Source organism: Balaenoptera acutorostrata, chromosome 14, assembly GCF_949987535.1.
Source record: "Balaenoptera acutorostrata chromosome 14, mBalAcu1.1, whole genome shotgun sequence".
NCBI lineage: Eukaryota > Metazoa > Chordata > Mammalia > Artiodactyla > Balaenopteridae > Balaenoptera > Balaenoptera acutorostrata.
In genome coordinates, this window is record NC_080077.1 from 81,334,554 (window position 1) to 81,815,829 (window position 481,276).

The 481,276-nt window shown below is 38.6% G+C and overlaps 4 protein-coding genes, 1 non-coding gene and 2 pseudogenes across 17 annotated transcripts; 4 read left to right on the forward strand and 3 right to left on the reverse strand.

The window, feature by feature from the left end:
- Positions 1–393: 393 nt before the first annotated feature.
- Positions 394–107,073, reverse strand: SENP6 (SUMO specific peptidase 6). 11 transcript variants are annotated; one of them, XM_057527556.1, is made up of 24 exons: positions 106,924–107,073; positions 83,614–83,707; positions 81,616–81,676; positions 70,850–70,992; positions 69,751–69,846; positions 65,054–65,074; positions 55,168–55,238; positions 41,993–42,141; positions 37,553–37,937; positions 32,225–32,460; positions 28,684–28,854; positions 27,680–27,713; positions 27,074–27,268; positions 25,861–26,087; positions 24,386–24,495; positions 24,152–24,268; positions 18,422–18,544; positions 17,333–17,425; positions 13,596–14,026; positions 8,209–8,312; positions 6,515–6,603; positions 4,395–4,463; positions 4,142–4,292; positions 394–1,043 (listed from the first exon to the last, which is right to left on the reverse strand). In XM_057527556.1, exons 1-24 carry the CDS (start codon positions 106,937–106,939, stop codon positions 846–848), a joined length of 3,384 nt encoding a protein of 1,127 aa, XP_057383539.1. In that variant the 5' UTR covers positions 106,940–107,073; the 3' UTR covers positions 394–845. The 11 variants fall into 11 exon arrangements, with proteins under 11 accessions (XP_057383539.1, XP_057383536.1, XP_057383535.1 ...); XM_057527553.1 differs by lacking the exon at positions 106,924–107,073 and adding an exon at positions 106,326–106,897 and having other exon boundaries at positions 65,054–65,071; XM_057527552.1 differs by lacking the exon at positions 106,924–107,073 and adding an exon at positions 106,326–106,897.
- On the reverse strand, positions 58,987–59,090 carry LOC114236097 (U6 spliceosomal RNA). The gene has a single exon (XR_003622125.1). It is a non-coding gene; the product is annotated as a U6 spliceosomal RNA (small nuclear RNA).
- On the forward strand, positions 99,158–100,206 carry LOC130704777 (protein LSM14 homolog A-like; annotated as a pseudogene).
- A 73,045-nt stretch (positions 107,074–180,118) lies between the features above and the next one.
- FILIP1 (filamin A interacting protein 1) lies at positions 180,119–380,743 on the forward strand. Of its 3 annotated transcripts, XM_057527704.1 has the most exons (8): positions 180,119–180,534; positions 266,687–266,736; positions 272,397–272,675; positions 314,325–314,498; positions 322,671–322,849; positions 358,488–361,293; positions 364,629–364,686; positions 376,935–380,743. In XM_057527704.1, the coding sequence occupies exons 2-8, from the start codon at positions 266,725–266,727 to the stop codon at positions 376,973–376,975; spliced, it is 3,549 nt and encodes a 1,182-aa protein (XP_057383687.1). In that variant the 5' UTR covers positions 180,119–180,534; positions 266,687–266,724; the 3' UTR covers positions 376,976–380,743. The 3 variants fall into 3 exon arrangements, with proteins under 3 accessions (XP_057383687.1, XP_007168057.2, XP_057383685.1); XM_007167995.2 differs by lacking the exon at positions 266,687–266,736 and having other exon boundaries at positions 364,629–364,852; XM_057527702.1 differs by lacking the exons at positions 180,119–180,534; positions 266,687–266,736 and adding an exon at positions 185,556–185,741 and having other exon boundaries at positions 364,629–364,852.
- Positions 213,553–214,306, reverse strand: LOC103018435 (signal peptidase complex subunit 1-like; annotated as a pseudogene).
- An 11,028-nt stretch (positions 380,744–391,771) lies between the features above and the next one.
- Positions 391,772–435,746, forward strand: TMEM30A (transmembrane protein 30A). Its single transcript, XM_007167996.2, has 7 exons — positions 391,772–392,153; positions 416,204–416,311; positions 418,689–418,796; positions 423,516–423,603; positions 424,659–424,805; positions 425,474–425,680; positions 433,061–435,746. Exons 1-7 carry the CDS (start codon positions 391,917–391,919, stop codon positions 433,252–433,254), a joined length of 1,089 nt encoding a protein of 362 aa, XP_007168058.2. The 5' UTR covers positions 391,772–391,916; the 3' UTR covers positions 433,255–435,746.
- An 8,552-nt stretch (positions 435,747–444,298) lies between these two features.
- LOC103019426 (cytochrome c oxidase subunit 7A2, mitochondrial) lies at positions 444,299–449,784 on the forward strand. Its single transcript, XM_007167997.3, has 4 exons — positions 444,299–444,438; positions 445,634–445,723; positions 448,080–448,164; positions 449,582–449,784. Exons 1-4 carry the CDS (start codon positions 444,421–444,423, stop codon positions 449,638–449,640), a joined length of 252 nt encoding a protein of 83 aa, XP_007168059.1. The 5' UTR covers positions 444,299–444,420; the 3' UTR covers positions 449,641–449,784.
- Positions 449,785–481,276: the final 31,492 nt, after the last annotated feature.

Genomic DNA, 481,276 nt, shown 5'->3' on the forward strand with positions numbered 1-481,276 from the left:
AATTCCTATTTAAACTCCTGTGTTCACAGGTTAAAAATGTTTATCAATTAACTATATCACAGATCGTAGATACTTTAAGCTATAATATAGAAAGGTAACATGGGATATTTGAAATTCAAGTTGTACTTACCAAAATAGTTTTAACCTGAGTCTTTGACATCTTCAGAAATGTACTTGACAATAATGTATGATAAAGTATAGTTATTATTTAGTAGTATAATTCAAAGTTATTTTTCTTTGACTTGCTCTAAATAACTGCTTCTTCTTAAATGTTTGAGTAAAATTATAAATATTTATTACACTTTTGGGGCCAAGTTCTCTAAACACAAGGGAGTGTCTGAATTAAAAGCTGTTACTTCTTCCTGCTATACAAACATATGAGGATGTCTTTCATGTTCAAAATGGCTTTGATTTAATCTTATTTTCACATTTCAAGTTATTTTAAAACAAATGCAAAGGTCAAAAGATTATCATAGATACACACCCACTGAAGAATTTAATACAATCTTACTAAAGAATATCAACTTAATCATCTCCTCCTATAAATATTTTTTTATTTATTTTATTTTTAGAAGTTACAGTTTAAAGTACTATTAACAGAAAATACCTAACAAAAGATTCCTAACAAGTGAAAAAAATAATTATAAATGCTGGAAAAATTGGCCTCATTACATATTTACAGACTTTTACTTAATATATCCTCAGGTGGAAATTAATTATATGACATTTATACAAGCATTAACATTTCCAAATAACTCTGTGTAATGAGCACTTCAGTTCTTTACTGTTTATATCCTTGAAAGTCACTCAGTTTTGAAGGCAATACTGCCAAGCATGAAAAATGGTCAATCTGAGATGTTACTGACATATTGTTCGGCTCCTTCACCTACGGATGTTGTGTCCTTACGCCTCTTTTTTTCCTTGCTCTGGTCCTCCCGCAACTTCAGAATTACGTTTCGAATTTCCTCTCTTTTTCTTTTCATTCTTAGGGGAGGGAACCAGTTTTCCAAATTCATGGGTAATTCAAAATTCACAATTGGATTCTGAAAATAAAAACATTAAATACACCTTAGAAAACTATACTAAAAATTATCTTGGTTTCAATCACAAAAGCATTCCACAGAAGAAATGAAAAGAATCAGTGACATGTCATCAGTACTTACTCATCATCTATTCTATGCAGGCACCGTGCGGGGCACTGGAGATGTAAGACACACAGTTTCTGCCTACAGATCTTAGAGTCTAGATCAGGGGTCAGCAAATTACAGCTAGTGGGCCACATTCTGCCTATTGCCTGTTTTTGTAAATAAAGCCTTATTGGAACACACCCACAGTAGCTCACCTACATGCTGCCTGTGGATGCTTTCTTTCATGCCACAATAGCAGAACCGAGTGTAGGGACCATACGGCCACAGAGCCTAAAGTATGTACTACCTGACTGCCTGGTGCCTTAGGAGAGAGACCGCTAACCCCAGTCGAGACACACGGGTAACTCAACAATGAAAACAATGACTATGACAAGTATTAAGGCAGGAGAAACAGAGAGTCCTATGGGAATACATACCTAAGGGCTTGGCACAATTTCAAGAAGTGATGTTTACGCTAAGACCTGAAGAATGAGTAGGAGTCAGCCACATAAGGAATGATGGAAGCAACAGGGAAGAGTATTCCAGGTAAGGAAATATGTACCAACGCCTGGAGGCAATAGACAATGTGACGCAACACGAGAGGCTGAATGACATCCAGGGGGCTGGTGTGTAGAATGCTGGAGTGAGAAGGGTAGAAATGAGGCTAGAAGCTTGGACAGGAGTTGGATGATGCAGGCCACGTGAAGGATTCTGGTCTTTGACTCAAGAGCAACAGGAAGCCATTATAAGATTTAAAGCAGAACAGCAACACAATTAGATTTGGGTTTTGGGAAAAATACAAGGCAAGAGGCCAGGTCAGAGGTTGGTGCAGCAGTTTGGAATAGTGATGTTAATGAAGTGGACTTAGAAAGTGGTAGCAGGGGCAAATAGCTGAACAGAAGTGACACTAAGTGACAGAATTCACAGGGCTAATGGCACCGTGGGTGGTGGATGAAGAAGAGGAAGAGGTCAAGATAACTGTAGAGAATATCCAAGAGAGCCCACAGATAAACCCACGCACATACGGTCACCTTATCTTTGATAAAGGAGGCAAAAATACACCATGGAGAAAAGACAGCCTCTTCAGTAAGTGGTGCTGGGAAAACTGGACAGCTACATGGAAAAGAATGAAATTAGAACACTCCCTAACACCATACACAAAAATAAACTCAAAATGGATTAGAGACCTAAATGTAATAAGGCCAGGCACTATAAAACTCTTAGAGGAAAACATAGGCAGAACACTCTATGACATAAATCACAGCAAGATCCTTTTTGACCCACCTCCTAGAGAAATGGAAATAAAAACAAAAATAAACAAATGGGCTTAAAAGCTTTTGCACAGCAAAGGAAACCATAAACAAGACGAAAAGACAACCCTCAGAAGGGGAGAAAATATTTGCAAATGAAGCAACTGACAAAGGATTAATCTCCAAAATTTACAAGCAGCTCATGCAGCTCAATATCAAAAAAACAAACCCAATCCAAAAATGGGCAGAAGACCTAAATAGACATTTCTCCAAAGAAGATACACAGATTGCCAACAAACACATGAAAGGACATGCTCAACATCACTAATCATTAGAGAAATGCAAATCAAAACCACAATGAGGTATCACCTCACACCGGTCAGAATGGCCATCATCAAAAAATCTACAAACAATAAATGCTGGAGAGGATGTGGAGAAAAGGGAACCCTCTGGCACTGTTGGTGGGAATGTAAATTGATACAGCCACTATGGAGAACAGCACGGAAGTTCCTTAAAAAACTAAAAATAGAACTACCATACGACCCAGCAATCCCATTGCTGGGCATATACCCTGAGAAAACCATAATTCAAAAAGAGTCATGTACCACAATGTTCACTGCAGCTCTATTTACAATAGCCAGGACATGGAAGCAATCTAAGTGTCCATCGACAGATGAATGGATAAAGAAGATGTGGCACACATATACAACGCAATATTACTCAGCCATAAAAAGAAATGAAATTTAGTTATTTGTAGTGAGGTGGATGGACCTAGCGTCTGTCATACAGAGTGAAGTAAGTCAGAAAGAGAAAAACAAATACCGCATGATAACACATGTATACGGAATCTAAAAAAAAAAAAAAAAGGTTCTGAAGAACCTAGGGGCAGAACAGGAAGAAAGACACAGATGCAGAGAGTGGACTTGAGGACACGGGGAGGGGGAAGGGTAAGCTGGGACGAAGTGAGAGAGTGGCACGGACATATATACACTACCAAATGTAAAACAGATAGCTGGTGGGAAGCCGCCGCATAGCACAGGGAGAGAAGCTCGGTGCTTTGTGACCACCTAGAGGGGTGGGATAGGGAGGGTGGGAGGGAAATGCAAGAGGGAGGAGATATGGGGATATATATATATATATGTATAGCTGATTCACCTTGTTATAAAGCAGCAACTAACACACCATTGTAAAGCAATTATACTCCAATAAAGATGTTTAAAAAAAAAAAAGAATATCCAAGAGAGGTGTGCATGGTATTGTACCTCTGAAGTCAAAGGAAGAGCGTGCTATGTGGAAGGAATAAAAACAGTGTCCAATGGTGCTGTGAGGTCAGGAACAATTTCAATGTAAGGGTGAGGGTCAAGCCGGATTATAGAGCTTTGAGAAGCAAATAGGATTCGTGGAAATGAAGGCAATGAATATAAACACTTGTCCAGAAATACATCTGTGAAGGGGAGAAAAGAAGGTAAAAGATATAGCCCAAATCATGGGAGAGGTTTCTTAAGGCAGAAAGAGCCGGTGGAGAGGAACTGACGAGTGATGAGTGATGAGGCCAACAAGCCTTGGATTTGACGGAGTATGGTCTTCTTTATTTTATGCCTTAAAAATTCTCCAATTTAAGAGTTTTTGCTCCTTGGAATAATTTCTGAAACAACAGTTTTCAATCTCTTCAAAGTATTTGCTTATTGTGTTTTTTACACTAACATGAGATCAAACACACCATTTTATTATTTATTAAATCAGATCCAACAAACTGAAACCCACCTCAAAAAAGCTCTCTACATACTGCAATATGTATACACCACAATCACTGAAGTTGTTTTGCTGGGGTACTTTTGGATTAGAGCCTTTCATAACATCTTTGGAAAAACTTCGTTTGCTTCCTTTTCTTACTTCCCATTCCACCTCTAAATACCTGCAATGATGTGTATATAGTAAGAATATATACATACATATAAATATACATAGTTCCTCATTCCCACCAGAATACAAAATACAGGTAGAGTTTTGAACTTACTCTCTTAGAATTTTTACAACATTGGACCGAGAAGGGCCTCTGAGTGAGTCCATCAGTAGGATACAAGGTCTGTAGGGTAGAAATGACCAAATATTAATACTTTGTAATATTTAAAAGGCATAAAAAGATGTAGTTAACAATAAAATTTCAAACCTTAAAAATTCGCTTTGTATGACTCAGTAAAACTTGCTGGGGGGTGGATAACACCCTAATAATACTTAACTATCCATGGTTATATTAAATACTGAATTATAGAGTAATAATTTAAACATATCTAAATTATGAATATAGTTCACCAAAGTTCCTAAAAATACTTCAAAATTTAGCAGAAAGTCAAAACAATTCTGAAAATTTGAACATCTCCATATTCCAAATTACCATAAGTGAGACCATGCAAAAGTAGAAGAAAAATGATCCCATTTTTAACTAAAATCTATTTTAGATTAAAAAATCAGGTAATCTTCACATAAAAGAATTAGTTTAGAATCCAGTGTTTTGGGCGAGGTTCCACTTCAGAACACTCAGTATTAATAATACTCAACTTTTAAAATTTTGTTGTTAAACCCAAGTAAGTGAGGAAGTCTAATGTAGTGCAAAAAGTCCTGAAATGATTAAAGACCTAGGTTCTTCCTGGCTAACATTTTATGGGATTTGGAAAAAATCTTTCAACTGCTCTAGGTCTCTATGTTTTCCTTTATAAATGAAGTTTGCTTTTCAAACGCTATTAATGGAGTTTCAGACAAGATTTCCTACAAAAAGTCAGAAGAGATGAAGTCTAGAAATAGGTACTATTTCATCACCTAAGAAGTCTGCAGACCCTGGCAAGATCTCAGAACATGTACTTCTGAGAACCAAAATAGACTCTCAATTTGGGGTTCCCATTTGTTTTTTTGGTTTTTTTTTTTTTTTTTTTGCTGCACCACAGCTTGTGGGATCTTAGTTCCCCAACCAGGGATTGAACCCACGCCCTCAGCAGTGAGAGCGTAGAATCCTAACCACTGGACTGCCAAGGAATTCCCTGGGTTTCCCACCTGGAACATGTCCCTTAGGACTGCCTTAAGTCACTCCACAGCCTTCACACAGTAGCTACGGAACCAGTGTAAACTCCAATTCCCATGTTACTGATGTGAATTTGAATGACATTCTTTGTCCTTTCCCGCTCCAAATCACTATATATCCAAAAGGCATAGCGGTTTTCTATGCACACGCACAGACATGGAAAATGGGCAAATGGAGAACTGAAATGATTTCCATTCTCCCCAACTCAATCCCTGGACATTGGGCAGGACCTAATTTTCCTCACTGACTCTGAAAGCTTCTGTGATTTTTGCTTAAATACCTGCTTTAATTAAAACAGTATGGTTAATGTTTTATTCTAAGAGGGTACGTGAATAAAAATTATCACGTAGGGTCTTCCCTGGTGGTGCGGTGGTTTAAGAATCTGCCTGCCAATGCAGGGGACATGGGTTCAAGCCCTGGTCTGGGAAGATCCCACATGCCACGGAGCAACTAAGCCCGTGCGCCACAACTACTGAGCCCACACGTCTAGAGCCCATGCTCCGCAACAAGAGAAGCCACTGCAAGGAGAAGCCTGTGAACCGCAACGAAACGTAGCCCCCACTCGCCGCAACTAAAGAAAGTACGCACACAGCAACGAAGACCCAATGCAGCCAAAAATAAGTAAATAAAATAAATTAAAAAAAAAAAAAGAGGGCTTCCCTGGTGGCGCAGTGGTTGAGAATCTGCCTGCCAATGCAGGGGACACGGGTTCGAGCCCTGGTCTGGGAAGATCCCACATGCCGCGGAGCAACTACGCCCGTGAGCCACAATTACTGAGCCTGCGCGTCTGGAGCCTGTGCTCCACAACAGGAGAGGCCACGATAATGAGAGGCCCGCGCACCGCGATGAAGAGTGGTCCCCACTTGCCACAACTAGAGAAAGCCCTCGCACAGTAACGAAGACCCAACACAGCCATAAATAATAAAATAAATAAATAAATAAATATTGAAAAAAAAAAAAACCAAATGAGTCATATAAAAAAAAATATTAAAAAAAAAAAAAGAGTAACAGTTAAAAAAAAAACTATCATGTAGTTTGCAAAATGTATGGTTAATGCTTACTGTTTACAGACAGTAGGCTTTAAATGCCACTGTCCTATTTCAGAATTGCACTTGTCATCGGCAAGGAATCCATCATCACTGCTGTCACCCTATAAAAGAGAGCCTACTGTTAGTATTGAAAATATACAATCTTAAATGACTAATAACGTAACAAAATAGCACTACTGAGGATAAAAATCCTTGTAGCAAATATGTAAAAAATATTTCTTCTATTTAGATGATCAGACATTAGAAAATGTGGTATGTCACTCCATTCTAATGATGTAACACTACAACATAGGCATCTTAATGAAAGAAACCATCAATCAGAGGTCTAAGAAAACTTGTTACATCTATTTACTCAATCTAAATTTTTAAAGACTAAGTATATCATGACTGATTCTTCTCTAGTCAAACATTATGGCTCTGATTTTAGGTATTTTTACAAAAATTTAATTTGTTGGCTAAAACAACTGTTTTCACAATAGGACATGAATGACTTATATTTATCATCCTTTCACACAAAAACTTTTTTCATATCAGAAACATTTAAAGGGTTTTTGGAAACACTGTTTTACTTGACAAAACCCTTTACCCACTTCACTTGAGAGAAGACAGCTTTATGATAGTGTGTCTTATTCTACCGATTATCTTGAATGTAAAACAAACAAAGCTTTTTTTGTCCTGTGGGAAAGCTTCTGGCAACCTTTTGAATGAAACAGTCAACAGTAGGAATAATATTAGTAGTAATACACGGTTAGATTAACTAGTTCACGTAACTGCTATGACCAAAAAGGAGCATACGAAGTGCGCATTATAAACCTTGAATGTAATCCAGATATGTGTCTGTATATATTAGAAAGAAAAACTGTATTTCACAGCCACACACTGTAGACCAAGGGACATCACAAAAATGTTTTTTGTTCACAAGAGGATTGAGCAAAAGGGAAAAATGGTGCAGTACAAAGTTATCTTTACTACTAGATAAACTCAAAGTTTGTCTTAACAACTAAGGAAGAGTCAGAGTTAAGGAAATGGAATAAGCTTTTCTCTCAGTAGAAAATGCCTGTTTAACTGAAGTTATAAAATATTTTCAAAAATATACTTTATTCTTGGTGTTAATAAAGCTTACTAGGGCAAACGAGACTCTAAGGAAATATGAGAATCGACCTATGTTAATTTTAACTAAATATGATCTGCTCCTGCCATGATGCATATACAGCAGATTAGATGAAAGAAAAAATCATTAGACAGGTGGCAAAAATAGTGTAATTCTGCTGCGTTCGTGCACCACATACCACATAATCGAAAATGTGAACACTTGCCTCCTGAGTGTTAAGTAAGACCGAAGGTTAAGCACGGCGCACAAACGCTTTAAAAGAGCAACAGAAAGGGGTGCGGTAGGGGTGGTGGGCGGTCACTGGGTCACGGCGGGAGGATCCATTTTACATGGAAACTTTCCACGGTGGGTGATATTAGTTTAGTCCTCAATGGCAAACTAAACAAACAAACAAAAACCCCAAAACAAAAAATGAAACAACGTTCATACAACTATCCCGGCAACTTCTGAACTGAAAACCAAAGCTGTGCTGTGAGATGAGATCCAAATCCAGAAGGCACGAGTTAACCGTTTGAAGGAATCGCCTATAAAAATCTAAAGAAAAACTTTTAATTATATAAAATACTAGAACTTTTTGCCAAGCGTTAAGTTTCACCTGGTTATCCTGATCTTCTGAGAAGTCGATGAGTTCATCTTCAAGCATTTTACTACCTTCAGCTGATTCATCACTGTAGTTTAGTCTGATTTTGCTTAAGCCATCTGTATCAATAAGAAACATTACATAATTTTTAAAAAAACACGCACATAACTTATAGTACATGGTGTTAAAATTAATGCTAGTAATTAATTACAAAGTAATTACGAATACAAAATCTGTCTTGGCATGTAAATATCACAAGTATAAAATAAGTTACTTTTAAATAAAAAACTTGGATTATGTCATCTACAGAATTGTTTCTACTACTCAGACCCTAAAATTTATTCAACTTTAAACACTAGGTATCAATTATATTATTAAATATTTATGTGTATTTAAATACATGTGTGTGTATATATATATATATATATATATATATATATAAAGATTCTGTGCTAGGTATGCTAGGTATCTTTAATAATAGAAGCTACCACAGTTTGAAAACAACTCAATTGTTCAATAACAGGAATGGTTAGCAAATGTAGAACATAAAATGAAATACTGTGTACACCAGAGAAATTAAAATTGTGAAAATATGGAAAATTATACAAGTTAAAAAAACATGATTAAAACAAAGTAAAACAGGCTTGCTTTTGCACAAATAATTTTAAAAAACACAAAAATGGAAACAATCATGCTAGGATAGTAGTTATGGATGAGTTCCTCAACTCTGTATATTTTTCCTTCATGTTTGGTTATATTCATAGACTTTTCAACAAAATAAAATGACACAAGCCAACGTAGGTGCTGGTAGTATGAAAATAAATGACTCGTAGAAATATCTGAAATGAATTCTTTTAAAGGTCTGTTTCAAGAACCTAAATCCTTAAAAATCAATGATTTCCTTAAAGAAACAGAAGATTTACCAGAAAATAACGAAAACTGAGCAGGAACTCTGATGCCAAATATACAAATATTGTTTATTATAGAGCATACCATTTCCAAGTTTTTAAAAGCATGACTTCAAGGTATTTTAAACAGGATTTAACTTATTTTGGTACAAGTTATTAAAAGGGCAAAAGAATACTAATATAAGCAAGATAGGATGGGAAAACAGCAAGATAAAAGTGCTCCTGAAAAAATACATTTAACATATATAAAAGTCTAAATGTTGTGATTGAAAACATACTACTTGAAATAATAAAGCACGCAAAGAATAACCTTTTCAATTTATCTCTTTCAAAAATCTGTATTTTTATGCTCTCTTGAAGCAAAAACACCTATATTTAAATAAAATTTGTCCAAATCCTCAGGCAATTAAGAGCTAGTCACTACAATCAAGTTATTTTTGCAGCGAAGTATTCCTGTCTATACCTATCTATTACACAGAAATTGTGTCATATAAACATGAACCTTATACAAATGAAATATGTGTGCACTGCAAAAAAGGAGAAAAGTAATTTAAATAGTGTAGTTAATTTCTTCCACTCTTTCATTCAGTAAACAAATGCCCTCCTATAAATTGAGAGGCAATAACTCAATCAGCTGTTCCCCCAATCAGTCCCAGTTCCTGAGCTTTTCTCACATAGTGAGATCACCTCTTGAAGATGCCAAACCACGCGTGATTCTAGAGTTTAAAAATACACATTTTTCATGTACCATACAGAGCAAGACAACTATTTCAAATGGTGCCCAACTGAAAAAACACCAAATCAAAGTAGTGATAACAGACATTATTCTCCTACAGTTGACCTTAAAAACCTAATCCCCGTGGCAAGATACAACTCCACTTATTTACTGCAGCATGTCAACCGACATCAGTCAACACTTGTAACTGTACGTGTCCAACGGTTAAAATTATGTTAAATGATTTATTTAAGTCCTGTCAACGATACTCCCAGACCAAATAGAAATAGATCACTAAGATATTAATCATAATCACAAAAATTTTTACAAGCTCTCCTTATCCTCATTTCTGATACGTCATCATTTTATCTAGGATAGACGGCTTAGCCATCCTCTCCAAGGCAGTGAAGGCTCCTCTGGAGAGCACTCTCATTCAATGTACTTTTGGGTGAGTGATGCCTTGGGAATATCTGATGAAAGATATGAGAGCTCGTTCCTGAAAAATACAGACCCATTCTAGAGAACCATTTTTCAAACTGTGGGACACTATGGTCATTGGACTAAGATAAGCATTAAAAATGAATAGAAAAATACCAGTGTATCACACACAATAAAGGTAAATTAATTTCCTTTAAGGAAGATACAGTCGATACAGTTACACACATACGAAAAACAAAACAAAACAAATGCACAAATTATAATTTTTAAAAGAAGAATAAACATATTGTAAAAGGGCAAACTACATAAAACAGATATTCTTTACTTTGGTCTCCGTTAGGATTTATGGGTATATTTACTCAAATTTAACTGGTTACTTCTCAACTAGAACATTAACTTGTAGAGAGAGCCACCAGGAATTTCTGGGGTTTGTGGATATGAAGGAAGTCCTAAGGCTTTGTCCCATTGCTCTAAGACATGCACTTTAATTTGTTTTTTTAACTTGAATTCACATTAAACTGCATGAAATTATTGATCAAAAAGGAACTTAAAAAATGTTCTGTGGAGATATAATTCACATACCATACAATTCACCCATTTAAAGTGTACATGTAAGTGGTTTTTGGTATATTTACAAATACTATGTGCAACCATCCCTGGAGTCAACTTTAAAACATTTTCAAAATGTTTTAAATCTCAAAAAAACCCACAAAAAACAAACAAACAAAAAACCTCTGTACACTTCAGCTATCACTCCCTTCTCCCCATATTCCTGTCCCATACCCCCAACCAGCCCTAAGCAGCCATTAACCCACTCTACAGATTTTCCTGGGATATTTCATACAAATGGAATCACATAATATGAGGTCTTCTATGACTACTTTAACTTAGCATGCTTTCAAGTTTCATCCATGTTGCAGCATGTATCACTCCTTCATTTCTTTTTATGGCCTAATAATATTCCATTGAATGGATGTATCATGTTTTGATTATCCATTTGTCAGCTGATGAACATCTGGATTGTGGCTACCATTTGGCTATTATGAATAATGCTGCTATAAATGTTCATGCCCAAGTTTTTGTGCGGACATATGTATTTATTTCTCTTGGGTAATTATCTAGGTGTGGAACTGCTGGATCACATGATAACTCTATGTTTAATGTTTTGAGGAACTGTCAAACTGTCTCCCAAAGCAAGCTGTACCATTTTACATTCCCACTAACGATATATGAAGGTCTCAGTTTCTGCACATCCTCACCAACACCCGTTAGTATCTGACTTTCTGATTCTAGCCATGCTGTCGCGGCTATGAAAAGGCATCTCTATGTGGTTTTGACTTACGTTTCCTTCTTGACTAATGATGTCCAGCATCTTCTCGTGTACTAATTGGCAGGACTTTGTTGTTTTCTTATTTTATTTTTATTTTTAATGGGGTATAATTGATTTATAATGTTGTGTTAGTTTCAGGTTTACAGCAAAGTGAATCTGTTATATAAATACATATATCCACTCTTTATTAGATTCTTTTCCCATATAGGCCATCACAGAGTATTGTGTAGAGTTCCCTGTGCTGTACAGTAGGTCCTTATTAGTTATCTGTTTTATACATAGTAGTGTGTATGTGTCAATCCCAATTTATCCCACCTCCAGGACTTTGTTTTAAAGGCAATGAGAAACAGTGCACACTGCCTTGAAGGCTTAATCTTCAGAGTGCCCATCTACACAATGCTTTCTGTTTAGCAAAATGGTAATTAATCTCTAACATGGCTATTCACTGCCTCTTTTTTTTTTTTCTATTCAAGTATTAAAATACTAAAAGTGAAAACAATTACAGTCAGAACTTGGTGATTACCTACTTCGCCTCATCTTCATTCCATTTCCTGCCTGCTGAAACAGACTGGAAAGTCAGCTAGAAAAGGAAGCACAGTTGACCCTTGAACAACACAGGTTTGAACTGCACTGGCCCACCCACACATGGATTTTTTTTCAATAAATACGTAGTACAGTACTACACAATCTGAGGTTGGTTGAATCCAGGGATGCGAAATCTGTGGATGTGAAACTGTGGTATGACACGAATGGCTGACTATAAAGATAGAGGTGGATTTTTGATTGTCAGAGGGTCAGCAACCCTAAACCCCATGTTGTTCAAGGGTCAACTGTATTTATCTGCTTGGCTTTTGATATACTCTCTTGCTTTATCTGCTAAATTTCCCCCTTCTGCCTCTTATCTTATACCCCCCTAAAGGGCACAAAGACCAACATTCATATGGCTAATGTCAGCTTTATGCAGCTGAGTATGTCAAACAAAAAATATTTTTGTAAGAGCGCAGCAACACCTTTCTGACTTCCTAAAATAATACAGGCTGGTAGAAGTACAGAGTATGCTGAGCATTCACAACTTTTGACAGAGTATGTTGAGCATTCACAACTTTTTCTTGAACTTTTGAGTTCAACTTTTGAAAGCTGAACTCAACTTTCTTACTGAGTTCACATAATTTCTTCTGTGCCTTATACTGAGTTTTTTCCTCCCAAGAAAATGTATTAGATCCACTCATAGTTTAGTAAGTTTGCTATCCTATATACATAGCATATTATGGGTTTATGAAGTAGACTTTGGGGTTGAAGTGGAAATTATGCAGTTGACTTGATATATAATTTAAGTATTTGAAGAGAAACCTTAGATTTCTATAACAAGTGCTAGAAATACGGACCTGATTCAAGGAATAAAACAATTTATTAGAAGTGAAGGGAAATAAAAAAGCAGAGGTTGGACCAGTGCCCTTTCTCCCACTGAAAATCATGAAGGAGCGTGAGGAACAGAAACTAACCTTTAATTTGAATGTCAACAACTATTTGGAGGAGAAAGCTTTAATTTCTGCCTCTTGCCCCTTGATCTCAATTGCCCATCTGTAAATTGAGAAGATCGAACTAATCTGCCTTACAGATCTAAAACTGTGCAACTACTGTTTATGCTGAATGATTTCCTACTAAATAAAAATAAGTCCAAGTTCCTATAAACGGAAAATGTAGACCTTGTACTATAATTTTAAAACTTCATTCTCTGTAAGGGTGAGGGGAGGAGACTCACTATAAAGGGGGCAGAAGGGAATTTTTTTGAGTAATGGAAAGGTTCTAAATCTTGATTGTTGTAGTGACTACATGACTATACATTTATCAAAGCTCACTGAGCTATACTTATGAGTGAACATTACTGTAAGTAAATTATACCTCAATAAACCTGACTTAAAAAAAAAGTGTGCCCTGAAATCTTAATCCTATTTCTAAAAATTCCAACTTATTCTAATTCTTTGATTTTTTAAAACATTTAGAAACATACCTGTATGGTGCATAGAACTTAAATATTCATTCTGTAGGCCATTCTCACTTTTAGTCCTATCAACAACTTTCTGGCATGCAGATTCTCCTTTATTCGATTCTTCATTTTCACTTGCAGTATGATTTATTTTTTTCAGACTACATTTCACACTGCTAATGTTTCTCCGATAACGAGGGTCACTTGCTTCCTGTTCATTATTTGAATCAATTACAGCTACACAATGCTTTCTGTTTAGCATCTTCTTAATTACGGGCTTGGCAGCAGAGTTTTGTGAACAACTGTCCATTTCACTGGCTGAAGGAGAAGAAATACAACTGTCCTCTACAGTTGAACATTTTTGCGTGACTGTATTTTCATGGTAATGAGGATTAGGTTCATACTTTGGTTTTTCCAAACCAGGGAAACAAACAACAGCCAAAAACCAGTGTGCACTGTAAAAAACAAATGAAACTACTGAATATATTATTAGAAAAATTTATTATATTTGGCAATAAATATTAAAATCTTTTTTCTAAAGGTTTTATAAACAAATTTATTAAGAATGCCCAATTTTTTCAATTCTTAAATTAATCCACTTGTTTATAGGATCATTGATTCATTAACAGAATACAATGTCTATTCAAAAATCACATAATTTTTGTCAGAATTACATAGCCTGCATTCACTTTTGCAAACAATACTTTGAACATTTTCTTGCTTTTGGAATGAAAAATTCATTGTTTTCCAGGCAATTTAACAAAATGTAAATTACATCACTGCAATTCATCATTCCCATTTACCTTTCCTTTGCCCTATTTATGCCAAGGAAAAAATACTATCTAGCCTCAAGATTAAAATGTCTTCAGAAGTCTAATTAGACTTTACAATTTTGAACATTTTCTAAATATTGCAAGTAATAGCTTTTAAAAAATTTTATGTCTGTGTTTTTCTTATTAATGAGGTAGGAACTTCTTAATATTGAAAACATTAAATAATTCTTGTCTCATGCTATACTAAAATAAAATACACTAAATTGAAATAATACATCTAATCTAATCATCATCACAGAATTCCAAGTATTAGTAGAATTCCAGCTATCAAGTGGGTACTCATGATAGAGCTGAATTCAGGTAACACAGTTCCTAGTAGTAGGATATAAGCCATGAGTAAGATGCTGTACAGCTAAAAGTGGTTAATGTTCATTAATCTAATTAATTTTATTATGGGTTTGCAGTTTGCTAGGCACAGTGTTATGTGCTGAGATACAATGAACAGGCTATAGATGTCAGATAATTTATTAGCTGAGCTCAATATACGTCATAGAGTAGGGTGTTCAGTAGATATTTGCTGAATGAAAAATGAATGTTGACATAGATAAAAGTTATTCCATATTCTGTTTCTGAAAAATATTAAATTCCTCCAAGGTACTACTAAGAAACAGCACTGTCTGTCTCTTCATCAGACAGTATGAGTAGAAAAGGTCACAGATGCTGGATTCATTCTCAGCACTGAAAAGGCCAGATGGAGGAATGCCTCTCTCCTCTTCTTAATTATTAACCTTCAGGATCCCAAGGACTTAGGTCAGGCGAGGCTAGGAGAAGAACACCACACCATCTTCCTCACTTCATCAATTCTAAGACACAGTTGATTGTAAGTCACATCTCAACTTCATAAAGGTTATAATGTGAAAATATGTGTTTTGAAAATTGATTAAATATGGTATAATACAGTGACTCTCAACCTATAGCTGAAACCTACATCTATCACAGTTTTAAACATTTTTCAGCTATGACAATATGGATAAGCCATAGTTTTTCTGTTGCCTCACCTAAAAACTTGGAAAAAAATCTGCCTTCACCTAGCTGAAAAGAGAAAGCTGAATCAGATACATCTGAGGTCACTTTCAACCTCTAAGAGCCAGGGTTTTGCTTTTATGATCCCTTTTAAGATCAGCTACCTTGACCTTAAGCCATCAGTGGGAGAAGAGGCTAAAACAGGCAATTTCGCTTATCTTAAGATGAATTAGATCCAAACATCTAATTTCTACTCCTTGTCAATTACTACAATTTTTAACAAATAGCTTATAAACTTTTAGCTTAAAGAAATTACCGTCACAAATAAAATTAAAAATAAAATAGATGACAAATACATAACAGCCTAACTAATCTAATTAGCTTTATCTCTTAAAAAAAACCCCTCATGATCTGGAAGCTATTCTTTCACCTACAAACAGCACAGTTCTCTTGGTGAACACTTTACTAATTCTGTACCTTTGTTCATCCTCTACCTTTCACCAAGACGACTTAAAGCACTGAACGTAGCTTCCATCCAACATCAGATGCTGTGACTAAGAGGGATATGCCTCTATTGCTAAATTGTGTGTACCTACAATTATACTTTTATTTTAAATTTTTAAAATTAATTTCTGACAAATGGCTTCCTATGTATATCCTCCCTTTGGCCTAGTGGGAAGCTCACTTGCTACTTTATATGACAAATTAATGTCAAGAAACTTTACTTTGAGGAAAATGAAGAAATTAAAGATTAGTTTTAAACTTAGCTTTAAATTTTTTTATGATACTATGTTTGACTCCAATATATATCGTTGAAGAAGGTGGGCTTTATAGCTATAACCAATGTTTTAACCTAGCCTACCCATCTTTGACCGGGCTAATTAGAGAGCACAGGTTTTATGATTAAAGCATGATTATAAATAAATAGGATTTGATTATACTATAGAGTGAATTTGTTTTTTATAGTGGGGAAAAAAGAGCACATTCAGAAGATAGCTTGGCACAAACAGGCTTATTAGAAATAAACGATCTTACAGAATACCAACCTCAGATAAGGTTACTCTGCAACCATGATAAAATGAGACAAAGTAAGGCCATTTCATAATTTGTCTCAGCAGAGACAAATATAAGATCACAATGCAACCCCTCAAAATACCAAATATTCTTTTTTTGCTAAATGAGCGAATGCAACTTCTTTATCCAAACAAACCACTGCTTCCTTAGACCTTCCACCAAACCAAAGCCCAAATTGTTTTACTGCCTCTTTCAAACACACTTTTACTGAGAGGATCCACAGTCGCCCATGTTGTGTGTTCTCCCTTGAGGCAAATACTAAACCCAAGTGGCCCAGTTACAGGGGTATTCCTGCAGGTCTTTGGCTGGAGGACACAGGAAAATTAAAAAATGAAATACAAAAACCCTCAAGTTGAAATTGTATAATAAGACTATCCTATACATCTAGGCCTCTCTAGTCACTGGGGGAGAAAAATACAAAACGTTTACCACCCCCATTTACTTAGAAAATAGCTTTAAGTAGTGAACATGGTTTTCAGTGAGCAAATGACATACATCCAGCCACCTTTTCTTCTTTTTGATTAAAAGCCAAAGTGTATCTTAAACTAAAGATTCAAATTCTTCTATGTGACCTAATCACCGTTCTGTACAAAGCAGTCTTTTCTATATAGGATGTTTGCTAGACCACAAGCACCATTTTTAAAAGAGGACATTATTCTACATGGATGAATAAAAATGAAATTAGAAAGATCTCTTATCTAGTGTCTGTAAAATTCAGTATCTTACATGATTCACTGGAAAAGTATATTAATTTCCATAAAATAAAGAATATAAGTGTCAATATATACAACAAATTTCAGAAAGAAGTTAAAAAATGGATGAATTATTCACCTCAAAAACACATCTGCTAAAAACCGCCATTACATTAACATAAAGGAAATTCTTACTCACGCTTCATTAAGCGGTACAAAAATAAAATCCTTTTCAAAAATATCTACATGCCGGGTCCATGTTTTCACTCTTCCATGTCGCTTCTGCTGTATTCTGTAAGACAAGAGAGAAACTATCAAGCTTTTGAAGTGTTTCTAATGTTTCCGCCTCTATGCAGCAATTTATACATTACAAAGATTGAGATGTTAATAGATCAGTTGTATGATTTAACAAGTTGTGAGAAGAAAGCAGAACATCTGAGATGGAGCTGGGAAGATGGGAAACTGCCCGTCCCTGAATCTGGAAGAAAGAGATTATTTAATTCCTACTACTACTTACTAGGGTGGATCAGAGCTACTATTTTTATTGTTGCAGAACTGGTTTTAGCAACAATATCGAGAAGCATATCAGACCATGACCTGTAAGAACTGAGGAGAAGAGAGCAGGAAAAGTGAGCACTATGTCACAGTTGGTGAACAGGACAGACTACCAGCACGGGTCAAAACCAACCACTGCCATCAACTCTAAGATGCAAAGTGAGGGATCACTGAAATAGTAGAAAATATTATTAATATTATGCACAGCAGCCATCAATTCAAGACATTTAACAGCACTTATGACAAAAAATGTACGAACTCTTTGTATCTTGCGACCAATTGCCAGCAAGTATTAGAGCTGGATGCAATCACTATATGGAGAGACATTATAAATAACTCAGGCCTCCTATGTAGAATGTTGTTTCCTTAACTTGTCTGAGAAGAATTAGCCAAAGAACTTATTAAAATTACAGATTCACAGGTTCCTCTGTTAGATATTATGGATGGAACATCTAGGGTAAAACAGAGCCATCGGTATTTAATAAGTATTCAAGTAATTGTTCTTTTTTAAACTATCAGATATATTTGGGAAATATTGATCTAGATATTAGACCTAAAAACTTTATGAGTTCCAGGTATTCTTGGAGTTTTAGAATATTATAAATTATATTAATTTTGCTAATTGAGAATGGAAGTAAAAAATGTTGCTTTAATACAAATAAGCGATATTTTTCTAAGTTAAACTTAAGTGACTTACTACATCTGTTAAATATTTTCAAAAAGCTTGACTTACGATAGATTAGTTGTTTCAGGAAGATTTCTCCTCTCTCTCTGATTAAGGCGTTTGTAGAAGAAAGAACTGAATACATGAATTCGGTCAGCTTCTTCTTTCTTCAGTTTTTCAAGCACCAAATATCTATTTTATAAAAAGTAATTCCAAGTAGAATTAATTTAACAGTTTATACTAAAAACAGTCACAGAGTGATCAAATATCTATTTAGCCACCATCAATCTCTACTCCTTTAAACTGAAAGAAGTCATAAACAAAATTTATTTCATATTCTAGACAATGATTACTCTCAGATTATTTGTAGGTAATAAAAAGTGGTGTTTGAGAGTAAAACCAGGATTTGAAAGATCTAATCTTCTAAAACAAGGGCACATTTATGAACATTCATAGAAACATTATTTATCATACCCAAAAACCCATGATTTATCATACCCAGAAATGACAGAAATGCTCATCAACCGATGAATGCAAAATGTGATATATCCATACAATGGAATATTATTTGGCAATAAAAAGAAATGAAGGACTTCCCTGGTGGCGCAGTGGTTAAGAATCTGCCTGCCAATGCAGGGGACACGGGTTCGAGCCCTGGTCCGGGAAGATCCCACATGCTGCGGAGCAACTAAGCCCATGCGCCACAACTACTGAGCCTTTGCTCTAGAGCCCGCGAGCTACAACTACTGAGCCCACATGCCGCAACTACTGAAGCCCGTGCACCTAGAGCTCGTGCTCCGCAACAAGAGAAGCCACTGCAACGAGAAGCCCGTGCACCGCAACGAGGAGTAGCCCCCGCTCGCCACAACTAGAGAAAGCCCACGTGCAGCAACGAAGACCCAATGCAGCAAAAAATATAAAAATAAATAAATATTTTTAAAAATGGAGTTCTGATACATGCTGTAACATAGAAGAATCGTTGAAACGTTACGCTAAGTGAAAGAAGCTAGTCACGGAAGTCCACATATTGTATGATTCCATGTATAGGAAATGTTCAGAATCTGCAAATCCAGATAGCAAGGAGACTGGTGGTTGCTTAGAGCTGGGGAGGGGTGGGGAGATGGGGAGCCGCTCCTAATGGGTATTGAGGTTCTGTGGGGGGATGAAAATGTTCTAATATCGATTATGGTGATGGTTGCACAACTGTCTGAACACACTAAAAACCACTGAATATACACTTTAAATGCGTGAATTGTATGGTATGTGCTCTGTATGTCATTGAAGCTGCTATTTTTATGTTTTATTTTGTTTTAAACAGTTAATAAACCATGATGACTAGCCATAAACTGCTTTTATCTATAAAAACAGAAAAGAAACAGAAAGAATCTGTACAGTGGTGAGGTTGTAACAATGGCTCTTTAAAGTGATCTTACATCAGTTCTAATGTTTCCTTGCCTTAGTTGTTTTCTTCTATAGGTATATATCAAGACAAATAGAAATGGTTCTTTGTATTACAAAGAGAAATTATGATATATTAAATTTAATTATTTGTGCTCCACACTCCCTCAAAGGAACTATGCAGATTCAGGCTTACGGCCATACCCAGCTTATTAAAATGAGGGCAGTGTGAAAGGCGTGTGAAACCTTACACAGAAACAGCAAGTACCCAGAAGGCACATCTTTGAGACCTGTCACTTCTGTCATAATGCGTGATAATTCTAAAGCTCAAGTTCTGATGAAAAGGACATAACTTACAGATTGCTTGCTTTAGGGCAACTCAGTGTGCCCCGACAAAAGATGTAAGACAGTGAATCACCTCATGACACAGTTTAAATCAATCGCTGAATTCTACATCTATATTCGAAACAGAGCATGTAGTGAACTGGACTTGAATTTAGGGACTACATCATAATGAGTGAACCATGCTGCTTTCACCATTACAAACTGCAATGGCTACTTCGTAAACCGAATTGCATAAAAAAAGGGATAGTTCAACTTAAAAAAGAAAGTTATTGGTGATTGAAGAAAATGGACTCTACTTCATATATAAACAAATCCATGCTTGATTTTTGTAAATGGAAGAAAGAAATTTATTTGCAGATGAAAAAAGAAAGTTGTTGGTGATTTAAGAAAATGGACTCTACTTCATATATAAACAAATCCATGCTTTATTTTTGTAAATGGAAGAAAGAAATTTATTTGCAGATGAAAGGATTTTCATACAGAACACTTAAAAAGATCTACAGACATACTAGAAATAAAAGAGTTTTAGCAAGATGTCTGGCTATACGGGCAAAATATATTTCTTGTTGAAATACTCAAAAATGTTAAGTATCAGTTGTCTCCAAATTGCATAAATTTCGCGGAGGGTTCCTCAAGCTGGCGCCGCTGACATTTTAAGCCAGATAATGCTCTGCTGTGGGGAGTGTCCTGTGCAGCGTAGGGTGCTCGGCGTTACCTCTGGCCTCTACCCACAGGCGCTATCAGCACGCATGCCTCCCTTTTGTGAGGACCAAAATGCCCGAAGTGCCCCCAGTTCAGAATCACCGATTCAGTGCAATTACAATCAAAATCTCAAAAGGACTTTAAAAATGGAATCTGATGGGCTGATTCCAAAGTTTATCTGAAAGAATCAAAAGGTCAAGCATATCCAAAACATTTGTGAAGAAGAATATGGTGGAGGGCTTGCCTTTCTATTACAGATAACAAGAATAAAGTAACACTAGATCATGGCAGTGTGGTACTGATGCAGGGATAGGTGCACGGCCAACGGAACAAACTATAGAGCCCCCAAAACAGACCTGTGCAACTATGTTATCTTAGTGTAACAAATCCTAGAGGAATTAAGGACTTAAAAGTGAAAAAACAAAACTTCAAAAAGCCTTTTAATTTAAAATAACTAGTTTTGTCTTTCTCCATAAGCATTTCTGTGACTATATGTAGTTCTGGGTTTTTTTATGTACATGTATTAGAATTATTAATTTTAATTAGAACAACTAAGTCTCTTATTTTAGAATTAAAGGGAAAGTCCAAGTTTATTACAAAAAACCTTTTGGGAATTTCTTTCATTTTGGTATTTCTTTCCATTTCTTTCATTTGTTTTTTTCTTTCAGTGTATAAATCATTTAAATATTGAATGTCATGGTGAAGCTGTCCACCTGCTATTTTATAAAGCAGACAATCTAACAATTCAATCATGACGTTTAATTACAGGATGAAGTTAAAAGATGATTTTAAGGTTTTGAAAATAATTTTTATTAAAATTATTCTTTTCCCCTGCATTTTATTAACATTCTCTAGATGCAATGCCCTTCTACGTCTTATAATTCTGGCAAATTGTTTAAAGGATTGTTTCTAACTTGTAGAGTTAGAAATGGAAAAGAATGAGCAGCTGTGGTAGCAACTGAATTACTTATTTTTAATAGTGAAGTTTTAAAAAGTTTCCTCTTTTCGGGACTTCCCTGGTGGTCCAGTGGTAAAGAATCTGCCTTACAATGCAGGGGACACGGGTTCGATCCCCGGTCAGGGAACTAAGATCTCACATGCTGCAGGGCAACTAAGCCTGTGCGCCACAACTACTGAGCTTGTGCACCTCAACTAGAGAGCCTGTGTGCCGCAAACTACAGAGCCCACGTGCTCTGGAGCCTGCACGTCACAACTAGAGAGAGAAAACCCACACGCCACAACTAGAGAGAAACCCGTGAGCCGCAACGAAAAGCCTCCATGCTGCAACAAAAGATCCTGCATGCCTCAACTAAGACCCGACGCAACCAAAAATAAATAAAATAAATAAATAATAAATAAATCTTTAAAAAGAAGTTTCCTCTTTCTAATTCACTTCTAAGAATGTCATGAGATGAATATAAACAAAGATTTTTTAAAAATCATGGGTTTTGTTAGATTCTTTATCTTATTTGGAACAGTGATTTGCATCAGAAAGGCAGAACTTGTAGATAATGTAAGTTTACTGTATAAAATTTGCTCTAAAGTTTAACTATATGATGTCAAGGGGCCTCCTGAAAATATATAAAGAATTTCAAAAGAATAAAAAAAGACTATAAAATCTCTATTGTAATGTAAAAAATATAGATTTAAGTATGAAATAGAATAAACTAAAATGTAAACAAAATATAGGAGTTCAATTTATTTTTTAGATCCAACTATGTGCTTTCAAAAACAAAAAAACATTTTAAACATAAAGACTTAAACAGGTTAAAAGGGTGAAGAAACATACATCATGCAAACACAAACCAAAAGAAAGGTGGAGTAGCTATATTAATTTTGAACAAAGTAGGATTAAAAACAAGGAGATTATCAAGAATAAACAGGAACATTATGTAATGATAAAGGGGTTGATTCTCCAAGAAGACATAAACATGTATGTACCTAACAACAGAGCTTCAAAATACATAAGGAGAAATAGACAAATCAATAACTGTAGTTGGAGATCAATGACTTTCTCAATAATTACAGAACAAGTAGGTAGAACATCAGTAAGGACAAAGACCATTTGAATAGCACTAGCACAACGTGACCTAGCTGACATTCACAGAACAACACTTTATCCAATAACAGCAGCACTGTTCTACACAATCACTTAAGATTTTTCAGTAGCTTGGTTTGTTAAGGTAGTATACATTAGGATTAAGAGAACACATCTTTTTTTTTTTTAATTAATTAATTTTTTGCTGCATTGGGTCTTCGTTGCTGCACACGGGCTTTCTCTAGTTACGGTGCGAGGGCTTCTCGTTGTGGTGGCTTCTCTTGTTGTGGAGCACAGGCTCTAGGCACATGGGCTTCAGTAGTTGTGGCACACAGGCTCAGTAGCTGTGGTTCGTGGGCTCTAGACCGCAGGCTCAGTAGTTGTGGCGCATGCGCTTAGTTGCTCCATGCCATGTGGGATCTTCCCGGACCAGGGCTTGAACCCGTGTCCCCTGAATTGGCAGGCGGATTCTTAACCATTGCGCCACCAGGGGAGTCCCTCCAGCAGCTTTTAACAACCAGTTTTTTAAAAAAAATATTGTCTTCTGATATACATTTGAATAAACTAGAAAATACTGGAGAGCACTAAACACACTGATAGTTAAGCTCTGTTTTGTTTCATACCCACATCCATTTTATATCACAAAGCAGTAAACACATACAAATTCATACATGTATGAACACATGACACATACATGTATTCATGTATATGTGTATGTTATGTGTATTCTGGGTCATGACATAAGCCCTTCTAGGAAAGTTTCTTAATTCCTCATATTTCCCAACCCCCAGAGAGAATGAAGCTTTCTTTTTCTGCTATGTTTGTACCATGTTAATGCTTCTGCCAATACTTTAATCCCACATTTGTGTTCCCTATAAAATCACAAACTTTTAACACAGTACCTGCCACAAAGTTGGCACTTGAACATTTATTGAAGGAAACGAGTGAAATCATACTTTTGTCCTTGCTCAACAAATTACTACCTAACCTAGGGTAGTAACAATTTTAGATGCTTTAAACACTACAACACTGATAATATAATAAGCTATCATTTATGATCACTTTGCATGTGCCAGGTATTTTTCCTAGCACTTGAAATGTGTATCTTATTTAATTCTCATGATCGTTTTAGGTATTATTATTCCCATTTTTAAAATGAAGAAACATTCACAGAGACATTAAATAACTTTCCAGATGTCATACAATAAGTGGCAGTGATGGAATTCAAAATCCAAACAATTTTGACTCTAGAAAATACATGTATACATTATAAAGTGTTAAAAATTTGCTAAAAGGCTAGGAGAAAATTAACTTACTTCAAATAAAAGTCTATAATAACATCATTTAAAAATTCTCCTTCACTTAGACAATGCAGGTCCTCATTAGTAACGGAGATGCCTCCCTTAGCTGGAGGTGGTGGATATACCATCAATCTGTAACAAAATTTTAAAAAATAAGCAAACAAACAAAAATAGGCATGCATATAACCGAAATGCAATAAAACAGAGAAGAAACTTAAGAGTGTTGCAAATGTAAAGGAATTCTCTCACTTTTCTATAGGGCCCATGAAGATGGTGTGGCTCTCTCCAGTTGCCTCCTCGTCATCAAAAAACTGGAATTCTTGTTTGTTTTTAAGTTGTAGTTTAGATTCAAGGGACACCTGGTAAAGAAAATTAAATGATAAATTCGAAAAATTTTCAATAAAAAAAGTACAAGGCAAGAATGCTTTTCAATTTAAAAAGATTAAAAATAAGAAACAGGCAAAACTAGGGTCAACTTTCTTTTTATCGGTAGCTTCCAGAACAGTGATACTCTTCCAATTTTTGTTAACTGGTTTTCCAGTATCCTGTCTAAGATCTCAACCATCCATATTAAATTAGATTATGTTAGTCAAATCCAAAGAACAGGTAGTGGTTTTTTCTTCTAGGAGTGTAGGACTACCTAAGCTCAGTGCCTAGGCAATCCATGGCATATGGGAGCAGAGGCTCACGGAACACAGGCCACTGAGTTTCCGTCCTCCAGAATCAAGGAGTCCTTAAAGGAAGAGCCTTCCACTGAAATCTGAGCCCATCACAGCTGCCTTACGGCTCCAGCTGCTCTTTTCTTCCTCTGGCATTATCTCCTGTAGCCAATTCTGCAAAAGAAGGGGAATGGTTCCCCTTCCTCCTTCTGTTCTTTTCTTCAACCCACTAACTGTGTGAATAGCTCTTTTCTGGTGAAGCCTTGCTCAACTTCACCAATATTATGCCTTGGATAGACAGCCCTATTTCCAAATTTGTAGGCAGATGAAAGATTTAATATTTCTAATAACTTGTCAGCAAACTTCAGTTGCTGTGGCAGGAGACAAATTTAGAGTAGTTTAAGTCATATTGATTAACATTATATTATGTGTTACAAGTAGTACTTCAGCCTTCGATTCAGGTGGCTTCAGAGTTACCTACTACATAATCAGTTATTCTAGACTTTGTTATTCTAGAATTGTCGAGAGTCAGAATCAAACGGTATACATTCTTCCTTTCCAAGTTTTCAACCATGTAGGCACATGTTACACATAAATGGACAATACATCAGGGACCAAAATTCCTTTATTTGTACTGAAGCCAATGTCACCACTGGGAACCATTAGCAAATTTAAGAAACAGAGTAACAATCAATTTGAATGTAGCACTGTACGTATATGTATGTTGAGAGTGAGGGAAAAAGAAAACAGGATGAGAGAAAAAGAAAAGGAGACAAAAAGTAAAGACAAGAACAGACTGCGAAAAGGAACTAAAATAAAAATGCTTCTGAGACTTGTACCGATAAAATGCTTCTGAGACTTGTACCAATTACAATTTGTGTCACAAGTAACCCACCACCATTAATATTTCGACACAAGGTAGTTTACAAACCACATATAAAAGCAAATAATTCTGGAATGGAATTAAAAGGATCTAACTCCAAATGAGCAATATGATAATGAACCACATTTCCCTTTAAAGGTACCATTTAAAATTACATTAAAAACATTAAAAAATATAATTACATTTTTAATTTTGTTTTCTTTCTGCACACAACTTCCTTTGCTGCTCTCTTCACAGGTTCTTGTACAGGCAACAAGTCTGCTATTGGCTTCATCAAAGGGAATTTTCGCAAAAAAATCTGACACATTATTCTTTATACCAATGTCAATAATGATATTTTCAAATACCATATTTGCCTGAGGATCAAGGCCATGTTGAAAAATTAGAATTATGTATTGTTCTTCCAAATCTGAAAAGAAATCAGTATAACTGTAAGTCTAAAGGAAAAAAAATACATAAACAGATAATAGAAAAAGAGTAACAACTAGTTATTTCCAAGAGTATCACCAGAAATCCTGGTATAAATGTTCAAAACAGTGTTCGGCATACAGTGGATATACAATACTAGAATAAAGACCAATGACAGTGTCACCTAACAATGTCACCTAAGTTATTAAAAGAAAGGAACCAGAACACATTACTCTAGCAGCAGCTCAAGAACAAATCTATCCACAGATGTAACTAATTTATTTCATCTAATAGAATCCAAATATATTAGTTTTAAATATACAATCAGTTAACATTTTTGTCAAACACAAATAAGAAATTGCCAAGTGAATTGGTACCTCTAGATTTAACTGTAAAAACTGCTATTCACTAATGTGCCAACTCTTGTAACTTTAATAGTAGCTATCATTTACTCGTCATTAAGCTGAAGCAGCAATTACTGAGGAAAAATATTTTACAACTAGTCATGCTATGCCACAAACGTTACAGGGGAAGGGAAACAAAATGGAGAACCACACTGATTTATTGCAGAGGATGAAGACCTGTTCGATGAACTTTCAAACTTCCTATTCAGGCTAAGTTTCAAGGTTTCCAGATTGACTGCTGATTTACAGTCAGAACTCCTATCAGTACATTTAAACAAAACAAAACGAACAAATAAAAAACTCATTTTACTCATATCATACGGTGTTAAAATAAAGAGTATCTATCTTTTGAGTTTTAACTCATTTTGAAAACTTTCTAAATGGGTAAACCCGGGTTTTATCTTCAGAACTTCCACTTTCTGTGGACTTCTCCTCATCTGTTACATGAGAGAAGTAATATCTATCTCACAAGGTCACTGTAAGGCCTGTAGTTAAGATACATCTAAGGTGTCTACCAAAGGCGACTCACGTCCTGCCGAACAATGTACTGTGTGTGTTACTACATTTGCTCCACACAACTTACTTGTTAACTTATTCATCCCTTTACAGTCCTTCCGAACTTCATCCTCCGTGTTCATCTGCAGTTGCACGCTCAGCTTCTGATAAACTGCTGCTGTCGTCTGAAGAAACAGTACTGGTAATTTTCGGACACTACACCACTCACATTTTGTTAGATCAGAGGTATTTAAAGTAATCCCTACAGGTTCCTTTTCTGGTTCTGGAGAAAAACAAATGGAAATGGAAAAGAAATCAGTTCTTAAGAGGGCAAAATCATGAATGGAGGAAACTGTAAGGAAGTACAGTTTTAAAGTTAAGTACATATTTATTATACTCTGTAAACACTAACTCTAGTGGGAAATGAAGGAAAATCTTTGATCTTAAAGAAGTATCTACATTTTTTTCCCAGATGGAAAGAGGATTCTAATGAAGCATACTTAAAAAATTAAACATAGCTTTTGTGATGTTATAGTATGAAATCACACTATTACGGTATAATGCCTTTTGTTAAGATGTATGTAATAACGAACCATCTTAATGAATTCTAAGAATATCGTTTAATTTTTTATTCCAGTAAAGTGTTTTAGTGTAAACAAAGCTTTAGTGAGCAGTAGGATATAAAATAGCTTACCTTCTAGCTGTATCTTGATAAAATCTAAAGAAAACTAAAAAATAAGATACGTATCGTTAGTAACAATCATAGATTTTTGAAGATTTTGCTACAAACACCCTAAATGACATGTGATTTGGGACTCAGGCCACATAAGGCAGAAAAACTGATCCATGTACTGCATTCCTCCATCTGGCCTTTACAATACTGAGAATGAAGCCAGCCTTTGTTGAAAAAATAGTTGGAAGCAGATAGTTAGGGACACCAAGTTAAGACATTTAAAATAAAGGTTTTTACAAAATAAGTACAGTGCTATAGGAAGGTTAACCTACCAACAATGTATAGGATACATCAGAAAGAAGAAAAATTATGACTTAGAAGGCAGGTTAAGGAGATTATGTTAAAAGTTTAATAGAAAATATACATTTGAATTGGATTGGTGGTAGTAGAGTAATAAGGAGACAGGTATGACAGGTAAGATAAAGGGACTATAGAAAGTCCTTTGGGCTTTATGGACACTGAACTAGTTCAAAACCACAATGCCTCTTGGGTGGCCACTGTAGCCCACTAATCTATTTCTAGGAGTTGCTGTGTTACAAGACATTTTTCTGCAGACCACAAAGCTTCTGGATTCTTCTTTCTCTCACACAGTTCTTTAAAAGTACTCTTTTCATGCATCGAGCTAGCATGGGAATAAAACGGTAACACATTGGAGGGTAATTCTAACTCAGTGAGAACAAGCATCTTCCTATGATGAATACGTACTACCTTGAATATTACATCATGATAAATTAAAAAAAAATTTTTTATTGGAGTATATATGATAAATTTTTTACCCAGTAATTTTTATGGTGAGTAGCAATTTACAATTGTTTACATATTCCTAAGCAATCTGAAATCTTGAAATAATTTTAATGTTCTATTAAATATTTTAACTTATAAATTTTAAAATATTACATATTAGCCTTAGCCATGAAATTTTGAATCTTATAATTGGTACAGTAAAGAGCTTAGAAGGTACTTACAATTACAGGCTCTATTAATAGTCGGCAGAGTGTTCCTACTCGTATACTTCGACAGTTTAAAATTACGCTACCAAAGGAACTTTGGTAGCTTAAAGATACAGGATCAACTAAAGTTTCTTGAGAAATCATTTTGCGACGTTTTAGAGGTACGTTGATAATAGAATTACCAAACTGAAAAAGGAAAAAAAAATTTCACTTAATAAGTTACTAAAACAAGGCTGCAAACTAAGTAGACATATTCAAAGAAGACCCAACATAAGAAATATAATTATTGGGACTTCCCTGGTGGCAAAGTGGTTAAGAATCCTCCTGCCAACGCAGGGGACATGGGTTCAAACCCTGGTCCGGGAATATCCCACATGCCGCAGAGCAACTAAGCCCATGCGTCACAACTACTGAGCCTGCGCTTTTGAGCCCACGAGGCGCAACTACTGAGCCCGTGTGCTGCAACTACTGAAGCCCGTGCGCCTAGAGCCCGTGCTCCACAACAAGAGAAGCCACCGCAATGAGATGCCCACACACTGTTAACGAAGGGTAGCCCCTGCTCGCCACAACTAGAGAAAGCCCACGCACAGCAACAAAGACCCAACACAGCCAAAAATAAATAAATATTTTTTAAAAAAGAAATATAATTATCAAGACATAAGATTGATTTTATTTCAACAGTGTTAGATGAAGTAAATATTTATTGATTTTACAACAATAACAGTAAACCCTTCCTATTTTATCTTGCTATACTTTATCTGGCTATTAATTGAAACGCCAGTAACAGCACAGCAGTGAGAAATGGTACTCTGGGAATCAGACAGCCTGGGTTCAAAGCACAGCTATACTACCTTTTAATGATCTGGTCTTGTAAAACTTAATAACTCCTACTAAAGTTTTGGTTTCCTAAGCTAAAATGTAAGAGTATTTACTCAAATGAACTAATGCATATAAGCAGCTTAGCACTGTGCTTCATGCACAGTAAAATGCTGGATAAAAGTTAGCTAGTAATAGTGGTAGTGGTTGTAGTATTTGGATTAAATTAGCAGCTCTTTAGAAAACATATAATTTAGGAAAATGGTTATTTACATTATAAAATGATGCTTCTTTATATACTAAAAAGTGTTAAATGACTTGATCTGTTAAATTAAGATTTCACAGTCACTCTCAAATGCAAATTAATCATAATATAAAAATGTATTTTATATAAGTATACTTTAAATTAAATGTAATTAAAAGTAAAGTTATTATGTTAAAAACCTTATTATCATCACAAGAATAAAACATGATCTTGATTAAAAAGCAAAAGGAAAAAAAAATGTCCACTGCACAGAAGCAGTCACTATTCCCATTATCCCTCTAGAGATATTTCTGTGATCTATGTCACAGGAAAAAATATGTATTAAAACAAAATGTGATACACACACACATATTTATTTCTGTAAATTGCTTTTTCAGGCTTATTAACAGATTTATCATGAATATTTTCCCAGGTTATTAACAGAAACCTATTAGAGTGGTTTAAAAACTTTTTTTAGCTTTAGAATTATTTCTTCAAATGAGACGTTATTTAGCTCAATAATAAGTTAGATAATTTAAGAGCTGCTCCAGCTGAATCCATGGTGGAGAGACTGAGTCTAGAACTTGGGTGGTCCACATCCTCCCAAGGGGCCTGTAAACTGGCACAGAGGAACCTGTACTATTCAGTGTGTCAGTGTAAAAACTGTTCACAAATTCATGGAAATCCACGTTTATTTAACTGAGCCCTCCTATGCTGGACATCTGAGTTCTTTCCGACCTTTCCCCATGACACAATATTTTCTGGCAAGCAGTTTTGCAGCTAAATCCTGGAATATACGATTATCACCAAATTGCCCGCCAGCATAGTTATACCAATTTACACAGCCAATATTCCATTCCTCCAAACACTAGCCAAGAAGAAATACTACTATAGTTTAAAATTTTCAGCCATCTAACACTTAAAATATATTTTACTTTAATTTCTTTTTTAGTACTTTGCTTAAAAAAACAAAAAACTCTATTCATACCCTTTACTCATTTTTCTATGGTTTGCTTCTATTTCTTGATTTTTAAGAAATTAAAAATATATAAAGGACCAACTCATACTTTGTCACATACTTCACTATTTTTTCCCATTTGCATTACCTATCAAATTCTGTGGATGGTGTTTTGGTTCACTGTTCTGTACTTTCCATTTAATCAAATATATTCATCTCTTCATTTATTATTTTTGCTTGTACTGAAATGTTTGGAAAGGCATTCCCCAAGATTATATTAAAACTATCAATCTATATTTTTTCTATAATTTTTCTATAATTTTAACTGTATTTTATTATAGTTAACTTTTTGTTTTTCATTTCTTACAGTTCCCATCTTCATCAAATATGTACGGTTCCATATTTTTATCTGTAACTTCTAGAATTCCTGACATAGGCGCATACACATATAATTTTTTAACATACAAGTTTTTTAAAGTTCTTTTTACAAGAATAAGAAAACATGCACATATTTCTGCATCTTGGTATCCTCACTAAGCAGGGCCATGTAGAAACCCTAGAAGTCATTGATACAGCTCTGATTTTTGTTGTCAGTGGCTGCATAACTATCCATGGTATAGATACACCATAGTTTCTTCAGCTTTTTCTATATTAATGGGCAATGATTATGTTTGCTAATAATCATACTTATACATACAGTCTAAGCACCGGAGGTAGAGGATTTCTTTGAGATTGAGTCTAGGGAATGAATTACTTGGTCATTCAGTATACCTTTTAAATATTTTAGTAGATGTTTTACACTGCTTTCCCAAAAGGCCATAACAACTTACTTTTTTTTCATCAGCATATAAGGAAAGCACCCTTTGCCTTGGATTCTTGCCAGTAGTACATAGTAATCGATTTTGCATTAATTCTGAAAGTCTGTTAAGTACATGGTTATATTTCATTTTCTTTAATATGTACTTTCTCTATAAAAGTTTATTACCTGAATTTTCTCTTCTTATTTATTCCTATCTTCTTTTATTTTCTTTTTTCCTCTAATTTTTAAAAGAGGACTAAATTCTGTCCCTTCGTCTATTATAGATACTAGTGTATGTTACCTGCATTATTACAAATATCCCTTTCTAGATCTACTGTCTATTGACATAATTTCTGTTATCCTTTGCCATCTGAATATCTAAAAAATTTTATACAGTAAAATATAAAATAAAATATAGTAAAACCACAATGTTACGGTAAAATACACCCAAGTTAAAATGACCTTTTCCTGCCCACTGGATTATACAAGTATACTATAGGTATACTATAAGGTTGATGTTGTTTCTTGTTGAACTTTTTACACTTTAAGCCTTTAATTGAAATTTATTTTTGTATATGTTTTAATGTTCTTTCAAATAATCTTCCAAGTGTTATTTTAAGTCCTACTTCATGACTAATTCATTCTTCTCCCAAGATACTGCCAAATTGTCCTCCCCCCCGAATATTTACATACCAAAGAAGACTTAATCTGAATAAATGTCAATAAATGTGAAAAGTACCTGGTCTCTCATTCTTGCTTTTCTTGGCAAGGTAACTGTATTTAATTCTGAACGTGCTGGAATGCGTCTTAGTTCATGCTCTACTCTACAGGTGTTTTCATTTAGTGCTGCTTCTACTTTTCCAGTGGATGGTGCTGGGGACGAACATGCTGAATCAGCAGGTTGAGGAGAGATGCTTTCTCTTCTGTTAGTCCTCTCACCGTCATCATCGTCATCATCATCACTGGACAAAATGACTACAAAGAAAATGTTAAATACTTCAGCTATTTCACTCCTGTCAGTTAAAAATGTAAATACATGAACAAAGTGGGAAATATACCAAATTTGCTTTCGATCTCCTCCAGATCTGAGATTAATAAAAATGAAGATATAATTCATTCTATCTGATGAAAAGTTAAATTTGGAGAACAATTAGAACTGACTGACATTTTTTTAAACAACATACAAATGTAAAATTGATTCTATAGTCCATCACAATCACCCACACAGAAACATACACAAGTTACAACAAAAATTAAATGTTTATCAGTAGGTTTATTTCAGAGTTCCAGAAAGTCTTAGGTATGAAGATAATCTGCATATCAATTTTTCATAAAATAGCACGCATTTTAAATGTGTGTAAAATTGCACGTGACCAAATAATTTTATCTCACACAAGGAATCACTAACATCACAACTGGTCTTTGGGAGAACTTGGACCAGTGCCTAATGCTCAATAAATCTTGTTTAGTAAATGAACGTGGGCAAGACATTATATTAAGGTAATTTGCTCTTCTACCATGTACTCATTATTGAATCTTATCAAACTCATCTCTATATCGTAATTGCACAGAGCCAGCATGCTGCACTTGAGTCAAATCCTAACTCCTTACCCTGGTTCATAAATTTACGTAATCTGGCCCTACCCTACTTTCTCATATTACTCCATTTTTCCCTCTTTATGTTCCAGGTATACTGGCATTTTTTCTGTTCCTCAAACACCACCACCAGCTTGTTCCTGTCTGACTGTAATTCCCCTAACACTTTTTTGCATTTTGGTCATCAAATATTAGCTTAAATATCACTTTTTCATCGACCACCCAATCTAAAGTAGCACACAGGTACTTATTCACATCAACTAATTTAAATTTCTGTTGTCTTTTGTTGTGGATGTTTACTTGCTCATTTGCCTCTCCCCACTAATATAAACTGTAAAAGAGCAAAAATATTGCCTTGCTTACTGCTACATTCCCAGCATCTAAAACTGCTTGGCAAAGAAAGTCATGTATTGAACAGTGTATAAACTTGTACGAGCAATTTTCTTTTTCCCTATCATACACATAAATGCTTAGTTAATATTTTTTGAGTCACATACAAGTCCCAGAGAGGCATCACCCCTAGCATCACACCATTCATCTTTTTTATTTTGCTATCCAGTCTCAGGAGCAAATGCTAAAGTTGATCTTTTTCAGAACTGGTATTTTATTAACGCAAACTCTAACAGGCCAGATTAGAAGGTCCAAGCCGATTTACACACACTTGAAAATTAGGGTCTTGCCACTTACTAGCTATTTGCCTCAGTTCTCCTCTGTGATACTGGGGACAATAAAGTCCTATTTCAAAGGGCTGTCTTAAGAACAAATGATTTAATATGTAAAAGGTTTATAGCATAGCGCCTGTCATATGTAAGCTTTAAAAAAGTCCATGAACTGCTAATGTTGTTTATGGAAAGCTAAGCAGAAATACATATTAAACGGTAAGCCTAGTGTTCAACCTACAGTAACTTTTATTGTGCTTCAGGAACATTAAAACTTCTATAGCTACTCTATCAAAAACTTATTTTAAAGCCCCAATACTGCAACAGATAGAACTGTACTACATAGCTCTTGTTTTATTAACTTAAAATAGAGGGTTGTGTTCAATGTCACCATAACTGTAAAGTAAATGGGGAGAGAGTATGCCAAGATGACAACAGTTAAAGAGCTGTTTTCATAGCTGCTTTGATCCTATATAAAACATGGAATATATTCTATATGAATATATGTAAGATTCTGTATCAGGGTCTGCTACGGACTAAATTCTGTCCCTTCAAAATTCGTATGTTGAAGCCCCAATCCCCAAGGCGACTATATTTGGAGATAGGGCCTATAAAGAGGTAATAAAGGTTAAATGAGGTCATAAAGGTGAGGCCTTAATTTGAAAGGACTGGTGAAATAGGAAAAAGAGATGACAGAAATCTCACTCTCCCTCTCTGCGCAAGCACAAAAGAAAGGCCATGTAATACACAGCAAGAAGGTGGCAATCTGCAAGCCTGGAAGAGAGGCCTCACCTGATAGCACCTTAATCTTGGAGTTGCAGCATCCAGAACTGTGAGACAATAAATCTCTGTTTTTTAAGCCCGCTCAGTCTATAGTATTCTGTTATGGCAACCCAAGCTGACTAATAATAAGGTCTTTGCATTTACATTACAAACTTGTTCCACAGAAATCAGCCTATCTTCCTCCTCACTTCATTCTAGGCAATGTTGAAAAGTTACTTCACCAGGTAACTTTTTCACCTACCTATCTAAAATTCCACCACCTATCTAAAATTGCAAGCTTCTTCATTGTGACACTTGTTACTCTCTATTTCCTGGAACTGCTTCACTTTTCCACATAGAGTTTATCACTACTTGAGACATTGTACATTTTATTTATTATTTGACCACCAAAGACAGAATAAAAGCTTCATAATAATAAGCTATTTTAATAGGAATACAAATTTAAGAATGATAAAGTACATAAAGAGACTTTGCAACCAGAAAAATCTGTTTTTTAAAATCTACACTCCAACAGCCCGTATGTATATAATATTGAGAAGCCTTCAGACTAGGCTTAAGCCTAGGTTGCCTCATTTATAAAAAAATAGGGTTACATTAGTAACTACTTCACAGGATTGTAAAAACCAAATTAAATTGGTTGGTATGTAAGCTTTTATCACAACGTAGGGCCAATAAGCATGTAATAAATATCTTAAAACAGAAGATATTTTTTCATATACTTTAATGAGAAATACAGTTTTTATTTTTTTGAGCAGGGGAGGGAAGCAAATTTAAGCTTTATGGTTTTAATTCACAGTTGATATGGTTCTAGATTAAGCTCTAAATAGTAAACCGTTTAAGGCACCTAAGAACCACATGGATTTATTTTGTTTTTTTACTTATCAACTTAGCCTTACTAACTTCAGTTCCCCTCATCCTGGAAATCTCCTCAGGACATTGAGTTTCCAGTATAAGGTTTGGCTCAGAATAATACCCAGGAACTGCCTAATAAGTTAAGAGTTTTATTTATACCTTACATTAAAATGTAAAAATCTCACCATTAGTAAAGATTCAAATGATATTAACATTTAATATTGCATTGGTATAGCACTAAAATGTATCATAAAATATTAAAATATCAGCATCCTCATAACATCATAACAGAGTACTGGCTGGACAGCTGTCATACAGTAATTCCTTTTCAAACAAAGCTCTTTTGGAAAATAAGCTAATGCACTGGTATGGGTTAAGGTTTTTACACTGAATTGAATTAAGATAGAATTTGACATGTTTCTGAGGTTGAAAAAATTCTTGATTGTATCCCTTTTATAAGGTAACCAAATGGGGAGCTTTTTTCTTTGTGAGGGAGTAGGGGGATATCATTATGAACTAATTTTGATAAATTCGACATATTTCAATACATAGTAGTTATGATTTCTTTTGTGATCCAAGCAGTCTCATTCTTGGTCAGTGGGAGCCCTTTCATTTTGGCTCCTGTGTGCTTTTGACATGACCACAGTTGACTGTGATTGTTTCTATGCTTTCTGATATGACTCGATGATTGAGATTTATCTCATACACCTGTGCTCCACACTTGGCGTCAGCCATTTCTCTGAGAAGCTCTGATTATTTTTAGTGGAAAATGGTATTCAAAAACACAAATATGGGAACTAGGGTTGCTTGTTTCTATACAAGGGTCGCTTACTGTTTCTAGGCATTTTTTACGGGTAAAACTAAAAAATATTTTCTATTTAATAGAAAATATATAATAAGTTCCAGTATTATCTCCAATTCAAATTTAAAGTTACAGTTATTTTTACTTCTTTGATTTTGCTTTTGTATCCCTTTTCTGTAACACTGAAAATCTTGGTTTCTGGAGACAATGACATAGTTGCTTGTTTGTTTTATCAGTATGTGTTTAAAAATAGCAAAAGTAATATTATTAATAATAATGTTACTGAATACAGTCAGGATTTCTTTGGAGTTCTGTTTGAACATTAGGGATGTATAGCCACAATATTAATTTAATGTAAATTAACTTGAAATAATTCTGTGTGTTCAAGCCACCAACTAGATACATAATTAAGTTCATTTGTTTCATTTTGTTTTTGATTTTATTGTTTTAAATCTCCGACTTAATTTTCTTTTATAATCATGTAAAACATTTACATGGTTCCAAAGTCAAATCTATAAAACAAGGTATATTTGGAGAAATCTAGCATCTATCCCTAACTCCTACACTGTTTCCTACCCTTCCGACTAACTTCTTTTTAAAATTAGCTTTTGATATATCTTTTCATTAAAAAAAAAAAACAAAACCTATATTCTCCCACCCTTCATAAATAAAGAGTAGCATACTATAAGCTCTGATCTGCACCTTGCTTTATTCACTTGATTACAGATCTTGGAAATCGCTCTACACAATATTAAATGAGATCTTTCTTTCCCCTTGTACAGCTATGTACACTATAGTTGATTCAACCAGTTCATGATTGTTTCCAATCTTGTGCCATTTGTTACAAAAAGGACTGCATTTCATATACATACGCGTATGTACACGTGACTAAAGATAGGAAAAAAAGATTTAGGAGACGAACAAAAATAGTACAGGAACGAATTTTCAGAGTCCTTTCTTTTGTCAAAGGCTCTACTGAGCTATGCTAGGCACTTCATGTTATTTTTAAATTTACTCCCTCAAGAACCCTATCAGGCAGGAAATATATCCACTTACAGATCAGAGAGATTAAATTAACCAGGTCAAACTTACAAAATGGGGCATAACTGGCACTTGACCTAAGACTAGGGCCAAGGTCTGTGCCTTGTTTTTTTTTTTTAAACTATTTAAGATGGATGGGATAAGAACAAAGTCAGTTATATTTTCCAACTCCGTGGACAGTTTTAGTAATCTACCCAAAAACCATGTCACATAACTGACACAAGAAGATACCTTTTAAAACTACACTTCTGAAATATGCTCATGCTCACATTAAAAATATATGTGAAAAATAACGGACTGATAACAGCAATACTAAAGGGAGTCAAATACTTACTTGGATCATTTAGGTCTGACAGGCTTGTTTTCCTTTCTTTCGGGTTTGTGATTTTGGCTACTTCTGTCTTAGGTAAAATGACTTTCCCATTAGTCTGTAAATAATTCTGTCCACTATCATCACAATTCACAATAATATCAACTGGAACCTTCCCCACACTGTTGCCATAAAACTTCTTGGCTGGTAATGCTGTGTTTTGTGACTTCCGTCTTCCAGAATTCTGATGAATTGATGTTCTTAATAATCCAGTAGGTTCATTCAAAGTTACAGCTTGTCTGCTATTTCTTTGCAAATCCTTAGGAAAAGGAATACCACAACTTTGGCATTTGGTCTGATTTTCTTTTTCTTTTCCACATTTTGGACAATATCCAAACTGTTTAGAAACCTTAAATTCCAAAAAATAAAAAATAAGGAAAGAAATGAAAGACTTTGGCATTTTATTTCAACATCATGGAACAACAACAGCAGTAATCTCAAAATTAAATCTCCCACTTGCCATCATCCTCACTATGGCCACCACAAAACCCTGAATGCTGCCTGAGATTTAGCATCAGAATATGCTGGAAGGAATTTTCAAACCTTCTAGTCCAGCAGTCTTCAAACTGGACTATGTATATTCCTCAAGGGTTACATAAAGATTTTCTAAGGCATACAGGACATATATAATCTCAAAGGAATCAGCATCTAGATCCTCAATTCACACATGTAACCTTCCCAAAAAGTGATTTGATTATGCTTCTCATGTCAAAGCATCACCTGCCACAATTGTTCTTCTCATACTTCAAAGCAAAAAAAAAAAAAAGAACACTAAACCTATCTTCCATTTGAAATATTACAAGGGTGCACTGCCTTGGGGTATAAAAATCACCGAACCAAGCAGAAGGATAATTTTAAATGTTGGAAAAATGAATCAATTCTAAGTTCTGATTAACAAAAACTTTTACAAGATAATTTACTTCTAAGATAGTACTTCAAAAATATTTTAAGGAAGGCCTAATCTAGGCCTCTTACAATTGTGATGTCATTAAAAAATGTTTTTTGACAGTAGAGTGTCATGTAATTTTGAAGCATATAACGTAGAAGGAGTTCAAGGTATTTGGTGATATTACTGTAAAAAACTCTTTCCATACTCATGTACCTATTTATGTGAACAAGGTTCTATAGCACTTATGTCTATAAGAAGGAAAATAAATATACAAATAATGCAAATGGCTGACCACGTCCTACTGTACCAGAAAGGGAAACCCATAAACAATAGAGCAGTCCCTATCTAAATACTACCCTCTAATCCTCTAAAAAAATATCTAAACCCCATTATTTTTATGATGAGCATAGACATATTTCCACCTCTAGCTAGGTTTAAAAAATATCATGGTACAGTTTAAAAGTTTAAATATGTTCATCTATGTGGGAGCTAGACCCCCATTTGCCACAGTGGGAATCAGCTATATATGAGCTAACTCTGCCTTTTAAGAATCGAGGATATGATCAAGCTGGGTTCCGACTGTCTCCAATACTTTACTGTCTATAATAAAGGACATTTTTCAGTAAAAAGAACCCCATGGAAAAGCAATACTTTCACATATTTTCTTTTATAAAATTGATAGATTTTATATCAATTATAAAATTGATACAGAAACAGAAAAAGCACTTCTCTGCTATTAAAATGTTTAATATTAAAATATAGAAGGAAATATATCATGAGCTATTATCATATGCCTTCCATCAGCTAAGAAACACATATCTTAGAACCGTTTGCAACAATTAGGAATAAAATGCAGATCAGCTGAACCAAACATGATATTAAATTTTTCATGATAAAAACTAGAGATTAAGAATTTTATCAACCTAGTGACCTAAAAACTAGAATCTCAACAATGCTCAATTACTTTTAGTAAAGTAGTAAATTTTCCTAACAATTGTATGTTAAGTATAATTTCTTTTGGGAAACAAAGATTAATTAAAGTGTCATTTCCCCCCTTTTGGTCAGTGGAAGACTTACAAAATAAAATAAATCCAAATTACATATCACATAGTATCTGCCAGTCTCTACACATTAATACCAACCAACTATACTTAATAAGAAAGAGCCTGCCTTTGATGAGACACCACTGAGGTAATGTCACACTGTGTAAATAGTCTGAACTTCTTATAATCTCATTAAATACCAAAGGCCTTGTTTTCTTACAAGCAGTACATAGTGTGAAATTTCACAGACTACACATGGAAAGAAAAACCACTAATCTTATTCAAGAATTTAAAGTTACATAGAGGATGGCTACAATCTATTCTTTACCTCCACTAAGAAAAGAATAAGTGGCATGGGAGTAAAGATAAAAAGAAAGAAAATACATATTAGACGTTAAAGAATAATTCTGAGGTTTCCAGCTTGCTCGCCTAACGGAGGGAGGATGACGTGTCTGGGAAGCGGCTTTCTGCCTCTGTCCTCCTTTCCCTGGGTCAAGCGGCGGGCCGAGCACTGCGGGGGAGGCCAGTATGTCCCCAGCCGACCTTAGGCTGGCATGCCAGAGGACTGGGCACGTAAAAGGCAATGGAGCAAATAAGTAAATACACTGGAGATGATGGGAGACAGGTTTCTCACTGTCAGAGAAGGGAGTTACAAACATGCAACATACAAGAAGGCTAAAGTAAACACTGTGGTGTTGGACTAGAAATGGAATTGTCAATGTAAACTCACAGATTTTAATAAGTACTGAATATTAACACAAACGCACACAAAATATTTCCTAGTTCAGTCACTGAGAGGGCCTATAAATGTGACACCTAGTAGCAACGAGCACAACTACTGCCCAAATACCTTCCCTCCACTTATAGAAACAATGGCTCCTTGGGAGAAATGCATGACTCTAGAGCTGATGCAGAGAAAATACAAAGAAGTCTAGACCATCTGGTTATACCATAAAGTAAGTACTCAAATAATGATGGGAATATGTCAAAAAGAAACAGTAGGCAGCTTGAAGAAGTTTCCATGGCCAAGTCTGGGACAATTTGAGCATCAAAATGAAAAATGATAGTTATGGAGTATAACCGTTTTGAGTAAAATAAGAATCTATGTGTCTATGCTGATAAAAATAGAAAAATATATAAGTAAACGTGGGATAAGAAAAAACTCTTATTAATAAATGAGTATAGGGACTTCCCCGGTGGCGCAGTGGTTAAGAATCCGCCTGCAGTGCAGGGGACCCAGGTTCAAGCTCTGGTCTGAGAAGATTCCACATGCCGCGGAGCAACTAAGCCCGTGCGCCACAACTACTGAGCCCATGATCTAGAGCTGGCGAGCCACAACTACTGAAGCCCACGTGCTGCAACTACTGAAGCCCACGTGCTGCAACTACTGAAGCTCGCGTGCCTAGAGCCCGTGCTCCGCAACACGAGAAGCCACGGCAATGAGAAGCCCACTTGCCACAACTAGAGAAAGCCCACACACGGCAACAAAGTCCCAATGCAGCCAAAAATAAATAAGTAAAATAAATAAATGAGTATAGAAATATCTATTAAAAATACCTACTAAAATACCTGGAAAAATCTAGAAGAGTACATCTTAAGATAAAAGTGAGTAATGTGAAAATCAACATTCTTTACTTCCTGATATGATGCAATAAGATTCATAGCATCACTTCTGAGGATTCTTAAAAAATGTATAAATTATGATGAACCATTAGACAAACCCAACTTGAGGTACAAAGTAAGAGGCCTATATTCCTTACAAATATCAAGGTTATTAATGAGAAGGGAATATCAAGGAATGATTCCAGATTAAAGAAGACTGAAGATCATGACAACTAAATGCACATGATCCTGAACTGGATCCTGTTCCCGTAAAGGACACTGGTTAGGGAAAATCTGAATGAAGTTTGTGGATTAGATGATAATTTTGGATCCATGTTAATTAAAAATCTTTGACAGTTGTACTCTGGTTATATAGGAGAATTTTTTTTTTTTTTTTTAAGGAAACACACACTAAAGTATTATGTAGTAAATGGGCATTCTGCCTTACTTATACCCAAATGGTACAGAAAAATACACACACACACACACACACACACACACACACAGGAAAGGCAGAGTGAGGGAGAACAATAAAGCAAATGTGGAAAACTGGGGAATTAAATGGAAGAATATGTGGATACTTATCATTTTTTCTATAAATTTAAACTTATTTCTAAAAACTTCTGATTGAGAGCAATCATTTGAAGTATGCTGCAGGGAGGTACTCACAAATTCTTTTCAGAAAGATATATATTCTGGATTTTTGATAATTGAAAAATGATCTAATGAAGGCAGAAAAGTTTGCCTAAATAACTTTTCTAGTTCTCTTCCAGTCCTATTCGAAAGTTCACCTAGAATTTAATAAATACTAAAAAAAATATTAATAAAAATACCAATTGATTAGCAACAAAGAATAATTTCTCTACCCACCTCTAAATCAGTTAAACATTTTTTGGTAGCAGAAGACAGAGAATATGGGGTAGACTGATCTGTACTACTGTGACGTTTCTGTGCAACTTTCCTTTTAATTTCAGATTCCGGGTGTGATTCAGACTCTTCTGTTTTTTTCATTATACGATCTAAAGGAAGGGGAAAAAAAAGTACTGAAATTAAACTTTATAAATTCCTCATGATCTTTTGCTATGAAAAAATATTAACTTATATTATCAAATTATGTTTTAGTTAAAATAAACTAATGTTTCAATATGTACAATAAAGAAAAACAGAACTTTAGGTCAGAGCCAGTGGCCATCTCCTGGTTGCTCTTGTCTATTCTTTACCAGGATCTCTCTCCCACCTCCTAAACTGTGGACCATTTTCATCAAGTGTACCAATATTCTCTTCAGCTTATTCTGTGCAACTAAGGCAGAAGAGCACTTCCTACACTGAATCTCTCTCTCTCTCTCTCTCTCTCTCACACACACACACACACACACACACACACATTTTTTTTTCCCCCTAAGTTGGTTACTCTTCTTAGATTGGTAATGAGAAAAATTTGAATTCAAACATTGGGTACAACTGCTTAGATAAAGGAAACTAAACTAATTCTCAATTTAATGGTTTTTTAAATTCAAGACACACAAAAGAGAATTTTCTTCATTATTTTTCAATGTAAATTCAATCATTTTCATTTCTAATTAATTCATAATTCGAATTTTTAAATGATTTAACGAACTCCAAACAGAACAATTTAAAATTTATTACAATCTGACTTCTTCAGCAAAGAAAACTGAACACATGCTTCTAAAACAAAAGTTAATGAATCTACAAACTAAAATGCTGTACCTGCATAATTCCAAGTTTGTTAAATACTTCCGTTTTCCTATCTTTTACATCCTCTTAGCTTTTGATTTTTTTTAAAATAAGGAGATTATCTACACATAAAAATTAGCATTATCTCTCTGAGCTTGGTATACAATACTGTCTTAAGAAACCCATGCAATTATTCTGGTTTAGTGCAGTCACAGAGTCCCACTAAGTGACTCCACCTTCTCATCCATTGTCCAGTCTGAACACCTTTATTTTCCTGGACACCAAAGCTAGAAATCTGAGTAAGCGTTGACTTGTCCTTGTGTCTCCTTTCTCACAGTCAAGTGAATTCTACTAATAGCTCTTGAACTCATTCCTTCCTCTCCAACTCCACTGCCACTGTATTTCAGATGCTTAACTCCTACCTAAATTGATCTCCCTCACTCCAATTTTGTTTGCTTCAAATCCTTCTCCCCTACTGCCAAGGTCATCTTTCAAATATGATTCTACCATTCTAATGCTTAAAATCTTTCAATGATTCCATTGGCTAAGGAAAAAAGTCTAAACCCCGTATCTTGCCAAGCAGAAGGCTGTACTGATGTTCCAGTCTTAATTCCAAAAAAACTATACCTCAGATAAGTGCATTTCTCCAGCATGTTTTCTCTTTCACCCTCTTATATATATGCTGTTCTCTTCACAAGCAAAGCCCTCCCTATTTATCTAGTAAATTCAAACTATTCTTTGTTAAGAAGCTACCTCTATCCCACACTAAGCATGATGAAGCAAATACTCAGAGCTTCCACAGCACTTTATCCATACTTCTATTTCCATACTTCTACTAGTACTCATTTTATTTTAAGCTACTTATTTGCACTGATCTGTTTCCTCCCATTATACTGTCAGCTCTGGAAAAGCAGAAATCATGTTTTAGTCACCTGTTTTCTCAGAGTTTAGAAACTGCACAAGGCAGGGGCTCAAAAAATGTTTACTGGATTAATGAATATAAACAACGTTTTTCTCTATTATCAATAAACATTTTCAGTTTCTCTCAAGGCTTGGACCCCTTGTTTCTCCCCTTGTTAATTGTGTTCAGAGGTAGAGAAAATGTGACATAGACATGATGAGATAGCTGCAGTGGAGAGAAGAGTGTGAGTGTATGATCAGGACTGAAATGATAAGAGTTTTTAAAGTGTCAGTCTCTGAGTAGGGTCTGGCAGGAAAGCGATATAGAGACATATCGTTGTTTATATGTACCACATCTTCTTTATCTAGTCCTCTCTCAATGGACATTTAGGTTGCTTCCCTGTCCTGGCTATTGTAAATACCATGTTCCAAGAACATGGTATATCTTTCCATCTGTTTGTGTCATCTTCGATTTCTTTCATCAGCGTCTTATAGTTTTTGGAGTACAGGCCTTTTGTCTCCTTAGGTAGGTTTATTCCTAGGTATTTTATTCTTTTTGATGCAATGGTAAATGAGATTGTTTCTTTACTTTCTCTTTCTGTTCTTTCATTGTTAGTGTATAGAAATGCAACAGACTTCTGTGTATTAATTTTGTATCCTGCAACTTAACCAAATTCATTAATGAGCTCTAGTAGTTTTTTGTAGCATCTTCAGGATTTTCTATGTATAGAGACAGGCACTCCAATGTTGACAGCAGCACTATTTACAACAGCCAAGACATGGAAGCAACCTAAGTGTCTATCAACAGATGAACGGATAAAGGAGATGTGGTACATATATACAATGGAATATTACTCAGCCATAAAAAAGAATGAAATAATGTTATTTGCAGCAACATGGATGGACCTAGAGATTGTCATATTGAGTGAAGTAAGTCAGACATAGAAAGACAAATATCATATGATAACGCTTGTATGTGGAATCTAAAAAGATGATACAGATGAACTTATTTACAAAACAGAAATAGAGTCACAGATATAGAAAACAATCTTATGGTTACTAGGGGGGCAGGGGGAAGGTTAAATTGGGAGACTGAGACTGATAAGTATACCCTACTATACACAAAATAGATAACAAAAAACAAACAAACAAAAGACCAAAAAAACCACAGAACCAATATACAAAGCACCCAAAGAGCTAATGTTAAATAAGCTAATACTATGAATTGGCTCACTAATTACTTTGAGAAAATTAATTTTGGAGAAATTAATTTTGAGAAATCAGGTAAAAAGGAAATTGCTTTCCCAACTTAAAGGTTTATACCCCCTAAGATGGCATTTTAAATACTGCCTTCAACGTTGTACTTAATCCTCATTTATGGCCTAAAAATCCCAACCCTGTAATCATTTCGTGGGCTCAATTAAATAACGTTCTAGCAATCAGTAATCTCAGATTTCTGCACCTGCACCTCACCTGAAAATATAAAATGTTCACACTGAACACCTAATGTTCATATGTTCCCCCAAAGCATATTTTACAACAGTTTATATATACTAGTATACCCTTCTTCATTGAATTTACATCTGTAATATGGAAACTCTTCTGTATCACTGTGTTATTACAAAATGATTTTAAGAGGTTTTTAGATTTTTAAGAAAATAAATTTTGGCACCAAAAAAGGAAAAAAAAAAAAAAGATAATAGAGAAAAACGATTTTAAAATCTTGACCCCCTAAATCAAGATTATCTATAAGGAACTAAAGGAAAGAGACAGAAAATGCAAAGAATATTATAAGCATGCACAGAGTGAGTAAACAGGAGGTCAATCTGTAGAGAGGAGAGGATAACCAAAGAGAAACAAAAGATTTTTCTCCTGTATGGACTCTCTGATGAATGAGAAGATGGGAACGCTGACTGAAGCCCTTCCCACACTGTTCACATTTATAGGGTTTCTCTGTAGTATGTACTCTTCGGTGAGTGTGAAGTTTGGAACTCTTGCTGAAGCCCTTCCCACATTCATGACAAGTATAGGGCTTCTCCCCCGTATGGACCCTCTGACGAATGTGAAGATCTGAGCTGTGACTAAAGTCCTTCCCACAGTCGTAACATTTGTTAAGGCTTCTCTCCTGTATGCACCCTCTAATGGATTTGAAGATTTGAGTGCTGGGTAAAGCCCTTACCACAGTCATCACATTTATAGGACTTTTCTCCCACGTGGACTAACTGATGAATTCGAAGATTTGAACTCTGACTGAAGCCCTTACCACACTCATCACACTTATATGGTTTTTCTCCTGTGTGGACTCTCTGATGAACATAAGTACTGAACTCCGACTAAAACTCTTACCACACTGATCACACTTAAAAGGCCTCTCTCCTATGTGAAGTCTCTGGTGAATGTGAAGTAATGAATTTCTACTGAGGTCCTTACCCAAAAAAAAAAAAAAAGAAAATGCAAAGAATGACATTAATTAGACGTTTTAAGATGAAACTTCTGAAACCAACATGATGTGGAAGTATGGCAAATGACTGACAGTGTATGGGAAACTAGAGTAGATCTACAAAGAGACAATAAGCATAAATAAGTTAATGCCAATGTCAGGATTAAGAAATTCCTTTGGGATTCTATCTTCCATGGAAAGAGAAAAACATTTGAGAAGATTATGACAATTCATGTGAAAATTAACTAGCTTCAAATTATAGCCAGAAACATAATATGGCAAAAGATTTAAAACTTGACTGGTCCAGGAATGGCAAATGCCTAACAAGAGGCTCATGGAAGTTTCAGCAGCTAACTGATCATGGAAGTCATTTTTGCTAAACTGTGCCAAACCCTCAGCAAAGTACTCCAGGGAGGTACTTGAGATGAAACCTATGTGACACTCTTGCTTTCACTGAATGCCCCCTTCTGGGGATGAGAAGGTGAATACTGAGTGTTTACCCAAGACCACACAAAACAAACACCAAGATTAACACGGGACACCATGAAGCTCCTGGCAGAGAACACAGGCAAAGCATTCTCTGACATAAATAGTACCAATGTTTTCTTAGGTCAGTCTCCCAAGGCAATAGAAGTAAAAGCAAAAAGAAACAAATGGGACCTAATCAAACTTATAAGCTTTTGCACAGCAAAGGAAACCATCAACAAAACAAAAAGACAACCTATGGACTGGGAGAAAATATTTTCAAATGACGCGACTGACAAGGGCTTAATTTCCAAAATATACAAACAGCGCATATGACTCAATAACGAAAAAAACCAAACAATCCAATCAAAAAACAGGCAGAAGACATAGACATTTCTCCAAAGAAGATATACAGATGGCCAATAGGCACATGAAAAGATGCTCAACATCATGAATTATCAGAGAAATGCAAATCAAAACTACAATGAGGAATCACTGTGCACCAGTCAGAATGGCCATCATTAAAAAGTCCGCAAACAATAAATGCTGGAGAGGGTGTGGAGAAAAGGGAACCCTCCTTCACTGTTGGTGGGAATATAAATTGGTGCAGCCACTATGGAGAACAGTATGGAGGTTCCTTAAAAAACTAAAAATAGAATTACCATATGACCCAGCAATCCCATTCCTGGGCATATATCCAGAGGAAACTCTCATTCAAAAAGATACATGCACCCCAATGTTCACAGCACCACTATTTACAATAGCCAAGACATGGAAGCAACCTAAATGTCCATCAACAGATGAATGTATAAAGAAGATTGATATGTGTGTATACACACACACACACACACACACACACAATGGAATACTACTTCCCCATAAAAAAGAATGAAATAACCCCATTTGCAGTAACATGGATGGACCTAGAGATTATCATACTAAGTAAGACAAAGAAAAGACAAATATCATATGATATCACTTATATATGTGGAATCTAAAATATGATACAAATGCACTTATTAAAAAAACAAAACAAAAAACAGAAACAGACTCACAGACATAGAAAATAAACTTATGGTTACCAAAGAGGAAAGTGGGGAAGGGATAAATTAGGAGTTTGGGATTAGCAGATACAAACTACTATATATAAAATAGATAAACAACAAGACAAGGCCCTACTGCAGGGCACAGAGAACTATATTCAGTATCTTATAATAACCTATAATGGAAAAAGATATGAAAAAGAATATATATTTATAACTGAATCACTTTGCTGTATACCAGACACTAACACAACAGTTGTAAATCAACTATATACTTCAATGAAAAAAAAAAGAGGTTGGGATATTTCCTGCTGGATTTTCTAGCTCAATGTCTTTTTAATATATCATACTATTTCCAGATACGCAGAAAAGGTAAGAATATGGAAGATACTATGAGACAAGTAAAAATGATTAATAGGTTGGATCTTTAGAATAAATTTTAAAACCTAAACTTAAAAAAAAATGTCCTCCATAAAAAGAACATTTATAGTAGCTTTACTTATAATCTTAAAACAAACAAACAAACAAAAAAAACCCTGGAAACAACTCAGGTGTCCATCATCAGGAGAATGATAAACAAACTGGTACAGCCATACAATGGAACACTAAAGTAACAAATTACTAATGCATGCAACAACATGGGTGAATCTCAAAAAAACTGTCCAGAGTGAAAAGAAGACTTACAACAAAGAGTACACATTGTATTATTCCACTTATATGAAAATAGTTACCTTTGAGGGGGCAGGGATGAGGAGTACCCTGAAAGGAACATGAGGGAACTTTCTGCGGTGATGATATCATTTGTACTATGTCTTCCCAGGGCTTTGGGTTAGTAAGGTATGTGTACTTGTCAAAATGTATTTTACTGTACACTTATGACTTGTGCATTTCATTGTATGTAAATTTTATTTCAAAAGAGAAAAAGAAAACTAAAACAAATATTGAACTCTAGATAATGATATGCCTGCTGAAGTGTTTAGGAGTAAACTGTACTGGTGTCTGTAACTTACTCGAAAATGCATTGGAAAAAAAGTAAGATGAGTTTATACATAAATGGATGATTAGATACACGGATATGTGATAAAGTTAAGTATAGAAAAGTGTTAACTGTAGAATCTATGTAGTAGATATATGTGTATTCACTGTGAAAGTCTTTCAACTTTTTGGTATCTTTGAAAATTTTCATACTAGAAGTCGGAGGTGGGGTGGGGCAAGGACAGCCCTTAACTTTTTTGTTTGAAAATTTAGTTGTGATATTACTAATCTGCTGGAAACTATATACCTCAAGCATAGTTAGAACACAAACAACTATCTTTATTATGGTTATTTATTTGCTTTTAAGTTATTTTTATCGTCTGTCAAAAGAGAAAGACTAATTAGAAAAACAGCTGGTTTTCTCCATCATGTAGCTGTTACTATGACTGGTTTTCAGTATACAATAAAATGGCAGTCATATATCACATTCTCATTACAACCTCCTTAAAAATCACTTTTGTCTATGCTAAATGTGATAAACAGGCAAAGGAGACAACAGGCAGACATGAATAAAAGAAGAAATCCAAATGGCCACTGAACACATAAAATGCTTCATCAGTCAGTAATGAGGAAATTAAAAAAAAAAAAACCAAATACTACTTCCCTATCAGCCTGGCAAAGCCTGAAGGATGGTTATATCTAATGTTGCTGAGGAGCATACGAGAAAACAGGCACACTCAGATCCTGCTTGCTGGGAGCTGACACCCTTTACAGAAAGCATTTTGGCAGTAATATAGCAAAAGTCTTTAAAATGTGCATAAACTTCGTCCTTATAATTTTATTTCTAGGGATTTGATCTAATGAAATAACAGATAAAACATAATATAAGCTAAATTATTAATAATATATATAATATCAAAACATTAAGAACCTAAATTATGCTACAGAAATATAGTGGGTCACTATGCATTCACGAAAAAAATGACCACAGAGACTTGGCTATATTAACTTGTAAAGTCCACTATATATAAATTCATCTATTTGATTCTTAAACTTCCTTTAATTGTGTTTTTCATTCTGGTTTTCCTCTGACATTCCAATGTCTTTTAATGAGAGTATAGAAACTGGATAATAACATAACAAAGTCAAGAAGCAAGTTACAGAACAGTAAACATAGTATAAACGCATTAAAAAAAAAAAAGGGTATATATGCATAGAAGTCTAGCAAGTTATATGTTAAGGTACCAGAAGAAGATACCCTGACTGGTTAAGAGTGAGGGGATATTTTTCTTCTGCACATGAGTTAAATAGTGCTAAGTCAGGTGATTTAGGTTGAAATCATAATGTAATTACATTAAGAATACAATTAAATGTTCACTCAGAGACAGTATATAACGTCTATTAATTCTCTGACAAGAATACAAAGAACAAAAAAAAAAAAAAAGAATACAAAGAACAGACTGGAAAACAAAAAGGAAGTTTAAGAAACAAAAGAAAGAATAGAGAAAAAAATAAGAGATCTTAATTTATAGTTATATGTTGTTATTTTACATGCTTAGAAAAAATATAAAAAGAACACCAAACAAAAAAGCAATAGGATATCTGATCTGTCCAAAAATTATACTTAATAGTTTACAAGCTTTAATTTAATCCTAGAGAACTGCTTATCAATGCTTGTTAGCTTAGTGCTAATAAATGGCTATAATTCATATTAAGTGCCTCTTAAATGCAAAATAAAGGAGAAAAACAATAATAAAGGAAGTTAATTTAAGTGTTAAGAACTATAAAAAGACAGTGATTTCTTTTTAGGAGAAAATTATTCCAGGTGATACGCCAGTAACTACTGATCCTGGGGTTTGAAATCTCACCATTTAAAAAACTATCTCCAAAGGAAATCCTAAAATAAAATGCAATCTTTGTGCAACAATATATGTAATACTGTTACAGCACTGTCATTCATACTATACCCAAGTATACGTGTACCTACCTAACACAAAAGCAGCTATAGTTTACAAGTTAAGTATACCAATATCCCTTTCCCAAAGTTTACAAATATTACCTGCCCACATGATATGTGTGTGTATATATATATTTTGGGTTGGCCAAAAAGTTCGTTCGTTTTTTCCATACGCTTCCTCTAGTAGCGCTTAGTTGTCTTTAAATTCATTTGAAACAATTTCGTTAGATTCTGTTGTGACAGTTGTTATATCAGTGTGCATTTAAAAAAAAACTTATCAAAATTGGTGAATTTTTGTGTAGCCATTTTAATATTGAAGATGGAAGAAAAAAGCAACATTTTTGGCATATTATGCTTTATTATTTCAAGAAAGGTTAAAAACGCAAATGAAACGCAAAAAAAAAGATTTGTGCAATGTATGGAGAAGGTGCTGCGATTGACTGAATGTGTCAAAAGTGGTTTGTGAAGTTTCGTGCTGGAGATTTCTTGCTGGACGACGCTCCATGGTCGGGCAGACCAGTTGAAGTTGACAGCGATCAAATCGAGACATTAATTGAGAACAATCAACATTATACCAAGCGGGAGACAGCCGACGTACTCAAAGTATCCAAATCAAGAGTGGAAAATCACCGGCACCAGCTTGGTTATGTTAATTGCTTTGATGTTTGGGATCCACAGAAGTTAAACGGAAGAAACCTTGAGCATATTTCTGCATATGACTCTCTTCTGAAATGTAACGAAAATGTTCCATTTTTAAAACAAATTGTGACGGGCTATGAAAAGTGGATACTGTACACCAATGTGGAACGGAAGAGATCGTGGGGCAAGCAAAATGAACCACCACCAACCACACCAAAGGCAGGTCTTCGTCCAAAGAAGGTGATGTTGTGTATATGGCGGGATTGGAAGGGAGTCCTCTATTATGGGCTCCTTCCAGAAAACCAAACGATTAATTCTAACAAGTACTGCTCCCAGTTAGACCAACTGAAAGCAGCACTCGACGACAAGCATCCGGAATTACTCAACAGAAAACGCATGATCTTCCATCAGGATAACGCAAGATCGCATGTTCCTCTGATGACCAGGCAAAAGCTGTTACAGTTTGGCTGGGAAGTTCTGATTCATCCGCCGTATTCACCAGACATTGCACCTTTGTATTTACATTTATTTCGGCCCTTACAAAATTCTCTTTTTTTTTTTTTTAATTTACTTACTTATTTATGGCTGTGTTGGGTCTTCGTTTCTGTGCGAGGGCCTTCTCTAGTTGCGGCAAGTGGGGGCCACTCTTCATCGCGGTGCGCGGGCCTCTCATTATCGCGGCCTCTCTTGTTGCGGAGCACAGGCTCCAGACGCGCAGGCTCAGTAATTGTGGCTCACGGGCCCAGCTGCTCCGCGGCATGTGGGATCTTCCCAGACCAGGGCTCGAACCCGTGTCCCCTGCACTGGCAGGCAGACTCTCAACCACTGCGCCACCAGGGAAGCCCTACAAGATTCTCTTAATGGAAAATAATTTCCAATCTCTGGAAGAATGTAAAAGGCAACTGGTACAGTTCTTTGTTCGAAAAGATAAAAAGTTTTGGGAACGTGGAATTATGAAGTTGCCTGAAAAATGGCAGAAGGTAGTGGAACAAAAGGGTGAATAAATTGTTCAATAAAGTTCTTGGTGAAAATGAAAAATGTGTCTTTTATTTTTGCTTAAAAACCAAAGAAACTTTTTGGCCAACCCTATATATATATATATATATACACACACACACACACACACACACACACACACACATAGATATATACACATATATATACACACATATATATAACGTATATATGTTATATATATGTATATGTGTGTATATCTATGTGTGTGTGTGTATATATATATACATATGTAAGTATGTATTTACACACACACTTTATTATGAGTCCACAGGCATAAACTGAATAAGTAAATAAAGGAGACGGTACAGCTCTTTCCTACAAAAGAATTTCAATTAATAAATGTAAAAGAAATGAAGAAAACAGAAAATTACCATTAGATAAACACCAAGTAATAACTGTTGCCAGCAAGATCCACCAAGAGATGCAAAATCAGTGGGTGCAATTTTGAGGAAAAAGAGGGTATCTGCATAGTGTTAGAGTATCTCTCCCAAGATCTTTATTAAGTACAAAGGGAAAAAAAATAATTTTACAGTGGAGAAACCCAGCAGAAACCACCTAACCAAGATATCACGTTTAACATCACCAGCAGTAAGACAAATCAACATCATACAACCCCTGATATAATGTGTAGAAAAAGACACAACATCACTTTCATGAAAGTCTTGCCAAAAATGCATAGCCTCAATCTAATCATAAGATAACATCATACAAACTTCCAAACAGAAAGGTATTCTATGAAGTAACTGTCCATTACTCTTCAAAATTGTCAAGGAAACTTAGGAGATGTGACAAACAAATGCAATGTAAGATCCCAAACTAGATCTTAGAACAGAAAAAAGTTACCAGTGAAAAACTGGTGAAATGAGAGCAATGTCTGTTGCTTAGTTAAGAATGTTATACCGATGCCAGTTTCTTAGTTTTGTAAATGTACCGTGATTGTAACATGTTAACATTAGGAGCAGCTACGGGTAAAGGGTAAATGAGTCCTATTTTAGTAACTTTTCAGTAGTCTAAAATGATTTCAAAATAAAAAGTTTTTCTTAAAAAAAGGTTACTCTTATCTACTTAATGAATGTTATTGAATAAACAAAAAATTTTTCAAAAAAGTCTGGGGCCGATTGGTATCTAAAACCATATAATGGGCCAAATCACTTAACTTCCTGAAATGCATCTGTGTAAGGGGAATGATAATAGTACCTATTGTGCAGTTCTTCCCTGAGGATTAGGAGTAAGTTTCTTTCTGATCTAAGGAGAAAATAGTAAAGCACAGTGGTTAAGAGAATGCATGGCCTTTAGCATTAAATAGACCCGGATTCCAATACTAGTCTGTGTCCTTGAGCAAGTTGTGTAATCCCTCCGAGCCTCAATTTCCTCCTCTGTACAAAATGTAGGTAAAGTTGAATTTAGCTTATTGAGATCTTGGGTAGGGAGCCACGATAAAAACAAATAATGAATGTAAAGCATCTGACTCAGCATCTAGGGCAGATTAAGAATTCAATAAAAGTTTAAGGTATGAATGTTAAAGAGGCTAGTCATTATTGCTACACCTAATAAACTCAGTGAACAGAACTATGCATTGCGAAGTATAATAATTCACATTCATAACTGCAAAGTTGTTAAGAAAGGATGAAGCTAAGTTTAGAATATTCTCTTTATAAAATAGGATATGTTCAATATATGCATAAAAGATTTTCACCCAAACTAGAAGAAGAATATAGGTGCTTCAAAAAAAGAAAAAAAAAAAAAACTGTTGGCAGTCAGGAAAACCTAGCTGCTATCTATCTATCTATCTATCTATCTATCTATCTATCTATCTATTTATGCAGCGCCGGGTCTTAGTTGCAGCATGCAGGATCTTTAGTTGTGGTATGCGGACTTCTTAGTTGCGGCACGTGGACTCTTAGTTGTGGCACGTAAACTCTTTAGTCGTGGCATGCATGTGGGATCTAGTTCCGTGACCAGGGATCGAACCCGGGCCCCTGCACTGGGAGCGCGGAGTCTTACCCACTGGAGCTGCTTAAAATCATTAGATTTTGGATAATAAGAGTCCCTAGTGCTATTTAAATAAGCAAAGGCCTATGGGATTAAGAGATACAAACTACTATTCATAAAATATACAAGCAACAAGGATATATTCCATAGCACAGGGAATTACAGCCATTATCTTGTAATAACTTAATAAAGAATAACCTGTACAAATACTGAATCACAATGCTGTACATCTGAAACTAATATAATATTGTAAATCAACTATAATTTTTTTAAAAAGTCAAAAAATGAATAAATAAACAAGCAAAGGCCTGGGACAAACAAGATGGACACACAGATTAAGAATCTGTATTCTAGATAATGAACATCAATTTGATGGTGAAACATTTTTCATAAATGCTATCTGCTCTTATTTTATTTTTGCTTAATATATCACTGTATTAAAAAGTATTTCAATGCAAATATAAACTTCTACTTACAATAATTTTCCAACATCTACTATTAGCACAGTTTTACCAGGTATGGACTCTTTTTAATTCAGTGCCTAATGTATTCTAAATTTTAGGATCAAAACCATTTTAATCAAGAAAATCACATAATGGAAGATTATAACAAAGTGCAACAAAACACAATTTTGAAGCTATAACCCATCTAGAGTTAATATTTGGATCCTGAGTTTAACAACAATGCTAATATAATCAAAAAGATTTCCAACTATAATCACCTGAATGTGCACTCCTTGAATCATTCCCCAATGATTTCAGGTCACAATTATAACAAATTCTCAAATCAGTTATAAAAAAATGGGTCTATATATTTCTATTATACCTGGGACTATTCTAAAACTGGTACCATACTCCTATTCTACCTTTCTTACAACTACTCAAAACCCTTCACGGGTGTAACAAAAAAACTGCACACTTACCACCACCTTGGGGCCGACTTAACCTTACAGGATTACTTTCAAATTTTTGGACATGAGGTGGGTATTCTTTCCTAGAAAAGGAAATTTATATAGTTTCAGTCTAAGAGAAAAAAATATTTTTAAAATGAAAAAGTAGAGGGAATACTTAAAATATGTTTATCAAAAGCAAATCATAGCTTGTTTGTCATATAAAAAGTGGTACTATAAAATAGTAACACTATATTACCCAAATATAGTAAACCTTAATGCACTATAAGATCCCTAAGGGCAGTGACTATATTTTATTTAAACTGTCAATCTATGAAAGCTGACAGCAGGCAGTCTTTCAAACAAATATTTAATAAATAAATACAAGTATTTGTCCTTTCAAAGTAGTCACTTTGGAAAGTTATATATTTATTCCCCCAATACACAAAACTTTAGACTTTTTCTTTTGGAACTGCCTTCATAATCTGTTAAAAAAAACTTTTAAAAAACTCCTAATATTTCATTGTCACATGCATTTTTGGAATAAAAAAAGTTAGTCAGCTTATAATAAATACTCAACTTGCCCAATTTTGCTGTACATGTTTCTAGTTGTTTAAAGATCAATGAATAAAGAGTGAGTAAGATCTTGTCCTTGAGGATAATTCCAAAAGCAGTACAAAAAATGTTATGTACAAAACTAGAAATCATGAAATAAGTATTTTAGTCTTATAATATGACTACATTATGGGGGTATAATTATACTTTAAAAAATATATTACATTGTCAGACTTCACACCTAACCAATTTTCAGAATTCTGAACAGGAATCCTTAGTAAATAAGGATCCTAAAACACTACAGAAGTCCAAATATACACTAGTTTGGGAGAAAAGCAAAAAACCTATAGCTAATTGTGGGATAAAAGCATTAAAGAAGGAGGTTTGCAAAAAAACGCAATAAACCAGGGAGCTACAATAGCTACCTTCCCATCCTAAACAAAAGCTTCTAAAAATATTTCCATTTTATTTAACAGGGGAATTAAAGGAGGTTATTCTGTTATATGTAAACGCATTCACCCGAATGATCAATACTTATCACAGGGCAATATAATTAATTAAATTAATTAATTAAACAAAAATCCTAAAGGAATTTTCCTGTAAGGATTTCATATTCTTACACTGTAAAAGTCAGAGCACCTAAATTGAAAACAAAACATGAAAATGACACAAGAAGAAACTAATAAGAGTAGTGACAGGAGTGTATCTGTGACAGCGGTTAGCAAATAGTGAGCATCATGTGCCAGGTACTGTTCTAAGTGCTTTGTATCTATTAATTACTTTAATCGTCACAATAACCTTACAAAGTATATACTATTGTTAGCACTTTACAGATGAGGAAACTGAGGCACAATGAGGTTAATTAACTTGCCCATGGTCACACAACTATTAAATACCAACACCAGAATCTGAATCTTGGCAACCTGCATCAATATTGATGAGTAACGGTGTTTTCACCATTTCAATTATTATTACTGAGCAGCATTTGGTACAACTGGGTAATTCCCATACTGTCAAAATTTTAAGATTCGTGAGGATATGAGTTGTGAAGATGAGAATTTGCCTTAGAGATAGTGGTACTAGTGTTATTAAAAATAAGGTAGGTTTTCGGCTCCTAACTACATTAAGCTTTAAATAAAATGCATGTTTTTATGTATCACACATGCTCCCACTAAAAACGATATAACATAGTCTTATCTTTAAAACAAACAATTTTTTAATCTCTAATTTTTATAACTCTACACTGGAAAAGTAAAGATACCAACTATAAAATGCAACCGAGTCAATAAATCTGAAGCAAAATATGATGATGCAATTATATTAGACTACAAAACCTCTATGCATTATATATTTTTAAAATAGTGGACAACAGAAACAGTAGGTATTCTTAAATACTAAGGATTATCCACAAGCAAAACAATTTGACAGAGTGGCCACAAAATCTGAAATACATATTTTGGATTTTTGTCTGCTTAATTACTTACTCTGGGGTATGCTATAAACACAGGTTTATTCAGTAATAACTGGCATAAATCATTGGAGACAACATATCATAGATGTGCAGGGATTTCTGAAAATGCTGCAGTAATTCACGCTGCTCTTTGCTGTTTGACACAGTGCACTGAACCATGCACTGCTGATGAGGAACAAACAATGCACTGAATATATCATGTAACATCCATGGCCTATCATGTATTGTAATGTAACGTTAAAAATTATGTATATTTGCCAACATTTCCAAACCTTATGGCCATTCTGTACCCAGTATTTACTACATCTTTCCCTATACAGAGCAGATTGTTTTAAAAAATGTATTATAATGAGTAAATTACAGAAATAAAAGCATACCTTAAGTTTAATACAAGAATACAAGAATTTCAGAATAAAAGTAGTATTTGTTTAATAAGAGAATTAAAAGAACTTTCTAGCTATAATCTTGTGTTCTTTAAAACTTAGTTTTTAAAAGAAACTTCGTTCGGTGATCAAAAATGAAATTTCATGTTAATTTCTTAATTTGAGAGAACCATCACTCTACAGACACTAAAATCTCAAACTCCAAACTAGTATGATGCTTAAGGCTAGAATTTAATATCCCGGTGGATTTTCTTTCCTACCTCAAACCAAGCAGAAACAGAGAAGTGTCCCTATCTTCTGTCTTCTACCAAGCGGGAGCATTTTTTTTTTTTTGCTTCTGAGGGTTTGTGTTCTGTATAGAAGTTTTAGAGAAAACCTCACTTCATGGACCCAACGTTTTTACAAGCAGCATAAAATGAACTGGAGAGCTTTTTTTTCCTTCTGTGCAGACCTCTTTAAATAACATCAGAATCCTTATTAAAGGTTAGACAGGCTTCAGACCTGTAAGCCTTTTTTTTTTTTTTAATAAATTTTATTTTAGAATAATTTTAGATTTGCTGAAGACTTGAAAAGACAATTCAGAATCCTCTTATATCTCTTACCCAGTTTTTCTTAACGTTAACACCTTCATTACCCTCATACATATGTCAAAAAAAGAAATCAACATTTGTACACTGCTATTAACTACATGCCAGGCTTTATTTGAACTTCACCAGCTATTCCACTAATATCCTGTTTGTTCCAGAATCCAATCTAGGATCCACCGCATTTAGTCATCATGTCTCCTTAGTCTCTTTTTTGTTTCCCAGACTGTTTTGTTTCCCACTGTTTTTCATGACCTTGACACTTTGGAAGAGACTGGTTAGTTATTTTGTAGAATGCCCCACAATGTGGGTTTGTCTGATGTTTTTCTCATGATTAGACTGAGGTTGTAGGTTTGGTGGACAGTGCCCATCTCATCCCATCATATCAGGGGTTACATGGTATCAATGATTTACATCACTAGTGAGGTTACCTTGATCATCTGGCTAAAGTAGTGTTTGCCAGGTTTCTCCACTCCAAAGTTATTTTCCCTTTCGACATTCTATTTGGAAGCAAGTCCAATCAGCCCAGCCCACAAGAGGGGCAGGGGTAGTTAAACTCTACTTCCTGAAGAGGGAACTACCTACACATATTATTTGGAATCCTTCTGTATAAACACTTGTCAATTTCCCCCAATTCATTTTATGCAGCTTATAAAAACCCTAGGATAGTTCAATAAATAAATCACTTATTCAATCATTTATACCAGTATGACTCATGGATATTTATTTTATACATTAGGTTATAATCCAATTGTTTCAGTTTTGGCCCTTGGGAGCTCTTTCAGTTGGTTCCTGTGTTCCTTTCATGTGAACTCATTCTTTTTTTAAAAAATTCTGATAAAACATACATAAAATTTACAGAAATATGGAATGCTTTGCCAATCTGCATGTCGTCCTTATACAAGGGCCGTGAAAATCTCTGTATTGTTCCAATTTTAGTATATGTGCTGCTGAAGCAAGTACCCCTTTGTTTTTTGAATACCTGTTTGGATTCTGATACTACAAGATACTCTAGGGTCATTTTGTGTTTTCCCTAACCCATCCCTAGAATCAGCCGTTTCTCCATGTTTCTTTTATTAGAGTGGTATTAGAAACCAGGATCTGAGTGCTGTTTTTTTTTTTTTTTTAAGTTGGTTTTGAAACTCATTTTATAAATCATTCCATTGCTCTAACTGATCTCAAAAGATGTAAATTCCTATAAAATAAATTAAATGTGTTCATTTTTCATGAAAATGCATTATTCCAAATTCATGTTTAAACTGTAATCTAATTTTTGAAGAGATGTATTAAAATCTCCCGAAGTTGTACTCTAACCAAGAACTTCTTGCATTTTAGATATTTTAGGGGAGCTTTATACAGTTCGTTGTTATACTCTCACAGAGTGTCTCCATTATAAAATGTGCTCCGTTATACTATTTAGTGCTTCTAATCCTTAATTCTATCTCATTTGTTGCTAAAATTCTACTCATGCTTTCCTTTTGTTTGCATTTCTTTTGACTCTAAAAGTCAAGAGACCCCTTTACTTACAAATTGTTATTTTATAAATATCTGATTCTGGTAAACAACATGATATAGCTGGGTTTAATTCAACCAGTTTGTCTCTTATTAAATATATTCGACCTGATCACAATCATTATTGCAGCTGATAAACTCCATGCGTTCCTTTCATCTTACTGTATTAGTTGTTTTCTATATTTCTATTTGTTTATTTTCACTCTTTTCCCCTATTTTTACTGATTTGCACAATTACCTTTCATTTGTTTTTCCTCCCCTGGTTAATTTAACAAATAGTTACCTTCCTTCTCTCAACCCTTATTCCAATTGCATATTTTGTTCATTAACATGTTCTCAAGATTCCAACTATTTCCTCAAACAAGATATTCTCCTGCATCATCCCTAAGGGGATAAGATCTTTAAAATCCTTTTACTTACCCATCCTACCCCATTCAGTCCCGCTTCCAAAAAAAAAGGCCTTAAGATACCTTTTACTTCTGCCTTTCTACCTCTCCAATTCCTAGATTTTGCTGAGATAGTTTTGAATAGTCACAGATTATTACTGATTTTCTTTTGTAGCATATCTCTATTTGGTAAGTAAAACACGCTTAGCCTTAATTGAATGCCACTGACTTAAGTTTTTAATTGTGCCAAATTATAAATCATATACAAAAGATTTTTTTTTTTTAATCTCAAAGATTTATCAGGTAATAACACTTCGCTACCTAAAATGCCCTGAAAGCTTCCAGTGAGTGCACCACATAAAACCCAAACTCTTCAGATCATCTTACAGAAAGCCTTTTATGATCTGGGGGCCCTAGCTGACCTTAACCAAACCCACCCCGCAGTCCTCCTTTCTGTTCTTTGAACATGCCAAACTCACTCCAGCATTAATATCTCAGCACCACCTCCTCCCTATGAGGAAAAGCCATCTCTATGATCACTGTAGGGCTGACTCTGCATTCAGTCCTTGCTTAAACGTCAGCTTCATAGTTGAGTGCCTCTCTGAACATCTAAAGAAACCATACTGTCACTCTATACCACATCATCCAATTATACTTTTTTACATAGAACTTATTTTTGGGTGTTTTACTTGTTCATTATCAATTATTGCCCATCAAAATGTAAACTACAGGAGAGCAGAAATCTTGTTTGTTTTGTTCGTCACTGTATCCTTACACCTAGAACAGAGCAGGCACTTGATAAATATTTGGCAGTAATAAATGTGTATAACTAAGAGGCAGTACGTAATTAGAAGTGTATTTATCAGGTCAAATAATTGTACAATCATGCTGAACAAGGGTGGTAATGTCAAAACGGAACCATTGGCCACCATGCAGAGCCACCAAAAAGTAATTTAAAATATTAGTCTATGTGCAAATACCATAATTCAGGCACTGTAAACTATACATTTATTGATTAGACAGGTTAGCTGGAAACTGAATATACTTGGATTCTCTAGTCTGTTTACCGTTCTACTTTCTAGGCTTTTTTCCAATGTTTCCATATCCAATCACTGTTTTTCTTCACAGTATGCTTTATTATGTGGCAAGACATGTCATTCTTCTCTTCCCCCACTCATTTCTTCTTTTTATAAAGTAAGTCTCTTACTCTTCTCAAATATTTACTCTCCTAAATAAACTTTAGAATCAATTGGTCAAATTTCCTAAAATAACAAAGTCACCAAGATTTCTGACTAAAACTGCATTAAGTTTAGTTTAAGGAGCACTGATATCAAATAACCAAACAGGAACCTAATATATGCCTCAGATCAGGTTCCTTAGATATATTTATAAAGGATCTACACATCATTAATTTTATTACTGAGTATTTAATTTTAGTTGCTACTGTGAATGAAATTTTGGTCTTTCCAATATATACTGCAATTGATCAGAGTGAATAAAAAATTATTAATATTATTAGTCTTGTAGTCTATCATCTTGCTATACTCTTATTATATCTAAGGTTTCAGATGACTCTCATAATTCTAAGGAAGGCAGTACCATCTGAATATAATTTTATTTTCAGATACCTTGAGACACCAATTTATAATTCTAATATAAATTGGTACCACCTGTCTGCAAAACAATTTCGCAATACCTATCAAGAGCATTAAGAACATCTGTAACCTAGCCCCCCAAAGAATCCTTTCCCAGAGATTTATCTTAAGAGATGCACTTAGAGATTTACATACAAAGTTGTTCATCAATGTGTCATATACCAGGGGTCCCCAATCCCTGGGCTGTGGACCCCTACCGGTCCGCGGCCTGTTGGGAACTGGGCCGCACAGCAGGAGGTGACGGCAGGTGAGCGAGCGAAGCTTCATGTGCCGCTCCCCATCGCTCCCCATCGCTCGCATTACCGCCTGAACTATCCCCTGCCACCACTTCCATGGAAAGATTGTCTTCCATGAAACCGGTCCCTGGTACCAAAAAGGTTGGGGACCGCTGTCATATACAACGGTGAAAGACAACAAGAAATAGACTAATGGGTAAATAAATTATGTATATCTGCAGGACAAGCTATTATGTAATCATTACAAATTATTCTTAGAAGCCAACTTAACAGGGAAAAAGGCTAGGACATACTGTTAGGTGAAAACTCAGAATATGCAGCTGTACTTTTATTATGACTGCATGTATTAGGTATGTTTAAAAGTACACAGGAAAAAGAATATTGGAAAGAAACGCAGAAAGATCCTAATGATGTAATTTTCGATTATAAGAGCTTTTTAAAGATTATAAAATCTTTCATTGTAATACTTGTCTTTTCAAACACCCCCTTTAAGTAAACATTTCTAGTATTTCATATATGTCTTTTATTGTATTCTTTTCACCTTTGTATCTTTTTGTTGTTTCAAAATTCTCTACGATATGCACACACTATTTATAATAAAAATATTTTTAAAAATTTTAAATTTGAAAATTACTATGTGCTTCAGTTTCATAACAGGTCAACTTTTATCCTCTTTATCTAAGGAGAAAAAAAAAAGCTCTAATACCAGATTAAACATTCTAGGTTGCTGGTGCTACCACATACACTATATTCACAACCCAACTGTCCAAGAGTCAGAAAAGAATTCAAGTCATTCAAGTTGTCAAAGTCACCCACAACAAAGAAAAATGGCAGCAAATTTTTTAAGTTTGCAAGCTCTGGACCTTAATATCGTTGTTTGATTTTTATTCCAGCTTGGTTTTAAACCTAAAATATACCTCATTGTGCCCAGTATACAGTACAAAGGGAAAAAACCTGGAAAAGATTAACCGTCCACAACTACCTAACTTTTGTTTATTAGATAAACCATCCTCTTTTAAAGAAATCATTTAGTTCAGAGATTTACAGTCCTTCATGTGTTAAGGGATAAAGATAAAAGATTTTCTATTACTTCTCAAAGGTCAGAAAAAAAGATGTGGCTTTGTTCATAAGGGAGGAAAAATGGCTTACGTAAAAAAAATTTACAAAGTAAAATCTACTGACACAAAAGTTCTTCTCAGTTTATCTCTGACAAAGATAAAATAATTTTAGGTAAGATTCCAAAGGATTAATGGGCTAAATTGAACCTAACAGTAACTAAGCTGCTGAATAAAGCACTCCAGTGTATTCATCATAACATATTTTATAAGTAGCTGCTGCTTCACGCCTACCCCTGGCGGTAACGTTGGTACAAAAAGACAAAGAATTTCAGCACCTATTATTACAGAAATTTCAAACTTTACAGTGTATATGTCAGTTTCAAATAATTATCTCACAACAGAACAAATCTCTGTTCTTCACAAGTCTCCTTTAAAATTGGACAAATATCATTATCCCCATTTTAGAGTAAGTTATGTGCCTACTGGTAATGCTGGTTACTTAATTCTACATCTCTGACTTCTATTCCAGTATTATTCCAACAGGAATATAAGCTCCAAGAGAGTAGGGATTTTTGTCTGCTCCTAGAAGAGTGCCTGGCACATAGAGTCATTGAAATATTTGCTGAATGGATCAATGAATAAATTTCCACAACAGAAATATGCATAAGAAGCCAAAACAGTAGAAAAAAATCAGTATAAACCCACCAAGGCTATTATGAGAAAGAGAATAATCTAAGACCTTTATACTATTCTGATAATATAACAGTGCCTATATTTTATCTACTAACACATAAAGGAAAGAATCTGTTTATTTCTATAAAACAACAGTCTGGTTCACGTGTGACTGTACAGTTATTTAATGTATATTCTTTAGCAATTTTATTAAAAACATCTTATTAATGATCTTCTCCCCAAAATATAGTCACTTATGAATTAAAAATTCAAAAGATATAATAAAATGACTCATCTATGTCTGATAAGAAATAGTAATTTACTCAAAGAGACACAATAGAAAAATAATTTTTCTTTCCCAGGAGGAAGGTAGTAAAATATCTGCACAACCCATTCATTTAAACCATGTAAGAAGTGTGAAGTATTTCAGAATTATAAAATATGCCTAAATCTTTTGCTGACAGGATCATCTTTAGTTCAGAAACGTGGTGTTCATGAAGTAAGATGGAATATATAGCATTCTATAAAATACTGCAAGTTGTCCTCTTTGCCTCCTCTATACCTTTAAACAAAATTATAGAGTCAAAGTTACATAATTAAATAAAATTATAGAATGTCCCTTCTTTTGACCATCACCAATGATATGAAAGTACTGGTTTAAAACAAGGGCTGTTTACCTGTTTTGGGAGGGGAGAATTCATAAAAGGTTCCTGAGACTCATGGAAGCAAGAAAAAAAGATATGCACATGCAAAAAAATTTCCACATACATAACATTGAGGAGAGGAGCTATTCTTATGGGCATCTGATTTAGAACAACTACAATCATTTCACTATTCTAAGAAATATGTGTTCTTAAAAACTTGTTTCCATGTTATTTACATTATTCAACAATTCTGCTAAAGGATGATGTGTTTGCCAGTGTTATTACAAAGGGAACAAAGAGTGATCATAAAATTCTGTCACAAATTTTTGATGTTTAGAGTTTTAACTCCAAGCTTAAGGTATTCTACTTCTATTTTTCCCCTCACTCTACTAAAGTATAAAACAAAAATATTACCACTAAAATACAAGAAATACTTAAATTAAGTAACTGAAAACAATTTTACTACTAAGATCCTGAAATATTCTATTTTTAAAATGAAAGTAGTTACAGATCAGTATAAATATATAATAATCATTCATGGAAAATATATATATAGAGAGAGAGAGAGAGAGAGAGAATTGTGGTGAAATATTACCCACATAAGTCAAGTATCATGTTGTGCTCTTAATGTTTCCTTTTTATTAAAATAATTAATAAACTTAACGATGAACTCTTAATTCAATGGACATTTTTTCAAGGCATATAAATAATCTGGTATTTTACTGCTGTATCCATGCTCTAATTTCATCAATATTGAGCTTACCTTTCCTTTTGGTCCAGACTGCTTAAAACATGAAAAAGAAAAAAAATGTAAGAGGCAAGACCTCATTTTTGATATATCATTGTAGTTTTAGTAACTGCAGTCAATAAGGCAAAACTCTGTGATTAATTTGTTTTTAAACACATTATATATATGTTATAAACTAGTGTTTTGAATCTTGTCAGATATGTAAATTGGCTTTCAATTTTTTGTCAGTACAGAAAATAATTTATATCTAAACATATTTAAAGAATAAAAATGTACAAAGATTGAAAAATTCTTGAAAGAGCTTTATTTAACCATCCAACATTTGAGGATATATGCTATTTTAGAGTGGTTAAAGAAATTGTCTTCAAGGAACAATACAATTTCCTAAAAGTTATAAAATTTTTAGAGGTCCCAATCCCATTATCAGGCGTGATTAAAGTCATCCCTCGGTTATCTGCACAGGATTGGTTCTAGGACCCAAGGCAGATACCAAAATAGTGGGTGCTCAAGTCCCTTATATAAAAGGGTATAGTATTTGTATATAACCTAAGCACATCCTCCCATATACTGCAAATCATCTCTAGATTACTTATAATACCTAATACAATGTAAATGCTATGTAAACACTTGCGAGTACCAGCAAATTCAAGTTTTGCTTTTTGGAACTTTCTGGAATTTTTTCCTTGGATTTTTTTTTTTTTTTAATCTGTGCTTGGTTGAATCCACAGATGTGGAACCCCCAAATACAGAAGTCCGACCGTATTTGCTTCTGAGTAAGAAAAAAAATTTTTTTAAGGCTGAAACTTTTGCACAAAAGCCTTAGATTAAATACAAATACAGTACACGGTTTGGGACACAAGAAAAGTCCTGGGACTTAAAATCATGGCCTCTAACCAAAAGTCCAATGTATAAAAGGTCCACCCTTCTCCGCAATTCATAGAAAATCTAAAAAGCTATCAATATCAAGTACTCAAGGGCAAAATTATAAAACCCTCAATTTAGAATAAGATTCACATCCTAGAATTATTCCTATTACAAAAGAAACTAAATATTCAGAACTGTAAGCAAAACATAGTTCACAAAAATCCCTGAGTCTCCAAATTAACTCTTATATTCCTATCATGTGAAGCACACAATAAAATATCAATTTAATCCTAGCAAATTAAGAAAAAATAATATGGTAAGTTGGTTTTAGATACACAACATTGAAAAGAAACACATTTAAAAAAAATTTTAATAGTAAGGAAAAGAATTATTATAAACTTACACAGATACCACATTTGAAATTTTACTTCTGCTATTTAAAAAATGGGATAATCTGTATAAAATAAATTTATGTTGGACAAATGAACATAAAATTAAAGTGAAACAAAATACAAACATAAAAGTTTAAATATAGTCTGTCTATTCTTATATACTTATTTCTTACGGTATAATATTTCCAGGAAAAGTAAAATAAAAACCAAAAGTTAGACGTTAATACCTAATCTAGCCATTTCCAACCCTACACACTGTTGTGCTCAAGAAGTGAGAAGAGTTTACAACTCTCTTGTTTTTATTCTTTAAACTCACCTGTTGAGAATAAAAGAGGTAGAAGACAGAGTAGAAGTAGAAGAAACAGGTTTGGTTCTTTCCAATAAACCAAGGGAGTCAGGAAGAAAACAAAAGCAAAAAATATATACACCATCCTCATTTCTCTTATCCTTGAGAAAAATGTACTTACTGTATCTAATTTATACATTATGGTAATTCTCCAATACTCCTCAGTATGTGTTTATTACCAAAGCCCTGCCCTAGAAGAGTTTATATATTAAAAAAAAAAAAGAAGAAGAAGAAAGAAAAAAGCTTTTAAAAAATGAGATGGGAAGCCATTATCAGTAATGTAGGACTTTGTAAAAATGTCGACTTCCATTCTTTTTGGACTATTTCTGCTCTTAAAATTTAAAAAAAGGAAAGAAAAAAGATAGACTGATGGATTCTGGTATCCATGACCTGATTTTGGACTTCAAAAATTCTTTCAAAGTGGTGCTTTTCATTAATAATTAAATCTTGCTTATTCCAGGAGCCCATTTTCCCACTTTTGGATTATATATGCTTTTGTAGACATTCATTTCCCCCTATGGTCCTTTTAAGTCTTTCTACCTATCCTTAATAAAAAACAAAACAAAACAAAAAGTGAAAATGTAAATAAAACATAACCCAGTAAATGTGCTGTTTTTCCAAGTGCGGTTAAAGTTAGGAGTGGAGATGGTATAGTGATAACAATTTTTAACTTTCTGCATTTCATTTCTTCCATACTAATACTATCCTCCTCCATCACTGCTAGTATATAAACAATCTATCTTTTAAATATGAATTAAATTAACATTTGGAATAGCAGTAAGAAAACTGATTGCAATCATAATATTCTCCAAATAGCAGCTAATCTGATCTGATACTTTAACAATCTTCATTCATTTCTTTTAGATTAAAAACGTGTGATATACTTGTTCCCACATCTTACAAATTATTCCAAATGCAGGTCTGATTTACTTAAAAGACAAGTTATACCACTCACCCCAGGAGTAATGGATTACGTGTGTGGATTACCAACTGGCGGCATTTTCTTTAATAATTTCAAATTAAGAGTTGAGAAAATAAGAAAAATTAGGAGAAACTAAAAGCCAGTGTGCTCATCCTCATCTGAGGCCTGACAATTGTGCCAACACTACACTAATTAAAACCAAAAGTTCGGTAGCAATCATCTCAGGTGAAGGCTTTTTTCATGCCTTTGAAGACGTGGTTCCTAATGCATGGAGTGTTCTCTTTTAGCTAAAACACTCAAAAGCTTCTTTAATACTTCCTTTGTGAATTCCTCACTGCTCCCTTCTCTGTAAACAGTACTACACATACTTTGCATATCTCTACACTGCACTCAGCAGGTAATCATGTGTTTACTTGTCTTTCTGTCCTTTACCCTAACCACACTTGAGCTTCAAGGCAAATCCTGTCATATTCATCTTTGACTACTTTGTACCTATGCCTGGTATGTAGCATAAAATCAATCAATATTTTTGAAGGAAGAAAACTGGAAAAACTCTCAGTGACTGGTATTTGAACTTCAAAATCTTTTTAACGACAGTCACACTGCAGTAGGACCAAGAAATGTTTATTTTATAAGAGACAAACGTAAGTAGACTCTGTTTTCCTTAATGGACTGTTTCTTTAAATACACATTAAGTCAGGGGTGTGTGTGTGCGTAAGAAGCAGTATTTTACTAGTAAATACCACTTCCTACTGACAGAAGCTAACCCTTTATACAGATGAGTAATGACACACGTGGCAAGGTGTAAGACGTGCCAGGACCTAGAATGAAACAAAACACAAACCACTTCCCAAACTGGAATCAGTTTTTCAGCATTACCAGTGAAGAAAGGAGGGATGGGGAGAACAAGGCATAGTGTAAATAATTCTCAACTGGTACATAACTTCTAAACCAATAATAATTTTGGTTGTAGAACATATCACTTGATTATAAATCAGTACTTCAACTTAGACCACATTTTCAGAATAGCAAGTAGACAGATCTTTCTTAGCGATGAATTCTATCAATGTGATCAGCGTGTGAGAAACAGTGTGTCTATCCTTCTTCCCTCCCGCTAATTACTCTCCTTTTATTGTTTGTTCTCATGTTTGTGCCACATGTAGGCCAGAAAGCTTGATTTGTAAGGCAAGCCGATTTTGTGGTATGTACAGTAATTTCTCCATCTTTTCAGTTGATTTTCTGAAATATGTCAAAACTATGAAAAATAATATATTTAAGCAAAGGAAAGGTTTTCTTATTGTCCTAAAGTATGAGAATGATTTAAGGTACTTAAGTTGAAAATCTCTGTTACAGCAAATCTACATAAATAGAAAATACAGCAAGGGTAAGAGTCAGGACACATTTTCTGAATGAGTAACAGTCTAGATCAACATTTTAAAAAATGAAGAACAACATCTAGCATATATTAAAAAAAAAATCTTTAAATTTTGCTAGTTATAAAAATTCTATGCAACTATTCAAACTGCAAGAAATAAAGAGATAAATTATTTTTCTAATTGTTGGAGCCTAAGAATTTCTTGGTCAACTGAAACTGACCAATAACTGAAATTCAACTGAAATTTCATAACCATCCAAAAATGGTTATGGAAAACCTCAAAAGCATTTAAAAACACCAAGCATTACACTGTTACGTTCATTATTTCAAGATTCAAGTAGTGCTTTCATGATCAATGAGAACATTCAAATTTATAAAAACACAAAAATTTCTCAAACATTTAAAACTAATAATGTGATTTACTTTGATGCTATGAAATCTTATAAACCTTACAAAGAAAGGTAATAACTGTAGTTTTACTCATCAGAACTAAACTACCAGCTGAAGATTTCTCTGTCAAATGTTGTAAAAATCTGTATAATTTAACAGAAACATAATGCAATAGAATAGCTTTTACTTAAGGTGTCTCTATTTACAGAATGTGATTTACTCAAAAGCAGATATAAAATAAAAAAATTCTAGGACATGAATTATTTCAGAAACATGAATATCTCTTCAGAGACAATGGAAACACAGTAAAGTTCCACAAAGTAAGGGAAAAAAAGGTTTTAAAAAAAAAAAAAAAGGCAGTGAAAAACTCCTATTAAAGAGGATGGTGTATATATACTAAACAAAGGCAATCAGAATCCTTACCTTTGGGCTGCTGTTTTTACCATTGCTATCTGTGCATTAGCCTGAGGAAAACGTCTTACAGTTCCAGAACATAATGATGCATTTTGTGTATTTTCACTGTGGAGTCAAGAAACAAAGAATAATTTAAACAGGGAAAGATTACATGCATTTATGCAAAATAAACCCTTTAAAATCTAAGCATACACACACAAAAACCTGTAACACTTAAAGAAAATTTTTTATACATAAACCCTTTGACCATGTTAAATTGTCCATTAGTTTTCCACTTTCTGAATTTGTCTCTGAAATGTTTCCAATCCAGTTCATGAGAGAAGATAAAGAGTAGAACACTAGAACAGAAATCAGGAATCCTAAATGAATGTTTCATAATGTAAGAATTCCTGTAAATTAATCCCAATATATTTCCTCTTCTTATTCTCTATTTAAGACTATCTATGTACTATGAGTATACAAACTATGTACTATGAGTATACAAAGTTTTCTTATATGCCAAAATAATACTAAATGTTAATTATAAAAAAAAAATCAAAAGCGCTAAATTCTACTTTGGATTCTACCACTGACTTGAAAATTATTTAGCCTTTATGTACCTCACTTGTCTATAAATTGACAAGGTAGAAATAAAATAGTGACTTCAACCCTATTTCTGGGATATGTAACAGTCCAACTGTATCACTAATAGTGGTTCACTATGACAACCACTAGGAAAGATGAGTTATATCTAGAAGAGAAGGGGAATTAAGAAATCTTAAAAAAAAAAAAAAAAAAGAGTCCCTCATTGAGATAATCCTGGTAAGTGTTCCCTAAAGGAGATGTGACCTACTTCTAATATTACAACCAAGATTTTGCTAACTTCATGAAAGCAAGTTCGTCTTATGAAATCTCAGTCTACTGAAATTTTTCTTTGAATATTTTTATTCCAAACCAAGAAATTACTGCAATCAATCCTGTTCCCAAGATTCAAAGCAAAGATTCCCAGTGTGTAGGATCAGCTCTACTGACAAAGTGAAAAGAAAAGGTGTAAGTTGGAGTGGCCAATTAGTTTTTGGTGTCAAACTCTTTATCTTTTCTGTAGGAATGTGTGGTGAAGTGCCTATACCTCGATTTCTTATTGTTGTTCAACATGTGAAGTCCAATTGGGTTGCCTTTCAAAGGTTTTAAGCTTTCACTCCTGCTTCGTTTTGTACATGTCCTCCAGGGAGCAGCAGGACTAGTAGCAACAATTTCAGATGGACGATTCAACTGTAAAGACCATAAATGTTCAAGTCAGTAAACAACATCATAAGGTAGTTTATCAACAATTATTTGAAAACCCATTTACTAAAAAAGCAATAAAAATGTACCACATATTGAGGATGGGGGAGAAGGATGGCAGCGGCACAAATCGAAGAGTAATTCAATTGTAATACTTTTTTTTTTCCCTTAAGGACAACATAAATATGTAGGAACATGGGTGTTTACCATATTATTTCCTTTTCATTTCAATATCACCCAAGATATTTGAGAAAATTAAAAGAGAAAAAACAGAAGGGATAAGGTAGAGGATCTTAAAATAGCTCTTTCCTGAAAGCAAAAAATAAACATTTCCCCTGCTTAACAGGCCTTGATGCTACCTGTAGGACAGTACAGCCAAATATGACAGTAAATTGTCATTGTACGAGGACTTGGGCTTTAGCATCAAAGTTTCTATATAAACACAGAAACCGAGATAATGTCTTCACATTTTCATACTTGAAAATAATAATACAAACATATCAATAACAATCACTTTGCGGAGATTACAGTATGACAACAGGATGGCTCATTCCTTGGGAAGTTCTTCTCAACAAAGAAACCTAGTTTTATTACATTCTTTGCACAAGACATTTAAAAGCTGTTTTCAGACTCGTTAAGACAAAAGTCCTCAGTTCTTAGTGATAATTTACCCAAAACAACATTTTAAAAATCATTCTTACCTACCTTTAGTTTTGAAACAGCAGTCTAATATTTTATTTTTTACTCTTTTACAAGAAAATATAGTCATAAGAAGATAATAACTTGGCTTTTAGCCCCACCAATTATCTCCACAGAAACGTAACAGTTCCCTAAAAAAAAAAAATCTCCCACAAAAAACAGTCTTCCGGAGAAGAGCTCACTGTGCCATCACCACTCTCGTTTTTAGGCATGTCTGTGTCACAAAACTCCAAAAAGCTCCATTCTGAAAACACTGCTTATCACCTTGAGACACTTTTTTACTTCTAAATCTTTTACAGCCATGTACTTCGGACTCCTTCATTTATGGTGATGGCAGATTAGGTAATGCAGCTCAATCTTCCCTCTACTCTCTGAAAACCAGAAAAGTCGGACAAAATAGAAATTTTCTTAAAAAAAGAAAATATGTTTGAAGCACCTGAGGGCTACCAAGGCAGTGAAGAATTAAGATCAGGGACAAGAAACTCAGAGATCTGAGCCCAGATTCATATTTTTCTCTGAGACACCTGTTGTCTCCAGAAGATGCAACTTCTGGAGTTGCAGAAGATGAGAGGCTGAGAAGCTAAGCTGAACTCCCAGAAGACTCAGAGAACTGGGGAGACAAAAGCAGAGTTCAACATCCACCAAGTATGGACTGCCTCATAAACACCTCAAAATCTGAATGAGGATATAGCCTATGAATAAGGGTGAATTACAACTATAAATCCAGCTTCCATTCATCTCAACCTCCAACTCAAGTAAGGTCTCCAATTTTAGAGTAAATCCAGAATTACCTGGATGGTTTGTTAAAACAAATTGCTGTGTCCAACCCTTACAGTTTACTCTGATTGAGTAGGTTTGGGATGAGCCTGAGAATATGCATTTCTAACAAGTCCCCGGGTGATGTAGATACTGCTAAAAAGGGAATGACATTTGGAGAACCACTGGATCAAGGTGATCTAAGATTGCTAATGCTCCTCCTGGTCACTAGCCAAAAGTAAACGTATATCCCTCTACAGGAAGAAAATATCATCCTAGGCCTCAAATTATCTCTGTGATTTTTCATATGCCATATCTACCAATCATAAGCAAGCTCATAAAGAAGACAATGTGATCAAAACCAAGAGAAACAACTGGTAACAGGAACAGACTATAGGGGATAAAGATAAGAGGGGTTATCACACTATTTCATTTCCATTAGAAAGAGAATACAATCACTTCTGCATTTGGTGACCCTTTTTCACAGAAACATAGTGTTATTGTAGAAAGATAACTCAGGAATCAAATAGAATTGTCTCTTAGCCAGGTAACTTTCCTTATAATCATGGGGTTATTTTATGCATCAACAAAGCTGTATACAAACTGCCTAGCTCTGGAACAAATAGGTAGGAATTCAGTAATTATTAATTCCCACTCAAGTAGAAACACAGATACCTTCGATTAGAAAGTCCATAAATTATTTTATCGTAAACAATTGGTCATTAAACTACTTTCATCTGAAATTTTAGGACATCCAGTCACTGTGACTTTGGCTTATTCCTTTGTTATTTTGCAAAAATGCCCTAAGTCAATGGTTCTCAGTGTGGTTCCCTAAACGAGCAGGATCAGCACCACCTAGAACACTTTAAAATGCAAATTATCAGGCCCCACTCCAGAATTCCTAAATCAGAAACTGTGGGAGTAAGGTCCAGCAATCTTTTTTATCAAACCTTCCAGGTGATTCTGATGTACACTAACACTGGAGAGCCAGTGCTGCAGGTGATTTTGATACATGTCCTGTTAAGAATCTGGGAAGCGGGACGTCCATAGTGGCGCAGTGGTTTAGAATCCATCTGCCAATGCAGGGGACACAGGGTTCGAGCCCTGGTCCGGGAAGATCCCACATGCCACGGAGCAACTAAGCCCGTGCGCCACAGCTACTGAGCCTGAGCTCTAGAGCCTGCGAGCCACAACTACTGAAGCCCCTGTGCCTAGAGCCGGTGCTCCGCAACAAGAGGAGCCACCGCAATGAGAAGCCCGCGCACCGCAACAAAGACCCAACGCAGCCAAAAATAAATAAATTAATTAAAAAAAAAAAGAATCTGGGAAGCAAAAGTTTCCATTAAAGACTAACCATATAATTTCATTCCTCCGTACATAGATAATTACAACTAGTATTTGAGTGCTTACTATGGATAGGCATTATGCTAATTACTTTATATTCAATATCTCATTTAATCTCCATATTTTAAGCATTTCAGTAGTTCTTCAGATTGGGATTCAGAAACTGCACCTAAAATATCAGGTCAATTACTTGATGCTACTGAGTGACAGGATTAACATGCTCAAATTTCCCACTTTAAGTCTCTTTCTCCAACAAAATCTCTCCACCATATACCACCTTAAACTTTACTCTACCCCTATGCTATTAAAGATTGTTGAGCTTAAAAAGCAAAGTAACTTGTCCAAACTAGTTAAAAGGATTTGAACAAAGTACTGACCTGACTCCAAAGCCTATGCTTTCCCATACTACACTGTATAAGGAATTTTTATAGTATTATTTGTAGACATATAAATTCTTAACAAGAGGCAAAACCAAACTATGTTATTCCAGATAACACTCAAAATCAGTAGGATACAGAAAATCTCAAAATCAAAGGAACTGCACTAAAAATTCCTTTATATAAATGTAGAAAGCTAATCCTTGCTCTTAAGAACTGGTTAAGCCAAAATTATCTCACCCAATATACAGGCATATAATTCAGCTAATTCAACATATTTCTGATCAAGTGCTTAAACATTTCCAAATTTTCTTTTTAAGAAAGCATTTAGGCATGGCAATAGACAACCCAAAGTCCATCGTTAGAGCAAGATTTGCATAAGAATTTGCATAAGGCAAGCTCTTAAATTCCCCAATTCTGCTGCCCTAGGGTACTATCAAAAGCTATACGCACTTCAGTCAGCAATAAGACAACCAGTACTCCTGGTTTTGCAGATATCTCATGAAAAACTTTTACTGTATTGTCAAATTCCCTTAGGAAAGGTTCCTTACTATTTGTTATACTTAGAAAGTAGCTGGGGTGGTGGGGGAGGATATCACTCCACAGGAGAATCACAGGATGTACATTTGTAAAAGATTCTCCTCTCACACAGTCATAAACCTATAGGACACAATTCCAGGTGCAAGAAAATTTAGAGACACCTGTCGAATTAAAATACAACATATAAACTATTTTAGATGCGTGGCACGTCTACGTCTCTTTACGTAATTAATAATTTTTACTTTCTCTCATTTTATTTGTGCTCTTAGTAATCTACATCAAATTATTGGGAGAAATAAGGTGTAAACAAGTAAAAATTGAACCCTTTATGGCTATCTCACAGATTAGAGCACTACTACTACTAAAGAGAAGATGATATATTCAGTCTAAAGGCCGCCGAAAAACTTTAATTTTCCTTCTCCTCCAACCCCTTCTTTAGCAGCCTAACAGAGTTTTCTAGCTAATGCAAGCACAGCATCAGGAGAACTCCTGTGGACAGATGGATTAGCACAAAACAATCACATGATTATAAAACTATAAACATGGGCCTTAACTGATGTCAGAAAAGCAACTATAAACACATCATTATCTGAAAAGGAAAACCAGCTTACAAAGGTTCAATAACTCTGCTATTTATGGAAGATTTGCTAGTGCCAAGTACTAGGTGGATTACATGTTCTCATAATTCTCACAACCATCCTATAGAGTAGATAGTTGCAAGCAGACCTAAAATCTGATATTCTGCCTAACTACTCTAATATACCAGCCATCCAAAAAAGCTATGTTGCCCTCAACTGGATATCAATCTGTACAGTAAACATTTACACACTATAAACAATGATACAGGGGTCAGCAAACTTTCTCTGTAAAGGGCCAGACAGCAGATATTTTAGTCTTTGTGGGTCACACAGTCTCTGCTGAAACAAATCTGTTCTTATAGTACAGAAGCAGTCATAGACAATACATGAACAAATAAGCACAGTTGTTTTCCAATAAATATTTATGGGTACAGATTTGAACTTCATATAATCTTCACATGTCACAAAACAGTATTCTTTTGATTTTTTTCAACCATTTAAAAAATGTAAAAACTATTCTAGTTCATAGACCATAGGTTGTGGGCCAGATTTGGCCTGTAAGCGTTGGTTTGCCAACCCTTATGTTTTAATATTAATCATTAATAACTAATAAACAACTAATAAAGAGCCAGTTACCAGAATATAAGCTCCACAGGAATAAGAATCTTGTCTGTTTTGCTCTCTATCTTCTAGAACACTGTGCTCAATACATATTTGCTGTATGAATGTGTATCTCATTGGGACTGCTAAATGTGCAAAAGTTATCAACATGTGGTACCTTCCATCCAAACTTACCACACATCACAAAGCCAATTTAATTTAAAAAAAAAAAGTATTCAGGAAATTTAGCACCTAAAATAAGAAAATAAGATAACCTAAAAGAATCTATTAAATGATTAGAGACATTAAAAACATATATTAAAGGCACTGAAATGCTTAAAAACAAAATGGAAACTGAAACAGTACAGAAAGAACTAGACACTATGAAAAACACAAAATTTTGAAAGAGAACCAACAGAAGTTCTACAAATGATGTCACTGAAATTTAAAAAAAAAAAGAATGGATAGATTAAATTGCATATTAGATATAGCTGAAGATAAGTTAGTGAACTGGAAGACAGAGCTGAGGAAACCATGAAGGATATGGTACAGGGATGATTTCTTTCTTTGCCCTTTATCCTTTCTTTTTTTCTTTTTCATATAAAATATATGTAGGACATGGAAAAAAATGATGGTCTTATTATATCTAATGAAAGTTAGTTCCAGAAAAAATGAGGAAAGGCAATATTCACAGAGATAATAACTAAAATTTCTTCAGAATTAATAAAAGATATGCATCCTTTATATAAAGAGGCATAATGAAACTGCAGAAATCCAAAGGCAAAGAGATTATTCTGTGGAAGAGAAAGGGAACACTAAGACACTCTGAACCAAAATAAAGGCTTTCTCCTAATTCCATGCTCATTTTTGAATGCAAAAAAGGGGCTATATTAGTTTAAACCAATGTTCCATATGGACCTATATATTACCCACAAGCCATTAAAAATCCAGGGATATTTAAAACCCTGGGATACACAAAGACTTTCTAAGGGACAAATGGGCATGGATAATTTTAAGAAAATCAACTCCTAAATCCTCAATCTCCACTTTAACAGTTTCTTAAATTGATATACTTTAAAACCCATCTGTAGAAAAGGTACATATAATATCTCCTTTCCTATCTCCACTTTCACACTAAATCTTTTTCCACTTTACAAAAGATATAATTCTCATTTATTGTATTACAGTCTAAAATACTCCTGACAGGAACAATTTGACATAATAGTATCTGGAATCTCTTTTGGCACATGAAATAGTACTAGGGCTTTGTATCTTTCCCTGCTTTATACATATTTCTGTTAAAAGTGAACCACAGGTTAGAAACTGGGTGTTCTGGACCAAATTAAGATTTTCTTAATACAACAATAATGCAAAATGGAAAAGCAAAAGTAATGAAAATTTGCATTCAATGACTTTGTATCTTCTACTCCAGTTATTATCAAGAAAAGCACTGCCCCAAGGAACAAATCATGTGAAAACAACTCAAAGAAAGCATTAAAAAAACAAAAACAAAAACAAAAAAACCCTTAAATTTGCATGCCTTTATTACAACCAGGTAAAAAAACTTAGGTCAAAACCAAGGCTGCATTTTTCTGCCTAGAATTCTAAAGTGAAATGTCATCATGAAGATGCAGATTAACATGTATATTTGAAATGAAAACAGAAAAAAACCACTATTTATTATAGATAAATAATACATTTGATTTAATTGACTGGCTGTACTATGGATTGGCCTTGTCAAGTAAGTTATATGTAGACATTTTCCATAGATCAAATGAGTTAAATATGCAGTTCTTTTAAAGAAAATATACAAAAAAAACAAAATATTTTTACCAAAAAAATCGGCAAAAGCCAATTAAAAGTTAACAAGATTTCAATTTTTCCAATTATTTCTGAGATTATCCGGTTAAAAAATAGGAATCTAAAAGGAATTTAAAAGTAACAAGTATAACTACTAGCCAATCGTTAGTCTTGATAAAGCCTTTTTAGTATATTTCCCCCAAATTCAGAAAGACAATAAATCTAAAGGCTGGATTACAAATTATTTTTAACTTTTAAACTTTTATTACATTGCTAGGTGATTTTCCTGCCATTTAATTCAAAAGGAAAGAACTGAATGACAATGCTACAGCAAAACTCTTCCTATATCCATCTATTTATTATATGACCAAGATTTCTCAGCACTTATATCTAAAAAAAGTTTAAAAAGAAAATCACTGTTGAAAGTTTTATTAGACCAATAAATAACATATATTTATGGATACATGAACTAAATGAATAAGGAAGGAAAACATCAATACCATCACTTTAAGAAATACATTTCCAATATAATTCTATACAATACGTTTAATAATTATAAATTACATGTTTATTAGTAATTACAAAGATAACTCAATCCAGCAAAAAAATTAATACTTAGAACTTTTAGTGACAAGATCATTTAATATTAAATTTCAGTGAAAGTGCATTTTTATTCAGTGAATATATATCGATACAGCATGATAGAGTAATTAAAAGATTTTCAAATGCATAAAAATACATCATGTGAAGTTAAAATACACATATAATGTTAAAATTTTGTGGGAAAACTGAACAGAAATATGAATTTAAGGAGAAAAAGGAACAATATAAATTTCCAACTGTTAAAGAGGAAATGGTACATGTATTTCTTTAAGTTTTTTTAATGGAAATATAGTTGATTTACAATGTTGCTGTACATGTACTGTTAAAATAGATGATGCTGAGTATCAATTCTGAATTATCTTTAGAGATCACAGGACACATAAGTGTCATGTAAGTTTTATTTTACTTTAAAGTATCAACATTAAAAAAAAAAGGGGGCATCTGCAAGCAACCCTCCCACCCCAAGTTAAAGACCAATGTCACATAAGATCATGATGAAAAACACCTGTTACTTTTACCTACAAAGCTCACTATATTTGTGTCCACCTGAAGAACACCTAAATAGCCCCACTCTAAGGAATCAAAATGTTAAAATAAAAGCTAGAGAAAACTGCAATATAAAAAACCTTATAGTTTTTCAGTGTAACGTTATAGAGAAAAACTTTGTAGTACTAAGAGAAAAACTTTAAATTCTATAAACTCCCAAAATTATGTCAAAATAGAGATGTTGTGGGGAAAAAAAAACCCCACAAAGACAGGGAGGAAAAAAGTAACTTTAAAAGTCTCTAAAATACTATTGAACTGTAAGTGCAGGAAATACGTGAAGAGGGTACTATGTCAGATTGGCAAAAATTCAAGTTTGACCACATACTCCCCAAGGTTAGAAGAGAAACTCTCATACATTGCTAGCAGTTATGGCTAATGCTAATTCCTATGAATGAGGCATTTGGCAATATTTAGCAAAATCACATGTAAATCTACCTCCTGAAATAGCAAGTGCAATTTTAGAAGTCTATCCCACAAATACACTGTAAAGATGTGAAAAGGTATAAGCACAAGGCTTTATTAAAGCACTACTTATTTATAACAGCGAAAGACTGAGAAGAACCTCTGCTCATCAGCTGAGTATCTATATATCTATAGCACATCCATTCACTGGAGTACGATGTAGCAATGAAACAGACGCTAAAGATCTCGAAACACCTCGTTGTGGAGCCATCTTACAGACTATATTACCAAGTAAAAAAAAAACCAAGGTGCCAAACAGTGTGGTGAGTTTCTCCAAGAAGGGGGGTATATTCTAATATTTAAAAAACAAACAAACAAACAAACAAAAACAATGGAAGGCTAAGCCATATAATTTTTGAAACAAGTTGCCCGCAGGTTAAAGAGAAAGGGAGAGAGGGAATCAGGACAAAAGCTAGACTTCTCTGAATAAAATTTCTTTTGTAGATTTCACTTTGGAACCATGAAAACATCTTTCGCCTAATTATAAAACAAATTAAGTCCAAAACATTTGTTAAAAAGCAATTCCTCAAAATAAAAAACAGACTTTAAATAAATAAATAAATAAATAAATAAACCTAACTGTCACCCAGCTGGTGGAATTACAAACCAGGAAAAACTAATATCAAGTGACTTTAAAACACAGTAATTTAAATATACATTTCTAGTGGGATATACCTACTGAGATATGCCACCAACACCAACAAGGAAATAAAATGAAAAAAATTTTAAATCATTTTATTAGTAATTATATTTGTATTGGTATTGTGAAAATATTTAATTTGTCTAATAGGACAAAGCAAGTGAGTAAGTTAACATCATTAGGAACCAAGACACTAAACCCAAAAGCTATGAAGAAATAAAGTGTTATATTTGACAACATGAAATATCTTTTCTCCAAGGCAATAACCACCAAAAGTGAAGACAAAAGACTAGTGAAAGAAACTAGTTTAAAATATTAGTAGGGGACTTCCTGGGTGGTCCAGTGGTTAAGAATCTGCCTTCCAATGCAGGGGACACAGGTTCAATCCCTGGTCAGGGAACTAAGATCCCACATGCCACGGGGCAACTAAGCCCGAGTGCTGCAACTACGGGGTCCAGGCGCTCTGGAGCCCACGTGCCACAACTACTGAGCCCATGAGCCACAACCACTGAGCCCACATGCTCTGGAGCCTATGTGCCACAACTAGAGAGAAGCCCTCGTGCTGCAACGAAAGACCTCGCGTGCCACAACTAAGAACAGACACAGCCAAAAATAAATAAATAAATATTTAAAAAATTAAATTAAATTAAAAATTAGTAACTAGTATCACAGCAGTGGGCCAGTTTCTCCAAAATACCATATTTTGTCAAATCTAAGAAACCATTATAAGATGCATTATTGTATGTACTAATGTGCAAAAAAAAAATTTTAACTAAACTATGTCATGCCATCATTGTAAGTTACATCTAGTTAGATTTCAGAGATGTCAAAAATGTGGGAAATGTGTGTCTCAGACTCAATATAAAAAGAATTCCTATCAATCAATAATATTCTAAAGACCAAATAGAAAAATGGGCAAAGGATATTAAGTAACAATTATCAAAAGGGAAATAAATGGACTACACATATTATGAGTGAGGTGTTCAACCTCACTCATAATAAAAGAAATGCAAATTAAGACCACAGTGACATACTATGTTTCATTGCAAATACCAAAAGGATGATAACACTGTTAGAAAAGTGAGGGGAAACAGGCATGCTCAGACATTGCTGGTAAAAGTGCAAATCAGGTATAACGAAATTAGAAATCTGTCCTGACACAGCAGCTCTACTTCTAGAAATTCATTCTGCAGACATGCTTGTACGTGCGCAAAATAACCCATATAGAGGCTAATTTACTCAACATTATTTTAGGTGGGGAAAAAAAGTTGCTAATAAACACCATAAAGATCCTTCTACATGGTGGTGTTGGACCATAACAGTACATCATACAATGGAACACTATGCACCTACTGAAAAGAATGAGGGTGATTTTAATGAACTATTATGGTTGGTCTCTGAAATATATTAATTTTACAAAGTAAGATTACGAAAAGTGTGTACAATATAATACCAACAGTGAAAGAGTAAGAAGGTGGGGCGAGAATATATATTTTCTTTGTGATAAATAAAATACTTCTGATGGGGTAAACAAGAAACTGGGAATACCATTTGCCTTTGGGGTAGGAAAGTGGGTGGTTGGGACTTACAATCAAAAATACAAATCTTCTTTTGAAGCATTAGTTTTTAGTATATAACCTAAAAAAAAAAAAAAAGTAACACTTGCCTTTTTTCCTTTTGAGGTTTCAGAATCCTCATCTTCATCTACACTGAGTAGATTTGCCTCACTACATAGAAAATAAAGGGGAAAAAACCTTAAGTGACAATTACAACCCCTACATTAAATTCAGAAGTTTTAGCCTCTGTGCTCACCTAATACACAGATCAGCAAACTTTTTCTGTAAAGGGCCAGAGAGTACATATTTTAGACTCTGCAGGCCATACAGTCTTAGTAGCAACTACTCCGCTCTGCTCTGCCACTGTAGGATGAGAGCAGCCACGGACTATCTGTGTGGCCGTGTTCCAACAAAACTGTAACAAAATCCAGGGGTGGCCCAGCCTGGGCCCATGCGCCATTGTTTCCTGACCTCTGCCATTAATGAACACATAATTTTGCTTTTCTTAACTACGGATTTCATAAATAGTCACTCATTTTTCCTTTCTGTTTTGGATTTTAAATTAGGGGAAAGGGGCTGAAAAACAAAGTAGAGGGAAAGAAACATACTGGTAAGAAAACTTTAGTTAATGAAAAGAAAGTAACTGCAATGGTATTAACCCAATAAAATAGTTATACCTCTACCATTGTGGGAAATATCAACCCTTTACTGAGAATCACTGGCCTGATTCTAAAAAACCGATATATCTATTAACAGTTCATGTTAATCTGAACATAGTGATAAATCAAAGAGTACAATTCATAAGTGAAAAATACAGGACAGGTAGCACCTTAAAAGACACATTTTTTTACATAATCATGACTAATCTTCTAACAAAGAAAGTTAAAATACACCCGTCTGAAGACAATTCTGCTAAGCTATTTTTAGTAAAATCTTAGCTATTTATAATAAAAATGTAAAATGTTTGTTTCATTATTGTTTGTATACATCCCAACTTTTTTAACGCTAAAAATTCTCTCCTGCAAACATTTTACAAAAATGCTTAAAAGATGGGATACTTTTTAACGTTTAAAAGTGGTCTACTCAATTTCAGATTTAATTCCAATTTTTCAAAACTACATAAATAACAAATGTCTGTTATAAAATATGATCAGAAATAAAAAGAAATGAAAGAAAGAAAACCATAAAATACCAATTCTGAGTGAGAAACTTACCAGTTCAAAGCTCTCCTTCAAATAAAACTTCACTTCAGTTCAACATCTCATAGGTGAAGGCACATAAAGTGGTAATGATGAACGGAGCTGTTGCCCAGACAAAAGTGAAGCATCTACAATATTTACCCAATATACTCTGAATGACTTCTTGTGTAAAATTTCTAAAAAATATTTGCAGTTTTGGTAGAACTTAGTGTATATATTTGTGTGTCTCTTAATTTGCTGTTTGTTCTGGCCAGTGGAAAACCAGATCAGTAAACTAAGAAACTAATAGCCATGCTAAATTTGTAATACAAATCTCATGACATGCAAAAGGCTCTATTAAAACTATTTAAAAATTTACAGCAGTCATTCCAAGTACATTAACAAAATGTAATGAACGCTTTGCTTAACGTCTGTCTGGGTCAACACCTGTGTTTATCATTTATAGGGTTTCTGCTTTCTCTGGTAGCAATCTAAGATGAATGTGGTGGGGGGCAGGGTGAGTCACAACTGGAAAGAAAGACACTAAACTTTCTTACAATCATAACCTGGGTTCATTTACTCCTGATAAACGGTGGCTTCTCAAATCACTACGTGAACAGAATGCCGTATTTTTTTTTTTTTAAAGAACAATTTATTTAATAGGAAACCTGTAGTATGGTCAACTTTTAATTATAAGATGACATGTACTATATGCACATATTTATACATTTCAAAAGATAAAGAAATATAACCACGAAATGATATACCAATAAAAGAATTGTTTTTTCTTTCCTTAATGCTACTGTAAAAGAGTTCAATGTTTTCTTAAGAATACCATACTCTTAAAAATATTTCCATGGAATAAAATTGTTTTTCTAATGATAAGTTTCATTCTTATAAAACATCTGAGGGGGAAAAAAACATTCTTACTCTTTATCTGTATCTCCTTCACTTTCTTCTCCATGATCAAAGCTCCAATTCCTTTTAAAACCTCCATCTCTTTTAGATTCTGATCTAGCCAACGCTGAAATAAAAACAAACTCAGATAAGTATTCATTAATAGAGCCATTCAATACAAAATAAAATTGAGCATTTCCCAAACTCTTTGCTTAGTCAGGATTTTCTTTTAATTTGCTTGCCTTTTGACTATTTCTCTAAAGAGAAAAAGAACACATTAAAATCTGTTTTTGCTAATTTACACTCATCTGTATGTGTGAGTTTGCTACAGAAAAAAAGCTCAAATCAGTAAAATATAATAAAAATGTGGATGGGGATACATGAATATGTATGAAATACATAAAAATCAACCCTGCGTCTCCACCATGTTTGATCACTGGTTCTAGAAACTGTTAATTTGCTTGCCTTATTTATGAGAACTAAATCCAGACCACCAGCCTTTTCTTTACCTCAGCCAATCATCTCTGCCTTTTAGCAGAAAAGAGACAAACCAAGGTTTTCTGTGTTAGCATCAGGGTGAACTCAATATTCGAAATAACTCTCCAGATCAGGACGCCAAACACGCTCACTATGAGTTTAAGAAAAATTTTAAGTGCGTGCCTGAAATACCCCAAAGCCATAAACAGCTAGAAAGTGGGAACCTGAGAAATAAATGAAGTTCTGAAGCTGGCATTTGTTTTTGAGCCATATAACAAAAACCTGAGGCCTAGAGGCTGGGAAGATCAGGTTTGGGGCCTCAGTAAAATGAAAGGTCAGATCGTAGACCAGAAGACCTGAAGGGTGACAATCCAATTGGATGAATGAACTGGTGGGGAGGGGGGCGGGGAGAAAAAAGAATCTCACTGAAGAAAGAGACAGTAGGGATAATTATGACATCTTGCCGTTGGCTCTGGGTTTGGGGGTGAACTAATGACAAATAAAGTGTATCTCTCCACCCCATGTTTAGGGAATTCCTAAATATCAGCTCACAGTTACTCAGGTTTGGTGCCAGAATTTTCATAACCTACATGGCCCAGAAAAGCCCATAATTAAAACAGTTTCACGGAAAAGATGCCCAATATCACCAGATGTTAAGGAAATGCAAAGCAAAACTATAATGAGATACTATTTCACACCCGTTAGGATGGCTGTTTTTTTTTAATGGAAAATAATAAGTGCTTGTGAGGATGAGGAGAAATTGGAACTCTTACGCATTGCCTGTGGGAATATAAAATGGTGCAGCCACTATGGAAAATGTTTGGCAGTTCCTCAAAAAGTTAAACACAGAATTACCCTATGACCCAGTGATCCTAGTTCTAGATATATACCCCAAAATAACTGAGAGCATGGACTCTGACACTTGTACACCAATGTTCACAGCAGCATTATTCACAAGAGCCAGAAGGTGAAACAACCCAAATATCCATCAACAGATGAATGGATAAACAAAATGTGCTGTGTTCACACACACATACAGAGGAATGTTATTTAGCCATAAAGAAATGAAACTCTGACACATGCTACAATATGGATGAACTCTGAAAACATTACAATGAGTGAAATAGCGGCACAGAAGGACAAATACTGTATGATTCCACTTATATGAGGTATCTAGAATAGGCAAATGCAGAGAGCAAGTAGAACAGAGGTTACCAGGGACTGGAGGGAGAGGAGAATGTAGAGTTATTTTTTAATGGGTACAGAGCTTTTGTCTGGGATGATGAAAAAGTTCTGGAAATGGATAGTGGTGATGGCTGCACAACATTATGGATGTACTTAATGCCAATCTACACTTGTACATTTATAAACAGTTAAAACAATAAATTTTATGTTACATATATTTTTCCACAGTAAAAAACTGTTTTTAAAGGCAAAAAAAAAAATCACCAAAACCTCTAAATGACTAGCAGAATCAAATATAAGTCTTCTCTAAAAAAATAAAATTTCAATGCCTCAAAAAAAGTTTCCAAAAAAAAATGAGTTCACAACCCAAAATATCATGAAACAGGAGGAAACAAGTCATCATGAGTAAATCTGAAACTTCTTTACATGTATAATGTAAATATAAGTAAATAAATAGTAGATAATAGGAGCAAGGCGTCTCCCTTTCAGAAAAAGAAGTTATAAAAAAAACAAGAGAGGAAAGCTAGAATGAACTGTTCGTTCTAGTGGTGCTAAATTAGAGGAAGAGATATCAGTACCAACTTATATTTATTTGATACACATACAGATTAATAGATACAGAAATGAATATAGATATGCTGTTCCATGGGTTAGTATACAGACCTAAGGGTCTGTCCTCAGAGAAGGTGTAGAAGCAGTGATACCCCAGTAGCAACAAGTACACCTACAACCAGATCATATTTTCTAAATACCATTCTCCAATACAAGGAGCCCGAGCTCCCAGGAAAAATGACTGATTCTAGAGATGAGGCAGGAAAAATACAAGATAAGCCTGGAATATTACGTAGGGCCAGAAAGGAAGAAGGCGAGTTTTTAAAAAAATGATGGTATGAACTATAATTCTCCTTAATAAAATAAATATTCATGAATCCACATGGATATAAATAATTAAATAAATAAATAAATGGGGAGAAGGGACACATCTTCCTTACAGAATTCCAAATGATACATGTACAAACTCTCTCCTCTAAGAGATGGAACTTCATTCCCTTTCCCTTCAGTATATGCTGAACTTTGTAACTCACTTCCAAAGAGTCAACTATAGAAAAAAGAAAAAAGTAAACTGACAGTGAGAAACCTACCAATCACTATCTCAGCTAAGTGATCATCAAAGTTAACATCAAAAGTGATGTCTTATTCATAGCATACTTAACATGATGTGATGAAAATGCGACTTCAGCTCTGTGGCTTCTTCCCAAAAGCCCACAATGCCAGTTTAGCCACAAGAACACATCAGATAAACCCAAATTGAGGAACATTTTACAAAATTCCTGACCAGAACACTTTAAAACTGTCAAGGTTATGAAAAACAAGGGAAGATAAAGAAACTGTCATGATCAGAGGGGACTAAGGAGACATGACAACCAAATGCAATGTGGTGTCCTGGACTGGACTGTGCAAAAGAAAAAGGACATTAATGAAATAACTAGTGAAATCCAAGTCAAGTCTGTAGTTTAGGCTATAGTGTTATGCCCACGTTAATTTCCTAGTTTTTGACAAACATGCTACGATTATCTAAGTTGGGAACATGAGGGGAAGATGGGTAAATGGTATACAGAAACTCTAACATCTTTGAAACTTCTCTATAAATCTAAAATTATCCCCCACCCCTATTTTCAAAAATCAAATGTAAAATGAACCTGTGTTTTAAAAAAGGACAGGGTTAAGTTTAAGTTATGCTACCAACCCAGAAAAGGTAATAAACTATGATGATTACTAGTCTATAAAGACTCTATCCATCACTGAGAGTCAGGCAAGTTAACCAAAAAGGTCACTAGGCAGTGAAAAGTCAAGAGATTTTATATTGTGTACACTCTAAAGAAGCAGGGTTCTGTACACACAGTTCTAACAAGTGTAATCACAGGATTTCCTAATTGACAGATTAGAAGCTATAAATTAATAGGTGAAAGAAAAATAACCTCATGAAAGTGATAACTGCCAAAGAGAAAAAATAAATTACAAAAAGCAAGCAAATTCTAAAAACATAAATTTTAGGGTAACTTGCACTAAGGACAAAAACTTTGAACCCTCAAAAGTCCTTGAGAGTATCAACACACTTCAATATCCTGTTATGGTTGACACTTGTAATAATCAGAATGGAAAATTATGTCCACTATACTGTACTTACAAAATTGAAAGGAAATGCAAAGGTTAAAGAGAGATCCCAGTTAAGCATCGTAAATTAAATATATGCATTATTCTCCATACCCCTCCAGTAAAATGACAGTAATGGAAGGAGGGGGAAAAAGTAGAAACCCATAAGAACAAAAAGAACCCAGAAAGAAGATAATAGCAGATGAGAGATGTAACTAAACTGATGAAAGGTGAAAATTTGACGGATGGGTAGGAACTGACTTAGTTGACTGGAGAAAGCAAACTTAAACACCTATGAGGGCACAAATATTACCAAACTGACACAAGAAAAAAAATTTTTGAACACTGCTGTCAATAAAAGAAACTGAATTATTATAAATCTTTCTGTAAAGAGAAACTCAGACCCAGAAGGCTTCTCCCATAATTTCTTTCAAACCTGTAAAACACAGCAACAAATTTACCTAAACTTTCCCAGAAAATAAAAAAAAAGGAACACTTTGCAGCTCACTTTATGAAGTCAGAATACCTGATCCTAAACCTGATAATGACATTTAAGGAAGGAAATTACCAAGCACTCTCTCATGAAGATAGATATAAAACCCTAAATAAGATATTAGTAAATCAAATCCAGTGATAGATAAAGAATAATATATTACATTCAAGTAGGGTTTATTCTAAAAGCAAGAGTTAACATTTGAAAATTATGAATGTAATTCACAAAACAAAACCATTATAATAAAAAATGATTCAGGGATGCATCATCAAGGAATGCTGAAACTAATAAATAAATAGAAAGAAGCTAAAACTAATGGATGAAATCTGAAGAGAAATATGTCATTTATATTGCTTCAAAGTAGTTCCCCACAAAATATTTATTAATTACAAAGGGGAAAATAGTACCTTTCTGTGGAGAAATCTGGCAAACACTAAATGATCAAAGTTAATTTCACCAGTAATAGGACAAAGGATCACTACCAAGGCATTCCTTATAAAAACTCATAACCTAAATCTAATCATGAGGAAACATCAGACAAACCCAAACTACAAAATAACTGTCCAGTATACTTTAAACATGTCAAGGTAAAGAAAGACAAAGAAAGACTGGAATACTATTCCAGATTAAAGAGACAAAAGAGACACAACTAATAAATGCAATAAGTGATCCTAAATTGGACCCAGAATTTTTTTTCCTTTTGCTATAAAGAACATTTTAGGTCAACTAGTAAAAACTGAAATAAAGTCTGTAGATAATAGCATTATATCAATGTTAATTTTCTGATTTTGATAACTGCACTGTAGTAATTTCAGAGAATGCATAGTTCCAAAAAAAAGGCATAGGATAATGAAGTATTTGGGGTAAGTGAGCAGTATGCCTAAAATTTACTTTCAAACAGTTCAGGAAAAAAAAAAAAGTATGTGTATATAAACATATACAGTTAGAGGGAGAATATGATAAAGCAATTGTGGTAAATGTCAATATTTGGGGAAATAAGTGAAGGGCATATGAAAATTCTCTGCACTAGTCTTACAACTACCACAAGATCCAGTACCAGGGTAGGAAAACCTAAACTGTGAATTGACAAACTGCTGGAGGTTCAGTGCTTACAAGTCTGAGGGTTAAAAACTCCAGGGGGACCCAGTCATAAGAGGTGGCCCACTCTTGCGAGTTTTACCTCCAGGAGCTTGACCAGGTTCTCACAGAAAATTGGAGAAAAATCCCACCCCCCTCCGCTTCCATGAGGGAGAGGGAAAAAGGAACCACTGTGAAACACAACAGAGCACTGTGTTCTTAACAAGGCCCACCCTCAGGGGTAAGCAGTTACCCAGAGCCTAACTAAGGAAGTTTTACCAGACCCTAACTGACCCAGCTCCAGCTGGGAAAAGGGAAATACCTAACACCAACCCGTTCTAGCCAACCTGTCCCACCTAAGAGGAGAGAAAAACACTGAGAAACACTTGTAAAATTCACAGTTCAGAGGTCTAGGCTCACTGAATTTAAGACCGAGACCTAATCCCAGGACTATAGTCCTAATCCCAGGACTACAGAATGCTTCCCTCACAGCCTATTCACTGCAGTTCCTTTCACCCAGTATATAATATCCAGCTATCAAGAAAAAAAATTACAAGACATATGAAAAGGCAAAAAACACAATTCGATGAGACAAAACAAGCATCAAAACCAGACATGGCATGGATGTTGGAATTATCAGGCTGTGAATTTGAACTATGCAAGAACAGATATGCAACATAAGCAGAAAGATGGAAATCCTAAGAACCAAAAATAAGTGCTAGAAATAAAAAACATTAAACAGAAATGAAAAATGCCTCCGATGAGCTTATTAGTAGACTGGACACAGCTGAGAAAAGAATCTCTGAACTTGAATATATATCAGTAGAAACCTCCGAAACTAAACAGCAAAGAGAACAAAGACTGAAAGAAAAAACAAAGAACAAAAGAACACCCAAGGATCATGGGACAACCACAAAAGGTGTAACATACATTTAATAGAAATACCAGAAGGAGAATAAAGAAAGGAACAGAAGAAATATTTGAAACCATAATGACTGAGAATTTCCCCAAATCAACATCAGACACCAAACCACAGATCCAGGAAGCTCAGAGACAGAAATCTAAAAAACTACACCTGAGCATATCATTTTCAAACCACAGTTTGGGTCGGGGGGTGGGGTGGGGGGGTGGGGTGGGGGTGTGTGGAGAAAAAAACATTACCTACAGAGGAACAAAGGTAAGAATTTTAACTGGCTTCTCAGAAATCATGCAAACAAGAGAGTGGGGAGAAATAATACAAAGTGTTGAGAAAAGAAAAAAAAGAAAAACTCTCTGGAATTCTGTACCCTGTGAAATTATCTTCCAAAAGTGAAGTACAAATAAGACTTTCTTAGACAAATATTGAGAGAACTTGTTGCCATTTTGCAAGACCTGTTTTGCAAATGTTTAAAGACAAAAAAAAGTTCTTTAGAGGGAAGAAAAATGATGTAGGTCAGAAACTTGAATGTACATAAAGAAAGAAGAGTATCAGAGAAGGAATAAGTGAAGATAAAATTAAAACTTTTATTTTTCTTATTCCTAATAACAAGTAACATTTTGTTCAAAATAACAGCAACATGTTATTCGATCATGTATGTTTATGTATATATCTTATGTGTGTGTGTATATACATATGCTTAGCTTAACTAAAAGGGAAACGAATAACAGCAAAGATACAAGGGACAGGAGAGAGGAATTAAGATTGTTTTGTTATTGTCTGTGAAGTGGTATAATGTTATTTGAAAGTGAACTTGAATTAGTTGCAAACATGTATTGCAAACGTTAAAGGAACCACTAAAAATTTTAATTAAGTATAATTGAAATGCAAAGAAAGGAGAGAAAATGGAATCATATAAAATGCTCAATTAAAAACACAAAAGGCAGAAAAAGAGTAGCAGACAAAAAAAGGAACAAAGGCAACAAATAGAAAATAGTAATAAAAAATACGGTAGACATTAACCCAACTATATCAATAGTCACAATCAAAAACAATGGGCAGGGGCTTCCCTGGTGGCGCGGTGGTTGGGAATCTGCCTGCCAATGCAGAGAACGCGGGTTCGAGCCCTGGTCTGGGAGGATCCCACATGCCGCGGAGCAACTCGGCCCGTGAGCCACGATTGCTGAGCCTGCGCGTCTGGAGCCTGTGCGCGGCAACGAGAGGCCGCGATAGTGAGAGGCCCACGCACCGCGATGAAGAGTGGCCCCCGCTTGCCACAACTAGAGAAAGCCCTCGCACAGAAACGAGGACCCAACACAGCCATACATACATACATACATACATACATACATAAAAAGAATGTAAGCAGACAAGAATATCATTAAAAAAAAAAAAAAAAAATTAAAAAAAAAAAAAAGCAATGGGCAGGATGGACCCTTGCTGGGTACGGAGAGCACTGGCAATGTTAGGACTGGAGTACGGAAACACAAAACTACTGTGTAGCGTTGGTGGGCTTCCTAGGCAGAAGTCCATATAAACTGTGATAGTCACATTCCTTTAAGCTACGAACATGTAAAAACAAACTGTTTACAGCCATCTTAGGGATTCAAAAAGAATTTCATAAACTTCTAAGTTCTGGATTTAAAATAAACAAAAAAAATTGAACGTCAATGTTCTAAATGCACCAAATAAAACGTAAAAATTCTCAGAATGGATCAAACAACGAAACCCAACTACATACCCTCTACAAGAAACCCATAAATAAAAACACGTATAGATTAAAAGGACGGAGAAAGACCACGCTAATAGCAATCAAAAGAAAGCTGGAGTAGCTACATTAATTTTAGACAAAGCAGATGTCAAAGCAAGGAAAGTTATTAGGGATAAAGAAGGGCATTTACATAATGTTAAAAGGGTCAATTCTTCAAGAAGATATAACAGTCCTTAACAGCAGTGTCAAATTATGTGAGACAAAAACTACTAGAAATGCAAGGAAAAATAAACGAATTCACTATCATAGTTGGAGACTGTAAACTCCTATATCAGAAATGGACTGATTCAGAAGGCAGAAAATCCGTAAGGACATAGTTAAACTTAATAATACTGTCAGTCAACTGGAGATAATTGACATCTATAGACTACTTCATCCAACAACAGAAGAATACATATTTTTCTCAAGCTCACATGAAACATTCACAAGGACCACATTCTGGGCCATAAAACACATTTTAGCAAATTTATATGACAGAAATCACACAGTGTCTATTCTGAGACCACAACAGAATTAAACTAGAAGTCAAAACCAGAAAAATTAACTGGAAAAATCCCAAAATACATAGAGATTAAACAACACACTTCAAAACAACAAACAGGTCAATGAAGAAATCTCAAGATAAACTTAAAAACATTTTGGACTAAATGAAAATGAAAACACAATTTACCAAATTTGTCGGATGTAGTGAAAGCAGTGCTGAGAGAAAATTTATAGCATTTAATGCATATATTAGAAAAGAAAGACCAAGAATAAATCATCTAAGCATCTTTCTTAGGAAACTAGAAAAAGAGCAATTTAAATCCAGAGTAAGCAGAAGAAAAGAAATAATAAAAATTAGAGCAGAAATCAATGAAATTAAATAGGAAATCAATAGAAAAATCAAATAAACCAAAAGCTGATTCTTTGGTAAGACTGATAAAACCAATAAGCCTCTAGCCAGGCTAAGAAAAAAAGAAGGCGAACACAAATTACTACCATCAGAAATGAAAGAGACAGACAAATATCTCATGATATCGCTTATATATAGAATCTAAAAAAATGAGTCACAGATGTAGAAAACAAACTTATGGTCACCAGGGGGCAAACAGTAGGCGGAGGGATAAATTGGGAGACTGGGATTGACGTATACACACTACTATATATAAAACAGAGAACTAATAAGGACCTACTATATAGCACAGGGAACTCTACTCAAAACTCTGTACCAGCCTATATGGGAAAAGAATCTAAAAAAGAGTGGATATAGGTATATGCATTAACTGATTCACTTTGCTGTACACCTGAAACTAACACAACATTGTAAGTCAACTACACCCCCAAAAAATTATTTAAAAAAAAAGAAAGAAATGAAAGAGAGGACATCACTACAGATCCCATGGGCATTAAAGGGATAATAAAGAAATACTACCAGCAGCTCTATGCCCAAATCTGATAACCCAGATGAAATGGACCAATTCTTTGAAAGATACAAGTTGCCAAAAAAAAAAACCTCAAGAAGAAAAACAAAAAAGAAGAAACAGACAATCTAAATAGGCCTGCATCTAGTAAAGAAATTGAATCAATAACTAATCATAATTTTCCAAAACAGAAACCACCAGGCCCAGATGGATTCACTGGTGAAGTCTACCAAACATTTAAGGAAATTGTATCAATTCTCTACAATCTCTTTCAGAAGACTGAAGCAAAGGGAATACTTCCTAACTCATTCTACAAGGCCAACATTACCGTAATATCAAAACCAGACAAAGACATAATAAGAAAACTACAGGCCAATATCTCTCATGAACATAGATGCAAAAATATTAGCAAATTGAATCCAACAATGTACAAGAAGAATTATACACCATAACTGAGTGGAATGTGTCCCAGCGATGCCAAGGCTGGGTCAACATTCAAAAATCAGTTAATGTAATCCATTACATCAATAAGCTAAAAAAAGGAAAATCACAGATCACATCAATAGAAAAAGCATTTGATAAAATCCAATTCCCATTCATGATAAAAACACTCAGCAAAGTAAGAAAACATGGCAACTTCCTTAACTTCATAAAGAATACCTACAAAAACCTATAGCTAACATCATATATGATGATGAGAAATGGAAGCTTTCCAAGTAAGATCAGGTACAAGGCAAAAATGACTCCTCTCATCACTCCTTTTTGTTCCATCTAATTCAATACATAAGAAAATGAAACAAGAGATACAGATTGGGAAGAAAGAAATAAAACTGTCTTTGCAGATGATATGATCGTCTAGGTAGAAAATCCGAAAGAATCACTCAAAGAAACCCTCCTGGAACTAGTAAGCAATTATAGTAAGGCTGCAGGATACAAGGTTAATACAAAACAATTAAATGCTTTCCTATATACCAATAATGAGCAAGGTAAATGTGAAATTAAAAGCACAATAACACATTAGCACCCCCAAAAATGAAATACTTAGCTATAAAGCTAACAGAATATGTACAAAATCTTTATGATGGAAACTACAAAACTGATGAATGAAATGAAAGAAAAACTAAAAAAATGGAGAGATATTTCATGTTCATGAATGGGAAGACTCAATACTGTCCAGATGTCAGTTCTTTCCAACTTTATCAATAAATTCAATGCAATCGCAATCAGTCTTAGCAAGTTATTTAATTCAAAATGGATCACAGACCTAAATGTAAAATACGAAACTATAAAACTCCTAGAAGATAACATAGGAGAAAAACCTAGATGACTCTTAGGTATGGTGATGACTCTTTAGATGAAACACCAAAGGTATAATCCATGAAAGAAAGAATTGATAAACTGGACTTCATTAAAATTAAAACCTTTTGCTCTGCCAAGAAAATTAGAAAACAAGCCAAAGATTGGGAGAAAATATTTGCAAAAAAACCACATCTGATAAAGGACTTTATCCAAAATATACCAAGAACTCACTTAGTAATAGCCATGAAGAGACACGGAGGAACCTTAAATGCCTATTACTAAGTGAAAGAAACCAACCTGAAAAGGCAATCTACTGTATGATTTCAACTAGATGACATTCTGGACAAGGCAAAACTATGGAGACCATAAAAAGATCAGTAGTTGCCAAGGTGAGGTGAGGGTGGAGGGGCTGAGGGATGAATAGGTGGAACAATGAAGATATTTATGGCAATGAAAATACTCTGTATGACATGATAATGATGGATACATGTCATGACACACTTATTCAAACCCACAGACTATACCACACGATGATTGAGCCATAACGTAAACTCTGGATTATGATTTGTTGGTGGAGGGTTATCAATTGTACCACCCTGGTGGGAGATGTTGACACTGGCGAAGGCTATGCAGATGTGGGGGTGGGAGGTATATGGCAAATCTCTGTACCTTCCTCTTTGCTGTGAACCTAAAACTGCTCTTAAAAAAAAAAAAGGAAACCTTTTGCACGGTTAGAAAAAAGAAAAACAAAAACAAGTCTTCCCTGCCCAGTTTTACTGATATATAACTGAACAGCACTGTAAAAGTTCAAGGTATACAACATAATGACTTCACTTACATATATTGTAAAATGATTACCATAATATGTTCAGTTATCATCTGTCATCTCATATAGATGAAAGAACGAAAGAAAGAAAGAAAAAGAAAGAAAAGAAGGAAGGAGAAAGAGAAAGAGACAAAGAGAGAAAAGAAAGCAAGCTAGGGAAAGAAAGAAAGAAAAGGGAAGAGAGGGAAGGGAAGGAAGGAAGAAAGTTTTTTTCCTTGTGATGAGAACTCTTAGGATTTACTCTAACAACTTCCAAATAAGCCCTATAGGAGTATTAACTATAGCCACCCATCATTTTATACATTACAACCCCAGTACTTATTTATCCTATAACTAACTGGAAGTTTGTACCTTTTGACCACTTTCATCCAAGTCCGCTACCTCCCGTGCCTTGCCTCTGGTAACCACAAATCTGATCTCTTTTTCTATGAGTTTGGGATTTTTTTTTTTTTTTTGGTTTCGTTTTTAGCCTTGATTTTTTTTTTTTAAGATTCCACACATAAGTGGGATCACACAGCATTCTTACTTCACTTAGCATAATGCTCTCAGGGTCCACCCATGTTCTCACAAATGGCAGGATTTCTCTCCCTTTTATGTATGAATAATAGTCCATTGTATATATATACAACATCTTTATCAGTTCTTCCATTCATGGACACTTAGACTGTATCCATGCCTTGGCTATTGAACAAGGGAGCACAGATATCTCTTCAACATAGTGTTTTTGTTTCCTTCAGATATATTCACATAAGTAGAATTGCTGGGTCATACAGTAGTTCTACTTTTAATCTCCTGAGGAAACTCCATACTGTTTTCCATAGTGGCTGCACCAGTTTACAATCCCATCAACAGCGCATGGTTACCATGGTTTCATAATAACCATTCTGACAGGCGTGAGGTGATGATATCTCATGGTGGCTTTGATTTGCATTTTCCTAATAATTAGTGATGTTGAGCACCTTTTCAGGTATCTGTTGGCCATCTGTAGGTCTTCTTTGGAAAAAATGTCTATTCAAGTCCTTTGCCTATTTTTAATTGGATTATTTGGGTTTTTTGCTATTGGATTATATGAGTTCTTTATCTATTTTGGATATTAACCCCTTATCAGACATATGGCTTGCAAGTATTTAATAAAGTCTTTTTTTTTCCTTGGCCATGCCGTGCAGCATGCAGAATCTTAAGTTCCCTGACCAGGGACTGAACCCGTGCCCCCTGCAGTGGAAGAGCGGAGTCTTAACCACTGGACCGCCAAGAAAGTCCCATTAATAGTCTTTTTTTAAAACTTTTTTAAATATAAAGAAAACATAAGAAATAGATACACTACAAATAGATTTTCAAATTCTGTTACCCCAACCTGTACAGCTGACTGGCACTCTCCTGCTATCGTAAAAACTAAAGAAATGAACAGTGATTAGTAAAACCAAAAAAAGTAAAGTTATAATACAAGGGACCTATAAGACCAAAGAATTTCTTCTATCACAAAAAGCACAAGACATTAAGAAAAAAACAATAAATGACTACATTTTAAAAATTTGCTCATAAAATTATTCCATGAATTTAAAAATAAGACAAGCAATAATTCTGTAAGATGTATGTTCAATACACATAATTCAACCAAGGTTTCCTATCCAGACTATATAAAGAACCCCAACATTCCAACAGAACAAAATGTGCAGAAAATATGAGCAATTAAGAACTGAGGGGCTTCCCTGGTGGCGCAGTGGTTGAGAATCTGCCTGCCAATGCAGGGGACACGGGTTCGTGCCCTGGTCTGGGAAGATCCCACATGCCGTGGAGCAGCTAGGCCCGTGGGCCACAACTGCTGAGCCTGCGCGTCTGGAGCCTGTGCTCTGCAACAAGAGAGGCCGCAATAGTGAGAGGCCCGCGCACCGCGATGAAGAGTGGCCCCCACTTGCCACAACTAGAGAAAGCCCTCACACAGAAACGAAGACCCAACACGGCCATAAATAAATAAATAAATAAATAAATAAATTAAAAAAAAAAAAAAGGGAATCTAGTAGATTGTATATGATTAAAATCAGTATTTAAAAAAAAAAAAAAAAAAAGAACTGAGGAAACACACAAAATAACCCAAAAAACAAAAAGAAACTCATAGAGTATTTTGTTTAGTTTACTCACGCACCACAAGCACATAGAATAGGGATTAACTCTAGGTTGGCACTCAATATTTTTTGAATATTGAATGAACAATGAACAATTTTTTAAAATACAGTAATAAAGATACTCAACCTCACTATAAACCAGAGTATTACAAATTCAAACCACCATCTGATAACCACATCAGACTGGCAAAAACTAAAACATCAGACATTATTAAGTGGGTAATGATGGGTATAAACAGGAAAACTTAAAAAGTGCTAGTGAAAGCACTTTGGAGATCAATTTGGCAATACTTAGGAGAAGCTGAAATTGCACATGACCCGATAATTCCATTGCTAAGAAATACCCTAGATCAGATGTTTGCAAAGTATGGCCCAGCCAAATCTGGCCTGCTGCTTGTTTTTATAAGGCCCACAAGCTAAGAATATGGCTTTTACATTTTTAAATGGCTAGAGGGGGGAAAAGAAAAATCAAACAAGACTAATGTTTCATGTTACAAGAAAATTACATAAAATTCAAATTTCAGTGTCCAGAAAGTTCTACTGGCACACAGCCACACTCATTTGCTTGTGTATTATCTAACTGCCTTTTTGCTAAACTGGCAGCACTGAGTAATTGTGACAGACTGTTTGGAATGTAAAGGGTAAGATATTCACTATCTAGCTCTTTACAGAAAAAGTTTGCTGACCCCTGCTCTAGAGAAACACACATGTGCACAAGGAAATGTACTTTAAAAAAAAGTTCATAGTAGCAATATGAGACATACTAAAATATCCATAGTAACAATGTATGTAATAGTAAAAAATTAGATACAACCTAATTCCCACAAAAAAGGAAATGCATAAATAAAAGGTAGTATATTCATACTATGACAAAGCACTAGACCTATTCTTATCAACATAATTTAATTTCTCCAACAATGCTGTAAGAATGAAAAGCAAGTTACAGAAGAATACAGTATGACATGATTTATAAAATATTCTAAACATTCAAAACAATTTGTACACATACACAGGTTCAGAGATAAGAACATGAAGTACAAAGAAATGTATGGGAATGATAACTACCAAATTAAGGATGGTGGTTATCCCTGGAAAGGAGGCAGGAAGATGCAAAAAAGAAAGGGTTCGGGACTTCCCTGGTGGCGCAGTGGTTAAGAATCTGCCTGCCAATGCAGGGGACACGGGTTCGAGCCCTGGTCTGGGAAGATTCACACGCTGTGGAGCAACTAAGCCCGTGCGCCACAACTACTGAGCCTGCGCTCTAGAGCCCCCGGGAGCCACAACTACTGAGCCCGCACGCCTAGAGCCCGTGCTCCGCAACAAGGGAAGCCACCGCAATGAGAAACCCGCACACCGTAACAAAGAGCAGCCCCCACTCGCTGCAACTAGAGAAAGTCCGCGCGCAGCAACGAAGACCCAATGCAGCCAAAAATAAATAAAGTTTTTTAAAAATTTTTTAAAAATTAGAAAAAAAAAAAGAAAGGGTTCAGCCCAGCTTCAACTGTATTAGTCATGTTTTCTTTAGGCTAGGAAATAGAACATGAGTTTTTGCTATATTATTGTTTATATTCCACACAGATATGAAATATTTCCTAATAATTTTTTCAACTGTCATTGATAAGGTTTTACAATAATAAAAAATAGAATTTTTTAAAAAGGGTCACTGAGACAGAAGTTAACTTCTGCAACTTAGAAATATAAAAGCAGTAAAAGAAAACGTAAAGAGCGAATTAAATGCAAACGTCAGGAAATCTCAGTAAAGCAATTTTAGGTGGCTCTGTAGTGCTTTAGCCCCAGTCTTTCTCCAGAACCTGTCAAGGCTCTCCAAAGGCAGTCTCGTGGAGCCCTAAGCCACCATGTTACAAGTACGGGTATCCCGCCGCAGAGACCGCATGAAGAGGCCTTTGGACTACATGGAGAAGGAAGGGCCCAACTTTCCATACCGGCCAGAGTCAGACATTTGAATAAAGCTGTCTTCGAGCCCCCAGGCCTGCCAAGCTACCACTGAATAACCCCCACAGGCGCTACATGAAGCAGAAAAATCACCCAGCTGAGGTGAGTTTTCTCAAATTCCTAATCTATACAACCTTTATTTTTTGATACAGGAGACAGACCAATAGACTGTCCAATACTATCTGAAGATGAAGTCTGAATATATTATATCCTTGGGAATAATATTAAATTAGACTTCTCTGTGAACCACCAAGAGCACAATATTCTTTGCCTCAGGATCCAGCTATTGTTCAGTGTTCCCTCAGTTTATCTACCTCCTCATTCCATTTAAGTGGGTTTCTATGGATCTTTTGGCAGGATGCCGGCATCCAGTTAGTTCTGTCCAAGGCCAACATCAGGCAGCAGTTTGATGCTGTTGGTGTTGCTGGAAGCATCTTGATCTTCTATGGAATGTAAATACCAAGCAGTGGGTACCTTACCCCAAAGTAATGCAGTTGGTTCTATCTTCACACAGAGTACACAATCTCTAAAATACAGTTACCACAAGCACACAAAGTTCCAAAGAGAGAACACAAATAACCTAAGAAATGATCACGAGAGACAACTGGCTCCACGTGTTCCCTCTGCTCCCAGGAAAGGGGAGAACACCATCAAGACGGCAGGGGAGCAATAGTCAATGAGACGGACCAATGAAACACTTCAATGCCGAAAGTGCAAAGGCATCATTCAAAAAGGAGAAAACTGACAGTGTCATAATAAACTTAAATTAAAAGAAGATAAACTTGAAAAACAGGTAAAGCCTATAAATGGTAAAGACAAGGAGACTCAGGAGTTGGTACTCAAACTTGTGACGGAAACACTGACGAAGATTTGCAGACTTAATTGCTATACTGACAAAATTAAATCAGTGTTTTTTATTTCCTGTGATAATAGAGAATGGAGACAAACCTGAACTGAAGAAAGAAGTTTAAATGCCAAAATATGGAATCCCTCCTCATCCAAACAGTGGCATAGGAATTTCAGAGGCAGAGAAGATATTGGTTTCCATGAAGACAGAGTCACCAGAGGTCATGGTGGTAAAAGGCAGTATTTTCACCATGTCTCCAAGATTTAGTGGCAGATTCATACACAGGAGGTTGTGGAGGCAGAAAGTTTGCAGATTTTTTTTTTTTTTTAATATAGGAAAGACAACAAGGTTATTACATAGTATACAAACAAGTCTTGGGAAATTTCTAGCTCTTCATGTCCTTAAAAATGGCTTCAGTCTTTGCAAAAAAGAAAAAAGTACATTTGTTATACACTGTACACCAGCACTGTTTGGTTTTTTCTCCCTGCTATATTTCAAAGATTGTAACACAGTTAATGTGGGAGGAAAAAAACCCTCATATTCAAAACCAAGCATGAAATGTATTTGAAATAACAAAAAAAACCTCTCCCAAAACAAGGTCAGAATACGGCTTGCTGTCTTACTTTTCAAGCCTATAGTTTCAGACGGCCTCAAAGTAGTTGCTGTTAACTTGGGACAAGGCAGTGTCCACATGTCCCAATTTGCCTAGGACTGTTCCAATTTTAGTACTGGAAGTCTGTATCCTCAGGAGACAAGAGGTCCTAATTGCTGGTGATGGATGCAGAAGGCTCTGAGAAGTACAAAACCCTAAGGTAGCCCAAAAAACGGGCTAAAAGTAACACTGTTTTCAGTGTCAAATGGATACTGCATATCTACTTTCTGTGTTTTAGGTGATGTAGCCAACCATAATTTGCAGCTCACAATAATGGATCATCCATTGTTGCATCACTCCAAGTAATGTGACCTAAGTGTACAAGTGAAGTGGGTTGTAATTGTGATCAGCAGTCTGCCTCTGACTTTATGGATTAACTGCTGTGTTTTGTATCAAGATAACGTTTAATTTTTAATACTGTAAATAGTGGCGACCATGTTTTCTAAGAGTTTAGGTAATGAAAATGAGAAAGATAACAGTAACAACTCCACCATGACCCAGACATCACTGAATGAAAGAAAAAAAGGAAGGAAAAGTTCCTAACATTCTTCCTCTTTTCTTCTTACTTATGCTTGCTTGGTTTCAGAAATTCTTCAATCAGTCCCTAATCAAAGGAAAGTTAACCAATGACTGTTTATGTTGCTATTTATACCTTTGAAACAAATTACAAATGTGTGGTCTACTTTGTTCTGTCTTCCTTTAGCTTCCTAAACTGTCCAGAAATTAGAAATTTTTGGATCTCAAAAGAACTGTCATTTTCAAGTTTAAGAAATACTATGACTTTGTTGAAAGTATTAAAAAAAACAAAAACAAAACCCAAAAAACAGGGAGGTATGGGAGAGGAAAGATGGCTGCATGGATTAAAAATCGCTGCAAATTCTTTCCCACTGTTCCTGTTGAGTGATGGTTCTACTTCCCCTCCTCTTGAATCTGGGCTGGCTCTGTGGCCTTCTGGCCATTCGAATGTGACACAAGTGACACAGTATAATCTCTGAAGTTGGGCCTTAAGAGACCTGTGGCTTCAGCTTTTGCCCTCTTAGAGCACTGCTTCATCAGTAAATGGTAACTCCCCATAACGCCCTATTATTTTCCCGTCTATTGTCCACCCCCACCCCCAAGGTTAAATAGGTAAGAAGAATGGGAAAGCAAAGGGATGAAGAAGGGAAGGAGGGAGGAAAGGAAGGAAGGCAATGCTGAAGGAGGTTAAGGCTATAGGACAGGTCCCAAGCTCCAGTTCTGATTGCCCCACTTACTTGCTCTAAGTCATATAACTCGTCTACACCTCTTGATCTCAGTCAACATACTTTTGTAATGGCAACAGGAACAATTAACTTACAGAAGTCTAGACATATGGAATACATAACTTCATTCTCTGTTACCTCTCTCACTACACTAGTCAATCCAGAATATCAAGAACAATCAGCTAATACCTAGAAAAAGAAAGGTAGTAAGTGAAAGAAAACAATAAAAACTAGAATTCAAATAAGAGAGACGGCAAGCATTAAGAGAAGAATGAAAACAAAGTAGGAAATACACACACCCACACATACATACATATGAAAGGGAAAGCAGAAAAAATGGGAGAAAATATTGGTGAGTCAATTAGTTGGCAGAAGAAAAAAGGTAAAGGGAAAGAAAGCTAGAATGAACAAGAACAGTATACAAAAGAAAAACAAATGAGAGAGGAGGCAGACTTGCCAGAGGAGAACAGAAGGGGCAGAATATCAAAAGAAAGGTTACAAGAAGGAGCTAACTACCATCACCTTTGCCCTATACTACAAGTCTCCTAACTGATCTCGACAACAATCTTCTGCCCCTCTCTAGAGGTATTTCCGTGTGGCAGCCAATGACCTTTTCTGAAACAAACCTGATGATGTTAACCTCCAGTCTTATCTTGTACCACTCTCCTTACTAGCACCACACTGTCCTTTCAGTTCCCTAAACGTGCCGTGCTTCCTCTACTGTATTCCCCCTTGGCTGGAAAGCTCTGTCTCTCCACCTTTCCCTCTCCTATTCACTCTTCAAACTGCCCTGATTAGATCAAATTCTCATGATTACAAATAATCCCCTTTGGCTGCACTTGACAGTTGAAATTTTACACTTACAAGTGCGCTTCTTTGATTACTGACTCTCCTCACTGGACTGGAAACTCCACGGGGGAACCGCCTTCCCTCCCCCACCGTGCCTCTCAGCACAGTACCTACAAGTTACAGTGGCTCAATAAATGTCCGTTGAATGAATAAACGAAAGAGAAATCTAAATCTGCCAAACTAGCTATCACAAGTGGAAAAGGGGCAGAAGACAACCTTAAGCGTACAGAAGAGAAAGAAACAAATCAAAGAGGGAAAAGAAAAAATTCAATACAAGCTGTGGCCTAATTAAATTCACACAATTTCAGTGTGATACTATACCAACAAAATAATGCACAATAGTAACCAATAGGTCTCTTTTTCCCTAAAGAAGCCAGAAAAGGAAATGGAATTAGTTTTTTACTTAATAGTTCATAAGAAGGTAAAACATAATTTAGAAAATGGACAACAAACAAGCACCTCAAACTTAAGATGACCAAAGCAGAGCTATTAACTTACTTCTCATTCCTCTGCCAGTCTACTCCATCTCAGTGAATGGAATCCCGCGCCCCCCTGCAACGCCTCAAACCAAAACCCTAGGAGTCATCTTTGATTCCTCCCTTACTCTGATCCTCAATATGCAACGCATCCAGAAGTCCTGTACGCTCTACATCCAAACGGATCTTCCATCTATCCACTCCTCTTCCCCAATTGCCACTGCTACCATCCTAATCCAAGCCCGTCTATTTTTCAGACTGCTACAATATTCTCCTAACTAATACCCCTGCTTTTACTCTTGCTCTCCTCTAATTCACTCCAGGAGCAAAGTGTTTTTTTTTTTTTTTTTTAAAAGATAAATTGTATCATTACACTCCTTTGTCCCAAACTCTTCAATGACTTCCTACTTCTCAGAATCAAATAAAAATTCATGAACTTGCATGATCTGCTACCTCTCTTTCATATCACTCTCTTCTTTGCTTGCTACATTTCAGCCATAATGACCTCCTTTTTTTAAACAAATGGAATCCTTTATCATCTTGGAACCTTTAGAGACATCATGCCCTCTGCCATACTCTAGTCCCACAGTTAAGGTATTACCTTAACACACGTGTGACCTCCTCAGTAAGGCCTTTCTTGACTTTAACACTATGTAAAATGGCTTTCTCATTCGTCCACTGCTCTGTATTTTTCTTCCCTAGCCTTTATCACACTATTATCATCCTGTTTATTTCACTAACAACAAATAAATATGCTCCACGTGCAAGAAATATGATGGTGAAAAGAGAAAGCCATTGCTTTCACGGAACTTATATTTTAATAGGACTAAAAAACATGAAGACATAAATTTATCATGTGAAAAGTGCTACCATGAAAAATAGAACAGTTAAAGGGAATACCATGTGTTTGCACACGTGTGGCAGCATGACATTGTAAGTAGGTTGTCAGGTCTGAGCAGATCTAAATAAAGTGAAGAAGGAAACTATGTGAAAAAAATGGGGTAAGACTGTTTTAAATGGATTAACTTTTACTTATTTATAAAGAGTCCCTCCCACTAAAATATAAGTCCCATAAAGGCAAGGACCCTATCTTACGCACTGCTGTATTCACCTTGGTATAAGTGCCTAGTACAGAGCAGACCACTATAAATATTTGATGAATGAATATCTGGCAAGCTATATTGGAGTATTTTATCATTAAAAGTGTAAAGAACCAAAAGAATTAAGTACAAAATATTAAACACCAAAAATATAAGTAGTACTAAATATCATTCCATTTATTTCAGAAGATTCAGTACAGTATATGAAAAACTGAAATGCCTGCTCTCCCTTATGCTTATATTCTAAACAAGGTACCATTCACTTGCTTTCTGAGAATGCTGAAGGTGACGTGGTGAAACTCAAGTTTACCCCCTAGAGCAACTCACAGACCCTTAGGTTAGAATAAACTAAAAGCAACAGTTTTAAATTTCACATTGGCCCTGTATCTGTTGGCCTTATTTATGCTCTTTCTATCCTCCCTATGTTCATCACATAGCACCACCTGTAACACAAGCTGCACCACTCTCAGCCCCTGACAGGTAACCATTCTGCCCAAACGAGAATGGAGACAGAATAAAAGAAATATGAAATGAACCCAGAAAAACTTGCAAGCTTTCCACCTTTTCTTACCCCAAATCTCATATAAAACTCGCATCACTTTTAAATAAAGGCTGGTTTGTACCACAAGGTAAATATTTTTTTGGCTCTGCTACACTCCAAGGAAGAAGAATTAAGAAAATTAAGGTTTCTTTTCCCACTCAGCTCCATTAGTACCCATTTGTTCATTAGACTAACACTTAGTACCTACTGTGTTCCAGGCCCTGTTCTAGGTACAGTTAACAAAACTGTAAACTCGGCATACCCATCCTTCCACACCCTCTTAGAGGACCTTGTACCACAGTGAAGTTGTACTTTCTTAATTCAGAAATGTTTCCAACTAGTTATCTTTAAAGTACTCCTTTTACCCGATATGAAATTCATCTCTGCAAAATCATCCTAAGAGGAGTTAAATCTTTTAACAGTCACTGCACAGCAGATAGACCCACTCATAAAGCCGCTCTCCCAAACATATTTATAAACCTAACTACCAGCACAAACGGTGAACCCACAGTCGAATGACGCAATAAACGTTTAGAGTTCCTGGTCCATAACGACAACGAATTTAGCCGTATGTCAGGGATCCTTATATGTGGGCCAAGAGCCAATATTGTTACCCATTATCCCCAACAATAATAGACAGCTTTTCTTACTTACGACTGGCTTAGTCCGCCTGCAGCAAATGTGTAACTTTTCCTCACAAGTGAATTAAAATGTAACCACTCAAACTTCGTCTATTAGCTTGGGTGACGGTCCCAAAATTGACACTGTGAATCTCGTTCCTTTTCCGATACATTATATTCTAAAACATCGTTAGCAAAACACATTTCGTAAGATTATCTGACAGAGCGGGGCCTCATCTGAATGCTGGCTGCAAGAGGAAGCCTGAAGCTCCGCGAAAAAAGAAAGACGGGGACGGGGAGGGACGGGCGTATAACACAAGCTCAGGAAACCACCTCTCCCCCTCCCTACGCGGACTGGCCCCCGATTTCACCCAACCTTAGCGATTTGAAAGTTTCCATGAACACCAAACGAGACCCGAGCGCGATTTGCTCTCATCCTTAGGCCACCACGGAGAAACCACAAAAAAACAAAACATGTCAAAGACACGCGTACACTCTCAAAGGACACGCACCAACTCCGGCTCCCGGCCGGTCCACCGACGCCCCCTCGGCCTCCCGGCTCCCGGCCGAGCCCCTAACCCGCACGGACTCGGACCCAGCGCGCCCGCAGCACCTTCTCTCCCCGCCAGCGCCCCGGAGCCCCCGAGACCCACCCGGCGCCCACACCTGAATAGCCGGGAATCAGGGGCCCACGTTTTCCTGTAGTTCCCCACCCCCACCCCCTCGAGGGTAGAAACTGATGTACCTTCTAGAAAAGTAATCTCCCCGGCGGTGCCGTCGCTATTGCTAGCCGCCATCTTCCTCCTCCCACGCCGCCGCCTCCTTAATCCATAGCCCACACCGCCGCCGCGTTCGCCGGGATGAGGGGCCGCGCCGCAGGAAGGTAGCCGCCGCAGGGTTGCGGGCCTAGGACTCGGCCGTCAGGCGGGCGGCGCTCCCCCGTCCGGACGGGCCTACACAAAAGCAGGCCGGCTCCCGGGCCTATCCGCGGGCGGGCGGCGAGATCCGCGGCCTGGGCTGCTCAGGCTCCGCCGGGAGAACGCGAGCGGCGGCGGCGGCGCTTCCCGGGCCCGGTGCCTCTCGGCCCGCGGCTCCCCATCCACCGCCCGCCCAGGCCGCCCGAGAAGCCTCCCCTAGCGGCGGGCCCGCAGGAAGAGAGGCTGAGAGTGAGCACACAAACACGCCTCCCTCAGTCCCGGGCCGTAAAATGGCCGCCCCCGCCGCCCCCCGGGTCGGTGAGGTCTCCGCGACCGTCAGGCACCCCCGGGCCCTCCGCTCCTTTCAGCAGCCGCCGCTACGGCCGTCCGCCCACCCCGCCCAGGCGCGAATGTATCAGCGGAGACCTCTGCGACTGTCCATGCGGACAGGGGTGGGTCTCCTCCGCCACCGCCTCGCCTCGCCTCCGTCGCCACAGCAGCGCCAGCCGCCGCTCCTCCTCCACTGTTGTCGCTGCCGTCGCTAGGCGCCCGCCCTCAGCGCGTCTGCCCCTCAGAATTCCGAACTCGCTCGCTCGCGCGCGGAGCGGGTTGCGGCGCCGCACCGGGCCCCGCCGCGTGGCGCCCGCCGCCCGGTCCTCTGCAGCACCGGCCCAGCACGGTGCCGGCTCGGCCCGCACACGTTTGGTCCGACGTCGGGAGCGCCCGCCGAGGCCCCCCATGGCAGACCTGGGCTTCCAGGCCGGGCCGGCGATGCATTCGTCTCCGGTGTCACCACGAAGGCCTGAGAAATGTTCCGAGTTCATATTCCTCTGAGGAGGCCTTCGGTTTAAACCGTAGCCAACTGAAGAGAAAAGGTAGAGTGAGGTAGCGCGATCACATGTGTGGAGAATGATTTGTGGTCTTCATTCATTTTTAAAGAAGTTTGCAAAATAATTCAGGGAGGATTCTACAGTACCCTTTGGATGACAGTGTAAAAAAACAAAAAAAAAAAGAAAAAAAAAATCCTGTCCTTTAACGTGCCTGAGACTTCAAAGCCCGTCCCCTGTCTTACAAGTCAGGCCTTGTCATTGCAGGTGGCTATGTCATGTCCGTTTTTCTTTTCCTTCTTTGCCTTCCTTTTTACTTTCTTTTTTCTCTTTAATTACAAAGATGACACGTTCATTAATGAAAATTTGGAAAATACAGAAGAGGAAGGAAGTCTTGCTGAGTCCCAACCACGAAACTCAACTCCTTCCTCTGTGTAGTCCTCTAATCAAATACTTTTCTTAAATCCCTCACTATCCCTCCTTAAAAAAACGAAAATTTATGCTCCATACCCTTGAAAATTCAACAGCAATTAAAATGATACAAAATAACTATGATTTAGTGCCATCTTTGAGGAATGAACTAACTAGTTTAATTGTCCTGTTAACCAAGGCGTAAGTTGAAAACCTTTTTGTTTAAAACTTCTTTTAACATCTTTTCCTAAAACGAACTAGTAACCTTTACTGATTTAGTAAGAGCAATATAATGAATATAATTTATCATTTGCTATTTTTGTTGCTTGAGGATATTGAGTGATACAGTTTCACTTTTAAGTGAAAAACAAACTAATATTTTTTTAAATTATAAATTAATATACCCTCAAAATAACACATTTCTTATAATAGTCAATTTCTACCAGGCACCTTCAGTGTCAACATTTATAAATGAACAGTCAAGTTTTCAGGTGACCAGGGTTGGATTTTTACGTTCCTGGGTCTTAGGCGCTTTTGTCTTCATAGGCCCTTCCTCCATAAGAAATATATTAAACAATTTTTTTTCACAACCATCAATATTTATTTTTTTTATAAGTTCACATTCATAACCATTTTTCCCACTATGAAATTAACAAAACAAAGTTAAAGATAATATTTAAAGTTGGTGAGCATACTGTGAGATGAACTCATTCACTGATGCTGTTAATTTAAAGGAGAACCAACTACCTGGAAAGCAATTTGGCAAAAATGTATCAAGGGTTTAAAAGTCCTATTCCGTTGGTCTCTATTATACATGCATTTATAAGCAGAGCAAAAAAAGTCTCCCAGCCCCACCTCACCCCCAAAAAGCCAAAGTGTTAACGGTGGTTATATCTTGGGGATAATAGGTAGTTTTAAATTTGGAATTATGTATATTTTTTATTTAATTTTTTAAATTGAGGTGTAGTTGATTTATAATATTAGCTCACAACACAGTGATGCAAAATTTTTGTCGATTATACTGTTTAAAGTTATTATAAAATATTGGCTATATTCCCTGTGCTGTACAATATATCCTTGTAGCTTATTTATTTTATACATAGAAGTTTTTACCTCTTGATTCCCAACCCTTATCTTGCCCCTCCTCCTTCCCTCTCCCTACTGGTAAACATTAGTTTGTTCTCTATATCAGGGGTCCCCAACCCCCCGGCCGTGGACCAGTACTGGTCCGCGGCCTGTTAGCAACTGGGCCGCACAGCAGGAGGTGAGCGGCGGGTGAGCGAGGGAAGCTTCATCTGCTGCTCCCCATCACTCCCCATCGCTTGGATTACCACCTGAACCTTGCCCCCCACCTCCCCGTCCATGGAAATATTGTCTTCCACGAAACAGGTCCCTAGTGCCCAAAAGGTTGGGGACCACTGCTCTGTATCTGTGCATCTGTTTCTATTTTGTAATATTCATTCATTTGTTTCATTTTTTAGATTCTACATATAAGTGATACAATATTGCTCTTTCATTGTCTGACTTATTTCACTAAGCATAATGCCCTCCAAGTCCATCTGTGTTGTTGCAAATGGCAAAATTTCATTCTTTTTTATGGCTGAGTAGTGTTCCATTGTGTGTATGTGTGTACATATATATATACACACACACAATGAAACACTATATATATGATATATATGATATATATGTAGTATATGTATAGATGTCCATATCCATTCATCTTCTTTATCCATTCATCTGTTGAATCTGTTGATGGACACTTTGGTTGCTTCCATGCTGTGGCTATTGTAGATAATGGTGCTATGAACATTGTGGTGCATGTATCTTTTTGAGTTAGTGTTTTTATTTTCTTCAGATGTGCACCCAGGAGTGGAATTGCTGGATCATGTGGTAGTTTTATTTTTAGTTTCTTTGAGAAACCTCCATACTGTTTTCCATAGCAACTGCACCAATTTACACTCTCACCAATAATGTACAAAGATCACCTTTTCTCAGCATCCTTGCCAACATTTATTTGTGATCTTTTTGATGATAGCCATTCTGACAGGTATGAGGTGATATTGTGGTTTTGATTTGCATTTCTATAAAATAGCGATGTTGAGCTTGCTTTCATGTGCTTATTAGCCAACTGTATGTCATCTTTGGAAAAATGTCTATTCAGGTCTTCTGCCCATTTTTTGACTGGATTGTTTGTTTTTTTGATATTGAGTTGTATGAGCTGTTTATATATTTTGGATATTAACCCCTTATCGGTCATATCATTTGCATATATGTTCACCCATTCAATAGGCTGTCTTTTCATTTTATTGATGGTTTCCTTTGCTGTGCAAAAGCTTTTAAGTTTAATTAGGTCCATTTGTTTATTTTTGCTTTGGGTTCCTTTGCCTTAGCAGACAGATCCAAAAAAATATTGCTACAATTTATATCAAAGAGTATTCTGCCTGTGTTTTCTTCCAGGTGTTTTATGGTTTCCAGTCTTACATTTCAGTCTTTAATCCATTTTGAGTTTTTTTTTTTTTATATAGTGTGGATAATGTTCTAATTTCATTCTTTTACATTTAGCTGTTCAGTTTTCCCAGCACCACTTATTGAAGAGACTGTCTTTTCCCCATTGAATATTCTTGCATCCTTCATTGTACATTAATTGACCATAAGTGCATGGGTTTATTTCTGGATTCTAGCCTGTTCCGTTGATCTATGTGTCTGTTTTTGTGTCAGTACATACTGTTTTTGATTACTATAGCTTTGTAGTATAGTCTGAAGACAGGGGAGCATGATACCTCCAGCTTTGTTCTTCTTTCTCAAGATTGCTTTGGCTCAAGTTAATTAATTTTAAAACTGCTTTGGTATAAAGATACAATCCAGGCTGGATTCACTATTATATATTTATTATTATCATTATGTTCATGTTTTTCTGACTTTAGGAGAAATAATATTAAAACATTTTTCATAAGTCTATATTTTTTCCTTATTTTGAGGAATTAGGATTTACTCTCTTAACTTTCATATATAACATACAGCAGTGTTAACTATATTTATCATGTTGTACATCCCTAATACTTATTTATCTTATAACTGGAATTTTCATAAGCCTTTAAAAGTATCACAGGCTTAAGACACTGTTCCTCCTGTGCCTGATGAATAACAGCCCTGTAGGTGATTGCTGGATCCCTTAATGTTCATTAATGGAAATGATCACATAAAAATCATGTCTAGCTTAACTCTAAGGCAAGTGCATAAGAATCATCTGGAGAGCTCATAAAAAAGTTTACTGGGCCCCATCTCAGGCCATCTAATTCAGTAGGTTTAGGTAGGGCCCATGAATTTGCATTTCTAATAAGCTCAAAGGTGATGCCGCTGCTGCTGATTTGAGAACCATTGCTTGGAGTAATTAAGTGTTTCATTCCTGCCAAGGCATTGCTCCCAGTATGATTTTCTAGGTATATTATCGAGATCTCGTAACCAACATTTACTGAACATCTACTGTTATTTTTATTTGATAAGTAGAATCTGAGACCCAATAGACTAAATAACTTTTTGAGGTGACTCAGCTAGAAAAGTTTAGAGCTGAGATTTGAGCCCAGGTCCATCTAGACTCCAGAGTTCATACTCTCTTATCATTATCCTGTGATAATGATCCCAGAGGTAGAAGATAATCAGTGGTCTTAGAAGCAAACTTTGAAACATGAAATAATGCATAAAAATGGTAAAGAAATGTATTTCCTAGATCATCACTGTTGTATTTCCCCTGTTTATTGGAGTTTGCTGATGGCTTGCTTCTTTCTGGCTCTTTATGCCTCAGTTCTTACTTCCAGTTAATAACAGCAAAACACTGTAGTAATGGCTTTCAACATAATTTCCTGAGAGTGCTGTTCTGTAATGCTGACTCCCAACTAAAGCTGATTAGGGTTTTGCATTTTTCATTAACTTCACTTTGCAATTTGAACTACTTCATCTCTTCTGCAGGCCAACAAATTTAATCTTTACAGCACAAAACAAGTATGGGTTAACTTGCGCTCAGAGTTTCGGACTTTAAACATCTTCACCTTTTGAGGTTAAAAGTCTCATTTTATAACTAGCTTTCTCATCCATTTTTCTTAATATTGTCTCCTTATAAATATAAACACACAAGATAGTTACTTTCTCCTTCTCCATCCCTGTGTGTGTATATATATGTATGTGTGTTTCTTATTCCTTTTCTTTCTCTGATTCTTTTTTTCCTCAAGAACATAGTCTAATACAAGTGTAGGCTATTTTCTAAAGTTGTGTTTTTCAAGAAGATGCTTTGGTGACCTCAAAGTTTACCAAACCTTTTCCCCCACCCCAGTGTAAAGGGACCACAGTGTTTTCACCAATCACACAGACATAATAAAATATGCACCAAAAGGTATATTACAAGGATAGAGAAATGATCAAAAACATGAAGCATCCATGTAATGAAATGCTTTGCAACTATTTAAACCAGTGAAGTAGATCTATTTGTCCTGATCAGGAAAGTATCCATGATTAATTGAAAAGAAAAAGCAAATTCCAGGCCAGTTTGATTTCATTTTTAAAAAATAAATTTGTAAAAGTCTGTATAGCTCATCTGTGTAGCATAGGCTATTCTGCAGGAAAGAGATTAGAGGGTTGATGTGAGGACTTTGTCTTCTTTTTTATGGAATTTTAAATAGTTTTTGGATTGTAGGTAACTTGCTCTCTTCCTAGTGTTTTTCAGTATTTTCAAATAATTTTAAGCTAACAAATAAAGCTATATTTTTAAGGCATTCCCCTCAAAACTCAAAAGTTTAACAGTATTATCTTACCGTTTTCATAAAAATACATGTTTTCTTGAAATAAAAATATGGTCATTGTGGACTTGCCCAGTTTGTATATTTTTCTTCATCTGTCAGGGCTTGCCCATCCTTGAAGTTTTAAAATTTTAGGTGTGAAAACAAAAGAGTTCTATAATCTTGGAAATGGGAAAACTATTTTATATATCAGTCAGAATTGAATTCTGGACAACTGCAGTTGATTCCTCTATTTTCTATTTCTTTATTATTATGAACATGAAAAAACGATTTATTAAAGGTGTAGAACTTATATGGTGACTATTAAGCCTATAATACAGGCATGTACTACAACCTTGCTTTTGATTATTAGAAAAAAAAAAAGGACTTCCCTGGTGGTGCAGTGGTTAAGAATCTAACAGCCAATGCAGGGGACATGGGTTCGATCCCTGGTCCAGGAAGATCCCACATGCCACAGAGCAACTAAGCCCATGCGCCACAACTACTGAGCCCACGTGCCACAAGTACTGAAGCCCACATGCTCTAGGGCCCATGTGCCGCAACTACTGAGCCTGCGTGCTGCAACTACTGAAACCCGTGTACCTAGAGCCTGTGCTCTGCAACAAGAGAAGCCACCGCAATGAGAAGCCCGCACACCACAACGAAGAGTAGCCCCCGCTCGCCACAACTAGAGAAAGCCCGCGTGCAGCAACAAAGACCCAATGCAGCCAAAAAAAAAAAAAGCAAATAGTATAATATTATTAAGGATACCAGCCATTAGCCATAATGTGACAAATTGGAGATTACATTCTTATGAAATCATTTCATTTGGTTAGGAGGTTATGTCAGGCCTTTAATGAGGAATTACTTAAAGAATGTTTATGATTATCTCCTCTTGGGAAAAAGTCATAATTTAGTTTGGAATGGAATGCATTATATAGTAAATTAGAGAATATTTTATACCAGTCAGCACCTCATGTCCATGAAAGTATTTTATTTTCTACATATTACTGAACTTTGTAATCCTAAGCAAGATAGTTAGGTTTGGTTCTGTGAATGGGTCTTCACTATGCAAAGGCCCTTGCCTCTTATGTAACAAAGATGGCAGAGTAGGACAAGTTCCTGCTTCTGATAGACAGGAACAGGCTAGGGTGCATTATGTAAACTCTGGACTATAGCTATAAACACCATTGCTGAGACCCTACCTTGCCTCTCTAGCCTCTTTCCCCAGAGGGGGCTTTGTGGATGACTTATGGACAAGGCATGGTCCTGAAGGAGCCATTAACACCATGGAAGTAGCCATTTCTGTCTACCCTGGGGTGACTGTGTGGACCGGGAAAGCTGTCTACCCTGAGGCCGGGCATGAAGGAACAGCGGAACAGGAAGCTGGTGCTGCTTCCTTCATACCTGCTGTTGTCACTACATCAGCTTACCTGAGAAAAATATAAGTCCCTGATCTATTTCTTTTAAGTCATGTGGATAGGATAGTCTGCCTTTGGTGTCTTTAATAGATCTAGAATCTGTCTGGAATATGTGGGTTTTAGAAATGAACTAGAAATATGTGGGCTCATGTCCCTAAGAAATTTTTTAAATTGCTATAATTACGTAAAATCTTCTGCAGTAATACCATAATGAGAGAAAAAGAATACTGGCCCACAGTTCAACCTGCTGCTTGATAAAACAGTTACTCTAGTATTATTGAGATAGTTGACCCATTTATATAAAACATCATAGGAATCTCTACCGTCCCTCAAAATGGCAGAAATATTGAATCTAATGTAAAACTAGATATAACATTTGATAGGTATTCAATAAATATTTGCTGAATTATCTTATAATTTGTCTTTTCATGTTTTGGAGACTGGACCTATGATAGGTTTGGTAGGTTGTAGCCAAGCTTACTGGAATGGAATTCCAGTAGGCTTAGTGGTGCACTATGAGGTGAACGTTTTTTCTCATACAGTAATAGGATCAGTCCTTGAGCACCGACTTGGCCTCTCCTTTGTGGCAGAACTTAGGACGTACCTCTGTGAGGAAAAAGAGAAGGATCAGGGAACCCCCTCCACTCACTTGTACCATTATATCTTGTTTAACCTTTGCATTTCTTTTTACTCTTTTAATAATAAAATAAAGTGAAATCAAACTTAGTGAAGTCTAGGTCATCAGTCTCAGCAGTCTTCCAACCTAAGTGGCTTTGTGGGCATACACAAAACCTAGTATTCTTCTGAATACCTGCTATAATCATCAGGAGATTTCTCTAACCCAATAATAGATTTAAAACACTAGATTATAGGGAGTTCCCTGGCAGTCCAGTGGTTAAGACTATGCGCTTCCACTGCAGGGGGCATGGGTTCGATCCTTGGTCTGGGAAATAAGATCCCGCATGCCACACGAGGTGGCCAAACATTAAAAAAAAAAAAACCCACTAGAGTGTAATATGAAATAATTTTATCTATTAAATAATTTTCTATTAAGTTTATAGACGAACTTTTCCTAATCCTGTATAGCTAAATATACTCACTTTATCCTCACAATTCCAGGCAAGTCATGTATTTTGTTTTGTTTTTCTAAATTAAAAATCAGATAAGTTGTGTCTTCTTCAAATTTGTGTCAATGTCACAAATAGATTTTAGGGTCCTAGACCCTGAGGGTGCCTCAACAAGGTCCATTTCCACATTGTCTCAATGGTTTTGGGGATGACCCCAGCTCCAAGGTGTGCTTGATATGTGTAATTCAGGCTAATTCCACTCACCCTGGCATAGCGATTGCTTCAGATAAACCTATCTAGTTCTGAAAATACACGTTGATAAAGGTGAGAAGTTCTCTTTCATAATTAAGAAAAGGATCCAAAGACCATTAACATAATCTTGACAAGTTGGCTAACTTTAGCAGTTCATATTTATTATATTAGCCTGTTTCAGAGTGTGAACTTCGTAATATAGTCCTCTTTAAACACCATGTAGAATAAGTGTATGGATTAAGGTTGGAGACAACAAAGTAGAAGTACAGAAAGAGTGAAAAGTTTTGGAGAAGAAAGATCATATAAATGATTGTTTTAGCTGCAAGCAACTGGTAGCAGTCCTTTTCTTCCGAGAAGAGTACTAAGGTGGAAGGGAGATTTACCTTTTACCATATATCCTTTTCTACTTTTTGATTTTGTATCAAGAATTTTGTATCAAGATACATTTGTATCAAATGTATCTTGTGTATACATTATCTAATAAAAAGGAACTTTGAATTGATGGTGTTACGGTCATCTGAAAAGTTCTCTGGACACTTTTATAGTTCTCAACCTCCTAAATTGCTGCATTGCGCACATGACAATAATGTTACCGAGCCAATGCCCCTGGGTGTTTGTTTATTTCAGTTGTCAGTCTGTAGTAGCAGGTTTGTAATGATTCATGCACATTGCCTTTCCTTCTTTAACAAGTACAACCATCATCAATTCTCACATTCAAAATTATACTCTTGCCTCTATTTTTTAAAGAAAACCTCATCTCAATCTGACCATATTTAAACTCTCCAAGAATGCTTATGTTTAACGTTTTTTGAATGCCACCATCTCAGATATTGACAAAAGCACGGCTGGTGCTAAAACGATGACATTATATTTTATTTAAAACTTCAGCTTTAAAAAAAAAAAAATTTCAGCTTTTATTCTGAAAGTATAATAAATACAAAGGAGCTATGATCAACTAACATCAAATAGCTACAGTTTGGAAGCAACTAAATTGTAAGTTAGTTAAGAACAGGAAATATTTTTAAAGATTTCTTTATGCCTCCTACAGTATAGTATCTTGAACACAGAAGGTACTTAATTAATAGTTGTTCATCCGACTTGATGAACCAAAGATTCTAACATCAAAACACCAGAGGATTCTGAATACACACTTATTTTAGGTAATCGTGCTGTTAATGGAGGTGAGGTGGTAACATTTAATGTGCAGCTGCTGAGATCGAGTTTCCTCTGCTACTCAACGTGTGCAAAACAACTCAACAAATGTTCTGTATTTTTCAGATATTTCTAACACTTTTTGTTATGTTATTTTAACTTTTAGTCACCAAAATTAAACTCCTAGCCACAAAATTATTTTAAATATGTAGTGTGTCTATGAAACAAACTCAGAAGAATCCTAAATCATGATGTAATACTATACTGATTTCAAGTACTAACCACCCTGCCTGCTTGCCTTCTTGTGTATGGTTTTATTTACATATTCTTATTGTATTTATTATAATTTAATCTTTGTTTTAAAAAAATTCAGCCATACTTCTTACTTAATGTGTTACCCATGAGCTTTAAATACACAAAGATGCTGGAATCCCTTATGAACTTCCCTATATCCATGCCAAATTATAAGAGATGACATAGTAGTATAGTAGGGTCTTTTGGTATTTTGAAAAACACACCCATTTAAATGGCTTGAAGTGAGAGCCTTTATGTGATTCAGTCCATGCTGTAATGTGTCCTGTTATAGGATGATTCGGAATACACATAGATATGTATAAACCAACACCAAATATCTTTCAGACTCAAGGCTGTTGGGGTTATTATTATTGGTACTGATGTGGTTTTTATTACTAATGTGATCATTCTCTCAAATATTCATGGCTAAGTAGAACAATAGATGATCAGCTTTCAGCGCATGAAGAATGCGCTTTGGTTGGCAGACACCAGCATTACCTCACCCAACATACGAAATTTCTTCGAAGAAATGATCTTACTATTTGCTAACAAGTTAATGGGACTTGTTGTTATTATTATTGACTGGTATTCTACAGTACTTCTATGAATTTTAAATCAATACTCTATTAATAGTTTCTTAATGATCATAAATGCATCAGAGGTTTTTTTCCTTTGTTACACTTTGTTTTAATACCTGTGGTGATGTTTGGCCCACACTGACCAGCACTAAATTCTGGTAAATTACCACTGGCCGGGATGTGATCTCTATTCTTTAGAGTTCTGGAACTTTAATAATCACAGCTTTCAAATAACTGGTTTACTCTAGCCAAGCACTTAGTAGGTCAGTGTGTGTGTGTGTGTGTGTGTGTGTCTGTGTGTGCTAGAAGATCACTTTATTAATTTTTAAAATATCAATGTTTCCATCGGCTGGATTACTTGTATCTGTTATCTGCCACCCATTCGCTGGTACCAAAGTAACCAAGAAACCATATAATGTTGTTTGGTAAATATGAAGCAAAGTTAGGGGAGTTTGGTACTTAAGAGAGATTTTCCCTTCCAGCTGTGGTAGGTCCAGATAAATGAGCCCTCCTTCACTATCAAACACACCTTTCCAGCCCCTGTCCTCTTATCTACCATATGCAGAATTTCTCTTTTCTTTGTATAAATTCTAGATGAAAATCCAGTTTTGCTTTTCAATTCTGTTTTCTATTTTCAATATGCATACTTAAAAAAAATCAATGACACTCCTTTACTAATTCGGAGTTTAACATAAGAGTAATGAAGCAAAAGGAGGCTCTCGTGGTTCAGCGTGGGAGTGGTGTTACATTTCAAGTGCAGCTCCAAAAGAAATTCCAATCTTTTATTTTATTTTTTTAAGATTTAATTTTTTATTTATTTTTGGCTGCTTTGGGTCTTTGTTGCTGCGCGTGGGCTTTCTCTAGTTGTGGCGAGCGGGGGCTACCCTTCATTTCAGTGCCTGGACTTCTCCTTGCGGTGGCTTCTCTTGCTGCAGAGCATGGGCTTTCGGCGTGCTGGCTCCAGTAGTTGTGGCACGTGGGCTCAGTAGTTGCGGCGCGCAGGCTTAGTTGCTCCGCAGCATGTGGGATCTTCCCGGACCAGGGCTCAAACCCGTGTCCTCTGCATTGGCAGGCAGATTCTCAACCACTGCGCCACCAGGGAAGTCCCCCTAAAAGTCTCTTGATTGCCACTTTCCTCCTAGCTTCAGGAGCACAGCCACGTGCTCCCAGAAGCATGCAGTCCCCTGAGAACTGTAGTTCTTTCTAGGCCTTTCTTTTCCACTCCTAAGGGAAGAAGGAAGAAGCTTAATTAGGCAGTCCCTGAAAATTTTGTGGAAGCAGTTTGGGGGGAAAGGAAAGAAAGAAGCTGTGCATACCCTATGTTAATAATTTTAATCTTGTCACATATACAAGACAATAAGAGAGCCCCATTATTTGTGGGGATTATGGAAACCACCTTGATTTTAGAAAATGTAATGCAGTGATTATTTACACTCAAAGAACTATACCTACCTGACCTAAATAGTCTGTCTTTTTCCTCACATACCAGTTAGGGTCTCTCTTCACCAGCAGCCCTCTGACTAGTAACTTTTTAAAATTTTTATGGTTGAGGGTGCTTCAATAGCTGAAGAGGGAGCATTGCATGAATTATGTCCCTCTCACTCACGTACCTTCATAGCCTTTGTACCCTGCACACAAATCTGGGAAAGAGCATTTTGTCCTATTTATTTTTAGCTAATATTGTTTAAAAATTATTTCCTAATCATTTTTTCAAAATACTTTTATTATTAAATTGTTTTCATTAATGAAAATTTGAAAATAAAAAAAGCAGAAAAAACCCATTTATATTTCAACACTCAAAGGCAAGCAGGAGCTGTTCTCAGGCTCTCTTGTTCTCTCTCTCCTCTCCTTTTCTTCCTCTCTTTGTCTCACCCTCCTTTCCTTTCTCTCTTAACATGCTTTTATGAACCCATAGATGGAACCATATTATAAATACAGTTTTGTTATATTTAACTTAATTTATTAATATAACCTAACCTTAATGTAACCTAAGCATTTCCCACTTATTCCACATTTGTCTATTTCTTTGAAATAATATACTACATTTTAGTAACGTTCCTTTAATTAGGCATTTAGAATGAATGTTTCCAGTCTTCTGCTCTCATACTGTGGGCACCGGCTCCCCTGGAACACCACCAACATAACCTGGTCATAAGGCAAAGCTGAATGTATTGCTTCCCTCTGTAAAGGAGACCATTCATTACCTTGACAGAATCTTAGGAGGATCTCAGAAGGATGAGGGCAAAGGTGGGATATTTATTAGGCTTTCTTGGGGATCTGATGTAAAGTGGGTCTTTGAATAAGAGAGCTTGACTAAGACAGGGTAAGCATCATATAATAGTTAAGGATTGATTGGAGGACAGGCCAGGCAAAGGCTTTGAGGCTAGGGTTTTGGAGACTGAAAGAGAAAACCAAGGTAAGAGTCTACCACAAATATTATCTTGGTTTTTGATGTAGAAGTGTTGCTTTCTAAATTACTGCATTTCTTTGACTAGTTGTAAGGACATTTTTGTAACTTATTTTTGGGTAATTTTATTTTTTCATTTGAGAATTACTGGCTGATATCATTTGCAATTTTCTTACTGATTTGTATGAACTTTTTGTAAAGTTAATGAAATAGCCCCTTTCTTGTCATTTTTGCTGTTAAAATACTTTTTCCAGTCTGCTCCTTTCTTTTATATCTCAGTTAATTTATCTAGGTGCATATGTATAATATTTTTATATTTTCAATATTATGTTCCTTCTGTATTTAATAAGCTTCATCAGATGTTTGACAAATCTTTACCTTTATTATCTGAGTTTTTTTCTCCTTTGGTTTTGATTTCTTAAGCTTTTATTTATTTATTTATTTTTTATTCAATGAGCAAGTAGAAGGGATTCTTAAATTTATTTATTTTTATTTATTTATGGCTGTGTTGGGTCTTCGTTTCTGTGCGAGGGCTTTCTCTAGTTGCGGCAAGCGGGGGCCACTCTTCATCGCGGTGCGCGGGCCTCTCACTGTCGCGGCCTCTCTTGTTGCGGAGCACAGGCTCCAGACGCGCAGGCTCAGCAGTTGTGGCTCACGGGCCCAGTTGCTCCGCAGCATGTGGGATCCTCCCAGACCAGGGCTCAAACCTGTGTCCCCTGCAATGGCAGGCAGATTCTCAACCACTGCGCCACCAGGGAAGCCCTTAAGCTTTTAATATTTAATCTATTTTAATTTTATTTGCAAATAGAGGATGAGGTGAACACTTAAATTGGCTTTTTAAAAAAATTCACAAATTGCCATTATTTCTTTAATATTCTTCTCCTTTCTCATTGATTTGTAATTCCTCCTTTATCTTATATTAAATCCAATAACAAGGTCTGTTTCTGTACTCTCCATTTTCTTCCATCTATGGTCTTTTATTCCAATATTACCACTATACCATTAAGATTATTGTTATTCTATTATGTAAGATATTTGAATTATTGGTAACACTATTTTTCCCCATCATTGCTTTCTATTCTCACCTAATCATAACATATGATTTTCAATATCATATTTTTTTAAGTTCTGATATAAATATCCCATGAGAACGTTGACTGGAATTATTAAATCTATGGGGAAAACGGAAAACATGAAGTTTCAAGTTAACAAAAAATGTTTTTAAGAAAATGGCGTTTTTTTTGAGAACCTTCTGAAAAAACCGCTAGGCTTTTAAAATGTGTTTCCTTTTTATTCCCCAAACGGCACCTGCTGTGCAATTTCACTGCCAGCTAGAATGTTGTTTTCAACTTCCACTGGAGGTTTTTTCTTTCTCTCAATCTGCAGGCTCTTTTTTCTATTGTATTTGCCAGCATGACATGTACGGTGAAGTATATTTTATCACATATTGCGTATATACAGAATTATTGCATGTGTATTACATATACACTGAAGTAAACGGTATTTGCATTGATTTTTATATTCTCTGGACAGTTTTACTGTAAATAAATACAACACTTTATCACTTTGTTTACTTTTTCCTTTTTAAAAATTTTACTTATGGTATTCTTTTGGCCTTTGATTTTGGTCAGTGACCTTTAAGAAAAAACAAGAAGAAAAATACATTTTACCCCTTTTCTACTATAACTAAGATCTCCACAGGCACTATCATAAGTGTGAACTGGGTCATTGCTCGCTGAGGAAGGAATAGTCTGAATATAGCTCCATCGAAGGAAATTTTAAAACGTGCCTTTATACTGATACTTACAATTCTAATTCAGCACATCAAGGCTATTTCTGATCTTCTCCCTTTCCATGTATGTAAGTACCTTCTCCAACAGTGAGAAATCTGGCTCTCATTATTTTCAAACCTAACTGCTGATTGTTGCAATCAGTTTATTTTCTCATTGTATCACTCTCCCAATCTCACTGTCTCCTTCACCTACCGTGTCCACACAACCACCCCCCATCCCAGTACTGCATGTTTCGGTGCTGGTGTGCACACCGCGCACCGCTGAGAGCCTCCTCGTGGCTTCCCCCTCCCTGCTTTACACTCCGTCTCCTTGGGCGCTGGCAGCTGATGTACCCCTGCACATCTCCTTCACCTTCTCATCACCCTGAATGAAGAAGGGAAGGGGAAAACAGGGAAGGATTAGGAAGAGAAAGGAACAGGAAAGGAAGTGAGCAGGAAGGGAAAGGAGGGAAGAGAAAGGAGTCTAAGGTTTTCATTTGATTTTTTTAAAATTAATTAATTAATTTATTTTTGGCTGTGTTGGGTCTTCGTTTCTGTGCGAGGGCTTTCTCTAGTTGCGGCGAGCGGGGGCCACTCTTCATCGCGGTGCGCGGGCCTCTCACCATCGCGGCCTCTCTTGTTGCGGAGCACAGGCTCCAGACGCGCAGGCTCAGTAGTTGTGGCTCACGGGCCCAGTTGCTCCGCGGCGTGTGGGATCTTCCCAGACCAGGGCTCGAACCTGCGTCCCCTGCATTAGCAGGCAGATTCTCAACCACTGCGCCACCAGGGAAGCCCTGCATTTGATTTTTAAGAGAAAGAGTGAGTAATTAGATCTTTAAATAAACAGGACTCCTGATGACTCCAAAGGTTCTGGCAATAAATGAAACTCCAGTACTTGCAGCTTACCCTGTGTAAAATTTTCTGTCTTACAACTTTATTATGTTGTTTGAGTGCAGCATTTGGGCAAGGAGCACACTTTCGGTTCTTCTTGGCTAGTGTTTCACCTTGAGCTCTCATTTACTGAGACTTGATTGTTAGGTGGACAAGGGAACAACAGCTGGACTGCCCTAGTACAGAGGCTTTCTTCTCTAATCTGCTCTGGAATGAACTGACCTACACTCAAGAATTTGTGCTCCCTGAAACATTTTCCCTTCTTCCCTCCCTCCCTCCCATCCTTTCTTCCTTTGTGTTTTAGGCAGAAAGACATTCATTACTTGACACAAACTATTTTTTTAATACATCAGAATAAATCAAAGATTCTGTTATATCCAGTATGATGAGCAAAAAGTGTGACTATTCCTAAATATTAGAATCTATATAATTTGACCTAGTATAAAAGCAATTTTTAAAAGGCAATAAATATCTGAGGTTTTTTTTAGTGAATTGTCATTTGAGAAGGAGTTTTTAGAAAAGCTTGAGGGGGACTTCGCTGGTGGAGCCGTGGTTAAGAATCCGCCTGCCCAGAAATAGAGACACAGATGCAGAGAACAAACATATGGACACCAAGGTGGGGGGTGGGGGGAAGCAGCGGGGCGGGGGGTGGGTGGTGGTGGTGGGATGAATTGGGAGATTGGGATTGACATGTATACACTAATATGTATAAAATCGATAATTAATAAGAACCTGCTGTATAAGAATTAAATTAAATAAAATTCAAAAAAGAAAAAAAATCCGCCTGCCAATGCAGGGGACATGGGTTCAAGCCCTGGTCTGGGAAGATCCCACATGCCACGGAGCAACTAAGCCTGTGCGCCTACAACTACTGAGCCTGTGCTCTAGAGCCCGCGAGCCACAACTACTGAAGCCCGCGCACCTAGAGCACGTGCTCCGCAGCAAGAGAAGCCACCGCAATGAGAAGCCCACGCGCTGCAGTGAAGAGCAGCCCCCACTCGCCGCAACTAGAGAAAGCCCGTGTGCAGCAGCAATGAAGACCCAATGCAGCCAAAAATAAATAAATAAAATATAAATAAATGTATTAAAAAAAAAAAAAAGCTTGAGGGACTTCCCTGGTGGTCCAGTGGTTAAGAACCCACCTTCCAATGTCGGGTACATGGGTTCGATCCCTGGTCGGGGAACTAAGATCCCACATGCTTCAGGGCAACTAAGCCCGTGTGCCAAACTACAGAGCCCGAGCCCACTCACTCTGGAGCCCGCATGCCACAACTAGAGAGAAGCCCGCATGCTGCAACAAAGAGCCTGCGTGCCGCAATGAAAGATCCTGCATGCCACATCTAAAACCCGATGCCACCAAAAATAAAAATAAATGTTTAAAAAAAAACATTAAAAATATTAAGAAGCTTGAATTGCACTTTAATAATATAATGAATAATTTAGTTGACCTCTTTGGGGTCAACTGAATTCATGTTGCCTAAATATCTATGTGAAAAACTATGATAACATCCATTTTTGCTTGTTTTGTAATAGCGTTTTGAGGAATTGTCAGTTTTAAAGATAGTATCAATATATGCTATATAGTAAAATTACATTTTAGACATTGCCATAAACAGTATAGTTCAGTTTCTAAAGATAATTTCCCATTTGTTACCATATTCTACAAGGTGTATAATTTTATCTTCAGAATATGTATGTATATAGTCTAATAAACTTATTTTACTGTGGGTGAACAGAAAAAAGATCAATGTCTCTCTAACTTAGTGCTAAATTTAAAGTCGAATTGAACTTAAAATTAGGTTCAGTAAAAATAATGTTATTTTTAAAAGTCTAAGTTATAGATATACACGGTAGTTTTTAAAAAATAAATAAATAAATTTATTTATTTATCTTTGGCTGCATTGGGTCCTTGTTGCTGCACACGGGCTTTCTCTAGTTGCGGCGAGCGGGGGCTACTCTTTGTTGCAGTGCGTGGGCTTCTCATTGCGGTGGCTTCTCTTGTTGCGGAGCACGGGCTCTAGGCACATGGGCTTCAGTCGTTGTGGCACGTGGTCTCGGTAGTTGTGGCTCACAGGCTCTAGAGTGCAGGCTCAGTAGTTGTGGCGCACGGGCTTAGTTGCTCTGCGGCATGTGGGATCTTCCTGGACCAGGGCTTGAACCCATGTCCCCTGCATTGGCAGGAGGATTCTTAACCACTGCACCACCAGGGAAGTCCTACATGGTAGTTTTAAAGTATCAGATGGTTCTAGAAGGTGAAAGAAAAGTAGTTATCTGCTGTTCCACCGGTTCCACTCAGAATTTCCTTCCCCAAAGGCAAGTGGTTTCAAATCTTCTAGCTGTTTTTTTCTGATATTTGCCTCCATATATCTAAGAAACATACCTAAGTTTTTTATTAATATTTAAGTTTATAGTTTCTATTGACTTGCAACTGTAAAAGATGACGATTAGCTCCTTTTTCCAAATACACCCTCACACAGACAGATAATTCCTGTCTTTTTATCCTCCTGCCATTTTTGGTTATATAATATTATTTGTTAACTCAATTTCTAGTGTTTAAATTACTATAACTTTATTCATATGGTATACCAGGATTATACTTCTTTTCTTTTATAATTTATGTATTTAACTTAGAGTTTAAAATGGTTTTGGTTGCTTAGTTTTCAATATATTTTTCCCAAAGTTACCCCCAAATTTTGCTAGAAATAGAATTCTTAGCACAATATGTTCAGATTCCACCCCCACCCTCTGCCCCCATTTATTAGTTCTTGTTCTTCTTAGTGATAGACTTCCTGGAGACCTGTATCTTCCTGTTCTCATCTCCACTGGTTGTTTGTGGTCTTGGACTCAACTGTCAACCTGGGTTTTTTACTTCACTGCTTTCTTAGGGATTCACTTTCTCTTTCCCTTTTTTTTCTGGATGCCACTCTTTCTCATTCTTGATTTACTTCCTTGTTTGGTGGAATACATCCCTCAGTAGCTTCTAGGGAAGGGTGTAGTAGCCAGCCTCCAAAATGGCCCTCAATGATCCCCACTTCCTGGTATTCACAACCGTGTGCAGTCCTCTCCCAACAGTGTATGAGAGAAGTGATGTTATCTCACTTCTGAGATTAGGTTATAAAAGATTATAGCTACTGTCTTGGGAAACTGGCCTCTGTGTCTCAGATTATTTGCTTTGTGGGAAGTAAACTACCTTGTTTTGAGCAGCTGTATGGAGAAGCCCATGTACTGAGGAACTGAGTTCTCCTACCAACAGCCAGAGAGGAACTGAAACCTGCCAACAAGCACATGAATAACCGTGGAAGTACGTTCTTCAGCCCAAGTGCCACCTTCACATAACTGCACCCCTGGCTAACAGCTTGACCTGCAATCACACGAGAGACCCTTAGCTAGAAGCCCCAGCTAAGCCACCCCTGGATTGCTGGCCTACAGAAATTGGGAGAAAGTAAATGTTTGTTGCCTTAAACTGTGAAATTTTAGGGGAATTTATTATGTAGCAGTAGATAACTAATACAAAGAGTGAATAGGAGATAAGATTTTTGCGATATTAAAGTCTAAAAATGTATTTGTTCTATCCTTGTACTTGCTTGGAAGTTTGGCTGTGTATGTAATTCTAGGGTAGAAATGAATTTTCCTTAGAATTTTGAAAGCTTTGCAGTTGCAGTTGAACAGTTCTCAGACATCTTGACTCCTGATTCTTTTCATATGTCCTTCTTTCCCACCCCAGAATCTCTGTTCTGAAATTTTATATCTTGGAATGGATCCATTTTTATTTATTATACTGGGGGATGTATTAGTCTGTTTCAATTTAGAAAGTTGTGAGTTTTCTTCAGTTATTTCTTTGAAAATTTTCTCTTTTTCTCTGTTCTTTCTCTCTGGAACTCTTATTTGTAGGCTGTTGAATCTTCTACACTGATCCTCTAATTTTCTTAATATTTTCTCTTCTACTTTTCATCTTTTTTGTTTTTTCTTCTATGCTCTGGATGATTTCCTCAACTTTCTATTGCAACTCTTTTACTGAATTTTAAAATTCTGCTGTCTTTTCCCTCCTCCTGATCTTTCAGATAATAAGAACTTTATTAGGTAGATCAGAATAGAATAAACTTCCAGGGGAAATATTATTCATTGGTTGCAGGCAAGATGTTACAGCTACTCAGTTCATCTATTCTATGAACATTGTTCAAATTTGGAAATGCCCACTTCCTGGGATAGCACCAAAGATCAAACTTCTGCTGTTGAAGGATGTATATAAACTCTAATGCTCTAATTAGATAATTGATTTAGATTCTTTTTTTTTTAAACAAGTCTAATTGTATATTGTTGAACAAAAGACTACCGTCGTATGTGGGTTGATGAATTCAGTTAAGTCCTATAGGATTTTAGGCAGCTGGGAAAGTATCAGTTACTGTTCTACAGCACATTTACTATTTTTCGTGCTTTTTATTTCTTCACGTAGATCTGAGGTTCCATTTGGTATCATTTTCCTTCAGCCTGAAAAATTTCCTCTAACGTTTCATGCTGACAAATTCTGTTGAGTTTTGTTTTATCTGAAAATATCTTTATTCCACCATCATTTCTGAAGGATATTTTCACTGGACATAGAAGTCTAGTTTTTTTCCTTTAGCAATTAAATGATGTCATTTTATTCTCTTCTTGCTTGCATTGTCTTTTATGAGAAGTCAGTGATAATTATTATTTTCCCCTTGTATATAATGTATTTTTTTCTTCTGGCAGCTTGTAAAATTGTTTTTTGTCTTGAGTTTCCAACAATTTGACTATGCTTTGCTGTGGTTCTCTTTTTTTTCTTATTATTGAGATTTTTTCCCCAGTTTTATTGAGGTGTAATTGACTTACAACATTGAGTAAGTTTAAGGTGTACAATATAATGGTTTGATACATGTATATAATGCAAAATGATTACCACAATAAGGTTAGTTAACACTTCCATCACCTCACATAGTTATCTTTTTTCCCTTTTCTTTCTTTCTTTCTTTTTGTTTTTCCAGTGGTGAGAACATTTAAGATCTACTTTCTTAGAAACTTTCAAGTTTGTAATACAGGATTGTTACCTGTAGTTAACATGCTGTATATTAGATCCCCAGAACTTATGCATCTTATAACTGAAGTTTGTACCCTTTGATCAACACCTCCCCATTTCCCCCACCCCTCAGCCCCTGGCAACCACCATTCTACTCTTTTGTTTCTATGAGTTTGGCTTTTTTTTTTTTTGGCAAGTAGACTTCTTCTTTTTTTATAATTGAAATATAGTTGCTGCACAATATTATGTAAGTTACAGGTGTACAATATAGTGATTCACAATTTTTAAAGGTTATACTCCATTTATAGTTATAAAATATTGGCCATATTCTCTGTGGTGTACAATATATCCTTATAGCTTATTTTGTACCTAATAGTTTGTACCTCTTACTCCCCTACCCTTATCTTGTGCCTCCCCCCTTCCCTCTCCCCACTGGCCACCACTAGTTTTTTCTCTATATCTTTTTTGTTATATTCACTAGTCTGTTGTATTTTTTACATTCAACATATAGGTGATATCATACAGTATTTGTCTTTCTCTGTCTGACTTATTTCACTTAGCATAATACCCTCCAAGTCCATATATGTTGCTGTAAATGGCAAAATTTTGTTCTTTTCTATGGCTGAGTAGTATTCCATTGTATATATGTACCACATCTTCTTTATCCATTCATCTGTTGATGGACACTTAGGTTGCTTCCATTTCTTAACAATTGTAAATAACGAGTTTGGCTTTTTTAGATTCCACATATAAGTGAGATGGTACAGTATTTTTCTTTCCCTGTCTGACTTATCTCGCTTAGCAGAATGCCCTCTAGGTCCATCCATGCTGTTGCAAATGGCAGGATTTTCTTCTTTTTAATGGGGGAATAATATATATATGTATATATAAATATTAGTGAATGTAAATATATGAAAAATATATATATGTCACATTTTCTTTATTCCTCTGTCAATGGGCACTTAGATTCTTTCCATGTCCAGGCTATTATGAATAATGCCGCAATGAACATGAAGGGTAGATATCTCTTTGAGACAGTGATTTCACTTCCTTTGCATGCATAGCTGTTGTTCTCTTTATGCTTCTACTGCTCAGAGTGTATTGAGCTTCTAGGATTTGTGAGTTGATAGTTTTCATCAAATTTGGAAAAATTTTGGCCCTTATTTTTTCAAATATTTTTTTCTGCTTCAATCTCTCTTTTCTTTCTCTTCTTCTGGGATTTCAGTTACATTTTAGACCATTTAATTTTGTCCTACAAGTCACAGAGGAACTCATAATTTTATGCAACATTTTTTCTTTCTGTGCTTCAGTGTGGCTATTCGTACTACCCCCTCCCCTGTTTTTAAGTTCACTGATTTTTTTTTCTTCTGCAGTGTGTGATCTGCCATTAAACCTATGCAATGAAATTTTCTTTTCAGATATTGTATTCTTCAATTCTAGAATTGTTTCTATTGTAAAGTTTCAATTTCTCTACTGAGATTTCCCCCATCTTTATACTCATAGCTTATGTTTTCTTTACATCTATTAGTATATTTATGAAACCTGCTTTAAAATCCTTGTCTGCTAATTCCCCGATTTTGCCATTTGTGAGTCTATTTTTAGTCTCTGTTTTTTTCCTGCTTATGGGTAATATTTTCATGCTTCTGTGTACATCTAGGAATTTTTAATTTAATACTGGACATTGTGGCTGGTATATCATTTTGAGTCCAGATTTTATTTTCTTCCTTTTAAGAGAATTGCATTTTTAAATTCAATTTACTTGCAAAATTAACTTGATATTTTTGAGGCTTTTTGAAAACGTGGTTAGGGCAGGTACAGAGTAGCCCTTCCTTTACAGCTTAAGCAACCCTACTTCTAAGGTGTGGACTTTCTGTGATCTCAGTCGAATGTCTGGTTTGTTCAGTGATGTTTCTCCCATCTGGCTGTTGGGACTCTATCTCTTGGACTATGCAACCTCCATTCAGCTCACAGGTCTCCAGTAGCTGGTCTCTGCCAGGCCTTGTATCGTCTCATCTTTAGTATTTACCCCAAATCTTAAGGAGTCTTTGACGCAGATTTCTGGAGCTCATTCTCTATATAACTCCTTCTTCTCCAGCGCCCTACCCCACAAATTCCAGCCTCAGCAGACCTGAGCTCTGATCATTGCTTCCTCACAAGCAGTGAGACCTGTGTGTTTGACTTGGCCTCCACCTCTCTGTGCCACAGTCTAGGATGTGCTCCCAAGGGAAAGTTCAGTCAAATGTGTGTGGTGCACTCACCTATGTGTTTCCCGTTACTTAGGGGTCACTGTCCTGTGCTCTAATTGTCTAATATCTGATTTATATCAACAATGAATTCATAGAGTTTGTCTAGTTGTATAGTTTTTTGTTTGTTTATTTTTAATTTTCTGAGGCCTGGTCTGGAAGCAGTTACACTGTTGTGAATAGAAGAGGATGTTGCTTTTACATTTTTAACGTCCAAGGGTAAAAATAAACTCTACAACGTTTTGTTCTTCTTTCTATACATTTTGTTACCTCAAGTTCTTTTTATTTCTTTTTTTCGTTACTGTCTTCATGTTAGAAAAGTTTCCTGAAATATCTGGTGACCCTTGGTCATCTGCTCATATTAAATGGTAAGGCAGTGCAAGACTATTTGAAGTTGTAGGTGTTTCTAGAGAACTAGTCAAACGTAAACTTTATTGTAGGATCATTTGGCAGGGCCTGTTATCAGGACCTTTAAGTAATTTCTCTTGGGCTAGGGGAAATCCTCCTCCTCCTAGGAACAGGGGTCAGAGATCTCATTATTCAGCAAGTTGACTTTCACTTGCTCATCTTGTTTCAGTATTTGTCCCTGAGTTCAAAGTCTTTATGGTTCAATTTCCAGAGAGCAAAGCTTTAGCTGTCTTCCAGGCTTGGGAGGGGCTAGTAGCCTGGGTGTTGGGAGAGGTATTGGGGATGGAGGTTTAACTACACAGTGTTTCAATCAATCTTTTATTTTAAGATTCATCTGTGGATCTTATTTTAAAAAGTCACTAACTTGGGCTTTTAAAGGTAGTTGGTGCCTCAATTTTCTGAGCATTGCTGGGATCCTGCGGTCTGTTTCTGTATTTCCCTTATGCTGGCTTACGTTTTCATATTCTCTCGTTTGTTACGTCAGTTACCACTCATCCATCTGCTTTCCAGCCTCTAAAACATTGTTGCTGTGATCTTTTTATCCTCTTTCTATTTGTGGTTTAAAAAATCTGCCTACCATCATTTTAATGGGGTTTCAGGGGGGAGAGACACTAACTTCTATATTTTCAATCTGCTGTGTTTAAATGGATGCCTGTGTTCAAGATTTTAAGTCTACAAACGTCACATGATTAGGACTAAATGTTGCTGTGGCAGCTACAACTCAGTCCTTACTTTATCTGCGTGATAGCAGGGTCTTCTTTTTTTTTTTTTAACCTTAACTACAGCAATAATTTTTGAGTTTTCATCAAGTATGATATTGATTTCTTAAATCTGAGTTGATATTTTAAAAATAAGGAAAATGTTCTTGATACTAAAAAAGACCAAGAGGGCTTATGAATCCCCTTGAAGTCTGTCCAGAGAACCCCAGGTGCTAAGCATCAAGTATTTTGTATACACAGACATAATCTTTGGTGTCACAGAGCAATCACTTCAAGATATGGAACATGTTAACGGAGGAAATACGTGTTTCTGAATTCCTTGCTTTATCTGCTGTTAAATCTAATACTTCTTTTACATAGAGTAGGTCACTAGGAAGGTCAATTTTGATAATGATAAATGATAATTATTATGATAGAATTAATACCTTACATATATTTCTTTTGAACAATAAAAAATACTTTTATGCAAATAATTTCATTGGTAGGTAAACATAGACTTATGTTCAGTGTCTTTAAAAATGTTACTAATTTCTATTCCTGGTTTAAATTACCTTCGGACATATGAAAACTGGATAAATAAGAATGCATAAAATAATCAGGATTATTAGCAAATTGTAAGCAAAATGTCAAGATCACACTTATTTTTCAAGTCAATAAAATTCTCCTTCTTTCCTCCCCCCACTCACCTTACTTCCTGCCACAGCTATTTACTAGTACACAAGTATTTTCTTTAGGATTGGAGTAGGCATGGTAGGAGATTAAAAGCAAGAAGTTGAAAATATAGTCCAGTACTGATACAAGATTGATAAAGTGTATTTTTGGGTATAGTATTTGTACATATGGTTTGTCTTTATTTAATTTATGCTGATGTCTCAAGTTAGATGAATTCTTTTAAAAGGATAGGTTGGCTTGCCATGCTTGGCCATTAACACAGAGATAGTCTGGGAAAACTATATCAGAAGAAAGTGGGTTTGAGAATGAGTACAGGGGTCAATATGATCAACATGTGGTTTAGAGTTTGTGATTTTAACTAAGGTTATGAACCCTTAACTACCAGACTGTCCACTGTCCTGGAATCCCAGGAAAACGTACTTAATTTTAACATCTGCTGGTAGTTTTTCATTTCCATGTTTACTTATCCTTTGGATAAATAACCAAACTAATTTCTTTGAATCAAAAGACCAGCATTGAAACGTAGAATATTAATGGCATAGAAATCACAAAGGATTTCCTGACACATACTTGGGGAGAACAAGCCGTGTGTCACTCCTGCTCAGTAGCCCAGAGATCCAGAAATGAAATACTACCGCACTCACCCAGGTCAGCAAACACAAATGTGTTCTGGGGCTACTCAAATAAAATATATTCATCAAAGTACACATCTCGTCATTAATGGGTACAGCTGGAAAAGGTGGGGGAGGGCACTGGTGTTAACTTTGCTGAGGTTTTGTCAGAGGACAATAAACAACTGGTGATTCAGGAATACATGAGGTTGCACAAGGAAGCAAGTAAAGACCAGATTCTTGTAGTCCTAAAAATTAACGAACATGTTACATTTTTGTAGTGTATTGTGATAGATCCCACATTTTCCCAGCTGCCTGGCCTTACATTATATGATGCACCATCATCTATTACTTAGGCCCTATTGGTGGGCATCTAAGTTATTTTTAAACTTTTAATAGTATTAACAATACTGCTGTGATTAATCTTGGACAGTCATCATTTTGCTAATCAATGAATATGCCTGCAGGATAAATTCCAACAGTGCAATTGCTGGGTCAGAGGTTAGTTACAATTAGAACTGTGATAGATACTAAGCTGCCTTCCATACAGGGTGTGGCAATCTACCTTCTAGCAGTAGTGTGACAAGCAAAGTGTATCAGTGATTTTCTCTTTGCCATTTTGATAGGTGAAAATTTAACTCAGAGTCATTTTTTGATTATCATGAGAGGGGTAGTCCACTTTTTCAGTAGAAAAGGAGCCATTTGTATTTACATTTTAGTGAACTGTCTCCTCATACAATTTGCCTGTTTTGCTATAGGGCTGTTGGGCTTCTTATTGATTTATAAAACATAGATATAAATACAGATATATTAGTCATTTTTTAGTAATATGAATTATAAACATTTTTCTGCAATGTATTTTTGTTTATGGTGGCTTTAATTTGCAATATTTTAGATATTTAAAAGGTGGTTGAATTTATAAAACTTTTATTTTCTGGTTTCTGGGTTTGCATCATATTTAGAAAGACTTTCTGAAATATTGTTTCATCTTTGCATTCCTAGAGTAAACCCCAATTGATCACGGTGTATTCTTCCTTTAATGTGCTGATGGATTCTCTTTGCTAATAGTATGCTTAGGATTTTTTAATTAATATTTATAAATAATAGTGGCCTATAGTTTTCTTTTTTGTGCAATCTCTGTTAAGTTTTCGTATCAGTGTCCCGTTCAGTTCATAAAAAATGATGTTAAACTTTCCTTCTTTATGATCTGGAACAATTTAATGGTATTGTAGTAATCTATTCTTTAAAGATGTGGTAACATTTCCTTGTGAATTCATCAGGGCTTGTTTTTTTTGTTTTTGTTTTGTTTTTTTGAGTGTTCTCTTTAACAGTTTTCTTTTTTTCTTTTTTTTCTATGATCCTTGGTTTATCTAGATTTTCTCTTTTTCTGGAGTCTATTTTGGTAAATTTTACTGTCATAGAAAATTATCCATTTTATTCAATTTTTAAAATGTATTTGACATGGACAAATTAGTCTCAAGATTATTTCAATTTCTTTTTTTTTAACCTATGATTATTTTCCACTTATTATATTTTCTATGTTTATGCTTTCTTCCAGCTTCTTTTTTTCTCTTAGTTAAGTTGGCTAATGGTTTATTAGTTAATGGTTTATGGTTTGTGACTGTCTCATCTCTTTCTTATCATTGTTTTGTATTCTTGCTTAATACAAGCATTATTTCATTATGTTTTAAAACTTGTGGCAAAATGTTTTATTGTAATTTTCATATGCCCCCATGGCAATATTTTTTGGTGAATGCTCCTCATCTCCCCTATTTTTGCTGTTCATTTCCTCACCCCCTTCCTGATATAATATCATGTGAATGAATTCTCTTCTGGTTCATTTTTGACTTTCCATCTGTGAAACAAGTGAATTTTTCTAGGTCCAGATTTTGCTGGAGGCCTATGTGGGAAAGGCATCAGGGCCTATTCCAGGTTTGAAAATTTTTCCTTAGAAGCCTAGTCTCTCTTCCCCTCCTTTATCCTCTCATTTCCTCTCTGTTTCCCTCCCCCGCTTTTTTCCTACCTTCCTGCTTCCCTCCCTTTCTGTCCCACTGCCACAGGGACAGACTCTTTCCTACAAATTTGGTTTGTCTGTTTTATTTGTCATTTAGCTCTTCCTTTTCTGCTTTTTGGAGCAAAAGGAGTGATCTTGTTATAGTCTGTGTTTGCTGTGTCTCCTGTTTTTGACAAATGATCTCAGTTTTATACCTCAATGTGTGTCTGTCAATTTTATGTGTCAACTTGACTGGGCCATGAGGTGCCCAGGTATTTGGTCAAACATTATTTGGGGTGTTTCTGTGGATGTTCGTGGATGAGATTAACTTTTAAATCAGTAGACTGATTAAAATAGTTTGCCCTCCTAATGTGGATGGGCCTCTTTCCATCAGTGGGAGGCCTGACCAGAACAAAAAGGCTGACCCCACCCCATGTAAGAATTCTTGCCTGACTGTCTTTGGACACATACAGAAACGTCTTTTTGGGTCTGGAGCCTGCTGGCCTTTGGAAGGGAGCTACACCATCACCTCTCCTGGTTCTCAGGTCTTTAGACTCAGAGTGAAACTAAGCCAGTGGCTCTCTGGTCTCCAGCTTGCTGACCGACCCAGCACATCTTAAGACTTGTCTGCCTCCATAAATGCATGAGCCAATTCCCTGCAATACAACTCTTTATACATATATAAGCATAATAATAGTAATATGTTTATATATGTTATATTTATATACTTTTATATATATATAAAATATCCTACTGGTTCTGTTTCTCTGGAGAATTCTGACTAATAAATATGGTGCCGTCTACCTGTGAGTAAACATTGCTGGTTATTTCTGAGCTTTTCAGCAACAGACGTCCTCTCTTTCCTTCTGACTTTATTTTATCTTCTCTGGTTCCTCTCCTGCAACTATATTGAGGTTTAAATATCAGCTGTCTTGATTCTCCTCAAAGATGAATTATACATTTTTTTTTCTTGTTATCTTAACGGTTTTTAAATGATTTCTGGGAGGAGAAGAGGGAGTTACCTACTTTATTCTTTGTTTAAAAACCAGACGTTTAGATCCTGTTAAACTAGAGGTGTTATTATTCTGCTTAGGTTTGTTGACTAGTGCTCCATAATAGAGGACGAAAAATTTGGAGCTCTTGGGGCAATTTGGAAAGAAAGAAATGAGAAATAGGATGGAGATGAAAGGGAGTGGCTTGAGACTGGACCTAAGAAGAACAAAACAACTGGTGAACAATTACCGGTATAATCTTAAACGGACTTTTCAGGACAGTAATGTCCACTAGGCCATTTGAATTTGTGTTTATACTATGAAAATCCTTCCTGAGACACATCTCCTCTCTCAATCCTCAGTAAATTCTACTGGAATCATAAGAAATTTGATAAGCAAGTTTTCCCTCTCTTTCTCTTCTCTTTGGGGGAATGTGGTATGGTGTGTGTGTTTTGAATTGAGTAAAAGGCTGAGTTTCATGCCTGAGTCTTCTTGGTGCAAAACAGAAATAGATTGTGCAGAAACAAACATCAAAGCAGAGGTGACAATGAACTAAACTCCACCTAGTAGATATGTAGAAGAATTGAGGAACGTTAGGAACTTACAAAAAATGTGGAATAGCAGTTCTAGCTGATTACATCTAGATGTGAAAGGTTGGACGGAACTGAGTGGATATCTGAAAGAGACCTTTTATCCTAAATTGAGATTACGCATTTTTCTTTTGCCATTCATGTGTACTTTAGGATAAATGCTTTTGAGGGGAAACACACATAAATAAAACGTGGCCCTATATTCAAGGAACTCAGAGAAGTCAACCAAGCTTAGAATAGAACAATGGTTTGATATGTTCACTTCCTTTCTACTCCTGTTTAGCCAGCAAACTACTCACAGAAATGTGACCCTGCCTGTTGTCCCTATTTATGCATGACACAGGGGAATGTGTGTGGATGTGTGTCTGTAGAGGTACCATATAAAAATAGGATACTTGGGGTACCCAAAGAAGGCTCAGATTATACGGTCAAGCTCTCTATTTTTCCTACCACTACCCCCATCTTTCAATCACCAAAAATGATATTTTTGGAGATCGCTTGATTATAAGGAAAATATTCACAAATTATTAGGGGAAAAAAGCCAGGTAAAAATTTGTGCATTTATTATGATCTGTGTAAAAATTATGTTTGAGCCAAAAAAAAAAGGAGACAAAGGAAATGTCTTTTGGAGATGGTGCTTTAGATCAGGAGTCCCCAGCCCCCGGGGGCCACAGACTGCTCAGGAACTGGGACGCACAGCAGGAGGTGAGCAGCAGACTACCGAGTGAAGCTTCACCTGCTTCTCCCCATCCACGAAAACGGTCCCTGGCGCCAAAAAGGTTGGGGACCACTGCTTTAGATGATTTCTTTCTTAAAACTTTCTGTGGGGCTTCCCTGGTGGTGCAGTGGTTGAGAGTCTGCGGGCCGGTGCGGGGGACACGGGTTCAAGCCCTGGTCTGGGAGGATCCCACATGCCGCAGAGCAGCTAGGCCCGTGAGCCACAACTACTGAGCCTGTGCTCCGCAACAAGAGAGGCCGCAATAGTGAGAGGCCCGCGCACTGCGATGAAGAGTGGCCCCCGCTTGCCACAACTAGAGAAAGCCCTTGCACAGAAATGAAGACCCAACACAGCCAAAAATAAATAAATTAAAAAAAAAAAAGTTACTTTAAAAAAAAAAACTTTCTTGTAGTCTAGATTTAAAGACTACTTACGAAATTTGATTTATTTTTTTTCTTAAATAGAATGACTATGGTGGCATGCATAAGCTGTGGAGGCCTGGTTGCCAGGAATTTAACACGCTTCCTTCCTTGATATCTACACCAGATGATTTTTTTTCTGTCAATTTCATCTTAATATTTTACGCTTGTGAGGCATAAACTTGCATGTTTTGCCTATATGTTAATTTACCTAGGAACAATGTTCCAAGTTAAATATTTGTAAAATTTTATTTATTTATTTTTAAAGCTTTTTTGTATCATGAAGTTTTTTTTTACAGCTTTATTAAGATAAAATTGACATATAACACTGTGTACATTTAAGATGTACAGTATGATAATTTGATACAAATATATATTGCGAAATGATTACATTTGTAAAATTTTAAGTTCAAATGATCTTTTTTTCTCTGTTAAGTTTTCATAAATATTTTTCCCTCAATCAAAGAATCAAGACTGATAGCATTTTACATCCTATAAAAATACAGTCACTCCACTGGTGAAAAATTAGTATAAAATTACATTATGTAAAAGTGGTACCCAAATATTTAAAAGAATAAAATTAGAATTATTGAGGAACATTTTGGATGGGAAGTTAATGTTTGAGCTTATCCAGTGTCTATGCTAAGATTATTTTAGTGGAAAATAACAAACTCACTAAGGCAAGATTTAGCAAGGAAGGCAAATTTATTATAAGGATACAGGGGTGTCTCGCAAAACTCAAGGGCAGGGTGCAGTTCAGGCTATTTTCGGATCTTGAACCAAGTCTTGGAAAACCATTAGGGCACCTAACAGCTTGTTCCTCAAAAGAAGATCCTCTGTTTCTCTGGAGACACATGAACTCTCTCTCATCTCTGCCTCTCTCTGTACTTCTGTTTTGTTTTTTTCCACAGGCAGGCTTTTCCTATTTCTCTGTACACATGACCACCTTACCAGAGAACCGTTTACATCCTTGCTCAAGTGGACATCTCAGACTAATGAAAGTATCAAAATTTCAAATCCAAATTCCTAGAAGAACATATTAGATGGGCCCAGCCTGAGACAAGTGTACAACTCTGGGTCAATGATGCATGGCCAAAAAGCAGGGTCACAGATTACTAGTATAGTAGCCAAAGGTCTGTATCTGAGGAAGGAGCAATTCTTAGAGAAAACGCTCAGATGGAATTGATTTCTCCCTTTTGTGTGCCTTCCCAGAATCTACTTAACAAGTCTATTATTGCACCTGTTAACACTGTTTCATTTGGTTTTTCCTTCTTTCTCTTCCTCACTCCTGCACCTTGAGGACAAGGACAGCTTGCTTATGTCCCTATCACCTAGCAGACATGAAATTAGGGACTAACAAGAGTTAATATTTATTTAGCACTTATTGTAGGCTAGGCATTAAAAAAAAATTTTTTTTTTAATTAACTTAACTCTTATAGCAGCCCTATGTAGATAGAAATTCTAATGTTATTTAAAAAAATGATTAGACGGATGATGGCATTGACAGTGAGTCTTAGACAGGAACATAACACTGACTGTATAAATTTTTTGCTCTACCAAATACCCCATAACAATACCAGCTATAATATTTTTTAGTCAAAGTGCTTATACCTTTTTTTACCACTTGGTGTCAGAGTTGTACTATTTGAATATATTAGTGCATTTAGGAAAGCTTTGAGGTTTGTTTGTGTGTTTTGTTTTTTGCGCTCTGTTTTAAGACTTTCTTAGAACGTAACTGTGTTCTTTGCAGAGTCACTGAGGAGAGGAAACATTGCTTTGTCTTCCTCTGATATTTTTAGATTAAGTTGAATTTGCTGCCAGATTGGAAGGGAAGGTTATTACCATAAGAAGTGCACACAGAATTTAAGAGAGAATTCCTGGAGGCTCAAACAACTTTTTCTAACCTTTGTAGGACGTGGGAGTCAGTCTCGCAGATTAACCCTCCACACAGAAACTAGTTGAATACCTCTTTCCCCTCCAAATGGAATCCAAGAGGACTTACCTCTCAAGGCTTATGACAAATTGCTCTCTGACTGGTGGATCAGAGAAGCAGGATAAATAATGGATGAAAGGATCCAGAATTTCAAGTATGAAAACAGTGGTAAATGATGATTAGAAGTAATTCATTAATTCATTCAACAAAGATGTATTGATCTGATGTAATGTGCTAGGCCCTGCTTTGGGGAGATTTTCCTGATGTCAGCTTACTATTCTTCTCAGCCCCCTCTGAGCTTTTATCTATGCCAGCATTCCTCACACATCCTGCGTTTGACAAACACAGGGAGAAAATTACCTGTTATGGAGAGACTCAGTCCAGACATATTGCAGGGTAAAGAATCATCTTGGTACCTGAAAAACACAAAGTATTCTTTTTTTCTAAATTCCGGTAAAACATACATAACATAAAATTTACTCAATTTTAACCATCAAGGTATTCTTAAGTATTTGCCTATAAGGATCAAAGTTTTTTGCTGTGAAATTTTAATGAAAGTGGCGTTCTAAAAATATGATTATTCAGTCATATTATGTCTTGTTTATATAAAAACGAATATGAAGAATTAGGAAGAAAGTAAGGAAAAGAGAAAGAAAAAGGTGATTTCTATGATTACTTGAAAAGTGGAAATATGTACGTTTTATGTTTTTTTTAAAAATATTACTTTATTGATAAGAAATATAATCTCAAGTTTCAAAATTCAAAAACATAGAAGGATGTATATATATAGATATATATAAAAAACATAGAAGGAGATATATATAAAACATAGAAGGATATATATTCATATATATATAACACAGAAGGATATATATATAAAACATAGAAGGATATATATACATATTTATATATATTTAGCATAGAAGGATATATATATAAAACATAGAAGGATATATATATACATATTTATATATATTTAGCATAGAAGGATATATATATGCTTGTTCTCATCAGTGATCCCTAGCCACCCTCTTTCCCTTGCCAGAAACAACAGATTGTGTTAGTGCTTAAAAAATCTTTCCAGAGATATCTTACTCATATATATACCAAAATGTATATATTCTCTATTCCCACATCCTTTTTACATTTATGGGACCACCTCTGCTCCTTACTTTTTTATAACTTAATAACAGTCTAGAATTCTCCACATCCTTACATAAAAAATTTTTCTTATTCTTTCTTATGTCTTAATAGCATTTCATGGCTTGTCAGGCAAAATTATGAAAGACTTTGAAATGGGAAAAAAAAGAAAGAAAGAAAAAAGATTACTGGCTGTCTTTTCAATGGAATACTAAGCATCCTTCAGTGAACCCTTCTATACTGGCTGATTCAGTAAGGGTCTGTGTCTTTCATTGTCTGTAACAGAGCTACTTTAAACACTGTAAGATGGAGAAGACAAAGTAATGAACATGAATTTTGTCTGGTGGAAAAGCAACTGATTTCTTTCCCCATGCCCCACTCCTGGGCCCTTTCTTTATATCTATTAACAAATTTATTTTAGTAGTTTTGATGATATATCTCTATCTCTATCATCTCTATCTGTTCTTTAGATTCTTCTTGGAACCATTTGTAAGATCTTACTGGTTCCTTCATCAATCAATGAGTTAAATCTTTGATATGTGTTAATTTTATATTTGTATGATAGTCATAATTTTACCTTTACAAAAATAATTCTTAACAGTTTTGGTGGTCATCCACTGAACCACCCAATGACAAAGCAAGGTCAACTGCATTGCTAGAAATGTGCATTTCATGGTTTTGTTTTGGTAGGTCCTTTTCTTCTCTGTGTTTCCCACTTAGAGAAGTTCCTTTAGCATTTGTTGTAGAGCTGGTTTGGTGGTGCTGAATTCTCTTAGCTTTTGCTTGTCTGTAAAGCTTTTGATTTCTCCATCAAATCTGAATGAGATCCTTGCCGGGTAGAGTAATCTTGGTTGTAGGTTCTTCCCTTTCATCGCTTTAAATATATCATGCCACTCCCTTCTGGCTTGTAGAGTTTCCACTGAGAAATCAACTGTTAACCTTATGGGAGTTCCCTTGTATGTTATTTGTTGTTTTTCCCTTGTTGCTTTCAATAATTTTTCTTTATCTTTAATTTTTGTCAGTTTGATTACTATGTGTCTCAGCATGTTTCTCCTTGGGTTTATCCTGCCTGGGACTCTCTGTGCTTCCTGGACTTGGGTGGCTATTTCCTTTCCCATGTTGGGGAAGTTTTCAACTATAATCTCTTCAAATATTTTTTCAGGTCCTTTCTCTCTCTTTTCTCCTTCTGGGACCCCTATAATAAGAATGTTGTTGCATTTAATGTTGTCCCAGAGGTCTCTTAGGCTGTCTTCATTTCTTTTCGTTCTTTTTTCTTTATTCTGTTCTACAGCAGTGAATTCCACCATTCTGTCTTCCAGGTCACTTATCCGTTCTTCTGCCTCAGTTATTCTGCTATTGATTCCTTCTAGTGTAGTTTTCATTTCAGTTATTGTATTGGTCATCTCTGTTTGTTTGTTCTTTAATTCTTCTAGGTCTTTGTTAAACATTTCTTGCATCTTCTCAATCTTTGCCTCCATTCTTTTTCCGAGGTCCTGGATCATCTTCACTATCATTTTCTGAAATCTTTTTCTGGAAGGTTGCCTATCTCCACTTCATTTAGTTGTTTTTCTGGGGTTTTATCCTGTTCCTTCATCTGGTACATAGCCCTCTGCCTTTTCATTTTGTCTATCTTTCTGTGAATGTGGTTTTCCTTCCGCAGGCTGCAGGATTGTAGTTCTTCTTGCTTCTGCTGTCTGCCCTCTGGTGGATGAGGCTATCTAAGAGGCTTGTGTAAGTTTCTTGATGGGAGGGACTGGTGGTGGGTAGAGCTGGGTGTTGCTCTGGTTGGCAGAGCTCAGTAAAACTTTAATCAGCCTGTCTGCTGATGGGTCGGGCTGGGTTCTCTCCCTGCTGGTTGTTTGGCCTGAGGCGACCCAACACTGGAGCCTACCTAGGCTCTTTGGTGGGGCTAATGGCAGATTCTGGGAGGGCTCACGGCGAGGAGTACTTCCCAGAACTTCTGCTGCCAGTGTCCTTGTCCCCATGGTGAGCCACAGCCACCCCTGCCTCCGCAGGAGACCCTCCAACACTAGCAGATAGGTCTGGTTCAGTCTCCTATGGGGTCACTGCTCCTTCCCCTGGGTCCCGATGCGCACACTACTTTGTGTGTGCCCTCCAGGTGTGGAGTCTCTGTTTCCCCCAGTCCTGTCAAAGTCCTGCAGTCAAATCCTGCTAGCCTTCAAAGTCTGATTCTCTAGGATTTCCTCCTCCCATTGCCGAACCCCCAGGTTGGGAAGCCTGATGTGGGGCTCAGACCCTTCACTCCAGTGGGTGGACTTCTGTGGTATAAGTGTTCTCCAGTCTGTGAGTCACCCACCCAGCAGTTATGGATTTGATTTTATTGTGATTGTACCCCTCCTACCATCTCATTGTGACTTCTCCTTTGTCTTTGGATGTGGGGTATCTTTTTTGGTGAGTTCCAGTATCTTCCTGTCGATGATTGTTCAGCAGTTAGTTGTGATTCTGGTGCTCTCGCAAGAGGGAGTGAGCACACGTCCTTCTATTCCACCATCTTGAACCAATCTCCCATTTTATTATTTATTTTCTGTTTGTGTCCTCTATTATTCCTCTTTTCTTCTTGTCTGCCTTCTTTTTGATATTTGAATATTTAAAAATTTTTATTTTATTTATCTATAGACTTTTTAGCTAGACCTCTTTGCATAAAAATTTTTTTGGTGACTGCTTGACATAAAAATGTAGAAACCATGAAACTTTTTTATAAATCAATTAACTATCCCCTCTACCATTCTTTATGCTGTAAATGTCATATGTATTACATCTATGTGTATTTTAAACCCCAGAAGACAATATTTAATATTTGCTTTAAATAGTCATGTAGTTTTTAAGAGAGGAAAAAAATTGTCTTTTATATTTACCCATAGTAACAATTTCTAAAGCTCTTTATTTCTTCTTGAAGATTTGAGTTTCCATTTCATTTCACTATTCTTTCAGCCTACAGAAGTTTTTTTTTTTTTTTAAGCATTTCTTATAGTGAATTTCTTTTACTTTTCTATTGCATGAAAATGTCTTTATTTTGCCTTTATAGGTGAAAGACATTTTCACTGGATATAGAATTCTAAATTGACAGCTTAATTTTTCTTTCAGCACTTTAAAGATATTGTTTCACTGTCTTCTGATCAGTATAGTTTCTGGTGAGAATTCAGTGTATAGTCAAATGGTTGTCCCCCTATGGGCAATGTATCATTTTTCTCTGGCTGCTTTCAAGATGTTCTCTTTAATGTTGCTTTCTAGCAGTTTGACTATGATGTGTACAGGTGTGGTTTTCTTTCTTTCTTTTTTTTTTTGGCTGCACAGCTTACAGGATCTTAGTTCCCCGACCCCCTATTGAACCCAGGCTCCCCGCAGTGGAAGCATGGAGTCCTAACCACTGGACCGCCAGGGAATTCCCAGGTGTGGTTTTCTTTGTATTTTTCCTTCTGAGCATCTTGAATCTTACGTTTTTGTCTTTCACCAAATTTAGATGTTTTGGGCCATTATATTTCAAATAATTTTTTCTTCCTCTTTCCTTTTGGGACTCTGATACATGTATGTTAGACTTCTATTATTGTCCCACAGGTTTCCAAGACTCTGATAATCTAAAAAAAGCATTTTTTTTTTTTTTTGGCTGCACCATGTGGCTTTTGGGATCTTAGTTCCCTGACCAGGGATTGAACCCGGGCCCTTGGCAGTGAAAGTGTGGAGTCCTAACCACTGGACTGCCAGGGAATTCCCTCAAAAATATCTTTAAAAATATTTTTGTCTCTTAGATTGGATACTTTCTATTGATCTATTTTCAAGTTCACTGGTTCTTCTGTCATATCCAATACGCTGTTGTCTGTTCAGTGAGGTTTTATTTTCAAAATTGCATTTTTTTTTAAGCTCAGGAATTTCCTTTTGGTTCTTTTTTATAGTTTCTATATTTTTTCTGCTGAGATTCTTTATGTTTTCATTAATACAAGCATATTTTCTCTTATTTCAATGAGCAGAGTTATAAAGTCTGCTCTAAAATCCATGTCTGCTAATTTCAACATCTAGATCATTTTGGGTTTGGTCTTGGTTCATGGTCTTGTCTCTCAAAAATGGGTCACATTTCCCTGGTTCTTCATAAGTTGAGCATTTTGGATTGTATGTTGGACATTGTGGGTTGTTGCGTAGTGAAGGCTCTATATTATATTTCTCCAAAGAGTGGTGTTTTGTTTTTTTTTTAAGTGAGAAGTTAACTTGGCTAATCTCAAACTGTAAAGACATTTTCTCGGGCAGCAGCTCAACCCTCTATTTTACCTTTAGCTGAGGTATTGGAGTCTGCTCCATTCGTATATGCCCACGTTCAGAGACTTGCGCAAAGTTTATAAGCAGAATTCAGGGCTCTCCCTTTCTGGATCACATCTTTCTCCCCACCCTCTCAGCTTTTCAGGATCTGTGGTTGCTCTAAATTCCATCCTCTGATTCTTTAGGCCAGAAAGACTGTTTTCTATTAGAGTATTAGGCATGCTCTTCAGTGCTAACTTCAGCCTGCCCTCACGGCAAAATTTGTAATAATGGAAAACTCAAACTCTTCTGATCCTTCTCCCAAGTTTTGATTCTTCCAGAATCTGCTTGCTTACTTTCCAGTGACTTCACTTTCCAGGTTTTCTTGTTTGCTCTTTTTGTACAGAGTTTTTAGTTGTTATTTGTGAAAGATCCTGATAGGATCTTACTTGGCCATCTGAGTCATATTCCACATGGTATCTTAGTGTGATTGAGTCTGTTTCCCCAAATTGTAACCTGATAATTTTATTGACTTTTCTCATTCTTTATCTCACTTTTCCCACTTCCTCACACATTCTTCCTAAATTACCCACATCAAGTGTTTATCTCAGGGTCTAATTTAGGGGTGACACAAATTAAGACCCACTCACTCATTAAATCATTTGGTCATTCACACACTATTTAATTTAATCCCTCCAGCAGCCCTTAGAAGTACACTGTGAGAAGAGCTGAACTGTTATCTCTGTTTTACATGTGACTGATTTTTAGTGAGATTGTATTATGCCTTTGATACTATATTCAATAAGTGGTAGAATATAACTTCAAAGCTAGAAGTGTCTGATTCTAAAATCTTACAGCACTGTGTGTTTTGGATAAGTTACTTTACCTCATCCTTGTTTTCTCATATGTAAAAAGGGGATAATAAAGTATGTAACACACAGGATTATTGTGTTAGTTAAATGAGATATTGTGGATACAGGACATAGTGCTTACAAAATATTAGATATTATATCAGTCAGCTTTCACTATACGGCAAGCAATCTCAAATTTTCAGTGGTTTACAATAACAAATATTTGTTTCTTTTCAGGTTCATATTGTCAGCTACTGATCGGATGTTGTGATTTTACTCCAGACTACAAGCTGATTGTCCTTTACCTATATCCTTATTTTGAGACCTAAACTAAAGGAAAGCCTTATGCTTTTCTTACGGCAGAGGGCACAGGAGCTAGGAGAGTTTTAGAATCTTTCAATTCCTCAAAAACTTCTGTTTGGAAGTGATACATAGCAAACATTCCATTGGCCAAAGCAAGTCAGATGTCTGAGCCGAAAGTAAAAGGGACTGGGGAAACATATTTTATTCACGAAGAAGGAGGGAGTGAATAATTACAAACAATAATACCATCTACCACAGATATAACAGTCATTTTTGCTCCCATGGCATACAGTTTCTATTTTCCAACAACTGGGGTAGAAGGTTAATCGTAAAAACGGCAAGGGTACAAGGGAGTATTTTATTAAATGCCAAAAGAAAAAGAAGTTCAGGCAAGAGATGCTATGGGCATTCAGAGAGAGTTAATGTGTGAACCACAAGGATTGGGAAAGGTCTCATGAATGAGAGAGGCCTTTAGCTGGGTCTTGAGAGATGTTTAGGATTTGGGTAAAAGTCATTCTAAGCAGTTGTAGCAGGATGAGCAAAGGGACAGAGGTAGACTCTTTGGTCCTGTTATTGGGGTGTTTTTGGTGGAAGCAGGTTGGAGAGCCTGGATTTCAGGCAGGAGACAAAAGGGAGACCTTAGGAAATTGTGGGCAGGATTCAGAATTGGAAAGTTATTTTAGAAAGATTGGCTTGGCTGTCCTACAGAAGGGCAGATGGGTGGCAACGAGTATTTCTCCAGCGTGATACACAGCAGCCATTCTTCTCTCTTCAAAGTTGAACACTGGCTCTGTGAAACAAATATATGACAAAAATGTGGTGAGCATGACAAATATTTCCTCAATGCAGACTTGACTCCCATTAGTAAGAAAACGAAAATTGTCTTACTTGTTTTTCTCTGAATCTTCTGTCTGACCAAATAAAGAGCATGCTTTGGTAGGAGACAATAATTCCCACACAAAAACATAATTCAAGTAATGTATTAGATAGGCTGGATGTACAATGAAGCATTGCAAACTGGATGAAAATATTTGTGCACTGTCATTTTATTTTGCTTTTGAACTAACCAAGGGAAGACAATTTGAACACAGTTTTCTGTTGTGCACTTCAAAATAGAAAAACGATTTCTAAAATTTTCCATCTTTGAATTCCTTAGCAAAATACAATGCCCAGAAGCTTTTGGAAAGCAGTGACAGGGGCTGTGGTAAGAGTTTCCACCTATTCTTTTATTCAATTATTTTTCTATGTGCTGTTGTCTGGGTTCATGAATGACTTCTGGTATTTGTTGATGTTGCTCTATTTTAGATTTGAAAATCAGTAACAGAGGTTTGAGTGAGATTATTTGATTTTCAAAATTAGATTTATGACTTCGCTAAGTGAAAAAAGAAAAAGTGATGTATGTATTATTTATCAACCCTTAAACCAATCACTTAAAGATTAAGATTTCTTTTCAGATCTATTGGACCATCCTTATTCCTGCCATGAAACTACATTACTTCATAGCATGCTGCTGATTTTTATATGGTTTTAGAATTAAAAGGCAAAACTGGCTAGCAAAAACAGACCAAATGGCTTTCATTAACTTTGAAAATACTTGTTTTCCAGACAGGAGCTGACGATGCCAATCTATAGCCACTATCTAACAGAGGTCATATGCCCAACTGCATACACATCTTAGGAAAAGAAGGATCAAAAAAACTTGAAATAACCTTAAAATTCTCCAGAGTGATGTAGATATTATACATGAGAAACAAAAACTTAAATTTTACAAATAGTTTTTTTCTATCAATTATGCAATTTAGCAAAGACTTGTAGGTCAACTAAACTTAATGTGAAAAAAAGACAACTCACTTTTTTGAAAGTACAATGAATGCTTTTAAAAACTTGAGATGCTTTGTTTTTATTTGGGATGTTTGTGCAAAAACTTAATACCCATGAGATTGTCGTTGGTCTTTTAACGCTTCCTGTCTTGTACTATACTTGTGTGTTCCTGTTTTTGCCCTATCAACTTCTTTTTTTTTTTTTTAATGCTATTCTTGTCTGCTTACATTCTTTTTATGTATGTATGTATGTATGTATGTATGGCTGTGTTGGGTCTTTGTTTCTGTGCGAGGGCTTTCTCTAGTTGCGGCGAGTGGGGGCCACTCTTCATCGCGGCGCGTGGGCCTCTCACTGTCGTGGCCTCTCTTGTTGCGGAGCACAGGCTCCAGACGAGCAGGCTCAGTAGTTGTGGCTCACGGGCCTAGTTGCTCCGCGGCATGTGGGATCCTCCCAGACCAGGGCTCGAACCCGCGTCCCCTGCATTGGCAGGCAGATTCTCAACCACTGCGCCACCAGGGAAGCCCTCAACTTCTTTTTTTAAACAACACAAATTTATTTATTTATTCATTCATTCATTCATTCATTTATTTATTTTTACATCTTTATTGGAGTATAATTGCATTACAATGTTGTGTTAGTTTCTGCTGTACATCAAAGTGACTCAGGTATATGTATACATATATCCCCATATCCCCTCCCTCTTGAGCCTCCCTCCCGCCCTCCCTATCCCACCCCTCTAGGTGGTCACAAAGCACCGAGCTGACCTCCCTGTGCTATGCAGCAGCTTCCCACTAGCTATTTTACATTTGTTAGTGTATATATGTCAATGCTATTTTGTCGCCTCGTCCCAGCCTCCCCTTCCCCTCCTGTGTCCTCAAGTCCGCTCTCTACGTCTGCATCTCTATTCCTGCCCTGCCACTAGGTTCATCAGTACCATTTTTCTAGATTCTGTATATAGGCATAAACAACACAAATCTATTATCTTGCAGTTCTGCAGGTCGCAGGTCGAATATGGGTCTCACTGGGGTGACACCAAAGTGTCAACAGGGCTTCACTCCTTTCTAGCCGCTCTAGGGGAGAACACTTCTCCTTGCTTATTTAGATTGTTGGCAGAATTCAGCTTCTAGCAGTCGTGGACTGAAGCCATCTCCATGTCCTAGCTGGTTGTCAGCTGAGAGCGTTCCCAGCTTCTAGAGGCTGCCCACGCACCCCTTCCATTTTCAAAGCCAGCAATTGTTCTGCCATTTAAATTTTATTTTGAAATTGTAATGATTAAGTTCTATGTACTTTTCCTTATTTAGTGTGTCCTTCTTGGCCCATCTGAGATGGGAAGTAGGACGGGATTTGATCAATAAATGGATTCATGGAAAACCACCATGGATTCTGTGCTTCAGATTTCACAGCTTTGCGCTAAACATTTGTTGAATTTGGGTGAGCTGCTAAGCCTCTCAGTTTTCTCATCTTCAGAAGGAGGGAATGGAATTAGATGATTTATAAGGTCCTTCCTAACTCAAGACCCTTATATTTAGAAATGCAGTTCCTTCCACAAAGTCTCTCCCGATCTCCAATGATGCCTCCAGCTTTCAAAACTCATGGTATTTGTGGGCTTTTCTTTTTTGCCTCACATAATCTTTCAGTTTTATAACAGTCATAGCACATAACATAGTGCTTTTGTCCTCCAGCTTTTTATTTAAAAAATTTTTAAACTGGCAGGAATTTGGAATTTGAAAGACAAGTACAGTGAACACCCATCTATCTCTAAACTGTATATGTAACATATGAAAATAAGTTGAAGGCATCATGATACTCAGCATTTCCTAAGAATAAGGACATTCTCCTACCATTATCACATCTAAGAAAACAATGCTTTAATAATATCATCTAACTTATATAGCTCATATTAGAATTTCCCCAACTGTACAGAACATAACTTTTACAGCTGTTTTCATTTTTCGATTCAGGATATGATCAAGGATCATACATTATGTTTTCTTGCTATGAGGTTTAATCTAGGACATTACCTTGTTTGGTTTTTTTTTATGACATTGCTATTTTTGAAGAATACGGACTATGTAGCTGTCTTTTGGAATGTCTTGCATTCTGAGTTTGTCTTGTGATGTTCTTTGATTAGATTTAGATTAAACATTTCTGGCAAGGCGGAATCACAGTTGATGTGCACTGACTGCATCACACAGGAGGCTCAGCGAGTCCCTTTGTCTTACTATCATGGTGCAAAGTATGATCACTTAGCTAAGGCAGATTGCCAGATGGCTCCATTTTGAAGGTGTGTTTTCCTCTTTGACGTTGGTACTTACAGGCCATGTGAATATACTGTTCCCCATCAACCTTTAAGCTATATTTTTATCATCCATTAATGATTTTTGCCTAAATTAGTTATTCCATTGGGGAAGGCAAAATGGTTTGTTTTAAAAAATTCTTTCATTCCTTTGTAACTATGAGCTGTCATTCCTCTATCAGGAGAGTTTTTCCTCTCCCACTTCTTTTTTTTCCCCTTCTCACTCTACTTCTTTTGAGAACCACCAAGGACTCCATTTTTTATTCAACATGTTTTAATCCTTTACTGTTTTCAGTTTTTTTGGTGCTCGGATTATCCCAGATTGAGCCAGTGAAAGCCTCTTCAAATCAGGACACAACTTCACTAGTCTTTGAGTACCTCCTTGCCTTGTGGTGTAAGACGTTTCAGACTCACCTTATATTTTTCTCTGCCCTAGGCCTGGAACCAGCCACTTCTCCAAAAGAGTCTTGGTTTCTTTCAGCATGAAATGGGATTTCAATTAACACAGTCTATGCTCTAGGACTGCTCATTGCCAGTGGGATAATCATTGTTTCTAGGCCTTTCCAGTGCAGAGAGCCAGGGATTTCTTTTTAAGAGGAATTATATAATGAGTTATAATAATATATCCAATTCAAGTTTAGGATTACACGGTTTTTACTAACTGCTTCTGTCTTACATTTTTATTTCTTTTCTTCCATGCCAAGAATCCTGGTTCTCAGTGACACTAGGAATGAAAGGATTAGCATATCACATAATTACTCATTTGCTTTATCATGTATTACATGCATCATAATCTCAGAATAACACTGTTGTCTACAATATGATTACTGAAAGTAGTTACAAATTTTTTTGTGTAGTTATTTGCATCCTTAGGGTATATCTCTCTTGAGGTGTACAATCACAATTTATATTTAAAGTCACTTGGATGTTACTCAGCCAAAAAAGAATGAAATCTTGCCCTTTGCGACAACATAGATGGACCTACAGGGTATTGTGCTAAGTGAGATATGTCAGACAGAGAAAGACAAATATTATATGATTTCATTTATATGTGGAATCTAAAAAACAAAACAAATGAACAAACAGAACAGAACAGAAGCAAATTCATAGATACAGACAACAAATAGGTGGCTGCCAGAGGGGAGGGGGTTATAAGGATGAGTGAAGTAGATGAGGGAGATTAAGAGGTACAAACTTCCAGTTATAAAATAAATAAATCACATGAATGTAACGTACAGCATAGGGAACACAGTTAATAATAGTTTAATAACTGTATGCTGACAGATGGTAACTAAACTTATTGTGTGATCATTTTGTAATGAATAGAAGTATTGAATCACTGCATTGTGAATCACTGTTGTAGGTCAATTATGCTTCCAAAACCAACCAACCAACCAAAAAAACTAATAGAAAAAGAGATAAGATTTGTGGTTACCAGAGGCGAGGGATGGCGGCAGGGGAAATTGGATGAATGCAGTCAAAAGGTACAAACTTCCAGTTATAAGATAAATAAGTACTAAGATATAATGTACAGTATGATAAATATAATCAACACTGCTATATGTTATGTATGAAAGTTGTTAAGAGTGTAAATCCTGAGTCCTCATCATAAGGAAAACAAATTTTTTTTCTTTTCTTCTATTTTTTATCTTATATGAGATGTAAGATGACTTACATGATGTATGTAAGTCAAATCATTATGCTGTACACCTTAAACTTTTACAGTGCTGTATGTCAATTATACCTCAATAAAACTGGAAGAAAAAGTCACTTGGAAAAGTTATTTTCTGTGTGGATGTAGCACCAATTGGATATAATTTTAATTTCATGTGTTAGAGATTGTTCTCATTTAATTTAAAAATGAATACAATTCAAAATGAACATTTCAGTGTTTATTCTTGCTTTTGTTTAATATATATGCTTATTTTATATATATATGTAATTTTTTATGGGGAATATCTTGGTTCATAGTAACAATAATATGTTAACTTATTTACAGTGTCCTAAAACGCATATAAAATAGTTTCAGAGTTTCAATACAATATCACTACTAACAATGCAATACCAATTAAAGTTAAAAAAGTATATTTTTGTCCTTAGAATATATCCCATTAAGGATGTACAGTAATGGCTTCAAACGTTACTTGAATTAATTCTTTTTTCTGTTTGATTTTTATAACTTGATACATTTAGGTTCATCTGTTTGTATTTGTGTTCAGCTTAATGTTTTTTTTTTACAGCCATTTCATTTAATTTTTGATTATGTAAAAACATTTATATGGTTCAATGGTTGAAACTCTATAAGATGGTATGTTCACTAAAGCGTCACTCCTTCCTTAGTTCTTCTGTTCCTCCCCCAACCCATCCTCTATAGGGAAACATTTTCTTTTTTTTGGCTTACACTTCTTTTCCTCATTTCGCGAAAACAAACATATATTTCCCTTTCTTAATCAACGGGTAGTATATAATAGACTTTTAAAACTTTGTTGTGTTTACTTAACAATACATCCTGAAAATGACCCCATATTGATTCATAGAGATCTCTCTTCTTTTCTTTTTTATGTTTACACGGTATTCCATACTATAATCTATTCAAGCAGTCTCCTATAAATAAGCATTGCCTTGTTTCCAATATTTGCCTGTTATAAATAATCTTGTAATTCATGACTTTATGCATATGTTGTTTTATATATATATATGGATATGCCACAATTTAGTTCTTTATTTAAAAAATATCTATATGCTAATTATTTTATTGAGTTGCATCGAACTGAGTAGAAAAGGAGCTGTTTGTGCCCCTAGTTAGTCTTTTGGGGAATGGGGCAATGGCATACTCTTAGCAGAGCCTGTGAATCTATTTATAAGATGCTGCAGTTGGACCAGTTCTTGGCTTATTTTATGACAAACATTTAGATACTGGAGTTGCTTCATCTTTGCCACATATATTGAGCTCTCAGTATGTCTAACACAATGTGCTTCCTCAGAGATGAAGACAAAGTCCTTACCTTTCAGGAATTGACAGTCTATCCCAAAGTTTGTAACCTGGCTCAAATTAGAATCACCTGGAGAGCTTTTAAAATGTACTGATCCATGTTGCCCTTCTAGACCTATTAAATCAGATTCTCTGTGTTTAGGCCCCCATCATTTTTTTCTTTTTTTTGACTATCAGTGTGATTCTAGTTGCAGTCAAGGTTGAGGACCACTGATCTGTAGGTAGATGTGACCATACACGGTAGGTGTCACAAAGTGTGAAGGGTGTGAAGGAGATGGAAAGAGTCTCTTGGGCTGGGAATATTTGGACTCATGGAACATACAGGATTTGAAATAGTAAAATAAGAGGATGAATGTGACTTTGAGAGGAGGAAGGCATAGAAGTTGGCAAGAGCAACCGAGTTGTGACTAATGCATGGGAAGGAGTATGTGGTGAAAATGAAGATAGTAGGAACTTTGCGGCCTACTGTGGTGTAGTTAGAATAATAGAAAATTCAGGTCAGATGATGGGTTAGGGAAGGAAGAGGGCAGCAGAAAACGTGTTTGGAGTTTCAGAAATAGAAATCAATGATCTGACAAGATGATGTGTCCCAATCTCCCTACTAAATTTTTTGATCTACAAATGAGAAAGAAGACTAATATTCCATAGAAGACATTCTGCAAACCACACGGTTTCGAGCACCAGCGGTGCCACCCGCCTCTGATCCAGACTTTCCTCCTCCCCATGTGGTCTCCTGGGCACGAGCCAGGCTTCTCCAGACCCCCTCATCCCCAGGCTCTTGCCCACCTCCCTTAGGGTCCTTGGTGACCTCACACTCCCTCTCCTGGGCAGAGTGAGGAGTTGGTTCTACTGTTTTCCCAACGGACCCATATGGTGTAAACTTTATGGCTGCTCCCCTGACGACCCATTTTGTAAGGTATTAAACAAACCAAACTGCACTGAATATTGACTTTTTTCTTTTTTGCTTTCTTAACTTTCTTAATGACATGGGAGTGGGGAGACAAGAAATTATGGAGAAGAAGAAGTGAATATTTCAAAATTATCTTTTTCTAATCAAAACAAGGATAATTTTCTTCACTTGCTCAAAGGTCACACTAAACATGTGATACCTATTTTTCTGATTCCAAATCTCCTAATCCCTTGGTGACTCAGGTGAGTAAATTAAGATATTAAAACATGATAGATTATTAAAAAATAGCAAATAACTACTAATTTTTTTGCCTTTCAATTTTTGTATTAGAGCGTATTTGACCATAATAGAACAGAGCCGTTTATATATTTCAAAATATAGATATTACCGTGTTACGAGGTTCGGGAGTCTACTTTTGGGTCGAATGATCTATCTGTCTGGCAAAGAATGTGTTATTTTAATTTGGCATTTGGAGTGTCAGGCTGGTGTCAGGGTTGCCTCATGCCAGAGGGTCAGGGGAAATCACGCTGTAAGTGGGAGGGCGGCCCCCAGGTGGCAGTCAAGCACTACCCATCAGCGTCTGAGTTCGGGTTAGTGTGTGTGATGGCGAGACAACTAACTTTGTTGAAAAACAAACGTGTTTAATTTTAAGAGCTTTCTCTCTCATATGCAGATAAAGTCTAATATGGACCACAGACCCCATTATTAAAATCCATCTAAACTAAGATAAAGTTTTATTACTTATCTGCCATAAATATAGTTTCATTTCTCTTGCATACTGCAAAACAAAAAGGGATATGATTGAGTACTTGTTACATATTATTGACCATATACTTGAAAATATACGTCAATAAATAGTGCCTAACAGTCTTCTGTCAGAAAAATGTCCAGAACTTCTGTGCAAAAGGGAACTGCAGTAGGGTTACTGAGCTGTCACGATGTACCTCTACCTGACATTTCTCTGGAGAGGTCTCTTCACCTCAGAGGGTGTCCAACTTTGCATGCTCCCTCCAAAAGTATGGAAAATAATAACATGAGACTGGTTTACTTTTATAAAAAGATCATATTATTATTCCCAAAGTTAACTTTTTGTAAATACTTTAACATAAAGTATTTATTTATAAAGCATTTGAACATTTTGGAGTTTCTATATGTAATTATAACCTTTTAGACCTATGCTAAATTAATACGATCACAGAAAAAAGCATAAAATTAAAATTATATTATCCTTATTGGCATAAATTAGCGTATCTCATTGTTACTTTTCCTTTCTCTTTTAAATAGAGACCGCATGATTTGTACTCAATAATATCTTTTTGTTTTATATTTTTACTATGGAAATTTAAAAAAATATACAAAAGAAGAGAGACTAATATAATGAGCCCATTTATATTCATCTTCCAACTTCAATAGTTACTAACATTCTGCATTATTGTTTCATCTATACCCTCCGACCTTTATCTTTCCAAGTATCTGAAGCATTTTAAAGCAAACCCAAGAGATCATATCATTTCTCCTGTGAACACTTGTTTGTATCACCAATAAGTGAAAACTTAAAAGAAAAACACCAGCCACATAACCACAATACTGCTGTCCCATTACTGGAGCTCTTGATATGTAGCTTTGTTTTAAAGCTCGGTCAGGCCGTACAACATCCTCAATGAAATAATATTTAAGTCTTGAGGGCTTAAAATGAGGGTATGCTGTAGGATGTTGAATAAACATTAATTTTTAAAAATAGGCAGAAAAAAATAGGCAGAACTATTTTTAAGATGAAATACATTTAATATACATATATTTATAGAGAGTATATTTTATTATTTGGTTAAACTATAAAATCTCATATGTGAGTCATTGGACAAAGGGAAAGCATGTACATATCTGGAGACAGGCAAAGTTTTTTTATTTACATGCGTATATAAAATTTTGTACACTTTTACAAGTTAGATAAGTGTGTTCCAATGTGCATAGTTATGTTTTATTTACCACAGTCTGGATAAAAGTTATACGAGTAAGACTACATTGGCTAAACTGTGTCTGCCGTGAGGCTTGAGACTTTCTGATGCACAGCTCTTTTTATTCTGGCTTCCATTCTTTCTCAGACTTCATGTGATGTAATGTTCCCTATAAAAATCTGACATCAATAAGGGTAGGAATGGACTCGTTACATTTTCTGAAGATAATCAGTGTGTTTAGGTTTTAGGATTCTCCTCCATGCCTGGCCATATTGACATTAGCTTCAGCTGAAGCAGGCGTGACCACAGGGTTCGTTTACCTCAAATAACTAAAGCTTAAGAATATGCCGCAGAGTTCAGCTAAGACCAGGAGAGGCATGCAATTGCATAGATGAATGTAAGTGATATTGCATATCTTTTTAGGAATGCAATGTTTAGATTATATCTAGTGGCGGTTAAGAGTAAACAGACAGCTTTTTTTTTCTCTAAGATCTTGTACTGATAATACTTCCACTCTATTTACAATATTATATTAACCCGGTATATTGCCTGTGTGTGACAATTTTGCAGGGTTTTTCCTAGCACACTGTTAACTTAAAATCTAAAAGAATGCACAGATTAAATTGCAAATACAAGTATAAAGTAACTGTTATTTCCTCAGATTTTGTTTTTTCAGTTGCTATTTGCTTTTTTTTTTGAAGTTTTGAATTTTATTTTATTTATTTTTTTATACAGCAGGTTCTTATTAGCTATCCATTTTATACATATTAGTGTATATATGTCAATCCCAATCTCCCAATTCATCCCACCACCACCACCCACCCCGCCACTTTCCCCCTTGGTGTCCGTATGTTTGTTCTACATCTGTGTCTCTATTTCTGCCCTGCAAAGTGGTTTATCTGTAACATTTTTCTAGGTTCCACATATATGCGTTAATATACGATATTTGTTTTTCTCTTTCTGACTTACTTCACTCTGTATGACACTCTGTAGATCCATCCACGGCTCTACAAGTGACCCAATTTCGTTCCTTTTTATGGCTGAGAAGTATTCCATTGTATGTATGTACCACATCTTCTTTATCCATTTGTCTGTTGATGGGCATTTAGGTTGGTTCCATGTCCTGGCTATTGTAAATAGTGCTGCAATAAACATTGGGGTGCATGTGTCTTTCTGAATTATGGTTTTCTCTGGGTATATGACCAGTAGTGAGATTGCTGGGTCATATGGTAATTCTATTTTTAGTTTTTTAAGGAACCTCCATACTGTTCTCCATAGTGGCTGTATCAATGTACATTCCAACCAACAGTGCAAGAGGGTTCCCTTTTGTCCACACCCTCTCCAGCATTTGTTGTTTGTAGATTTTCTGATGATGCCCATTCTAACTGGTGTGAGGTGATACCTCATTGTAGTTTGGATTTACATTTCTCTAATTATTAGTGATATTGAACAGCTTTTCATGTGCTTCTTGGCCATCTGTATGTCTTCTTTGGAGAAATGTGTATTTAGGTCTTCTGCCCATTTTTGGATTGGGTTGTTTGTTTTTTAATATTGAGCTGCATGAACTGTTTATATATTTTGGAGATTAATCCTTTGTCCGTTGATTTGTTTGCAAATATTTTCTCCCATTCTGAGGGTTGTCTTTTCATCTTGTTTGTAGTTTCCTTTGCTGTGCAAAAGCTTTGAAGTTTCATTAGGTCTCATTTGTTTATTTTTGTTTTTATTTCCATTACTCTAGGAGGTGGGTCAAAAAAGATCTTGCTGTTATTTATGTCAAAGAGTGTTCTTCCTATGTTTTCTGCTAAGAGTTTTATAGCGTCTGGTCTTACATTTAGGTCTTTAATCCATTTTGAGTTTATTTTTGTGTATGGTGTTAGGGAGTGTTCTAATTTCATTCTATTACATGTAGCTGTCCAGTTTTCCCAGCACCACTTATTGAAGAGACTGTCTTTTCTCCATTGTATATTCTTGCCTCTTTTGTCATAGATTAGTTGACCATAGGTGTGTGGGTTTATCTCTGGGCTTTCTATCCTGTTCCACTGATCTATATTTCTGTTTTTGTGCCAGTACCATATTGTCTTGATTACAGTAGCTTTGTAGTATAGTCTGAAGTCAGGGAGTCTGATTCCTCCAGTTCCGTTTTTTTCCCTCAAGACCGCTTTGGCTATTCGGGGTCTTTTGTGTCTCCATACAAATTTTAAGATTTTTTTGTTCTAGTTCCATAAAAAATGTCATTGGTAATTTGATAGGGATTGAGTTGAATCTGTAGATTTCTTTGGGTAGTATAGTCATTTTCACAGTATTGATTCTTCCAATCCAAGAACATGGTATATCTCTCCATCTGTTGGTATCATCTTTAATTTCTTTCATCAGTGTCTTATACTTTTCTGCATACAGGTCTTTTGTCTCCTTAGGTAGGTTTATTCCTAGGTATTTTATTCTTTTTGTTGCAGTGGTAAATGGGAGTGTTTCCTTAATTTCTCTTTCAGACTTTTCATCATTAGTGTATAGGAATGCAAGAGATTTCTGTGCATTAATTTTGTATCCTGCTACTTTACCAAATTCATTGATTAGCTCTAGTAGTTTTCTGGTGGCATCTTTAGGATTTTCTATGTATAGTATCATGTCATCTGCAAAGAGTGACAGTTTTACTTCTTCTTTTCCAATTAGTATTCCTTTTATTTCTTTTTCTTCTCTGATTGCCGTGGCTAGAACTTCCAAAACTGTGTTGAATAATAGTGATGAGAGTGGACATCCTTGTCTTGTTCCTAATCTTAGAGGAAATGCTTTCAGTTTTTCACCATTGAGAATGATGTTTGCTGTGGGTTTGTCGTATATGGCCTTTATTATGTTGAGGTAGGTTCCCTCTGTGCCCACTTTTTGGAGAGTTTTTATCATAAATGGGTGTTGAATTTTGTCAAAATCTTTTTCTGCATCTATTGAGATGATCATATGGTTTTTCTTCTTCAGTTTGTTAATATGGTGTACCACACTGATTGACTTGCGTATATTAAAGAATACTTGCATCCCTGGGATAAATCCCACTTGATCATGGTGTATGATCCTTTTAATGTGTTGTTGGATTCTGTTTGCTAGTATTTTGTTGAGAATCTTTGCATCTATATTCATCAGTGATATTGGTCTGTAATTTTCTTTTTTTGTAGTATCTTTGTCTGGTTTTGGCATCAGGGTGCTGATGACCTCATAGAATGAGTTTGGGAGTGTTGCTTCCTCTGCAATTTTTTGGAAGAGTTTGAGAAGGATGGGTGTTAGCTCTTCTCTAAATGTTTGCTAGAATTCACCTGTGAAGCCATCTGGTCCTGGACTTTTGTTTGTTGGAAGATTTTTCATCACAGTTTCAATTTCATTACTTGTGATTGGTCTGTTCATATATTCTATTTCTTCCTGGTTCAGTTTTGGAAGGTTATACCTTTCTAAGAATTTGTCCATTTCTTCCAGGTTGTCCATTTTATTGGCATAGAGTTGCTTGTAGTAGTTTCTTAGGATGCTTTTTTTTTTTTTTTTTAAACATCTTTATTGAAGTATAATTGCCTTACAATAGTGTGTTAGCTTCTGCTTTTTAACAAAGTGAATCAGTTATACATATATAATATGTTCCCATTTCTCTTCCCTCTTGCATCTCCCTCCCTCCCACCCTCCCCATCCCACCCCTCTGGGTGGTCACAAAGCACCGAGTTGATCTCCCTGTGCTATGCGGCTGCTTCCCACTAGCTATCTATTTTACATTTGGTAGTGTATATATGTCCATGACACTCTCTTACCCTGTCACATCTCACCCCACCCCCTCCCCATATCCTCAAGTCCATTCTCTAGTAGGTCTGTGTCTTTCTTCCCGTCTTGCCACTAGGTTCTTCATGGCCTTTTTTTTTTTTTTCCCCTTAGATTCCGTATATATGTGTTAGCATACTGTATTTGTTTTTCTCTTTCTGACTTACTTCACTCTGTATGACAGACTCTAACTCCATCCACCTCATTACAAATACCTCCATTTCATTTCTTTTTATGGCTGAGTAATATTCCATTGTATATATGTGCCACATCTTCTTTATCCATTCATCTGTCGATGGACATTTAGGTTGCTTCCATGTCCTGGCTATTGTAAATAGAGCTGCAATGAACATTTTGGTACATGACTCTTTTTGACCTATGGTTTTCTCAGGGTATATGCCCAGTAGTGGGATTGCTGGGTCGTATGGTAGTTCTATTTGTAGTTTTTTAAGGAACCTCCATACTGTTCTCCATAGTGGCTGTATCAATTTACATTCCCACCAGCAGTGCAAGAGTGTTCCCTTTCCTCCACACCCTCTCCTGCATTTATTGTTTCTAGATTTTTTGATGATGGCCATTCTGACCGGTGTGAGATGATATCTCATTGTAGTTTTGATTTGCATTTCTCTAATGATTAATGATGTTGAGCATTCTTTCATGTGTCTGTAGGCCATCTGTATATCTCCTTTGGAGAAATGTCTATTTAGATCTTCTGCCCATTTTTGGATTGGGTTGTTCGTTTTTTTGTTATTGAGCTGCGTGAGCTGCTTGTAAATCTTGGAGATTAATCCTTTGTCAGTTGCTTCATTTGCAAATATTTTCTCCCATTCTGAGGGTTGTCTTTTGGTCTTGTTTATGGTTTCCTTTGCTGTGCAAAAGCTTTTCAGTTTCATTAGGTCCCATTTGTTTATTTGTGTTCTTATTTCCATTTCTCTGGGAGCTGGGTCAAAAAGAATCTTGCTGTGATGTATGTCATAGAGTGTTCTGCCTATGTTTTCCTCTAAGAGTTTGATAGTGTCTGGCCTTACACTTAGGTCTTTAATCCATTTGAGTTTATTTTTGTGCATGGTGTCAGGGAGTGTTCTAATTTCATACTTTTACATGTTCCTGTCCAATTTTCCCAGCACCACTTATTTCTTAGGATGCTTTGTATTTCTGTGGTGTCTGTTGTAACTTCTCCTTTTTCATGTCTAATTTTATTGATTTGAGTCTTCTCCCTTTTTTTTTGATGAGTCTGGCTAACGGTTTATCAATTTTGTTTATCTTCCCAAAGAACCAGCTTTTACTTTTATTGATCTTTGCTATTGTTTTCTTTGTTTCTATTTCATTTATTTCTTCTCTGATCTTTATGATTTCTTTCCTTCTACTAACTTTGGGTTTTGTTTGTTCTTCTTTCTCTAGTTCCTTTAGGTGTAACGTTAGATTGTTCATTTGAGATTTTTCTTGTTTCTTGAGGTAGGATTGTATTGCTATAAACTTCCCTCTTACAACTGCTTTTGTTGCATCCCATAGGTTTTGGATCATCTTGTGTTCATTGTCATTTGTCTCTAGGTATTTTTTGATTTCCTCTTTGATTTCTTCAGTGATCTCTTGGTTATCTAGTAACGTATTGTTTAGCCTCCATGTGTATGTGTTTTTTATGTTTTTTTCCCTGTAATTGATTTCTCATCTCATAGTGTTGTGGTCAGAAAAGATCCTTGATATGATTTCAATTTTCTTAAATTTACTGAGGCTTGATTTGTGACCCAAGATGTGATCTTTCCTGGAGAGTGTTCCATGTGCACTTGAGAAAAGAGTGTAATCTGCTGGTTTTGGATGGAATATCCTATAAATATCAATTAAATCTATCTGGCGTATTGTGTCATTTAAAGCTTGTGTTTCCTTATTAATTTTCTGTCTGGATGATCTGTCCATTAGTGTAAGTGAGGTGTTAAAGTCCCCCACTATTACTGTGTTACTGTCGATTTCCTCTTTTAGAGCTGTCAGCAGTTGCCTTATGTATTGAGGTGCTCCTATGTTGGGTTCATGTATATTTACAATTGTTATATCTTCTTCTTGGATTGATCCCTTGATCATTATGTACTGTCCTTCCTTGTCTCTTGTAACATTCTTTATTTTAAAGTCTATTTTATCTAATGTGAGTATTGTTACTCCAGCTTTCTTTTGATTTCCATGTGCATGGAATATCTTTTCCCATCCCCTCACCAGAGCTTACTGAAATTTCCTCAGGAATGTGGGGTGAGCACTAATATGGCATCTACACTAGTACAGTGTTTTCCCAGGCTTCAATAAAAGATAGGTATGAAAATAAAAAATTAAATGGACCTCTTACTAGTAGATATTGTTATTGACTACTATACCCTTCCCTTTATAGCATGCTCTCTCTTCTGAATTAGTCAGCTTAAGGCTAAGCTGCTGTACAAAAAAGAAAAATCCCAAACACAGTGGTTTGAAGAATGGAGATGTTTCCTTCTTATGTATTAGTCCAGGGTTCTGTGGGACAGATTCGCGGGCCTCCCATTCAGGGAAGCACGTTCCTTTTATCTTGCTGCTCCACAGTAGGAGCTGGAGGAGACATGAGGGTAATGTCTTTGTTTACATGGTCAAAGCAGAAAGTGCCATTTCTAGCTTCCAGCCAGTGGGAAGGGGAAAAGAGAGGGGAGGAGCGTTTGCCCATTGTCTTAGGCCCAGCCAGACCCAGAAGTAGCATCAACACTCCTGCTCTCGTGGAGAGGACTTGGTCACGAGGCCGTACCTAACAGCAGGGGAGCCTGGGAACGCCGGCCAGCTGGGTGATCAGTATCCAGCTCCAGGTCGGTTACCATGGGAAAAGGGAGAAGGGGTTTCTGTGCACAAGCAACACTCTCTGCCACCTCTTAGTAGTATAGCATCTATTTTAGGCTTGATTAAGCTTCTTGTAAATCTCAATAGCCACAGAAAGAGCACAGGATATGAGCCTATCAACCGATCTGGTGGTGTCTTTCACTGAAACTGAGTCACAGAGCTATTTACATACTAATGACGGGCTTGGACTTCACCGCATCTTTTCTTTTCACCCAACCATACACTTACCTAGAACTTTTCCTGCTCTCACTCATAATTTTGCACATTTGCATATTTCCAGTGTCCTGATTTGAATCGAGGCTTACCTAATTGACCTGAGCGGAGGGCTGTGCAATCAGCACGATGGACATCCCAGCATCAGTTCTGAATAAGTTCCTAGAGCAGGGGTGGGGGAAACCATCTTTCACCATCCAGTCACCATGCAGCTCTCTGGCGTGCCTGTGACCTGTGGCGAAGTTCTTCATCTACTGCTTGCCTGGCGCTCCACTGGAGATGGAGAGAGGAGGAACATGGAGCATGGGGGCGGGAGGGGAGGTTGCATTAGGGGCACCGTGGAAAAAGCAGGTTCTTGACCCTTGGCCTCTGGGTGGGACTGTTGGGAGGTCAAAGGGGTGGGGTCTTAGCTTGCTGGAGAGGACTTCTGTGACTCTTTATCTGGCACGAGATGTGGAGAGGGACAGCTGGAGGGGGCTTCTTAAGTTATAGGTCAGTCCCCACAAACATGGGCCAGTGAGAGAAACCCCCACCTCCTTGCTGTTCTTACTGTTACCAGGCTCTTTCCCCCCCAGCAATATCTTGCACAAAGTACCACCTTGTGACTGTGGAGTGATTTTTAGTCAAGTGACTGATGAAACTCTGATTTAGGCCCTGTAGTTTAGGGGAATTGATGCATGATGTAAGAAAGTGTGAGATTTTTGAAATTTGACTGTATAGAACTTGAGGATCTCATAGATATATTTCAATCACCTGCATAATTTCTGTCCTTATAATCATGAATATTTGAGAATTGGCTAATCTTTATGTTATGTATGCAGTGTACTCTTTGTCTAATGATTATCTATCTGCATCTCTGATTAACCAGACCCTTTCAAAAAGAGTTTCTCTTCCTCACACGCTCGCATTAAAGAGGCATGTTTATGATTCTTTGACCTAATTCTGTGTTGTGTTGATTTAATTACAATTGTGTGCATTCTAGCTATGCTATCTATCACATCAGCTAGATGAAATATCTTGAAGGGAGGGACAAACTTAAGACTTTCTGTTCCTAAGAACAAGTCCTTTTTTTTAATAACATCTTTATTGGAGTATAATTGCTTTACAGTGTTGTGTTAGTTTCTGCTGTATAACAAAGTGAATCAGCTATATGTATGCATATATCCCCATATCCCCTCCCTCTTGCCTCTCCCTCCCACCTTCCCTTGTCACACCCCTCTAGGTGGTCACAAAGCACCGAGCTGATCTCCCTGTGCTATGCAGCTGCTTCCAACTAGCTATCTATTTTACATTTAGTAGTGTATATATGTCAATGCTACTCTCTCACTTCATCCCAGCTTACACTTCCCCCTCCCCGTGTCCTCAAGTCCATTCTCTACGTCTGCATCTTTATTCCTGTCCTGCCCCTAGGTTCATCAGAACCTTTTTTTTTTTTTTCAGGTTCCATATATATGTGTTAGCATACGGTATTTGTTTTTCTCTTTCTGACTTATTTCACTCTGTATGACAGACTCTAGGTCCATCCACCTCACTACAAATAACTCAATTTCGTTTCCTTTTATGGCTGAGTAATATCCCATTGTATATATGTACCACACCTTCTTTATCCATTCATCTGTTGATGGACACTTAGGTTGCCTCCATGTCCTGGCTATTGTAAATACTACTGCAGTGACTACTGGGGTGCATGTATATTTTTGAATTATGGTTTTCTCAGGGTATATGCCCAGTAGTGGGATTGCTGGGTCATATGGTAGTTCTATTTTTAGTTTTTTAAGGAACCTCCATACTGTTCTCCATAGTGGCTGTATCAATGTACATTCCCACCAACACTGCAAGAGGGTTCCCTTTTCTCCACACCCTCTCCAGCATTTATTGTTTCTAGATTTTTTGATGATGGCCATTCTGACTGGTGTGAGGTGATACCTCATTGTAGTTTTGATTTTCATTTCTCTAATGATTAGTGATGTTGAACATCTTTCATGTGTTTATTGGCCATCTGTATATCTTCTTTGGAGAAATGTCTGTTTAGATCTTCTGCCCATTTTTGGATTGGGTTGTTTTTTTTTTTTTTGATATTGAGCTGCATGAGCTGCTTGTATATTTTGGAGATTAATCCTTTGTCAGTTGCTGCGTTTGCCCTAGGAACAAGTCTTGCTCCTTGTTGATACTCAATGAGTGCGTGTTGTTAATGTTATTATAGTTTATAAAGCTCTATGCCTTCTCCTTTACTCCATTTCTTAAGCCCTTTTTCATACATACGAGGCGTCTAAAGATATTTCACAGAGCTATCCAGGCTTCCATGCACTTTCCTTTTGTTAAGTCCCATCTGATCCGGATATGCAACATGGAACCGCATTTCTGGGAATATTCAGCGTGCAACACAAAGTCCTAGGAAGTTCCTTTGGAAATCCAGGGATTTAGGGTTTGGAGGGAATAGTCTGAGTTGATGAATTAATAGAAACTCTTCTAAATTTGTCCAACTCAACCCTCTACTCCTTTCTAAATAATTTATTGAGGGTATAGGATTCCTCCCACCCCTCCCCCCACCCCAATGAGATACGGCCTCACATACTTTGCTACTCTTTGAAGCCCAGTTGTTCTCCAATAGTTCATTCTTAACATTTCAAAGAAGTTTCAGATGTTTTCCTTAGGTTTATTAATCATAGAGGCATTCTAAAACCTTTCCAGACAAACTCCGCCTGGCCTCTTCTTATTTGGGCCTTCCGTAACTCTGATTACTCAGCATTTGTGTACTTTTCTGGTTATGTTTGGAAACTTGCACATTGGTAGAGAGAACTTTTTTTAGTTAGGGTTATGCTAACTCAGCTAGAGTAACAATATACGTGAGATGCAATTGCTGCCACTGCCTGGCACTAAATAGAATACACAGAAAATTGAATCCATTAAAATGTGAAACATCACAAGCTTTGGGGACCTTTCAATAAAACCTGCTCAATTTTGGAAAACCATTTAATGCCACTCCAAAACATTAAAACTTGTAATTTAGGTTTGAGATACTTAAATGAGTAAGCGAAGCCCTAAGTGGAAACCTGATATAAAATAGTTTTTGTTGTTTATCCATTCTAAATGTAATAGTTTGCATCTACCAACCCCAAACTTCCAGTTCGTCCCTCTCCCTCACCTGCTGCCCCTTGGCAACCATAAATCTGTTCTCTATGACTGTGAGTCTGTGTAGCACAGGGAACTGTATCCAATCTCCTGGGATAAACCATACTGGAAAAGAATATAAAAAAAGAATGTGTATATGTGTATAACTGAGTCACTTTGCTGTACGGCAGAAATTAGCACAACATTGTAAATCAACTATACTTCAATTAAAAAAAAAAAGAAAGGGACTCTCCTGGTGGCACAGTGGTTAAGAATCCGCCTGCCAATGCAGGGGACACAGGTTCAAGCCCTGGTCAGGGAAGATCCCACATGCCGCAACTAAGCCCGTGCACCACAACTACTGAGTCTGTGCTCTAGAGCCCTCGAGCCACAACTACTGAGCCCGCGTGCCACAACTACTGAAGCCCACGTGCCTAGAGCCCGTGCTCTGCAGCAAGAGAAGACACTGCAATGAGAAACCCGCGCACCTAAACGAAAAGTAGCCCCCTCTCGCCGCAACTAGAGAAAGCCTGCGTGCAGCAACAAAGACCCAAGGCAGCCAAAAATAAGTAAAATAAAAAACAAATTTATAAAAGAAAAAAAAGAAAAAAATGTTTTTTGGCTCATCAAAGATAAAATCACAGAACCATAGATATTTAGAATAGGATTTAGTTCTAAAATCAGCTGAAACTTGACCTCTGAAGATCTAATGGTTCTGACAGGGTATCTGACAAAGGCATATGTTTATTCGGCTTATTAAGTCTATGTAAAGCATCTTAATTTTGAACGACATTATGTACTTCTCGCACTATGGGCAGAACATGGCTGAGAATGGATACCTTCTGCGTGTTAGTTATTTTATCTTGCAAGTATTAAACCAATACATTTTATTTCCACCTCTTCCCTGAAATTATTTTTCATTCACAGTCTTCTATTTCTAAAGCTGAGTCTTGAGGCTTATGAGAGGCTGGCACTGGACTTCTTTAGTAAGACAACAGGGTTGAGAGCAAGGCTTTTTGGAGTTGAGAGTTTTTCCCAAGTCTCCTTTAGCTTTGAGTTAACTTACCAAAGGGGAAGTCTGGAAAACTTGGGTCACAGAGTTTTCCCATAGTGAAGAGGAGGTAACTCTCCCCTGTGGCATCTGAGCCATGTCCCTCCCTGAGCTTTCCTGGAAGAGAAGGAGCTGTGTTAAATAGATGTGTGGGAGGCTATTTCCATTTATCATCTGAAAGAGATTGCATTTTGGGCTAACATGGGACTCAACCCCAGCAGACTGAACTTGGCTGTGCAATGTGGCTAGCGGAACACTCAGAGCTTAGCTTTTCCAAAGACCCCTCCCCCATCCCATGTTGTATAAATAAGTCTAAGGAGTTCTTGGAACTCTGGAAGGGGAATCTGCAAATGAGCTAAGTTGGGAACCGGTGAGCCTGCCCTATGTCCCAGTTTGAGACTGTCTTAGTTTACCCCGGTTGTTCCCGTGTAATCATAATCAACCTTCCTTTCACTCTCATGAGTGTCTCAATTTGGTTGATCAATTTTATTGTCAGCCCAGCCATGGAGCCTGCTGAGATGCGAGCGGCTCTGAAGCAGAGGCAGGAGGAGGACTATTGGGCCAGATGTAGGAAATGTCATAGACGTGGGGAGCTCTACAGCACTGCTGAGAGCTGAGCTGGAGGTCCATCAGCCAGGGAGCGCTACCAAGTCAGCTAAGAGACCAGATCAGGGTGATTCCAGCAAGGGAGTTGAGTCATGAATGCCAGCAAGGCAAGCAGAAACCAGGTGGACCTGGACATCAGGGGTAAGATTGGAGAACTTGAATGGTTGTCTGTCCACACATAAACCATAGCTCTCCCCCATACACCCCAACACACCTTGTAGAGCCGAGGTGTGTGTGTGTACGTGCATGTGCACTGGTACACATGGATGGGGCGGAAGGCTAAAAGTCTGCCCTTCTCTCCTAGATAGGTCAGAACATTTCCTAAAGGGACTGTTTCAATTAGTGAATGGAGGTAAGTTTTAAATAGTCTTGAGGAAAGTTTAATTCCTTACCCTCTAACCAGCTGATAGAGGCTTGTGAGGAAGCTCAGAACAGTATCAGTCAAATTAAAGGCATTACATTTCCTTTGCATATCTTGAGTTGCAGTATGCCAGTAAATTTGTGACCCCACTAAATGTATATAAGTGCAGTCTAACTACTGATTAAACTGATGACCAATGGAGTTGGTCTGTTTGGGTCCAAATCCCAGTTCTGCCAATTACAAGCTTTATGATCTTATTCGAGTCACTTAATTTCACTACGTTTTTATTTTTCCAAGTGTAAAATAGAGATAATAATAGTGCCTAACTCTCGGTGGTTTTCTGAGAACTACGTGAGATGTATGTACTGGGTACATAATACATCCTCAGTGAATGTCAGCTATTGTTATTAGTATTCTGGTCGTCACAGTGATCTATTTCATAAGTTGTATAACTTCCAAGTGCCTACGTTTGCATCAATCCTACCTCTACCAATAAGATTCGAACTCCTTAAGGCCTTCGAGTTTCTTTCATCTGTACCCCTTCCAGCATGTGTTCAGCGCTCCACGTACCAAGAGTTATCAACGGATGTCCCTTCAGCTGTTGACCATAGAAGGCTCAGGTGTTCATAACACAGGACAAGTCATTTTTGATTCTCTCTCTCACATTCGATATCTAATCTTTCAGTAAATACTACACTTTCTGCTTCCAAAACACCCTTTAATCCATTTACTTCTCTTCATTTCCATCGCAACCTCTCTCTTTCAAGACACCGTGATCTTTCACCCAGACTCCTGAAATAGTCTTCTCATTTGTATCCTCTTTTCCATTTTCAGTTCTCTCAATCTATTTTTTTTCTTTTCTTTTTTTTTTTTTTTTTACAGTGAATACAGTATATGTAAGACAGATCACACCATTCCCTTGCTTAAAATACTTTAAGGCAGAGGTCTCCAACCCCCGGGCCACGGACTGGTAGCAGTCGGCATCCTGTTAAGAACCGGGCCTCACAGCAGGAGGTGAGCGGCGGGCAAGCGAGAGAAGCTTCATCTGCAGCTCCCATCGCTCCCCATCGCTCCCATTACCGCCTGAACCAACCCCAAGCCCCGTGGAAAACCTGTCTTCCGTGAAACCGGTCTCTGGTGCCGAAAAGGTGGTTGGGGACCTCTGCTTTAAGGGCTATCCTTGTCTTAGGATACAATCCAACGTTTCTTTTTTTTTACCATAACCTATAAAGCCCTAAATTAGGAGCTATAATTTCAAACTCCCATGGAGGCCAAATCAGCAACATAAATGAATGAAAAAGGCTGGCTTGGGACAATGGTGAACTTGAGACCACAGGCCTTGTCTCAAGGGGTGCATCTAGCTGATGGTTGCCATGTAAGAATACAGGCCCACTGCTGACAAATCCTTTGAATTTTCTTGAAAATTCAGAAATTATTGTGTGATATCTCCTTATTTTCAACTTCTGGCAACTAATTTAAAAACACACACATGCAGGAATCTAAAAAAGCCAAACTCATAAAACAGAGATCAGATCTGTGGTTGCCAGAGGTAGGGGGTGGGGGAATTTGGTGAATGGGGTCAAAAGGTACAAACTTCCAGTTATAAGATAAATAATTCCTGGGGATCTAATGTACAACATGGTGGTTATAGTTAATAATACTGTACTGTATATTTGAAAGTTGCTGAGAGAGTAGACCTTAAAAGTTCTCATCACAAGGAAAAAAGTTTGTAACTATGTGAGGTGATAGGTGTTAACTAGACTTAATGTGGTGATCGTTTCACAATATACACAAATATCCAATCACTATGTCATACACCTTAAACTTGTACAATGTTGTATGTCAATTATATCCCAATAAAACTGGAAAACACACACACACACACACACACACACACACACACACACAGAGCTGTGAACAAGATCCAGGCCCAAGACCTCTGTTCTACATGACTGGACTCAGCGTAGCTTTCCAAACTTCCCTCTCTTATGCTCTGCCATTGCCTCCTTTATGTTTCCTGAAGGTTCTGTGCTCTGTTCCACATCAGAGCCTTTGGACAGGGATTACTCCTCTTCTCTACAGTTTGCATAGCCTTCTTGCCCTTCAGGTCTCAGGTTAAAACGGCAGCACCTCAAATAGGCCTTCTCTTACAAGAGTCCCTAATTTAGCTCAGGTTACCTAGAAGGCAGGACCTGAGACAAGGATTATGTACTAAGCTTTACTTGCTAGGTATCATCCCAAGGCAGTGAGACTAACGGAAGAGAGGACAGAGGAAGGACGGGAGGCAGTGCAAGGTGGAGCGCCACAGAGCTGGTCACGGCTCCCTGATGAGCCACGTGGAGATGTGGCTGGTCCCAGGGGTGGCCTGTATGGATGGACATTTGCTTTTGTTAGATAGTCTGTGGGATTGCCAGTCTGGGGCTTCTTATACTGAAATCTTGGATTGGGGATTCTCAGACAATGTGAGTGGTGTACATTTGCTCATCAGACCTACTGAAACCTGGTATATGGTAATGAATTCTCAGCATAGGCTATTTTTTCTTTTTTCCTCATCCAGCCCAGGCCAAGATGATTAAGCTACCTTCTTATTTTCCTATGCCTGCGTTTTTTTTTAAGTTCAAGTGTCCTAGTTTTATTCAGGGATCTCACTTCCAGATCCTAATCTCTGGGATCTGAGGCTTCATATCCTATTTCGGTCAAAAAGATCTATTGGTTTTTGAGACTAATACCCACCCCCCCCCAAGCCCCAAGGATCTCATTGTCAGTTTATGTTCCCTGCTCTTGTTTTCATTTCCCTCTTTGTTTTGGGCCCTTAATGGTTTCCTACAGTTTCTTTCAGGTTCAGCTGGTTTTCAAAAAGAATGTTAGTGATATTTTAGCTCGCATTTCTAGGTGTTTTGTGGGAGGAAATTTTCAGGAGTTTTGGACGATAGTCTGATATTTTTAAAAACAGAATTCACACACTTGAAATCACGCATTTGTTGATTTGATTTTTGTCTCTCTCCCCCAAGAGACAGTGTGTGCTTCAAGGGCAGGAACCTTGCCTAAGTTCTGTGCCACACATAGTGTTTGGTACATAATTGGCATGCATGATATATTTGGAGAAATGAATCTTGATAATGTTAATGTGGAATTGGGGATGTAACTGCTCTCTGAGCTCCAGAGGATGGTGACTCTGTTTTACTCCACTTTGTCTTTCCAGGGAATTTAATACAGTTTCAGGAATAGGGAGGATGTTTGCTATAAGTATTTGGTGGTTAACTTATGATTATTTATAGAAAAATGAATTGTAAAAATAAGTAACTTCTTTATGTTTGGTTATTATACGAATGTTAAGATGGATATTTATAGTTTTATTTTTCAGAGTTTCCCCTGACCTCTGAAGCTATAAGTAATTTTTCCTCCATGTATTTCTTATAGCCCTTCTTGCTTTGCCCATCTTGTTGTGTATCTGCCTCATCTTCATTACCACACTCTAAGCTCTTGAGGGCAGTTACTTCTGTATTCCTGTCTTTAATCCTCTAGCGCTTGCTGGGTTTTTCAACCTTGGCGCTGTTGACACTCTGACTGGATAATTCTTTGTTTTGGACAGCTGTCCTGTGCATTGTAGGATATTTCGCAGCATCCCTGGCTTCTACCCACTGGATGCCAGTAGCATTCTTCCGTCGGGACAACCAAAAATGTCTCCAGGTGCTGCCAAACGTCCCTGGGGCACAGAAATGCTCACAGTTGAGACCCATCACTTTAGAGCCCCACACGGAGAAAATGCTCCCCATTTGTTTATTACATAAACTTCTACAGCAAATTCTGATTGAATTCCACAAGGCAAATGTAGAATTCACGTTTCCTTGAGGAAACTGGTCTAGTGTTGGGCCACCCTTCTTGTCTGCAGGTCTGGACGGGCACTGAAATGAGCTGCGCTCTTGTCACCACTCACTGTCAGCTCCCTCCTCAAAGCCTAGCCTCTCATTCCGTCTACTTGTTTATAATCTGAAAACATCTGGAGGTGCAGAGTTTGGGTGTGTGGCTTAAGTCCACAGCTTCCATAACGCGTGTATTCATTTTCTGACAAATGCTGCCAGTCAAATTTACATTTGAAGGCACCTGCTTTACAGATGACAGGATTTCTAAGCAAATGCAGACAGGGGATTAGAATACTATTTGTTGGCATAAATGTGCAAAATTTGGCCTCAGAACTGTAACATTTTTTTTTTTTCCTTTAGCAAAGCTACAACTAATTTAATCAGCAGTTTTTGAAAAGAAACATTCCTGCTTTCTTACTTTTACTTATTTTACACTGTTTTCAACAGTTTAGAAATATATAAAAAACTTAAGCAGTAAATTATGTTTTGTTAAAAAAGCTGTTTATATTAGAAACAAAGCTTATAACAAGTAACACATTTTAGTTAACAAAATTAATTTTAGGCAATGAAAATGATTTTAGGTAGTGAAAGTGGACGATGAGACCCTGTTCCCTCTCACGCTCCGTGCCCACTCTTAGGGCACTGGCTCACCGTTAACTTATGTAACGTGACTGACACAGTGGTGGAGGGTACAGAGTGATGGTGGGATGTGTGGATTAAATTCCATTACCTCCACTTGTCAATGGAGGAAATAGGCTCAGAGGGATTAAACCATTTAAAAAAATTGTTCACTAGTTGAGGTCAGAGCAAATTCTCCTTTTTCCCAGGGCTCTTTCTACCATGAGACATATTCAGATAGTGATGTCATATTCCGGATATTGCTGGGGAAGTGCAAAAAGTGTTTCTCTGTCCCTAGTCACTAACAGTCCACAGCAGCACAATGGCTGGAAGCTTTCCTCAGGTAAGCCATAAAGGTGAAAATATTTCCTCCTGGTACCATGCAGAATTTCCAGGCAGAGCCCAAACACAATCTATGCCTCAGAGGGAAAATGTCATGGGAGGAAGTTACAGAAACAAATGCAATGTTGTAATGGTATGAAGAATTAAGACATTTGTGAGGATAATAGAGTAGAAAAGGCATGGAAAGCAAAGCAACTGTAGTTCATTTTGAAGAATCATGAAAAGATGACCTTTTTGTTTTCCTCTGAGCAAATATTAAGAGGAATTCAAATAATGAATTCCAGACCCACACCAGACAAAATTCAGCTGTTTTAGTTTGTTTAATTATTACATTATCATAAGGCAAGTTCATTGAAATCCTGAATAGTAACCAGAAAGGCAAGTCATACCAAGCACAGGTCTTCAAGTCTCCACCTCAGCAAAATATTGGAAAACCACCAACGAAAAATGATTTTTTAAAAAAAGTTTTATGGAGTATAGTTGATTTACAATGTTGTGTTAGTTTCAGGTGTACAGCAAAGTCAATCAGTTATACATATACGTATATCCACTCTTTTTTTTTTAGATTCTTTTCCCATGTAGGCCATTACTGAGTACTGAGTAGAGTTCCCTGTGCTGTACAGTAGGTTCTTATTAGCTATCTGTTTTATATATAGTAGTGTATGTCAACCCCAATCTCCCAATTTATCCCTCTCCCCCCAAAAAATGATTTTCAGTAATCTAATTTTCCTACTATGAAAACAAAACATCAATTAAAAATTTAGAAAACGTAGGAAAAGATAACCATTGTAATTGTTGTCATTTATGTAGTTCAGATATAAATATACATACACATATATAAATATATATGTATGTATTTCTGTAGAAATACATATGCATGGTGTGGGATGAAATATTTATATCTATATCATATTTTCTATATATCTATCACCATGTGGTAATACAATAATTCACTAATGCTATTTTATTACCTGCTGTTTTCACTTAACATTCAGGGAACTTCTTTCTGATTCATTAAATAATTAAACATTCTTCTGCAATGTTACTTTTATGGCTAAAGAGTCAACAGGGAACTTATAATTAAGGTGTGGAAGTCAGTTTGCTTTAAAAAACTACTGCTTTGTGATTTTCATTTACTTTTTTATTGTCTCACTCTACCTAATGATTCTGATTTCTACATTCTGTAGATTCAGATTTTTATATTATATTTACTTAACACTAGCCTTTTTAAGAACTTTCTTCATCATTTCATCATATGGTTGATTTCCTCACAGTCCTCAAGGTAGGGACTAAAAGGAAAGCTTTGAGGTACAACATTTTTAGATATTTCATCATTTCAAAACACTTTCTTGTCCCTGATTATTTGTTCCACCTCTCCCAGGTGAATTATTACCACATTTCCAGATGAAAGGGGTAAAGAAATGCAAATATTAAGCATATGAAGGCCTGCTCAGCTGTAAGATGGATTATCAAATTCAAGTATTTCTGAGCATTGCTCACCCTGAATTTTTCACCGAGTCTTTCACCCTTGTAACAACATTTCCTGTTAGTAACCACCTCTGTTGGCCTACAGCTTTTAATGCCTAGACATCTTACTTTCTTGACAGTTTTCCTTTTCATTATCAGATAGGCAGAGCAATATGTTGATGAGTTTTGTTGATGAAAGCAAGAATTGAGCCTGTTTCCCCTGTGGTTTAAGGACTAATTTGCCTAAGGTGGGCCTTTTTAGTTTCCTTACTTTTTTTTCTCTTTAAACTTTTGATCTCAGTTGTTAATAGTGTGTTATTAATATTAATCCAGTTGTCTTCTTCTTCTTTTTTTTTTTTTAATCCAGTTGTCTTCTTAATTAGCGCATGACATCAGGGGAATTCCATGTGTCTTCCACGTAAAGACTCAGTTAGATCCGAAGAGTTCAGTTCATACAGATATTTTAAGATGACTGTCATATTAGTAATGAAGATAATATTAATAATGAAGATAATAACTAATATTTATTGAGTATCTACTTATGTGTCCAATAGTAAGCACTGTTTTGAAGATATTTTGTTATAGAAGACTTAAAACCTGCTTGAAAGTAGGGAGAGCACTGTAATGATTACCCGTTACCCAGCTTCAGTAACTGTCAACTTCTGGCCAATCTTGTTTCATTGCCCTCTTGCCCACTTCTCTTCCTCCCTCACACCACAGTGTTTTGCAGTAAATTCCAGATATCATTTTATTTTATCTGTATATATTTCAGAAGATAAGAACTCTCAGGGAGTATATACTCAAATTTATTTTTAATTTTTAAACTTTCTGTTAAATTATAACATACAGACAGAAAAATACATAAATCGTACGTGCGCAACTTGGTTAGTTCTTGCAGACTGAACCCATTGATATACCTAGAACATCGCCAGTGCCACAGAAGCCCCCGTTGTTCTCATTTCCAGTCGCGTCCCCACATCCCAAGGGTAACTTCCGGCACCCTAGATTAGTTTTGCCTGTTTTTGAACTCGGTATGCATGGAATCATACAGTGTACTGTTTTGGGTCTGGCTTCTTTCATTTAACATTTTGTCCGAGAGATTTATCTGCATTTTTGCACGTCTGTCCTCATTGCTGTATAGCACACCATTGTCTGACTGTACCACAGTGTAGCCACTCAATTGCAGAAAGCATTTAGAGCGGGGGTCCCCAGCCCCCAGGCCACGGACAGCTACCGGACAAATGAGCGAAGCTTCACCTGCCGCTCCCCATCACTCGCTCCCCATCGCTCGCGTTACCACCTGAACCAGCCCCCCACACCCCGTCCGTGGAAAAATTGTCTTCCGCGAAACTGGTCCCTCGTGCCAAAAAAGGTTGGGGTCCTCTGATTTAGAGAGTTTCTAGTGTTTGGCTATTATGAATAGTCTTAACTTCCTTTATTAATCGTATAGAAGAGGTAAAGGCGGGTTGGGTGAAATAAAGTAATTTGCTAAGTTCACACGGGTAATAAGTAATGGAGTCTGAATTCAAACTAGCTTTGCCTGACTTCCGACTCAGAGGTCTTAACCACTGTGCTTTAAAGGCAGCCCTTTTCAGAATTAACTATAATTATCTGCATAGTGTGTATATACAAACCCATACATTTGTGGGGAAAAGTACATTATTCTGCACGGCTCTGTGCCCAATCACTGGTTTTCCGATTCTGTGTCTATTTCTTGGAGAGTAAATGTCTCACTCCATTAAAAAAAATTGTTAAAAGTCATCCATTACCATTAAGATTTAGAGTATTGAGCAAGAGTGAGAGATGACTTTAGAATAGGAAAGGAAGAAGGAAATACACTCAGGCACATGTCATCTGACCCTTTCAAAAAATAAGATGCTTGTGAACTGTAAATGTATGCAGAATATGGTCTTATATAATAACTACCGGGGTTAAATTCTATTAACCTACTTTCAAGCACATAAACAGGGAAGTGGGGTTTTTAATAATAGTAAGTTATTATTATCTTATAACTTTTAAACCTAGTCTTGCCTCTCCTTTTTCTGAAACTGTTGGGAAAATAAATAATTTAGTTAAATATTTTATGAATAAATGTAGGTGTGACACCATTTTATTTGTCAATAGGACAAAGTAGTTATTCTATTATGAATATTTGTAGATATTACAAAATACGTATTAGTACTACTTCTTTTAAAGTTTTGTAAAATCTAAATAGAAGTATAGCTAGATTAATAGAAAGTGTAAGTATTTGCAAATTGTAAAACCTGACTATAGCAAATATATCAAACTATCATTTTGATACCAAAGAACTAGCTAATGTATATCAACCCTTCCATCCCCATTGTTTTTTGTTTTTTCTTGCTGTTGATTATGTCTTTGAGAAGTTTTGGTTGTGAATGCATAGTTCATAAACATTTTTGAATTGCTTATCAAATCATAGACCAAAATTATATTTTTAGAATATAATTTTAGAATTTTGCTAAGCAGTGAACTCATTCATCATGCATTGTTTGTTTTAGAGAGAATACTGAACAGCTCATATCCTTTGCTTAAAAATAGATTTTTTTTTTTCTCAAAGCAATTATCTTCTTTTCAGTCCAATTTTCTCTTTTCTGGTATTCAACAAGACTTCATTTCCAATAAGCTTTTATTTTACTATGCTGATCATGAAATTATGCCACTTTTTTTTCTATCTGCCTCAAAGCTGTGGAGTTTTAAGTGTATGTTTTTGCTCAGAGCATATATCTTCAGGTATAAAAAAGTCTATACATTTTGACTCTCAGTGACTGTGAAGAATAGGTTACTGTGACTAACATATGTAAGAGACAGTTATGTGGTTAAGAACACAAATTTTTGGAACCAGACTCCCTAGTTCAAATTCTGGCTCTGTCACTTACTAACATGTGACCTTGGTCAAGTTACTTAATATCTCTATGCTTCAGTTTTCTTGCCTGTAAAATGAGGGACAACAATAACACCGACCTCACTGGGTTATTGTTAGAATTAAGTGGGTTAGTACATGTCCAGCCCTTAGAACTCTGCCTAGCGTATAATATGTTACACAGGTATCTTTATTATTATCCAGAAATCTATTACTTTCCTTTGAAATTTAAAAATTTCAAAATAATTAACTTACAATCTAAGAATTTCTTTCTACAACTTTGAATATGCAGCTAATAATGACTGTCCAGAGAGCCTAGATTCATTTTCCATAAGTTTACGGATAATATGCTCTAAAGTTTTCTTCATCTTTTCTTTCATCTTTTACATGTTCATTTGCTCATTCAATCATTCCTGTTTATTGAACACTTACTATGGTGCTTGAGTATTTAGTAAGGAACAAACAGGAAACATTCTGTGCTACCTGGGAGCTTACATTCCAGTCTTAAAGCCAGCCAATGTGCGGAACAGGGCAGGTCTGGAAACTCCCCTTGGACCTGGGCCTCCACCCCCTGCTGCCCTGAGCATCGCTTTGAAGTCAATGTCTATTTTTCTCTTCCCTGTATATATGAAATAACATAAACTTTTAACTTAAAAATCACTATGCCTCTTTAAGTGAACAATGTGGTAAATTTTGGTCTTATAAACAGATACAGACATAGTGTGCCACCTCCCTTACAATTCATCTGCTTTTTTCTCACTGATAACGTTGATCTATCTTCTTATTAAAAAGTTTCATCGTGATTCATTCTTGAAGTTGGGAAATTCAGCTTTAGTTGTAAGTTTATCGGAGGCTCTCAGAATAATGCTCACACTTAAGGCGGGGAAAAGGATGCCGCTGAATGGTAATATATTAACAACATGTGTTGAAAAATTGGTTCCTTGTTGACTGTATACAAAACACAAATTTCTAATAGTTCTTAATGCACTACTTCCTCTGTGGATTATGTAGGAAATGCTTTTGTCTGAATAATCATTCCCAGCGGCTGGGGGAAGCCTTCAAAATAAATTCACTTTATAGAGAGAGATGGAGAGAGAGAGTGTGTGTGTGTGTGAGAGAGAGAGAGCATGAGAGAATGAGAGAGACTGATGACTGTGGAGTACTGAGTCAGACCAGCACATATGCCTAGCCTGATTAAAGAACATAATTCGAAGGTAGCAATAGTATCTAATTATATGAAATACTTTGTACGCTGTTGCTTGTTACCACATTTTAGAAATAAACTAACAACAATAATGAACAGCTAGTCCAAAGGTTAAAGAAAACAACGGTGGGGGACTAGGTTTTCATTAAAGAAGAAAAAAAAAAAACCCCACTAAAACCTCTAATTGTCTGGATAGTTAGGGAAGAAATAAATAACTATCACCCTCTCAATGGAATTACCTAATTGTCTGGATAGTTAGGGAAGAAATAAATAACTATCACCCTCTCAATGGAATTACCTAGGCCCATAAAGGCAAAGTGGGTTATTTCCCCTCAGTCTTCTTTTTTTTTTTTTTTTTTATACCTGGCTTCAGGACTTAATGAAGCTCAGGTTTTTTTTTTTAGAAGTAATGGATTTACTTTGTTTTATTTTTTTAACATCTTTATTGGCGTATAATTGCTTTACAATGGTGTGTTAGTTTCTGCTGTATAACGAAGTAAATCAGCTATACGAAGACATATATCCCCATTTCTTCTCCCTCTTCTGTCTCCCTCCCTCCCACCCTATCCCCCACCTCCAGGTGGTCACAAAGCACCGACCTGATCAGAAGCTCAGGTTCTTGACGTCCCATCGCAGAAAGAATTCAGTGAGAGACAAAGTGATGGGTAAGAAGTGGATTTATTTGGAGAGATACACACTCCACAGACAGAGTGTGGGCCATCTCAGAAGGTGAGAAAGGCCCTCAGTCTTCTTGACTTCGGCTAACATACTTCTCTGCTTCCTTTTGGACTGGAGACATCTATAAAATGAACTCTTAGGAGGGATGAAATGATACATTCCCCAAGTCCTCTTTAGGGAAGGGGGCACTATTGCATGGGGGGTATGAGTGGGGTGTGGGCATTTTTCAAACAATTATCTCCCCACCCCACCCCCTTTGTAATTAAAAAAAAAATTCTCCTAGTCACTCTGAACCATCTCACAGCCCCGTCACACGCTTCCACTGCCTATCAGAACCCACTTTTTAGGGACTGTGGATAGATGGTCTCTAAAAGATCCAGTAGCGTTCTAGAAGAGTCAGTTTCTTATAAGAATGCTTTCATCTTTGTTTTCTTTTTTTGGAGTATAGTTGATAAGAATGCTTTCATCTTAATAGAAATCTTTTTTAAAAAATCAGCGTTGGCCCAGACCCAGAAGGGCTAAGAAGAATCTGAACAAATGCAATTTTATATGTCAACAGTAGTAAAGAAATTAGAGGGAGAGGATGAATGCTGTTAGTGAAGTGGGTGGGTTGAGGGGAGCTGAGATGTTTTCTCATAGGTTGAGGTGTGGGATCAACTAACCTTGGAGGTAAGTGTCATTTCTTTAAAAAGAAAGACACACACACCCCTTGTGAAAAGTGGCAGCCTTTCCCAGACAGACATCAGGGTTCTCTAGCATATTAAGCCTCTTTTCGCAAGTATGCAACACTTAAAATATGCAATCTATGCCTTTACATGTCTCCTTGGTCCAACTTCAGTTTGCATGTCAAAAAAAGGGTATCATTAAAAACAGTATCTTTAAACTGACAAATTGATCTCAGGAAAGGGGTCAACATTTTTAGTGGTATTGGCAGGATTTTTGTCAGGGCAATATTCTAGTGTGTTAGCCAGTAATGGTGTGTGTTTTTGTGTGTGTGAGCACGTGTGTGCATGTGTGTCTCCCTTCCTACTTTGTGGCTAAAAGACACTCTCTCAGGTCCTCTTACTGTTAATTTCACATATGTAATTCGTAATGGAGTCCTAAGAATAGTTTTAAGCACACTTTTTTTCATGATTCTTAATCTTGGAAGATTCATACTATTTTCTGACATAGAATAAAGCAAATAAAAATATCTTGAGACATTCTTTATGTTGGAGTTCAGGGTAGAAGTGATCGCTCTCTGGTTTTGGAGATTGGAGGGTTAATGATGAGACAAAGCTGTCGACAACCAGAGGTGTCTGAAGTCCTGGTTTTCCTGGAGTGTTCTCCGTTTCTTGCTTTGAATGAATGACCTGAGTGAGAACGCTAAGATTTTCCTTTCAAAAACATAATGTTATAGACATTCCTTTATGATAAACTTAACTTTAATAACAGTCAGGTATATAAGCTGGTTAAGTCTGATATGCCAGGTATGAATGTAATCTAGCTACGAATGCAACACATCAATGTAAAAAGCTGCCTGGGAATGATCTCTTACTGTGAATTTTCCCAAGAGTTGTCATACAGTTTGAAAAGCCTTTTCTATTTAAGACCGTTTATCTGAGAAAGCCTAATTGAGAAGAGTATTGCATTGATAAATTGCTCTGCTCAAGGCAACTGCTGCTGTTTCTTTTCAGATTTTAAAACCTAGGTTCCAAATCACAATCTGCATTTAAGGGCTTCCAACAATAATTACCTCTGTGTAATGAGCAGCAGTCCTTAAAAGGGTCTGCCGTTTCCCCGCAATCTTTTACAGGGTGAGCAGAGCTGTATCCACTGATAACCCAGCTGCCGAGGAACTGAGCAGAGCCGGCTCCAAACTTCTCAGCTGTTGACAGGCTTGACTTGCTGAGAACACTGGTTAAATATAGCACACACGAGCTCAGCTTCTCGACAAAGTCACTGCTCTGACAATGCTGTGAAGGGAGCAGAAGAGGAGAAACCTAATATCAGAACCCAACACCTAGCAACAGTTGAAAAAACTTTTAAACAAAAGTCTGGGTGGGAGATATACAACAGCCTCCAATTTCTGCTGATCGGGATTTCAGGGAGAAGAAGCTGCTTTCCCCTTCTCTCTACCCAGTTTCCTGCATGACTTCAGCTATTGGCTAGTCCTAGGAAAGAAAGTGGGAAAAGCTTTCTCCTCTGTATTCTTTTGGGCTGGATAGTTTTCCAGAACTCCAGTCTCTCTTGGGCTGTGGGGCAAGCCACTGGGTTCTTCCAAGGATAAGCTACCTCCATAAAGGACGTACCTTTGGTTAGACGAGCTGCCAGTCAGGTAAGACCAAAATACACAGCTACTTACTCTCTTAAGAAATGTCTGTTTCCACAAGAAGAGAGCTCTCTCCGATTCTGTGTTCTCTGTTTCCTTTGATTCTCACTGTTCCACTATGTGATAACACATTTAGGAATTATGACGATCACTGGGAATTCTTTTTAAGGAATCAGAAAGGCATCTCTTTCTCAGAATTATCCGATTGTTTTCTAAACACAAAGGTTGTAACGATGCTTTAATAGTGATCAAAATATTTCTGCCAAGTTATCATTTTCTGGCAGGTAACAGAAATACGACAAAGGACAACTTCACAGTCCTTTCACAATGAGGATGGCTAACCAATGGAAGGGATATTTTGCCTAGAAGCAAAATAACTTTCATATAATGAAACTAGCTGAGCAGCTTGTGTGGTAAATGAGAGGCAAGTCCTGCGTGGTGTTTGTGTTGCTGTGCTTTTGACTGGCTGGCTTCTCCTTTGCCGGATTCTCTGATTACACTGGTATACCTTGTGCTGGTTCTGACCTCGTTACATTACAGTCACCCCGGGTGCTTCTCACTAGGCACAAGATATGCCTGGTTTCAGATCACTGCTTTTGCAGTTGTTGAATAGTATTCAGGAGAATACTATTTTGTGTGTGTTTTTTTAAAAAGACATTGAGTAATTGCTTGTATATAGATGAGACAGATTCTGATTTTTAAAACTCAAATTGAATGTATTAGAAAAAATTCTTTCTTAAGTTGCACATATGTGTGTATGAATGTGTTCACCATAGTGTGAAGGAAATCCTCCTTTTGTCTGTTGTATTGTCTCCCCTTCCGTGAGTTTCCATGCTGTTTTATCAGAATTGCTTAGCGTGATCAATATCACACTGAATCTGACAAAACTTATGGCTGCACATTGGTGATGTGGTTAGTATTGGTAACTCGTGTCTGTAGTTGGGTTGGATTTGTGTAAGAAGTTTGTTCCTCTAAGTGGACATGATAATTTGAAAAAATATTCTAAACTAAGGATAATTTCAAAGAAGATACAAATGCACATTTTAAAAGAAATTATTTGAGTCTATTTTGTCAACTTAGAGAAGTAACTTACCCCAAACCAGTTTTGAACAAATTGTTGACAAGAATGTATCAACTCTTTCAGTAAATGTTCCTATTTTAAGAAAAACTAATTAAAGCTTATATATCATATGCTCAGAAAAATGAAATAGTACATACATTTCAGTACATATTATATTTCATGATTCTGATTGCATGATTAGTTTACAAAGTAAATGCAGCTAATCATGTATAATGAATGTAACAGTGCAAAATGCACTCTGGTAAACTGGGTATCAGAGAATGAAACTTCTGGTGCTTTAGTGGAGATGAAGTATCTTTGTCTTTAAAGAGTTTCAAAAAGTCTGAACTAAATGCTTTACATTTTTCTTGTTTTTATCTTAGGAAGGGTCACATTGTTGGCTTACGAATGTCTGTGTAAAGCCAAAATCTGCCATTCGTAGATTTCGGAGGCATGTAATTTCTTTTGGAGTTAGTGGAACAGTGTGAGGATAGCTGAGTACAGCATTTGGCCCTGGGTGAAACCATGTTTCCTGATGGATTGATTTTTGAGTATCATTGTCTTCATGACTGTAAGTTTACCCTTGAGAATCAAAAATAGCTCAGGTTAGAGCACGTGCTTTCCTCCAGTTTATGAACAATCAACTGTGCAGGTTGTGTTCTCTCATTCACTCAGGCTCACGTCTGTGTTATTTTGACCCTTGACCATAAGAGAGCCCATTGCCGTTTCTCCCACCACCCTAAGGTCTGTCCCCTTCATCCTTGGTCTGGATTATAATAGGGCTGCTCCCCTTCCACCCTTCATTGCCATCCAGACCACCTTGCCCATGACCATGGGGTTAATTTTCTTATGCTTGTCTCTCCTACTCCTCACTTATCTTTTGCAACTAGTCGCTGCCAAACAAACACCTAGGCTGGGTATTTTGAGAACCTTCCATCATCTGGCATGTACTTAACTTTTCCAGTCTCAGCTCCCACTACTCAACAACAAGTGTGTCCCTCTGCTTCAGATGGTTCAGATTTTGGGCCCTTCTCCAAACACCTCCATGCTGCATATTTCAATGCTCCACCTCTGCCCCTTTCATTCCCTCCTGCCTGGAACACTTTTCCTCCTCTCTCCTGTAGAGACTTTGTCCACTGTTTAAAACCCAGATCAGTGGCTCCCACTTTCACAATGATTTCCCAGACCATACCATTTAGAAGTGATTCCTTCTTAGTTTGGGCTGTTGGGTGCTCTGTTAGAATTAGGGTCCTTTGGAGCAGGGTTTACTTCTTTAAATTCAGAACAATTTTATGAAGGTGACCAGGTACAAAGCATTGTCCTAAGCATCCCTTGGCCCTGGAGCGGTTCGGCCCCATGTACCTTGTGGATGTTCTATGAACATTTTTGGCTCTGGATTTCTAATGATGAGCATGTGAGAAAGTATAGGTAAGGATAAAATCAAGACAAGCAACTATAAGTGTGGTTAATAGCTTTTTATCTCAAAACTTTCTCAAGGAAGGTCTTCATAGTTTTACCGAGTACAGAAAAATTACAAGTAATTGTGACTACGCTTGTGTACTTGATTGTGGAGACGATGTACCTCTTGGGAATGAAATAGGAAGGTTGATATATAAAGACTATATATATATATATATATATATATGTATATATATATATATAAAGACTATATATATATATATTTATATTTATATTTATTTATATATGCATCTCCTGTGTATACACCTACAGCTCTAAATACTATAAGTCGTATACTTTTATCATCTTCTGGTACCAGATTCTATTTATAGTTACCTTTGGTACTATACATTTAAATCATGGTTCTTTCCATTTGTGGGTCATCATGGATTAAAATCTGGCCTTGAACATTAAAATATTGAAATATCATGCTTACCCCTTTTTATTTTTCCCTAAATATTATAAAAAGAGACATTTCTCAGTTTTATTTTAAATCACTCCTGAAACCTGTAGCCTTACTGTGTGAGAGAAAGCATGAATCATGATTTTGAACTAATTTTTTTCTGTGTTCACCAAAAGAAAAGGATTCTCTTTACATTTTAAGATGGCCAAGGAGGTTAAAATTACTCTTTTAAATGGGTGTTCACCAAGAATCACTATGGAATTTTCCCAAATAAATTTATGAAATATTTAATATATCCATTTAGCAATGATTTCCCAGTGGTTATAATTTTTACTTATTCTTTAGAAGTGACACTTTGTGGTAAAATACACATTCTCAACTAATACTAATTGTCTGTTTTGGAAGATGAGCATTTCTTCACAAAACAGTTGCCCTAAGAAACAAGATTTTACAGAGCTTGTTTAATTGACATCTTCACTAATTTGTCCCCTCTCTAACATGTGGGTTTTAAAACAGCAGCACCATGGGAAGTGAAGGGATGAGCTTAGGCTGAGATCTATTTCAGCAGACAGGTTTAAGAGAAAAAAAGGCTGGTAACAGCTTATTAGAAAAATAATATCTAAAAGCCCGCAACATACATTTGTTTATACGTTAATTATTTTAAAGATATGTAGCAGTAGAATGAAAGATAAGCTAATAAAATGCGTTTTGCTTCCTTATATCTGAGCTGGATGTGTTGTTCAGATGGAGGAGGCAGGAAAGGCTAATTGCATAGGCAAGTCAGACGGCCTGAATTCAGGTTTCAGCTCACTACGACCCCGGGCAAAGTACCCTCTGTACCTCAGCTTCATCATCTCTAAAATGACGGGAATAATACTAGCTTCCTCATAGAGTTGTTTTGAGGATTAAACGAGTTGATAAAACTTACAGTTGCCCAATAGACTTTTCAATAATTTTATGCTATTCTTGCTTTCTTAGTACACCTTAAATATAGTTACCTGTTTAGTTTAATCTTTGTTGCACACAAAAATCTTTGATACAGACGGTTTGTAAAATCAGGTTCATAGATCATAGGAAAGGCAGAAGAATGTATTGTTTAAATGTGGAATCCTGTCAGGGACATACTTTGCTGCTGTGTACTCCAAGCAGACACAGTTTGAGCTCCAGCCAATAATTTAGTATGGAATTTATGTTTCAATCCCTCCGTTATCACTCAGCAGTGTGCTGTCTTATAGAATTATTACTAAAAAGGCCAAGAAATCACCCACAGCATAGACCGTTCCATGGTTTCTATATTTGCACTTGGAGATAAAGTGTGTTTATACGTAGTGCTTGGGTATCTCTTTTATAGCCGACTACGCTGGGAGACTTCCTCTTCCAAGGAGGGATATATTATTAAATTTATCATTCTTTATTTCTTCCCTTAGATGTTTTGTTTTGTTTTACTAACCTAGTAACAGATAAAAATGAAAAGACCAAAAAAGGTCGTCTCACACTAGCTTCAACCTCACCGAATACAAGTGAATTCTTGCTACTCATTGCCCTTAATCCTAATCATTCCTCTTAAAAATGGCAAGAAAGTATATTCCAAGGCAAAAAAAAAGAGGGTTACCTCATAAAGATGTATGAGTATATTATGGGGTGCTCACTATTCTGTATATTTAACTTAACGAAAATATATGAAGCACTCAAAAGTGGAGAAGTTTCTTAGTAACTTCTACTAGCTTATGCAGGGTACTCACAGTTTAGACCTGTCCATTTTGCTTTATTTTTCACAATTGAAAGGATGAGTTTCTAAAAGATAAGGCAAACTGAATTTCAGAATGATCATTCTCTAATGAAGACCTTGTTTTAGAAAGAAGAAAGGAAGGAAAGAAAAGAAAGAAAAGAAGAAAAGAATTTTCCTGGCTTTATAGAATACATTATAAAGGTTCTAGGGCAAAAATATGGGAACCTCAGGAAAATATTTTGGATTATGTTCTTCTTTTTTCCTTAAATGGTCAGTCCTACTCTTTAGCTAATCAGAGAAGAGAAAAGGCTGCAGGCAGAATACAACTTTCCCCATGGCAGTAGCTGAGGCAGTGTAATTTCAAAGGCTAGGCAGCGAGTTGTGTAAGAACTTAGCATAAGGAAAGTCCAACATGAATTGGGCAGCTCCAGTTGGCTGTTGACCAGCTGATTGCAGAACTTGAGAAACTCCCAGCAAAGAGATGAAGAAATACGATATTAACCAGCATTCCAGTCCCTGAGAGCTTTGTTTAAGCCACAGCAGCACTGAAAAGTCAAAAGAAGGTTGGTGTTGCGTTTCCTTTTTGGGAAGTGGTGTCAATGTGCATAATATTGTGTGATTTATGTGTTTCTGAGGTCTGTGAAAGACAGACTTTAAAAAGAATTTTTAAAGCTAATGCAGAATTTATCTCAAGTGGTCTGACTTTCATTGAACCCTTAAGGTTCAGGGATTTTTCTGTTTTTGCTTTTTTGCTTAAATGCTGTCACCTACCTCCTTCACCAAAACATAGATGAAAACAATTGTTGCTTCACTGGCCAAGGACTTTATATGTCTACACTTGAAAACAGTCTCCTTTTTTTTTGCTTTTTCAATAATTGTAATTGCAATCTTTGAATCTTTCCAAGTTACTCTGAAGAAGTGAATTATCTGCTGCTTATCTTTGTAAGGAAAAGGTGAAAGAAAGCCATGAAATGGACATATCAGAGTTGGCAAAATGCATTCTTTAAAAAATGATTTGCTACAGATTTAAAGCCAAAAGGCAATTTGATTGAAAACAGTAGACTGCTGACATCACCAAGACAATCAAATTACTGCCAACTTGCCTTGTTTATATAAAAGATCTTTGCAAAAATAAGGTCCCCCCCCCGACACACACATGAGTCATAGGCGATACAGTAATAGGGATAAATGGACTTTATTTCTCTTTATATGTCTTTAATATACTTATGTCTTAAGTAACTCCTTTTAGGGCCTGCTTCTTTGACTGAGGTACAACAGGAAAGGAAGAGGCATTGCTGAGTTCATAATGCTATTTCAGTGTGGCAGCCTAAGTACATGAGGAAATGACACCCTGGGCCTGTATTTGGGGCCTTGCAGTTACTGTGACGACAGCACACACTAATGGAAAACAAAGATGCTCTGCTTGCCAGCACAAGCCAGGAAGAGTTTTGCCAGCTCAGATTTTTCCTAATTATTCTATAAGTCTTGAAATGTGACACTTGAGATATTCAAGGCTCTTTGTGTTTCACGAACTGTTTAGTGAGTGACGCATGCTTCACGGGCAGCCTGGAATTTGGACGAGGGAGGGGCCTTTACATATAAGCTTAACTTTCACATGCTGTCTTGATAGATCTCATCCTCTGGTTTGGACACCGCCAGACCAACTGCTTTGGTCACAGCCTGTTGTTTGGTCCTTAAGGAAGGCAGCTGCTTTGGTAGAATTCACTCCTCGGGGACCCCTCAACTTTGGTGACAAATCCCCACCTTCCATATTCTGTTCATTCCATAGATCGTTGCCCAGCATGCCAGGTGTTCCTACTAGTGACTGGGAAATCTGAATCCCAATTCTTATATAGTGATATAATAGATAATATAATGATAATAACAGCTACATATAATATAGATTATCTACTTAATGTATGTATTATAGAGCTATGCATAATTATTTAGTATATATACGTGATGCCAATAATAGCATATACTGGAGATTTTTCTGTGCCAGGCACTTTGAATGATTTTATTTACTTCTCGTAACAACCCGACGAGGCACTATTTTTTTTAATCTCTTGCTTTATGGATTAGAAAAATGAGGTTTATAGATGATAAGTAACTTGCTCAGTGGTAGATTTGAGATTCTAACCCAGGCAATTTGATCTTATTTAGCCCATATTTTCACCACTTTCTTGTAATGCAGGCAGTTGTTCAAGGAGGACCTCTACCTAGGTGACTGTGAGACGTTTTGGTGAAAGGTGTCGAATGTGACCCTGCAGTCTGAAAAGATACACTAAGAGCAAAGAACAAAGAGATCTGGGGTCAAAAGGCCAGTGGGGCTCTTCTCCAGGGTCCTGAAGTGGAGCCAGGAGCTGCAATGGCCTGCGGAGCTGGGCGACCCAGGAAGAGCTAGGCCTGGGGCCCTGGGACACGGAAGCTCTTCTTCCACAGTGGTGGGTGGCACAACGTGGTTCTCGGCTTCTACACTGCCGAGACGATTCTCTGGAGAAGGAAGACTTGGAGCCTTTGAATTTATGATCTATTATGGGTGCTATCGTAGCCAGATCCTTTGATGCCATTGGGGGTTTTGGTCTGTTGTTTCTCCTGTTGACAGGTTAGAACTCCCCCTTCTATTGTAATGAAATGCTCTGCAGATCTCTGCCTTGGTCATGAGCATTCCGTTTGTTAAGTGGTTCAAGAGAGAGTCCTGCAACATACTTATTCCAGCTGTTGGTAGCAATAATTCTGGAAGAAGCCTTTGGTGGTGTGTGTAAGTTTGTTGGGGGAGGTACTGAGGAAAGGGACAGAAAGTCTCATTCTGTATAAGAGCCCTTATTGACTCCCAATGACTTTGTTTAGGGAGTGAGTTGTCAACCTAACAGCATGTTGTTCCTTCTGAAAAACAGAGCTGGCTGTAGTTTAAGGAAAATTACCTGATATTGTTCAGCCAGTGGTTTGCTACAGTGGAGCAATGGCATGAGATATTTTATTATTCTATTTAATTCTTTTCTCTTTATTAAAACCCGAGTCATCTCCAATGATGCCAAAAATCTGACTATCTGGATATAATTGGAATTTTTTGAGTTTCTATTTACTTGTATGACACTTACTTTTGTACTACCTGAAGTAAAAGGAGAGCAGTTCTAATACAATTTTGATGGAGCAGATAATGCTTTGCTTTTTCTTACGCCAGTGGCCATAAATACTCTACTTTTCCTGTGTATCAAATATCCCAGGTGGTAGGATTTAATATCCCAGGAAGGTGAATGTTTCACCTGAAATAAACACATAGCAGAATGAATCTCTACCTTCTGAGAAATTCTATTCTATGAATTACAAACAGCATCTTGTCACAACTGTGTAGCACACCCCAGCCCCGCTCCTACATGCTCACTACTGGTCAGCGCACAGGACTTGTAGGCTACTTACCTGACAGGCTAAACACCTTCCTGAAGCAAATACACTCTTTGCTCTGTGGCATAGACCTATTTAATCCAAAATAAAGGTCGTGATGTATTATATTTCATTAAGGCACTCTTTTTCATTCACATGATCTCTCCTGACTTCCTTACAACAAACAAACTAAGAATTTCCCTTTTGTCCTCCCGGTCTTTATGTAAAAAGGTGTAACAGTGTCAAAGGAGGGAAAGAATTAGTGTTATATCCTTTGGAGACAAAGGGCTTCACTGGTTGGCTTCTGGAAGTATTCTTTTTATCATTCAATTATTCTAAATTCCTCTTGGCACCCAAACCGCATGATAATTCAGACATTCGGTGAGACCTCCTAGTTCTCTTGGCATTGCCACAGCTGGTCTGACTTCCAGCAGGAATGGGGGCGCTGAGTCTCACACTGTCGATGATCATACAGTTTTGGTCCTGGAGCCACCCGTACCAAAGAGGGTGGAAACCTCTAGACTTCGAGCTCACGCGGGACCATCAGGTCATCTAGTCTGTGGTTCTCAACACTCCCTGTGTGTCAGAGTCACCTGGGATGCTTTGAAAATGCAGATGTCCAGGCAATGCCCCAGAGGTTCTGATTCATGCTGGCCTGAGTGCGTGCCCAAGTGTTGATCTATTTTGGAAGCTTTTATGTGATTTTAATGTGTATCCAGGGTTGAGAACCAGTTATCTAATACAATCTCTTCATTTTAAAGAAGAAGGTACTAGGATGAAGGAAGAGAGGTCACTTGATACAAGTTACAGTGTCTTCTGAGGCTGAGTCTATTACCTTTTCTATCACATGATCATAATAAACAACAAAGTAGCCAATATTTAATCACTGCTTTCTATGTGTTAGGCACTAACAAGGCAGAAGTGAGGCAGTTACTCGGGCACTCTACATTTACAGAGAAGGAGGCTGAGGGAGCTGCCCAAGGCCCTCCGACAAGCAGGTGGCAGATCTGCGATTTGAATCCAGGCAACTGGACTCCTCAGCTTGTGCTCTTAATCTCTTAATCGCTTTGCTGTTCTGGAGCCAACTCTGAGAATGTAAGGTGCTGAGTGGCAGCTGCTTCCCTATTTCAGCATCAGGGGTCTTGTGGCAGCTGGCCTTGGTGCTCTGAGATCCCACTAACTGGTTTGCTGCTTGACTGGAGATTGGGTCCTTGCATTCTCTTATTTTCCCAATAAGTGTGCCAACTGGAGACAACCCATTCTCTTAGAGACTGTTCCAAAGGTTCAATTTTCCCCAGTGACTTTGTCTCTTTTATCTTGTCTTTCTTTTGTGGACCGTTATAATATTTTCTGTCTTACTTTTGGACACATATCTTTTTACCTTTATGTGGAAATTCTAACCACAAACTCTACTCTCTCGTTCAGACCTTGACTTTTCCCCTAACCCTGTGAGTTTGGCTGTGTTCACCATTTTCCCTGGGATTACCCCATCTCTGGACTTTCTTACCACCCCCTAACTTCTCATGACCTCAGCAACAACAGGAAGGGATTAATCACTTCGCTTCTTCTATAGCAGCAGGTGTGTTAGAAACAAGCTGGTCTGTCCCATGGAAGTGACTGGCTGGCGGGTCAATGTACTCCAAAGGTCTCTTAAAGTATATACTTTTAGGTTGCATTATGGAATTAATTTTCTGATTGATTCTGTAAGTTTAAATTTCTATAGAGAAGGCTTTTTTACACCTTGGGAAAAATCTATATACATTGTCTGGTTAAATGAACTTTATCAAGATGAAAATCACTAATGGCAAATACTATAGCACAGATTTCTGTAAGCAATAGCAACTCAACAAAAAGTGAAAGATTATAATAAATATTCTATGATAAATATTTACATGTAAATTTAAAAAATTAACGTGATATATAGATTCAGGTATGACTTGGGACTTTTTTAGAGCCATGTTTCATAAAACAAGTGCTCAATAAGTTGAATCTGTTAAATGTCATGGAATTGAGGAAGTAAACATTACTGAACAGTTTTGATCAGTAATTGGACTGAACATAATTTTTTTTATATAAACATGGGTATAACAATCAGTGACCATGGGTGATTATTTCTCTGCTTCTCAGTATTCTCTAAACCTTTAATGACCACGTATTGTTTTTATTACAAGTTAAAAATCAACAGACATCTTAAATGTTCATTAGAGCATCAGAGAGTAATGAATGCTTAACTGAGTGGAAGCTAGACTCTGTAGCTGCGATTAGCATGATGTATGTATATTTCCAACAACAGACTAGAACTCTTACTTTAAATGCATAACTATTGACACAAGTCTAATTGCTCCTCATCTCTTCACTCATGTGCTGCAAAATTCATAAAAAAAAAAAAAAACACACACAAAACACAACACAACCAGGCTCTTATTTGGTTTACTAGCTGGAAATGTTCTTATCCTTGGAAATCTATTTTGGAGTTAGCTGCTCTCCTCCCCTACAAGTGGTAAAGCAACAGCTGCCATTTAATTAATGTTCTGCTGACAGCTCCAGCTGATGAATACCCTTGAAGTTCCCTATCAGCATCAATACTACCCACATTACCCCAAGAGGAAATATTGATTATAGTTGCTTGATTTTGCCTTATTTCACCATAGCTTTCTTTCCTGCACTACTTCCTTCAAATTCCGATGAGGCTGTTATTTACATCACCATTCACATCTTCCAGGGAATAAGGTCCCGGTGGAACACATGTGTTCCTGGTGATGTATTGCAATGGAACGTCACCAAAATGAACACGTGAAACACTAAGCTCAAATAGAGGAGAGCACTGGGGGAAAACCAGATGAAAGTGACTTGTGGTTTCTCAGAAAGTAAAGAATTTTGTCCTTTTGAGAGAGAGATTAGAGAGAAAAAAAAAAAAGAGCTCTTGTTTTTCCACGTAGCATGAATGTATGGTTAAAATCCTGCCATTTGATTTATGTCTGGATTATTATTTCAATTTCTGTTCCCAGAACTTTCATAGGAGTTGAACTTCAACAGTACTATCATTACTATTGTGTGACAATGAAAAGGATTTGAGCTGTGTGAAAACAACCGTTTCCAGAGTGAGATCCATTCAAGCCGCTCATCCTGAAGAACGTATCTTAGGCTCCGTCAGGCAAGGCCCATGCACGTAGCTAACTGGCAACAGGTAGAACACAGGATCCAAATGGCGTGGCATTAGATGACAAAGAGTGGTTCACGCTGGTATCTGGCCTCTGAGGATCTAAAACATGAGGTTATGGGGTGTCCTGGCAGGCAGCTGGGGCAGGGCTGTGTTCTGACCCAGGCAGGGTGTCAGCGTTTGGGCAAGCCTGTCAGCAGGACCAGGGAGGAGAGCCGGGAGGTGGGATTCAGGGACAAAATAGTTCTGGAGGAGGAGCAGTCCTAGAGACTCTGTAATGCAATGTCAAAACAACTAAGATGATATTAAATCCCAGAGTCCTGGGCTAGAGCTCTTTGTGTCCCTCCTGCTTCCCATTCAGTTAGTAGTGTTCACCCACTCGCTAAATATTTATTGAGATTCATCTGTGTCAGGCACTGAGCTAGGGATTGGGTACAATCGTGAATATCATATTATCTATACTCTAAGTGGGTTACAGGTAGAAACAATGGCAATTTCAGTGCCATGTGACTAGTGAGTGAATGGGATTGTGGGAGCACTCACCTGGTTTTGGGTGGTGAGGGGCTGATTCAGAAGATCAGAGGTGGGGCGATAAAGCAACTCTTGCTGTGGGGAAAGGGGACCCTAGAGGCTGAAAACGAGATAGGGCCTGACAAACAAGGTCTAAGGGAAGGCAGAGGAAATTAACGTGACTGAAAGGCTCAATGACTGATTTGTTGTAACAAGTCCACATAGCTTTAGGAATGGTGGGGAGCTCGTAAGTTGCATTCTTTTCACTTATATGATAATTTTAATGTTTTTAAGAATAATGTGATGAAGGGGACGCACTGTATACACACATTTTCATCACACTTAAATCTGTCTTGGCCATAATGAGCCAACCGAATATGCATCTTGTGGGCTGGAAAATTCCTGACCCTCACCACCACCCACACTCTGAGCATTCTTTTATAGCAGTGACCAGTCCTAATAGGAATTCCGTGGTGGTCCAGTGGTTAGGACTCTGCTCTCACTGCTGAGGGCGTGGGTTCAATTCCTGGTTGGAGAACTAAGATCCCGCAAGCTGCGTGGCCAAAAAAAAAAAAAAAAAACAGCAGTGATCAGTCTTTTGGATATATTTCTAAAAGGGAGTGATGGATATTTCCTATAAAATTCTTTGCTTTAAGACTTTTACAAGTTTGTGCGCTTTGAAAAATACTTACATATATTCAACACTTCACTTCAAGTGACTAAGTGCTTCTGGAGCAAGAAACTTATGTGAATAGCCAGGAAATTTTTGAAGTACCAGTTGGGAACATTGCCTTACCACATAATAAAATGAATTTTGAAACCACACTCATTAAAAACACTTTGATAGTGGTGTCAGAATCAGTTCACATCAGATGAGGAGATCAAAGGAAAATAGTCAGAACTCCAGAAACCTACATATGAGAGTTTCATGTTAGAAAGGAGAGATACTTCAAATCAGAAAAGAAAATATGGAGTTTTCAGTCAATGGGGTTGAAAAAACTGGGAAAAAATGAAATGAAATCTCTACGTCACCATTTATACCAATACATACTAGATGCATCAAAAATTTAAGTGTAAAAATTGAAAGTGAAATGCTAGAAAAATATATACATATTAGTGGAGTGGGAAAGACCTTCCTATGCAAGGGAAAAAAGCAGTAAAACAAAAGACTAAAATATTTGACTCCATAAAAACAGAATGAAAACTTTTATACAGGAAAAAAAAAAACACCTCATGAACAAAGTTAAAATGCAAACAGCAATCTGGGCAAAAATATTTGTGACAAAATAAATTAAGAACAAATATCCTTAACACAAAGAGCTCTTTTAAATGAATAAAGCAAAAGAGACGCGACAATAGAAAAATGGACAAATGGCATAAATAAACAATTTGTAGTAAATGTGTGAAAAACTATTTAGCCTCACTGATAATTAAAAGTTCAAATATAAAGAAGATAGTAGGGGCTTCCCTGGTGGCACAGTGGTTAAGAATCCACCTGTCAATGCAGGGGACACGGGTTCGAGCCCTGGTCCAAGAAGATCCCACATGCCGCAGAGCAACTAAGCCCGTGAGCCACAACTACTGAGCCTGCATGCCACAACTGCTGAAGCCCGCGCGCCTAGAGCCTGTGCTCCACAACAAGAGAAGCTACTGCAATGAGAAGCCCGCACACCGCAACAAAAAGTAGCCCCCGCTCTCAGCAACTAGAGAAAATCCGTGTGCAGCAGCAAAGACCCAATGCAGCCAAAAATTAAATAAATTAATAAATAAATAAATTTTAAAAAATAAATAAATAAAAAAGAAGATAGTACTATTTCAACCAACGCATTGACAAAGACGCAACAGAATCCAATACCTGTATGGTGAGGGTGTGAGGAAGTGGTTGCTATGGAATGCTGGTGGGAAAATCAGCTAGAATGAGCTTCCTGAAAGGCAGTTTGACAATATGCGGTAGAAATCTTAATAATCAGAAGAAAATCAGGCCACTTCCATTTTGAAAAAAGCATTGTTTTCCTTTCCTCCTATTGTTCTCAAATATTGCCTGTTGACTTCTAACGTTTGGCACACCTAGAGGCTCTTATTAAAAAGAAAAGTCCACATACTTCTTCCTCAGTAGCTTGATAGGATTTCCTAGGAGGGACCTTGCTCGATTAGAATTGTGGACACAAGGCTGCATAGTCCGTTCTGCCTAATCACTGAAGTGCCAAGAACATCTTGATGGCCGTGTATTTCCTGAGTAATGTGATTATCAGGACAGAAATTGATATCCACAATGGACACATGTATGACTGGATCACGAGGGTAGGGGGGCAAGGGGCAGGTGGGTAAAACGGGGCACTGGAGTCAGGAATCCTTGCCTCTGATCACTACTTCATAAAAGTGCTCAGGCTCATTAGGGTTATAGGGCTAAACTGATCCAGGAAAACGGTGCCAAGGCTCAAATTTTGGTCAATCTGCTCAGTTCATGAATTGCTCTGAAAAAATTGTTTTACCGTAATATTTTCAGATACTGATAGATGCTAAGAGATGATTGACTTCAACCACTTTTTAGGAGGGATGAGGAAGCTGAGACCCAGAAAGTTTGTCTTTCTCGAAGTCGTACAGCTTATGAATTCAAATATGTGAATTCATAGACAAGCCACAGCATCGTGCTGCATATCTTCCTGGAATCCAGGACATTATCTGTCTCGGGTTATTTCCCAAGATACTTGTTGTTTAAAAGCTCGTGGTTTCTCTGTCTCCTCCTGCCTATGGCACTCCAGATGTTGGGCTTTTCGGGACACCAGCACCTCTCTCCTCATCAGTTCTGTCTGTTATTCCGGGGGATGGAGGGAGGCTAGTTGGAGAGTGGTGTGTGGTGTGCATGCGTCCTGCAAGGGGTCTTGTGAGGGTGGGGCCTGGTGCCTGTGAGGCTCAGCTGCTTCTCACTGGTCTGAGAGCAGGAACCTTTTGTGAACGGGTAGGGAGCAGTGATGTGAGTAAAACCTCACCCAGACCTTGTGCGCTAACATTCTTGTGCTTTGTTCTGGACAAGGCCTTTCTTGGAAGAAGCCACTCCTGAAAGATTACCCAGAGTGAAGGTAGGCAGTAAGCATTTCAGACCATCTTTTGTTGTTGGGTCCTGCAGGGAATGTGCTGAGATGAGAGTGGTGCTTTGTCACTTTGGTGGTCCTTCCAAGTGTTCTTTTTCATACACGGGGCACAAGTGAATGAGTTCCCTTTACTTCTCTCAAACCCACAGATAAAGTGAGCCTATGCGTTGTATGTAATTCTGTTAATTAGAATGTAAGTGTGAATAATAGCACAACTATGCTTAACTTCCAACTTCTACTTGGTGATTTGACTAACAATGCATTATTCAGCGAGTTCATCACCTTCTCCTTCTGTAGCCCTCCTTTCTTTAAACAGCCAAAATGAGTACATTCTCATGTCTCTGCTTCTTTATCATCCATTGTACCCTCCCTTCCATACTCACACTGTGATGGTGGGAATTATGTTTCCCCTTTTCCCCTCCCTATCTGAGTTCAGGCCCTGATATGTGTGAGTTTTGCACCCTCCCTCACAGGAGGACCTTCTCTGTCAGGCTTCCTGACATCAACTTTCCATGTTTTCCTGGGCTTATTCCTCATTCTCTCCTCTTTCCCTTCTTTTCAGAACCCTCTTTCTGTTATTTCTCCTGCTTCAGCCAGTCTTTGAACATCTTTCAACATTAATATACATGAAAGGTACATAAATCAAGACACTTTTATTAATGTTATGGAGAAAGTTGTTATTCATAAAGGATAATTTGCTGTCAGTAATTAACTTTCAACCTCAAGATTTATTTTCAATTTCCAGTCATTCTCTGAGAAATACCCATCTTGGAGGAGGGAACTGCCATTTCTCCTAGATTGCTATAAAACAGGGCAGAGATTGAAGCATAAATTACCCCTCTACATGGAAGGTCAGCCTAGATGCTTGGGAACAAGGAGATGGTCTGACTTAACTCTCTTCTCAGTTTTTAATATTTGTTTTTCTATTCTGGAGTTTGGTGATTTAAGTGGGAATAGTGTCTACTTCATTAAGAGATTGGAAGAACATTGTGTAAGTACAATGATTGTAAAGGGTGTTTAATATACCAGGAAAAGGTCAGAATTTGGTTATATAAAATCCTCAGCTAAATTCCAGAAATTTTTCATGAGTGCTTTATTTAAAAGGAGAGCTATAAAATGTGGATTTAAAATATGTATGTGGAATGGATTGGATACCATTTTCTCAAATATTCTTGGAAAGGTTCTATATAATGATGGTGTGTAATTAATTTCTTTTACCCAACTTAGGTTCCTCACTAATAGTGGTTGATTTATTTGTTTAATTTGGTTCATATCAAACTGAAGGTTACAAATAACCTCCTTTGCTGTGTATGGTCTGGACCCAGCTATAGAAGCAATAGTCTATGTAATTTTCTACTTACAGCCCAATTAAACTGAAAGACAAATTAAGAATGATGACATCAGTAAGACCTGATAGATAAACTGTCATGTGAATATGACAATCATTAATGCATTAATGTTAATTTTAATATAACTATTATAACTATTGGCTATAGGAAGAAAATAAATGACAGAATAATAATAAAGTTGTTTTTACTGAGTGCTCCCAACATACCAGAATCTATGCTACATGCTTAATGTGCATGGTATAAAAATAACTATTATTTATTTTTTTAAAGAGTTCTGTTTTTTGTTTTTTTGTTTTTTTTAATAAATTTATTTATTTATTTATATTTATTTTTGGCTGTGTTGGGTCTTCGTTTCTGTGCGAGGGCTTTCTCTAGTTGCGGCAAGCGGGGGCTGCTCTTCATGGCGGTGCGCGGGCCTCTCACCATCGCGGCCTCTCTTGTTGCGGAGCACAGGCTCCAGACGCGCAGGCTCAGTAGTTGTGGCTCACGGGCCTAGTCGGTCCGCGGCATGTGGGATCTTCCCAGACCAGGGCTCGAACCCGTGTCCCCTGCATTGGCAGGCAGATTCCTAACCACTGCACCACCAGGGAAGCCCAAAAAATAACTATTATTATTCCTGTTTTATAGATATGCTATTTTTAAAATTCTTGCTTAAGACATGGTCTGACTTTTTGTCATCTAAAATTTGGGCTTATCTGAAACTCACGTTTTAGGAAACAGGGTGCAAGCTCATGAAATACTTTTTCCCTCATGGATTTCCTAATATTTGGTAGTGTTGATTTGTATACAGAATTCACTATGAAATAAAAAAAATTTACCCGTAAAAATATTATCAGAGTCAAAAAAGTAAGCAATATTCAAAGCCATTTTAACTTGTTAAACCTCAGAAAAGATTTTTTATTATTTTAATACTATATTAATATATTAATTTAATAGTTAGTTTTAATACATTATTAACATATTTTGTGTGATATAATAATAAAATACTATATTATATTATTAACGTGTGCAGGGTAATCCTATGTAGGGAATGGTGGCGTGGTGGACAAGTCCCAGCCACCATAAATACAACAAGGACTGTAAGGTGATTTCAGGAGAGGAATTGAGTTAACCCTGACCACGCATTGTTTTATGTCAGATTCTCCTCGTTATTAGTTCAGGTTATAAAATAAAATTTTTTTTAAAATTTAATTTTATTTATTTTTTTATGCAGCAGGTTCTTAATAGTTATCCATTTTATCCATATTAGTGTATACATGTCAATCCCAATCTCTCAATTCATCCCACCACCACCACCCACCCCCCACCCCCTGGCCACTTTCCCGCCTTGGTGTCCATACATTTGTTCTCTACCTCTGTGTCTCTAATTCGGCCCTGCAAACCGGTTCATCTGTACCATTTTTCTAGGTTCTACATGTATGCGTTAATATACGATATTTGTTTTTCTCTTTCTGACTTACTTCGCTCTGTATGACAGTCTCTAGATCCATCCACGTCTCCACAAATGACCCAATTTCGTTCCTTTTTATGGCTCAGTAATATTCCATTGTACATATGTACCACATCTTCTTTATCCATTCATCTGTCGATGGGCATTTAGGTTGCTTCCATGACCTGGCCATTGTAAATAGTGCTGCAATGAACATTGGGGTGCATGTGTCTTTTTGAATTATGGTTTTCTCTGGGTATATGCCCAGTAGTGGGATTGCTGGGTCATATGGTAATTCTATTTTTAGTTTTTTAAGGAACCTCCATACTGTTCTCCATAGTGGCTGTATCAATGTACATTCCCACCAACAGTGCAAGTGCAAGAGGGTTCCCTTTGGTCCACACCCTCTCCAGCATTTGTTGTTTGTAGATTTTCTGATGATGCCCATTCTAACTGGTTTGAGGTGATACCTCATTGTAGTTTTGATTTGCATATCTCTAAAAATTAGTGATGTTGAGCAGCTTTTCATGTGTTTCTTGGCCATCTGTATGTCTTCTTTGGAGAAATGTGTATTTAGGTCTTCTACCCATTTTTGGATTGGGTTGTTTGTTTTTTTAATATTGAGCTGCATGAGCTGTTTATATATTTTGGAGATTAATCCTTTGCCTGTTGATTTGTTTGCAAATATTTTCTCCCATTCTGAGGGTTGTCTTTTCATATTGTTTGTAGTTTCCTTTGCTTTGCAAAAGTTTTAAAGTTTCATTAGGTCCCATTTCTTTATTTTTGTTTTTATTTCCATTACTGTAGGAGGTGGATCAAAAAAGATCTTGCTGCGATTTATGTCAAAGAGTGTTCTTCGTATGTTTTCCTCTAAGAGTTTTATAGTGTCCAGTCTTCCATTTAGGTCTCTAATCCATTTTGAGTTTATTTTTGTGTATGGTGTTAGGGAGTGTTCTAATTTCATTCTTTTACATGTAGCTGTGCAGTTTTCCCAGCACCACTTATTGAAGAGACTGTCTTTTCTCCATTGTACATCCTTGCCTCCCTTGTCATAGGTTAGTTGACTATAGATGCGTGGGTTTATCTCTTGGCTTTCTATCCGGTTCCACTGATCTATATTTCTGTTTTTGTGCCAGTGCCATAGTGTCTTGATTACTGTAGCTTTGTAGCATAGTCTGAAGTCAGGGAGCCTGATTCCTCCAGCTCCATTTTTTTCCCTCAAGACTACTTTGGCTAACCGGGGTCTTTTGTGTCTCCATGCAAATTTTAAGATTTTTTTTCTAGTTCTGTAAAAAGTGCCATTGGTAATTTGATAGGGATTGCATTGAATCTGTAGACTGCTTTGGGTAGTATAGTCATGTTCACAAGATTGATTCTTCCAATCCAAAAACATGGTATATCTCTCCATCTGTTTGTATCAATTTTAATTTCTTTCATTAGTGTCATAGTTTTCTGCATACAGGTCTTTTGTCTCCCTAGGTAGGTTTATTCTTAGGTATTTTAATCTTTTTGTTGCAATGGTAAATGGGAGTGTTTCTTAATTTCTCTTTCAGATTTTTCATCATTAGTGTATAGGAATGCAAGAGATTTCTGTGCATTAATTTTTTATCCTGTGACTTTACCAAATTCATTGATTAGCTCTAGTAGTTTTCTGGTGGCATCTTAAGGATTCTCTATGTATAGTGTCATGTCATCTGCAAAGAGTGACAGTTTTACTTCTTCTTTTCCAATTAGTATTCCTTTTATTTCTTTTTCTTCTCTGACTGCCATGGCTAGGACTTCCAAAACTGCATTGAATAATAGTGGCGACAGTGGACATCCTTGTCTTGTTCCTGATCTTAGTGGAAATGCTTTCAGTTTTTCACCATTGAGAATGATGTTTGCTGTGGGTTTGTCGTATATAGCCTTTATTATGTTGAGGTAGGTTCCCTCTATGCCCACTTTCTGGAGAGTTTTTATCATAAATGGGTGTTGAATTTTGCATCTGTTGCATCTATTGCATCAATAGATGCATGAATTCTGCATCTATTGAGATGATCATATGGTTTTTCAGTTTGTTAATGTGGTGTATCACATTGATTGATTTGCGTATATTGAAGAATCCTTGCATCCCTGGGATAAATCCCACTTGATCATGGTGTATGATCCTTTTAATGTGTTGTTGAATTCTGTTTGTAGTATTTTGTTGAGAATTTTTGCATCTATATTCATCAGTGATATTGGTCTGTAATTTTCTTTTTTTGTAGTATCTTTGTCTGGTTTTGGTATAAGGGTGATGGTGGCCTCATAGAATGAGTTTGGGAGTGTTCCTTCCTCTGCAGTTTTTGGGAAGAGTTTGAGAAGGATGGGTGTTAGCTCTTCTCTAAACGTTTGACAGAATTCACCTGTGAAGCCATCTGGTCCTGGACTTTTGTTTGTTGGAAGATTTTCCATCAGAGTTTCAATTTCATTACTTGTGATTGGTCTGTTCATATTTTCTATTTCTTCCTGGTTCAGTCTTGGAAGGTTATACCTTTCTAAGAATTTGTCCATTTCTTCCAGGTTGTCCATTTTATTGGCATAGAGTTGCTTGTAGTAGTCTCTTAGGATGCTTCATATTTCTGAAATGTCCATTGTAACTTCTCCTTTTTCATTTCTAATTTTATTGATTTGAGTCCTCTCCCTCTTTTTCTTGATGAGTCTGTCTAATGTTTTATCAATTTTGTTTATCTTCTCAAAGAACCAGCTTTTACTTCTATTGATCTTTGCTATTGTTTTCTTTGTTTCTATTTCATTTACTTCTTCTCTGGTCTTTATGATTTCTTTCCTTCTACTAACGTTGGGTTATGTTTGTTCTTCTTTCTCTAGTTCCTTTAGGTGTAAGGTTAGATTGTTTATTTGAGATTTTTCTTGTTTCTTGAGGTAGGCTTGTATTGCTATAAACTTCCCTGTTAGAACTGCTTTTACTGCATCCCATAGGTTTTGGATTGTCGTGTTTTCATTGTCATTTGTCTCTAGGTATTTTTTGATTTCCTCTTTGATTTCTTCAGTGATCTCTTGGTTGTAGAGTAACGTATTGTTTAGCCTCCATGTGTATGTGTTTTTTATGTTTTTTTCCCCTGTAATTGATTTCTCATCTCATAGTGTTGTGGTCAGAAAAGATTCTTGATATGATTTCAATTTTCTTAAATTTACTGAGGCTTGATTTGTGACCCAAGATGTGATCTATCCTGGATAATGTTCCGTGTGCCCTTGAGAAGAAAGTGTAATCTGCTGTTTTTGGGTGGAATGTCATATAAATGTCAATTAAATCTATCCGGTGTATTGTGTCATTCAAAGCTTGTGTTTCCTTATTAATTTTCTGTTTGAATGGTCTGTCCATTGGTGTAAGTGAGGTGTTAAAGTCCCCCACTATTATTGTGTTACTGTCGATTTCCTCTTTTATAGCTGTTAGCATTTGCCTTATGTATTGAGGTGCTCCTATGTTGGGTGCATATATATTTATAATTGTTATATCTTCTTCTTGGATTGATCCCTTGATCATTATGTAGTGTCCTTCCTTGTCTCTTATAATATTCTTTATTTTAAAGTCTACTTTATCTGATATGAGTATTTCTACTCCAGCTTTCTTTTGATTTCCATTTGCATGGGATATCTTTTTCCATTCCTTCACTTTCAATCTGTATGTGTGTCCCTAGGTCTGAAGTGGGTCTCTTGTAGAGAGCATATATATGGGTCTTGTTTTTGTATCCATTCAGCAAGCCTGTGTCTTTTAGTTGGAGCATTTAATCCATTCACGTTGAAGGTAATTATCGGTATGTATGTTCCTATGACCATTTTCTTAATTGTTCTGGGTTTGTTTTTGTAGGTCCTTTTCTTCTCTTGTGTTTCCCACTTAGAGAAGTTCCTTTAGCATTTGTTGTAGAGCTGTTTGGTGCTGCTGAATTCTCTTAGCTTTTGCTAGTCTGTAAAGCTTTTGATTTCTTCGTCAAATCTGAATGAGATCCTTGCTAGGTAGAGTAATCTTGGTTGTAGTTTCTTCCCTTTCATCACTTTAAATATATCATGCCACTGCCTTCTGGCTTGTAGAGTTTCTGCTGAGAAATCAGCTGTTAACCTTATGGGAGTTCCCTTGTATGTTATTTGTCATTTTTCCCTTGTTGCTTTCAATAATTTTTCTTCGTCTTTAATTTTTACCAGTTTGATTACTATGTGTCTTGGCACGTTTCTCCTTGGGTTTATCCTGCCTGGGACTCTGTGTGCTTCTTGAACTTGGGTGGCTAGTTCCTTTCCCATGTTAGGGAAGTTTTTGAGTATAATCCTTCACATATTTTCTCGGGTCCTTTTTCTCTCTCTTCTCCTTCTGGGACCCCTATAATGCTAATGTTGTTGTGTTTAATGTTGTCCCAGAGGTCTCTTAGGCTATCTTCATTTCTTTTCATTCTTTTTTCTTTATTCTGTTCCACAGCAGTGAATTCCACCATTCTGTCTTCCAGGTCACTTATCCGTTCTTCTGCCTCAGTTATTCTGCTATTGATTCCTTCTAGTTTATTTTTCATTTTAGTTATTGTATTGTTCATCTCTGTTTGTTTGTTCTTTAATTCTTCTAAGTGTTTGTTCTTTAATTCTTCTAGGTCTTTGTTAAACATTTCTTGCATCTTCTCGGTCTTTGCCTCCATTATTTTTCCGAGGTCTTGGATCATCTTCACTATCATTATTCTGAATTCTTTTTTTGGAAGGTTGCCTATCTCTACTTCATTTAGTTGTTTTTCTGGGGTTTTATCTTGTTCCTTCATCTGGTACATAGCCCTCTGCCTTTTCATCTTGCCTGTCTTTCTGTGAATGTGGTTTTCCTTCCGCAGGCTTCAGGATTGTAGTTCTTCTTGCTTCTGCTATCTGCCCTCTGGTGGGTGAGGCTGTCTAAGAGGCTTGTGCAAGTTTCCTGATGGGAGGGACTGGTAAAATAAAATTTTCTTGGCAGAAAGCTAACCACCCTTAGTGTTATCAGATCTTTACTTGCTTCTCTAACGACTTACACTGACCAGCCCAGACTGTGTGTGATTTACAGTTCAAATAACGTTGATTTATATTCGTGATACATTTGAATGGAAACTTTTAATTATACGCACTTTAAAATGGAGACCAATTAAACTTTTGTCTGATGTTATCTTCTTAAAATAGCTAATGAGTATAATAGTCTCATGGAAGCTCTGTGCCTCCTCTGGGGAACCAAATGGACAGCTCCTCCACTGCCTCTATGGCAACTGCAGACCTCCTGAGGAGACACTGCCTGGAAGGAAGACAGAACTAGCATCTCAGTTGGACCAAGTTACAGTGGAGGGATCCTCCTTACTTTTCCTTGGTTTTCACGCATGGACTGTGCTTGAAGGCGAAGACTGTTGGGTCTGACATATGGGTAGTTACCATATGATAACCACTTGGGGAAGTGGGAGGTGGCTTTAAATACAGCATGAGTGTATAACTGCAGACATTTAGTGAATCACAGCTCTATGAGTGCAGCTTTTTTGTTGTAGTGAAAACTTGGAGGCAATATATATTACTAATCAGGGAAAGGAGGAATTTGAGTTGCTCTGACATCAAATTTGAAAAAGTAAATGACTATTTAATAAAACAATATATTAAATAAAAATAAATATATTACAAAAGTATCTACTTTGAGATTCTATTGGAAACATTAGAAGACTGTATTACAAGAGTTAACAATGGTCATCTGTGTTTGGATGAGTGTGACTTAAAATTTCTACAGTAAGTATGCATCATATTTAATAAGAAAAAAAGTTGAAGTTATTTAAAAATGTCTTGATGGATTAGTTCACATGACCAAATAGATAAGGAATATTCCATTTAGACCCAAAATTTAATAAGATATTCTCTGAAGATCATAATGCCAACATTGTGCTTGTGTATTTATAGCCTATGTTTGCTATAAAAGATTTAAAAGATTATCATATAGATTTGGTAGGAATTGTTTTACATTGTCCCAAATAAAACTATAATGTCTCTGTATTTTTAAACAAAACATTTCTTGGCTAGCATATGCATAGACATTTTGCTTTTCCAAAAATTCATTTGTTTTGTTTATTTTTTAAAAAATTTAAACAATCATGAACTTACAGAAAAGTGGAAAGTACAGTACAAAGACTGTCTTCCCCTGGAACCATTGGAGAGTGAGTTTCAAACCTGATTCCCATCATCCTTAATTCTTTAGTGTGAATTACCTACAAATAAAGATATTCTCCTATGTAACTGTGATACAAGCATCAAGATTAGAAAATTAACACTGATACATTACTACCATCGAATTCCCAGAACCCATTCAAGTTTCCCAGTTTTCCCAGCAGTGTCTTTTATAGCAAAAGGATTTGTTTCAAAATCACAATTGCTTTTAGTTATATCTATCTCTTTCATTTATTTCAGTCTGGAACATTTCCCCAGTCCTTCCTTGACACTTTTGAAGATTACAGGTCATTTATTTTGTGGAATGTCCCTCATTTTGGGTCTGTCTGATGTTTCCTCATGATTAGATCCAGGTTATGCACCTTTGGCAAAGCATTTTTTGTTTGTTTGTTTTTATGCTTGAGTTATATATGTATGTATATGTATATATGTAGATACATATATATGTATGTAAAATATGAACTTTAGTATGTCCTCCTTTTCATTCCTAATATTATTTTTAATTGAACTATATTTGACATATAATATTTTAATTTCATGAGTACAATATAATGATTCAACATTTGTATACATTGCAAAATAAGTCTAGTTACCATCTGTCACCATACAAAGCTAATACAATATTATTGACTGTATTCCTTATGCTGTACATTATATCCTCATGACTTATTTATTTTATAACTGGAAGTTTGTACCTCTTGATTCACTTCCCCCATTTCACGGCCTTTCAACCTCTCTCTGTCAACCACCACTCTATTTGCTGTATTTGTTAATCTGGGTTTTTGTTTGTTTGTTGGTATGTTTTGATTTTTAGATTCCACATATAAGTGAAATCATACGATATTTGTCTTTCTCTGTCTGACTTATTTCACTTAGCATAATACCCTCAAGGTCCATCCAGGTTGTGGCAAATGGCAAGATTTTCTTTTTTAAGGCTGAGTAGTATTCCATTTTAGGTGTGTACCACATCTTCTTTATCCATTCATCTACCAGTGGATACTTAAGTTGTTGCCATATCTTGGTTATTGTAAATAATACTTCAATGAACATAGGGGTGCATATGTCTTTCAAGTTAGTGTTTTTATTTTCTTTGGGTAAGTACCTAGAAGTGGAATTGCTGGATCATATGGTAGTTCTATTTTTAGTTTTTTAATGAACCTCCATACTATTCTCCATAGTGGCTGCACCAATTTACATCCCCAGCAACAGTACACAAGGGTTCCCTTTTCTCCACATTCTCACTAACACTTGTTATTTGTTGTTGTTGTTGTTGTTTTCCACAGGAGAAGGAAGGATTTATTTTGCTTGCAGCAAGTAAGGAGAACACTGGGGATATTTCCCAAAGCAGTGTCTTTTGTCGTTTTTTTGATAATAGCCATTCTGACCATTGTAAAATGATATCTCATTGTGGTTTTTATTTGCATTCCCCTGATGATTAGTGATTTTGAGCATCTTTTCATGTGCCTGTTGGCCATGGGTATGTCTTCTTTGGAAAAACGCCTTTTCAGATCCTCTGCCTATTTTATATTTGGATTTTTTTTGTTGTTATTGAGTTGTATGAGCTCTTTATCTATTTTGTATGTTAAACTTTTATTGGACGTATGATTTGCAAATATCTTCTCCTACTCAGTAGGTTGCCTTTTCGTTTTGTTGATGGTTTCCTATGCTGTGTAGGAGCTTTTTAATTTGATGTAGTCCATTTGCTTATTTTTGTTTTTGCTGCCCTTGCCTTTGGAGTCAGATTCAAGAAAGTATCTTTGAGACCAATATCAAGGAGCTTACTGCCTCTGTCTTCTTCTAGAAGTTTTATGGTTTCAGGTCTTACATTAAGTCTTTAATCCATTTTCAGTTAATTTTTGGGTATGGTGTAAGATAGTGGTCCAGTTTCATTCTTTTGCATATGGCTGTCCAGTTTTCCAAACACTGTTTATTGAAGAGACTGTCTTTCCCCCACTATATAGTCTTTCTTCACTAAATATTTGTTTTTAATGACCTCCAAAATCTTCTTTGATACCAGAATTGTAACTTTAGGGACACAAGAAGACTGTAACCTAAGCTTGGATTTCCATATTACTCCATCATTCGTAACTGTAACATCATTTTTTACCTTCATCCAGCCTATTTTGCTGCATGAATTGGTTAGGACATCTCACCATCAATTGCCCTTGTGGTCTGTCTCAGGGCTTCTCAACTTCAAAGCAATTGACATTTTGTGCTGGATAATTCTTTGTTGTGGAGGCTTGTCCTGTGTGTTGTAGGATGTTTATGCTTATGTATCCTTGGCTTCTACCCACAAGATACCAGTAGCACCTCCTACTCCAAGCTGTGACAACCAAAAATGTCTTTAGACATTGAAAAAATATCCCTTGAGGGATGAAATTGCCTCTGGTTGAGAACTCATGGTGTAGCTTGTTTCTTTAGCTGATCTGAACTCAATTGGTGTCCAAATCTTCTTGAAACAGAAATAGAATAGTTTAGGCAATTTCTTTTCTTCCAGTTGAGTTCCATTGTCTTTTAAATATAACCAGAACATTCTATCATATTCTAGCAATGACATTTTTCTAAATACTAAATATGACTAGTTCTAACTTAGTTTCCAGTGGGACCTTGGCAGGACAAGAGACTTGCTTGACATAAGTTGCCATTTTACTAGCAAGCACCAGCCTTGGTGAGCCCCTTACTTAAAAAATTCTTTGGTGTTTGTATCTCTTTAAATGTTGTTCATCTTTCAAAGTCTATTAAAAAAACAAAAACTGATACCTCACACTTTCCTTTGTAATAAATGGGACTTTATGATTCCTTCTCTTTGTTCCTTAAGGGCACTTACTGTTTGGTCTATACATTTTGGCAAGTAATTACTTTCCATTTCACACTTGATTTTATACCTTCTTGTTTGTTTGCTCATTTTCACCTTGTCGTTTTATATTCCTGTCTAATTGGAAACTCTTGAAGGCAGAGATATACCTCCTTTGTTTACCCTACAACCTTGACATATGGCTAGTCTATGTGGAGTGGATACTCAATAAATATGGGATTCAATTCAACTGGTTATGCTGGAAGTGGTTAAAAACTGAGTATTTTAGAATATGATGGATTCCCAGCAAGCTTACCCCTAGAAAATACAGAAAAGAAATTCACTAAAATATGTCAACTTTTCTAGTGTTTTATATCTGTTAGTCATTTGCCTTAGTATTCCCATGAAGCAAATGAAGGTATACCCATCTGCAATGAAAAGTGGGCTTACTGCATGTGAACTGTGTCATATGGCTACGGCTCTCACTCGAACTGTCCTACCTTGAGGAGTTCTTTCTTCCTTCACAGTTTTTTCATTTTGTGAACAAAAATGTGGCTAAGTGTCTCTCAACGATTTCAGAATGATGGGCTCTGGATATATGTCAACACTTGAAAGTTAACATAGCAATCAGCTGAATTTTTCTCTTAGTTGGTAAGTTTGGTTAGTTATAAGTAACATATTATGGGTTTCTTTTCAAAAGCAGTTTTTACCTTTCACCAAGTCCAGGATATTTATGTTTCATTTTTTGTTGACTATAGAAATGATAAAACATTTCTACACATTTTGACAAATATAGAGATCATGTAAAATTAAGTTGTTATCATGGCCAAATACTCAGAGGAACACAAAATATATTTTGCCAAAAAAAATTTATCTTGGGCTTAGTGAGAAAAAGGCATTTTACTAAAGTTAACTACAAACCAAGCACTTTAAAAAGATTGGAATAACTCTTAGTATTTTAATGAATTTAGAAGAAAGAACAGATATATTCTCCAAGATGGTATTTTTTGTTTAACTTGTCATGTGGCATTATGCAATCTTAAATGCAAACCAGTACTGTTATAAATATAGTAACTGCAGAAATATATTAGGCTTCCCTGGTGGCGCAGTGATTGAGAATCTGCCTGCCAGTGCAGGGGACACGGGTTCGATCCCTGGTTGGGGAAGATCCCACATGCAGCGGAGCAAATAAGCCCATGCACCACAACTACTGAGCCTATGCTCTAGAGCCTGTGAGCCACAACTACTGAGCCCGCGTGCTGAAACTACTGAAGCCCACGTGCCTAGAGCCTGTGCTCCGCAACAAGAGAAGCCACCACAATGAGAAGCCCACGCACCACAACGATAGAGCAGACCCCGCTCGCCGCAACTAGAGAAAGCCAGTGAGCAGCAGTGAGGACCCAACACAGCCAAAAATAAATACATAAAGTAAATAAATTTATAAAAAAAAAAAAAAGAAATACATCTCAGGCAGGCTTGGGCTTGGGCCTGTTGACCAGTGCTACACATGGAAAACTGACCTTCCACTCACCTCATCTTACAGTAAACTCAGAGAAACATGCCTGTCATCAATTATACCTGTACAGAGGTAGGTACTAATCTAAGTCTCCAAAACATACAGATTGGAAGAAACAGCACATTGCCAAGTTCAGTCTTTAGGCGATATTTTTACTTTTCTTTTCTCTACAATTATTCCAATATTTTCCTACCTTTCTATTTAAAGTTTATACCCTCAGGGAAGGGAGTGAAGGCAAGAGGTCATAAAACACCTTTAGAAATAGCAAATGGAAGCATCTTAAATGACCTCAGTAGAGCTGGGTACCTTTGTAGGTGCTGAAGACCAGGAAGGTTGGTGCTGTCACAGGGAGAGCTCTGGATGCCCTGCTCTGCACCATAGTCTTCAAGCTCCTCAATTCTTGTATTTTAACTTACATAAAGGAAGTTAAAGGGCCATAAATCCTTTGCTTGTCCTTGTTGAGATCTTTTTGAATAAATCATCTTCACATTTGGAGGCTGTTGTGGTGATTAAAATTTCTCGGAGAAACTGCTGTATTAAGACAGGGAAAATTCCTAAGATTCAGTTTCTACCTAAATCATATTTGGCTTTTATTTATTATAAATGGAAATGGCTTTGAAGAGAGGCTCCATTATTTTCCTTTAAATGTAATATAATAAACTCAGTGCTTCCATTTTAATTTTAAAAATTAACTTTCTACTTATTAGTTTTCTATTACTGTAAAGAAGTTTCTTTTTCTTAAAATTCTATTGAACATTTAGTCATTTTCATTTGAATTTTGCTTTCATTATTCATTTACTTGACACATGTTTTTAAGGACCTACAATGTTATATCATCAATAGGCACTTTGGCAAAGCAAATTCAGATATAGTCCTTCCTCAGGGATCTTCTATAAAGTTAAAAACAACAACAGCACATAATCTTCTCAAGTTTAGTCAGTTTGAAAGTAGGCAGACCTGATTTCAAATCCAGATTCTACCGACTGAAAAGGCCCTAAGCTCTAGTGTGCCCACAGTCTTCCCTGTATAGACCTTAATTAGAAAGGTAGGAAAATATTAAAACAGGTGATGAGAAAAGAAAGGTAAAAATTTGGCTAAGAGACTTTGAGATTTGGAAATGTGCCGTTTCTTTCAACCTCTATGGGGCTTGAGATTGGGTTTTTGGAAGAAGTAAGATTTATGATGCATTTTATATTTTGTCTCTCTGACCAATATATGTGTCGTGCAGATAATTTGATGCTTTCAGTTCTTTAAATATTTCTTCTTAAATAAATCCATTCAGTCCATTAACCATAGTTAATGTTTTCCCACTGGTTTTCATGTCAGAGCTAAAGCCCAATGTAGGCTAATGGGGAAGGAGAAAGAAAAATTAGTACATTCATGAATTATTCCTTGTTCTCACTTTAGACAAGTTAATTTTCCTTAAATTATCAGGTTCTGTCTTAATCATAGGCCACTTGTGGTTATCAAGAAATAAATGTTTGTATGTTTGGCCTTCATGGTTTTACATTTCATACTAAAAGCCAAATTCAACCCGTCCTTTAACACCCTATCACAAAACAGTCCATGTGGGAGCCAAAATTCTAAGAAAATGAATAATTCTTAAATTATAAAAATCTTCTCCCAATGGTTATTAAACTAAGACTTGAGAGGGACTATTTTGTTAAATTAACATTCACATGTTATAATTGCCTTAAGAAGATGACTCTTGTTTCCAGAGTAATCACATTACAAATGAAAGAGCACTTACATCACAGCATCCTGGGTGGGTAATTTAAACCTCATCCAAAAAACAGCCACAAAAAATAAAGCCCCACCCAAGATCACCTTTCTTTTTTTTTTTAAGACCAGAGGGTAAAGGGTATGGTGTGATGCAGTTTCTTTGGATTCTCTGGTACTGTGAATGAAAGGAAGAAATAACTTAAAGAAAGAAAGAAATAGCCTAGATTTTAATGAGTGTTGTTTTGTTCATTTCATCAGTTTAAAGCAACTTTGTTTACAGTTTATGATAATTTCATCACTTGTCTTCCAAATTTGTGACATATATTAAAAAGTTTATATGTTAAAAAATCATTTAAAATTTCCTTAGCAGTAGATTCCCCTTATTAAGAAATTAGAACTTAATAGATCAAACTGGAGTACCCCTTGATTATTCCCCTCTCCAATGCCTCTATCTTAGTCCTCTCTCTAGAAATAGTCACTATTAACAATGTAATGTATATGCTTCCAGACTTTTCTCCATGGCGTTGCCCATAGAAAAGATATCTATGTGTGTATGTATTTTAACATAAATGATGTATCCATTATTTCACTTAACAATATGGCTTAGACAATTTTTCATGTCAGTATTTACAGGTCCACCTCATTTTATCAATAGAAACTTGCAGCATGATCTTCCACAGAAAGGGTGCACAATTATTTATTTAGCCATTCCTGTTGTTACGAATACTTAGGTTGTTTTTGAACTTTTCACTGTTACAAACAACATTCCAGGGAAGATCCTTGTACTTGCTTCCTTGGGCAGGTGGCTCTCTGGGGGAGATATTAACAGTAGAATTTCGGAATGATGGGTTATGCAAAATCACCTCTTAATGGTTATCCTTGTACTTATATTCCCTCCAGCTAGGTAAGAGTTACTCATTGAATTTTAATTTCCTCTGTTAAAGTAAGACTGAGCAACAGTTTATATAAAGCTAGATACTTTTTTTTTTTTCCCCCCCTGGGGGACAGAGGACCCCAGGCCCTGAATTTTTTAAAAAAAATTAATTAATTAATTAATTTTTTTTGGCTGTGTTGGGTCCTCGTTGCTGTGCGAGGGCTTTCTCTAGTTGTGGCAAGCGGGGGCCACTCTTCATCGCGGTGCGCGGGCCTCTCACTATCGCGACCTCTCTTGTTGCAGAGCACAGGCTCCAGACGCGCAGGCTCAGTAGTTGTGGCTCACGGGCCCAGTTGCTCCACGGCATGTGGGATCTTCCCACACCAGGGCTCGAACCCGTGTCCCCTGCATTGGCAGGCAGATTCTCAACCACTGCGACACCAGGGAAGCCCAAAGCTAGATCATTTTTATTATTTCTTCTGTGAATTACCAATTTATATCCTTGGCCCATTTTTCAATTAGTTTGGGTTTTTTCTTTCTTTAAATGATTTATTAATTCTAACCCTTTTTTGTTCTTTATGTTGCTTGTCTTCTACCTTTTAAAGTGCTTTGGTCATTAAGGTGTTTTAAATTTTGATGTAGTCAAATTTATTATATTTTCTTTTACAACTTTTCCTTTTTTGCATATTATTTCAGATGGTTTCCTGACTCCAAGGTTGTACATATTTGCCTATATTTACTTCTAATAGTTTCATATATATATATATATATATATATATATATATATATATATATGGCTGAGTAATGTTTGTGTATATGTATATCTCCCACATCTTCTTAAGCCAATTATCTGTTGATGGACACTTAGGTTTCCTCCATGTCTTGGCTATTGGAAATAGTGTTGCTATGAATATTGGGGTGCATGTATCTTTTTTTTTCATCTTTTCTGAATATATGCCCAGGAGTGGGATTGCTGGATCATGAGGTAGCTCTATTTTTAGTTTTTTAAGGAACCTCCATACTGTTCTCCATAGTGGCTGCATCAATTTACATTCCCACCAACAGTGTACGAGGTTTCCCTTTTCTCCACATCCTCTCCAGCATTGTTTGTGGACTTTTTAATGATGGCCATTCTGATCGGTGTGAAGTGATACCTCATTGTAGTTTTGATTTGCATATCTCTAATAATTAGTGATGTTGAGCATCATTTCATGTGCCTGTTGGCCATCTGTATGTCTTCTTTGTAGAAATGCTTATTTAGATCTTTTGCCCATTTTTTGATTGGGTTATTTGTTTTTTCGATATTGTATGTGCTGTTTGTATATTTTGGATATTAATCCCTTGTCAGTTGCATCATTTGCAAATATTTTCTCCCATTAAATAGGTTGTTTGTCATTTTGCTGATGGTTTCCTTTGCTGTGCAAAAGCTTAACGTTTAATTAGGCCCCATTTGTTTATTTTTGCTTTTATTTCTTTTGCCTTGAGAGACTGAACTAAAAAATTTTGCTATGATTTATGTCTGAGAATGCTTTGCCTATATTATCTTCTAGGAGTTTTTTGGTGTCATGTCTTATATTTAGGTCTTGAAACCATTTTGAGTTTATTTTTGTATATGTGAGGGTGTGTTCTAATTTCATTCATTTACATGTTGCTGTCCAGCTTTCCCACCACCATTTGTTGAAGAGACTGTCTTTTCTTCACTATATATTCTTTCCTCCTTTGTCATAGATTAATTGAGCGTAGGTGTGTGCATTTATTTCTGGGATCTCTATTCTGTTCCATTGATTTACATGTCTGTTTTTGTGCCAATATAGGGTCTTTGTTCTTAATGAGTACACACGATAATAAATTCCTATTTGTACGTGGGTCTGTTTCTGAACTCTCTTCTGCTTATATTAAACAATAATACCTCATAGTTCTAATTACTATAGATTTCTAATATGCTTGACATCTATTAGACAGGTTGCTTTTCTTTGTATTTCTTTTTTAAAAAAAGGACTTTAGTTACTACTGTTCATCCAATCTTTTGTATAAATTTTAGAATTTCATAAAAATTATGGTTGTATTTTGAATAGGATTATGTTGAAATTATATATTTATTTGAAATAGAATTTACATTTTAAAAATATTGAGGTTTTCATCTATGAATGTGGTATATTTCTTCCCTTATTCAGGCTACTTTTTGGTTTTTTTAATTAAGTTTTGTAATTTTTTTCCATAGAGGCTTTAGTTATTTCTATTAAGTTTATTCTCAAGGACTTTATAATTTAATTTCTGTTGCTATTGGGAATGTGATTTTCCCCCCAATTACATTTTAAAAAGCATTGATGCCAGTAGTATAGAAACGTTGTTGATTTTTTTTTTTTTTGCACTGTGAGTTTTATTTGAAAACATTAAAACAGCCTGACGACTCATAATGAATTATAAAACTTTGATAGTTAAATTGTATTATCATTTATGAGGCTTTTATTCTTCATTATTTTGTAGACCTGAAAGAAACTTTGCATACTTGTGTTTTCTGTTCTCCATTTCAGAGGAAGATTGTGAAGAGAAGGTCTAAAATATTTATAAATCAAAACCCCACAGAGAAGTGAAATATAGAGAGAACAAAATCTGTACACAGCTGAGCATAGGTGTTTTTAGCTCATGTTTTGGATATGAAAACAATTTAACTCATGTCACATGAAACAAAAGCAGGTGCAGTAGTAAAGCTCAATCATGAAAACCCCAATCAATTATTTTTAGCATGCCTCTTAATTTTTCTTTCCCCTGGTTTCTTGTCTTCTGTGCCTGAGTCTTGAACAGGTAATCACTTGAGGGGGTACCGGCGATAAATGGGCCACGGAGGAAGTGTCAGCAAACACGAAAAAGCAAATCCCGCCATAACTATAAAGACAGTCCACCCGAACTGTTCAGCCACGTACCCGTAGACAAATCCAACTATTGCAGAAAAAAGAATAATTCCCTGAAACATCTGTTCAGCTAGCTTCTGGCCCTTGTAATCCATTTGTGTGGACAGGGAGCTCAGATGCTCCAACATGACTGGCTCAGGAGGGGGGCGGCGGAGCGAAGGCAGCCGGGACTCAGGGACAGTAGGGGCCGGGGTCAGCTCCTGCATACAGCTCTGTTGTTGATTTTTTTAACGCTGATTTTGCATCTTGCCATCTATATAATTGAACTTCCTTCTTAGTTATAGTAGTCTTTTATTTAAATACCTTTAATTTTCTAGGTAGATTGTCACGTCCTTTGTAATTAATGGTAGTTTGTCTCTTACTTTCCAATATTTATACCACCTATTATGGTTTTACTTATTTGATTCCATTGACTAGGATGTCCAGTTTGATACTGAACAGTAGTAGTAGTATTCGTGTTTTGTTACTGAGCTTAAAGGCAATATTTCCAGTAAGTCTCATGTTTGCTGTATTTTGCAGGTTCAGTAGATACCTTTGATCAAATTAAAGAAGCTTTGTTTTGTTCTTGGTTTTCATACACACACACATGCACACACACACACACACACACAATGTGCACGTGCAGACACACACACGACCATATATATAGCTCCACAGTTGAGTCTTTGGAGCATCACTGAAATTATTTTTCTCCTAAATCATGTGACTAAGTTAGTGAATTACATTGGTTGTTCATTATTAGAAAAATCTATCTTTGCATTCCTGGAATAAAACTTGCCTGATAATAATGCATTATTCTTTTGATGGATTGCTGAATTTACATTTCTAATATTTTATTTACCATTTTTGCATCCATGTTTGTGATATTGGTTTATACTTTTCTTTCGTTATGCAGTCTTATTTTGAATTTTTGGAAAGCTTATGACCCATACTTAAATAGGTTGGTAGCTTCTCATATTTTTCCATTCTTGTTTGTTTAAAATATGAATTTCTATTTTTTAAAGGGCTGGTAATAGTTGCCTACAAAATTTTGTGGGCTGGTAAATTTGGGTTGTATATTTGAATACTGTTTCTAGTTTTTTCTGCCTTTGTTGGATTGATTCAATTTTCTTCTACTTTTTTTCCTGATGGTGTAAAAATTATAAATTGTTTTTGTTTTTCTAGTAATTGCTATTGCTATTCAATTTTTAACACATGCAACTAAATATATTTTCTATTAATATTCAGAGTTTATCAGTGTCTCTCTACATTCATTGAACAAAATGAAATCTCTGTACACTTCAGTTTTACTCGAAGCATTTCCTTTCATTACCATTTCCCCCATGTTGGGATTATTTGGACTTTTGGTTCTACATTGTTATTTTAAAAATTATCATTGTTGTTTTAAAAAATCAACACAATTAGGATTAATAATGTAATTTAATGGATTTCTTTGTTCACCATTGCTTCCTTATTACTATATTTATTTTTATTTTAAATGGGATAATTATTTCAAAGAGTTATTATAAATGGTAAACTTACTGATTCCTTCATGTTTCATCTTCATACCTGAATGGTAGTTTAGTTAGGTATAAAATTATAGGTTTAACTTTTTTTTTTTCCTTGCTCCTTTTTTTTCATCATTAAGGAGATTCTCCGTAGACCATTTTTTTCTTTCCTAAAGATTTTAGGATTTGTTTCCATTATTCCTGGTTTTCTGAAATGTTAATATAATGCCTAGGTGTGAGTTTTAAAAATTTATCTTACTCAGCACTTGGTTAGTCCTTAAATTGTGACTAATGTATATATTACCTTCCTTCATTACTTCTAATATTTCTTTTAGTAACTCCATTAGATGGGTGATTGAATGTTTGGGTCTATTTTACATGATTTCTAACTTTCATTTTATACTTTATGTCCCTTCATCACTTTTTCTTGCATATTGGAAGAACTTCTTAGCTTAATATTCTGGTTAAGAAAGTTGTTCTTTGACCCTGTCCATTCTTTCACCCACTTATTGAGTACTCTATTTCAATGACCAAAATTTTAATAGTTGTTTATTTCTAAAAGATCATTTTCTATGGATTTAATATCTTCACAAATATCCCTATGGATATGAATTATACTTATTCTAAAGTCTTATTATAACTTCTTTATTAATTTTGATTCCTTGATGTAAGTTCTTCACTTTTTTAAAACAAAGAACTCTTATTTCTAATGCTTAATGATTCCTGAATGTTTGTTCCTGAAGCTGAGACTCATTGTTAGGCTGTCCATTCTATGTGTTCCTGCAGTTGCTTAGACACAGGGGCAGGATTTGCTGCTGGAAATCTGTATTTCAGTCTGTTTTCAAGAGCATGTAGGAGGGATAGGGCTGCCACTGGGCGGAGTGCCTCAGAGGCTAGCTTCTGGTAGGTGAGGGGATGTCTCCATCCTCTTGGGTAGCTGCAGCCACCCAGGGCATCTGGGATGCTGTTTTGCTTCTTTGACCCAAGTTCCCATACCCATTGCTTTCAGCTGAAGCAACAACTCTTGTTTCTGCTCTTTGACTCGACAAGTGGCCTGCATTGGTAGAGGGGGTGTGCACAGTTCAACCTTCTTGACTGCTTGTGCTGCTGTTCTCTAACAGTCACAGTCTGTTGTCCCAAACTCGCCACCCCCCTTGTCCTTGGTATTCATTCCTAACATTTTTGGCAACATTCTCCTATTCTTGTTGTAAGCTGCGGTTTTAAATCTTCATTCTAATCCCATCTGCTTTCTGTCTTCCAGTGTTTTCTCAAAGTTTATGGTCCTCCAAAGGTTGATACTGTTTTCCAGTTACATGGATTAAAAAAATCCTTTCTAAAACCTTAAGGGTTTGCAGTGAGAAGAGGAAGCTATAATCTATTCCCATTCTGCCACCTTGAAATGGAAACCAGAGTACTTTTTAAAACCTTAGGAGGATGTTTTAAAAATAAGTTTAACAGACCAGTTTTCAGGACTGCCATTTATGGTCTTGTGTGCTATTCACTGTATGAAGGCTCTGGCTGAGGAGGTAGATGAGAGCTGTCACTGAGCTCACTTCTTTTCACTGTACTGTGTTTACTTTCAGAGAAAAGGGGCCCTTTCCCCCAATGTACACAATGATGCCCTAATGGTCAGCAGTGGTGTGGCCATTGAGCTTTAAAATACATTATGTATGGTGATAGTTCCACGGGTATATACTTATGTCAAAACTCATCAAATTATTCACTTGAAATATGCACGGTTATTGTACAACAATTACAATACCTCAGTAAAGTTGTAAAATACAGTTAGAAAAGTAAATTATGTTATGCAAGTAGTGAAGTAGGTAGAATGTGCTATTGGATTTAGAGGATAAATTCTGAAGGTTTCATATTTTATAAATTGGTTAATATAATATCAAAGCTTTACGTTAGTTGACAAAGTACCAATAATTGTGAAAGAAGAGACATTCATGACACAGAAATGATAGTTAGCAAGCAATGCTAATTAATCGTTAGTCATCTTTTATGAGGGAAGAAAACAGTAGAGTTAACGACCTGCCTTGGGTATCTTAGGGAGACTCCTAGGTGGAGGCAGAAGGATGAACTAGGGCTGTGCTGTCCACCATAGGACCCACTAGCCACATGTGACTATTTAAATTTAAATTTATTAACATAAAATAAAATAAAAATTCAGTTCTTCAATTATTCTAGTTTCATTTCAAGTGCTCAAGTCCTTGTGACTAGTGGCTACTGTAACAGACAACACAGATAGAGACCATTTCTGTCATTGCAGAAAGCTCCATTGGACAGTACTGAGCTAGATAACCTCTTAATTTAGGTTCTTTCCATTCCAATAGTTTTATCTCTGTAGATTAGTATATTAGTATATCTATCTCTGTAGATTAGTATATTAGTATATTTATCTCTGTAGATTAGTCAGATTGTCTAAGGGGGAAATGGAGTATGGATACACACTGAGCGTAGAATAGGTACTGGGTGATTGATGACATTGTTGGTGGATGTATGTATGAATGAATACATGTATGAAGAGTAACAGTGAATTCCCACTATTTGATAAAGCATTGCATTCATTCATCCACTCATGAATTCAACAAATATTTATCAAATGTTTGCCATGTACTAGGTACTGCTTCAGCTTCTTGGGATATATGAGTAAACTAAATAGACAAAGATCACTTTCCTTGTGGAGTTTACATGCCAGGGTGGGGATGTATTACAAATAATAAGCATAATATGTAAGTAAATCATATCACAAGTTTTAAGGTGATAAATGTTATGAAAAATAAAATGTAAATAAAACATAAAACAGAGTAAGAGGAATCAGGAGTGCTGGGTGAGGATAGAGAAATAAGGATTATAATTTTAAGTAGGGTCATCAGGTTATGCCTCACTGAGCAGGTGACATTTGAATAAAGACTTGAAAGAAGTGGGGAGTAAGCCATGTGAATATCTGGGCAAAGAGCATTCTAGGCAGAGAGAACAGCAGGGCACAGACCTATGTTGGGGGCATGAGCGTCATGTTCAAGAAATAGCAAGATGAGTGGCTGGAGCAGAGTGAACAGGAGGGTAGCTGGAGAAGAGGTCTGAGAGGTAACATATGGACAGATCAATAGGGTCTTGTAGGCCATTGTAAGAGCTTTGATTATGACTCCAAGAGGGTTTGGAGCGGAGAAGGGACATGATCTGACTGAAGTTTTAAAAGGTTCAGTGTAGCTTCTGTGTCAAGAAGACACTGCAGTGGTACAAGGACAGAAGCAGGAAGACCAGTTGGAAGCTGTCGCAATATCCAGGGCAGAAACTGATGGCAGCTGGCTCTAGGGTGGTAGTGGTGAGAAGTGGTCAGACCCTGATGTATTGTTTAAGTACAATGATAAATATCTGGATGAATTAGAAGTGGATGTTAGAGAAAGGGAGTGGCAGTTAGGATACCAGAGTTTTCACCTGAGCCACTAGAATGATGGAGCTGCCATTCACAGAGCTAGGGAAGGCTGAGGAGGAGCAGCTTAAGGGAAAGATTAGGAATTGAGCTTTAGACATCCTGGATTTAGGATGTCTGCTAAAGCAGCTGAATAGGCTGCTGGATAAGCAGGTCCAGATTTGGGCGAACAATCAGGGAGGGACATAGTGTTATTGATAAGTAAGGAAATATATTCTCTGTTAATGAACTAACGCAAATTTTTGTACGTCAGAAGGTGAGAGTTGGCTGGCTGTGAGGTGGGACAAAAATGTCATCATTTTGTTCTTAGCAAGAGCTAGGAGAAGACCTGTCCATAAATTTTGCTTTGCAAATATTCACAAAATATCCAGGCATTAATTTTGGCTTTAAAAAAGGGAGTGTTTCCGTGCAGGCAGGGATGTACCCTCTCGGGCACAGGGGTTTTCTGTGATTTTTGCAGAAAGCACTTCAGCGTTTTTTGTTAATATTGATGCCATGTTAGGACATATGCTGGTATTTTTTTCCTCCCGGCCCCATAATATTTTTAGCTGTTAAACCCAAATTACTGTACTTTAAATATATTTTATTTATCACTGCAGCATAAATAATTTCTTTTTAAGTAATAGGGAAGAAAGCCTTGCTATTAATTTAAAAGAATGAACTAACTAAATGTAAGTATTTGAGCATCAGGCCTGAGTCCTATAAAAACAAGTTAATCAAAATCGTGGAGCTTTATAATCTTCAAAGGATGACATCAAGGGTCTGATGTCTTGGATTCTTAAGGGCAGACATGGAACAGTCCAACATCTATGCCAGAATGACCTCTATGAAGCATAATATTTCCTTTTAAATATTTAGACATCAAGATAGTTTTCTGTGGTTTTAATTGATAAAACATGGATTAGGGAAAAAAACCCACAGAAGTACAGCAATTTTTTCAGCTGTCCTCCTCTTTCTCTACCTTGCTTTTATCTCCTGTTAAATAAAGGCTCACCAGTCCTAATGTGAACAACTCAGTTAACACCTTCTTTCAGAAATGTGACCATTTATAGACATCTCTGGATAAGGAAATAAAGTGATAAGGAAAAGTTCATCAACTCTGAGCTAGAGTCATGAAATCTAAAGGAATTAATATGAATAAACTAAGATAAGAAACATTAGATAGTTTATTCTGGGTTTAGCTATGTTGCTTCCATAATGCTTTTCCTAATATTTCTATTTGGTTAAGACTCGTATTTTTGGCTGTTTTCTAGATCAAATATATCATAGTGGCCCATGTTATGCACAAGGATTCTTGTTTTATGATACCCAGAAAACTGTTTAAGTTTTGGTAGTTTCAGAAGAATCATGAGTTAACATAGAGAACTCTCATTCAGATAGTTTATTTTCAGCTGATTTGCTTTCTTAATTGCATAATCCCAAACTAGATATTTATGTGAAAAAAATATATATATATATATTTACTAAGTTTATCCTCGAGCATAATTAGCTAGTTCTTTTTCTTTCTCTTTAGCCTCACCCTAACCCCACTCCCAATACCCACACACCCTGTAACCAGTTAGGTTATAAGAGAACACAATAAGTCAATGATTAGTTGCTTATTCTGCATACTGGATGCTAAGAGCCAGGAAGTGTTTATGTGGAATAAATGAAATTCCTCCTTTCCGTGAGATCGCATCTTAGGGGAAGGACGTATGGTGCATGTAGGGGGCACAACAGTGCGCTTGAGCTGTGTGCTGAAGGCAGCAGTTCTAAGACATGCACATGCCCCTGGACAGGTGCTTAATGCAGACACTCAGCCTTAAGGCCCTTTGCTCATAGGTATGTCCGCATCTCATCAATCTCACTTGTTTACTCCCTACCATGAATTAAATATTTCGACTGGACAATTCTCACATATAATGTGCTCTTTTTTTTGTTTTTTGGCCACGCCACGGGACATGTGGGATCTTAGTTCCCCGACCAGGGATCGAACCCGCATCCCCAGCAGTGGAGGCATGGAGTCTTACCCACTGGACCACCACGGAAGTCCCACAATGTGCTCATTTTTTATTCTGTTGCCACTGTGAAGCTCTTACGTACATAGGAGGTCATATGACAATGGAAAATAACCAAATATCTGAGGAGCCACCGTCTTTAACCCTCCCCCACCCTGTAACCCCCTCTCCTGAAGCCTCCTACCTCCACCTAGATGGCTCTTGGGCCACTGTGGTCCTGATGGAGGTGGTGGCAAAGAGGAGATGCTACAGAGATGCCTAGAAAGGAAGAACGAGTAAAGGGGTGGTGGTTACTTGCATGGAAGTCCCACCTCTGCACCCCAGACAGCTGTGGGATGACAGGAGAGTGAAAAGAGAGCCTGGGTAGTAAGCTTGGCTTGCGTTTGAAAGAGAATTTTCTAGAGTTTAGAGTGAGTGCAGAAGGGGATTGTTTTAAGCAGTTGCTGTGCATAGCTATATATGTCCATGGCTATTGATATGTGTATGGACATATACACATGTGTACATGTGTTTGTACATATATGATTTAATTGATAAAGATTTTATCTTATTTTCAATTATTTTTGTTATTGGCAGAATTTATGCTAAGTCGGTACACGCCAGGATGGGCAAACTGATTGTTTATAGCTGCTGTCTGTTCTAACTGAGTCAGTGTGCTCCCGTTTGGCTGGTGACCCTGCCTTTGCCGCTGTGCGGCCCCTCCACTGAGATCCTCTGGGCCTCCCTACAATCCAGAAACTAAAGCATTCAAACTTACGCCGCAGGCGGCCTCAAAACCTCACTTCAGCATGGCAGCTGGCATCATTCTGATTGGTTGTTAAATATTTCAAACATCACTTCTGATTGTAATGTATCTGGAGCTGGACCCTAAAGAAATGAGATATTCAGACAGAGCAGGTCCCTGTGGGCTTCACCTTGGCAGGGGGAGAAAGAGAAGTGATGGGAAGGATTGTACCAAATACGGGGTGTGAACAAGGAAACTGAGGATGTAGGCAGAGAGGTAAAGATGCACTGCTGGGAAAGGACACTGCCAACAACTCACTCATGTCCTGGTTGCCTCTGGAGCTGCCACACCTTTGCACAAGCCACTGTCCCCTACCCCCCACCCCCACCCCACACCCGGAAAGTTCTTGCCTTCTGTCATCCCACCTGATCCCTCACATCCTGTCCTCTCTTCCACTGAGCATGTGTGTCACACGCACACGCTTCACACTTGCTAACGTGGTGCTCGGTACGAATTCTGGAGTGTTTGTTTTCCAGTGTGTATGTCCAGGCACCTTAGTGCATAGAATCTGGAGATTACCTCATTTCACGCCCTTACTTTGAAAATCAGAGAATAAAAGTGGTCCAGAGAAATTAAATAATTGCCCATGTCCCTTGGATCTGGGATCAAAGTCTAGTCCAGACATGACCCCCTTACTATACCATGTGTCTCAAGTTGCAAGTTTCCTGAGGGAAATGATATCCCAATCAGGACAAATTTCTCAGTTGGTTCTGTGCTTTAAGAACAATTGACGTAGCTTTTCTCTTCACCCTATGAACGCTTGGAAAAATAGTCATAACATTGTGTTGAGTAAAAAACCCCATATGATTCCTTTAAAATATGTATGTAAACAATTTTAAGCAAAGGAGAAATTCTAGGTCCAAGTCAATAAATATTCTTCTATGATGTCAGGTAAGGCAGTAAAAGAATGGACTCTGGAACCCAGCTGCAATATTACACAAAGTATTTAACTTCTCTGTGTCTCAGCTTCCTCACCTGTGTAATCGGAATGATAATGGTACCACTTCATAAGGTAGTTCTGATGATCATGCAAGATGATTTAGCTTAGAGCAATGCCTAGCACATAGTAGGGCTGTATGTGTTAACTATTGTTATTATTATAATTTTTGGTGGGTTGAAGTTCTCTACAAACCAGATTCAAAGAGTAGGAGAGACTTGATTTATTGGAATTAGATTTGTTGAGATGACTGTAACAAAGTGAAAGGTCAGATAGAAAGGAAGGTCTGTGGCGGGGTGGCAGGGGGGTGTTTACAGTAAACACTGCATGAGTTATATACCCAACATCTTGGCCGCAGAAAAACTTGAACGTACTAAATATTTCTTCATAAATCAGCTTGTTTGGACCAGTTCTATTTTTATCAACATGTCTTATCTCTCTTACAAAAAAATCATGTCCACCAAAGCTGGAAAATTAAAAAGCTAACAAGTATTCTAATTCAACAGATTTTTTTTTTAAACATGCCGAAAAGCTCGGTCTTTTATACTGACTTTTGGCCATATTGCTTTCGTTATCTTCTGAGATGAGGTGTATAGAAACATAGTTATTTTCTGGGGCTCACAATGGAATCTCAGAAATAGGGGATGAATTCTCAATTCTAAAAGAACTTTTCACCTGGGTATTAAGTCAAGCCTTACTGGAAAATGAAAATCATTATCAATAATTCTGATAATTATTTCCCTCTAAGATAACTGAAATTCTAAGGTATTTGCTTTGTAAAATAATTTATTGACACTAAATTCGCAACTATAGAAATGATTTAATATCTAACATTACTCCTAGACAAAATTCAGCTGTTTGCTTAGGACATGATAGATTTTCCTCAAAGTAACATTGTTTCTTTTTTAAAATATATAAATGTACATAAAATGATCTTAAGTCATTCAAAAAGGTGTTTAGGAGCTGAGTGCCTTTAGAATGACAGAAAGGTGACTTTCTCCAAAAGGTATTAAATTCTGGGGAAAGTGTCTCCATCTCTTTAAAATCTTCATATATTTGCTGAGACAGCAAAGAGGTATTGATGGGTCTAGATGGCTTATATTCCTTGAGGAAGGTTATAGTTGTGGAGATTGCAACAAACCCTTGTGGTTCTTAGCAAAGAATCCTTAGACATGCTCTAATCTATGGGGCTGTGGAGATTTTCTACTGTCTTTTAGGTCCAGAGCCACTGGCAGAAGCAATTCTGGGGACTCCTAGTCATAGGACCACTGCCATCTCTACTGGCTGTGTTGGGGCCCAAGTGTCCCAAATAAGATGAAAATTAGAGCCAGGAGTCAGTAGCATTTCCTTCCTCAAAATAACATTTGATTGGAGTTACTTATAATCAACTTACTTGAAGTGATTAATGTAAAACTTTAGGAAAGTTGGCTTCCAGAAAACGCATAAGTGTCTGAGGATTCTGACAATTATCTTCTAATTCTCTCGGGAATGCAAAGTGTGTGGGTAACCTAAATATTAGGAGACAGGAACCCTCTGACAATTGGAAGGCTGCAGTTAAAATGCATCCCTGTTAAAATCAGTGGGTCAAAAAAGCAACTGGAAATTATGTGTCCATAAGGGAATGTGGACGTTAGTATAAATAACAATGGCAGAGTGGGTGTTCCAAGAGGATTTTAAAAAGCAGTCGGTTCAGAAGTTAGTTGTACCAGGCCTGGAAAGGACAACAATAATGGCAAAGTTTTAAAACTTCCTTTTGAAAGTTTGACAGTGAGCTGAGGGGATGGGAAGGAAGTGAGAAACTCTTTCCCCAAATCTCCAATAGGATATGCCCTTCCTAAATTCATTTTTATGTTTCAGGTAAAAATTCTTTTAGTAAGATGAGTATTTCTTTAGTTAGATGATGTGGTTAAAGCAATTATTCCTCTTCAGACCTGCCAAAAATTCATACTAATAGTTAATAACATGCTGAATGAATATTTTAAAAACTGCATTTGAGAAAACTCAACTCATAACTTAAGAAAAATTTTCAGTAAGCAGTGGCAGGGAATCATCACAGACACTCACAGAAGAGAAGCAATAAAAATTGGTCTGTCACCTAGAGGGGTGGGATAGGGAGGGTGGGAGGGAGACGCAAGAGGGAGGAGATATGGGGATACATGTATATGTATAGCTGATTCACTTTGTTATAAAGCAGAAACTAACACACCATTGTAAAGCAATTATACTCCAATAAAGATGTTAAAAAAAAAAATTGGTCTGTTAAAATAAAACCAAGCAGGATCAGAGACAGTGTATAGTGTCATTAGATTCTTAGCTCATTAGATTATCTTGGCTAGCTCTATACTTAGATGAGCCATGCTGCTTTGCTTTGGGGCCTCCAGGCAAACCTTATGTGGTAAGAGTTGAGGTCTGAATACATTTTCAGTACACCGCTTCGTGTAATTTCTTTTGACATTTGGCCATCCCCCAAATAATCTCTAGTACGTTTCATCAATGCCTTCATTTTCCTTTTGTAATACTTAATAACTTCTTTGGGTTGCTTTCTATTTAAGCAACTTCCCCACATCCAAGAGCAGGGAAATCCTTGAAAAAGGAAAGTTTAGCTCTCTTAAAGACTCAGACAATGTATCTTTGTAGGTCAAAGAAAATGTGAGGGGGGGTGGGGTAGACATCATCGTAACTCATTCCAAGCCAGCGTTTTCACTCATCTTTTCCTTTCCTATAAATAAAATTAAGTTTGGGGGAAAAGATTTAGAAAAATATTTGAACAAAAATTTTGTCCCAAGCCCTATACCTCCTCTTCCTCCCAGCCAGAGGCCACCCAGGGACTTGATTGATGTTCTCTATTGGAGAAGTCTGAAGGAATACACTTGGATAGCTTAAGTGTATCTGCTTTAGTAGGTAACATTTCTGGGCCACACAGAAATGCAACTAGTTTTCTGGGTGTGCCTCCAAGTTGACCAACTTGGAAAGTAATTAGCGGTGAGGCTTAGAGAATGCTACTTTGACTCCTCTGGGTCTTCTGTTCCTCTCTAACTAAAATAAGAGGGCAGATTAGATGTTCTCAAAGGTGATTCTAAATGAGGATCTTTCAAGTTTGACACTGCTGCCGTTTCGGACTGGATGATTGTTTGTTGCGGTGGGCTGTGCTATGCACTGTAGGATGTTTAGCAGCAACCCTGGCCTTTACCCATGCCAGTAACATCTTCCCTAGTCTTAACACCCAAAATTGTCTCCAGACTTTGCCAAATGTCCCCTCTGGATAGATTGTCAGATAAAAATACAGGATGCTAGTTAAATTTGAATATCAGATAAAGAATGAATAATTTTAAAATATGTTTGGGGTTTCCCTGGTGGCGCAGTGGTTGAGAATCTGCCTGCCAATGCAGGGGACACGGGTTCGAGCCCTGGTCCGGGAAGATCCCACACGCCGTGGAGCAACTAAGCCCGTGCGCCACAACTACTGAGCCTGCGTGTCACAACTACTGAAGCCCGCGTGCCTAGAGCCCGTGCTCCGCAACAAGGGAAGCCACCACAGTGAGAAATCCACGCACCACAAGGAAGTGTAGCCCCTGCTCGCCGCAACTACAGAAAGCCCGCATGCAGCAACGAAGACCCAACGCAAAGATAAAATAAATAAGTAAATAAATTTAAAAACAAAAAAGGAAAAGACATGAGAGCATGCATTTAAAAAAATATATGTTTGTCTGAAATGTTGAATGGGACATATTTATATTAAAAACTTATTTTGATCATGTTGAAGAATATGTTCTGACCTGGTAAATACCAGAATGTTCAAGCCATTGGTCCCTGGAATCAGATCTGGATTCAAACCCATCTCTTCTCAGCTTTGTGTCTAGGGCAATCTGTTTAAATTCTCTAAGCCCCAGTTCATACCTACCTTTTAAAGTTGTTGTGGGGATTAAATAAATTATTTTTCATGAAGCGCTTATTTGAAAAAACCTTTTTTTTGTTCTTTATCTAAAATTCAAATTTAACTAAGCATTCAGTATTTTCATTTGCTGAGTCTGACAACTGTATCCGGGGAGCAAAATCACTTCCCCCCTCCTCTCATTGAAAATCTCTGTTCTAGTAAAAAACTTAATGAAGATGTGGTTCTATTCTCCCTGAAGTTTTCTGGATTAATTATAGGGATAGGCCAGACATCTGTTAGATTAGATTTTTGGAAGTGTCCCTATTTAGTTAATCTTGCGTTCATAGAAATATCTTTTCTAAAAAAGAATATTTTTCAACATTGTTAAGATAGGGATGTCAGACAGTGACCATTCCTTTTGATCCCTGTTGATTTTCCTCTGGGAAGACTAACTGTATGCCAAGGGCATTGTCAAAATGGGGGTGGGGGGAGAGAGAGAGAGAGAGGGAGAGAGAGAGAGGGAGGGAGGGGAGAGAAGGAGGGAAGGAGGAGAGAATATGAATATGAGAGAGAGAGAGAAAGATTTTGTCTGAATTAGATATTTTTTAAAAGTACCAGTGTAGAAGTAGACGCCATGTGAGAAGTTATAACTTTGTTAAACTTATTTTGAATTCCATACGGGAGTAAGGTGAAGGATAATCTTGTCAGTGCTGAGGGCATGTGGAGTTTTTAACCCTCTTCTGCTTTGGGGACATTTCCCCCTACATCAGCCATAACCGGAAGTGGAGGCATTGCCCCCAGAACCTGACTCCTTCTCTTTTCTACTCCAAGCTCTTGAGGAGTTGTATGGAGAGAGCAGGGTACTGTAATGAAGTGTGCTTGTGGGGAAAGAGATGATCAAATGAAACAGAGGTTTAAGTACATGTCTTTGTATTGTGCCAAACTTGAGACACTGCTTTTTCAACTTGAGCCCAACTCATTTCACCAATTTAGGATTCTGGCAATTTTTTTCATCGGGATTTCCCATCTTCATGAAAGCAGGGGGAGTTGCAGATGCAGCATAAAAATGAGGGAAGTTGGAACTGGTGAGCCATGGCAGTGATAACTGTAAGCCCGAGTGCTTGTTGGTACTGAAGAGTAAAGTGTATTTTGTCACTGTTATCGATAGAGATTTTTTTTCAGTGCGTACAATAGGCATGGGATCAAACATGGAAGGACATGCTGAACAGCATAAAATTGCTCCTCTCTTTTACAGACTTCCAAGTCATTTAGGAAAAGAACACATGCAGACAGAGAAAAGGTAGAAAAAGAAAACAAAATATATGCTAAATGCCAAAAGATTGTTCATACGTTTGGTGTTGTACGAGTTGAGAAGCGGAGATTCCACTTTATTCTCGTACACCCTCAGCAGTACTGACATTTTGGGCTGTAGAAGTCTTTGTCTTGGGGGCTGACCAAAGCATTATAGGATGTTTAACAGCATCCCTGGCCCTTACTCATAGAAGCCCATTGTGATCATCAAAAATGTCCCCAGGCATTGCCAAATGTCCCCTGGGGAGGAAAAATTGCCCTGGCTGGGAACCACTGGTCTAGTAGCGTGTGGGAAAGCTTCCTAAAAGAGAGAGCGTTTGAGCTGGGCTGGGAGGATGGGTAAGGTTTTGAAAGAAAAAGGTAGTGACGGAGGAGAGCATTTCAGGTGAGGGAGATGGCGTGAATAAAGATGCCAAGGTGGAAAATCAAGAGTCAGTTTGGAGTATAGTAGGCAGATGAGTTTAATTAGAGTACTTGTCCCTGTGGGAAATAGAACATATTTTTTTTTATTTTAATGCTTAATTTATAGCTCTGGTTCCCTTTTTTGTTATCTGTTTTGTTTTTTGTTTTTTTAAATTTTATTTATTTTTGGCTGTGTTGGGTCTTCGTTGCTGTGCAAGGGCTTTCTCTAGTTGCGGCAAGCGGGGGCCACTCTCCATCACGGTGCGTGGGCCTCTCACTATCGCGGCCTCTCTTGTTGAGGAGCACAGGCTCCAGACGCGCAGGCTCAGTAGTTGTGGCTCACGGGCCTAGTTGCTCCGCAGCACGTGGGATCTTCCCAGACCAGGACTCGAACCTGTGTCCCCTGAATTAGCAGGCAGATTCTCAACCACTGCGCCACCAGGGAAGCCCTAGAACATATTTTAAGAACAAAACATATTTAGTGATTCTGCCTATGCCCACTGCACCTGAAACTGTCTTGACCTTAGTAGCTGTTCAGTAATTAATTGGTGATTTGATGTGAGAAGTAATCTGTATCAAGATAAAAAAAGTCTTGAGTGAAAGTCTAAAAGATTTAAACTTTTTTTTTTTTTTCTGGTGGGCAATGGACAGCCCTTGAATGTTCTTTGAGCAGGAATGACATAATCTTGAGAAAGTCAAGCTGTTCTGGAGTCAGTTTTCTCATTGGCGAGATAAAGGAGTTGGAATTGAGTGTAGTAATAGCAACCAGCTTTACAAAAACCTTTCTGCTTCAAATTGATGAAACACCTTTGCCTACATTTTCTAATTTGGTTGCCTCCCCAAATCCAATATTAACTACAGAAAATTTTTCTTCTCTAGTTATTTTTCTTCCCAACTAACACTGGTGCTCAGACATGGCAGTGGAAATGGGCTTTGAGTACATTTCATGCTAAGAAAAAAACTCCCACAGTTTTATTTTCTTCACCCCTCAAGATGTGATGTCATTAGCGGGCCCGGGCGGCTGGTTCACCTCATAGGCAAGATTAAGTTGAGCAGCGCTCTGTCCTTGGCAGGGAGGAGCATGAACCTGGGCTCCTTTCTGCGTCTGGGATCAGGGTTGAAGGCATTTCCTTGTGCCCCCTCAGATGAATAAGTGGCACTGTAGAAGCCTTAAAAGAGCTGTCTGTCATATGAATTTGGCATTTACCCTCCACAATCTCTTGAAAGTCTGTTTGTGGTGCCACAGGATGAGTCGTTGACCACTCGGTTCTTTCCATTCCCAAAGAGGCCAGACAGTTTTCTCTCTAATGTTCCCACACCCCAGGTGCTCTTTTTATTTACCGCAGGATCTGATCTTGTCCTGTGGAGAAACTGCATCATTTACTGTTATGAGGTAATACACAGCTCAGCTTTCTCTGTCCCCAACCCCCCCAAACAAACTTCTCTTGTTCCTTGGGTTTCTCAACGTCTGACTGATGTTAGGACAAAGATGAGAATAAATTAGTTGAACCAACAAAAATGGGATTTGGGTAATTAGGAGAAAACACAGCTATGGCTAAAAATGGTTTCTATTAATTCCAAACATTGACAAGCAAAAGAGTATCAATGTGTTCTAGATCTGGTCATCAGGAAATCAGGCTTATGGTAGAAGTGTTTCTCATGAGAAGAAAAAACATTAGGCTTCATGGAATTCAATTAAATTTCTTGAGTTGAGTCCGTCATTTCAGTCGGGAGCCTTCCACACAGTTGTTCGTTGCTATTACTATTTGTGGTAGGCAGAACGGCCCTCCCAGAGATGTCTACACCTTAAGCCCTGGCTCCAGTGAATGTGTTATGTTATAAGGCAAAAGAGACTTTGCAGATGTAGTTAAGGTTATGGGCCTTAAGTTGGGGAGATTATCTTGGATCATTCAGGTGAACATAACCTAATCCCATGCATCTTTAAAAGCAGAGAATTTTTTTTCCAACTGGAGGCAAGAGATGCAGCAAAAGAAGTCAGAGAAGGTCCAAGTGTGAGAAAGATTCAATGCACTGCTACTGGTACTGAGATGTAGGGAGCCATGTGCAAGAATCAAAGAGGGGCCTCTACGTGGTAAGGCCTCCCAGTGGACACCCAGCAAAGAAACAGGGACCCCAGTCCTACCACTTCAAGAAACTGGATTCTGCCAACCACCTGAATACGTTTGGAAGTGGATCCTTTCCCGGAACTTCCAGTAAGGAGTACAGCCATGCCGAAACCTCGATTTTATTCTTGCGAGACTCTAAACAGAAGACCCATCTGAACTACACTGTACCCAGATTTCGGACCCAAAAGCTGTGAGCTAATAAATGAATGTAGTTTTGAGCCATGAAATTGTATGTTCAGTCTGTCATGGCAGCAATAGAAAGTGAATACATTTTTCTTGGTCGTTGTTTCTGTCTTCGTGACTTCATTATGTCGCCACAGTTTACTACGGATTTGCCTCCCGTATGACGTGGCACCAAGTATCAGGCTCCAACACTAGATGGTAAGCTTTTTTTTTTTTTTTTTTTTTTTTACAAGAGATAAATAGACTGACACCAAGCATTGTACATGGATGACCACAACAAAAGCAACAATGATTGCAATTACCAAACATGAAACACACTTATACTATGTCATAATATTGACATTCAGTCCAGTAATCCTCCACTGTAACAGCTCCTTTACTTTGCAGTGAAAATTGATTTGTATATTCTTTTCCTCTGAGTCCTTGTGGGATTTTTTTTTTTTAATTCAGACAGAAAGTCACAAAAATTATACTCATCCTCATCAGTTCACTCAGTCCCATGTAATTAATTTCTTTTTTTCATCTTGATCTTTTGTTAGCACTTTTATGAGTTCATCAGTTTTTCATTAGAGTTCTGAAAATGCTTATTCATTCAGTTCAGCAGTACAGTCAGTTACCAGAAACCTGTACTTGTCAGAGTCTTTTCCATGAATTTCTTGAAGATGAAACCCTTTTATAGGAACATATTTGCAAAATCATCAGAGTACACCCAGAACTGTCTGTAAATGACAAAAGACTTAAAAATGACCATGGTTAAAGATTTGATGAAAGTTCATAATAACGCAGTTGACAAGAAAATTAGTTATTTCTGAGATATACATTTTAAAGTAATAACTAGGATTATTACTTATAACATTATACCAGAACATATAAGATTTTTAGACGTTTCCTGTAATGTCTGAAACATTTATATTAACATATTTCCATACATATTTCCATACAAATACAAATATAAGATTTTTAGAAATTTCATGTAATGTCTGAAACATTTATATTAACATATTTCCATACATATTTCCATACAAATACAAATATAAGATTTTTAGAAATTTCATGTAATGTCTGAAACATTTATATTAACATATTTCCATACATATTTCCATACAACTACAAATATAAGATTTTTAGAAATTTCATGTAATGTCTGAAACATTTATATTAACATATTTCCATACATATTTCCATACAAATACAAATATAAGATTTTTAGAAATTTCATGTAATGTCTGAAACATTTATATTAACATATTTCCATACAAATACAAATATAAGATTTTTAGAAATTTCATGTAATGTCTGAAACATTTATATTAACATATTTCCATACATATTTCCATACACATATAAGATTTTTAGAAATTTCATGTAATGTCTGAAACATTTATATTAACATATTTCCATAAAAATAACCCAATGAAAGTTTAGTATTAGTTGTTTTGTTTGTTTTTTTATACTGCAGGTTCTTATTAGGCATCAGTTTTATACACATCAGTGTATACATGTCAATCCCAATCGCCCAAATCAGCACACCACCATCCCCACCTCATCGCAGTTTTCCCCCCTTGGTGTCCATATGTCCATTCTCTACATCTGTGTCTCAACTTCTGCCCTGCAAACTGGCTCATCTGTACCATTTTTCTAGGTTCCACATACATGCATTAATATACGATATTTGTTTTTCTCTTTCTGACTTACTTCACTCTGTATGACAGTCTCTAGATCCATCCACTTCTCAACAAATGACTCAATTTCGTTCCTTTTTATGGCTGAGTAATATTCCATTGTATATATGTACCACAACTTCTTTATCCATTCGTCTGTTGATGGGCATTTAGGTTGCTTCCATGACCTGGCTATTGTAAATAGTGCTGCAATGAACATTCGGGTGCACGTGTCTTTTTGAATTACGGTTTTCTCTGGGTATATGCCCAGTAGTGGGATTGCTGGGTCATATGGTAATTCTATTTTTAGTTTTTTAAGGAACCTCCATATTGTTCTCCATAGTGGCTGTATCAATTTACATTCCCACCAACAGTGCAAGAGGGTTCCCTTTTCTCCACACCCTCTCCAGCATTTGTTGTTTGTAGATTTTCTGATGATGCCCATTCTAACAGGAGTGAGGTGATACCTCATTGTAGTTTTGATTTGCATTTCTCTAATAATTAGTGATGTTGAGCATCTTTTCATGTGCTTCGTGGCTGTCTGTATGTCTTCTTTGGAGAAATGTCTATTTAGGTCTTCTGCCCATTTTTGGATTGGGGTGTTTGTTTCTTTGATATTGAGCTGAATGAGCTGTTTATATATTTTGGAGATTAATCCTTTGTCCGTTGATTCATTTGCAAATATTTTCTCCCATTCTGAGGGTTGTCTTTTCGTCTTGTTTATGGTTTCCTTTGCTGTGCAAAAGCTTTGAAGTTTCATTAGGTCCCACTTGTTTATTTTTGTTTTTATTTCCATTACTCTAGGAGGTGGATCGAAAAAGATCTTGCTGTGATTTATGTCAAAGAGTGTTCTTCCTATGTTTTCCTCTAAGAGTTTTATAGTGGCCAGTCTTATATTTAGGTCTCTAATCCATTTTGAGTTTATTTTTGTGTATGGTGTTAGGGAGTATTCTAATTTCATTCTTTTACATGTGGCTGTCCAGTTTTCCCAGCACCACTTATTGAAGAGACTGTCTTTTCTCCATTGTATATCTTTGCCTCCTTTGTCATAGATTAGTTGACCATAGGTGCGTGGGTTAATCTCTGGGCTTTCTATCTTGTTCCATTGATCTATGTTTCTGTTTTTGTGCCAGTACCATATTGTCTTGATTACTGTAGCTTTGTAGTATAGTCTGAAGTCAGGGAGTCTGATTCCTCCAGCTCCATTTTTTTGCCTCAAGACTGCTTTGGCTATTCGGGGTCTTTTGTGTCTCCATACAAATTTTAAGATGATTTGTTCTAGCTCCGTAAAAAATGCCATTGGTAATTTGATAGGGATTGCATTGAATCTGTAGATTGCTTTGGGTAGTATACTCATTTTCACAATGTTGATTCTTCCAATCCAAGAACATGGTATATCTCTCCATCTGTTGGTATCATCTTTAATTTCTTTCATCAGTGTCTTATAGTTTTCTGCATACAGGTCTTTTGTCTCCCTAGGTAGGTTTATTCCTAGGTATTTTATTCTTTTTGTTGCAATGGTAAATGGGAGTGTTTCCATAATTTCTCTTTCAGATTTTTCATCATTAGTGTATAGGAATGCAAGAGATTTCTGTGCATTAATTTTGTAACCTGCAACTTTACCATATTCATTAATCAGCTCTAGCAGTTTTCTGGTGGCAGTTTTAGGATTCTCTATGTATAGTATCATGTCATCCGCAAACAGTGACAGTTTTACTTCTTCTTTTCCAATTTGTATTCCTTTTATTTCTTTTTCTTCTCTGATTGCCGTGGCTAGGACTTCCAGAACTATGTTGAATAATAGTGGTGAGAGTGGACATCCTTGTCTCGTTCCTGATCTTAGAGGAAATGCTTTCAGTTTTTCACCATTGAGAATGATGTTTGCTGTGGGTTTGTCATATATGGCCTTTATTATGTTGAGGTAGGTTCCCTCTATGCCCACTTTCTGGAGAGTTTTTATCAGAAATGGGTGTTGAATTTTGTCAAAAGCTTTTTCTGCATCTATTGAGATGATCATATGGTTTTTCTTCTTCAATTTGTTAATATGGTGTATCACATTGATTGATTTGCGTATATTGAAGAATCCTTGCATCCCTGGGATAAATCCCACTTGATCGTGGTGTATGATCCTTTTAATGTGTTGTTGGATTCTGTTTGCTAGTATTTTGTTGAGGATTTTTGCATCTATATTCATCAGTGATATTGGTCTGTAATTTTCTTTTTTTGTAGTGTCTTTGTCTGGTTTTGGTATCAGGGTGATGGTGGCCTCATAGAATGAGTTTGGGAGAGTTCCTTCCTCTGCAATTTTTTGGAAGAGTTTGAGAAGGATGGGTGTTAGCTCTTCTCTAAATGTTTGATAGAATTCACCTGTGAAGCCATCTGGTCCTGGACTTTTGTTTGTTGGAAGATTTTTAATCACAGTTTCAATTTCATTACTTGTGATTGGTCTGTTGATATTTTCTGTTTCTTCCTGATTCAGTCTTGGAAGGTTATACCTTTCTAAGAATTTGTCCATTTCTTCCAGGTTGTCCAATTTATTGGCATAAAGTTGCTTGTAGTAGTCTCTTAGGATGTTTTGTATTTCTGCGGTGTCTGTTGTAACTTCTCCTTTTTCATTTCTGATTTTATTGATTTGAGTCCTCTCCCTCTTTTTCTTGATGAGTCTGGCTAATGGCTTATCAATTTTGTTTATCTTCTCAAAGAACCAACTTTTAGTTTTATTGATCTTTGCTATTGTTTTCTTTGTTTCTATTTCATTTATTTCTGCTCTGATCTTTATGATTTCTTTCCTTCTGCTAACTTTGGATTTTGTTTGTTCTTCTTTCTCTAGTTTCTTTAGGTGTAATGTTAGATTGTTTACTTGAGATTTTTCTTGTTTCTTTAGGTAGGCTTGTATAGCTATAAACTTCCCTCTTAGAACCGCTTTTGCTGCATCCCATAGGTTTTGGGTCGTCGTGTTTTCATTGTCATTTGTCTCTAGGTATTTTTTGATTTCCTCTCTGATTTCTTCAGTGATCTCTTGGTTATTTAATAACGTATTGTTTAGCCTCCATGTGTTTGTCTTTTTTACGTTTTTTTCCCTGTAATTCATTTCTAATCTCATAGCGTTGTGGTCAGAAAAGATGCTTGATATGATTTCAATTTTCTTAAATTTACTGAGGCTTGATTTGTGACCCAAGATGTGATCTATCCTGGAGAATGTTCCGTGCGCACTTGAGAAGAACGTGTAATCTGCCGTTTTTGGATGGAATGTCCTATATATATCAATTAAATCTATCTGGTCTATTGTGTCATTTAAAGCTTCTGTTTCCTTATTTATTTTCATTTTGGATGATCTGTCCATTGGTGTAAGTGAGGTGTTAAAGTCCCCCACTATTATTGTGTTACTGTCGATTTCCTCTTTTATAGCTGTTAGCAGTTGCCCTATGTATTGAGGTGCTCCTATGTTGGGTGCATATATATTTATAATTGTTATATCTTCTTCTTGGATTGATCCCTGGATCATTATGTAGTGTCCTTCCTTGTCTCTTGTAACATTCTTTATTTTAAAGTCTATTTTATCTGATATGAGTATAGCTACTCCAGCTTTCTTTTGATTTCCATTTGCATGGAGTATCTTTTTCCATCCCCTCACTTTCAGTCTGTATGTGTCCCTAGGTCTGAAGTGGGTCTCTTGTAGACAGCATATATATGGGTCTTGTTTTTGTATCCATTCAGCCAGTCTATGTCTTTTGGTTGGGGCATTTAATCCATTCACGTTTAAGGTAATTATCGATATGTATGTTCCTATGACCATTTTCTTAATTGTCTTGGGTTTGTTTTTGTAGGTCCTTTTCTTCTCTTGTGTTTCCCACTTAGAGAAGTTCCTTTAGCATTTGTTGTAGAGCTGGTTTGGTGGTGCTGAATTCTCTTAGCTTTTGCTTGTCTGTAAAGCTTTTGATTTCTCCATCAAATCTAAATGAGATCCTTGCTGGGTAGAGTAATCTTGGTTGTAGGTTCTTCCCTTTCATCACTTTAAGTATTTCATGCCACTCCCTTCTGGCTTGCAGAGTTTCTGCTGAGAAATCAGCTGTTAACCTTATGGGAGTTCCCTTGTATGTTATTTGTCGTTTTTCCCTTGCTGCTTTCAGTAATTTTTCTTTGTCTTTAATTTTTGCCACTTTGATTACTATGTGTCTTGGCGTGTTTCTCCTTGGGTTTATTCTGTATGGGACTCTCTGCGCTTCCTGGACTTGGGTGGCTATTTCCTTTCCCATGTTAGGGAAGTTTTCGACTATAATCTCTTCAAATATTTTCTCTGGTCCTTTCTCTCTCTCTTCTCCTTCTGGGACCCCTATAATGCGAATGTTGTTGCATTTAATGTTGTCCCAGAGGTCTCTTATGCTGTCTTCATTTCTTTTCATTCTTTTTTCTTTAGTCTGTTCTGCAGCAGTGAATTCCACCATTCTGTCTTCCAGGTCACTTATCCGTTCTTCTGCCTCAGTTATTCTGCTATTGATTCCTTCTAGTGTAGTTTTCATTTCAGTTATTGTATTGGTCATCTCTGTTTGTTTGTTCTTTAATTCTTCTAGGTCTTTGTTAATCATTTCTTGCATCTTCTCAATCTTTGCCTCCATTCTTATTCCAAGGTCCTGGATCATCTTCACTATCATTATTCTGAATTCTTTTTCTGGAAGGTTGCCTATCTCCACTTCATTTAGTTGTTTTTCTGGGGTTTTTTCTTGTTCCTTCATCTGGTACATAGCCCTCTGCCTTTTCATCTTCTCTTTCTTTCTGTAACTGTGGTTTTTGGTCCACAGGGTGCAGGATTGTAGTTTTTCTTGCTTCTGTTGTCTGCCCTCTGGTGGTTGAGGCTATCTAAGAGGCTTGATGGGAGGCTTTGGTGGTGGGTAGAGCTGACTGTTGCTGTGGCGGTCAGAGCTCAGTAAAACCTTAATCCACTTGACTGTTGATGGGTGGGGCTGGGTTCCCTCCCTGTTGCTGTGGCGATCAGAGCTCAGTAAAACCTTAATCCACTTGACTGTTGATGGGTGGGGCTGGGTTCCCTCCCTGTTGGTTGTTTTGCCTGAGGCAACCCAACACTGGAGCCTACCGGTGCTCTTTGGTGGGGTTAATGGCAGACTCTGGGAGGGCTCACGCCAAGGAGAACTTCCCAGGACCTCTGCTGCCAGTGTCCTTATCCCCACGGTGAAACAGAGCCACCACTCGCCTCTGCAGGAGACCCCCCAACACCAGCAAGTACGTCTGGTTCAGTCTCCCCCAGGGTCACTGCTCCTTCCCCTGGGTCCCGATGCACACATTACTTTGTGTGTGCCCTCCAAGAGTGGGGTCTCTGTTTCCCCCAGTCCTGTCACAGTCCTGCAATCAATTCCCACTAGACTTCAAAGTCTGATTCTCTAGGAATTCCTCCTCCCTTTGCCAGACCCCCAGGTTGGGAAGCCTGACGTGGGGCTCAGAAACTTCACTCCAGTGGGTGGACTTCTGTGGTATAAGTGTTCGCCAGTCTGTGAGTCACCCACCCAGCAGTTATGGGATTTGATTTTACTCTGATTGCGCCCCTCCTACCGTCTCACTGTGGCTTCTCCTCTGTCCTTGGACGTGGGGTATCCTCCTTGGTGAAGTCCAGGGTCTTCCTGTCAATGATTGTCCAGCAGCCAGTTGTGATTCTGGTGCTCTCGCAAGAGGGAGTGAGAGCACGTCCTTCTACTCCGCCATCTTGGTTAATCTCCGATGGTAAGCTTTTGACGGCACGGATTTTTTTCTCTCTTTTTAAAATTCCACCTGTCTGTCCCTAGCACCTCAAACAGTGTCTAGTACACATGCTATGTGCTCAAGAGCTATTTCTTGAATGACTGAATAGGGCAACAAAAGAATTTTCAATATTATCCCTTCCCTGGTGGAGTTTAAAAATCCAGTTAAGGCATCAAAATCTCAAAGTGAAAAAAGAACCCCAAAAAGAGGACAATAAAATTTAAGTACAAAATGAGAGATATAGACAATATATACTCTAGACTTCTAGTGGAATAGACGTTGCAGTGCCTTGAGGTGGAGAAGGATTTCATGGAGGATTTAGGCCTTCAAGTAAGAAGAGAACTTCAGGAAGCAAAGCAGAAGGAGAAGGGCAGGAGAAAAAGAGACAGCCCCCAAACTCTACACAGAGTAATTCCAGGTGACCAGGTGGTGTGTGAGCTAGTCTTGGTCTAAGCATGGTGGGAAGACATGCTGCACGTGCCTTGCTGGAAATTACTGTGCATGTTTTATAGTACACTACACCTACCATTCAGGACCGGAATTTCAGTCATCGACATTCTTTGTCAGTCCTTTCATTCTTCTATTGGTGCCTTTCTCTCATAATATGACATTTTCATATTGAATGGTGTCATCTTACTTTTAAAAAATAAATTTTAATGCAAAAGTAATATATGTTCAGTCTAGACTTCTTGGGAAAAAATAAGCCTAAAGAAAAAAATCATATACATTTTCACCACTGATAAACAACTGCTGAACAGTTTGATGTATTTTATAAATTCTGTCCTTTTGAATAATTTACCTACTATATTCACAAAATTAGCATTATACTGAAGATATGGTTTAGAGCTAATTCTTGTTTTATGAATTAATAAATAAACCATATCTTATCAATAAACCAGTCATAATCTATTTAATAATTTCCACACTATTGGTCATCTAAATTGTCTCTAATGTTTTGGGATTTGGAATCTAATACTATTATTAAAACATTGACAAAAATCCTTGTCAATCAATTTCTGGTTGCATCTCTAATTATATCTTAAGGATAACATCCCAGAAGTTGGAATTATTGGATCCCAATGAATGACTATTTTGAAGGCTCTTTATACAATTTGTCAAATTACTTTGCAGAAAGAAAAGGAGTTTGTTGTATGTACTGCCTCATATCAATTTACATTTTCATGAGTTATGTGTAAGAGTGCTCATCTCACCATATCCTCGCCAACATTTAGTTTCCTAACTCTATCTCTGTTAATGGCATTTCCTTGTTTTTCTGTTGTAAATTTCACTAGTTTTCTAAATGTACTTTTGTATATGTATGAAGTTAAATATATTTTCCTGTTAGAGGAGAAGTTCATTTATCCTCTTTGTGAATCACCTATTGATGCCTTTGCCTACATTTAAAAAAAATTAATTAATTAATTTATATTTGGCTACATTGGGTCTTTTTTGCTGCATGCGGGCTTTCTCTAGTTGCAGCGAGAGGGGGCTACTCTTCATTGGGGCGTGCGGGCTTCTCATTGCGGTGGCTTCTCTTGTTGCAGAGCATGGGCTCTAGGCAAGTGAGTTTCAGTAGTTGTGGAATGCGGGCTCAGTAGTTGTGGCTCACAAGCTCTAGAGCACAGGCTCAGTAGTTGTGGCACACTGGCTTAGTTGCTCCACGGCATGTGAGATCTTCCCGGACCAAGGCTCAAACCCGTGTCCCCTGCATTGGCAGGCGGATTCTTTTTTTTTTTTTTTTAAAACATCTTTATTGGAGTATAATTGCTTTACAATGGTGTGTTAGTTTCTGCTTTATAACAAAGTGAATCAGTTATACATATACATATGTCCCCATATCTCTTCCCTCTTGTGTCTCCCTCCCTCCCACCCTCCCTATCCCACCCCTCTAGGTGGTCACAAAGCCCTGAGCTGATCTCCCTGTGCTATGTGGCTGCTTCCCATTAGCTATCTATTTTACATTTGGTAGTGTATATATGTCCATGCCGCTCTCTCACTTTGTCCCAGCTTACCCTTCCCCCTCCCCATATCCTCAAGTCCATTCTGTGGTAGGTCTGTGTCTTTATTCCCGTCTTGTCCCTAGGTTCTTCATGACCACTTTTTTTTTTTTTTTTTTTTAGATTCCACATATATGTGTTAGCATACGGTATTTGTTTTTCTCTTTCTGACTTACTTCACTCTGTGTGATCGACTCTAGGTCCATCCACCTCACTACAAATAACTCAATTTCGTTTCTTTTTATGGCTGAGTAATATTCCATTGTATATATGTGCCACATCTTCTTTATCCATTCATCTGTCGATGGACCCTTTGGTTGCTTCCATGTCCTGGCTATTGTAAATAGAGCTGCGATGAACATTTTGGTACATGACTCTTTTTTTTTTTTTTTAACATCTTTATTGGAGTATAATTGCTTTACAATGGTGTGTTAGTTTCTGCTTTATAACAAAGTGTTTCAGTTATACATATACATATGTTCCCATATCTCTTCCCTCTTGCATCTCCCTCCCTCCCACCCTCCCCATCCCACCCCTCTAGGTGGTCACAAAGCACAGAGCTGATCTCCCTGTGCTATGCGGCTGCTTCCCACTAGCTATCTATTTTACGTTTGGTAGTGTATATATGTCCATGCCACTCTCTCTCTTTGTCACATCTTACCCTTCCCCCTCCCCATATCCTCAAGTCCATTCTCTAGTAGGTCTGTGTCTTTATTCCCGTCTTGCCACTAGGTTCTTCATGACCTTTTTTTTTCCCCCTTAGATTCCATATATATGTGTTAGCATACTGTATTTGTTTTTCTCTTTCTGACTTACTTCACTCTGTATGACAGACTCTAACTCCATCCACCTCACTACAAATAACTCAATTTTGTTTCTTTTTATGGCTGAGTAATATTCCACTGTATATATGTGCCACATCTTCTTTATCCATTCATCCGATGATGGACCCTTAGGTTGCTTTCATGTCCTGGCTATTATAAATAGAGCTGCAGTGAACATTGTGGTACATGACTCTTTTTGAATTATGGTTTTCTCAGGGTATATGCCCAGTAGTGGGATTGCTGGGTTGTATGGTAGTTCTATTTTTAGTTTTTTAAGGAACCTCCATACTATCCTCCATAGTGGCTGTATCAGTTTACATTCCCACCAACAGTGCAAGAGGGTTCCCTTTTCTCCACACCCTCTCCAGCATTTATTGTTTGTAGATTTTTTTATGATGGCCATTCTGACTGGTGTGAGATGATATTGCATTGTAGTTTTGATTTGCATTTCTCTAATGATTAATGATGTTGAGCATTCTTTCAGGTGTTTGTTGGCAATCTGTATATCTTCTTTGGAGAAATGTCTATTTAGGTCTTCTGCCCATTTTGGGGTTGGTTTGTTTGTTTTTTTGATATTGAGCTGCATGAGCTGCTTGTAAATTTTGGAGATTAATCCTTTGTCAGTTGCTTCATTTGCAAATATTTTCTCCCATACTGAAAGTTGTCTTTTTGTCTTGTTTAAGGTTTCCTTTGCTGTGCAAAAGCTTTTAAGTTTCATTAGGTCTCATTTGTTTATTTTTGTTTTTATTTCCATTACTCTAGGAGGTGGGTCAAAAAGGATCTTGCTGTGATTTATGTCATAGAGTGTTCTGCCTATGTTTTCCTCTAAGAGTTTGATAGTGTCTGGCCTTACATTTAGGCCTTTAATCCATTTTGAGTTTATTTTTCTGTATGGTGTTAGGGAGTGTTCTAATTTCATTCTTTTACATGTAGCTGTCCAGTTTTCCCAGCACCACTTATTGAAGAGGCTGTCTTTTCTCCACTGTATATTCCTGCCTCCTTTATCAAAGATAAGGTGACCATATGTGCGTGGGTTTATCTCTGGGCTTTCTATCCTGTTTCATTGATCTATATTTCTGTTTTTGTGCCAGTACCATACTGTCTTGATTACTATAGCTTTGTAGTATAGTATGAAGTCAGCCTGATTCCTCCAGCTCCGTTTTTCTTTCTCAAGATTGCTTTGGCTATTCGGGGCCTTTGGGTCCATACAAATTGTGAAATTTTTTGTTCTAGTTCTGTTAAAAGTGCCAGTGGTAGTTTGATAGGGATTGCATTGAATCTGTAGATTGCTTTGGGTAGTAGAGTCATTTTCACAAAGTTGATTCTTCCAATCCAAGAACATGGTATATCTCTCCATCTATTTGTATCATCTTTAATTTCTTTCATCAGTGTCTTATAATTTTTTGCATACAGGTCTCTTGTCTCCTTAGGTAGGTTTATTCCTAGATATTTTATTCTTTTTGTTGCAATGGTAAATGGGAGTGTTTTCTTAATTTCACTTTCAGATTTTTCATCATTAATGTATAGGTATGCAAGAGATTTCTGTGCATTAATTTTGTATCCTGCTACTTTACCAAATTCATTGATTAGCTCTAGTAGTTTTCTGGTAGCATCTTTAGGATTCTCTATGTATAGTATCATGTTGTCTGCAAACAGTGACAGCTTTACTTCTTCTTTTCCGATTTGGATTCCTTTTATTTCTTTTTCTTCTCTGATTGCTGTGGCTAAAACTTCCAAAACTATGTTGAATAATAGTGGTGAGAGTGGGCAACCTTGTCTTGTTCCTGATCTTAGTGGAAATGTTTTCAATTTTTCACCATTGAGGACGATGTTTGCTGTGGGTTTGTCATATATGGCCTTTATTATGTTGAGGAAAGTCCCCTCTATGCCTACTTTCTGGAGGGTTTTTATCATAAATGGGTGTTGAATTTTGTCGAAAACTTTCTCTGCATCTATTGAGATGATCATGTGGTTTTTCTCCTTCAATTTGTTAATACTGTGTATCACATTGATTGATTTGTGTATATTGAAGAATCCTTGCATTCCTGAGATAAACCCCACTTGATCATGGTGTATGATCCTTTTAATGTGCTGTTGGATTCTGTTTGCTAGTATTTTGTTGAGGATTTTTGCATCTATGTTCATCAGTGATATTGGCCTGTAGTTTTCTTTCTTTGTGACATCTTTGTCTGGTTTTGGTATCAGGGTGATGGTGGCCTCGTAGAATGAGTTTGGGAGTGTTCCTCCCTCTGCTATATTTGAAGAGTTTTAGAAGGATAAGTGTTAGCTCTTCTCTAAATGTTTGATAGAATTCGCCTGTGAAGCCATCTGGTCCTGGGCTTTTGTTTGTTGGAAGTTTTTTACTCACAGTTTCAATTTCAGTGCTTGTGATTGGTCTGTTCATATTTTCTATTTCTTCCTGGCTCAGTCTCAGAAGGTTGTACATTTCTAAGAATCTGTCCATTTCTTCCAGGTTGTCCATTTTATTGGTATATAGTTGCTTGTAGTAATCTCTCATGATCCTTTGTATTTCAGCAGGCAGATTCGTAACCACTGCATCACGAGGGAAGTCCCTGCATCCTTTTTTATATACTAGTGTTTTTGATTTATAAGAGCTCTTTATATATTATCATTAATTATTGATATTGTGATTGTCATACTAATAATTAATCAGTATGTTAATGGCATATATTTATACATAGTACTTGCAAATAATGTTCCCACTTTATAGTTTGCTTTTGAATTTTGTTTATGTTTGTGCAGCATCAAGATTTCAAAGTAATACCCCAATGTAAACAAGGCAAGTCAATGGCTTTAAAAAGAAATTGTCCTCAAACATGTTTTCCTCTGTCCCTGCCATCCAACTCTATCCCTGCTGCCCCAACATGGAACAGAAAGTCTACTAACGTTGGGACTTATATTACTTCCAATGTGGTGTAAATTGATTACATTACTTATATCAACTAATTCTTGAATTCAAGAGGTGTTCTATAAATGCTTTATGATTGTTTAATAATCCCACCAATGAATTCTCTTTTAGGATAATTAGATATAACAACTTAGCACTCAGAATTATGTGCATTTTTACCTGGAGTAATAGGTCTTAACTGGTTATCATATTGCTCTGAGTGAAATCGCACACTCCACTGATTATTTTGAATGAGTCGTAAACGCTCATAACCTGAGTGTTTGAGTTAGATATAAGGCAGGAGTTGATATAGCCACTCACTCTAAGGAGTGGCTTTGGGACTGTCTTGGAATTTTTGCCACAGCAGTCAAATAAGCATTATTATTTCTTACACTGTTGTATTCTTGGTGAGCTTTGATCAGCCTTGTCTTTAGCCAGGCTACTTAGGCATCATTTTTAAAAGGACTCATTTGCTATCTAATTCATTCAAAGAATGAATCATGTTTCACTTTAAAAGAATTGAGAGCAGAAATGACAAACCCATATTCTGTGACCAGGAACTCTGATCTATTAGTAGAGGTGGTTCGGGTGAAGTGTTGAGAATTCTAGGAATGTATTCAGGCTCAACAGCCAAAAAATGCCACAACCAATTAATGATCTGGGAGGAAAGTGTGATAAAACTCATGCTGTGTATTTACCAGCCCAGGTTAAAGGAAATGTAATTACTAATTTGAAAGTTGAAATACAAACTGATTTTCTCATTTATTTAGTTGCTGGCATGCTGTCTTTGAAATAAAATTCCAAAGACATTTTTTCCTCATTTGTTTTAGAAGGTGTTACTCTATTTGTAGAGAACAGCTCTCTGTGGAAAGAGTTTGATATTACAACTATTTTAATTTTTTTCTATTTGAAAAGTGTTGAAGAATCCTGAGGAAATCCCCTTTCTTCCATATTGACACCTGGTTTGATTTCCTCAAGAGCTCAGTCTTCAAAGAATTGGAAAAGAGGCCTGATTTGCATCTGTGACAATATCTGGGTCTGTGTAGGTTTTAAAATTCAGTTTTTTTTCAAGATGAAGATTTAGTCCATGTAACCTCACCTGGATGTTTAGCTGAGGGCACACCCAAAAGATCCTGAGTCGTAATTGTAAAATAAAGATCTTTTCAGAGCTTCCTTGATCAAAGCCCCCATATACCTGTAAAGCAGAAATAACTCCAGCTCTTTTTAGGCCTCATCATTAGCTTTCAAAATTTACTATTCTCTATTCCCTAGACAACTAGCCTTCATCTTTTATTCTGTCCTATGAATATTTAAAATAACGTCAGCTTGATAAAGCAAATCTCAAGTCTACAAACCCAGTGGTGGAAAGCACTGCCCTTCCTCTTCACATGGTGGGTGGAACCCCAGGCCTGCCCTCCACCCTGCCCCACTAGTTTCCCTCAATTGACAGTGACCTTATCCAAAGTTCTTAGATTTGAAAAACCAGTTCTTAGCTCTAGCTAACAGTTCTAGCTCTAGTTTTCATTGAAAATGCTTCCTGCCAATTAAACACAAAGGAAGAAGATAATTGCAAATGATTTTCAGGGAATTAAGTTTAAGTTTTATTAAGTGTTTCTTGCCAAAAAAAGACAATTCTTTAAAGAAATCTAAAAATCTGTTTTCATATGCGTATAGCCATTTTCTCTCTTATTTCCCTAACTACATTGAAACTGATTTTAGCTAAAACTACCTATAGGTTCTTAATGAACACTACACACATTTATAGACTAGCTGTGTTCACACCAGCTTTGTGCCCCAGTCATTCGTTTTCAGTTCTGACTAAACATCTCCTCAGAATAATATGCTACTCTTTTGGAGGCAAGTTGTCTCCTCCCTGAGGTTTGGTGACTTCATTTGACATGACACCAATGTTAACCAAGGAAATGAACATTGAACAGTAAAAAAACCAAAAGGGAAGGTGTGTTAAATCATTGGGCAGACACTTGGCACCAGTAGAAGCAACTGGCTCCATTAGCTGGTCCAGGAAATGTGCCACATTATGTGTAGAGAGTCCAACTCCCCAAATTACAGAACTGGTAGAACGTTGTACACCGGGTTTACTTTGCTGGGTAACGTCATCCTTGGCTCAGATGCAATGAAAGATTCATCATCTTCCCAGGTGACGCTGGGGCAAAGCAAGGTTTAGTCTCCTTTTATTGCCAGGGAGAGATTGATGGTTGTGGGTAGAAAACTATGCAAAAGTTGGCAGTTCGAGCTGGCTGGAGCTTTCAGGTTTGTCCAAGAGAAAGTCAAGGGTGTGAACCCAGGAAAACTAAATGTTTACAGCTATAGAAGCCACCGTGGATTTGAAACCACTGAGGTGCATGGTCCCATTCATAGACAGCATGCCATTCTCTACAGCCACAGTTTTCTCCGTGAATGACTATGAAACGTAGGTTAGCTCATTTAAGTTTGGGGCTAAACATGCAAGAGGGCGATCTCACCAAGATAGGTAGTGGTTACATCCACAGCATTTAATTAATAAGAAACAAAGTTATGTCACTGTAAAGAATTCAGGCTTTGGCTTGTTAAGTCTAAGAGTTTGTTATATTTTATAATGATTGCAGCTGCAAACAGCGGTTAGAAGAGTGCATGCCTTTAGCTGTGAAAGGCAAGATTTAAATGGTGAATGGAACAAGGTAGGGACTTATTCTCATAAAAATTCAGCTATATCAATAGCTTCGGAAAATGAAAATTGTGTGAGTTTTTAGAACTGGGTGATTATAAGTAAAAATCTCTCAATTTTTTATCTTTGTCCTCTAACCACCCTGATTATTTATTTTAAAATTAATTCTCAAAGTACTCTGTGGCATAAATCATTCTCTAAATTTCACAACAAATATACTATGGATACTTAGAAATTTTCATATTTGTAAGATTCAGCAAAATAATGATCTTACTAAATTGATGGGATCACACACTTTGTTGTTGTTAATAGGTATTAAGCACAAACAGATGAACTGTCCCAAAGGAATAAATGAAGAAAGTAAAATGTATTTGAAAAGAAAGATGTGCAGAAATATACCCTTAAGTATTTATAGTGATAATAAGAACAGTCATGACTTTGCAGAATGGAATCTGCAAATGTATAGGCCATGGGAACAAAGCAGTTTCATTTATTCACTATTTAGCAAATATCCTGTTGCCTACAATATGCAGACACTCTATTAGGTGCTAGGAGTAAAAATATTTAAAAACTTGGTTTCTGCTTTCAGGAAGTTCACACATAGGCAAATAAACATGGTAGTTGCCATAGTTATATGTGAACAACATTCATGGAGAGTAAAGAAAGAAGCAGCTACATTTTCCTAAGGGACCCAAGGAAGAGAAAGTAATGCTTGAGTTGACACTTGAAGGAAGAGTGGGACTAATGGTGGGGAGGAGAAGAGCAGTCCAGAGGCCTGGAGAAAGGGTGGTGTGTTCAGGAACAGAGTTGGACTTGGTTCTTTGAGGGCAAGGGCAGGAAGAGAATGCAGAGAGCTTGACAGGGTCTAGGTCATGTAGGATTTACTTCTGGGTAACAGCAAATTACTTAAGACTCTTGAGCAGAGGAGTGACACAAAGACACTTCTGTGTTAAATCTCTTTTTCTGAGAGCTCTGCAGAGTATGAGTCGGAGAGACTGACACTTGGGGGCGGGCTTGCGGAGCTGGGGGGAGAAAGGATCCAGGTAGGGGATGGAAGTCAGACCACATTGGCTACGGGCTCCCCTCTGACAGCCCCATTCCCATGCGTCTCAGCTCAGCCTTCTGCTGGGCTGAAAGTCAGTGGAATGCCATAAGCTCTGAGATCATATAAATAACACTTGCACAATTATGGGTAAAAATCCCAATAAAAAAAAACTCTGGAGGGGAGGTGTACAAATTATCTTATTTTTCTTATATTTTGTTACCTAAAGTATTGTCGGATAGAACTTACGAAATTGTTTTCTCCACAAATGTACGCATACAGTAATGGTATGTGTAAGTCGAAATTCATTTAAACATGGGTCTTTTAAAGTACGGGCAAATCTGTGGCAGTCACACACTGGAACAGGCCCATTTAAGCTCTGTGATTAATAAGCCAGTCTGATAGATAAAGTGTGTGACTGAGGAAATGAGCTAGTGAGTGACAGGGTGACATCACTGTGTATGAGTGACTACAGAGTGACTTGAAGGGGCGGGGACACTATGACAAAAACTCCCGTGGGAGTTCACTCTCTATGGGCTCATTTGCAGCTCCTGTATAAATGTCTCTGTTCAATTTGTTATTTGCATTTAACAATAATAAACAATGGTACACTGTGTACCTCGCAAGTGCAGTAAGTAGGATCAAAGCTTACAGTGAATCAAATGTTGACAGCTGGTTCAACCAGAAAAGGGGAATATGAGAACTAGAGACCCTCCCTCAAAGAACACTGTTTTCTTTAAATTTCTTCATCTCATTTGGGAATCTCTACCTGTTTATTATTCACTGAACAAAGTGTATCTGAAAATTAGAGGCAAATAGTTGGTTTTTGATGGGGTCAGTGGTGCATTTGGAAGAGAAGAAGCAGTAAACCAATTTTAATTTAGATTGGATCGACTATCAGAGAATTGTATTTGAGTCATTATGTTCACCATTATTTGCATTGTTACCTCTACTGTTTATTGAGCACTTTCTACTTGCACGGCACTCTACAAAGCAGTCACCACTCACGATTTCATTTTGTCTCTCCAAAGCTCAAGGGGTAGTCAGAGTTTATTATTATCCCCATATCGCAGTAAAGCTGAGGCTTGGAGAGGTTGAACGGACTTTTTTCTCTATGGCTCACCTTAAATGTGAGAATGTTAGAGCAGAAAGAAACTTGAGGTCATCTATTTCATCAGAAGCTTAGATGCTACGCAGTCAGGCAGATAAGGTAACACCGAGACTCCATGCCTTATCCAACGAGGACAGCTGCTATTCAGTAGCAGCCTTGGTTGCCACATGGGAATGTAGGCTTATTGTTGCCGACCTTATAATTTTTAAAGAGAATTCAGGAATTTGGATTTGAATGCGTAATTTCCCAATTTTTAAAGCATGCTGGGCAAACAAGGTACGTCCAATGGCTATATCTGGGCAGAGGGCCACTAGTCAGCAACTTCTAATTAAGTACAATCCCATTATTTTACAAATGAGATACAGAGAGGTGAAGAGAGCTGCCCAATGTCACACAACAAGTCAGTGGTATAGCTGGGAATCAATGTGCGATACACATTTCTTCCATTTTTTCCCCCTGAAATCATGTTAGATTACAAGTTACCAAAACATTTCTTTACATTTTTCAGAAAAATTTGAAGTGTGTAGCTGGAGAAATGAGCTAGTGAGTGACAGGGAATAGACTGACTACAGATTTTTAAAAAGTATTTAAAAATTGTTTACTTCCTCGATATATTCTATTAAAAATTGACACATAATGATAATGCTTTTGACATAAATATTTATAAATATTTGCTTTCCCTTCTGCTGATTGCTTTGCTTAATGACTTTATAAAGAGTTTTAAACAGTGTAATTTGGAGAAGAGGACTTCTAAGAAAAACATGAGTTGATTTTTAATTTTTGTTTAATGGATGTTTCAGGAGCATAATGACTTCTAACTATAAATTTTCTAATAGTCTTCAATTTTCATTTAATCCAAAAACTGGAGAAATGAGTTAGGGAATCATTTTCCCAAATAATAAAGAAACTTTCCACTTTTATTTCAAGAGTTTGCATTGTGGACCACAACAATGATAGTGTCATTTTATAGCTTAACTGTTAACATTTTCTCCCTTCCTTGTTTCTCTAGTAGTAAAAAGATGGCTCTTACAGGAACTCCTTGTTCCTCCATTCATCAGCTGGGTCGTCAAGGAATCCAGGAGGGGCTACTCCACTGATAGCGCCAGCTAAAGATCCTGCATATGTGCAGATATGGATGTATGTGGATGAGGGTTTTGAATATAAGAATATAAGAGAAATGAAGTTGGAGAAGGGAGAAGGTTTCACTCTTCTATCACACCCATTTCTTTTTTTTAATTGAAGTATAGTTGATTTACAATGTGTTAATTTCTGCTATACAGCAAAGTGATTCAGTTATACATATATATACATTTTTTAATACTATTTTCTATTATGGTTTATGATGGAATATTGAATATAGTTCTCTGTTCTGTACAGTAGAAACTTGTTGTTTATCCATTCTAAATATAAAAGTTTACATCTGCTCACGCCAGCCTCCCACTCCAATCCTTACCCCCACCTCCTTGGCAACTACCAGTCTGTTCTCTATGTCCGTAATCCTGTTTCTATTTAATAGATAGGTTCATTTGTGTCATATTTTAGATTCCACATATAAGTGATATCATATGATATTTGTCTTTCTCTTTCTGACTTACTTCACTTAGTATGATAATCTCTAGGTCCATCCATGTTGCTGAAAATGACATTATTTCATTCTTTTTTATGGCTGAGTAGTATTCCAATGTATATATGTACCACATCTTCTTTACCCATTCATCTGTCGATGGACGTTTAGGTTGTTTCCATGTCTTGGCTATTGTGAATAGTGCAGCTGTGAACATAGGAGTGCATGTATCTTTTTGAATTATAGGTTTGTCTGGATATATGCTCAGGAGTGGGATTGCTGGGTCATATGGTAATTCTATTTTTAGTTTTTTTAAGGAGCCTCCATATTGTTCTCCATAGTGGCTGTATCAATTTACATTCCCACCAACAGTGTGGGAGGGTTCCCTTTTCTCCACACCCTCTCCAGCATTTGTTATTTGTAGACTTTTTAATGATGGCCATTCTGACCCATATCACACCTATTTCTTAAAAGAAGTCAGGGGAGTTAAGAGTGACAAATTGGTGGGGTTGGAGGGGTTCTCAGTGGGCCCTCAACCACGTGGCCTCATGGAGACAGGAGATTCTTCATCGCAAGAAGCCAATCCTGCCTGCCATTATACTTTGTAGATGGGTCTCAGCATTTCCCTGTTGCTGACTGTGTGGTTCTTAATAGTACGTGTGTTAAATATCTCCAGTAAGCTCAACCACAGTGAGGCCTCTCTTCCTCTGCAACTTCCCCTTTACTTCCTGCACTATCAGGGGCCTGGCAGTAAACAGGCTGACTTGCCCTGAAGGTTGGGAAAGGCATATGGAATCCTGAATTTCCAGGTTCTTAGGATTTTACTGACTTGGAATTAAGCATTTTAGAAGTTCAGCTCATATCTCATTTTCACATTTGTCCGCAATGTATTTTTTTTTAACTTTTATTTTGAAATAACTTTAGATTTACACAGAAGTTGCCAAAAGAGCCCACAGTATATTTTCAAAATAAATTCTGTTTAAAAAAAACACTAGAAATTATTTCCCTATCTTATTTATATCATTTACTCGATGCAATTGTTATATATATGTTTTACCTTTGACAGGAAAAGTAAACCATCTAACATATGGTCATGGTCATGCAAATTCATGTATTTTTTAACTGACTCAGGTGAGGGGGGATATCCATAGCACTCTGCATTCAGTAGGTTTTCAAGAAATATTTGTTGACTGATGTATAGAAAAGGGAGGGTTTGATGACACATCTTCCCTCTTTAATTGAGAATTACTTAGCAATGGCCTAGTTTGTATTTCAGTGTTAGGAAGGACTTAACTGTGCACTAGTTCAGATATGTGGTCCCTCTAACCCGGAGCTTTATTTTGCACAGGGGCCCCCTGTCTTAGTATAACACAGTCTGGGTGGCTTACAAACAACAAGAATTTATTTCTCACAGTTCTGGAGGCTGGAAGACCGGCTGACAGCAGGGTCGTTTTCTGGTGAGGGCTCTCTTCCGGGTTGCAGACGGCTGACTTCTCGCTGCTGACTTCTCTCCATGGTGGGAGAGGCTAAGGGGCTCTGTGGGGTCTCTTGTAAGAGCACTTATCCCATTCAGGAGGGCTCCATCTTCATGACCTATGCACCTCCCAAAGACCCCACCTTCTAACACTGTCACATTAGCATTAAGATCTCAACATGAGTTTGGGGGGAACACAAACATTCAAACCATGGCAGGTCCCCAGTGACGTTTCAGGAAGAGTATGGCAGTTGCTCTCTAGGACATTATACTCAAAGGCTAGTGGTGTGTATAAGTATTTCCTAACTTCTTTTTAGCATCCTATTTTCCACTGATCATTTATTTATCTAAATCTTTTTCAAATCTGAGATGCTTGATTAATCCCAAGGGGTGAATATATCCCACTTGTTCTACAGTGTTAAGAATAGCTTACTTTTCATTGTCCCTATGTCTGCCCTCCTGCATACTTTAAGGAGTTCTACTATGTTTGCACATGCAGCTATTGTTCTGTATTTTAAGACACAGAGAACAACAGGTTTGCACACCCCAGTCATGACTATATTAGCTTACTATTCCTTTAACCTTTTCCCAAGAGCTTTTAGTTGTCCTTCTCTCAACAAGCTGGGGAATTGCTGTGATATAGGACCTCTGGGTTAACATTCTGAGGGTGAGAATTCAGAGATCTGGAGAATTTCATTAGAGGCTATTTGGGGAGAATGTAATATTAGCCTATCAAGTTGATCAACAGCCTGTTTGTATCCCTCATCTCCGGCAGAGCTTTCCTATTGGGGAGTCATTCAAAATTCATCTAGTTTCTGAACCTTTCAGTCACTTTTTGGCTTTCCTGTTTTCTCTGTAATATTTGGGAAATCCTGCAACTTCTTCACCTTCTGAATGAAGAACCCATGAGTAGAAGCATCTTTCTAGAGGGTCCTTATGATTTCTGAGGACTTTTTGAGAGATCAGTCTACATTTTTTGCTTCCTTCAATTTATTTCAGCCAGAATGGGGCCACCTTTTCCAGGAGACCAAGTAGAATATGCTGGTGTCCATTGCACTTTCTCATACCCTGCCTTTTTCCCCCTTAGCTTAATTCAATTACATAAAGATGTATTGCTCATAAATTCTGTGTAAGCCCTGTGCTAATTGCTTCAGGGGTTACATAAGTGAATTAGACAGCTTTTGCCCTCAAGCAGGTTATGATCTTGTGGGGTCATAAGAAAATGTTAAGTAGACCAAAGCTGTAATATACAGACAAAAATAAGTATAATTTTTGTTTCTATTTTTATTTATTTCCGTTTCTGTTTTTATTGCTTACTTGGGTTAAATTTATCTAAAGCTTTCTAGTCAAAGCCCTGTGGAATAAAGGAGAGGAGGAAGAGAAAAGAAAAGTTCTTGAGCTGAATATATTCATCATGTGCTGTGAATAGTGTTGCTCCAAAGTGTGAAGTCCAGACGTTGGGTTTATCTCATAGCTCAGTGAATGAAAAAAAGTCCTAAGACTATATCTTCTGTAGCTTTAAAAAAAAAAAAAATTAATTAATTAATTAATTTTTGGCTGTGTTGGGTCTTTGTTTCTGTGGGAGGGCTTTCTCTAGTTGCGGCAAGTGGAGGCCACTCTTCATCGCGGTGCGCGGGCCTCTCACTATCGCGGCCTCTCTTGTTGCGGAGCACAGGCTCCAGACGCGCAGGCTCAGTAGTTGTGGTTCACAGGCCCAGTTGCTCCGTGGCATGTGGGATCTTCCCAGACCAGGGCTCGAACCCGCGTCCCCTGCATTGGCAGGCAGATTCTCAACCACTGCACCACCAGGGAAGCCCTGTAGCTTTACTATCTACAAATAACCTATGATGAAGCATTAACCCTCTTTGATTAATATTTTCAACCCCAAATGATCTACTGGCAGGCATACAACTTAGCACAGCTGGAAGAAGCATATTCTTGAGTTCATGACAGTAAAACTGGTTGTCTTTGGACTGTCACTGTGCCACAGTCATAGAACGTAATGGAGATAATGCAGGAATTGTTCCAATGCAACTTGGCTAAGACAGCCATCATACATAGGGCCTCATTTCTAAAATCTCTCCTTTCAATAAATTAATTCATGAAACCTCATAGCTTACCCCTATGAAAAGGATAACAGTTTGTGATCTCCTGCCTTAGATGGAAAAACTGAGGCACAAAGCAAGCAGTCAATTTCTCTGAAATATCCTGTGAGCAGTTAATTTCTTTGGAATGTCCAGCTAGCCTCTTAACCAACATTGCTGGTGACTAATTCTTGGTTCTTGACCACAGCTCTTCCCCGGCTCAAATATATTCTCAGCAAATCATGACGCTCATGACCAATGAGCACGGCTCTGCTTGGTCCACCACATGCAGTAGAAGCCTTCGAGGTCACTGCCTGTTTGTACATATCTTTGACATCATCTTTTGGACTGTGCTTGAGGCAGTGTTACCTCATGGTGAGTATCTCCGTAGAGATCCCTCACTGTGTCAACACATCAGGAACTGTTACCGAAACATTACAGACCCAGGCTCTCCCATGAGGCATCTCTGGCCAAGAGGATTACTGAAACGAGGAGTGCAAGGAAGATGAGAAAGCCAGTATCCTTGTGAACTAAGCTGTATTCCCAATAACAGAAAACAAGAACAAAACATTGACTTCCGTTCAAAACCCAGCCTGTTTTCTTTACAAAGGCCGTTTGTTTTAAGTTTGTCCATACAAACTCACATGTTTTCTCCCTGGCTTATTGTCACATACTTTAAGAAGACAGATTCTTCGTCTGACTTTTCCCTCCTTCTACCCACTTCTCGGTCTGCTTTGCAACACTGCTGCCCTTGGACTGAGGCTTGGCTTGTCAGAATGTGTTTATCCTTGTCAGGCAGACAGAGGGTCCAGTGAAGGCAGTAGCAAGTGATGCTAGGTTTGTCTGATAACCGGCTGTCTTCTTACTCACTTCTTACTTCTGCCTTTGTAATATCTTGCTTAGGAATGCGGGGAAGTTTCTCCAATCTGATTCTGTCTTCATGGGAAAGCGAGAGCCGGGGAGTGAGGCTGTGGCCGTCACTTGGCCCTTCCTCGGTCCTGTGCTGGTGCCAAGTGGCACTGGCCGTGTTCAGTGACATCATGCTGGTGATCATCATGAACTTGGCCACGATGGGGGAATTTACACCACAGAAATCTGCACATGCTACCTACTAATCAAGGATTTTTTTTTCTTTCTCTAAAGAGCTGGCTTACCAGCACATCACTGCCCTCTGTCCTTAACCTAGCTATACCTGAAGGATTTCTGCCAGAGTCCAGGAAAACTTCACCAAACCTCCGACATACTGTGGACACAAGATGGCAATTCAAAAGGAGTTAGGAAGAGATGATTTCTCCACCTGTGCCATCATCAAAAGATAATTTGGGGACAGGGCTTTATCTGACCTGTAACCTCCATGGGCAACCCTTTAAAGCGCCACCAAATAAGTATCGATATTGTAAGCCACAAAAGTGTGCTTTCTAAGCAAATGCTGCTTTAAGATAACCTATAATCCCTTGTTCCCGCTTCCAACCAGGTTTCTCTCACTAGGTCTCCTGTCCCCTCTGGAGTCACCCTTGCTCCCAACTTTGGTGCATCCACAGTTACAGTTGGAGGCCTTTTGTGCAGTGACTTCTGTGACTCTGGGGGCTTCAGTGACCATAAGGACTTCGAGACCATCAGGGATTCTGGCCCCACCAATGCCTTCAGTGTGTGGGAAGTTTGGTTGCTATCTGAGCACTGGGGTCCAATCCTGGAGACTTCCCCTCTTCCTGCAATCTCTTCTGTGTTGCCCTTGATAACTGCAGAGCAGCTTCAGTGATGACAGCAGAGGCTGCTGGCAGCAAGAGCAAGAGAGAAGGAAGTGTCAGAAGGTCTCCTGGTAGCCGTCAGGACAGCGCTGACGAGCTCTGTTCCTTACCCCCTCCGCTTGGAGACTTCTAGAAATAGCTGAGTGAGGGTCTTTGAGGAGAGTCTGGACGTCCCCAGTCATGCATGGGAGCAGAGTTTGAGAGGCCATAGTTTTACCTCCAGGTTACTGTATTCCACGGGACCTGATTTCAAGTTCTCAGTTTGTGAAATGGCAGCAGCTCAGAAAGGTGGAATCTGAATTCAGTGAGACATGATTTAACTATCGGTTAAGCCCCTAACAGTCACCTATCCACTCATTCATAGTCCAAGATGAAAAAAGCAAAGAAATCTCCAATAAACCAATATTCTCCTCTGAAGAAAAGCGAACAAAGAAAGTTACCAGGGCCTCTAAATTGCCAGTGCACCTATGATATAATTTTGTGCTTTGAAAAAAATCAGCTGCTAGAATACAAAGTACCTTTTTCATTTTTTAAAAGATCACATTAAAGATCCCTCTCTTTGAGCCACTGTGGATGAAACCAGTATGCCTTGCATAGGGAAGGTGCTCAGGAACGTTTCTGTGGAATTGGCTTTGAGATAGAAACGTTGACTCATTCTTATCATAATAAATGTTAAAAAACTGACCTGGAAATAACTGATTCAGCCCATCAGCGAGCATAGGCAAAAGGTCTTCCTAGTTTCTCCGGCTCTCTCTGTGACTTACCTAGTCAACTGGAACAACTTTACTAGACTGTGAGGTCCCTGATGGCACAGACCCCCCCACAGTTCTTTTCTTCACCGAGGACTGACACCATGCAATCACGTTATGAGTAGGTATTGAATGAAAATAAGAAAGTGGATCCTGAAAATAATTTCGCTGATGACGGTAACATGAATCCTATCTTTAAATACAGTTTTGAGTGATACATTTTAAAGTAACAAAGAAAGGTTAATTCTAAAATTTCCTTTTCAGTGATGCATTCATATGCAGGGTGTGGCATATTCATAAATACACAAGTGACAAAACTATTTCATGAAAACGGTGGGACTGTTTTGGTAAAATCTAAACGGCCTGCCCAATATAGGTTATGATTGGTTTATAATCTAAATGAAATCTATACAGAAATAGAAAACCTCTAAGTCTGTGTTCTTGGTGAGCACTCTGGTTTAAGCAAAATCCAGCTATGTGTAATCCTTAGGAAACTATTTTCACACAATTCACCTATGTCACTCTCTTTGGCATAAAGTATTGTGAGAGTTTTTTAAGAGGTATTTTTCTTATGTTCTGAGGTTTTGACTTTTTTTTCTGTTTTGTATTTCTTTTGCTGCTCCTGCTATTTGCCCTTGGGCACATTTCCTTCAAGCAGGGGTGTGGGGAGGACAAAGTAACATTCAGGTCCACTCAGTTGGCCCCGGAGTGCAGTCATGTAGGCTTTTCTCTGCCGGGGACAGCTGGCTGGGCCTGTGCGGGGGGGAAAACCCTTGGTTCACAAGCTACGTCACCTCCCCACTCTGGTTTGTCAGCTGCCTGGCAAATCTTTGTCCTTGGCCACAAGTGTCATTAGATGAGAGAATATGGGTGACTGCGAGTAAACACATCACCACTCCTAGACAAGCAATTATCAATCTGTTCTGTGGACGGTGAGTCATGCTAGTGTACAAAGAACAGAGGAGAACAGAAAACAAGGGGGAGGAGGAGGAGGGTACAGGACCCCCTTCACCCTCCCTGGTTACAAATTTGGAAAATACTCACTTTGGGCATTTTTGTTGGCTTGAATGACAGCTGATGAAAATGAAACGTCAACAAAATAAGAAGGTTGTATTGAATTACTGGGAAAGTATTTTTTCTCATGGCTGCTTGAGAAACAGACATTACTATTTATGTACATCTTAATTTTCAGACATTAAAATTATAGGAACAGAGCCAAAATTAAAAATAACCTGTGTTTTGTACTTTCTTGATAGAACATTCCTTGACCTTCCTCTGCCCTCGCTCCCACTATTTAGTTACCATGGTGACCACCAAGGTTCACTTTTTTTTTTTTCTGATGGGAAAAAATAACAGTGCCCTATGAGGGACAAACTGAAGGCTGAACATGCCAACACAGACTGTAGTCTCATTATCAGATGCAACTTGCCTGAGTTAATCCATTATGTTTTGTTGCACACATAATTAGCATTTTGCTGCATTTGTTCTCCATTTTGAAGTTCTCCTAAGTCCACGTCAGGCCACTGAACAGCTATGTACTTTTGTTTATACTCTTTCCTCTCCCTGGAAAGAGTTTACTCATTCCCTGGGCCCAGCTGAAGTACCACAATCTGAGAAATGGTTGGTCCTCGGAGCTTTTCCCTCTGTCCTAATCTACAGCCATTTGTCTTTGCATGTTTCCAATTCCTTTAAGAACTCAGAAGTTATTCAGGATCAGGTCCAGTTAATCCTCAGATCCAAGACTGCTATTAAAGCATTTCCCAAACTTCCTTTTATTTTTTAAATCTGTTTAAATGTCTGTTTTGTACAGAAATTATCACAGGAGAAGTCATTGGGGTATGAGCTTCCTATATGTATTGATAATGTTTGTTATTATTTATTTAGTTAGTTTTTTTCTATTTGGGGTTATAATTTATAATAAGCCTAATACATTAGGAGATTATAATTTATAGGTAAATATACAAATGTTGGGATAAGCGATTACATTTTTAAATAATGGATTGAACTGTTAAAAAAACTTATAGACCACTATCTTGGACTATGACATTCTTGAGGGAAGGAATATGTTTGTGTGTGTGTGTGTGTGTGTGTGTATCCTGGCACCCAACATGGTTCTTGTGTGCTTGTTATTTTGTATAGTGGTGCACAAAAAACTCTGTGGGATGAGCTATAACCCAGAGTTCTGAAGCTGAGAAAGCCAGGGAGTTAATAGTACGAGATCAGCATGGTTTTTCCTTGTCTTAGGTTCTACCTAAACAATTGCAGAACGTCCTCTTCACTCAGGTTAATTTAAGAGGTGGTCCCCAGGGGCGGTCCGTCAGGCCCTCCACTGTCCTGTGCCTGAGCTGGCTTGACGATCTATTGATGACTCTGCCACCTCTGCCGGTCCCAACAGTGACCCTGCAGAAGTTCCCCAGATCCTCCCCTGCCTTCTGCATGGCCAGTTCTCCAAGCAAGTCCCCAGCTCCTTACAGAGCCTCTCCTAGTGCACATCTCTGTTTCCGTGTGTGCCCTTATCGCAGCTCCCATCAGCCTCGGCTTTGGCCGTGTGTCTGTGGAGGCATCATGGGAGCGTATTCCCGCCGCGCACAACATTCTCTCTCCCTTGGCAAAGTGACGCTGTCCTCGGTCAAGCTTGTGACAGACTGCGGCTTCTTCCTTTTGGACAATTCCTTTCCAGATGGTTTCTTTGACCACCCTGCCCAGCAGTCTGCTTCTTGCCTCTAGTTCCTCCCCGCGCATTTCTGCCTGCCATCCAGGCTTGTCCAGACTGGACCCAAACGCAAATGGATTCAGAAGACAGGTGGCTGGAAACAGATGAAGCTGACAGAGTAATTGCATATAAACCCACAGGAGTAGTCATTACTAGATATTTTTTTTTCTTGAAACCTGAAACTTTCTGGATGTAGCTTTTGCTTTTCTCAGGTAAAGAGAAGACTTTCTCTACTAGAAGAAAGACAGAGTACAGATAAATATATGGCAACTGACTTTTGAGTCTCAGTGTTCAAGCGGTAATGGAGAGTAGTAAGGACAGGTGTGAACTAGTGAGCAAATTCTCCATCTAAGTGGGTCGGCCACCACTCAACCCCAGCTAAACGTAGCTATGTGGGAAGATGGGCCCTGTAGTGCCAGACCTTCTGAGTTTTTTTAATAAAATCTGAAAATCTAGATTATTTGTGAGTCTTCTGATAAAAACTGTCTTGTTAAACACACACACCCATATCTGCAAAGAGGTTTTGGCCTCTTTGTAGCCTACAAGTTTAAACACTCAAACAGGACCTCTGCTGGAGGATGAATGATAATCAGGCATGTAATCAGTCATGTAAATAGTTACAATTAACATTTTTTCCGGCCAAGTCAAACATTTCTAGTTTAGTTATGGGAAAAGCAGAGAGTTTCTAGCTGAAAGAGATAGATATCCTGAGGCCTCCTTGCAACTGTCCGGACCTATCTCAACCCTAGAGCGTTGGTTCTCCGTGTGTGGTCCTGGGACCACCAGCAGTAGCGTCACCTGGGAACTTGTTAGAAATGCAAACTCTCAGGCCCCATCCTAGACCCACAGAATTAGAAACCCTGGACGTGGGGACCAGCAATCTGCGTGTTAACCTACTCTCCAGGTGATTCTGAAGGGTGAGATCCACTGCCCTAGGCTTGCAGAGGGAACTGCTCTGCCTGCAGTGTGTTCCCGGAGCCCTGGCCGTTGGTGTAACCCTGGGCTTCCTGATCCCTCACCCTCAGCACCAGGTTTTAGGAGCCAAGACCTGTCTGCTGTGTGAACTCTGGGTCCAGCTTGGCTCTCCAAAGAAGGTATGTGACACCAGAGAGGACGCTGGCACTTGGTAGTAGAGAAAAGGGGATCTGGGAATTGCATGTGTCGAGAGAGAAGAGAAGAAAAAATTATGTTCCTGGAGTGCTTCTTACCCTCCCCCTGCCATGACTTCTTTTACACAGGAGAATCGCCCAGTGGTATGATTTAAAGAAAAACTGTCCTCACCCTACCTTCAATCGAGCCTCTTTAAAATGACTACTTCCCTTTTCATCTCAATTAAAGGTTCGCTGGGGTTAAGACTGAGGAATACAGAGTAAGGGTAGTGATGCTATGATGTGACTTAAATCTAGCCAGGTGATTTCTTAACCCCATCCTTAGAACCCAGAAGACTTAGAGTTTAGTAGATGGGTCAGATTCCGGTTTGGGGAACACCTCATGCAAGTCTGGGCTGGGAAGGCCCACTGTGGAGCAGAATGAGATCACCGTGATCTCATTTTTATAATTTCAATGAAACGCATAGTGAGGAACCCAGATGGAAAACAAGAGAGGTGCCTAGAGAGGGAGGTGAGGGGAGGGCAGAGAAAGTCCACCCAGTGGTGGCCTCGGGGCAGAGCTCCCTGTGTCACCCCCTCTCTGCATCAGCCTCTTCTCCCAGGTGCCGTGCAGTCACTTCACTGTTGGAAGGCCCCCAGCTCTGGCTTCCTCTGGCCCCGTGTGTGAGTCTCATTCCTTGCTTTTCTTTTTCAAAGCCAGGGAGAGAGCAATAGCGATGTGATTTAAAGGAAAACTCCTTTACATATATTACCTGAAAGTCCTGTAGTACTTTAAGGTTTACAAAGCTGTAACCAGTGTTATATTTCACAGTTAAGACGCCCCATAAAACTCAAGGATGTAATTCTAATACTTTCTTTATGACTGAACTCAGCTTTCGTTACTCTTTGGTTACCTCTCCCATTCTCCGTGCCTCCAATCCCCACCTGAAGCAGAGACCTTAACCTGGCTATTTCCTGGTAAATTCAATTTTATCTGGTGGGTTTTTTTTTTTTTTTTTTTTGGTTAAATTCAATATGCATAGTTCAATCCTAGAACAAATCAGAATTCCATTTTGGTCTTTCCTTTCCCTCCTGCTGAGCTCTCCTCCCCTGTATTTGGTACCACGCAGACACTGTGCTTCCTCTGGGGGGTTGTGAGGGCGTGGTGTAGTCTGCTAGCATCCGCACCTGGTTCAGAGGGAGTGCCCTGAGGCTGTCGGGACTGGCCACATAATTCAGGGGCCCAGTGCATAATGGGAACTTGGGGGACTCTAGTTTAAAAAAATTAAGAATTTTAAGACAGCAATAGCAGAACATTAAGCTGAGTGCAGGTCTGGTGCAACTGCACAGGTCACACTCCTACGAAGCGGGTTACCTGTATTCTCCCAGCCTGGCTCCTGGTGAAAGTAGTGGCTGAGGCTGTTTCTGGGCTGTTCAGTGTCTCTTCACGACTCTCAGATGCTGCAGATTCCCTGAGAGTAGCTGCGCCTTCCGTCTCATCCCGTTTGGGTGGTCTGCTGTGAAGCCCCCTGCCCTGTGACTCTGCCATGAGCACGCCGACCGTCCTTCTCGGCTCCCTTCCACCCTTGCCTGGCCCGTGGCCACTTCTCTACCTCCTCCACATACTGAGTGGGCGTGTCTCCATCACCCGCGTTGTACAGACACGTGCTGCTAAGTCTCTACTGTCTGTCTGCATATCCCGGGCATGACTAGTGCCAGGGGTTATCTTACTCGCAAATTTTAGCCTGTCAAGCGCTTGCACTTTAGATCCCTCAGACTTTGTGAGGGAAAGGAAAGAGCCAGGTAAAGCTGTCCTTCCTCAACTTACCTGCAAGAGAAGAAGAGGAGGGGTAGGCAGATGGCACAGTTACCGCATTATTTTTTTCCCTAATTTTTTTCTTCTCTCTTATTTTCAGGCATTTTCCTGATTACTGTACACTGGGGGAGGGGGTGGGGAGTGGCAGAAACCAGTTCCCTTTCTCCCAGTTTAAATGCATCCATCAATCATATTTGTCACGCAGTCTAATTCAGGGCTGGCAAACTAAGGACTAGGGGCCAAATCTGGCCACACCCACCCATTTATGAATTGTCTGTGCCTGCTTTCATGCTGCAATAGCAGAGTTGAGTAAATGGAACAGAGACCACACGGCCCGCAAAGCCCAAAATATTTAATATTTACCCCTTTACAGAAGAAGTTTGCTAACCTCTGTGCTAGATGATCACAGCTGAAAGTAAAGTGTCTTTGTCACTGGTGGTATCTACGTGGAGGTGCTGAGAGATGTTTGATGACCCTGGCGGTTAATCTGCCGCAGATTAATGCTTCCTGCCTTACCACTGCTAGTAGATACTTTCACACACATACAGGGAGTAGAACAGGCGTTATGATTTCACATACACATGGTGGGTGGAACAGACATTATTATCCTCAGTTTAAAGATGAAAAAAGTACAGGTTGGAGAGATTCAGGAACTTGTCCAGGATTACAGAATAAGTAACTGTGGGGTTAACGGTGGGGATGTGGATCTCTTGATTCCTTGGGGTTAATGGCAAACATCTCCAGGAGGATTCAGCATGTTAGAAAAACAAATGCTGAGGATGTTGCTACATGAGGTCTTGGGACACCTTTAGGTCCACCGTGGAGTTGGGTGGTACGCTGAGGTAGGGTGGCTGGAGGGTGGAGAAGAGAGGGGGTTAGGGGTCATTATGTGTTTGAAAACATTATTCCAAAAGGTGGTGACTCATTTTCTTACATACTTCCTTTCCACAAAATGAGCCTGAAACTTCTGCACTGGGATAGCATGGCATTTTAGATAGAGTCAATTCCTAATGCACCTTAATTAGCTAATCACAAAATTCTCCTCTTGACTGTTCTTTCCAGCCTTTGCATTCAAATAGCAACTAGGTTTATGAAGTTTGGCTAATGGCCATAGAATTCACAGCCTTTTCACACAGCATCAAAGTGAAGAGAGTCTTTAAACATCAAACACCTTTGACAACCATATGGCTTCAGTAGCATTCATAGAATGTGTTTCAATAGGAATAATTTTTACTTTTCTCCTGGCTTGGTTTATAAAGTAACTGTGTTTGTTTTCAGTTTAAGCTCCCTATACTCTGATCTTTCCCAAGACAAGGGATGCTCAGAAAAGACCAAAGTCAGGAGGAGTTCAAAACAGACACAACCCATGACTTCCTACATTACAACTGATTTTAGGTTGCTGTTCATTGCAGCACTATTTACAATAGCCAGACCATGGAAGCAACCTAAGTGTCCATCGACAGATGAATGGATAAAGAAGATGTGGCACATATATACAGTGGAATATTACTCAGCCATAAAAAGAAACAAAATTGAACTATTTGTAGTGAGGTGGATGGACCTAGAGTCTGTCATGCAGAGTGAAGTAAGTCAGAAAGAGAAAAATAAATACCGTATGCTAACACATATATATGGAATCTAAAAAAAAAAAAAAAAAAAAAGGTTCTGATGAACCTAGGGGCAGGACAGGAATAAAGACGCAGACATAGAGAATGGACTTGAGGACACAGGGAGGGGGAAGGGTAAGCTGGGACGAAGTGTGAGAGTAGCATGGACATATATACACTACCAAAAATAAAATAGGTAGCTAGTGGGAAGCAGCTGCATAGCACAGGGAGATCAGCTCGGTGCTTTGTGACCACCTAGAGGGGTGAGATAGGGAGGGTGGGAGGGAGATGCAAGAGGGAGGGGATATGGGGATGTATGTATACCTATAGCTGATTCATTGTGTTATACAGCAGAAACTAACACAACATTATAAAGCAATTATACTCCAATAAAGATGTTAAAAAAAAAGAAGTGGTTGAGAAATTTAAAATAAAAGGCATTCAAAGGACACCTGAATACAGTTGACATAAGTGTAGGCAATTAGAACTCATGAAGTCATCGTCAGCACACGGATGGGGTGATCTGTGCAGTATTCCATCTTCTCCCTTGTCAGCATGAAGCTGTGATATCACCCAAACCACTGCATGTCTTTCTCCGCAGGGAGGCTGACCCATCTTGTTAACATCCAGCCGTTGTGATTTGCCTCGCATTTCTTGAAAAATGCAATTATTTGAGAATATTTTCTGCAGAAAGACAAACATTTTTTTCTAACAGGAAATTTTGCACAGTTGGCTTACTAGAATAATCAGCTACTGTGCAAAGCTTTTGACCTGATATTATTTCTTAATTTGCCTAATTAAAAGAATCAGTTCATCCATATCCAGTCGTATAGCAATTATTGTATTTCTTGAGTCTTAGTGACTTTTCTAATTCAATGCCTCAGAAGTCGAAACACCGCAAGGGCAAAGTTACTCTTCAGCTCCTTTGAGAACCTCAAGCACTGAGAAGTAAAAAGACAGTGTCAGGGGAGCAGGGGAAGAGAAGGTGGTCTTAGAAGAACAAGGTATTACACAAGTAGAAATTAGAGAAAAAAAATCTGCTGCAATAGTGGGATTCTACGTTAACTCTTGTTGCTTGAGACTATTTACTGAATGCCATACCCTGTGAGTAAACTTATTTCAGCCCCAGGAGAGGATGGCTGCGAGTTCATTTGTGTTGCTGTGGTCCTGATATAGAGGTAAAAACTGCCATTCAGCTTCCTCCTTGCACCTGGAGAATCCAAACAAGCCTGTGTTCTGGTTCAGCCTTTCCCAGGTACTGGCCGTGCTCTTTTGGCCAAATGTCTAAATCTCTCTAAGCCTCACTTTCCTTATCTTTTTAAAAGAAGTAATTATAACACCTGCTTTCTTCATTGTTATCAGGATTTCATGAGATGATACTATCTATGTCAGATACTTAACCCAATGCTCAGAGCATAAGCTCCTCGGTAAATGTCAGCTACTATTATTGTGAATAGAAGTATAATAATATTTAAGAATAATTCATCACATATAGACTGCTGAGAGAAAGCCTAAGATATTTTTCTCTGTAGCTATAGATAAGGCTCTTTTGTGAGTGAAAGGAAACGACTGATTCTTGTCAATTGTGGGGCTGGGCCTTTTCAGAAGTGATGAAATACAGGAAGGAATTCTAGTTCTGGCTAACCAGGAGTCTGGTAATTTTCCAGAGATGTTTTCTTTGTCAGATAAAACAAAAAGAGAGGCCACCCTATTTTATATTCAAAGTTTTAAAACCCTCCAATTGTACATTCGTTCAGACTCAATATACAATTAAAAATTTTTTTCTTATGTCATGGCAGTTCCCTGATCTATTCTCTTGTTATTTTTTGTTTTTGTATTTTTTTCTGGAAACCTTTTCCAGGTCTGCTGTTATCTTCCTTGAAAAATATTAAGCAGAACTTCGTAAAATATTTCACCATGGTTTTAGGCTAGAGTAGAATAATATTTTTCTATTTTGCCACAGTTATAATATTTTCCTTAAACTTTTGGTTACAACATCACTGCAGTGACTCCAGGAGAATCCCCTTTCTTGAATTCTAACATTTTGTGAAATCATTTAGAAGAATTTTCAGTTGGTCTGGATAGATTTGCCCTAGTAGAATGAAAAGGTTTCACATAAACAAAAACCTTAGTTATTTTGAGGATTTTATGAGTGTAGATAATGAGAAGTGAAAAGTCATTTAACATGGCTTGCTGCATAAATAGGATTACGAAAATGAAAGAAAATTGTAAAGAAAATTTAATGGCAAACCTAGGAACATTTATTAACAGTATATGCTGTTAGAATGAATGATAATCTCCTGAGAAACGTTTGAACATTTCATGAGTTGGGATATTTATAACTAGACTTAACCAAGTAAATAAGATAAGCAGAGGGAATAATCTGGCACTGATAGGAAATATACTAGTTGATTTGATGGGTCTTTTGCATCTTAAAATTCACATAACGCTAGAACAGATGTTTTCTTTTGCCTCTAGTTTTGGGTGCTGTGGGTATTGTCATTTATGTATAAAAGAAAGAATCAGGACAGTTCCATGCTCATGTTCTGGAAGCCCCACTTGCAGCAGGCTTTTTGCCAGGCCACACTGGAAAAAGTAGGCGTTCTGTAATTTTGTGCTCTCCTTTTTGCTATGCAATATAGTTATAATTCTATAAAGTAATTAAAAAATGGAAATTATATAAGTAAAATTATTGTGGTATCTCAACCTGTGCATTGGGTAGGTTCTTGAAAAAGAATATAAATAAAATAAAACCAGAAACAAACAGGAGGTGGATGGATACTTGAGAAGCATAGGAAAGATGCCAAAACCTAATTTATGCAGAAAAGAAGTTTTTGTTGGTGGTAGGGATGCAGAGTATTGTGACCAACATTGAATCATAACATGGAAAGACAAATCTGAAAGGAGGCGAGAGCAAGGGTGAGACTGCTAGGGAAAATTCAAGGTCAAGATTTGCAGGAGCTAATCTTGCAGGATCTTGCAGGATGGAAGCTGGAATGGGTGTTTAATTGCTGAGGACTTTTTTCTTTGTCCTTTTTGCTTGTTCTAAGGCTCTAGAAATACTTGTTAGTACAGTATAAATTACTCAAAATTGTTATAAATATTTTCTGATTCCTAGGGTATTGTTCATCTGACAGTACACTGTTTATTGCCCAATATATGGGGAGGAAAAGGAAGAAGAGAGATGACCATAGACCTAAAAGAGGGAGGTTTGGAATAAAATTTGGTCTTTCTTTTCTTCACACCACAGTCAGAAAATTCCATGCAAAGTGTTGCTGACTAATTACTATGCAAGGAAAGGTAAGTGTATTTCATGAACTATGTTAGGATGATTTACTTATTAAATAGAAGAATCTGTGCCCCAAATAACATTGATTCAAAAAAAAAAAAAAACAGTCCTAAATCTATTGTGAATCTTCAATTTATTTACACCATTTTCTTGAGGAGCACTTTCTTCAAAGGGTATGCATTGGGACGAAGCAAAGGCATTCTTGGCTTCGTTCAGAAAGTTTGTTATTTACATGTCCCAACCTTCTTTGGCCGGTTTAATAATGAAATTGATATAAGACAGATTAATAGGAGAAAAACAAATTTAATTTTATACATACAGGAGTCCTATGAAAATCTGAGACCTGAATGGCAGCCAGGTAATTGAAGCTTATATAAAGCTTGAGCTAAGGAAAGGGGTATGGGTCTGGGGATACAAGGGGGAGGAAGGCCATTCACAGGAAGGCAGAGGAAATGTTTGAAAAACAAATGTTGCCCTATTACAGATTACGTTTCTTAGGTAAAACATTATCTCTCTTCCTGGTATAGGCCCTCTTTCCAATGTAAATTTAGGCAGTTGATGGGGAGGAAAAGAGCTTTACCTGAGTCTGCTGGGTTTTGATTGCCTTTAGCTCAAAACAATCCACATGCCAAAGTGGCATATTTGGGGTCATGTATTCTGCCCCAACCCCCAACTAACTATTAAGAAGCCTACAGAGTGCCAGATGCCTTTCTGTTATCTGCCTGCTACTCCTGTGAGCACAATGGACAGAATTTGGCCAGCTCTGACTAAATGTTTATTTACTATTGTTCAACTCTGGGACTTTTAACACATTAAGTCTGTAATGGTCCCTGTTCAGACTACATCCTGTTTTCATAACCTGTATCCTTAATAATTAGCCCTGTTGCTTCTCAGAAAGATTTTTAAACGAGTCATCATTTTACAAGGTCTGCAGCAGGTTAATTATTTTGGGAAGAGTATTTTTGCTTAGCAACCTAATTTCAGTTGCTGTGTGAGTTTTGCAAGAGTGCCTATGGAAGAAGACAGATGAATGAATTTCTCCAACTCTGTAGTATGAAGTGAAAAAACATGAATTTAGAAAACATTTGTAAAACTTTCTGGGTCATCTGCTTTCCAGGGTGGCCCCTTCCCTTCCAATTTGCATGTGTTTAAGAACTTAGAAAAAAGCCATATAGAGAGTAAGTATTTAGGGTCTTACCTGGGTTCAAATCCTAGCTCTTCTATTCCCTAGGAGTAGCTGTGTGATCCAGAAAAAGATATTTAATCTCTTTGAACCTCAGTGGCCTCATCTGTAAAACTGAGAATAATAGCACCCACTAGGGTTGATGTGAAAATTAATTTAATTGAGATGTTGTATGTAAAATGCTTAGCACATTGTGTAGCACTTAAGAAACAGCGAGAGCTATTAGAATACGGAAGAGTATGAATGTCACTAAATGTGATACATGAAAGTCTGTTCTTGTCTGGACTCTATCTCCTACTAAGTAGAATAAAGTGGTTTAAAGTGGATATTATTGAGGGCAGGCTTGGTTATACTATTGAGAAATTATGTTTTTCTCCTTCTTACATGTTGTCCAATTCCTTTCTGAAACATTTCTTGACTAGTTTGCTATCTCTGAGTACTTTTGCAATCCTGAGATAGAAGAGGTGCTGACGGCTGACTTTGTTGTGGAGGTAAAGATAGAAGACCCTATTTGGATCACTAGGAAAGGACTAAAATTTTTGTGCATGTGTCAAAGCAAAAGCAATTAATGTGAAATTTCAGAGTCACAGAGAAGAAATACTTGCTAAGACAGAATTAACATCACAGGTCCAGCACATGAGATTTTCCATCAGCTAAAGTGAATTCATGTGGAAGAGAATAGGAAACTCAAGCTTTTGACCTGATTGGTGATACAAAACAATTAGATAATTCTAAAGTATGTGTTTTTTCTGTAAAAGTAATTAATCCTGCCAGTAATTAATTAAATCTATAATTAATCTTCATTAATTAATATAATTCTGTGAAAGTTAGTAATACTACAAAAATTTTATTTAAAAATATTAATATCATTACTGAACTGAACTTGAGTCCACTCGCCTGTGGCACAGCAAAGCCAATCTACTGACACTGGGTTGTGATGAAGGAAAGTGCAGCGTTTATTGCAGGGCTCAACTAGGAGAATGGGTGGCTTATGCTCAAAGGACCCAAACTCCCTGTGGCTTTCAAGGAAGGTTTTCTTAAGGCAACATTTGGGGTGAGGATTGTAGGGTGCATGACTTTCCTCCAGTTGGTTGGTGGTGAGGTAATGGGATGATGTTTCAGGAATCTTCAACATCAACCTTCTAGTTCCAACCAGTCTGGGATTTACCTGTTTGTGGTCAGCATGTAGTCACCATCCTCCACCTGTGGGTGGGGGGGGTGGGTCTTTGTTTCTGCAGAGCAACTCAAAGATATGTTATGTATATCCCTTGAGGAGGAACTGAGACTCTGCTTTATTGCTGAACTATTGTTTAAGCTATTATTACTTTTCTTGCTTGACTGCTTTTCCTTTGCTTCTTCAATCCCTCACTTTCCTAACTGGTAACTGCTTGAGTCTGCTTTTTGTAACTCAGGGAAGGCCTAGGAGACTAACACCTTTTTCTACAAACAAGAAATGGGGAACATGGATGGACTTTTGCACCTGGGAGGGCCCTACAGGATTTGCTTCGTTTCAATATTAGACTGAAATTTTTAGAAACAACTAAATATAGAATTGGTACTAAGTAAATGTCACTTTCTGTGTGTTTGCAAATATAATTAAGTGCATGTAATATATAGATAGATATGCATTTGTCCTATTTTACAAATATCTTAATGCTGTAGATCCTATAAAAGATACAGGAAATCCAGGGAAGAGAGACACAAGCACATGCTAGAGTCAAATACAAATGTTGCGTATGATTAACTTTAAAACATTACCATCTTACTTCCTGTGCCTTGGGAAATATTGCCTGGAACTTCCATTAACGCATGATCTAAATTGAAGTTGTTAAATCAATATTTGATGTACCATCCCAAAGAGCCTTAAGATCTAAGCGAGAAAATTATTTCAGATCAAAGAAATTCACATGTGGCATGGAATCATAGGGAGTCACAATTCAATTTGGGAAGCCCATGTGTCTTAGTTATGATGTGTAACAGGTCAAGAGTTAAATTTGAAACTGTGGGGGGAGGAAAAATAATTTTCCCTTTACCCTTCTAAGGTTCTTGGCGGATATAGCCCTGTCATAAAAGTACAGATTAGTAGGAGAAAACAAACAGAAGTTTATTAACATGTATACCTCCGGTATACATGGGAGAGACCCAGGAAAACCACGTAACTATCTGAAATGGCCCAAGCCATCACCTTAAATACCAGCTTCAGCTAAAGACAAAAGAAAGATGTCGGGAGTCGGGGAGCCACTTATGAGAGGTTATGAGGAAACCACAGTAAACAAGGAAAGTGTAGTAAATGCAGATTTAAGTCATTGCCTTCTGCATTGATAAGAGTTTCTAGAGATTTTAGAGTCATCCTTCTCTTCCTGGTACAGAGAGGGAGACACCCTTACAGAGATTTCCCTTATAAATGTAAATATGTCTTAAAAAAGGGTAATTTCTACCCAGGTTTCAGAGCTTCACATGTGTCTGCTGTTTCTTAAAAATAATGAGCTTAAAGTAATCAATATGCCAAAGAGGCCTATCCGGGGTGGTGTGTTGTGCTGACATTCAAAACCTTCTATTCGTCTTGTCTTTTTTTTTTTGGCTTGGGATTTAAGTCAGCCCACTCTGCCACAAACAAGCTGTGAGAAAATACAGTAGGTCTGCTCTAAAGTGCTCTGGCTTCCATTACAAAGAAACAGTTATTCTTTGTTCACCAGCAAAGCACAAAAATGCTCTAAAATTTCAGGAACTAATCACTGAGTCAACCAGAAAACACGGCGCTAGTATTAAGGACCACGTTTTCAGTTTATAGTGTTCAAAATTAGGATGCTATAGAAAGTTCACACGCACACAAAAGGGTCCATCTGGTTGTAAGAGTTCAGTTCAAAAAAGGAGCATGAATGTAGATTTCAAGATTTGTTAGAAGAATTGAATGTTCACTATCTAAAAGGAAACATCACACTGTATTTATTTTTCTATTATAAACCTAGTGTTTTGAAAAGCTTTCCTTTTTTTTTTTGGTTTCTTAACTATGGTTGGGTTCATAAAGGAAATATACTTTCAGAAAACAAGTCTCTGTATTTTCTCTGGAATGAGTAACGAAAATCTTGCTGCTTAGCTGTTCAAGGGAAGGACTATTTATACTGTGAGTTTTAAATAAGCCCATGCACTAAGCTACTCTATTTAAGGGTTTAGGCAAATTTTGTGGTACCGCCCCCAGGATATTAGAGCTATCTTCCCTGAACTTGGAGGCTTAGCCTTTGAGCTCAGTGTGTTTGTATCATACCTGTTAGTCAAGTTCTTTTGCTCAGAGATTGACACAGACTCTGCAAAGCGTTCAAAATGGAATGACTCAAATGTGCTCCCCATGGGACAGATTAACCACTGTTTTGTCTTTTTTCTTTACCTCAAAATATTTTTTAAAATTTTGATTTTGAAATTGATATGTTTTCTCCCAATTCTTTGTACTCTTGTTCTTATTACTGTAAATGACTGACATTAAAAAAAAAAAATCTGCTTTTGAAAAAGAGGTTATGGAAAAATAGAATTCCATATCACTAAAAACTACCCCCCCTTCCCTTGACTTTTCTCTTTTTCTCTCTCCACTTCAAGCCCCGCCAACCCTCACTCTATGTGGATTTTTCTGCACATTGTGACTTCCAACTTGTTCCTGGCAGGAGTTGAGGTTTGCATTTTCTGATAGACAATTTAGAATCATTTTTTAAAAAGTAACCTTTTTATTTTACAAAAGCTTTAGATTCACAGAATTATTGCAAAGATAATACTGGGGGTTCCCATACACCCCACCCCCAGTTTCCTCTATAATTAACACCTTATGTTAGTATCATACATTTGTTATAATTAATAAACCAATATTGACACATTATTATTGACTAAAGTCCATGTTTTATTCATAGTTCCTCAATTTTTCCCTAATGTCTTTTTTCTGTTTCAGGATCCCATCCAGGATGCCACATTATGTTTAGTTTTCATGTGTTCTTAGCCTTCTCTTGGCTGTGACAGTTATTCAAATTTTCCTTGTTTCTGATGACCTTGATAGTTTTAAAAATTACTGGTCAGGCATTCTGTAGAGTGTCTCTCAGTTGGGATCAGCTTGATGCTTTTCTCATTATTAGACTTGGGTCATGTTTTAGAGAAGGAAGATCACAAAGGTAAAGCGCCATTCTTATCACATTCTATCAAAGATACTTGATAGAATCAGCAGTGCTATCAATGTGACTTAGCCTTGCTGATGTTGACCTTGATTACTTGGCTTGAGATGTTTGTGAGGTTAGAATCACATTTTCATTTTTTCCTGAAGATGGTCAAAGTATTTTCCTGAAGTTTTTAACGGCACGTTCATTAAAGCTATAAGGAAACTAACTTGGGACTGATCTTTTGGTTTTTCTTTCTTGGTGATGTTGTAAAGCTGCTATTAGTTTCTAAGTAGTTAGACAAAAATAATTTCAGTGGTGGTAAAAACATCTTATCTTTTTTCATGTGTTGTAGGTGGGAATGAGATCCCGAAACCAGGGTGGTGAAAGTTCATCCAACGGGCATGTCTCCTGCCCCAAGTCCTCCATCATCAGCAATGCTGATGATAAACGTCTCTCGGAAGATACAAAAAAGAACAAATCAAATAGAAAGGAGGAAGATGTCATGGCCTCAGGAACTGTCAAACGACACCTAAAACCATCTGGAGAAAGTGAACGAAAGAATAAGAAATCCCTGGAGTTATCCAAAGAAGACCTCATCCAGCTGCTGAGTATAATGGAAGGGGAGCTGCAGGTAGAGTCCATTTTTTTCAATTATTGTGTCTCTAGTCTGAAGGTATAAAATAAGAGATTATGAACCTGTCTACCTCACTGGATTGTGAACTTCATGGCGAAAAGGACTATTTTCCTTATTCATTCCTGCATCCCTAGTGCCTGGCACAAGTTTGCACTGAATACGTTTTTGTTGAATGAACAAATAAATGAATAGATGCTGATTCTAACATCGAGCTTTTCTAGGAGCAGAAAATTTCTTCATGACATAATTTTGATAATAATTTAACACTTAGTAGTAGGTAATCAATGAGAATATCTAATTTAGCCCTTGACTGTGGTTGCAAACTGTGAAAAAGTCATGATTATTAGAAGGCAGAGTTAAGATCAATTGCTACTTTTGCTTTTTTCCAGAAGGTAGAGTAAAAGGGAGATAAAGAGGTAGAGGGAAAGACAGAGAGACAGAGAGAAAGAGAAGGAAACTTCGTTTAAACCAGTCTTACTCTTTCCTCTCTTCTTTGTGACTTTCAGCTTTAATTTTCTACAATGTCATAGGAGTTGAGATGCACTCAAATCAGCAGAGCATTGTATTGTGAAAACTTGTTACTTTCACAAAGCATTTTCAAGTCTATTATCTCATTCGATCTCAATAATAATGTGGGTATCATTATCTATAATTTATAATGAGGAGACAGGCCCAGAAGGGTTAATGGGTTGTCCAGATCTCGTCTTAGGCCTCCTGATTCTTGGTCCAGGGCACTTTCCACTGTCCATCCTCACCAACCTTCTGTGGCTGCCAGGTCCCCCACTAAGAGAATGTGTTTAAGGATCCAAGAGGGAGCTGGGATTCTTCTGAGTTTCTGAGCCTTGGACAACTATATTTCTCCAAGTGGGGAAACAATAACTTTTTTTTTTTTTTTGAGGAGAGGATGATTTAAGAGTGAGGTTGCTGTTTTCCTTTTTGCTTTTGTGAGGTTCTTAACTTGCATAAGCCTCTAGGGGAATACTAAAAATTGAATGAGATGAAGCCTTTGTTTGGTGCTGTTAGCATCAGACATATTACTTGCAACCTACCCTAAACTAGGGTGATCTGATCTGTTCCTGTTCTGATCTGTGAGTGCCTACAGATAAGGAAACCCCTGGGGTAAAGAGAAATAGAGAACATGCAAAACTCAAATTAAAAACAAACAAGTGCGATTGAGCTTACCATTTATGGGCTGAGAAAAATCACCTTTGCATTTCACAGCAAAAGATGAAAATTTCCAGAGCACCACCATTACTAAAAATAGCTTCACCACTGCCAGAAATGTGGTTATTGTTCCATTAACATTTATTGTTTAAGGAGGCAGAGTATATTAGTCCAATTTTTTAAGCTGCTCCCAGCCTACAGCTATTGACCTGAGTGGAAGGTACAACAGTGACCTAAGAAATCTTCACAAAGCAGTGTCATCAGCTTATTTCCTCCAGGCATCGTGGCTTGTGTGAAGCCTGTGGCTCTTCTAGACTCTAATTTCTGTAGAAGGATGTTATGTCATGGTAGATTGCGGACCGTATTTAAGATTCACATGGCTTTTATGTTCATGGTGTTTCCAGATATGGTTCCAGAGCCTAGGCATGCAAAATACAAGCCCATACACCTGGGACATTAAAGAAATTAAGTAGAAGGCGCCAAAGAAATGCATTTTGCTCTCCCTTAATCTTTGTGAATACAGGATACCTTACCGTCCAAAATAGATGTATTCCTGAGCAGCAATACATAAGGAAAGAGTGTAAGATATTTGTGGGGGAGGCAGTGGAGAAATGGAAGACCTGATACTGTAAGGAATTTCATGGTGAATTCATTTGCAAAGCAAATAATCCATCCCCCCATATATTTATATGCACACACATACATATGTAAGTATCTGTACTTGTAAATGCAGATTTTGCAATACTAGATTTGTTAAAAACGAAAGTGTTCCTATATTTAGAGGAATATTTATATTTCCCATATTTACATTTCATCGTCACAGGAGTGGGGGTGTGTGTTGAAGCTAAGAGTGGGAGGAAGTCGGCATTAGCAAATGTGAGTGGGCTGGTGAAAATGTGACAGCTATGGGCCAGGTTTGCCACAATAGAGACAAGAAAAAAAAAGTCTTTTTAAAGATCTGGCACTGAGAAGAGAGACAGAGGGTTTAGGGACCCTCGGCTCAGGCCTATATGCTCTTCAGCTTGACATTTATGAGCATTTAGTGAGTTGTCTCCCAGACCTCAAAGGCCACCTATCACCCTCCCTTTATGGAGCAGCTGTGTTATGACTCAAATACCCTTCCTCTGCATGTGCTGTTCTGAGGTTCTATAAAGCATCAGGGCTGACAAGCAGCTTTGAGGTGTCTATCCACCTCCTTTATATTTCAAGTGTGAAACTGACACTCAGACAAGTTATGTGACTTGCCCAAGGTCACACGGCAATTTAGTTAACGTTTGCTCCACATCCAGATTCTCTGTCTCTCAGTTCAGTGTCCCTTCCTTTATAACATTTCCACTCGGGGGATGTGCAGGGGTGGGCTCTAGGACCTTTATATTTATTCTTCGTCTTCAGGATTTCTTTGAAGTAGACTCACTCTGTGAACTCCAGGGCCAAAGCCATTTTGTGAAATGATGAGAATTTTTTAGGTAAGAGAAAGTGAGGAAGGTTTCTTTCACATCAAGGAAGTGGACCATGACTGGGCCTTGCATTTTGGTGTGATCTGGATCTTGAGAAAACTGGGGTGGCGGGGAGGAGTGTCACTTGGCCTCGGGCTGGGCACCACGCAACCCTGGGGCTTCGTATTCACTGATCTGTGAGGGCCAGCCTTGGGGGGGGCTGGAACCACTGGTCAAAATCAGGAGGGTGACACACAGAGAAAAAGGCTTATAATATTGGGGAGATGAGACCGAGATCTAGTCTGCCTGTAGGAGATGTACCCTGGAAGTGACTTGGGGGGAAACTAGGAGATGGAGTTTCACTCAGGCCCTTCATGCCAGTTTTCTTTTTCTTAGGCTCCTTTTTGATCTCACTCATTCTCTTCATCTCCATAGCCAGGGTTTTGGACATTATAGACAATTCTCTGTGTTTTCTGGTACCAGTACTCTGCCGTCTTTGGAATCTGTTGTGTGATCTATGGGAATCTGTTGAACCAACATTGTAGACAGAATGACCTTTGACCTTTATTGTTAGCATTGGCTTTTTGCAAAATTTGCAAATTTGCTGGTTTTTTGTTTGTTTTGTTTTGTTTTGTTTTGTTTTTGCCAGTGAGGTGTCCAGTGAACTCTTGAAGTTCACCTTCAAGACATGCATTAGAAATGGAGTTGCTCCTCCCAGGGATTTTTGCATTTTAAGGAGTCTTGTCTGGAACTGGTCATGTCATGCCCTTGGTCTTGGAGAGGGACATCTTCCAGACTTTTCAAGCCACACCTTAGCAGATGCAAGCTCGTCATTTCAGCACAATTACTGGCCGGCATTGCCTGCATAGAAGCAGCTGGGATGGTTTCCATGATTACACTTCTGCCCTTGACTGCTTCCAGTAACAAGTACTTTCTAATAAATTGGAACATTTTTACTCTCTGGGTGAAAAACTGCTTACATATGTCTTAGACTAAACTGAAAATAATGAAATAGTACACCCAGACCATCACTTGGGCATCATGATTAATTTCCCCTTGTATTTGTCCAAAAATAGTGCTTTCAAGAAGCCAGTCAATTTGGCTGAACTAAAAACGACAAAAGTTCAAAGGAAATGGTACTTACATCAAAAAGCCATAATACAGAATACTTGGCAGAAGGATATTCTTGTAGAATAATTCAAAAACAGGATACTAATTGATTCTTTTTCTTGATGAAAAGAATATCTAGCTCTTTTAAATAGTAAATTCCCTTTATATAACCACTCAAATACATATTAGAAAAACCGACCTCAAATTGACTTTCATCATTTTTTCCTTTGTCCTTATAGTTAGTTCTCTTCTACCTGTGCGTAAGGAGGCTCCGAGAAAACGAGATAATGTAACTATACGATGCGCTACCATTCCGCTGGGCTTTGGTGTTCACCAGGCTGACTCAGAGGCAGAGTCACTACACAGTGAAACATCTTCCTTCATCTGGGTGACTGGCAGAAGGAGTTGTTGTATTTCAAAGATAATTTACGAAACAGATAATATTGTTACTGAAAGCTCAGCTTCTCTGTACACCAGTGCCGAATCGAATCTCGGAGACAGAGTTCTGGGTGATGTAGAAAAGGATAGTTTTATTACTTTGCCAGGCAAAGGGGGAACACAGCAGTCTCCTTTCTCCAAAACCCATGAGGGGTTGTGTCCCAACCCAAGAGGATTTGATAAGGAGTTTTACAACAGTACTTTCCAAGGATGGAGTTGCTGGCAAGATTAGGGTGTGTGCAGGGTCTCAGGTGGTTGGCCTCCTAATCTTTTATTTATTTATTTATGGCTGCCTTGGGTCTTGCTGCATGCTGGCTTTCTTTAGTTGCAGCGAGCAGGGCCTACTCTTCGTTGCAGTGCACGGGCTTCTCACTGCGGTGGCTTCTCTTGTTGCGGAGCACGGGCTCTAGGTGCGCGGGCTTCAGTAGTTGTGGTGCTCGGGCTCAGTAGTTGTGGCTCACGGGCTCTAGAGTGCAGGCTCAGTAGTTGTGGTGCACGGGCTTAGTTGCTCCGCAGCATGTGGGATCTTCCCGGACCAGAGCTCGAACCCATGTCCCCGGCATTGGTAGGCGGATTCTTAACCACTGCACCACCAGGGAAGCCCCCCGGTCTCCTAATCTTGATGAGCTTCTCTGGTCCCTTTAGTCTTGCCTCGGGAGGTTTCTTGGCTGCTCCTCCCTTGATAAGCAACTGCTTGAATCTGCCCTTTGGAGCTCAGGGAAGGTCATGGAGGGTGGAGTCTTGCCTACAAGAAATGGGGAACAAAAAAGGCCTCCATGCCTAGGAGCCCCACAAGGCTCTGCTCGGTTTCAATATGCCTGTGGATTGTTAGAAGTTTCCTCTATTCTCTCCTTTTGGGGCTCCTAGCCATTTTCTTTAGTATTGTTCACTAGTTTGTTCTTTTTTTCTTTTTTAACCTCACTACTACCTACTATAGGTGAGTCCTCTGTCCACTCTTTTTTCTCACCAAGAGAGTCTATTCCTTCTTAAGGCACTAATTAATTAATTAATTCAAAATTGATTGATTTTACGATATTTAAGAAACTGGAGGTCTGAAAAATGCAAACGTGAGTAATAATAATACTCATAGCTAAAATCTGATGAGCTCCAACTATGTGTCAAGCGTGGTTTTCGGCACCAGCTATTACAGCAGTCATGAAGAAAGAGCTCCCAACCTGTAGGACAGATGAGAATGTACAGGAATGAATATTTTGTAGGGTAACTGCAATGCAAACTATGGGAGTACAAAGGTGGGAAAGATTGTGAAAATCTCAGGCGATGAGTGGAGGAACGTTTCACTGAAGAATTGGACCTTGAAGGATTGGTAGGTCTTGGACAGGCAGAGAGGAGCGTAGGGACCCCCCTGAGCAGAATCAAACACTGAGTGGGTGGAAAAGTGTGGGTCGTGTTCATCAGTGAATAGTCTGCCTTCTGTGGAGAAGTATTTGGTGGAGGGAAAACTGCACCTCCATTTGGAGACCACAAATAAGACATCCGAAAAACAACCGTCAGCAGGTGTGAAGAGGTGGAGGACGCAGAAGCCAAGGGAGTCAAGACTGTCAAGAAGGACAGAGAGGTTGCTTCAGTCCAAGCAGCAGAGAGTTTCAGTTGGATATGACTGAAGAGTGTTTGTTGGGTTTGTGGGTCTGGAGGTCATTGGGAACATTTGCCAGGGCAGTTTCAGTGAGTGTAAGCCTACTGTCAGTGGGTGGAGAAGTGAAGGGAAGTTAAAGAACTAGAGTAACATGTTCTAGTGAAAATCCAGGAATTTAGAAAATATTTTTTTGTCTGGAAGAGTTAATCAGATTTTTTTTTTTTTTTTTTGGACACAGCCGAAGAAGCTAAATTCCCCTTTTGCTTAGCATAGCAGTAAATCATTTGTCTGGCACAGAGTATGCCCTTAGTACATTTGATGACTTCCTGCTTTGAAATCACCATGCTGCTTTTCTCTATTTTGGGGCTTTAAGTGAAACATGGGAGTATTAAAAAGTAAAAGGCTAAAACAGCATAACTTGAATGCCAGGTCCTGCAGGGAAGTGTTGTAGAACCCAGATGGTTTGGTAGTTGACCTTATTAGTGTTGACTCGGAGCCTTCGTTTACTCCCTGTCTGTGTATTTTCTGCTTTCTGGGGCTGTTGTGATTACTACACTCAGCCGATGTAGATGTTATTTGGAAAACTTTAGATAATGAAGGAGGAGAAAAATAGGATGGTAGCTAGAAGGCAACTCAGGTGAAGGGAGTGTTTTTAATGATGAAAGAGACTTTACGTGTTTTTGTGTTAAAGGGTTATAGAACCAAAAATGAGCGGGGTCAAAGATATGGGAAAGAGCAAGGATTTTTGATGAAGCAATGTCTTGAAGGAGGCAGGGGGAGGGAATCAAAGGTATGGTTTTGTTGCAGGAAGGGGGACCCCTTCCAGAACCCAAGCGTGGGCTCTCATCTAACACCCAGAAATGAATTGTCCGAGGAGACACATGTGCTGACAAAGCAAGAGACTTTATTGGAAAGGGGAGCCTGAGCAGAGAGCAGCAGGGTAAGGGAACCCAGAAGAACTGCTCTGCCATGTGGCTCGCAGTCTCGGGTTTTATGGTAATTGGGTTAGTTTCTGGGTTTTCTGTGGCCAATCATCCTGACTCAGGGTCCTTCCTGGTGGCGCACACATCACTCAGCCAAGATGGATTCCAGCGAGGATTCTGGAAGGTTGGTAGGACATGTGGACTGGTGTCTCCTCTCTCCTTTTGACCTTTCCCTAATTCTTCCAGTTGGTGGTAGCTTGTTAGTTCCGCGTTCCTTTCCAGGACCTCCTGTTGTAAGAGAACTGATGCAAGTGGCTCCTATCTTGCCTGACCAGGGCGGGCGGTTTCGTTCAGTGGTTCCCCTCACAGTCTGGGGGCTGACCTTGGTCTTGTCCTTGAGAAGGAGGGAGAGCCTTCATCTTCTGTGACAGAGAGAAGGAGAAAGAATGGGTGGGGATAAATATACCATTTGTAGAGGAAGGTGGGCAATTGAGAGAGATCTCCCCAGAGCCTCGGCTTTCTCAGCAAGGAAAAGACAAAGTGATATTCTGCTGAAAATAAGGAGATGGGACCAAGCAGTAGTCTTAAGGATAAAGATGTACATGCCATATCGCTACCGAGGGGAATGTCAGAGGAAGGAGACTGTGGACAAATAGGAACATTAATGAGTAGAGTTGAGGACTCAGCCAGGAGAGAGACCATGTGTGTGCAGTGGCAGCAGTCTGTCTAGAAGCCTGAGTGTACAGGGGAGATATATTTTATAGCTCTGTATCTGGGGTTGAAGTTGTCCCAGTGGGTGCAGTGAAAGGACAGAAATGAAAGAAAGTAGAGTGTGTTGGTGAGACAGCGCCCAGCAAGGAAGCGACATCCATGGGAGCGTGGGCCGGAGAGGGCTGCAGAGACCTGAAGCTGGGCTTTTTGCACTTAGGTTTTCTGCGTGGTGTGGTTTTAACTAATGCGCAGTCTCGGGTGCGGTCCTGGGAGTGGAAGTGAAGGCAATTAGAATTAATGAGGTCAAGGAATGGTAAAGTGAAGATATTGGCTAAAGTCGTGAATGTTGACACCTCCTAGGATGATGGTAGGATTTGGAGCGGAGAGCAAGTCTGTATCATTTAGTAAGTATGAGGGCTGGGGAGCAGAAGCTCAGTAGATAATTGCTACCAGACTATTTGTTCTAAAATGCTTCTCTGATCATGTCATGCTGGTGCTTAGGAATTTACAAGAGGTCTCGAGACCCTGTCAGATTGAAATCTAAATTGATCAGACTGGTGCGTAAAAACTATTTATTAACAGGCTTCCCCCCCACCCCCCACCTCACCCCAACGCCCCCACCCCACCCCACCCCCGTAGTCATTAAATCTCTTTTTTTGTTTTCCTTAACTTGACCCTGCCTATCCAATCAGGCAGTCTCAAATTCTTTCCCAGCCCTGACCTAGACACTCACACGTACAATCTCAAATACTATCACCATCCCAGTGTTTTTTCCCTTAAGCTTCTTTATATGTTTCTTCCACCTTAAGACTACTTACAGGACAGAAACTGGGGATCTTTAGGAAAATTCAGGGCATGTATTTGTCCTTATTCTATCCTATAGTCCCTTCACGTACTAGTCAACATTTCTTTTTTTCCTTTTTTATTAAAGGCTATTGTTTATAGCAGTTTTGGGATCACAGTAAAACTGAGCGGAAGGTACAGTGATTTTCCCCTATGCCCTCTGACCACATGCATGGTCTCCTGTTATTATCACTGTCCCCCACCAGAGTGGGACATTTGTTACAACTGATGCACCTACATGGACACATCATAATCACCCAAGGCCTGTAGTTTACCTTGGGGTTCATTTTCGGTGTTGTATACTCTGTGGGTTTGGAAAATGTATTATGACATGTATATACCATTATTAGCATCTTAACAGAGTATTTTCACTGCTCTCAAAATCCTCTGTGCTCCGCCTATTCACCCCTCTCCCAACCTCTCACAAATTTCTTTTAGGGACCACCAAAGGCTTACCTCCTCTGTGAAGTATCTTCTAATTAATTACTTGCTCCCTGACACTTGTCTTTCTCCTGTCCTGAAATCCTACATTATTTTGGTATAAATATAAACCATAGTTCCCATACATACACATTCCCCAAGTGTTTTATGTACTTACTTATATTTGCTGCCTGAAACAACTTGAGAGAAGGGGTTGTGTCTTCTGCTTCTTTCGTGTGCCTCATTGTACCTAGAAAAGGGCTGGACACATCATTGTTTGTCTACGGGTAACTGATGATTAATCTCAGAAGGTCCTAATATTTGTACACCCTATGAGACAGTCATAAAATCCATTTTTTAATGTCTGCAAAAGACTTTGAACTATATAGAGAAAGTGTAAGTTCATAGTATACACAATGTTATTGATTTAACAGTAATGGCCCCAAATGTTTACGGTGATGTTCCTACTACCACACTAAGATTTTACTTTTCTGTCATCTTTAACGAGAGATGTCATAACTCCACTGGGAATGGTAATAATCTGTTCAGATGGAATTACCTAGAGCAACCAAGCACGATAGGTTTATCCTACAGGAGTTCCATTTATCACTCTTTTCCTTAGGGATGGGTTTTCTTTTCCTTAGTGAGTTCCATTTGTCACACGGTAAGGCCTCCCACGGAATCTCTGTGCTTCTGAAGAATGAGGCTTTTAGTTACTCTGCATGACTTTTTAAATTGATGACTCACCTGCACTTAATATGCTCCATCTTTAGAATCTTGGGCTGAGGTCACTCTGAGCGAGGCTGCCCAGTGAAACCTCATACCACCAAAATGCTCAGCGTGCTGAGAATGGTAGGTCTTTGCTAAGTTTAGGAAGCAGCAAAGAGACAGGTTACTTTCTGATTAAAATCAAGACCAGATCTGATTCTTTGTTGAATATGATGCCTCAGAATCTCATGTATCCAGGAGGATTGTCAGTATTTTGGCAAAGAGTTTTGGTGTCTGATTTTCATTGTTAGGCAGAATATTTTTAGTGCTCCTAATAGAATCAGAAAATTGGCTTCTCTGCAGTGAGAATAAGGTACTCATTGGCACTGTAGGGGAGAAGCTTGATTTTATTGAGAGATATAAAAAAATTAATAGGGAAAATGTCCCACAAAATAAATCTTTTTATTATTTTATGAAACTTTGGACATGGGGAAATACTATACAGGGGTAGTATGTGAAAGATGCAGAGTTCTTCCATAAATGACTATAGCCTGTATTTTTTTCAGTGAAAATGGTCTCGTTTACTTTTAGTAAAACAAACCACATCTAAATATCCAACTTATCTATGTAAATATTTCTCAATTATTTGGGCATGTTCGCTTATTACATGGAGCTGTTTTTAAATGAAATTAGAGTTTGTACAGATAACTGTTATGAGAAATGTGTGTTAAATGGAGTAGGATTGGGGGCATAATAGATTTGTGATTCCGGGAGAGATGTCAGTTAGAATACTGACAGGTCAGACGCTCAAGGGAGAGGTAAGATCCAGACCTGTGGTGTCCAAAAGAACTTTCTATGAAGAAGAAAATGTTTTATATCTGTGCTGTCCTATATGGCAGCCACTAGCCACATGTGGCTTGTGAGCATTTAAAATATGGCTACTATGGCTGAGGAACTGAATTTTAAACTTTATTTAATAATAATTAATTAAAATAGCCACATGTGGCTAGTGGCTACAACAAAGATATAGAGAAACAAACAGGACACTCATCTGAAGAGACAGTAGTTGAAGCCAAGGGATAGAGAATAAAAGGAAAAAGTCAAGTCCAAAAACAGACCCTTAGAGAACAACTATGGTTCAGAGGAGGAGAGAGAAAAGAACTGGTCAAAAAGGAAGAGAGGACATGATTAAAGAGAAAGGAAGACAGACCAGAACCACGATGTGTCGTGGGTTCCAGGGAGGAGAGACTTTCAGGAAGAAGACATTTAGAGTTCTCAGTGCTGCTGCAAAGTCAGACATGGAAACCGAGGAACAGCCATTTATTGAGTTAGCATTTGAAAGGTGCAGTTTCAAAGGAATGGTGAGTGTTGGTATCAGATTGCTGGTGCCCAGAAGTGCTCGGGCCAGCTTTCCTCTTGTTTGTGGATAGAGAGAATTGCCAGGGCTGGATATGAGGGAATAGTAGGGGTGGGGGAAGGCTTTTTATTTGTTTTTGACGTCTTTTGGAAGGGAACACCTGAACAGGTCTTTAGGTGTTAGATACAGACGTCTTCCCGAAAAACTCCCTCCCCTCCCCTTGTTCCCTTTATCCGTCACAGATACTTTGATCTCTCTTACTTAGGCGATTGAGGTCTTCCCAACTTCTCTCCATCCCCCGAATCTCCATTCTTTGCCTCCCCTTTCTCCCCTTCCCCTTCACTCAGAGAGAAGTTTCCCTTTTTATCAAGGTTATTTCTGTTGACTTGATCGTACCTTCTTCCCAGACTAATTCACACACCTCTTTACCCTCCCCCCTCCCATCCCAAATCTCCCTCTCTCCTCTCCCCTGTCTTTATCCCCAGCTTGTTGTGGGCATGGAAACTTTCCACATAAGGGGAGATAGATTGATGATCAAAGCTCCTGGGGTTCTTTAGACATGGAATTATGGTCTGTCAGCAAGGTCTTCATCCCCCAGGGGGTCTGGACACGGAATATTTAGATCACTTATTTTCTAATCTTCTCCTGACTATATGCCTACTCCCCTTCTCTCCTTCCACCCTACTTCCACCCTAGGTAAATTCATCTCCATCATTTTCTATATTGTTTGACAATTTTTAACAAAACTTCTACTCGTCCATGTTTTTCTTTTTAAGAACAATTTTAAATTACAGATTCCTAGAGGACAGACTCTGTGAAGCACTTGATAAATGCTTTTGGAAAATTACTTTGTAGTTCCAATTGGTAAATATAAAGGCTTTTTTTTTTTTTAACAAAAAGTGGATTACCATTTTAATTTTTTTCTAAAGTAATGCATGTTAAATCCAGAGACTGGCTTTGGCAGAACCTTCAGCATAGTGACCAAGAGTGAGTCTGTGCCAAGGAGACATCAGGTGACGGTGAACATTCTGGTTTCTACCTTTCATGGTATGGGGTGGGCCAAAAAGTTTGTTCGGGTTTTTCATCAGCTCCTATGGCAAAACCCGAACGAACTTTTTGGCCACCCCTATACCTTACCCCTGCATCACTTCATGCATTTTCTCGTTGGATATGTTAGGCCAATATTAGTTGCAGAACCATCTGTCACCCAGGGACCAGATGGTAACCTGCCCTGAAAACACTGTCATCATAAGCTCCTTCTTGCTGGGTGAAAGGAAGTCTGGAATTTTCTTTAACATGCTCCAGCCTTTCCTCCCCCAAAAAAGTGTATGAAGTGGTGAAGAGTGCTTCATTATACTAGTTTGTTCACTTTGGTGTATGTTTAAAACTTTTCCATAATACGAAGTTAGAAAAACAAATAAATGACAATGAAACGGCAGAAGATAATAATGTCTATATCGCCCATTCGTCTTTCCTGTGCTACCTACTATATGCCAGGAACTTCACATTTGATTTAATAATCACACTAGCCCTAAAAAGTTAGATGAGGAATAAACAGAGGCTTAGATGGGTTAAGTAAACTCACCCAAGGATGACCTAGTAAGGTGTACCATGCCTTTCTGACCTTAAAGCCAGTGCCTGTCGTATGCCAGAAAAATAATATGCCACTGCTGTTTCTGTAGTCCAAGCGGAAGAACAAACTCACTGGAAAAGAGAACTCTTCCACAGATAAGGGTCAGAGCATTTATTATTTGCCAACAGAACTTTTTCCGTACAAAACAACAAATTTTAAAATTTACAACTTGGAATAATTTTTTGGGTCTCTAAATCACAATTTGAATGAATGTTTAGGCTCCTTTCAGTGAAACCGCACTGCTTCTTGGGTGGGATTAAACCCAGCCAAAACTCAGATTGGGACTTGAACCCACGATCCCTGACTTAGGAAGGGACTCAAACCCACTGTCTTTTAATTGAAACCGCTCACCTGGTGTCAGGACTTACTTAAGCTCAGGTTCTATTGTCACAGAAAGAATTCAAGGTGAGGCAAAGTGACAGGCAAAGAGTGAGTTTATTAGCAATGGACGCTGTGAGAGGTATAAGCAGGCTGGCAAGGGAGCACAGCCCCAAGAACAAAGGGCTACGTTTTTATAATCCAAGGAAAAGTAGGGGAGATGTGAAGGCTTACATCATTAGTTCCTCCTTTGACCCTATATTGTCTAACCAGGACTGTCATGGTGCTAGTTAGATCATATGTAAATTAGCAAAAGGGTGATGACATATACTAAAATGTGGTAATTCATCTCAGGTTTCGGTGTAATGTCCCCTTTCCCTTTTCACCTATATTCCTGTCTTGGCTACATGCAGAGATGCTACTCTTCAAGGACCATTAACTCCCTGATTCATGCAACAAGATTCAGACCCCATATCTATTGTCTTGTGTTTTAACTATCAGGGTTTGTGGCTTGAGTGTGTCAGGAGCTTGAATGCACCTGGTCTTCCTTCAAGGTAGTGTAGATTGTTGCTAGGTTACTGGATTCTTTTCTTGAGTGGTCATTAGCCTACAACAGTTTCCCACACTCTCTTAAAATTCCCTTTCTGTCTTTAATCCCCTAGTGGGATGTCTAAACTAACTAATAACCCTACTCTATCCCTATCATCAGGAGGCTGCTTTATCTCCTCCCCTGCATCTTGCTCTTTTTTTCATGCTTCTCCGTAGAATTATAACATACTGAAAAGTAGAAATCACTTCTAATGAATCCACTCGTGACTGATGCCAATGCCACTGTCAAATTGGTGACTGGAAACATTTTTCATGAAAAGTAAAGTCAAATCTTCACTTTAGGTGCATTTTTCTAGTTTATTAATTCATTTAACACATTTTTATAGTTATTAAATGTTTTTAAGAGTAAAATGTAGAACTGCATACCTAGACCGTGGTGAGTTTAAGTTGATGGTGTCTACATTAGTGAGACGCCACTGCAGCGGCACTGCTTAGAACTGCTAGCAGCTTGACATTGTTCACAAATTCCCTGGCCAGCTTTTAGCGTTACTCTTTCTTATTCCCTCCTCTCTTCTGAGCTGTTCTGGTGATATCTGGAAACTCACTGGGCGAAGACTTAGTAGATAAAGAACAGCGTTTTTTTAAGGCACTTTCTTCCTCATCGTCTTCCCTTGTTTCAGCCCTGGTGATCCTCGGGGACCTTTCCTGGTGCAGTGGTGATGGTGCAGGGGGTTTGTTCCGAACCTTGAGTGATCTGTGGCATCCTAGGGTTTGCCAGATGGAGTTCCAAATGCAGACAATGTGTGGAGTATTTCTGCTGGCAAAGCTAACTGGCCCAGGTGGGATTTGAAATCTGACTTCATAAGCATCACATCAACCAGTCATCGACCGGCCTCAAAATACATGAAGGGCTCAAAGAAACTCAGGTCACACGGCTGTCAACAGAGAATTATTTTTATCCAAACCATCTGTATTTAAAAGAGAAAGCAGGGCACTGATGAGAATTGTCGAAATCATTTCACAGTGATATTAGTGCATGATCAAAAGAAAGAATATGGACTGATTCAAGAAAAGTGTTATCACCTGGGTCTTTTCAGCTCACATGTAATCCTGTCTGTGGACACAGTTTTGTGCTTTGATGATATGTATTTTTTTTATTGGCAGGAAAGAGCTTCTACCACCTTTCCAAACAGCAGGCCCTAATCCCTGGCAGTGCTTACTCCCATGTTAAACATTTCCTGATCAAGGGCCTGAAAGGAAACAAGAAACAATGTGCACAAATTTTAGTAGACTCTGCTCTCCCCCTGCCTTTTAAAAATAGTAATAATGAAAGCACATTTGCAAGTCCAAGGCTCCGTGAGGGATAGCTAATTTATGAGGAAAATCAGTGATAAACCAAACATCTGTATGTCCCTAAGCAGATGTAGGAAACGGTTTAATGGGCTCAAAACCATGCCTGGGACCAATGAAACTGAGTGTCCCTTGAATAGCGGTGCTACTCTTTTTGAGCCTTAAATGGGTCAGTCCATTTAAGGCATATTATAACCCCTGCCACCTTGGAATAGTGAAAAAAATTTAATATGTGATATATATATATATATATATATATATATATATATATGATATAAATTATATACATGTAATTTTTGAAAATTACCAAACATTTTTTTTTAATTTTTATTTATTTATTTATTTATTTATTTTTGGCTGTGTTGGGTCTTCGTTTCTGTGCAAGGGCTTTCTCTAGTTGTGGCGAGCGGGGGCCACTCTTCATCGCAGTGCACGGACCTCTCACTGTCGCGGCCTCTCTTGTTGCGGAGCACAGGCTCCAGACGCGCAGGCTCAGTAATTGTGGCTCACGGGCCCAGTTGCTCGGCGGCATGTGGGATCTTCCCAGACCAGGGCTCGAACCCGTGTCCCCTGCATTGGCAGGCAGATTCTCAACCACTGCGCCACCAGGGAAGCCCACCAAACATTTTTTTAAACCTGAAAGCAAGCAATGTGTAAGATGAACTGTGTTCTGAAACAATCAAAATGTGCACGCCTTTTTTAGAAAAATGGAATGTAAATTCTTGGCTTTGAGTTTCCAAGGGACAATCATTTGAGTGCAGATAAGATTACCGTTGCATGCAGAGTGTGAGCCCAGAGTATTTATCTTTGCAATATCTGACATGACTTTACAGGTGGCTGTGGTCTAACATGTCAGCCTGAAGTGCCAGGTATGCTGGCTGCAAAAGACCTGGGCAAAGACGTCTCCTGAAAAGAAATTTACACATCCTGACTGAGAGGCATTTCTGGGTCACTGAAGAGTGGAACGCAGGAAGCTGCAAACATTGCCCTTCCTCTCCCCCTCTCCAGAGCTCTAATTGCTTAAGCGGGGAGGGATATAGGGCCCCTTCTTCATCTGTGCGATAAGATGTAGTGGTTGTAAGATTCCGTCTCCCCCTGAGTCTCACTGCCTTGTGCCATGATCTTCATAGTTTCACACCATTGTCCATTACAGCAGAGAGTGGATCAACAACTTGGTCCTGGGGACTTCCCTGGTGGCGCAGTGCTTAAGAATCCGCCTGCCAATGCAGGGGACACGGGTTCTATCCCTGGTCCGGGAAAATCCCACATGCTGCGGAGCAACTAAGCCCGTGCACCACAACTACTGAGCCCGCGTGCCACAACTACTGAGCCCGCGTGCCACAGCTACTGAGCCCGCACACCTAGAGCCTGTGCTCCACAACAAGAGAAGCCACCGCAATGAGAAGCCCGTGCACTGCAACGAAGAGTAGCCCCCGCTCGCCGCAACTAGAGAAAAGCCCACGCACAGCGACGAAGACCCAACGCAGCCAAAAATAAATAAATAAAAAATTAAAAACAAAAAACAACTTGGTCCTTCCTATGGACTATCTACTGCCATATGACAGTTGATTCAACTGACCAGGGAATAATTGACAGGCAATCGTGGAATACCGGCTAGGTAGTAGGGAGAATGCGAGGGGGAGGAATAAGCCATAGGGTCCCTGACCTCAACTAACTGCAGAGACATGATCTCCACCATCAGTGCCTCACTTCGGTGTCCTTCCCGCTGTTTTCATGGTTTACTGCAACAATCTAACTGGTACTACTTCCTGCGGTGTCGTCATCCACAGTTCTCCATATCACAGCAAGTGTTAGCTTTTCAAAATCCACATTGATCAACTCTTTCCCCTGCTGAAAATTCAGATACTCCCTGTTGCGCTAAGAGGATTTCATGCACAGGCATCTGCTCACCTCTTGAGGTTCATCTTTCACTGCGTCCCCCCGTCTGTGGTCCTGTCACACTGACTTGTCTGCAGTCCCCTGAACGTTTCCTGTCCTCAGGATTGTTGAGAGCCCCTTCTTATTGAGGACTATTCTCTTTCATTATGTATTATGCAAATGATTGGAAAGGCACTAATATTCCACATGTTTCAGGTTGGCTGATGGGGCCACTGCATTTGTTCTATTCATTGATTCTGTCCTACTTTATTTTTAATGTCTTTCCACATCCAGTGAAGGTCCTTAGGCAGGGGAAGCAATTCTCCAGACAAACACCTACTGTTTGTCTGTGCTTAAAAGCTTATTCCATGACTTGCTAAAACTTGATCACATTTCCTCAAAGACTTCCTGGGACAGAACTTCTGTTCTGTCCAGGAGTTCAGAGGTTTTTATATTTTGATAGAGTGTCATTCCTGTATCTCTTCAAAGGTGGAGTTTTATTGTAGTTACATCGTCAGGAATCACCTTGTAATTATAAAACAAGTGTATGGATAGAGCCATGCCCTGATTCAGTAGTAAACCTGAGCCGCCAAATCAGACCAAATACGAAAATACAATTCTAGGGTAAAGTGTTTATAGTTTTAAAATTTTATGTTAAAAATATTTTTTGTGTGATTTAAAACAATTTTATTATCTTTCTTTTTTGTTGTTATTGAGGTAAATTGACATAAAACATGATATTAGTTTCAGGTGTACGATGTAGTGATTTGATATTTGTGTCTATTGCAAAATGATCACCACAGTAAATCTAGGTAACTTAAAAATAATTTAAAAGTTGGAATGGTTAATTCACACATATGGTTTGAAAAGCTAGAAAAAGGTATAATGTATGCAAGTATGTATATATTCTTTTTGTTTTTTACACAAATGGTGCATATTATATATACCATTCTGCAATTGGCCTTTTTCAGATGTCAAATATGCCTTGAAAATCTTTCCCTATTAGAACATACAGAGATTTTACATTCTGTTTAAAGGCTGCAGAGTGTCTGACAGTTGGGTGTACCTTACTGCAGCCCCCTGTTGATGGACATTTAAGGGGTACCCAGTCTTTTGCTATCACAATCGATGCTGCTTGAATACATTATACATACATATTATCACACAGGTAAGAATTTTTCTTGGTCGTATTGCCAACATGGGAAATTGTTGAGTCAAAGGATATATAAATTTGTGGTAGATTTTGCTAAGTTGCCCTTTATAGATCTGCTTTCCCACACTCTTGACAACACACTTTATTATCAGTTGTTTTGCCAATCTGATGTTTTTAATTCCTTTGCCAATCTGATAGGTGAAATGGATATGTCCTTGTAGTTTAAATTTACATGTCTCTTATGAGTGAGGTTGAACATCTTTTCCAATGTTTTTAGAAGTATTTGTATTTTCTGTGACTGGTCTGTTTCTATTCTTTGCCTGTTTTTCTAGTGAATTTTTTGGCTTTTATTGATTAATAAGAGCTCTTTATATAGTAAAGAAATTAGTTCTTTACCTGTGATATAAGTAAATAGAATATTTTCCTATCTCATCATTTTGACTTTGCTTTTGGCATTTCTTGCCATGCAGAATTTATTGTTACTATTATTAGTCAAACATCAATCTTTTCTTTTATGACTTCTGATTTCGATCAAACTTAGAAAGGCTGTCTCACTCTTAGATTATGAAAGATTTCTTTCAAATTTTCTTCTAGTACTCTCCCCCACCCAGTTTTCCCATTTAAATATTTTATCCATCTGGAATTCATCTTTGTTTAAGGTGAGACACTTCACTTTTTTGTAGATGACTACTGTCAGGAAGACAGAAACCACTCTAGGTATTTCAACAGGAAGGAGTTAATAAAAAGATTTGGTAACACAGACATCGGAAGCTGAAAGGTAAAAAGAGAATGCTGAGGTAACCAGAGATAATAACTTCAGGAAGCAGTTACCACCTCAAGAGCTGGGGAAAGAAAGGGAAGAGGTAGACTTAGTACAACACAGGAGCTCAGAGGAGGGACCTTTCTGAGGAGGGCTCACTGCCCAGCTTCTGTGGGTTCCTCTGAGGGAGGCTGGGTCTGGAAGGTCTGAAGAAGCTGGAGCTGGAGCTAATGCTGCTGCTGGAGCAGTGCTGTGAAAACAAAGCAGAAAGGAGCTCCCCTCTCTCTGCTTCCCACCTTCTAATCCCACTAATGATCCCATGGCAGAACCCAACAGGAAGCAGCAAGCACAGGAGTCAGGAAATGCAATTGACAGTGTTCCAGACTCAGTGGCACAGAGTAGAATAAAGACAAATGAGAGACAATAAGTAAATACCCGTTAACTGAGCAATGAATTTTCCCCTATGATTTGAAATGTCACTTTTATCCTGTAATATAATATTTAAATCTATTTCCAAGTTATAGTTTAGTCCATAGATTTCTCTATTTCATGCTCTAGTACCACACTGTTTTAATTACTGTAGGACTATGTTTTCATATGTGAAAAGGTCAGTCCTTTCTCATTACACTTTTTCTAAATTTTCCTAGCTCTTCTTATTTACTTTTAAAAGAGGTGACTTTATACTCAAAAGATCTTTAAAGGAATTTAAAAATCAGAACACTTTTTATTTAAAAAGTCATTTATTTTCTTTTGGATAGGTTTCATTGTTCATGGTAATCAGAACCTCTAAATGGAAATAAGAACACAAATAAACAAATGGGACCTAATGAAACTTAAAAGCTTTTGCACAGCAAAGGAAACCATAAACAAGACCAAAAGACAACCCTCAGAATGGGAGAAAATATTTGCAAATGAAGCAACTGACAAAGGATTAATCTCCAAGATTTACAAGCAGCTCATACAGCTCAATAACAAAAAAACGAACAACCCAATCCAAAAATGGGCAGAAGATCTAAATAGACATTTCTCCAAAGAAGATATACAGATGGCCTACAGACACATGAAAGAATGCTCAACATCATTAATCATTAGAGAAATGCAAATCAAAACTACAATGAGATATCATGTCACACCAGTCAGAATGGCCATCATCAAAAAATCTAGAAACAATAAATGCTGGAGAGGGTGTGGAGGAAAGGGAACACTCTTGCACTGTTGGTGGGAATGTAAATTGATACAGCCACTATGGAGAACAGTATGGAGGTTCCTTAAAAAACTACAAATAGAACTACCATATGACCCAGCAATCCCACTACTGGGCATATACCCTGAGCAAACCATAGGTCAAAAAGAGTCATGTACCAAAATGTTCATTGCAGCTCTATTTACAATAGCCAGGACATGGAAGCAACCTAAATGTCCATCGACAGACGAATGGATAAAGAAGATGTGGCACATATATACAATAGAATATTACTCAGCCATAAAAAGAAATGAAATGGAGGTATTTGTAATGAGGTGGATGGAGTTAGAGTCTGTCATACAGAGTGAAGTAAGTCAGAAAGAGAAAAACAAATACAGTATGCTAACACATATATACGGAATCTAAGGCAAAAAAAAAAAAGGCCATGAAGAACCTAGTGGCAAGACGGGAATAAAGACACAGACCTACTAGAGAATGGACTTGAGGATATGGGGAGGGGGTGGGGTGAGATGTGACAGGGTAAGAGAGTGTCATGGACATATATACACTACCAAATGTAAAATAGATAACTAGTGGGAAGCAGCCGCATAGCACAGGAAGATCAGCTCGGTGCTTTGTGACCACCTAGAGGGGTGGGATGGGGAGGGTGGGAGGGAGGGAGATGCAAAAGGGAAGAGAAATGGGAACATATTGTATATGTATAACTGATTCACTTTGTTATAAAGCAGAAGCTAACACACCATTGTAAGGCAATTATACTTCAATAAAGATGTTTAAAAAAAAAAACCTCTCTATATGAGGTACTTAACAAATACTTGCAGAATAACTAGCTGAAAATTTAAAATGTCATTGTGTCTTTTTTTTATTCCATTCCTGTGAACTCCAAACCAATTCTAGTTTTATTGTATTGGCAGTGGTTGAGCATATGGAGAAAATGCAGAGATCTTTGCCTTTGTCAGCAGTTCTTTATCTATTGAGTTGGCCAAAAAGCTCGTTCAAGTTTTTCCAGAACATCTTACAGCTGTTTGTGTAATCCAGACAAGAGCTGATGGTGGCTTGGACCAGGGTGGTATCAGTGGTGGTGACAAGTGCTCCAGTTCTGCACAAATTTTGTAGGAGAGCTGATAGTATTAGACGGCAGGTTGAATATGGAATATGTGAGAAAACGATTAGTTAAGGCTGTCTGCAAGGTTGTTGGATCCAGAAAATGGAAAAGAGGGGTTGCCGTTTACTGAGTAGGGAAGCACAGTAGACAAGTGGAGACCAGAAATGTAGTTTTGCATTATGCATGAGATGCGGTTAGACATTCAACTACAGAGAGATAGCCAGTAGGCATCTGGATAAGAGTCTAGAGTTCAGGGGAGATGTCTGGACTGGAGTTATCAATTTGGAAGTCACCAGTATGTAGACGGTAGTTAATGCCATGAAACTGGGTGAAAATCATGAAGAAAGTAAATTTAGATAAAAGAGGTAAGAGGTCCAAGGACTGAGCCCTGGGGAATTCTAGCACCGAGAGGTTGGGAAGATGAGGAGGAGGAATCAGCAAAGGAGAATGAGAATGAGCACCTAGAGAGGTGGGAGGGAAATTAGCAAAATAGAGTGTTCTGGAGTCAAAGTGAGGAATTTTTCAAGGTGGAGAGAAAGATCAAAAGTGTCAGATGCTGCCAACGGATCAAGGAAAATGAGGAATGAGAGTTGACCATTGCTTTCAGCAACAGGGAAGTCATGGTATGTCTCGATAAGAGACGTTTCAGTGCAGTGATAGGGGCAGAAGCCTGATTGGAGTGGGCTCACGTGAGTGAGCTACTGCTCGTTTGGTAGGAGAGAATATTGGAGTGAGGAAGTATGGGCAACTCTTTCAATGAGTTTCGTTGTAGAGAGAAGGAGAAAAATGAAGTGGGACTTGTAGGAGTCAAGAGAGGGTTTTATTATGACGGTAGAAATAACAGTATGTTTGCACGCTTATGAGAACAGCTAGTACGGAGGGCAACATTGATGGTGGGCAAAGGCTGGATCGTGTCCTAGGTCATAATGAGAGGATGGGAGCTAATGGATAAGTCAAGAAGTTGGTGTTAACTAGAAGCACCAACTGTTCACGTCTAGTAACAGAAGAGAAGATTACGTACATATGGACAAAGATGCTGTAGGTGTACAGAGATGGTGGGAGATTGTGGTAGTTCTTCTATAATTGTTTCAATTTTCTTGGTGGGCTGGGTAGCAAGAGGAAAGGTGTGTGAAAGATTTGATAGGAGAGAAGCTATAAAATTGTAGTGAATGGAAGTGAACTAGAGGAATATAGTGTGATTTCTTGGTAGCATTAACAGCCTAGGTAAAATTAGTGATGATGAATTTAAAGTGAGATCACTTGGCATGATGTGTTTTTTCTGCCTGTGGGTACAAGCATTAGAGATGGGACTTGACCAAGAGTTAGAGTTGATTTGGCTGTGATTTGACCAAGAGGGTATAATCAAGTGAGAGAAGGGGTATGAAATTGAGGATGTGTACAATGGAAATTGAAGCTGGAAGAGAAGAAAAATGAGCACATGTGGGGAGGGAGGGTGAAGGGCAGTGAAATACGATAAAATCAATGGATATAGTTGGTTGCAATTCTTGGTAATAATGACAAGGACTAGAGTATGACCACAGAAGTGAGGGGCTGAAGTAGTGTGAAGGACAGAATTATTAGAAGAGAGACGTTCAGGGAATTGGGAGGTCAGGGTACCAGAATAACCATCTAAGGGAATATTGAAATCACCAAGAAACTTGACAGAAGTAGTGTTGGAGGGCATAACAGCAATCCAGGAGCTCGTATCTTCAAGGAAGGAAGGGGAGTGAATGCCCTGGGGGTGTGAATAGAACATGACTACAGACAGAAAGGATACAAACTGATATTGTAATGAGATTCAAAGCCAGGGAAGAGGGAGAGAGAATGATCTGGAAGAATGATCTGAATAATGTGGAGCAAGAAGAAATCTAAGGAGAGTGGGAGAGAAACTATCCACTTCTGAGGGCTCTTGGGGAAGTGGTGTCCTCAGGAAAGAGCCAGGGTTCTCTTAGGGAAGTGATTCTCGAACTTGGCTGCAAATGCTCAGGCCACACCCAGACCAATTAAATAACAACCGCTGGAAGTGAGAGGCAGGAATCAGTAAATTTTAAAAGCTTCACAGGATTCCAGGTTGCTGTCAAATTTGAGAATCGCTGCTTTTAGAGCAAGGAGGTGATGGGAACATTTTCAGAAGCTTTTGTGAACTTAGAAGTGGCTTGTGGTTGAATGTGTGTTTCAAAGAGCATAGTGAAAGAGTTTCAGGAGATGGGGATCAGGTGAGATACAGCATTATAAAAGATGCCAAACGCAGACTTGAGTCTGAGAGGTGAGGGGGATGAGTTTTCTCTGGGTTTTACTTGTGGTACCTAAAGTACAAAGTGTCTCCATTTTAGCAGCTGCAATATCAGAAGGACACAATTGTTTTCTTTATTTACGGCTTTGGTGAGTCCTTAGGAGCTGCGCCAGATATGTCAGGAGGAGATGCTTCAAATAGTTTTGCTCTGGTTAAGTCATCTTGGGATGGAAGCCTTTCAACTGATCCCCATGAAAATGACACCATCTGTGAGATGGCTACTAGCACTTCAGCTGGAAAGAGTGAGGCCATATTGCTGCAGCTCCGTGGTGTCTGGCTAAATTAGTTCTTGGGATTAAGCATGTGTGAAGAGTGGCTGCAGAAAGAGGCCATTCAGACTTCATGCTTGTTGGCCTTGAAGGTCATGGGGAAATTGGAAGGAAATTTTGGGATATTCCCATCATATTATTTAAGACTAATCACTGTTGAACATGACATGATGAGTTCAGCATTGAGCAATCTGGCAACACTGGTTGTCTGATCTCATCCACCTGCCTCTTCTATTTAGTCATCTTCACCACACTTTCATCCGACCACTGGCTTTTGGATGATGAAGCAAGATAATGACAGCTCAGATAAGATTCCTAACCATGAAAACTCAGTAGAGGTCAATGCATATCAATCGTCTGAAACAACAATGTTTGGCAACTTGGTAACTACAAATAAGCAGCAGGAGTTTGAAGTAGACTAGGGGACCATGAGCCATTTTATCCACTCTATCATAATCAAAGTTTTTTCCCTGAAACTTCCCAGCAATTAATATGAATCTTAGCCAGTTGTTCTTGGTCATTTATTGTGAAAAAGCTGATACACCGGGAACATTATACAAGCTAGTAAGGCAGAGATTTTTAAACATCAGAATCAAACTCATGCTGTCAGATAAAGCTCAGGCTTAGGCTATCATGAAAAAAAAAATCCTAAGGGGCTGCAAGTAATGAAAACATGATATATAACATGCTTAACCAGAGTGCTCCCCACTTTGAATGATGATTGGTTATTGGCAGTAGTTGCTGACAAACATAACAAAATCAAGTTTTTCCAACATCTTCTCTCAAGAGGACTATAAAAAATTCGGTTGATGTAGGAATTGCACATGGGAAGACACATGCTATAAATAATACTTTATGTATGTACTCACTGATCTGAAAATTAAGGTAAAAATGTTGAATCCAATATTTTTGAGCTCAGCATCAATATTCCTGTTGCTAATGGACAAATGATGTGTTTGAATATACAATCAAATTTCAGAGAAATATCAACTACTTTTTTAGGGCATTGATTTTATAGCATGCCAAGATTCATTCAAGTGTGCCCAATAGAATTCAAATGTTTATTTTAAAAATTGATCTGGCCAAAAAATTGCTCAGTTCACATTTTAAAAACTAATTAATTAGCATATGGATTAATTCCTACTTGAGATTGTTGCCATGTATTCACTAGTGATTTAGTAAAGTGGAGAGCTCTCTGGTCTGAGAATCAAGAGACCTGGGTACTAATATATAATCAACAACCAATCCGTTGTTTCTCTTGGGCAAATCATTGGCTTCCCTGAACCTGTTTCCTTAGTTGTAAATCAAAGGGTTCCAGGTCTTTCCTACTCTAAATTCCTACAATTCTATGAATCAACTGTTCTGCTAAAACTTGGAGCCATTTAAGTTAGTCAAAAAACTGAAATTAAAGTTAATCCTTTCTCATGGCTTCCCTATGCTATCCCATGCTCTAGAACTTTCCTCCCATCTTTCCTTTCAAAAGGTGGCTTGATGAATAATTAGCTATAGGAGTTACCTTCCCAAATTTCATTCCTAGTGGATTATAAAGTCATGCAAGAATGGGATTATGTCCTGCTCATGTGGGATTCATCGTAACAACTAGCAAAATAACTTTGCACGGAGCTGCTAAGTTAATAAATGAGTAAATAGAAAGAAAGAAGAAAGGAAAGAGGGAAGGAAGAAGGAAGGAGTTAATTAACTGCTCCATCTATGGTGTGTGCTGATGTTAGTGGAAACAGAAGCAGTAGCCAGGTCCTGCAGCTTTCATCCAGAGAAGGTAACGGGACAAATCAAAGAGATGTTTGGTAAAGATTTTATTTAATCACTACAGGCATAATCACAGTAGAGATCTTTATTTCAAACAAATTCAACACAGTGGAATTCTAGTCCAACACAATTATCTGGTCTTTCCCTTGGATTTTTGGGGGTGGGGGGTGGGTATTAGTGTTTGATCTAAACTTTGGGTTACAGATTCAGACAAAAAGAATTAAGAAAACTGGAAAAGACTCAGTTGACAGCTGGACATGTATAAATAAAGAAGACAATCAAGTTATTGAAAAACAAATAAGCAAGACATGACTGTTAGTTCTGGTGAAATGAGAATTAGCATCAATAGAATTTCATTCTTCTTGAGCTTTCCATTCTATTAGAGTAAAAAAAATAAAGTGGTACATATTTGAGAGACTCTATATTGTTAGGTACGTAGGGGGAATTCATAAAGTGTAATATTAAGATTGCCAGCTCTGGAGTTAGGCTGCCTAGATTTGCATCTTGACACCACACAGGTTGGGCAAATTACAGGACTTCTTTGTACCAATTCAGATCCCTCGTCCACAAAATGGTGATAATAATAGTACCTATTTGTTAAGGTTATTGTGAAGTTTAAACAAGATAATGTTTGCAAAGCACTCTACACATTTTCTGGCATATAGTAAGTGCTCAATAATATTAGGGAGAGAGCAATAGAAAGAGAGACAGAGACAGAGAAAGTGTGTTTGTGCTGACATCTGCATTTATGTATCTATAGAGAAAAACAATGCTGAAAAGATCGACTTCAAATTATGAATAGAATCAGCCCTGGGGAGTGGAATTTGGGAGAAAGTGGCATACACCTTCACTTTTTCTTCACTGTTGATTCTGTAATGTTGATCTTTAAAAAATAATCAACATTTATTACATTATAAGTTTAAATCTTTAAAAATTTTGACAGTAGATCTAAAGAGATAATTTACTAAATTAAATTAATCCAGAGAGGACACAATTTAAACTAGTTTACACAGAATCAAGGCAGCAAAAGAGGCCGTAAGTAACAATTCCTTTTGGGGGGAGGCCATAATTATATACACATTCAAATCTGCGATCTTAGATAATTCTTTGAGCTAGATAAGATACTGCTCTTTCTACCCGAGTTGAGAAAGTTGAGAGATTTCCTGCATTTTATGTTATCACTCAGCCAGTGAAGAGCGGGGCCAGAACTCAGGGCCTTGATTCTTTCAGACCCCTCCACCACGTTATGACACGCGCTGTGTTGATCATTCCTCACAGAGCCCCAGGTTGAAAGAGACAAGTAATAGCTCATTTACATAATCTCGTAAACCCAGCAGAATGGATGGCGACATTTTCTGATGAACTGGCTAATTTGCCTTAGATCTATATAAAGACACAGGTGAAAACTCAAAATATGTGAGTCATTCTGGTAACTTCTTATATCTTGTAAAGTTTAAATACAGTGATGTTTTAGGCTTTTGTGGCTGGTAAATAAACTGAAGCTTTTCACCTTGTGGGTAATTTAACATGGTTAGCTTTGGTTGAGATCTCATTTTTCTGGCTGCAGATTCACAGGATCCCCCAGTCTATTCAGTAATTGTGATGCAGTCCTGTAGCATTTAAGACTAAGCCCTAAAAGCTTTGCTTTGTATACTTGATCTGTAGCGACCTTTTGAGTTTGCTGCCTATTGAACCGGAGGTCTTCCTTGTGAAATCATAGAATACTGCCCCAGTTCACTTTCTGTTACTTGATATCACTGAACAAAAATACCATTATCAGGGTCTGAGAAAAAAAAGATAGGGTACCCTGTCTCTTTAAAAGTTTAAGAATAGCAAGCACAGTAGAGTTAATTCTTTGGGGGCTGTGCCTTGAGAATTTTCTGGCTTAGAGTCAAGCTACAGATAATTAATTATGTCAGTGAAAAGCTCTGATGGCCTGTTCTTTTCAGAGAAAAGTGACATCATCCATAGAATTCTCTGGCAATAAAGAAGAACAAAGCTGTGAGTGCAGGAAATAACAGACAGATGTCCATGAGTGCATATTTTATCTACTTCAAAGTACATTGCAAGAAGTCATACTCTAGGGCCGTCTCCCAGCAGCAGTGGAGGGGTCTTGGAGAGTCAGAGAAGGAAGTTTGCAGGATCGGGTTCACCGACCTCACATGCCCTGGCCTGAAGAGAGAAATGTGACATTTTTAGGGAAGTTACTAAAAAGATGACAGTGCTCAAAAAATGTTGGCAAGATCATGGCAAGCCAGTCAAGTTACATCGTGTGGGGAAACTGAACCAGATGGTGGTGGTACCATTTGTGGATGAATGTTACTATGGGAAATATTACCCAGTGAGTTTCATTCCAGGGCCTTCTCTTGCTTTGTGTTTATATCATATTCTCACAGAAAACTGTTACTGACCCCCAGAGCAACTTGTAATGGAAAGAATAAATATTTTGAAATCAGATAACTCTGTTTCTTACAAATCATGTAACCTTGGGCAAGCTATTTAATTTCTTTGAGCCTTATTTTCTTCATCTGTAGAATGGAGTTAAGAGAAATAAGTAATACCCATGAAAATAATTTTGTTCACACCAGGGCGCAATTAAAATATTGGTTGTTATTAAATTCAACTCTATCCTTCCCTGAAAAATGTTAGTTTCATATTACACATATAGAGCCAGACATATTAGTTGGAATACATGTTTACTTACATAAGCAATTTTAGACATGATAAAAAGATAACTGTTTCAAAATTTCAGGTACCAGAGTAGGAGAAATTCTACTATTAGAGACTTATTCCTCTGAGTTGACACTACCCATTCTGGAACTTTCTTTTAAAAAACATTTTATCTGATTATCAAAGTAAAAGTAGTTCAATGTAGATCATTTAGAATATGTATTCTCAATGAGAGTTTCCCAACAGGGTAAAATTAGTTCTTAGAGAGGGGTAAAGAAATTTTAAATGTCATAATGGTTTGTGCACCTCAAAAAGATCACGGTACATTAACAGATGTACATTAAAGTTTCATAAGGGGGAGATTAGGAAAAAAAATATCTAAAAAGTCTCCTTAGAAGGACAAAACTGAAAAAAGTTTGAGAAACACTGATTTAGAAATATTTAAGTTACAAAGAAAAACATTAATCACCCATAATTCTAACATCCTGAAAGAACAATTGTGAATATATGTGTATTTTTCTTCACATATATTTTTTTTACATAATTGCAAGCACGGTGTACACACAAATTTGAATAATGTTATAAGCATTTCCCACATCATTCAACATCCCTTGAAATACATTATTTGAAGTCTGTAAAATATTTTATCCTATGGAAGTATTATATTTGACTCAAATATTTCCTTATCATTGAATATTTACATTGATTCCAATCTTTTCACTGTTATAAATAGCGTCATAATGAACATACTCATGCACAAATCTCTGTCCTTCTTGTTAAACTCCTTAATGAAAAGGTCTCTTGTATACATCTATTACCAAATTGTTTTCCAGAACCTTCCCAACAAAATTATGAAAATGCTCATTAATCAAATTCTCACTACAATGACTATTATAATTCTAAAATGTGTTCTGATTTAAGGCTGAGCAATGGTATCTCACCATTGCTTTAATTTACATTTATTTAGTTGTTAGTTAAGTTGAACTATTTCCTAATGAACATTTTATACATAAGTAAATTGTATATTTATGCCTTTCTATTGAGTCTTAGGGGTTCTTTTCACTGATATATGTGAACTCTTTATAATTGAGGATAGTTACCTTATGTCTGTCATAGTTGTTACAAATATGTTTTTTGGCCATTTAATCGGCTACGATTTTTTTTCACATGTAGAATCTCTAATCTTTTTCTTTGTTATTTCAGAGAAAATGTTTTCCCCCTTCAAAGTCAGATAACTACTCATGTATATTCATTCATCATTCACTTATTCATTCATTCATTCATTCACTCATCTGTCTTTAAACAAAGAAACACATAAAACAAGGTTATATACTGATGGCTGATGAAAATATTGTGATGAGAGACTTGTGGGAACCTAACTGCATTTCCCCCAGGGCAACGATTCCGTTTTCTCTAACTCATTGTCTGTGGTAACTTTACAGAAAACAACTATTGCAGGTAATGAGAATCAACTGTAATTCATTTCTATTTGTTCCTTGAATCATGGAGAGATTTGACAGGAACTTCATGAACATAAAAGGAAGTAATAAGCCAGTATCTTTTGGGGTCTAAGCTTTGTGTAGTGAAAGGTAAAAGGTAGATTTTTAAGAAGCTGTTCTGTCCTCAAAAGAGAAAGTAGACATGCTTAGAAAAGGGGAAACACAGGACACTGCTGTTGGATAAGGAGAATACACGTACACAACACACACACACACACACACACACTTTACTCATACATGTAACGAAAGTTTATTGAGCTGGTCCCTGTGCTAGGGGCCAGGGACACAAGAGAACAAGAGGCTGTGGCCTCCCTGGACTGCCAGTCTTGCGGGAAGGGAGAAAACGAGCAATAGTGGTTACAAAGTGACGAGTACAGTGATCAGGGAAGTATCCGGTGACAGAAAGGGCAGGTCTACACATTTTACATCTATTCTCAAATCACAGCGCATCGCATGGTTCCTAAACACTGACACTTAGGTAACAGCACACATAAGGTTTTCTTGATAAAAAATTTTTGAATGTGGTCCAATAGAGTAAAAAAAACATGGTAATTGTATAAGCAGATGTAATCAACTACATTTTCTCTTTAAAAGGGTAGATTTAGCATTTCAATCTGGGATTTGGCACCAGAATGCCAAATATTGTCCATAAAAGCAGTTAGCCGGGGCTTCCCTGGTGGTGCAGTGGTTAAGAATCAGCCTGCCAATGCAGGGGACACGGGTTTGAGCCCTGGTCCGGGAAGATCCCACATGCCGCGGAGCAACTAAGCCCGTGCACCACAACTACTGAGCCTGCGCTCTAGAACCCACAAGCCACGACTACTGAAGCCTGCGCACCTAGAGCCAGTGCTCCGCAACAAGAGAAGCCACTGCAATGAGAAGCCCACGCACTGCAATGAAGAATAGCCCCCACTCGCCGCAACTAGAGAAAGCCTGCGCACAGCAACAAAGACCCAACGCAGTCAAAAATAATAAATAAATAAATAATAAATAAATTTATGTAAAAAAAAAAAAAGCAGTTAGCCGATCACAAACAGTACAGAAATCTTGTGCCTTTTTCAGGAGTCTCCTTTCTTTAAAAAAGGGCATTCCAACTAGGAACTCATAAGAATTTTATTAAACATCAAAGATGCAATTTTTAAAAAATTAACATTTCTATTTTTTTTTTAATTAATTAATTTTATTTTATTTAGTTTTGGCTGCGTTGGGTCTTCGTTGCTGCGCGCAGGCTTTCTCTAGTTGCAGCAAGCGGGGGCTACTCTTCGTTGCGGTGCGCGGGCTTCTCATTGCGGTGGCTTCTCTTGTTGTGGAGCACAGGCTCTAGGCATGCAGGCTTCAGTAGTTGTGACGCACGGGCTTAGTTGCTCCGCGGCATGTGGGATCTTCCCAGACCAGGGCTCAAACCCATGTCCCCTGCATTGGCAGGTGGATTCTTAACCACTGCGCCACCAGGGAAGCTCAACATTTGTATTTTTGTACTTATTTTTATTTTCTTTTCCTAAATCAGAAGGCTTGGCTTTGGTTGCACCTTCATTTAGAGGCAATACTTCCAGCCTCAGTGCTAGCACAAGATGTGCTGTTTGACATTGTTTCTTACTGATGCCAGGTTTTAAATAGAATACTCAGAAAAGTTTAGGAAAAATTGTTAAGTCATTCCTGCTGCAATATAAACTTTTGGCTGAAGCCAGGGGCTTCCCTGGTGGCACAGTGGTTGAGAATCTGCCTGCCAGTGCAGGGGACACGGGTTTGAGCCCTGGTCTGGGAAGATCCCACATGCCACAGAGCAACTAGGCCTGTGAGCCACATCTACTGAACCTGCGCATCTGGAGCTTGTGCTCTGCAATAAGAGAGGCCGCGACAGTGAGAGACCCGCGCACCGTGATGAAGAGTGGCCCCTGCTCGCTGCAACTGGAGAAAGCCCTCGCACAGAAACGAAGACCCAACACAGCCAAAATAAATAAATAAATAAATAGCGTTCCCTTTAAAAAAAAAAAAAAAAAACTAGCTCTAAGTTTCCATCAGCAACTTGTTTAAACAGAAAGACAGGGACTTCCCTGGCGGTCCAGCGGTTAAGAATCCACCTACCAATGCAGGGGACGTGGGTTAAATCCCTGGTTGGGGAACTAAGATCCCACACACATGCTGCAGGGCAACTAAGCCTGCATGCCACAACTACAGAGCCTGCGTGCCTCAACTAGAGAGAGCCTGAGTGCCACAACGAAGAGGCCGCGTGCTGCAACTAAGACCCGATGCAGCCAAAAATAAAAATAATAAAAAAATAAAGAGAAAGACAAAAAGCAAGTGGGTTAAGGAAGCACATTACAATAAACATCTTCAGTACACCAGAACAGCTGATACTTAGAATGATGACCCCGAGTTCTCAGAAAGACATTAACTTACGTATATTATATTCTTTTTTTAAAAGGAAAGGGACTTCATAATTCATTTGAATTCTAAATGAATTCAGTTTGGGAATTCATCCTATTCCCAAACCCCTACAGTTAAACAACTCTGTTGTTTAAAGTAAATATTTTTCAATTACTTATAAAAGTAAATATTCAGTGTGACATGCCCTGTAGGTTCATAGTGGCTGAGATTTTCTTGTATTTTTGTTCAAAAAATTAAACTCTACTTGTTCTAAGTTGGTCAAAGGTATGCTACAAATATACAAATCACTTAGGTCGGAGGCTGAAATGAATACATCAAAAAACACAACAAATCCAAAGGAATTTAATGTTATGTGATTCAAATAAACCTTACATATAAATTTTTTCTAGACAATGTAGTCTTGTTTGATTGAAATAGCTTCTCTTTGGAAAGAGTATTACTTATATTTCCCAGCCCTCACCAGTCAGAGGATGAAAATAAGATCAGAGAAACTACCTTTTCCCTCTCGTTCCCTGTGCCCTCACCTGCTCTGTGGGATGCCAGGCCCCTTATGAGCAGGGAGTCCCCAGAGGATGACCCACACGTGTTGCACGCCCTGCTCCGGGCTACCATTTGGCATTTGCCATTTGGCCCTTTTCCCCCCTCCAGCCCACAGCCAGCTCTGCTGTGTGAGACCCAGGGCTTTCTCCTCCGTGTACGTCAGTTGGTGTCTACTTGGAGGTGGCTCAGACTGATGTGTACACTGAGAGAAGGGTGCCAGATAGAGGGAGGGCTGCCCCTTTCCGCCTTCCCTGCGTCCTGCTGAATTCTAATTTACCAGTTCTTCTAGTTCTTATTGGGCTCTCCTATGGCAGTCCCTCACCCTGGGACTCAGGCGGGGGTCGAGGCGGCTGGGCTGGAAGGGCGTCGGAGTGACAGACGCTGTGCTGCACTCAGACTCACCCTTCCCCTCTGACCCTGCCCCATTGTCCTTCAACCAAAATGATGCCCTTCCTCCCCTGGGATGAGCTCTTTCCCAGGAAGAGCCTGGGTTCCTCATGCAAATAGCCCTGTGTCAGGGCCACCCTGCCAGTCAATCCTCCAGACAAGATTACGTGGAAGGATTTCACTCAAGCTTGAAAAATACTTCTAGAGACCATATGGGAAGGAGACAATCACAGGATAAAGTAAGGAGGTGAAGAAAATTTACATAAATAAGCAGAATTGTACCAGAGGTGTCTATATAGAGGTATCTATGCAAAGTCTGGTACAGACGCTGTATCTGTCTTGGGTCTCCTCTAGCTGGTTTATGTTGACGGGGTTAAATTCACACAGCTGGATAAACAACTACAGTGAGAAAACAGTCATAGAGTTGTGCCTCAGCAATGACTTGTCCCATGTTTTACAGAATTCAGCTTCTCAACCAGCTCACAGAAAGCTGGACTCTGTCTGTTGGACCTGATTACATGTAGGGGTAGGCAGTTTAAGGGCTCTGCCTAAGGTCTTCATTAGCACAGAACCAAAAGCCTGTAGTCTTTTGGAATTTAAGAAACTATACACTGCAGAACCACAGCACTGAAGGGGGGAACCTGTGGCCTTATCTAATTTCTAATCCGGGACATGGCAGTTGTCTTGCTATTAATATCCCAATGTGGGTAAAAAAGAAAAAAGAAGAAAACCACATAAGTAAAGAAAATGTGTTTAAATCCATGGGTGCCTGTAATGTTCAGATAACTAATCACAAGAAAACATGACTGCACTTTTATAATTTTCTACATGGAATTTTACCTTTTTAAAAAAGTGGTATTCTCTAGATAAAGGATTGGGGATGGTTTGTATTTTCTTTTCTTATTTGAATTTTTGGGGGGTGAACAAGGTGGTACTTTTTTTTTTAATTGTGGCAAAATATACATAACATAACATTTACCATTTTAACCATTTTTAAGTGTACAATCCATTGGCATTAAATGCATTCACCTTGCTGTGCACTATCGCCACCATGCACCCATCTCTAGAGTGTTTTTCATCTTCCAAACCTGGAACTCTGCACACATTAAACAATAGCTCTCCATCCTCCTTTCCCTCCTGTCCCTGCCAACCACCACTCTACCTTCTGTCTGTATAAATTTGACTTTTCTAAGTACCTCATATAAATGGAATAGTATTTGTCCTTTTGTGACTGGCTTAATTTCACTTGGCTAAGTGTCTTCAAGGTTCATCCAGGCTGTAGCATCTGTCAGAATTTCCTTTTTCTCAAAAGGCTTAGCAATATTGGAGGGTATGTATATACTACATTTGTTTATGCATTGATCTGTCAGTGGGTACAGATGTTGTATTCCACCTTTTGGCTATTGCTAATAGTATGCTGCTATAAACCTAAGTGTTCCTGCTTTCAATTACTGGATCCTATGGTAATTTATTTGTAATAGAATTACTGGATCATATGGTCATTTGTTTGTAATTTTTTGAAAAACCACCATACTGTTTTCCATAGTGCCTAAACCATTTTACAGTGTACAAGGATTCCAGTTTCTCTACATCCTTGCCAATACTTATTTCCTGTTTTTTTGTTTGTTTGTTTGTTTGTTTGTTTTGCTGATAGCCATCCTAATGTGTGTGAAGTGGTATCTCACTGTGGTTTTGATGTGCATTTCCCTAATGGTTAGCAGTACTGAGTGTCTTTTCATGTGCTTGTTGGCCACTTGTATATTTTTAGAGAAATGTCTATTTAGGTATGTATCTGAAAAAACCAAAAACACAAATTCAAAAAGGTACATGCACCCCAATGTTCATAGCAGCATTATTTATAACTGCCAAGATATGGAAGCAACCTAACAAGATATGGAAGCAACAGATGAATGGATAAAGAAGGTGTGTATATGTGTGTGTGTGTGTATATGTATATATATATATATATATATATATATATACACACGCACATAAATACATACATACAATGGAATAGTACTCAGCCATAAAAAAGAACAAAATTTTGCCATTTGTAACACCATGGATGGACTTGAAGGACATTAAGCTAAGTGAAATAAGTCAGGCAGAGAAAGACAAATACTGTATGATATCACTTATATGTGGAATCTAAAAAATACAACAAACTAGTGAATATAACAAAAAAGAAGCAGACTCACAGATATACAGAACAAACTAGTGGTTACCAGTGGGGAGAGGGAAGGGGGAAGGGGGGAAGGGCAATACAGGAGTAGGGGATTAAGAGGTACAAACTGTTAGGTATAAAGTAAGCCACAAGGATATATTGTACCACATGGGGAATATAGTCAATATTTTATAATAACTATAAATGGAGTATAACCTTTAAAAATTGTGAATCACTATATTTTACACCTGTAACTTATATAATATTGTATATCAACTATACTTCTATAAAGTTTAAAAAAGAAAGATCTATTTAAGTCTTTTGCCCATTTTAAAATCAGGGTTTTTGTTGTTGTTGTTCAGTTATAGGAGTTCTTTGTATATTCTGGGTATTAATCCCTTATCAGATATATGATTTGCAAATATTTTCTCCCATTCTGTGGGTTGCTTTTCACTCTGTTGATTGTGTTCTTTGATACACAGAAGTTTTAAATTTAGATGTAGTTCAACTTATCTATTTTTTATTTTATTGCTTGTTTTTTTGGTGTCATATCCAAGAAATCATTGCCAAATCCAATATTTTGAAGTTTTCCCCCTATGTTTTCTTCTAAGAGTTTTAGCTCTCCATTCAGGTCTTTGATTCGTTTTGAGTTAATTTTTTTTTTTTTTTTTTTTTTTGCAACGGCCAGCCCACAGCTGTGGCCACTGCCTTATTGTCTAACTTTTTTATTTTATTTTATTTATTTATTTATTTATTTATTTATTTATTTATGGCTGTGTTGGGTCTTCATTTCTGTGTGAGGGCTTTCTCTAGTTGCGGCAAGTGGGGGCCACTCTTCATCACGGCGCGCGGGCCTCTCACTATCGCGGCCTCTCTTGTTGCGGAGCACAGGCTCCAGATGCGCAGGCTCAGCAATTGTGGCTCACGGGCCCAGTTGCTCTGCGGTATGTGGGATCTTCCCAGACCAGGGCTCGAACCCGTGTCCCCTGCATTGGCAGGCAGATTCTCAACCACTGCGCCACCAGGGAAGCCCTTGAGTTAATTTTTGTATGTGGTGTAAGGTAAGGGTCCATCTTGATTCTTTGTGGATATCCAGTTTTCCCAACATCATTTGTTGAAAAGACTATCCTTTTCCATTGAATGGTCTTGGCATTCTGATTGAAAATCATTTGACCATATATGTGAGGTTTTATTTCTGGGATCTCTATTCTATTCTACTAGTCTAAATGTCTGTATTTATGCCAGTATCACACTGTTTTGATTGCTGTAACTTTGTTGTAAGCTTTGAAATCAGGAAGTGTGAGACCTCCAGCTTTACTTTTAAAAATTCAAGCTATCATGGTATTAATAAAAGCAAGTTTTAATATGAAAAACAGCATCTGCTTGTGATATTTTAATAAAAGATTTATTTTGGATAATATTTTGTCCGAAGTGCTAGAAAGGAGTAATCTTTAATGAACAAGCAGTATAGAGACTTTTAGGCTATTATTAACCATATAGTTGTGGAGAGAAATTTCTCCAGAAAAACCTAAAGACATACTTTTAGCCCCAATGGCCCTCTAAACTAACCATATCTGAATCTTCTCCTTGTATGTTGTTGTGTCACTAATTATGTTAACTTTGCTTTCTAACACTGAGGAGGAAAAAAATGGGTTTAATTTCTATAGTAATAGCTAATGCCATCATAAATTACATAGCTTTTTTTCTTCCAATATGTTTATAATATTCCATTTTACCTAACTAGGGTAATTGGTATAATTCAATTTGTATGAGGTTTAAAGGTTGTTTCCTGTTGTAACATTCTAGTGGAATGTACTGTTTTTCCTTATTCAGTTTACATATTTTCTTTTTGGAATAAACTTAAGAAGAACAAAGTGACTCCTAAATTGTAGACAAGAACGTCAGATGAAAGAGCAGAAGTTGAAAAATGTAATTGTTTAACTCTTTTAAACAAGGCTAAATAGTTAAGGTTGTTCTGAGATTTGCAGCGCCAGTTTATGCCTCTCTGACTTCACATCACTTAATTTTATGTTTATTTCCACAAATATTTACTGAGTGCCTATCATGTGGGCAGGCACCCTTTAGTAGACACTGCAGACACAGCCCCTGTCCTCAAAGCAGCTCACAGCCTAAGAAAGAAATAGGCAAGTAAACTAATAAATTACCTTATTTAAACAGATACGGAACATTGAGTTGAGTTCCCAGAATGGGAAAGCATTTACAGAATGGGCATATGTTGGTATTCCAGGACCATCTTTTCCAGGGCTCCTTAGCTCAGTGCAGCAACAGACCATATTTATGTGGTTAACTGAATAATTCGAAGAAGTGATGGTGTTTAGAAACTGTGACATTCTGATTCTTCCATAGCATAGAAATAAATTTATTCTTTCCTCAAAATGCATCCTCCAGGGACTTCCCTGGTGTCCAGTGGTTAAGACTCCGTGCTTCCACTGCAGGGGTCGCGGGTTTGATCCCTGGTTGGGGAACTAAGATCCCACTTGCCGCTTGGTGTGCCCAATGCATCCTTCATTTGAGGTCAACAGCTCTTGGCAGGGAACATCTTGTTTGAGGTGTGCAATGTCAATAGTTAGGGGCAGGCTTCTCAAACTTCCCATCTGGCTGTGTTCCCTCTCAACCTAAGTGAGCGGACTGCCAGGCGGGGGATCATGGTGGCATCATCTAAGAAGCTGTCCCAAGCTGTCCACCTCAAGCAAATGTTTTTTAAGTCTTGTGTTTTGTCCTAAACATTCAAGTAAATATCAATATTGTATTAATCTTCTGAAAGAGTTTTAAACTACTTACCACCTACCCCTAGTCCTTAAGTAATCCGAGTGCTTCAAGAGGATGCACCATGTTTAATTTGAAGCTCCACAACTCATTCTGATTCCTCTGTCCTCCCAAAGTTAGACACGTACCCATTTTAGGAGTGTGGAACAGCTATGTCACATGGGCATAAGAACTAAGCATTCTTTCCTACTCATTATGGGTTTTTCCCAAAGATTCAAAAACCCCACAAGTTTAAAAAATAGTTAAAATTGTCACTAGGCATAATCGTCAATGATGGAGTTTTGCCTGTAAAGAAAGCTAAGTTTTGGAAACACTGTCAGTGAAATTCAGTTTCTGAGTACAGTAAGTCCACCATGGCTGCCCTGCCAAATGCAGGGACATTTTGGAATATCCAGTCTCCTGACCACTCCGTGTTTGCCCTAGGATAATCAACTCGTCCCAACTTGCCTGGGACTGTCCTGATTTGCAGAAGTCCAGCTTTGTGGGATTCCGTTCTTCTTGGTCCCAGGCAAACCAGGACAGTTGGTCACCCTCATTTGCACAGAGGTAGCAAATACTTTCACCAGTTTCTGGGGACCCTCCTAGTTTATGCTGCTGGTCTGAAGTGACCATGATTCCTTGGTGAAGAAGAATCAGTGGAATTGATAACACAGTGAGAACAGGAGAAACCTCTGGGGCAAGCAAGTCCCCGGGAATCAGGTGAGCCTGCTGGGAACCTTGAACAGAGCAGACATTTTCAGTGCTTTTGGTGCTGAATTGGCCTAAAGTAGTGGTTTCTAAGTGCAGCTATGCTTCCTAATCACCTGCAGAGATATTTTAAATCACAATTCCTGGGTTACACCATCAGATCTGCTGATTCAGAATTTGTGTTTAACACAGCAGATGGAATGATCTTTCCACCATCTGACCACGTCACAATCCCGATGCTTAAAAATTCCAAGGCTTCTTGCTGTTCTGTGATAAAATGCAAACTCACTGCTTGGTTTACAGGCTTTTCATGAGTTGCCCATTGTTTAATCACTTCGGCCTCCTGTGGCCCCAGCCCATGCATCTAAATCTATTCGGTTTGGCCTTTGCCTACAGGTTTCCCTTGGCCAAGAACACTCTTAGCCTAGCTCCACCCCTCTTTCTCTGGCTCAAGTACTTACTGTGAGATTTCGGGTCACTTTCTCCAGGAAGCCTCCTCCGTCAGCTCAGATTCAAGTCAAGTGTTCTTCTGGACCAAGTTCTTAGCCCCCTGTATCTCCTCCATCCTAAGGCTTCTCATGTTATAATGGAAATGACTTTCAACTGGTTGTCTATTTCCCCTTAGACTTCAATGCCTCAGGATGCAATTATATCTCCAGTACTGAATGTGCACAAATATTTATTGAATGGATGATTGGATTCACTGCTCTTTTGAACTATATCACCTGTGTGGGCTCCACCTGTCCTGTGTCTGTCGCCCCATCCCTACTTTCACAGCAAAGACCAGATACCCACCCTTGACTTTGTGAGACGGATCACACACTTACCTGTCGGCCCCAGGCTTTGCACAGCGGCCCTCTGCTGCCCCCCCGTGTTTGGAATCAGCTCCTTATGCAGCCAATTGAGACAACCCCTTGCTCCATGGGGTGCAGTTTCAATTCTGCAGGGACATCTTTGTTGTTGGCCTCCGTATGTCTCCCTTGGCACAAAGGGGAACCAGGTAGGATGGAAGAGAAGCCTGTGACCCCTCTGTGTCTGTTTCTATACCCTAATCTCCTATTTATTCTCCTCCATCACCAAGACTAAGTCAGTTGAACATTTTCATTGTCTCTTCTTCCTCTGACCTCCTCTTCTCCCCTTCCTAGAGCCCTCTTCAAAGTATTCCTCCCTCTGGGTCCTTTTACATCTACGTAAATACAGTGGTCTATTTAGCAGCTCCCCAGCAACCTAAGACTTTAACTACTTGCTTGTGATAAAACTTCCGAGTGAAAATAGTAATGTTCAAGGATAGGAACTTTCTTACATTTTGAACTTCAGTCTTTTCTACAAAAATTAACAAGACTCTCAAAACAGAGGCGTAAAGTGGTTTTCTCCCCAAAACGTAGCATTTTAATTACATAAATTGAATCACATGTTTAAAGTAATGAAAAAAATTTATTGTGATCACATCTTTATTATTCCATCGATTAAACAGATATCACAATATGAATATTTGATTTACTATAGTAAACTATTCTAAATAGCAGTGATTTATGGGCAACATTCGTATTCCTTCTATGATCATTATTACAGCAATTAAAAAGCTTTTAGTTAGTTCCTGAAGAGTAATGTGGCTCTAAATACATAATGCACAGTATTAATAACCATAGCCTCTTTTTCTTTGGTAATTGGTGTCTAGGGTAATTGAGCTCAGAAGGAAATGTCTGGTATATGCAGCATAACGCAGTCAATACAGTTCAAGCATAAGCACATTTTTTAGGGAGAGAAGAAATAGGTGTTTCACGTCAGTTGTTTTCTTCTAAGAGAACTAGAAAGATTTGGTTAAAAAGAAAGATACCAATAATATTTACATATTTTTAAACTGGATAGCTTAAACTTTTAAACTAAAATAGCTACCTATTTACAGTTGCAAAGCTCTTTGTTTACATCGTCTGCCTGAAGACTGAGAACAATGGACATACCTTGGACTGCTTCAGTACAGGGTTACCATACATAGATGTGGAGTTGTGCCTTGCACAGGGGTGCCTGGCAGAGGGACTGCATAGGGGTGAACTACAGCCCACTCTTTGCTCGTTAGGCAGGCTGCACTCTGACTCAGGGTTGTGTCTCCTGGAAGAAGCGGGCACCTCTTTCTAATTTGCACAAAGACACTGTACAGCTAGCCTGACTCTGTGTCTGCGCTTTGTCCTTTCGCCCTGCATGGAAACACATTGCCTTTCCATTCAACTATTTTCTGACTTTAACTTTCTCGCTAATTCCAAACCACTGGTTTCTTCAAAATTAATATTTTCCATTTTTGTCTTGAAAGGAGCACATGTATATGTGGCAGAGACAACATAGGGAAAATTTGCAAATTCCAGTCCAGTGACGTTTCTGTAATAAATTCGCCTTTAGCCGTTTGGAATTAGATGAATTTGGAGACTACGTACGAAAAAGCAATAAAAGTGAGAAATCTCAAGAAAGACAAACTTTATAATGGTCCTGTCTCAGGGCTAACTAGTTAGCTCCCTTGTTTAGAATACCATGATAATGAGCCAGGTTTATGATTTAAAACCCCCAGTTAGCATAACACAGGGGAAAACTCTATTCCATTGTCACAGACTGAAATTCTATTGCCACCAGTGTGTTCTTTGGTACAAGTTGGGATGAAGTCAGGGTACTTCATACCCATCACCATTACTGGAAAAACAAGTATACAACCAGATGGGAGTACGTTTGGTCAAAGTCAGTTCCGTGATAACTACGAAGTTCATCATTCCTCATCAGTAGAAAATACATCCAGATGTATTTGCATCATGTGATGGGAGCCACAGTCAATATGATTGAAAGCCTATAATCATGTGGTTTTCTCAAGAGCTTCAACAGGACACTAAAGTTTTGCTAAGAAACCGAAAGAACAACTCTGACCCCACCAACCTGACTCTGATTGGCAGTCTGGATACTACAGGAGTTAAGTTTCACCTTCAGCAGGAATACATTAGATTGAGAAGCCCAGCCCAGCACCATGAGAGCTCCCAACCATGTGTTTCTGTGCAAAATGAATCACTTGATGGGAAACAGGAAATCACTAATAAAGGCTGTTTTTGTTAATCATACACGGAGTTAGAACCGGAATAGGGGAGAGCAGGGTTTTATTTTAAGCCAGGTTTGAATACTATATATTGAGGGCATAAACAGAAAACTAGAAAACTTTAAATTGTCATTGACCTCATGTGCACTGAAAAGGGCTAAGTGTCCCCAGGAGCAGTCCTCCCCCTTCTCAGAATCACTGCTACTTGGATCGAGCACTTTTTATGTAGTTAATATTAGCACAAACCCTTTTTCTGCTTGCCGGCTTCCTAGCAACCTGAAGCAGAGTATCTGCTTGCCAATCTGCTTTTGGTAAAAAAAAAAAAAAAAAAAAGAGGAAAAAACACCCAGTAAATTTGCCCATAGCCCTGACGAGACAGGGATATATTCAATAAACTCCGTGTTGATTTTGTGAGCCCGGCATAGGATTTATGTTGTCAACCGTCTGACCTTGCTGCACTTTCCACCACAGGCCAGGGAAGATGTGATCCACATGCTGAAGACGGAGAAAACCAAGCCTGAGGTTCTGGAGGCTCATTACGGGTCTGCGGAGCCGGAGAAAGTGCTACGGGTCCTGCACCGAGACGCCATCCTGGCCCAGGAGAAGTCCATTGGAGAAGATGTGTATGAGAAACCCATCTCAGAGGTAAAAACATACCCCGACAAGTCCCTGAGAAGGAAGCCTCAGAGGGATGTCTCCACATCCTTCCATTTTACACACCTTAACATTTTCTTTCAAAGGCAAGCATTTTATGATGCCCTAGTATAGAATTAAAGTATAATTAAATAATTCAGAATTACTGTGGATACATTTCATTGATAAGAATTGTAGAAGTATTTCCTTAAATATACTTAAAGCCCAAAATATGTTTCTCATGTGATTATGATAGCTACCTGCTCTTCAGTCTGTTATTCTTTTATTTCTCTAAGAGGGGATATGTGTAAAAATTTGAGGTGCTTATGGGTTTTAGCATTGAATTTTCAGATTATTATCAAATTGGTAGCCTAAAATTAAACTGATTTTTATTATTGATATTTATGGTTATAAAGCCACTCAGTTTTTTTTTTTTTTTTTAAGGATTTTCTTTTTAATTAATTAATTTATTTATTTTTGTCTGTATTGGGTCTTCGGTTCGTGCGAGGGCTTTCTCCAGTTGCGGCAAGCGGGGGCCACTCTTCATCGCGGTGCGGGGACCGCTCTTCATCGCGGTGCGCGGGCCTTTCTCCATCGCGGCCCCTCCCGTTGCGGGGCACAGGCTCCAGACGCGCAGGCTCAGCAATTGTGGCTCACGGGCCCAGCTGCTCCGTGGCATGTGGGATCCTCCCAGACCAGGGCTCGAACCCGTGTCCCCTGCATTAGCAGGCAGACTCTCAACCACTGCGCCACCAGGGAAGCCTGCCACTCAGTTTTGATATCTTATAGACCATTAAAATGGTCTCATGTGAATGGCTAAAACATAAAAGTTGAAGCAAAATCCCAATGGAAGGCTTAGGGCAGTTCTTTTAAGATGAAAGGGAATCTAATAGGACAATATTGAATCATTTTTATACAAGACTGTATTAGGAACTATCAACTATTGTTGTTAATTACCCATGATATTACATTTTAAAAATACTCTCATATCATAGTAGAAGTTCAATGAAGAATCAGGGAACCAGTTGATGGATTTAGCCATACTGACTCTTTGGAATTCATGTTAAAAAAAAATCATAGATGTGAAATTAGTATCATAAATGAATAAAGAACACAGAAATGAAAAGTGCGAAGCAATTTATCGTAATTTAGCTTGAGACAAGCCTTTGCAGCAACTCAGCTTGACAGATCTCAGAAAGATCTGCTTTAGAAGGTATTCACGACAGATCGACAGACTCATAATTTTCTCATTTCTGCAACCAGGATGAACTGGAGCTGTTCTCATCTTTTCTTTAAGCATTAAGAGATAATTATCAATATATGATAGAATAGAGTCAACTGGCTGAATCCACTTTGATGTTTGAGATAACCCACAGTTATTAGCTGCCTGTAGCTTTGGGCAGGTCACTTCAGCCCTTTAAGGCTAAAGTGTTCTTCTCTGTCAGGTGCACATCTCATAGAGTTGTGAGCATTAAATGAAGCAATGCCTGTAACACTTTTAACATAGTGTCTGGAACATACTAGCTACTCAACAAATATCAGCCATTAGTATTTGCTGGGAGCTGAGGGTGATAATTGCTCACACTCTTATTTAGTTCCAAACCTGGAGGGACTTGAGCAGTAAAAGACGCAGAGAGGTCAAAATATCAGTTTTATATTATTATTATAATCACCTGGATTGAAGAACTTGGCTTGGGTAAATAGTATCATTTGGGCTTCTTAGTTCTTTTCTCCCAAGTTAGAGCTTGGAATGACCCCTCAAGAGAGAGGTAGGTCTGCAGAGCTCACACATCCAGAATCACTGCCTCTGACCCACTGAGTTCTACGGACAGTACATAAAGGAAGGCGTTTCCAACTTACCTTCAGAAAGTAGGCCTAACCCAAGTGGACAGAGGAGCAGAGCAGAAAACACTCACCTTTCTTTTGGGTTGTCCTGTTGGAGTTCGCTTAAGCTGGGCATGCTTCTTGGTTCCTTTCTCCCCTCAACTCAACAATCTGAACAGCTGTTCCTCCCTTGGGGAGGAATGAATAAGGAGGTAGAGGGAAGGACAGAAGCTACTTTTCCCAGCACTGGCAAAATGGTGAAGTCCTGCTTTGTGAGAGAAACAGAATGCTGAAAGGAGAAAAGATTTCTTCCACCATTTACAGATTTTTGGTTTCTTAACCCTTTGGGCTTAATAATCAAGTTCCTGTTGCTCAGGAGCAAGAGAGTTGCTTCCAAGTTCATGAGGTAATGTTCCTAGAAGCCATGCTGTACCTCAAGCCAAAAATCACTGCTTATTCCAATTTTCATCCCACATTAGGCCCAGCTAGGTCATCCAACAGAACTCACCAAAGGTTAAGCAGTGAACCCAATATGGTGGACCCCCCTCTCTTGCCAGGTATCTGGGGAGAAATTAAGCAGCAAATATTAAATCCCCCTGAACTTCCTTGTAAACTAAAGTCTGAGATATCAAAGTTCATCATTCTTAAGCAAAATTTCAAAGAAATTAAGGGTTCAGTTTCTTTCCTTCCCAAATTCTTATTCTGCTTAGCCTTAGCCAGAAGGATCTTAATTTTAGGCATTTTCAAAGTTGAATTAATACATCCTGAAGTCCTTTATTCTACGTTTACTCAAAGAGTCCAAAGATTATTAGGACACGTGCAGTTATCACAGTACCAACCTCACATTCATAAATTGTTAAAAATACAAGAAAAGCCGCAGCTCCAAGGTCAGTTTGTCTCAAGTGTAATGATATTCCTTGACCTCAGGACTCAGCACAAAGCAGGCTCATGTCACCAAGATCAAGGCAGAGACTTAGAGGATGTCTGAGGGAAGGAGGGTGGATAGAGAAAATCTTCAGGTACAACAGGATGCCAGTCAGTGTGGGGGAACTTGTCCCCATCAGCCAGAGCCTGCCGCCACCAAGAGGCTAATAATTATGGGAAGTGGCGAATCCTGGGTGGGGTGGAGGCATCTGTTTCATGTATTATTCTTGCCCTCAGTGAGTGGCATTTGAAACCTATCTATCTTTTTGTGAAGTTTAGGCATTCGCAGTGGTGACATCCTCCATGCCTAGGTCTTATTTTAGGTGCTCTACTTTTCCACCTGCATATTTTTATTTATTTATTTATTTTTGGCTGCGTTGGGTCTTTGTTGCGGTGTGTGGGCTTCTCATTGCGGTGGCTCCTCTTGTTGCGGAGCACGGGCTCTAGGCACGCGGGCTTCAGTAGTTGTGGCACGTGGGCTCAGTAGTTGTGGCTCGCGGGCTCTAGAGCACAGGCTCAGTAGTTATGGCGCACGGGCTTAGTTGCTCCGCGGCACGTGGGATCTTCCCGGACCAGGGCTCGAACCCGTGTCCCCTGCATTGGCAGGCGGATTCTTAACCAGTGCGTCGCCAGGGAAGCCCCCACCTGCACATGTGAAATCTCTTTAATCTTTTTCTTTTTTCAGCCACGATGTCCAGGTCTAGGAAACCCATCTCGTACCGGTGGTTTTCCTTACTGCCCCCTTGTTTCGGGGTGGTATTACCCCTTCCCGCAGGTGACCTTCGGAAGCCTGTCTGCCTTGGGGCCTAGTGGGGACCTAACCTTACACAGGTGACTGTTCCTCAGAGCTTTGCCTTCCCTCGTGTTTGAACTCTCTAATTCTTGGGTAACTTGTCCTACTCAAGGCAACAAAAATGTTTTCTTTTGTCACAACCTTTCCTCCAGTAGGAAGGCTCAGCTGAGTTTTATTGTTATTGATGTTTTTGACCAGTTTTTCAAATGGCCCCTTCTTTCTCTATCACTATTTTAGGGATCGTAGAGTTTTTGTTTGTTTGCCTCTAACTTCCCCTATGCTTTCAGACCCAGACATTTGTTTTCTGAATATTACCTTCCGTATTGTGTAGTGTGTGGTCACGCTCAGTGAGAGAAGCAAAACCAAGGAGTTATGAGTCTGCCAAAAGGATCCTTTGTTCAACACAAATCTTATCTACTTTTATGTTCTTGAGTTGGATGACCCCTCCTAAGGAGTCTTTTCCCATCACAGCACACCGGTGTTTGGACCGAATCTGCTGCTGTCCTGTCTGAATCCCCTTTCATTTGTCTCATCTTTCCTTCGAAATCTACATCTCCAAGTTTCTTGAGCATGTTCGCTCAGGGCCCATCTACCATGCTGACACCATGAAACTCACCCCAAATTGCTTTACATGTCCTACCCTGATCTCAGACTTTAATTCTTCAGCATGTCTATATTTTATGTAACCACTTTGAACAGCTGTTGCAGTCTTCAAGAGAAAGGGCCCCAACTGATCTCATGAAGAACCATCTGCAGTTTTACAGCATGCTCCTCAAACGTTTCCTTGATCCTGACACCCTCTTCGTGGGGCAGTCACGCTCCTCTGCTCTCTGGGCTCTCCTGTCTCTACCTCCTCTGTCACCCATTCTGATTCAACAAAGACTAAAATCTCTCTCTTTTTTTTTTATAGCCCTATCTTTAAGGGCACTTAGATCCATTTCCCTTTTGGTCTTTCCAGTTTGGTCCTTAAGGCCTCATGTTTCCTCTTAAGTAGATTTCTCTCTTCTTAAATTCCTTAATATTTTCCCCATTAGCTCTCTGTTGATAACAGAGCTAAAATCATTTCCTAAACCATGGTCCTTTTGTCTGAAACGTACTGAAATTTCTCCCCATCTCAAGTCCCTGAACTTCTTCTCCACCAACTTGATTCAGGTACACTCTTTCCTTAGTGAATTTTGAACTTTGTTGCTATGATGATCTCATTCAATTTTCCTTCCACCTCCGTCCAAGTGGGAGCTACATTTCCAAAGTAATAGGTGCCCATTTCGCTTTCACTATTCAGTAATAAGAACTACCTTTCCTCTGTGGTTGAGCCACAGTTTGGAGCCTGAAAACCAAAAGCCATGGGACACAGTATACATGATTAATGAATCCACTGGGAGGTGGTCTTCAGAGTCTCTGGACAAGCCACACAGGTCCAAGAGGTCAGCGCACCTCAGGTCTCTCCTAGGAGCTCAGTGCAGTTCCAAACAAAATAACGAGAAACAGGGTCTGGCACAGCTGATCTGTTGCTACCTATGTTAGTTCTTACATCCAGAATTTAAAACTGAAAGCTAGATCCTCATACACTAATGCTTTATTGCTAAAGAGGAATTTACTACCTTTGCAGTTTAAATTCTGGTCTGCAGGGCTTCCCTGCTGGCACAGTGGTTAAGAATCCTCCTGCCAATGCAGGGGACATGGGTTCGAGCCCTGGTCTGGGAAGATCCCACATGCTGCAGAGCAACTCAGCCCGTGCGCCACGACTACTGAGCCTGCGCTCTGGAGCCCGCGAGCCACAACTACTGAACCCATGTGCCACAACTACTGAAGCCCACGCTCCTAGAGCCCGTGCTGTGCAACAAGAGAAGCCACTGCAATGAGAAGCCCGCGCACTACAACGAAGAGTAGCCCCTGCTCGCCGCAACTAGAGAAAGCCCGCATGCAGCAACGAAGACCCAACGCAGCCAAAAAAAAAAAAAAAGAAAGTCTGGTCTGCAGTTCTGGGTGAAAAACGCAGCTCACACACCAATGTCTCAGTATCCTTCTGGATGCATTAAAGGACAAAAAGACTGTCTTCCTGATTACGCAACCAGTACTGAGGTCAAGCTGTACTGGGGTAGGTGAGGTGAACACAGCCCACAGAGACCACAGCAGCTACTCCAGGGGCCTAGTCCCAGCACGGTAGCTGCTGAGAACAGCCAATCTCAAAGGCCCACATGGACAGAACATACTAAAGCTAAGGCCTAGCAGTCCTATCTAGGCTGCCCTGGAACAACTGATACCAACATATGCTGTTTTTCCTCCAGATGCCCCTACAGTGTTTCTCTCTCTGGGTATCTCAGTCAACCATCCAATTAATAACACCCCCATCTTTGCCTCCCGAGTTCCTTGAACGGATTGAGGGATAACTGCAGGAGTCTGACAGATGACTTGAAGCATTAACTTTATTATTGGCATAAATAGGTAGATGACCACCACCAGGTTCCTATTACTTTCTCTCCTAGACTCTGGAGAGAGCACCTGAGGGAGAGTACAATGTACCATCTTATGGCAGACAGAGTAAAATATAAGAAATGAAAAAGCTGGGGCTGTTCATGCCCAGCTCCCTGTCCCAAATACAACCTTTAAATACCATTCCTTCCTCAGGGAGGAGTGGGTCAGGGTATCAGGAAACAGGCAGAAGCTGCTCTTCCAAGTACTCTCAAAAGGAGACAAGGCCTTACTTTACTTTATGACAAAAGTTAAGAAGGATCAAAAAGGGGAAAGAGCTGCTCCTTCCACATTTCTGATGATGTTCCAGCAATGCTTGACAAATTCTATGACATATGGTGAAAATCACACTTGTGGAAAAATGGAGAGTTCTTGGGGAGAATATTTTGTAACAGGGAGTTATTCCAGTGAAAAAACCTCTTGTATAGACTCCCATTAAGACTGCAGTCATTTATCAGAACACATAAAAGTACGATTTGCCTCCCCAATGATCTCTGGTATGGCTGGTCAACCTGGGCTTCACCAGTCTGACTGGTCACTTGTTCTTAGGCAAAGGGGTGGAGGTCTAATCAGAAGGCACTGAGGATTATGGGGGCAATATCTCTTTTATTTTGGGCCCCATAAATGATTCATTCACAATGGAAATATTATAAAATTGTACAGGGAACCTCAGATCCACCTTATGACTGAAGGGCAAACGTGGAACATCAGGGGAATAGCTCTGAAGCTGATACCCATGGAGCTACTCCACTGAGTCTTACAGAGTTGGCTGTGGGATTAAGAATGGATTCTAGGGACTTTCCTGGTGGCGCAGTGGTTAAGAATCCGCCTGCCAATGCAGGGGACACCGGTTGGAGCCCTGCTCTGGGAAGATCCCACATGCCGAGGAGCAACTAAGCCCATGCGCCACAACTACTGAGCCTGCGCTCTAGAGCCCGCGAGCCACAACTACTGAGCCTGCGTGCCACAACTACTGAAGCCCACGTGCCTAAAACCCGTGCTCTGCAACAAGAGAAGCCACCACAATGAGAAGCCCGGGCGCAGCAACGAAGAGTAGCCCCCGCTCCCCGCAACTAGAGAAAGCCCGCGCACAGCAACGAAGACCCAACAGATCCAAAATTAAATTAAAAAAATAAAATTTAAAAAATTGTTTAAAAAAAAAAAAAGAATGGATTCTAAATATGTCTCATTCACCTAGAGCAGCGGTTCTCAACAGGGAGGGGGGCATGGGGACTTTTCCTTCCAGGAGACATTTGACAGCGTCTGGGGATAGTTTTGTCACAGCTGGAGGTGGTAGTACCGGCATCTAGTGGGCAGATGAGCATCCTCTAGTGCACAGGACAGCCCCTCAAATAAGAATTACTTGGCCAAAAAGGTCAGTAGTGCTGAGGGTGAGAACTCCTGCACTAGGGTTTGAAGAGGAGAGTAGGATAGGGAACTATCGATATTGTAAGATTGGGTCCAATTTAACAAACATGTACTGAACACCTACTTTCTTCCAGGTGCTGTGCTAGGGACCAGGGACTAAAAAGATGATCAAGGCATATGGTCCCTTAAAGATCTTATAGCCTGGCCGGAGAAACAGACACAAAAAGCCCTGTAATGATATTTGATAAGATCTCTTTTCGTTTGAGATATGTGCGCTCTGCAAGTTCTGAGATTCTCCCTATATTTAGTACCTCTTGAAAGAAGAGGATTGTGGGTCCTTCATATGCTTTTCCTAGAAATGCACTTAACTGCAAGCCTTAAAAAAAAAAAAAAAAGGTGGCAATGAGGATAATTTCCTCCTCCCAGGGGAGGAGTTTGGTACACGTGCCTGCTGAGCTCTTTATTTTTCTGAGATTAGGCCAGATGCTATTCTCTCTCTTTCTGAGTATAGGGCTTCGCTGTCTCATTGAAACAGTGAGTTTGCTCTCCTGAAAGTTTAGGAACCACGCATATGTTCACAGAGAAAAAGGCCAGAGGCCAGACATTACTGCAGCCCTATTGTGGCTAGTTCATAAATCCAACAGGCCTAGAGAAAATGATGGAATGGGGAAAATGGCAGAGAATAGCGGACTCGAGGTCCTCCCCTACGGGTAATAAATCACTAGACCAACGCAAACAAATTATTTAGAGCCCTACGTAAATGAAATAAAATATTAAGCTCTTTCCCATGTTTGCTTCCTCAGCTGGACAGACTTGAGGAAAAACAGAAGGAAACCTACCGGCGCATGCTAGAGCAGCTGCTGCTGGCCGAGAAGTGTCACCGGCGCACGGTGTACGAGCTGGAGAACGAGAAGCACAAGCACACAGACTACATGAACAAGAGCGACGACTTCACCAACCTGCTGGAGCAGGAGCGGGAGAGGTAACTGCGCTCGCGCGTCCCGGAGGGCGGCGCTCTCGTCCTGCCCCTCCCGTCCTGGATCAGATTTCCACCCGTGACTCCGCGGACACGTGCCCGGGGTCCAATGCCTAATTTCCCAACGGTTTGCAGACAGTGAGACAGACTTTGCTTGGAACCATTAACGTGAGCATGTTGGGGGTTCGTATAAATACGGCAACAACATTCCCACTAGGATGTGAAAAGCCAGAAAAGCCACAAACTAAGGGAGCTTCTGTTTTAACGTGATCAACGAAGCACCTAGGTTTGAAAAGCCTCTCTACGAACTGCCTTCTATTAGAAATAATATACTTTTTCTCTTTGGGATTAAAATCCACTTATTCAGTGAGACAAATGATCACCATTTTAAATGAATCCTATTCATTCTTAAAACTGGTATAGAAAATCTTACTACTTGGTTGTGTATGAATTACTTAATGACTAGAATTACCTGCTTAACTTTTTCAGGGTTGCATAACTCTTAAAACTCAGTGTAAAACAAAACAAAACGAAACAAAAATTCAGCCTTGAGCCTTGAACACTGTAGGTAGTTTTCTCAGACCAGGGATTAGCACATTTGAAGCAGAGACTTCAAATTGAAACGCTTTGTGATGAACTCTTTGATACTCTCCAGTTTTTCAGCATCTTTTTTTTAGCTTATTCTCTCCTTTTCCTCCCCTCAGCTGAATGGTTACATCTGTGAATTCCACAGTCTTTGAAACCAATGGCATTGAATCCCGACGCTTTGAGTTACCAAGCGTGTCTGCGTCTGTGTTTAGGACTTGCAAATTAAGAGCCATTGGGAAAGAGCTTCACCAGTCCCAGCTTTGCTATATCTAGTTACAAAAAGGAGATCTGGTTTTCCCAGATTAGTTTATTTGCCAGAAAAAGTTACCTCAATAGGAAAGTAAATAAAAGCATGAAACAACAGGTTTGTGTTAAATTTTTAAGTTATTGGTAATGTTTACTTATTATTGGACTTGGTACATCTCTTGAGGAAGGAGAAATGGAAAAGGGAGCAATGGCTGGAGTGTTATGTACAATACCCTCCACTTGTGGTTTCTTTAAGTCTGTCTTCTGCTGCTGGAAGCTCAAGTTTATCAGCTTCTTGTTTGGACAAATAGATGGTCCAATTTGATATTTTGGGGCAACCAAACAGTGAGAATAAACTCTACCTCCTCAACCTCCATGAACTTTCCAACCTCAAGCATAGGTATTGCAAACAAGGTTTTAATGATGGTGTAAATTACATATATCTAGGTGTCCTGTGTTGGAATGTGGTCAGGTGAGAGTAGCAACTTGTTTGATATGTCTTTAAAAGATCTGAAATCAAATAATTTTAAAGAACCAGCTGTGTGAATTAATATTTTCTGATCACTTTGTAAATCATTTGGTCTAGAACCAGATATGTCTGCCTTTTCTACAATTTCCCACCTAAGCTAAATGACTGAGGTGAATTCACCTACAGAGTGGTAGGTTTAAATGAAGTATGTGGATGGAGAGACCGTACTTACCCAGCTGTTTCTTTTTCTTTCTTTTTTGTTTTCCTAGTATTTGTGTACTGTGAGAATAATTGAAATAATAACACTTGATGGAGAGCTCTATAGTTCACAAAGTACTTTTATATTCATTATACAATGAACCTGTCCCAAGTGTATTTATTTACTAACTTCATGTTGACCAGTTCAAGACTAACAATTCCAATCCCCTGCCCCTCCTTTGGGGTTGTTTAATTTTACTAGAGCAATAACACAACGATTTCTCCTGAGCAAAGCGCTATGTAGGAGGTTTTAAAAATCAAAGCAGAATTTAAAAATTATATATATCATGATGCTTTTCATACTTTGATCAGCACCGCTGAGATATGTCACCAGTTGTACATGTTTTAGATTAGAATCTTTGACTCACTAAATATCCAACCACTTTAAGATTCTGAAACAGTAGTTTTGACTCAACAGGTTATACTTTAGTGCTTTATATATTTTCCTGTCAATGTTTTTGCCCAGGCCACCCCCCGACTGACCACCAGTGCACGTGCTCTGGGCACATGCTGACCGACACTCGTTATGCTAAATTAAACACCCTCACTAGGACCCTGATAACTGAAGTTGGCATCGCTGAATTTCTCTGAGGCGTCCACGGTGACTGGCTTTGCTGAGTTCCCTGGGCAGTGAAGCCTTTAGGATTTTCTCAAAGGTCAGGCCTGGGACTCCTGCTGCCCTTTGGAAGAGGCCCTGCTAAATCTGCTTTGGGTTAAATCCTCTTTTTGAAGTAAGCGGTCATAATTAGATGTACTTATGGGGGCTGGCAGTTTGCTGACCCTGGGGCTTTCTTTCCCGTGGGCAATGTCACCGGGGGCTGGTCCCCACCAGGACCTGGGCCGTGGCTCAGCCAGGCCCCAGCGCCCCACTCGGCCGCAGCCCCTGCAGGGGAAGCTGGGCTATTGCTGATAGAGAGCTGGTTTTTCCGAGCCCGAGTGGGAATTCTGGCATAGACTATTCCAAGTCCTTTGTTTGCCTCTTTGTTTTGCACTCCCTTCCCTCTTTCTCCGGAAAAGTCCCTTTTGTGAAAAAAAAAAAGAGAGAGAGAGAGAGAGAGAGCCAAGAACTTTCCTTCAGAAACATTTCCCTTTATTTCTCCTGTGAGCGTGAGTCAAGGAAGGAAAAAAGTGAGACGAGATAAGCCCAAGTTGTTTGTTCCCTGTAATCACCCAGTTTCTACTGGGGGTGTGACTCTGCAAGCTGCCTCTACCGAGACAGCTTTCTGATTTGGTGGCCATGGGTGGACGGGGGTGCAGACCCAGGGGGCCCTCCACACATGCAGAACATCTAGGCTCCGTTCTCTGTACTTGTCCTGCTCTGTAAGGGTTTCTCATGTCCTCTGGAAAATGGTTAAAGGTAATAGAAAGGCACCCAGGCAGACAGGATCAGTAGCTATCCAGATTCAGATATTTGATGAAACCAGAAATCCTTGGTTTTCAAAAAAAAAAGCCTTGGTTTGACTAGTACTGCAAAAGACTTCTGAGTTAAGCCCTTTCAAGTCCCTCATCCTACAGGTTGGGTAACTGAGGCCCAGAAAAATTATGTAGCTCAACTAAGACGACAGTGCAGGCCACTGGTCCAGCACTGTTGTACGAATGAGTCCCTTGGGCAGAATGTCTTGTTTTATGTTTTCTTCGTGTGTGTGTGTGTGTGTGTGTGTGTGTGGGTTCCCAACCTCCAAGCTCTTATGTCCAAACTATGACACAGAATGTTAAAAGGCAGAATGATGGTTGTCGGGAGGATATAAACAGATCTATTTGGACCACTGGTGTCTTTCAATTGTCAGGACTGGAGAAGCTTTGGAACAGCATCTGTTGGAAGCAGCAGCCTGGGGACTTGTTTTGGAGCGGAGTTTGAATAGCACACACAGTGTTCTACTTCTGTTGCATTCTGATGGGGGGCTGATGCTGGTTATGGGGGAGCTAAATAAAGCACCCCTCCAAGCTACCTCCTTGTTATGGCCACTGACCTAGACCCTGAAAGTGTAAAAACTAAGCAGAAGTTATTTTTCACTTTTCAGGAGTTGTTAAATTCATCCTATATAAAAATTCCACAAATTAAGTGCCTAAAATGGACAATATATTGTTCTGGGCTTCCTTTATTCTAAACCAAAAGACTGATCATAATCTGTTACCGTCATTTACTGCTATTTATTTTTACAAAGAGTCATATTCCCAAATTAAAAAGTGGAAATAGCATGAAAAAACGCATTGGCTTCACTAGCATTGTTTGAAATATAGGTGAAAATATCCTTCATTGCAGTAATTAAGATTAGATAAAGAAAGCTCCCTTTCTAACTGCTATATTCTGTTTGGTCCATATTTTGAGTCAACTTGACCTTAAAAGGCATAATTCTGAGCACATGAGATCACCTTCAGAGTTTATGCTTTATTCTCCGTATGAACTGCAAGACTTGTAATTTTAATCTTACACTTTCTCTAGGGCTGCTTCAAGAATATCAGGATAGAGAGAATACAGTTACATCAAAAAGTGCTTTGGAACGTAAAGAAATATTTGAGGGGGATGTGTGTATGTGTGTGTGTGTGTGTGTGTGTGTGTAAATGATGTGGGGAGGGCTGTCTAAGTCTATAACTGTAGATATAGATTTGAAAGCTTTTGGATTCTATAGGCTCAGCTGGGACTACATAAATAATTACATCATCATATAATATTGCAGCAAGCCTTCCAAGTATAGGGTCATTTTTAAAAAAAACTACAAACCAGCATCTCGAGAGAAATCTCTTAACTTGTGAAGCAAAGAATGCAGGAACAGGGGCTTGATGGAGGGGAAACTTTCAAGCCCCACTGGTATTGTTCCTTTAGGCCTGGTGGCCTGTGGGACGAGCTGCCCCACCGCACTTGCCTGCGGCGGGGATGACCGGTCAGAGCAAGTTTGTGAAAAGTGGCTCTAGCGGCCGGGGATCCTGGGAGATATTCTTGGCACACTTTATAGAAAAAGATGCACAATCTGGTTCCCTGGCATATTTTCCCTAAGTTTCTCAGATTTAGATGCCTTATCTCTAAACTATCGCAATAAAATGGACTTTTCTCATTGGTAGCGTGGAGAAGCACAATAAAGCACTTTGTAGAAAAGGATTGCTGCTGATGTGTAAATGATCAAGTCTGATCATGCGGAAAGTAATCAATAGGTGGAACATATCAGCAGGAAACAACGGAGCCCTCTTGTCTCTGCTTAGCCCTCAGCTACACGCTGCTCACTAGCTGGGCTGGATTTCATTGACCCCCCCCCCCCAATACGCTGGACTCATACACATCTGGTTTAATCCTTACAAAACTGCATGAAGTATAGTTACTATCCCTATTTAGAAGATGGGAAAGCAGGTTAAATTCCTTCCACCAAGGTCACTTGCCAACAGTTAATTGGAAGAATCAGTGTTTGAACTGAGTTTCCTACAGTAAAAACAAACAAACAGACAAGCAAACAAACAACCAAAAAAACCTTTTCCACTTCCAAGTTCTTACCTTCTGATTGAAATGAACACTTCATTTCTCCAGCGTTTGGAGGAAGAAAAGATGAGTTGAAATGTTGGCTCTGTGGATGGTACATCCATTCTGTTTGCAGGTTCAGGATTCGAATTCACAGACCTTTACCTGTCATTGAGATATGCCACCTGCTATCAATATCCTGACCAAGAAAACTGCTGACCAAGAAAATTGCTGGGAACAGACAGCTTCTAAGAAAGAAGAGGAATTAGAATTCAGAGACTCAATCACAGAAAGAATATGTTTTACGGTTGATTTTCTGAAAGAACGCCAGGATCAAACTCCACCTTCCAATGGCTCTCACCCTTGCAACTTGCAAATCCCACTTCCTACTGGAAAATGTGATTGAAATGAAGGAGCCTGAGGTGATTTTGATTTTGCATAGCTAGGGTGTTTGTGTTGGGGGATGGGGTAGGTGGGGACAGTGTAAAGGAAGTGATGTTATATCTTACCTAACGGACCAGGCAATCAGTGACTCAAAAAGATAGCTTCCCAAAGTTGGAAGATGGGAGTTGGAAGAGGGTTGGTCCTCTTAAAAGACCCAGGATATTAACATATCTACTATCAGCACTGTAGAACTAGGAGCTTGCTACTCATTCTTAACTAGACACCCCCTGGATGAAATATGAACGAGCCCATTAAAAATGCCCTTGAAGTGCATTTCACCAGATCCCATCTGTACAAAAATGCTGAGTCTTGCGTGGGTATGATCTTTTCCCCAAGCTTTATAGTGTTCTCATTCTCAAGGTCATTGAGTTAGCAACCTCTGATCTAAGATTCTTCAGAGTTTTAGTAATATAACTTTTAACAGATATGCCAGGGAAGATAGGTTATCTGATCAACATGATTTTCTAACTAATCAAAGGTTATGATATGAATTAATTTACTTTTACTGTTATAGAAGATATTTCTCAAATACATTTTACTTTTTTAAGAAAAATTTTAATATACCACAAAATCCAGTTAAGTCATATTTGAAGATTTCAGGATCTTGTAGTGCTGCTATCTGGGTGACTCTGTATGTTACAACCTCAGGGCCTATTAGATTATATTCAAATCTAAATGTCAATTATGGTTGTATTTTATTGTTGAGAGAATGGTGAAGATGTTTTCCGGATCTTAGGGCTTAACCCGGCTAACTGAGAATTTTAGTTAATTAGATTCAACATATTTGGACTTTTACAACAACAGCAACAGAACTTGAACCAGGAAAGACTCTGATATTATTCAAAGGGGTGGGATAATAATCAAAGTACATTGACCATAAGAAAGGAATAGCATTGAAAGGGAGGTCTTGAGAGACAATGGGCAAGAAACATATTTCACTGCTTAAGATTTTAGCATGTAAGAATGCCTCAGTCCTGGTATTTGATACCCCTTATTCTAGAAAAGTCCTAGGAGAGGTGAGACTAGAGGGCGGTATTTGGAATTTGAATGTGAGAGTTAAAGAGTGAGAGCCCACTAGTGGGAGGAGGTCAGCTTGTCAGAGTCTCTCTAGTTCTGAACCAATCTGTCTGAGGGGTGCCAAGCACTGGGTCACAAGCATGTGCTCTAGGGTTACTAAGGCTGCAGGTGCATGCTCCACAGTGATGCACAATTTTCCACTTCTCCCTGGACCTGATTCCCTCTGGGGTATTCTTTCTCAGAACTCCCTGGGTGACTCTGTCCCTTACCACCTAAAGACTGTCATTCAAGTATAATATTGTTACAGCTTTGACATTTTCATTTGCAGATGCTGTTATAGAAATTTACTACAGTATGATAATACTTGGGTTTTTTAACCTAATCTTTTCTCTTACCCTGTGACCTGGTCCTCATTAGAGCAGCCAGCCAAGAGCAATCACAGCTTCAAGGGAAACTTGCCATAGCTGAAGGAGAGAAGTGAATAGCTTCTCTTCTGGATTCCAGAAGCAAAGATCTCAGTGTAGCTTGAGAAAGAATATATAATCAAGTTGATTCAATTTTATCACCCCTCCTTTCCTGTTTAGATAAATGCTTCTTTTAAGAGAGAAGCAAGACAGCAAGAGAGGTCTATGTCATGGGAGTAGCCAGTGCAAAAGAAGAGGTTCTGTTCTGAGCTTATTTGGGGTGTGGGGGTGGGGAAGGAAAAGTGGAGAGTAATATAAACCCCAGATATATGGGTGTGAAGAATTTGAGAATGGAGCTATTACTAGGTAGAGTCCAAGGGTGTCTCAGTCTGCTTTGGCTGTCATAACAAAATAGACTGGGTGGCTTAAACAACAGAAGTTTATCTTCTCCCAGTCCTGTATGCTGGAAGTTCAAGATCAGGGTTGCCAGAATGGTCAGCTTCTGGTGAGGCCTCTCTTCCTGACTTGAAGACGTCCACCTTCTTGCTGTGTCCTCACATGGCCTTTCCTCTGTGCATGTACGTGAAGAGAGATCTTCTTATTAGGCCTCCAATTCTATTAGATGAGGACCCTACCCTTATGACTTCACCTAACCTTTTTACCTCCTAAAAGCTGTATCTCCAAGCATAATCACGATGGGGGTTAGGCCTTCAATATATGAATTTGAGGGGGCAAATAGCAAAGGGCATGGCAAAACTTGTGGTTCTCCTTCCAATAACTCAAGAGAAAGAGAGTAAAACTTGGTGTCTGACGTGTCCAGTTGGAGAGAGCTTGATATGGCTTCAGTATCCTGCAACCCTAAAGGAATATCTAGATTTTGCCTGTGTTTCTGAAGGGCCACGGGAATAGCTGATTCAGGGCTGGAATGAGAACAGAACTGTGACCCATCTGGATCAGCAATCTGAGCAGGAATGCAACTGAGGCCAGAGACCACAATGTGCATCTCAGAGAATGCCAGCGTGGAAGGACGATGCCTACATGACCTCCCCCCACCCCTGATGGCCCCAGAACTCAGCCCCAACTCCAGACATGGGGTCCTGAAGCCCTAGAGTTAACTCAGGAGACCCCGACTTGACTGAGGAGTCTTTAAATTTACAAAGGAAAACCTTACTTGACTGGGTTTACCCAGAATTAACTGAAATAAAATAGAATGAGGCAGAGGTGGCGGCCGTGGTGGTGACCGCTAGCCAGTGTAAGAGGACAGTGGCGCTGATGGTGGCAGCAGGTGAGGTGGCTGGGCCTGGCCTGGTCCGAGCTGCCACTGCCGAAAGGATGACCCAAGCCAGGAAGCGGGCTGCTGAGCCTCGATGGCCCGCGTGCTTGTAACTGCCCCAGCCAGACACGCTCCTACCCTGGACGTACCCATCCTTCAGTGAATCTGCAGATGCATTTTCTCAGGAGCTCAGCCTGACCCTACCTCGGTGATACAGGAGGAAAGACCTGCTGTTGTATTAAATAAATAAATTAATTAATTAAATAAAATGGAATGGGAGCCCATAAAAGAAACCTAGAGATATAGAAATATGAAGATAATTGTATTTCTTGCACGCATGAGTTTGAGGCCTGCAGTTAGTACCCCCTTCGTTAGTAAAATCATCCGGGTGTGTGCTAAAGAGAAATAATGTAGTGTTGTGTCTGGTTCCAGAGTACTGAAGGTGTGCTTACTAATGTTTTGTGAAATTTAGAGGATCATCTGATCTAAGTCTAACCTTTCCAGCCAGTTAACTCTTTCCCTGGGTTACTCTAGCTACATGGTACCAGACCCCCTCAAAATCTGTAATCTAGAGTCAGTTGTTTTCTCAGTCTCCTGCATTTCACTGGGAGCCAGAGAGCCTTGAATTCAAATGTTGATTCTGCCACTTACTAGACCAGTTAGATAACTCTTGGACAGGTTATCTAACCTCTCTGATTCTTGGTTTCTTTATCTATAGAATGGGGATAACCTATCTCATAGAGTTGTTTATGTTCATGAGATAATGAATATAAAGCCCCTTCTACAAAGTATAGCGTTTACTGCCTAATAGTGATCATTTCTTCTGCTCACCTCTGTATCAAACACTAAGAGGAAAACTATGACGGTTTCACTAAATCACAGTTTACATTTTCTCAGACTAAGATGTTCTGAGAACAATGCAAAGTATTGGAAAAGTAAACTATACTGTTGTCCCGGGGTAGTTGTTTTGTATTTAGATTGTAGGTAGACTCAGGAAAACTGAAAACCTACTACAAACAGAGAATTCAATAAAGTGAGGTGGCAGGGTACAAAACTACATAGAATCAATATTCAACAATCAATAGTTTTCATATTTCCAAAAGACAAAATAATATAAACTATATTAAATATTAACTATCTAGGAATAAACTTAAGAATGTGAAAGATCTACGTAAAGAAAGATTTTTAATGCTACCTAGAGATATGAAAAAGATTGAGACCAATGGAAAGGCTTACCATTCTAGGACTGGAGAACTCAACGTTGTAAAGATGTCATCTCCATATATTAATCCACAAACTTAATGTGGTCCTAATAAAAACACCATCAGGTTTTTTTTAAGCATCAGAACTAAATGAAGTTATTCTGAAGTTCATATAAAAAATACACAAACAAGAATAGTCAAATATTGAAAACGAAAAGTAGTAGAGAAGAAAAGTTTCCTATCAGGAAAACTAACAAACAAACAAACAAAAAACAACTCATTTTAAAGCCACAGTAAGTAAAACAGTGTGGCACTGGTACATGAATGGACAGATCAATGGAGCTGATATATTTCTAGAAATAGATTATGGTAGATATAGAAGTTTAATATATGTTAAAGATGGCATTCTAAATCAGTTGGAAAAAGCTGAGTCTCTTAGGAATGGCTATTATTATAGTCATTTTTATGTATAGGATAGGTAATTTATTTGTAGACATGGGGACAGTTGCCCATATTATAGCCAAGGCTATTTTTTTCTGTCCTGACCTATGTCAAGGGAAGATTTAGCATTTACTTTTTAAGTTTCCAACGGATAGATAAATCCCCTGTAATAAAAAATTATATTTGAGAAATAAAATATATAGCAAGAAAATGATGACTTACTTTCTCCAAAAAAAAAAGGAGTATTATGATTTTTAGCCACATAAAATTTTATGAGAAGTAAAATATGTGGTAACTATTGGCATCCTTTGGAAGAAAAACTGCTATAGTAACTTTGCTGAGGTCATAAATTTACAGCCATTTTTCTATAACTTTGTATATTTAAAAAATTAATACGTTAAAAAGAAGTGACAACACATTTTATATAGTGAAAAGAATGAAAGCTTAAGCCCAACTTGGACTGATTTACTAGAATAACCTGGGGAATAATTATTTTCTTTCCCCAACAGCTGCATAAAACAATGAGAAAAAAAAACTAAAGATTTGTACCTAGTAGTGTATAAAATTGAGTGATTTAAATGCATGTATTTTTCAGAGAAGTTATTATGGGTTATTAAATGGAGTCCAGATACAAATTCATTTATTTAGAAAGTCTAATGCAGATTGGCTTATAATTTTTGGATTAAAAAGTTGATTGTAAGTGGTACAGTATATGTATGAAAATAAAATTCATGCCTATCTTCACAGTTAATCAGAGAGCTCTCAGGAACTAGAGCAGATGGTAAGTTTTAAGAAACACACAATGAAAATCATTAGGAAATAACAATCAGCCCAGCTAGAATGGAAGTTTAATTGACAAATTTTCAATCAGTAACTATAGCCTTGGACTTCCCTGGTGGCACAGTGGTTAAGAATCCGCCTGCCAATGCAGAGGACACGGGTTCGAGCCCAGGTCCGGGAAGATCCCACATACCGTGGAACAGCTGAGCCCGTGCGCCACAACTACTGAAGCCCGCGCTCCTAGAGCCCGTGCTCTGTAACAAGAGAAACCACTGCAATGAGAAGCCCGCGCACCGCAACCAAGAGTAGCCCCCGCTTGCTGCAACTAGAGAAAGCCCGCCCGCGTGCAGCAACAAAGACCCAACGCAGCCAAATAAATAAACAAATAAATAAATAAATAAAAATTTAAAAAGAAAATAACTACAGCCTCAGAGTCTACCCAAGTGACAAAAATACAGTGAATTTCCTAATGTAGTGACAGATTTTTAAAAATGATTTCTGATCTATCAATACACTGATACTATCAATTGTAATCCGGGTGGTTGTAATGCCAGGCAATTGATGAATTCTGACAGGCATTCTGTATGTTAGAAAATACAAAACCAAAATCTCCTATAGATTTTTTTTTAGTTAATTGAAGCATTAGTGAAATATGTAAGTTCCAAAGAAAACACCTGAATCCAGGTTGCAAAAGCAGCTGGGTTAAAAGTGAACATTTCTAACAACTGATTGGCTGTTTTTGGTCCCCAAATTTCAAACTAGTTGGATTGAGTTTTTAATTGAGCTGATAGTTTATTTCAGCATCATGGACAAAATAAGGTATTGAAAAGTAATAAGTAAGATTATTCTGGAATGAAAAGCCTTGGGAATGCTGCCTTAAATTGGCAGCCATAATAAATATCAGGCAAAAGGTTTTTTTTGCACAAATTCATACACCAAGAAAGAGTTAAGAAAAGAAAGTGCTGGAAAAATGTGTTGTTTCTTAGCACCTACAATGAATAATTTTTACTTTTTTTCCGGGATGGAGGAAGGTACTCAGATTAGCATTACAAATCCTGGATTTCAGAGAGGGAGTTGGAACTTGGGAAGGTGTGTTTTCAGTGGTTGGAGGTTGTTCCTTTCTGGCTTCTTGACCAAGTGTACCCTCTTTTTCCAAGAATGCTTGTGTTTGGAAAGTACTTCATGGTGGTGAAAAGTTTAAACAGAAAAGATTAATCAAAGGTTGGGTCTTTCATGCTCGATCATGACATATTCAGCTCTTGGATGAGAACTCTTAGCTAAGAAACTATTCAAGTAATATTCAGGGGCTGAATGTGAGCTTCAACTGCAAACTACAGGTCAACTTTACTTAATCTTAACTCATTCCTCTTAAGTTCAGAAATGCTGTACCTTAAGGATTTGCTTTATATTTTCCGTATAGTTTTCAATATCCTGTAGGAGTTCACTGAGAGTTCAAATAAATAAGCATTTATTTTATTCTGAAATGCTTACGGAAGCACTTGTGTCTGACCTGAAATGTGAAGGAAACTGGAAGTGGTGAGCTCTGACTGTTCCGCACCCAGTGTGCTTTAGAAAGGGGCAATGAGGAGCTTCCCTGGTGGCGCAGTGGTTAAGAATCCGCCTGCCAATGCAGGGCACACGGGTTCGAGCCCTGGTCCGGGAAGATCCCACATACCGCGGAGTAACTAAGCCCGTGCACCACAACTACTGAGCCTGCACTCTAGAGCCCACGAGTCACTACTGAAGCCCGTGCGCCTAGAGCCCATGCTCCACAAGAGAAGCCACTGCAATGAGAAGCCCGCGCACCGCAAGGAAGAGTAGCCCCCACTCGCCTCAACTAGAGAAAGCCCGCACGCAGCAACGGAGACCCAAAGCAGCCCCCCAAAAAAGAATAAATAAAATAAATTAATTAAAAAAAAAAAAGAAAGGGACACTGATCTGGTCTACCTAGTCTTTGTCATTCGTCACAATGTCACCAAATCCTGCAGTATTCTAATGACGCAAGTGTTCTTACTTTACCCACTTATATATACCTGCCATCCTTCCCTCCAGTACTTTCTGATTTGCTCAGCTTTCCAATGCTCACAGATTTGTCTGACTTCTGCAATCTGTCATATTTGAGAAGCTTTGGATTATATTTCTCCCAAAGAAGAAGATAAATGTGTGTAGAGCTACTGCCCAGACCTAATACACCATGACCAAACCTCCAGAGAGAGATCTTGGAAGAAAGTTCTCCTGCCCCAACTAAGGAATGCAAGTGCAATGCTTCTAGAACATCCTATGACTTTCTTCTCCCAGCCTGTCACTCCAGCCCCCCAGTGCATCCACTTCTCAAAGTTCTGGAACACAACCTTCTCTGCTGCAAAACCTGTCTCTTGAGATAAAAGCACACTGAACTGGCAATCCCAGTGATCGCCCACACACTGAGAAACGTCCCGCTTGCCATATGCTAAACTAGATCTTTCTCAGAAATGTTCAGGAAACATGTCCTCTTTATCTCCTGTTCACTTGTGTTTCTGACCAAGAGGCTATAGATTGGAGGTTCCAATGACCTTCTCCTTGGGTTCCATTAATTTGCACAGAACTTAGAGAAACATTTTACTTTCTAAATCTCTGGTTTATTATAAAAGAATACAACTCAGGAACAGCCAGATGGAAGAGATGCATGGGGTGAAATATGGGGGGTGGGTGCAGATTTTCTGTGCCCCTCTCCAGGCGCGCCGCTCTCTCCAAATTACCATGTGTTCACCAACACAGAAGCTTCATTCTTTTGGGTTTTTATGATGGCTCCATTACATAGGCATGGTTGACTAAATCATTGACTATTGGTGATTGAACTCAATCTTCAGTCTCTTTCCCCTCCCTGAAGGTCCAAGGGGTGGAACTGAAAATTCTAACCCTCCAATCCTTAGGTTACCTAGGAGCTTTCCAAAAGTCACCTCATTAACATAACAAGACACCTTTATTACCATCATCCTTTAGGAAATTCTAAGGGTTTTAGGAGCTCTGTGCCAGAATCAGGATGAAGACCAAATATATATTTCTTATTACAAATCACAATATTACAGGAACAATTGTAAGCAACTGGTTTTGAGAGCCAACTTGTTCAGGTCATGATGCTCAGTGACCATCTTGATGTTTAAAGGAAAGTGGGAGGGACTTCCCTGGTGGTCCAGTGGTTAAGACTTCACCTTCCAATGCAGCGGGTATGGGTGCAATCCCTGGTTGGGGAGCTAAAATCCCACATGCCTCGTGGTCAAAAAACCAAAATATAAAACAGAAGCAATATTGTAACAAATTCAGTAAAAGACTTTAAAAAAATGGTCGACATAAAAAAAAAAAATCTTAAAAAAATAAATAAATAAATAAAAGAAGGTGGGAGCCTAGATACTCTGTTTCCAGGATCCAGTGCTCTAATAAGTTATGATTGTCTTAGAAGATCCCCACCCACAGTACATTTAAAACTTGACTTGAGGGACTTCTCTGGTGGCGCAGTGGTTGGGAGTCCGCCTGCCAATGCAGGGGACACGGGTTCGAGCCCTGGTCTGGGAAGATCCCACATGCTGTGGAGTGACTGGGCCCATGCGCCACAACTGCTGAGCCTGTGCTCTAGAGCCCGTGAGCCGCAACTACTGAGCCTGCGCACCTAGAGCCCGTGCTCCACGGTGTGAGAGGCTGCCGTGGTGAGAAGCCCGTGCACCACAACGAAGAGTAGCCCCCGCTCGCCACAACTGAAGGAGGCCCACGTGCAGCAATGGGGACCCAATGCAGCCAAAAATAAATAAAATTAAAAAAAAAAAACTTGACGTGGGGACTCATCATCACAATAATACTTTCCATGTGCATTAGATTACATTTGAGTACACATTTCAGTTAATACATGCTAAAAAGTTTGAGACAGGGGGACCCTCCATTTGGTTGTATATCATTCATAGAAAAGAAAATGACAAATCTTCTTTAAACAAAAATGTTTATCTAATTCACTGAGTAAATTATAATTGAGTGAATGTTCATACTTGACCAGTTCATTTGGATGTTTAATAGGTTTCTCCAACTTAAAGTGTCCAAAATGGAACTCTTGGTTTCTTCCTGCAAATCTCTTCCTCCTGGTTGTGACCATCTCAGTCAACGGGTACTGCAATCTAATTACTCGAACTAAAATGCTAGCAATTATCCTTAATGCTTGTTTTTCTCAGCCTTCGATATATAAACACCCGTAGGTTGTATTGATTCTGCTTTCAAATTCTATCTGGAATTTGTCCATTTTTTCCCAGAACCATGGCCACTGCCCTAGTCCAAGATAAAGCTTTATCCAAGCCACCATCGCATTGCTTGTCTGGGCTGCTGTAATAGCTTCCTTCAGACATCTTGTTCCCACTCTTGTCCTCCCAACCCCCAAGTACAGTCTCTATATATTAGTCATGTAAATCAGATCCTTCAGAATAAAACCCAACTCCTTACCATGGTGTGGCAAATTGGGCCAAGGGAACTTGCTTTTTTCCAATCGTCAAATCTTATTAGAAGATTTTGGTAGCTCATGACACATGGTATGTCACGATGAAAGCAGTTCTCTAACTGAATTTTGCTACAGATATAGTTATTAGGAAGCAGTGCTTTTCAGCTTGGTGAAGCTTCAGTCCCCATCCTGCAGACATACCAACAAGTTCCCCACCTGAAAGGTTTAATCAGGCAGAGGCAGCAATATTCTAGCTACAGGATCAGCTAATTTTTTAGTTAAATTAGGTGATGGAATCCTAGGCTAAGCCTGGGGGACAAAGGACCAGATGGAGGCCTGAGTCTAGAGCCACACTCCAAGGACATAATTCTGCTGGGCTCACCAGGTTCTCATGTCTCATTTCTACAAGGATGAAAGTGCCGCACATTTTGAATCACTCATTTCACTGATGAAAAAAATGATTTCTAACCTTCTTCATGCTAATTAGAAAACCTTCTAGTGCACGTTGAAGCACTTATATCTTATCAGAGCTGCCTCTGGAGGACATACTCCTGATAAGGAGACTTCAAATGTTAACTCCCTCTACCGGTCACTTGAGTGGACCTGGTTCCTCTCTTCCTCCACTCTTCATGCTCTGGTGACGCTGGCCTTTTTCTGTGCCTGGAACCTCCCACACTCCTTCCCACTTCAGGGCCTTTGCACCTAGAACCCCTGCCTCTGCTTTTTTGCATGGCCGGTTTTTTTGATCCTTTAGCCTCCAGAGTCACTGCCTTAGCGCCTGCCCTCTGTCACCTTCTTTGAAAACACCCCACTCCCTTTCCTCAGGGCATTTATCACTGTAGCTTGAGCTCCACCAGGATGGGGACCTTGTCTGTCCTGTTCACACCCCATCCCTTGTGCCTAACACAATGCCTGGTCCTTGGTGGGCAGCCAATTCAGGATGAGTGAATGAAATAATCATTGGCGAAACCCAGATCAAAAGCACAATGCAATATCACCTCATACCTATTAGATTTGCTATAATCAAAAAGACAAGAGATAATAATTGTTGGCAGGGATATGGGAAAAAGGAATCCCTGTTGGTGGGAATGTACATTGGTTTAACCTCTATGGAAAATAGTAGGAAGTTCCCTCAAAAAATTTAAAAATAGAACTACCATATGACTCAGCCATCCCATTTCTGGGATCCAAAGGAAACGAAGACAGGATATCAAAGAGATATCTGCACTCCCATGTTCATTGCAGCCTTATTCACAACAGCCAAGACACAGAAACAACCTAAGTGGCCATCAAAGGATGAATGGATAAAGAAGATGTGATGTATATATGTTTATAACAAAATATTATTCAGCCGTGAGAAAAAAGGAAACTGTGTCATTTTTGACAACATGGATGGACCTTGAGAGAATTATGCTAAGTGAAATAAGCCAGACAAAGATAAATACTGCATGATAATATCTTATTCGTGGAATCTAAAAAAAAAAAGTCAACTCACAGAAACAGAAAGTAGAAAAGTGGCTGCCAGGGGTTGAGCAGGTGGGGGAAATAAGGAGAGGTTAGTAAAAGGGTACAAACTTTCACCTATAAGTTGAATAATGTCTGAGGATATAATGTAAGACCTGGTGACTTGACAACACTGTATTGTATAATTGAAATTTGCTAAGAAAGTAAAACTTAAATGTTTTCACCAAAAAAAGAGAGATAACAATTGATAGATGTGTTAATGAACCAGATGGGGGGAATCTTTTCACAATGTATATGTATATCAAATCACCATGATGTACACTTTAAATATCTTACACTTTTATTTGTCAATTATACCTAAATAAAGCTCAAAAAAAAAAAAAAGGTGTGGCCCTTGCCCTTCAGGATCTAATACTGGGACGTTTCTAGCTACCGTGACTCTAAAGAGGGTTCTATTGCCCATTTAAACATTTCCTCTCAGTTCCAAGAGACAGGTGATGGCCACAGTTTCTTCTTTCCTTCTTGAATTTCAGTTTTTCCCATCTATATTAAAACAGTTGGGAAAAACCCTCCAAAAAATTAAAAAAACAAAAAACCATAAACAACAACTAATTGGTTCAATATCTGTAATTTTACCTTAACCATGAATGTTGCTTTATGTAACTTTTACCAAAATAACTCGATAATCAAAACACATTTATTCAGAACTGCGACCCTGCAACATGCACTAATCATTATACTTAGTTCATGCTATTAAGAAGATAGACATGTTCTTAAAGCAAAAGGCATGACTGAACATTAGGGAGGTAAGAAAGCAATTATCTTTAACTTATTTTTCTTTCATATTTTTCTATGCCATAACATAATAGCTTAAATATAATATAAAAGTTATCTGAGGACTTAAAAATGCTCTGCAGGGACTTCCCTGGTGGCACAGTGGTTAAGAATCTGCCTGCCAATGCAGGGGACACGGGTTCGAGCCCTGGTCCGGGAAGATCCCACATGCCGCGGAGCAACTGAGCCCATGCGCCACAACTACTGAGCCTGCGCTCTAGAGCCCGCGAGCCACAACTGCTGAGACCGTGTGCCACAACTACTGAAGCCCGCGTGCCTAGAGCCCGTGCTCCGCAACAAGAGAAGCCACCGCAATGAGAAGCCTGCGCACAGCAACAAGAGTAGCCCCCGCTCGCCACAACTAGAGAAAGCCCGCATGCAGCAACGAAGACCCAACACAGCCAAAAATAAATAAAATTCTTTTTTAAAAAAATGCTCTGCAAACATTTCATTCTGTTAACTTCAAAGTTAATTTGACTAATTTATCTGGTAATATGCTTTTATTCTATAATTAAAACAGAATTTAACACAGATGATATACATATTCTATACATATGGGTTAGAAAAACTTATACTGGAACTTTTAAGTTACCTAATGGTTTTTTGGCTGAATTATCACTCACTCACAGACTCAGGAAAGAAAAGAAAGGAAACAAGGAAAAAAGAAAGAAAGAAAGAAAGAAGAGAGAATAAAAGAAGGAGAAGAGAGAAAAACTAGTCTGAAGGTGTTAGAAGATTTTGAGACCATTTGCATGAATGATGTTACAGATACTCCTTGAAATCTGGCTGAATGTACTCAGCTTTGTTTGCGTGGATAGCCATAGTTTTTTGCCATTTCAAAACACTTTTAGGAAAGAAACAAATTCAGGTAAAAAACTTTTTTTTTTAAGACACAATGATCCTTAAACTAATGGGTACCTGGCATTCTTTGGCCCACGCTGTAGTGTTTTCATTTAGATAACATGTAAATTAACTGGCACTTTGCTTGAAACGTGAATCTCCTCCCGTTGGCTGAATCGTAGATAAGGCTCTAGTGGGATCCCTATTTAGTTAAATTCCAGCACGTGTTGAATAGAGCTGTATGGAGTTTAAGTAGTTTGAAAAATCAGGAGTGAGGCCCATTTGACATTTTATGCATATCTTTTCTTTAACTTTTTCCTCCTCCCCAACTTCAACCCCCTCCCCAAACGCATTTTCCTCAGTGTAGGGCGTAATTCCCATTCACTGGCTTCGCTTCTTAAGAGCTGCCTTCCCTGCCCGTCCTGGGCGGCTCCACCCCTTTTCACGGACCAAAGTAAATCTGCACAATAATGAACCGTGGAAGGGAGGCATGACATCACCAGTTAGTGGTCCCGAGCTGTTTTGCACAACATTCACCTTTCATTGTTCTGATGACAGGGCTGGAATGTGACGGTTAAATCCCTGTGGAGTAGGGAGCTGAGCAGGGCCTGCTGCTGTTGAACAAACTTCAGTACCCCCTTATAAAAAACAAAAACAAAAACAAAAGCTACCATGCTTCCTAGTATTAAGGTAAGGAAGTCAAGATCTGTTTTGATTTAAGCAAAGCTAGTTGCTTTGGTCCATGCGCACTTCATTTGGTCATAGGCTTACTTGGCAGTAAACTCATTTCTCTGTGTGGTTGCGAAGAGCATCTTGGAAGCTGAGTTTGGACATTTGTAGAGACTTGACTAATCTGACCAGGGCTGTAAGAACTCGACAACCTTTCAACTTTCGGCTACAGGTTTTACTGAGTGTGGACGGTGACAGCCCTTGAAAATGATCAGCGTACTGTGACTTTCCTTAATACCTCAGACTCCTTGATTGGAACTGGCCAACATGCGACTTGCGGTATGAAGCGTGCTCCTGTTTTTCTATGGAGGGGAACAGTAATCTCATCCTACAGAAACTTGGGGAGTTTGTATAAGAACGGAAAAATCTCTTATCTTGCTGCCATCAGTCCTACTAATGTGTTCTGAAGGCTTTTAACAACCTTTCCATGTGCTGTAAATGTCTCTTCTAACTTATGATTTCTTGGTGAGCAAAAAAGTAATTTGAGGTGAAAATACTATTTTCGAAGTTTTTGTTATTGTTATGTGGATTTTCTGCAGATCTCTCTTTGCATATGCAGAGAAGGCTTGTAAAAGTTGGCAATGAATTAGATTGTACAGTGATCTAAAGAGAGCCGTTTTTGTTCTGAAACAGTCAGTGTGGCAGTGATAACAAGAATAACAAAGCGGACAGGAGGTTTTATTTTAAAGTGTAAATGGCATTAAAATTTGGACTGTGTTAAACAATTGTGTAAAAAGTTCAACTTTAGTAGTTTTTCAAACTGCCAAAATCATTGTCTGAATTTAGCAGAGTATATAAAATAAATAACTTGTATTTAGCACTCAGTAGGGCTGGAGGGTAGTGTAAGTCTTTCACAAAAGAACTTCACTTGGCCAAAATCTAATTTTTATAGCGTGATTTCAGATTCATACGACCTGTTGTACAGAAATTTGAACATAAGGGCAGATGGTATGGTTTTCATTTGTGTAGATTTAATTTTGTGTAACATTGATTGTAAATATTTTGTCTCTGTGTTTAAAGTGACAAAAATCTTGAGTTCAACTGTGATGAAAATCTTGGGTTCACTGCATCGATCTGCCTGTATTCTTAATTCCATGTGACTGGATGAACTTCTGTTTGCTTCTAAAACCAAATATCCTTTCCACAACAGAAGGGCGCGTGCACATTTCTTTTTTCTCTTGGTCAACAATAGTCAGGATCAATACAAAATTAAGTCTGGGGTTTTGGAGTTTTACTTATTGTTTTGACTTTTTATTTTTAAAATTAGCTTTAAAGTTATTTAAAAACTGGATAAAGTAATTATTAGATACACGTCAACATAATTTTTAAAGTATTTAGTGAAATTTCACATATGCTTATATTTAAAAGCTTTTAAAAAAAACCTTTAGATACAATGGCAATAAATTCTACTGCCATTTTAAAAAGGGAGAGTGTTGTTTTTCTGAGTAAATAAATGCATGCGAATGCGCTGCTATCAGTGATTTATGTACTTAAATTAATTCACTACTTATTTCACGTCTGTATTATTTTAAACAAATCTTATTTATGAAAATAGATGTGCCCAAGAGACAGATTAATAGTATCTTAATAAAAGGCTTTACAGCAGGATATGTTTTTATATACGATGAGTTCCCATAATTTCTAAGCTTAGAATGTGACTTTTGCCCAGCACTCTATAAATACATGTACAGAGTAAAATGGGGTATATTTGTACCTTTATGGATTGTCTTCAGCTTGTTTGAATAGTCTCAGGAAATCTGATTCATGCTCCCATTCCTCCTTCCTGTGTTCTGAGTGAACACAGGAGAGGCCTGTGGGAGGACCCGTCACACTGTGGTTGCAGGGACCCTCAAAACCCACCTGCTTCTGCAGACCCACCCTACTCTCTGGCTTCCCTGGGAAACCACTTCGTTTAGCTTATTGCCTGAGGGCGAGCCTTTCCTGTGATAAGGCACAGTGTCACCTAGATGGAACATCCCATCATTAGGTGTGATACAGCTTGGTGACACCTTCTTTGGGGATGGGAGAGGTCTTTGGGATTGAGTGAGGGAAGGTGAGGGGGGGCCAGCTGGAAGAAAGAGCCCAAGGCCACACAGTTAGGTGACAAACTTCTCTGCTTCGTGGCTTTTTCTGTTCCTCCTGAAAATCATTCAGTAAATTTATGCACCTGGCTGATTCTTTGTAAACAACATCAAAGGGAAAGAATGATATCTTCTTTCTACTGTTTTACAAATATTCATCTGATCAATCTGAGGGTGTTTGAATAGTATTTTGAACAACTCAGGAAATATGAAAACACAATAAACGGTATGTTATTGTGGGTAGAAACTACTCATCCATGCCTGCAAACAACAACAGTTTCAGGTTTCAAGAATGAAGTGATCTTTCCCACTGCACCAGTAGATGCACCAGCAACTTCCCCCCCGCCACTGTGTTTGAAGAATCCCTTCCGTTGGAGGGGAAAGATACAGATTGGCAGTAAATTTCAATTTAGCGTTCTTGCTAATAGTATCTAACATTTATTGAGCACTTATCCTTTTACATATAATAATTCTGTGATTCTGACAATAACCCTGTGCACAGATACTATTATCCCACTTTGATAGAGAAGGAAACTGAGGAAGAAATATAAATTAAGAAACTTACTCAAGTTAGGACGGGGCAGAACTAGACTCAAACCAGATATTCTGGCTCTAGAGCACGTTCTCAGAACTACTACACTGAACAGAGGGTTAGCTTTGAAATGACAAGTGCCCCCCCAGAATACATTTATTTTCTGTCAATGAAAATTATTGGCATGGTTGGGTTACACAGAGTTACATAGAGTTACATTGATTACATATACAAATTACTACCTATGATTTCATATTTGGTCCTCTATCAGGAGTTATCCTTTTTTATTTTCCTGAATGTTCCCATTCAGTTTTCAGTATCTGTGGTCTTTCTCCTTTATCAAGCAGAAATTTTCCAGCTCTAAAGAATCTGCAGTGCAAAATGTAAAGGGTAAAGAGCTAGGCTTCAAGATTGTTGCGCTGGGATCCAAGGCAAGGCCCTTCCCTGCTGCCCAGCCTTAGGGCAGGAACAGATGAGACCCCTTGGGGTCTGGTCTGTATCCGGTCCCAGGGAGGAGGAGTACCACCCTCCCTCCCGCTTCTTGCTTCAGCTTCCTTTTCATTCTTGTTCCTGTTCTCCATCCTTAGCAATGTGTACACGTGCTATCACTGGTCATTCTTCTTTTTCCTCAACTCTTCATTGACCCACCCTTGACCACTGCTCTCTGTGACTCCTCTCTTCTTGGATTTGTCCTATTTACTTTGTATTTTTGTATTTTAAAATTTTTATTGGAGTGAAGTTGATTTACAGTGTTGTGTTAGTTTCAGGTGTACAGCAAAGTGAATCGGTTATACATAAATATATATTCACTCACTCTTTGTTTTTGAAAATTCTTTCCCCATATAGGCCATTACAGAGTATTGAGTAGAGTTCCCTGTGCTATACAGCAGGTTATTATTAGTTATCTATTTTATATATAGTAGTGTGTATATGTCAGTCCCAATGTCCCAATTGATCCTCCCCCCCCTTATCCCCTGGTAACCATAAGATTGTTTTCTACATCCGTGACTCCACTCCTGTTTTGTAAATAAGTTCATCTGTACCCCCTTTTTTTTAGATTCCACATATAAGCGATATATTTGTCTTTCACTCAGTATGAAAATGTCTAGGTCCATCCATGTTGCTGAGGATTTGTCCTATTATCCCAAGTTCTAAGTCTGTCTTGGGAGAAATCATGACTCATAAAGTTTTGCGTTGGGTGTAGAGAAGGGAAGTGACACCTAGCCCTGCAATTTACATATTGTAAGATCTGGTCAAGATACAGTATATCATTCAAGGTCACAGGAAAAAAACAAAACAAAACCCAGAGGGTTCAAACAGGGTAATTTGATAGCTTTATAAATGTGCAGGTAGAGTAGAGAGAAGCTAATAAGGGACCCTGCAGTGAGGCGGGTTGGAATGTGAGAGTGTGTACCTCTTACTACCCATTAACTTGGACGGAGGGAGTAGTTACCAGAACCCTCAGGCATAACTGTATCTATAGGAGAGGGCCTCGAACAGGGACTGTGGCCCTTAGTAGAAGAATGAAGCCAACTATCCAAGTCTCAAGAGGGAATTAATACCACATTCTCCGATCTCCTGTCAGTGCCTCCTATTGACTAAAGCAAACCTGAGGCTAGAAGGAGTTTGTTAATACAATGCCTAGTACAAAGGATAATAATGAGAAGTACAGAATTTTATGTTATTAAGTAATACAATATACACATTAATGGCTTGGTAATTTAGTAACTCCAATAACAATTTTTTTTTTCTACAGCTGTATATAACATTGATCTCATAGAGTGAATCAAGGTCCCTATTCAAAAACACTCTCTAACCAAGAGGTTTTGAGCCCTAATTTGCATCCCTCACAAGTTTATAAGAGAAGACTATATATAATTTTTCAAAGCTGAAGAAAAGTGAGATCTAAAAGAGAACACTTCAAAAAGTCATAAAAAACTCATCTTGCCCATGCTGATTCAGTTGAGTTTTTCAAAAATATAGTTTTGCCCTCAGCTCGAGTCAGTAGAGCCTTGAGAAAAAACAGGGCAATGGGTCCATCATAACATACTAAGATTCCCCGTGGTACCAGTTAGATCAGCTGGCTAGACTGTGGTGCTACTGAAGCCAGTGTGGTCAAGGAGAGATTATCATTCACACACTCACCCATATCAAAATGCAGGAATAATCCCATCTAATTCTTTCTACCTTAACCTTCGCCCAAACCAGACAATTCTACACCCTAACTATTCCTATGATCTCCTTTTCTCATGTTGCAATGTGATCTTAGTTTTGTCTTTTTTTATTTTTGGCTTGGGAAATGTCAACACTTACATAACCGGTCTCCCTGCCTCCAGTCTCCCCTTTCTGTAGTCCATATACCATGTTGTCATCAGACTGTCCTAATATTGAAATTGTATATTATCGCCATTCTTAAAGTCCTTCCAGAACTCGGTATAATCCTCAGGAGGTGCCTGACTCCTTGGGATGACATCCAAACTGCTTGACGATCTGACCTCCACCTTCCACTGGAGCCTTACCTCTTGGCATTGTCCCACCTCGTACCGTGTGCCCTGAGGTTGACTGCTGCTCTGAGTGACGTCCTGTGTTCTTGCATCTGCACACCCTTTTCCCTTTACGTGGCAACGCATTTTCCCCATTCTTCATCTGGATAACTTTGCTTATTCACTCATCGAACAAATACTGATTGAGCACCTACTGTGTGTTAGGCACTGTGCTAGGGGGGCTGGTGTTCAGGGCTGGACTCTGCTCTTATGGCGCTTTTCTTCTGTGCAGAGATGGAAAGACAGACAATACCTAAGTACACAAATGAATGAACCAGATCATTTCAGACAGTGAAAGTGCAGTAAAAGAAATAAATATGGTACCACGATGGCGTGTGGCTGGGGAAGCTGTTTTCAATAGGCTAATCAGAGAATGCCTCTCTGGGGAGGAGACATATGAACTGAAACCCAAAGGATGAGAAAAAAGAGCCCCTGGGACCATGGGGTGTGGTTGTGCAGGTAGTGGCCCCTGACCAGGAAAGACTGGGGCTGAAATCCAGTCTTCCTTCAGCGTATCAAGCCAGGCACCCCAGCATGGGCCTCATTCCCTAAGGAGGAGGGCAGCCCTTATCTAGGTCTCCCAGAGGGGCCATATGAGCTACCCCCTGACAGCGGGGGAACACTATTGGGAAAAACAGTTACAAAAGCTTTGAGCAATTACTTCCTCCAATCACATCCCCACCCTTGGATGGAGTAGCCTATATTTAAAGCATAAGTGGCACTTTTTACATAGGATTGCAATTTTTTAAAAAAATTCCAAGCACCTGATACATTATTTGACAATGGTAGAGTATTCAACCCATCTTTGTTGAATTAGTGAGTGAATTAATGAATCATGGCTATATTCTGTATGAGTCGGGAAGCTTCATACTAGATTGTTTGATTAGAGAGCTTGTTCTCAAATAGTGATTCTCGGATATGGGTCTCCTGTTGGGCAGCAAACTATCAGGGAAAAAATAGTTGTTTCAATGGTCTTAGGCAAAAAACAAACAATTCCCTAGACTTTAATTTCTCCAATGACTGAGAGCAACTTACTAGTAGTAAGTGATTTATTTCTGAATTTAGCATTTGTAAATTTAAATTAGCATGTTACTAGATTTTCATGAAGACTAAATTTGTATTTTACCGTGGAGTCTGGTTGCTACCAAATGATGGCAAGCACTGAGCGTGTGCTCACCTGGTAGTAGGAAATCTCACAATCTCCAAGAATAATTTGTTATCAGCCACGAGATTTTCATGGCTTTCAGTTGCTGCCAGCTGTGTCGTTTAAAGATAGATTACTATCAGTTAAATTTCATAATCAGTTTAGTTTATTGTCTGTTGTTGGGCTAACCCAGAGAGGAGCCATAATGCATACCCTTGTTTTATAATTTTTCACAACTAGACCTCAAGGTACCTATTCTACAGCAGAATTATACATAATCCCCTCAAAATCTGGAGAGGGAACCTTCATTTGTAATAATCTGCTTGAGGGTATGTGTGAATGCTATTTGAATTACTTGGATTATATTCTTGAATTGAACGTAGTGAGATTACTGGATTATTTATAAATTTATAGGATATAGTTTTATAACATGAAATCATGTGTATAAATTCAGGGTCTTCTCTTGCGACATAAAAGCAGTTCATAAAAGGCGCTAGCAAAAAGTTTACTTCTTTTCTTTTCTTTTAATTTTTATCACCAAGTTCTTTTTCATGAGAATAGGTGAGCTAGGCCCCATCCCACCACAGTGGGATAGTGATAAAAGTTTGACATCAGATAGGTACCCTACAATACTGCTGGCCTTCACAATAGAAGAAAAGAAAAAAGTGCACAAGGGCTTTGTAAACTCATCCCCACTACTAAGAAACACAAAACAGAAACAAAGCTCAAAAAAGTCTGTGCCCTATGATAAAGGACCCACCATTTCTGTATATGTAAAAAATGATTATCTAGCACTCAGCGCCCAGGGCTGGGACTAGGGTGAGGCAAATGAGACTCTCACTTTTGGGCGCAAAATTTAAGGGGATGCCAAAAAAACTCAAGTAATCAAGATACGTAATATTTTAATGCACTATTTTTAAAAATTAAAATCAATGCAAAAAAATCCATGATGAACAAAAATATCAAAATTTCAAATGAGGACAGGACCTGACTCTGCAGCTGCACAACCCAGTCTCCTCCACTTCACCCTAATCCCCACCCTGCACAGTATATTGGGGACATTAGATTAATTCTGCATAATTATTATAATAGTCACCATCTTGAGGAACTGAGGTGATTTATGAAAGAGTAACACTTCTTCCTGGGTCATCTGGTTAAACCATGTCCTATCATGTTACCAAGCTGCTTAGTTCTGTACTATATGCTCTAGTTGGGAAAAAATGCACTGTGAGTCAAGCTTTCAAACTGCAGGAAAGCTTAACTCTTTTGAGGTTCATTCATCTCTAATCACTATCATGCCCTTGCTAGTTTTAACCTGCCTTTTCTCTTGACAGAGAGGCATACACACAGGGAGAGTTGGAGAAGAACAAAAACAGTGGAGGGGAAGGAAACAGTGAGAAGGGAAATTAGCGTGATCTGGCTGAGAAAAAAACCTAGGATGACATCAGGGTTTCAAATCGGGTCTGATGGATTAAAATGGTGACAAGTGACAAAGGAAGCAAAGAGAGAATTGCTGCTCTGGGGCTAATGCTGAGAAATTTGGAGAAATGGTTCAAGGAAGAAAAGTGAGAATGAATATAGTCCAGTGAGGCCCTGAGTCTTCAGGAGCACGGATTGACCACTGTTCCAGGGAAGGTGTTTATCTCAAAGACGGATATCCAGAAGAGGGTTTTTAAAAAAATCTTTCACTTCCCCTTTCCCCTCCAAAACAATTTATCTTTAGACTCTAAAAGGAAAGCTAAATTAACAAATATCCGTGGAACAGATAAGAATGAGCTGCTTTTTCTAGCATAAGTTTGAGTAAGCATAAACAGATCACAGTGAGGAAGAAAAAGTAGAAGTCTCTAACAAGCTTAATTATAAACATGGAAAGGAATGAAAGAATCACCCACAATCATAGAAATATGAAAGTCACATCATAGAGTAAGGAAGATGAAAATATGACCAGACTCCAAACTAGCTGAGACTTAGGTGGAGAAAAGCTAAACATTACAAAAGAGGGTTAAATCTTATTATGGAAAATTTCAAACATCTACAAAAATAAAAAGAATAGTGTAATGATCTTCCATGTACCCAGCACTTAACTTCAACAATTAATCAACTCATGACCAATCTGGTTTCATCTATCCTAACTCCCCTGGATTACTGTAATGTAAATTCCAGACATATCATTTCATTCATAAATATTTCAATATGTATTTCTAAAATGTAAGGATTCTTTTAAAAATATTGTCAAAATCCTTTATCACACCTAAAATTTAATAATAATTCCTTAATGTATTTTTTCCAATTGTCTTAGTTTTAATAATTTGAATGAGACTCCAAACAGATTAAAATTGGTTGGTATGTCTTCTAAATTTCTTTTAATCTATAGTTTCCCCTCCCCCATTCTTTTTTCTTAGAATTTATTTATTGAAGAAACTAGGTTTTTTAACCTGTATAGTACCCTACATTTTGGACTTTTCTGATTGCATCATCACAGTGTCATTTAGTATGTTTCTTGCCCCTGTCTTTTCTGTAAACTAATGGTTATAGAAGCTCGATCTGATTCAGGTTCAATTTTTTTGGTAAGAAGATTTCTTGGGTGGAGGTCTATATATATGTATACAGTATCTGGCTGTCTCTCTTTTGGGAGACATTAATGAGCATTGCCCACACCCATTATTTTATTGGGGATTGCAAAATGGCAGTATTGTATAATTACTTCTTTATTTATTATTCTATCATCATTTATTAACTGGACTATTTCTATAAAGAAAAACAAAGAGCTTTAAAGTTAAGTGGGAACATGCTAGTATCTCTCATATACATATGAGGTTAAAAATGTTGACCCTGCCCTACCTGTGTCCTGTGTCCACATCCCTGTTTCTCCTTCCTTTCACAATCAAGATCTCAAATAATTAGTCTCAGGTACTTGTCTCTATTTTTTTTTTTTTTTTCGCTTTGGTTTTTCTTCAGCTAAGCTTTATTTTGTATTTTGTTCCCTAACCCCACTAAAACTGCTCGAGTGAAGTACTGTCGATATCCATGTTGACGTATCCAATGGAAGAAGTTTTCTTTAAATCTGAATTTAAATGAAAACAAGGAACATTTTCCTGTCTCTCACTTGGTCCCTCCAGAGTATTGCAGTATGGACATGCCCCAATCCTGCCCTCCTGGCGGCTGCAAATCCACTATTGCCTGGATTCCCTCCTGACTCTCTGGCTCTCATTAAGTTCCTTGATGTTTCCTCATCTCAGTGTCTTTTTTCTGTCCTTGCTCCTCTTTCTCTCTGATGTCTCACACATCTAACTCATCTCATCCTCTCTCATGGCTTTAGATTGCACCTGTCGCTGGACACTCCCAGCCTATAACTTTGGCCCAGATTCAGCTCCTGATCTCCAGGGTACTAATAAGCATTTCACTTGTACGTTTCAACAACCTCAATGTCAATGTGCCTTTTTAAAATTTTATTTTAGTTTTGACTGCATTGGGTCTTCGTTGCTGCGCTAGGGCTTTCTCTAGTTGCGGCGAGCGGGGGCTACTCTTCCCTGCGGTGCGCGGGCTTCTCATTGCGGTGGCTTCTCTTGTTGCGGAGCACGGGCTCTAGGCACGCAGGCTCAGTAGTTGTGGCACGCGGGCTCTAGAGCGCAGGCGCAGTAGTTGCGGCGCACGGGCACAGTTGCTCCGCGGCATGTGGGATCTTCCTGGACCAGGGCTTGAACCCGTGTCCCCTGCATTGGCAGGCGGATTCTTAACAGTTGGCACCAGCAGGGAAGCCCCAATGTGCCTTTTTTGGAGCATGATGATCATCCCCTCCAAGGCTGTTTCTCTTCTATTAGCCTATATGTGATAAGCACTGACAGCAAACAAATAACACTGTCCAGAAGCAGCAGAGTCTGTCCAAATTTCTCCCTCTCCATCCTCACTCAGTCTGTTACCAAACCCTATGACTTCTGTCTCCTGAAAATCACCACGTGAGCCCCCTTCTCTTTTTATTCAATGACATGACCTTAGTTCAGACTCCGTTTCTCAGCTCCTGCTTTCTCAGGAGCTCCTAACTGATCTCCAGCTTCTCCACACCTGTCGAACTTCCTCATATTCTGAATTCCAAGTTCAGAGTCATCCTCTTAGCCCGCTGGGGGCTTTGTTTGCTTGGCCTTCCTTTCCAACCTCATTTCCTTCCACTGTTCCCACAGGTACCCTTCATTTTAGTTGAGTTACCTGTGGGGTCTATTTCCCAATTCTGTGCTTTTACGTGCTGTTTCCACTAGACTCCTATTTCAGGCTTTGCAGGCCACCTACAGTGTCTGCCTCTTCTTCTTCGTTATGTCTTATAAGCCTTTAAAAATGTAAGAACAATTTTTAGCTCCAGGACTGTCCAGATACTGGCCTTGATCTAGATTTGGCCCACAGACAATACTGCTAACCCCTGGTCTGGAGGGCCCTTTCCATGCCTTCTCTACTTACTTAGCTCCTACTTAGCTTTTAAGACTCAGGCTAAGAGTCACCTCCTCCTAGAAGCCTCCCTGACTCCACTCCCCTGATATGACTTAGCTGCCCCTCCTCTGGTTTCCCACAGAGGTAGATGCTTCCTCTGCATGTCTTTGTCGCTGTATTGGTTTAATTGTTCTCGTCTCTAGAGAGTAAATGCCTTAGGGGCAAGAACTGTGTCTTTTTTTTACTTTATATGCCTAGCAGAGTGCCCGGCACAAAGTAAATGTTCAGTAAATGATTGTCAAATGAGTAAACAAGAAGAGGTGTGACCAATAGCACTGGCTGATGGCATTTACTGAGAACATTCTGTGGGCTGGCCACTGTCTAAGCAGTTTACAGAGGCCGTTTCCTTTAGTCTTCACAACAGAGGCACAAAGAAGTTAAGGATTTGGAGGAGCACATTTGAATTTCAGCAAGACTTTTGAGAAGGCCTTTTGCGATCATCTTCAACAAACGTGTGAAGAGCTCACCATCGGCCACATTCTAGGTGCTGGGGCTGCAGCAGTGAATAAAATACACAAAAACCCTCCTTTCAAGGTGTTTACAGTTTAGAGAAGAGCGACAGTCACTTAAAAAAAATGAATAAGTAAAATGTATAGTGTATTAGATGGTAATAAGTGCTCTGGAGAAAAAGAAAGCAGAAAAAGAAAATAGGAAGTTCTACCATGAAATGCACAAGACAAATAAGGTTGGCAAAGCAGGCCTCCCTGAGAGGGGATAATTGTACAAAGACTTGAAGGAAATGAAGGAGTGATCTATTAGAATATCTCAAGGATAAAAGAAAGAGTTTTGAGAGATGAAGTTACGGAAGTAGGAGGAAAAGCGTGATGACGTGGGGCCGTTTAGGCCATTGTGATGATTTGGGCTTGGAGCTGAGGAGCGACAGGATCTGATTTACCCTTTGTAAATCACGCTGGCTCCTGGGCAGAGAACAGATGAGGGTGAGCCAGAGTGGAAGTTGAGAGTCAGGTTAGGTTGCTATTGCAATAATACAGATAAGGGATGAAGGTGGCGTGGGCCAGGGTAAGAGCAATAGTGGGATGAGAAGTGATTGTATTTGAGATGTATTTTGAAGGTAGAGTTGACAAGATTTATTGAAGAACTGAATGTGGGCTTTCGAAAGAAGGACAGAACTCAAGGATGACTCTAGATTTGGGGCCCAAGCATCTGGAAGAATTTGGTTGTAGTTGACTGACGTGAGGAAGCTCTGGTTGGAACAGGTGCAAGGGAGGGCTGGGAGCTCAGAGAGATCATGACTAACAGCCCCGCGGGCTCATGGGTGACTGATGAACAATGTCCCTGCTGCTGAATGGGTTGAAGTCAGCAGCAGGGAGAGCTTGACTGTGTCTGAAGGGCTCTGTGCATTGACCTGTCTTTCTATTAATCACTGGGGTTGTGTTGCCATTGACACAATGCTAGATGTAAACTGATATATTGGGTGACAAAACAGTCCAAGGAGGATCTTGACAATTCCAGAAGGATAGGTGAATCAAGTAAGATGAAGTTAACCTAAACAAACACAAAGTCTTGCGAATTTCAGCTGTTCAAGCAATACCTGTTTGAGGAATAGCATTGTTAAAAGCACACTGTGGTAAAACAGATCTGGTCTAAAATCCCAACCTGCCCCTTCTTAGTCCTGTTCCCATGATTAAGTCAAACGACTTCCCTATTTATAAAGTGGCAGAGTAATGCCTTGCTCAAAGTGTTGTTATGAAAATGAAATGAAATAATAAAACACTTAACACACAGCCTAGGTTGTAACAGATAGTTGGTAAATAAAATGTTTTATTATCAAAAGACCTTTCTTCCTATTCTTTATTTTTTTAAAAATTAACTATTAGTAAATATTTGAGTTTGGAGTGGGCTTTTACGAGCCTCTTGAAATAATATTAGGACTCAAGGTTTTCTCATACCTGGAACATTATTTTCCTGGAACAAGTTTTCTTGTCAGCCGGAATTCCACCTGAAAATGTTAGCTGTCTTCTCTTTATTTTTACAACTTCTGCTTTCACCTCTTTCTGCCTTAAGATTAATAACCTATTTTATGCTTTCAATCATATTTTAAGTCACTCTTTTATATTTCTTTACAACTTTTCTCCCTTTATCTGACATCTTAGAACACTTTGCAGGGCTTTTAATATTATTTTTCTTAATATATTTTAAAATTGAGATATAATTTACATATTACAAAATTCACCAATTTTAATTATACATTTTGATGAGTTTTAATAAATGTGTACACCATAACAGTCAGAACACCGAAATCCTCTTATTTTGCTCCTTCAATAGCATAATTACATGGAAATGTCCCATAATGTACAGCAAATTAAGTGTTTAAAGCACAAAGTGAAATTGTAACTATTAGAAAATTGTGCAATAGTCATTATGCTTTGTGAATAGTTGCACAATGATGTGATAATGCTTCTGAATGCTTGTTTAATGTAAAAAAAGAGGATTTCTAGATATGGGGGAAGAAGAAAAAAAACACCTGAAAGTGGAATGCCAAATTGACTGGAAAGGTAGATAAAAAGAGACAAGCAGCCTCTTTCTTTGGCACTCCTGTGTTTTTCCATGGGTCTCTCCTTGTACCTCTCTCTCTCTCTCTCTCTCTCTCTCCCAACAGGTGTTCCATAGCTCCTCCTCATTCTTTTCACCCCTTCTTTCTGAGCATTTCCCAAACTTTTTTCTCTATCCTTTCCTTTTTCTCTCTCTGCATATTTCTCCTTTGGAGATCACATTTATTTCCATGTCTAAGGGACTATCACCTCCCTTATTGAAATAAAAACCCAAGAATTACCAAGCTTTTAGCACTGTAAGTTTCTATGTAGGGAGGGATGTCTGACAAAAGAGTCCCAAGATCTCCTATGATTTCCTTCCTCCTGGACTTCTCTTACTTTATTACCACTGTTCCTCCCACTAGATCCGAGATGTGTGCTGCTCCAACATTAGACTTCTGGTCCAACTGTGGATAAAATCATTTCTCTTTTTTCTCTCTAATAGAGGTTAGAACTTAAAAAAAACACTAAAACAAACAAGCAAACCAACAAAAAGAACACTAAGACCTGTGGGAGAGACACAAAAAGCCTTAATTTAGTTTAGCCTGGTCTACTAAACATCATTTAGGGTTCTAATATTCCCATAAGCATGTTATAGGTTATCTGAAGGTTGTTCATCCACCAGGACTAAGGATAGACAGACCATTAGGGCTATCTTTCCAGTCCACACAGAGAAGGTTCCCTCTCTCATGTGAGGTTTCCCACTTAAGAGAAACTCCTCTTCTCCCAGAGCTGATGACTAGAATGACCATATTCTTTAAGAGAAGCCATTGCTAATGAGATCAGAGACGTTCATTGTCTAATAGCCACTAGTAATATCCAATTACTGGCCTAGTAACAACCATAACATACATTCGACAAAAATTTGTACTCAGCTCAGCATAGTAAGGACTTTAGTTCACACAGCCCTATGTAGGTGGCTTGAGCTTTATTTCTAGCTCAAGCTTATTTATTTGTTCTTTCTTCCATTTATCCATTCAGTCAATATTTCTTGAGCACCTCCTATGTGTCAGGCATTGTGCTAGGGGGTGAACGAGGACCTGGCACCCACTCTCACAGAACGTTCATGAACAGAGGTAGGCAGACATTAAAAATTATAAGTTGATAAGTGTTATAAAAGAAGACTGCAGGGTATTATGAGAGTTTCTAAGAGGATCTGACTTAGTTTGGTCAGGGAAGGCTTCCTGAAGGGAGTGACATTTGAGTGAGACTCAAAGAACAAAAAGTCAACCAGATATGTTCATGTGTGTGTGTGTATGTGTCAGGGAGAAAGGAAGAGCGGGGAGGTACTTCTAAGCAGAGGGTCCAGCGTATTTGAGGAATGTTAGGAGCTTAGATAACAGGTGAGAGATCAGCTTGAGATCAACCTGCCCAGGTGGTCAGGAATCACATCAGTCTAGGCCTTGTTATGGATTTCATGCCTCTATTCTTAAAGCAATAGGAAGCCATGGGAGTGTGGACTTAAAAAAATGCACAACGTGAGAGTTGCAAGTTAAGCTTTACTGGGGGCAAAATGAGGACTACAGCCCCGAGACAGCGTTTCAGATAACTGAGAAACTGCTCCAAGGAGGTGAGGGGAGGAGCCAGGATATACAGGAGTTCTGCAACAAAAGGGCAGGTAGTCGGAACGTCAAAAGATTATTGTTAATTAAAGAAAACCAGGTATCTCAAGTTAAGGAATTTAGCGCTTTTCTGTGTATGGGAATATGCAAGAGTCTGGGCTCACTGAAATCATTCCTTTGATATGCACCTCAGCTACCTGGGGCCAGTATCCTGTATTTTCACATCCTGAGTTTCCTCAGGGCTCACTGCAGGGAGTGGCTGCAGTTTCAGCCCTGGGTTTCCTCAGGGCTCACTGGCTCACGTTGGAGGGTTGCAGTTGTTGATGACTGTGACACCCTTTGTTTATGGACGTGGCAGGAAATATGCCATTTATAAATATTCCATTTACCAGGAGTGACATGATTATATTAGAATTTGGGTGAGAGTAAGTAGTAACCATAATAATGATAACATAAACATAATTATAATAATATAATTATAAATTTATAATATAAAGTGTCGTTTTAGCTACACTTACTATGGGCCAGGCACTGTTATATGTGCTTTCCATATATTAACTGATATGCACCTCAGACAAACCTTATGAATTAGCTACTATTTTTTTTTAAGTTTTTTTGTTTTGTTTTGTTTTAATTAATTAATTAATTTATTTATTTATTTTGGCTGTGTTGGGTCTTCGTTTCTGTGCGAGGGCTTTCTCCAGTTGCGGCGAGCGGGGGCCACTCTTCATCGCGGTGCGCGGGCCTCTCACTATCGCGGCCTCTCTTGTTGCGGAGCACAGGCTCCAGACGCGCAGGCTCAGTAGTTGTGGTTCACAGGCCCAGTTGCTCCGTGGCATGTGGGATCTTCCCAGACCAGGGCTCGAACCCGCGTCCCCTGCATTGGCAGGCAGATTCTCAACCACTGCACCACCAGGGAAGCCCTTAGCTACTATTTTGCTGCTCAGTTTATAAGTGAGAAAAGTGAGATACACGGAGGTTATATAACCTGTCCAAGATCATACAGCTAGGACGTGGCACAGCTGAGGTGGTGAGGGGACCCGTTTGGAGGCTGTTGCAGAATTATCAGCAGATGCTCGGGACTTGGACGGGAGTAGAGACAGTGGGGGGGCATTAGGGCTATGGGTTAAGGTGTATATGAGCTGTAAAATTTATAGGACTTATTTTCAAAGCACTACATTTCTAATTGTTGGCATGTTTATTTATTTGTTTGTTTCAATCATGGTAAGAACACTTAACATGAGATCTACCCTCTTTAAAACATTTTAAGTATATAATACAGTATTGTTAACTATTGTCTGGTATACTTTTCAACTTGCTGTTGCTTCAGTTCTCAGTTTCTGCCCATACCCTTTCTCACCTGTTTTTGATATTTCTGTTAAAAGTATTATTGTTTGCAATTATTCAGACCCAAAGCACTGAAGTAATTTTTTTTTTCTCTCTCTCTCCCTTCCTACCAGTTAATAAGCAGTCACAAAGTCCATGTTATCTTTTGCAAAGTTGTCACAATTCATCCTATTCTTCCCATCACTAACGCCCTGCGCGCACAAATTATGAAACAGAAACTAGTACCTGAAAAGCCCTCCTCATGCTCCCTTCTAGTCGTTACCCTTCAGTACCGGTAACCAGCATCCTGACTTCTGATTAGCTTCCTTAATGGCTATTCGTTAAACCTTCATACTGCAGTAATTGATAAGGGATTTATTGTAACAGCATTTTATTTTATTTTTTTTTAATATCTAAGAGAAACCTCTTTGCAGACTAATCTTTTAATATGTATATGAAATATTTATGTATGATATAATATACAAAGTTTAATGTAATAAAACAGAATATTTTAATATATTTTGTTTTCTAGGTTGAAAAAACTCCTTGAACAAGAAAAGGCTTACCAAGCCCGCAAAGAAAAGGAAAATGCTAAGCGGCTCAACAAACTGAGAGATGAGCTTGTGAAACTCAAGTCCTTCGCACTCATGCTGGTGGATGAAAGGCAGATGCATATCGAGCAACTTGGCCTGCAGAGCCAGAAAGTACAGGACCTGACTCAGAAACTGAGGGAAGAGGAAGAAAAGCTCAAAGCCATCACTTCTAAATCCAAAGAAGACAGGCAGAAATTGCTCAAGTTGGAAGTGGATTTTGAACACAAGGCTTCGAGGTTTTCCCAGGAGCATGAAGAGATGAACGCTAAGTTGGCCAATCAAGAGTCTCACAACAGGCAGCTCAGACTCAAGCTGGTTGGCTTGACTCAAAGAATTGAGGAGCTGGAAGAGACCAACAAAAATCTTCAAAAGGCAGAAGTAGAACTTCAGGAACTAAGAGATAAAATTGCCAAAGGGGAATGTGGCAACTCCAGCCTCATGGCAGAAGTGGAAAAGCTTCGGAAGCGCGTACTTGAGATGGAGGGTAAAGATGAGGAGATTACGAAAACCGAATCCCAGTGCAGGGAACTGAGGAAGAAGCTGCAGGAGGAAGAACACCATAGCCGGGAGCTCAAACTTGAAGTTGAGAAGTTACAGATGAGAATGTCTGAACTGGAGAAATTGGAGGAAGCATTTAGCAAGAGTAAGTCGGAGTGCACCCAGCTGCATTTCAATCTGGAGAAAGAAAAGAACTTAACCAAGGACCTGCTCAATGAATTGGAGGTAGTCAAGAGTCGGGTTAAAGAACTGGAATGTTCTGAAAGTCGATTGGAAAAGGCTGAATTAAGCCTAAAAGACGATCTCACAAAGTTGAAGTCCTTTACCGTGATGCTGGTTGATGAAAGGAAAAATATGATGGAAAAAATAAAGCAAGAAGAGAGAAAAGTGGATGGACTCAATAAAAATTTTAAGGTGGAACAAGGCAAGGTTATGGATGTAACGGAAAAACTCATCGAAGAAAGTAAGAAGCTTTTAAAACTGAAATCTGAAATGGAGGAAAAGGTATACAGTTTGACCAAAGAGAGAGATGAGTTAATAGGCAAACTGAAAAGTGAAGAAGAAAAATCCTCTGAATTAAGCTGCAGTGTTGACTTACTAAAGAAGAGACTTGATGGGATAGAGGAAGTGGAGCGAGAAATAACAAGAGGAAGGTGTCGAAAAGGACCTGAGCTCACCTGCCCAGAAGATAACAAAATTAAGGAGCTAACACTTGAAATTGAGAGACTGAAGAAACGTCTCCAACAACTGGAGGTGGTGGAAGGGGATTTGATGAAGACGGAAGATGAGTACGACCAGCTAGAGCAGAAATTTAGAAGCGAGCAGGATAAGGCCAACTTCCTCTCTCAACAACTGGAGGAGATAAAACACCAAATCGCCAAGAATAAAGCAATAGAGAAAGGTGAGGCGGTGAGCCAGGAAGCCGAGCTGAGACACAGATTTCGGTTGGAAGAAGCTAAAAGTCGAGACTTAAAAGCAGAAGTCCAAGCCCTGAAAGAGAAGATTCATGAACTGATGAACAAAGAAGATCAGCTTTCTCAGCTCCAAGTGGATTATTCTGTCCTTCAACAAAGATTTATGGAAGAAGAAAATAAGAACAAGAACATGGGGCAGGAGGTCCTCCATCTGACCAAAGAGTTGGAGCTGTCCAAGCGGTACAGTCGCGCTCTCCGGCCCAGCGTGAACGGCAGGAGGATGGTGGACGTCCCCGTGACGTCCACTGGCGTCCAGACGGATGCTTTCGGCAGCGAGGCGGCGGAGGAGGACACGCCAGCGGTGTTTATACGCAAATCCTTTCAAGAAGAAAACCATATCATGAGTAACCTTCGACAGGTGGGACTGAAGAAACCTATGGAACGTTCCTCTGTCCTAGACAGGTATCCGCCCGCGGCCAACGAGCTCACCATGAGGAAGTCTTGGATTCCATGGATGAGGAAAAGGGAGAATGGGCCCCCGGTGACTCACGAGAAGGGGCCTCGAGCCGGTTCCGGCCCGGGGCACCCAGGAGAGCTGGTTCTTTCGCCCAAGCAGGGCCAGCCGCTGCACATTCGAGTGACGCCCGACCACGAGAACAGCACTGCCACGTTGGAGATTACGAGCCCCACGGCGGAAGAATTTTTTTCCAGTACCACCGTCATTCCCACCCTAGGGAATCAGAAACCGAGGATAACCATTATCCCATCACCAAACGTCATGTCTCAGAAACAGAAAAGCGGAGACGCTGCTCTCAGCGCGGAGCGAGCCATGTCCCCGGTCACAATTACTACCTTCTCCAGGGAGAAGACGCCAGAAAGCGGAAGAGGGCCGTTTGCGGACAGGCCCACGTCTCCCATTCAGATCATGACCGTGTCCACATCGGCGGCCCCGGCGGACATCGCTGTCCCTCCCGAATCCCAGGAAATGCCCGTGGGAAGGACTGTCCTCAAGGTCACGCCAGAGAAGCAGACTGTGCCAGCCCCGGTCCGGAAGTACAACTCCAATGCCAACATCATAACCACGGAAGACAATAAAATTCACATTCACTTAGGTTCGCAGTTTAAGCGAGCCCCTGGGACTTCAGCTGAAGGAGCAAGCCCGGTGATTACTGTCCGACCCGTCAGCGTGACCGCGGAGAAGGAGGTGTCCACCGGCACAGTCCTTCGCTCGCCCAGGAACCACCTCTCGTCTCGCCCTGGCGCGAGCAAGGTGACCAGCACCATCACCATTACGCCGGTCACGACCTCATCGGCCAGAGGCACCCAGTCAGTGGTGAGTAGAGGGGGCTCCAAAGTCCACGCCAAGGCGGGGGACGCGGGGCAGGGGGTGGTGGTGAGAATAACGCAGTGCCCAGAATACAGCAAAAGCACGTGCCCCTCCTCCACCCGAACCCACTACCAGGTGTCTCCTAGGGGACTATCTACATCAAGAAACAGGAGTAAAAAGTGGCCTAATACTTTATGAATTTGAGCTAATTATGAGGGATAATTTTTTTTTTCATATCAGTTATGGAGACTCCAAAAATCCTTGCAAAGATGGCCTCTTGCAGTGTCAGCATATGGGAATAATAAGGTTTAAAATTTGATTTTTATGTTTAAAGTATTTTGGAAAATGGAGACTGGGGAGAAACGGTCAATATGCAGAAAATTATTAAAACTGTTCCTGGGTTGGGCTTCCCTGGTGGCACAGTGGTTAAGAATCCGCCTGCCAATGCAGGGGACACGGGTTCGAGCCCTGGTCCGGGAAGATCCCACACGCCACGGAGCAACTAAGCCCGTGAGCCACAACTACTGAGCCCGAGCGCTACAACTACTGAAGCCCGTGCGCCTAGAGCCCGTGCTCTGCAACAAGAGAAGCCACCACAATGAGAAGCCCTCGCACTGCAAGGAAGAGTAGCCCCCACTCCCTGCAACTAGAGAAAGCCCGCCTGCAGCAACTAAGACCCAATGCAGCCAAAAAATAAAAATAAAAATAAATAAATAAATGAACTATTCCTGGGTTATAGTTCTAGAACCTAAAATATTTAAAATACATTTACGTATGGTCGTAGTCATACTTTATTCGAAAAGTAAGATTAAAAGATTATTATATCCAAAACTTTTTTTAAAGTAAAAAAGAAGTGAGTTTATATGTCTAAACACTATATTTTATTAATAGTATCGTGCAGAGAGCAGGTGCTCGATAAATATTTAGGTAATACCAGCTGGGAGGCTAAATGAAGGATTATTAAAAAAGCATGTCCAAAGTATAAAAGCCAGAACTTAAAAATGAATTCTATTTTTCAAAATACCTCCAGTGATTTTCATTTATTGAGGACAATTTGTAGATGAAATTATAGAAGAGCATGCACTACTTAGATGTTATTTTAAACTAATAGACTAGAAATTATGATTCCTAATCTCTGAATAAATTCTGCAGCATATATTAGAAACTCTTAAGAAGGAGAGGAAGCTTATTATTTAAGTATAGAAACTGTGGCTCATTTTCCCATATCTTCACTATAATTTACTTTAATTCTCTGTGCAGGAGCATAGACCCAAGACAGGCTTCAAAGTGTGAATTACTTACTAAGTGCTTTGCCAGTAAAGCTTTTTGTTATTGGCTCGATGGGAGCTGAATAGCATTCAGAACTGCTCACCCTTCTCAAATGGTTCAGTGCTGCTTTAATTTAAGCAACACAGCGTAGCTTGGATTTTTATAAAAGCTAGTGGAGGTGTAATTGTTGTAATTTAGAGCAGATTTTCTGCTGGAACATCTTATTCCCATTTTAAGGGTCAGGTCAAGATAGGCTTCCCTTCTGTAGCAACATTTTGGATTACTGACTAAAGCCCATACACAAATAGGATTTCAAAACAACTGTCTAAGATTTCTAAGGCCTAAATGATGATTCACATACTTCAGGTATATCAGATCCCATAAGATCAAGGGCAACAGAAAGTTTGGGAATACCCCTCTCAGAAATCGAATAGTGTGGCTAGTTCATTTGTGCATTTAGTCAACATTTATTGACCATTAGCAACACTTTAGGCATGGGATTAGATGCTGACTGTAAATAGGACCTGTCGAAGTTCTTGGCTTAGTGGGAGAGGCAGGATTGAAACCTCCTTAGTGGTTCTATGAGAGGGGTATGTACAAAGGAACAAGCAGAGAAGGCTTCACCAGGGGAAGAGGTCTTCACAGATGCAGAGAGAGGGCAGCGTGTGCACAGGCGCAGCGATGGAAATGTGAGGAACTGGCTTGTTGGGAATGGTGAGCAGTCCCTTTGCGCTGCAGCAGCTGGGGCTGGAGACAAAACGCAGGAGCAGAAAAGGAGAGGCTCACTGGGGTCAGATACTGAAGATGCATGGGTCTTTTTATGAAATTGACATTTAATCTCAGAGAGTAGACAAAGGGACCCAGAAACAGGGTCATGATTTTTAAAACTACATTCTTTATGTTTTAGGTATGTCTGTAAAACAATTGAAAGGATAAATTGGAGGAAATAGAGGCCGAGGTCAGGGATACTGTTGCAGTTCTGTAGGCTGGAGATGGTGTAGGCTTGAACTGCGGTAGCAAAAATGAGGACAGAAATAGATTGAAGACGGAATTGAAGATTTCATGACAAACTGAGTACAGAGGGCAGCTCTGAGGTTTCTGGCTTGGCTGTAGAGGTGGATAAAACGAGAAACCCAGGGGGGACTACTGTTTGGGGGAGAAGTTAAGTAATGTTTGGGGCCTGTTATAATTGAGATGCCTGAGGGACACTGAAAATGTCTAGCGCGTGGTTGGAAATCTGGATCTGCATTTAAGGAGAGCACGGAAGGCTCGAGGTCCTGAGACTCAGCAACATGTAGGTGACAACTGAGGCGATTCTCAGGGTGAATGTGAAAAATGAAAAGAGGGCCGAGGATGGAGCATGGTGACACCCACATTTAGAAGGCAGGCAAGCTGGAACCAGGAGCCAGCGCCAGAGTGAAAAGGAGTTGTCAGAGACAGGAGGGGGATGGGTGAGACCCAAGTAAGGAATCACAGCAGGAGAGTTTCAGGAGCACTTCAAGAAGGGGGGGTGTGGGGGACTTCGCTGGCAGTCCAGTGGTTAGGACTCCGAGCTCTCACTGCAGGGGGCACGGGTTCATCCCTGGCCGAGGAACTAAGATCCTGCATGCCATGCGGCATGGCAAAAAAGAAAGAGGGTGTGGTCAGCAGTGACAATACAAAAAAGAAAAGATCTGGCCTCCTTAGGAGGGGAAAGGAGAGCTGCTTCATGTAAAGAAAGTGAGGTGATTTGGGGGACAGTAGGAGTAAAGATGCCTGAGTATACGCAGGGTGTCCTGCAGCTTCTCTGTGAAGTAGGAGTGAAGGTCGTCTTCAGTCAGGGTAGAGGAGGTAGGTGAGGGGCTTGAGAAGAGAAGGAAGAGTGGCACAGATGTTCCGGGAGACGGGAAGGGGTGGGGGGCGACTGGAATGGACTCGACACCGACTCCAACTTGCGGACGATAATCTGACCTGGAGAGGGGTCGTCTGTGGGTAGCTCTGTGGCAAGAGCCCTGCGTATGCTCAGACTGACGGCACTTCCGGGGGAAACTCACCAACATCGCCCGTGCGTTTCTGTGTTTTCTCTCTTACAGTCGGGACAAGACGGGTCATCCCAGCGGCCTACACCCACCCGCATTCCTATGTCAAAAGGTATGAAAGCAGGAAAGCCAGTAGTGGCAGCCCCAGGAGCAGGAAATCTGACCAAATTCGAGCCTCGAGCTGAGACTCAGTCTATGAAAATAGAGCTGAAGAAATCTGCAGCCGGCAGCGCTACCTCTCCTGGAGGGGGGAAGGGCTGAGGGCAGTGGCGGAGGGGGTATGTCGTGCAGATGCTACTGCTGCCGTCTGTTCGTGCCAACTCTCTACATGTACTAATTTAAGTTTTCGATATCCTGTTCATAAAATAATCAACTAATAGCCATGTGTCTTTCCTATTTTGTGGATTTGTTTTGATCCTGGGGAACAGAACTAACTAGCAAAACTACCGTGTGCTGTGTGCTTTGCGGAGGATGCTGGGCCCGAGGCAGGGCCTGACTTCTAGACCCAGTTTTGCTTCTAGAAAGTGGACCCATTAGTTAAATCAGTAAGATATGGGGGCTGGATCACAGCATCTCCAAAGCCGGCTCCTAATTGTTAATCAAGTATAATAGGCTTTGTTCCACCATCATTGATCTTTCAAAAACTCTTTTATGAAATAGGAAATAGGTTAACAATGGTCATTGGCCTCTATCAGATTCCAAATTTGCTTCATGTGCTGGAAACAAACAAACAAACAAAACCCCCAAAACAAAACCCATCTCCTAGTTATCACAGGGCCTGGACCTCTAAGGTTTTGCAAAAACAAAAGCCTCTGAGACGATTTCAGGAAACAATTTGAATGTGAAATAAAATGGAAACGAAATATGGAATACTAAAAACAGAGTTTTACTTATTTGTGTGAGTGTGTATTGTAAAGATTTTGGAATTTTAGAACCGTTAATGTCAGACTCATGCTCTATTCAAGTGTGCAACGGATTTAAATTGTGGAGCAGTTTGAATAGAGCTGCCAAATGGCCCTTTATAGCTCAAGAGAGGTTGTAATGGATAGAAAATAGCGGACAGTAAATTTTGATACATTGTTGCCAAGAAATAAAATGACATCATGCATAGCTTAATTGAATTGAAACATTTTCACAGTCAAGTGTGGACTTTACTTTGCAAGTATAGAACCAGTTCATGATTGTGTGTGTGTGTGTGTGTGTGTGTGTGTGTGTGTGTGTGGTGTGGTGAAGTGTATTATTATTACCTGTGTTTGTATCATTGTTAATTTTAAGCATGTTTTCATAAGCATGAAGAGTGTGTGAATGCAAAATGCCAGTGTCCGTGAGAAGATTAAACGTGTTGACGTGGACATGGTGCTTGGTAGTCAAATAACCACAAATGAGCTCAAGGCTGATAACCCCCAGCTTAGCATCTGAGGTCTCAGGTAGGCAGCACCTTTGTCGAAATCTTTGAGGCAAGTGGGTAAACTTTACAAATAACACAGTGAGTATTAAGTTACAGGTTGCTATTTTCTACTTCTAAATTGTGAGGGTTCCAGAATCATTTGAATAGTCCCTGCTCCTGATATTTGGTAAAAGGTAGATTTTTTTTTTTTTTAAAGATATATGATTGCTTTTTGGCCCAGGAGTCATCGTGCTTCATGGTATAGAGACTGTCCTCTGTGTTCTTTCCACACTGTTCTTCCGGCCCCTTGTAGAACTGGGGCTCAAATCGTGGATGAAGGAGATAGACCCCTCACAATATTCACATTTACTTAATCAGATCACTGTTGCCTACAGCTCAGTTCTCAGCAAATGTATTTTAAAATATTGAGCAACTATGGGAGACATGCCCTAATAATGGAATTTCAAGGCAGAAGGAGAGGGAGACTGAGAAAAAAAGACTTTATGAAATACGATTTTGAACACGTTTAAACAAGAGATCTTGCCATTTCGAATACTGACTCGTGTTTTTTTGAAAGGGAATTTCCCCCCTTTTGTAAAGTGGACATGATCCCTTTCAGAAACAAGGACGCTCCACTGTTTTTCAAATGCCTCCCTGGCACTTAGGCTATTTAGTGTTACTGTACATGCTGTATTTGAGCAAACGGAGGTGTCAGGAGAACGAAACACTGTATTCTATTTTATACTACCTGCCATTCTTCAGTGACCCTTATCCCAATCAAGTGTCACTGCTACTGTTTTGCTTTTTTACCTGCTCACACCATGCTTGTGTCGGTTCTGCCTGGAAGCTCATTCCATCTGCAGGGAGAGGCTGTAAGGGCTTAACCGTGAGCGGACAGGATGTTTATACATAATCTGGATCTTGGAATACAGCCACCTGCAAAGGACAACCGCTAAGAAAACTTGGCGGCACGACACATATTCGCTTTTCAGAAATGATAGAGCGCAACTGCCGTGGCAGTTTTCCTTTGTAATTTTAGAACCAACTCCACATTTATTGGCTAGCTTTGTTTTCAGCTGCATATTAGAAATGAAATCCACCGGGGATTGGAGGTGCAGGATTCCATGCACTCCGTCTCCGGCTTCTATGTGTGAGTATAATGCTTCTAGGATGCAGTTTCATGTGCTTTTGTAAGAGTGAATGGGATGAAAAAGTTAGAGTCTTTTCCCTGTCCTGAAACATAGTACTGTGTAGTGAAATAGCAGGGGTGTCACTAGGGCAGCTAGGAACAGCTGCTGTCAGGTCCCGTCCTGGGGAGGGAGGGGTGCCGTTTCCACAGATTTCAGCGTGACGGCTGCCTCTGGGGACATGCAGGGCCCCATCCACACAGCTACAGACGCAGCCCTGGTTTTACCCTCCTGAGAATAATTTTTGTGGGTTGGCTGTTTCCACATACTACGATGGTGGCCATATTCCATGCACAGTACCAGAAACATTCCAAGATGGGACACGGCCCAAAAGGTATTTATCATTTCTTGAAAATGACTATCCTGTCTAGGTCACCTGCTTAAACAGAGTCATTCAGTTTCTACTGGCATCTTTATTATATTTTCCTTGAGGACAGGTGAACGGGGAGCATTTGGGCTGTCTGGAGATTTTAGGGTATTCGTTAAGGGTAGGGTGTTACCAGATCTCTTAGTTGAATGTCTTTAAGAAAGAAGTGAAGACATAGCTTTGATGTGCAGTGTGGGAAGAGTATAATTTCAGGGAAACAAAAACCTGTCCAAGAATGTGAGATGCACAAAGATTTGAATTTCTCATTCCTTTCATAGATTTGGAATACTGGGGAGAGAGCAAGACTTTCCTGGTTGGGAAAACCCCAGGGATATTAGATGAGAAGGGCACGTTTATGTGGGCGGCAGGAGGGCAGAGAGAGAGAGAGAGCAAGAGGTAACAGGATGAGCACGGAGGGGGCTTCCCAGTCAACAGGAATGCATTATTCCCAAACCTCCCCAACCCAGCCGATGGTCAGTGCTTCCCCCCTACTTCCTCCTCCAGTCTCATCCTTGGTTATCTCCTCACCCTCTGCTCTTTCAACTTTCTCCTTTTCACCTGTTACCTCCACATAGGATGTAAATATGCTCTGGCCTCTTCCGTTTCAGCACAGTTTTTCCTTCAGCCATGCAGTCCTCTATAGCTACTGCCCTGACCCCCTTCCCTGCCTGCCCGGTGGAGCAACTGACACAACGCTCGGCCTTTTCTGCCTCCACTTCCACTGTTCCCGTTGATTCTTTAATTATTCTTTACTTTTGTGAAAGTAACTCATACACAGTTAAAATACAAGCCAGTGCTAAAAGACAATGAAAACAGCTGTTCCTCACCTCACCCCCCCCTTTCCAAACTCAGCTCTACTCCCTAGAGAAAATTATTTCTCACTCTAAATTGATAAATTTTGGATGTTTTTTTCTTCCCATTATTGTTTTGATGTTTGAGAATTTAGTCCTCTTACATGTCTCTTCCTTTCCCTTTTCCCCATCCTCACAATATGATTGCATCACACATTTTTTGATACATCAGCAGCCAGCAGCCAGCATGTTTCATGTTCATATGTTTACAATGTAAGTTTAAATATTGTTCCCTGCTGAGCCAAGTAGTCTACTATGATTATGTTTCCTTCCTCTTACCGTGTTACCCCTTCAAAAGAATAATTGCTTTAATTTTTCATCTGCTTGCTTTTCTATGTATCTATCTGTATTTTTTCCAAATGCTCCAATAGATCTACCAAACACATATGAGTAATTTTTCCAAACACTTAAGCACATCAGTTTCATACTTTTCCCTGGAAGCCTTACTAGTTCAACCCTCTGCTTCCCTACTTAGTCTGGAATGGTGGTCCTTTACACCTGCTGTTCAGCTGTTGTCCTATTGCCTACATTGAATCCTCTGTTTCCTGGAGTTCTTATCTTCTACTTCTTTTGCTTACCTGTTTGTCTGTCTGCCTATCTATCTATCTACCTATCTATCTATCTATCACCTATCTATCTATCTATCTATCGAAGCTCATCTTCCAGTAGTTTCTACGGAGAAAAATCCTCCAGTAACCTTCCTGAGGCAGGCTACCTGCATTCTGGGAACAGATCAGGGAGATGAAGTGGAGAATCTCACAGTTTAGGCACTCCCTTGCATTCAGCCCATTTTGTACGTAGGTCCAGAACTTGTTAGGTCAGTGTTTTCAGGGAATAAACCCCGGATCTCTGTAAGGGTGAAAGTAGGGTGAGGCTATGCTCCTCTCCCTCTGTGCCTGAGACATCTAATCTCCTTCTGATTCCTTGAACTTCTCTGACTGCCCTGCCTCAGTCTCCCTTGCTGGCTCCTTATTGTATGCATGCATTTTTTTTAAATTGAAGTATAGTTGATTTACAATGTTGTGTTCATTACTGCTGTACAGCAAAGTGATTCAGTTACACATATATATACATTCTTTTTTTAATATTCTTTTCCATTATGGTTTATCACAGCATATTGAATATAGTTCCCTGCGCTCTACAGTAGGACCTTGTTGTTTATCCATTCTATATATAAAAGTTTACATCTGCTAATCCCAGCCTCCCACTCCATCCCTCCCCCAACCCCCTCCCCCTTGGCAACCACCAGTCTGTTCTCTATGTCCCTGATTCTGTTTCTGTTTCATAGGTAGGTTCATTTGTGTCATATTTTAGATTCCACGTATAAGTGATATCATATGGTGTTTGTCTTTCTCTGTCTGACTTACTTCACTTAGTATGAGCATCTCTAGGTCCATCCATGCTGCTTGTGCATGCATCTTAAGGGTTGGTTTTCTCCTCATCTTTTCAAAAGCCATTTGCCTGCACTACATGCTCATTCTGGTTACTTTATTCACTCCCATGGCTTCAGTTATCTCCCTTATGCTGATGACGACCAAACCTCTATCTCCAACCACGCACTCAACGTGGCACTGTACATCTCCAACTCAGTTCGTCTCAAAGCCATTCTCAACAACCCCTCCATCCCTCTTCCAAGTTTTTTCCTTCTCCTATAATTCTCCACCTCAGCAGGAATGTCCTGAGCTACCCAGTCATTCAAGAAAGCCAGAAGCCACTTCAGGCCCCTCCTTCCCCCTCGCCCACCAGGAGACTCATTCAGCAAGTCTCTCATACCCCTGTCAAACCCCTGACACCTGAGGCAGCTGCACCCACATCTCCATTTTCCCCGTCACTGCCTGAGTGGAGGTTCTAACTACTTCTCATCTGGATGACTCTAATACTCTCCCAACCGATCCCATAATCTCCAGCCTCAACATTTCCTGATTCATTTTTCATTTTGTTTTCCAAAGTGCAAGTTGATCATCTCACTCCTCTATGTGAAGCCCTCCCAAGCTTCCTTGTTATCCACAGCATGCAAGGCCAGCTCCCTGGTGTGGCACTCAAGGCTCTGTGATCTGGCGCCCTACCTCCCCACCCTCCCTTTCCCTCGCCTGGACCCCCACCCCCAGGCCCACAGAACGCCTTGCACAGTGGCCAGATCACCTTCCCTTGACTTGCTCAACTTGTTTCTCCTCCCTTCCTCCGACATTTCCTTCTGGTGGTTCTGTCCTCTGTTCAAAATCTCTTTTAAAAACTTTGCCTCCATGAACAAGACAAGCCATTATTTCAGAATCTAAGCCGGGGTTTAAAGCCTGTCATTTTTAACATTTTTACAGCAAATGCTGTAAAAAAAAGTTGGTACTTACTGTAGAGAAAGAAAACCAACAGTCAAAGGATGGCTGGGAGTTGGAGAAGAAAGAGGTGTTCTTGCTTCCTCCTTAGTCCGCAATAGAAACCTGCGAGAATGATATGGAGGGCGCTGACACATCATGCGTGAGAACACAGAGGGAGAGAGGGAGCAGAATTAGGGGAAATCCGGGTGCTGCCGTTCTGGACGGTGTAAGTCACTGCTGTTTCCCTCCAAAGGCACCGTGGCAGGTGATGGATGCAAAACGGCCAGCAGTCCTGGACTGAGGAGTTCTCGCCTCTGACGCTATCACACGTGTGGCGAGCTAAGGGGGCCTGGGGGCTTCCTGTGAAGCACAAACATACTTGAGTTATTTACGAATGGCTCATCCTCTCTTACTCCCCCCAGAGGAGCATGAAAGCACTTCAGGAAAGAACAAGTTCCAGGTGATCTGTCATGCTCTTCAGTTTCACGAAGGACCCTCTGAAAGAGATCAGAGAGGCTTCTGTTTTAAGGGATCAAACACCACCACCCATAAGCAGGATTTAGATTGAGGATAGATATTAAGGCGAACATGGAGAGAAGGTGGATTGCTGAACAACGGACTAGATTCCTGACATAGGACTGACCAGGAGATCAGAGGAAGGCTCTGTAACCTTTGACAAACCACCTTACCTTGGCTCATGGCTTAGCATTCAGCTATGATCTTTTATGATTCTGGCATTCCTCCTTAGAGGGATAATATGAGACGCTTCACTCTTGTTCAGTGAGCCACTTAAAAGAGTCTGCCATAATGCTTTTCCTAAGAACCAATAATTAATTGCTTATCTGGTAAAAGTAGTTTTGGCCTCTCTACTTGTGCTAATATTATGTATGTGTGATGGACAGAATTGCAAAGCCAAGGGCTGTTTGGAAATGAACTAGACTTTAGAGGCCAAGAAGATAATTATCCCTATTATTAAGGATGAAAACAAAAAACAAAACAAGAAAACCCCCAACGCTTAGAGTGTCTCATTATCTTATTAATGATGAAGCCAGGACTTCAGTTTCTCCCAGTACCTTATTCAGGATTTCATACGAGTAAACTACTTCAAGTGAGCAAAGTGTATATTCATACATAGACTAAAAATACCCGCTCAATGGGCCAAAATAATATTGCCAAAGGATTTGAGATATTGAGCTATCTACATAGAAACCCTGTGTGTCAAAGTTCTCATAACAGCAATTTGATGAACATTATCCTTATCTAAAAAACACAATGCCCTTCTCAAGTTTCACACATAATGTTATATTCCATGCTATCTTGTGACCAACCGTAGACTTAGATCAACCTTAGCTGATCTCAGCATCTAGCATCTAACACCTGTGTCTAAAAAGTAGAACCTGAGCATGCTTGGCTCAGGTACTTAGCTATTTTTCCACCATTTAGTTTTTATTTATAATTAATGTTATCTATGGGATAACTAGTTCCAATTTGCTTGTATCTGGGGAACAGTAATCTGTGTGAGAGGTAACAATTAGCTTGCCTGAAAAAAAAGCTACCAGTCATAACTGCGATGATTGGTAACTCCTGCAACCTGGGGGGCGGGCGAGGGGAAGATTTGGCCTGATGATGGAGTGGAAAATGTTTTGTAAGGAAGCAAATAAACTCTTAGGTGGTTGAGAAACCTCAAGAGAGTTTGTATCATCCGATTCCAAAGTTTCCTGAAGCAAATGACACAACTGATTAGCGGAAGTATTTTTAATTAGCCGAGCTGAATCCAAAAGAAGAATACAAGTCCAAATCAACAGAGGAAGTTTATTGGATTTCCTATTTAAAACAGATGTTTTATCAGAACTCTGAATAACGTCTGAATTCACGTGATAGTAACAGGACTGAATACTGAAGCATTTTCTTAAAATGAACCTTAAAAGTAAACAACATCTAGGCACTCCTACTTCTAAAAGGTGTAGAGAATGCGGATATTTTTGCAGGAGGATAAATGCCCCTGCACGCAGCAAGGTCAAAGCCGGGGTTTGGTAGCTGGTGGAGAAGAAAGGCATAGCTCTAAGCCAGTGCCTTGCTCTCCAGGCAGAGCTCCTGGGAGCAGGAGCCATGAAACAGGAGAACAGGCCATATGCCAGCCAAATTGATGCAGAATCCAACAGGAAATGTTTTCTGTAACATTGGTGTGCAGTTTCCTGTGAATAAAGCAGCCCTCCTTTGCTGATGCAAAGTCCTGCTATAAATTGAACTTTCGCTCTGCTTTGTCTTTGGTATATGAATTTGGAGGCTATCAAAGTGATGTGATCTCATTTACTAGAGTTGATTTTTAAAATTCAGAGCTCAAGAGTCCCCTTGAGGCTTGGCAGGGCATAAACATAGGCACTGCTCGGGAGGAAGGCACTGACTTTGCAGGGAATACATCTTTCTTACTCCACAGCCAAGGGGTTCTCCTGGGAGGAATCAGAATTCCAGTTTGTTACCAGGTTGCCCCACTGTAGCACTCAAGAGACATTCTCTCCAAGATTTCTCCCCAAATCCTGTCTTATGTATACAACTTTCGATCTCAAGTCATCTGGCTGGCCAGTAGTTTTGGGGATACCACCCAAGTAGGATAAATGAGTCATCTTTGTAAGGTCAGAAATCAAGTGTAATTAGGAATTGATAATACGTTAAACTTCCTTTCCAGGGAAGTTATCTAATAGCTAGTGTAATAAAAGAATGAATTCATTTCACAATAATATTATGAAAACAATGTATTTAATGTGTTACCTGAAGCTTCTCAAGAAAAAAAACTTCAAGATAACACTTGAGAGAAACATATAGAGGAAAAAGTGCTTTGGTCAACTGTTAATATAAAAATATATGTAAAAATCCAGTGTCCCATGTACATATGCTGATTAAGATTTAGAGGGTTTTTTTCTTCTTACAGTTAGAAAAATGGAAATTGTTATTAAACATCTACACAACAGAGGGCCCCAAATTTAAATGCTTCGCTATTTTGAGTTTGCTGATAGAGGTGGTAATTAACTGTGGCTTTGGTCTCAATCTTCCTCATATATTCTACAGATTACTAATGTCAGAAAAGTGGTATCTGTAAAAAGAGTAAAATTTAGATTACAGAATTACATCTGATTGTACTTAGGTCACCTTAGAGGTCCCAAATGACTTATTTGGGTCTTATTCTGAGATGAAATGAAGACAGAGTAGTAGATGGAAAAAGATTTGCTCACTGACTTTGTAACTTCAATAAAATCCATAACATTATTTTATTGTACTAAATCATAAAAAAAAAGGAAGAGACTTGGGAATTCAGTCTTTAAAAAAAAAAGCGCACAAATAATGGCATTAATCCCCGAAGTATTTTTATTTTATTATTATTTTTGCTGGCAACCATGAACTCCCTATGCATCAGATAGTTTTGCTGTGTAATAAGTCACCTCAAAATTTAATACCTTAAAACAACCTTTTTTATTTCTCATAAGTTTGTGTATTGGCTGGGTAATTCTTATCTGAGTCAGTTTACAGATTAGGGGAAAACATAGATAATAAGCAAACATAGATTTAACAAATATGCTTAGTAAGTTTCAAATGATAGAGCCACTATCATATAGATCTTATCTCACTGTCTTTAGAAACAAGATGAAATATGTCTCTATGTTATAAAATAAAATAACTTGGGCTTGTTTTACTTAAAGTAAATTTTATGTACATAAATATTAAACCCCATCTTTTATTATTGAAGTTGAATAAAATAAAATAAACTCTCTTATTTGGCATTGTCAAGTATTTTTGAGATAGTCTTTTTAGTAACATAATCTGATTAATAGCATTAATATATATATCATGCATGGATTACCAGTTTGCTACCTTAAAAATAATAATAAATGTAATGGTCCAACCAAGACATTGTTTCTATGTATGTACTCTTGCCATATATATTTTCACCAAATACTAATTCTGAAAAGCTATTATTATTATTTTTCTAAATTGGAGTATAGTTGACTTACAATGTTGTGTTACTTTCTACTGTACAGCAAAGAGAATCAGTTATACATATATGTATATCCACTCTTTTTTATATTCTTTTCCCATATAGGTCATTACAGAGTACTGAGTAGAGTTCCCTGTGCTATACAGTAGGTTCTTATTAGTTATCTATTTTATATATAGTTGTGTGTATATGTCAATCCCAATCTCCCAGTTTATCCCTCCCTCCCCCCTTCACCCCTGGTAACCATAAAATTGTTTTCTACATCTGTGACTCTATTTCTGTTTCGTAAATAAATTTGTTTGTACCAGTTTTTTAGATTCCACATATGAGTGATATCATAGGATATTTGTCTTTCTCTGTCTGACTTACTTCACCCAGTATGACAGTCTCTAGGTCCATCCATGTTGCTGTGTATGACACAACTTCGTTTTCCTTTTTATGGCTGAGTAATATTCCATTGTATATACGTACCACATCTTCTTTATCCATTCGTCTGTCAATGGACACTTAGGTTGCTTCCACGTCCTGGCTATTGTAAATAGTGCTGCAATGAACATTGGGGTGCATGTATCTTGAAAAGCCATTATTATTACGGAGACTATAAAATGCTAGGATTAGGAGAAGGCAACTCTAGGAATTTAGAGGTTTGCACACTCAAGGGGAGAGAAGAAGGTACTGTAGTAAAAAAATATCAGCCCTGCCAGGGATTTGAGAGATGATTTCTGATACCCTCATTTTGTAATGAGGAAACAAAGGCACACGCATTCTGAATTACATCTACAATAAGAACAGTTCTAGATTTCTCTCTTTTAAATGTATGTTTCCTATGATCTCTTAAGGGAGGAAAATGGGGAAGATAATTCTATTAAGGAGGTTTGAGACCTACGTCTTTTCCCTCTTTGAAACCTACTATAGAAATTTTTAAGAAGAAAAAGTGTTGAGTGGGAAATAACATTTTAATGTGAGACCCTGATTTTTACCTGCATAATATTTTATTTAGTGTTTTTAGTTTTTACCTGAAAGTTTTGATACAGTTTAGGCCCTGAAAATATTTGAGGCTAGAACAATTTTCCAAAGATAAAACGAGATAATGATTTTTATGGGTTTCTGGTACAGTAAAAAAAATCATACCTATGTCTTAAAAGCTTTTCAAAACCTTCATAGCTAGTTATTATTAAGTATATAAAACATTTATGTATTTACTATCTGTTTTATCCCAAATTCAATTCGGAAAGGTCAAGGGAAGGAATGGAAATATCTCCACCTAGTGGTCAGTGTGAAGTAAACCTCTAGGTCTATGACATAATGAGCTTTAATTAATGTTTGCTTAGATATTAATTATCCTTGTTAAAAAACGTAAATAGTAAGAATTTGAGACTAACATGAAAATAATAGGTGGAAATTTCCTCACGCTATTCATAAACCTTGACATTAGTTGACCGGGAGGTAATACATTTTTCAGACAGAGAAACCATTTGAGGCTTAGATATTTCTTTCCTCTGCTCTTTATCTCAGCAAAGGCAGGGCCCTGCTTCATTTTGCTCACCAATGTAGTTCCATGCCCAGCACAGTGATGGGCATGTAGTAGGGCCTCAATGACATAATGAAAAAAAAGATGATAAATGTTCACAAAGCCATAAAGGTTAAAAGTGAAATCAATCAAATAAATATAAATATTACTCATTGTGGCTGGTACTGTTCTAATTGCTATTTCTGAATCTATTTTTATTTACTTTTATAAAAAGGAATTCAGATTTAAGAGCATATGCAGAATTATGCAAAAAGCAGCAGTCAGAGACAAAAATGAGTCATCTGTATTTAGTGACTTCTTGGGAATAATGAATATTTCCTTATTAAAACTCAAATCTACACCCATAAACAAATAAAAGTATGTGACTATCGTTCAGCACAGAAATTCTAGGCAATAGTCTGGTTTCCACTATGGGGCTTGTATATAGTAAAGACTGTCTTTGTGTTCAGTGCTTATCTTGGGGAAAATCAATCGAATATGGTTAGAATATTAGACATGGTTTCTAAAAAGCTTCAAGAATTTAGGGGTAAAGCTCCTATGTCAATATAAAGAACTTACCCAAGAATAGGAAAGGTTTGCGGGAGAAGCTATTGGGCTCATGCACCTATTTTTGTTTGTTTTCTTGTTTAACACCTATGGTCTTTTAGTGAAATGATATGGTATTGACCCTCACATAAACTACTGATTTGAGTCTCAGTTTAACTGAAAATGCCGTATCTTTCTTCTCTTTGTAGAAAGCATCATCATACACCAGTTACGTATGAACTCCAGATGAAATGGTAAACCGAGCACACACTGGGTGTGTGTACGTCTTCTGAATCCCTGTTGAATGGATAGTATTTCTCCAGCTCTCCACCATCACTAAGGTCCTCTATGCTACTGATCATGACTGGAAATAATTTTCTACTTCCAGTGAATTTTTTTGAGGATACAAATGTAAAAACTGAACATGGTGTTGCTGACAAAATAAAAATACGTAGCATGAGAGCAATTCAATCTTTATGTCAAAATAAATTTCTCTTCCTTTGGCAAAGCTTTCAGGTCCATGGGCACATGCTGTGTAATTTATTTTTATAATACACTTTGTAATGTGATTTTTTACTAAAGTGTTTCCTTTTTCATAGTCCATGGCACATGTATCTGTAGAATACACTGTCAGTTCTTCAAAGCATTGGTATTGGTGCATTCAAAATGGTAACCTATACTTATTTTCTTTCATCAATTTGTTATTTCTGAAAAAAAAAAAAGAAAGTACAACACTCTACATATTTCCTGGGGTAAATTCAAGAGGCAAATGCAAAGCAGGAGATTCTGGAAGAGGTGTTATTATTGTTTGTACAATGCTGTGGTTCTGATCATGGTTCAACACTAACAAATAACACTGACTTAAGAGCTTAATTTTAAATACTTAAGCCAGTTTTTAAAGTTGCTCTTTCTAGTGTTCTGTGCCCAAAACCCTGGATGAATTGGTTTTCATACGGAACAAATTAATAGAAGGAGCTGTATGAGTTTAACCAGTAAGACTTACAGGAACACCTGCTACTGACAGTTCAATTATATTTCTGTTTGCATTGTTTACTTATATGTACAGGACTTATAATAAGGACTGTGATATCAGGATATTTCTCACAATCTACCCAAATGAAAGCCTGAAAATAAAAACTGACCTAGATGCTATCAGCATCTTTTTAAAATATGGTAGGAGAAATCCCAAGATAGATAACTTTTTTTTTCTTGATAGGTAGGATTTGGACAGGTTTTCATAACCACATATAGGTTAGAGAATATATTCTTTAAAGATTCAAAGCAAACATACATTACTCAAATCTCAGTGTCAGACCTGCTGTTGAATTTAGGTTTATGTGAAAATATGCATCAGAAATCTACTTGAAACCCTAATGGTATAGGTTTTTAAAAAAAAAGACTTTGTTAATATGGACATGTTTTCAATAAGGTCTTTAAAAAGATAACTGAAAGATAACTGAAGAGTTGACACATTTTCTAGGTGCAGAAATCATGTCTCATGTCACTTTACTGAGATTAAAGAAAGAATGCTTCTGAGTGTCACAAGGATAACTAGAAAGCACACAAGTAATACTATTGGCCCATTTCTCCAGTCCACGGCTTTATCCAGGCTCCTAAGGCCACAGAGGGAAATCCACACTGAATCTCTGGAACAGAAATATTAGGTTTTAAGGTATACCTTGTGGAATTAGCAAATCATATTCAGTAGCTATTATAAATTAAATAACTATATTTTATGTAAAATTAGTTTTGATTTTTGTAAGTAAAAGAAATGCTACAGTAGGTTTGTCCTAGCATGAATGATTGTGAATGCATCACAGACCTGCAAGGCTTTCATTACTGATTAAGAAAACTAGAGTGTGTATGTGTGAAGATTTTAAAAATTGTTATGGCTTTTGATTTCTGAAAATGTTTCTGAATTGTAAAGACAATTTCAATGAGAAAAGGGTTTTATTTAGTATTGTTGTATTTTTTGATTCACAGTTAAGTTCCCTATTTGCCAATGCTTATACTTCTTATGGCAAAAATATTCTGATCTATCACAAACTAGCGTCTGAAGCAAATAACTGTCTGAACATGTGGGAATTTTATTACACTAAGAGTGAACAGGCTAGAGGATAAAGCTTTAAATACTTCTTGACTTTAATTTAAAATATTACAAAAAATTTATATATATTTGGACCGAAAGTTTTTATTCCTCCTGCATTTATAATGAAATTTGGTACTTGCAAAGCAGAGTGAGGGTGATGGTGTGATCCAAGTCATTCAGATGGATACAGAGCTCTTTTCTGCCTCTGCTATGGTTAAATCCTTTCTTTAAACTCTAATGGAATCTGAGTGACAGATGAGTAAAATTAACCTAAATTAATAAAAAAAAAGTCTTGAAATAAAATAATAGAATATTAAAAATTAACAGAAAATAGAAAACACCAAATAGTCATATCCTTATCTAATGAATAAACAAACAAGATCATAAATAGTCATATTCCAATATCAACATCCAATTGAAAAAATTGCCCCCCATGTGCAATCCTGGCATCATCCCAGACTCACATAATTTCTATATTTTTTATCATAAGCAAATCTCCAATCATCAGTATGAATGAGAATCAGTTTTGAATGGAATAATTAGGTTTTCTGAAATATAGTCATAATCAGTGTTCCCAGGTTAAGGCATATAATTGAACTAATCCATTATGTTGCCCTTTTCTTCTTGATAGGAGAATGTTTTTTGAGGGTATCTTCTACAAAGATTTTTTTTCAAGTATGTCATAAAATATTAGGGTTTGATGAAGTTAGTGGTAGAGGAAATATTCCAGATATTAGATGCCTGGAATGGTCACAAAACGTGCAGAATGAACTGCATCTTAGGACCACCATTTGAAAAAAAATCATGGTGTGGAATATCTAGCTTAAACATTAACAGAGACACCAACACTATTGAAATAATTCACAGCTTCTAAAAACCAGTGCGAGGACTAAATGGTGTATCAGACAATGCATTTAATGTGTCTGTGCCTTTTCTATTTATACTGTGGTTGAATTTTCCTGGAAATAAATAAAAAACATAGCAAAAGTAGGGTGTGTTCATGAATTTGATGAGCAACAATTCTAAAAACAACAAAAATGCAAGATGAAAGTTTAAAAAAAACCATATCTGGCATCTGAGGCCTATACGCCCCTCCAGACTCCAGTGTTTACGCCTCTGCTAAAAATACTAATTAGAAGGCAAAAAGGAAAAATGACAAAAATTGTTGTAACAAATTCATAAAAATTGGGAGAGTTTCATGGAATTAATTTTGCTTAGTGACCACTAAAATTTTATTTTCTTAAATTTTCAGCATTTACTCCATAACTAAATGATGAAAACTCTGTTTGTTACTTAGGGAAAATGCCGTAGATTCATAAATTTACACAGAAATGTTTATAGGTGCCATGACTTGATTCATTTATTTTCTGGTGTTGTTTTCTTTTTGTTTGTTTATGTTATTTGGGTAATTTTACCTCACCATTCACAGATTTTGTTATTTTAACAATTCAGATCTGTATTTATTTAGATTTTGCTTTAAAAATATCAGATGTTAGCTCTTCCAGTATAAGAGACTTACAATGTGATCAGGTATTCTTAGAAGTCTTGCAAGGTTTAATGGATTTTCAAAAGCAAAAGATTGCATTGAAAAATTTTGGAGCTACATTCTATTTTCACAGCATTCTCAATTTTGTTTCCTTTAAGTTTTATTAAATCCATGAGAAGTTTATTATTTTTCACTACAGCCGAGTGAATTTATGGATATGTACTTGTTTTTTCTATGAATGTAATATCCTACTTTCAGTTCTTCACAGGCTATTGAAATTATATAACCAATTAAGACATCCTCTGTGTTATTTCCAAAGCCAACTATGTTTATCAAAATCTCACCAGAGTGAGAAAAATAACAATTGTGATATGAAAGCATTGTGCAATATTCTTTTTTGAGTTGGAACATAATATTCATCAAATTAAAATCATTTAAAATGAGTATTCAACCTTCTTTTTCACTTAAAATTGTTTGCTTTAAAATAGTTTTCCCTTCTGCATTTTGTATTTTCTTTAAAATATGGTGTTTATCACTGTGAATATGCAGAAGCGGTACAGCAGATCTGCCAAAATGAGAGACGCTTTTCCTTGGAGTTACATCATAGTTTGATGCCTTAGTGAGATGAAAACTGTAAGACACCAAGAGACGCAGCTGGTTGCAGGGTTTCTCTCGCCCCTTTAGCCTCCCCAAATGCTTTGTCCATCAACATTCAGATATTTCCCACTGCGTTCCGCTGCCAATCTAAAGGGAGATTACTCAGTAGAGTGAACGCTCCTGAGGTTTTCCAGCAGTCCTCAGCCAGCCTCTACATGGGCAGTTGGGTAATGGTTTCAGTAGAGTGTGCTGGGGGTGACTGTGGGGTTGTGCTCTTATCTCTCTTATTTGTCAGCCTTGTGCCGGAAATGGTGGTCCATTGCCATAGCCAATCCGAATGTATCTTTGCCTTACTGGGGACAAAGGAATGGGTTTCTCCTGTTATTTAAAGATACACATATCCAAAAAGCAGGCAAGGCTGATGTCTACCCAAAGATGCCTTCCACAGGAAAGCTGCAGATGTTAGGGGTCTTGCCCATAATTGCAGCTCTTTGGCTTCTCTTCTTGGAGGAGTGGAGCCCTTTGGGGCACATGGTTTAAGAGCCCTGGCCAAAAGACTTCCTGGGAGAAGGGGTCTCAGGCTTTCCATCATATATGCTCAAATGGATTTGAGTCTAGCCTTTGAGTCCTGGGCTAGAGTCACTTTTAATGAGGACAGGCTTTTCCCCCAGGTAGAGAAACCGGAGCAACTTCTCTGGGCCCCATGTTTGTTGGCAATAGGGCACACTGCACCAAACGCTTTTCTTTTTCTTTTTCTGAATGTCATTAAAGTCTGCTTTTGTAATTTGTATTCAGTGAATCCCAAGGAACGTAGAACAATGTCAAACACTGAGGTCTGTCTTCAGCTGGGGCAACACTAGTGACTGCGTCGTTCCAGGCACAGCAACCTGGTCCACAGATGATGGCAGGAACCCAGTTCCCTGCAGTTCCCAGATCATTTTTTTTTAAAGATAATCAGTCCTCCTTTAGTTTTCCCTGGCATTATTTCCAGCATCTCTTTCAGAGATAAGTATCTCTAAGGATAAGATAATTTTCTTCTTTCTCTTCAGGAGTCCATTTGTCCCATTCTGCCTTATATTGACCAGCACTGGTGTAAAACGCTGCCTCCCTAGTTTGACTGTAAGCTTCTCAGAGGCAGGACTTGCATATTCCTCACAGTGAATAGAATATACTGGATAAATGTTTGCAAAAGGCAATATAATTCATTCTTCCAACTGCTCTGTCTCCTAATCTTCACAGAAGTTTTCCATGACCATAAACACATACTCAGTTTTGGTCTTTCTGACTCTTACTCCCATTTCTTTCTCCTCCTTGAGAACAAGGTATATGCATAGTCAAAATGGCAGGGTGTTTTATAGGCACTTAATTATTGACTCCTAATCCCAAAGGGTTGCTCCTTCAGCAGGGTGTTCTGTGCCAGATCTTCCTCACCAAATTGCCCTGCCTGGTGATTCTACCCTTGCAGAAGCCTCTGTACCCATTGAAGGTTTCAGATGCAGAGTATCTGGATTTAACAAGAGAAAACTCTCAATAATCACTGATTCTAAGGGAAGATATGCTCTCTGCAAGGACAAAGGGCCCTTATCTTATCAGATCACCAGATGGTCTGTGCTATCCTAACAAGAGAGTTGTGGTCAGTCATTTTTGATTCACAAAGAGGCTAAGCACCGGTTCCCACATAGAGCACTGGTGCAAGTAGGCAGTGGGACAAATGGAATACATAAGCTAACAAACTGAGCATCTCCCCGAAGTGGAAGGAACCGGAGATCTCTGTTTCTAGGGCAATGGCAATCTGCTAAGATCTTGCTTGAGAAAAAGGACATGATCAGCCAGGGTATACGGTTTTGCAAATTATTAATAATCAGTGAAGTATAAGGTTCAACTTTCTCTACGTCCCTTTATTTTTGAATCTCTTCTGTCCTGGGTGGAGAACCACAATATCACTTAGACCTGAGGACCAATTTCCTCACAATTTAGTTTTTGACATCATAAAGAGGATAAGGTGTGGTACCTCCCCAGACCCTCGATAAGTCCCTGTGCACACATTTTATATGGCACTGACCTCATTATATTTCAATTGTTTGTTGGCAAGTTGTCTTTCTCATGGAGTAAGGAAAGTCTCTTTCCTCCATGGCCCCTCCCCTTTTAAAAATAATTTCACTGTTACACATGTGTCGGTTGGCTGTCAAACAAGAAATTGCAACATCGTATTTGAAAGGAAGACCTTATCTATAATTGATGGCACCTGTAATAGATAAATGATGGAAAACTATATGCCATGGTATGTAATTGACTGAGGTTCTTCTATACAGTGGAAGTTATGAAGTCTGAGGTCTCATTGGAGTTATGTTCTTTCATTTAAAGAAAGTGTGGAATTATGAGAAATGAAACCTTATTTCCTTCCCAAAACAAAGTTCTTAGACTGTCTACTAAGGAATTTTGGTGTCATTGTCTTTCCTCTAATGAGATTAACCATTAAAATATCTTGCTTGACTTGTATTTCTGATTACTGACTGTGGTTATTTGTGAACTTGCAAAATCTTCATCACAACACCAATGACCTCAGGCTAATCAGACAGTCTCTCAGTGTGAGAACAAAAGGATTTTCTTAAATGCCTAACTGAAAAAGTTTAATAAATACACTGCATAAAAATCAGGAAAATCAATTTGGATCAACCTCTGATGCAATAAATACAAGAAATCAAATTTATTATACAGTAGATGAAAAATTAATCAATAGTCAATCTAAGAAAAAAATGGTAAATTTTATTTGAGCCAATCTGAGGAGTATAACCCGGGAGACAATCTTTTAGAAAACTCTGAGGACTGTTCCATCTGTTAGAGGTCAAAGTACAGTCACATAAGTTTTTTTAAAATTTTTATTTATTTATTTATTTACTTATTTACTTATTTTATTTTTGGCTGTGTTGGGTCTTCGTTTCTGTGTGAGGGCTTTCTCTAGTTGCGGCAAGCAGGGGCCACTCTTCTTCATTGCGGTGCACGGGCCTCTCACTATCGTGGCCTCTCTTGTTGTGGAGCACAGGCTCCAGACGCGCAGGCTCAGTAGTTGTTGCTCACGGGCCTAGTTGCTCCGCAGCATGTGGGATCTTCCCAGACCAGGGCTCGAACCCGTGTCCCCTGCATTAGCAGGCAGATTCTCAACCACTGCACCACCAGGGAAGCCCTCATATAAGTTTTTGAGACAAAGGGTTATATGTCAAATGATGTACAGTATTGCCAGTTTATACAATCCAGATCTGCTCGTACAAAGGGAGTAGTGGATCATCCTGACCCTTTACAAGATTAAGAGGAAAGCTTGTTTCCTAAGGAAGTCTGATTAATGCAGATGCACAACACACACTGAAGGGGAGGGAGGAGGCCCAAACAGGCAGAGAAAAATTTTATGTTCAAATTTTTCTTGTCTTGCCATAAAATATGAATTTTATTTCATCAATTTCCCCTTTTTGATCATTAATCTTTGGATGCAAAGCATTAGGTGATCAAACATTTGGTCCCTTGATGCCAGGATGGTTGCTTACATGCCCTGGGTCTATCATGTCCCTTGATGTTGGGTCTTAATAGCCTGGTTCTTTCTTTCCTTTTAGGGGGTTGTACTAGTAAGATGTCTGGCAAGAACTAGTAATAAATTCCAAGTTGTCCAGTAGGACTTATGCCAAGTTTACCTCATATGTGCATTTTGCACGTTCATTAATTTATTGAGAACTGTGGATGTGATCAGTAGTTTCAAGTTGTCTAGATATCATTATCTTAGTAGAAGTAGGTAATATACAGCACAAAAGGGGCAAGAAGCTGCCAATTTATAAGTTACACAAACTGTAATCAAAATTGCCAATAGAAGTAACAATGTCATTACGTAAATGTTTCAGCCAAGATCCTTCTAAATCAAACCATTTTCCTAATATTCCCCTAAACTGGGAAGAGGATCATTCAGAGCAGAAATTTGATTCTTCATATGTATCATAAGATGAGTTACATCAGAAGACACATCAGGTATAAAAACCCAACATTCAGTATGCATTATATCACAAGTTCCCCCTTGGGAAGCAGTTAGAATATCAAGGACTATGTGATTTTGTAAGATCACTTTCCTCCTTATGGAGACTTCAGAACTGAGCAAGCTATTGGCTTGATGACTATCATTTAAAGTTTGCTCAGTAAATTTTGTTAATGCTACTATGTGATTAATGATATATTCTATTCCAAGTAAAGAAATGAATACACTGGCCAAATGGTCATACAATTGGAAAACTGATTGAAACCCAGCATGCTCACATTAAAAGCAGATTGACGGGGGCTGTTTCCAAGGCTACACACAGGTGATCTTGAGCCCCAAAGAAACCAACTGTGCATCTTCCCAACCAACCTGGGGAGAGCCAAGGCCATAAACTTGTTCCACAAATCCATTGGTCCCATAAGGAGCAACCCAATATTTAACATCTAATGAAGAGGAGTATTCATGGCCAGGTTCAGAGGAGGTGTCATTAAATTGGCCAGGTAAGAAGATCCCACTTGGTAATATTGGCAGTAATGGTAGCTTGCATGGTTTCTTTCTTTTAAACTAAAATTTCTAAGGACCATCCAATTAGAGCTTTGGAGAGGAGAAAACTACCAAGGTAATCTAGGAGTACAGGAAGTAGGTAATTGGCCACAAATTAAAACAAGCAACTAGATTAATTTTTTTTTTGAAACTTGCAAATGAGTGAGCCCAAGGAATAAATACATTTGGTTCATAAGCAAAATACAGTCCTGGTCCAGTATCTTGGGTCAGCTGTCTACTTCAGATGTCATCTTCATCTCGTCCTGATCTGGTAGTGCTGGTCTAAGTTAGTCAAAGTTTGGTGTCAGAAACAGGATTGCAGTTTATTCAGGAAACAAGGCCTAATATGGCCCCCTCCAACTTGGCTGTAGAGTCCTTTATCTGATGTCTTTTCCGGTATGCATAATCTTCTGGCTGCAGGTCATGGGGCATCTGATCTTCATCCAAAGATAGATTACTGTGATAAGCTTCAGAAACAAACTTCACAGTAATGCAACATAGAAACTAGGAGCCACTGAGAAAGCACGTCATTGGTAGTAAATATAAAAAACCCTCAAAGACCTAGAATTTAATGTCCCCTGAAACATAATTTTTTTCTCTCTAAAATTATCGTTATTTCTATCAAATGTAGCCAAATTAAGACTAATTTATTTGCAAAATAAGTCTGGTTTCAATAAATTTGGCCTAATTATTTACACAGGTGTAATTTATCATATAGGCTCTTTTAAGTTGGCTGTGCTGAAAATTTTTATAAGGAATCTCAAATTAAACTTTTAAAAGGCATCAAGGCCGGGAAAGCCATGTCAAGGGCTTGCCATCGGATTCTGCCTGCAACATCTATAGACTCCAGTGTATTCCTCTCTTCTCAAGGTCCCCACAATATCTCGAGATTCCTGCACCTGCCAGGAGGTGGCCTTTCTTATCCACCTGATAAGGCTGCTGGGAACCTAAGAGTCTCCAATTTCTGGAGAGAACAGGTAGAGAGAAAAGATAAATGTTACAATTCTACTTATAAAGGTATAATTTACCAAATTGCTATACGTTATAATTATAGCTTGAGGCGAAAGGTTTCCTTATATCTGGAAAACACAGATTAAACACCAGTAATATTTCAGATAAAAAAACAAAAAAAAATTATAACCCTATGCATCAGCTCCCTCAGTCCTATGTAACTAATCCCTGATCTTAATATTCTGTTAAGAGTTCTATGAAGCCATCAGCTTTTCCATTAGAATTGTTTAATTTCTTACCCAGTTTAGCAGTATGATCTAAAAGTTATCAGAAGCCTGTATTTGTCAAAAAGTCCTTTCTATGAATCTTCTTGAAAACAAAGCATTTCTTTTGCAAAAGCATTAGAGTACTACAATAACTATCTATAAATGACAAAAGACTTAAAAAGACAAGGTTAAAGATCTGATTACAATGCAGTTGACAAAGAAAGCTGGTTATTGTTGAGGCAAACAACATTTAGATAATAACTAGAATTATTACTGATAACATTTTACTAGGACGTAGTCAACTTTTAGAAATTTCATATAATCTCTAAGACATTCATAATAATGACATTTACCCATACAATATAACCTAAGAAGGTTTATTAGCACTCATTGGACAATGTTTGTCATGTAATTTAACATACCAAATAAGTCCAATTAGTTTAATATCTTTCCTTGGTAAGGAGAGAAAACAATTCTCTTGAGATGTTCCAGGGGCCCTTTAGAAAGCGTCAAAGGTAGCTAGAGGTCAAACAAATTTCAATTAGAATTTGATCTTTGGGAAGTTTCAAAAATATCAAAAAGGTTTCAAAACACTTAGTCAAATAAGATCATAGGTCATTGTGGATCAATACTTATTCGCTTAACCAAAGTAACAATAAAAGATTTCAAAAGCTAATAAAGTTATAACACATAACTTAAAAGGTAAAGAAACTTTACAATCTGCTATCAATCTGTCATCTCATTTACATTCGATTTACTTAAAAGGTTCATCATTCAAGTTATTTTTCTTGTTGACAAATATTGTAACAGGAATAATAAGATCTTATTTGACTTCTGGTAAACCTAGCTAGGTACAATAAAAGTATTATACTTAATGCTGATGACTCTAAAGACATGTCTGCATTAATTAAACTGACAACTTAAACTTGTTTTCGTGCATTAATCATTAATCTTAGATATTGTGATCTTGAAGTTCACTTGGGTTAGTTTTTTTTTTTTTAATATTTCTGAGTATAAAAGCACTTAATTTTCTTCAAGTCAATTAAATAGATCTCTTTTACAAATTAATTCTGGCAATACTACACATCTACAACACACATATACAGATAATGATGTGGAGGTGAAAAAAAGTTAGGTGGGTAAAGCAGCTACTATGATGGCAGAGCACAGGAGATGGAAAGGAACTTGAAGGATATCAAGGCATCTAAAAAGTCATTTCATCTATTTGGACCTCATCTGAAAAGGTAAGTTATAGATTAAAAATCTGAGGAAGTTTTCAGTTCTACAAGGGTTGCCAAACCTCCCAAATTCAGGTTTGGGCGTCCGATGTGCAGCCAAAACCAACCATTGAGACACTGGTGTGTGTAGATAGAGGAAGGTTTATTTCATTTAGCCGAAGTGAGAAGACTAGAGAGCAAGACCTCTCGGCTCCACCTTAACAAAGAAGCTAAAGTGGGGAGTTTTATGCAGTTAGGGGGCAAGAGAGAGGAGGCTTCAGGGAACTGAGGGGGAAATCTGTTTCTTCAGTCTCAGAAAACACCTGGTGCAGCCAGACTTCTGGGTGGCAGCAGCTGGTCATATCTTCCTTAAGGTCATCCATTTCTTCTGCAACACAAACTCATAAATTCTCCTTGTGACCCTGGAGTTATCTCCTCCTGCCTGACCAAGAAATAGTACTTCTGCATCTAAAAGTTATATCGTGAGAACTAGTGGTGCTGGGCAGGCAGCAGGCGGTCAACATGCGTGAGCAAACAAGGTCTAATCAGAATTTAAATTGTTTGATTCCAGTTGCTAAAATGTTAGAGGGTACTAAAATCACAAGGGGCCCGGACACACAGGTCTATATTTCAGTAAAAATGGACTTTTTATAAGAAAAAAAGAGACAAGGTGTTAAATAATCTTTCCTATGAACAAACAATACTGAAGAAAAAGGAAACAGTGTATCAGAAAAAGTATATCATGATCACTCAGATCACTAGAACAACAATAAAAACCTGAAAGCAAAATAATTGACCATCCTCACAGAATGTTGGAACAGCAAACCACTTAAGGAACTATCACATTTAGTGGGTATAATGATGTAGGCAGAAATGGGGAGAGAAAACTTGCCTTATGCTTTATATTTTTGCATTATGCCTGATGTTGTTTATATACATTTACCAGTCAACGGAACTTAGCAAAACGCTTCTCCGTTAACTTTGATAGGTGAACGTTTTCCACTTGTGCCTGAGGTTGAAAGGAAATTTACATAGATCAAAACAACATATAGACCTACTTATGTTACCAGTGCTGTGCTAAGAATCTGAGAGATAATGACGTCATGTAAGCAAGTGAGTTATCTGCCAGATAAATATTAGATTGGCTCACCTCCTGAGACTTGCAGTCATTTTGAAAATACATTCAATTATAAATTATGAGGCCCAAACACTCTTTTAGTTCCCCTTCCCTTAGCTCACCTTCCAAAAGGAGTAACTGTAGACAAAGCCTTAAAGAAAATAAATGCTGGGTATTTTTTTCAAATGATGTGACTTACTCTCTGCTCTGGATTTCAAAGATGCCAATTTAATGTGGGTTATATATAATTAAAATATATTTTTTTTACAAATATATACTTATTGCAGAAATTTTGGAAAATACAAGATTGCAAAGTAGAGAACAAACATTCTCCATCTGGTCACTGGAGGTTACCACTATTTCCTTTTTAGTTGGGCTTCATACTACATACCTACGCTACTTTGGTATTATGATTTAGTCACTTTTTGTATCATGAGTATTTCCTTGGGTCATTAAATACTTGGTAGTTTTAAAGTGTCTGCACAGAATCTTATTTTATGATAATGCCATACTTTGTTGAGGTTTTTTGAATTATCCAAAGTAAAATAAAGAACTGGCTATTGAAAACTGGCAGTTGTGTAGCAGTTGAATAATGCTGCTTAGCCATTAAGGTGGCGTGTTGCAGCGCAGAGTGCTTTTGGCTGTTTCCTGTTTTCTCCTGATTGCTCGTGCGTAAAGATGCCTGTCGTGCAGAAACAAAGGGCTGTCCAGTTTATTAAAATGCCTGACACCTGCACTTCCAGTCACCTGGGCCTTGAATATAAATAACGGAGCATACAGCGAGCACATCTAGCGATGACAAATACACCTTTTATTTTTCTTCCTCTCCCCCCCCAAAATGGTAAATCTGATCATCTTCACATATGAACGTAAAATATGGAAAATGTTAAGGAAGCAAACAGATGGCTCGTAACTTTGTAAGTATTTATGGTGTATCTTCTTGCTCATGAATATTCTGTACTATAACCATTGTTTCTGTAGTTTAATTAAAATGTTTTCCTGGTGTTAGCTTTAAAAAAAAAAAAAAGTAAAATAAAGAGCTACAGCTTATTACAAAAGACTTCTTAACGACCTGAATAGACATTTTTCCAAAGAAGACATACAGATGGCCAACTGGCACATGAAAAGATGTTCAACATCGTGAATCATCAGAGAAATGCAAATCAAAACCACAATGAGCTATCACCTCACACCTGTCAGAATGGCTATCATCAAAAAGACCACAAATAACAAACGTTGGCAAGGATGTGGAGAGAAGGGAAGCTTCCTGCACTGTTAGTGGAAACGTAAACTGGTGCATCCACTGTGGAAAACAGCATGGAGGTTTCTCAAAAAATTAAAAATAGAAATACGATATGACCCAGCAATTCCACTCCTGGGTATGTATCTCCCCCAAATGAAAACACTAATTTGAAAAGATACATGCACCCCTGACGTGCACAGCAGCGTTATTTACAATTATGTTCCAAGCTGTAGACATAACCTAAGTATCCATCAACACATGAATGGATAAAGAAGAGGTGGTATATATAAAATGGAATACTACTCAGCCATAGAAAAGAATGGAATTTTACTATTTACAACAACATGGACGGACTTGGAGGGTATGTTGCTAATTAAAATAAGTCAGAGAAAGACAATACTGCGTAATATTGCTTATATGTGGAACTTAAACGATAAAACAAACTAGTGAATGTAACAAAAAGAAAGACTCACAGCATAGAAAACAAACTAGTTTGTTACCAGTGGGGAGAGGGAAAGGGGGAGGGGCAAGGTAGGGATATGGAATTAAAAGGTACAAACTACTATGTATAAATAAGCTACGAGGATACACTGTACAGCACAGGGCATACAGCCAATATTTCATAATAACTATAAATGGAGCATAACCTTTAAAAATTGTGATTCACTATGTTGTACACCCGAAACTTACATAATACCGCACATCAACTATATCGCAAATAAAGAAAAAAAGACTTCTTAAATCATGTGCAGAAGATACACGTGGACTCAGAAAAGACGGTACAAAGTAACGGGGAGACTATTAATGGCGGAAAAACAAGCGAGAACAGCTCAATCTCGGCCAAGATAACAGCGTTAACCAAGTCAGATGATTTATTCTTGAGGACAAAAGGGGCACCCATCATGCATCTCACTTAATATTTACACTTGCACCTTGGGTGGAGGTTTATGTTTTGAATTAGAGAAAGTCGTGGTTTTACAACTCAGGCAAATACTGCCGATCCCACGAGCCGCAGGCTCTCTCGCGGTGGCCTTTTCAGGGCTCCGACCCCTTCCGAAAGGGCTTCGAGGGGAAACAAAAACCTGTCTGGCACCGGAGCCACCCGCTCCTGGGCTAACGGGTGTGGCCCGGGTCGGCCGGGTCTGACCCGCCAGCCGGAAGGGCCGTCGCCACGATCCCGAAGAAGCGGGCAGGTGCGTGCGATCCGAAGCTTCTGCGAGCGGAGCGAAGACGCGCCTGTGGCGCAATGGCCGAGGCCTCTTCGCCCCACCCACCCGGGGCCTCGCAGGCGACAACGCAGCTTCACGCTCTGGGGACAGAGGCCCTCACTTTGTCGTCACAGGGCCGATGATCAGGGGGCGTCCGCCTTCTCCCTCCCCCTTCTACCCTCCTCCCTTTTCCCCTCCCCTCGGCCCTCAGGCTTCTCCCTCGTTCCCCTCTCCCTCCCTCTGGCGTCCCCAGCCGAGTCCCGCTTCCGGTCGGCGGCAGTCCCGCCTCTTCCGCCTTTACAGCCGAGGTGGCGGCGGAGGCGGCGGAGGCGGAGGCGGCGGCGGCGGCGGCGGCGGCGGCGGCGGCGGCGGCGGCGCCTGCGCGTCTTCTGTCAGGGTCAGCAGGCGGGTCACCTGGGCGGTCCACCTGCGCGTCGCGGAGCCGCGCCCTGGGGGTCGATGGCGATGAACTATAACACGAAGGATGAAGTGGATGGTGGGCCCCCGTGTGCTCCCGGGGGCACCGCTAAGAACCGGAGGCCGGATAACACGGCCTTCAAACAGCAACGGCTGCCGGCTTGGCAGCCCATCCTTACCGCCGGCACGGTGCTCCCCACCTTCTTCATCATCGGCCTCATCTTCATCCCCATCGGCATCGGCATCTTCGTCACCTCCAACAACATCCGCGAGATCGAGGTGAGCGGACGGGAGGCAGCGGCGGTGGGAGTTGGCGCCGCCGGGGAGCGGGGTCCCCCCGCCGGCCCGACTCCTTCCTCGGGTCCCGGGGCTTGACAGGCGGGCCCCGCCCTCCCCTACCTTCTCTCTTCCTCAGCTTCCTCTTTCTCTTCCTACGGGTTTTTCTGAATTTGCAGTTTTGCCCGCGCTTCCTCTCGCTGTTTACCGGGTTAGAGAGGGAATGAATGTTTAATGCAGAGTGTGGGTCGGGGGAAGAGCGCCCCTTTCCTGGGCGGTGTGTGTGGTTTTAACCTCCGACGGCGGTGGAAACAAGAAACAAAGAAAAAGAGAAGTGGAAGGAAGTTCTGTGGAGATAAAACGCCAGGAGAGTTGACACGGCCAGAGTGTCATTACCTGTGTGGGGATTATCCCGGGACACGGAGATTAACACCTTGGCCATTGTTGGGGAAAAGGACCCAGAGTCATAGAGGCATTGATGATTTTTATGTCAAGAAGGTGTCATGTTAGCAGATTACATATTAGGACGTGTGACCGAGGTGTATACAGTACCTTTTGAGTTAATAGATGCTTTTAGTTATAGGGTATGAGATAAAAGGTAACCTGAAACTTCAATTCCGGTTTTGCCTTTAGGCTACATTGATTAATAACCATGCCCTACATTCGCCCTAGTTTTTTTTTTTTTCCCCCCAAACTTTAAAAAAAAAAAGAAAGAAAAAGAGTCAACGACCGTAACACAGAGAATAATTTGTGAATTGTCTACTGACCATCTTACTTTCATAAGACGTGTTAGAGAAACTTGGGGAAGCATCTTGACTTTCGTCAACGAAAGAATCATAGTATCTCCATCCATCTGCAGTGGTGAACATAGGTTGATACAGAATGTAAATACTTTGTGTAGATGTCCAGTATTAAACATCTGCTCGTCTACTTTTCTTGAATATCTGAGAAATATTTTTATCTGTTCGAAAGGCGGGGAGCTGGTACAGAGTTCTCTTGATTTCTTCTGTTCTATCAGATTGTGTCATTTTTTTCCCCTCTAATTTTATTAAATACTTAAAAATTATGAAAAAAAATTATGCATGCTATTTAATAGGGCTTTCAAAGCAATTTTATTTCAACTACAGGAATAGGCATACTTTCCAGTTTAATTCACAATGTTACCTGTAAAAGCAAAATCATTATATTTTTTAATTGTACAGTGCTCATTTCTGTGTTAATAATAGTAATAAGAATTGTACAATATCTATAGCCTAGTTTTTAAATCTTTTACTAAAAACTCATTTTCAGTTTAATAACTAAAGAAAGTAACACAGTATGTTTTTTCAGCATAAAGTTTTGTTTTATCATTTTTATCTCCTAGTAGTCCTTCAAATGTAGTACTTCCTGTTCTCCCAACTGTACGAGGACCACGCATATCAGGATGTGAGCAAAGTGGTGTAATACAAGGACCGTGGGCTCTAGGCAGGAGTCAGGCAGAGCTGGGTTTAAATTCCAACTCAGCCACTAACTAGCTCAGTTTATTGGAAAACAGAATCTCTCTGAGCCTCAGTTTCCTCACCTGTAAAATCGGTAAATAATGCCCATCTTGTGAAATGTGAGAATTAGAAACAATATAGGTAATATTCCTGGCACTAAGTTTGTACAATAGTTACTATTATTGTGATGACCCCGAATCAGGAGATGAGAAATGGAGTCAGAGGGGTTGGTGTTTGCTAGTAAGCGAGAAGAGTATTGTAAAGTTGAGACAGAAACCAAACCCAGATGTCTTGATTTTCAGTCTTAAGCTTTCACACTACACTAGGACCCTTACTGCAATGTTAGTAATTAAGTAGAAGAAAATTTAGCATTAGAAATCTCATCATCTTATTTAAACTTCTTAGGATTTTTTTTTTTTTTAATTTTTTTGATGTGGACCATTTTTAAAGTCTCCATTGAGTTTGTTACTATATTGCTTCTGTTTTCTGTTTTGGTTTTTTGGCCATGAGGCATGTGGGATCTTAACTCCCCCACCAGGTATTGAACCCGCACCCCCTGCATAAGAAGGTGAAGTCTTAACCACTGGACTGCCAGGGAAGTCCTTGAAACTTCTTAGGATATTAAGATGAAAGTAGCAATAGTTTGGAATTTTATATGATGAGTATTTACTAAATTATCAGAACTCACCTTCTATAGATATTTACTATACTATGAAGATAAATGTTTACTTTCTTTAACACTTTCGGATTCTGAAATAAAATAAAGTTCTTCACACCAAGTAGTTGGTGAAATGGAAATTTCTTAAAAAAAATTTTTTTTTAATTAATTTTTATTGGAGTATAGTTGCTTTACAATGTTGTATTAGTTTCTGATGTACAGCAAAGTGAATCAGCTATACGTATACATATATCCCCTCTTTTTGGATTTCCTTCCCATTTAGGTCACCACAGAGCACTGAGTAGGAAATTTCTTAAATAGTTCTCATGTACATAGTTCTGATTTCAAGTTGCCTGAAGAGTCTTCTGCAGCTTGATCTAGGTAGAAGGGCACTAAAGTTAAGAGTCAAGGCATGAGAGTTGAAATCCCAACTTTTACTCCCTAGTTTGTGATCTTAGGCATATTTTTGAGTCTCAATTTTCATTTTACTTGAAGAGCCAAAAGATTCAGACTAGGTGGTCTCTAAGAGGCTGTTCAACTCTAATATTCTATGACTTCCGACTTTAATGCGATTTAAAGAAAAACGCTGCATATTCAAATTCTTTCACCTTTGGAACCAGAGGAAATGAAAATTAGGAATGATTAGGAATTTTGTACCAATGCTCACATACAGTTATGCAAGTAGAATAAATTTTAAAAAATTTGTTGATTATGTGGAGAATTCGTTCAAAATTGGGTCTGGAGTTATTAGGAAAACCTAGGGAGCTTTCCCAAGACACACATGCTTGTTTCCGACTGCTGTCCACCCTTTGTCAGCCACTAGTTCAGTAATCAAATATGTTGAGGGTGATTAAAAGTAAATGTGTAGGGGACTTCCCTGGTGGCGCAGTGGTTGAGAATCTGCCTGCCAATGCAGGAGACACGGGTTCGAGCCCTGGTCTGGGAAGATCCCACGTGCCGCGGAGCAGCTGGGCCCGTGAGCCACAACTACTGAGCCTGCACGTCTGGAGCCTGTGCTCCGCAACAAGAGAGGCGGCGACAGTGAGAGGCCCGCGCACCGCGATGAAGAGCGGCCCCCGCTCACCGCAACTGGAGAAAGCCCTCGCACAGAAACGAAGACCCAACACAGCCAAAAAGAAAGAAAGAAAGAAATTTATAAAAAAAAAAAAAAAAAAGTAAATGTGTAACGAGAAGTTCTTGGCAACATTCACTTCCATACTATAAGTTGCACACAGCTCTTTAGCCTATTGCCTCGTTATTGAAAATTTTAAGAACTTGTATTGCTGTGTTATCAATACATCAAATTACTAGGCCAAAGGAGACTTGTCCAATCAGAATGCTTTTGTAATATAGCTTAAAGTGCTAAGATCAGAAATCCAGACTTTTTAGGTATAAAAATCAGAGGGTCTTCATCCTTTAACCAGAAATTTTATACAAAAAATTACTACTCTTGTAAAGCATGTTGGACTCTCCTAAAAAGGGAGTAAAAAAGGTATTTAAAATTTTTAATGCTTATATTTGGAAGGATATCTCCTCCCCCCCATTAGGTGTGTATATCTTGTTTAGTTGGTTTGTAGATTTTCCATAATCTAATAAAGTTATTAGAAAACTAAAGTTGTTAATTTTATCATTCATAAGAAAATATTTTAAATATTTAATATCTCGTTAAGACTAAGACTTAATATCTTCATTTATTATTAGCAGCAAGGAATGAATATTTTCTGTAATTTGGCAATTGTAGGAGTCAGGCACGTCTTTCTAAAGGTAGTGTTTTTCTAGTTGAGGGCCCTTGTTGGTGAGGCAGAGATATTAATTGAATGGGGCTAACTTGAAACAGGTAGGAGGTATTCTTAATTTTTGTAATTTCACACATTTATCAGTGTGAAGTTATACAGTTGTAAATTTTTTTTAAATTAATTAACTTTACTTTTGGCTGCGTTGGGTCTTCGTTGCTGCGTGTGGGCTTTCTCTAGTTGCGGCGAGCGGGGGCTACTCTCTGCTGCGGCGCGCGGGCTTCTCACTGCGATGGCTTCTCTTGTTGCGGAGCACGGGCTCTAGGCGCGCGGGCTTCCGTAGTTGTGGCTCGCGGGCTCAGTAGTTGTGGCTCATGGGCTCTAGAGCGCAGGCTCAGTAGCTGTGGCGCACGGGCTTAGTTGCTCCACGGCATGTGGGATCTTCCCAGACCAGGCCTCGAACCCGTGTTCCCTGCATTGGCAGGTGGATTCTTAACCACTGTGCCACCTATATAGGAAGTCCTGTATAGCTGTAAATTAATGGTTAGGATCAGATGAGGACGTTATTCTGAGTGATATTCAGTATAAACTTAAAACTAAACATTTGGGCTTCCCTGGTGGTGAAGTGGTTGAGAATCCGCCTGCCAATGCAGGGGACACGGGTTCGAGCCTTGGTCTGGGAAGATCCCACATGCCGCGGAGCAACTAGGCCCGTGAGCCACAACTACTGAGCCTGTGCGTCTGGAGCCTGTGCTCCTCAACAAGAGAGGCCGCGACAGTGAGAGGCCCGCGCACCGCGATGAAGAGTGGCCCCCGCTCGCCGCAACTAGAGAAAGCTCTCGCACAGAAACGAAGACCCAACACAGCCAAAAATAAATACATAAATAAATAAATTTATTAAAAAACCACTAAACATTTACTTCAAATTAATATTGCCAAAGTGTTCAACATACATATTCGTCAAATTTTAGTGGATTAGCACCCCTACCCCCATGCACACCTTTGAGAAGCCCCAGTTCTCCTCTTCTTCGCCTTATTATTGTTTCATATGTCGCCCTCACCTATTTAATCCTGGTTATTTTCTGTTTCCCTAGTTTCTGATAAAAATATATCTTTTGATTTTATTCTTGTGTAACTTGGATTCTTAGATTCAAAGATTTAAAGAGGATCTTTGGTATTTAGTATTCTTTGTTTATACTTGGCCTATAGCTAAGAGTCAAGGAAGAATAAGTTGTTTTGTAGAAATGAGTGTTGAAAATTAGGCCAGTGTAAAAATTTTAATAGTCAAATGAATTGCAGTTGCTTAGAAGTTGACTTAGAAGTTGACTCTTGGAAATTAAGACGTTTGTGGTGTTAGTGTTATTATTTGTTTCTCATGTAACTTTAGTACTTAGGGCAAGGCACGACAAAGTAAATATGGCTAGCCAGACCATTTTTGTGAAGCCCAGGAACTGAGAATGGTCTTACAGATGAACATTTGCAATTGAGTTTGATGATAGGGAACACTAACTTTGAACTCCAGTAATGCGAAATGTTACCCCCCCAAAAGAGTTTTATTCTTACTGGTAGACCTGTGTTACCAGAAAATTGTTCACAATTGTTATTATATGTTGAACTTCGTCGATAAAAGTTTGTGCAAATTTGTTTTCTCTGTTATATAAGAACCTACAAATATTCTCTTGGTTTGCAAAGCCTAAAATATTTGCTTTCTGGCTCCTTACAGAAAAGAATTTCCTGCCCTTGACTTAGAGTTTTAAAGAGACATACTGGCAAATTTAGCAGTTGTTACAAAAATAGCAGTGTTTAACTTATACATTCTAATCCTCAATAATCTTTTCAAGGTAAGTGTAGTGATCACTGATAATTGCTTGTGTTCTACCTTCTTTGTACAAATAGATGTAGACTACCTTAGCTGAATTTGCCATTAACCTTGGCGCAGGTAATATCATTCTTCATTTCTTTGTCACAGTCAGATAAAGTTGAAGGAACTAAAGAAAATTGTTTTTGAAATTTTTACTTTAATTACCTTTTGTCTTCATTAGAGCCTCTAGAAAGGACAAATCTTTTTTATTTTTGTCTTTTATTTTTTAATTTTTATCTTTTAAAGATAAATTCTTTAGTGTGGAATCAGTTCAAAGGGGTACTTAAAAATGCTGTTTTTAATTTAATCTAATTAATACTTAAAATGATTTACCTTATTACTCAGCATTTTGTTGAGTGACCTGTTTAGGTATTATATTGATTTCCTTAAGACAGATTTACATTCAAAAATGGAAGTTCTCCAGTTCTTATGCAGGGTAAAAATGGCATGTCCTTCATATTCCTCCTTTCTCACTGCATTAAATTCAGTCACTTTCTTAAGAATGGGATGCATTTTTAGAATTACTAAGAAGAATTGCCAGTTTGATTTAGGAGAGCAATTACAATGGTAGCAGAACAAAGTTGAGAAATATGATAACTCTTAAACTAATCCAGTCATCTCCATCTGTTGTTCTGCTTTGTCTCTGGCTCTTTGTGTTTTGAATTTAAGCTATTGGCAGGTCTCCAGTTTATCATTATATTCTGCACTGTGCCTTGTATCCTTTTGACATTTAACAGGCATTAATTTTTAAAAATAAGGGAACTGTAGTTCCTCTACCACCTGGTAGCCTCTTTCTTTCTAGGATAAGTTATGAACTATTATCTTTAGTATAAGCTTTTTTTCCCTACCTTTATTAGGGTTACAATTGACAAAAATTGTATATATTTACAGTGTTCATTGTGATGGCTTGATATATGTATATACTGTGAAATAATCACCATAATAAAGCTAATTAACATGTCCATCACTTCCCGTAGTTACTCTCTTATTAAAAAGACAAGTGATGCCAAGTGTTGGTGAGGGTGTAGAGAACAGGGAACTCTTGTGCGATGTAAATTCGTACAGCCATTATGGACAAGAGTATGGAGGTTGCTCAAAAACTTAAAATATAGAACTACCATAAGATCTAGCACTTCCACTAGGTATACATTTAAAGGAAATCAAATCAGTATCTCGAGGAGATATCTGCACTCCCACGTGCACAAACTTTGTTTTTATACCCAAATGGATTTTATTACAATCTGGACATTAGGCCAGGCTGCCCTTGAATTTTAGCTCATGAAGGATATAGTGGTCTTTTGATGGTAAAAATTCACAGACTGAGTTAAATTTATCAAGAGTTTTCATCAACATTGAGCATTTTCTGTATGTAAAGTGCTGCTCTGGGCATAGTGGGCGACAGAAAAAAGTTTGTGGACAGGGCCTCTTTTTTTTTTCCTCCTCCCTCAAACAGAGAACCCTTCTGAAGGTGCCTGAACCTGGAATCTACTGGGGGGAGATGAAACATACATATTAAAGGAAAACCAAGCATTGCTAGATGAGTGGCACAGACAGAAAGAATATGCCTTAGTAGTCCAAAAGAAGACAAGATTACATCTGTCTCTAACAACCATGGAAAACCTTCTGGTGGAAGTGGGCTTTGAGTTGGAACTTGAAGGATAAATAGCACTTCTAAAGAGGAGGTTGGATGCATTCCAAGAAAGGAGATTCATATGAACAAACTTGTAGTGGCAGGAAATCAAAAGGTGTCTAGAGAAAGTAGGAGTAAGGGTAAATAAGCTGATGCCAGGTTGTGGATAGACTGCGTATTTGATAATGATGAAACCGTCTAACTTAGATTGGGACTTGAACCCACGCGCCGGAACGCGAACCCAGCCAAAACCCAGACTGAGACTTGAACCCACGGTCTTTTAACTGAGATCACACACCTGGTCTCAGGACTTGGGAGCGGGCTGGGGAGAAACACACTCCACAGACAGAGTGTGGGCCATCTCGTAAGGCGAGAGCGGCACCAGGATGTGGGGTCGTCAGTTTTTATAGGGGTGGGTAATTTCATAGGCTAATGAGTCGGAGGCATATTCCAGCTATTTTGGGGAGGGAGTGGGAATTTCTAGGAATGGGGCCACTGCCCACTTTTTGACCTTTATGGTCGGCCTTGGAACTGTCCTGGCGCCTGTGGGTGTGTCATGTAGCTTGCTGATGTGTTACAATGAGCGGATACTGAGGCTCAAGGTCTAGTGGAAGTCGACTTGTCCGCCGTCTTGGATCTGTTTGGTTCTAAGTAAGTTTATGTCATGTCCTCGAGCTGTGTCATTCTTTTAAAGGTTGTGCCCTGCCTCCTTCCCTCCTGTTTCAATGAGATGGTGGTGTCCACTGTAGAACGGTTGCAGTGAAGCGCAGTTAGATTTAGGATGTATTATGGAAGTAGAGCTAATAGAATTTTCTCATGTAGTGGACGTGTCGGGTGTGAGAGAAATTGTGGAATCAAAGATAAGTCTAAGATATTTTGGCCTGCATTGGAAGGATGGAATTGTAATTTTGTAACCAAGCAAGGGCTTGCGTGCCTGGTTGCAGAAAGACAAACTCGGACAGCAAGCGTTTGCAGCAAAGCGTAGGGGTTTATTTTCAGGGTGCCACGCAAGGGCATGGGAGACAAGCCTCAGATCCACTCCAGCTCGGTCTTTGGGTTAGGGATGTTTTGAAGGGGCAGAGTGGTTTTGGGAATCAGGATATCTTTGGTTTACAGTTCTCCGGCCAGGTGGTCCATGGCTCGGGGGTCTGCAGGCTCATCTTGCCCTGGAGAAACAGCCTGAGTTTGTGCGTTAATGATGATATCTACAGCAAATATTTTAGTACATTAAGGATGTTATCGACAACAGCAATCTTAGTCATCTGACTCTGGATGATTAGTGTTCAGTTAGCACAGAATTGAGGTCAGAGGGGGCAAAAAAGGGAATAAAGCTTTGGAGAGAGAGATTAATCATAAACTCAGTAAGGGAACACGGTTTTAGGGAAACTCGGCTTCAATTTATCAAGATGCGGAAGACTGTAGAAAAAGTTTTAGTGTGATAGTAGGGGGTTGGGGTGTGAGAAGCTGAGTAAAGAGTTCTGTTTTTCACTTGTTACGATGAGATACCTTTTAAACATCCAAGTTGGAAATAATGAGTAGGCAATTGAACATATGAGGCTAGAGTTTAGGGGGAAGGTTGAGACTGGGTTTAAGCACTGAGGATTCATCAGCGTAGATGATATACAAAGACATAAGATGGAATGAAGTCAAAAGAGTGATTATAGGTCAAAAAAAGTGAGAACATCCAAAGAAAGCCCGGAGTCACTCCAGTGTTCATAGAAGTTGGGGAGATGAGGAGGAACTAGCAAAGGAGACTGAAAAGGAGCAGCCAGTGAGGTAGGTGAAAAACAAGGGAAGTGTGGTATTCTGGAAAGCAGTTTCAAGTAGAGTGTGTGAGTAAGCATGCCCAGCGCTGATAGCTGCCGTAAGTGGAGGGCTGAGAGCTGGCTTTGGGGCTCACACCATGACAGGAGCGGCCTCGCGGTGCGTGGCGTCACCGTCCGCACAGGTCTTCAAGCCGGCAACTCTGCGAGGCTACCTAAACTTACCGTCCCATCTCTAGGCGTTAAGGTCTATGGGTTTTACTTTCTCTGTATTTTTAAACTCTTTTTTCCCATTACCACTGCCTTTTTCTCAGTTTATATTCTTAACATTTCTCATCTGGATTATTGCAGTAGCATTCTGTTTTTTCTTTCTTCTTTTTGCGTTCTAGTCTGGCATTTTCTTTAGTCTTTCTGCATGTTACTGCCAGAGTGATCTTTTAAGCAGCCTAATCTGAATATCTCATTCTCTTGCTTAAAATTTCTTGTGTGTCTCCCTGTAGCATTCAGGATAATGTTCAAAACCCTTAATGTGGAATGTAACTTTCTTCATGATAGGCTACTTTCTGTTTCTCCGGCCTCATCTCCTACCACTCCCCTGCCCTTTGCTCTAACCATAGCAAACTGCTGTAGTTTATGGAATGTGGCATGCTGCTAGATCTACCTGGAATGTCCTTCCTTTTCCTATTCTACCATGGTTTTCAAATTACGTTCCTGTCAACACTATGGAAAGTCTTCCCTGATTTCTCCCCTTTCCATTTTCAAGGAAAATGATATATATAATACTACAAGATCAAACATGTATAACTATGGTATCCATCCATATCTGAAGGCAAACAAATTTGCTTAATGAACAGTAAAAATTCAGCAAACAAGTTTTTTGGCAAATGCTGCAAGCAGAAGAGGGCTGATGATGATTTTAAAACTGGCAGATTTTTTGGATGCTTATTTTAGAAGGAGGTTCTGTTGTGTACTTATTAGTTCTGAAAAGCTGGAAACTATAGACCAACCTCCAATTACATGGATTTGTAGTTTAATTTCTAAATTAATTAAAATGTAAGAACGATTATGTGACATTTAATAACATTGTGCATCACTATGCTGAGTAAGTTGGCTATTGTTCTAAGCTCTCAGGTCTCACATTATATACAATTATATTTAACTTTGAAAAAGTTTTTAGAAAACGATAGAATGTACTTTTTCTTCTCCCTTTTAAAAAACTGGCATGAAGTCTCAAAGGTTGATTTGTACTGGAAGAAGTGAGAGTCAAATTCAAGGATACTAAGCATATTGCTAAGGAAGAATTGACAGAACTTGGGTGCTAATTCCCAAGATGATGCCAAGATTTTGAGCTTGGATGCTTGGGACAATGGTGGTACCATTTATAGGCATCAAAAGACCACAGTTGGGTGTGAGATTATGGGGTTCAGTGAATCATCACCGTTGATTTCTTTTTTTAAGTAAAGTTTTTAGTGAAGCGTAACGCCCCCCCCCCCCCGCCCCCTGCCCCAAATTAATAAATCACATATGTCTGACTTAGTTTTGGAAAGATCACCGTAGATTTGAAATAGAGAGAGATGGTAAGAGTTTCAAGTGGGAAGGAAGAAATTCAACCAAATGAATACATCTAGGGATATAAAAATGGGACTGGGGGGTGAAAATAAGGCCAGTGATGATTTAGAGAGGAGAGTATAATGTATGAAATATGATATGAGGTAGCATGAGGTTATTGTCAGAAAGTAGCACTGGAGACAAAGATAAAAGCCACTAATGTTTGAACATCAGTTACATGACTATACAAAAACAATGTTTTATATAGAAAAGACCATGTATTTCCTTAAAATAAAAGCCCTGCTTTACTCATATTAACTGCTTATCTGTTCCTTTGATCTACCCTGTTACATAGATTGCAGCATAATTAGCAAAGCCCTTTTCATAGGTTCTGTCCTAGGCAGTTTTTATAACTTGATACTTTTGTAAGAGTTTTAAGGGGTAAACTAAAACTTCAGGTTGGAATTTACTTTTTCGTTTGTAGAAATGCATTAAATGCCAGATATAAAAACTTTGTGTATGAAAATTTATATTATAAAATTCTATTTCAGATTCTAAAAGTTAAGATGGTGCTAGAATGACATCTACCTATCATAACAAAGTTGTTTTTGATCTGTATTTTAGGTGAAAACTCTGAAGATTTGGTAGTACTCTTTAAAACATCAGCATATTCATGAACAGTGCCAATTTTATTTTAAAAATATAACGTCTTTTAAATTGACTTCCATATTTCTAAATTATTGTATGGTGCATGTTATTCAGGATTAATGGGAGGCAGCAGTGCAGTCTAATGGAAAGAACAGCAACTTTGGAGCTAGACAGATATGATTTTGTCACTGTCATGGATTGAATTGTGTCCCAGTGAAAGATGTGCTGAAATCTTAACTCCTAGTACCTGTGAATGTGACTTTATTTGGAAATAGAGTCATTGCAAATGTAATCAAGATGAGGTTATTCGGGTGGGCTCCTATCCAGTATGACTGGTGTCCCTATAAGAAGAGACAGGCACAGAGGGAAGAAGATGTGAAGACAGAGACATAGGGAGAATTGTGTAACAGCAGAGACAGAGGTGGTGTGATGCAGCTGCAAACCAAGGAATGCCGGCTGCTGCCAGAAGCTAGCAGGAGGCAAGGATGGTTTTCTTGGTTTGCAGTCTCAGAGGGAGAATAGCCCTGCTGACACCTTTAATTCAGACTTCTAGCCTCCAGAACTGTGAGAGAAGAAATTTCTCTTGTTCTAAGACACCCAGTTTGTGGTATTTTGTTTCACCAGCCCTAAGAAACTAATAATAGTCACATACTAGCTGATTGGCTTTGGGCAGTCATTTAACCTCTGAATCTCAATCTCCCTGTAAAAGATTAAAATAGTTCTGGTATGGAATAGACATTTGGGAAATAATAGCTAGTTTTTCTATTGCTATTCTTTCTTCAAAGATAGTTTACATTTGTATATCACCTGATTCATTCATTTGTCATTACCACCTGTGAGCATGAGACTTACTGATTGAATTAGAAGTAAACATCTTTTCTGTGGCTCCCACTCAGATTCTTTAACCTGCAGAAACATGCAGCAGATTTCATGTGACCCACAGAATTTCATTAGGATATAAAGGACTGAGCATGTTCTATAGCTATCAGTTTAGAACTAAGCTTTTGATTTTTTAAAAACTCATCTTCAAAAATAAAAGAGTGACTGAATTAAAAAAAAATTCCACTCTTAACTTTTAACAGGCTCTAAATCATTTAAGTATGTGTCGACTGAAGAAAACCCCATAACCTAAAAGCTGGGAGTTAAGTTTTGTTTGGGGATCTTACTGAGGACTGCAGTCCAGGACACAGCCTCTCAGCTCTGAGAAACTGCTCCGAGGAGGTACGGGAAGAGTCAGGATGTGCAGGAGTCTCTGCTGGACTAATCACAAAGAACAGGCAGCCAAAGTTCATGATTTTAGTGCTTTTCTGTGTATGGGAAGATGCAAGAGTCTGGGCTCACTGAAATTATACCTTACACGTGCATCTTAACTATCTCAGGCCGGTATCTAAAACACAGAATGCTTCCTGTTTTTCTCCATCCTGAATCTTCCCTCAGGGTGCACCGTTGGTGGGCAGCTGGGTGGCTCATGGCTTGACCCTTGTAGAGCTGGGATGGGGGCCACATTCCCTGTCTACATGTGTATGTTTATTTCTTTCCTCCACCCCCTTTATCTGATGAGCTTTTTAAAAAATTAATTAATTAATTTATTTTTGGCTGTGTTGGGTCTTCGTTTCTGTGCGAGGGCTTTCTCTAGTTGCGGCGAGCGGGGGCCTCTCTTCATCGCGGTGCGCGGGCCTCTCACTATCGCGGCCTCTCTTGTTGCGGAGCACAGGCTCCAGACGCGCAGGCTCAGTAGTTGTGGCTCACGGGCCTAGTTGCTCCGCGGCATGTGGGATCTTTCCAGACCAGGGCTCAAACCCGTGTCCCCTGCATTGGCAGGCAGATTCTCACCCACTGCGTCACCAGGGAAGCCCTGATGAGCATTTTTGAAGGGAAGTTTTCTTATTGATGTATTACCAACTTAATAAAAAAGAAACATTTTAAATACTTTTTAAAATGTTCGGTACTCCACAACATCCTGCTGTCTTTTTGTGCCTCTTTTACTTTTCCTCTCACTCTCTCAATCAATGCCCACCTTCTTTCCTACTCAGGCCTGGCTTATACAAATTACCTTGTCTACAGTCATAGTAATCTCTGGAAAATTCAGCGCTGTCCCTCATGTTTGAGCTTTGAGTAGGAAGCAGTGTAACTTGCATTACTTCCTCTGAGGCAAGAACGTGGACCATGGCTCAGCTTTTACAGCCTTCTCTTTTTGCCGAAGATCTCTGAGTAACAAAGCAGGGAAGTTGGCTGCTGTGTACCACACCAGTGGCATCAGCGTGACTTATAAAACTAAAGAGTCTGCTCTAGGCACCTAGGGCAAGGTGACGGTCTTGACCTTCCTATCCCCTAGCCCTCTGCCTTGCCTGATGGTACTGCACGAGCTTCCTTGTTGCTGCTGAGGTTACTGCGCCTCGTGTGTGCAGCAGTGCTGGTGGAGGGCGCCGTCTCCTGAAGCTTCTGATACCGTCATTTCTAAGAGTTCTAGAACAGTACTGGGGTGGCCTTTTCCACGGCTCTATCCCCCTTTTGTCACCTGGACTGCAAAGCCACACTGCTCTAGCTTGTAGTGGCTCGTCACAAAAGCTACCCCTTTAGCTCCGACTCTGCAGTCCAATTCCACTTGCCTGGTTTCTGAGACCTAGATTTTCCTTGTTACTGGTTGCCAACTGTTTTATAAATGGACACTGTAGAAAAATTAACTGGAGAACCCCTGATTGATCATCAGATCTTTAACTCAGAACTTTGTCCTAAATTCATGTATCTTGGGTTTGTTCCAGTGCTAAGCCCTCCATTAGAGATTGTCCCTCTTGGTACTGTCTCCCTGTAGATAACATCCACTTGTCAGCCCTCATGGGGAAATTTGCTAGATACTGGATCAGGTATGTGTTTCCATAGTACCTGTAGTTCTTTTACCAAAACACCCATTCCATCTTAGTGACCGTGTTCTGTATTAGACAGTGAGCTCCATGTGGTTTGGTATTGGGTTGAGTCCCTCTTGCCTGGAACACACAGACATTCAAGTAAATATTAAGTTAATAAGTGATTCTTTCCTGACAGGGTGTTCAGGAAGAAATGAAAGTCTCATTATCTTAGACTTTTTAAAAAATCTGTTGTTATATCAATACAAGTGTTTGATTATGTTAGCCTCCTCTGTCTCCGTTTCCTTATTTCCTTTTTTTAATTTTAATTTTTATTTTTTTGGCTGTGTTGGGTCTTCGTTGCTGCACGCGAGCTTTCTCTAGTTGCGGCAAGCGGGGGCTGCTTGCTCTCCATTGCGGTGCGCGGGCTTCTCATTGCGGTGGCTTCTCTTGTTGCGGAGCACGGGCTCTAGGCGCACGGGCTTCAGTAGTTGTGGCTCATGGGTTCAGTTGCTCCATGGCATGTGGGATCTTCCCGGATCAGGGATCGAACCCGTGTCCCCTGCATTGGCAGGCGGATTTTAACCACTGTGCCACCAGGGTAGTCCCATTTCCTTATTTTCTGCAGGACATTTTTAACACTCAGGGTTATTTAGCTTTCAGAGGCTTTGTTGTCAGCAATATTAACCAACTCTGGGTAGCTGACAGGGGAAAGGGATTTATTGGAGGAGATTGGGTAGCTCTCACACAAAGTAGATAGGAGGTCTAGAGGATCGGGTTTGGAGACAGGAGGGAAGGAAGGGAAGTTTGGAAGCAGAAACAGTGGCTCAGATGCCACAGCTGCTGTTGAGTTCCCTGTTAGACTTCTGCCGGGCTGCTGATCTCGTCACACCCACTCCTCTCCGATTTATACGGAGATTCAGTTCTCTAGTCTCAATCAGGGTTGATCCTATGTATGCTTTTGTCCTGGCTCCTGGGGTTAGGGAGAGGAAGGACTCATTTATTCCCTTGGCTTCTGAAGTGGAAGTTGGAGCCCTGCCTGCCTCCGAAACTCTCCACCAGGAGAATTCCCCAGGGCTTGGAAGTGTGTTTGGGTGCTGGGCACCCAAATTAACAACAACAATAAGTCACAGTTATCCCCCAGATTTTTCTTCATTCTTATAATCTGCAGGCTATGAGTTTGTATATCAGAAAGGATGGTATGTTCATTGTGCAGGAGGATACAGGATGGTGGAGAGAACAGAGATTCTGGAGAAAGGCAGAGCTGGGTTCAAATTCTTGCTGGGTGACCTTGGGAAAATTACTAAACCTCCCTAAATGTCAGTTTCCTAGGTTAAAATAAGGAAAATAAAAATTAACTTTTCAGTACTACGTTTTAATGAGATGGTGTGTGCTAAGTGCTTATAATGTCTGACACTTAGTATGTACATTCAATCAACAGTGGCCAGTAAAACAAAGCATGTGGTTATGGATCCAGTTTACCTTTTAGCGTTGTCTCGTTTCCTTCCAACATGAAAACTCTGTCCACAAATCCAAAGTGTTTATGCTCGTTGTCCTTAAATGTACCTGTGCTCTACCTTCGCGCTTCTCCGTATGTTGCCTTTTTCCATCCTTTTTTTCCTTTTAATGGCTCAGTTCAAATCCTCTTTTCTTAGTGAGAAAGTGCTCGTCCATCAAGTACTTACTGCCCCCTTTGCCGTTCAGTTTAGCACTTAATGTTGATAGTCATTTTCTTTGTGTTTATGCACTATCTTTGATAGTCTTCTGGAGGGCCAAGGGGACTGACTGTGGTGGTGAAGAAGCAGTTTAGTAGAAGGAACATTGGACTTGGAGTAAAAAATCCTTGCTTCTAGCGTAGCACCAGCTACTGCTGTTCGTGTATCCTTGGGCAAGTTTCTGAATGTTCTCTTTATATAAGATGAGGATAATACTAAAGGATTTTGGTGAGGATCAGATGAAATATGTGTGTAACAGAAAGGACTGTGTAAACTGTATCGACTAAGTGTAAGGTATGATTACTTTTGTATCTTCATGTCATGCCTTGCACATAGTAAGGCTTAAAATGTTAATGACAGTTTTTTTTTTAAAATTTTATTTATTTATTTATTTATTTATTTATTTACTAATGGCTGTGTTGGGTCTTCGTTTCTGTGCGAGGGCTTTCTCCGGTTGTGGCAAGCGGGGGCCACTCTTCATCGCGGTGCGCAGGCCTCTCACTATCGCGGCCTCTCTTGTTGTGGAGCACAGGCTCCAGACGCGCAGGCTCAGTAATTGTGGCTCACGGGCCCAGTTGCTCCACAGCATGTGGGATCTTCCCAGACCCGGGCTCGAACCCGTGTGCCCTGCATTGGCAGGCAGACTCTCAACCACTGCGCCACCAGGGAAGCCCAATGACAGTTTTTTTTTACTTTCAGAATTTCCTGGAATCAAAAGACATGCAATTTTTTGTACATTTAAAAAAGTATAATTAAAAGATTGCGATGAAAATGTTATAGCTATTCTTTGAAGTATAATTTAACATTCAGCAATAATTCCAGGTTTCAAAAAATGTTCAGTTTTAATATACTGTAGTATAATTTATGAGATTTCACATTCCATCGTATTATTTTTGTTCAGTTAAATAAAGAATATATATCTTTGCTTAATCACAGCTGATGATCTGTCTTTCCTCTTTTGCCCTAGAAAATAATTTGAAAGAGAGTGGTTTAAGAGGTTTCTGTTCAGGGGATTCCCTGGTGGCACAGTGGTTAAAAATCCACCTGCCAATGTAGGGGATACGGGTTCGAGCCCTGGGCTGGGAAGATCCCACATACCGCGGAGCAACTAAGCCCGTGCGCCACAGCTACTGAGCCTGCGCTCTAGAGCCCGCGAGCCACAACTACTGAGCCCGTGTGCCTAGAGCCCGTGCTCCGCAACAAGAGAAGCCCACGCACCACAACAAAGACCCAGTGCAGCCATAAATAAATAAATTTATTTAAAAAAAAATGAGCAGAAGACCTAAATAGACATTTATCAAAAAAAAAAAAAAAAAGAGGTTTCTGTTCAAAGGCAAACAATATGGTAATAGGCCCAGCTGACAACTTTTTTTTTTAATCCTTAAATTTGACTTAGAGAGATGTGCAGAGATTATTAAATTAAAAAATTGAAAAAAAATTTAATATATTTTAATATAGATTTTAAAATATAGTTCATTTTTCTAAATGGTCTCATCTTTTCTTTCATCTTGTCAAAATCATAAAATTTGGCTTTTAAGTGCGATATTGTGCATGAATAAGCCCTGGGTGGAAAGCTGTGGCCTCGCAGGTTTAGTGAAAAATTATGTATGCTTTGCCTCTCTTCGTTTAGGAGACCTGTTTTTTTAGCTTGTTTTAATTACGTGCCTAGCTTCTCTTAGATATTTGCAGTGAATGAAAATTTTCTCTAAACAAAGTTTCATTAGTAAGTAAGCTTTGATGGAGGACTGAATTTCAATAGGAATTTGACAAAACCAAGTTTTATTAAGCAGTTTTGTGGATTTTGAAAAGCAATTAGATGTAATTTTTTTTTATTATTTTTAAAAAAATTTTATTGGAGTATGGTTGATTAACAATGTTTTGTTAGTTTCAGGTGTACAACAAAGTGATTCAGTTATGCATATACATATATTCATTCTTTTTCAGATTCTTTACCCATATAGGTTATTGCAGAATATTGAGCAGAGCTCCCTGTGCTACCCAGTAGCTCCTTGTTGGTTATCTATTTTATATATGGTAGTATGTGTATGTTAATCCCAAGCTCCTAATTTATCCCCCCCGCCCCGTTTCCCCTTTGGTAACCATAATTTTGTTTTTGAAATCTGTGAGTCTGTTTCTGTGTCATAAATAAGTTCATTTTTTATCATTTTTTAAATTAGGTTCCACATATGAGTGATATCATATGATATTTGTCTTTCTCTGTCTGACTTACTTAGTTTGATTATCTCTAGGTCCATCCATGTTGCTGCAAATGACATTTTGTTCTTTTTTTATGGCTAATGTTCCATTGTATATATGTACCACATCTTTTTTTTTTAAGATTTATTTATTTATTTTTGGCTGTGTTGGGTCTTAGTTGCGGCATGTGGGATCTTCGCTGAGGCATGCAGGATCTTTCGTTGAGGTGCGTGGCCTTCTCTCTAGTTGTGGCGTGTGGGTTTTCTCCTCTCTGGTTGTGGTGTGCAGTCTCCAGGGTGTGTGGGCTCTGTAGTGGTGCGTGGGTTCCAGAGTGTGTGGGTTCTGTAGTTTTGCGGCACGTGGGCTCTAGTTGAGGCACGTGAGCCCAGTAGTTGTGGCACGCAGGCTTAGTTGACCCGCTGCATGTGGGATCTTAGTTCCCTGACCAGGGATCAAACCCGCATCCCCTGCATTGTAAGGTGGATTCTTTACCACTGGACCACCAGGGAAGTCCCTATGTACCACATCTTCTTTATCCATTCCTCTGTTGATGGCCATTTAGGTTGCTTCCGTGTCTTGGCTCTTGTAAATAGTGCTGCAGTGAACATTGGGGTGCATGTATTTTTTCGAATTATGGTTTTCTCTGGATATATGCCCAGGAGTGGGATTGCTGGATAATGTGGTAGTTCTATTTTTAGCTTTTTAAGGAACCTCCATACTGTTCTCCATAGCAAGAATAGGTACAATTGTAAATTGTACCAATTTACATTGCCACCAACAATGTAGGAGGGTTTGGTAGATGTTGTAATTTGATGCTCTATTTTCTATATACATATTTTAACCTTTTTTTTCAATATGAAAAGAAATTGAATATCCATATGTAAAGTTTAAATGTTCAGTTTCAGAAATAAAGATTAGTTGGTTTTTTTTTTTTACTTTATTAAAGACAATTAATTAGGGTTGCTCATGATAAAATTCTTATTTATCAAGAGAGTGATAAGACAAGTCATAGTCTAGGAGAAAAAATTGTTAAAAGGCATATCTGATAAAGGACTGTTACCAAAATGTACAAAGAACTCTTAATAGTCAATAAAAGAAAATGGAAAACCCTATTAAAAATGGGCAAAAGACCTGAACAGATACCTCACCTGACAATATCTTAGTCAGCTTAGGTTGCTGTAACAAAATGTAGACTAGGTGGCTTAAACAACGGGTACTCATTTCTCACAGTCCTTGAGGCAGGGATGTCCAAGATCATGGTGCTGATAGGTTCAGTTCTTGGTGAGGACCCTCTTTCTGGCTTGCAGATGGCCACCTTCTTGCTGTGTCCTTACCATGGCATAGAGAGAAGGAGCTCTGATTTCTTTTCCTCTTCTTATTAAGGATACTAATCCCATCATGGGGGCCCCACCCTCCTGACCTCATCTAAACCTAATTACCTTCCAAAGGCCTACCACCAAATGCTATCATATTGGGGATTAGGGCTTCAGCATAGAATTTGGAGGGAGAGGAGACACAAACATTCAGTTCATACATTCTGCGCCTGTGCTCCTCAAATTCATGTCCTTCTCACATGCAAAATACTTTCATTCCATCATCAGACCCAAAAGTCTCAACTGGTTCCAGTATCGACTCTAAAGTCTAAACTGTCTTCTCAATATCATTTTAATCAGATATGGGTGAGACTCAAGGTATGATTCATCCTGAGGCAAAATTTCTCTCCAGCTGTGAACCTGTGGAACCAGATGTGCTTCCAAAATTCCATAGAGGGACAGACATAGTATAGACACTCAAATTTGAAAGGGGAAAAAATGAAAAGAAAGGGGTGATGAGTTCCAAGCAAGTCTCCAAAACCTAGCAAGACAAATATCATCAGATCTTAAGGCTTGAGAATAATACTCTTTGGTCTAACACTCTGCCTTCAGGATCCACCGGGGTAGAAGTCCTGCCCCAAGGCTCCGGATTGCTGCCGTCTGGTCTGTTGAACTCCTCCCCCAGTATGAACCGAGGATGTAGCCCTGATGGTCTCAAAATCATCTTTGGGATCATTCTTCTCATCTTGGAGAATCAATAGCACATTCTGTAGCCAAATGGCTGTATGGGCCAGTCCTGTAGGATCTAAGCAAGTCCCTCAGCTTTCCTTCATTTTGTCCCTTCTCTTCCCCCTTCCGTTCACACTGGCAGTGTTTCTGCTGGAATGACTGATTAGATCCGTGGTTCTAACCCACACTAATCTCTTTATCGAATGATTATTCAGCTACACCGTAGTATTCTCTTCAGAACAAGTTTTCTCATTTTTTGTAGTATGGATAGGTTTGAGAATTTTCCAAATCATAAGTTTTGGTCCCTTTTTGCTTAACATTATTCCTTATTCCATTTGTTTCTCTCTTCTTCCATTTTACTATAAGCAGTCAGGTGGAACCAAGACACTCTTTGAACACTTTGCTTGGAAATCTACTTAAATATCCAGTTTCATCCCTCACAAGTTCTACATTCCACAAAACACTAGAGCACACTTTAGCCAAATTCTCTGCCACTTTCTGACAAGGATCACCTTTTTTTCCATTGTCCAATAATGTTCCTCATTTCTGAGTAAGACCTCACCAGGGTGGCCTTTTACCATCTATATTTCTACCAATATTCTGATCACATTTATTTATTAATTCTCTAAGGAGATGGAAGCTTTCTTTCTAACTCTCCTCATTTCTGTCTGAGATGTCACCAGAATCACCTTTAATGTTTATATTTCTAGCATGCATCTCAAATCTCCAGCCTCTAACCGTTTCCCAGTTCCAAAGCCACTTCTGTCTTCTTGAGTATTTGTTAAAGCAGCACCCCGCTTTTCAGTACCAAAATCTGTCAATTTGGGCTGCTATAAAAAAAAAATAATATAGACTAGATGGCTTAAACAACAGACATTTATTTCTCACAGTCTTAGAAGCTGGGAAGTCCAGATCAGGGTGCTGGCAGATTCAGTTCCTTCAGATTCTTCACCCTGAAAAGGGTGAAGACCCTTTTCCTGACTTGTATTGATAGATGGCTGCCTTCTCACTTTGTCCTCACGTAGCTGAGAGACAGAGAGAGAGAGAGAGAGCGTGAGCACGAGCGCGCTCTGGTCTTTCTTCTTCATCTTAGGAGGATACTAGTCCTATCACGGAGGCCCTACCTTCATGACCTCATCTAAACCTAATCCAGGGACTTCCCTGGTGGCGCAGTGGTTAAGAATCCACCTGCCAATGCAGGGGACACAGGTTCGATCCCTGGTCCAGGAAGATCCCACATGCCGTGGAGCAACTGAGCCCGTGAGCCACAACTACTGAGCCTGCGTGCCACAACAACTGAGCCTGTGCTCTGGAGCCCTCGAGCCACAACTACTGAGCCTGCGTGCTACAACTACTGAAGCCCTCATGCTCTAGAGCCTGCACACTGCAATTCCTGAGCCCATGCATCGCAACTACTGAAGCCCGTGCACTCTAGGGCCCACATGCTGCAACTACTGAAGCCTGTATGCCTAGAGCCTGTGCTCCGCAACAAGAGAAGCCACCGCAATGAGAAGCCCGCACACCTCAACGAAGAGTAGCCCCTGCTTGCCACAACTAGAGAAAGCCCGCGTGCCGCAACAAAGACCTAACGCAGCCAAAAATATAAATAAAATTTAAAAGATAAATAAATAACCCTAATCCAATGTCCCCACCTCCAAATTAATCACATTGGGAATTAGGGCTTCAACATATGAATTTTGTGGGGACATAAACATTTAGTCCATAGTACACAGATGGCAAGTAAACAAGTGAAAGATGCTTGACATTATCATTAGGGAATTGCAAATTAAAACAACAACTAGAGAAAGCCCTCGCACAGAAACAAAGACCCAACACAGCCATAAATAAATAAATAAATAAATAAATAAATAAATAAATAAATAAAAATTTTAAAAAAAAGCAATTAAAAAAAACAAAACAAAACACTAAACATACTCTTACCATGTAATCCAGCATTTCTACTCCTTGTTATTTACGTAAATGGGCTGAAAACTTAGGTCCACACAAAAACCTGCACATGGATGTTTATAACAGTTTTACTTGTACTTGTCAAAACTTGGAAACAACCAAGATATCCTTCAGCAGGTGAATGGATAAATAATCTATGGTGGACCAAGAAAATGGAATAATCTTTAATGCTAAAAAGAAATGTGCTGTCAAGCCATGAAAAGACAGTGAGGAACCTTAAATGCATATTCCTAAGTGAAAGGTAAATCCGAAAAGGCTACGTACTTTATGATTCCAATTATGTGACATTCTGGAAAAGGCAGAACTGTGGAGACAGTAAAAAGGTCCATGGTTGTCAGGGGTTAGGGATAAGAGAGGAATGAATAGACAGAGTACAGAGCATTTTTTAGGCAGTGAAACTATTCTGTATGATACTGTGATGGTGTATATATGTCATTATACCCTTGTCAAAACCCATGGAATGTACAACACCAAGAGTGAATCTTAAGGTAAACCACTGCCTTTGGGTGATAATGATGTGTCATTGTAGGGTCATCATTGGTGACAAATGCATTACTCTGATGAGGGATATTGATAATCAAGGAGATTGTGTATGTGTAGGTCCAGGGAGTATATGGGAACTCTGTAGTTTGCACTCAATTTTGCTGTGAACCTCAAACCACTCTAAAAAATAAAATCTATTTAAAAAAATTCGTATAATGGAAAAAGTTTTCTCATTTTAGCTCTCAGGTCAGGTCTTCTGACAGCAGCTGGTGTACTGCAATTCAGTTCTGACACTGACCACCTGAGTTAGTGTCAGACTCCGCAGGTGTAAGGGCACGGTCCCCGACACTGTGCTTCAGGACCACTCAGACACCAGCTTCGAGTCAGGGCCCCAGGCTACCCATACTTCTGGCCAACCGGCTACAAACCCGGGAGTTCCCAAGCCCCCCCTCCCCCAGACTGCCCTCACTTCAGATGCCAGTTGCAAGTTCAGAGGTCTCCAGGCCACTTGCATTTCTGACCAACTGCCTAAAAATATGGGAGGTTACTGTAACTTCTCTCAGGTTCCATCATTTGCTGGAATGACTCAGAACTCAGGAAAGTGCTAGCGTTACAATTATAGTTTTATCATAAATCATATAAACTAGGACCAGCTAAATGAAGAGACACATTTGGCAAGGTCTGGGAGAGTCTTGAATATAGAGCTTTGTGCCCTCTCCCTGTAGAATCAGGGCACATTGATGGGTTAACCAACCTGGGAGCTCACCTGTGCTTTGGTGGCCAGAGTTTTTATTGGAATTCCATGATGAAGGCATGATTGATTAAACATTGGCCACATGATTGAACTAAATTTCCAGCCTTCTCCCTCTTTCCAGAGTTTGGGCTGGTCCAGAGTCCCTAATCACATGTAGTCTTTCTGGTGACCAGCCCTCACCTGAGCCATCTCCTTAGCATAAACTCTGGTGTGAATCAAGGGGCTTATTGAAAACAAATACACTCTTATCACCAGGGGAATTTTAAGGGATTTAGAGGCTCCCTGCCAGGAACCCAGGAGAAAGATAAGACAGATTCTTAATTATCCAACACCAGGTTTTAAAAAAATGGTAGCCCTTGAGAAACCTGGTAATTTTTGTTTGTGTGTTTGTTTTTTTAATTTGAAAATGTACCATGGAAAGCTGAGATGATGGAAAAGTTGTTTAGACGTTATAGTTATTTAAATCTTTATACATCATGCAGTTTGAATTTTGTATTTATGATTTTATGCATAAATGTATTTCTTTTGGTAAAAAGGAGAGATGAGCCAGTAGGATGACATAGGACCCTTTCCAGTTTTTACACCTCACACTGTCAAAATAAACAGATATAAAAAGTTTTTTTCTGGGCTGTTATTGCTCCATCAGACTCATTTTTCCCTCTGATAGCAAATTATTTCAGAGTGTGTCCACGTTCTCCAAGGAAGTGTGCTCAGTTATATTTTTCTCTTGCAGATTGATTATACCGGCACGGACCCTGCCAGTCCCTGCAATAAATGTTTGTCTCCGAACGTGACGCCTTGTATTTGTACCATTAACTTCACACTGGAACAGTCATTTGAGGTCTGTATTCCCAAGTAATGTTTTAGAAAAGCCATGCTTTAAAAAATATTGATATTATATTAAATTTTTTTTTTTTTTACTAGTTATTTTCTTCTTGTTGAGATGTTGCTTTAATTTATTGGGAATCTATACACTTTTGAGGAAGATTGTTTTGCTTTGCTATTGGATTATGCTGTCTGATAATTAAATACATTAATTTAATAGTTTATTGTAGTTAGTAGTTTAGATTAAATTTAAAACCTATTCCTTTTCTGGAAAATTTTATAACTGTATAAAAATTTTTTTTATATCAAGTTTCTATTTACATCTACTTGTATGTAAAAAATTATTGCTCAAACTGTTTTGCCTACTTTTAATACTATAAGTTTTACTTTGGAAAATAAATACAAATTCACCCATTATTTAATTGCATTATTTTTTCATCAGATATGATACTTTAATATAAATGCAAACACTTAGTAAAACCTTATTGACAAGCAGTTAGAATACCATCTGTGTGTGTGTGTGTGTGTGTGTGTGTGTGTGTGGTCTGTGTGTATTTTGCATTCACACTTATCTGTCATTCTTCTTGGAAACTGAGCAGATGCTAAAGGACACAGAGATTCACAAATAGGCATGACAAGACCCGTTTGTGTTCTCCTTTACCTGAAAATTGAGCTTTAAAAAATGATTGTTTTATTCTTCAGGGAGCAAAACTGCTTTAATACATGCCAACTTTTTAGATTTTTGTAGCTATGCTTTAGATTTTCGTAAAGGTCGTGACTTCTGAGGTCCCTAGTAGATGGTTGCCATCTAGTGGTTGTGGGTGCTGTTGCCCTGAGATAGGGGACTGTAACGCTCCCTTTTTAAAAAGTATGAAAATAAATGAGGGAGAAGACAGGAATTTAATTATTTTATTTTGTTTTGGCAGAAATAACATATAACTTTAAAGCATCATAAAAATTTGATTTTTTTATGTGATGGACAAACTATAAAGAAGCATTAAGTTCTGCTTTTGTCAGAACAGGCAGAATTAAAGACGTGGAAGAGACTTGCAATGATTTAGAAGCTCCACTAGTTTCTTCCCCCATACAAAAACACTTAGCATTTCAGAACTTTTCTTCTGCAAAGGTGATCATCCTCAGATTCATTCTTTTGTGGGCTCTGTGTTCCTTTACAAGCCCAAACTGAATTAGACTAAAAGCCTTTTCAGAGAACAAAAATCCAACCAACCGAATAAATAAATGAAAGATTTCTATGTAAATGTTTTCTTTATATGGAATGGGAAAGTTTGCATACTTTGATGTTTGAAAATCAAGCTTTAAATAAATGATTGTGTATATGAAAACAGCAAATCAAATAAAGCAAAATGTTATTGAATTCCTTTTTTATTTTTTTCTGAATTCCTTTTAATTGAGTATAAGGTTATAGACAGTGGAGGTAGCAACCAGAAAGGAGAAAATAGCTGATGTTTTTGCCACCTCTAAAAATCTTAGTCATTCAAGATGACTTCATAACATCTTCTAAATAGTTACAGTGTATGTAGGTTACCCTTATTTCCCAGGTTATTTCCAAGTTGACTCCACTGAATACACTAAAGTACTTTTCTTGATCATTATAAAATGACTCATTATCTTAGATACTTTACTAATTATTAATTTGTTCATTACTAATATTATATAGTATCCTACTGAGAAATTTACTATGTCCCAGTTCAAGTTCAGAATTTATTTTGGGCAGTAAATGAAAGCTTGAAAGCATTATTCCTTTGAAAAGTTGATGCTAATTGGATGAAGACCAATCTGAATTAGAGAAGATTTAAAATTGAAAGTAGGGACTTCCCTGGCAGTCCAGTGGTTAAGGCTTTGCCTTTCAATGCAAAGCGTGCAGGTTCGATCCCTGGTCGGGAAACTAAGATCCCACATGCCTCATGGCCAAAAAACCAAAACATAAAACAGAAGCAATATTGTAACAAATTCAGTAAAGACTTTAAAAATGGTCCACATCAAAAAAAAATCTTTTAAAAAATAAATAAATACAACTGAAAGTAGATCAGACTAGGCTAATAGATTCCTTGAGAGCTTTTTTGTTTGTTTGTTTGTTTTCATGTAAATAGACACCTTTGAGGTCTTTCAGAGTATTTTCAAAGTTGACTCTTGGATTTTTGACCTTATTTGATTTGATTCTTTAACATTATTTGATTTGGTTTGACTGTTAAACCTTATTTACAATTTGTACCATTTTAGATTGCTAAGTACTGGTAGAATTCACCCCAGTAACTGTTTTAAGTTATCACAAATTCTAAACTAGTGCAAATTACATAGCTTTTATGTATGCATGAAACAACGTCATACTTAATAGTTTTATATGAACATTTTTTCCCTTTCTGTTTCTCTAGGGCAATGTGTTTATGTATTATGGACTGTCTAATTTCTATCAAAACCATCGTCGTTATGTGAAATCTCGAGATGATAGTCAACTAAATGGAGATCCTAGTGCTTTACTTGTAAGTAAAATGATGGAACATGAAACTACGGAGTCTAAGAACTAAGAACATGTGGTAATTGTTCAATTAGAAATGTTAAATTTAATAACGTTAGATGAAATTAAAGTGTTGTTTGACATTTTTAGTTTGTTTAGTGAAGGTTTTTAGTTAAAATTTTTTCCCCTGGAATTTGCACAGATTAATGATTTCTTGCAGCTAGAGGACACATTACAACCTGCTTGTTTCCGGTAGTATCATTGGGATTTTTGCTATGTTAATCTGTTTGTAATAGAATTTTGATGAGTCTAGCATTCTGGGAATATAATTTGTTCTGTTTGAGTTTACTCATTATTATTACACTGGGTAGGAATATGTAAATAAGCTACTTTTAATTTCTGAGATTGTGTTTTAGAATCGAACATGTATGTTCTTTGCTTTTTACCTTGTGGGAAGCCTGAGTCGTAAAGTCCAAAGGGTGTGGGTTACTGAAAAACTGTCTGAGGAGCTTTTGGAAAATACAGATTCCAGGATTCTCCTAAGTCTCATATGTCTGTGTCTACAGGGGTGGAGCTCTAAAATATCTTTTTTTTTTTTATTAATTTGTTTATTTTTGGCTGTGTTGGGTCTTCATTTCTGTGCGAGGGCTTTCTCTAGTTGCGGCAAGCGGGGGCCACTCTTCATTGCGGTGCGCGGGCCTCTCACTATCGCGGCCTCTCTTGTTGCGGAGCACAGGCTCCAGACGCGCAGGCTCAGTAGTTGTGGCTCACGGGCCTAGTTGCTCCGCGGCATGTGGGATCTTCCCAGACCAGGGCTCGAACCCGTGTCCCCTGCATTGGCAGGCAGATTCTCAACCACTGCGCCACCAGGGAAGCCCTAAAATATCTATTCTTAACAAGCTCCCCTTCTGATGCTCAGCCTGGTGTGTGAATCTGTGGACTAGAGGATCTTAGTTTCCTGACTGTTGTTCAGCTTCTCAGAGTAGTGGTTGGTGCCCAAGTATTTTATATTATTGCTGTCAATGCGGCAAACCTTCAGCAATTCAAGTATCTCTTAGAAACAGTGACACTCTTAGAATGCAATTTAGGACCATACTGGGACCAGAATGGTCCTGGTAAACGTAAAGTTACTCTAGGTTATCCTTCCTGGTTTTATTGCTATTTCCTGATGTTTGGGATCTTGAGAAATAATAAGTCTATTTACAGATTCTGGTTAGGTCTGCAATATCTTGTAGTCCATGTGGGATTTATGTTGTGGGATCCAACTTTAAGGACTCAAGTCCAGAGAAGGTGAAGTTCTGTGAGACACACCAAGTTGATGAGACACACCAAGAATTTGTTGATTGGGATCATAGATTGGGTGTGTTGACAGACCTAGAAGTGGTGGTTGATTTACAGTTCTTTTATATAGATACACACTCTCTTCACTGAGGGCAAAAGGAGCTGAGATTCTTTTCTTCCAAACCTCAAGCAGAGCTTTTAGACTAAACCTAAGGATTGATGAATTTTTTCTGTAAAGGGCCAATAGTAAACATTTTCAGCTTTGCAGGTTATATAGTCTATTGCAGCTACTCACCTCTGCCATTGTAGAATGAATGCAGCCATGGAGAATACTTAAGTGAATGGGTAGCTGTGTTCCAATAAAACTTTATTTACAAAAACAGGTGCTGGGCTGGATTTGGCCTGCAGGCTGTCATTTATCGATCCCTGGACTAGACCAAAATATATGACTTTAAGACCAGGTGGCTTTCGAAAATTTTAAAGATGTTAAGAACAGACAGATTGAAGTTCAAGTAACTTAACATTGTATGGAAGGCCCTTCACAGTCTGGTGTCAACCTACCACTTCAGCCTTTGATTTTATATTCTATCCTTAATGTACCTTTGGCCTGGCTGCCCTGGGCCATGCATGCTGGTCCCTAACCATGCCTGGTGATGCAGGTAATCTGCCCATTTGGGCGTTTCCATTTCATTTGTCTAGAGTGTGGTTTTTACTCCTTCCCTGGAGGTCCTCTCACCTCAGGCCTGCTGTTTACTTGAGTGTCTTTGGATGCAAAATAACTTCTTTACATATTTACTTCATCCATACCCTGTTCCAAGTCACTTCTCGCTTTACTTAGCAGACTGTCTCCCCATATCATCCACTCTTGCTCTTCCTTTCCAGGCCATTTTCTACATAGCTGCTAGAGTGATCTTTTAAAAAAAGGAAATACCACTTCCCTGCTTAAAATCTTTCAGTGGTTTGTTTACTCAGGATGATCTGAGCTATGCATGACTCTCCAGTCCCATCATAGGTCATTTTCTTTATTGCCATACTCTAACTACATTCCCTGTTTACCTTCTCAGAAGTATCAAGTTCTTTCTAAATGGTGTGTACTGTTCGCTCTGCTTAAAGCCCTCTTCTGCCTGCTCTTCGTGTGGCTGTCTCCTACTTTCTCTAGGTCTTAACTTTCATGATACTACCTCCAGAGACAGTCTTCCCCTTATCTTCTGTCCTCCCAACTACACTGCAAGCTCATGAGAGCAGGGAGCATGACTTTCTTTAATCACCGTATACCAAGTGCCTCTCCAGTACCTAGCACATGAAAGGCATTTAATAAATATATATGGAATGAATATAGACACCTTTATCATGGCTCTTATTTCATATTATAGTTGGTTGTATTTGAGTCTGTTTCCTATATTACATTGTGAGCTGCTGAAAAGCAGGGACTTTTTTTTCATTTTTCCATTTCTAGCACCTTACATGGTATGTGGTACATGTTAGGTACTCTTTATTAAATGGCTTTCCTAAGCCAGTTACTGCAAAGTACCTAGCATTGCTTAGTTCAGTACCTGATGCATAGGTAGTAAATATTTTCCTTTTTTTAAAAAAACTTCTTCAATAATTTAGTAGTTAGAAGATGATTCTTCGGGACACTAGTCCATCATCTTTTCTGTCTGCTGGTTTTCCAAATAAAGTTGCTGTTCCTTGCCCCCCTCCCCTCCAAAATGGTTTACTGGTTAGAATATATTTGCCCCATTGAGAGTTTATTTACCTTATTTTTTTGAAATCAGTTTTCATCAAAACATTCAAATAGTAATAAGCCAGTTATACATTGTCTATCTTCATGGTCTTAGAATACTAACTTTATGAATGTAGATTTCTTAGGGAGCAGAAAGCTGAGAAGTCAAATATTAAAGAGACTTTATGAGATTCCCTGCCACATTTTCTTAACCTTCTCCTGTCTTTTTCACTCCTGTAGTTCTTTTTCCAGTGTAGACATAGAGAATGTAGATACGAGTCAAGGTTGGTTATAATGGAATAGCCCTAAGAGGCCTAACTAGGTTCTAGTTAATTTCAAATTGAGACTATCTTGGTTTGTTTATGTGTTGTGAGACATGGCTTAATGTGGCCTTGGAGTCGCAGAACAACTCAGATGTACACCTAATATCAGACTTGGTAGAATCTCTGGATTAATCCTACAGCTTCCACGTTTGCTTGAGATCTTCAATAGGGACTAAGTCAAAACCAAATCTGGAGGACAGGTGAAGTGCTGTTTGCCTTGCCAACATTTTTGTTTACTTTATACCTGGGTGCACAGTTTAGAGAAGATTGGTATATTCTAGGAATCTGCATTAGACTTTTCCTTCCTCCCTCCCTCCCTTCCTTTCATGTGGGATTTAACCCCAAATTACAAAATTTGAAATTATCTACTTGAACATGTTCATTTTATAAGTGAAGTGCAGATAAACCAAGGGACTTGCGCAGTCATGTAGTACATAGCTGGAACTAGAAGCTCAGGTCTTTTTTTTTTTAATATTTATTTATTTGGCTGCGCTGGGTCTTAGTTGCAGCATGTGGGAGCCGCGTGTGGGATCTTCGTTGCAGCATGCGGGATCTTTGTTTTTTTTAGTTGCGACGTGCGGGATCTTTAGTTGTGGCATGCGGGCTCTTAGTTGCGGCATGCAGGAGGGATCTAGTTCCCTGACCAGGGATCAAACCTGGACCCCCTGCATTGGGAGCCCAGAGTCTTAACCACTGGACCACCAGGGAAGTCCCGAAGCTCCAGTCTTCTTACTTCCAGTTTTAAGATTCCTTTCATTCTGTTACAGCTGGATTGACAATAGACGGCTTCTTAGTTTTTCTTGGGCAGAAAACAGTTTGTAGTTATGATTTCTGTGTTGATATGAAAATTTTTTAATATATCAGTTTGGGGGCTTCCCTGGTGGCTCAGTGGTTGGGAGTCCGCTTGCCAACGCAGGGGACAGGGGTTCATGCCCTAGTCTGGGAAGATTCCCACATGCCGTGGAGCAACTAAGCCCGTGAGCCACAACTACTGAAGCCTGCGCGCCTAGAGCCCATGCTCCACAACAAGAAAAGCCATCACAATAAGAAGCCTGCGCACCGCAACGATGAGTAGCCCCCGCTCGCTGCAACTAGAGAAAGCCCGTGCACAGCAACAAAGACCAAATGCAGCCAAAAATAAAATAAATAAATTTATAAAAAGGAAAAACAGTCAATTTGACATATACCTATATGACAATATATGCAAAGAAAGGCTATAATTCAGTAATGTTAAGGAATATATTTTGAGTAATTAAATGTGGTATTATTTATAGTCTGTTTATAATATAGACATTTTATATGCATTGCAAGTGAGAAATATGTAGGGATTGAATTTTTAATCAGTAATTAGGACTAACTCATAGTTCTCCCAGAGGCCTGGGTAATAACTTCTCTCTTTTTTCCTTCTAAATATCAGAATCCCAGTAAGGAATGTGAGCCTTATCGAAGAAATGAAGACAAACCAATTGCTCCTTGTGGAGCTATTGCCAACAGCATGTTTAATGGTATGAGACAGAGATAAACAAAGATTTTATATATATATATATTATACTGTAGTTAGGAATATTTGTATAATCTTTCAGAAACATGAATGAAATTGAGAAATTCAACAGCTTTAAGATAAATATGTGAATTAGTTATTTAGTGGGGTATTATAATGCTTTATGACTTTCTTTTGTGAATTCTTATATTTTAAGAATGAATTTCTGTCTCTGGGAAGGAAGAAGCAGGGACATTCTGCTAACTTACTATTTCATACATGATAAAATAAATGCCAGGCTACCTTTACCAACAACTTTGAATATTTATACCATTAAAAAGGGGCTACAGTTGATCATTTAGAACAGCACTGTCTGATATGAATGTAATGTGAACCATAAATGTGAGACGTGTATAATTTTAAGCTTTTTGGTAGTCACATTAAAAACAATAAAAAAGAAACAAGTGAAATTAATTTTAATTATATTTTATTAAACTCAGTATGCCCCACATATTATCATTTCAGCATGTAAGTGATATTCAGTATATAAAAGTTATTAGTGAGATATTTTATATACTAATTTTTATACTAAATCTTTGATGTCTGGTGTATATTATATCCTTACAAAACATAGTCATTTGGACCAGCCGTAATTTCAGGGGCTCTGTAGCCATATAGCTAGTGATTACCAGATTGGACAGTGCAGAGAGAGAAATTGATAAGCCAGAAGCTATTTAACAATGCTTTTTTTTTTTTTTAAATAAAGAATAGAAAGAGAGGCAGATTTACCTTGCAAATTGTTTTATTTGGGTTAATATTAAAACATTTGACCATATCACATATCAGCTAGCCATGTAAGAAAATGACCTGGAACTATGCAGGGAAGGCAAGTTCATCTAGGATTATAAAGTTACCCTAGTTAATTTACATGTAAATAATCAAGAGCAAATGCTCATCATGTGCCTACTTTGTTACAACCACTTTGGGAGCAAGTACCAGATCCTCATTTCTCATGGAATAAAGCCGGTACTGTGGATTTTCAGTAGATGTTTAGCAGTATCTTCCTTTTCTTGTGTTTAGATACACTAGATTTGTTTCTGGTTGGCAATGAATCTGATCCTACGCCTATTCCTTTGAAAAAGAAAGGTATTGCTTGGTGGACAGATAAAAATGTGAAATTCAGAAACCCCCCTGGAGCAGACATTCCCCTAGAAGAACGATTCAAAGGTAAAATATTACTAATATCCCTTAAAACGTAAGCTAGGTGTTTTAATGAAGTACCTAAAATTTTCTGTCCTTAGAATCTTAAAAAAGTTTATGCTTTTTAAAAAACAGCTTCTCTTAACTTGATGTCAAGTTAGGTAAAATATGTAGTATCTTCTGATGTATTGAAATTCTAAAGGAAACGTAGTATACTTTTAATCTTGAATTTCTCTGGTATTTCCTTGTAAGCGTTTCAGCCATAATCTTTTAAAATTGTGACAAAGTTTATTTTAAACAAGTATTTATTTATTTATTTTAATTATTAATAATTGTAAGTCCAAATTTCTTTTTGTTTCTATGCCTCCTTGATTTCACAATGTAATGTTTCTTACATTATATCTTTGTATTAAGTCATTTGCTTTTTGGAATATACTCAATAGCCTACTTTTAGTATTCTCTTAATTGAGGCATCAGTCAAATCTTTGTAATTATTTGTTAAGTTTTTACGTGAGGAATTGGTTTCTCTTTTGATTTTAAGACTTCCTTAGAATATGAATATATTTCTACTTTGAACATAAGGAAAATATTCATATTGTGTATCTTTGTTTTATTAGAGTGTGAATTTTCAGTGAAACTCTCAATAGAATTGAATGTCTTGTCTCCCCACCCCACACTGATCTCTCCTTTTTAAGGCACAACAAAGCCAGTAAACTGGGTTAAACCAGTATACATGCTGGATCCTGACGAAGATAATAGTGGGTTCATAAATGAAGATTTTATTGTTTGGATGCGTACTGCAGCATTACCTACTTTTCGTAAGTTGTATCGTCTTATAGAGAGGAAAAATGATTTACATCCAACATTACCAGCTGGACGATACTATTTGAATATCACATACAGTATCCTTTTTTGGCCATGTGCACAGATTCAAAGAATTTGAAAGGAGTGTAGGCCAACCTTGTCTCAGTTATGTGGCATGCTACTTTGTGTTTTAGTTTTGCTCTCTGCATTTTTGAGTATATGTGTATGTATGAGAAAGTCTCTTTTAACTTGTTTCTCCCAGAAATGCCTTTAATTTTTAAATACTTTGTGCTAGAGTTCAAGCATCTTATTTGGTAAAATTATTTAAAATGTAGGTGCTAGATTTATTAATAAGTTAGATATTTTTACAAGAGAGATTGTAATTCAGCTTAATGCAAAGGCTAGTACTCAGTAGGTAAATCTAAGTGTTGGTGGTACTGGGCTGTTTTAATCTATATTTTTTTAGAGAATAAAAATCAGCAAATTTGTTAGTTCATATCAACATAATTATTTATAATTATTGCTCTGTTTACAGTATCAAAACATTTTTATCATTAGCTGTATTGTTCCACCTTAATAATTTAGGCATACTTTTCAGTGCTGATAAATATCATTAATTTCATCCTGACTATATGTCAACGTTATACTAAGTACTTTCCATGTATTATTTTATTTATTTCAAGCATTGTGAGGCAGGTATCATCTCCATGTTATAGACGAGAATATAGGAACATAGAGCATTTAAGTAACTTAACTGAGATTACACAGGCGATAGAAGAATCAGGGTTCATAATTAAGCTGCTGACTTTACCATCAACCATCACTGTAGGCTGCACCCCTAGCTGGTTCATTCAGGTCGTCAGACCAGTTTGTATTGGCCTGGATGCAAAGTCTTTCCTAAGCCAGAAACACTGGGCACTAACTTTTATTCTCAACAAAGTCCTTACATCTTTTAATTTCTAGCCCATTGCTTGTATATATCATGAATGAAAAATTTTCAAATATTAGCATGTGTGCTGATGATCTTATATTTTTGATTTTTCATAACCCAAATTAGCTATAAGTATATAGTTTTAGCTTTATAATGGATTAATAAACGGTTAATAGACCTAATTTCAAAATAAAGATCTATTTGTAGCCTTAGTCTTTTGATTTTGCACCTCAGTAGACAACTGAACATGACCTGATAGTGACAGACTGAAAGTGACCAAGTGTTTGAAACTAGGGCTACATAGCAGAAATTTTAGACAGACAGACCCAGTTTAGGTGCTGGTAGAAAGAACATTATCTTGAGGCTATGGCCAAAGTAGAGGGCCACCTGTAGCCTACAGCACAATAAAGGGAAGTCTTTGGAGCACTTAGGAATTCTTAGTTGATAGATAATTTGCACCAAGAGAACTTTTAGGAGGAATGCAGACTATTTTGAAAATCGATAAGACAGGAATTTGACCTGCAGAACATTAAGGGTTAATTATCAAAATCGGGTATAAGGTGGGAACTAGGTATTAGAATCAAGGCAGAAGCCCACTTTTTAAGGTTGCGATATAGAGAGACCAGCATGGGTGATTTGATACCACATGCCATAGAGTGTTGGGTTAGTTAGAGCTCTTACAATCATTCCTGGCTCAGGGTGGGATTGATTTAAGAACTCGTAGAGCTGAGCCTGCCATTGGAGTCACAGCCGGGCTGGGGAGTCATCTGCTGGGCCGGGGAGCTACGGAAGCTGGAGAAACAGATGGGAACTAACACTTGATTCAAAAGATGCTTTTGAAAAGGTTGTAAACCTTTTGCATAGGGACTTGGTTCTGTCTTCTTCTCTTCCCTAACTCTTGCCAAAATCCTAGAACTGGTCCATGTAGGCAGCTCATCCAACATGTTGGTGTCCCATTTCTCAAATTTGTTTAAGGATCCACCCTTCAATTCCACTCTGTTTTAGTCATCAATCCTGTGTCACACCGTGAGTTTCACCATTGCTCCAAATCAGCAATGTAAAACTTCATTGTCATGCTTTTCGACCTTGTGCTGCGTCCTCCCGTACTCTCATAGCTACACTCTTTGAGCTCATAGAGACCCCTCATCTCTTCATTCTTCCTGTTTCTCCTGCTCTGTCAAGCTCTTTTTCCTCTATGGGTTTCATTGCTATTTATCTGAAATATATTTTCACATTACAGACCTTTTACCCCTCCTGTGTAATGAGAACAGAAATATCTAAGAAATGAGAAATTATATAACCCTTAACTTTAGTTGTTTTTGCTTGTAAACTGTATTGGCTTTTATTTTTTTATTTTTCCTATTTATTTTCTTATTAGTCATCCATTTTATATACATCAGTGTATACATGTCAATCCCAGTCTCCCAATACATCACACTACCCCCAACCCCCCCGCCCCGCTTTCCCCCCTTGGTGTCCTTACATTTGTTCTCTGCATCTGTGTCTCTATTTCTGCTCTGCAAACTGGTTTATCTGTACCGTTTTCTAGGTTCCACATATATGCGTTAATATATGATATTTGTTTTTCTCTTTCTGACTTACTTCACTCTGTATGATAGTCTCTGGATCCATCCACGTCACTACAAATGACCCAATTTCATTCCTTGTCATGGCTGAGTAATATTCCATTATATATATGTACCACATCTTCTTTATCCATTCATCTGTCGATGGGCATTTAGGTTGCTTCCATGACCTGGCTATTGTAAATAGTGCTGCAGTGAATATTGGGGTGCATGTGTCTTTTTGAATTCTGGTTTTCTCAGGGTATATGCCCAGTACTGGGATTGCTGGGTCATATGGTAATTCTATTTTTAGTTCTTTAAGGAACCTCCATACTGTTCTCCATAGTGGCTGTATCAATTTGTATTCCCACTAACAGTGCAAGAGGGTTCCCTTTTCTCCACACCCTCTCCAGCATTTGTTCTTTGTAGATTTTCTGATGATGCCCATTCTAACTGGTGTGAGATGATACCTCATTGTAGTTTTGATTTGCATTTCTCTAATAATTAATGATGTTGAGCAGCTTTTCATGTGCTTCTTGGCCATCTGTATGTCTTCTTTGGAGAAATGTCTATTTAGGTCTTCTGCCCATTTTTGGATTGGGTTGTTTGTTATTTTAATATTGAGCTGCATGAGCTGTTTATATATTTTGGAGATTAATCCTTTGTCCGATGATTCATTTGCAAATACTTTCTCCCATTCTGAGGGTTGTCTTTTCGTCTTGTTTATGGTTTCCTTTGCTGTGCAAAAGCTTTTAAGTTTCATTAGGTCCCATTTGTTTATTTTGTTTTTATTTCCATTACTCTAGGAGGTGGATCAAAAAAGATCTTGCTGTGATTTATGTCAAAGAGTGTTCTTCCTATGTTTTCCTCTAAGAGTTTTATAGTGCCCGGTCTTACATTTAGGTCTCTAATCCATTTTGAGTTTATTTTTGGGTATGGTGTTAGGGAGTGTTCTAATTTCATTCTTTTACATGTAGCTGTCCAGTTTTCCTAGCACCACTTATTGAAGAGACTTTCCTTTCTCCATTGTATATCCTTGCCTCCTTTGTCATAGATTAGTTGACCATAGGTGTGTGGGTTTATCTCTGGGCTTTCTATCGTGTTCCATTGATCTATATTTCTGTTTTTGTGCCAGTACATATTGTCTTGATGACTGTACCTTTGTAGTATAGTCTGAAGTCAGGGAGTCTGATTCCTCCAGCTCTGTTTTATTCCTTCAAGACTGCTTTGGCTATTCGGGGTCTTTTGTGTCTCCATTACAAATTTTAAGATTTTTTCTTCTAGCTCTGTAAAAAATGCCATTGGTAATTTGATAGGGATTGCATTGAATCTGTAGATTGCTTTGGGTAGTATAGTCATTTTCACAGTATTGATTCTTCCAATCCAAGAACATGATATATCTCTCCATCTGTTGGTATCATCTTTAATTTCTTTCATCAGTGTCTTACAGTTTTCTGCATACAGGTCTTTTGTCTCCCTAGGTAGGTTTATTCCTAGGTATTTTATTCCTTTTGTTGCAATGGTAAATGGGAGTGTTTCCTTAATTTCTCTTTCAGATTTTTCATCATTAGTGTAAAGGGATGCAAGAGATTTCTGTGCATTAATTTTGTATCCTGCTACTTTACCAAATTAATTGATTAGCTCTAGTAGTTTTCTGGTAGCATCTTTAGGATTCTCTATGTATAGTATCATGTCATCTGCAAACAGTGACAGTTTTACTTCTTCTTTTCCAATTTGTATTCCTTTTATTTCTTTTTCTTCCCTGATGCCGTGGCTAGGACTTCCAAAACTATGTTAAATGACAGTGGTGAGAGTGGGCATCTTTGTCTTCTTCCTGATCTTAGAGGAAATGCTTTCAGTTTTTCACCATTGAGAATGATGTTTGCTGTAGGTTTGTCATATATGGCCTTTATTATGTTGAGGTAGGTTCCCTCTATGCCCACTTTCTGGAGAGTTTTTATCATAAATGGGTGTTGAATTTTGTCAAAAGCTTTTTCTGCATCTATTGAGATGATCATATGGTTTTTATTCTTCAATTTGTTAATATGGTGTATCACATTGATTGATTTGCGTATATTGCAGAATCCTTGCATCCCTGTGATAAATCCCACTTGATCATGGGGTATGATCCTTTTAATGTGTTGTTGGATTCTGTTTGCTAGTATTTTGTTGAGGAATTTTGCATCTATATTCATCAGTGATATTGGTCTGTAATTTTCTTTTTTTGTAGTATCTTTGTCTGGTTTTGGTATCAGGGTGATGGTGGTCTCATAGAATGAGTTTGGGAGTGTTCCCTCCTCTGCAATTTTTTGGAAGAGTTTGAGAAGGATGAGTATTAGCCCTTCTCTAAATGTTTAATAGAATTCACCTGTGAAACCATCTGGTCCTGGGCTTTTGTTTGTTGGAAGATTTTTAATCACAGTTTCAATTTCATTACTTGTGATTGGTCTGTTCATATTTTCTGTTTCTTCCTGGTTCAGTCTTGGAAGGTTATACCTTTCTAAGAATTTGTCCATTTCTTCCAGGTTGTCCATTTTATTGGCATAGAGTTGCTTACAGTAGTCTCTTAGGATGCTTTGTATTTCTGCGGTGTCTGTTGTAACTTCTCCTTTTTCATGTCTAATTTTATTGATTTGAGTCCTCTCCCTATTTTTCTTGATGAGTCTGGCTAATGGTTTATCAATTTTGTTTATCTTCTCAAAGAACCAGCTTTTATTTTAATTGATCTTTGCTATTGTTTTCTTTGTTTCTATTTCATTTATTTCTGCTCTGATCTTTATGATTTCTTTCCTTCTGCTAACTTTGGGTTTTGTTTGTTCCTCTTTCTCTAGTTCCTTTAGGTGTAACGTTAGATTGTTTATTTGAGATTTTTCTTGTTTCTTGAGGTAGGCTTGTATAGCAATAAACTTCCCTCTTAGAACTGCTTTTGCTGCATCCCATAGGTTTTGGATAGTCGTGTTTTCATTGTCATTTGTCTCTAGGTATTTTTTGATTTCCTCTTTGATTTCTTCAGTGATCTCTTGGTTATTTAGTAACGTATTGTTTATAGCCTCCATGTGTTTGTGTATTTTACGTTTTTTTCCCTGTAATTGATTTCTAATCTCATAGCATTGTGGTCAGAAAAGATGCTTGATATGATTTCAATTTTCTTAAATTTACTGAGGCTTGATTTGTGACCCAAGATGTGATATACCCTGGAGAATGTTCTGTGCACACTTGAGAAGAAAGTGTAATCTGCTGTTTTTGGATGGAATGTCCTATAAATATCAATTAAATCTATCTGGTGTATTGTGTCATTTAAAGCTTGTGTTTCCTTATTAATTTTCATTTTGGATGATCTGTCCATTGGTGTAAGTGAGGTGTTAAAGTCCCCCACTATTATTGTGTTACTGTTGATTTCCTCTTTTAGAGCTGTTAGCAGTTGCCTTAGGTATTGAGGTGCTCCTATGTTGGGTGCATATATATTTATAATTGTTATATCTTCTACTTGGATTGAACCCTTGATCATTACGTAGTGTCCTTCCTTGTCTCTTGTAACATTCTTTATTTTAAAGTCTATTTTATCTGATATGAGTATAGCTACTCCAGCTTTCTTTTGATTTCCATTTGCATGGAATATCTTTTTCCATCCCCTCATTTTCAGTCTGTATGTGTCCCTAGGTCTGAAGTGGGTCTCTTGTAGACAGCATATATATGGGTCTTGTTTTTGTATCCATTCAGCCAGTCTATGTCTTTTGGTTGGGGCATTTAATCCATTCACGTTTAAGGTAATTATCGACATGTATGTTCCTATTACCATTTTCTTAATTGTTTTGGGTATGTTTTTGTAGGTCCTTTTCTTCTCTTGTGTCTCCCACTTAGAGAAGTTCCTTTAGCATTTGTTGTAGAGCTGGTTTGGTGGTGCTGAGTTCTCTTAGCTTTTGCTTGTCTGTAAAGCTTTTGATTTCTCCATCGAATCTGAATGAGATCCTTGCCAGGTAGAGTAATCTTGGTTGTAGGTTCTTCCTTTTCATCACTTTAAGTATATCATGCCACTCCTTTCTGGCTTGTAGAGTTTCTGCTGAGAAATCAGCTGTTAACCTTATGGGAGTTCCCTTGTATGTTATTTGTTGTTTTTCCCTTGCTGCTTTCAATAATTTTTCTTTGTCTTTAATTTTTGCCAATTTGATTATTATGTGTCTCGGCATGTTTCTCCTTGGGTTTATCCTGTATGGGACTCTCTGCGCTTCCTGGACTTGGGTGACCATTTCCTTTCCCATGTTAGGGAAGTTTTTGACTATAATCCTTCACATATTTTTTTCAGGTCCTTTCTCTCTCTCTTCTCCTTCTGGGACCCCTGTAATGCTAATGTTGTTGCATTTAATGTTGTCCCAGAGGTCTCTTAGGCTGTCTTCATTTCTTTTCATTCTTTTTTCTTTATTGTGTTCCGCCGCAGTGAATTCCACCATTCTGTCTTCCAGGTCATTTATCCATTTTTCTGCCTCAGTTATTCTGCTATTGATTCCTTCTAGTGTATTTTTCATTTCAGTTAATGTTTTGTTCATCTCTGTTTGTTCTTTAATTCTTCTAGATCTTTGTGAAACATTTCTTGGCATCTTCTCGATCTTTGCCTCCATTCTTTTTCCAAGGTCCTGGATCATCTTCACTATCATTATTCTGAATTCTTTTTTTGGAAGATTGCCTATCTCCATTTCATTTAGTTGTTTTTCTGGGGTTTTATCTTGTTCCTTCATCTGGTACATAGCCCTCTGCCTTTTCATCTTGTCTCTATATTGGCTTTTACTACTAACATTTAATTTGTGAAACCAGTCCTTTCGGATAATAATTATATAATTATTTTGTGATTCAGAACATATGAGTAAGGTGCCTGTGTATTGTAGAATTATACCAATGAATTACAAGCAATTAAATGCCAACTTTTTAAGTTGTATTTTAAAAATCAAGTAACTAGACATGGAAAAGTCTTCCTATACACTCTTCAGATTACCCTGTACATTCATTTGATGGACGAAAACGGATGATCTTGAGCACTATTTCATGGATGGGAGGAAAAAATCCATTTTTGGGGATTGCTTACATCGCTATTGGATCCATCTCCTTCCTTCTGGGAGTTGTACTGCTAGTAATTAATCATAAATATAGAAACAGTAGTAATACTGCTGACATTACCATTTAATTTTATATTTTGAAAACAAATTTACTGCATGTGCATCAAGGCCAGTCCTATTCAACCTAGCTTTCAAATGCTGATGTCTGGTTAGTATGTCATTTTTGAAGTTGGCACATAACTTTTTTTTTTAAAGCTGTCTTTGTCCTTAGCTTCTTCCTTATGGATGACTTATGAAAATATATGACGGGTATAAAACAAATTAGCTATATTGATCATATCAACACTGTAACTGCTGAAATGGCATTCTGATGTTTCCTTTTTGTTGGGACAGGCTGTACGATGCGTGGAGCCTCTTTCATGTGAAATGCGTCTGCTGCTTAAATGTTTATGCTGTGTTGATAATATTATATTGACATACGATACTGTATATGTGTGCCTATTGTGTGAAGAAAGGGATTACAAGATGTGTGAGTATAATGACTTGCTAACCCTTCAGGATTCATAGTTACAAAAAGATGAAGAAAGACCAAATCTAAATAAAACACTTCATCCTTTTCACAGGTCGTGTGTAAAGGCTTAAAGTACCATCTTTGTTGAGGTGGTTCATGCATTCAGTTTATCCAGTACAGTTCTTTGTCAAGCTTAGATTTGATTTCAAAGGACATATTTACCTGTCTAGAATTGGAATTAATGCTCATGGTAGGTCTCAGGTAGGAAGGTTTAAAATTCCTCTTTCCATTTGGTTAAGATGTTGCAGTCAGGAAACCCATCTCACTTGATGTTTTTACATGTGACCATTTCCCTTGAAGCTCACACTTCATAAGGGATGAAAGAATATAGGTGAGATGGGAAAGCTTCTTGGCCGACCTTTATCTTCTGCCTCAACTGTCAACCAGATGTAAGTGTTCAAAGGAGACTGTTTGCATTCTTGTGGTATTTAACATTAAGAAATTTGCTTCAGCATTGGAAATACCTCAAGCTGTTTTTATTTTGCAGGTAAGTGTTTTGACTTAAGTACTAATAATAGCTTGCAGAAAATTTGGAAAACAGTAACCTTCATTTCCTCTCTATTTCATTCAATTTTTACATATAGGTCAAGGATGACTATGTATGCACGTTCTCTTTAGTTAAGCCACCGATTGTTTTGGTTGGTTTTTCTAAGATGTACTTTAAAAAGAAGTTCTTTAAATTTCCTAATTAAATTCTGGAGATTTTGGAGTATGTACATGATAAATTATAATATATGTGCTTGAAGTTATTTTATTTTCTATTAACTGGAATTATTTTTAATATTCCTTATTGAATAAATGCTGTAATTTGTTTGCTATGGAACTTATTCTTGAATGTAAACTTATTTTTTCACGTGCATGAAATGTATGTCTTAATCAGAGGTGGCTTAATTGCATTGAAATGGCTATTTTTTTTTTTTAACTAAAATAACTCATATGTTTGTATAGAAGAATGCCTGTTTGAATTCAGCGTTTGTAATGGTTTCCTTTGTTTATATTTGAAATCAAAAGGTCTGGGTAATGTATCAATTTTGATTAATATATGTTTTTTTTTTAAAAAACAAAAAATAATGTAATGGTTAATAGTAGAAATGTGCCACACTTCTTAAGTTTTGTATAATATGAAATTCAGTTAAAAGAACTTGTAGTTCACAATGACTTTCAACCCATAGAATATTACTTGCATGGAGTACTTAATGTATAATTGTCCTGAAATTTCTGAGTGCATAGGGTATTCTTTGTGTAAAACCATTCTTTGTTTTATCAGTCCTTCAGAATATGGTTATTTATTCTGATAATTGACCCTCTTGCACGTGGCAGTTTATTTTCTGGGGTATATCATTGGGGGAGAGGGCTTCTCCCAGTCTTTGCAGATTGAATTTGTGCTGGTTAAGAAGGACTGCCATCCTGCGTCTCTTTTTCTAACTGGGGGACCAGAGGTGCTGCTACAGAAAAGTTGAAGAGCTCTTCCAAGACTTTTTCATCTGTGGTGAAGACGGAATCTTAAAATATATTTGGAGTTTTATCTATTTTACAAGTACATTGATGGCCTAAGTTCTCCCTTGTCTCCTGCCATTTGAGCTGTAAGCGATTCCTGTTGCTGAATATGAAGAATGTGGAACATTCATATGGCCTCTGTGACTGGCGGAAGGAAAACATTTCTTTCTTATGGGCTTTATGCTGATCTTTTGGAAACACTGATGTCATACTCAACTTTCAAAGAATCATATTGCATTTTAAGACAACTAGGTTAAGTAGAAGGCATTGAAGAATGCACTAACTTGCAGGAAATATTTTGATATATGAAGTTCCCAACTGAAGGAAGTATTTAATAAGTAAAAGCTAAGAAATTTCTTTGAAATCAGAAAGCAGTTTAAAAGTAAATTGGTAAAAATAACTGTACTACCTAATAGAAAATTATTCAACGAAGAGGAGAGTCAAGTGAATATTATTTGTTTCTTGGTTAGTAACATTATTTGTAACCTTGATTATACTGAAAGATAACTTTCTGTTAGTACGTTCTGTATTAATAAAAATGAACAAAATTAATTTTGCTATGTTCAGGTGTCTTGCTAAAATAACAGTGCCCCAGTGTTGTTGCTAATGTTTAGCACTAAATTGTAGCCCAGGCTCAATGAATCCAAATTTTAACATTTCCATGCCTAGATTTGATTGCCATATGTGAATATGTTAATCACTCTGATAGCATTAACTGCAGGATTTATGCATGTTACTGAGAAACAGCTGTTCTTACCAAGAAGTGGTCAGATAATAACCTGTTATAAGCAGACAGGCTAAATTTGGTATTAGATCAAGGGAAATTTCTGGTAAATAGGAAATGAATAACTGGTAGAGAGACAATGATGATGAAAATAATGAAGTGGGCAGGGACATAAGAAATGAAAAGCCGGACTAGGAAAGAGGAGCACTGAGTGGTAGGCTTAATGATTGCTGTTCAGCCTGCTCGCCTCCTGTCTTTTTTTTTTTTAACTTATTTATTTATTTATTTTTGGCTGTGTTGGGTCTTCATTTCCGTGCGAGGGCTTTCTCCAGTTGCGGCGAGCGGGGGCCACTCTTCATCGCGGTGCGCGGGCCTCTCACTGTCGCGGCCTCTCTTGTCGCGGAGCACAGGCTCCAGACGCGCAGGCTCAGTAGTTGTGGCTCACGGGCCCAGCTGCTCCGTGGCATGTGGGATCTTCCCAGACCAGGGCTCGAACCCGTGTCCCCTGCATTGGCAGGCGGATTCTCAACCACTGCGCCACCAGGGAAGCCATCGCCTGCTGTCTTTATGGAGACACTGCCTTAGAATTATTGTACGATCCTTTGTTGGTTAAGCTGCAAAGTTCTGTTCTTTGTGAACATGGTTAGTTTGAGGGGAGGGTGGAGGGAGTAAGGAAGTACTGCTTCAAGAAGAATTTGGTGCATAAATGTTTGTTGTAGTATTTGGATAATCTAGTAAAGTGTTTTAGAGCCCCTTTTTAGCCCACGCCCCATTCAATAAACGTAAAAATCACATTTCCCCTAATGTCATTTGAAATTTCAAAATAAATATCATTTAAAAATAAATAAATAAATATCATGTCTAAAATCAAATCAGACCATGGTGACCTTATTTTCTTTTATATATGTAAAATTTGTCAAAGTAAGATGTGTACACAGTTAAAAATCTAAAGGCCTTATGATGAAAAACAGCAGTACCTGTCCCAGCTTTCTACCTTCTAGAGACAATTACTTTGACTTCAAAAGTTGTTACTTTTGGTATTTATCTTAGTGTATCTAAATTATATGCCTGTTCTACTATTGCTTGATTTAACAGTTTTAGACATTACTGTCTTCTTGATAATATTACCTGATGATGTAGCTAACACACATACCTCCCCTTTTCCCATTATATAGTTATAGTATTTAATAAACACATTAGCAATTGTTTAATTATGACTTTAAAAATACTGTATACTTTAGAGCAAAGCAGAGCACCAAGATTATACTTTGTACACTTTATTTTTCCTGGAATTAATAATCACCCACTTTTAACATCAACATAACTTTCTGGAAGCCTATCTTAAAGTTTTCCCAACTTTTCTATCAGGTCCACCATGTTCTTATTGCCAGTCTTTTGAAGGTTTTTTGTCCCCAGATACCTGATAACCTGATTCCCTGTTTTTGCTAGAAAGGTCTATTCTGCATTTGTCTTTCTCTGCCAATCTGTACTGGTGGTTTTTTCAGACAGCTACTCAGCCATTATCACATTCCCTCTTTTTGTCACCCTCCTGTGTTGGATCTGCTGTTTCCTAGTTCACTCTCTTGTTTACTGGAGCTATTTTCAGTTTTTCACGTAGGTGACTTTCCTTGTATTTCTGGTTAGTCTCAGCAATCTATCATGTATAAATGGACCCCCAAAACTCATTGAAAGCTCTTTGTTCGTGGGCAGTGCTTGACAAGTGATGGCCTCAGTAGCACAGTGCTACTCAAAAATGCCACCGAGTGCATTATTTGTTCCTGTTCATGATAAAATGCTTAGACAAGTAATAAATAGTTGGCAGGTCAGCAACTGTAGGTAGACTGAATTTTGAGAAGCACTGCATTAGGGAATGACTGTCAGGGAGCCAGTCATTTGGCTGGAGGCCTTTTCTGTGGGACTGTTCAGTTTCTCTAGGGAAGAATTCTCTAGTCTTCTGCAAAAGGAAGGGGTTGAAGGAGGCTCTGTCTCTTACTGCTTTGAACTCTCTGCTTCTGCCTTGTCTTCCACCTCAGCTTCTGTTTTCCACTTCACGTATTTCCACTATACCTGTCCCTTTGCATATGCCTTCCACCTAGTTGTCTCCCAATACTTTTTCCAGATAAAAATGTTCTTGTCTACTACCTGTGGGAGACAGTGACCGAGGTGAGAGATTGTATTTGGCCGAGAGGGGTAGGGCAGAGATTGTAGGGAGCTGACCATTCTGTTGTATGTAATTTTCAACTACTCATTTTCAGGCCTATCCCTTGATTCCACTCTTTGCTATGAATTCTACTTTCAAGTCTGAGCTTCTCAGGGGTTTTAGAACCGATCAACATGCTTCTCACTGGTCTCCATCCCCCTTGCAGTCCCTTTAGATTGTGGCTTCCTTGGTCCTGCTCAGCTACATCCCATCTGCTTTCTGTTTTCCAGAAATCTGTTGAAATTGATTTTCTGTTTCTGTCTCCTCTTTGGTCGCCATCCTTTTGGGCTGTCTTTTAAAAAATGTTTTTTAGACTGTCATACAGTAAACTTTACTTTTTGTACTTGTAGTGTACAGCTCTGCGAATTGTAACACATGCATAGGTTTGTGTAACCATTTTAGAATATAGAGCAGTACCAAAACCTCCCAACCTCCCTTTTACTATACACCTTTATAGTCACCCTTCCCTCCACCCATAAGCCCAGGCAACCACTGATCTCTTTTCCATCCCCATAGTTTTGCCTTCTGGAATGTCATAAATGGAATCATGTCATATGTGACCTTTTGAAACTGGCTCCTTTTACTCAGCATAATGCCTTTGAGATTCATTTAAGGTGATGTATCTAAAAATACCTCATATGAACAAACATATGGAAACCAAGGGGGGAAAGTGGCGGGGTGTGGGTGGTGGGATGAATTGGGAGATTGGGATTGACATATATACACTAATACATATAGAATAGATAACTAATAAGAAACTGCTGTACAAAAAAAAATAAATAAAAGAAAATGAAAAAACCTCATACCCTTTCAATTCCTTTTCTTTCATTTTACCGGAGTGATAGGGAGGACAGACAAACTCTTGGGGCCAATCCGCTATCTTAAACCGGAACCACCTTGAAGTACCTTTTGGTGATCTTAGTACATTTTTAAAAACTATGTACTTTAAGTGACATTAATGGGAGCTTGTCTGTATGTCACAAGCTTTTCTATGCAGGGTGATGTGGAATAAGATTGAACTCACCCTACATCACTTTCACTGTCAAGACTTAAATGCCACTTTGTTTCAAGGACAAGAAATGCAGAAAAAAATAGATTTACAATTATACATCAAATTGCAATTGAATCAGTGGTCTAAAATAATCCCTGGGGTATGTTGTCATTCCTTTTTCACGACAAAGCTTGTAAAAGAGCAGTTTATATTTTATTACTATCTTCAGCTTCAGCCAGGCTTTCATCCCACTATTGCACTGTAGTCTCTTCACTATCAATCTGCGTCTGAAAGATTCAGAATATGGTTTTTAGAATCAGGCTGACCTGGCTCTTAAATACATAAACTGTATCTTCAGATTATTTAATCTCCTAAATCATTTACTTTACCATTTCCTTGTCTGTAAAATGGGCATTTTAATACCCACTTGACAGATTTTGATTTGAGGAATAAGGGAAGTGATAGATGAAACGCATTTAGCACAAAGTATAGAAAAATGGCACTCAGTGAATGACTACCACTCCTTTCTGTCAAATCAACTGAACTCATCCCATCCTAGCCTGGTGTTTCTCTTATATTCCTCGATGTAGTGAATGGTAGGTATGACCAACCGTCTTATGAGTTAAGCCAGACATCTGCTCTCCTCCCCAACTTCCCGATCCAGTAAATCACTACATTCTGTTGAGTTTTGAAGGCAATTCCTCATTGTTGGCTCTCTAACCCATCCCCTTATCTACATCCCTTTAGCTACATCTCTTTTGCTGTTGACTTACTTCAGGTTTTCTTTTTGCCTTGGATTACTATAAGTACCTTCTAATGGACTCTGTGTCCTGGTAACTCATATCCAATCCAGCGTTTCACTACTACCAGAATGATATTGAAATAGAGTTCTGATCCTTGACTGTTTGCCATTTAAACCTTTAAATGGCCCTAAAACACCTTCAGGTGTTTTTTAATTTAAATTTAATTTAAATTCATCATTAAAAATCTGTCTTCTCCTGTTGCCCCACATCTCCCATTTGTCCTGCTGCCAAACCAAACTATTTGCATGCACTTCCCCAAGAGATCTGTTCACCATCTCTTCTTTGCCTCTGCATATGCTGTATCTTCTGCCTGCATACTTCCTCTGTTGACCCTTTTCTCCTTTCCAACATTTCCTCCCGTGATAATAGCTAACATTTACTGAATTGTATCATTTCATCTTCACAGCCACTTGATGATGGATACTGGTATCTCCATTTTGCAGGTAAATAGGTGTAAATAATGAAATCTGCCTTCATTCATATTACTATTAAATGACAGATCCAGGATCTGTCTGACTTCCAGGTTCTTAACTATAATAATATTTTTTCCCCTTTTCACTCCCATCTAGGCCTCTGTTTTACAGTTCCTGCAGTAGATGATGCTTGATTCCAAACCTAAGTTATTAATCATGTTCTTGCCCTAAGTCTGGAATGCCTTTGAATCTTTACCCCATTTATTTTAATTCTACTGGACCTTGCTAAAATCCAGTCTTTTCAATACCTTCCTAATGACCACAGCTTTCCTTGAGTTTCTCATAGCAACCTTTGCTATACCAGTTACCAGTCATTTTTGTCTGTATCATAATCTACTATGATGTGTGTATTATCATTGTAATTAAATTACTAAATTAAAGGTCAGGGATTTAAAGTTATCCCCTGAGCATATCACAAAGTGTTACCGTCATAGCAGGGTAGCCAATAAATTATTGCTCAACGAGTAGTGAACTCATATTGCTGTTTTATGAAAGTATTTTTCATACATAAGGATTTTAGATCCAGGGATAAAGATCATTAGCCCAGTCCCTAACTTTAATAACGAAAAGACTGAGGCTTGCAGTTAGATAAATCAATTAATAATAAAATAATACAGCAGTTGAGACAACCAAAGTTCTCCTGATTCCTAACTACGTAATAATCAAAGAAAATATGAAATTATATTGAAATGCTATCTTTTGTCTAACAGTTTTTATACATTACATTTCACATGAAGCTGTTCTACTACATTATTTTTGTTAAAACTGTGAGTGGATTAAGGATGGTTCCAGAATTAAAATATACACATCTCAATCACACAAAACTCTATTCTGGCTTTCCTCTGCTTTTTATTTAGAGATGCTATAGGCAGGATCAAAGTAAGGGTTATCATCCTGTTTGTTTTTTAAAGGAAACAAAAGATTGAGTTAACTGTGTGATTTGGTAACTTTGCATCATTAATTGTGAAATTTTTTCCCTTAGTACTTTCACATCTGATGTCCATAAAGCTACCTTACAGCAAGAGTCAAGTAAACCCTTACTGACCTCAGAATTTCCACATATCTAAATAGCATACTGCCAGTTCTCTTATGATGTTCCAGAGGCCTCTGAAGGGAATGGTTTTCAACGAAAGAGTCATTTCTAAGAATTTTCTAATATTACAAAAGAACATCAAACTGATGTTTTGGAAAGGAACCTATTTTGAAAATAAGTATTCTGCTTCAGAGGATGAACTTACAAATCAGGTAACAAATTTAAAGTGTGCCTGGGAAGATTAAATAAGGCACCAAGCAAATTTCAGCCATATTTTTCTGTCACGAAAGTCACAATTGACAGAGCAAGGGCATGATGAGTGAGGAACCCTAGGACTGAAAAATGTTTGAAAGGAGTACAAGTATTAAGAAAGACTTTGTGAATTTTTAGACTCAGTAAAATGAGTTCACTCTTTTTTGCAGCATACTATTCACTTAACCGATATTTACTGAGCATTTTCTTTGTGCCAGTTACTACTCTAGGCGCTGCGTATACAGCATTAAACAAAAAGTTTTAAGCAGAGTCATTATCTAACTTAAGTCCTTAAAAAGATCATTGCTGTGATGATCTATCATTGAAGATAGACTGAATGGAAGAGTAGAAGAAGGGAAACCAGCTTAAAAGGCTTTTGCAGTAATGCAAGCAAGAGATGATGGCTTGGCCTGGATTAGCTGTGGAGACATGAGAAGTGGTCAGTTTCAGATTATATTTTGAAGGTGCAGCCAACAGGATTCTCTTATGGATTAGTTACAGGGTATGATAGAAAACAGCCAAAGTTTGGGGCTTGAAATAAAGAAAAGCACAGAGAAAGCTTGGAAATAAGGAGTGGAAAGTAGAATCCAGTTTTGGTCGTGAAGTTTGAGATGCCCAATAGACAACTAAGTGGGGATGTTTGGAGTGAAAGGGCAAAGTCAGACTGGAGAGTTGTCCGCACACAAATGGTGTTTCATGGCATTGGATGAAATCACAGAAGGGATGAATGCAGAAAAGAAGTGGGACTCTGAAATTTAGAAACTGAGAGGATGAGGATCCAAGAAAGGAAACTAATAGTAGCAGCTTCTGAAATAGAACCACGGAAAGAGTAGTGTGTGGAACCCTCATTAAGACCACGTTTCAAACTATACACATTATATTGTATTGCATATGTGGTTTATTTTCAAATTAAAAATTGAAAAGTTATTATGAAGGAATGATCAACTGTGTTAAATGTTGCTGATAGATGGAAAAGAGGAGACTCGATACTGACAGTTTAAAAGAGGAGTGGAAGGGAAGACAAATATAAAGAAATCTGTTTTATGTTGGAGAAGAGAAATGGTATGGTAACTGAACTCAAAAGAGGTTTGTTTAATTTGGGAATGTGTTTATATGCTCATGGAATGATCCAGTAAAGAGGGGATAATTGTAATGACATGAATATAAGGATCTGCATCTTCTTTAGAATCTATTTTATGTGCCTCTTTGGTTCTTTTTGGACAGAGCCATAAGTGTCCTAGAGCTATCACCCACTATATATCATTAATTCATCTGCTGGTTAGCAGATTACCCCCTTAAAGCAGTCCTGGGGGAATGGTAAGAAATTCACATAATCTTTGTTCTTGAGAAGTTTACAGTCCAGTTGGCTAAATGGAGAAAAGATAAGAGCATATACAACCATATAATTTGAACCATACAATTTCAAATTATAGACAATTCACTATTAAAAAATCGCTGTGCCCCAGCTGTTGGCACCTGGTAATTATCCTCAAGCATTTGATTACAGTGCATAATACAGAGTGGAGAATAAACCGGGTCCTTTCAGTCCTAATCTAGGGAAGAGATGAATTGGGTATTTATAATTTGTAAATATATAAATTTATAAATAATTGGGTATTAAAATCGGTGAGGAAAAGAACTTGAACTGGGAACAAGTAACTTGGTGGGTCTAAGCCTAAAGATCAGAAGGAATAATAATTTCAATATTACTAATTTTATCTACATATTTCACCTATGCTGAACCCATCAGCTGTCTATTTGAAATGACAATGGAATAATTATGAGTTTGTAAAAAGGTGGACAGATATTTACTGTAGTATAGGGTGGATACTTTTGTATTTATACCCGCTTGAGGGTGGGCACTTGTAACAGACACTTGTAACGTGGCATTATTTAAGCACAATTGGTATCTGTACAATAATTGCTGTGCCTGGCAACTCCAACCACGGAAAGTGCCCTGCTATCCTGAGGCAGCAAGACTCAGGAGTCCTGATTTGCCCTCCCATTTCTGGTCCCCCAATTAAAATTCCCCCCTCTTTTCCGCGTTCCCCCAGACTCCCAGAAACGAGTGAACAGCTTCCACACTTTGGCGACACTGTGAGAGAGCTTCCTGCACGGGGAGTTCTGCAGCATCCAAAGGTGCAGCAAGATAAAAACTAGTATCCCGACGCAGCTCTACACCGCACGCTCTCAGCACACGGAACAGTACGTCCTCACAACAGTGGAAAAAGCTGATTGTATCCGTGTGAGACAAGTTATACTTTTTGTTTTGTATTTCATCCAGCTTCACAGTTTCTAGAGTCCGGCCAAACCAGCGTTCTAAACAGTGGCTCAAAGGTTGCTCAGAGTTTTGCGTCTTCTCGTTCAAAATACACACACTAATTTTCTTCGATAGCCTGGTCTCACATTAGTTTTGTCTAAGCTAGTTAAACGAGTACGTAATGCCTCGCTCCCTACCTCTCAGGTCTCAAAAATCGTTCATTTCTCCCCAGCCTCCGCCCCCGAGGTAACCTGCGGCTCAAGAGCAAGGTCGAGGCGCAGAGACGGCCCGCCGGCTAGAGCGGCCACAGCCGCCCGGCCGCTCTCTCTTTTCTTCCGCTCTCTATGGTTAGGAGCAAGTCCCGCCTCCGCCCGGAACTATTTAGATTCCAGGCGCTTGCGCAAGGCCAGAAGGTAGTTCCGGTTCCGGCGTGTGGGTCTTCGTTCCTGGTGTTCAGTTCTCGCGGTTGGTGGGCAGTAACGGAGCCAAGATGCTGCGGAGTGTGCTGGTGAGGAGCTTCTCGGCTGGCATTCGGGATGTGGGGCGGGAGGGTTGGGAGCGGAGGCTAGAGGGTCGCGACAGGAAAGCCTCCCCTGGGAGGGAAGGAGAGAGGGAGAGGGCGGCTTCGCAGGTCACCTTGGTCCGTGTCCTTTTCGCTTGACCTTCCTTCCCTTCCGTGGACCCCTCTTGCCCCCAAGCTGTGCTGGGTAGTTGTAAGGAGTGGAGAAGCTGGAGAGGTGGCCAGAGGATTGTGCGTTAGACAAGCCTTGGGTTCCTAGTCGCCACCCCTAATCTTGTGGGTGCGGGTGGGAAGTTTCTGATACCCGGAAGCGTCAGCAGAGGATGTTCCTCGGCTACCGAGAGGTTTGAGTTTCAGTGACTCTGGGCTTTGTGAGCATCAGAAGCCAGTTTAAAAAGCAAGCCATTCCGTTTTGGCTGGCACTTTAGGAGCATTCATGGCCGAACGGTCGTGTTGCTTCCATCAGGCGGTTCTGCAGTGTCCTTCACCCCTCCACCGACTTTGAGCATGTGAAATATTTTCCCCACATTTTGAAAAAGAGAAGGAAAATGTAACGGTGATCGTTTTCTTCGGTAGTTATCCAATAAAGCTTTACTGATCTTCTCAATATATTATTTATTTTAGAAAGTGGAGTGCATATTTGTAATTTAATTCAACTGGATATGTAATGCAAATCTCTTGTAAAAGATTTATGCCCTATTAATTCTTTGGGGAAAATGTAATGAGGGAAGCATTTTAATTAAGTAGGAATCATGCCAGTTTATTTTGATATCAAGTAATAGATTTTTAATAATATGGTAGAGTATTAATAAAAAAGTTCGAACCTCGTGTATTTTGTAACCATTCTTTATTTCTGTAATATCTGTATATCAGTATGTTTTCCTCATATAATGCTACTGGTTCAATTCAGGTTAAGATCATGATTTTTTTCCCCTCAAAATCTACATGAATTGCTTCTTAAAGGTGGTGTTTGGAGACTTCAGAATATAATATAAAGAGCAGTGGCGGGGCAACAAATAGGAAAACCTCAGTGCTTGTCTGTGACTTTGTTATTGACAACTCGGATATGTTTTAACTCTCAGTTTCACTTTTCTGTAATACTGAAGATTGGAAATGGTTGGTTTTGAAGGTTTCTTTAAGCCCTAAGTCTGTTTAATATATATGGATTTTTTTTTAATTTCAGGCCCTTCGTCAGATTGCCCAGAGGACCATAAGTACTGCTTCACGCAGGCAGTTTGAAAATAAAGTTCCAGAGAAACAAAAGCTGTTTCAGGTACTGAAGTATTTTATAGGAGATTGTTACTTGTTATGATTAGATTACCAAAAGTTGGAGATAGGAGGTAAATCTGGAGACGTCTGATTGTTAGCAGTCCTGTTGTATTAGCAGAAGAGTAATAAGAAACTGTCTGTCGTTAGCTAACTGGGCATTTGCTATAACCAAGAGGCCCTTGGGAAAGCAGAAGAAATGAGGGGGTAAAGATCAAAGACACTTTCTTTTGTCACATTGGGAGGAGTCACATTGGGTTGGCACTCTTCGGGGTAGCTGCACAGTAAGAGACAAATAGACCATAGAAAGAGCCCAGAAACAGAACAAATACATTAATATATGTAGAAACTTGATATATGTTAAAGGTGCTATTTCATGTCAGTGGGGAATGGAAAAATTGGGTGGCTGTTTGGAAGAAAGTAAAGTTATAGCCGTTCTGTATCGTGTGTTAAAAGATTAATTGCAGATGTAAATACTTCTCCCTCAAAAAATATTAAAAGAAAATATAGGAGAATTTTCCCCCAGCTTATTGAGGTATGATTAACAAGTAAAAATCGTAAGTATTGGGAATTCCCTGGTGGTCCAGTGGTTGAGAATCCGCCGTCCTATGCAAGGGACGCGGGTTCGATCCCTGGGGATGGGGGAACTAAGATCCTTCCTGCCCCGGGGGAACTAAGACCACGCACCGCAACTACTGAGCCCACGCGCCACAACTAGAGAGAGGCCCACGCACCACAACGAAGATCCCGCATGCCACAACGAAGATCCTGCGTGCCGCAACTAAGACCTGACGCAAACAAACAAAACAAACAAACAAGAAAGAAAGAAAGAATATAAATAAATAGTTTGTATTTAGGTTGTACCTGGTTTTTTTTTTAAGGTGTACAAACAATGTGATATTTACTGTATCTATGAATGATTACCACAATCAGGTTTAATCTTAGGGGTCATCCTAAGAAAGTCTTTACAAAGCCTAGAAGCTGTAAAGGAGAAAAATTGCAAGGTTTGGTGACATGAAAATTTTAAATGTACTTATGGTACAAATTGAGGTAAGTGACAAATTGAGGGAAAAATTTTTAAATTAACAAAATTTTTAATATTAACAAGTTAATATCCTTAGCATACAGAGAGCTCCTACAAATCAGTAAGAAGTGCAAATTAAAATGACAAGTTGCTACTTTTTTTCCCTGTTCGATTGTCAAAATTTTAGAAGATTTAAAATAGGTTATGTTAGCCAGGTGTGGGAGATAAGTGCGTTCCTATACAGTACGTTGATACATGCTAAGAAGTAGTATTGGTACAGAAATTTTAGAGTATTTGAAAGTATTAGAAGCAAATTATTGTATATATCCTATCATCCAGGACTCCCATTTTAAGAATCTTTCCTACAGAATAGTAGCATAAATATATAAAAATAGGAAATAGGCTATTATTCATTATGGGAGTTTAATCTCAAAAAAACCCAACAACCTAAATACCCATTAATAAAGGATTGGCTAATGTAATTTTATTTTTTGCACAGTGGAATGCTGTGTAGCCATTAAAAGGAACAAAGTAGGTTTAAATGGGCTAGATGGTTTTTAAGATAATGTTGAGTGAAAAATCTGTGATAGGCCATTATATAGCATAATCTCATTTTGTGTATTAAACAAGTATGTGCATAAATTAGAAGCTATGACAATACAAGCTTTAAAAAATTAAGGATATGTATTAATATGTGTTAATAGTGGTTTTCTCATGAGGAAAGACTTAGTGGGACAGAGCACTTACCTTTATAAGTAGTTAGGTTATCAGTGATTTTTTTCTTTAATTGTGATCTCTGACTTTTCATAAAGAAAATTTTAAGTGGTTAAAAAAAAAGTATTATGTATGCTGCATAAAAATAAAATACTTATATTTAACAGATGTGTTAAGTATCCTACTCTATGCCAGGTGCTGGACCGGGAGACTAAGGATATAATTTAGGGTTAGAAACCAAAACCCTCCCTCCTTTTTTTTAAGGGAAAAAAAGATCTTACCTATGACCAAAGCGTGATGATTATTGCTTTTTTAATAATTAAATTGATGAACTCAATGAATATATTTTCACAGCTTTACTGTTTATATGTTCTTTGGAAAGAACATTTTATTAGATCTCAGATTAACTTTGAAAGAAAGAATGTTGATTTTTAGGAGTTTTTATTTTAAAAGTAGTTACAGTAGAGAAAGATTCAGGAAAAGGGTAGTCCTTTTCAATTGCGATATTTAAAATATTTCAGTTCCAGGGGTTTAAGAAGCCACTTAATTTTATACGAATGGATTAGTCTTTTTCATTTAGCTGGAAACAGACGGCACACGTTCATTATTATTTGTTTTAACCCAGGAGGATAATGGAATCCCAGTGCATCTAAAGGGCGGGGTAGCTGACGCCCTCCTGTACAGAACCACCATGATCCTCACGGTTGCTGGTAAGACATTCGGAATGCTTGCTCTACAGCAAAGTCGTAGTAGCGGTAACTGACCGCACCGTCGCACTTGCTGTACCAGCATGTTGACACAGGCAGTCTGTCCCCAGAACCTGAGGTCCCACTGCTTTACGCATAGTGACTCACGACGGCGCTTGACACGTACTGCATAAGAACGTTTTAATGTCTTTTTAAAAAAATCAACCAGTAAAGTTTGATAACTGTCTTGTGATAGAGGTGGCTTTTGGAATGTGCCACTGGTGGCCCTGCAGGCCTTCGGAAGAGCCAAAGATAGCTGCTCTGTCCCATCTCCTATAACAGGGGTTCTTAAATATCTTGACTATGATGTGTAATAATAATACACTTTACATCTAATCCCTGTACATACGTATTTATGACAGAAATAAAACCTTGTACAGCACAATACTTTTACTGCATGTAAAGTGCTTTGATATTTTTTTCTGTGGATTGGGCAGGTCCGTTTTTCAATATTAGCGTAAGATTTTACGTTCAAGATTAGCGTAAGGTCCGTTTTTCACAAATTAGCGTGCTAGGAGCAGAGTTAGGAATCTGAGTGCTTGCTCCCTGGGGGGAGAAAGGGAAACAGTATTAGAGTGATTACTGTGTGCTCATCCTATCGGTAGGAGTGCCACATACGTGAGTTTTTGTAACCCTTGTGTCAAGTCTGTAATGTATCCTCGTTTCAAAGATGGAGAAATTATGTTAATTACCCAGATAATATTGCTTCTCTGGAAGAGCTGGTATTTGAACCCTAATCACAAAGTCCCCTTGCTTACGCCAAGGTACCTTCTTTGGCTTGAATTGAATGCAGTGAAGGGACATTTTATGGACAGCAAGCGGATAGTGACGTTTGGGCTTTCTTAAGGTAAAGTCCTAAATTCCTTTTGGCCGGTGTGACTATTGCGTACACGTTTTGGTAGTTAGTTTTAAAAATAAATTTCCAGTTATTAGAAATTCTTACTTCAAATTTGATTAAAAATTGTATGTCACTCTTCCTTGGTTTTATATTGATAATGCACTTCAGGGAAGGCTTTGCCTATTTGACCTCTTTTGGCTTTTGAATCATTCTTAGCATTTCTCAGGCAATCTTAGGTTGTATGTTCTTAATCTTATTTTAAATTTTCTACATGTCATTACGTTAACAAATACATTACTGTGGTGCATCTAACACTTTCTATACAAGTTAAGTACTATTAAAACTAGATTAAACGTGTTTGGTATGTATTTATTTTAAATTTTGCCAGCACCTATCAAAATACTTCTGTATGTTCCTGTAAAAGTAGTCTTAATACCAGCCTTGCCTCTTGATCTTACAACTTTTTAGCTGGGATATTGGGTTTATACATTTAAGCCTGAGGATTTCCTGTTACGTTCTTACTTTCTTCTTTTTATATTTCAGGAACAGCGTATGCCATCTACCAGCTGGCTGTGGCCTCTTTCCCCAAGAAGCAGGGTTGACCTCAGTTTATCCTCCCAGCAGTCAGTTGCTTCAACTCCATTCAGCTCTCTGTGGACCAGTATCTGATAACTAACTTGAATTCTTTGGGGATCAGTATTTATGGACTTGTACTAACTGCCACCAATAAAGCAGTCTTTACCATGCTTTGTTTTATTTTATCACTTTAGGATACATTATACCAGTCATAGCAGCCTTATAAACCTTAGGTAAGGAGGAAAAAGTGATTCTTTTGTCATTAGGTTATATATAGTACCATTGTGGTACTATTTTAGTGAAATTTTACTTTTAGCAGCTTAGAATTACAACAGAGGATGGTCTTCAGCTTTTAATTGAGCTTGACACTCGGAGTGCATATTTCTTTGAGTCTTCCCCTCCCCTCTCTTCCCTGCTGTGCTGTATCCTGGGATATGCTAGCACCTAGGGTTAGTGGAAGCAGGTTATTTTTGGCTCATGGGGTTCAAGTTTCTTTTTTTCTCTCTTAGCTGTGTGTGTTTATGTTTAAGAATATTGGATGTATTCCACAGTTTAGAGTAGGCTTTAGTAGAATAGCTGTAAAATAATCCAGTATTTGTTCTTTTCACACTCAGAATGGGCTTCTGTTATGTTAGTTTAATCCATAACATAACAGTGTACCTTTCCTTAAAATACTTAGTTCATTTGTAAAAGTTATCTTCTGGGGGAACGGAAGGAGTCAGACTTTGTCATCTCCTCTGCAAGGTGTGCATTTGTAACACTATGAAGATTAATAAGAGTCTAGATGCGTCAGATCTACGGGAAATCTATGAGTAAGGGTTTTATAAAAGCTTCAATTTCTGGATAAAATTGAGAAAACTAATATAGTTAGAAAAATGGAGTCAAGTCTGAAATACCAAACTAAGTCTTTTCCTTTTAAAACATTGAGGCTTATGGTACAGATCCATCTCAAGAGGTACCTAATGAAAGGTGTTTCAGCCTTGAGTCTTGAAAGTTAGAAAGATCTTGGTTAGCCATATACCTAACCTGCCACTGAATGCAGGAATCCACCCAGCCTCTTACAGAATCTCATTACTAACATCAGCAGAGAACACTGCTTTTGAAGGGAGTGGAATGAATGTTGTTAGACATTTCTAAATGCTGAGAAATATCTTAAACAGGCCTGGAATCTGGTCCAATTCTATGATTCAGAGCTAAAAAGCAACAAGTGATAATATTTTGAAACAAGCTATATTTATCAGCATTGTACAAAGGAGAATTTCATCAATGTGATTTGAAATGCTTTTATAACATGATGTGAAAGATAACTTTCGTGCAATAAAAAGGAAGAACATCTTGGTAACTTCTACAACCTTCAGCTCTTGATGCTGTGAGAGGTGCTCTTCTATTTCTGGTGTAACCTAGTCAGACAATTAAAACTTTTTTTTAATGCCAAAATGTTCAATTAACATGACAAGATTGGATAAAGTAGGAGTAGGTTAAATGCTTAAGAGACTTTAAAATATTTTTAAATGCTATGATTAAGTTTTTGCCCTTCATCCAAAAATTCTACATTGTCAGCAGGGGTGGAGGTGGGGAGGGGACACGGGGTGAGGTCTCAGAAGAGGGGTTGCTGGATAGGAGCCCATGAAATTATCTGCTGCTCTTAGAGTTTAGTAAGAGAGAGATTACTATGATTGATTCAAAGACTAACCAAATGTCCATAGAATAGAGTCCATAAGAAGTATTGCAAATGTGGCCTTCAGGAAACAACAACTATCATTCCAATCTCCTCTGTATCTTGACCACGTATTATCCTTTTGAGAATAGTATCTGCTACTAAATAGAAGAAATTCTCTGATGATATTATCCCACTAATATAAACGCCATGGGAGATATATTTAAGTGAAACTTTGTTACAATTAGTACTGTGCTCAGAATCGGATTTGTAGTCTAGCTGTTCTAGATGAAGTTACAACCAAAAAAACGAAAACTCAGGGCAGGCAGTTTACCCAAAGCTACAAATAAATGGCAGCACGATTTCCAAGTCCGTTTTTATCTGATTCTTAAAGTTCATGGTCTTTCTAGTATACTTCATCTTACCAGGTGTTTAATTATATTGGCTGGGATAGCTTCAGTGCACTGCTGGTAGCGTCATATGCAAATACGAATGCCCTACAGACTTCCATCCCCTGCCCTGTCAGGCTTCTGGGAAGAGAGATCCGTACAGTCTCCAGTTCCTTTATTCAGTTTCACATTGATCCCTCTGTATAACTTGCAACCTACTTAACATCTGTCTCTTCCACTTTATAAATGAGATCTAAAGTCGGCACTCATCACCAGCCACGGTGCCCTTCTGCTTCTTGGTGCGTGCGTACTCGTTCTTGACTGAGAATCTGGGAAAGCCCCCCAGATTCTGCTGGAAACTTTGACATTCTTCCCTTTGCTCCCAACGTTCCCTGTACTCATCTTTATCAAGAGTTTCATGCCTCTGAATCTGAACTCAAATTTGAGTTACAATTGTTGATAAGACTGGGAACCAGTGTAGCATTGTAGTTAATTACAGATCATGGAGTCAGAAGACCCAGCTTCAACCCTTGGATTAGATGACCATGGGTGGCCAACCTTGCTAAACTTGTATCCTCATCTGCATAAATGGAATAATGCCTAGTGCACGTGGTTATTCTAATGCAAGTAAAGCACGAAAAATGGTTTCTGACACATACCGAGTGTGCAATAAATGCTAGGTACTTCTATTGTTAGCTCTCTGAGAGAAGGAACTATACCTTTTCGACTCATATCCCTATCAACTTGGCACAGAGCAGGGACCATGAGCTGGTCAGGGCTGGTAGGAGAGGTTCACGCTTTCATCCATGTCCTGGGTGCCTTCTTTTGGCTCTGCTGTCCTTAGTGTATGGCTTTCATTCTCCTTGTAAGATGGCTACTGCAGCTCCTGCTATTGTGTTTGTTTTCCTGCAGGAAGAAGGATTGGTGAAAAGAGCACATGCTAAACAAGCGAGCTCTCTTTAAAGAGCCTCCGAAGCCCCACACAAAGACTTAAACTTATATCCCTTTGGCCAGATGTTCTGCCACATGATCATGCCTGCATTCAAGGAGGCCAAGAAATGTCTCAAATGGGCATATTGCCAAGCAGAATTGGAGTTCTGTTTAATAAGAAGGTGAGACTGGGTATTGAGCTGACAACTAATAGTCTCTCCCCCACCCAGTTTGTTTTTTAAAAGAATGAAGTCCACACTGGAGGAGACAGGACAGGACCTAGGAGCATTTTGGTTCCTACTTCTAGTTGTTTCCAATGCCCACAGCCATGCCTGCTGGTAGGCTTGGTTGCATTTCCTCGTCCAATAACTTTCTCTTTGTGCTTAAGTTAGTTCAGGTAGGTTTCTCAACCAGGAACCAACCAAAGCAGGATTTCCTGAGTTTCCCATCTATATCATACCATCTAATAGGAGCACACTTCTACCATTTACTCTAAACCATAGTTAGGTGCTTAATAAAGGCAGCCGTTCCTGGTTTCTCATAGCAGACAGGAATGGTTCAATGCACCGTAAATGCAAATAGATACAGAGAATACAAGAATGATAAAAATAAGAATTACAGTGCTGCCATAGCCAATTTGGTTCAGGGTTTGCAGAACCCTTCCTGCCGTTTGAGATAGTTACGCACAAGTTCCCCAAAGCTGCCAGTTTCACGGGCCTCCAGCTTGGGACTCCCACTGCCTGGGTCCGGTAAGCAACATGTCATGATCCACTACCCAGGACTTTGCTTCTACATATATTTCAAGATCAATAATGCAAGTTAACAGACACTGAGTACCTTCTGGGTGCCAGACACTGTTGTGGGTGCCTGGGGATCACCGGTGAGCAAAGTATGCACATTCCTGCCCTCATAGAGTTTACATTTTAGTGAGGGGTAGCAGGGAAGACAATAAAACGTACAAATAAATTGTACAGTATGTTAGTAGGTAATCAAGTCTATGGGGAATTAAGACCAAAGGGGACAGCTGGCGTGGGCGTGGGCTGGTTGGGTGTAGCAGTAAATGGGGTATGAAGATGGGTTTCAATGGGGTGGTTAGATTCAAATAAAAGCTGTAGAGGTGAGGGAGCTGGTCAAGCAGATATATAGGGAAAGGGCATTAAAGGAAGAGGGAGCAGCTTAGAGCGGGTGCCCTAATGTGCCCAGCATGTTCAAGAACAGGAAGGCAGGAGCAGTTATGGCTGACTGAGTGAGAGAGGAGAAGGCAGAGAGGTAAGAAGGGATCGCAGCAAGGAGGGCCTTGCAGGCTATTGTCAGGACTTGGGCTTTTACTCTGAGTGGTGTGGGAAGCCATTGCAGAGTTTCTCACAGAAGAGAGACTTATATGTTCTGAAGAGGACTGGCTTGGGTGTCATGTTGAAATAGACCATAGCAGACCCAGGGTAGAAGCAGGCAGACCCATTAGGAAGCCTTGTGCAGCTATTCAGGAAAGGAGTGATGGAGGCAAAGGAAAGTGGTTGGATTATGAACAGAGGAGGAGTTTTACTCATCAGCCACTTAGACCTTGCCCTTCTCCATCCAACCATCCAGCCATCCACCTATCCATCCATCCATCCATCCATCCACCCAACAATTACTTACTGAAAGCCTACTTTGTGTAAGGCAGTGTTCTCAGCTCTGAGAATACAACTGTGAACTAGACCAGCATGCTCTTCTATGGAACTTACATTCTAGTCAGTGGGCATAGACAGTAAATAAATTCATAAGCATGGTAATGGTCTACAATGGGAACGGCTGTAAAGGAATCAACAGTGTGATCTCAGGAAAAGTGCCGGAGTGGAAGCTAGAAAAGGCCTCAGATGAAGTGACATTTGAAACAAGACCAGAAAAGAAGGAGTCTACTGTGCTAAAAGTCAGGAGAAAAGCATTGAAGGGAAAGGGAACTTGCTTTGCCTCTTTGAATTGCAGATAGAAGACCAGTGTTGTTGGAACACAGGGAGCTGGAGAAAGACGGCAGCAGTGGTTATCTCTTCCCCCGCGACCAACACAACACCTGGCCCTCTTCCTACACTCAGGGTCCAGATTGCTTTTTTTCTGGTTTCATGTTACACAACACAGTCTGATAACCATAGCATTGATTTATCCAAAAGTCTAAACAGAAACTAGTAGGTGAATATTCTGTTCCAGACAGCTGTTGTCACTGTTATTAGCAAGAACTAGAAGCTGAGGAAATACAGGTAAGGGGAGATCAAACACACAGCAGTTATGTTTGAACCTGATCCCAAATCAAAATCTATCTTATTCCGAATCCCATTTTTAAAATCCACTATGTACCATGTTACTTCTTAGATGGGGAAAGAAGAAAAAGATACTTAGGACAAATGTACTAGTTGGTTTCCTCATAGACTTCATTCTGCGTGAACACTGCTCATTCACTGGTTATGTTTGGTAAGTCTGCATCTTAATGATTGGCAATTTTTTTATTGTCTCTCTCTCCTCTGTGATTCCCGTGAAGCTGACCATGTATCTGCTCTGACTGCCTGTCTCTATTGAAATTATAGTTTTACAGTTGTTTCTAATATATATATATATATATATATATATATATATATATATATATATTTGTTTTTTTTTTAAAGCAACTCCAAGTCAGGGATATTTTGAAGAACTCATTAGTGAGGAAAACCAATCAAAACATAAGACATTTTCTAAATGTTTATCCTAGTATAATACACCAGAGGGAGGTCATGATTAAATGTTTACAAGTAAATTGCTTGGAAACTAGAGAGCTGTCTACCGAAATGGGTATTTCAAAGCACACATGAAGTTTGCCAGAGGAAGAGGAGATCACAGTATTAGATTCTGCAGCCTTAGTGCTAGAATATAATAAATGTGTGTGTATGTATATACTTGTATGGCTTTCATTTTTGGTTTCTAATTATGTGATCACTGGTTTCCAATTATAAATGTTCCATTAGTATAATGAAAGATGGGCTGTTTCCCTTAATTCTGAGACTAGGTCAGATCTTCATTGACCTCTTGTAGGAGGCTGTCATCTTCCCTCTGGGGAGTTGCTAAAAGTATTCTCTGGTGTTATTCTGACGATTAAAGGCGAATGTCTTTGTTTGGCCTTGTTAATCTCTTTCCAGGCCATTTTACCCCAATTAATGTGCTAAATGTTTTATTCATGGCCATTACTATTGGATACTTTTCCCATGGTGCTTTTTCTTAAAACAGTATCTTCTTTGGGAAGTCAGAATGTGATGAATCATTGTGACTGTTTTGGTCACAAAAATTCATCTTTAGAATCTGGTCATTTCCCACCTTGATTCTATCCTAATGATCATTGTAATGATTATTTATTTATTTGTATTTATTTTAATTTTTAATTGAAGTATAGTTGACTTACAACATTGTATCAGTTTCAGGTGTACAGTATAGTAATTTGATATTTTTAGATTTCACTTCATACAAAGTTACTATAAAACATTGACTATATTCCATGTGCTGTACATTACATCCTTGTAAGTTATTTATTTTATACCTAGTTGCTTGTACCTTTTAATCCCCTTCACCTATTTTTCCCCTCCCCCAACCACACTCTGCCCTGGTAAACACTATTTTGTTCTCTGTATCTTTGAGTCTGTTTCTGTTCTATTTGTTTGTTTGTTTTACTTTTTAGATTCCACATGTACGTGAAAACATACAGTATTTGTCCTTCTCTGTCTGATTTATTGCACTAAGCATAATACCCCCCAGATCCACCCATACTGTTGCAATGGCAAAACTTTCTTCTTTTTCATGGCTGAGGAGTATTCCACTGTGTGTATACGGCACACCTTTATCCATTCGTCCACTGGTGGGCACTGAGTTGTTTTCCATGTCTTGGCTATTGTAAATAATACTGCTATGAACACAGACGTTCATGTATCTTTTCCAATTAATGTTTTCATTTTCTTTGGATAAATACCCAGGTGTGGAATTGCTAGATTGTATGACAGTTTTATTTTTAATTTTTGTTTTCCATACTGACTGTACCAATTTACATTTCCAGACACAACCTCGCCAACACTTGCTATTTCTTGCCTTTTTGATGATAGCCATTCTGACAGGTGTGGGTGATATTGTGGTTTTGATTTGCATTTCCCTGATGATTAGCGATGTTGAGCATCTTTTCATGTGCTTGTTGGCTGCCTGTATGTCTTCTTTGGAAAAATGCCTATTTAGGTCCTCTGCTTATTATTTTTAATCGGATTGCTTTTTTTGATATTGAGTTGTATGAGTTTTTAAAAATATATTTTGAATATTAACCCCTTATCAGACATAATGTTTGCAGATATCTTCTCCCATTTAGTAGGTTGCCTTTTCATTTTGTTCATGGTTTCCTTTGTTGTTCAAAAGCTTTTAAGTTTGATTAGATCCCCTTTGTTTATTTTTGCTTTTGATTCCCTTGCCTGAGGAGACAGATGCAAAAAAAATATTGCTGAGACTGATGTCAAAGAGTGTACGGTTAATGTTTTCTTCTAGGAGTTTTCTACTAGCAGAACTTACATTTAAGTCTTTAATCAATGTTGCGTTTATTTGTGTATATGGTGTAAGAAAGTGGTCCAGTTTAATTCTTTTGCATGTAGTTGTCTGGTTTTCCCAACACTTTATTGAAGAGACTATCTTTTCCCTATTGTATATTCTTGCCTCCTTTATCATAAATTAATTGACCATATAAGCATGGGTTTGTTTCTAGGCTCTCTATTCTGTTCCACTGATCTGTGTGTCTGTTTTTCTGCCAGTTCCATACAGTTTGGATTAGTATAGCTTTGTAGTAGAGTCTGAAATTAGGGAGCATGATATCTCCAGCTTTGTTCTTTTTTCTTAAGAATATTTTGACTATTCAGGGGTCTCATGTATTTCTATACACATTTTAAAATTATTTGTTCTGGTTCTATGAATAATGCCATTGGTATTTTGATAATGATTGCATTATATCTGTAGATTGCTTTGGGTAGTATGGACATTATAACAATATTAATTATTACAGTCCATTTCTTTGAGCCATTTTCAACTTCTTTCTTTCTGGGAAGTCCAGGATCAAGGTGATGGCCTATTTGCTTCCTTGTGAGAGCTTTGTTCCTGGCTTGCAGATGGTCACCTCACTGCGTCCTCACGTGATCCTTCCACTGTGGTGTGGGGAGAGAGTGCTCTGGTGTCTCTTCTTCTTATAAGTGGCACCGATCTTATTGGATTAAAGCCCAACTCTTATGATCTCATTTAACCTTAATTACTGCCATAAAGACCCCATCTCCAAATACAGTCACCTTGAGGTGACTTCAAATATGAATTTTGAGGGGACATACCTGAAAGAAAATAAGGGTTATTTCTGGTCTTTTGTTCATAAATTTCAAGCAAGGGCTCTGGCCCAGGATCCATCAATGGAAAGGTACCATAATTGGTCCCCTTTGTTTTGGGGCCCACTCCTTGCCAACCAATAGCTTCTTCTATTTAAGGAGCTAATGCTCTGAAGAATTTCTCACAGATTAAACCCATGATAAACATTGGATTGTAGATTTAATACTATATGCACTTGGTGTGTTCAATCAAGTGCAGGTATGCACTTTAATCAAGAAGGTAAACATATTAAAGATATGGTTCTTTCTTTCAAGAGTAACAAATGATGGAAAATATCTTGGTAGAAGAGAAAAACTAGTTAATTCTAGAAATGCGGAATAAATCTTCTGCTCAAGATTTTAGTGCAGGAGAAAGAGAAATTCTGAAATGTATGGGATCTGAAATTTGTCATATTTTGGCATCCAAAGATCCATTAAAGCATTTCTTGACTTTTTGATGGGGCTCTACTGAGGGCAGGAGGAGGTATGATTGGAGAAATTCAGAAGATTTAGGCAATAGGTATTTAAGATGGAGCAGTGTGGAGACAGAATGGCTAGTGAGGAGGATATTATAACAGACTAAGCAAGATTTAAAATACTGAGGGAAGTGAATTGTCATCTTGGGTGAGAGGAAGGTAAGGGTGGCAGGAGGTGTCAGGAAAGATGTTAACAGTAACCTAACATCTTATGTGTTGTGTGAGAAGCAGAATAACTGCCCTGAAGAGAGCAGAATTAAGAGAAGTACAGGTAAGTGTGTAAAGAGGGTCAGCTACATCATTCTTAGATTTCCACCTTCAGTACTCAGAGGGGAAAAAGAAGTTGCCAGAGGAGGTGGTCTAGGACTGGAAGTTATAACTTAACAGTTGCAGTGTTTTCCTTCAGGAAGGGGACTCACCCTCCAAGGCCCTTGCATGTAAGAATACGGGGAGGGTAGATCAGAGAGCAGGTGCTCGCAGACAGGAGGGGTGATGCTGTGTTACTTATGCTGAAGGTCACACCAGCTTGGGAGCCAGTCGGGGGTCACATTTACACTCGTGTCCAAATAACCACGTTTCTGAGCTCCACGTGCCCACCTGGGGGCTCTGCCACCCTTCAAGGTGCCCTAGTTCATTTTTGTGAGTCATCAGCACATCACGTGTGGCCAGGAACATGATTCTCCGGGTTCTTCCCTTTTCTCCTTGTCCAGCTGCTACGCCAACTCCGCGGCCAGGCACTGCTCTGCCCGGGGCAGCCCTGTGTTGTATGGACAAACGGGGAGCACTTTTCCCATCATGTATTCATTCAACAAACATTGAAATGCCTTCTATGCACCTGGCAGGCTTCTAGGCCCTGGGTTATACCTCCATGAACGAGACAGACAAAATCCCTGGCCGCAGTGAGTTATACCCCGAGCCGCTTCCCCAGCGAGGCCTTGAGTCTGGCAAAATTTCTGGGGACGATGACCGTCCCGGCTTTGGGCTCCTCCTGTTAGCACCTCTCCAACAAAACCCTCACGTGCCGCAAAAAGAAGCGACTGTTTTTAGGCACACCCCACCGCACCCATATTTAGAGAGCGATCATTTCTTTCTGTTGATGGAACAAAAGCATTCAAGGCAGTAACTCCACCTGCGGCGCTGACAGCCTTTCCCACGACTCTTGAAGGGTCACGTGGCCCATCCCGGGCTCTTCCCAGAAGAAGGTACGAGCCTGCCCCGAAGGAGCGCCGAAATCGTCACCTCTTCCAGAGCAAAACAGCCCCACTTTTGACACGACAGGAGCTTTGGCTTTTGGTACAGGCCTCAAGATGTCCGTGTTCCCAGGAGCACGTTTCCGTGAGACGCAGACCCGGGGAAAGAACGGTGCGCTGCCCGCCCCTTCGCCGGCTCCGCGGCCGCCACTCTCAACAGCGGCCTGGGAGCAGGAATGGGCTCTTCCCTGAAGGCCGCGGAAGGTCAGCTTTTCCCTTTTATATCATTTTTTGGGCGTCATTGCCTTCTCCCAGCGCACCCTGTGATAAAATTCTAGGACCCAAAGGACAGGATACTTTTATGGTAGGACACGGTTTTCCTGGAAGGGGAAAACAAGGGAAATAACGGCTTCACTTAAAACGGCTCAACTGGAAACGAATACTCACACATCCATCCAGATTCGGTAGTGATTTGACACAGTGTTTCCATTGCATGTTCTGTACCCCGTCGGGGGCGTTGGGAGGCGCTGCAAGGGGGCCACGGCACCACTAGGGGGCAGTGTTGTATAGAGACAGAGAAAAACTTCGCCTCCATCCTATTACCGTAGAATTAAATAATATTTCAGTAAACCCGAATTTAAAATATCAGGCTTTTGCCCGACAGAAGTTATCTCCTCTGAACTCCTGCAGCACTGCTAACACGAACCCCTAACAGCAAGCCTGCTTCGCATTTGTTATTTCCTCCATTCAGTTGTAAAGTTCCTTGAAGTCGACTGATGCTTCTTTAGCCTATGACATAATATTTGCTGAATAAGTGAATATTTTATGAGTACCCTCTGAATATATGCTAACTTTCTAATGGTTGAGGACATTTTTATAAAAATACAATTTGGAAGTTTAATGTGGAGTAGAAAGTATTAAGTAAGGGAGACAAAACTAACCCGACATTGGTTTATATAACAACGAACATACAGTTCTTTCTTTGTTAAGTGTTGCCACCTCTGTTAGGTCGTTTGATCCTCTTAATAACCCTGTGGAGTGAGTTGAATACTGAGTCCAGGGGGCCCCGAGGAACCACAGCCCCCAGAGACTGAGCTTGTTGTTGGATGGGGAGGCCAGGCTGATGGTACCCTCGTCCTTCAGTCAGTGTTCATTCCTTCTTTTCCTGAGCACTCTGGCACAGAGGAAGTTCCCAGAGGGAAGACGCAGTGTCTCTGGCTACTCAGGCAGGCGGGGGCAGGAGGCACAAGTTGAAAAATTGGTAGAGATATGAAAAAATAATGAATAAGATATCACAGTGTTAATGGTGGTTAGTTTTCTCCAGTGGTGAGATTTGGGATGATTTTTTTACTTTTCTCTTTAACTCTTTCTGCATTGTCTAATTGTTTTCACATTGACTACTTGTTAGTTTGAAAATAAAAATGGCTATTACCATTTTTTTTAAAAATAAATTTATTTATTTATTTATGGCTGTGTTGGGTCTTCGTTTCTGTGCGAGGGCTTTCTCTAGTTGTGGCAAGCAGGGGCCACTCTTCATCGCGGTGCGCGGGCCTCTCACTATCGCGGCCTCTCTTGGTGCGGAGCACAGGCTCCAGACGCACAGGCTCAGTAGTTGTGGCTCACGGGCCTAGTTGCTCCGCGGCACGTGGGGTCTTCCCAGACCAGGGCTCGAACCTGTGTCCCCTGCATTGGCAGGCGGATTCTTAACCACTGCACAATCAGGAAAGTCCCTATTTGATTTTTCTTGTGACATTGTTCTGAGGAATACTCATTACTCCAGGCTCTCGCTTGAATCTCTTATTCAAGAAAAAGTTTGTCAGCTTGATCAATACTGAGTGAGAGGTGTTCAGAGGAGAAAGGGATGAGATTCCAGATGCTCATCCGCTTTGCTAGGTGGGCAAAGCAATATGAAACCAGCCCTCCACCTTCAGAGGGGAGGACAGGCAGGCCCAGAGTGGTCCACCAAGTGGGCGTTCCTTTCACACTGGGCTGCTTGCCTTTATTTCTCTGCTCATGTCTGTTGGAGGGATGGACAAACCTGACAGCCAGGTATTCGTGGGTTTAGGTGTAGGAGAACCTCTCCCACTGCTAGTTGGCTGTCTTTGCATTTTCTTTTCCTTTGGAGGCCACGAAGTGTGAGAGAAAATAAGCCTCCAAGTTTACTAGTTTGAAATTCTGGTTATGAGTGTCTTTGTCTTAGTGGAGTTGATTTTGGCCTTGTCAAAAAAAATAACCTGGGGTTGACCAGAAGTCCTGGTCCCTTTTCACAAAGACCATGACTTCTCCCTTGAAACAGTCCATCCTGGGGGAGGATGTACGTGACACTCAAGTGGGAATTACTCACAGGGAGAGTAACGAGGGCTGAGGGTCTGGAGGTGACCGTGGAAAGCAGGCTCTGTGGACTCAGGTCAGTGACGGTGGTTCAGTCGAGTAGGTGACAGGAGGGCCAGTCTTTAAGGGGTGTGTGGTGGTACTTAATTATGCCCCCCAGTCCTGTGACACTGCTCCTGTCAAGAGGCGGAATCTCTGTTCCGTCTCCTTGACCCGGAGCGGTCCTGTGGCTGCCTTGAGGAATACGTACAGCTGAAGTGATGCTCGGTGACTTCCCAGGCTGGGGTGGGAAGTCACACGGCATCAGACACTTTCCCTTGGGACACTCGCTCTGGAGCCTCCGCTGCCCTGTAAACGGTTCACTGGAGGTCAGCCCGTGGGGGGCCCTCCCAGAGAGGAGGAGAGGGAAGTGTCCAGGGAGCCCCCGCTGTTGGGCTGCTCCCGCCCAGGGGCAGAGGCGAGCGGAGACGCTTCAGGATGACCTCAGCCCAGCCACTGCCCGACTGCAGCCGCGTGGGGACTGCAGTCACGGAGCAAAGGAAGTGAATATTATTGTTCTGAGCTGTGATTTGGGGTAACTTTTTACACATCAGTAGACAATTGGAACACGGTACTAAAACACTGCCGAACACATTGAAAGAATGATGCTGATACACTTAAGTTCCCTCATGAGAATTCCGATGAAATGTGCATTGATTTGCCTCCACTGAAGTGAACGGTGATTCGTTTAAAAGCACTTCAGGGCTTCCCTGGTGGCGCAGTGGTTGAGAATCTGCCTGCCAATGCAGGGCACACGGGTTCGAGCCCTGGTCTGGGAAGATCCCACATGCCGCGGAGCAACTAGGCCCGTGAGCCACAATCGCTGAGCCTGCACGTCTGGAGCCTGTGCTCCGCAACAAGAGAGGCTGCGATAGAGGCCCGCGCACCGCGATGAAGAGTGGCCCCCACTCGCCACAACTGGAGAAAGCCCTTGCGCAGAAACGAAGACCCAACGCAGCCAAAAATAAATAAATAAATAAATTAAAAAAAAAAAAAAAAGCACTTCAGTTCAGCACGTGTCCATCTCTGCTGTGTATCTGTGTGAAAAGCAATGGAATAAATTCCATCTCCTTTCACCAGGGCGGGCCTGGGGAGGCTGGGACGGAAGGAGGGGAAAATAACTTTCCCTCCGCCCTTCTGAGGTCTTGGCTGAGACCCTTGTAAGAAAAGACAGGTTAACAGAGAAAAACAAGCAGAAATTTATTAGCGTGTAGACCTCATGTGTGCGTGGGAGACCCCTGGGGGAAAATGAGTGACTCCTTGTGGTGGTTTAGAGATGAGGACTAAACACCATCTTACTAGGGAAAGGGGAGGGATGCAGGCCTCTTAGAAGAGGGCAAATGATTCTTAGGGGAGATGAGTGGGCCCTTAGAAGAACAGGTAGTGGTGTGATAGTTGGTGACAAGAGTTTGTCTGGATGTGGTATGACTTTCAGTCCCCTGTCCTGTGATAAGCGTCAGTCTTCTCAGGTTGAGGAAACTCCCGTGAGGGGATTTATGGCATTTGAGTTCCTTCTGGAGAATCTATCTTTAGACACACGAGGGGAGTTCAGAGAAAGCCTCTTCCTGCATTTGCGGTTTTTCAAGTGCCTACAGTTCAAAACAATCAGTATATCAGAGCAGCATATGTTGGGGTGCATGTCCTCAACTCCTACTGTCATGCTTTGGGGTGGCAGATTCTGCTCCCTTCGGCACCATGAGGTGGAAGAGGCTGACTTCTGGGCAAATCTTTGCTCCTTGATACAAAGGTGCAGGAGGATAAGGGCTTCCCTCCAGCCTCCAGGTGTGACGAGATGATGCCTGGCGCCCACCTGGCAACCCCGAGGTGACAGGAACCAACTCCTGCCCTGGCGGAGGGGACAGGAAAGAAACCACTGGTTCCTTCTTCACTTGGCTGCGGAATTCACCAACCTGGAACTGCGGGCCGCTGGGCTTCTTGTTAGATAATCAGTGTCCTTAAATGCTTAAACCTCTTTTAGCAAGGTTTCCTATTATTTGTAGCCAAAACCATAATTGATGCAGTTGACATTTGTGGCTTCTAAGGAATGAGTGATTTAAAAATTGCTTTCTAAATTTAAAATCCTTTAGTGTATCTCCCAAGAGGTCGCCTTGTTCCAAAAGTCACAAAAGAAAGCTGAAGGGAGAACTAGCACTTAATAAAAGCAGGGCCTATTTTGCTGTTTTTTCCGTCTCGGGATACTGACTCTGCTTTAGCAAGTTGAGGCAAATTAGTAATAAATCTATTTTTGTTCCTTCAGTTTCTGCAAATTTTCTTGTGCGGAAAATAATTTGAAATCCAAAAGTGAAGTATGAAATGCTATGTCAGATTGTTACTTTTAGGATTTTGTAGTCAAAAGCTGCCAGGGGTTGAAATTAAGTCCTTCCCTGTCTTATTTTAGCATTCGAGGATAGCCAGCTGTTGCATGCTGAATTGTGTCGCCCTCAATTCATATGTTGAAGCCCTGACCCCTGGCTCCTCAGAATGTGACTGTATTTTGGGAATAGAGCCTTCAAGAGCTTATTAAGTTAAAGTGGGGTAGTTAGGGTGAGCCCTAATCCAATATGACTGGTGTCCTTATAAGAAGAGGAGATCGGGACACAGACACACACGGAGAATGACCATGTGGACACACAGTGAGGAGGCAGCCGTTTGCAAGCCAGGGAGAGAGGCCTCAGGAGAAATCAGACTTGTCTACGCTTTGATCTCGGGCTTCCAGCCTCTAGAACTGTGAGGAAATAAATTTCTGTTATTTCATTCGCCTAGGCTGTGGTATTTTGTTATGAAAGCCCCAGCAAACTAATACGACTGATACATGACATTTGACATATGGTAATTGGGTTATAGTTTCTTTATCCCTTCTTTTCATCGCTCATAAAAGGAGGGGTGAAAACATTGCAACTTGAGACATTTCCAAATGAGTTAAAACACCATATACCATATATATCATAGTATATCCAGTGCCACTTGTTTTGAAGGGCATACTTTTTTTATCAATAGGTAATCAGTTTCGTCCCACCTGCACTCTATGTCAAATAGATGTTTACAGAGTATGGTTTGAAGGTGGCATCACATTATTAGGCTGCCAGGTTTGCCCACAGGTCTCAGTCTAACTTGGGAAAGAATAAGAGACTTGGAAAAGCGGAGAGTGTGCTGAGAGAGGGATTTTTCATGGAAGATTTTGGAGCCACTTCTTGGATAATGAGGTCTTTGTGAAGGAGAAGAGACAGAATAAAGTCTGAGTCACTGATTTTTTTTTTTTTTGGCTGCGTTTGGTCTTTGTTGCTGCGCGCGGGCTTTCTCTAGTTGCGGCGAGCAGGGGCTACTCTTCGTTGCAGTGTGCAGGCTTCTCATTGCAGTGGCTTCTCTTTGTTGAGGAGCACGGGCTCTAGACACGTGGACTTCAGTAGTTGTGCCCCTGGGGCTCTAGGCACGTGGGCTCAGTAGTTGTGGTGCACGGGGTTAGTTGCTCTGTGGCATGTGGGATTTTCCTGGACCAGGGCTCGAACACGTGTCCCCTGCGTTGGCAGGCGGATTCTTAACCACTGCGCCACCAGGGAAGTCCCTGAATCACTGATTGTAGACTGTGCATAGCTGTGAGACAAAGATGTTAGAAATATTGCTAACACTTTACATTTACTAGTAAATAAGGAAACACTCGAAAGATTTTATTTTTGCTCTGTGTTCCCAGAAGATAAATTAGTTTCCTAAAGAATATGATCCAAGATCTGTTGGATTGACTCCTTTTTAAGGTTGTTTGGAGGCAAATTTGTTTCCTTCGTATAATAATTCATGTGATTAGTCTTTGGCCTAATTATACATTCAGTTCTCAAAACAGTCCATAAGTAAATTGCAATGCTGTTTTCTGTTTAATTTCCTAAAAAAAGAAAAGTAATGGAAATGTCCTTGCTAGTTTTTGTTATTACATTGCAATTAATGGAAATATGTAGTTATTCCTCTCCCCCCCTCTGCCAGGTCATTCTGATGCTATGGAAATTACCCAGGATGCTTTCTAATAAAATAAAAATAATAGATCAACAATCTTATCTGGGTTTTCTCAGGTCTACCTTGTAAAATTAGCCATCAGGAAATATCTGCCAAAATAGAACATGAGTGTGTACAACAAAATGTCATTTTTGAGCTTGGTTCCCAGGAAAAGATATACAGAAAGCTGAAAATTTTTTGCATTTTCTTGCCCAGTTTTCAGTGACATTCTTGGAAATGAAAGCCTGAATTTATAAAAAGAAAGCCAATTCTCTTTGATATATTGACATGCAAATTTGGGAAAGGCCTTCAATGGCTACCAGATAACTGGAAAAGGCAACTGTAATTTTTTTTTTTTTTTTGTGGCCCCCTTGCTGTGTTGGGAGTGCAGAGTCTCAATCACTGGACCAACAGGGAAGTCCCTCAGTTTTGTTTTGTTACCAAGAATGTAGCCAATTAATTAGCAAATGTGCCTGATTATAATAAATTAATAATTAGAAAATATATATAAGAAGAACTTTTTTTTTAAAAAAGGGAACAAACTGTTTTTTAAAAAATATTTATTTATTTATTAATTTAGGCCGCGTGGGTCTTAGTTGCAGCATGCATGCAGAATCTACAGAATCTAGTTCCCCGACCAGGGATCGAACCTGGGCCCCCTGCATTGGGAGCGCAGAGTCTTACCCACCGGACCACCAGGGAAGTCCCAAGAAGAACTTTTTATTTGGAGAGTTTTGGCACTATCTTGTACAGGAATACAAATTTTAACCTTTGCAAGTGCAGTAAGAATTCACACACAAAGTTGCAGTTGAAAGAGGCAGAACTAACCAGGTGTATCTGACAACCAACCTGCCATGGAAGCTTTAAGGAAGGCCTATGAGGTGGAATTTAATGGAAAATAAAATATTTTTAAAGGAAAACACAACTCTGCAAAAGACATTTTTCTCATTTTATAAATACATTATTAAGTGCTATTTGCTTTCGTGGAGCACTGTTCTACCAAATCCGCCTCTTTTTTTTAAACTAGGTTACCAGGACTGTATGCGAACATCTGCGTGAGGGGTGAGGGAGGGGAGGGGATTAGACTAAATTCTCTCTTTTGCGGCTATAAGATTCTATGACCTCCTGACCGAGAGACCATGGCTGTAACAGCTAATATTTGTCTAGCACCTACTCTGTGCCAGGCACTGTCCTTAGAGCTTCATAAAGTAATCTGTGAAGCTTCAGGGTAATACTAGGTGAAAAAACAGATAGCTCCCAATCAGAAGAAAATTTTGACAATTAAATTGTAGAGTTCATGTTTTAACTAGAAAATGCATTATCTTGAAGACCCCAGTATTCTGAGGGATAAAGGGAATCTCATCTTTGATCCAGGGACTACTGGTTATCCTACACTACCCATCCTTTCCATTACTAGCAGCTGGCTCATGACTTCTTGGAATAAAGACTACATTTCCCATCATCCCTTCCCGCTAGGCATGGCCATGTGACTAAGTTCTGGCCAATGGAATAGATATGGAAGTATTGTGGGGTAACATGCAGTAACCTGCTTTATGAGACTATGTATATGCTTTACTTAGATCATCAGATTGTACTGTTTTTGTTGCCTCTTTGGGAAGGGACTTTCGTACCATGAAGTAACACACCATGCTAAATGATTCCTGGATGTCCCACAGTGATGCAGTATGACAGTCAACCAGATTTTCTGTGCGCTTAACTTTTTTTTAAAGGTGAAAACAATAGGAAGAAGAAAGTTGAAGTCAAGCTATTAAATCAACGAATTGAAGTAAACAGGACACGAAGTAGTAAAATAGTAGATATTAGAAATGGAACGATCAGTAAAGCCTGTGTTGATCCTTGAGTCACTGAGGAATTGACAGATAATGATGCTAAAGCCAAGGATTCTTGTTCTTACTATGTAACAGTCCTGTTTATTTATGAACTTGGTTTTCTGGGTTCTCAAGATCATCTACCACTTCCTTGGAAAGAACAAGTCACATTTTAGTATGTCTCACTGACATGCTCTGCGTGTCTCCACCAATGCACTTGTTACTCAGTGTCATGGTTTGCTCCCCTCTTTTCTCCATTGGATTATAAACTCCTTAAAGTCATGGACCAGGTCTTTCATCTCTGTATTCCTAGATCCCAGCAAAGTGCATGACTTATGGCAAATACGCAATAAATTCTTTTTTTAAACATATTTTTCTCAGATCTGAGATTCAAAAAATCTCAAACACCACACCACCATTATGATATAGAGCATTTCCTTCACCCCCCAAAAGATCCATTTGCTCCTTTGCAGTCAATCCCCCACCCCTACCCCCAGCCCCTGGAAATCACTGTTCTGATTTCTGTCTCTATAGTTTGCTAGCTATACTGTCATATAAATGAAATCATATGTAGTTTGTATCCCTTTGTGTCTGACTTTTTTTCACTGGGTCTAATCTAATGAGTTTGAGATCCACCCATGTTACCAATTTCAGTAGTTTATTCGTTTTTGTATCTAAGTAATATCCCTTGTATGCATGGTCTAAATGTGTTTATCCACTAGATGATATTATAGTTGTTTTCAGTTTTTTACTGTTAGGGTAAGGCTGCTATAAACATTCACACATAGGTCTTTATATGGACACATATTTTCATTTCTCTTGGCTAAATACATAGGATAGGGATTTCTGGGTCATACAGTAAGTGAGTGTTTATAATAATAAAAGGCTAACTTTCCCCAAGGCAACTGTACCAATTTACATTTCTACTGGCAGTGTATGCAGTTTTCAGTTCACTAGGGCTTTGAAAATAAATATCATAACCATACATGTACTAGATTTTCGGTTTTATAGTTGTAAGATATTACTAAGTTATGGGAAAAACAAAAACAAAAAAACAATGTGTCAAAATAGATGGATAGATGTGCTGAGGTCTAGCTTTTTTGGTTGCCAGAGTAGAAAGATATTGAATCAGACCGATTCCTCCCCAAATAATTCCTCCACTGTTTTAGTGAGCGATACTTGAAATTCCTTCTTTGCAGTATCATGTTTCCTGCCAAATTCGTTCGAATTAAGAGTCCCCAGGAAGCTGATCTGACAGGATCACTCCATCAGGGTTTATCAGGATCATTTTCCAAAGGCCTAGCTAAGAGTTGGGTGGTGAGAGCCATTCCGAGAATGGAGAGTCTGAGTCCACGGACGAGGCAAAGACGGGAAGTGGGATGCCACCATGAGGGAGAGAGAGGACAGACCACCAACAACCAGAGCAACAACCAGGCAGGAAGGAGGCTGGGGCAGGAACGGGCAGTAGAACTGGGTTTGAGAACGAGCGGTGCCACTTCCTAGTCATGTGGCTTTAAGCAAATCATGCAGCCTGTAGCCTCCTATTTAAACATCACATTTCTTTGTTTTCATCTGGGGTGCTGAGGAAATAACATCAGCTCCATCTGCACTGAATGACTGTTGTTGTGGACATTGCCTGGAGATGCACGGGAAGCCTAACCCTAAGTGCACTTTCTGCTTCATGAGTGTCTTTTATTTGGTCAGATTTTTAAACTGCTTTCCCTCCGTTAATTCTCTTCTGTTGAACCTTCTTTTGACTCTTACCCCCTACCTACCATATCAATGGTGTCTCCTCACAGATTAATCTCTTTTCCTGCCCCTTTGAAACATCCTACACACTTTATAATAGGCAGTTGGTGGCATTTTCATAAATTTCTTTCCACTCCAGCCCATCTCAGACCCAGAAAACAAAACCATGAGGTCTGAGAAAAGACTGGGCCACGCCCTTCAGTTTCGGGTTCTGTGATCCGTCAGAGAACACTCAAATTACATTTCAGTCAACCTGCAGTGGGATGCAGACTGATCTGAGATGCTAGAAGGAGCCTTCTTAATTTCTGAGGGATACAGGCGTCCTTCTATGCCTTTTCTCTTGTCTCTAAGACAAACACAGCATCTTTTTACAGGAGAAGCTAAGTCATAGTCATTTATAAAATGCCTACATTTTCCTGGAAAATTTCCTATATTCCCTTTCTATTTATAACTGCATTTTGTTTTGCCTTTTTTTGTGTTCCAGAATAATGTTTGTAAAAACGATGTCATGTAATCCTTTCAATGCCCTCTATGAGAGGAAAGATGAAATGAAGTTTTAATGGAGTAAATGATTCGCTGGGGAAAACACATGTCTGTGCAGTGATGTCACCAATGATGATTCCATGGCCTCATTGTTCTCTGGGGACCTGCTGTTTCCACAGACTGTCTAGCTCACGGGATGGTTTTGCTTTCAAGTAAAGCCAATCTCCAAATTATGCTAAGTGTGCGGGCCAGGACTTAGCAGGAGTTAAGGAATTTCTGAAGGCAATAGTGCAAAGGGGATTCCTCTGTACTTTGCAGCTAGTTCTCCAGACTGAGTAGCATGAGTCCAAAATTTGAATATGGTCTTGTTAAATCTGATATCAGTAACCAGGACTTTATGACACCTTGGCTAGGGCTTGGCCTAGCTTACTTATTAGCTACCAAGTGCCCACTTTCTATGGACATCAAAATGTCCACAGAAAGTGGACATTTACCACTGGATTGCTATCTATCAGTGGCCACCCCCCGTTCTCTCCTCTCCTTCTTCCATAATAATAGAACCTTAGAGTTTTAGATGGGCACCTGGACGGCCAGAATAGACTACATTGTCAAGCTCCTTTGCAGCTAGATATGACCACGTGACTAAGTTCTGGCCAATAAGATATAATCGCAGTCGTCAAAGAGCAGCTTGTGGGAAGCTTCCTCAGAAGACCACACAGATCACCATGTGACCACCCCACACCTTATTTTGCCCTTTGCTTTCTCCTTCTTGCTAAAATTGTACGTCATGTCTTGTATGTGTATACCTTGAAACAGAGAACTCATCCATGGAGTCGTAAGATGGAAGGAGCCCGGGTATCTGAAGAGTTCATGGAGCAAATCCACTGTATCAGCTGTGGACTGCTTCCCTCTTGCTTTCGTGAGTGTTTTAGTCTCTGCTTTTTCCGTTTTCTGCTGCCAGCCGTGGAACCCTTCTGATGCAATAGAATGCCAGTTGTAAAGAGACTCACGGACATAGAAAACAAACTTATGGTTACCAAAGGGGAAAGGGGTGTGGAGGGAGGGATAAATGAGGAGGTTGGGATTAACATATACAGACGATTATACATAAAATACAGACTACTATACATAAAATAGATAAGTAACAAGGACCTACTGTAGAGCATGGGGAACTATACTCAATATTTTGTAATAATCTATAAGGGAAGAGAGTCTGAAGAATAATATATATATACACATATATATAAAAAGAATCGCTGTGCTGTACACCTGAAACTAACATGATAGTGTAAATTAACGATACATCATTAAAAACTTTTTTTTAAAAAGTGGGTGCAGCAAAGTTCTCACGGGTTCCCAGAGGAGAATCTTTCTCGGGAAGAAAGCAGACATTGCCTGTCACAGGACGCAAGTCACTGCGCTGGTCTGTATCTTCACCTGCACTCAGAACACACGCAGGCTGCTAGGGTGCTGCTTTAGTGTCTGCATCAAGGAGGGAGCTACCGCCCCTTCTTGCTCTGGGAGCAGAACTCATGGCCCCAGGCGTCTGGTCTCCTTCTTAGCAGCTCTGTCCGCTGTACTGCTAAGCGTTGATTGGGCCAGGCGCATTTCGTTCGTTGCATATGTCACTGCCTATTTGTGGCAAGTTTTGTTGTGCTTTAACTTTAAAGGATTGCAGATGCAGATATGTCGTGGTAGGTGGCAGGCAGCCTTCCACTGCTCTAGTCCAGCCCATCCTTGAGACAGTGAGGCGATGAGTCCCAACATGTTTTGCAAAATCAATGACATGCCCAGGAATAGGGTACCCAGAAGAGTGGAAAGAAGACCAACCAGGCATTTGACACCTGGATTCTAGTCCTGGCACCACTGAGAAGCTGATACAAACATGACCTTGAGCCGGCTACTCAGCTGCTCTGGTTCCCAGGTTCTGCAAATGTGAAATGAGGGAGCGGATTGCATGATTTCTAAGATCCCTTTGCTCCCATCACTCTGTGATAATCCCGTCATCATTAGCTGAGGCCCACCCACCATACAGTTTCATGTCTTTCTCTAAAATTATTCAACTAATCTGTTGAGTACAAATATTTACTTTTTTTAAACTCAAGCACAGTTGATTTACAATGTATTAATTTCTGCTGTACAGCAGAGTGACTCAATTATACATCTATATACATTCTTTTTCATATTCTCTTCCATCATGGTTTATCACAGGACATTGAATATAGTTCCCTGTGCTGTACAGTAGGACTGTGTTGTTTATCCATTCTAGATATACCGGTTTGCATCTGCTAACCCTAACCTCCCAATCCCTCCCTCTCCCATACCCCTCCCTCTTGGCAACCACAAGTCTATTCTCTATGTCCCTGGTTCCGTTTCTGTTTCATAGATAGGTTTATTTTGTGCCATAGTTTAGATTGTTGAGTACAGATACAGTAAAAAACATGACCAGTATTTTCATCAGAAGAAACAAAACAGAAATTTCTCACCTTGGGACATCTACTTTAACATCAGCATCAGTAAGAACAAGAGACAAATAGCATCTTGAATCTTGGGTGTCCTTCGGCAAATGACACGGGACCTTGTGTTTGTCTGATTTAGACTTCTGAGCCACTGACAACAATGAGCCAGGGTCCCTGCAGGTGTGACGTGGAGGTGGGCATTGTGGAGACTTGGGAAGCTGGCGGGGCTGGGTCTGATGCGCTGGCCCACTTGCCAGCTCTGGCCAATACACTTTCCCTCAGTTTGCTGGTTTTCTCATAATACTTTTCCTAACTGCTGCTGCCAACACTGAACCCAAATTTAAACACCCCCTTGGACCACGGATTTGGGGACCAGCCCCTACGGGTGGTTGGTCCTCCTTACCTGCCGGTTCTAGTGAGGACTCTCCATCTTCCACTGGCAGCTGGGTTCCCAGCATTTCCTTAACACAAAGGGGGCTTGGCTTAGACGGGCACGTGTCAACCCTCACTGGCCATCAGAATTATCCAGGCAGCTTCAAAAGCATACAGATGCCCACGCCAGCCTGGATCAGGTTTAACTGGTGTGAGGGCGGTGCTCAGGCATCAGGACAGAAATTGACAGAAATTGGTCAGTCTCGCCAAGTGAGTTTTTGTGCAGGCAGGCTTGGGACCTATTGGCTTAGACCCTCCAGGGCCACCTCAAGCCACATGGTGACCTTGCAGTAGGACAGCAGCGGGAGGAATATGGCTGAGCCAGGTCTACACCGTGACCACACTGTGAAAGCCCATTATTGACTTGCTGAGGCCCTCACCTCAGCTCCAGTGTAAAAATCTGAAACAGTATCAGGCACTGCTTGAAAATGCAATACCAGACGTTGCAACTTCATTTTCATAGGTCATAATCAAAATAGTAAGGGCCTAGGACTTCATTTCGAAAACGTGGTAATAAAAAGATAAACGTGATCCGCAATCCTTGGTTTTCTAATTACGTCCCTGTTACGAACACAGCCTTCAGTGTTCCTAACACCAGAGATCATAATCTTTTATTTTGGAAGCAGTTTGTGGTTTTGTTCCAAAGCTGTTGCTACCAGAAAAAAACCCCCAAAATTGCAAGAAAAGAAGCCATTCAATAAATAAAACCATCCTTTTTTTTTAAAAAGGAAAAACTAGGCCATATGCGAGAGTTTGAGGTGATTATTTTCTCAACTTAAGCAATGAATGAGAACTTTATGTACTTCATCTAGACGAGTCCAACGCTTGGGCAGCAGATAGACAGGGGGAGGATGGAGAAATTGTTTAAGCATTTTCCAGATGCTTTTGTATTACATGCAGTGTTATGTATTTAGTCACCCATGAATAAGCTTGCAGGAGGCCAAGGCCAAACAACGCCATCGTTTTCCCTTTGAATAACTGCCTGTCTCAGAGAGTGCAAATGTGACTCTAGTAGTTTTTCACGGTTTGCAAAATCCTGAAAAAAAGAGACACGAATACACCTCTGTCTTAAAAAAATAAATCCATATTTGAATCTGAGGTCATTTGTAGAGATGTAGATGGACCTGGAGACTGTCATACAGAGTGAAGTAAGTCAGGAAGAGAAAAACAAATATCGTATATTAACGCATATATGTGGAATCTGAAAAAATTGGTATAGACAATCTTATTTACAAAGCAGAAATAGAGACACAGATGTAGAGAACAAACGTATGGATACCAAAGGGGAAGGGGGGGGTGGGATGAACTGGGAGATTGGGATTGACATATATACACTATTGATACTATTTATAAAATAGATAACTAATGAGAACCTACTGTATAGCACAGGGAACTCTACTCAGTGCTCTGTGGTGACCTAAATGGGAAGGAAATCCAAAAAAGGGGATATAAGTATACGTAGAGCTGATTCACTTTGCTGTACAGTAGAACCTAACACAACATTGTAAAGCAATTATACTCCAATAAATATTTTAAAAAAAGAATCTGAGATACTATTTTAATATATTAAAAATTATAATAATTTATTAATATAATAGAAATTATATAATAGTTATTAATATAATAGAAAGCTACCAATAAACTTTATTAGGAAAAAACCCACAAGGATTTTGATCATATAGAAGGCACATCTAAAGCTGTGTGTCGGGCTTCCCTGGTGGCGCAGTGGTTGAGAATCTGCCCGCCAATGCAGGGGACACGGGTTCGAGCCCTGGTCTGGGAGGATCCCACACGCCACGGAGCAACTAAGCCCGTGAGCCACAACTACTGAGCCTGCGCGTCTGGAGCCTGTGCTCCGCAACAAGAGAGGCCACGATAGTGAGAGGCCCGCGCACCGCGATGAAGAGTGGCCCCCGCTTGCCGCAACTAGAGAAAGCTCTAGCACAGAAACAAAGACCCAACATAGCAGTCAATCAATCAATAAAAAAATAAAGCTGTGTGTCCTGTCCTCCTAAAGCTAGCTTGCCTGCCTCGCTTCCCTAATTTTCTCCATGGTATCATCATTCTTGCAGTCATCTGACTTTGCTTGGTCATCTTAAGATATCTTCCCATCCTTACTTCCTACAGCCAGTCATCTTCCTCTCTGCCGGCCACCGCTGTGACCACCTTGATACGGACCCTCTGCATCTTCTGCCTGGACTTCGGCATGCCCTCTCCTCCAGTCTCCTGGCTTGAGGCTGTCTTCCCAGCAAGTTACTATGAGCTCCATTGCCAGATTAGGCTTTTTTACAGCGAGATTTTTTCAATCATTCTTTTAGCAAGCACTTATTCTAATATAATAGAAAGACCATAGGCTTAGATGTCAGGGAGCTGAATTCAGATCCTGGTTCCAAAATTGACTAGCAAATCACTAGACTCCTCTGAGCCTCAATTTCTCCCCTATAGCACAGAGAGAAAAATCAGATTCCATGAACTAATAAGTAGAAAATGTTTTGTGCAGGGTCTGGAATACACTCTGTAAATGATTATATTTAAAGGATTAAATTCCAGAATCACAGCTACTTCCATGCTTCACTGCTATTCCAGTTGTGTTCACAAACTTTCTGCTGAAACAACTCGGCTTTGTTTATTGCCCAAGATATTTCCTGTCCTTTGCTAATTTTTCAGCTTCTCATTCTGAATCTGGTGTTTGGAATGCTTAGTTCTAGTCCTTTCAAGTCTCCCTCCTCCAGAAATGCTTCAGGGGCCATCTCGACACAGGGCTTTCTCCCTTCCGAGAACTCCCAACCGTTCTTACTGCTGAGACGTTTCTCTGTGGCTCTCTCCTGTGTCTGTGTGTCTTTTGAGCAGAGACACAGGCTGCTTTTGTTCCAGATGAGCTCCTCTAGGGTGTTTGTACACTAGCAGCCTTGGAAGAGCAAAGGGCAAGTTTGTTTACTGTCCAATATAACAAATATAATGTCTCTTTTCAAGGCAAAAGTCAGGCAAGCTTACTGCCCTTGTGAAAGACTTGGGTTCCCCACGCTCAGATTTGGGTCCTGTGATGCAGCCACTGTGAATGCAAGGTCGCTGGTCCCCTCTGCATCACCCTGTGGGAATTGGGGCTTAGGGAACTGTGCAAAGCACGATACTCTGGCTGCTGCTGCTGCTGTGAGTAATATAGTCCTTTGTCTCTGGTTCCTTGGGTTGTCTGCCAGCAGCCATGAAACTGCAGCAGGGTAGCTTGTTAGCCTGCAAGTAGGATAAAATTCCAGACCCTTCACATTTCTTGGTGACTATTATTATCATTGTTATTGTTATTATTTGGTTGTAGTAGCTCCTAAATACTTTTTCATAACAATCTACTCTTTCCCTCCTCTTTTGTCATTGGTTTGTGCAAAGACTGGTTTACAGAGAGATTGGTTTGTGCAAAAAAAATCTTTTTTCTTGTGGAATGTTCTGAATCGTGGATTGAGCTGATTGCTTCCTGCGATGTCATTTACCTTGTTCCTCTGTACCATGTTTTTCCACCCAAATTATTTTTCATATTGGTTTTTCAGCTTCCAACTACACAGTCTCCAGACCTCTCTTGAAACATTTGACTCTTGCTTATGCTTATTTCTAGTCTCTGTTACTACATTGAAGTTTTTATGGACAGGACTTATTTTGATTTGTCCTTAGGAAAAAACTCTCCCACCTTTCCTAGTGAACATCATGACTAGAATAACAGCAATTGCTGAATGAAAGCTCAAGGTAAAATGATTAAACCCTGAGTCTGATCAGACAATGGCCACCCTTCTCCTCCTCTCCACCAGAGGGCGCATTCCACATTCAGGAGTACCCCAAATCTGAGCTCTTGTCTGCTTTGACTACCTGGGTGTCTGTGCACCATAAACGTAGCTGAATGAATTAGTAAGTGTATAAAATGCATTATCAAGTGGAGCCTTGGTCTGGTTACACTTCATCCTACACAGGAGCTCCAACTGAGACCAATGAAACCTCTCTTTTGACTATGGTTTCATCATCACTGCGTTTCAGTCTACTATGCCGTGAGTTTGAAGGCCAAGACCAAATCTTGAAGAATGGGTTCCTGTGATTTTTCACATTTTCCACCAACCTGAAAGTGTATGTCAAGCACACAATCCCCAGTGTCAGTGTACACAAACCCACTGCTGACACAGCGCAGTGGCCTGGCTAGAAATTCTGGACCTTCTGCTACTTTGATAGTTACAAACTAAATAGGTTCCCAGTGCCCTGCGGTGTAAGGATGACTTGAACAGTGTTGAATCTTATGGAAATGAAAGAGGAAGTGGCAGAGGGTTGCTTTCTGAACTCTTAAGTGAATTTATTTTCTTCCCTCTTTTTCACTTTGCTTAAGGAGTTCAGAGCTAACTGAATAATCCCCTCCCAGCAGCCCTTGACTTTCATTAAATCTGAAGGGTTCATCCTAAGCAGATATTGTATTCGGATGCACTGTGTTTGCAGCTTCCTAGCTTCCCATGCAACCGCAACTTTTTGAGGTCACGCGAGGCTGAGTCACCTTGTGTAGTAGGATGAACACGGTGCGTTACCGTTTTCTGCTCCAGAGTTGCTCACACTCTGATAGGGGAGGGTGTGTCAGTGCAATTGAGAGGTCTGGGTGAAGTGACACCAAGCCTGTGGGCTTCCCTGAAATAGACCTTTGTGAGGAAGCAGAAGCTTTCAGGAAGGCAGGAGGGCACGGCTTCCCTCTCCCCTCCTGCAGGGATTCCTTGGGTCTCCGATTCCTCAGCTTTGCTAGTGCAGAGCGGGTAGTGGTCTGCTGCTTCTCACTTTTCACGGTAAAACATTTTGGAGGCAGAATCTCTTGGGGGATTTGAGTGGGCCCAACGTGAAGTTGCTTCAGGTGCCCCAGGTGTTGTGAGATAGAGTTCTGAGGGCGAGGCCTCTGTGTAGTTATCTTTATATCCACCGCTCTGAGCTTGGCTCTGTACAGACACATGGAAGGTTCTGGGAAGTGTGATTTAACTTGCCTAGAGAACGGGGACCTGAAGAACAGGATACCAGATACCTTGTCCCTCACTCCTGCTGTCACTGCCTCTCTGCCTCCTCCTTCACACCCTTATCTCAAAGGGATTGTGAGGGCTTTCTTCACCAAGACCCTTAAAGCTCACTCTGGGGGCGGCCCGCGCAGCCCTAAGAGCTGGACCATCCGTACTCGCTGAGCCCAGGTTTCTCTTTCCCACAAAGGAAATCAGCAAGAACTTTCGATGGAAACAATACTATCCTGTCGCCAGGAACGCTGGCTGTCCTAACGCCAAGCAAATCAACAAGCAAATCAACGAAGAGGCCGCTTTTGCCCTTTGAGAAGTTAAGGGCGGTGCTGTAAGCTGCACTTCTTCCTGAAATTAGCACCTCTTCCTTTGTCTACCCCTAACCAGAACCTCGCAGCAGCCTTGGGGCAAGCATATCTATGGGCGGCTAATTGATGGGCACACAGGAAGCTTATGTCACCTCCACACTCGTTCCTCCATCCTGTCGCTTCTCAGTCAATCCTGGGAGTCAGATACATGGATGACACATTTTCCAAAAACTCAACCTCAACCCGTCAACTTCAGCCTCTAAGTTTCTGTGACTTTGACCTCCGACGCCAGGGACCGCGCTGACCGCTAGATCGCGCTGTCGGACAAGAAATCTTGAAGCTCCGGACCCGCCGGGAACCCAGGAGTCGGAGGGAGAAGAGGTGGGAGCAGTGGACCGGGAGAGGGAGGTGAGGGAGATCCCGGGATGTAGCCTGAGGAGTAAAAGCCACAGAAAAAAAACCCCAAACTGAATAAATCCAACCAGCTCTGCCTCAGTCGATAAATATCATCAATTTGTTGCAAATACTAACGGGTTCCAAGGGGTATGAAGAGTTGGACGCACTACGGAAGGGCACAGATTGGAAGACGGTTTACACTTTAAAAAAAAATCTTTTTCTATGTATTTTTTATACAGCAGGTTCTTATTAGTTATCTATTTTATACATATTAGTGCCTTTTTACTCGTTTGTCCGCGTACCAAACTGGGAGCCCAGCGGAAGGGCCCCCTGAGGTCAAACAGTGCAGACAGCACGCTGGGAGGAACCCCGCCCACGCCGGCGCACCTTTGGATACATTTGAATTGTACTCGTGTCCCCTGGGATGTGGATGTGCGAGTGTTTGTGGACGTGCGTCCGTGTACTTCCCGACGGCAGTGTCCCCTCCCTTCTCCCCTCGTCATACTCTGGAAGTTTTTTGTATGATCTTTTTTCCGGGTGAGGAAGTGCTTTGGGGGTCGGTGGTTTAACGTTACCTACACTTCTTCGCAGCAACTATTTTCGAATGCATTAAATCTAAGCATGCGGACGGGAATGCTTTGAGCAGAAGAGGCTGGGTCCCCGGCGGCCGCGCGGGGCTGGAGAGCGGCGCAGTGCGCGGCCTCTGGGGGCGGACGCCTCTCCCACCCAGTCTGCGGCCTCCAGCCTCGGGGAGGGGAAGCCCGCCTCTGCCCTCTGCTCCCCGGAGGGTGGCCGACTGCTGGACTCCCGCCCGGGCTGACAGATGCATTTGCGGCTCTGAATCAGATCAGCAGGGGAGAACTCTTTTTTTAACCAAGAATATCAACACCCAGGGTTAAGTTGCTTCCTAGTCAACACCGCCATCACAATTTTTTTTTTTTAAGTACATAAAGAAAAAGCGCGCGCGCGCACACACACACACACACACACGCCCACCTGGGCGAAATGCAAACTCCAGCCAGCTTGGGCTGACGTGCAAGCAGGTTTCCTTCTCTAGACGGGAGTGTGGATTTCCCTGGGGAGTCCGTATTTCCCAGGGGAGTCCGTGGCGGTTCCAGGCCGCGGCGCAGCCCCCCTGGGTGCCCGGACGGCGGCCGCCGGGACTCGTTTGCTCCACGCTCTGTCCCCGAGGCTGCCACCCGCCTACGTGCGTCCGTGAGAGGGGAGTGGAGTGAGAGTGCAGGTGAAGGGCTGCTACCCCGGTGATCACCGCGCGCTGGGGCGTGCCCGTCGTGTTATTCACGCCCGGGGCGCCGGGGGGTGAGTTTGAAGGGGAAGAGGCCTATGCATCGTGCGTGTGTGGGCTCTTTGTGTGAGCTCCCAGCTAGACTTCGAGTGGGCCGTGTGTACTCGGGGAATGTGCAGAGGTGGCGATTCCCATGTTCCTCCATTCTCTCCCTGCAGTCTTCTCCCAGGCTTCCTCCGGCTTTCGCGGGAGCAGCCTGTGCGTGGGGCGGAGTGCAGGGCACCGTCGGCCCTGCAAGTTCTTGTCATCATTCTAAAGGCAAGTTCGTAGGCTATCGCGCCTGGTGAAGGGAAGGCCAGGTTAGCAGATGTCAGATCAAATAGGGAAAAGAAGATTACACTGGCCACACGACCTCCTCCTCTGTTGCGGGCGGTGAATTCCAGGGACGCCGCTCCTGCGTTCCCCTCCGGGCCCCTCCTCCATCCCCAGTAGCTTAAACTTGTGGGAGTAACCCCTGGGCTCCAAGAGGCCAAAAGGTGCAGGACTTGTGCTGAGCGCACAGACGTGTGTAATCCGAACCTTTCCCAAAGCGCTTTTCTGATGCCACAGTGTAAGGTCCCCGCGCTTCCCCCCGTGCGTCAAGTACGATTTGGCAACCCTTAGTGTCAGGCTCTGCTCTCAGGGCCAAGAGGTGGGGCAGAGCGAGGAGGGGCGGCAAGACCTCGAGAAGGTGCTGGCAGAACGTCAGCCCCGCGTTTGGCCTCCAGCCCCCAGCAGTGCGGGGCGGGGGGAAACTGACACCCCTTAGCCGCCTTGACCCCGGGGCGTTTTAAGGGCAGAGCTTTCCTTCCGAAGCCTCGACTCGCGACCAAGCTTTGCTCTGGCCCAAGTGAGAAATTTCTACGGTGGATGTAACTCCCGAGCGGCTTCCAATTCTGAGGATCCCTAGGTTTCCTAGCGTTCCTTGCCCTCTCTCTTGGCTCCAGTTAAGCTTCCCAGTTCCGTCCCGAAGCCCCAGGGGAGAAAGACAGGACTGGGAAAGCCATCCCCTCTCTGAGCCCCGCGCAGGCGACCATCCGGGTTTCCAATCGCCGGAGACTGAAAAAGACAGAAGGCGTGCCGCGTGCGCAGACAGTTAGTTAATGGAAACCCTGTAAATCGGTTTTAAGTGCACCCAGGACGGAAGGGGAGGAAGGTGTAGGTGGTGATGATGGGGGATGGGGCTATGATGGGGTGGGGTCAGTCACCTCCTTGCAGTTCTGAAAACGAGAGTCGCTGACTTCCCTCCCATCGTTCTTAATTTAGAAAAATAAATTTATTAAAGAAAATCGCACGGATAGGGAAACCCGAGCTCCCCAGCCCGCCCCAAGCGGAGGA

What these genes read in the sequence shown, in the direction of transcription:
- SENP6 (XM_057527552.1), bottom strand. Translation starts at nt 106,377, where the DNA reads ATGGCGGCTAGCAATAGCGACGGCACCGCCGGGGAGATTACTTTTCTA. An exon ending in AAGTCGGCCCCAAGGTGGTG is followed by an intron (nt 42,142 to 55,167) that starts GTAAGTGTGCAG and finishes CCCTTCCTTTAG; the next exon opens with ATCGTATAATGAAAAAAACA. An exon ending in AAGAAAACAAAATTAAAAAT is followed by an intron (nt 24,496 to 25,860) that starts GTAATTATATTT and finishes TTTCTTTACCAG; the next exon opens with GTGTCCCTTGAATCTAAACT.
- FILIP1 (XM_007167995.2), top strand. Translation starts at nt 272,403, where the DNA reads ATGAGATCCCGAAACCAGGGTGGTGAAAGTTCATCCAACGGGCATGTC. An exon ending in ATGAGAAACCCATCTCAGAG is followed by an intron (nt 314,499 to 322,670) that starts GTAAAAACATAC and finishes TTGCTTCCTCAG; the next exon opens with CTGGACAGACTTGAGGAAAA. An exon ending in CTGGAGCAGGAGCGGGAGAG is followed by an intron (nt 322,850 to 358,487) that starts GTAACTGCGCTC and finishes TTTGTTTTCTAG; the next exon opens with GTTGAAAAAACTCCTTGAAC.
- TMEM30A (XM_007167996.2), top strand. Translation starts at nt 391,917, where the DNA reads ATGGCGATGAACTATAACACGAAGGATGAAGTGGATGGTGGGCCCCCG. An exon ending in ACAACATCCGCGAGATCGAG is followed by an intron (nt 392,154 to 416,203) that starts GTGAGCGGACGG and finishes TTTCTCTTGCAG; the next exon opens with ATTGATTATACCGGCACGGA. An exon ending in GAGATCCTAGTGCTTTACTT is followed by an intron (nt 418,797 to 423,515) that starts GTAAGTAAAATG and finishes TCTAAATATCAG; the next exon opens with AATCCCAGTAAGGAATGTGA.
- LOC103019426 (XM_007167997.3), top strand. An exon ending in AGAAACAAAAGCTGTTTCAG is followed by an intron (nt 445,724 to 448,079) that starts GTACTGAAGTAT and finishes GTTTTAACCCAG; the next exon opens with GAGGATAATGGAATCCCAGT. An exon ending in CATGATCCTCACGGTTGCTG is followed by an intron (nt 448,165 to 449,581) that starts GTAAGACATTCG and finishes TTTATATTTCAG; the next exon opens with GAACAGCGTATGCCATCTAC.